This window comes from Pseudorca crassidens, chromosome 19, assembly GCF_039906515.1.
Source record: "Pseudorca crassidens isolate mPseCra1 chromosome 19, mPseCra1.hap1, whole genome shotgun sequence".
NCBI lineage: Eukaryota > Metazoa > Chordata > Mammalia > Artiodactyla > Delphinidae > Pseudorca > Pseudorca crassidens.
In genome coordinates this window covers 41,658,784-42,204,375 of record NC_090314.1, presented here as the reverse complement: position 1 = coordinate 42,204,375, position 545,592 = coordinate 41,658,784, and the positions used below count along the sequence as shown (strand labels likewise).

Here is a 545,592-nt window from a genome sequence, read left to right as displayed (position 1 = left end):
TCATATCCCCTCCTCTCCCCCACACTCTTCAAGCCTCCTGGGAAGCTGGACAAGGTCCAGAGCTGGAGCCAAATGGTTTTCTTTTGTTCATCCTTTATTCACTGAACTAACACTTACTGAGGGTCTACCCAGGGCCAAGCACTACCCTGAGTACCAATTCTATTATAAACCCAAACGTCCCTATAGCATCGCAACCACTCTTGGTCTGAAAGATGAGCCCAGCTGAGGCTAGTGCATTTATGTGTGTGTGTGTGTGTGTGTGTGTGTGTGTGTGTGTGTGTATCTACAGATGTGTGTGTACCCACCATGCCTGTGTGTAACCACCACACCAGTGTGTACCTACCCACCAGTGTGTACCTTTGGGGCTTGAATGTGGGGTGTCTGTCCTCTCTCCTCCATCATAAAGGGTGTTACCCACAGGCCATGCACAGCGGTTTCTCCCTTATGACTTCTGCAGATATGCTCTCATGCATGAACTTCCATGTGGTGAGTGTGTGCCCTGTATGTCTGTTATATTAGCCCATCTTTTTCCTCAGAATGAAGTCCCCAGTCATCTATAACCGGTGAAAGTGGTGAATCACCACTCTACTTCTCCCTCAGATCTCAGCCCAGTCCAGAGACCTCAAGGAACCCTCTTTCGTTCTCCATGCATCCACTATCTCCCTCTTACGTCCCCCTCCCCAGTACAGAGAGAATCAAGCCTTTTAACCCCTTCTCAATGATCCCCACTTTAGAGTGAAGACCTGATCCTCTTGTCCCCTGAACTGGACAGGGAACAGCCCCTCTTACCAGTCCATGGAGCCCAGAGTTGGCAGCGGCCGTGAGGGGCAAGTGGGGGTGATGGAAGAGCCAAGCTTTATAAAGGAGGCAACAGTCAGAGCCAGAGTGGGAGGTGAGAGACTTGGGCAGGGATGCTGCCAAGTCCTCATGGCCTCGGAAGCTTCTAGGATAATCCAGGAAACAGTGGCCCCCGGCTCTCCTGGGGGAGTGGTGGGGCTGAGATCTGAGTCTCTGAGGTCTGCCAGGAAAGGAGGATTTCAGCTGGAAGAGGCAGCTGAGGGTGGGGGTGGGGATCGGGGTGGGGAGGAGCAGGACATCCTTCCCTCCCCAGAGGTTGGCCAGGTGGTGGGAGAGGGACAAAAGTGGTTCTTTCAGGATGGAGGAAATGAGAGCATCGCCAGGGGAGAGAGCTGGGATGGCTGGAACTCTCCAAATTCCAACCCCCTCCTTTTGTTTCCTCCATGGACATGGTGGGAGAGAAAGAAGTACCACTTTTAAGACCTGACACACACACACACACACACACACACACACACACACACACTCTCTCTCTCTCTCTCTCTCTCTCTCTCTCTCTCCCCTTCACATGGTCCCTCCTGCAGAGCTCCCCAGCAGTCTTTCTGGCTACTCTGGCAGCTGAAGCGGGTCTCTCCTCCTCTGCTGGAGCCCTGTCCCTCCTCCCTTTCCTTTGTCTCCTTTTCAGTTACTTCTCAACTTGGAACCACCAGGAGGGTCCAATAGAATTCACATTTTGGATCTGGGATCTCTCATTGTCAAATAGGGAGGGAAGACCCTCTCCCTGGCTTAGGGTAGCATGGGGCACTTGGAATGGACAAGAGTTCACCTAGAACCAGAGGCAGAGCCCAGCCAAGAACTTTCATGGATAATTCAGGAATCCCAGAACTCCAAGAGAGTGAAGAGGCTGGGAACATGGCCTGGAAAGGGAGAAGGGGCCTGGAGGTGAATTTAGGTGGACCCCCATCGTCCCTAACGAGTTACGTGAACTGAATTTTAGGCTAATAGGAGCATGTCCTGGAGCAGAGAGGGACAGAAGACCAGGAAGGGGAAAGCAGATGAAACAGGATAAGACTGGTTTCCCAAAGTACTCTGAAACTAGGAATTGTGACCCACATAGGAGAGTGGCCTGGAGACTTTTCTCGCGACCACATCCCATTCAGTCAGGGCATCTTCGCCCTGAACTCTTGTCCTGCTCCTCCCCCTACACCCCTAGAAATCTCTAGACTGAAGATTCCCAGTCCTCTCTTTAGCTTTGCAGTAATTATCCTGTAAAGTCCCCAACAGGTCCTTCCTCTACCCATTTCAGAGGTGAGAACATTGAGGCCCTTAGGAGCGTGAAAAAGCTCAGCAGAAAGCCACTCATCAGGCAGGAGAGAATAGAGTGGTCGGGGGCTTAGGAGGCAGAGCTGCACCCTTTCCTTTAATCCCAGGGAAAATTAAGAGGACAGGGCGCGAGTACAACTCCCTGGGGGAGCCCAGGCGTCAGGACGGAGGCAGGCTCCAGGGAGGGGCTTCCCTGGCCCTCCCCACCTTCCAGCCCAGAAAATCAGAGTGAGGGGGGAAGCAAGGCGAGGAGACCACACAGGTGGAGTAAATAATGTTAATACGGAACATTATCACTAGGGCATTTCCTCATGGATAAATGTCTCAAATACCAAAGGATGCCTCCAAATTATAGTTAATTACAGAGTTGATTTGCATAAATTATAAGGTGAGCATACAAATTCTTTCAATCGGTTCCATATGCTTAGGTAGCAGGTCCAGTCCAAAATGGGAGAATCTTGTGGGGTGGGGGGTTGGGCAGAGGAAAAGGATGAAGCCCTTGGCCTGGACCTGCTGGCCCACACCCCTCCCCAGCTCTCTGATCAGTAAAGAGTGCGTGGAGACCCTGCCTGGTTGGCGGGGAGGGGCTTTCCCGGATCCTGGTTCACCTGGACCCTGTCTGGCAGGAGACCCCCTTACCTCCTCTCTATTTGCACCTTGGAACAAAGTGCTCTCCCACCACCAGTCATGAGGTAGGCAAGTGGGGGGGGCGGTGCCCAATGGGGCCTCAACCTACGTGTCAGGGGTGGGACTCTGGAGCCCAGGCGTTCAGAGGAAAGAGCCAGCAGGGTTCGGGGTAGATTCAAGCCCCTCTCTTGCTCTCAGCTCCCCCTGCAGCCACTCCCACCCAGCTCCAGCTCACTCCCAGAGCCAACCTTCCAATCCCAAGTTTGATGTTGCCGCTGCCTGCACCTTCCAGGCGGCTCCTCAGAGGCTCAGACGCCCAGACTTTTGTCTCCAGTGCCTGGGCCCATTTCCTCTGCCCTCGCCTCCCAGCCCCACCTCCTCCCTCACCCACCTCTAGCTGCTAAGACTCTACTTCCTTCTCCAGCTCTCTAATTTGTCCCTCCCTCCCTCCTGGCCCCCATTCTCACCCAGAGGCCTGTCTCCCACTCTTCTCTCCACCTCTCTCCTCCTCCCCCATCCTCCCTCCCCCAGAGATCCCAGGTTGCCCCTACACTCAGCTGTCAACTTTGCTTTTTCCCTCCCATCAAGAGCTTTCTGCTGCCCAAGCTGCTTACCCTCCTGCCCTCAGATTTTCCTAACTCGTGCCATCCCCCAAATCCTTACTGTGTGTAGTTCTCTAATTTTTTTCCATATACCCGCTCCAAAGGCAGAAGTTACTGGATTAGCTTGGGGGTGGGGGGAAGGAGGAGGCTGGGCTAAGGCCCCCAGATGTGCGCAGGTGAGAGTTTACCTGAGAGAGAGAGAGAGAGAGAGAAGAAAAGAATGAAGAAATAGCCTAAAATGGTTTTTGGTACTTGGTAAGTGTGGCTTAAATAGTTGTTGAATGAATGAGCAAATGAATGAGTTGGAAATGAGCACTGATCTGTGAAAATTCTAGACAGGTGCCAACTTGGTGACAGGAATTACTTTTTTTTTTTTTTTTCCTGACAGAGCACAGCGAGGATTTATTAAGTGGTAGGTAGTTCGCTCTGAGGGGGACAGCGGGCCCACCTGGGTGAGTAGCTGCCAGGAATTGCTTCTCATTTGGATTATTTTTTAGGTCTCCTATGGGTTTTCTCCCACTTCTCTGCCCACCTACCCAAGGTGTCCCGCAGACCAATACCAGATTAATCATCTTGAAATGTCCCTCCACCTTGGCACACTTCATCTCAAACACGTCCAATTGGGGCTCTTCCCTGGTGGCGCAGTGGTTGAGAGTCCGCCTGCCGATGCAGGGGACACGGGTTCGGGCCCAGGTCCGGGAAGATCCCACATGCCGCGGAGCGGCTGGGCCCGTGAGCCATGGCCGCTGAGCCTGCGCGTCCGGAGCCTGTGCTCCGCAACGGGAGAGGCCACAACAGTGAAAGGCCCGCGTACCGCAAAAAAAAAAACAAAACACGTCCAATGGCTCCCCAGTGCTAGCCATGACATTTAAGACCCTCCTACTGGGCCTCCATCACCTTCCCAGTCTGCACTTGCAATGGTCTTTGTACAGAGCCTCCAGCCCAGCCCACTGGACTTAATCTTCACTAAACATGTCTAGCCTTCCTAGTTTGCTCCAACTATTTCCACCCCTGTCACCCCACCTGCCCTCAAGAAAGCTTCTCATCCTCCAAGCTCCAGCCTCATGCTTTCTCTATGAAGTCTTCTCTCACCAGCACGTCACTGGCTTGCTCCTGTGAACTTCCCTGGCACTGATTGTCACGTGCCCCGTTTCCACAGAGTTGTCTTATCTTCCCTACGGTCGGTAGGCTCCTGAAGGGCAGGAACCATATCCTTTTCATGCCACACAGTCCTTAGCTCAGCACCTTTCTTTGAGAAGGGGCAGATAGGGCACAGATGAGTGAATGGAAAAGTGCTTCCCTGGAATCAAAGCTTCCAGAAGCTCCTTAGTCGGGGAGGGTAATGGTGAAGGCAGAAACCTGGGTAGGGAGGGAAGACACAACAGAAGGCTTGACACCCAAAAATTCATGAAGGAACCGAGCCCAGCTTCCCCACCAGCTGTCCCATCACCTAGCCCCTCCCCCACTTGTGTGATGGAGGTTGAAGGACCTAGCAAGGTGTCTGAGACATGAAGGGTTGGGGTGAGAGCTGGGAGAGAGTGAAGCGCTCTGCCCTGTCAGCCTGCTTGGAACAAAGAGTTGGAGGTTTGGGACAAAAGGAGCAAGGATAATGAGTGGGAGCTGGGAGAAAGGGCTGGCTAGACAGCAGCCATGGAGAAAAGAAGAGGCAGAAAAAGCAGAATCCTCTTTGTCCCTCTGTGGGCAGTTAAAATTCTTCTTACCAGGGTGGCAGGATCCTGATCATGTCATGCCTCAGCTCAAAATCGTTCAATAGCTCCCCATTCCTTGCAAGAGAAAGTCTGTACCATTGGTCCTGGAATTTAAGCCCCATTTCCCCATCTGGTCTCAACCTACCTTTCCAGCCTCAACCCTCTCACTCCCTAGGCTCCAGCCACAGGGGGCTTCTACTCCATCCTATTGTTCATACAGTGTTACACCCTATAGTCTTCTTTGTCTGAAATGTTCTTCCCCATTTCTCTGCCTGTGAACTCCTATTGATCCTTCGAAGCCCAACTTATATGTCCCCCTCATCTATGAAGACTTCCCAGTTCTCCAAGTTACCCTTTTCTGTGTTCCTAGAGTTCTATCATATAGAGGCCTTAACACTGCCTGATGGGTGATACGATTAGTTGTGTGTGTGTGTGTCAGCTCACGAGCCCTTCGAGAGACTGGAGTTTTCTCTATTCATCTTTGTATCCCCCCAGCATCTCGTACAATGACTAGTGCTGAGTGTGCAATAAATATGTGTTGCACTGAATTGAATTGCACCCTTTGCAGAGAATGGGCTGCCAGGCCGGGGGTTGGTGGGTTCTCTATAAATCCTATTGTCGCAGCCATGCAGAGTTTGCCTCATGGGCATCAAGGTGTGGCACCAAAAGCACAAAAGCATGCCTTGACCCTTTGTCTTTCACCCCTCACTGTGCCCAGGGCCCTGTCAGGAATCCAAGATCAGGCTGGTGGACGAGGCTCACTGAGAGGTCCAGCATCCTGTGTCGTGGCCAGCCGGGCACTGCCACCAACCTGCAGCCAGGGTCACCCAGACAACCTCCAGCTGGATCCCACGAGAGGGGAATTAGAGGGGAGGGCTGGGATTCAGGAGCTGGCAGGCGAAATCTGACAGGGAAGGGGGAAGGCAGGCAGTGCCCTGGAAAGGGGGCCAGTCTCATTGTTGTGGTCTGTCTGAGAGATTCCTCCCCTTTTTAATTTGCTTCCTGATTGAGGGGTTGGCTCTGCCTGCCCAGCTCCCCAGTCATTATCTGCTGCCGGTGGCTCAGGTGCTGGCGAGCCTGGCATGGCCCCTAGGTTATTACCTGGAGCTCTGGGGGTGGCAGAGGGCTGCCCCTCTGGCCAGGGTGGGGGCCTGTCTGGAATTTGCCCTGATCCTACCACCCACAGGGCAGCCATCTTGACGCCTATCATAGTGGACATGCTCGCACAGCGGGGGCATGGGCTGCTTTTATGGGAGACAGCTGGTCCCAGGGGGACTTTAAAGTCTAGAATAAGCTTCATCTGTAAAGTCCCTACAATATTGATTCGGGAACCTGAGACACATAAGACGTGGGTGCTAAAGCACCCAAAGTCGGAGTCCTTCCCCAAAGGCTAGTGAAAGGTACTCAAGTTAGACATCAAGAAGAACTTCCCAGCCATGTTGAGAATGAGAAACAGAGGGCAGTGAAGCGTGGTGATTCCCACCCTGAATTCCCCCTGTCTGCAGCATTCAGAAAACCAAGAGTCATAGAGGGGAAGGAATATCATTGATCCGAGAACCTGTGACGACCAGAACCCAGAATCTAGAAACTCTCTATAGTGTGGGCGCAGGGGGCTCAGGCTCCTCACTGAGCACCCTGGAATATGACACCTCTGACCTCTTCCCAGTGTCCCTGAACACAGCCTAGAAACCTACAGGGGAGGGCACCCTGGCCTCTCCCTCTCTCTGAGTTCCCCAAAGCTCTGGCCCTTTGTCCCATCCCTGACTGGGCCTGTGGGCTTCAAGGACAGAAGACAATATCAAGACAAACAGGAAGTGCTGAATTAGAGACATGAAGTTTGTTGTTTTAGAGGGCGCCCAGCGCCAAGCAGCGGTGCCAGGTTGGCAGCCGGGACCCTGGCATCTGCCTGCTCTCCAGGCAGCAGCTGCCCCTTCCCACCCTCGCTCAGGACCTCGGCAGGAGGCCTCCCTGGAGAGGAAGGGAGTGGGGAGATGGGGCATGGCAGGGAAGGGGTTAAACAAGGGATTCTTTTTTCCTTCACGGGCTGACTTTTTGCAGTGTTACCTCTGATTCATATTGGGCATCTAGTCACTCATTCGGCAGATGTTTGTAAGCGCCTGCTTTGTCCTAGGAACGTGCTGAGCACAGCCCCTTCCCCCTGTAGCTAACAGACTCCTTGCTGGAGGCAGGGGGTTTTGTTCATCGCTCCACACTCCCAGTGCCTGGAAAGGTAGGTGCCTGGCACTCTATGAAGGCTTTATGAGTTTGCTGAATGGACTAACGGAAGGATGGATAGGTGGAAGGAAAGAAGGAGGGGGCCCTTAGAATGAGTCTAGGAAGGTCCATGATTTTTCAGTCTACTGGACTTCTTAGTGGAGTCTAGGAGGGTCTTAGAATGAGTCTAGGAGGGTCCATGATTTTTCAGTCTACTGGACTTCTTAGTGGGGGCACCGGTGATCCACAGGTGTTCTCCTCCCCATCCTGGCTGCCCCAAATGAATCTTTTTATTTATTTATTTTTGCTGTACGCGGGCCTCTCACTGTTTTGGCCTCTCCCGTTGCGGAGCACAGGCTCCGGATGCGCAGGCTCAGTGGCCATGGCTTATGGGCCCAGCCGCTCCGCGGCATGTGGGATCTTCCCGGACCGGGGCACGAACCCGTGTCCCCCGCATCGGCAGGCGGACTCTCAACCACTGCGCCACCAGGGAAGCCCCCAAATGAATCTTTGAGTCTTGACGCCAGTAGGTGGCCATTGTCCATTCTCTTGCCCAAATGCCACCTGGGAATTCAACTTCTAGGCTGCAATCAGAGAGGATGAGGAAGGAGGGCTGATCAGGAAACATGGGTGGTCCATGGGGTAAAGCCCACCAGGCCACGACAGTCCCCTCCCTGGGCATCAAGGTACTAGTGGTCTCCCAAGCCCAGAGCTGTTGGCCCTCCAGGGCCCTGGCGAGCCGCCCTCTGCCCCGGCTCCCCTGCTCCCTCCGTGGTGGTACCAGGTAAGGCTTGGGGCATGGCAGAAGCTGAACTGAGAGCCACTCCACCTTGTTCCCGTGGCTACATCCCCCATCCACACCCAAGAGGTGAGATCCTGGGGCAGTTCACATCTGACAGTCTGGCATTGACTCATGCCAACGGCTTGGAAGCTGCAGTAATTAGAAGGGAAGAGGGAGAGAGGGGGAGAGAAGGAGTGCAAAGGCAAGCTCAGGAGAAACCTTCTCTTGCCTGCCGCAGGGCAAACTACTTCAAACGAATTCGTTTCGCTCTTGTGAAACTGAAGACAATTTCCTTTTCTGTCATAAAACAAATTATTGCTCATCAGAAGTGCTGGGCTAGTCTCTCTCCCTCCCGAGGGTTTTCTCCTGCTCCCGTGCAGGGCCCCAGGTGGGCAGGAAGATGGGAGTGTCAGGGGAGGGGGCCCAGGGAACAGGAGGCACCTGAGGAGGGGCAGGGAAGGACGTGTGGAGAGATTAATGTCCCCACCAGGACTGAAACAGCACTCTGTCCTCCTTGTCAAGCTCCTCCGCTGACCAGGGAAAGGCTCTGACCACCGGCATCAAAAGGGACTCTGGGGAGGTCATCTCACACCTCCTCCTGCCTCAGAGCCAGGCAGGAGAAGCTCCACTTCCTCCCTCAGGCACCTGTTCATGGGATGGAGGGGTGGGGACAGGAAAGGGAGGCCCAGAGAAGTTGAGGAACTTGCCAGAGATCACTCAGCAAATTAAATAATGGCAGATCCGGGATTAGAACCCAGTGGGTTCTCTTCCAGGCCAAGATTGGAGGATGCCTGGGGACTTTTGTTAGCACTTTATGACTTGGAATGGCTCCAGTGAGCCCATGGCACCCCAATACTACTGCCAGGCAAGTAGGGCTCAAGAAAGAGAGACCAGTGGAGCAGATTCCCTCCATCTCAACAACTGACCCCCAAAGCTGGCCTCCCCCATGCCTGGGTAGGAAGGAAACCTCACCTCTCTCAGCCTTTGCTTTGAGAAACTCTTCTAGGGAACCTCCTGTCAGACTCACCAGAGAAGCCATCAGGACTTTCTTTCCGCCCCGCCGCTCTCCACTAAACTTTCATAACTCTTCCTTCCTCTTCTCTGCCCTGCTCCCTGGGCCAGAGCTCAGGGACACACCATCCTTATCTATGCTTTAGCTCCTGTCAGTTTTTTCCCATCACCTCCCTGATAATTGCCCTCCCTCACATCTTCCAACCCTGCTCTCATGGACTTTTCTGGGAATTGGGAAAATATCAAGGTTCCTATCTCTGGGGTGTTTCTAATAGGGGTGGGGGGAGATCCAGGCCGCGTCCTTGGGGAACTCCTGGCTTACTTCTGTAAGACCCAACGCACACACCAGAAGAGACGCTGGCAGACTCTGGCTGAAAACACAGGGGACACCAGGACTAGGGAGACAGGGCAAGGCAGAAAGGAGGACGCATGGCCAGGTGAAGACCGACTCCCTGGAGAAGGAGGGGAAGGAATATGTGAGGAGATGTCTGGAGTAGAAAATCCAAGCCACAGAATTCTTGGAGACGAGGAGGAAGATGGGCCCGGGTTGGGGAGGTATCATGATGCCTGGGAAGGGGCTAGGAGGCAGGACATGGGGTCACCGGGCAGCTGGGAGGGTCCAATATTAGCAGCCAGACATCTGTGGGGAACGAAGGGTTGGGGACAGCATTAAGGACAGAAGGGAGACAGGAGAAGTCCCCCTGTCCACTCTCTGCCCAGGCACATGCTCCTGACCGGCACTCCTCTGCTCCCAGGAGAAGTGGGGCCTGCCACCTGCCCAAGTTCCCCACCGGATGATACCCCTAAAAGTTCTTCCTTGTGTCCGACCGCAATTCCCCTGGTGGCCAGTGGGGGCTTGGCAAGGAGAGGGGCGGGAGGGAGACTGCAAGCCACTGCCCCCACCTCACCCCACCCCCTACACTCCCACACCCCAAAAGTGGCTTCCCCGTGGCTGGGAGGGAGACAGGAAGGAGGAGGTGAGCGGAGGCCAGGGCTGGGAAAGGATCGTGTCTGGGCAAAGACTCTGGCTCATCGGACATGCCACGCTGGGGATCTGAGAATCCACGGTGGGAATGGGCCGGGCAGGCAGAACAAAGGATGAAAGGGAGGTTGTGTGGCCGGCTGGGACATACACACCCTCTGCTGACGTACTTCAGCGGCCGGTGACCTCAGCCGGCCGTCAGACCCCGTCTCATCACGTTGTTCCAGTGGGGTCCCCCTGCACCCAGCCCCCAAACAGGCCCTGAGAACATGAAGTCAGTTAGACTCCTGGAAGGACCTGCTATCAGGATGAGCTTGGGGAATTGACTTTCCAGAGATGGGTAGAATCAGAGGAGGGGATGTGGGAAGGTGAAGAGAAATGATGAGGCTTAGAAGGAAAGTGGGGAAACTGTGATATCGGCGCCCTCTGATTGAGGATCCAGCGTACCCACGATCAATGATTCATGTCTAGGTAAGCACTCTGACAAGGACAGGGCAGGGCCCACGTTGGCCTGGGATACAGGAGATTCGGGTTAGACACCAAAAACTTCCTTGCTTTTGGTTAGTAGGACCATTAAGGGTCCGAATGCAGAACCCCACAGCCAATATTGAAAGTGTGGAATCAGGTCTCCTGTGCAAGGGCAGATTGCTGCTTGGCTCCACAGCCAGTCAGGAGGGGACTCTGACCCTCCTGCCCCCAGCTCCTCTGGACCTACCTTAGCTCCCTGGGCCCCCCAAGGAAACCCACCTCTAGCACCTCACCAGTTCCCATAGCCCAGGATGGGAGGACTGTGGTGTTAGGGTAGTGGCAGCCTCCCATTTACCCCACTCTGGGGAAGGAGTGGGCTCTTACCCAGAAGCCCCCCTAGTTGGGGACCTTATCTGCTTCTCTAAAGACCTCCCCACCACTGGAAGCCCTCACAGACTCTCAGGTGCAGCCAGACTTGCACGTGACCCCTGCCATCCCCACGCGCCCAGACATAGATGGATACATCTCCTCCTGCACCCTTTCACATGCAATCACATAGATCCTCTGCCATGACACACATACACACACATGCACACACCCCTTCACTCATCCACCACTGAGAGGCTCATTCAGACTCAAACGCAGAAAGATGCTGTGGAGTCACTCCACTCCCCGTCTGCCCACAGCGACCACTCGTGCACGAGCCCACACACGGACCCCCCTCACTATGTGCCTGTTACCTGCAGCAGTCAGATACGCTCTCTTGCTGACACAGCGACCCTCACTCCAGAGGAGCCCTGCATCATGTACCTCCATCCCACACTGGCAGATCCTATAGTGAGCACCTGCTCTGTTCTGGGCACTGGGCTGGAGGCAGATCCAATATGGCGCCCCGAGGAATTTGTTCACAAGGTGATAGGAGACTCGGACCAATAAACAGATTGTTGCAAAGCAGTGTGTTAAGGGTGGCAGGGGAGTAAGCACCAAGTACTATGGGGACTTTTACCCAGTCTTGGGAGTCCAAAGAGCCTTCCCACATAAAGTGACATCTTTCCCATGCTCAGATGCACCCCTGCTAAAGGCTCAGGGCTTCACAACCATCATGAGGTAGGTATTAATAGCCCCATTTTACAGGAGAGAAAACTGAGGCTCAAATAAGTCAGAGCACAGTCATGCAGCTGGTAAAGTAATGGCACACAGACTCTAACCCGGAGCTGCTTGACTCAGAGCCTAGGTGCTCATGGTCACCATTAAACTGCCCCCATCGGGAACTTGGACTTTCATGCTCTCAGGCCCTCACCTACTCTCTAGAGCCATTCAGCAACCCTCCTAATGCCACCCAGACCCCTCAAGCCCCAGTCTTCGCGTACACACACAGGCCCACCCTCCCAGGAGACAGAGAGCCCGCTGCTCTCACGGGTCTTCCCTCCCAGGAGACAGGGCCACTTGTCACTAGAGGAGCCATAATAGGCAGGTGCTGGAGCTGCTGCTGGAGCTTTAGAGCAGGCAGAAGGGAGGGAGGAGAAGGGTTCCTGAGGCAGGGGGCTTGGGCGCTGGCACGGGGGAGGAGGGAGGGGGCTGGCTCCACTGCCCTCTCCACTCTGCAGGTGTAATTAGCCCTGGCAGATGAAAGGGCGTCTTTGAAAGCGGGCGAGATCCTTGTCTGTCAGCAGGGCGCTCTGGGTGGCATCGGCAGCTTATCCTGAAACCACACACGGCACCAGAGTCGGGCTGTCTGGGCGCTACCCAGGAGGCAGGGAGGCAGACCCCAGGGGCGTGGGCCCTTGACTCCCCACTCCCCAGTCTCTCGGCCCTGGGCTCCCTGCCTCTTTGGGCAGGAGCTTCTCAGAACCAAGAATCCTCCAGAACCTGGCGATGCCAATCCCAATAGGCTGATGCCCCATCCCTGGGGCCTGAGGGGATAGAGTACTTCTTCCCCTGCCCCACCAAGCTGGACAGCAGGCCAAGGACAATGGCTCTAGGCAGTCCTTTCATCCTGAGATCTCAAAGCGCTGTCTAATTAACCCCACCCAGGTCAGGGACTTCTTCTGAGTCCCTTTGGAGGGGTGTGGTGGGGGACCAGCAGTTCCCAGATCCCATCCTGGATAGAAGCCCTGAGAGGACAAGGTCTCCCAGAGTGTTCATCCTGTTTGGGACCTGGAGGTGCTGAAAGGGATCTCAGGGGAGCCTGAGTTTGAGACCTAAAGGGTATAATCTCTGATACATCCCATCCCACCCCTCACAGACAGGTTCACACTCAAGCAAAGGATGAATCTCACAAACATGTGGGGTGAAACAGGCCATATACAAAAGAGTGCACAGTACACAACTGCATTTATATGAAGGTGGAAAATCGGCAGAAAAACAGTATATGCTCTTTGAGGTCAGAACATTCTGTTACTCTTGGGTGGGGTAGTAACTGGAGGGGACACAGCGAGGGCTTTGGGGTGGTGGTCATGTTCTGTTCCTTGAGCTGCGTGCTGGTTACCCAAGTGTGTTCACTTGGTGAACTTTCACTTCATTTTTTAATTTGTGATTTACTTATGTCATATACTTACGGCCCCTTTCTATATGCATCTCATAGTTCAATAAATGTTTACATTAAAATATTTTTACATGTCAAGCCAAAACTTTGCTTTGTGATTCCTTGAAGGAGCTCTCATATCTGTCTCTTTACTCAGCTGGAAGATCACAGGGGTCACTCCAGAATGAAGACCCAGTGGGGCCAGATTCCTGGAGAATTTCTTGACTGTATTTGTGTGTGTGGATAAGAAGGGGGATGGATATGAAGCGCTACAGACTGAGCACGTTGGTGGAGGATCCTGCACCCCTTTCCTGCACCCCTTTCCTGCCACCGCCACCACCAATACTCACACTAACACACTAACCAGTTCTACTTTGCTGAAAGCCAATGGATGCTTTGATGCCCAAGGAACCAATGAGATTGCCGGAATCTCTACTCTCCTCTGCCCCACTCCCTCTATCTGCTCCTGAAATCCATTCCCAGTCAGCTCCCACCTTCTGCCTACCACCCCAAGTCAGCTCTGTCCCTTTGCTCTTCTTCCTCTGCTTCAGGGCCTAAAAGAAGTAGCTGGGGAGAGGTGGAGGGGTGTTTGTGAAGGAGCCTTTGGTCTCTACCTCATCAAATGACATCCCTGCTTCTTTGTCCTTCCTCCCCCTGGAAAAGGGTAGGAGGCATTGCTTTATTCCACTGCCACTGAGGGAGAGGGCTTTGAGTTGGACCTTCCAGAAAACTTCCTGATAACTGAGGTGGTAAGAAGTGCTTGGAGGGACCAGGAGGGAAATGTGTGAACACAGTGACGGTTCTTCCTCCTGATACTGCCTATCTGGTTGGAATAAATGTTTTTGGTTTCTCAGCTGGTACCCCAGAACCCACAGCCATACCAGATAGTGAAACTCTGCCTGCGCTGTGTGACCTCAGGAGGAACCCACTCTTTCCTGCCTCCGAACTCAGTGGGGAGACCTGGTCTACACTGGTTCGATGGTCTCCATAACCTGGAGCCTCAAGCTCACCTTCCCTAGTTTTCTGGCAAATCCCAGCACTCCCTGAACTCATCCTCTCTAAGTAGCTCCCCTAAAACACACTGAGAAGAGGGATTTGTACTTTCTGAACTTCCTTCCAGCAGGCAGAGTCCATGACCTTCTCAAGTCTTCCCAAGGATCTTCACTTTATTCACCAATTGTATCAGAAACACCCAGAACAGTGTCTGGCACATAGTAGGAGCTCTATAAATATTTGTTGGATGACGAGTGGTTCTTATGCTTGGAAAGTCCCTCCTCCAGAAGTGCATCCTACATCCCTATTGCTACCATTTAAATTTTCAGTTGTCTGGGCCTCAGAAGAGAGGGGTCATCTGCCATCAGTTATGATTCATGGCACACCTCCTGTGTGCAAACCTTTGTGATATGCGACTGTCTCTTCATAATTTAAGAGTCTTTGTACAGCATGGGGAAGTATACACATTATTTTCTGGTGACTTTAATTGGAGTATAATCTATAAAAATGTTGAGTTGCTATGTTGTACACCTGAAACTAATATGATGTTGTAAGTCAAAATACTTCAATTAAAAAAAAAAAGAGCCTTGGCCCATCCCAGTGTCTCTCACTACCTCCCTCCATCCTCCACGTCCAGCCTTCATTCAACTTCAATGGTCTATTCTCCAAGAGTTACCCAAGATTTAATAAAATACAACAAGAGAGGGTGGGAGGGAGGGAGGTGCAAGAGGGAAGAGATATGGGAACATATGTATATGTATAACTGATTCACTTTGTTATAAAGCAGAAACTAACCCACCATTGTAAAGCAATTATACTCCAATAAAGATGTTAAAAAAAAATACAACAAGAAACAAGAGGCTTGCCTTTTCTAATTATATTTGTTCTTTCTATTTCTTCTTTTGTCACCATTTAAGTGAAGGCCTCTCCACTTCTCCATCCTTTTGTCTCTGTGTGCCTCTGGCTCTCTGTGTATCCTTCTCTGTGGCCCCTCTGTGTCTCTGTTTCTTTGCTGGAATCTGTTTCTTTCTTTGTCTGTGGGTGTGTCTCAGGCCCTCTCTCCCTCCATCTCTCTCTCTGTTTTCTTCCTTTTCCTTACAGCAAGTAGGTAAACAGGTGGTTGAGAAATGGAAAAAGGGTGGAGTGGGGGAAAGAAGAAGAAGCTAGAGTGGAGTGTTTTCTCCCAGGTATCAGGGTCGCAGGTAGCTCCAACCCTAACTGGGAGCGAGTCTGGACAGGTGCAACTCCTGTCCAGATGTTGCGCAAGGGGAGGCGCGTGCCCAGGGCCCGGGTCTGGGTCAGGTTCCCGGGCAGGGACAGTGGTGGAGGATTTGTTCAGACCAGAAATATCCTTTCAGGTCCCTGTCCTGGAGACAGACCGCGACCGGCCGGGACTTCTCCTCCCCACCCGGCTTGGGGGCGGCGGGGGGTGAGGAAGCAGGGAGGCCGAGAGGTTGTTTGCCGGGAAAGGACAGTTGGGGACCCGGGAGGGGAGTTCCCCGCGTCTGGGCCGCGGGGGGAGCTGCAGGCCAGCGGGGGTGAGTAAGGCCCAGCGGACGCAGGAGGCTCAGTGGCGGCGGCGGCGGCGATGGGGAGGAGGGTAATTACGCCGGGAGGCTCTCGCCACAGCACGTCCCCACAAATGAGAGGCCCCGGGCCCCAGACACCACACAACAAAGCAGGACGCAATTATTTGGCTCCAGTGGGAGGGGACAGCCCTTCGCCGGCCCACTGCTGCTGAGCACCGGGCCTCGCCGAGGGCGTGGAGGCTAAGGGTGCAGACTCTGCTCTCGCCGGCCCCCGCGGGCAGGGGGGCCCCAGGGACTCCCGCTGGGTTACCCTCAGTGGGGGTCCCCGTTCGGAAAGGCAGAGCTGTAGGAGGCCCTCAGCATGATTACAGCCATCGATCAGCCAGCCCAGAGCCTCCCACAAGGCCTCCAGGAGGCCTCCTGGGCACCCAGGGAGCGAGGCAGGAGGGCCGGGGCAGGGCTGGGCCATGGGAGGCTCTTCGTCGGTCCTGAGGAAGCCAGTGGCCACCACCTGAACCCCACCCTCCACCCCTGTTCTGCAGCTGTGGCCACACAACTGGCAACCGGGAGGCTCTCAGGCAGGTGGGGAAAACCACAGAGGAGGGAGCAGGAGCCAGGGAGATTCCAGAGCACGTGGCCAGGCCTGGAATTCACACAATCGATATGCAAATCAAATGCAAATTTGTCTTCTTTTTTTTCCCCTCAAAAATCTTGGATCAGGCCCTTTTGGAAGAAGTGCGGTATGCCTGATCAGCGGGGGTGGGGGTGGGGGTGGGGGGTGAGGGGGTGCCCCGGTGTCTGCTGGCCTCCCTCTCTCTTTCCATCCACCCATGTTAGCTACAGGAAAACTGTTAGAAATCCTGTTACTACCTTGGATTCATTTAGGACCTTCCTGCAAAGGACTTTCCCCTCTCTAGATGAAAGGGCCCAAAGTACAGATGGGGAAAAAGAGGCCTTAAGAGATTCGGGTCCTCTCCCCTGTACTAACAGCCCACCTGGAGGATGGCAGGGCTCCTGGAACCTTCTGACAATAGCCCTAGGTTATCAGCGTGCTTACTGGGGGAGGGGAAAGAGTGCGGACTAGGAGCCCTAAGATCTGGTCTCTGGTCTCAGCTCTGCCCCTAACTGGCTGGGTCATCTTGTTCAAGTCACTTCTCCTCCTTAAGGCTCGGTTCCCCTGAATGTCAAATGACCAGCTCTGGCAAAATGCTCTTCCAGACGTGGAGTCCTCTTCTGGTACCAGGGCCATCCAATGCTGCTGCTCAGGGGCCTTTGAGACCACTGTCCCCCTCTTCATCCCCACCAGCTCTCACCCTTCCCTGCTCCAGGTCAACGGAGAGTGAACCCCTAACCCCTGTCTTCCTCTATCGTCAAAATCTCACTCAAAATCCACTTCAGGGAGCCTGCTGTGATTAACCCTGCTGAGCTGATTGCTCCCTTATGTTGGGGTTCCCACCAACTGTGAAAGGCTCTGCTTGTCCCCTAAGTTTGGCTTTGTTGTTATTGTTGCTGAAAGAACTCTTAGGTAATTTTGAGGATGTGTGTAATATCCCCTTGTGCCTCCACCCTCCACCGCAGGCTGCAGGCAAGGACTGTGTCTCTTCCACTGGACTAGGGCCTTCCCAAGGACCTGGGCTGTGTCCTGGGGACAGAGGCTCCCATCAGGGTGGAACTGTGTCTCTACCATCAGATTAGGACTTTTCCCTGGGGTTGAGGATTCTGCCTCCCCGACTTGCCCCAAGCCTGTTTCAGGAGGAGCCATTCTCAGGGGAGGAGGGACCCAGACAGCCTGCCTCTCCCAGGTCTTCACTGGCTGATTTCTCAACTTCTCCTTCAACCCTCTGCCATGGCCAGGGTGGCTGATTTTGCCAGCTGCCTCTCCTGCCCGGGAGTCATTCTGCCTCTTCCTTCCTCAAGAAACTCTGGCCTGGCACCTGCCTCCTCCCCCTCTTCCAGCCTCCTGTCTCCCTCATCCCTCTCTAGGGCCTCAGGGCAAGTATTTGCCATCTGCCATGTTAGTACATTCCTAGGGCTGGCTCCCAGGCTCTCGGCTGCCCTGGGGGGCCTGAGAACCCTGCTCATCAGAGCTGCCCTCGCCACCCCCAGAATGCTTGGATCCCTTGCTCACTCCCCTCCTAGGTTTCCTGGGGCCTGCAGTGCCAGGGCTCCTAAAGTCCTAGACTGCTCTCTCTACTCCAGAGCTGGAAAGGCTGTCAGAGTAAGCCTGGGGGTGCCACTGGAGCTGCAGGCATCTTCCTGAGCGTCTCTCATCCACATCTTCTCTGTCTTCACCTCAGAGAGACTCCTTACGTTGGAACCCCGCCACTTGATAATAATTTGTGTACTGCATATATTGGTCCAGCCCAATGAAATTAATGCAAACACAATGCAAACAAAATACAAAGAGGCAGCAACACTGGATGGCCAAGGAGAGGACTCCACATCTGAAAGAGCCTCTCCTTTCTTTCCAGAGATGGTAATTTGCAATTCAGAGAAACTGAGCCTTAGAGAGAAGTCACTTGCTCATGTGTTTCTGGCTGGGATATCTGGGCCTTTGGAAAATTCCAGGGGCCACTGACCTGAGTTGTGCAACAGGTGTGCTCTCCTCTTCCTTAGACCTCATCCAGCTGTGGCTCTTCTTTCACACAGTTTCTGTACTTTTCCATCTCTGTGAGTTTCCCCTTCTCTGCCTCCTGCCACTCCTTGCCCTCGGCACAGGAGCCCCAAACCCCACCATCACTCCCTGTCGTTGGGTGACAGAGGTGGTTCCCCATGCAGACTCTGAGGGGTCTCACCTGCCCCAGTGGGTGCTCCCCACCAACCTGCCCATGAGCCTAAAATCCCTGCCATTAGAGTGTTCCTGTGGATGTCAGTGGTGAACGCAGACGTATTCTATTTAAAGACCTGTGACACTGGGGTGGGGTGGGGGCAGGGTCTGGCTGATGTGTTACCACCTCAGCAGAAAGCAGGAACTTGGAACTCCCCCTCCCTGTGGATTTGGGATTGTTGGAGAGGCCAGGGAAGAAAACTGGAGTGAAAGAAAGAGTAGTCACTGTCTAGACATGCATTCACTCAATGGGTGTTTATTGAACACTTACTATGTCCCAGGCACTGAGCTGGGCCCTGAGGGTGTGGTGGACAAGAGAACCTGCCCTCATATAGCACAAGCGGGTGTTCTCAAGCTTGAATTACACCAGCATCACCTGGGATGCTCATTAAAACAAAAGGTCCCACGCCCGTCTGGATTTAGTAAGTCTATGAGGTCCCAGGACTGTGCGTTTAGACAAGCGTCTCTCCCTCCCTTTCCCAGTGATGTTCATGCACGTGGTCTGGGGACTACAATTTTAAAAGCCCTGGTGGTATGTTTTGGATTCTAAGAACAGCCTGAAGTTTCGAGGCCCCAGGGAGGCAGAAAGAGGGGAGGAGGGTGTTGAGAGGAAGAGTCAGCTGGAGCTGGAGGGGAGATGCAGGGTCTTCTCCTCAGGGCCGCTCTCTGCTTGCTGGTCCCCTCCCGGTCCCTCGCCATCCTAAGGAGCAGGCCTGCCTCCCTCTCCTGGGGAGGACCTTGCACATTCATGTCTCTCAGCAGCCTGTTGAGTCTTGCCCTTCACCTCCCTCAGGGCCTCAGGGCACCTTCTCTGGAGTCCATGAAGGGTCAGCGCCAGTGGGGATGGATGGCAGAGCCGTCTGGCAGAGACCCAGCCCATTCTCCCCACCCTACCTGCTCCTTCCCCCTGGTCTCAGTCAGTGACCAGGCTAAAGAGAGAGGGGCTGAGAGGAAGGGACTGAGGAAGCAGAAACAGAGGTAGAGAGCAGAGGCAGGAGGCTGCCCCCCTCCCCTCCACGCCTGGCTTTTGATGCTGGGGGTGCTGAGACATCTCCTGTCCCGGAAACTCCGAGGCCAGACAGATAAACACAGATGGAGGGAGAGACTCAGCTGCTTTATTTATGGGCCCGGTGACAGGCCCTCTCCTGTCTCAGAGTCACTAATCTACCAGGCGGAAGAGACATCCCACCCCCTCGCACCGTCTTCCCTCCCTCCTAAGACTGGGGCTCAGCCAGGCTCCGAGCCTGCCCCCCGCCACTCAGGCGCAGGTCTGTGGTGCTAGCTCCTGTGGGCTGGGGGAGAGGGTCCAGGGGCTCAGGGGATACCCTCTCCCTTCCTTTCCTCCAACGAAGTGGGGAGCACACATCCCACTTCTTGCCCCTCTCCCCCATGTCCCACCCTGTTGTGAGTGGGACATAGAGAGCCTTTGACTCTGCCAAGGAGACCCACTCCTGTGAATGTGCCTGGGGACAGGGGGATGACCCAGGTGCCACCTCAGGGGGTCCTTCCCCCTGAGAGGCCAGACAGTTCAAGTGTCTTGATTAGGAAGTGTCTCAGGAGACCCCCTGGGCTGGCCCTGCTTGGGCCTCCCTAAAGCAGGGGCTGATAAGGGATTCTCTGATGTCCCTAAAGGGTCAGACCCAGAGCCACAGGATCCAGTTCCCTGCAGGGTTTCCTTCTTCTTCTTTTTTTTTTTCTTTTTTTGTGACACACCGCGTGGCTTGCGGGATCTTAGTTTCCCAGCCAGAGATCGAACCCAGGTCCCCTGCAGTAGAAGCGTGGAGTCCTAACCGCCACTGGACCACCAGGGAATTCCCTGCAGTGTTTCCTTCTAATGAACTCCCTCTAATGGCAGTTAGCACCCACATAAAGGGGGTCTGGGGACCCATGTGAATTCTTCCTTCTCTCCCACACAACATATTCCTGCTCTTGGCACCCTCTTACATAGGGTTAAATTCCACTGCGGTACCGGAGTGGGACCCAGCCGTGGCCAGACTGAACAACATGGATTTCTCTGGCACCCCTGCCCTGTGCCCATCTGCACAGCCTCTTCATCCTGCCATTTTTATCCAGGTCTACCCCAAATCTGGGTAGGGGGAGGAGTAACTCAGCCTTCCAGAATGGGTCCCTCAGGCCCATTCTGGAGGTCAGAGTGCAGCAAAAGGGCAGGAAGAGGAGGGGGTCAGGGAGGGGGCAGATCCCTACCTGGTGGTCAGAGCTGGACACAGGGAGCCTTTAAAGCTCCAGAGATTTGGGGATTTGGCTCAGAGGATCAGACGGCCAGCCGGCTGCCTGACTCACCAGACGGGGACCTGTTCAACTTGCCTCTCTTTCTCTCTCTCTCTTTTTTTTTTTTTAATTTATTTATTTTTGGCTATGTTGGGTCTTCGTTGCTGCGCGCGGGCTTTCTCTCTAGTTGCAGCAAGGGGGGGCTACTCTTCATTGCGGTTTGCCGGCTTCTCATTGCGGTGGCGTCTCTTGTTGCAGAGCAGGGGCTCTAGGCGCTCGGGCTTCAGTAGTTGTGGCACACGGGCTCAGTAGTTGTGGCTCGTGGGCTCTAGAGCGCAGGCTCAGTAGTTGTGGCGCATAGGCTCAGTCGCTACACAGCATGTGGGATCTTCTCGGACCAGGGCTTGAACCCATGTCCCCTGCGTTGGCAGGCAGATTCTTAACCACTGTGCCACCAGGGAAGTCACTCTCTTTTTCATTTCAGTGACTTTGGCTCATCCATGGGCCAGGGAGGAAATTCACCAAATGACATGCTCCCCCTCCCGCTCCCTGGGAGTGCCCTGCCGTGCCCCCCTGCCTCTTCCCTTCCTCCACACCTATCTTTGTTCCCTCCCCCTAGCCTGGAAAAAGGGGCGATTTGGAGTCCTAGCCTAGATTTACCATGAAGTCTCAGGCAGTTTCTTCTTCGGATAAATGGGTATAGCTTAAGGTTAAATGGCATTCACTGGCTTCTCCCCCTAAATCTACTTCACTTTCTCTTCCGGGAAGCCCCCTCCCTAGATTTTCTTCCTATTCTTCCAGCACCACCTCAAGAATTCCATTCATTTGCTGTCTGCCCTTGTTTCTGGACTCTGATGATGAATCAGGGATGTGTTCTGTCTTTCCCTTCAGACTGGGAAATCTTTGTAGTCTAGAGCCATGTCTCCCCTGTCTAACCAAGAGCTCCCTGAAACGATCTCCTTCTGGACCTACTCCCAGCACCGAGCACAGAACCCTGCCCACTGGCAGGCGTAGCCAACAGCCCTGGGGAGGGAGGAGGGTGGAGGAAGACAGGCACATTCATTTCTCTACTCCTGTAAACAGATCACCCCAAAGGTAAGCCCAGGGAGCAATGGGAACTTATAAGAAAGGCTTCTTTTCCAGTGGGGGTGACTTTTAATTTGAAACTAAAAAGAAGAAAGAAGAGAGGGCATTTTCCCCCAAGAGCTTCAGAGCACCTCCTCCCACCCTGCCTTCCCCTTCCCACTTGCTTCTTCCTCGGAAGCCCAAGACAGAGGGCAGAGGGTCTGTCCCATCTCTTTTGTAATGTCATGGTGCTCCCTCCTCCTCCCACTAGCCTGTCCTGCCCGCCTGAGGGCCCTGGCTCCAAGCCAAGTGTCAACCCACTCAGGCTCACCCAGCACCCTTATTCAGGGCAGAACCAGCTGCAGAGGCAGTGCCTCCTTTTCCTCCCAACATCTGTCAACGTGAAGGCCCCCTTCCGTGTGATGAGAGGCAGTATCCATGTGTGAAGCAGCTTGTGGACTGCTCTGAACTCAGGGGCATTTCTCTATCCATGACAGAGTAGGTGGATGTGTGTGTGCTCAGCTCGGGTGCATTTCCACCTCCTTCTCTCCCCTCCTCCCTCCTTCAGGTGAGTTTAGAATCCATGGTCTGGGAGAGGTCATTGTGTCCACTCCCCTGCCCACGCCCAACCCTCTACCATGCTGGGTGAGCATCTCTGTTGGGTTTGAGACTACTACCACCCTAGCAAAGAAACCACCATACCCCCGGGAATTCCCCGGCGGTCCAGTGGTTAGGACTTGATGCTTTCACTGCCGTGGCCTGGGTTCAGTCCCTGGTTGGGGAACTCAGATCCTGCAAGCCGTGTGGCTCGGCCAAATAATAATAATAATTTAAAAAGAAAGACATCACCATACCCCTCCCCAGTCTTCTGAAGCAATGAAATGCAGAGACCCACACAGAGCCACTCCCACTTTGAGGGCTACCCCTCTACACCTAGGAGGCTGGGGTCCCACCTGGTTTCTATCTTTTTTTTTTTAACATTTATTTATTTATTTTTGGCTGTGTCAGATCTTAGTTGAGGCACGAGGGATCTTCATTGCAGCGCGTGGGCTTAGTTGCCCTGTGGCACGTGGGATCTTAGTTCCCCGTGTCGAATCCGCATCCCCTGCATTGGAAGGCAGATTCTTAACCACTGGACCACCAAGGAAGTCCCTCCCATCTGGTTTCTGCTGCTGCCCAGGAAGGAGTCTCTTCCCTTTTGCCAGCTGCCCAAAGAGCTCATAAGAGCTTGCATTTACTGAGCCTTTATCGTGGGCCAATCACACAGAGTTTCTTGTTGACTCTTCACAACAACCCCTGAGGTGGGTCTTACTATTACCCCATTTTACAGATGAGGAAGTGAAGGCTCTGACAGGTTGTGGTTGCCCTTCCTAGCCAGCATGCAGCCCCCCCTTTGGGCCAAAGACTGAACCATTGTTTGATGGACAGCAGCGGAGGCCCACTTGAGGGAAGGGGCAGAGAACAAACGAGGCCTGGCCCTCTCTTGGGAAGACACCTTCTTGAGCAGTGTTCAGTCTATTGGAGGGGATGGATGGTCTGAGAGAGGAGTCAGACTGTACTTGAAAAACCAGTGATCTCCTGACCCTTGATGCCAACATCCAAGGTGGCACCAGTCAGAGGCTTCCACTACTGTGTCTGGGTCCCAGGTATGAACCTGGCTCCCTGTCGACCTTGTCCTAGGAATAAACAGACCTGGGATTTCTCTTCCCTGAGGACAAGTGAAAACCCCTTTCTGATGCTGAAGGACTCTTGTGAGACACAAAGACCTTCTGACTTCCATGGGGCAGGCCTCCCCTGAAGGAAGCTTTTCCCACCCGGAAGCAGGGGGATGGTTGGAATGAACTCTGAGGGCATCTTGGACTTCCATCCAATCCCATTTCTGCTTCTTCATCCTGGCCAGACTCTGAGGATTATGACAATCCTCAGTGTGGGCAATAAAAAGTGCCTAATTGGTTGTTGTCCAGACAAGGCTGCTTCCCATTCCCCTCGTGGGGGTAGGAAAGCAGCTGAGTCAGTTTCACTTTTGTGATTACAGCTTTCCCATGGTGGCTGGGCACTCGCGGAAGCAGGGCACCCAGTGGGAGTCAGCAGCTGGTGCCTGATGCTGCTTCTGAGGTGGGCATCCCCTGGGAGGCAGAGGGCCCCCAGAGAGGACCAGAACTTTAGGCCATTCTGTTCCTAATCTGAGGAAAGAGGACACCACCCCTGCTGGCCTCGGTGGGAGTCGGGAGGAAGGCAGGGGATACCCTATGCTTTGGCCTCGGTGATCGCACCCCTTACTTCCGCGGTAGAGAGCAGAGGAGAGCACGGGCTCCGGAGCTGGGCTGCGCCTGACTGTGCCGTTATCCAGCGGGGTGATCCTGGGCGCCCTGGGTGGTTATTTAGCTCACTATGCCTCATCTTTCTCATCTGTAAAGTGGGGCTAAGTGTATGTAAAGTGCTTGGAGCAGTGCCTGGCCTGTAGTAAGTGTTGAATAATTGTAGCCATTAGCACTGTCATAGCTCGACAGTGGGAGTGAGGAGATGGGATGTAAGTCAGGCTGAATTTGGACATGGTGGGATGGGGGAGGGGTGGGTGAGATGCCCTCTGGGGCAGAGAACCTGGGTTTCCCAAGGTCTTCTCTGAGGTTGCCATGCTGAACACAGCTCTCCTTGTTTCCTTCTGGAGATAATGGACTAGACCTGTCTACTTGGGTCTCAGCCAGAGATGGCACAGAGCCACCAGGCCAGCAGTCTTCTTCCCCTCCCATTTTGGGGGCAACCCTTCTAAGCTTGGGCTGCTGGAGAGCCCCGAAAGCCAGGAGGGTGAGTGAGACCCCAGAGTGGGAAATTCTTTGCCCTAGAGGCTGCGTCCGACTCTCCCGGTGCCCTTTCTCCCACCACCCACCTTGCCTCTCCCGACCTCCTGCCTCTGATTCCAGGAAGCCCAGAGCCAAGCACAGGCTCCTTACATTTCTCGCAAACCTGCTCAAGTCCCCCGCCCAGGCTGCATCCTCTCCCCCTGCGAGTCTTCAAACAGGCTGTTTCCTCCACTGGGAAACACCCTGCTCCCTCTGCAGCTCTCACCTTGTCCTTCCTGAGCCCCTCCTGTGCCCATCCCTTCCCTGCCTGCCCCTGCCCTGAGACTCACCCCAAGGCCGGCAACGTGACCCTCCTTCTCTCTGCCTCAGTCCTGGATGAGTGTCCAGCCTCCCCCATCAGACTGGGAAGGTGCAAATTGTGTTTTACTACTGAACCCACTGGACCTCCAGGTCTCATCCACGATTACCCCTTTTCCCATTCTTCAGGCTCCCCCTTTTTTTTTTTAAATAAATTTATTTATTTATTTTTGTCTGCGTTGGGTCTTCGTTGCTGCGCGGGGCTTTCTCTAGTTGCAGCGAGCGGGGGCTACTCATTGCAGTGGTTTCTCTTGTTGCGGAGCACGGGCCCTAGGCGTGCGGGCTTCAGTAGTTGTGGCTCGTGGGCTCTAGAGCACAGGCTCAGTAGTTGCGGTGCACGGGCTTAGTTGCTTCATGGCCTGTGGGATCTTCCCAGACCAGGGCTTGAACCCGTGTCCCCTGCCTTGGCAGGTGGATTCTTAACCACTGCGCCACCAGGGAAGTCCCAGCCTCCTCATTTTTGATCCAGGAGAGTGGCATAGTCACTGGGCTGCCTGCCACCTCTGACTGCCCCTGGGGGCTTGGCAGACAGACAGCCACCTGTCTCAGGAGGTTCAGGTGGATGCTGGCAGGCAGTGGAGGCCAAGGACCTCCCCACCAAGGACCCCCCCAGAAGCCCCTCCAGTGCTGGAAGCTGCCACAAGAGATCATCCAGTGACAGGGTCAGAACCCAGCTAGGCAGCAGCTGATCCCAGAGCAGCAAGGGAGAGGGAGGCCCCAGAAAACCCCCCACCCTTTCCCTGCCACTGCTCCGTGTCTGCTGTCTCTTGGTTGGGGGGATGCTTACGGGTACGGGGTGGAGTGGGAGGAACGCCGCTTGGCCCCTAGGGGGGCAACTGAGATTTATGGGACTGGATTTTTACGGGCTGGGGAGAGGCCCCAGGCGGGAGGAGCGCATGCGTAAAACCTCCCAACATGAAAGTCTCAGCAGCAGGTCCCCCCCCACAGGCCTGTGGGTGGTGAGAGATTTACAGCTCTTGCACAAGGCCTGGAGGGAGCCTGGGGAAGTTGCAAGGACACTTCAGAGCCAGAATAACTCCCCACCAAGGCCTTCACCTTTCTCCTCTAGGAAAAAAATTACTCACCAAGAGAACAGGTTGGAGCTGCCAGAAAGATGGTTAGCACTGCGGGGAACCTGCCCCACCTGAGTCTAGGTGACTCCCAACTTCCTCCCCCACTCTGAACTCTTCTCTGCCCCCAGGTCGGGGGGAGATGCCTGGAGCAATGTGGGGGAGGGCAGGGGGACAATGTCCAGGAGGGCCTCCCTCTGGGGACAGGGGAGCTCGTGCTCCTAGGTCCCTTTTCCCAGACGAGGAAAGGGCAACAGTGGCCTGGAAGTGGGAGCAGGAGGGTGGGTGGATTCTGGCCAGTTCTGGAAGAGTCTCAACATTTAGGGAGTACTTTCAGAGCGTGTATATGGGGTAGGAGTCTTACCTGAAGGGAGACACGGGTGGCCCAATAAGGACACAGAAGCACAGAAAGCCCCTGTGCTCAGGGGCTGCCTCGCATTTCATCCAATGAGCCCAAAGGCTGAGCTGGGACTCAGGAGTGGAAGGTACCTGACCCCAGCCCTACACCCTCAGTTCTTGCCCACCAAACTCAGCTGCCAGTTTTCCCTTGGGCCAGACCTCTGGCTTCTTCCTCACCCGTGGAAGGATTATGTGCATCTAGGCTCTACCTCACTGGGGACAGCTCAGTTGTTTCGAGGGTGCGTTTCTGCCTCTCCCTGACTCTGGACTCTGCACCCCATCACCCTGGTCCCCCACGTCCCCTTCACCTGCACGGAGAAGCCCTAAACCTCAGCTGGGTGGGGGAGGGGTACACCGCTAACCACTTGAAAGGGCCAGGTAGGCATCCCGGGACAGGTGAGGGGCCAGAGCCTTTGAACTGGGAGGGGGCGGGGCTGCTGCCAGAAGATGGAAATCCTGGGCCAGGCTTGCAGCGCCAGAGGGAGAGGGATGGGGAGGAAGCGCCATAAAAGGCCGATCCCACCCTCCATCCAGCCTAGGCTTCCCCTCCCCACCCCGTAGTCCAGCCTCCCAAGACCAGAGCTGGCACCGAGACAGCCTACTGAGTAATGTCTCGGGTGCCCCGCCAGCTGGACAGAGACTCGCCCACTGGCAGGCCCCACCCTGAGTGGTCGGTCAGCACTCCCCAGGCCAGGGGCATGGTGGGGAGGAGACAGAGGCACTGCCCGTCCAAGCAGGGCACTGCTTGAGCCCAACCCGACAGGGAAGATGTTGGGGTGGGGAGCCCCGTACTGGGCAGAAGGTGGGGATGCAGCTGTACTGCCCGCTTGTCCTTTCTGTTGCTGGCTGGCTGCAGGGCAGGGAAGGAAGACTAACTCTGGGTCAGCGCTCCAGCAGGGAGAGGGGGAGTCAAAGAGGAAAGATGGCTCTGCTCCCTTGGCCCCCAACCCCCTTCAGACTGCAGGCTCAAGGAGGAGTGGGGCCGGGCTGGTCAGGACCTGCCTCCAGCCTGCCTTCCTTCCCAGGAGGTCGGCAAAATCACTCTCCTGGTACTGCTCTTTATTTTTTGAAGCCAGATCAAAGGTGGGAGCCAGCTGGGAGCTCTAGTAAAATCTCAGCAATGTGGAGCCTTGGAGTTCAGTCGGGACCAGGAGCTGGGGGGAGGGGCATGGTCCCAGGCCCTGCCTGCGGGCTCAGGGGGGAGACAAGAGTCTGGAGTGGAGCTGGTGGGTGGGGACCAGTCAAGAAGGGTCTGTGACCTGAAGGATCCAGGCCAGGCTGTGGTCACCTTGGTTTCCACTGCTCTTCTTTCCAAGTAGGGACCCACCCACGTATAACTCTTCCAGCGTCCAAGCCAATTGGAACCCCTGTTCACATTGGCCACAGGTCATCCCACTTTGACCTCACTGCCCTCATCCTCGTCACCTGCTCCAGGGCATTACTTTGTAAACCAGGAAGCTCTTAGATTAGATAAACTTACTCCCTCCTGCAAAAACAAAGCACATTCCCCCTTTCCATTCCGAGTTCAGACTAGAAAAAAGCAAAAGCACCTCCTTATTTTTTTATATAGTTTCCTGGTGAAGCTGAGATTCAGTCGCGTGTGCCAGCAGCATCTTTCCCCTCCTCCCCTTGCTCCTGTCCACACTGTCTTCCTGTGTAGGCCAGATAATTGTCACTCTTGTTCGGGAGACCTTCTCCTTCCTCCCTGGGACTACCACATCTCCTCACTGGAATCACATCGCCATCCCTAATATTGTGGCTGGACGGGGTCAATGGGATCCTTCACCCATACTGGTTTTCAGGGTGAACACGTCCCTGGCACTATCAGCGGGGGACATGTTGGGTGGGGCCCCCAGACATCCCACACTTCTTTCCTCATGAGTCCTGAAGTCGGGAGGGGCTTGGTCCTGACTGGCACGTTGCCAGATGCGAGGCTCGTCCAACAGAACAGTGAAAGATTTCCCCAGAGCCCTGGCTGGCCCTGAGAAGCCCTCCTCAGTCATGACTGGGGTGGCACTCCTCGTTGCCCCGGGTCCAGCTTCTCCCAGATGTGGAGGTCCCTGGCAAGGCTGATTGGGATGGACAGTGAGAATGTGCGTGCGTGCGTGCGTGCGTGCGTGCGTGTGTGTGTGGACCTGGGCACGCACACTTAGGTGGGTCTGGATATTAGAGGAAAGGAAAAATAAAGTGCTACTTTACATATTCTGCCACCATGAATGCACTGTGTAACTGGCCAACTCCCTCACCTTTTCAGGGCTTCCGTTTCTCTGGCCATAAAATATGGGGTTAACTGTCCCTCCTAGGGAAGCTAGCAGGATTCACTGGGCAATGGCTCTGAAGTGTCTAGGAGGAGAAGGAGAGCTATAAATATAAGCGATCATTAGAGAGCATTTCACAGCCATTTCCATGGCCCCAACGTTTTATTAATATTATTATTGTTATTGTCACCACTTCCCGAGTCTCTGCTAGCTGGGCTGGAGCTTCCAGGTGAAGGTCATGCTCCTGAGCCCAGCATCCCAGATAATGACCTCACTGAATCCCCACCCTCCACACTCAGGGTGCCTGGGGGACTCTCAGGAAGCCAGTGATGGTGACTGAGATGAGGCCTTGACAGAAGGGGGTCGGGGACCCAGAAGAGAAAGTACCCGCCCAGGGAAACTCACAAGCCCTCTGTGTCCCTAGGGCTGTTTCCAGTCTGCTGTGGGAAGCCTGGGCTCAGAGAAGCAGACAAGGAGCTGCGGTCCCGAGGTCAGGAAGGGTGGAGAGGGGCTGAGTGCAGGGGAGAGGCCAAGGTGGAGAGAGGATGCTGTTACCCAGGCAGTAAGAGGAGCTGGTTGGTAGGAAATGATTCCTTGGAGAGGCAAATGGTTGTTTTCAAGGAGTCTTTGTAGAGGCTAGAACATACTCTGTTTCCAGGTGAATCAGGGCACAAGCCTGGCAGACAGTGGGCACTCAATGAATGCTTGTTAAACTGAATTTCCGTGCTTGCCTTCCTACTCCAGTAAGATTAAAAAACCCGGCATTCGCTTTTGGAAATGCCTTGGACGCCCCCTGGTGGCGACACACAAAGGCTGAGGGGGCGCCAGTGCCTTCCATCCTAACTGGTTCCTGGGGGGGCTGCCCTTTCCTCCTGAGTCTCCACAGACCTCATCCCAAGGGGACTGGGAGCAGGAAGAACCAGGGAAAAAGGAAGAACCCTGTGGGGGAAGGATGAGTGGAACGTCCTTGCTGGAAGATTCCATGGCAGTTGGTAGAGGACAGCCAACCGTCTGGGCAGGGGAACCAGGGTGCAAAGGGAGTTGATGAGTCAGTGTAGGACTGGCATCCCTGAGCAGTGGAGAAGGAGGGGTGGCTGTGTGTGTGCACCTGCGGTGTGGAGTGGGGTAGCTGCCACAGTATAATAGGGAGATACATTTTACAGCCTCTGTTAATTTTTCATGCTCAGAAAAAGACTAAGGAAACCTGGATAATTGAAATCAAAGATGGACCTGGGAGAGAAAAAAAAAAAGGTTCATTTAAACTAGGTGGAAAGAGGAGAAATGAGAATGTAGAAAACCAAAGGAAGAAAAGGGGAGAAGCAGAGGCTACTGGGAAAATTCTTAAGGCAGAACGTGCAGCCTTTAGAAGACTGAGTTGGCTTCTTCAAAAATAACAATAAAGCTTGGGTTGTAGGGGTGAGTGAGGATTAACAGATAGTCAAGGGCTGGGACATTGATATTCTTCTAGTTTCTGGACATCCAACACCAGCTGCACCATGTGGTTCCTTTCATAGGAGGCCCCAGAAGGAATGTGGAGCTTCTTAAGGGCAGACTGTGGTTCTGCAGCCATCCCTCCCTCCTTCTGGTGCCCTAGGCATCCTCAGGGATAGATGCTCACTCTCTGGTACTGATGAATCAGATGGGGGCAGCCACATGCAGAAAAGAAGGACAAGGAAAATGTCAGCAAGCAGGAAAAGCATGGGAAAATGAAGAGAGAAGGGGGTTAAGAGGCAGACAGGGAAGGAGAAGTGAAGTGGAGGTGGAGGAAGCTGGGCTTGGAAGAGAAGGGAATAAGTACAGGAAAAAGGTTAAAAAGATGCAGTCATTCAGTCAGTCAGCAAACATTTACTGTGCACCTACTATATATCAAGCAATGTGCTGGGAGTGGAAGGTGCTATGGTGGACAAGACAAATACGGGGATTTTAGGAGTGGTGAATGGATAGCTTTATAAATTAGAAATGGGGAGAAAGTGACAACTTAGAACAGGAAGAGGCTGAAAGCATTAGAAACAAGGGAAATATCACCGAGGGAGAAACTGTCTCCAGATGCACCCAGGGAAGAGACGTTTCTCCTGGTTGGTGCTGAGACCCACAGCTGGAACCACCTGTTGGCTCTGGGGCCACGGAGGTCGAAGCAGGTAGGATGGGCAGGGGAGAAATTCAGGACGGGGAGGGACAGGAGTGGGTAGAGGTGGAGGGTACAGATGCGAGGCTTCACAGCGGCTTACTTGAGCACCACCGTCGGAAGATAACTTTGGGCTGACGAGTGGTTCTCTAATTTGGCTGCCTGTTGGAATCACCTGAGGAATTTCTTAATACCGTCACCAGGGTTACACTCCCAGAGATTCTGATTTCCTTGGCCTGGGATGGGACCCAGGCTTTAAATTTTATTAAACACTCACAAGTGAGTCTAAAGCGCAGCTAGGACAAAGCAGGGATTAGGGGCCGGCTGCCCAGCCTCCTTCCTCTCTGTAGAGTATGGGGGCATCTGTGGGAAGCAATCTGTGGGAAGCAAAACTGTGTGGTGGTTTTAGGGTGTTGTAACTGAGGCTCAAAGACACCAAAGGTCCTGACAAAAGTATGACGGGGTCCTCTCCTTAGAAGATGCTCCCTTCCTCAGCTGTGCCTCTGGTAAGAACAAGAAAGATGGCAGGGAAGAGCAATTTAAATTACTCAGAACTGCTGGCAAATTCTTCTACGTTTTTGCACCCTGCGTCCCCACCCACACACACGCAAACTTTTTTTTTCCCCCCACTTCTGCTGTCTTCCTGATGGGGCCTCTGGGGTAGGAGAAGCACAGCTGCCCCAGCTTTCATCCCATAAGAGGTTTGGCAGCCGCCCGGCAGGATATTCAACCCCACCTCCCTGGCCCCCAAATCCCTGCACCCTTAAATAGCTGAGTCCCTGAACCCGGGTGTAGTCCTTGGCTTGACAGTGAAGCAATCTTAACTTGAAAAATGGCCTGGGAACAGAATGCACGGTCTATATAAACAAGTCCTGTGTAGATGTAATTGTATGCAAATATTCATTCTTTAACTCGGCATACATTTCCTGTTGGTCCTCTAGTATGGGCCTCTAACCTTCCACTGCAGCTCACAGTCTAGTAGGGAAGTAAGAAGTAAGAATAAAAGTGTGCAATGCAGTGTGAGTGAGTGAAGCCCTTTGCCTGTGCCAAGAGCAGCCCAGAGAAGTAAAAAGCTCTGGCTCAGCAGGAGTTCAGACTTTGAGCAGGTTCGTGAAGGATGCATAGAAGTTTACCAGGAAAAAGGAAGGAAAAAGTAGGAAGGGAAATAGAGAGATGCATAAGTGTTTAGGAACTGTGGAATCTTTTCTTGAGGCAAAAAGGTAGGATTTGTGGAAGGACAATAGGGTGGCAGAGGGAGATAAAGCATGAAAGGTACACAAAGAGTGTGAAGGACATTGTTTGCCTAGAAAGGAGTATGGACTTTTTATCCAGAAGGGTGCAGGGAGCCAATGAAGGATTTAACTAGAGGAGTGATATCTTTTGAAGTCTTGTTCTTTCAAAGGCTAAATCTGAGAGGGGTAGACGGGAAGAGACTAGTAACATTTATTCAACAATTACAATATACTGGGCATTCTGCTCTGTATTTTATCACACCAACCCTTTATGATAGTGTTCTTCAAACTGCCAGTCATGATCAAGAAAAGGAAGTGGTGGGAGGGATAAATTAGGAGGTTGGGATTAACATATACACACTACTATATATAAAATAGATAACCAACAAGGACCTACTGTATAGCAAGGGGAACTATACTCAATATTTTGTAATAACCTATAAGGGAAAAAATCTGAAAAGGAATATCCATCTATCTATCTATCTATCTGGATCACTGTGCTGTACACCTGAAACTAACTCGATATTGTAAATCAGCTAGACTTCAATTGAAAAAAAAAAGAAAGGAAGGAAGGAAAGGAGGAAAGAGGGCGGGAGGGAAGAAAGAATAAGATAGGACAGGATAGAAAACATCAGTCCATCACGCGTAGGAAGGGTAAGTATTGTTTTTGGAAAGTTTTATCATACACTCACAGGAGTATAAGTGTACTGGGTCAGGATGCAAATATATTTCTCACTGTGGGGTTATGATTTTTTTTAAAAAAAGGAAAGCCACTGCTCTAAGACGTAGGTGTGATTAGCCTCATTTTACAGATGAGGACACAAGGCGCACGGAGTTTCGGTACCCTGCCTCTCTGTAAGTAGGCTGTGCGAGTTTCGAGCCCAGGCTGGTCTGAAACCAGAATGGATTCCTTCTTACTAACGCCTTCCAAAGTTACACAGCCATAGGGAAGATAAACCTACCCGGGTAGCGCCTTGGCCAAGTGCTGAACTCACAGCACCTCGTTCAAGGAGGTAAGTGGGACAGAGGCCAATTCTGTCCACCCGAGGCGCTGGTTAGAATGCATATTCCAGGCGTGCCCCACACACGGGAGGCAGCCCCGGGAATCTACTTTTAGAGAGCTTCAGGTGATTTTGGTGCCCACGTTAGCGGGGAGATGCAATAACCAGGTGAGGATTAAGAGGGGTTTGAACTGAGACGGCGAAAATACTCCCCTCTGAGAGGTGTCACTTAGCCCCAACTCCCGCTATTGTGTCTGACTCCAATGCCTCGCTGTACAAAGTCGCCCGGAGGTTCACCTCCCTCTCCAGAAGCGATGAAGGGCGAGAGACTAAATTAAAGACTGGTGGCTTTCCACTCAACAGGCACTGGGCTCAGTGACCGAGGACCGAAAGGCCCCTGCCACACCAGGGCTACACTGGATTGAAGCGCAAAGTAGATGCTATTTATGGGGCATTTTTCGGCCTCACCCTGATGACTTCTGATTGGCTTTAGGGCAGATCTATCACTCATCTTCTGGGTTAGAGGTGGGTGGAAGGTCAACCACGACCAATACAAAACCACTCCTCAGCTAAGCCCCGCCCCATCCAGCTTCCTGTTGCTGTCCATCAACTACCTTGTAGGCGGGACTTTGCCTCCCGCCAGTTGGCTGGCGAACATGTCGTTCACTCTTCAGTAGGCTTCCGGTTGGCGCGCTCTACCGTCCATCAGTGACATTTCACAGTTCTATTGGCCAAACCAACGTCGCTCTAGGTGCCTCTCTTTGATTGGTTGGTGGTGCTGTCGGTCCCCAATGTACCGAACTCTTATTGGTGAACGCTGCCGTCGCTCGGGCGGTGGCGGGCTCCGGGATTGGCGGGTGCTAAGCGGGCGGTGTCAGGCTCTCGGTGGCGGCGGAGGCGGCGGAGGCCAGGGAGGAAGATGTCGTAATGAGCGGTGGGTCCTGGCCGCTGCCGGCGGGGTCTTCCCGGCTCTCAAGAGTCGGGAAGACGGGCAGAAGCCGCAGGGAGGAGGAGCCGGGGCTGGGGGTTCCCCCCTGGGGCCGGGCCTGGCGCCGGGGCCCGGCTCCGGGAGGGGCGGGGAGGGAGGATTCCCGCCCGGAGGAGGAGCGGGGCTGGCCAGCCAGGCGGAGGCACCCGGAAGGGGGCGTTCGACTCCCCGCCCCCTCCGAGCCCGCTGGGCTGGAGGGCGGCGCTTCCGGGGGCTGGCGAGAGGATCGGGCACCCGGGGCGGGCCTGGCACCCCCTCCGCCCGGTGGCCGACACGCGTCAGCGCTACCAGGCCCGGGGACGTTGCCTCGGTCTGCTCTGAGGAGGCGGTCGACGTCCTGTGCGCTTGTTCTGTGTTCGGGGACCCTCTTGCACTCTAACTCTAGGTGCCCATCCGCAATTCAAGGTTCTCCCGTGTGCAGAGAGGGGCGGGGGAATGCTTGAAATTCCGACGGCACCAACCACATGGGCACTGCTGGGTGTGGAGGCCAACCTAGTTAGCGATGTATCCCAGTCGAGAGATGGTGTCAGGACACGAGGGCACTCCCTAGGCAGATGACCTCTCGCCTGAGACTGCGGAGTGGGCAGAAACCTCCTTTTAATATTTTCACTTGCATCCTTGAACCTCCAACTAGATTATCTGCCAGCTCTTTGCAGAATTGTGAAACGTTTAAGAACTTGTTGACAGAGTTCCCAGCCTGTTACCAGACATCCCAGGCGGGGGAGGGAGGGGACTGCTGAATCCCAAAGGCCAGGAGCAAACCTAAGGAATGATAGAAGAAATAAAACAAAATGGATACTTACTTTCTTCCTCCACCCCACCTTCGTCCCCATTACGGTTCTCAGCCTCCTACCCATGCTTCTTGGCTTATGTTCCTGGTGGCTTTCTAATTTTAGATGAAAAGGAACTGCGTCTTCTCCTCTGGGCAATTGAGAAACTCGTCCTCACTTCATTCCTTGGTTTTGATTCCAATATACTGTCATGTCTAATTGTTTCTTAATTAACTTGATCCAGAGGGACTCAGTCCGGCTTTTCTCAGTGCACATTCTCCCGCAGTTTGTTTCTTCTGAGGCTACTTCTTGCTCACTTATTTGTTTTCTTAGAAAAAGGGAGGGAGGGAGTTCTGCTTTAAACAATTGGCCCATGGTCCCCCATGACATGGGTTTCGTTGCAGATAGAAGGGTGATGATTGTTGCAAGGTACACTGGCATGCACTGTCTAAAACTTGCATGCTGTACCAGAGAAGGCACTAAGTATCACAGTGGAGGGCTAAATGTTGAGTTGGTATTTTGGATAAGAGTTTTTGGGCTAGAAAGTTTAGGGTGTTGGCCAGCTCACAGTTAGGCTTTGCAGGGAATGGTGGTGGAGTCCACACCACAGGAGTAATTTTGATTTGATAACACAAACCTGGTGTCTGCAATAATGAATATAACTGCAGTGTCTTGTTTTGTTTTAAATTCTTGTGTGCGATGAAGGGGGCGAATCTGTCAGACAACCTATCAATTGGGCTGATGATGTCATTGTTCCAGTGGCTTCTAACAGGCATTAATACCTGTTGGAAATGGATTCTCATTGGCTGGGGCGATTGGTAAGTTTTCTAATTCTGGTTCTTCCACTTGGTTGTACAGAGGCGTAACCTCTTTGTTTAAAAGCAGCAACAACAGGGCTTCCCTGGTGGCGCAGTGGTTGAGAGTCTGCCTGCCGATGCAGGGGACACGGGTTCGTGCCCCGGTCTGGGAAGATCCCACATACCGCGGAGCGGCTGGGCCTGTGAGCCATGGCTGCTAAGCCTGTGCGTCCGGAGCCTGTGCTCCGCAATGGGAGAGGCCACAACAGTGAGAGGCCTGCGTACTAAAAAAAAAAAAAAAAAAAGCAGCAATGACAACAAAAAAAAAAAAAAGAGAAGAAAAAAAAATAAGCTGGTCTGACATAATTACGAGCCCCCTGAGCTAGGCTGCTAAAGACACAGTCTCTTTGCCAAGGAGACCCAAGTAGAGTTAGTTCATAATTGGAGCGTCACCTGGCTGCTCAGCAGGGAGAACTGACTCCAGGAGGAAGGAGGAAGAGTTTGGCCTCACTGTTGACAGCACATAGACCGGCAGGCTCTTTTCTCTCAGATTCTATTAAGTTTGGGCCTCTGGAGGCTTGTCAGAGGAGAGAAGAAGCTTTAAGAAGATTGTGGCAAATGCCTGGGGGAAGGAACCTCATGGCATAACAGCAGAGAGGACAGTTCATTTTGATATCTTTGGCCTTGAAATTTCTAGTTCTTCTGTTGATGAATAGCAGCCTTTCAGAGAAGTTGCATAGTCTCTTGTACCCTAAACAGTTCTTTGCTATAGGTATGTGATCATTCCCAAGCTTGCTCTACGCAAGTATTGCCCAACCAGGGCCTTTTTGAAAACATTTAAGCTTGTTGCAGCTAACCAGTAGACCCTGGTATTGGCTTGGGTTTAGCAGTCTTCTAGACCTTGCCCACTCCCATCTATATGATGGAAATGTAGCATGTTCTTCTAAGACTTACCTTTACCCCTTCTCTGTAGACACGCAAATTGGAAGCCTTACTTCCAAAGATTGAAAAACTTAGGAATTATTTTGGAGGAGATGGAACAACAGCCACAGAATGAAAGATGCAGAGAAACACTGGGTGTGTAGAGTATCAGAAAATGTAGAGATGTGAACACTTCTGAGTTTAAATGATTACATTGTCCGGTCTGAAACCTCGTGGGCTGCAGACTTAGAGCAAAATCTATTTGGAGAAACTCCAGTATTTTCTTGTGAGTGTATTGGGTGATACATCTGGAGTGTCCCTGTGAGCAGCTTAACTGGGTTTGTGAACGTCTTCCCAGCAAGCTCTAAGCCAGGACACTTGGCTTCATGGTGGGCTGGAAGCCAAGATGGGCTGAGAAGTGGACACCGTTGTGGATACACTTGTTGATGCTTTTGCTTTGCTTTTGTTTGGATCCACGTGCAACTCCTCTTGTGACTTCCTTCTGCTGAAGGAAGGGAAAGAAGCTTTCTCTTTATTTCTTCCTTCATAGCGCCCAGCACTTAGATCTTTATATTTCTGAACATAGTTGAAAGTCTCTTTCTCTCTGAAGAGCTACTTCCTCGGTTATCAGATCTGTTTTTGGCTAGCAGCATTCTCTTAGGAGACCTCAGGGTGGGGAGGTATCACTTTGCTGTCAGTTATCTGTTGGAGCTGGGTGGAAAGATGAATGAAGTGGGTAAAAACGTGGGGCATTCCTAACTCAAGGGCACTGTCCGCTTGAGTAGGAAGGAGGTTAGAGACTGCCCTTGTGGAGATGCTCCCAGGTAGTACTGGTTGATTTGTTCCAGTTGACAGGATTCCAGAATGGAAAACTGATTTTTCTACTGCCTCACTCGAGGCTGAGAAGAGAGCCCAGGAGCAAGCAGAGTCAGCACTGGCAGCCTGAGGGACGCTACCACTTCACTGCACGTCTAGGTCGCGCTCTTTGCCGATGCTCTGAGGCCGCCACTAGCATAGGGGATTGCTTCTCATCAGGATGGGCTTCAAGCTGGCATGCTCTTGGGAGATGAGCTCCACTCAGGAGCAGAGGAGTATAAAGAGCTAAGTGCCCTGTTTTGCTGCTTCTCAGTTTACCCTCTGTGAGCAGCTCCGAGCAGTGTTGAGATGTCAGGGCTGTTTGTGTCACAGGAAGAACGTGCTTGCAGACCCAGCTGTTTGAATCCTTCCTTTGGCCATTTCCCCGAGCTATAGTTTGTTTCAACATCGGAACTGCATGCTGTCCCTAGCCAGAAGCGCCACCACACTGAGAAGTGTTTGTCCCCGTGCCGTGATTTAGGCTGTTAGGTGGTCTCTTTGTCTCAGCCATGCAGTGAAAATGGCGCAGGAACCAGCAGGCACTGGCCTCCACACTCCCAAATGTCGTCTCTCCAGAGCTTCCTCTTTGGGGTGTTTGTTACCTCTCCTAGGGGACTTGGTGGAATCACAAAGCTGCCTTTCAGAGGGTGTAAATAGGCAGTAAGAGACAGCAGGCAGGGCCACGTGATTGGATGTGGAATATTTCTGCCCCTGGCCAGTGTCTAACTGGGAGTCTTCTCAGACTAGCCTCAGAACAGACCAAAACATTTCCCAGCCATCAAAAAAGTAAATGGTGAGCCAGCCCTCTCGTCCCAGGGGAAATGAAGTCACTACTCATTTCAGAACCGATCGTAGCCCCGGGTGAATGTGTGAAGTGACTCACAAATAAAGCAGAGAGCACGTGTTTGTACCTAATGATATTGTTTAGGGGGGAAAAGTATGTCTTGGTTTTTTTTTCTCCTGTTTTCGACAGAGTTCTGAGGCCCAGTATTTTTGTACCATTTCCTGGGACTGCTTCTGTCAGTGATGAGTTCTCACCATCCCCTGCTGGCTGCCCTGTGTCCCCACTCACTTCTCCAGGGTCCCTTCCAGTCTGATAGGATGCAAACTAGCAACGACACGGTCACGTTTTCAGGAGAGAGATTCAGGGTGGAGACACATAAGAGGTATTCAGACAGCAGGTACGCACGTTGTCTTAACTCACTCGGAAAAGAACTTTTTCCCAGTACTTGTTAATTGAAAGAAGCATTGAGATGTGGTGCCCGGTGTGTGGTGATGAGGTATGTGCTTTGAGAGTTCTGTCCAGGAGAAAGACGGGACCGTGCTGGTCCACGCATAGGCTCTTGGCCCCGTGTGAGGTGACTAGCAAGGTTGAGTTCCTTCTGGGACTGGATCGGCAGAGTTGACCTGGTGAGTGGATCCTAGCCTAGTGCCAGGATATGCAAGTCTGCAGGTTTTCTCCTTTGGTTCTTAAATTCTACTCAGGCTCTCCCGCTCTGCAGCCTCCAGGATTCATTCATTTATGCACTCAACAAGCATATATCGGGCACTTGCTGTGTGCCAGGTTGTGGAGTGGGTGGGTGGGGGGTGCATCACTAAGTAAGGCAGAGAGAAGTCCCTGCCTTTAGGAAGCTTACATCTTAGTGGGAGACAGTAAGGCTAACTAGTAGATACTAGACAATGAGAAGTGCTAAGGGGAAAAACCAAATAGAGGACGGGAGAAGTGAGAGGAGCGGTTTACATAGGGTGGTCCGGGAGGGTAGTCTGAGTAAAACCCTGAAGGAAAGGAGGGATTGAGCCAGGCTCAGTCTGGGGAGGGGGTGGTGAGAACTCAAGCAGAGAGAACAGCAAGTACAAAGTCCCTGAAGAGGGGCCATACCTGGCATGTTCAGGAACAGCAGGGAGACCAGCGTGGCTGAAGCGGTGAATGAGGGAGAGTGACGGGGAGAAGTCAGAGAGGTCACATGGGCCCCTTATGTGTCATGGTGTGGACTTTGACTGGGAGACGGAGTGTACTGGGGGCTCTGAGCAGAGGAGTAACATGATTTCATTTAAGTCTGATGGATCTCTGGATGCGTGTTGAGAATAAACCAGCAGGGACAAGGTCAGAAGCCCAGCTAGGAGGCTTTCGCACTTATCCAAGTGAGAGGTGATGGGGACGTGAACCTGGTTGTTAACAAGAAGTGGTTGTGAAAGCAATCAGATTGTGAACATATTTTGAAGGTAGAGCCGAAAGTGTTTACTGACAAGTGTAGAGTGGAAAAAAGAAGGGTCGAGGATGACTCCCAAGGTTTTAGGGCTGAACAGCTGAAAGGATGGAGTTCTATTCACTGCCGTGGGGAGGTCAGAAGAAGGCACAGAATTAGGGAGATAACAGGAGCTCTGTTTCGGGCTAGGTAGATTTGAGTTGCTTATTAATACCTCCAAGTGGAGATGTCAGTAGGCAGTAAGATATACAAGTCTGAAGATATAAGTTTGGGAGTCGTCATTATATAGAACCTGTATATATTATTGGTTTCTAAAGCTCTGAGACTAGATGAAATCCCCCAGCAAACAGGTGTAGACAGAAGAAAAATAGGCCCCAAGACTGAGCCCTGGAGCAGCCCGACCATTTAGAGTTTGAGACAAGGACCCAGCAAAGGAGTCTTAGAAGAAGCAGCTGGAGAGATAGGAGGCCACCCTACAAGCCAAGTGAAGAAAGTGTTTCAAGATAAGAGGGGCCAGCTGTCAGATCAACACCAGCTGAGGTCTAAGAATTAACCATTGGACTTGGCAACGTGGAGGTCACTGGTCGTGGGAGCAGTGTTTGTCGTGTGGATGGGAGGGGGCAAGCTAGCTGGAACAGGTTCAAGAAAGACTAGCAGGAGAGAAATGAGGGACAGCAAGTATGGGTGACCCTTGCAAGGAGTTTTGCTTGAAAAGGAGAGAAATAATGGATCTTGGCTTATAAAGGGAATTTTAACTTCTTGATGAAATTGTGGACTCACATCAGGGCTGAGGCTGGGGGTCAAAGTTGGGAACAGGGAAGACAGGATGGCTCAATAACTGGGTGGAGACAAGATCTCCATTCTTTAGCCTGTGGCATTAGCCACACCCAGAACTGTTCTCATTTCATGAAAAGTCCATGAAATTCCTTTTACTGTTAGGAGCTCTTTATATGGTTAGTATAGTTGTTGGAGATTTGCTTCTCAGAAATGCTTAGAGCAATTTGGAGTCTTTCTTGATCCTTTCTCCAGCTAAGCTGATTCTCTAAGCCCATTTCTCAGCTCCCTTTGAGGTCCAACTTTGTTCTCTAAAACCAGCTGTGGCTTGCTTTTCCCTCACCAGCTCTGAATTCTTCCAGGCTAGACAACTGGAAAAGACTGGGCTTAGGAACGGTTTTGTTGGCTTCAGGCCCAACTGAGCTGACCAAAATAGCCAACAGGAGAACTGTCTACACAGAGTGAAATTCCTCCAGGGGAAATACCATAGCAGACAGCCAAGATGGCCATAGCCAGGGTGGTGGGACCCCACGAGGCAATAAAAACCTAGTACCCCCAGGCCTGGCTGTGGAGTTTGAGCCAAGTTCTTTCCCAGAGCCTGCTGTTGTGGTATTTCTTTGGATCCCTTCTCTCTCAGCCCCTGTCTCAAGAGTAGTATTCTCAAGTGAAAGACCAGTGGAACAGCCCCTAGTCTGATGGCCAGGGCTCCGGGGTCCCACGTGAGGCCTCTTCCTGTTACGTGGTGCTTGCTCCCTGAGTCAGCCTATGGAGAGAGCCCTAGAACAGAGCTGCACTCCCTGCTCCGTCATGGGGGGTGGGGGGAGTTCTGTGAGGGGTGCCGTGGGGCATATACACTGGCACAGAGCAGGGGCACTTGCCCCAGACTTGGGGAGCAGGAGGGAAGATGTCAGGAGAGTTATAAATGAGCTCTGAAGAGGGACCGGAGGTGGCCAGACAAATGGGAGCAAGTGTGCTTAGGCTCCGAGTGAGAGGACACGTTGTAGTTCCAGAAATGGAGAAAACTGAAGTGTTTGTCCGGAGGGTTGGAAGGGCAAGAGATAAAGTGGGAGAGGGGGAGGTGCAGGGAGGGAGGGGGTGGCTTGTTTGGACCTTTATAAGGTTATCTTAAAATCCTTTGGAAGCTATTGAAGGATTTAATCTGGGGAGTAACTGTGTGGGATTTACATTTTAAAAGAGTCTTCAGACCAGTTGGTGGAGGCTGGATTAGAGGTGGCTAGGCCAGAGGCTGGGAGGCCATTTTGAAGACTTTGGGCCGAAGGTGGTTAACGCCAGCATAATGCAGATGGAGAGAGGTTTGTATTTAGGAGGTGGACCCAGGAGGACTTGAAGACTGAACGGTGATGAGGATGGCGTTCAGGTTTCCTTGTGATTGAGAGGCTGGTTTAACCAAAAATATTCATCATTCATTCAGCCTGCAGGCACTGAAGTGTCGCTGTGCTGTGTTAGGTTTGATGTAGCAGTTCAGCGGTGAAGACAGACCTGGGCCACCCTTCCATGAGTGTGGAAGAGAGACATTAAGCCCATGATTATTTAACGGGTGGTGAGTTACCAGAGGAGTTAACCTCATCTCAGGGGTCCTGGAAGGCCTCTCTGAGGAAATGACATACCTGTTACATTACATAGTGGGCTCTTGGGGGGAAAAAAAAACCTGCCTGAGACCTGAAGGGTGAGTAGGTGGGTATTAGCTAGTGAAGAGAGAAGAGAGCTCTAAGCAAGGAAAGGGCAGCGGCAGAGATGGAGGCTCTTCAAGGATCTGGAAGGAGGCCCGTGGTGGCTGGGGGTGAGAAAGCTGGGGAGAGAATGGGCAAAGGTGACAGCTCAGTGTTGGAAGTTCTGTGGCCAGCCCAAGTGGAAGGCCCACAGAGGGCTGGATGTACTGGTCCGCCACTCAGAGGGCAGATGTAGGCAGTTCATAGACCTGGGAGTCATCAGCCTGTGGAAGGTACCTGAATCCATGTGAGTGGGCAGTCACTCATGGAATGGGTGTTGGGTGAGAAAGATGATGTTGAGGAACATCCATATTGCAGGGGTGGCAAAAGGAAGAGGAGCCCACAAAGGGAAGAGTTGGCCGGAGAGGTAGGAGAAAGTCCATGAGGATTTCAAAGAGGAGGGAATCGTCAACGGGTCAGAAACTGCTGAAGGGGGTCAGTTGGATTTAACAATGAGGAGGTCCCTCGTGACCTGGGCAAGTGCAGTGTCAGTAGAGAGCTGGGGTGAAAGTCCAAGTGAGAGAGGAGGGGGTAGCAAAGTGCTGGCAGCTTTTCCACTAAGTTTGGCTGAGAAGGGAGGAAGCTGTAGCTGGAGGGACGGAGGTGGAGATGAACGATCTGTATGTACCTCAAAAGCCGGGACACTCAGGGGATGCTTTTCCCCTGGTTTTGGAATTAAATTGGCTTCCAGCATGGGGAAAAGGAAAGTCAGGTGTGGTCCTGTCAGGCACTGGACACCCCCCAACCCCTGTCTGGAAGCCGTGTTTGATAGCCTTGGAAATTTTCCTTGCAGCCTAAGAGAGCTAACTATTGCTTGTGTAGTAAATCACCGTAAAACTTCACGAGCCAGAGGACTGTTGAGAAGGTTTTAGCCAACCCAAATTAATGAAAGTCTGAATGATAGCACTCTGAAGGAAATGCAGCCTTTTCTTCCAAGAATATGCAATAACCCCACTCACCAACCTTGCTAAATGTAGGTTTCAGTGAGCAGATATAAACTGCTGTTAAAAGCAAATGGTACCATTGAAACAGTGGCAGTGGTATAAAACAGTTCCCTAACTATGCCTTAGAGTCCCTTTGCAGGCTTCATACACTATTTAGCCTCACTTTGAATAGTATGAAGGAAAAGCTAAGCCCAATTTATGTCCAAATTATACATTTTAAATATAAGGCTCCAAATAAACGAGGTTCTAAAGTACCTTTGAATATAGTCCTGCAGTTAGGCATCTATGCTACTTCTTAACCACTGTTCATTTCCAAACACCAATTGGAAATGCTGCTTTTCCCTTTCATGGGTAATCCCAGGATATAATTCTGCAGTGGCAGGGAGATTAGTCGCCCAGGTCCACAGCCCAGGGGCCACAAAACTCTGAGTGACTCTAGGAGAGATACTTAAAACCACTGGTTTGAGATCTGGAGTATTTCAGGGGCCAGCGGGGAAGGCAAATGAAACCAACCAAGATGGTGTGGGTGGAGTGCCCACAGTCTGCAAGGGCGTCAAGACTCTGCTGTAACTTTTTTTTTTTTTACAAAGTTTATTTATTTTTTTAATTTTATTTATTGATTGATTGATTTTTGGCTGCGTTGGGTCTTCATTGCTTTGCATGGGCTTTCTCTAGTTGCGGTGAGTGGGGGCTATTCCTCGTTGCGGTGTGCAGACTTCTCATTGTCGTGGCTTCTCGTTGCGGAGCACGGGCTCTCGGCACGCGGGCTTCAGTAGTTCCAGCACGTGGGCTCAGTAGTTGTGGCTCGCAGGCTCTAGAGCACAGGCTCAGTAGTTGTGGTGCACGGGCTTAGTTGCTCCGAGGCATGTGGGATCTTCCCAGGCCAGGGCTCGAACCCGTGTCCCCTGCATTGGCAGGTGGATTCTTAACCACTGTGCCACCAGGGAAGTCCCTGCTGTAACTTATTAACTGAAGAGCCTCTTAGCCCAGCCCAGTCTCCAGACAGTTTGAGTCCAGGGTGATAATGACTGCAGGGCGAGAGAGGGAGATGGGAAAGGGAGGTGAATAAGCACTGGGCCAGTTTTCATTTTGTTTGTGCTCTGTCCTGTTCTAGTGTCCTTCAGTTTCATAACAGGGGATGTCTGAGGGAGAGTCATTCACCATTTTTAGCTAAGTGAACCTAAGCCCAGGGGAACCTCTTGGGAGAGGCCCTGCCTTCCCTTCCCAGCCCTGCCGGCAGCTAACTCATCTTGTGTTTTTATCGGCAACACGGTTGGAGGATTATAAACAAGTTTAAATTCTCAAACAAGATCATTTAGTCCAAGTTCCCACCCCATCTAGACATCCCATCTCTGACAGAGACACACATCCTGTCTCTGGCTAAATGATTTCAGAGAAGGGAGAACATTACCTCAGGAGGCAACTGATTCCATCTTTTGAAAGTTGTCCCCTCTAATAAACCGAAATTTCCACCCCAAAGTCTACCCATTGAATGTATGTATGGAATAAACACCCTGGTGGGTATCGCTCCTCTGGTGTCCTGGTCACCACCATGGCTGCCCTCCTCTGAACGAGCTCCATTTGAAAATCCCCCTTTCAAAATGTCCCTCAGGACGGAACCTGACACTCCAGATGGGGCCCGAGTGCAGAGCAGATGAGGACTATTATTTTCTTCTATGATTGAACTTTTGGAAATTCAGTCCAAGATTGCAGGAGCTTTTTCGGCCACCACATCTAGATTCTAACTGCTTCCCATTTAACTTTGAGTCAAAACCACTGGGGCTTTTTCTCATGAGAACCGCTATTAAGCTCTATCTTCCTCTCCTATATGCATGATTTTTTTTCTTTTTTTTTGCTTAACCCAAGTGCAGTGTTCACTCAGCTTCAAAGTTTAAACCACCATTTATTGATAACCCCCTGTGTGCTCAGTGTTTTTCATATTACTGACGCCTCCTAGAATCCTGTAAGGGTGACATTACCTCTGTTTTACAGACGGTGCACTGAGGCTGGGAGAGGAATGCCCCAGCGATCCCACAGTCTGCATTCTCATTTCGGTCTGGAGCCTCATGCTGTTAAGCACTGCACATACCAGTTTTTTAAGATCTCTTTGAACCCTAATACAGACACCCATTGTGTTCACAGTCCTCAGTTTTGTGACGTCCATAAAGTTAATTTGCCTTCTAGGTCTTTTGCATGGTTTCCCAAACTTGGGTGGTGGAGAGACTGCTTTGAAGCCGTGTTTTCTAGCCTGTAGGGCGCAAAACCAATTTAGTGAGTCACAACTGGCATTTTAAAAAATGAAATAGAGTAGAAAAATACCAAAGCCCATGACATGTAGCAAGGGCAAATTTTGTTTCAGGAAATTCTTATTACATCAGCACAGGACAGGGACGTGTGTGTGGGGGTGCATATGCGTACACTGGGTCTTGATGTAAATTGTTTTTATGACTGTGGTTCATGGTCTAAATAGTTTGAACACTGCTCTAAAGGGAAAATGTTTTTCAGTCAACTTAGATTGTTTTCATTATAAGGCTGCAGCCTTAATTATGTATGCACATAAATCTGTTTATCAACTCATAGATCTAGTTCCTGTAAAATTTAATTAAATAACTACAGAAAAGCCAATAAAACTCAAATCAACAACATCATTTTGGGAGGAAAACAGTTGACTGAGCCCAAATTGCTGCTGTCAGCGTAAGCGCAGCACAGACTTGACATCCGGGCTCCTTGAGTTCCGCATGCCCACCCTGCAGTGTCTAGTGCCCAGCAGCATGGTCTTTCCAGGCTTCTGAAGAGCTGTCATTCCTCACTTTGCACAGATGTATCATGAATTACATGTGCAGAATTGAGTTGTCTTAATTAGCCCATGTAGTTAGAGTGGTGCCACTTGGTACCAGTACAGTTGTAAACACACACACAGGCCCAGAAATGTGCAAATCTTGGTTAAGCAGCAATCACCCAGCGATCTGTAGTACATGTTCATTTTTAAAAGATGATCATCACGGTGAAAACACAAGAATAAAACATTCTGTTAGAGAAAGCACGAACCTCCGAGGAGAAGCCTGCATATCCTGGTCCTGGCGTGCACCCGTAGTTTGAGACCCTGGTTGACACCATAGCAGCAAACTGCTCAGGATGGCCTGGGTCTCAGCACTTAGGTGGAGGCACGTTCAGCTTAGCCCCCAAACCAGACTATCATCCTGCCTGCAGTTCTTTTCCTTCTCGTTCCTAAGAATACTATGAACATTTCAGTCAGATGCCTTGTTGTTATAAAGTACACAGTGTATACCATTCTCTTGATGTAGCCAACCAAAACCCCCAAAAAAGAAACAGGTTTGTTCAGCATGACTTGTTTTTGGCAACCCCAGCTTATTCTTTGTGATCACTGCTTCCTTACCTCAGTAATTGTAGTTGCTGTTCAGTCATTTGTTCTAGGATTTTGCTAAGGATCAGTGTCTGTAATATTTCAGGATCCACATGTACGATTTTGCCCAGAGCTCTCCTCTGGCTCCTCAAACAGCTTGCAGGTGTGCCTGCAAAGTGTCTCCCTACTCTGGAGTGCAGTTCATGTGGCCTTAGGGCCTGGAAACCATTTAAGGCTTTGATGAGCCTACTGTACTTACCTGTCCTGGGCTGCAGTTCCCGCTTTACCTTTTCTTTACCTTTCCCATTTAAGAGTCACTCCCCCAAAGAGAGAAGCCAGAGGCAGCTGAAACGTGAGTGGTTCCGCCTTCTTCCTGACCTCTGTCTTCTTCCTGCCAGATGCCCAGCAGGGGCTCTATGCCTGAGTCGTTCTGCCTCTTCCAGTCTCTGAGTAATACCCTTCTTGTTTCGGTACCTCCTGAAACCTACTTTCCAAAGGTCTAAGATACAAGTCCGGCTGTCTGCCTGGTGTTCTTTTCCTTAGTGATTTATAAATTATAAGATGGCTTAGATCCTTTCCCCCCAAATTCTCCTGATTTCCATTTTATTTGTATTTCTCTTAGATCAGACTTAAGTTCAGAGTAGAGATTCCTTTCATTACTTCCTCAACGTTCTTTATTTTCCTTTATTTAAAACAAGTATAGTAGAGTGTATTCGTTGTGGGGAAAATGAGAAAATACAGAAAAACAGAGGGAAAAATTCTTTAAGTGAAGAAAAAACCTACCACCAGGAGATAATGGCTTTTAACATTTTAGCCCCTTTTTGTTTTTAGACTTTTTCCTGCTATATTCATATGTAGAAATATATACACATTTAAGGAAAAATAGGATTTATTATATTTTCATTCTCATTATATTCATTTATTAGCTCTCCTAATCTCGGTGATACCTATGGGGCCATGCCTGTTGTCCTATGTAAAACTGTAAATTCATTTAAAGTAATTCCCTGTGTGCTATGTATAATCTATACCTGGGCCATTGTGCTTGTGTGGCGAAAGCTGAGCACAAAGCGGTCAACACTTTTGCATGGAGTGGGTGTGTCCTCCTCGACAGGCATCCTGGCCCGGAGATGCTTCTTTCCCAGGCTGGCTTGGCATCTGGCTACGGGAGGAGTGAGCAGGAAGCCTGGGTCAGAGCCACAGGATTAGCTGGGGGCTTCCCCTGCCCACCGTATAGGGGTTCCAGTCTAGCTGGGGAGAGTCAGCAGTACCCAGCAGAGAGGGCTCCATTAGGTGGCACAGCGTAGTTACTGAAGCCAGTGTTATTATAATCTCGGTATCTTCACGTTATCCTAGACTTTATGATGGTTGGAGGAGACGGTCCGATAGAGGCAGGACCCGCTATCCTCACAGCCTCAGATGGTTGAGTCTGAGAAAGGGAGAAGGTCATCTACTGGAAGAGTTGTAGGGCTGCTAACCTTGAGTGGGGAAGTGTGGGGAAAGGTCATTAACCTCTCATGGGGAGGCAGCCCAAATAGAGGCAAAAAGAAAATCTGAGGCAAGGGGACTTGGGTTCTTTTCGGGCATCACGGGTATTACTCTATCTCTTTTCTTCCAACAGATCCACAGACCAGCATGGCTGCCACTGCCGCTGTCAGTCCCAGTGACTACCTGCAGCCTGCCGCCTCCACCACCCAGGCGAGTGAGCAGTGGGCTCTGAGGGTTGGGGGCTGCATCAGCCTGGAAGGACTCACTGAAGCTGACATGAGACCGCATCTGAGCTCTGCCCTGGCTAACTATAACTCCCCGAGGCAATGAGACCAGAGAGGGTTCAGTTTTCCACTTTTTCTGAACTAAGAAACTAGGGCCACTCATCTAAGGTGCCACAGTTGAGTCAGGGGGAAAAGCAGGATGAAACTCAAGTCCTTTCCTCCAGACCCCACTGGCCATAAAAGGAAAACAGAGACTGTGTCCCCGCACCCTGGAGGCTCTTTCCTTGTAGCTTCAAAAGAACAGCCCTCCTTGATCAAAAAAGTCATGTCCCAAGCACTGGAAAACACTCTTCCAAAGGGTTTATTCCTCCTGTCCCCCTCCCTTTCTTTTTCCCTCCCTCCCTTCCTCAGTCCTTCCTCACTTGATGACTCAGTAAGGTGCGCTAACGGAGCTCCATCTGTAAGCCGAGGGTGATTCCGTGTCCTCATTAGACACTAATAGACCAGTAGGGAGTAAGCGGTCAGCCCATGCTGTTAGTTCACCCTGTCAAGGGGTGCTTCTGGGGAGTTCCTTCCTGAGAAAGACATTTCTCACCCTTTCTCCCTTAATTTCTCAATGGAGAAACCAGTGGGGAAGGGGAGATGGGCCACTGTCCGGAGAGGATGCTGGCTCCCTGCCCGCCGGTGGCCTGCGAAGAGGAGAGGATCTTAAAGGGTGGGGCGGCTGGGCAGCAGGCCTCCTGTCTCACTCCTTTTCTCCACGTGGTGTCTTGCAGGACTCGCAGCCATCTCCCTTAGCCCTGCTTGCTGCAACATGTAGCAAAATTGGCCCTCCAGCTGTTGAAGCTGCAGTGACGCCTCCTGCTCCCCCGCAACCCGCACCTCGGAAACTCGTCCCTATCAAACCTGCCCCTCTCCCTCTCAGTCCCGGCAAGAATAGCTTTGGAATCTTGTCCTCCAAAGGAAACATACTTCAGATTCAGGGGTCACAGCTGAGCGCGTCCTATCCTGGTGGGCAGCTGGTGTTCGCTATCCAGAACCCAACCATGATCAACAAAGGGACCCGATCGAATGCCAGTATCCAGTACCAGACGGTCCCTCAGATTCAGGCAAGCAATTCTCAGACCATCCAGGTACAGCCCAATCTCACCAACCAGATCCAGATCATCCCTGGCACCAACCAAGCCATCATCACCCCCTCACCATCCAGTCACAAGCCTGTCCCCATCAAGCCGGCCCCTGTCCAGAAGTCGAGTACGACCACCACTCCGGTGCAGAGCGCGGCCAATGTGGTGAAGCTGACAGGTGGAGGGGGCAATGTGACACTTACTCTGCCTGTCAACAACCTCGTGAACACCAGCGACACCGGGGCCCCCGCTCAGCTCCTCACGGAGAGCCCCCCAGCCCCGTTGTCTAAGACTAACAAGAAAGCCAGGAAGAAGAGTCTTCCTGCCTCCCAGCCCCCCGTGGCCGTGACCGAACAGGTGGAGACGGTGCTGATTGAGACCACGGCGGACAACATCATCCAGGCAGGAAACAACCTGCTCATCGTTCAGAGCCCTGGTGGGGGCCAGCCCGCTGTGGTCCAGCAGGTCCAGGTGGTGCCCCCCAAGGCCGAGCAGCAGCAGGTAGTGCAGATCCCCCAGCAGGCCCTGCGGGTGGTGCAGGCGGCATCCGCCACACTCCCCACCGTCCCCCAGAAGCCCTCCCAGAACTTTCAGATCCAGGCTGCTGAGCCGTCGCCTACTCAGGTACCACGCACACCCTCTGCACGCGCCTCCCTCTCCTCCTCAGCTCTAAACGGCTGATGCTCCACCCCCATTGGCTTGCTTTCCTAGATGATGCTGATGCATCTCCTGATCTGACCTGAGTGTTGGGAGTCAGTACTGTTTGGGGTGGGTAATAAGTGACCATTTCTGCCAGTTCATAGGGCCACGTACTGCTTATCTTTAGAAATCAGATGCGACATGCCTATGTACCTATATTTTGGAAACTTTCTTTATGAGAGTCTTTTGGCAGGGGGATGAGTAGCAGGCAGATACATACTTTTTAATAATAAAGTTTATTTTTTTATTCTAGAATTACATACTCCGAATGATAGCAAGAATGAAAAAATTCTAGTCAGAACCATAGAATTTGATGTAAAGTAAGAAAACCAATGAGAAAAATGCTGATCATTGTTAATGACAAAAAAAAAAAAAAATTAGGAAGAAGCACCCTAGCTTCATAGCAGGGACATTTAGGATAGATTCTTCTGGGATGCTAACTTGAACAGGAGCTTATTTTTGGCGTTCATTAAGGTGCTGTAATACTAAAATTTATTTGGCTGTGCAGGGCAGGTTTTATGCTTTGTGTAAGCCTAGTAAATGCCAGAGATTAGGCCCATGTTGAAGATGGAGAACCTGGAACTCAGAGAAGTTACCCAGTATCCAGCTCTCATGGAGCCCAAATGACAAAAGAGCCAGGATTCAACTAGATTTCTGACCTACGCTTTTGTCCTTACTCCACCCTGGCCCACCCTGGCTCTTGTGTATGGCAGGGGCTACACTTAAAATTGTACAAGGATTTTTTTAAATATAAAAACCAGCTCCTGCCATGGAGGAATTTACAATCCAGCTGTCTGTAGAGAGAACCGAGGCGTCAGAGTGAGTGACGGAAGTAGGGAGTTGTGTAGTCTCCCAGGTGGAGAAGTGCCCTTAAGTTTGAGCTGCGGACGTAACGGATGCACAGGAAATCTGAGGCCTGCCCTCAAGTGCCTCCTCCTTTCTGGCATATTGCATACTGCCAAGGGGTTTTCTATGAATCGTGTAATTTGTTACAACACGTGTGAGGCTCCCTTATCAGACCTACCTTAAAGGTGAAGAACTGAGGGATACCCGCTAACTCCTCTCTGCAGTGCCTCCCCTCCCTTCCCTGAGGTCCTGTGTCTGGAGACTGATGGAGGCAGGGCTTAAAACTAGGTCTTCCTAAGGAAAAAGGCATACGTATGCAGAAGGATTTAGCTACTGCATTACTTTGTGATGATGACATAGTTTTCTGGTATCTGGAGGTGCTTTCTGTTACCCAACGGTAGATTTAGGCTGTTTCTAATCTTATCGCTAAATAAATTCCTAAAAGTGGGTCAAAGGATATGCACGTTTTAAAAAATGTATTATACCCTGTATCAAAGAAATTGGCAATCCTCAGCCCTGAGGTCAAATCTGGCCCATCTATCTGTTTTTGTAAATAAAGTGTAATTGGAACACAGGCATGCCCATTTGTGCGGCTTTTGCACCACAAAGCAGAGACCTCATGACCTGCATAGCCTAAAATATTTACTCTCTGCCCTTTACAGATAAAGTGTGTTGACCTCTGCTCTACATTGTGGGAAAGAAAATGTTCTAGTAACAGAAACTTCAGATATGCAGAAAATAGCAATGATTTGCAAAAGGGGCACATACCAGAAAATTGAGGATGAGATGTGTATTTATTAAGAGATAGCATGAGGTTTGTTTGTTTGCTTTTAACTGAGAACCACAGTCCTAAATAACCCAAGGATCAAAAATAACCCCAATCAAAATCACAGTAGAATTTTTTTTTAAACAAGTGACTTTTCCCCCTGTATCATTTGAGTGTAACTTGCCACCATGCCTCTGTTACTTCCAAATGTTTTATAGAAAGTGTGTAATTCTTATACGCAAGGAGGACAACAGCACAACCTTCAGACATAGGCAGTTAGCAAGGAAACACACTGACGTCTAATACAGAGACCCCATTCAGGTTGCTCATCACTTGCCGCAATGATTCCTTTGTGGCAAAAGGATCTCATCCAGTATCACACATTCCATTTAATTGTCATGTCGTCTTAGTCTGTTTTGACCTGGAATAGTTCCTCAGTCTTTACTTGATGTTCATGACCATGACACTTTAAAAGGACAGTTACTTTGTAGAGTGTTCCTCAGTTTAGGTTTGTGTGATGTTCCCTCCTGGATAGATGCAAGTTGTACACTTTTTTTTGCAGAAATATCAAAGAAGTGATGCTGTGTTCTCACTGCATCCCAAAAGGAGGTGCATGGTTTCGATCTGTCTCAGTACTGGTGATGATTAAAGTGATATTTAGCGGGTTTCTGAACCTTAAAGTTACTTTTTTTCTCTTTGTAATGGATTAGTATTTTGTAAGGAGATACTTTCTGTGTAAATATCTCATTCCTTATTAGACTTTCGCCTGCTTATTTTAGTAGCTTTCACTGTGTTAGAGATTTTTTTTTTTTTGGCCAGACTGCAAGGCATGTTGGATCTTAGTTCCCCGACCAGGGATCGAACCCCAGCCCCTTGCAGTGGAAGCACAGAGTCTTAACCACTGGACCACCAGGGAATTCCTGTAACTTATTCTAAAATAAAAAGTTAATTTTAAAAAATCTCTTATCATGGGACTTCCCTGGCGGTCCAGTGGTTAAGACGCTGCGCTTCCACCACAGGGGGCCTGGTTTTGATCCCTGGTTAGTGAACTAAGATCCAACATGCCTTGCTGTGCGGCCAAAAAAGTTACATTTACAGAAAGGTTGCAAAGGTAGTACAGAGTGTCTTATACCTCTCACCTGGTCCCCCACCACCACCTTGTTAAACATCTTACATACCAGGGTACACGTGTCAAAACTAAGAAACTGACATTAGCATGTTACTGTTCACTAAACTCCAGACTTGATTGGATGTCACCATCCAATCAGTTAATCAGTTATGTCCTCTTTCTGCTCCAGGATCCCGTCCAAATACCACATTGCACTGTGGGCATGTCTCCCCAGGCCCCTCTGGTTGGATAGCTTCTTAGTCTTTGTTTTCCATGATCTTGACAGACTAGAGGCACATTGGTCAGGTATCCTATAGAATATCCCCCAGGCTGGATTATAGGTTTTTGGAAAGAATACCACGGAGGTGAAACGCCTCTTTTCATCACATTATATGTGGGGTACATGATGTCCATACAACATCTCTGATGATGTAACATCCCTGATGTTAACCATTATCACTTGGTTAAGGTGGTGTCTGCCAGGTTTCTTCATTCATCAAAGCTGCTACTTTTCCCTTTCTCAATTCTTTGGAAGTAAGTTGCTAAGTCTCCCATCGTCAGGGGTGAGAGTGGGGGTGAGAATTAAGCTCTACATCCTGGAAGGGAAGGTATCTATATAATATTATTTGGAATTCTTCTATAAGGAAGATTTGTCTCTTTTCCATTTATTCATTTATTTATATAAATTTATTTATTTATTTATTTTTGGCTGTGTTGGGTCTTCGTTGCTGTGCACAGGCTTTCTCTGGTTGCGGCGAGCAGGGGCTACTCTTCATTGCGGTATGCGGGCTTCTCGTTGCAGAGCACGGGCTCTAGGCATGCGGGCTTTAGTAGTTGCAGCATGTGGGCTCAGTAGTTGTGGCTCGTGGGCTCTAGAGCGCAGGCTCAGGAGTTGTGGCGCACGGGCTTAGTTGCTCCATGGCACGTGGGATCTTCCCAGACCAGGGCTTGAACCCGTGTCCCCTGCCTTGGCAGGCGGATTCTTAACCACTGCGCCACCAGGGAGGTCCCACCATTTATTTTTTTATTCGATCATGTATTTATGTCAGTAGAGACTCATGTATATTTATTTTATACTTTGGAGTACAATCCAATACTGCGTTATTTATTTTGTTGCTCACATTGTTTCAACTCTGGCCATTTGGAGCTCTTTCTAGTTGGCTCTTGCATCTGTGTGACATACTCCCAGTCTTTTTTTTTTTCTTATCAGCTTTTTTTAAAAATAAATTTATTTAAATTTTATTTATTTATTTTTGGCTGCATTGGGTCTTCGTTGCTGCACACGGGCTTTCTCTAGTTGATGAGAGCAGGGGCTACTCTTCGTTGCAGCGCACGTGCTTCTCATTGCGGTGGCTTCTCTTGTTTTGGAGCATGGGCTCTAGGTGTGCGGGCTTCAGTAGTTGTGGCACGCGGGCTCAGTAGTTGTGGCACACAGGTTTAGTTGCTCCACGGTTTGTGGGATCTTCCTGGACCAGGGGTCTAACCCGTGTGCCCTGCCTTGGCAGGCGCATTCTTAACCACTGTGTCACCAGGGAAGTCCCCTTTTCAGCTTTATTGAGGTATTCGCATACTGTGAAATTTACCCTTTTAAAGTGTACAACGCAGTGGGTGGGTTTTAGTATACTCATGGAGTTATGCAGCCATCACCACTATCTAGTTTTAGAATATTTTCATCACCTCAGAAAGACCCCTTTAGTGGTCACTCCTCATTTCCCCCTTGCCCCAAGCCCTGGCAACCACTAATCCATTTTCTTTTCTTTTCTTTTCTTTTTAAAATAAATTTATTTATTTACTTTTATTTTTGGCTGTGTTGGGTCTTCATTGCTGCACGTGGGCTTTCTCTAGTTGCAGCGAGCGGGGGCTACTCTTCATTGCGGTGCGCAGGCTTCTCATTGCGACGGCTTCTCTTGTTGCAGAGCATGGGCTCTAGGCACATGGGCTCCGTAGCTGTGGCGCTCTAAAGCGCAGGCTCAGCAGTGGTGGCACATGGGCTTAGTTGCTCCACGGCATGTGGGATCTTCCTGGACCAGGGCTCGAACCCGTGTCTCCTGCACTAGCAGGCAGATTCTTAACCAGTGCGCCACTAGGGAAGCCCTAATCCATTTTCTATCTCTATAGATTTGCCTATTCTGGACATTTCATGTAAATGGAATCTTACCATAGGTGATCTTTTGCAGCTAGCTTCTTTCACTTAGTACACCGTTTTCTGAGTTCATCCATGCTGTAGCAAGTGTCAGTACTTCATTCCTTGTATTTTCCCAGCCCCAGTCCTGGGATCAACCATTTGTCCTAGGAATCCTAGTTCCTTTTATTGGAGGATGTGATAACAGTTTTTTAAATTCTATCATTTTCTTCTCCATTTGTTTATTTATGTCAGTATGGATTCATAGGTTCCTGTTTTATTCACTGAGTTATAATCCATTAGTATTGTTATTTTGATATTCAAATTATCCTATGTTTAGCCAGTGGGAGCCCCTCCAAGCTGGCTCTTGTGTTCTTTTCACATGTCACCACCATTCTTTGAGCATTTCCTTACTTTCTGGTATAAGAGGTGTTCCAAGGTCTTCTTGTACTTCCGCTGACCAGAGTCCTCGAATCAGCTATTTCTCAAGGAGCCCTGGTTTCTTTTAGTGGAACATGGGATTTAGAAGCTAAGAGATGGGTGCTAGGTGAGCTCATTGGTCCTGGAGTTTTGCTGCTTTCAGCCTTTCTCAGTGGACACAGTTAAGAAGTATATATAAATATACCTATACATATATCTGTAACACCAAGATAGATACAGAAATGCACACACATATATACATACACTTATATTTATATTTTTCTATTTATATTGAAACCTAAGAGTTTCCATCAATACCTCTAATCCCCATCCAGTACCACACGGTTCATTCTCGTTCTCAGGCTCTAATATGCATATTTTTAAAGGCTTTGGACACATATTCCCAGATTTCCCTCCAGCAAGCCTAGACCACTTCACACCCCTTGACGTAAGAACATGTGCCTATTTCCCTACTGTCTCAGCAACAGTGAGCATTATGTTTTATTGTTCCATCTTTGTTAGTATAAATTGGAGAAAGACAGTAGTCTCTCCACTAATTGTGCCTCCTAAAGGCTGTTTTCATTTCTTTGATGAGCATTCACAGCGCATCTTTTGTGGGGTCATCATTTACCTGCCATCTCATTCTTCAATTCGGAGATTTGGCATTATATTTTTCCATGCTAAGTAAATTAAATGTTTTGTTTCAAATCAACAGTCGGCATTTGTCAGCTTAGTACAGGGATGCCATCAGCCCTTTTTGTTGAACATCAACAGTGGGTGAATGTAGGCCTGGGCTAGTTGGAGAAGACTTGGGTGGACAAAAAGGCACCCGCTTCTCCCTTGGGCAGGGAGATGATGCTGCATTGAAAGGGGGCAGGAGGGCTTCCCTGGTGGCGCAGTGGGTGGGAGTCCACCTGCCAATGCAGGGGACACGACAAGAGTGTTATACCAGGGAATGGATGATATAAACATTCTTTAATGCAAAAAAATGGTGGGGGCAGGAGCCAGGGCTCTCAGGGGGCATTGACTTTTTCTCTCTGGCCCCTCCCAGGTCTACATCCGTACACCTTCTGGTGAGGTACAGACGGTCCTTGTCCAGGATGGCCCCCCAGCAACAGCTGCGACCACCTCCACCACCACTTGTAGCAGCCCTCCATCCCGTGCTGCTCATCTGAGCGGGACCAGCAAAAAGCACTCGGCTGCGATTCTCCGGAAAGAGCGTCCCCTGCCAAAGATCGCCCCTGCCGGGAGCATCATCAGCCTGAACGCAGCCCAGCTGGCAGCGGCAGCCCAGGCCATGCAGACCATCAACATCAACGGTGTCCAGGTCCAGGGTGTGCCTGTCACCATCACCAATACTGGCGGTGAGGGAAGGCCCCTGGCCCCAGGCATGGGCAGCCTTGAGTTAAGGTTGGAAGGAAAGGAGGGAGCCTTTGGACTGGCTTGTGCTGCACTTCTCAGTTCAGTGGTAACATTTGGTGATATTTACGGTATGAAAGCAGCCTTGCACATAATCAAAGGAACATTGTAGGTACCTAGCACAAATGGTTCGTTGCATTCTTTAGCTGGGTGAAGGGCAATTTTCAAGGTAGTGGGAGCTCTCTGAATCTCCTCCCTTCCTCCTTGAATGAATTTCCAGCACTTTATGCATTTGGTTTAGTGGCCTGGGAGAAGTTCACCCACAGGCACTCCCCCTGCTTTGATGGCTTTATGCAAGTCCTAGAGGGCTTGACTTGTTCCAAAGCCCGTAGAACGGACTCTCCCTCTGTTAACAAAAATCCCTGGAGACTTCCCTGGGAGCAGAGTTGGTGTCTCACAAGGGCCTAAGGTTGGAGGAGATTCTGGAAAAACACTCCAAGACCCATGTGGGCAACGTCTGGAAGTGAATTTGGCCTATGTAGTATAGTGGTTCTGGGCATTGACTCTGAAGTTGACTGGGTTCCCATCCAGATTCTACAAGTTCTACATGTGTGGTCTTGAGCCTCAGTTTCTTCACCTTTAAAAGGGGGATGATAGCACCTATTTCATGGGGTTATGAAACTTAAGTGTATTAATACATTTAAGATCTCTAAAATGGTATCTGGCACATAGCAGGCTCTCAAAAATACTAGCTGCTATGACTGTCAACCTTACTATGTGCTGGAAGGAAGAAGGGGGTCAGGCTCCCTCTTCTGCCCCTTTGGGCTTCCTCACCCTGAACTCTGCTCCACTCCTCCCCACAGGGCAGCAGCAGCTGACAGTGCAGAATGTTTCTGGGAATAACCTGACCATCAGTGGGCTGAGCCCCACCCAGATCCAGCTGCAGATGGAACAGGCCCTGGCTGGAGAGGCCCAGCCTGGGGAGAAGCGGCGCCGCATGGCCTGCACGTGTCCCAACTGCAAGGATGGGGACAAGAGGTGATTTGAGGAGACGGGCCAGGTGGCCAGCCTGGCGTGTGTCCTGTTCCCCAAGCCCTCCCTGGGACACAGACAGAGAGGGGACCAGGTAGCGGCTCCATGCTCTCCGACCTGACCCCACATCCTCTCTCCATCCTGTCCCGCCCCCATCTCTCTACCTCCCCGCTGTCTCTGCTTCCCATTCCCTCCACCCCACCCTCAACCCAATTCCCAGGTCTGGAGAGCAGGGCAAGAAGAAGCACGTGTGCCACATCCCTGACTGCGGCAAGACTTTCCGTAAGACGTCCCTGCTGCGGGCTCACGTGCGCTTGCACACTGGCGAGCGGCCCTTTGTCTGCAACTGGTTCTTCTGTGGGAAGAGGTTCACACGGAGTGACGAGCTCCAGCGGCACGCCCGCACCCACACAGGTCTGCTCCCTCCCCTGCGGTGCCCTCCAGCCCCCCGCCCCCCCACTCCACACTTCAGCTCCCTGCCTCTCTCCCCACCCCCACTCCATTGTCCTCAGCGACATGGAGACTCCTGGCCTGGCCAAGGAACTGCGGCACTGAGCGAGGGCTACAGACTGTCTCCTCGGGGTGCAGGACTACCCGGAAAGTCTCGCAAGCCATTCCTTTATTGCAGTGTTTCCCAAAGTGAGGCCAGTTGCGTGGCACAGCCTTGATGGCTTCTGCCATAAGCTGCAGATGTGTTTAACGGTCAGTGGCATCTTGTGCAGGCACTGTACTACACATTCTACCCGTTAACTAATGTCATCCTCATAACGACTCCATGGGGACGGCACTTTGATTGTGCCCATTTTACTGAGGCATGGAGCGGGGGCTGGGTCACACAGCCAGTGGCTAGTGGAGCTGGTTCAACCCAGGCCCTCTGGCTCCCAAGTTCACGCTCTTAGTCACTATCCCACATTGCCTTTCCTACTGTTATTTACCAAATGATTTTCCTTAAATCACTTCACTATTTTTACTTACTATTTTTTTCACTATTTTTACTCTTTTATGTCCAGTGCAGTATTATTTTTCACATCACTGGCTTGGGTTGATAGCTAAGTGTTTTAATGTACTGGCAAACAAATACAAAACTATAAAGTAGAAAATCGTTCATGCATCTGCCACCCGAGATTGCCCTGGGTGTCTCCGGTGGTCCACAGCACATGCTTTGAGAACTGCCGCTCCGGCAGATGCCCCCAGTGAGCAGATGCCTGTCCTGGGCCTGGGGACACGAGGCCCAAAGCTCTGGCTCCTGGCCAGCGTGGCGGGGCAGGTCACGCCCACCCTCTGCAGGCTGCAAGAGTAAATAGAACAGCAGCAGAGCCAGCCCGGGTGTGCGGCTCAGTCTGGCAGGTCAGAGGGGAGTGGGGTTTCCCTGTGAGGGGGCGGACTTTGAGCCGGGTTTAGTCAGAGGGACGAAGATCAGAAGAAAGTAGGTGACAGGCTACATGGGAAGCATCCTGGGTGCAGGTGCACAAGTATAGCGTTTGGCACAGCACAAGGAATGGAAACAAAGTAGACTGGAGGGTGATGGCGGGGAGGGGATGAGGACTGACAAAGGTTCCCATCAGTGGATCACGGGGAGCACTGTGTGAGCAGCAGGTAGGCCAGTGACACGGCTTCACAGGTGCCCCTCACACCTCACGTGTGTGCCTCCTTTTCCGGGGCATGGCACTGTGAGTGACGGGCATCTCCTCTTCCCAGGGGACAAACGCTTCGAGTGTGCCCAGTGTCAGAAGCGCTTCATGAGGAGTGACCACCTCACCAAGCATTACAAGACCCACCTGGTCACGAAGAACTTGTAAGGCCAACTGAGGCGGGAGGCCTCGCAGATTGCAGACCCCTGCCTGTGTCCTGCCTGGGCCCCCGGAGGAAAGAAGGCCCACGGCTGCCCTGGGCCCGCCCTCTCCCGTCCCTCCTGTTCTGCGACTGTCCCCACAGGAAGGGACTCTACCGCCCCCATACTCACCTCCTTCTGAAGCCCCTTGGCTCCTCCCTGGCCCTCCCCTCTCACCACAAGCTCCCGGCCTGCCCAGACCGTGGACAGTGGCCGTGCCCAATGAGACGTTCTAAACCAGGACGAGTGGGAACCCTTATTTCCAAAGGAAAAACGTGAATTTCACTCCATCGAGGAGCAAAGTGAGCCCCCCCTCCCCCAAACACTGCCGGAGTCGCATCGTGCCATGCCCCTCCCTCTCCTGCACCTCCCTGGCCCCCTCAGCCACTGCGGGTGCCCTGGGGCCCTGCACGCAGGGCACCACTGGCATCCAGCTCCACCTCCGGAGAGGCTCCAGAGGCCGCCTCCACTCCACATTCCCCTGCCCCACCCCAGCTCTCCTCCAGCACATTCCAACTTTCTATTTAAAAAGTAAAGCTACCCACGGACTCCCTGATTCCCCTCTTTTTCTATGGGGAACGTTGCCTTATACTCTACTTCCGATGATGAACACTGTGTATTGTGTGTGCTTTAAAGAAGTTTTATTTAATTGCTCCCTTCTTCCTGTTCTTGTTACTCACCTCCCCCATGCCTGCTTTTAGTTTAGGGTTTTTGGGGGGCAATGATGAGCATATGAATTTTTTTCTCACTCTAGTAATTCTCTTTTCTAAACGACACAGCATTTCAACTCGAATCTGGATTCAGGTAAAACACCTTCCCATCCTGAACCTCATCCCTCCCCCTCATCTCACCCACCCCAACCAGCCCAAGCCCTACTTGTGTACAGTGTATATTGTATAATAGACAATTGTGTCTACTACATGTTTAAAAACATATTGCTTGTTATTTTTGAGGCTTTTAAATTAAACAAAAATCCAACTTTATTTTTAGTTGTAACTGCTTGAGGTATGTTTTTGAATTAAGTGACAGATTTGTTATCCTTTATTAACAATGTACTTTGTTGGTCAGCGCTGGGCTGACAAAAATTTTTTCTTGCTAATAAATTTAGTTGCCTGAGGCAAAATCTGCAACTTGGCACTGCAGCTTCCTTTGTCCTTCCCCTCGGAGAGCTCCGAGACGGGAATCCTGAGGAGGGAGCCCTGGTCTCTCGGAGCTGTCCGCACTGGGACCAGGGCAGGACCTTGTCCTCCTGACCTTGACAGATCTAGGCCACAGCCCGAAAAGGGCTTCAGCCACAAGGACCTCCTGGCATTGGCACAAGCCCCCAGAGCACCTGGGGGGCTACTCCAGAGGGCAGGGCCTGGTGCAGGCGTTCCTGCTGTGTTCTCCCCTAAGCCAGTTTTGCCCAGATCAAAGCAGGCATACTCTGCCCAGAGACTCAAATGAACAGCAGTGCCTTCCTTACCAGCAAGTGAATTCCTCCACTCAACTCTCCAACCCCTGGAGCAGGGCTTTGGCCTCAGAGCCCGTTAGTAAGAAGCTTAGGAGAGAAATCCAAAGGGACCTTGCCTCAGTCACTTCCAGAAGGCTAAAGAGTCTGGAGAAAACACAGTTCCCCAAGGTCCCTTCCCAGGGTGGAGGGCCAGGCCAGAACCCAGCTCTACCCGAGAGAGAACCCTGGCCCCAGTTTCTGTTCTTCTACTGTCCCTCACCCCAGCACCGCAGGGAAGGCAGCAGGCTGATTTTGGTTTTAGCAAGTGCTGCAGATCTGAAATTTTGGTGGGGATTTTTGGGAGTGGGCAGGGGTGGGACAGGGCTCATTAGGAGATCAGGGGTTGGGATGGTAGGCAGACTGCGATGGGACCCAGCTCAGTACCTGTGTTTACACCTAGCAGGAGCCTGAAGAGCATCTGAGCTGAAGGAAGAGGCAAGTTGTTCTCAAGCATATAGAGAACAGTACGTGCTTTTCTTGTAACAACAATGCCTCTTAATCAGCCTCGAAAGGACACAGCCAGGGTGGCTTTTCTGTGCAAGAGTGGCAAGGCTCGTTTAGAGCTATCAGTCTCCTTAACTGTGTTTCCTTTGTCACCAGCGCCTGCATTTTTGCAAGCAAACAGCTTGTCCTTAGAGCCAGTGCACCCTCACATCAGCTGAAGAAATAAAAAGGAGATGGATCTCAGATCACAGGTCCTCTGCCCCCATCACTTCTTTATTAACAGGCAGGGAGTCCCGTCCCAAGCATACTTAAGCCCTTTGGGTGATACCAGACCAACCACTGTCTCTACCCTGACATGGAAGCCTCCTAACCAGCCCAGCAGCCCCACTTCTCATTGCTGCACTGGCGGGAGGAGGAAGGCATGAGGTATATTTATCTACTCTCACGTGCAGATTGTGTGACTAGAAAACTGCCTTACTGTGTTCTTGATCGGGATCGGTGGGAGAAGGGGAATGTTAACAACTGACCTCTTTCTGCCACATGTTCCCCACCGGCTTTGCTCTCAGGCACAAAGAACTATCCTTTCCTGGGAACTGATTCCAAGTCATGTGCTTTATGCTTCAAGTGTGGAAACTGACCTGACTCCTTGGCATCCTTTGGAAATGAGGTGTCAGCCCTCAGCGGGCAGAACAGTGTGCTGGCACTCGGGATTTCCCTTCTCCAGTGAGACTCACGGGTTCAAAAGTTATGCCTGACCATCTCTGCCTCCCGTGGGATGCCTGAGTTAGAAAGGGAGCAGGAGGGCTTCCCTGGTGGCGCAGCGGTTGATAGTCTGCCTGCCAATGCAGGGGACGGGTTCGAGCCCTGGCCCGGGAAGATCCCACATGCTGTGGAGCAGCTGAGCCTGTGCACCACAACTACTGAGCCTGCGCTCTAGAGCCCGCGAGCCACAGCTACTGAGCCCATGTGCCACAACTGCTGCGGCCTGCGTGCCTAGAGCCCGTGCTCTGCAACAAGAGAAGCCACGACAGTGAAAAGTCTGGGCACCGCAATGAAGAGTAGCCCTCAGCTCACCACAACTGGAGAAAGCCCGCGCACAGCAACGAAGACCCAACACAGCCAAAATAAACAAATAAATTAATTAATTAAAAAAAAAAAAGGGAGCAGGAAAGTGTATTCTGCCTAGCACGGCTGTTGGCCTGGGGAGAGAACGGAGAGACCTGGTGGCAAATTAGCCCTCATCTGCTTTAATCCATCCCTTATTTACTGGAGTTGCAGGGGGTGGGGACTGTTGACACTGATGTGGCCCAAGCTCGCCCCAGGCCAGAGGCCTCCCCAGAACACCTGATTGGCCCTGGTTGAAAATCTGGGGGCAGGCTACTCCCAGCAGCTTGAGAGTGGGGGTCACACAGCCCGAGTTCCCTCCCCAGGGTCCTGTGCACCAAGGCCACCCCTCACCACCCCCTCCTGTCTGCTCAGTGATGGTCAGTGCTGCGGCTCATCCAGATACTAGGATTATGAGCCCGAAATAAAAGGGGGCTGGGGAAGACCCTCCCCTCCTGAAGGCACATCGGGCAAAGTACTTTTTTGTTGTCTAACTAAACCAGCAAATAGATCTCAGGCTTCCTTCAAACTACTCAGTCCATCTTGACAATCACCTTTGAGGCCCCACACTTGAGTTTAATGATGGGAGCTGCCTGCAGCATCTCAGGTCCCTGCACCCATCAGGGGCTCGTGGCTGAGGTCTAGATGGTGGTAGATTCCAGGGAACCTAACTTGGGGGTCAGACACTGCCTTGGGACAGAGACCTCCTGTCACCTGACCAAGGTCTCTGGGGCTGGGATGAAGCCACTAAAGGAACTGCAATAATCTCAGGACAGGTGGCAGTTGGGTTTCCTAGTGAAGAGGTCCTCGGGGAGTAGAAGAGCAGGAAGTGAGCCTGGGAGGATGGAATAAAGAAGAGGGGTGTGGGTGAAAAGAAAGCAAACCATGGAGGGAGAGGCAGAGAATCAGGGCTTGGAGGAGAGCGTCAAATACCTGCTAATCGGGATCGTGGCCAAGAGGAAATTAGAAACGACCACAGGTCAGGCCAAGAGGACTGACCAGGATTTCTTAAATGAAACTAAGGAACCGCCAGGTCATATCCTTTGGGCCTGCTGAGAACTCATCAGGCCTCCTCCCCCTGCCTGTGGCCCACTCTCTGATTAGCCAGTACCTGGGCTAAGAGAGATGACCCAGCCAACTCACCCTGGAAACCTTAACATCCCTCCAGCCAACAAAGACCCTCTTGGTGGCCCTGCTCCTACCAGGTGCCAAAAAACCCCAAGCCCCACTCACCAAGTTCAGAGAAGTTTAAGAAAAGCAGATTATGCATAAACATTACAGATTAGCATTTCCTGGCTGGGATTCTGAGAAGGAGCCAGGGAAATTAAGCAGTCCCTCCCACGAAGGAGCTTCTCAGGGGGAACACATATGAAAACAATGGGACAGATTCAGGGAGCAATCGGTGAGCACATGCAAAGGATTGTGTGAGGGGTTAACTCCATAACTGCAAGCAGGACAGTCGGGAAAGGGTCAGCCTCCCTGCATCCCCCTCTGGGTCACCTGATAACCATACTCAGGGCTCAGGCATCTGCTGGCAGAGCACCAAGTACCCACCTGTCTGTATGTCCTGAGGCTCCACACTGAGTTCACCCAAAGCTAGGCCGGAGAATTCCTGAGTTCTGGGCCCCCAGCACACCCCTTCTGGCCTGCTGTTGGTCCCCTGGAAAGCTGGGTGCTATACTTCAGGAGCATCTTTACCGCTCTCCCAGGCCCCCTTCCCTTCCCAGACACTGTCATCCTCCCCCATGGCTTCAAGTGCCACCTTGGAGTTTCATGACACCTAAACCATCCCGTCAGCCCAGACCTCTCCCCCAGCTCCAGAATTGATTTTCCAACCCAACCGAATGTGGCTGTCCCATAAATCCTCCCACTCAACAGGTCTGATGGCGACTTCATCTCTCCCTTAAGCCTCTCCTCCAACATTCCCCTACTTCAATGAACAGCACCGCCCATGTCGCCTAAAGCCATCCTGCTGAGTCAAATCCCTCCTCTCCACCCCACACCCCCCAAACTCAGGCATCAGGCTCTGACGCTTAGAGAGAACACAGCAGCGTCTTGCCCTCCTTCGCCTATCACCCACTCCGTCACCAGAGCCACATCCCAAAACAAAAATCCAATCACCAGGGGCTTCCCTGATGGTGCAGTGGTTGAGAGTCCGCCTGCCGATGCAGGGGACACAGGTTTGTGCCCCGGTCCAGGAGGATCCCACATGCCGCGGAGCGGCTAGGCCTGTGAGCCATGGCCGCTGAGCCTGCGCGTCCGGAGCCTGTGCTCCGCAACGGGAGAGGCCACAGCAGTGAGAGGCCCACGTACTGCAAAAAAAAAAAAAAAAAAAATCCAATCACCAAGATGTAACTGAAATGTATAATTCAATCAAACAATTAGACTAAAAGGTGACTTAAGAACATAAATGCAAAAGCATCAGAAGAAAACAGGCAAGGCATAGCCCCCAAACTCACAGCCAGCCTTTTGTTGCATATTAAGAAACCGGGGTGCCTCTGTACAATGCAGTATTGCAACATAGCTTCTATTCACTGAAGACTCTCGATAAAAGATTAGTAACTTTACAAAGTTGGGTGTGGGGGCGGGGGGGGTGGGCAAAATGTTTAAGACAAAGCAGTACCAATAAAAAATTCATTTCTCCCAAGCAGACAAACCCCTTGCTGGGGTTGCAGCAGTAGCAACACAGCTAGTGGGCATGTTTCCCCCTCTGGTTTGCACTGTGGGGCTGCTTTGTGATCTAGACACCAAATCCCACTATGCAGAAAAGCACAATACAAGCCTACTTATTATCTTCAAGATGAAGGAGCAAATATAAAAAGGCAACCAGTTGCAAACTTCCTCACCAACAGCCAAGGATGGAAGAGGCTGTCAGAATCTAGAGTTTTTCTCTCTACCTGGCCTTAAAAAACCAGGAATTAGACACCCTGGTTTGACAGCAGCACAGGATAAAAACTTAGAATAGTTGTCTAAAGCCTAGTCCTTGCTACCTACCTGATCTTCAGCAGGCACCGAGCCCCTGACTACTTGCCTGGTCTGTTTTCTCACTACCTAGCTACAGCAGCATCACACTCGAGTTGCTCCCTCTTCCTGGCATGCCTGTTCCATTGTCCATCTGGAGAACCCTTACTCATTAAGACAAATCAAATGTCTGCTCCCTTTATGAAGGCTTTACTGACTGTGTGACTTCTGGAGACCACTTCCTCCTTTTTGCTCCCCCTTACCTTGCAGAAACATCTGTTAAAATTCCTATAACTCCTTAGCTTACAGATCTGCCTCCCACTGTAGACTATAAGCCCCTCGTGGGCAGGAACCATGCATCTTCATCTTCATATTTTCAGACATAGCTCAGTGCCTGGTCCAAAAGAAGTCTTTAACACATGTCTACCCCACTATACCGAGCCCTTGGCTTTTAATTTTTAAGCAAACCATTCAAATGATCCTAGTCTTGGTACCCCAGAATCTTGGGTCCAGGGTAGCATAGCCCAAGCAGGGCTAAGAGTGTAGCTGCATGAACAAAATCATCTGAGCTGAAGGGTACTAATCACTGCTTACCCAGGTTCAAGTGCAGGGCCTTGGGAGGAGGGGAGCAATGTTCATATGTGGAAAGACAACTTCAACAAGAAAGAAAGCCCAGTCAACTCTCTCTCGACTGTGTTGACAGAGAAAAATGATGGCAACACAAAAACTTTGTACCAGCGGAGGATCCATAGATCAACATCGTTAAGCCCTGAGACATGTATTATTTCTTTGCAGCAAATTTGTCTTCCAGATTCTATTTGGCTCAAGCTATGTGCACATAATAAAGGATGATAGGTATCTAATGTTGGGCTTAATGAAGCTTGGCTGTAATGCAGACACCTGGGCAGGGCAGGAAGTTTCCCTTACCTGGCACAGTCCTGGGGTGCCTGCCTAGGTGGCTCCTGCAGCTCCCCTTCCTGATGTTGGTGGAAACCAGGACTACACAAAGGCCTTAACCCAAGGCTGCCCCAGCCCGGTCAAAGCTGGAATGGGCACTGGCAGGTGTCCTATTTCTCAGCCCTGAGTCCACAGCCTGCAAGTGACTTTTGCATAGCCACCTGCTCCCCTGTGCCCTCCTTTATGGCTGGCACTGACCTGGAAGCTACACTCCAGCTACCTAGAAAGGGCAAAATGTGAAAAAGGGGAAACGACAAAGATGGGGGTGGCCCGGGAGAGGTGGGGCAATCTTTCCATCTACCAGAACACTGGCTAGTGTGAACTCCGCTGCAACCACAAAAGGGGAAACCATGAGGAAAGGGAGCAGCATGCTCTGACCCAGGTTATAGCAATGAGGCTGGAGAGAGAGGATTCCGAGTTGGAAGATGGTTCTGGTCTGGGATGGCTTGATCCCAAATTTCCCTCTTCCCCTTTCTCATTCAGCCATCTGCTTTCTTACCATAGTCTTGGTAAGACTGCTCCTCCCCAGACCCCAGAGTACCTCCCCATACTCACACACTATACAGTACCTATCCCGTGAGATCCACAAGTCATTTGCAACCTGTCCCACTCTTGAACGCCAATTTCTCCCTCCCACCAGATCGCCCCTTTCTGTGTCTCCACATCACCTTGCCTCCGAGTCTGGCCCCTAATTCCGTTTTCCATTTGTCCTTTCCTGGCACCAGCCTCCTCCGACGGGTACTTTCTGCACTAAGCTGGCCTTCAGGCACCTGCTAGGGGCCGGCCCCTTGATACTGACTACTCCCCTCAAGCCCCCAGCGGCTCATTCCCCGTCCCCGGCCAGGACCGCTTCATTTCCTATACCTTTAACAAACTCCACGTGCGTGTTAACGGCGGTGACAGCATTTCCTTGTCTCTCTGCTCCCGCCCCCGGAGGCGCCGTCCATTGGCTGCAGGGTTCCTCCGTTCTTGCTCTAATTGGCCTCGCTCTTGGAAAACTCTGACCAATGGCATCTCCGCGCCCGGCTCCCTCCACCAACCCTGGCTTCCTATTGGCTCCCATTGGCTCGGAGGACTTGGGGCCTGTGGGCCTGGCTCGGCAACTGGCAAGTTCTTCCTTGCCGGCGTAGATTCCCGGGCTAAGAAACTGGTTCCGAACCCAACGGAACCCAGCGCGGAGCGACGCCGGGTCACGTGGCCTGCGGCCCCATGACGTTCGGGCTACGGGGCGTCATCGTGACCTTCGGGCGACCCGCCGAGTGGCCCCGCTGCCTCCGCCACCTGTGCAGTCGCGGTGCTGTCATGGACCTGGGACCGATGCGCAAGAGTTACCGCGGGGACCGAGAGGTGCCGCCGCCCCGCAGGGCCTCCGCAGGGGCGGGGGCACAGGGGATCCGAGTCATCTCCGGAGCGGAGGGGAATGGGAGGGATAACCTGGGGTTTCTGGTCCACCCCTTGGGGCTCGGGGTCACCTCCGTGGGAGAAGGGGGTTCAAAGACAATCAAGGGGGAAGGTGTTCCGGGGAAACGAGGATGAAGGTGGACTCCAGAGGCAGCTTGTCTTAGGGGCTCAGGGCGCGCACTCGGGGGTCTGCCTGGATATCCTGCAGGTCGCTCCGCGCACCCCTTGGGCGGTTTACTCACCTCCCTGGGCCTCTGTTTCCTCACCTGTGAAGTGATAGTACTGACCTCACGGGGATATTATGGACTTTGATATTTGAAAAGTGCCTAGAACAGTGATAATTAGCTTATACATGTTTGATAAGTAAGTAACACGTGGGGTAGGAGGGCTGTTTTACGCAGGAGGGGAGGAGAAAGCTCCTGGCTCTTACTGCCTTTTCCCTCCTCAGGAGAGAAACCAAGAGAATTATTTTGGAATTTGGGCCCAGGGCCTGGTTACCAAATCTGATTGCATGTGAGCATTTCCAGAAATGCATGTTAAACATGCAAGTTTTCATTAAACCTCAGACCTACTGAATGAGAATTTACAGGGTGGAGCCCAGGAATCTGTCTTATTTTTTAGGCTCGCCAGGTGATAGGTTTGACACCCATGACATGAAACCCTGATTTGTCCATTAGTAGGTGTGGGACCTATTCACCTTTTCGTGTTTTTTGTTATGAGATAGTTGTTATGAGGACTAAATGAGTTAATATTTGAAAAGTGCCTAAAACAGAGCCACGTACACAGTATGCACTACATGTGTTTGTTAAATGAAATAAAACTCTCCCTTCCCAGGCGTTTGAGGAGACTCAGCTGACCTCCCTGAACCCCATGAAGCAGTTTGCTGCCTGGTTTGAGGAGGCTGTTCAGTGTCCTGACATAGGGGAAGCCAATGCCATGTGTCTTGCTACCTGTACCAGGTAGGCACAGCTGTGGGCCCTTCTGAAGGTGGGTACAGATCAAGTAGGAAACTTAGGAAGCTCTCAATTTGATGGATGACAACTTTATGATTCTAGTTGTGTTATTAACATGCTGTGTGACCTCAGGCAAGTAACTTGTCCTCTCTGGACCTCAGTGTCCTTACCTCTAAACCAAAGATTAGACTTTACTCAATTCCATTTCAATGATAAAATGTAGTGCCTCATTCATCTCTGCCCTCGATGCACCCACCCCCCAATAGACACACCTTTGTCTCCTGCATCTCCCGGTCTCCCCAGTTCCCATCTGCTCTTTGAGAGGCAGATCTCCTGGAACCTCTCCATAAAGCCCTCTTCCTCTCTTGAAATCTAGCGCAGTGCTTGTTTGTGTCATTCATTTGACAATCCATCATAAACCCCTTGAGACATCTCTTATATTAGCCTCTTATTCAACTCTGCTTGTCCCCCACTCACTAAAGCACAAGGCCTTGAAGGCAGGGCTCTTGTACTGTGCCCCCAGATATCCCCCAGAGCTAGTTTGCTTGGGCCACCATAACAAAGTACCACAGACTGGGGGGGCTTAAACAACAGAGATTTATTTTCTCACAGTTCCGGAGGCTAGAAGTCCAAGGTCAAGGTGCTGTCAGAGTTGGTTTCTAGTGAGGCCTCTCTTCCTGGCTTACAGATGGACACCTTTTTTGCTGTGTCCTCACATGGCCTTCCCTTTGTGTGTGCAGGGAGAGAGGGCTCTGGTGTCTCTTCCTCTTCTTATAAGGACACCAGGCCTGCTAGATTAGAGTCCCACTCTTATGACCTCATTTAACCTTAATTATCTCCCTAAAGGCCCTGCCTGCAAATATAGTCACATTGCGGGTTAGGGCTTCAAAACTGAATTTTAGGGGAACCCAGTTCGGTCCATTACAGAGCCCTAGGCAATGGTGTCATACTGCACCTCCAGGACAAATTCCCATGGGCAAGTGGGAATGGGCAGCCTGAGTGCACAGACAGTGCAGAATCAGGGGGTACAGGTGTAGGGGTGCTCAGACATCCTGTGGGGAGCGGCTCTGACCACGGTGCTCTGTTCTTTGCCACAGAGATGGGAAACCGTCCGCCCGCATGGTGCTGCTGAAGGGCTTTGGCAAGGATGGCTTCCGCTTCTTCACTAACTTCGAGAGTCGAAAGGGACAAGAGCTGGTGAGGGTTCACGGTAAATCCTTCCTGGGCCTGCAGGGTCCAGCCCTGGCTCATTGGTCACCTTCTCATGCCATAGCTGCCCCAACCCACTTGCCGGCTGTGCCCAGGCACCATCCCGCCTGCGGGCCTTTGCACTTGCCCTTCTCTCTGCCGTGGATGAGTGCTCTCTGTAGGCACCCCTACCTCCCTATGTTTACCTGAGTAGCTCCTGTTCCTTTGGGTCCAGCCCCCACGTTACCTCCTCAGGAAAGCCTTCTGGACTCCCAGGCTGAGTCGGCCCCTTGCACTGTTTGCAGTCATTATAGCTGGCAACTTTCCTTGCTGCCATTTTTTTAGTTTCTAACCATGCATGTATTTGTGGGATTATGTGATTAATGTTTGTGTCCTCTGGTAAACCGTAAGCTCCTTGGGGTCAGAGGCTGCATCTGTGGTATCTCTGTTATACCCCCAGCACCTGTCCCGGTGTTGAGCACAGAGTTAGCACTTCGTATGCATTCAATTTGTGAATCCAAAATGAGTGCCCTTCCCTGAGTCCAGTGCAGCCAAACATACATTTCTGAGGATTTGCAAATCTATGGGTGAGAGAAATGGCAAGCGTCACTTTGGAGTCCCTCTGGCCCACTTACCGTGTGAACCTGGGCACGTGACTTAACCTCTCTGAGCCTGTCTCCACACCTGTAAAAGTTGGCCTACCTTTGAGGATTTAAAAATGAGACGTTACAGTAAATGCATCAGCAGTGGGCCTGTGCGATGCAGACTCCCTGCCTTCCCCCCATGCTGGAGGCATCCTCACTTCTGTCCTGATGACTGTCTGTGGATTCTATTTCCTTTCCAGGACTCTAATCCCTTTGCTTCCCTTGTCTTCTACTGGGAGCCCCTAAACCGTCAGGTGAGTGTGCATTCCTGGGACAGACTGGGGTGGGCAGGGGTGGGAAGGGCCTGAGTTTATGAATGAACCTGGTGAGGGTGCCCAGGCTGGGCAAACATCCTGCCTTTCAAACGGCTCTCACTTAGCTGGGCTAGCTGGAGTCAGGCGTGACGGGGCAGTGGATAAAGAGAAGAACAGAGAGGACTGGGGCCTCTACTGGTTGGGGGGGCAGGTGGAACGGAATGCCGTCTAACCAGGACCATCCCTGTGCAGGTGCGAGTGGAGGGTCCCGTGAAGAAGCTGCCCGAGGAGGAGGCCGAGTGCTACTTCCACTCCCGCCCCAAGAGCAGCCAGATTGGGGCTGTGGTCAGTCACCAGAGTTCCGTGATCCCTGATCGGGAGGTGAGTGGGGCTTCTCCTTAGTCCTCTGGGTGGTAGTGCTTTGGCTCAGCCCCAGAGGCTGTCCCCAGGGGATGCCAGGGCCCTCTCTCTCCAGCAAAGTGAAATGGATGGTCTCCCTGGGGGACGTGGATTTGGCGAGCAGGGAACAGGCCTCCTGTATCTGTCTGACCCTCCCGTTGGACTGTGCCCCTAGAGGCCAGAGGCCAGCCGGGTTTGCGCACCAGTGTCCCCAGCACCTGGCACAAGAGCACATGCTCAGTAAGTGGTGATTAAGTGAATCACTGACTGGGTCTGGCCCTTCCTCCATCTCCTTCCCCTGGACAGTATCTGAGAAAGAAAAATGAGCAACTGGAGCAACTCTACCAGGAACAAGAGGTGCCGAAGCCAAAATACTGGTGAGTGATACCTGGTGGTCGTCTAGAAAGGGACACTGGGACCCTCGTGCTTACTTAAAGCCACCCTGTCCGTGGAATTACAGATCTCCTCCTTCCTGGCAACCCTTGTTTGATGCACGCCAGCAACTCCCTTCACGGGGCGCTGGGATGGCGCGGAGGGTGGTGGGGTTGCCTGGCTGGACAAACGCGCAGAGCACCGAAGCCTCTGCTTCTCCTTGTAGGGGTGGCTACACCCTGTACCCCCAAGTAATGGAGTTCTGGCAAGGCCAAACCAACCGCCTGCATGACCGGATCGCTTTTCGACGGGGCCTACCGACAGGAGACTCCCCCTTGGGGCCCATGACCCACCGAGGGGAGGAAGACTGGCTCTATGAGAGACTTGCACCCTGACTCCCAATCTGCTGGCGCTGACTGGAGCTGGGATCCGTGTGCTAAGAGAGGGTATGGGATCAGGAGCCAGGCCCTTCTAAACTCAATGCATTTCCCTTCCCACCTCTTATATTCAGGGCCCTTCAGAGAGTTCTCTGTAGTCAGCTGGTCTAGTGGAGTCTAACAGTGGCATGGACGATCACAAATGTAAAATAATCCCATAATTATTCTTGACCTTAACTATGATTTATTGGAATAGCTCCCTCTAGGGGTAGCATCTGGTGTGATTCCCTTTTCTGGTGACAGGGCCTGGGCCCACCGCAGCCTTGTCTGTTATCACGTGACAGTCGTACCGGCCAAAGCCCGTTGGTCCCAGCAGAAGCACCTGAGCCAATCTAGCCAATTGTTTTTTCTCGTCACCAATTTGAAATTTGAAACGGAGGGACTCAGAGCATAGGAGTGTCTGTAGCCAAGTCAATAATGGCCGCCTAGAAGCAACGGCCTCTGGGTGCTGCTCTTGCAACTCCCTCAGCAGTCCCTGGACCCCTCCTTCCTGTGTCTGGGCTGTGCAATTCCTCCTCCTACCTCAGAAAACCCATTATCTCTTTACAAAAAAAAAAAATCTTTTTTTTCTGCTTAAACTGGCCATTATCTATTTGTGTTGCTTGCAATGAAAAGTACCTTAACTATCTCATTTACTAATAGGATATTTTTATACCAGTTAACCCAACTGATAGCTGCCTTCCATTAGCACAGCAATGTGGAAAAGAGACTGAATTTATTCTCTGTAGCTCCAAAGGACCCACAGGTGGAAGCTGCACAGAAGTACATTTCATCTCAATATGGGAAGAGATTTCAAACAATTGGGGCTGCCTAGGAGGGTGTAGGTTAGGTAATGAGGGTTCTGTCACTGTCAGACAGGAGTTTTGTAGAAGGGACTTGTGCTGGTACCTACGTATCAGGAAGCTTTTCATCAAGCTTTACTTTCCATATTTGGTTATAAAAACTATATGTATGTGAAATACATATATACATACATTTATATGTATTTTACTTTCCAGGTATAAAATTAAATAATAGAAATTATACTTTTCTGACACTCACACATCCTTTTACCCCCACCCCCACCCCCAACTGATGATGACTCCTAGATCACTGGTTTTCATCCTCACTGGAATTACCGAGGAGCTTTAAAAACCCTGGTGCCCAGACCCACCCTCAGAGATGATCTGACCAGTGTGAGTGCAGCCCGGACTTGGGGAAGGTTAAAAGGTCCTCGGGGAATTCTGTGCAGCCGAGGTTGAGACCCCCCCAGTAGTAGATGCCTGCTACTTGCAGTGTGGTCCACAGGCCAGCAGCAGCAGCATCACTTGGGAGCCCAGCCCAGACCCACTGAATCTCACTCAGCTTTCAACAAGACCACCCCCGCCCCCAGGTGACCCAATGCACTAGCCTCAACTTCTAAAGCAACCACCTCCCACCCTCACAATTGGATTCTTCAGTCACCCTTGGCCGAGGCCTGTGCTGAGCTGTAGTATTTGCTTTCCTCGAGCCCAAGTCTGGTGACCAGGGACAACCTGGGTGAGTGGCCTACAGGCTTCGGAGAGGAGCCAGGCTGGGCAAATGTTTGCTGTGACTAAGCCGGGATCAGAGAACTGACTATTTGTACACATTGGCCCTGAGCTTGCTACCCTGTAAACTGCTTCATTCCACTGCATGGGCGTGTGCTTCCGTGTCTCTTACTGACTCCGTCCTCCAAGGGCGGCCCTCTGGGTGTTGGCCCCCCTTAAGCCTGGGTGCAGGAAGGCACAACAGTAATCCTGTGGCCACCTGCGGGAGAGGGTGCTGGGGTGCCCTTCCCTACCGTGTCCTGTTTGCATTGTTGGGGGCTGTGTATCCCCCCTGCTTTGGGCCTGGTCTCAGCTGTTCCTCTCCTCTGTCTGACAATCACTGTGCCGAGTCTATAATAAAAGCTCGTCAGCCACGCATGATATTAATGTTCAATCGAGCCCAGTCTCGTCCCCGCCCCCCAGGATAGAGGGGAGTTGGGGAATTAAGCAACTCCTCCCAACTGGCTTCTCCCCTCTGGGAGGTTGGGCGTCCAGCAGGGGGAGCCCGAAGCCCAGGGTTGGCCCCTCCTGGGCAGCGCAGGCCAGTTCTGGTCGGCCCTCCCTGCTCCCCCTTTCCCCCTTGCCACCCCTGGGTCTTGTCCCAGTGAAACTGTGGTCGATAACCCACAGCCTCTCCCGGCTCCCGCACGTATCTGCACCCTCGCTTCCTCCTCCTCCTGCCCCGGCCTCGTGAACACTTGCAGCCGCCTTGGCTCTGACTCCCTGGGCAGCCAGATCTCCCTTTGGCTTTTAGTACCTCCCCCCACCCCCATTCATCCATCCCCCAGCTTAGGGATATATGTGGAGTTTCCCTGGAAGATTCCGCGGACATCACTTTGGGCCGTGGAGTGGGGTGGCAAGCATGGGGCAGGGGGGCCTGCAGACTTTCTCACCTAAGAGGGGTGGTGGTGCATGCGTTGCCAGCATGAGATAGAACCACGGGTCAGTGGCCCAGGGCCCAACCTCACCCCCCCCCCTTGCCTCAGGGAACCTCAGGATGGCTGAAGTGGCAGGTCCCTACCGTCTGGGGTCACAGGGGACACTCACCTTTGAAGCTGGTTGACTTTCCCTCACTGGTTCCAGGGTCTGGGCAGCCCCATCGGATGGTGCTTGCCGTCCAGGATCCCGAGGCCCAGGCATAACCCCACCTCCCCTTCTGCAGAAGGTGACTGTGCTCCTTTCCTTGTTCTGAGCCTCAGTTTCCCTTCCCTAAGCAGATAAAAATCAAGTGTGGAAGGGGCTGTGTGGTGCAGCAGTCATGTGCACAGCTCTGGCCTCTGTCCCAGCTCGGCCACTGCAAGCCCTGACCTAGGGCTAGTGACTTGACCTCTCTAAGCCTCAGCTAATGCACCTGGAAAAGTGGAAAACAGCGATACTGATAGCACCTGTGCTGAGTTAAAGGAGGACCCTTGTGGAGGACTTGTCACAGCGCCTAGCCTGTCAGAAGCCCTCTGTGAGTGTCAGCTGCTAACCCTAGGCAGAGCTGCAGCCCTGGGAAAGTCAGCTCCTCCATGGGAGGCCTTATGGGCTGAGTGATTGATGGGACCCTAGAAAGTTCCATGTGGTGGGGAGGGATACGTGAAGAGGCTTTGGGGAAGGCAGCACCTGAGCCCGCCTTCCCTCCCTCTGGCCCCTGGTCTCCCACACTCATCCTCAGAGTTCCCTGTGGCCTGGGTGAGGCCACCTAACAAAGGCACCCTTGTACAGGTCTGTTTGTTTTGGTAAATTTCCTGAGTACCTCCCTGGGGTGGCCCAGTAGCCTGCGAGGAGCTGACCTGGAAGCCACAGAATCACATTGTTTAGTTGTCACCTTGGTCTCTCTCTGTTCCCACCATGAGCTCCAAAGATTTGGCCAATTTTTTCCAGTTCTCAGCTCCTGGGTCTGGACCTAACAGCATAGGGAGTAAGCTCTCTCCTTGTCCTTAAACGGTAGCTGTGGGCTATAGTGGAGTTCCTTCATAAAGGAAGGGGAAGGAAACCGATATTCACTGGGCACCTACTATAGGACTACTTACGGGCCACTTAATACTGACCACCCCCTGTGAAATAGGTATTATTACAGCCCCTTTTACAGAAGAGGAAACAGGCTCAGAGGAGGTGTTTTTTGTTATTGTTGCTGTTGCTGCTTTTTTTTTCTCTTTAATGTTCCCCCACATCACACAGCTACTAAGGGGGGAACCAGAATTTGCATCTGGATCCCAAACCAAACCACTGAGATTTGGGGATTGGTCACCAAAGGTCTACTCCATTCTCTTGGAGCCCCTGACAGCCTCTCTTGCTGAGGTGTAACTAGCGCCCTCCTTTACTCTCTTCATCTCCAGATGCTAAAGATGGCTTGGTGGTGAAGTTAGTGACCCAGGTGCTACATTTTTACACCTGGGGACCCTTCCTGGTGCTTGAGAGGAATAGTTCGAACACAAAGTAAAAAAGAGTAAAGGCATGAAAAACAGCATCTCAGTAAATGCAAGACAAGAGCATAAACAGGTTCTCTGCTTCTGCAGCATTGTTTATTACACAAAGAGAAACCTACGAGGATTTTTTTAAACAAAATTCAAGGCTGCAGGACTCACCTCTGAGGTTGATCCATCTTAAATACTAGTAGGGGGAGGAAGGCTCCTGTCAGAGCCTCCCACCTCCTTTCTGAGTTTGGACCCGCGGGGCAGTGTAGCTTTCCTTTGAGGGTATGTGCAGAAACCCGTGGGGTCCCTAATCTGGCCTTCTGCAGCACCCCCTAGGGAGTGCCAGGGTTGCCCTCCCCCTGCACCTGGGGGCAGAGTTCCAGGAAGTTTCCCACCTGAGTTAGGAGGTGAGCTCAAGTTCAGCATCTCCGCCTCAGCTCCAGGAAGCCACCCCGCATCACGTGGCTTCTGGAAAATGCACTCTCAGAATCGATCCAGAGAATAATCACAGGTAGAGAAAGTAGAGGGAGCAGCAATTCAAACTCACCCTTGACCCTGTGTCCCAGGAGGGGGTGAGGTCTGTCCAGCTCCCTGTTCCATTCCTTCCTCGCCCACCTCCCTTCTGGTGCTTCCACCTCTTCGAGGAGGGCTGTCCTTCCTGAGTGGGACTTTTCATCCTTGAACTGGAGTGCCTTTGTGTGTGGTGGGGGAGGGCGGGAGGACCTGGGATCTCTCAGGCCTTCCAGAAAGCTGGAGCACATAAATACAAACCTAAAACCAGACGTTTCCTGCCAGCAGGCATCGACTGCCGCCGAGGCTTCAGCTGTGGCCAAAGAGGCCAGCGTGGCGAGCTCCCGTCTCAGATCCGGCTGATGGCAGGGAGTGGGGAGGTGCTAGCGTCCTGCTTGGCCCCCTTCACTGTCCTTTGCCCTCCCTGTCATCAAAGAGGTTGGGGTTCTCTGCCAGCGTGGCTCGGACCTTTTTCTTCTCCTTGAAGCGGCCCGAATTGGAGACTTTGACGTGCTTGCCCTTCGTGTTCTTGTCCACAATCTTCTCCAGGCGGGTGTTAAAGTTGCTGTTGGGGCCCCCGCCGTCAGGCCTTGGGGGCTCTGCGCCGCCCTCAGTTTGGGTGTAGGTGTCAGGGATCTCATACAGCACCTTGGGAGTGGATTTCTTTTTCCGGAGGAAAGTCAGCTTCCACCAACCAACTTCGGTCATGGTGCTCTCACACCCGAGGGTGGGCCTTTCTGCAGGAGCAGGGGATGTAGAGAAAGGGGTCAGTGGGGTGAAGGGGCGGGGGCCCCTTTCTAGTCTCCCAAATGTGGGCTATTTTCATAGCCTGGGCTTGAAAGAATTGAAGCCTGGGGCCAAATGAACCCAGGATTCAGGTAGGTGATGCAATACTTTTGGGGTATATCAGGAGAGAGAGGGGTCTGGGGAAGGGGTGGCCAAGAAGACATCCATGGGGACGCCATCTGAGCCAGGCGGAGGGGACAATGGGACAACCAAACACCACTGCCAGGCAGCTTTGACACTCCAGGCCCCTTGGGGCTGCAGGAAGGGGAAGAGCTCGCCCCGGTCACACAGCAGCCAGGCCCTTGCCACCTTCCCATGCTATTCCCGCTGTACCTCCAGGCCCTGCTGCCGGGAGTGGACAGATGGTCAGCTGGTATCAGACGGACAGAAACACCCTGTTCATTCTACTTGGAATTCATTACAAAATTAAATAGGATTTGTGACGGTCAGAGTAATTTGGACTTCCCAGTGGTCCCCACCACGACTAAATGAGCAGCCGGGGTTTTTCTAAGGGCGAGAAATGTCAGGCTGGGAGCGGGAAGTCCCGAGGACTGTTCCAGCCTCGTGACCTCTGGCAAGTTACTTCTCTGGACCTCGGTGTCCTCACCCATCCCTTTCAGCCCTAACATTTAGCTCTAACGTTAATTCCTGCCCAGGAGGTAGACATGCTTTGCAAAGTATTCAATAACATTTATGCTAATGTGATAATTACTGAGGGGTGGGTCCCCTTCCCCATACGGCTTCCACAAGGACAGGGGTTTGAAGGGGACCTGAACATTTGGAAGGAAGTTTGGTGTGGCCAAGAGGTACATGTGGGATCTGGTTATCACAGGCTGGACCCTCCATAAGGATACCCCACAAGAGGTGGGGCAAGGGGGCTGAAATCCAGGCTTCACCCCTGCGTGACACAGATGTGGCCTAGCCTTTTACTAATTTCCACAAAGTTGCCGCCTGAGCTAGTCGAAGTTCTGGCAGATGAAGTAGCCTGGACACCACAAGAAGAAGAGAGCATAGACTGGAGGAATTAAGATCAATGAAAAAGCACGCAGAGCAATGAGAAATGGAGACATCTCTGGGCCCGGAGGGATTGGTGGTCTGGTTCTCAGGACTCCGTGGCATGGGCTGTGAAAGTCCTGAGGAGGAGGGTGCGATAGCCACAGTACACAGTACAGAAAGCTAGATGGTCAGCCGGCCTAAGCCCAGGCAAACGTGTCACCTCCTTTTAAAAACTGATGGTCTTGGGAATTGCCTGGCGGTCCAGTGGTTAGGACTCCACCGTTTCACTGCTGAGGGCCCGAGGGCCTGGGTTCAGCCCCTGGTGGGGAACTAAGATCCCGCAAGCTGTGCGGCGTGGCCAAAAAACCCAAAAAACAAACAAAAAAACCCTGATGGTCTTAACTACATTTACATTTTCTAAAAAGACCAGAAAGAAATATGACAAATGATTAATATTGGTTTTCTTTATGTAGAAGGAATAGGGGATGTTTTCTCCTCTCCATTTATTTATTTGTTTTTATTTATTTTATTTATTTATTTTTAGCCGTACACGGGCCTCTCACTATTGTGGCCTCTCCTGTTGCAGAGCACAGGCTCCGGATTCGCAGGCTCTGCGGCATGTGGGATCTTCCTGGACTGGGGCACGAACCCGTGTCCCCTGCATCGGCAGGCAGACTCTCAACCACTGCGCCACCAGGGAAGCCCTCCTCTCCATTTTTTGATTCCCAGATTTTCCATAATGAGTCTGGATTTCTTTTAGAGGGGGAGCATATCAAATTCAGAAAAAATGAAAGCGGGATACTGACCTAGGCTTGGAATGAATTGAGTGCCTGCCTCCATGGCCCTCTTGTTGCAGTCATCCCCTGGCCCTCCGTATACCCATCCCCTTGCCCAAAGCAGATACCCAGTGGATTGCTTCCCACCTCTCTGTGCAGGAAGCAGATCCCACTTTGCCAGCTCTGTCCCTCGAGTTGAGCTCAAGTAGCAAGAGAATCCCAGGGAGATCTAGTGCAGCTCCCACTTAGAAAGTGAAGGAGGGGGCTTCCCTGGTGGCGCAGTGGTTGAGAGTCTGCCTGCCGATGCAGGGGACACGGGTTTGTGCCCCGGTCCGGGAAGATCCCACGTGCCGCGGAGCGGCTGGGCCCGTGAGCCATGGCTGCTGAGCCTGGGCATCCGGAGCCTGTGCTCCGCAACGGGACAGGCCACAGCAGTGAGAGGCCCGCGTACCGAAAAAAAAAAAAAAGAGAGAAAGTGAAGGAGGGGTGAGTAGTCAGATAAATACCTTCAGGGCACCCTGGAGAGGTGAGCGCACCAAGGGGATAGCCTGAGAGCTTTGCTTTGGCAGTCTGCCCCACCTGGGCTGAGCACAGCCTTGCACAGAACTTGGTGTGCCAGAATGGGTTTCTGGAAGGAACTGTGGGGAGGGCTGGGAAGGAGGAACAGGGCGCTTGCTTGGCCTGTGGGTGCCCCAGTCACCACCTGGTCCGGGGCAAAGACCACAGCCCCACCACCTCCCACTGCCAAGGAACTTGGGGAGTGGAGGATCCAGCTCCTGAACCGACAGTAACCACCAAACTGTGTCAGAAAACCACAGAGAGAGGTCGGAATAGCCCTCGGACCCTGCGCTGGAGCCTCTACCACGGCACCAAGGCATTGGTGCCCTTGTCTCCTGGCCTTGGAGAACTCTGGTCTCTCCAAGGTGCTTTTCGCCACGCCTTGCTATCCCTCCTGTCCAGGAGGACATGCGCGCATCAGTAAGCAGGTGTTTGGCCCCCTAGGCAAGCCTGACCTATGGAAATCTGAACTTGTGGAACAGATAAATTAGTGGACTATTCTTTGTTTCACAAGATAACCTGGCTATAAGATTCTTTTACATAGTGAGCTACCCCAAAGTAGTGTAAAATCTGATTTGCTTTAGAAAAAAAAAAAGTGACACGATAGCCAAACTTCCCAGGTATCCAAAGTTGCAAAGAGCCAGATGCCTACAGCCACATGTCCATGCCTAGTCACAGGAGGCTAGGGAGGCCTGGGGGAAGGGAAGGTACTTGGGATTTTGAACAGACTCGGTGTTTGGTGACACGTCTGCTTGTGCAGGACCCTGAGCAGGCCGCGCTGAGGGCAGGGCCCTTGCCCCGGGGCCTTGCTGTCCATGGGATGATGGAAATCAGCCCTGAAGATGTAAGCTACACCTCTGCTGTTTGCACAGCTTGGGAACCCACAAAGGGCCTCACGGGACAGCCTGCCCCCCCCCCGCCTATGGTGGTCAGCACCCTGGCATGCACGTAGGCACCCCAGGACAGCCCCCACCATGCCAGCTGGGTTCTGTGAGCTCTCCTAAGGGCCTTGCCCAGACTGGGCTAGGCTCCTTCTGAGCTGGGACAAGTTAACCATTGACAGGGGTGGAGGTGGAAGGGTGGAGGGGGATTGAGGGAGCAAGTCAGCGTCCATGTTGCAAGACAGAACTCAGAACCCCCATCCCCCATCTCTCTGCAGGGCCCCTGTGGTATTTCTTCACTCTGCATGAGACTGGGGTACCCTGGATAGGACAGGGAGATGTTCCTACTGGCCAGCCAGAAACATCCTCCAGGCTGGGGGGTAGGAGGTGGTAGGCTCCAGCTCACAAGAGTTAACAGAGCCCCGCTCTGGAATTAAACTTTCCCAGAAGGAGCTCTGTTGGAGGCCTGGATTTACTCCAAGAAGCCAGTGGGATGAGTGGAGTTCTGCCTGCCCACCTAGTGAGAGATGGAAGACTGCGTGCCTGGTTCCCCCTCCCAGCTGGGCCTGTCAGCTGTGGAGGCAGAACTGGGTCCCCTGACAGAGGTCTGTGCCTTGGTTTCCCCTCCTGCCCACCCTCTGCCTGTACCTGTGATCCCGATCGCTCCGGGCTGAAGGCGAGAGCTTCCCTAGAGAAGGAGCTGAGTGGAGGAGCTGCCCCGAGGGAGGCTGAGGGAGGTAGGGGTGCCTCCGGGGTGCCACGCCAGGCAAGGCTCAGGCCAGGAGAGCTGAGTAGGAGCAGCTGTGCGGCAGGTGAGACAGAAACAGGTGCAGGAGCGGGTACCTGCTCAGCGGCGCTGCAGCTCCAGGAGTCAAGGTGAACCTGAAACCCAGCCCTTCCCGGCTGAGTAAACAGAAGCAGAGGCTGGCTTGCCTGATGAATATTCATCACCCCAGAAATCCAACCCCAGCACCCCCCGCACCCACCCAGAAGCCAGGGTCCTCCAGGGACCGCCCAGCCAGGAGGAGGCAATCCTGAGAGAAGTCTGAGGTGGGGAGAACACGGGAGCCTCTCTCCTCAGTTTCCCCACTCTCAGGTGCCTGGTGGCAACCCCCAACCATAACCAAGGTCACCCCCACCCATTTCATGCCCCAAAGAGACCAGACCCTTCCCCGGAATGAACTGCCGCCTGGACGTTGCCCCGGGCACAGTCGGGGAAGGGTTAAGGGCCGCTGCTCCCATTGGCTGGGAGGGACGGGGTGCACCCAGCTCCTTTGAACTCCGGAGTCGAAACCAGTCCCTGGTTAAACTGGTTGGCAGACCGGTTCCCAGGCTCTCCTCCCAGGCTGTCCGCTCCTACCCCAAGCCTCAGGCGGGTGCTGGGTGGGGGGCTGTGGCTGCCTCCTGACCTGAAGGGCCTTCCTCAAGATCTCCCTGGAGGTGGGGTTGAGCGTCACCAGCCCCTCCTTAGGCCAGGTTCACCACAGCCTCAAGCATCCTCATCCCCTGCTCCCTCGCTTAGAAGTAGGCTTCAAAGACCTTGAAATCCTACCTTCCTCCATGCACCGTGTCCCGTTCCAGGCTCAGAGCGAGGCACTGGGTAGAGAAAAGGCATACGATTCCCCCAATCCCTGGCTCTCCCTCCAAGTTACATTCTAAATTCTAATTAACCAACTCTCAAACCTGCCCTACCATCTCCAACCCTGCATCTACTTGGTTCAGCTTCTCATGGCCTCTTGAGTACGTGTTTGCCTCCATCCTAAATATCCCCTTGTGCCCCTAGGCCTCAGGCGGACAGTCCTTCAAAGGCTCCCCACGGCCCATAGTGGAACAGACTTGGCCTGACCCTCCTAGGAAGGGGCCCCTGCAGCCTCCTCTCCCAACGCTCCCTGAATGTGCACATGAGGTCTTTCTCTGCCTACCTTCCTGGGTGCAGAAGCTGCCTAACAGGATGAGATTAGGAATGGCCTCTCCACACCCTGAGTAAACCAAGACAAACTCCTATTCATCCCTCAAGGCCTAAATTAATTATTATGCCCCCTGCTCCACCAGGAATTTTCTTGTTCCTACAGGGCTTACTCACATGCTTCTATTTAACATGCTATATACCATGATTGATTAAATATGTATACACACACATATATAGTATTATTTTTTAATTTATTTATTCATTTGTTTATTTTGGGCTGCTTTGGGTCTTCGTTGCTGCTTATGGACTTTTACTAGTTAGGGCGAGCTGGGGCTACTCTTCGTTGAGGTGCACGGACCCCTCATTGCGGTGGCTTCTCTTGCTGTGGAGCACAGGCTCTAGGTGCGCAGGCTTCAGTAGTTGCAGCACGCAGGCTCAGTAGTTGTGGTTCACGGGTTCTAGAGTGCAGGCTCAGTAGTTGTGGCACACGGGCTGAGTTGCTCCACGGCACGTGGGATCTTCCCGGACCAGGGCTCAATCCCGTGTCCCCTGCATTGGCAGGTGGATTCTTAACCACTGCACCACCAGGGAAGTCCACATGTATAGTATTGTAATGATCTAGTCATGTATTTGCCTCCCTTATAGAATGTTAGCTCTTGGAGCCCAGAGTTATCTATCACTGATACTGACCTGATATATAGCAGGTACTTAATGCAAACTTTGAAATACAAATAAGAGGGACTTCCCTCGTGGCACAGTGGTTAAGAATCCGCCTGCCAATGCAGGGGACACCGGTTTGATCTCTGGTCTGGGAAGATCCCATATGCTGCAGAGCAAATAAGCCCGTGTGCCACAACTACTGAGCCTGCACGCCACAACTACTGAAGCCTGCGCGCCTAGAGCCCACGTTCCACAAGAGAAGCCACCGCAATGAGAAGCCCGTGGACCGCAACAAAGAGTAGCCCCTTTTGCTGCAACTAGAAAAAGCCCAGCGCGCAGCAATGAAAACCCAATGCAGACAAAAATAAATAAATTAATTACTTAATTAAAAAAAATACAAATGAGATACAGAAGTATTGTCTTTAAGAAATTCTTAATGTAACCACTTGCCTTTGTCCTACTCTCCCTGGGGCAGGTAAATGTGAAAGAAAACACATTTATTTCACTTCTTGTGGTTTCAGCTACACCAGGCTTACTGATACGTTATCAATTCCCCTGGGGTCTATGTGAATTGAGGATGTTACTTTGTAAGGTTCTCCTGCCTCTCATGAGAGGTACACACAGTTGTCCCAAGAAGGTTTCTAGATCTGTCACTTTCTCTGAAAGCCCAGTCTATTTGAGAGTGGATGTCCAGTCCAGAAGACACCAGAAGAGGCTAAAAACTTAACTCAGGTGTTGGGAAGATACTGGAAGGATGATGGGATGACACTATCCTGGAGGACTGTAACCAAGGGCCAGGACAGCATTTCCATCTGTAGGAGGAGGGGCTTGTGCTGGAAGCACTCCCTGCCCCCACTCCAAAATTCAGGGCTTTCTGATGTGTGGGACCCAGGAGGACAGAATTCTGTTCTCTCAGCTCCAGTCTGGAGGATGCGCCCTGGTGGGTGGGATTCAGTGGATACCCACGTAGCCTGCCCTTCAAAGAATGCCAGCAGGACCAGGTGCAGGGGTAGAGGCCTGCCCCAGCTCCCCTTCCTGGGAGGGACCAGCCTGGGAAGTCAGGCCCAACCCCTGACCTTTGGTAGGTTTGTTTCTGGGAGGAGCAGGGTTGGGAGAGGAGTTTGAGATAAAGCTATAAACTATGAATATCCCTTAAACAGATCACCCCCACAAGACTGCTTTATTGCTTTCTAGAATTTTCCACCTTTTAATGCACCTTCCTAAAACTAGGTTCAAGTATGATATTCCAAATACAAACATGCAATGTGCACTTTTTCAGAAATGTGTCCTTGTTGAGTAAAGCAAGTAAAATACACCTAAGGGAGCCTCAAGGACCTTGGTGCCTGTTGGGACATGCAGCCACCAGGCCCCACTGGATTATAGATCTCTAATCTGGCCCAACAGATCATTCTTCTCTTATTGACCTCTGCCCAGGGAGTAGATATAGGCTCCAGGGAGAAGAGAGGGGCTACCATTCTCCTCAGCACTCCCCCTCCTCTGGAAGGCCAGAAGATGGGAGATCCTGGGGGGGCGGGGGTTGGGTAGCTTGGCTGAGGGGATAAGTGGGGCCAGGCCAAAGACTGGCCTCTGGAAGCTACACCAGGCGCAGCTGGGAGGTGGGCAGGGGCAGGTCTGAGGTGGATGTCGATGTTGCCATTGGAGGGGCTGCCGTTGCTCCCCTTCAGGGACACCTCAGTGGGGACTGGGAATACGAACAGCCAGTGTCCCAGGGACTGCCCCAAATGCTCTACATGTGAGAACTCGGGATCCTCACTGCCACCCCAAGGTAGAGCCTCTGAGTGGGTTCACCAACTCGCATACCCACCAGCAATTTTCCCATTACTCTTTGTTGGTTCCCTGCGGCTAATATAACAAATTACCACAAACTTGATGGATTTAAACAACAGAAATGTATTCTCTCACCAGTTCTGGAGGTCAGAATTCCAAAATCAGCTTCACTGGCCAAGACCAAGATGTTCCTCCTCCCGTTTCTGGTGGCGGTAGGCATTCCTTGGCTTGTGGCCGCATCATTCCCGTCGCTTCCTCCATCCTCACATCACCTTCTCCTCTTCCATGTGTCCAATCTCTCTCTGCCTCTCTTTTTTTTTTTTTTTGCGGTACGCGGGCCCCTCACTGCTGTGGCCTCTCCCGCTGCGGAGCACAGGCTCCAGACGTGCAGGCTCAGCGGCCATGGCTCACGGGCCTAACCGCTCTGCAGCATGTGGGATCTTCCCAGACCGGGGCTTGAACCCGTGTCCCCTGCATCGGCAGGCGGACTCTCAACCACTGTGCCACCAGGGAAGCCCTCTCTGCCTCTCTTTTACAAGAACACTTGGGAGAATATTTAGGGTCCACCCAGATAATCCAGGATGATCCTTACTTAATCACATCTGCAAAGAAATAAAGTCTTTTTTTTCCAAATAAAGTCACATTCACAGGTTCCAGGGGTTTGATGTGGGCATCTTGCGGGTCGGTGGGGAGCATTTGTTGGCCTGCCTCACTCTTCATTTTGACCACCTCTGTATTGTCAGACTGTGGTAGACAGTGAATGTGCCAACCAGACTCCCCCCACCCCGTGAGGAAGGACTTGCTGCCTTCCTTGGCGGTTGGCCTCCAGCTGTCAGCTCTTTCAGGGCCTGCTGCAGCTGCAGAGAGCACCTCTCCCAAGAGCCTGCCCTTCTGGGGCAGCCTGCATCTGGGGATATAAGGACCAGCCATTTCAGCCCCATGAAGGGCACTCGGACGGGCAATAGTCACTCCAGAGCTCTCCACCAAATTGACTGAAGCTTTGTCAGGCCAGCATTACAGTTGGATTTCCTCCACTGCTCAATCCTACTTCTGTCTGGTTCCTCTCACAGGGAGTGATCCCTAGTAAGCATCTTGCCCCCCAAACTTCACCTACTTCTGGAGAACACAAACTGGGTCACAGACGTTATAATATTTGCCAGTATGATGGAAGTGAAGTAGCAATTTTTGTGTCTTATATATTTTCATTTCCCTAGTGTACTGGATTGAATAGTGTCCCCCAAACTCATGTCCACCTAGAACCCCAGAGTGTGACCTTATTTGGAAATAGGGTCTTTTGTTTTTTGGGTTTTTTTTTGCGGTACGCGGGCCTCTCACTGCTGTGGCCTCTCCCGTTGCGGAGCACAGGCTCCGGACGCGCAGGCTCAGTGGCCATGGCTCATGGGCCTAGTCGCTCCACGGCATGTGGGATCTTCCCAGACCGGGGCACGAACCCGTGTCCCCTGCATCGGCAGGCGGACTCTCAACCACTGCACCACCAGGGAAGCCCTGGAAATAGGGTCTTTGCAGACGCAATTAGTTAAGCTGAGGACAAACTAGATTAGGGCGGGTCTTAAACCCAAGGACTAGTGTCCTTACAGGAGGAGAGAGACAGAAACACGCAGGGAGAATGCCATGTGACGACAGAAGCAGAGATTGAAGGGATGCAGCTGCAGGTCAAGGAACAGCAAGGGTTGTCTGCAACCACCGGAAGCTGGGTGAGAGGCCAGAACAGACTGTCCCTCAGAGACTTTGGAAGGAATCAACCTTGCTGACACCTTGATAGCAGACTTCCGGCTTCCAGAACTGTGAGAGAATACATTTCTGTTATTTTAAAGCACCTAGGTAGTGGTAATTTGTTACAGCAGCCCTAGCTAACTATACACCTAGTTACTAGTAAGATTGAGCAGCTTTTCAAAAATGTATTGGTCATTTGGGTATCCTGTTCTCTGAAAGCATCCTTTCTCAACATAGAAAAGCTTCTCCACTTCCCCATATGATTGTTGTCCTTCTAGCATGCACTAAAATAATACAACTGCATTTATGGATTCCTGGACTCTTTGCACAATTCTATAGCTTTCCAGGGATCTGCTGCCTATCGGTTGGGAACCCTGATCTACAGGATTAAATTTCAACCCTTTGTCATGGACCTGAGTATTCTTCATGCTCTCACCTTGCCAATCTCTTCAACCTAATTTCTCTCTCCATAAACATCCCATGTTCCCACAATAAAGTTCTGGAAGAGTCATGCTCTCTCTTACCTATGTGCTTTACCCATGTTATTTACTCCTCCTTCCTAGAATGATGCCCATCACTTATACACCTCTCCTCTGTCCTCTCCCTTCTACCACAATTCATTCCCATCCTACCAGACTCAGCGCAAGTGTTACTTCTCCCAGGAGCCTGCTCTGATAGTTTTCCATCCCCATCCCATGCCTTTACCCCCCAATTGAGTTGGATACTCCCCCTTTCTGTTCCCTTAGCACTCTGAGCATTCCTCTTATTTTGTTTGTATGGATTTTTTAAGCTCTTACTATATATGAACACAGGGCTAGGCTCCGGGTGTGCTGTCACAGGATTTAGAATGTGGTGGGCCCCTCACACATCATACCATCACTTTCTTTGAGGGCTGGGACCATGTCTTCCTGTTAAGGTCCCCAGCACCTTGGCAAACAGTGCTTGACAAATAGAGGGTAACTAACACTGAACTGCATGGGAAAGGAGGCTGACAGATGAGTGGTTTGTCAGTGGACTTGGTTTTCCTTCCCTTGGAAGAGCAGATTCCCTCTACCTGCCATGATGGGGATGAGGAAATAATGAAATGCAGTGGCATCCTTAGAAGATGACACCTTGGACCCAATTCATGAAGCCACCTAGTGAGTTGTTTCTCCCCGGACGACTAACAAAGGTGAAGGGATGGGGAGGGCACAGTGGCCAGGGTTTATCGGGCAATTATTGGCCCCGACCCAGCAGACTGGGCCCTCATAGGCCTTCTGGCCTGTGTTAACTCGTGAAGCCAACCAGCCCTGACATCTTCACCTCAAATTCCTCCCTCTAACTCCAAGTGACTCCAAGTCCTGAGCTGTAGGGGGGAAGTGATGAATAGAGCTGGGGAATGCACAGCCCACCCCCCAGGCCAAGTGACCATGGTCCCCACTCATCACTAAAGACCTTCCTGCACCAGCGGCACCTTCTCTCATTCCTTCCTTCACAGGCATCCATCAAGCACCTGACACTCAACATGGGGTGTCATGCCAGGTGCTAGGGTTACAGAGACGAACAGGCCTGTACTCCCTGCCCACACGAGGCTCACTGACTAGTTGCGGAGACAGACTGAAAAAACCAACCCCGAGAGATTACACTGTAAGCAGCAGGAGGCCCAGCTGAGGAGGCTGGGTTTCCAGAGCTTTCAGCCCAGCAGGCAGATACACCACACACACGCTTGCGCACACACACACAGCACAGTCAGTGTGGCTGTGAGCAAACACACATAAGACATGGACCACAAAGTCATAAACCTATGGTAGATAAGTGTCTGAATGTCAAGGGTAAGCCCTCCTTTTATGGATATGACAGGAACATAAGTAATGGGCCTTCTTGCCCGGAATGGGGCGTGGTAAGAAAGAACTCTGGGAAAGTGCAGGGACTGCCAGGGTGAGGGTGCTAAGTGTCTGACACAACAACAGGGGAGAAAGTGGGAATCAGGCCAAAGAAGAGGGAGGAAGAGGCCTGCGCCTGTGGTGGCCGAGCTGTGGTGCTTGAATGGAGCAGGCAGGGCTGCCGGAGAAGCCACATCCCACGGAGAACAAGAATGAGGGCTGGGGAGGCAGACAGGCCTGGGTTTGGATCCCAGCCTCACCAGCTCCAGCTCTATGATCTTGGACAAGTTACTTAATTCCCTAAGCTTTGGCTCCCTTGCCTTTAAAATCTGCCTAATAACAGTACCCACATTATAAGGTTTGTTTGGAAGGATCAAATTAGATAAGGTTTGTAAAACATTTAGATCTACACCGGCACAGGGCACAATGACTATCGCTTAATAAGCAAACAAACAACAACAACAAAGGATGACAAGGCAGTCTGCATACACACCACCCTGGGGCTCTGTGCTTTCCTGTCCAAAGCCGCCACAGGCCTGCTCTAATCCTTCCTCACCTTCCTATGTGCTGCCCCTCCCCCACCTGCTAGATCAGCAGAGAATTGAGAGATTCACAGCCAGAAGCCTTTCACAGCCTCTCCCTGCCACTTTCCAGATGATGGGAGTCCTGAAGACCTCGATGCCCTGGATGCCAGACCACTTGTGTGCTTATCTGCCCATCAGCCCTGAGGTTCTCTATGGCCTCAGAAAAGGACAGACTGTGCAGATACTGTGCAAAATCCACACTCCTACGCTCTCCGGGGCCACCACCCTGAGGCCAGGAGCCAGGCAGAGCTGTTCTCAAACATCCTTCTGCTCCACATGAGCCACCCGGGGTGCTGCGGGGGTGGGGGGAGGTGAAGTGCTGGTGGTCTCTGCCTCCACCAACCCACCAGCGCTGGGCCTTCTAGACTCCTCCTGTCCTGCCCTGCCTGTTGGTTCAAGGAGGAGAGATGCACCTTGAGGGTAGGGCAGGGCCATGCTTCTTGGGATGTCCCAGGGAGCCAGGAACACAGAGTTGGAGCCCAGTAAGTGTTTGTTTAATCATGGAGGAGCCCTGGCAATTCCTATAGCCTGAGTCAGGACTCTAAGATGGGAGCCAAATTCCCACGAGAGAGCCCTGAAGAGGCCCTTAGTTCTGCCCTATGAACCATTTTTACGGAAGTCTTTCAACCCATTCTATAAAAATAATGATTAATGTTTTATACACACATACACCCACACAGTTTGCAAATAATGAGAAAAATCTATGAAAGCATGTTGTAAGCTATAAAGAGTTACGTACATTAGTATGCTTATTTGTTTAGGCTTGTAAATAGAAATACTCTGAGGTGGTCAGGATAGGTGTTATCTCCATGTTGAGGAAACCATGGCTGGCAGAGAGCTTATGGAAATGGTCCAAGATCTCAGTGGGCAGGAATCTAGGCCTTCTCACTGCCCTATCACATCACACAGTTCAATAAAAAATTTACTAAGCCCCAAGTGATGAGACGGGGCAGAGTGGTGGGGGGAGTGGGGGGGTCATTTAGAAAGACCCAGGCAGAGCCCCCTTGAGGAGCTAACAACCTGGAAGGGGAGGGATGCAAAGTGGCACACCCAGCCCTGTGAGATCCCCAGCCCCGCCTCTCTCCTCACGCTCCCCACTTCTTGCCCAATCTCATGCCCTCCCTCAGCTTCAGCCACCACCTGGACCACAGATCAGTCAGCCTACGGCTCTCCAAAGCTGCGTCCCCAGTCCCCTGAACTCCAGAGCTACAGACCCAAGTGCCTCCTGCATACTTGCCACCTGGGGGTCTCCCAGGGCCACCAACCCCACAAATTCAAAGCTGATATGCCCTCCTCCTCAACCCCGGCTCAGCATCCTGCAACCCTGTCTTAGGTGGAGGCACTCGCATCCAACCACCTAGGTGTCATCCTGCTGTCCCCAAACCACACAGCCAATCGATTGCCAAGTCCTGTCCATTTTCCTCCAAAACATCTCGGAAATCCAGTCCTTCTCTTCCTCCTCATGCCTCTGTCCCAGGTCAGGCTCTAACTCCTGCATGATAACCTCCTGACAGTCTTATCTCCCATGAATCCATCTTCTTTGCAGTCAATCTGTACAGGTCCCTCCCTGTCTCAAGGCTCAAACCCTTAAAACCCTCCAATGGTTCCCCTCTCTCTGCAGGCGTGAAGTCCAAGTTCCTTCGTGAGATGATATGATACAATACTACCCTTCCGCCTCTACAGTCTCTTGTGCCTCAAACCTTTCACGGCACAGAGGCTGGCCTGCCTGCAGGCCTGGCTTCATGCGTGTGAGACCTCTGCAGTTCATATTTTTTAACAAGGGCATTTTAATTTTGCACAGGACCCCACCAATTATTTTGCTAGTCCTACCTGCCGGTTTTTCCCTGCACCCCCTTGCGGTTTGTGGCCTGCAAAACTTTGTACAGTCTCCTCCACCCAGAACACCCGTCCCACATCACCTCTTTCTGCCGCCCTTCTTTTAACACTCAGTTTAGGTGTTATCTTTGGGACGCCTCCCTTGACCCTCCTCCCTCCCGATCCCTGCCCTAATCACACAACACATAGCAGGTGTTCAACACTTGCCTATTACATACTGAGAAGGCAATGTGTGACAAGTGCCACAAGAGACCAAACTACGATCGATCGATCGACGGTAAAGCAAGGCAAGGAGAGAGAAGGCATTTCTAACGACCTCTAGGTTCCTCAGGGGGGCGCTAGGACCTTGTCCGCAGACGCGTTAATCCTTGAGCAGAAGGCTCTACTCCTGCCTGGCCGGAAGCGGCCGGGATCGGCTCTTGGGCGGCGCCTGCCTCAATCGCGTCGCCACTGCAGCCCTTTCCGGGAGCCCCCGCCCCTCCGCGGCCGTGAGCCCGCCTCACGCCTCCCATTGGCTGTCTCCTCTTCTCCCGCCCTTCCCGGGCTCAGCCACTCGGAGCCCCGGGGTGGGTGGGGCTTGAAGCCCGGGTGGAGCGCGCGCCCCGATTGGCTCTGAGGAAGGCGGTGACGTGGCCGGAGGAGACCTAAACTGAGGCTCAGCCACACCACCACTGGATTAGTGGTAGGCGGGGCGGGCCCGGGTCGGCGGCCGGAAGCGGAAGTGGTGGAAAGATGCAGGTGGGGGAACAGTAGCTGGGGAGGTGGGGGGCTGGGTTGGGACCCCTGAACTGAGTTCAGCCCGCCCGTCCCTGACCTGCTTCCCGGGCTACCTCCGGGGCGCGGCCCTCCCCGGCCAGTCGTGCTGGCCCCGCAGGGTGGCGGTTGGGTCGGTGAAATGAGCGCGCGAGTGGCTTGTTCGCTCCCAGGACTCACGCCCCCTTCCCCGCCGTGTTTCCCGACAGGACCATCAGCACGTGCCCATCGACATCCAGACCAGCAAACTGCTCGGTAGGAGGGGGCACCCCCGCTCAGCCAGCTGTCAGGGGGAGGCCTGGCCCCTTTGCCCCCTGTCACCAACAGCTGGAGCCCCGACATCCCAAGGCCCCTGTTGAGGCGTTGACCACTCGCCCTGTTCTATGCCCCCATCTGTGGCCGGATTGCCCCGCTAAGAGGAGCGGGAAGGAAACAGACATAGAGTCTGTAATTGACCTGTGTTTTCTACTTTAACATTTATAACATGTGTTGTCAATCATATCTTTCAGGCACAGAGAGGGTGAGGTGAGGTCTTACCTTAAAGATGGTCAGCTACTGAATGGCAGATCTGAAGTTAGAACCTAAGTCTGTCAGGTTCCAGTATCTATGCTTTTTTGTATATGCCGGAAAACCCCCTTTAAAAAAAAAAAAAAAAAAAGGTTCCCTCTCCCCTTGATTTTAGGAGGAAGAGGAACATAGATCCAGTTGGAAAGAAAAACCTTTTAGTGGCCAGGTCATCTCCCTGCCATCTGTATCTGATCTATATACCTCCTCCCCAGTTCAGAGCCAGGGAAGGACCTCTTCATTCTGACCCCTCCAGGGCCACGCACAGCTCCTGGGTTTGTTTTCTTTATATATAAATATATATATATATATATATATGTATTTGTTTATTTTTGGCTGCGTTGGGTCTTCGTTGCTGCGCGTGGGCTTTCTCTAGTTGCGGCCAGTGGGGGCCACTCGTTAATGGTGCACAGGCTTCTCATTGCGGTGGCTTCTCTTGTTGCGGAGCACGGGCTCTAGGCACGCGGGCTTCAGTAGTTATGACTCGCGGGCCCTAGAGTGCAGGCTCAATAGTTGTGGCGCACGGGCTTAGTTGCTCCGCGGCATGTGGGATCTTCCCGGACCAGGGCTTGAACCCGTGTCCCCTGCATTGGCAGGCGGATTCTTAACCACTGCGCCACCAGGGAAGCCCTGGATTAATTGTTTTGATGCTGGTTTGTCATTAAGATGACATCTGTTTGCCTCATCCCTTTGCTTCTACTTCTGTGACATCTACAGACTTTTTCTTTCTGAAGATTTTAGAGGAATACAGTGGAGGGAATATAACTGATAACTAGTGTGGGCCCTCAGTATTTGACCAGCTGGCAGATTTATTAACAAGGGCAAGGTGGCCACTTAGTGGAGCTTCTTTAGTTTTGTTGCAGATTTGTCCCAGCTCTTCAGCACACGTAAACTCTTTTTTTGTTGTTGTTTTTTCGGTACGTGGGCCTCTCACTGTTGTGGCCTCTCCCGTTGCGGAGCACAGGCTCCGGACGCGCAGGCCCAGTGGCCATGGCTCACGGGCCCAGCCACTCCGCGGCATGTGGGATCTTCCCGGACCAGGGCACGAACCCGTGTCCCCTGCATCGGCAGGCGGACTCTCAACCACTGTGCCACCAGGGAAGCCCAGCACACGTACACTCGATGTCATGAAAAGGACCAATAAAACAACAGCCATTTATTGAGGGTTTATTCTATACAAGGTGCTGTTTTATGTGCCTGACATTATGAAAATGAAGATCACTACAATTCATTGAGCCCTTGCCATGTGTCAGACACAGCACTCAGTGTTTTACCTTCATTCCCCCTTGTACTCAGTATCTTTATCATCCCCATTTTACATGTAGGGAAACTGAGGCACAGAGAGTTTGAGAGACTTGCCCAAGAAAGTTAGTAATTAGAAGCCAGGACCATCTGACCACAAAGTCTAGCTCTTAGCTCTCTCCTACTGAGGAAATGTACATGGCTCTTATCCACCTATACCCTCTACTAAAAACACAGATCTGGGCCTAGAATCCAGGAGGTCAGTCACACGGGTATTCATGTGTGCAGGATGGTACTTCACTGGTAAGAAGAGACCAGTGTTATCTAGTCCTTAGGGCGCTGTAGGTAGCAGGGGCTTTGCAGTTATTCATTCATCTGGTATTTGGCATAACCATCTTGTATTTTCCATTGTCATGGTTAATCCCAGCCCTGAGGAAGTGGAAGTTGAATAGCGTCTGCTGTCAGTAAGAAAGATATAGTTATCCGTGGAAGCAAGAATATCATGGAGAATATGGTCCATATTGGCACTTTGATGTCAGGACCAATTTGAAGTTTTACTTTATCCCTGTGTTGAGGCAATTGCTCTATAAAAGTCACACTGCGGATGAAGTCAGGTTGCCAGAGTCTGTTTAGCCCCAAGCATCCCTTCGGGCCTGTCTTCATTCCCATCTTCCCGTGACCCCCACACCTTAACCAATATGAATACAACTTTTAGCCAATGCCTTAGCATATTTCACTTGAATCAGTGATGGAATTTTGGCCATGGGAATGGAAATGCTGTGATTTGGGTGCTTCTCCTGTAGACTGGCTGGTGGACAGAAGGCACTGCAACCTGAAATGGCAGAGTCTGGTGTTGACCATCCGAGAGAAGATCAATGCCGCCATCCAGGACATGCCAGAGAGCCAAGAGATCGCCCAGCTGCTCTCTGGATCCTGTGAGTGCTTTGGGGCTACATTACTGGACCCCACCCCTTTCCTGGGGTGGTACATATCAGCTGAGCTGCTCCCTTTCCTTTAGCCATAGGGCTGACCCCTAAAGAAAGAGAGGTTTTTATTTGGGCTATAGATGCTTGTTTCGTTCAACACAAAATGATGAAGGGGAGAGCTATGCCTGCTAAAGTTACTAGCATATACGTGAGTCAACCATGCGTAGTGGCCACAGTGGGTGGGGAAGACACTGTAATTCTCAAAGTCTTTGTTCTTTCTTGCTTTCCAGACATTCACTACTTCCACTGCCTAAGAATTGTGGAGCTTCTCAAAGGCACTGAAGCCTCCACAAAAAATATTTTTGGCCGGTATTCTTCACAGCGAATGAAGGCAAGTGTGGGCGACGGTGGTAACACGCAGCTGGAGACCTCCAGTCCAGGGGGTCAGAGCCTGTCTGGTCTCGCTGAGGATCCAGTGGAGACGCCTACATAGAATATCTCCTCCACTTTCTCTCCGTCCCCACAGTTTATGCCAAAAGTAGATCCTACCCCTGGCTTTACATTTGCTTTGGGGATCGCTTGTCGGCACCACACTCTTAAAATAAAGTGGGTGGTCCAGCCAGCATTATGGAGGAGGCCGAGGAGATGCAGAGACTGGGAGAGCCTCCCCGGCTGGGGGACTGAGCTGGGATGCACTCAGCGGCTGCTGAGTGCTGTTCAGGCCCACTTCCTGTTTCTTTTCTTAGGATTGGCAGGAGATTGTAGCCCTATATGAGAAGGACAACACCTACCTAGGTAAGGTGGCCCAGCCCAGGAGTCCCAGTGTCCATGGGGAGGCCGACTCCCCAAGTTCTGAGACAGTGGGCTTCTAGGAGGCACAGTTCACGTGGGGGAAGAGGCTGGGGTGTAGATGTTTGTGAGGTGGGAAAATAAATTCCACGAAGCGTGTTGGGAGGAGGACGACCGCCAAGCAGGTGTGTGCAGGTCTTCACCAGTCACCTCCTGGTGACTGACTCGTCCACTGAGCACAAGAGGCACGGGTTGTCCTGGGAGCTGTATCAGGGGCCTGAGGGAGTAACTAAAGGGCTGACTGTAGTTCGGGTTGTGTTTTCTAATAGTATAAATAATTGTAATAGCTAATATTGACGGAACACCTACTAAATGCAAGGGATTGTACTTGTGTTTTATGTGGGTTCTCTCTCTTGATCTTCACGATAACTATTATTGCTCCTGTTTTATAGCTGAGGATTGGATTAGAGAGGTTAAATGACTGTCTTAGGTTCCACAGCCAGGAAGGGGAAGAGCTGGGAGTCCAACCCCGTGCTCTTCGCCACCCAACTGGGGTATGTTTGTGCGTGTCCTTGGGGCATGCCTGCCTTATGGTGTGCAGATCTGGGGTGAACTTCCTGGGCCCTTCTTTCTCAGTGGAACTCTCCAGCCTCCTGGTTCGGAACGTCACCTACGAGATCCCTTCCCTGAAGAAGCAGATCGCCAAGTGCCAGCAGCTGCAGCAAGAATACAGCCGCAAGGAGGAGGAGGGCCAGGCGGGGGCTGCCGAGATGCGGGAGCAGTTCTACCACTCGTGCAAGCAGTATGGCATCACGGTGAGCGGGCATCACGGTGAGCGGCGGGTTCTTGCCGTGGCAGGAGGACGGACACCTGGGGCCTCTGTCTTCCTGGGCCCAACGCCTTTGCTTCTGGGAAGGGCTTCCCTCTCAGCCTGGTTGGGCCCTTCTCAGGCCATTTTCTTGCCTATCTCTAATGTTCAGGCGTATTCTTTAATCTGTTGTACTCTGCTTCCCACCACTTCTGTCTGAGCCCACCTCGTGGATCCTCTCTAGGGGGACAACGTCCAAAGAGAACTGCTGGCCCTGGTGAAGGACCTGCCGAGTCAGTTGGCTGAGATTGGGGCGGCGGCCCAGTCCCTGGGGGAAGCCATCGACCTGTACCAGGCCTATGTGGGGTTTGTGTGTGAAAGGTACTGAGGGCCTGTTTCTCCCCAGCGGGGGGGACAGTTTAGCTACTTCCCCAGCTATGCTCTCTCCACTTGTATTTTCCCCACATGATATTTGAGAGTCGGGGCCCATGCTGGCCACATGAGTGGGCAGCAGGAGGGTCAGCTGCCTGCTCCGTTGCAGCCCCACAGAGCAGGTGCTGCCAATGCTACGGTTTGTGCAGACGCGGGGGAACTCCACCGTGTATGAGTGGAGGACGGGCACGGAGCCCTCGGTGGTGGAGCGGCCGCACCTCGAGGAGCCCCCTGAGCAGGTGGAAGAAGACGCGGTAAGACAGGCCTAGTAAGAGCCGCTTCCTCCCCTCATACGCCATCCACACCCCACTTGAGTTCAGAGTCCAGAGGGAAGAAAGGGGTAATTCCTGTGAGAGAGACTAGGTGGAAGGGCCCGGAAGGGCCTACCCCTTTATTTTTCTGGCTTTCTTGAGGCCAGAGAACAGATGAGCTCGGAAGAGGCCCAGCAAGCTGGTCGACTTTGAACTGGGACCCCTTCCCCTGAGCTCTCTGAAGATGGGCTCTCCTTTGGGAACTTGGAGGCCATTATGCTTAAACAGTGCACTCCCTACTGAAGCAGCTGAGGCCTAGGGGAAGGCAGGCCCCTTTATTCACCCATCTTCTGCGAGCTAACACTTTTTTCCCCCTTCCAGATTGACTGGGGCGACTTTGGGGTGGAAGTGGCGTCTGAAGGAGCTGACTCTGGCATCTCTGCCCAGGCTGCTGGAATTGACTGGGGCATCTCCCTGGAATCGGACTCAAAGGTTAGGATGCCCTCTCGGTCCATCTCTCTGAGGACTTTCTGTGATTGCTGCTTTGGTGATAAGAAAAGTGTTGTCTCTGTCTTTAAAGACATCACATGAAGTTCATAGTTCTTGGACCAGGTGTAGTCCAGTGTGGGGCAGAGTTTCCAAAGTGACATATCAGAGTTTTGACCTCTTTCTTATGGTGTTCGGGGCAGGTGTGGGGATATAGGCAGGTGGTACCTACATGCATGGGCCCATAGTGCCATCTTTGCCACCTCCATCAGGGCTGCAATGTGCTGTCATTGAATTTTTTTTTTTTTAGAGGAATTTTTTTTTTTTAATTTATTTACTTTTGGCTGTGTTGGGTCTTTGTTGCTGCACGTGGGCTTTCTCTAGTTGGTGGTGAGCGGGGGCTACTCTTCGTTGCGATGCGTGGGCTTCTCATTGTGGTGGCTTCTCTTGTTGCAGAGCACGGGCTCTAGGCGTGTGGGCTTCAGTAGTTGTGGCACATGGGCTCAGTAGTTGTGGCGCATGGCCTTAGTTCCTCCGCAACACGTGGGATCTTCCCGGACCAGGGCTCAAACCCGTGTCCCCTGCGTTGGCAGGTGGATTCTTAAACACTGTGCCACCAGGGAAGCCCCATCATTGAACTTTTTTTTTTTTTTTGCGGTACGTGGGCCTCGCACTGTTGTGGCCTCTCCCATTGCGGAGCACAGGCTCCAGACACACAGGCTCAGCGGCCATGGCTCACGGGCCCAGCTGCTCCGCGGCATGTGGGATCTTCCCGGACCGGGGCACGAACCCGCGTCCCCTGCATCGGCAGGTGTACTCCCAACCACTGCGCCACCAGGGAAGCCCCCATCATTAAACTTTTGAGGGCTTTGGTTTATTCCGGCTCCCTCCCTTTGCTGGGGAAAGTTCTCCCAACACTGCTGGGGTTCTTTACTCTCCACCCAGGAAGCTGGGGGTGGTGAGATAGACTGGGGAGACGATGCTGCTGCTCTGCAGATCACCGTGCTGGAAGCCGGAACCCAGGGTGAGTGCACCCCTCCCTGCAGCCCTGGCAGAGCCTGCCCCCGTGTCTCTAGAAGCAAAGAAAAAGTACACTACCATGATTGGGCTTCTCAGACGTTTACCTGTTTTTTCAAAATCATGATGATGTGAGTTCAGGCGGATGGAGAGAAGTTCTTAAAATTAAATCTAGAAACTCTCAACTTTCTGGATACTGAATGTGGGTCAGCTGTTCTCTGGGAAGGTTCCGAGAGGGCTGATAGGCTCTGAGGCCTGACCTGGTCCCCGCTCCCCACAAGCTGAGAGTAGGGATCTGAGCCACTAGAGGGCAGTGCAGGATGAGACTTCATGTCCACTAGAGCGAAGGAACTTTCCATTCTTTGGAACTCAGCTCTGTGGTCCTCCTCACAGACTTGGGTTGGCATTAGTGCCTGATTAGGGCTGAGACAAATGGGAAAGGGTAACCCTTCCCACTTGGGTTGGAACAGGAAGTGGCCTTAGTGCAGTGTCTGTGTCCATATTAACCCACCAGGACTTCTCAAACTGAGAGTCTTCTCCAGTCCTCAGCAACTTTATCACTTCTCTCTTCCTGGCAGCTCCCAAAGGTGTTGCTAGGGGCCCAGATGCTCTGACACTTCTTGAATACCCTGAGACCCGGAATCAGTTCATCGATGAGCTCATGGAGGTACCTTTGTCCTCTGGGTGATGCGGGGGGAGGCCTGGCACCAGCATAGGCGGCATCGCTCCAGATACCTTACCTGACCCTTCCTTTTTGTGTAAGGGTGCTGAGCACTTTCCTTGTTCTGGATCAGGGACTCACGTATTAGGAGGCTCCCCCATTCATTCAGCTGTGTTTATCATGTACTTCCTAAGCCCCTGGCACTGTCTTGAGGAGCTGAGCAGCGAACAAATCAAAGTCTTTGACCTCATGGATCTTATATCCTAGTGGGGAAGGCAGACAAGAAACAAGAAAAACAAGTAAAATATGTAGTATGTCAGGTGTTAACGTAAGTGCCATGGAGAAAGAGAGCTGGGGAGGGAGATGGGGTTACTGGGAAGGCCTGCAGTTTTATGTTGGTGGTCAGAGAAGGCCTTGTTGCCAAGGTGACCAGTAAGTCAAGACCTGCAGTGGGTGCAGAGAGAGCCATGCTGATATCTGGCAGAAGAGCTTTCCAGGCAGGGGGAGCAATGCAGAAGCTTTGAGGTGGGAGGTGTCCTGCACGTGTGATGAACAAGGAGGCCACTTTGGCTGAGCAGGGGAGCTGGGGGAAGTAGAAGAGCCCAGAGAGCTGAAGGGAGTTGGAAATTTGGCTTTTACTCTGAGGGAACTGGGAAGCTGTTGGAGGTTTGGTGCGACATGTTCTCATTTGTGTTTTAGTATCATCACTGTGGCTAAAGTATCCAGCAGCCTAGAGTAAGGAGCCAGTGTTCTTGGCTCTTCTTTCTGGGACTGGGAAGCAGGGGGCTTGTCTTTGTTAATCTCTGGGTCTGTCCACTTCTCGGTGGCCTGCTGGCTGGGGAGGGCCTCATGGAAGGCCTTGTCCTCGCGAGTCTAGTTCAAGTTTCCATGGTCCAATAAAAGTGACAAGATATGCGGCTGGTTCTCAGATTCTTCCTAGCCTTTTCTTAATCCAGGGCTTCTCAAACATGGATTCCTATTCCCTGAATCTCATTCTTCCCATGGAGAGAAAATACCTTCACTGGGCAGAGAGAACCCTTTGAATCTCTGCATCGTAGTTATGTGCCGCATAGCCTGGGAGGAAGGAGAGGGGTCCAGGGCCAGGTAAGGCCTGAGACAGCAATGAGGGACTGAAGGGTGATGGTGGATGCTGCCCCAAACTCCCACGTTATAGTTGGTGAGTTTCTAGCAATAAAAATGTTCAGAGGAAATAACTGCTCCTCAACCAGCATCTAACCCTCACCTTATTCTTCATTTTGACCAGCCTGAGGGCCTAGTTTCTGAGTTCTTTTCTCGGTTTGAACCAAATCCTCTTCTGTCCTCAGCTTGAGATCTTCTTGTCCCAGAGAGCAGTGGAGATGAGTGAGGAGGCAGACATCCTGTCTGTGAGCCAGTTCCAGCTGGCTCCAGCCATCCTGCAGGGCCAGACCAAAGCAAAGATGGTCACCATGGTGTCGGCACTGCAGGATCTGATTGGCCAGCTCACCAGTCTTCGAATGCAGCACCTGTTTATGATCCTGGCCTCACCAAGGTCTGGCTTTCCCCTTGATGTTGGGCTGTTCAGGGCATGCTGCAGGGCCCTGCCATCTCGGGCAGCCCTGACTCCTATTTTTTTTTTTATAAATGTATTTTATTTATTTATTTATTTATTTATGTATTTATGTATTTATCTATTTATGGCTGTGTTGGGTCTTCATTGCTGCGCATGGGCTTTCTCTAGTTGCGGCGAGCGGGGGCTTCTCATTGCAGTAGCTTCTCTTGTTCCAGAGCATGGGCTCTAGGCACGTGGGCTTCAGTAGTTGTGGCTCACGGGCTCTAGAGCGCAGGCTCAGTAGTTGTGGCTCACGGGCTTAGTTGCTCCACGGCATGTGGGATCTTCCCGGACCAGGGCTCGAACCCGTGTCTCCTGCATTGGCAGGCAGATTCTTAACCACTGCGCCACCAGGGAAGCCCCAGCCCTGACTCCTTGTTTCCTCGTCTCCATGACCCCTTAGACCTCATCCCTGCCTCCCATAACTGCACCATCCCAACTAGGGATGGCGGTTCTCTTTGGGGCAAGATGGGGTGGTTTGAGGTATGTAGGCAGAATCTGCTTCCCCTGTAGGATGGGGAAGTGGGAGTGGTATTCCTTGCAAGAAAGGATTGAAGGATGTGGAGGCTGAGAGGTCAATTAGAGACTTGGTTTCCTGAGCCTCAGCAGTTGGATGGGGACACCCAGGTTGCCCAGTGACACCAAACACTTACCTGAGTGCCCGGCCCAGGTATGTGGACCGAGTGACTGAGCTCCTCCAGCAGAAGCTGAAGCAGTCCCAGCTACTGGCTTTGAAGAAAGAGCTGATGCTGCAGAAGCAGCAGGAAGCCCTTCGGGAGCAGGCGGCTCTGGAGCCCAAGCTGGACCTGCTGCTGGAGAAGACCAAGGAGCTGCAGAAGCTGGTGAGACAGGGAAGGCAAGCCTGCCCAGTTGCTGCAGAATGAGGTCCCTTTGTCTCTGCTTCCTGCCCACTCCGTATCACTGTCTTTCAGATTGAAGCTGACATTTCCAAAAGGTACAATGGGCGCCCCGTGAACCTGATGGGAACCTGTCTGTGAGATGCTCCCCGTTCTTCCTGCCTGTCTTCTCAGCCTTCAGGATGGAGGAGGGACAGCCGCGGGCCCTTCCCAGCAAGAGACCAGGCTGACTGGAGGACGGAAAGCCCCAAGATGGAACCATCACCCAGATGGTTACCTTGGCACTCACTGTACTCTCTGCAAGAAGCTGTCTTAATTGGTCCTGTGACCCATCAGCCTCAAACCACAGCTTCTGCTCTTCCTCATTATCTAGTTGGACTTAATAAAAGAGGAAGGGACTCTTGTTTCACTACTGATAGTGCCGTTTTCTGGGCCTGGGGTTGAGGCTGCATGGGGTTCTTGATCCTGTGGAGTGCCAGGTTGGGGACTTTTCCTCTTTGCTTCTGGTGACGGGGGTGAGCCCCGATTAATATCTACAAATGGTTCAGCAAGGGGCTCTGGGGTAGCTGAGTCAGCTGGGCCCCTTTCTCTCCATAGCCAGGCCAGAAGCCCAAGGGGAGCAGTCAAGTGGCAGCCTTGTTGGAGCCAGCAAAGCTGTATTTTCCTTTTAATCACAGCTTACCTCTAGGCAGAGGGAAAATGCGGTTTGCAGAGGAAGGGTCTGATAAACAAGATGGAGACAGGAGTTGTCACCTTCACAACCTGCCTGTCCACTTCCTACCCATAACTGGCTGCTCTGTGATTGGGTAGAGCCCACCCCAGGCTAGCACCCTTCTCCCCGGCCACCTACCCATCCCCATTTCCCAGGAAGGGTAGGGGTTGGGGGTGGCCAGCAATTCGATTTTAATTTCATAGCAGAGCAGTTGATTCATGGCTCTTTGTCGCTGGCGTTGACTCCCGTAATGACTTTCCATCAAAATGAAAAGTGGAGTGACACCACTCATTATTCCTGCTGCTTGTTATCTCAGTTCTGGGGAGGGCCGCCCCCTCCCTGCTGCCTTTCAGCCGTCCTGGACAGTGAGTGATGGCCCCTATTAATCACCGACCCCGCGGACTCCAGCGGACACACGCTATCCAGAGGAGAGAGAGATAAGGCGGCATGAACTGCTCGAAGCCGCTCCTATCAATTAATGTCAGCCCATCACTTCCCCCCAGTCTTCACCTCCCTCCTTTTGGGGGGATTGAAAGTCTAGGAACTGAAGATGGAAAAATATTGATATGGAATGTCGAGGTAAAACTGTCCTTGGAATAGAAGGACATCGAGGGGCCTGAGCGGGCTGCATCCTGCCCTCAGCTGCTGCGAAGGCTCTCGGCGGGGGGCGCTGTCTGCGTCTCTCAGTCCCTTTCTCTCTGAGAGAATGTCCGCTACCTCCTGGCCCACCTGTTTGGCGGCTGGCTCCACCGCCCTTCTGGCCTGCTCCTGGCAGCTGCCACCAGCTCACCGAGGCAAGCTACGCCTGCCCACTCTAATGCCCCTCATCCAATCACCAGCTATTACATGGGCTCTTCGCTCGCTGGCGCCCAGCTTTGGGGAGAAGCCTGTGGTCATGTGACCATGGCAGGCTGGGTTCAGGCCTCCGAAGCTCTTGCTTCTGCCCTCGCAGAGGAGTGCCTTGCTTGCCTTCTCTGCCCTGCCTGGGGCCGACGGGGGACACCGGATGTGCTGAAATCTGGCCATCTTTGCAGGACAGGAAGTGGGTTTAATAGAAGGTTTTCTCAGCAGAGTTTGGCCACCTTAGTAAGCAGTGGGGCTAGGGGACTGTTCTCTCAGAGGAATTGGGCTCATTTCACTGCTTATCTGGTGAAACGAAGGCCCACTCAACCCCTGGGTTCATGTAACTGGTTTCTTAAAAGCCTTTGACTCCATAACATTGGATTTATTCTCCAGAATCTTTAGCCCCATTTGGCTTTGACCCTGTGCTTTGCTTCCTGGGTCCCACATTCCCGACCACCCTATGGCACTGAAGATCCCACCTGGCTGTTTGACCCCTCAGGAGGGCAGCTCTGTGTCTTTCCGATCTGCTCCCAGATTTCCCTGAGCATCACTCTGATTGTATTTAGGTTCCTGCTTGTTCGTCTCAGAGTCGCCTCAGAAGTTGTGAGGATTAAATGAGTTAATGTGCACAGAGGTCTTCGAACAGTGCCTGGCGCAGAGTAAGTGCTCGCTGGAGGAATGTGAGCTCTTACTTTGGGTTTGTGAAACAAAGCTAAGGACTCTTCATTCTGTTTCCTTCTTGGAAGGGGGAGGTGAGAGGTTCCTTGTAGAGCTTGAGGACCAAGTTCTGAGCAGTCAGGTTTCTGGAATTGCCAAAACAAACAATAGGGAATTCCTGGGCGGTCTAGTGGTTAGGACTCCACGCTTCCACTACCAGGGGTCCGGGTTCCATGCCTGGTCGGGGAACTAAGATCCCTCAAGCCACATGGCATGGCCACAAAAATTAATAAATAAAAATTTTAAACCAGGGAGAGAGAAAGAGGAGATGAGCCCAGATTACACCCTTGGAATCCTTAGTTTGATGCGAATTGTATTGTCAAGAACACATTCTACTTTTATGATTACTTCAGTGCCGCCTCTTCCCAGAGATTTAAGGCTCTCACTACTTAAGCTAAGTCCAGTCATTACCTGCTTCAGATAAGGAAAGAGTCACCTTTCCAAAATCCTCTCACCCAGCCAAATCCAGCCAATGCCCAAGCCTACTCACCATCTCTCTGCTCAGATGAAGCCTTTCTTCCTGCATAGACGCTACTGTGTCCTTTCGAAGTCTGGTTCTCAAAGCGTAGGATCCATTTGCACTGCAGCCCACGATGGTTGACCCTGAATGTGGGCTAAGTAGATGCTAATGATTACTCATCTGGGTTCCGGCTGCCCACTGAGGGCTTGCCAGGGAGACGTGGGGTCCTACACATCTAGAACTAGTTTCCCAAAGCCAGTGCGGGGCAGGGGGATTCTCTGCATCATTCAGGCCAAAAATCTCACTCATATGATCTGCTCCAGAGAACTGGCCTGGAGCTGAGGACCAAAAAAACAAAAGCAGATCCCAGGCCTTGGGGAACAGGAGCTAATCCTGCTCTCTCGTGTCTGTCTCCCTCGTTAATTCTACAGGTGTTGCTTACACAGTTTCTCCCCTAGAAACAGATCCTGCGGCTCTTCCTGCCTTTTCATCCACCCGCCTGTCCTGTTACTACAATTCTATTTCATCTTTTTTCTTTTTTTAGCTGCACCATGCAGCTTGCAGGATCTTGGTTCCCCAACCAGGGCCCGGGCCCTCGACAGTGAAAGCGCGGAGTCCTAACCACTGGACCGCCAGGGAATTCCCCTATTTCCTTTTTTTTTTTTAATTAAAATTTTTTTTTGTTTGTGCCATGCAGCTTGTAGGATTCTAGTTCCCTGACCAGGGATTGAAGCCGGACCCTTGGCAGTGAGAGCGCCGAGTTCTAACCACCAGACCACCAGGGGATTCCCATCCCCTATTTCATCTTTTTTTTTTTCCCTATTTCATCTTCTAATTGCCACTTGTTTATTTTCCTCTCCTCCCCATTCCTGCACACACACACACACACACATACACACACACACACACACACACACACACACACACACACACACACAATCTAATAACAGTAACAAGAAGACAGCAGGCAAAGCAACGCGGTAGTGATTAGCATCTTCTCTAGATCTAGACTGCCTGGGTCAAATCCTGGCTCTGCTCTTGCTACCAGTGCGACCTCGGGTGAGTCCCTGGACCTCTCTGCACCTCATTTCCTTCACCAGTGAAATGAGGACAATACTACCAACCTCAGGGTGGGTAGCTGTGGTGAACGTGTGCAGCACCCAGATGGTGCCTGACACGGGAAGACTCACCTGTCAGCTTGTGAGGGGTGGTGGACTGCAAATAGCCTGGACTGAGGTTAGAAACCTGTGTTCGGGTCCTGGTTCCATATGTCCCAGATATCCTAACATGTCCCAAACCAAGCCCATTATCATCCCCGTCCCACCCTGCATCCCTCCCTGATATCTGCTATTTCTATTCTATCAACAGGCTCCCAGTCTCTGCTGGCTCACCTCTAATCCACCTTTTCCATGTGCTTTGTCACCCTAATCATTTCTCTACTTAGAAACTCTGATGCCCCCTCAGCTCCCCAAATTCCTAGTGTAGCAGGCCAGCCCTTGATATTCGAACCTCCCCCTAACTTTCCGGCCTGGGTATCCACCCAAAACAGCAAACCCACGTGTGTCCCCAAACCTCTTCTTGGCCCCACCTAGCCTTTCTGACCCAGCTCAGTTGAGGCCTGAACGCATCTCTGTGGACATTGCCAGTTCCCAGGCAGAATGAGCCCCTCCCTCCTTGGCAGCATCCCTGAAGCTGTGTGTAGATGCCCTTCGGGGAGCACCTATCAACTATATGACAGTGCCTTCGTATGGTGTGCGCCCCAGACTGAACTGCTTAAGAGCAGGGACTGGGTCTTGCTCATTTTTGTGTCCCCTTTGGAATCTCAAACTTAACTTCTCCAAACTTCAGTTGACTTAAGTCAACTGGGCCTCAGCTGACTTTGCCTTCTAAAATGGCTCACAACTAAGCAAAAAAAGAAAAGTCCCATCAAGAAGTTTGGGAAGGAAATTGGGTTTAAGCCGGCTTTTAAAATGAACCAATGGTCAGACTAAAATCCAATCCACAGCTGTCTCGTGAGTATGCCTGACCTGGGAGGATCTCCTGGGCCTGCCTCTCTTCTCTCCCTGTTTGGTTGAGGGCTTTTCTAGAGAGGAGAGCTGCTGTCCCATCCTCTCGCAGATCTCATTGCTTCATAGACCCAGGTCTGCTGCCGAAGCTGGGGTCACCACCCCCACCCACACCGCTTACTGAGTGCTGCCCACATGCTGGGCTCTGAACAAGCTGTTCTGCACCCCGAGTCATCAGGCCCCAGGAGCTGCTCCCAGGCTGCAAGGCAGATCCCAGGGCCCAGGAGGAGGGTGTCAAGCCTGCTCCCGGGCTAAGAAGCCCAGGGTGCCAGCTGACCGCAGATCTCCATGTCCTCCAGATGCCCTTCCTCTCAGGTGGTGGGTACACCAGCCCTGAGTAAACTCTTACCTCTCCTGCCTGCCACCCTCCTCTCATTCCCCAGGCTACAAAGAAAACGAGTTTGAATATTTAAACTTCTCCTGCCTGTCTAAATAAAAAGTTCTGCACTATTTAACGCCCCAGCTATCCATAAGTGTCGGGAGCTGCCCTCTCCCTTCCAGCCTTCCCCTCCCTCCCTCTCGCCCAAACCTCGCGCAGCAAAGCCATTTGTCAAAGCCCTGCCGCAGGCTGCGCTTGGCTGTGTCTGAAAGGACAAGCGCCCCACAGGGGGAGGCGGGGGATGAATGAAGGGGCTATGCAAATTGCTGCTTAATCTGCAGAGAAACACCCAGGCTTTGGGGAGACGCTCATTACTTCTTTTAACTGTGATTAACGGGCAAATTAAACCCAAGCCCTTAACTCTCTCCTGGCAGAGGACTCGAACGCAGAACCCTGGGCCGGTGTGGGTGGAGGGAGGCACTTGTCTGTAGCTGCGGCTCGGGGACCAGGATCGAGGAGCACAAGGGCTGCCCCTTAACCATCGTCATCGTTGTGGGGTAGGAGAGAGGGGAGCCCCGAGTGGCGGGGAGCAGATCCAGCACAACTTCACACGTGGGGAAGGGGGTACTCCGTGCCATCTTTTGGGTTTCTTTCAGCCACTCGAGAAAGAACAAGGTCGTGGCCCTGGATTTGCTGCCCTTCTTTTCCCTGACCAAAAAAAAAAAAAAAGTGAGAGAGCCCCTTAGGCCTCACCTGCCAGGACCTGCTGATGGTGTGACCAATGCGGCTTTAGCCCCAAACCTGGGGCTGGAAACATGTGTCTAGGGGGCCTCCAGAAATTCAACTCCAGAAATGACCTTGGGCCCAGGGAGGAGGGCGGAGGACTGTTTTTATGGGAGTAGAGACCCTGGGAATAGTCTTGCCACAGGTTATACAGGTCATAAGTTTACACGGTCGAACACCCATGTTAGAAGGGATCAAAGGTCCAAGGCATCTCTCTCTGTTTCTTCCTCCATCCATGCGTGTGTGTGTGTGTGTGTGTGTGTGTGTGTGTGTGTGTGTGTGTGTGTTAAAATACCTGACCCAGCTCAGAACATAAAATTGACCACTTTAGCCCTTTGTGCAGGGACTTCCCTGGGAGTCCAGTGGTTAAGACTCTGCGCTTCCACTGCAGGCAGCACGGGTTCAATCCCTGGTCAGGAACTAGGATCCCACATGCCACGTGGAGTGGCCAAAAAAAACCCCCAAAAAACCGCTTTGTGCAGGTACATGGCATTGTGCATTCAGTGGCATTAAGTGCATTCACATCGTTGTGCAACCGTCCCCACCACTCATTCCATCTGATTTTGCAGATTATCTAGCTGTCGCATCAGACCTATAATCACCTCTAACAAAAAGCAACAAGTGAGGCAGAACTCTATAGGTAGAAGAGTTCTGTTTGAAATGGAGAAAATTGGGGAGTGCCAGCTGGAGCACCGGTGGTTGAAAGGGAGGCCTCATGCTCAGGAGGCAGACTGGGTGGAAATCCTGTAGGGACTCCCCGTTAAAGGCAGGTCCCCTAAGCCCGAGTGATTAGGAGGTGAAAGATGACATACAATGGTGACGGACTGTCTGTCAACCTGACGGGGCCGAGGAGAGACATGGCCCCGTATTTATTTTGTCGTCGTCGAGTGGATCAGTAGGTCTGTCATAGAAACCAGGCCTGACAGCTCTCTCAGCAACTCAGCTCTCTTCTCTTAACTCCCGCATCCCGGCTCCACCATCTATTAAAACATCCCGGGCTGTCAGGGATATTAAAAGGCTCTGTCACTCCTTCTTAAAACAGTCATAACTACAATCTGGACACGAGCATTTGGGCAGGAGCCCCAGTGCTGAATGGGAAGAGACAACAGCAGCGACGCCTGCCTTTCTTGACAGCCAAGGCTCAAACGAGGAGCCCTGGACTCCTCTCCTTTTTCTCTCAAATGCAAGAATCAGGGCCGTCTCCAACACCTGCCAAAGCCTGGCATTTTGAAACAACTGTTCTCGAGCATAGGATGTTGCCTTTGTTAGCGTGACCACAAGCCTCATGTTATCTCTGCTGCCCGGCGCACCCAAACTGCACCTGTTCTAAATGTTTGCCTGTGCAGCTGCTTCCTAAGCCTCCCGACGCGGGGCAGTGCAGGGAGGAACCAAAAGGTAACGAGAGAGCCCCAAGTTCTTCTTCTTCCATGATGGGATTTGCCTTCTGTCCCTCTTCTATCCTCCCTGCCCCATGCAGCCTCATGACTGACCAACCTTGGAAGGAGAGCCTTAGGCCAGAGGCTTCCCAGAGTACAGGCTGGAACTTGTAATTTTGCCCAATTGGAGGACCCCAGTCAGCCCTGAATCCTTTTTTTGTGGCGGGGGAGGGCGGCATCTTAGTTCCCCCACCAGGGATCAATCTCAGCAGTGGTTGAGATTGCCAAGTGGTCCTAGCCACTGGACTGCCAGGGAATTCCTTGGCCCAGAAGCCTTGAGTCTCTCCAAACTATGGAATCACAAATCTTTCTGCCTGGAAACTTCTGGCTTTCAAAGAGGACATTCCTTTCCTTTCTACATTTCTGATAAGAACACACAGCCTCTGGCTTCTTGCTAGGAGCTAGCCCCTCTTTTCAAGAACATCCTATCTGCGATGGAGGACATTTCTCCAGGTTGCTGCAGGGATACCAAGGCATAGGGCCAAAGACCAGTCACAATCCCCTGGCAAATTCCGACCCTGGGCTCTATCTGTGTCCGTTGGGCTAGGTATTCACCAAATGCCTAGTTTACAGAAACATACAAAGGCCCTGCGTTGACATCAGGGCAGCACCCAGGACACTGGCATCTTGAAATGTCCTGTCTTCTGCCCACCCAGTGTTGCGTTCGATGGCTGGAATCACTTCCCATCCCAGTACTTCCAGTTAGCTTTGGATATTTTTGTAAACTATGGACTATTATTTTTTTTCCCAACAAATTTACCTTCTCAGCAGCTTTTTCCAAATAGTTCACGTCAAGGAGTGTCAGACTTTTATCCTTTCTTTCTACAAGATGCATTACATGCCTACCTTATTCGGTTGTGCAGCCCCAGAGGGCAGAACTAAGCCTGTGTGTGGACATAAGAGGAAGGCAGGTTTCTACCTAATATAAGGAAGCCTCTTATGGCAACCAAAGGTGCTCCTCAGAGCACACACAGGTGAGACAGTCACCATCACTGAGGACCTGAGGCTGACGCGGGGTCAATACCTGGTGGGGACGCTGCAGAGGATGGGAGATTGGGTAAGATGACTCTGAGAGTCAAGGACTGGGGGCACTTGGTATGGCCAGAAGCTCGACAAGGCCTAGCAGCTGTTCACCAGCTGCCTTCCACGTGGCCACGTTCAAAGGTAATCCCAGATGGTCGGACCCCTCACCCTCAGAGGTCACAGGGCCAGCTGCAGGGTAGTGGGCAAGCCCTGGCAGTGTCTGTGACCCGGTGGGCAGGATGCGGAGAGGCTGCCATGAGAGAGAGCTCCCTCCAGCCACTTGGGTAGAGAAAGCTCAGCGCTCTTCCCTCTGGCCGGCTCCCCTCTTCCTCGTGCTGGCTTCTACTCCCACCTCCTGGCATCTCCTCCCGTTTTCACCTGCCTTGCCTTCTCCCTCCCTTCTTTGCTCGCCTAACCCCCTCCCCTCCCCCCACCGCCTCCCTCATCTCCATGGCGATAAAAGGGGAGGTGGGGCGAGCTGTGCCCTGTATTTTGAGTCGCTCCATAATAGCTCCTTTCTCTGGAGACACAGGGGCTGCCTGTGGAACTAATCTCCCCCTGCCCGTCAGCTCACAAAGGGCCAGGGAAGCCCCTCCCTCAGCCCGGCCGCTCCCAGTGACCCCGAGCTCGTTTCCGGGTGCGCTTCCAGCCCTCCGGGGCCTGCAGCTGGGCCTCTCTCACGGGATCCTGCACACAGGCAGGGTCACCCCAGCTGACCTCCCCCGAGGACAGAGGTCAAGCCCCCTCTGGGGTCTCTAACGTGATTGGAAGGGAGCTGAGGCAGGGGGAGGGGGAGGAGCATGGGGGAGGGAACCTTCTCTTCTAATGTAAAATTAAAAGACTCCCTGTGCCTTCCTGTCTGTGCCTGTCTCTGGCTGGGTCGCCTGGCCTAGGACCCCACCCTTGGGAATCTGGGCATCTTAGACATGAGTTAAACTCCTGACAACGGGGCTTGGTCAAACCTGATCCCGGAGTACCAGAATCATAAAAATCTTGGCATGGGAAGTGGGAGAAGCTGCCTGTATGGGGCAGCTGGGCGTGCAGAGTCAGCCCTGGTTGTGACTGTGGTACTTGCTAGCTACAGTCTGCCTTTAGACCCCTCTGGGCCTTGATATACTTAGTTGCAGAGTGGGAACCACCAACCTCGTGGGTAACATACTCAGTGAGATCATGCACATAACATGTTTCTTAGCTTAGTGCCTGGCTCAGAGGAGGTACTCAGGGTACCAGAGGTGTGACTGTATTAGGCAGGAAGGAGTTCTCCGACTTCAGGAATGATCTACTTAGCTCAGGCCAGGAATTCCCATACCCGGAGAAGAAGAATATTCGAGGCAGTGTAGCTGGTGAAAACACAGACTGGGAAGTCAGAATGGCCGGGACTCAATCCCAGATCCACCACCTACCAGCTTTAAGACCTCACTTTGCTCACTCATAGAATGGGATAATAATAGTACCCACTGCCCAGGGTTATTATGAAAATCAAATAGTTTAACACATGCAAAGTGCCCAGAGGGAAACTAGCTCGTTGTCTATGCTTCATAAATGTTCATTATGAGGGTTATTTATGTTATTATTATTGGATCTCTGTGGACCTGATTTTCCAGAACAACGCTTATTTCAAAGGCTTTGTCCCTAGAAGTCCCCTCTCTTTTCCATGTCACACAGCACATTCTGATTTCTGGCAAGGAATAGACGGTCACTCTCACTTGCTTGGCTGATGAAAAAAAAGGCACATTTTGCTTATACAGACAGCAGCTCTAAACAAGGGACACAGCTAAGCCAGAAGGGAGTCGTTGGCCCCTTATAAAACAAGGCCAAGTAAAAGATAGGAGTTCAGAAAGGTCGAAGGAGGTCTGGTGGGAGCTGTTGACAGCTCTCCTAACCCGCCCAACTTATTACTAGCATCATTTCAAGAGATAATTAAATGTTCTCCCTCGGTGGCCCTGTTTGCTCCTGCAGGGAAAAATAAATAAATAAACAAACCCAGCCATCCTGACCAGCACCTGCTTTAGGAGAACTTCACTTGCTAGTTTTTAATGACACAGTTATTAATATAACTGTCCTGGCACCTCTCCTCTATCTGATCACCGGTGAATTATGGGCCTTGAATTCTGATTGCAGCTCCCATTACTGCAAACAGTTCCACTCTGTCCTGACAGGAAGGAAGAGTCAGCCTTTCACGCACGAGGAGAACTCAGAGGCTGGCGCGGGGCCTGCTGTCCCGGAGTTGGAAGCAGGAGAACTTGGGTGAGGGGTGGGGCAGGAGGGTGAGAAAGAACCAGCCAAGGTGGGGCAGGAAGTCACCTGTCAGGTTTGTTGTGGAGAGAGCACTTGACTGGGAGTCGGGAGACCTCACTTCAGCACCGTCTTTAGTTCTATGATTCAGCCCAATCTCTCACTTTCCGGGGCCTCATTTCTTCACCTATAACATAAGGATTTTTTAAAGTTATTTTTTCCCTTTGCCATTTTTAAGCATTTATAATGTGCCAGGCACTGTGCTAAATGCCTTATGTTAATAGTATTATTATTGTGTTTTTTTCTTTCTTGCCATGCCGCGCAGCTTGTGGGATCTTAATTCCCCGACCAGGAATTGAACCCAGGCCCTCAGCAGTGAGAGCACTGAGGCCTAACCACTGGACCACCAGGGAATTCCCAGTATTATCTTATTTAACAAATTCTCATAACCAATGTGTATGATAATGCTGGTTTAATCCCCATTTAGTAGATAAAGAAACTCAGGCTCCCAGAAATTCAAAAGCTCGCCCGAGGTCACACAGCTGGTAAGCAGGGATGCTGGTGTGCAACCTCGATTTGTCTGACTCCGGGGCCCAAGCCCCTCACTGTTAGGCTCCGCTGCCTTCTGGGGACAGTAACACCTGTCCTTCCACTTGGCAGGGTGGGGAGACTCAGACACGCCCATGGCAGTGGAAGGGTGCTGCTGTCAAGTGCACAGTGGTCACACACACGGTGATATAAAAGGCTTTTCCAACGGAAGGCAAAAGAAGAGGTTGCGGTGGGATGAACTGAGATTAGAGGCATGGACAATCAGAGGAAGCTGGCAACATCCCCAGGGGACTGAATTTAGCAATGAGCAGGCCACACCATAGCAATACTGCCTTTGGAAGAACACGTGATAGTTGATTGAATTTGTCAATGAAAGAGAAACTATTCTCATGTTCTGAGTCTTCCCACCCTTATTCAAGGTGTTTTTGATTCTGGTCTTGTCTGGTCATCCTCAGAGGCTCTGAGCTGAGCAGGGCTCTGGTCCAGTTGAGGGGGCAGATGCTGCTGTTTCCTGCTACCCAGGACTCTGGTACCACAAAGGGCTGACAAGCCTGGAGAAGGTGAGGTCCCCAAGGAGAAGCCCCCCTTAGGCCCTGGGAGTTCAGCTGCAGTGGGGAGTTGGTAGAGCTGGCATGAGGGTACAGAGGTGGCCAGGGGCTGAGGAAGGTGGGGACGGACCCCCCACCCCCCGACTCCATGCCTTTCCTGCCCTGGCCCAGGTTTGCTGGCCACGCGGGGCAGCCTCGAGCTGAGGCTGGCTGCTTGGTATTCTGCTCAGGCGCCTGCGTCCGGCCTCCTGGCTCCCCTGCCGGAGGGCCTCCTCCCCCAGCCCAGCCTGGGCCATGCATTATCCTCGCAAGATTGAGGGCCTAATGGAGGCGATCAGCACCAAGGGAGCCACTCCAGCCAGGCTCGGGAAGGAGGGCAGAGACGTGCTAGTCGGTGCCTCTGCCCACCCTGAGATCCGAGTGCACTGGAGGGGGTCCCTGGGACTGGGGAGGGGATCCTGGCACCTCCTCCGGGAGGACTCTGGACTTCAGTCCAAGAGACGGCACTGCAACAACCCCTCTCCTCCTCTCCCTAGGATACCCTGGCCATCTGGGGCCCCTGTGGGGAGACCCCAGCCACCATCAGCTCTCCTGGAGGACTTTCTGCTGGCTGTGGGGAGGGCATGCCCCCCTCCCCACACACCCCCACACACCCCCACACCCCCACACCCCCCCCTCCCCGCCACACCCGCGCCTGACTGCCAGCTGGCCGGTCTTCCGGAGCCAGCGCTCCTCTGCCCATTGTTTCTCGGCTCTCCTCCCACGGTGGGAGGTGGAGGGCTGAGCCGGACCCCCCCAGGTTGGGAGCACAGGGCAGCCCCTCCCCTCCCTGGGCTTCAAAGGCCCCGAGGGATGACGAACCCTTGCCCCTGTGGGGCCTCTCCTCTGGGAGCTGTGAGGGGGGGCAGCTGCCCCCAAAGCAGCATTCAGCAGCTCCCTGGGTGAGCAGACAGGCGATCCTGGGCATGTAGGAGGTCAAATGAGGGGAGGTCCCGAGGCAGAACGCCTGGGAAAAGCCCAGGGATGGAGGAGAGGCCACAGAGGTGATACCAATACTGTAACAATACTCTTACTACCAAGAGCAGCTAAAACTCATTGAACACTCATGGTGGGCCAGGTGCTGTGTTTTCCATCCATCGTGGCATTTCATCCTCATAGGAGCTGGGTACTATTAGATCTACATCGCATAGAGGGAGAAAATCAGGCTCAGAGAGGTTGTATCCAACCCGGGCTCACACAGGGAGGATGTAAACAAGACTTGGACTCACACTGTTTGACCCTGGAACCCTGCTCCTAACCACAGTGCTGGGCCACTGTAACAGGCAGCTTTGAGGGAAAACAGGACGGGTCATGGGCACGCACTCCAAAACACTCACCTGACTTTGGTCACATCAGCAAGATAGTGTTTCTTGCCAAAGAGCATCCAGGGATCTAAGAAGCAATTTTTTCACCGAGCCCACATAGGCAGGGATTCTCTTCCCTCTCCTTCCAGCCCTTCTCCCCCTTCTAAGCTTCTTATTTCTCCTGCTCTCAGGCTAACAGTCTCTCCTCCCACCATCTGCTCCCAAGATGGCCGACACTGCCCACCTTGCTTCCCCAGGGATGGATGGGTCCAGGACTCATCCCTCCCCCAGGTGCCATAATTTGAGGGGCTGCCCAGCTGGAATGGACCCAGGGCCTCCCCAGGCTGCCCTCTCGCCCCTGTGAGCTAGCTGGCCTCTGCCCTCTGCCCTCTTCTGCCATTAACCCTGTCACCTGCCGGACATCAGCCCCCGGGCCCAGTCTGTCAACCGTGGCCAAAGATGGATGGGGGGCGGCTGGGAAGCATAAGCAGTGACCCCTTAATGAGATCTGGTGGGGGAGGGCTTGGCTCTATCAGGCAGCAGCAGGGCCAGGTTGGCGATAAAGGCCCTTGTTGGGGGTGACCCGTGTTCCTTCTGTGGAGGGAACAGTGGAGTGAGAAGCTGCAGGACAGGCTGGGATTCTGTTGCCACTTCCCCCCACCCTCCCTCCCCTCTACTGGCAACCAGACTGGAGCGGGGAGAGATGGGCAGAGGCTGGGAAAAAAAGATGATTCCCTCACCTCTCATTCCTTCTCCTTGGCACTGTGACCCCAGCACCTCGGGAAGAAACACAGACACAAAGAATCTCTAGGAAACAGGAGGCCAGCTGCCTGGCTGGGGCAGCCCCAAGGCAGTCCCGGGAGACTTCATGTCTCCTATCCATGTACAGAGAGATCGGAGGGAGGGAGCCTCTGTGGGGTATTGTCTGTAGAGTGGGGAGCATCTTCCGAGTTGCAAGGAAAGCGCCCTTTTGAAGCAAGAAAAAGAGTGGGACAACGGGTGGGGGAGGGGAGAAGAGACATTATTGGGTGGCCTCCTACACACTTCCCCTTAGTGACTCATGGAGTTTTAAAAGCAGGAGATCCTGGGAAGCATTAAGTTCTAGCCTTTCATTGTACAGATGGGAAACTGACACCTAGAGAGGGGAAGAGACCCACTCAAATGAGTAGCGGAGCCAGAGTTAAAATCCAGGGTTCTAGAAGCCCAAGCCCCTTTGCCCAGCATCGCACCACACTCCCTCCTTGCTTCTTACCCAGTAAGAACATAAAACAGCTGCTAAAATGATCATTCCTGGACTTGTCTGAAAGGGCTTGTTCTCCCCCCGTTCTTCCCCCGCCCCCCTCAACTCACACAACACGTTGCCCAAGGGTTTCCAGTAGGTTTGGAAGTTAGGCTGACTTGGGGAAAGGGGGTGAGGGTGCTTCCTGTGTCATCCTGCCTGGGAGTGGGGAGTAATTCACTCCCTGAGGACGTGAATGACATTGGTTGAAAATAGGGCTCTTTGAGTTTGAGGGCTTTTGATTTGGGGTTTTTTTCTTCACCCCCATGAAGACTAAGGAGAAGCTTAGTCTTTGCTGGGTACCCAGCAAAGGTTGGCTGCAAGACCCTTTAGCCACTATTTTGACATTGTCCATCCCCAGAGCCGCTGCCTGTGGTTATTCCTGGTTTCCCTCCCCGCTGCCTAGTTCAAGCTGAGCAGATCTGTGGTGCAGCATCAGAGGCTTGGATGCTGGCCCTGGTTAGCTGTACGACCCTCAGCAACGCTTTTTCTGGGCCTCAGTTGCCTCATCTTTAAAAGGTAGTGCTAGACAATGGTCTTCACATTTCTTTTTAAATAGAAGGCCCAGAGCTAGTGCTGTGTAACTTGCTGACTTGCCCTGACTCTCAAGAGCCTGTTATGTGCATTTCCCAACTTTGCCCTGGGTGACTTCCAGTCCATCGCTTGAAATGGGCTTTGGTGGGAGTATTTACACCACAGAAATTGGCAAATGCTACAGATGGGAGCTTCTCCATCACCACCCCAGTGAGAACAAGCTGTTAAGCTTTTATCAGCACACCAGTGACCAGAATGCTAACGTGTTAAGTATTAAAACAGAGAAAAGCAGAATTGCTTTGGTTAAAGCAGAAGTGCCCCCTCCCCACCAAACTTTGCCCCAAGCCAGGACTTGAAAACTGTCATACCAGGAGGCTGAGATTCGTTCCAGCTCTAAATTCTCCAAGTCTAAGTAACAGGCCACAGAGGCGACGCGGGAGGGACAAAGAAGAACGATAAAGAGGTTTGGGGTTACAGCTGGACTTGGCTAATCAAGACTTGGCTGGGTGGGCAAATCGGCTTTGATGAGTCAGGAAGTAACTCCGGTAACTGCTTAACGCTGCAGGTCCCAGGCCTTTGGTGGCCTCTAGAGCAGTCTCGCATCAGGAGGTTTCTCGAAGGGAGGCTGGAGGAGGAGATTGCCTTAGGGGAGGGTGTGTCACCCATCTCCTCTCCCTGCCTCACCTCTCCCTGCCTCACCTCCCCACCCCTGTCCTCCTGACCTCCTGGAGGAAAGGAAGTGATGTCACTTGGGTGCATTCAGGTACACAGAGAGCCGGAGCATCTGGGGGGAACACAATGGCTTCACCGACATGGGGTGGGGACACCACCGAACAGGAGAGGCAGAGACCAGGATTCAAATGCAGGTCTCAACCCTAAGCTCCCGCAGTCCCTGATCTTGACTTTCGCATTTCGGTACCATTTTGTGGAATGGGGCTGCTCAACCAGGGTTGAAACCATATTCATTTCAAATTTAGTCCTTTCAATGGAGAAAGTAGAGAGTGGTCGACAGGGACCAGAACCTCATTCAGCTTGTGGTGAAAGGGCCCACTTGACAAGCGAGCGTCACTTCTGTATTTGCCTAGATTCCCTGAATACAGAAGTCAATATCCCCAAAGCTTGCTTTCTTTCGGGCCTATTAGAATCAGCTGATTCATTCTTGCGGGGGTGGAGAGGCAGGGGCAAGCAAAAGAAAAGAAAAACAAATGTTCCTAGCTGAAAGAAACCTGGTATTTAATCTAGTGGCTTCTAAATCTGCCAATCATCAGAATTACCTGGGAAGATTTTAAAAATACAATTTCTCGGGCTTCCCTGGTGGCGCAGTGGTTGGGAGTCCGCCTGCCCATGCAGGGGACACGGGTTCGTGCCCCGGTCTGGGAAGATCCCACGTGCCGCGGAGCGGCTGGGCCCGTGAGTCATGGCCGCTGAGCCTGCGCGTCCGGAGCCTGTGCTCCGCAACCGGTGAGGCCACAACAGTGAGAGAGGCCCGCGTACCGCAAAAAAAAACAAAACAATTTCTTGCCCCTGCCACTAGACTTACTGATTTAAAAATCTCCAACTGGGGGAGAGGTTCTAGTGTTTGGTCCACTCTCAAGAGGTTTACTCTCTCGGCTGCCCGCAGTGGAGACGGAGGGCTACGATCAGTGCTGACCATCAATTAGACTTTGTCCTCTTTCTATTTCTGAAGGAGATTTCCTCATTCTCCCTTAATAAATAAAGATTTCTTTTAAGTTCTTACCCACAGCTAACCTAAATCTCTGCTGCACTTCTAGCCCCCTCATCTGTATAATAACTTTACTGATGACTTTTGGAGTTTGCCAGCATGTTGAATGTTCTGGGTTTATTTCTTCATTCCACAAAAATTAATTCAGCACCTACTAACTACCAGATTCTACGCTTGGTTCTGGGGAGACAGCGATGAGTGAAATGGACTTGATCCTTGGCCTTTGAGCGTACAGCCTTGTGAGGGAGTCAGAATTAAACTACCAGTGTTGGGGTGTGGCATAGGAGAGACGTTGGGATTGGGGAGAGGGGTGAGGGATAGCGTCCTGAAGAAACAAGAGAGTGGCCACCGCCTTAGATAGTCCCGGAAGAAGGATGCAAGCGTGGGGAGCATAGTTCCTGGCACAGAACAGCATGTGTAGGGCTGAAGGTAGGGCAGCAGAGCGGGCCTCAATGAACCGAGTGAAAGTCCATACAGTTGAAACTTTCTGTCATTTCCTTGGCCCTTCCCAGAAACCCCTCCAAGCTCCTCCGTGACTCTCTGGGCTCCATGGAGTCCAGAGCAAGACAAAGAACTTTTGTCTGATCAGCTGAGCTAAACTGAGAGAATGACCCCCACGTTCTTTATTTAGGCATCCAGCGAGGAGCTTGTCTTCGTAAGAGGCAGCACTGTATTACTGACTCAGTCAGCCATGCATTTTACAATCGTTCCACATTGTCTGCCTTGGATTTTATTTCTGCCTAATTTCCCTTTCAGCTTTCTTTTTAAAAGCCTTGCCTCTTTGCTCCCTTTTTACTTATCTCTTTCTTTGAAGTGGAACACGTGGAGAACATGTGGGTTTCAGGGAAATCTGCCATCCCAAGGGTCCCTCTCCAATGAAATGCAGGTCAGACTGAGATTTGGAGTTGAAAGCTGATTAGTCTAAATGCTCACATCTTAGAAACTCTAACCAATCTACCCATCAAGGCCGCTGATCCCATCCTGTCTTATTTGCTGCTGGGGAGGGGAGGGGGGGAGGCGCGGATGGGAGCAGAGTCAGCGCCAGACACTGATGTGCCAGGCAGAATAGCATCTTTGCACAGTGCCTCCTGGAAGGGAGGGCAGTGGGGAGGGGGCAGATGCTGAGAGGCTCATGGGAGCCGTGCCAACAGATGGGTCCACGTGGGTCCCTGTCTAAACCAACTAACCCTTCCCAAGCCGATCCGCATGCGGGGCCAGAGCCCATTATTCTTCCGTGAGATCCCAAGTGAAGCGATAGGGGCCACGAAGGAATTCATCCGTCAGTGTTAGTTTGGTGGGTGGGAGTGAGGAGGCCAGGAGGGGCGGGCCCGGGGGTGGGTTTGCTGGGATTAGCCCGTGGGAGCTGAGCCAGCCTGGGCGGGCAGGGTTGCTTTGGCATTCTCCTGCAGTTACCAGGCCTCCCTGCCCACCAGGCTGCTGGTGTGCAAAGCTCAGCCCCCTCCCCAAAGAGCCCCTGAGAGGGGCCAGGAGAGGGGGGAAGGCCACCCGTGGCCTGGTGAGGCTGAGGCACAGGCTCCTTCCTCAGCTGCCAGGGAAGAATTTAATTACCAATTAAAGCCCCCTCCATCTGTTTGGGGCCTGCCAGAGAGCTCTCTCTACCCTTTAATTACATCTCTGACAACAATTTAACTCAATTAGCTGGTAAACACAGCAGAATGTAGGCAACCCAGGGCACCCTCTCTTCCCTGCCATCTGTCTGTCCGTCTTATGCTTTCCCCACTCGCTTTCAGTCTGTCTGTCCTGCCCCTGCTCCCCCATCTCATTTCGTTCACCCCCCTCCGTTTTCTCTTTTCCTTCTGTCGCTCTTCTCCAGCACCTCTTGTCTGCCTCACGCCAGCTGGGTTTTTCCCCTGATCTTTGTTATTACATCTTCCTTTCCCATCTGTCTGTCCATCCCTATCTGCTGTCTGTCCATCTCCTTCCCCGCCTCTGTCTTGTTCCGTCCATTCCAACTTTCCTTCCTTCTCTGCCGGCCAGTCTCCAGGGAGCCCTTCTCTTCCTTTCCTTCTCTGGGCTTCTTCCTCCTTCTCTGCCATCCCTCCCACATGTAAGCAAATCCACCCCTTTCAACGTTTCTTCTTTGAGTCTCCTTCCTGGTTTGTTTCCCTAACCATCACCATCCCCTTTTGTTTTGTCCACTTAGCACGGACGCATGTGAGCCAGAGGATTTGGCCAGTCACCGGCTCAGGGCTTTACATATACTATTTGGTTGTGTCTTTGCAAAAATTCTGTGAAGTAGGTATAAGGATTTACAAGTGGAATAACTGATGCTCTGAGAGACTTTACATCTTGCCCAAGGTCACAGAGCTCGCAATGGTTAGAACAAGGATTCAAACCCAGGCCTGTTTACTCCAATGCTGAATAAGAGAGATGGCCCCTGTGAGGGCAGCAGCTTTGTGGATAGCAGAGAAGGCCTGAATATTGGGGAAAAGGCTCTGTGTTGCTCAGATGAAGGGCAAAGCAAGAGGTTCCCAGTTAACATTGGGGGAAAATTAGTGATGATTTCTGAAGAATCTAATCTCACTATTTCTGCTGAAGGGAACCTTCCAGATTCTCATTTGCCACAGTGTTGAAGTTTTTCAGTCCCCTAAGAAAATATTTCTAGGACCCCAAGGAGTAGGAGAGGAGAGAGAGAAACAAGTAGGCTTTAATTATCCTAGCAACCCTCTCCTGGAATGAGGCGGGGAGGAGGTGGGGGGAGGGCGGGAGAAGGGCAGACTGATCCGTCTTGTGGACAGGCAGGGACATGATGGAGACCCCAGGTCAGCCAGGTAGTCACATGGCTGCGGTTCAGGCAGACCCCAGCCAGATAAAACTCATCTGCCTTCTTCCCCCGTCCTTCCTCGGCTGACTAATCATTCTTCCTGTGATTAAAACAGAAAAGAATTGAGGGGAGACTACAGCAGAGAAGGGGAGCCTATTTCTTATCTCTGTTTTCTACCTTCCTTTTGTTTTAAGATTTGCAGTCTGTCCAAAGGGGTTAGATCCACTTCGGGTTCGGAACTCACACACCTCTACCCCGCTTTCTGCCATCTGAAGCAGGAGTGCTGGGATCTCGACTAAACTCCTCAAATGCGGGAACTGTGCTCAGAAAGCAACTGGAAACATGGGTTAGAGTCAGCCTAGGTAGGGGACTGGTACTTCGCCTAAAACCGTCATCGTTACAAATCTCTCAGAGGAGATCCTGTTCTGTAGACAGATATGAAAAGTCTGGGCAGAGGCAGCCAAGGCATAGATGGGGGCTGGAACAGAGGCAGGGACAGAGAAGCAGATCTCAAAACGTGGAGGCTCCTTGTCCAGGCTTCCCAAGCCTCATACAAGCAGAGGGCTCGTGGGCAGTTTCTGTAAACATGGTATAATGAAGACCACAGAGTAATGAGGTTGGTGGGTTGTTTTTTTCTAAACAGACACTTGATCGCCTAGAATTTCAGATGTCAAGGGACTAGAAAGGTCTATCTAACCCAGAGTCCTTCCTGCTGCCTTCCTGCTTATTACAGTAGCCCTGATAATATTTCTTTGAATACTTCCAATGACAGAGAACTCACTACCTCACAAGGTAACCCTTTTCCATTTTCAGACTATTTTAACGTTTAGAAAATCCTTTCTCGTATTAAGTTTCCCTGTACTTCCCATCATTCTGTCCTATTTTTACCTTGTGAAGCAATGGAGAGAGAATGTGTAAACTTTTCCTCCTCAGTTCAACTGCCAATCCAATGGATAGAAGGCAATCAATAGGAACTCTTGAGAATTTATTTATTTATATTTAATTTTGGCTGCTTTGGGTCCTCGTTTCTGTGCGAGGGCTCTCTCCAGCTGCAGAGAGGGGGGGCCACTCCTCATCGTGGTGCGCGGGCCTCTCACTGTCACAGCCTCTCCCTTTGCGGAGCACAGGCTCCAGACGCGCAGGCTCAGCAGCTGTGGCCCACGGGCCCAGTTGCTCCGCAGCATGTGGGATCCTCCCAGACCAGGGCTCGAACCCGCGTTCCCTGCGCTGGCAGGCAGACTCCCAACCACTGTGCCACCAGGGAAGCCTGAAACCGTTGAGAATTTAAACATCCCTAGTTCCTTCAGCTCTTCCTCAACTGCTCTCATTTCAAAATCTCACTGTTCTCTTTCTCTGTGCCGCTTTTCATTAGCAATGTCTTTCTTTATAAACACTGCCACAGGCCTAAACTGAAGCTCTAGATAAAGTCCAATGGGCACAAGACAGAGAAAGACTATTACCTCCCTTGTTCTGGATACTGTATTTTTATTAATGCAGATCAGACTGTAGAATTTTCTATGGCCACTACAGATCATAGTAGCCTCTATATCGTATCAGCATACTGAGGTTGCGGTCACCTAAACTGATTTGTTTTGGTATATGCCACCCTTAGGCCATGTCATCCTCATGTCTATTGAGTTAATACTTTTAGTAATAAATATAAAACTTATAATTTAACCCTTTAAAATTTTACCTCACTTAATTCAATTTAACTAACACTGATAGAGCGTTATTGTGTTTCACTGTGTTCAATTTGGGCCAGCGTTCCCATCCTACTGATGTCTTAGATCCTGAACCCGTCACCCAAAATATTCACCAGCTGTTTCAGCCTCAGATCTGATGAGCTCGTCTTCTGCATCTTCATCCAACCCCCTATAAAGCACTGATGAATACTGTGCCTCCTGAGAGGACTATTTTGAAAGAATCAACGTCTAAATGAGTCTCTCCTTCAAATGGAGGATAGAGCTGGTTTTTTGATAACTGTTAATTTTGATAAAATTCAAGTAGAGATTATCAAAAGTAGTACAATGAACTCCCATTTGCTCTCTACCCAGATTCACCCACTGTTTACATTTACCTCCATTTGTTTTATTCCTCTCTGTTCACATGTTTACATATGCATATTTTTCCTGAGCTTTTGGAGAGTAAGTTGGAGACCTCGTGTCCCTTTTTCTCTAAATACGTGAGTATGTATTTCTTAAGAACAAAGGCATTCTCTTATACAAACAACCTCAGTATAGTTACCAAAATTCGAAATTCAACATTACGCAAGACTATTATGTAATTCACAGTCCACATTCAAATTTCATCAACTTTCTCAGCAATGTCCTTTACAGCTATTTCCATCCCCACCTCCTTTCACCCCCTGTCCAGGAGCCAGTCTGGGATCGTTCAGTAGTCAAGCTCTTTATAGGAGACTGTGGTTTTATTTCAACACTTTGCTAAAAACAGTTTGGAAACTTTTTGGGAAAATGCCAACCTAAGAAAAACAGTCAAAGCATCCCACCTTCCAAGGATGAAAATCTGGTACCCCTGAGGAGAGCAGGACAAATGTGCTACGGACTCTGAAGCTAATTCTCATGAAACCTTCACAAATGTTTCAAGCAATGGAAGCATTTGTAACAAGTGCAGCCACCTGGTGAGATAACTTTGGAGGAAATTTCCTCAAAGAGAGGAATGACTCCTAGAGCATTTGCTTATAAATTTGCCTCATGACTTGACAGTCAAACTGCACACCATCTTATCGTTTCAGCTCCTGGAGAATAGCGCCTATGTTATAGACACATTCTCTGGGGCCCATTTGTTAAAAGTACTGGGCTGCTTGAGCTGAGCCCCAGGTTTTGCTCCCCAAAAGGGCTATTTATACTTGCCACATAGGTTGAACCCTTAACCTCTAAGTTGAGGCATGAAGGAGGTAGGTGGGCAAACGAAGATGTACAGGGTAATCAATTCCCAACAACTCAAAACACGTGTCACACTGATGGAGGATGGATAACATTGACTTCCCACCTACTCAATCCATAATGGACACCCAATAAATATGAATGCACATGAACAAGCCTGTGGCAGCAGGCTGTACAGTGACCTGCTAAACTAAGGCATATGGGGCTCCAACCGGAACTTAAGTTGATGATGACCAAACAATGTTGCTATAGATTTCCTCCCCTGCACCCAGGTTCAAAGCCTTAGGGCTTAGTGCCTAATTGTTCTCCTTCTCCCTGTATGTCTTCCTAACATCTGGTCATCAAACTTTTTCACATTTCTCACATTTACTCTTTCCTCTCCATTCTGGTCCAGGTCCCACTTTACTGGCTCCCTGGTCTCCAGTCTCTCTCCTATTGATATATTCTACGTATTATCACTAATCTTCCCTTTAAAAAAGTGTATATATATATGTACATATATATACATCTCCCCATGTGTCTATGTTTAATACTTTCCTCAAGTTTCCATTTTAGATCCAGCCAAAACAACTCATCCATGAGCAAGCCTTCTTCTTGGCCTTTGCTCTTGCCATTCATTCACCTCTCCATACTACTCCACTCTGTCACTTCCTTAGAGACCTAGGCTCCATGGCTCCATGGGGGGGCCCAAGCTCCACACCCTGCAACCCTTCTCTCAGAGCTGAGTGTTGAAAACATTTGGCATCTATACTACTTTTTTGGCACTTGGCACATGACTCCTTAGATGATTTGTAATTTTAATGTATCTATTCTTTCTCCTAAGAAAGACTGTAAGCCCTTCAAGAGCAGACATCATGTTTAGCTCTCTTCTCATCTTGTATTTGATGTAATGCCATTTATATAATTGGAACACAATGCATGTTCAGGTTAGTGATCATGAAATCTGTTTGAAAAAGGTCTATAACCAAATAATAATATAACAGCCAACATGTATTGAGCACAAAATAACCATCAAACACAGTGCTATACACTTTATGCAGATTATCTAATTTATCCCTTCCACAACCCGGTGATCTATGGACAGTTATAATCCCCATTTTACTGATGAGGAAACTGGGGCTCTGAGAAGCTAAGTAATTTGCCCATGGTCATCCAGATAGTGAGCAGAAAAACCAGGATTCAACACAGATGGTCTAATTCCAGAGCCCTGGCTCTTAACCACCAGGCTATGGCCATGAAAAAGGTAATCCTCCCACCCCAAGGCTTTAGATAATAATAATTGTGACACCGACGATAATAAATAAAAAATTTCCAAGGAAAGTGGGGCTTTGATCTGCTCAAACAGCTTTACAATGTTTAATAACTTCACTCTTGCAAAGCTCTTTGGGTGTATAAATTCAATCCTTTTTTGTAAAACAAGATAAAATGAGTAGCAAAGTCATATTTAAATTTGGCCTGGGCTTTAAAGGTCTACTTTCTTCTTTTTATTTTGTTTTTTGGCAAAGGATAGTAAAGAGGAAGCCTCAAACCTCAGAACGATCTGCATTTACAGACCCGTTCCTGTGTTTCTGACTCCCAGGCCTGGCCAGAAATCTGTAATTTTCAGCTTCCACCCGGCATTCCTAGTGGGCTGGGTGGGGCTGTGGAGGGTTTGGTGGGGAGGATGGAGAAGGAGTAGGGGTGTGTTTTCTCATAATTCAGGTCAAGTTTGGGGTTCCAACGGGGCACTTGGTTCCTTCTCCAGAAAAGAAGACACAAAATAGGATGCATTGTATGTGTTCAGACTGTGTTCACAGAAGACATCTCAGCAAGGCAGACCCTGTCACAGCCAGCTGATGTCACCAAGAGAGGCGGGGAAGATGGAGGAAAGAAACAATAGGGGAAGAGACAAAGAGAAAGGGAGGGAAGATGGAGCAAAAAGGGAAGATGGCAAATATGGCAGAGGAGGTGAGAGCAAAGAGAACAGTGGAGGAGAGAAAGAAGGATGTGGAGCCATATTCCCTTCTCCCAGCCCTAAGCCACGGGTGAAAGCTCCCCTCCCTCCCTGTAATCCAGCGAGGACATATACCCTCCACCCTCCGGTGCTGTCTCGGGGCCCCGAGGTTGCAAACAGGGGAGACTTGTAAACAGTTTGTGACAATTTCCTCCGGTTCCTCCAGGAGTTGCCCGTTTCCTGGGGCCATTCCTTTCCTTGCAGCCCTCCGGGAGTCCCCTCCCCACAGACCCCAGCCAGGCTCCAGCAGCCCCCCCTCCTCCATTCCCCCAGCTCTCCAGAGGGGCTCGCGTCTCCCCGATGCGCTCCGGTCTCTGTCTGAGCCATCCATCAAGGGTGGCAGGCTGAGGGAAACATGAAAAAGAGCCTATTTGGCTATTAACATCCCCTCCCGCTTTGTTGTCTCTCTCCTCCCATTCCCCTTCCAGCCCCCCCACCCCTCCCTTTCCCCTTTTGCGGGAGACAAAACCAGACTGACAAGCTGAAGACTCAAACATTAATCAAACTGCGCTCCGGAACAACCTTTCCCTCGCATTAATAAATACATTTGCGGCCCCTCATTGGACAGTTGGCCTAATTTGTTTCTTTTTTGCGGGGTGGGGGGAGCAGCCGCGCCCGCGCCCCCGGGCTCCCAGCAGCCCAGTGCAAAGCAGATGTTCCGCCGCGGACGCCGAGCAGCGCCGAGCGGCGCGCCCCGGAGGCCGCGGTTGCCATGGCGACGGCCAGGCCGCCTGCTGTCGCCGAGCACGCTGTCTCGCCCGTTCAGTGATTACCTCCATCTCCGCAGAGTTCGCCATACGGCCCGGATTCTAATCAGATCCCCTCCCCCTCCTCCCTGCCTCCTGGCGGAGCCCACCCTCCTCTGCCCAGCCCACTACCCTTCCAACTCCCACATCCTCGAGGCTCATTAAAAACTGCGGGTGCGTCCCTAATAGTGCGGAGGAGAGCGGAGTGGGAGAGAGGCGGTGTGCTCCCGCGTTTAGGAACGACTGGCTGCCCTTGGGAAGAGGTTCTGTGCACCTGAGGCCATCTTTGGTGGCACTGGACTCCCAGGGTCCAGCTCCCAGCAGTATTCCCCAGAGACTCTTCCTCCTCCCCCTCCTTGGTTATGTTGAGGCAGGTCACCGAAGACCCCCGAGAGAGAGGTGAAGCAAGCAACCCTAGGCCCCCTCCACCTGGGCAGGACTCTTCCATTCTGATTCTGCAAGCGCTAGAAATCATTTCTTCTGCACAGACTGGAGGGGAGGAGGGTTTCTGGAGAAATCAGAGCATGTGTCCCTGTGTTACGCCTACTGGTTTCTCAGACTAAGAGGAGGAATGGAGAGGCTGCTACTCAAATGAGACAGGCCTGGCCTGAGTTAGGCCCACGTTCCTTCGATCCCCTCCCCATCACATACACAGTGTGCTCCCCACGCTGCCAGTCCTGGTCTATAGGTGGTCTCAGCTACACTGCCAGCAGGCAGTCTCGCGAGTGGTGCACATGTGCCTTCTCCAGGCTTGGCAGTGAGCGAGGGGTGGTTGTGAGGCCACAGGGCCTTGGGGTACTTCGAGGTCTCTCTGTTGGGGGAGGAGGGTCCCCTCCCTGAGACTTTGAGGCTGCATGACAAGATCCCAAACATGGCCCCCTTCCCAAACATCCCTGGCTTCAGGACAAACAGGGTAATAACAGAGGCCACAGGCAAAAGAGGACACAGGGGCTGGGGGGAGGCCAGCATGGAAGCAGGGCAAAGCATGTGGGACAGGGTGCAGGTTCCACATTTCAGGCTAAATCACAAGCCCGGAAATCCAGGGTGGTTGGCGGAAAGAATAATTTTGCTTTAAGGGAGGGGACCCCTCAGAGTGATAAGAAGTGTTGAAGTCCTCATCCCAGCCAGGGAAAGCTTGCTTAGACACTCCCACAACATCCAAAATGCCAGCCTCCCCCCACTGTGTTTGCTTGTGAAGTCCTGAGCAATATCAGTGAATGAGAAGAAATGCTACTCTGGGCTGTCTCTCCTGAGTCAGCTAGGATCCTCCTGTTAGAGAGAGCTCTAGATCAATCCTTCATTTTACAGATGAGAAAACTGAGACCCAGACAGGGACCATCACTGGCCCAAGATCCCACAGCCAGCAGAGTGGAAGCCGGCTTCGATTTCTGCTAGGAGCCCGCTGGTGCCCCTCCCTTTCTTCTCTCAGAGGCAGTAGGCTGGGAAACTGGTTTCCAAGAGGCACAGGCAGAATCCCAAGAATCTCAGGCCTCTCTAAGCCCGACGTCACCCTGTCTTCTGAAGGCCTGTCACCTGAAGGCGCTCCACTGATGTGACAGTACCCGTTGGCCCGCTAGCCCAGGGCCCCTCTGGGGGGGGGGAGCTTTTGTGGGGCCTCCCTCAGTCGATTGTCTGCAGCTTTGTCATTGTCCGTCTGTCACTCAGAAGTGAACCTCTGGGGGGAGAGGTCAGGCTGGTTGGTGGACAGGGAAAAAGAGGGCTGTCCCTCTCAGAGAGGGGTGGGGAAGATGGGGGACAGGGCAGCTCCTTCAACCTCCTCATCTCCACCCTCTCCAACCCTCAGCTACCCTAGAGAATTCCAGGCTTTGCTCATTTTAGGACCAGGACAGCAACTGCCCACAGAGACCCTTCTCTTTTTGGGCTTTCCTGGTGGCACAGTGTTTAGGAATCCTCCTGCCAATTCAGGGGACACGGGTTCGAGCCCTGGTCCGGGAAGATCCCACATGCCGCGGAACAACTAAGCCGGTGCACCACAACTACTCAGCCTGTGTTCTAGAGCCCAAGAGGCACAACTACTGAAGCCTGCGAGCCATAACTACTGAAGCCCGCGTGCCTAGAGCCCGTGCTCCGCAACAAGAGAAGCCACCGCAGTAAGAAGCCCGCGCACCACAATGAAGAGTAGCCCCCGCTCGCTGCAACTAGAGAAAGCCCGCACGCAGCAACGAAGACCCAATGCAGCCAAATATAAAATAAGTAAAATTAAAAAAAAATTAAAAAGACCCTTCTCTTCTTGCCATGTGAAATCTTGGGTCCCCATTGGAGATCTACTCCCTTATCCTGCCCTGTCTAGAAGAAGGGGCTGCAAAGGAGGCTTAACTCAAACCTACTCGGAAGGGGGTTCCATTGCGCCCGCAATTCCACACAACCACCTTTCTGACCACTCCTGTGTTTGCCTGTGTCCCTGCCCCCATCTGCCTCATCAGATTTCCCAGGCTCCCCCCATCCCCCAACTGTAATCCTGCACAGATCCATCCCCTGAGAGCCCCTGTTTTCAGGCTGCCCTGGCTTCCACTGTACACTGCCCCATCTCCCCAGATTGTGCGGTTTCCAGTCTCCCCTTGCTCCCCCTGCACACGAATCTACCTCCCCAGATTCAACTGTTTTCAGGCTTCTCTCTCTCTGCCCCCCTGTACACGAACTGTCTCCCCAGATCCTGCTGTTTCCAGGTCTCCCCATGTTTCCCAGGGACACAAATTGGCCTCCCTGGGTTTGGCAGTTTCCAGAACCCTCTTGCTCTCTCACTAGGCAGTTCCATTTCCCTAGATTCAACTGTTTTCAGGCTCTCCTCATTTGCCCTGTACACGGATTCCTCTCCCAGGTTCTGCTGTTTCCAGGCTCCCCAATTTCCCTTGTACACGAATCAGTCTCTAGCTTATGTTGATCCCAGCTGCCTAAGGGATTCAGTAGGTTTAAGGAGAGTGGAAGGAAGAAGAGAGTCAGAAAGAGGAGGAGGAGAAAGATTGTCATCAGGGAAGCTCCTTATTTCTCTTGCCACCCAGAGCTCTAAGCAGCTAGAACGCAGCAGACTCTGAGCCTCTGACTCTACAAATAGCTCCCTTGAGTTGATCTGCCCTGGGACACCCCAATTCCCCCCTCCCGGCTGCTGCCCAGGGTCTCAGCTTTAAGTTAAGCATCCTCTGGAGGGCCCCTTCTTGGAGGGGTGCTTGTGCATGCATGCGGCAGGGTAGACAAGAGCCTTCCCAAGCCCTGGGCTCTCTCAGCCCCAGCCTCCTGTCTCTCCCCTGATACTTCCTCCTTGCCTTCCTCGCCCCTCTTTGTCTCTTTCCCAGGAGGTACACCTTAGCTCCTCTCAGTTTATTCAGCTAGAACTTAAAGGAGACTCCAAATGCACCCCCCAGGGTAAAGGGGGTACAAAGCAAGAGACCTACCCTTTTTGTTTCTTTCAGCTTTTCAGGATGGAGTAGGATTAATCTCGGGTCCTAGAAATTCATTCTGTGCCTGGACTAGCATCCTGGCGTGCTTCTGCAGCCTTCATAAACACTTGTTTCATCCTTGTTGCATACAAACAGATGCCCTACATCCTAATCCTCCTTGGGGGGAGGGGCGGGGGTGGCACAGTGTTCTGCAAGGCTTTCCAGGACCTTACCTTCTCTGATTCACTTTGGGGGCAATAGTGCCCCCAAAGCTTCTACTGGAATCTGGGGAAGTGTGTGTGATTCTCCATCTCCTTCCTCAACTCACGCACCCACCCACATACCCATTAGCCCGATCCCAGCCATTTTGTCAGTCATGATGCTCCATCTTGCCGGCTCCAGCAAACATTCTGGGCTGACCCGGGAACAAACAGGAAGGCAGACCTGCTGGGTCCAAGTGCAGTGCTCTAACAGAAGACAGACCTTTCTTCAAAGTGAAGCCTATGGGGTTTCAGACCTCACTGCTTCTGCTCCCAAGACCAGAAAGCAGCTTTAGTTTCCCCACCTGTCAAGTGGGGAGGACACACCTGCTTCCCTCACAGCAGTTGGGAGTGCAAATACAATTACTTATGTGGAGGAAACAGAATTCTTTCACAGAACTTGACAAGTGTGTTATTTACATAAATCCTATTTAAAGAAACCTGTACAAGGAGCTATTCTGCATTTTGTATATAAATTCTCCTTCCTTTGTTCGAAGATAAACGCAGTTGATGACAGTCATTTATTTCATTATTTTAAAAAACACTAGTGGAGGGAACTCCCTGGCGGTCCAGTGGTTAGGACTCAGCGCTCTCACTGCCGAGGGCCCAGGTTCAATCCCTGGTCAGGGAACTAAGATCCCACAAGCTGGGCGGTGTGGCCAAAACAAGCAAACAGAAAACACTATGGAGTTAGAAACTCTACAAACTACCTACAGACAGGTGTCAATACTCACTGACATGTAGACTTAAAATGTGTGAATTTTGGGCTTCCCTGGTGGCGCAGTGGTTGAGAGTCCGCCTGCCGATGCAGGGGACGCGGGTTCGTGCCCCGGTCCGGGAGGATCCCACATGCCGCGGAGAGGCTGGGCCCGTGAGCCATGGCCGCTGGGCCTGCGCGTCCGGAGCCTGTGCTCCACAACGGGAGAGGCCACAGCAGTGAGAGGCCCGCGTACCGCAAAAAAAAAAAAAAAAAAAAAAAAAAAGTGTGAATTTTAGTGTATGTAAATTATACCTCAATAAATCTGAGAACATGCAAAGAACATGTGAATTGGGGTTTTGAATCAAGAGAGCCCAGGGTCACAGAGAGGTAAGCAGGGTTTCAGGAAACCCCCACTGCTGTCCCAGCTCTGTCACTTGTTCGCTGTGTGACATTGGGTAAGTCATCCTTTGAGCTTCACTTTCCTCAGCTGAAGCTCTTTTGCTTGTTCTCCCGGAACCACCCAACTTCCTTTTCCTACCTCAAAGCATAAACTTTCTTCAGTGCTCGAGTCCCTCACCCCCCTTCCCCAACCTCCAAGCTACCTGGGGAACGGGGTCAAATCTGAAGTGTTGGAAGGGAGGTCTGGTTTTCTTGACACTGTATTCAACAGGGGCCCTGTTTTCTCAGCACAACTGCCCCTAGTTCCTAGGGTCTCTCAGCCCCTCTTCCCAGCCAAGGTCCCCCCACCCCACCGGCACGCACCAGGCTCTGCTCTGTGGTCTAGGGTCCAAGGCTCAGCTAAATGTCATTCCTGCGGGCCTTTCCACGGCCACATCCTGATCCCCGCCCCGCCAGAAAGGAAGGAAGTGGGGCTGGTCTTACAGCGCCATCTTCTGGACAGACCTGTGAGAGTCTATTCTACTTGCAGGCTTTCGGAGAACCCTGAGATATTTTTTGGTTTCCAAAGTTTTTAAAAATCTCATCTGCTTCCCCATAACCAAGTTCTGAATTCTGGACTTTCCCAGCCATTTCTTAGGAGAGACTGTTCCTGGAGCCCCCTAACCTTCCGAACACAGGGCTCGACCCTCCAGAGGGGTAGGGATGATCCCTAAACCATCGAGACCCAGAAGCAGGTGAGGCCAGTCTCTTCCAATCATTCCATCAGAGAACCCATGTCTCCACATATGTTCCCATATGTCCCCAACATACCCACCCCATGAATCCCTGTCAATCACTAAGAAGCTGTTGCCTGGAGGAAGGGACATTGCCCCCATGACGTTCAGAGTTTCCTTCTACCCTCAAGTTTTCCTGAATGAGGGCTCATTGCAGCCACGAGAATAAGATACATATTTTTTTAATCTTTTTTTTGGGGGGGGACAGTTCACATACATGTAATAAGTTCACACTTTTTTGGGGCTGCGTTGCGTCTTTGTTGCTGCGCGCGGGCTTTCTCTAGCGGCGAGTGGGGGCTACTCTTTGCAGTGTGCGGGCTCCTCATTGTGGTGGCTTCTCTTGGTGCAGAGCATGGACTCTAGGCACGTGAGCTTCAGTAGTTGTGACTCACGGGCTCTAGAGCGCAGGCTCAGTAGTTGTGGCGCAGGGGCTTAGTTGCTCCGCGGCTCGTGGGATCTTCCAGGACCAGGGACTGAACCCATGTCCCCTGCATTGGCAGGAGGATTCTCAACCACTGCGCCACCAGGGAAGTCCCGATACATGTTTTCAATGCCTTAAAAATCAGGTGTCTCCCTCACGCTGGTCAGAATGGCCATTCCCAAAAAATCTAGAAACAATAAATGCTGGAAACGGTGTGGTGAAAAGGAAACCCTCCTGCACTGTTGGTGGGAATGTAAAGTGATACAACCACTATGGAGAACAGTATGGAGGTTCCTTAAAAAGCTAAAAATAGAACTACCATATGACTCAGCAATCCCACTCCTGGGCATATACCCTGAGAAAACCATAATTCAAAAAGAGACATGTACCACAATGTTCATTGCAGCACTATTTACAATAGCCAGGACATGGAACTAATCTAAATGTCCATCGACAGATGAATGGATAAAGAAGATGTGGCACATATATACAATGGAATATTAGTCAGCCATAAAAAGAAACGAAATTGAGTTATTTGTAGTGAGATGGATGGACCTAGAGTCTGTCGTACAGAGTGGAGTAAGTCAGAAAGAGAAAAATAAATAGTGTATGCTAACACATATATGTGGAATCTAAAAAAAAAAAGTTACTGATGAACCTAGTTGCAGGGCAGGAATAAAGACATAGACATAGAGAATGGACTTGAGGACATGGGGTGGGAGGGGGAAGCTGGGGTGAAGTGAGAGTAGCAACAACATATCTACGCTACCAAGTGTAAAATAGCTAGTGGGAAGCAGCAGCATAGCACAGGGAGATCAGCTCGGTGCTTTGCGATGACCTAGAGGGGTGGGATCGGGAGGATGGGAGGGAGGCTCAAGAGGGAGGGGATATGGGGACATATGTATGCATATGGCTGATTCACTTTGGTGTACAACAGAAACTAACACAGTATTGTGAAGCAATTATACTCCAATAAAGATCTTAAAAAAAATTTTTTTTAAAGGGTAAATTCCACAGTGTGTGAATTATATCTCAACAAAGCTATTATTAAAAAAAAATCAGGTGTCTGGATAAAGACAAACTGTGCATCTGGTCAAAAGGAATCAGATCTCTCTTGCCATTTCTTTTTCTTTCATTTATTTGTGTGTGTGTGTGTGTGTGTGTGTGTGTGTATTTGTAGAGTGGGTGTAGGTGAGGGTGGTAAGAGGGAGCTAAATATATAAGCTATAAAGTGGATTTATTACTTTAAAATTTTTTTATTGAGGTATAGTTGATGTACACTATTATAGAAGTTTCAGGTGTACAACATAGTGATTCACAATTTTTAAAGATTATACTTCATTTACAGTTATTATAAAATATTGGCTATATTCCCTGTGCTACACAGTATACCCTTGTGGCTTATTTATTTTATACATAGTAGTTTGTACCTCTTAATCACCTACTCCTAATTTACCCCTCTCCCTTTCCCTCTCCCTACTAGAAACCACTGGTTTATCACTTTTTAACATACTTTTCAGAACATAAATGTCAAATCATTGTCCCTAACAAAGTGGTCCTTTTGGAAGCCCTGTTGTGGAATGATTCCCTGCAATTATCTGAATTAATTCAAAAGCACTAACTCTTCAAACTCTGAGTAGACTTGATTTTTGCCAGCTGTTTGGTGACAAGATGCACAATCAAGCTGGATGGCACTGTTTAGATAAAGAATGGGAAGTGACTATAATGAAAATGACTGCCTTGGGACTTCCCTGGTGGTCCAGTTGTTAAGACTCCGGGCTTCCAATGCAGGGGGCGCAGGTTCGATCCCGGGTCGGGTCGGGAACTAAGATCCCACATGTGGCACGGCCAATAAAATAAAAATTAAAAAAAGAAAATGACTACCTTCTGTAGGTCTTGCGCTGACCCTAGATTGTTATTTCCCCCTTCAGTAGACATTCCACGTTGCCGGCAGAGTTCCTTGCTGAAAACACAGAGTTGATATCCTTAACTGCTAGAAAATCTTTAATGGCTCCCTATCACCTTCAGAATACAAATCAGGCTCCGTGGCTGGGGCAAAGAGGAGTGGGCACTGGAGTCAGACCAGCCTGGGATTCAATCTCACCTGTGCCCTGAGGCAGATTATTCAAATTCCTCGGCTCTCAGTTGTAAAAATAGGTCTGACAGCATCTACGTGGTTAGGTTGTTTTGAAGACAATAGTATTTCTTTTTTTTTTTTTTGACAATAGTATTTCTAAGGAGCACAGACTAGTCAACTCAGTAAACTGCAGTGATTTGTTACCGTGACATTCAACACTGGCCTTGATCCGGTCACAACCTGTTTAGGGAGAAGCTTCAAGCTTCAGCATACCTGGACCTCCCCACAGAGACACACATCCTCCATTCCAGCTACATGTACCTACCTGCAATTCCTTAGACAGGGATTCTCTGCCTCTTTGCTTTGCTTACACACTTTCTCCCTTTGTGGTGTCTTTCCCCCCAACTTCTTTCTGTTAAATAACTATGTAACACCATCTCCTTTGTCAACATTTTTACTTTCTTTGTTCCCAGTCAAGTTGTGATCTCCTTAGGTCAGGAACCATGTCTTCCAGTTCATCTTAGAAGCTCCCACCAACCCCCATTAAGGTGTCTGGTGGGGGGACTTCCCTGGTGGCGCAGTGGATAAGACTCCACACTCCCAATGCAGGGGGCCCAGGTTCCATCCCTGGTCAGGGAACTAGATGCCACATGCATGCTGCAACTAAGGAGTTCACATGCCACAACTAAGGAGCTCGCATGCCACAACTAAGGAGCCTGCGAGCCGCAACTAAGATCCGGCACAACCAAATTAATGAAGTAATTAATATATTTTTTAAAAGGTCTTTGGCTCAGAACAGCCAGTTAATAAATGTCTATTGAAATTATCTATTCCAAAAGAAACTTAATTTCGCTTCTACTATTGTTACTTTTATCAATACTGCTTTTCTTACCAAAGAGTCTGTTTTGAGGGATGGTACTCGTCTGTATATACAATATAAAGTCCACACGTGCTCACAATCACTCTGATTTCTGTGGATCCTCATCTCAGGTATTTTCCAGTTTTAGTTGATAAGAGATGAAGAAGAGATTAGCAGACAGATGAGGACCACACAAATGCTGACGATAGAGTCAAACCTGGCAGCCATTTGATTAATTTACTTTTTTCGTTAAGAATGACTTACCTACAGGAAAGAACACAGAGCGCAAACTCTGAATTTTTACCACCACTCAGATAAAGGACACGGTTGGATTTTTTTTTTTTGCGGTACGCGGGCCTCTCACTGTTGTGGCCTCTCCCGTTGCGGAGCACAGGCGCCGGACGCGCAGGCTCAGTGGCCATGGCTCACGGGCCCAGCCGCTCCGCGGCACATGGGATCCTCCCCGACCGGGACACGAACCCTCGTCCCCTGCATCGGCAGGCGGACTCCCAACCACTGCGCCACCAGGGAAGCCCCACCATTGGATTTTTAAAGGTATTTCTACCTTGAAATATCTCTCATCCCTTCTCTCCTTTCAACCCTCCACCCCCACCCCACTGCCACCTCTGGGCCCAATCACTTGCTAATCAGTCTCCCTTTCTTTCCCTAGTGCCAGGCTCCTGGCAAACACTCAAATATTTGAGTGAATGAATGAACGAGTGAACGAACAAACGGAATGCACGAATATTGTTAAATGAATGAGACCCAGTTTGGAGGGAAAGGGAGGTCCATAGGGTTGTGTCCAAACTGCTTTGGGTAAATTATTCAATTTTGCCTACATCAGGTTCCGGGGTTAAAGGGTATCTACAGGGAATTAGGGGTAGGATTTTTTTTCTCTGTAGAGTTTAAAGGGAGATTGTGAGCACGGAAAGATTGAGCCTTAGGCCGGTCTCCAGCTCATCCACCTACCCACTCCCCGGGGCTGTTTGGTCCCACCTTAGCCAAACTGAACCGCGAAGCGGACACCGTCTCGGCCGCTGTCCAGTCAGAGCGGAGCCATCCATCACTGTCTGGATGCAGACCAATCCGACCAGCTCTGCCTTCCTGCCAGCCAATGGCCGGAAAGCAGGGGGCGAGAGGAGCCAGAGAAGGGGCCACCGGCTGAGAACGGTATAAAGGGGGTCCGAGGGCCTGGTGGTACTACCTCTGTGTCCCTATCCTGGTCTAGGTGTGTCTATCGTCCCCCCTGCACCCGAGCCCCGGGCCAGTGCTAAAGTGTGCGTGCGCCCTCTGGCTGGGCCCGGACCCCTGAGGTCTCGGTTTCTGACGTGTCCCGGTCCCAATTCGGCAGGAGGAAAGCGGCGCCCTGAAGCCCCTTCCCCACAGATACTCGAGACCCGCCGGGTCGCCCACAAGGGCAGAAAGGCGGGGAGGAGCCCCAGGGTTGAGAGCAGACGGGAAGGCAGGCCCCGGGGCCGCTCCCGCCAGGAACGGCCGACTGCCCTTCCCAAAACCTGGGCCTGGGCAGACGGCGCCCCTGCCCAGCGTGCTGCGCGTCCCAGGGGTTGGGGGCGCCGGGGCCAGCGGGCAGAGCTCGAGACAGACGACCAGACTCGCCGTCCTGGCGGCTCCGCGAGGCTGCAGGCGCCGAGAGGGGGCTGGGGATGCAGCGGGCCCTCCGCCTCAGCCCGGGAGAGCCGGGCCTGCAAATTTGGCGTCGGTAGGAAGAGGCCGCGACCCCACCCTGCCGGCGCTTCCCGGAGACCCGCGCGGTTCCGCGCAGCCCTCTCCCCTACGCGGGCGTGGGTCGGCTGCTTCGCTGCAGCCCCCCTCCCCAGAGTCCTTTGGCCACAAAGAGCGAGGACACCTCTCTGGTGGCCTCCCCGCATTGCCATGGCCCCTCGGCTCATTCTTCCTAACCCCGTACTGTCCCTGTGTGGGCGAGGGGTTCGGACGGCCCTTGGGTAGGGAGCGCGGGAAAGCCACCTCGCTCCAGCAGTGCCCGCTCCTGAGTCCGGCTCTGCGGAAACTGTTGTAAATACTTTAACCTTTCAGAGCCTCGGTGTGCCTCTCGGTAAAATGGGGAAGCACCGCATAGTCCACAGCATTCGGTGAGCCAGTTTGTGTGGCGGCCGGGCCTTCCCATTCCAGTCCCTGCACTACTGGACTTGCAGCACCCGAGAGGGCGCGACCGGGTTGCTAGGAAGCGAATTTGCCCCTCCGGTTCTTGCGGTCGTTAAGAGGCGGTGGATGGAACCGGGCACCGGATAAGGCCGAACATTCGCCAAAGTATTTCTGGAAAATTTCTCATTTCCCGTCGCCACAATGGCCCCCGAACTCGACAGCATTTAATTGCATACTCTTTTTTTCCCTTTCGGAGTTGCATTATTTGGTGGAATGGTTGTGTACAGAGTGTTTATAATCTGTTTACATAACTGTATATTTATCATTTTCTCTAATTGCAAAAGTAGTCATACCCATTATAAATATCCAGTTCTGGAGAATTTTATAATGTAGGACGTGATAACCCGCAGGGACTGTCTCTACTAACACCCAGGTTTCGCCACTTTCTTTCAGCAGCGTCACACTGAAATTCGTGAGCCACAGCTGGAGCAGAGCTCGCAGGGCGTATCCAGCCCGCTGGTTGCTAGAGCAACGCCCTGCCTCCGAGTTTGGAGGCCAGCGATTAACTCGCGGGAGCAGGGTTCGGTCCCCTCCCTGGGGGCGAAGTTAGTAGGGGGAGCGGGACCCGGAGGGAGCGCGTTTCCCACCTATCCCTCCAGGTGGCGCTATAGGATCGTGGATAAGGTCCTGGGAAGGGGCTCCCCGCGGCGGGGGGCGCCGAGGGGCGGAGCCAGGGCGGGGCGTAGACTCGCGTTGCCTTTACCTAGGGATTGGAGGGAAACGAGCTGTCCCAGGCGGAAATGTTAGACACTCTCGGGGACTTCTGTACGTGACGCAGAAAGTGTATATGTCAGAGAAAGAAAGGGAGAAAGGGGCGGTTCTAGAACAGGGGGAGAAAAGGGGAGTCGTGTCCCCCGAAAGTCACTCCATCCTTTCCATTTGCCTATAGAATGCCCCTCCGCCCGTCTCCCCCTTTGGACCTGCAATTCTTCACACCCTCGAGCGCACTGGGTGCTCTGGACACAAATACAAGGCGGGAGCTGGCCGGTGCTTCCTCACCCCTAGTATCTGGGCCTAGCCATGGCAAGCTTGCAGGGCTCTAGTGCCCAGGGTATATGCCAGCAGAGGAATTCCGCGGCAATCTCCCAGGCAAGCCAAGAAAAACAGGCGTGCTGTTCCTCAGTTTGTCCAGAGGAAACCTTACGCCCTTCCCTCCTGGAGGCTGAGAATGGAAAAAGCGAGATGAAGAATCCCAGCGGGGCCACCATGTGTGTACCATCTTTTGCTCTCCTTTCCCCCGCAAATGCACCATTCCTCCCATTATGACTCTTTTACTCTGTCACACAATCATACCCAGCCCTCCACACCACATATAGGGCCCCAGTATCAGTGTCGCACCCCGTCACTGTGTTAAATTGTCTCCTCTCCCTTGACCCACCCCTCTCCCCAGTCACACAACCACAAGGATACAGCCTGGAACTGGGCATCTAGGAGACGAGCCCCCCACAGTGCAGAAGCCCTTATCAGACCCCCCCCCCCCCACACACACACACACACTTCCCAGGTCAAGAGAGAAAGAGACCATTGGCAGGAGACAAAAGCAGGTTTATTTGGGCTCTGGGGCCAGGGATGCCTAAGGTCTGAGTTAAGGCAGCTCAGCTGGTTCTGAAGGCCCAAAGAGCAGGCCAGGACAGTGAGAAGGGGTGACTCTGTTGAAACCAAACCTCTGCATCTCAGAGTCCCTGGCCGGAGACCTCGGGAGTCAGTTCTGGGAAGGCCTGGGGATATAGAGGGGTCTCTGGTGTCCCCTGGGGTCTTTGTGCTTTTGCCAGGGTTGGGGGAATGGTCTGGGGGCAGGGAGCCTTGAATGCACAGCCTTCATTTCAGTAACGACCATTTAATTTGTTCCTTGGCAGACTGAAGAACCTGGGTGGGGTGGGGGTGTGCAAGGTTGAGAGAATTACTGGGGAGGAATGACAAGTACATTAACACTGCAGTGAGACGGGGGAGGGGGCGGTCTATAGCCTCTCTCTACGCGTCCCTATAATCCCCGGTCACTAGGTGGCAGCAGCTCATCTCTGCCTGCCGTAAGTGGGGCCGGGCCGTCAAGATGGGAAGAGCAGCCGTAACTGGCTGCAGCCAACAACCAGCCCAGGCCAGAGCCTGCCCAGCTCTCCGCTCCTGCATCTGCAGCCCTGGGTGTGGCAGCAGCCCTGACTCCCCACACCATGCCATTCAAGCTCCCGCCCACAGTGCCACGTCCAGGCAGAGATGGGCCCAGGCCTGACACTTCCTGTGCCCAGACACCTCAGCAAACCCCTAGCTCTGGCTTTGGCTGGCAGTAGGTCCTCAACACCCCACCCCAACCCGCTGCTGATGTGGCACAGCTGGCAAAGGGCTCCTGGGCAGACTCTGCTGAGGGTCACCTGCACCCAGATGTGTTCACTCTAACATCCTGCTGAGGAAACCGCCTCAGCCCCATGTTCACACAGATCCATACGACTGTGCACACACCATGCCAACGTGGTGGGGACCCCAGGTATGTCCCTCACGTTGTCCCTCCAGCCATCAAGCCTCATTCCCTTTCGAAGAAGGTCAATCCCACACTGTATGTCCCTTCCTCCTGCCCACTCCCCCTCCTTTCTCAGGGACAGCCTGGCCCTGGAGTTCTCCTGCTTCTCTCGGCAAAAATCTTTCTCTTCATTTCATCTCCCATTCACTACCTGCAACTTCCTCAGTTTTTTTACTCAAGAATTCCATTAAAAGTGCTGTGCCTTCATTCTTTCCCCCTTTGGAAAACAGGATCTAGGCCAAGAGCTCTCCATGCATTAGCTCATCTAATTCTCTATGATAACTCTATGAGGAGTGTCCTGTGATTATGTGAGGCCCAGAGAAGTTGAGTAACTTGCCCTAGGCCACCCAGCTTGTAGGTGATAAGGCACAACATACATCCTGGGATGACTCACACCAGCACTTCTGTTCTTATCTGCTCTGCTCCTTAACCTCTTTAGCCCTGAAAATTGCCATGCGGCTGCATTCATCTCAGCAGGGTAGGAGGAGGCATTGGGAACTGGGAAGAGGGAGAGGCAGTGTGAGTACGAAGGGCAGTCACAGGAAAGTGGGCACCACACCTGGGGCCCCACGTGGGATGGTACAGGCCCATCTGAGCTTGGGCCATTACAGCAGGAGGTAGTTAGTGGCAGGGCAGGAAACTCCATAAAAGCAGAATTAGTCCGGGCAGACAGACCTGTGGGCAGACAGAATGGAGGTCGAGCTTGACAAGCAGGAAGTTTGCACAGCTGGGAAACCAGTCAAGCCACAGATCCAGAAACCTCACCCCTGCCCCACATTGCACTTCCAGATAGGACAGGGGTAGACTCTTCCATAGTCAGGTCACTCGGGGACATGGTGGCAAGTGGTGAGAATTAGATCCCATCATGGATTTAAGGGTCCCTTAACAATCTCAGCGTGGACCCTAAACAGCAGGGGTGAGGGTTTGGAGGAAAACTCTATTTGGTATCCTTTCTAGGTTGGGGGAAGCATCAGAGGCCTAAGCCCCCAGATTGCTTTGGGGAACAAGTGACCCAGCCATCTCCAGGGTGGGCAGGTCATCCTGGGTTTTGATCCAACTATACCAAGCCAGGAAGGAGATAAGGTGAACTGCTAGGAAGGTGTCCATCATTTATTAATACCCAGCTCCACGTCACCTAGGGGACCCTGGAAGCCTCCACTGACTGTCTCCAAGAGATGGCCTGACACTGTCATCCCTTCCCTCCTGCACCCCTGACTTCTCAGCCTTGATAGCCCCACTGGGTCCCCCTGGGATGCTCTGCTCTCCTCCCACCAACCCTTTTCTGGCCAAGGCAGATGGAGGGGGCCTACCTGGGCCACACTGTGCTCAGTTAAGCCGCTGTCATCCGCCTGCACGGAAGCAGAGTCAGGGTGGTCAGGCCAGGGCGAGGGTGTTGGGTGAAGAAAGAGAGGCGAGGGAAAGGGGCTTGGGGGTAGTGGCGGCGAACAGATGCAGTGATCAGGGGATCCAGAGCTGCACATGTATACCACTTAGTGGAAGTCCTAGAGCTTCTTGTTTGGCACAAGGTGGGTGAGAGAGTGAGGGGGAATAAAGATGAGAGGAAAGGTTTCATCCAGACATGAGAAGCCAAACTGGGCAGGGAGGTTCTATCTATACACCCCCAAGGCCAACCTCAAGGCCAAGGCAGCCATCAGGTGTCTCTGTGAGGATTTATTTATTTCCCCAGTCTACTTCCCACTAGGGAGGATGGTGAGGTGTTTGTGATTCTGCAGGGGGAGAGGACAGAGATATCTTTTACTAATTGACACTCCTCTAAACTGCTGCTCCCCCAACAAGTGCATCACCCCAGTGGTTGCTTCTGCTAGAGGAGCTTGGGTTTCCACCATCGGGGTTCTGGCAGCCCAGATACAGGGAGGACAGGAGGTGGAGAGGATGGGAAGGGCAGCCTGGAGGAGATGGGAGTGAGGGGGGATGCAGGATGACTCTTACCCTAAAATTCACTTTCTGGATCACTTGCTGGGGGTCACTCTCCAGAATCACACTACAAGATGACAGAAAAACCGAGAAGAAAATCAGCCACATGCTTCCCTCTGCCTCCGCTCCCTGCTAAGCCCTTCCCTTCCCTGCCGTATGCTACATTCCCCCTCCAAGGTACCTTCCTGCTGATACTCAAGCCAGAACTCTCCCTCACCACGGAGCACCCTCAGCTCTGATTCTCCCACACTTCATCATCACTGGGCAAACACTTAGAGATCAGGTGAGGGCAGTCCAGTCTAGAACAATCCGGTTGTCAAGAGCAGGGACTCAAAAACTGAGACCTCTAGAAAGTTCACTTCACCTCTGGGTCTAGGGATGGATTCAGATGCAGGGAAGGAAGAGAGGCCCCCCCGCCCGGGGTCCCTATCTCGTTTCACTATTATTTTATGCCACAGGGTCGTGCCATACACAAAAGAAATGGAACTCCAAAAAATCAGAATCTACAGACCCAGTTATGGAGGCTTTCCTCGGCTAGTTGACGCTCTTTCCTGATGCCCTGGGGGCGTTCTGAAGCCACGTGTGGGTGTGTGCAGGGGTGAGAGCCAGTCACTGTGGGAAGGTTAGGGCCCACGGGGACTGAGTGACTCCTCCTTTTCACCCAGTGAGTCTCCTCCAGGGCAGAAGGAAGTGAAAAAACATTTCTTGAGAGCCTCTCCCAGGCCCATCACAGGGGCACTTGCAGCCCCAGATCTCTCACCAGGGGTCCTTTGGACAGAGCAACCTAGGCCAAGGCTCCAGTTCAGGTGTTGACTCCACTGACACTTCCCTGATTTTCACTGGAGGGAAACTGTGAGCCCCTCAGGGGGCAGAAACTGGGCCTTCTAGGGGCACAGACCGGAAGCTGATAAAGCTTACACCCTCCCTTGTGAAGGTCCTTCCAAGGCCCTGCACCTCATTTTGTATTTGTAATTGTGTGTGTGTGTGTGTGTGTGTGTGTGTGTGTGCGCTTTGCTTTCCTTAAGGACAGTCTACCAAGTTGTATACACAAATTGTATATTCCACAAAACCTGGTTTTATTCCCCTCAGTCTTGGGTCCTAGCAATTAGCACAAGGCCTTGCAGCAGCAGCAGACAGTCAAGAGCTATAGAGGAAAGGAGGGAGGGAGGAAGGAGGGAGGAAGGAGGGAGGAAGCCCACAGTACCCATTCCCAGAGTACCTCCCAGAGCCCCTGTCCCCCAGCAGGGTGGTACAGTGCTGTGGAAAGAGCACAATCTCTGGAAACATGCACATGTTTTAGATCTTGGCCCTGCCCCTCCCTAGCCATGTGATCTTGGGGACTTGAATCTCTGAGCCTCTGTTTCCTCATCTATTAAATGGATGGAATGACAGAGGCCCGTGGATGTCTTTCAGGTGATCTGTTCCCATTACCCTTTGCCCCAGAGCCAGACCTTCTTTTTTTCCCTGAATATTGTGCCACCCCCATGGAAATTCACTAACCAACCCTTCTCCTAAGAGTTCCCACCATCCTAAGACTATAATCTTATGCCAATAGTAGGAAACATTTATTGAAGGAAAACCATGAGCTTCACTTGCGTCACCTTATTTAATCCCACACCCTTTGAGGCAGCTCCCTTACTGTCTCCATTTGAAAGATGGAGAAAGTAAGGAAAGTAAGTAACTGGCCCAGGTCACGCGTCTAGCTGGTGTTGGAATGAACCTCTAAGAGCAGGAGGTGTGGCAGCAGCAGGGCTCCGCCTGAAGGAAGTCTTCCCAGGAAGGGGCAAGTATCTGTGCTGCCTGCTTCTCCTGGGCACTGGAAATCAAACCGTCGCCCCAAACCCTGCCTAGTCAACAGTCAGCCATAGTTGGACACCAGATTACTTTCTTGTGTGCTTCTCTTTGGCTAACATTGAAGTCAACCTCCATCCTCATGAGTGGGGTAGGGGGGATGGGACACTGGGAATATGCTGGGGGAAGGGAGGGAGAAGTTGGCCAGAGAGCCAACAGTGTGCTGGGTGCAACCTAGAGCTGATGACTTTCAAGGGCACCTCCCGCTGTGAGTGTCCCTGACCAGCCCCTCTTCCCTCCCCTCCTCCTCACCCGCCATCCACAATCTCGTCCAGCACCAGAAAGGCTCCGTCCATGTTCTCCAGCAACCAGCGCTTCTCCACGTTCTTCCTGAAGGCAGACACAGCTCTGGAACCTCCCCATGGCCAGGAGAAGCCGGGTCCCTGTCTAGGTGAGGCGGACCCGCTCTCTCCAAAGATTGCCTTATTTCCCACCGCCAATCCCCCGCACAAGCATAGGGAAGGAGAATGTCAAGGGCAGTGAGGGCAGCACCTGGGCAAGGGATCCCTGCCCAGAGCACGGGTCTGCTTCCTTAAGCTCCCCTTGCCCACCGTCCTCACACTTTGAGCAGGGACCCTGTGCCCACCCTTAAGCATTTCACAGCACTTCAGGTGCTATAGCCTTACTGTAGTTAATTGTGTCGACTGTGAACATTTATCTTTGGGTTATCTGCGTTTGGTTTACCCAGGCTGCGTTCACTGGGGTAGATACCAGATCACTGAATGGGGGTGGAGGGAAAATCACCCTGAGCTTCAAGTCAAAAGACCTGAGTTTGAATCTCTGCTCTGATCTAAATAGCTTGTAACCTCAGGCAAATCATTTAGTTTCTCTAGACCTCATTTTCTGGCCATACCATTGCTTGATCAGGTAAAGGGCAGGGTCCTTGCAGAAGGATGCTCTGGCTCCAGCCTTAGTCTTGTGGGGACTTCAGGAGAAAAGAGCAGGGAGGAAGGGTCCCGCCTCTGTGATGTACCAAGGTCTGGGGGATGGGAGCCTTGGAGGATAGAGGGCCTCACTCACCTTAACACATGGTTCAGGGACTCAAACAGGCAGGTAAGAACAGACATGAGCATCAGCTGGGGGTGGGCAGATAATGGGAGGAGAAAAACGAGAGAGCTTGAGGTTAAGAAGGCTAAAAGGAAATCTCAGAGCCTGACTGTGTGGGCAGCTGTCCCTCTTCAGAGAGGACATGGCTGGAGCCTGACTGCAGTTTGACCTGAGAGGGCCCCTCCCCTCCCCATGTTTGGGTTGGAAGCACTGGAGTGCCTGCTGTGGGACACTGAGTACATCCTTCTCCAGTGATGTTTAAGACACAGAGGCCTCTGAGGACTCCATTTCTGGTACCCAAGGAATCTAAGGAACATCACGGATATGCACTGTTCCAGAAAGAACCATTCTGGCTGCTCCCAGTTCCCCAGAGTCTAGAAGGAGGGGTACCAATGGTGAGCCTCCCAGCTTCTACCCCAGAATCCAAGCCTCCTTGTCACTCCAACCTCCTGAATTCACCTCGTTCTCGTAGGATGAGCCCACCACATACAGGAAGAGGTCAATGCTGCTCTTGTAGACGATGGTCATGCCCCCGAAAAATGCAATCTCACCTAGAAGAGCAGGGGGGGGGGTCTCAGTTCTGGTCACCTCTGCCTGGCCCCTCCTCCCCGCCTGCAGCTCTGTGCCTCTTGCCCTATTTCCTTCTTCCCCTTCCAGAGAACCCTTGCAAAGGAAGTTCCCTGGCGGTCCAGTGGTTAGGACCCCGCACTTTCACTGCCAAGGGCCCGGGTTCAATCCCTGGTCAGGGAATTAAGATCCCACAAGCTGAGAGGCCAAACAAACAAAGAACCCTTGCAAAGACTAGCACCCTTGAAAAGACACGCACTAGGGACACTACTATTAGGCTACTCTGTGTCCCTCCCCCCACCCTCTACTCCATTCCCAGCACTTGACTGCCTCATTCTAAGAAGTCAACAAACCTGGGTCAAGGCTGACTTTTGCCCACCATACGCAATGCCTAAGGCTAGTGCCCCAGGCTAGTGCGGGCCCCTTCCACTGAGAGAAGTCCAGGCATGCCGTAGGCAGGAAGAGGGGGGTTGAGAGGGAGGGGAGTGAAGGCTCACAGGAAGAAGAGAGAAGAGAACAGCTGGGAAGGAGAGGAAAAAGCACCTCTGAAGAAAAGGGAATGGCCTGTGGGTGTGTGAGGCCGACGGGGACAGATGTGTCCAGATGAAGATGACGGTGTGCATCTGAAAGTTCTGCACGAGCAAGAGGCGGACACTTACTATCAGTCCGGCTGGTCTTGTTGAAGACGTTTTTCTCGAAGGCCATCTGCTCCTTCATGGAGGGGAATGTGTCGTCGTAATACTAGGTGAAAGGGAAGGAGAAAAGGTGACAGCTGTTCCACAGAGCTTCCTCCCTGGATGGGTGGCAGGGAATGGTGGGTGCTGGCCAAGCGGGACCCTGCTGCCGTGCCCCATCTTCTCTTGACCGCCCTCTAGGCCTGTCTGCTCGCTGTTTCCCCATAAACACAAATTCTGAGCAAATAGAGGAATTTTGAGGCCTTCTCGTGGAGTCCTGTCCTGGTTTCTTGAAGGCCTTTGTACGTTCCGCAGATGTGCAGTGTGCTAAAGACTGCGGTGGTCACTAGGCCACACTGTTTCTACACGAACCTGAGTCTACAGGAAAGAAGGCAGCGCCAGGGACCCTTTACCACAATAATATCACAACAGCTACTTTATTATCCACATTATATGGATGTGGAAACTGAGGCGTGAAGTCAGGTAACTTCCCTGACATCTCACAGTTGTAAGGGACAGAGCTGGGATTGAACACCAACGATGGCCTGACTTCAGACAGGGTTATGGTGAAGATGAAATACCTAAGGGAAAGTTCCTGGCACACACTGCCTAATTAAGTCAATGCTGTTTTGTTTGGGTTTGATGAGACTCTCTCTCTGACTCAGTTCCTGCATCTGAACATGGATGTGATCTGCTGGGAGGAGGCCCTGGAACTTCTGGTTGCCGAGACACCTCTGACCAGCTGCAGCAAGAGGTGTCAGCTCAGCTTTCAATTTTCTGAATGTGGATTTTGCCACTCAGTACCCCATCTGCAGGCAAATTAGCAGTCTCCCTGCTGGCCACTGCTGTGGTGAACAAGCTCATTTCAATGTCATGAAGTCAAAAAGTTTCAACCCATACAAACGAAAAATCTACAATGCATTTTGTAGCTAGTTTAGGTGCCATAGTCCTACTATAGTTAACTGTGTTGATGGGAGACATTTATTTTTGGATTATTCTAGTTTGGTTTATCCTGGCCATGTTCACTAGCACAGATACCAGATAGTTGAATAGTTGGTGCAGTGAAAACCACCCTCCTGAACTTCAGGTCAAAATACCTGAGTTTGGATCTGTGTTCGGATATTACTACCTGTGACCACAGGCAACCCTTTTAGCTTCTCTAGACTGCATTTTCCTCATTTGTGAAATGAAAGAATTGGATTATATAGTCTCTAAAATCTTGTCTGGTTCTAAATCCTTAGTGTTTACCAAGCTGTGGAAGAAAAGTGGAGGTTACTTGTTCAGAATCTGGGGACTAGGACTCCGGGGTCCCAGGCCAGTGGAAAAGATGGTGAGAAGACATTTTAGGGAACATTTTAGAAACAGAGGAGACAGCTCCACCCCCTTTCAGGGGCCAGCAGTCTGACAAGGTAGGAGGATGGACAGAATGGCCTTTGGAGGAGTCTCAGCTGAGGTGCTCTGAGTTGCAGAGCCCACAGTGGGGTCCCTCCTGCCAGGAGAGGCAGCTTGGTGGGGACTTCTGTTCTTGGGCCTGTGGCACAGTGTCTTCAGGGGCCCTCCGGTGAAGGTGGGAGGTTACCTTGGCCAGCAGGCGGTGTCCGTCATTATCTAGGATGAAGACAGCCTTGATGGTGTAGAGGGAAGGTTCCTGCAACTGACACGGGGCGGGGTGGTGGGGGGGAGAGCTCCGTTGGCCCCTAATTCAGGGTAGACCTCCTGTCATTGGCTCTACGGGACCTTCTGGTCCCAAGAGTCAATCCTCAGGCTCCAGCGACCCCAACCCCAAAGGTCCACAGCTGGTTCCGGCCCAACCCTGTGCCACATGGGCCACTCGGGTGCCCGCTCCCCTCCCAGGCAGATGGTCCACTGCAGGCCCCGGGTGGGCGCTGTGCCCACTGGGTGCGGAAGGTCCGTCCGGGCCCAAGTTCTGTCATGCACTGACTGCTCCAGAGCCCGAGTCGGAGTGTATCACAGAACCTGGGCCGGGGGGACAGCGGCGCCGAGCCTCCTCCTCCAGCGGCCAGTGGCCGAGGCTGGACCCGCGCTCTCCGCGCGCCCCCAGCTCCCGGCCCGTCGGACTCCAGAAGCACGCACGTCAGCCCGAGGCCCGGGGCGGCCCCGCGGCTGCCTAACCCTCCGGGAGAATCGCAATCCAGCCCCGCCGAGCCGTGCCCCCGCCCGCGCCGACTGCTCCAGAACTTCGTCCAAGCGGACGCGAGACCGGCCTCCTCCCGAGTCCGCGCGGAGGAACTTTTCTGCCTGCGCGGGCGCCGCTCCTCCCCGGCCGGTCCGGGCGGCACCAAGTTCCCCAGCGCCCAGCGGGCGACTTGTGAGCTGGCGCCGCCCGCTCGGCCCCCGGTGCCGCCCGCTCCGTACCCGCAGCCCCGCGGGCTCCCGGCCTCGGGCGGGCGGCGCCGGGCCCCCGGCCGGGGCGGCCGCGGCCCCCTCCCCCGGGTGCGGACGTGGCCAGGCCTCCGGCCGCTGCATTCCGCTCGCCGCCTCGCGCTGACAGCGCCGCCCCACCCCGCCCCGCGCCCCCCGGGGCCGCCGCCTGCTCCTCCCCGGCAGCCGCCGGTCTCGCGTCCGCCCTCTCTGCCCGTCTGCGCGTGTCCTTCCTTTCCCCGCGGCCCTTCCCTCCTCGTCCTCCCTCGTCTCCTCTCCGTTCCCGCTCTCTCCGCCTTGCGCCCACACCCCAGTGCTCCTTCCCCCACCTCTCCTTCCCCTCGCCCTCCTCGTCTCCTCAAAGCCCACAGCTCCCCGCATCCTCCGTTTGTCCCAGGACCGGCCTCTCTTTCCCCTCCTGCCTTCTCTCTGACTTGTGGGTTTGGTTTGCACCGACGTCCGCAGGCTGTCCTGAGGCCAGCAGAAAACACAGGCAAAGTCCAGTTTGTCTTTTGACTCCTGGTAGGTACCGTTGGGACAAATATATCAGGTCATCCTTTGTGTCTCAGAGACAGGTTCTAGCAGTGGGAGCAGATGAGGGCAGCTCTTAGAGAGACCCCTCTGCATAGAAGAGTTTCTCCCACTCCTCTCACGCGACTTGGGTTAGGGAGCCATGGCGCCCGGACGCCGTGGCAGAAGTCTCCCAAGACACAGACACGACACAATCTGAAACAAGACAGATGCCTAGCAGCACAAAGGCTTCACCAGTGAATGGCATCAGGCTTTGCCGCGCTTTGGTTCCTTTGGCCTAAGTACACCAGAGGACAAGCTTTAGCTTCAGCGTCCTCAAGGCCAGTGGGAAATTCACACTCCAACGGTACAGAGTTTACAGTACTTATCCATTTACCTATCACAATACCAGGCATGCATTTTACACTTAAGACTTTTCACGTACATTATCTGATATAACTTGCACCTGTGAGGTAGGTGTTCTCATCCCCATTTTAAACAAAGGGAGACTCAGAGTTTGTGTGATCTTTCAAGATCCTTCAGCTAATCAATAGTTGAATGGAGGTGGAACCCAGAAATTCAGACTAAGAATTTCTTCTCCATTCTTCTCTTCAGGTCCTTTGATGTTGGGTACCACACTCCCTCATCCCAGGTGACTGGGGAATGGGGGTTTCCTCTGCTGAATGGTTTCAAGCCATCTCATTCTTCATCTCAACTTCAATGTCATCACCAAAAGGCCTTCTCTGACAACCACCGAATCTGACTTGGTAGGTCTCTGCTGTCACATTCTCTGTCTCAGCACCCTACATATTTCTTTTGTTGTATTTAATCTCCAAATACCACTTTTACTAATTTGTTTACCAATGTGTGTGGTCCTTCTCTGCATCAGGCATTGCGTACTACAAAAATAGAGATAATGTGCCTGTGGAATCGCTGGTGCCCCAAAGAGGACACATGACAGGTCCAGTGAAACCATGTTTTATGTGCTATACAAATATTTGAGTGCTTCCTATGTGCCAGTTACTTTTTTAGTCACTGGGATGCAACAATAGCCAAGGTAAACAAAATCTTTGCTCTCGTGGAGCTTATTCAAGTGTTTGTGTGTGTGTGTGTGTGTGTGTGTGTGTGTGCATTTCTGTGCAAGACATAATATGCAGATAAATGAATAAAATAGATATTATTTGAATTGCTGGTAAGCACTATGAAGAAAAATAGATCAGGAATGGGTATCAGGAATGTGAGGGGTTGGGGAGAGGCAGGGAAAAATGCCATTTTCATCAGGGTCATTTGAGAAAGCCTTCAAGAAGGTGACATTTGAACAAAGAGCTGAAGGAAGTGAGGGGGCAAGCCACACGTGTCTGAGGAAACGTCTACTGAACCTCTTTATGATGATTTAGAAGGCACATCTGAATCTTCCCTGCAGGCTACCAGAGTTATAATAATGAACATTAATCAATGCTATTTGGTATAATGGAGGAAAAGACAGTATTTTAATTGCTTGGATTCCAGATGATCAGAAGTTATGTCAATGGTCATGCCAGCTCAATGTTATTAAAAATACTAATTTGGGGCTTCCCTGGTGGCACAGCGGTTAGGAATCTGCCTGCCAAGGCAGAGGACACGGGTTCGAGCCCTGGTCCGGGAAGATTCCATGTGTCGCGGAGCAACTAGGCCCGTGGGCCACAACTACTAAGCCTGTGCTCTACAGCCTGCAAGCCACAGCTACTGAGCCCGTGTGCCACGATTACTGAGGCCCGCGTGCCTGGAGCCGGTGCTCCACAGCAAGGGAGGCCACTGCAGTGAGAAGCCCACGCACCACAGCGAAGAGTGGCTCCCACTCGCTGCAGCTAGAGAAAGCCCACGTGCAGCAAAGACCCAAAGCAGCCAAAAATAAAATAAATTTTAAAAAAGTACTGATTTGATTATTTCGATGCTTTAATATTTCTGTGAGCTCGTCCATTATTAGCTCATATTTACAACACAGCACCGAAAAGCCTCCAGGGGCATTTCCTAGCCTCTGTGTAGTGAATGGTACCCACAGTGGGAGAGGGTCAGCTTGCAGAAGGAGAGGAAGACCTGGGAAGACAGGGGACTTAGAGAGCAGGAGTGGGTCCGGGGAGAGGAGGGGGAGGAATTAGTGACAGCAGAGTGGCTGAGAGGCACTGAGGGGGGCAGAGGGGCTGGGGATGAGAGAGAAGGCCAGGGAAGGAAGCTTAGGAACCGAAAAATCCTCAGCACCACCAACACCACCACCACCACCAGGGTTGCTATCGTTATCATCATCAGGATCGCTTTACAGCTTAAGTGCCGTGGTGAATAAGTAAATCCAGAGCACTCAAGTTGAACTTTTCAAGGAAGAGATTTCCTCCTATCATGGCTCCTTCCCAAACTCCCTCAACAGAGACCCCAGGACTCCTTTCCTTCCTCAGGGTCCCCCAACCTGGGGTGCCCCTTTAGTGGGGATTCTGTATAAACATACAAGTTCAGTGTGCACGGTGTCCGGACAATGTCCCCCACAGAGCACAGCCTTACAGTGTAAGGCTGGCAGCACTTGGGAAGCCTGCAAGTGCAGCAGAAAAGAAGCTGCTGGTGAGCTTCTCAGAATGAGGAAGCCAGAGCTGGGTTCAAAAAGAAAGCCGCTTGCTGTTTCCCTGTTCCCTCCTTCCTTGAGAAGGGGCGGGGTGCCCTGGGAGGAGGTGCTGTGCGCATCTCTAAGCAGCTGGGGTCTGTGGAGAAGCTGGACTCAGAATTGGCCCTAAACACACACACACACACACACACACACACACACACACACACACACACACACACACACACGTCTCTGCCCTTTGGAGTCTCCAGGAGGCTAGTGATTCAAATAGGTTCCCCTCTCTGGGCCTTGATGTATCTTGAAGGTGAGACCATTCCATTTCCTCTGACTCACCCTCCTGCTGCCACATTTCTGTGCTGTCTGTCCTAGGATTTCAGCATCTGTTCTTGTGTGACAAGAAGAAACAGCTCCCTTGGGTAACAGCCTTTCTCTCTCCTTCCTGCTATAATGTCAAGAGGGGGAGGTGTGTGTGCAATGTGAGGTGTGGTTGTGTGTGCTTGTGGCATCCTCCAGAGAGAAAACGAAAGCTTCCATGCTCTGTCTGCAGGATGAGTTTCCAGTTGACCATCCTAAAGACAGCTCTCATTTCTTCAATGTGTTTGGCTTTCTCTGGGATAACAAGGTTGTAGGGTGGGTGGAGAGAGAGCTGGGCAAGAAAGGGACCTCACGCTTAGCTCTACCCATGCATGAATGACTTTATACACAGGATCCGATTTTTAAACTTTGTGAATATGTATATAGTTATCTCCATTTTAGCTCAGGAGGGCCCAACTAGTAAGTTTTGGAACGCAGCTCTGAGTCCAAAACACCCACTTTTCCCGCCTCACAATAGCACCTCACTGACTGTGACATGCCACACTGAGAGCTATACAAAGAAAGTTACCCAACACTGTTTGGGACAACATGGTGAGACATACAGGACCACTGAGTTCAGCTTCATAAAATGTTACACCAAGACATGAATGACCTAAGAAGCGTTTTCATTGGGTAGGTCCAGGAAGAGAACACGTTAGGACTGAGAAAGAGCACGTCGTAAAATCAGGTGGTGATTCTGGTCCGCACTCATGATTACCACCGCTGTGCTTTTTTACTCAACTTGGATTCTTGCCCCCAAGCTACTGATTCTCTACTCTGGCTGCATATAAGAATCACCTAAGGAGCTTTTACAAAATCCTGATGTCCAGGGCTGCTCTGGGAGACTCTGATTTAATTAGTTGGGGGGGTGGGACCTGGGCAAGCCCCCTAGGTGATTCTAATGTGCAGCCAGGGTTGAGAAGCAATCTTCTAAGACAGCCATGGGAGAGGTGCACAGGGAAGAGACTGGCTTGTAGAACCTCTTTTGATGGTTTAATGGTAACAAGCTTGCTAATGATGTTTACCATGTAAGAAAGGGGGTATTGACAGGATGTAATGCTAGAATCTCTCAGAAGGGTGTTAAGGAAATCTCAGGCAGTCATTTTATCCATTCCCCTTGACTAGTTGGAAATTGGAGAGTGAGAAATATTTATATAGGTTAACAACATTTAAAAACATTTTTAAAGAAAGGAAAACTAATGGGTGAGCAGAATGGCAGAAAGATTGGGTTTCCTCTTTGGGGAAAAAGCAATTCCTGCTATTCCAGAAGAACTCTAAACCACAGCCAGTCTGCCTTCCCACATGCCCTTCTCCGAGGGTTTCTGGACAGGAGTCATCATCACAGGATGTTTGGAGGATGGATGTGCCTGCCCGATGGCAGCAACAGCTGTTCCTACAGAGGAAGGTGGGTCAACGTAGATATCACTGGGACGAGTAGGATTTCAGTGTAGTTAGCTGGCTTCCTTTCATGACCCCAAATCCCTGTGCATTAGAACTAACCAACTTCCTGGCTTCCCACTGCCTTCTCTCCTGAGCAGCCTGGAGCCTCCCTGGCAAGACCTGGTTCCACTGTTGGCTCTCAGCCTCTCCCTCAGGGAGCAAGTGCATGCACTCACTTTTTCCAGTGGTCTTCTCAGTCTGATTTAATGGATATACCAGGACGGATGACACATCAGCATGGGATCTTTCTTTCGCTTCTTGGGTAATTGTCCTATTAACAGCTGTTCCCGGGAAAGGAGGGTGTGTGTGTGTGGGGGGGAGGAGGGTGGCTTCCTGGGTGAAGAAGGACACACCCTGGATTTTACAAGGTTAATCAGTGGGTTCTGGGAAGGAGGTTTACACCTGCTCAGACTTGACCTGGAACTCTAGACAGCGTGGAAGACGGTCTTTCGATCTCCACTCCCTACACAGAGTACTATTAAATATCCTGGGTGCCTACACCCTGCCAGGCCTCACTGCCGGCTGCTGAGATTTTCTCTACGTCTCTGCTCTCCTCAGCCCCTGCAATGGGCTAGCAATTGTTTGTCTTTCCCATTTTTCTTCCCACCTTTCTGTAACTGCTAAGCTAACTACCCCTAGTCATTCTTTTTTTTTTCTCCTAGTCATTCTTTAACCCAATAATACAGTTCCTGATCCAGCTCTCTCCCACTTTACACTCAAATAATTATTATACACATTTAAACATAGTACTTGAAGTTGGGAGGCAAAAGAAAGGGAACAGGATAGTGTGGGCAAAAGACCTCTCCACACCTTTCCCACCCCTTCTCTAAGGATTTTTTTTTTTTAACATCTTTATTGGAGTATAATTGCTTTACAATGGTGTGTTAGTTTCTGCTTTATAAGAAAGTGAATCAGCTATACATATACATATATCCCCATATCTCTTCCCTCTTGCGTCTCCCTCCCACCCTCCCTATCCCACCCCTCTAGGTGGTCACAAAGCACCGAGCTGATCTCCCTGTGCTATGCGGCTGCTTCCCACTAGCTATCTGTTTTACATTTGGTAGTGTATATATGTCCATGCCACTCTCTCACTTTGTCCCAGCTTACCCTTCCCCCTCCCCATGTTTCTCTAAGGATTAACATGGAGCCCTTCCTATTCTCAGTGCCTGTAACTCTCTCCACACCCAGGACCCCAGAAAGGAGAGAAAGGAAAAAAGAGGATGGGTAAGAGAGCTATCTTAACAAACTTGTGAGTCATTAAAAAGTGACCAAATGAATTTAGGCTTTCAAAGTGATGTGAGAGTATCACATGGTTATCTCCTCAGTGTGGCTGTCCCACCCACAGTTGCCATTTCAGTGAATGTTTATCTTGATTTCATGTTAGTCTTATATGTACTACATAACTTTATTTCTCATCCCAGGCACCTGGTACCCTGCTATGCAGCTCAAAAGAAACTTGTAAAGTACAAATGGACTGTCCAAAACACTCAGTTTTGTTGGTGCTAAGGTTCCCTGACTCCCCATAGATAAACGATTGCCCAGTTGTTGTTTTTTCAGAACTGTGTCAAGGTTTAAAATTGTTCTCTATTTGCTGTGTCAAACAGATGGCCACTCTTAGTATGCAATTTCTCCTTCTATCTTCTCAAAATAGTCTTGTATTTTAGCCTGGTAACTTTAGTCTAGTCTTGATATCTTTTAGTGCTATGGTTTTAAAATATTTCCTTCTCAACCCCCTTGATATATTTTTAGAGTTACTGATTACACCTTAATTTCTCCTCTTTTCTTATCCAACAGCAGTGTTTACCTTCATGGTCTTATTCAGGGGCTGAAAGGTCATCCATTTTTTTAGATAATATGCCATATCCTTCAAAACCACACCTCCTCCAATTATTGATTTCTGCTTTTAACAGGAACTTTTAATCACAGGCCTGCTTGAGTTCCCCTTCAGTTATTCAGCAAGTACTTTTTATTTATTTATTTTAAAAATGTTTTGTTTTATTTCTTGTATTCTGGCGGCACGTGGGATGGTTCTCCAACCAGGGATTGAACCCTGGCCTCCTCAGTGAAAGCGCGGAATCCTAAGCACTAGCCCACCAGGGAACTTCCATAAAATATTTTACTTATTTGTTCGGTAGTACCAGGTCTTAGTTGTGGCAGGCGGGCTCCTTAGCTGTGGCTCGCCAGCTCCTTAGTTGTGGCATGTGAACTCTTAGCTGCAGCAGGCATGTGGTATCTAGTTCCCTGACCAGGGATTGAACCCAGGCCCCTCGCACGGGAAGTGCAGAGTCTTAACCACTGCGGCACCAGGGAAGTTCCTTATTTATTTTTTAAAGTCGAGATGTTATTTATTTATTTTTGGCCACACTGTGGGCTTGTGGGATCTCAGTTCCCTGACCAGGGATTGAACTCAGGCCATGGCAGTGAAAGTCTGGAATCCTAACCACTAGACCACCAGGGAACTCCCGGCAAGTATTAAGTATCTGCCATTGCAGGCACTGTCCTAGGTTTTGAAGACTCAACAGTTAATGCACAAAATTCTAGTCCTCATGGGGTTTCTATTTTAGCATTTTCTGGGTGACAAATAGTAAAATGAATAAATAAAACATGTGCTCTCTGAACCCATCTTTTTTTTGGTTAATTATTTATTTTTGGCTGCGCAACGGCTCTATTTGTGGGGAACGGGGGCTACTCTTTGTTGCTGTGCACAGGCTTCTCGTTGCAGTGGCTTCTCTTGTTGCGGAGCAAGGGCTCGAGGGGCTCGGGCTTCAGTAGTTGTGGCACTCGGGCTCAGTAGTGGCATGTGGGATCTTCCCCGACCAGGGCTCAAACCTATGTTCCCTGCATTGGCAGGCAGATTCTTAACCACTGCACCACCAGGGAAGTCCCCTTAATCTGTCTTTGAAATGAGTAACTAGTTTTCTGAGGATTCAACGCAGTATACTCCTACATGGTGAAAGTGCATTATAATCTGTGAACCACCCAGAATTAAGCCGCCTAATTCTCCAAACACATGATGGACTAGGTGTTCTCATCAAATAAATTACCAGTTGGCCTTGTCCTTGGTTGTATAAGGACCAATGGCTCGCCCACTAGATTAGCAGGATCTTCCAGGGAGTCAAGAATTTGAGTCAATGCCTCTTTTTGTCCCACAGCTAGGAACAACTTACTGCAAACGCCGCCAACTCAGTGACAGCCTAAAAGTGGTCTTTGCACCAGCTGTATGAAAACTACCCGAGTTGTTTAATAAACGGGCAAGGTTATCAGGCTGCCACCCCAGGGTAAGAATCAGAACCTCTGGTGTGGTGCCTCAAAATGTGCAAGTTCAACAACTTCCCAAGGTGATGCTGGAGGTAAACCAATGTTTGGAAATCACAAAGATGTCGGCTAGAAGAGACTGGAGAACACTAGAAACTGAGGAAAGTTCCTGAAAAGCAAAACTAACCTGCGTGGGAGGCTGGGCAGAGGGGGTGTGTGGGGAGGTTGGTACAGAGGAGAAAGTGTTTGTATTATGACAAAAACAACTAATTATGTCACATTCCTCATAACCCCAACGTCCCACCACCGTCGTGGCAAGCCGTCCGCAGGGTTTGCCTGGGACAGGCGGCGTAAGGATCCCTGACTGGCAAGGGGCCCAACGCGCAGCCCGCACGGAGCGGAAGCTAGGAGAGCGGTTTCCGCTGCCAGCACCCAAAATGGCGGCACGAGCGTCCCCACCATGCGAAACACATGCTCTGTGCCCCACCTCAGCATCTCAGGTCCTACTGGACTTTTGCAAGTCACCGTGGGAACCCTCAAGGGGAGGACCCCGCACTCCGGCGGCGATACCACCTCCCATTCCCAGCCCTAAGCCCTTATACCCTCGCCAAAGAATGCACTGGAAGCGCTCAGCCTATTAACTTCACTCCGTGCCCAGCCTGTAATACCTCCTGCAGCCGGCGAGCGACGGGCGCACGGCTGAGGGGTCCCGAACGCCGGGCGATAGGGCCTTCGCCCCACTTTATTGGTGGGCCCATGCCGTGGGGCGGGCCTACATGCCCATTGGGCCGTGGACCGTGTCAGTCTTGGGAAATCGGTAAAGGGAGAAGGAGGCGCACTCAGCCATTGGGTTCTCTCTGCTGTCAATCAAAGCGACATCCGGCGACGGCCAATGTCTCCGCTCGTTGATTGGAGAAACGTGTCCCGGGGGAGTACGCGGAGGGCGGGCTTCCGTGTGAGGTAGAAGGAGGGGGCGGGGAGGGAAGCGGAGGCTGGGGAGCTCTAGGCCGGCCGGCGGTGGCGGCGGCAAGGCCTGGCCTCGGGCTGAGCGCCTGCTGTGGCGGCAGCGGCGGACGCCGAGATCAGCAGAGGGTATCAAGCACATTTCTTTCCCTAACGGGAGGGGCGCAGCGCCGCGGGGCCGAGGCTTACGGGGTGAAGGGCGGCGGGGTGGAGCTGAGGGGCAGGAGGCGGGAGCGGGCGGCCGAGCGGAGTTCGCGTCGGGGCCGGGCCCTGGGCCTGGCAGGGAGGGGCCGAGAGGCAGTGGAGAAAGCATCTCCGGGGTGGGTTGGACTGGGGAGGGCTGAGGGCCTGAGAAGGCGTGGTGTTAGGCCCGGGCTTGGGAGCGGGGTGGGGCCATAAGGGCGGAGGGCGGGGTGGGGTTTGGCCGTCTGGGTGGGTCAAGGCCAGGAAAGTAGCACTTGTTCGCTGCTGCCCAGAGGCTAGAAGTCGAGGCGCCAGGAGCGGCATGGCGACTTGGTCCCAGCCGGACTCGGGTATCCGGGGCAGGGTGGGACCGGGCTCAGGCCTGGCCTTACTCGATCTTTAAGGGACCTTGTCCGGTTTCTCGAACTTAATTGGCTCTTGGGAGGTTTTTAGTAGTAAATTGCGTGAGAATTGGAGGGAAGTGTAAGCAGGAATTCTGGGTCGCAATTATGTTTACTCCAACCAGATAAGGGCGTGTGTGTGTGTGTGTATGTGTATATATCCCTCTTTCTCTTTAGGATGAAGTTCGTAGATGGGTCACAGCAGTGAACAGGAGAGAGCTATGTCGTGGTTTATGAGGTTAATGGAAGCTCAGAAGTAGAGACTAGAAAGTGAAAGGCAGCTTTACTCCCTCCCCATTTGGCTATCTGGGTTGAAGACTTGGCCATATCCTTCTGCTTTGGATCAGAAGGTCACGTGAATGAAAATAAAACCTGCCTATTCAAATTCTGGACCTAATAATCCTGCCTCAGGGCCCCCCATCTCGTCAGTACCCCCATTTTTTTAAAATGTGAGAGTGATAGGAAAGGGAAATCAGATTTTAAAGTTGGAAAAACAAAAGGCGTTATTCTTTTCTATGATGTGGTGGTTGTCTTCTTGTCCTTTTACTCTCACCCATTAATAATCTCTCCCTCCCTTTTAGAACTTGAAGGCACAAGAATTGTAGGCAGTTTTCTACTGAGAGAGGAGAAACAAACTTTCTTTTAAGATAGGAAATGGACTTCTCACGCTAAAAATAGAAGCTGGGTAGTGTGTATGGGGTGGGGGGAGGGTTGGTAAATCAGACAACGTGTAAAGTATTTTGGATGCCCTGGGCATTATCTGCTTATCCAAAATGAGCCACCTGTTAGGGTGCTGCAGAATTAATATCCAGAAACTGAGATCTCTTGTGAGCAATACCTTCCTCTCATAGTTGTTCTGTCTGTAACAGGTTTTCATGTTTTGTTTTTCTTGGAGTATAATAACTGATTTCTTTTTAAATAAAAAATAAAAGTGGCCTTTTAATGTGTTTCCTACCTCTGCCTTGGTCATGGCATGAAAATTATGGAATCTTATCCTGTTGCTTTTGTGATTCCCATTTCAGGTTTCTTTGGAAACCCCCCTGGTAAGTGTGGAGGAGGCGGGACACTCTGACCCAAGACAAAAGGCCTGTAGCTCCAGCCAAAGGAAATAAACCTTAGGAGAGAGAAGGAAAAAAAATATCCATCAGCTGTTCCCGAGAACAACCTGCAGTGAAATTTACAGAGAGGACAACTAATGTGAGTGAGGAAGTGACTGTATGTGGACTGTGGAGACAGTAAGTCACGTGGGCCCTGAGGGCCTGGACTGGGTTAGGAAACAGTTGTACTTTCAGAGGTGAGGTGTCAAGAAGGGAAAAGTGAATGTGGTCTGGAGTGTGGCCTTGGCTCCAAGGGGTGTGCTTTCCTCTGAGGCTGTCAGGAAGCTCAGCCCCTGTGTTCTGCCAGGGTGGGGTACAGGGTTTGGCACTGAGGAGGGTAACTTGCTGGCTGGAGCAGCAGAGCAGTGGCCTTGATTTGTCTTTTGGAAGATTTAAAAACCAAAAAGCATAAACATTCTGGTCCTTCAGCAATGCTTTCTCTGAAGAAATACTTAACGGAAGGACTCCTCCAGTTCACCATTCTGCTGAGTTTGATCGGGGTGCGGGTGGACGTGGATACTTACCTGACCTCGCAGCTCCCCCCGCTCCGGGAGATCATCCTGGGGCCCAGTTCTGCCTATACTCAGACCCAGTTCCACAACCTGAGGAATACCTTGGATGGCTATGGTATCCACCCCAAGAGCATAGACCTGGACAATTACTTCACTGCCCGGCGGCTCCTCAGTCAGGTGAGGGCCCTGGACAGGTTCCAGGTGCCAACCACTGAGGTTAACGCCTGGCTGGTCCACCGGGATCCGGAGGGGTCTGTCTCTGGCAGCCAGCCCAGCTCGGGCCTCGCCCTCGAGAGTTCCAGTGGTCTCCAAGATGTGACAGGCCCAGACAACGGGGTGCGAGAAAGCGAAACGGAGCAGGGATTCAGTGAAGATTTGGAGGATTTGGGGGCTGTAGCCCCTCCAGTCAGTGGAGACTTAACCAAAGAGGTTAGTGGCGACGTGGAGGGGAGGGTGGGAAGGGTCTGGGGTTGCGGGGGTGGGCTGAAGGGTGGTCCTGAAGGAGTGTAGTAATAGTAGTAAGCCCTGCAAAGAACCAGAGAGGTTCCGGGGGGTCTCAGGCATTGTTCTGGGATAGGAGTGGGCTAGATTGTCTGACTAAGATTGGGGGTTGGGAGCATTTCCTTGTGTTGAACCATTGACCCACCTCTAAATGAACTGTCAGGGCAGTGGGAGGTCCTTAGAACATGCCTGTGTGTTTACTGCTTGGATTTCAACATGACTCCTGGAGGCCTGGGGTGGGGGAGGGAGTCATGTTATGATGGGCTTTGATGCGGTGTATGTTCGTTGCTAAGACACAAATATTTTGTGGACTGTTGCCTTGTACCTCCCCCCACATCAAAACACACCTACGTATTCTGAAGTTCTCCTCCTTTGTGGTCAGGCCTGTTGTGGTGGTAAGGTCCTGATAAGTCTCCTCTCCTGGGTCTGAGCCAAGGGGTAGATTTAGATAGTTATTCTTGGCCAGGAGAGGGCCAAGGCTCCCATTCTTTGCTAAAGGCCCACTGCAGCGAGTAGGGACGGGAGGGATGGATGGGAACTAGAAGAGAAACTGCATTCTGCTGCTGAAGGCAGCTTGCTTTGAGCTGTCAGAGGTCTGAACTGACGAGTGGCTGACACACTGTTGTGGGCAGAAGGTGATGCAGTCGCCTCTAACCATGTTAAATGGTTTCTGCTGCCCCTCCCCCACCAATGTGATAAGACTGCTTTGAGCTCTGCGTTTGGACCTGTCTTGCCACTCAGTCTTACGGAGCTTGGGAAAAGATCCAGTTCAGTCGCTGGCCATTAGGGAAGGAGGAGGCTGGATTGCACTGGGCTGGGTTTTCCAGAGCTGAGTCTTGAGGCGGGGGTGCATGGGGGGAGTGTTTGGGAAGAGGGAGTGTGGAGGTATGTTAAAAGTTTTACAGATGCTGTAGAACTTGGCTCTTTCTGCATACCAGTCAGACCAGGTTTTGCCTACCATCCCGCGTTGAAGCCTGTTCTAAGCTCGGTTCTCTGAATGTTAGTGACTGTCAAATCATGTGGCTTTCTCTGGGCCAGTGGTCCTCAACTGGGGATGATTTTGTCCATCAGGGAACATGTGGCAGTGTCTAGAGACAGCTTTCGTTGTCACAACTGGAGAAGGTGTTATTGGCATCTAGTGGAGAGAGGCATGGGATGCTGCCGAACTTCCTAAAAAGCATAGGACAGCCCCTAAATAACAGGTTGATCTGGCCCCAAATGTCAGTAGTGCCAGGGTTGCTCTGTGCTTAGCTGGCTCACATTGGCTCTAGTTTGAGAGAGACTAGAATTACCTGCGTATGGGAGTCGTGAGCACTCCTTGCCTTGCAGTGCCTCTTTTCTGAGATTCTTACAGCGCCACCTCTCTTCTGCTTCCTCTGTTATTTACCTTCAACTGGACTCCAGTCTTGGCACAGTGGTCTGAAGAAGTATGCCTCCCAGCCTCCTCTTCCATCATCCCACCCACGGTAGCTCCTCAAGGGGTAGATGTAATTGGGCTTGGGAACCCTGCTGCTGGTAACCCAGCAGGCATAGCTTCATTCCTCTTCCTGCAGGGATCTCTCCTGGGATGGGGTGGGATGGGATGTTTTCAATGTAATTGGCTGGGTTGGGGTGGAATGGGATGGGACTTTGACCCTGCTTGCCTCCATTTCTTGATCTTCGTGAAGTTTGTGCTTTCCCTGACCCCAGGCTTTCACTGCTCCCTTTGGAGATTGGGGGTGGGTTAGCGTTAGGGGCCCAGGCTGGGTATGGGGGAAGGGAGGATTTTTGTGTGTCTAGAACATTATTTCCTCAGCAACTCAGGGATAAAAATACCCAGGTCCAGAGCATGTGACAGGCACTGCTGGAGCTGGTATTATCCCTGGGTGGCAGCACTCCCCTGCTGCCAGGCCTGTTCGATGGACAGCTATAGCCCAGGCCCTTGTCAGGGATAGGATTCCCCTCGAGGTTGGCACTCTGCCCAGAGAGGGGGGTGGCCTGTGTACAGCTCTTTGCAGGCGAGGAGGAGCACTCTGCGACCAAGGAGAACATACTGTCCCTGACCTGACCTTAGGCTCAAGGGGAGCAGCAGTGAGGATGGGAGCCAGAATTGTGACCCTGATTCTGTCAGGGGCATTCTTCCTGCTTTAGAGATGTAAGCCGGGGCTCAGGCAGAGATGGCTCTTGAACAAAGCCTGGGGTAAAAAGAAAGTGGGGGGCAGGGGGGACATGTTTGTGTCCAGGACGTTGCGGAGCACCTGTCTCCTTCAGTGCTGGCGTTCAGGCTCCTGTCTCCCTCCTCTTGACTGGGGCTAGGCCTGGCCGGCACTGTGACATCCCTGCATTTGTGCAGATGGATTTCCCCCTTCCTCTTGTCTAGCTTGTTGTAGGGTGACAAAGCCCCTGGTTCCCAGTGGATCTGGGTGCACTGGGTTCCTGCTCAGGCTAGCTTTTTGAGCCTTGGGTTTGAGGACGACTGGCCACAGCTCTCCTGAGGAACGGGAAAACTCCTTACACTTCCAGGGAAGAACTTAGATTCCCGAAGAAGCTGTGGGAGGAGTGTCTGCCCAGTCCTGAGTCCCAGTCCTGAGTGGGCTGGGTAAGCAGGATGCGACAGGAGGTAGAGTGGCACCCCTTCCCCCCAGGGCGCTCTCACTGCGCCACCCCGGCTGGCTGACTGGGCTGGGTGGGGCTGCCCGCCCCTGGGTGCGTCTCCTTGAGGAGACGGAGGCGGCCGGCGATGGGCTGGTTCCTTGCGGCAGCTTCTCCAGCTGCCCTGGTGCAGAGATTGGCTCCCGGCTGCAGCTAGGTAACAGGCGGTGGGAGGGGATTGGCTCCTTCCGCATCTCCAGCGGAGACTTGGGGGAGGAGATTGGCTATCGTCGCAGCCTAGGTAACGACGGTGGGAGGGGATTGGCTCTTTCCGCAGCCCAGCTGCTGACCTGGGGGAGGGGATTGGCTCTCCGCAGCCTCAGCAGTGACCTGCGGGGTGGGAGGGGGAGGGGATTGGCTCCTTGCTGCAGCCTAGGTAACAAGTTTGGGGGGCGTGGGGAGGGGGAGAGAGGGAGGAGCGGGAGGATAGGCCCAGGAGGGAGCTTGCTTTCCTCTGCAGCTTGAGCACGGAGCATGGGGTGGGAGTCCCATCTCACTGCAGCCTCTGCGGTGAGCTCAGGGTGGGGGCTGCCGGGCGCCTGAGTGGAACTGGGGTTGTGAGGTGGGAGGGGGCTGCTCCAGGATGGAGGAAGGGGGCTGGGCTGGGCCGCCCAGGCAGCAGCACGGGCGGGGCACCCTCCTTGGGCCCCTCGGAGCTAGCAAGGGGCCACCCTTCCAGCCTGGTGTGCTCCCTGCGAGCCAAGAGCTCCTTGGAGCCCCCTGTCCGGCTGCCCAGCACCAGCTGCCCTGGGGCTCATCTCGCACACCATGACCCGCCTGGACCGCAGCTCTCACAGTGGTGGGGGCCATGCCAAAGGGAGCCGGCCCCTTAACTCTTTGGTGGCTGGTCACCGGGTGGCCCAGCCCCCCTCTGCTCCTGGGTCCAGGGCTTCTGTTCAGGTTGGTATATGTGGGGAGACTGCAGGGAGAGGTACACCTGGGAGGTCTTAGGATCAGGGAGGCTTACTGTGGGAGAGGGATACCTGGTCAGATCTAGGGAGGTGGGTCTAATCTAAGGATACTGCTTTCTGGAAAGTGTCTGCCTTTTAATCTCTGACTGGAAGGCAACAGTTTAGGGTTTCTTTAACTGCAGGGGGTGGCATGTACAGGAAACCCGAACGCCTCATATTTATTGGGGTTGTACGCTGGTGGCATTGGGGGTAGCAGGTGGAGCCGGAACTAATCAGGAGCTGCCAGCGAAGAGTGAGAGGGAGGCATTTTGGTGCCCGGGGCGGCAGTTGTGGCTGGGCAGTGATGGGGGCTATGTCCTTGAGTGGGTTGCCTGATGGGAGTCAGTGAGTCCTGGGGTGTGGTAAGGGAGTGAGAGCACTGGTTTGTGGGGACACCGTGGGGCTGGCCTTGGCAGGGGTGGGGTGTCCAGTGAGGATCATCTGACTGCCTGAGGCTCTCCGGGGATTGAGGCAGCTTGCTGGGATCAGCTGAGAGTGGGCATTCTGTTCTGGCAGGGATGGATCTTGAGGTGAGCCTGGACTGAGAATTGTGGGTGTTCAGCCTTACTCCTGCCTCATCCAGGGAAGGGGGAACGGCTGTAGGAAGGGCTGGATAGCCTGTCGTTGTCATTGGTTGCATCAGGTGGTTGCAAATGCAGGGATTTTCCTCTCCAGTCCACCCCACCCCTTTATGCAAATGAAATGGCACCACAGGCTGATGCAAGTCTGGCCACTGCGAAGCAATTTTGCTTGACAGTTCACTCTTGCTTGCCATGGCCAGCTTTCTACAAACCAAGTTTTAAGGGATTCCCATTCCCGAAATGGGAAGTGTCTCCTCCTTCCCCCTTTCTTCTTAAGTAGTGGTAAGATGGCCCTGCCTTTTGCCCTGGCTGTGCCTCTGGTCCAGATCCTAAGCCCGCAGACCGGTATGGTGATGGTTGTGCTAGTGGTTTTCGCTAGCTCTTTTTTTTTTTTTTTTTGGAGGCTGGTGTCTGGAAATGGATGAATGAAGCCGTGCTGGTACAGAGGGGACAGGGGGTAGAGTCTGGCAGGTGTAGATTGGGAGGGGCCCCACCCGGGAGTAGTTGGGGTGATGCTAGCAGAAACCTCTGAGGGGCAGGACAGGGAGGGGCCCCTGGACCCCAGAGCTAAAGTCATGATGCTCTGTCTTTCAGGACATAGATCTGATTGACATCCTTTGGCGACAGGATATTGACCTGGGGGCTGGGCGTGAGATTTTTGACTACAGTCATCGCCAGAAGGAGCAGGATGTGGATAAGGAGCTGCAAGATGGAGCAGAGCAGGAGGACACCTGGCCAGGCGAGGGTGCAGAAGCTCTGGCACGAAACTTGCTAGTGGATGGAGAGACTGGGGAGAGCTTCCCTGCACAGGTACTCCTGCCTCTGCCCACTTCTAGAAACTTCTCTTTAGAGAAGGCAGGTTGTGTCTGTGGGATGGGCCTGAATGTATATCTTGGGTTGGGGTCTCTAAGTCACAGTGGTGGCTGAGGAAGCGGGAGTAGAAGAGCAGCAGCAGCGGAGGGGCCGCGCCTTGGTAACGAACAGCACATGGGAGGCAGAGCATCTAGCGGCTTTCTGCTTGCGTCAGAACCCCCCACTCTCTTCTCCCCTGGAGTTTGGGACTCAGGGCCAGCCGACAGCCTGGGAACGGAGGGCGAGTGTAGGCCTGCAACCATGCAGGGCCTCCTTCAAGCTTCCCCTTGGAAAGGCTGGGGAAGGGGCTTCGGCCCACAGGCAGCCAAGGCCCGGGTCAGTCAGACTTAACAGTTGCTGTTGCCACAGGTGCCTGGTGGGGAGGACCAGACAGCCCTGTCCCTGGAAGAGTGCCTTAGGCTGCTGGAGGCCACCTGCCCCTTTGGGGAGAATGCTGAGGTGAGCAGGACTCCAGGGAGAGCCCACTGAGTCAGCAGGGCAGCCTGCACACAGTGTGTCTCTCTGTGGCTGCCTGAGGGGCCGGCTTTTGGTGTTGGCCTTGTCCTGGCTGCTGGGGGTGAATTCAGAGGAAGGAAGAAACAGAACCTCAGGTGGTAGTCTCGGGGAGGAAAGCAGAAGGTGGTCTTTCCTCCTCCCCTGTTAAACCCTCTGTGTTTTGCCCTAGTTTCCAGCAGACATTTCCAGCATAACAGAAGCAGTGCCTAGTGAGAGTGAGCCCCCAGGTCTTCAAAACAATCTTTTGTCTCCTCTCCTGACGGGGACAGAGTCTCCATTTGATTTGGAACAGCAGTGGCAAGATCTCATGTCCATCATGGAAATGCAGGTAGGATTATCAGAACCAGGCACAAACCTCTCGGACTTTGTGTGGGGTGTCTTCATACTCAGTTGCTTTTCCACTTCTGGGAAAAGAGAGAGTAACACCTTTCTGATCCATAGGAAAGTGGGGACACTGAGAGGTAACTGTCCACGTGTCAGTAGGTGGTGGAGTCAGGATTGGGGTTTGGGTTAAAGCCCCGGGGCTGAGGCTTCTAACGCAGGCCTGCCTCCTAGGTGCGCCTCCTTCTTTCCCTTCAGGCAGATAATCACTGGGCTGGGTGTTTCCTAGGTTTAGCATTAATAAAAGCTGACATTATTGTAGTGCTTTACAGCCATTGTATTTCACTTGGCCCTCGGGATCATCTAGTCAGCCCTTTATTATTTTAAACGTGAGGACACTGAATCTCAAAGAGAGACTGAGTGAAATGCTCCTGGTCTTACAGCAAGTGGTGCAGCTAGGCTTTCTTACTCCAAGGCTGGGTGTACTTTTCACTGTGCTGATTCTGCAGTGTTAGGTGCTTTTTTCCTCTCCTCCATGATGGGGGAGTCTGGGCCAAACATGACCTGGAGCTGATCAGTCCTGCCTTGGGGTGGAGTCCACAGGGAGGAACCCGTCTCTGCCAGGCATGATGGATCAAGCGGGGCCAGGAGCTGATGCTGTGGGCTGTGGTTTCCTGTCTCTTGCCTTTACACCCATGCAGCTGTGCCTATGTTGGGTGCCTGCTATCGTGAGCCCCCAGCCACACCTGGGGATGGAGTCTGCGCTAAGTGAACGGTGATGCTCTTCTCCCCTCCCAGGCCATGGAAGTGAACACATCAACAAGTGAAATCCTGTACGATGCCCCTCCAGGAGACCCACTGAGCACCAACTACAGCCTTGCCCCCAACACTCCCATCAATCAGAATGTCAGCCTGCATCAGGCGTCTCTGGGGGGCTGCAGCCAGGACTTCTCACTCTTCAGCCCGGAGGTGGAGAGCCTGCCTGTGGCCGGCAGCTCCACGCTGCTCCCGCTGGTCCCCAGCAATTCCACCAGCCTCAACTCCACCTTTGGTTCCACCAACCTGGCAGGGCTCTTCTTTCCACCCCAGCTGAATGGCACAGCCAATGACACAGCAGGCCCTGAGCTGCCTGACCCACTCGGGGGTCTGTTAGATGAAGCCATGCTAGATGAGATCAGCCTGATGGACCTGGCCATTGAAGAAGGCTTTAACCCCGTGCAGGCCTCCCAGCTCGAAGAGGAATTTGACTCTGACTCAGGCCTCTCCTTGGACTCCAGCCATAGCCCTTCCTCCCTGAGCAGCTCTGAAGGTAGTTCTTCCTCCTCCTCGTCCTCCTCCTCCTCTTCTTCCTCTTCCTCTTCCTCTACTTCTTCCTCAGCCTCTTCCTCCTTTTCTGAGGAAGGTGCAGTTGGCTACAGTTCTGACTCTGAGACCTTGGATCTGGAAGAGGCTGAGGGCGCTGTGGGCTACCAGCCCGAGTATTCCAAGTTCTGCCGCATGAGCTACCAGGACCCAGCTCAGCTCTCCTGCCTGCCCTATTTGGAGCATGTGGGCCACAACCACACATACAACATGGCACCCAGTGCCCTCGACTCTGCTGACCTGCCACCACCCAGCACCCTCAAGAAGGGCAGCAAGGAGAAGCAGACCGACTTCCTGGACAAACAGATGAGCCGGGATGAGCATCGAGCCCGAGCCATGAAGATCCCCTTCACCAACGACAAGATCATCAACCTGCCTGTGGAGGAGTTCAACGAGCTGCTGTCCAAGTACCAGCTGAGTGAAGCCCAGCTGAGCCTCATCCGTGACATCCGGCGCCGTGGCAAGAACAAGATGGCGGCGCAGAACTGCCGCAAGCGCAAGCTGGACACCATCCTGAACCTGGAGCGGGATGTGGAGGACCTGCAGCGCGATAAAGCCCGGCTGCTGCGGGAGAAGGTTGAGTTCCTCCGGTCCCTGCGGCAGATGAAGCAGAAGGTCCAGAGCTTGTACCAGGAAGTGTTTGGGCGGCTGCGGGATGAGAACGGGCGGCCCTACTCGCCCAGTCAGTATGCGCTGCAGTATGCCGGGGATGGCAGCGTCCTCCTCATTCCCCGCACCTTGGCTGACCAGCAGGCCCGGCGGCAGGAGAGGAAGCCGAAGGACCGGAGAAAGTGAGCCTGGGGAGGAAGGGGGTTGACGCTCACCGAGATGGAAACTGGAGAAGGGCTGGGCCTGGACCTGGACCTACAGCGGGGACTTTAATGCCTTCTTATCCAATAGATCTCAGATGGGATGACTGCGGGTCAGTGGACAGGAAGAGGCAGGCGCAGGCGCTGTCTGGCTCAGCTTCCCCCACTGAGGGGGGTGGAAGTGGCCAGACCGTTTGGGTGGACAGGGTCCTCACCCCTACCCTTTTCCTTTGAGGGAAGGGTGGTGCTGGCATTGCTGGAGGCCGAAAAAGGGAAAGTAAGGGACTTGTGAGAGGAGAGGAAAGTAGTAGAAAGTCTCATTCCTGGAAGGAAGGAAGGAAGGAAGGAAGGAAGGAAAACAGAAAACCCAGAAAAATCAAAGCGGGAAGAAAATCAGAGGGCAGGTTAAGTTGGCTCTGGCCAGGATTCCAGGCAGCAGGTTTTAGAGGGGACTAGATTACTGGTGTGAGTAAACCCCACTTCAGCCTAGGGGAGGGGTGGAACACGGAGTCGGTTCTGAGAGGGGCCTGTGAACTCTTCCTGCTCCTGCACTTTGGCATCCCTGACGGGGAGCTCTCGGATAATATCTCCTGTGAGGTTTCCATCAGAGGGGAGCCCCTGGGACCCGACACTGGCTTGGAGGGTTAGGATCAAAGGGTAGAGTCAACAGGCAGGGGTCGTGAGGCCTCATGCTGCAGCAGCCCCAACACCAAGCATGTCACTCACTGCCCTGCCATACATCTTCCTCTGTGCCCAGTCACCCCTGAGCTGAGGCTCCCACGTCTCCATCAGAGCCTGCATGCGAATGCTGTTCTCTTCCCACCCGTGTGCCCCCGCCCCTCACCAGCTGCCTGGAGCTCTTCTGGAGCTGGGGTGCTGGCAGTGCCCACAGGGCTGGGCCTGCAGCCTCCTGGGAGCTGCTCTGAGGCAGGGGGATGATGTGGAGAAGGCAGGCAGTATTCAGCACAACACTGGGGAGTGACCCTTCCCTCAGGCCTCCCCTACCAACAACTGGGCTTTGTCACTGGAAAGACAAAAAACTACAAAACCCAGCAGCAACAACAAAAACTAGTCCTCTTAGAGTTTCTTGCGCTTTGATTTTTTTAGGGCTTGAGCCCTGTTTCACTTATAGGGTCTAGAATGCTTGTGTTGAGTAAAAAGGAGATACCAATATTCAAAGCTGCTAAATGTTCTCTTTGCCATAAAGACTCCGTGTAACCGTGTGAACACTTGGGATTTTTCTCCTCTGTCCCGAGGTCTCTGTCTTTCTTTTTTGGGTTTCTTTCTAGGAGACTGAGAAATGCATGTAACAGGGGCTGAGGGTACCCCTCCCTCAGGCTTTTGGCCACAGGCAGCTTCTCCACACCCCCAGTTTAGCAAGGGCTCCTGGAGGACCGCCTGGGGGAGGCAGAGAGGGGAGCGCCAAGGTGGCCAGGTGGTTCCAGGACCACAGTGTCTCTAACTGTTGCCACTGCTGTCCCCACCTCGGCCTGGGTCTGGAGCATGGTCTGCCCCAGGCTAGCAGGAATGAGTTGAAGGGGGGAAGCACTGATTCTCCTCCCTGCTTAGGTGGGGAGGCATTCTAACTGAGCAGTAGGGATAGAAGGCACGAGCCTGGGAAGTGCTTTTATAAATTATTTTCCTTGTAGATTTTATTTTTAATTTATCTCTGTGACCTGCCAGGGAGAGGAGAGAGAGATGCTGTGAGCACATGACAAAATAAAATAAAATAAAATGGATGATTTATTCTCAAGTGCAATTTTTCCCTATTTTGAGTTTAAATTGAGAGTAAAGGAAACAGGGCCCATGAGGAGAGGACTGGCCATTGTGTGGCTAAGGCAGAGCTCTTAGGGGAAAGTGGGTGGAGAGCAGAGGAGGTTGACAATGAAGAATTTAGAAAGACAAGAGTCTTAAATACTGTATTAAAGCTTCCAGACAGGGGTTATGTACCTTTCTGTAGGGTTTGCCAGCTGAATCCTTTTAGACGAAGGATTCAGAATCCTTTTTGGCCTTTCTCGTAGGGCTAGGCTAGGTGGGTGTTGTCACCTGGCCCAGCTCCTTACCTGTCTTCCTGTGGCAAACTGCATTTTTAATATTGATTGTGCTGTTATTTCTCTGGTGGCCCCACCTACCAAGGGGGTGCAAGAGCTTTGGAGCGTAGTCACAGTGATGACGGTGATGGCAGAAACCCAAGAGATCTACAGGACCAGCACACGCCAAGCACTTCACTATAATAGCAGGGCCACGGAACCAGAGAACAGAAAGCTAGACCCCAGGGTTTAAGGCATTTGAAAGCTCTCCAGCTGAGGTGACCAGAATCTGTTCTCCCTCAAAATAATACAAAAAGCCTGTAAAGAGTTGAATGCTTTAAGGTACTGGATGGTTGCTGGAACAGCCACATGCGCATCTAGGGGTAGGTACTTAACAAATGTCCAAGTAATGAATGCCCACCTGGCAGTCTCTGTGAGATTACCAGATGAAGTTTAGGACTGGAAGCTGTGATCCTCCTCATGAAACCTGTGATCTTGAACTCCCCATGTACCACTGTATGGCCTGGCTTAGCCCAGTCCTTTAATGATGCTACTAGAGTTTATCCTATGGGGTGAATAGAATTCTGGGAATAACACTGAGTTCTTTTTTGTTTCAATTTACAATGTCTTTTGCCCCCCATCTAGTTGGAACGGGTTGGTCCTATCAAACGAGCTCTTTCCTAATTAGTAATTAACTTATGACTGTAAGCCAAATAAAACGAAGATTCTTAAAAAAAAAAAAAAAAGGCTAAAAATTAAGTCAGAAAAACTAATTTATGCTGATAAAAAATACAAGTTATATACAGAAAACTGTGACAAGTAAAATTCAGAGTAATGTTTTTGTATACTTTCTAGAAATGTGTATATTTTTGTTTAGTACACAATTAGGCTATAACTTTTATCTTGTTTTGCAACTTTTCAAACAGATTTTAAAGATTTTAAGAAAAAGTCCTCTCACCTTCCCCTTTGCTAGTGTTGCCTCTGGTCTGAGAAAGTGTGTTTTGGTCACCCCCTTCCCCCATGTCCCCTTATGGAGAAATGTACAGTTGTGTCTGGGAGCTTGCTGATTAGCTGGGGCTTTGGGCCAAGTTGGTCAGCACTGCTGTGGGGCTGACCTCTTTTTGCTGTTGGCAGGTGGAGTGGGTGTTCCAGCTTCAAGGCTTTTTCTGGCAGGAAGAAGATACGAGACCTCAAGTAAGGACTGTGAAGGCTGCTACACCTGAGACAGGAAGTGAGACGAGGTCCTAGATTTCGCAGGGAGATGAGCAGACCTCAGGACCAAACTTCTGGGTGACGTGCTTGGGTAGGGGTCGAAGGCTTGCTTTGTCTTGACTTTAGTCCTAGGCATCATTCAAACTGATTTTCCCACACATTTTAAATCATGTAAGGCGACGGAAATAGATCCATTGTGTTTGGGTTTTTTTTGCGGTACGTGGGCCTCTCACTGTTGCGGCCTCTCCCGTTGCGAAGCACAGGCTCCAGACGTGCAGGCCCAGCGGCCATGGCTCACGGGCCCAGCCGCTTCGCGGCATGTGGGATCTTCCGGACCGTGGGGCACGAACCCACGTCCCGTGCATCAGCAGGCGGACTCCCAAGCACTGCGCCACCAGGGAAGCCCCATTGTGGTTTTTTTTTTTAAGGCTGCACCACATGGCCTGTGGGATCTTAGTTCCCTGACCAGGGATTGAACCCGTGCCCCCTACAGTGGAAGCACAGAGTCCTAACCACTGGACCGCCAAGGAAGTCCCAGATCCACTGTTTCAATCTCTGCCCCACATACCATCTCACCAGTGAAGCCAGGGCTATTTCAGAATCAACAAAAATAGAAAAAATATAGAACTGAGGGAAAGTAGAGATCTAGAGACATGCTCAGTGTCATCAAGACCTGGCCTCCACGGCTGGCTCCTTGCCCTTCCTAGGGAAAGCTGAACAGCAATTAAAAACAGCCAGTGAATGAGGAGGTACTTTCCATGGAGTCCTGCCTTCCTCAGGCTGCCTTCATCCCTGCTTTGACCACCCACAGCTACACCAGACCTTGCTGCTCTTCAGATCTGTTTGGCACATAGCTGGAAAACAAGTGCCTTGCAGAAAAAAAGAACATCCCTACCACCATAGTTCTACCTCATCCAGTAGGGACTGACCTAGGGCAACAGCTTCAGAAACTCAGACTAAATATATAGTTTTAGGGCACTACCAGCAAGAGCCCATTTCCTTGATACTATCCATGTACAAAAATGGGTACCAGGTTGGTGTCTGCCTCTCTGGAAGTCATTTTCCCAACCAAGTGTAGACATTCTCTAGCAAAATCCACGTGTTTGATTATTATGAGTGGTTAAGCCTTGTTTTTCTATGCCTGATCCATCTGGGAAGTGAGAGGGAACCATAGACCTTCAACTGGTCATTTTGTCAGTGCACCAAGAACCTCTTTCACTTTTACTTCTCCCACAGAGGTCAGTCAGCCTCCGTCTAGTTCTGAACTTTATAGAGTAAGAGAGTGAGCATGTGGGGACTCTGGGGATACGTGTGAAACTTAACACGTGATTTGAGTTCTGGTCCTTTTTCTGTCTAGGATTTCTTTGAAAGTTCATGTCTGCCTGAATTAGTTGAGAATCAGAATCTTGTGTACAAGTTGTCTCCAGTGGAGTGAGAATATGGGCCTTTGTGAAGAAGTGTGTTTTCAAAATCAGTTGGATAGAAATCCTTGTCTTCCTTTTTGAGTGTGCAGAAATATCAATAAAAGTCTTAAAGCTGGTTCTTTTCCAGTCTAACTGCAGAATGGAATAGGTTGTACAGTATTTGTTACTTAATTCCAAATGCTGTTTCAACCAAGGAAGCAAAACCTAGTTCACTTGGGGAGAGGTGGAGAAAAGACCAAGAATTGGGGCTCTGCCTTTTGTTTTAAACACAGATTTAATGAGGCTAATTCAGTTGTCTTAATAAGCCTTCCAGTCTTCAGCTAGGGGCTGAAGCAGTAACTGAAACTGTGGGCCCATGTCCCAGAGCCAGGCCCCAAAGTAGCCCAGCCTGACCTGTGACTATGCAAACAGTAAACAGGGCAGGATTGGTCAAAGTCAACTAGGATTTTAAAATCCATGTGGGGTAAACAATGGCTTTGGTACTATCACAAGTAGTACTTTGGTAAATCACATGCAAACCAGTAAGGTCAGAATGCAGACTCAGACCTGCTGGTGAATTAACACAAGCTATTTAGTATCAACAAAAACCAGTCAGCATTATATTGTAAACCTAACGTTTCAGCCTTGCCTCAGAGTTCTGCCACCTAACTGGCCTAAGCAAAAAAAAAGCCTTAGAAACCGACTCCTTACTCTACTTGCCCCATAGAGCAGGGCCAACTATGCTTTTCATCCCAGCAGGATGATTTTATTTCACATTTCATTTGCTTTCAATATTCATCAATTTACTCATCGGGAAGTGCCCAAGGCCAAAGTCATTTAAAAGTCATCCATACGAAAGATAAGCAACCCTGAACACATCGGCTAGGAAAGCAGCAACTTTTGGAGAAAACCTCATTGCTGGACAGTCAAACCAAGGTGATGTGCAGATCAGAGACTGACAGTTGTCTGAGGACCTTAAGCTCCTATATCAAACTTCTTACCACATATCAGAACACCAGGATGTCTCTATCTATTGCTAAAAGGCAAGGTGAAGGAAGCCAAGACTCCTTCCTTTAATAAGCTGAATGCTGGCCTGGTAGTGGTATTTGTATTTCAATCAAATTCTAGCAGAGGGGACTTCCCTGGTGGTGCAGTGGTTAGGAATCCGCCTGCCAATGCAGGGGACATGGTTTCGAGCCCTGGTCCAGGAAGACCCCTCTTGCCACGGAGCAACTAAGCCTGTGCGCCACAACTACTGAACCTGCGTGCCACAACTACTGAGCCTGCACACCTACAGCCTGTGCTCCGCAACAAGAGAATCCACCACAATGAGAAGCCCGCGCACCGCAACTAGAGAAAGCCCACGCGCGGCAATGCAGCCAAAAATTAAAATAAATAAAAATAAAAAAAATAAATTCTAGCAGAGGGAAAACACTGAGCCTGGACTTAGTTCATTCCTATCAGTTCTGAGTTTTAAATGAGAACATCCTCATGATGTTCATGAGAAGGCCCAACTTGCACATCAGATTAGTATGACTTGATCAGATAAATTTGATCTCAAACAGAACTCAGGTCCATACATAGTTCAGGATTTGGAGCCATTGCAGAAATTTGGATTTCAGCGTTTCAATTCCACCAAATTATTTTGGAGTAGCGATTTGTTCTAGCACTCCCCCCCCACCCTTTCTCTATGAGGAAAATAATTACCTTGTAATACAGATTCCCAATGCCACAGGCCATAGACTATAAAGATGTGCTGTGTACACATGGTCAAACACTAAATAGCCAAGGGTTAAAATCAAGTTGAGCTGAGTCTGAATGAGTTCTGGAATGTAAGATTATACCGGAAAATAAGTACTTAAAAATCAATTATTAAACATTATTTAAAATGGGTAGTCAAAACTTTCAAATGCCATTGGAAAGCAGAAACAATTATTCCTGAGCACTGTCAGTTGACAAGAGTGTTTCTGTATTTACTGTATTAACTTAACTTGAAACTCAACTGAAGGCAGTGAAGGAACAAGGTATTTTCTTTGACTGGCTTTGCCAGTGTAGGACAGCTGATAATGATTCTGTCACCAAATTAGTAAGCTCTTGTTCTTTTGTAATGGTAACTAAGGTAACAATCTGTATCTCCTCAACTCCTGGGCTAGAGGTCTAATATGATGCAATTTTGTTGAAGGCATCTGACATGTTTTTGTATTTCCTAAAGAAATGCTCTACGAATACTTTCTGAAAGCAGACTTAAGATTTGTTGTGCCTATGTATATTTTTTCCCCCTGACATTTCTGCATGCATTTGTGGCTTCAGCGATCACTTGAGAAAAATGTATCCTTAACCCTTGAATCTAGAAATGTGTGATAATTGGCTTTTAAAGATAACAAAATTGCATATCTTCACTTCAACGTGCATTATCAATTTCAGTGTCTTCCATGGGGAAGAATGATATGGTTTTAAAAGAGCTCAGGAATGCCAGCAGTGACAGTGAAATAGGTTCCAAAGGTTAAGGCTAAAGCTGAATAGCACCCCATCTTGGACAAGCACCAAGACTGAAGGCTAATTTCAGTGCATCTGATGATGGAGAACAGAACCAGATATATCTGCCCACCCCAACTCTCTTAACTAGCTACAGACTGCTCTGCTGCTGCCAACTACAAGGACACACTCAGACCTCTGCAGAGGAAGACCTCTCCAGCTCCATTTATGTCTCCCTAAACTCCTAGGAGGCTTTCTGAAAAAAGTATACCTACACTCAGTTTATTTGGAACAAATGTTTTGCACTAATGCGTAGAGCTGAACTGAGCTCAGTGGAAATCCTATTTCCCCTTTTATAACTGACAAGAATCTAGTCCCATTTTGGCTCTAGAATTATAGGCAGAAAATGATGTTAAGAAAATGGATGACATTTTAATTCACTGATCAAACACAGGACCAATTCCTGAAAAGTTTGGAGAAGCTGACTTTAGCTGCGGTCACACAAATCTATGAAATACCTGAGCCAGGATCTAAACCTAACCCCAAAACCTGTATTTCCAAACGTATCATATTTTGGAAGTGCTATCAGGTCACAGAGTGCTGAACGAACTTTGAGCAGTATGAAGACAGAATGATGCGACAATCTTTATAATCTCTGTATCAATTATAAATGCTCAGTGTCAAAGAAAGATCCACACCAGACACTAGATTTTCAAGCCTACAGTATTTAAGAAATAAAACCATTCAAGTGTGGAAGTTGTTCCCAAAGAGGCTCAATCTATAAAATAATAATAAGGCAAGGAGTGTTTCTGGCAAGACAAGACAAAAATCAAGGATTATAAATCTATAGTTTTATTAAGACAAAAACTGACAGTGTTGGTATGAAGTTTAACATTTAAAAACAAAAGTTTTCACAGAAACCTAACACATGCCTAAAAAGATTTTACAACGGAGTTCTAGATGCAGGTCTAAATGATGTCAAGAACTGATGGATCTCATGATTCAAGACAGCATTTTGGGTTTTAGTTAATTCTTAGGATTAAAAAAATGTGTTTTGTTTTAAAGTGAACCACTGCCCCAGTATGAAAATTTAATCTCCTGAGACCAGGGCTTCAGAAATCATTCAACTCTTGAAGTGACTCAGTGAACTTGTGCTGTCAGTGACTGAACCCTGCCACCAATGGTTTCAAAGTTCAAAAAACAGAGGCTCCAAGAGTTTTCCACCCTAAGAGCACCGGCCCTTGTCTTTGCCTACTCTCCCATCTCCTATACCACCCTCTGCCCTTCCCCAAATACTTCAGCCAGTGGCTTGGATGGAGAAGCTGATATTTATAACTTCAAAATTGGAAAAGAAAGGGTCTTCTTGTCGATTTCAAGAATTAGCACCTCTAAGACAGAATGATCTGCCTGTGTATACACTCCAATAAGACTTTTCCTCAACCAGTTTCCATCCCCCAAATGGCGGCTTTGGTAACTTCTTAATTGGGAAGGTAAGAAGTTACCAAAGCTTAATGCTTTTTGGGAACAGCATTAAGCTCAGGCAGGCAACACCTTGGCTTCTAAGTTTCAGGCATTCACAGCTTTTAAACAGTCTCTCACAGTCCTCATTTAGGTTGCCAATGACATTTTTTGAAAGGATGAAATATTCTGGACACAGAACCAAATCATCATTAGTTGTTCTTTCCTTTCTTTCACCATTTCCCCCCAACAGGCCCCAAATTTTAACAAAAATGATCCTAACCCATCTCCCTTCTTCCCCACCCCATCCCTCCCACCCCAAATAACACACCAGAAATAGCCAAAAACTACATACATGCTACGCTGTAAAAATGCAGAGTTAACACTATTGGGAAGAAGGCTGTGGGTTGTGGAGATGCTCTTTGAAGATCTGCAGTATCTTTTGCTCTCCCACATCCCATCCTGCAAGTTTTGTCCTTCATAGAAGGCCCTTTGCTTTTGTCAGCAAAGTTCAGAATGGGTTGCCTTGAAACACTGACCCTCCTTCCCCTCCACTGGGATGGGTGTGCAAACTATACAGCATGGAGCGGCTTTAAAGCACTTGGGCTGCTGTAGGGCACAGAAGCTATACTGGCTCTTCAAAGGACATCTTCTCAAGCCCCCTCTATGGTGTCAAGACAAGTAGATCTCCTTCTTTCCCCACCTGAAACCCACAGTCAGATGTGACAGGGGCTGGTACTCAGGAGAGTTAATTCTTGTCATCTTTTTTGTCATCATCCTCCGAGGGGTAGGAATGCCACGTCAGCCTTTCCTCATAGAAGGATATGACAACCTGTGGGCACTTGACATTGGCTTCCTTGGCAGGGACCAGGTCAGCCTCATCAGAGTTTTTCCTGCAGAACAAAGCACAAAGAGACTTTGAGACCAGGTGCTAGTGGTCTCCTAACTTGGATCACCCAAGGGCTTGGGCTTTTAAAATATTAATTCCAGGCTTTCCTGGTGGCGCTGTGGTTAAGAATCTGCCTGCCAATGCAGGGGACGTGGGTTCGAGCCCTGGTCCAGAAGATCCCACATGCTGCAGAGCAACTGAGCCTGTGCACCACAACTACTGAGCCCGTAAGCCACAACTACTGAGCCCGTGTGCCACAAATACCGAAGCCCACGCGCCTAGAGCCTGTGGCTCTGCAACAAGAGAAGCCACCATAATGAGAAGCCCGCACACCGCAACGCAACAAAGAGTAGCCCCTGCTCACCGCAACTAGAGAAAGCCCGCACGCAGCAACAAAGACCCAATGCGGCCAAAAATAAATTTTTTTAAAAATTTATAAAAAATAAATTAATAAAATATTAATTCCAGAAGAGCAGGCCAGGGAAGGATGATAATATGGTGTAAGCATCATTTACTAGCAGCTTTTAGCCAAGTAATATCCTCGGAGATCTTCTCCCATTGAAAATGCCCTCTAGATATCTTTGTCAAAAGCTAACTCTGAACCCCTGGGAAAGGCCGCACACACACATACAAAACCATGACTCTCAGATTCTCTGAGGAAATAAGAGAGGCTACCATACTCTTCCAAAGCCATATCCCAGCTGCTAAAAGCCCATGGAGAGATCTTGGCTTGGTAATAGGATTTAATACCATGTTGGATAGTAAGATTTAATACCAATTTGGCACTGACCAGAGCCAATGCAGGTGGACACTTTCTTGCTTACTCATAATCATACTGTTTAACACTACCAAGTGCCATGCTCACAGACAGGCCACAACTCCCAGGTGCTTTGAAATGGTGCTTCAAAACTGGGAGATAGAAAATAAAGGGACTGTTACATAATTCTCCATATTTTTTCTGAATTTTAAAATGTTCTCAGAAATTGAAAACCACATACATATTACAAGGGACTTAGGGGTAAGCTATCTTCAGGTCATTGGGAACATCCTAGATGGAAGCAATAGCATAGGGCAGGCAGCAGATAGATATATATGATGGGATCTCTGACGAGACACTACCCCAAACTTCCAGAACTCCAGCAACAGGTACACCAAAGCCACACAGCCCCACGGAACCAGGGAAGAGTAAGCCAGTAAGGTATGATTTTGAAAAACAGACAAGAGAATGGGAAGGAAAAGGAGTATAACAGCATGGGAACCTGAAGCAGGCTGCCCCTTGTTGACAATTCAACAACAGCCTTTGAAGTAAGAGTTCAGTCTTTTCACTGCACAGAAAAATAGCTACTTTGGGAAATGAACAAGTATCTCCATTCTCCAGGAAAATCACTTTAAAGTGAACTTGGTTTAATAATCAACATCCAATCTTAACTTGCAGAGTTACATTCAGCTATAATCTTTACACACTAGTGAGTGAACCAAAGGAATGTAGTGTCAAGCAATAAGGAGGTGCTACCATTACTCAGACTGGTCACATGCAGCCAGAGAAAGTGTATTCTAGTTGGACTGAATAAGTTCTGGTATTAATTCCTTTCTCCCATATGCAGCACCTTAAAAATGAACTTTTCTCCTACAGGCTAGCAATAAATAAGCTAAAAGAAGGTCAGAGTCAGTAAACACCTAGGGAGTGCATGGGGAAAAAAAAGAGGTTTAGCCGGTTGTGCCATAGGCTTTCAGTGTTCAAGTTAGGCCTCTCCTGCCACCTTCTAAAGGAGAGGAATTAGTACAAATATGAGTTTCCGAGAAGGTTCTAGACTGACAAAAGGACAAAGCCCCTAGAATGCTGCCTTCTTTGGCACAGGCTTAGGATTATTCACTCCTAATTTATATTTTAAGGACAATGATTGAGCTTCACTTTGGGGGGGAGGAGAACAAGCACTTCCAACAAGCAAGAAAAAGGGAAGAAAGCTTTCCTTTTGGACAGAGAATAGAGAAATTATAGAGAATTTTGGGTTAATTACAGTTCTTAAGATTCTCAAGACAACTGCTTTCATTAAGCTGTTTCATGGAGTACTACCACCACTGGTATTTATACTTACAATGGAAAAAAGCAGGCTTCTCTGTATGCTTAGTATAGTAAAGGGGCCTTGCTGACCCCTGCTGGCAGATACTGCAATTGTAGAATCTGCACAAACTGGAGAGGATCTAACAGTCAAGGACAAAGGAAGAGCTACAGAAATTCTTTCCTAACCCTGAGAAGTTAACAGAATTTCTGATCCTGGGGCCAGCCCGATCTTTATTAAGGAGGTGGTGGAAGGGGAGGGTGGTTCAATCACATTTCTTTTTTCCCCCCTTTATTTACATGAGTGAAATGTGATTCCTCCCCATACCCTCTGTACTCCAGATTGTCTCCCACCTCCTAAAAAAAAATGGGCAAAGATCCAAGAATCCTAAGGGCCCCTACCTGTAACTCACGAGTCCGGGTTGGCAGTCAGGCCGAGGGTCACTATCGAAGGACTATGCCATCTTAAAGATTTCACACCTGGGCGACTGGAATTTTGAAGGTCCAGCTCTTTTCCTCTGGCATGGAACAGATGTGGAGAAGAAAAAAACAACCACACAGAGCCACTGGCAGACTCACCATTTCATCAGGAACATGAGTTCTCCACTGGAGTCTGTAGCTCCAATAATCCGCTCCGGTTCCAAACCCCGGGCAAAGCCTCGTGGCTTTTCTGACTGTAAAAACCACAGAGATGGAACAATTTTAACTATATGGGACTGTTATCCGGACTGGAGCAACTCCTGTTTCTCTGACAATGTTATCAAACCCTTTTGCCAATATTTCACCAAATCTTTGGCTCTAAGTCACAAGCCTTTTAGAATCCTTCTGAGTGATTATTCCGTCGAGTTTTGAAGTGCTTGAGGTTTCCCCATATGTAAAAAGGGACCCACATCTCAAGCAAAATAAATGTTCACAACTGTTCTTCACCCTCGAAAGGTACCTTACTTTACGGTATTAAATAGATTAAAACCTGTAATGATTAAAACATTGACAGCCATCTCCTCACAGGAATGAATTCCCTTGCACTTACTGTTCTTGAACCTCACATAAAATAAGAGTAGATTATGTGGCTTCATGAGATTGAACCCTCAAACATTTTTTTTTTTTTGCGGCACGCGGGCCTCTCACTGTTGTGGCCTCTCCCGTTGCGGAGCACAGGTGCTGGACGCGCAGGCTCAGCGGCCATGGCTCACGGGCCCAGTCGCTCCGCGGCATGTGGGACCTTCCCGGACCGGGGCACGAACCCGTGTCCCCTGCATCGGCAGGCGGACTCCCAACCACTGCGCCACCAGGGAAGCCCCTCTCAAACATTTTTAAAGCATTAGCCTATCTAACATTCCAAAAGGATTGAGAGCCAGCTGCTGAGATCTAAGGAGCAGCAGAACAAAAGTGCTTAAATTATCTTTCAGCTTCTTTGACAGCAGCATGAATTCTAGGCTAGTAAAAATTCTTACTTCGAGCCTTACCTCTTCTTTCTTCTTCTTTGGTTTGCTCTCCTCCCCCTTATCTTCCGAATCAGAATCAGCTTTGCGCTTGCCTCCCTCCGATTTATCTGTCTCGTGTGCTGTTTTCTGTGACTGCAGGAACTCAGCAATGAGGTCGGGGCAATCCAGGTTTTCTTCTGGCTCCCATGTGTTGTCCTCACTGAAACCAGAGGCACACAAGTCACAATTTCCACTCAAAGTTAGCACACTCACACTAAGGAGAAGCACAGGAGGACAAAACCTGGTGTCCTTGGAACAGAGGAGTTAACGATAAAATATAACTGGATTCTGTCCAAGACCAAGAACCTGACAAAGTTGACATTTTTTGGGAGGCAGTAGGGGGCTTTTTAGTACAAATTGAAAGCTTAGAAACTTGCCTCCTTCAAAAGAAAGTTACTCTCTCTTTGCAAACTTGGATCAGTGTAAAGCCACACACAAAACTGCTCATCAGAAATCAGTCTTGCATGATAGCACTTTGTACATGTAGGTCATTTTCCTAATTGAACTATAAGCTGTGAAGGCCAGGCCTGAGTCACAACGTACCCATCAGTGCACCCTGGGTCATGCACATTACCAGTCTCCTGAGAAATAGTTGGTGACCAAATGAATGGATTTTCCTGGGTCAATGAAACTTACTCTGAGAACCCCTTCCACTTTAGGAGGTACTCCACTTTGCCCTTTACCACTCGACGGTCAAGAACTTTTTCCACCACATATTCTTCTTCTTCTTCTTCTAGCACCTCCTCCACTTTCTTCTTGTTTTGTTTTTTCCCCATAGTGCCCGCCAGCTTTCTGGTATAAAGGGTGACGCTGCTAAAATGATAAAGGAAATAAAAAGGACATTAGGGTACACTCTTAGGAGAATATTTGGATAAAACCAGGGACATCATCGATGATTTTAATAGTGCACGCTTGGGACTTCCCTGGTGGTCCAGTGGTAAAGAATCCACCTTCCAATGCAGGGGACATGGGTTCGATCCCTGGTCAGGGGACTAAGATCCCACATGCCATGGGGCCACCAAGCCCATGTGCCACAACTACTGAGCTCGTGCGCCTCAATTAGAGAGCCTGTGTGCCGCAAACTACAGAGCCCACACACCCTGGAGCCTGAGTGCCACAACTAGATACAAAACCCGCACGCCAGAACCAGAGAGAAGCCTGTGTGCTGCAACGAAGAGCCTGCATGCCTCAACGAAGATCCCGCATGCCGCAACTAAGACCCAATGCAGCCAAAAATAATAAAATAAATAAGTAATAAATAAATCTTACAAAAAACAGTGCATTCTGCTTCAATAAATGTTATGCCTATTCATCTTCAATACCCAAGAGTTTTCTATGTTCAGCTAGAAAGTTAGTTTTCTAAAACAGCCCCAACTAATCTCACAGCAAAACTTCTTTATTCTTGCATATCCACTTAAAACTTTTATACCCATTCCTCCTAAGTTAAAAAAGCTCCCAATACCCCTTTACTTATGGTATCTAAAATATTACACTAATTTGAAAAAAAAGCAATTCTCCTAAAAATAAGGTCTATACATCAAACCTATATACATATAATCCTCTGATCCATACTTTCTAATTCTCTGAATGTTTTTCAATTTCATCACAGTATTGGACTTGGATTTTTACTAAGGGAAATGGCTTGTCCTATTTATTAAACATCTAGTTTAATTTTCCCTTCTGTATATGCATATATAATATAAGCAATTCTTCTGCATTGTTAAACACAATCTCTTTTGAGTCCCCTTAAGGTTCTTTATGTAGTCTTTTCTGAATGCCACCATTAATTTATAATTCTCAAGTTTCTTGTGAACTTTTTATTCTACTTTTTATTTCTAAGGCTGAGAAGGATTCATAAAAATGCCAGAATGACCATGGGATTCTCTAAACGAATTTGGAAATAAATGGGGCAAAAAAGGTGGGTATCACAGATAACAGAACCTGAATTTATTCTTTTGTAAAATATATCATCAGGCTGGGTAACCTCTAAGGGTTCTTCCAGTGCTAAAATTCCAGTCCCCTATAAATCTATTTTCTTTAGTCCTTCATACAACTCTTGACTGTTGGTAAGCATAAAGCCTTATGATTACAAATGTGTCAGTAGGTGGCGCCATAAGATACCTATACAACAAAATTGATCTACAAAACTGGCTGCAGTCTACAAATTGATAGATACATTAGCTGCCCAGAAGGAAATACAAACAACCAAGAGTATGGCAGATGATCCAAGACAAGAAAGTAGTTACTACCATGTTTCATGTTTGAATTTAAGGCAATGCTAATTGGGGTTTAAACTGGTTATTCCTAGCATCCTTGGGAAAAGGAGTCAGTGAAAGTAGGCTCTTCTAAATAGTTTTAAATTGGCACGTGTAGACAGAATGTATTTTAGAAAGAGTTCATCTATAGACTATATGAAATATAACAAACCTTTACTAAAAGTCAGGCTCATCAATATGAATCAGTTATAGTATCTACAGATGCTTATTTAGGTTTATACTCTGAGATATTCTCATGTCTGCATATATAAGCAATGCTGACTTACTGAAACAACAAACATTTGGCTACTAGAAAATTCTGCATTGCTGGAGACTGGAGATTCAAGAGAGTAAGTAATGGTCCCTGTCTTCCTGAAACCTAATGTCTGGTAAGAAAAAAATATAGATACCTCTTCCACTAAAGGTATTCTGAACTTTTGCTGAGTGGCACACACACAAAGTTTTCTGAGATGCTTTCAGTGTGGCCTAAGGCCACACCCAATGCCCCTGTCCACACAGTTCAAAACACACATCTGCACTGAGACTGTTCCTCTCCATTTACATACCAAAGATTCTGCTTTCCTTCCCTCCCCAACCCATCTTTTAGTGCCATGAGTTTTCCTTTTATTGTTACTGAACAGACTAATCAGTGTATTGAATGTCACCTTTTGCTAATTATTGGCTAGCTTCATTGTGCCTCTGATTCAGAGCCTGTTGCTTCTTCCTGGAGGGAGATACTTTCAGGTTTTCAGAATCTGATTGCCATGACAAGTGTTATAAGGAAAGGAAAAAAAGTCTAATTTTTCTTTTGGATAAATGCAGTAGTGTTTGCTCCGAAGAACAAGTGCTACTCCTTGCTTGCTTCCTTTCACTGTCAGTTGAAGGGGTGGCAAGATTCATGCATCAGTTAATGTGCAAAGAAAAATAAATTGACAATCACCTTTCAATAACAAAGGGTACCACAACTCCCTACATTAGTTTGGACTCAGAAATTGGAAGCTACTCCCTTTCTCAACAGACAGAAAAACAACGGGTTACAGACAACCCCAAACCAGTAACTGTCCCCTAATAACCCCTCTCCCAAGTAATTAAATTTAAGAAAGTAAAGGAAAGGCAGTCTTATCACTCTGGCTTCAGAATTCAGAGATATTGAAGGCTCTGTTATCTACATTAATAGCTACATTTGTCTTACAAAAAGAAATAACACTGAATCCTGCCCATCTGATCCTGTTACTACAAAACAAAAAGGTAGGGACAGCTTCTATCTCATCTCTAGCTACTGCAGGCCTCCCCTCCCTTTATCGTTAGCATGGCCTCAAGGAGAAAGAGTCATAGCATAAGAATATAATCCTTTAGGTTAGGTAAAGAAAACCCCCAAATAGGGAAATCTAGAGTGAGACCGCTTGATTTTCATCTTTACTCACTTAAATTCATTGTCCTAAGAGCAACTCAAATGAGAAGTGAAGAATGTAGAAAACACACTTCCATTTCTCTCTTTTGAGTTTTCTTAACTGGCTCATCCCAGCATTTACCTCCAGGGATTGGATTCTCTTTATATTGGAGACTCTCAGCCAGGCTTCCCAGTGTGAGTGTTTTCCTTATTTATAGGTACTTCTCTGGGGTCCTGAATAAACCATTTGTCAAAATCAGTAGAGAAGTGGATTAAATACACAACCCACTCTTCCTACAGAATCTATAGATAGCACCTTCAGACAAGCCAAGAGCTCCCTTAAATATTATGACAGGCCAATTATTTGCATATAGTTTCCAAATCGATTATTTCAAGAGAGACCACCTCTCCCTGAATATGGCAATCTCCAAATACCAGCAGTGACATCTGGAAGGAGGGCTTTCAACTGGAATTGCTTGGCAAGGATATTCAAAGTAACTCAGATCAGCGTAGTAGCATAATGGAAAAATGCCTTTATTCAATGCTATTTGCCACTCTCCCTAAATATCCTGGCAACCAAATTATGGCATAAAAAGTGCCATAATCATTGAACAAAGGGTCAAGGTATATACTAGAACATCACACGATGTACACAAGGGCGAACAGTTCTAAATTAACTCAGAAATCTTAGGGACTTCCCTGGTGGTCCAGTGGTTAAGGCTTCGTGCTCCCTATGCAGGGGGCCTGGGTTTGATACCTGTTCGCGGAACTAAGATCCCACATACCGCAATGCATCCCGTGCGCCGCCAACTACTGAGCCCACGCGCCACAACTAGAGAAGCCCTTGCACCGCAACGAAGACCCAGCGCAGCCTAAATAAATAAATAAAAAGATTAGAAAAGAATTCTTGGACAAGTCTTCTTAAGGGGGCTTCCCTGGTGGCGCAGTGGTTAAGAATCTGCCTGCCAATGCAAGGGATATGGGTTCGAGCCCTGGTCCGGGAAGATCACACATGCCACGGAGCAGCTAAGCCTGTGTGCCACAACTACTGAAGCCCGCATGCCTAGAGCCCGTGCTCCGCAACAAGAGAAGCCACCGCAATGAGAAGCCTGCGTACCGCAACAAAGAGTAGCCCCACTCACTGCAGCTAGAGGAAGCCTGCACACAGCAACGAAGACCCAACGTAGCCCAAAAAAAAAAAAAAAAAAAGTCTTCTTAAGGCTCATCACGATGTTTCAGACAAAAAATCCTTAACCTAGTTAAGCTGCTACAATTTTACCTAAATATTTACTGGGTCTGCTACATTTTAAGATGCCTAGAAAAATAATACGTTACATTTGTATTGCACTTTACAGTTTACAAAGTGCTACCATGTTATCTCATTTGATCTTTGAAACAATCCTATAAAATAAGCCATTCAGATGTTATTGACACCTCAGAGATAACACAATAAATTTACATGAAATAAATCTTCTAAGGTCACACAATTAACAAAAAATACATCACTTCAGTGTGGACATCTCCCAGCAGGACTGGGCTAATGGCCCTGCTGCACACACAGAACTAGGAGCTAGCTACACACTTATAGGAGAAATTTCCCTCCAGCCTCTACGAGGACAGGACTGAAAGGTCTGACTTCAGTCCTCTCTACAATTTGTCATCAGTAAATAAGGAAGTGTGGATAATGATTTTCTTTCAAAAAAGACCTTAGAATATGTATAGGTGTTTAAAAACCAATGATTTTTTATTGGTTACTGGAATATGGAAGGTATACATTGTTAATTAAATCAGCAGGCAGTGGCAAAGCTTTGGTTTTTAGGGCCCCAGCAGTCTTCTCAGTCTTTTAAATTGACAAGTGCTAGATGGTGCAGAAGTTTTGAATTTTTGTAGCCTAGCAAGTAGGCTACAGAGAACTACTGAGAAAATGCCAATTTTAAGAACCCCAAATTCTTCTATAGTGTCCCAATAAATCCAGGAATAGTGTAAATCTGAAGCAAGAGTCATGAACTCATAGTTCTTTTAAGAGAAAGAAAAAGCAGTTGCAATTCTCCTGGATACCCCCTCCACTCCTACAGTTAGGAGCTAGAAAATGGAAAGGAGGAACAATGCTACTTGCAGGCAGAGGCAGTGAAGTATCAGACACAAGATTAGGCATTATGGTTTTGAATACAGGCAGACCTCCAGACCCCTGCAATAAAACGAGACTCACAAATTTTCTGGTTTCCCAGTGCATATAAAGTTTACACTATATTGTAGTCTACTAAGCAATAATAGCATTATGTCTAAAAAACCAATATACATACTACCTTAAAGAATACTGCGAAAAATGCTAACCAACATCTGAACTTTCAGCAAGTCAACCTTTTTGCTAATGAAGGAAGGGTCTTGCCCTGATGTTGATGGCTGCAGAATGATTTAGGGTGGTGCATTCTGAAAGATGGGGTGGCTGTGACAGTTTACTAAAATAAGACAACAATGAAGTTCTCCACACTGACTGACTCTTCCTTTCACGAACTGATTTCTCTGTAGCATTCATGCTGTTTGATAACCTTTTACCCACAGAACTACTTTCAAAATTGGAGTCAGTCCTCTCAAACCCTGCTGCTGCTTTATCAAATGAGTTTGTATAATATTCTAAATCCTTTGTTGTCATTTCAACAGCCTTCACAGCATCTCCACCAAGAGTAGATTCTGTCTCAAGAAACCACTTTTTTGGCTCAACCATAAGAAGCAACTCACCTGCTGATGTTTTATTATGACACTGCAGCAATTAAGTCACTCTTCAGACTACACTTCTAATTCTAGTTCTCTTGCTATTTCCACCACATGTCTATTTCTTTCACTTAAGTCTTGAACCCCTCAAAATCATCCATGAGGGCTTGGAATTAACTTCTTTCAAACTCCTGTTAGTGTTGGTATTTTGACCTCTTCCGATGAATCACAAATGTTCTTAATGGCATCTAGAATGGTGAATCCTTTCCAGAAGGTTTTCAATTTACTTTGCCCAGATCCATCAAAGGAATCACTATCTATGGCAGTTACAGCCTTACAAAATGTATTTCTTAAATAATAAGACTTGAAAGTCAAAATGACTCCTTGATCCACGGGCTGCAGAATGATGCTGCGTTTGCAGGCATGAAAACAACATTAACCTTGTACATCTCCATCAGAGCTCTTGGTGACCAAATGTTGTCAATGAGCAGTAATATTTTGAAAGGAATCTTTTTTTCTAAGCAGTAGGTCTCAACAGTGGGCATAAAATAACTTTATTGTGTGCAGCAGCCCTTTTCACACCAAGTATTAGTTTTTTCATGTGAAATAAGATTTAAAATGATAAAGTTATTGTTAAGGAGATGCACTGGGCAATAGAAAAAGCTGAATAGAGTTTTTGTCAGAAACTGGAAAACAGAACAGTCTGGAAAAAAAGGACCACATGTTGCTAAGACCAAAAAAGGAGACTGGAGACCATGCTGTAAACTACGTTGTAAACAGATGTGCTGTCATCCAGGCTTTGTTGTTCCATTTACAGAACACAGTCAGAGTAGATTTAGTAGATTTTAAGGGCCCTAAGATTTCTGGAATGGTAAATGAGTACTGGCTTCAACTTAAAGTCACCAGCTGCATTAGCCCCTAACAAGAGAGTCAGCCTGTCCCTTGAGGCCAGGCATTGACTTCTCCTCTCTAGCTATGACAAAGTCCTAGATGGCATCTTCTTCCAATAGAAAGCTGTTTTGTCTACACTAAAAATCTGTCGTTTACTGTAGCCAACTTCATTAATTATTTTAGCTAGATCTTCTGGATAACTTGCTGTAGCTTCTATGTCAGCACTTGCTGCTTCACTTTGCATTTTTATGTTATGGAGATGGCTTTCCTCCTTAAATCTTATGAACCAACCTCTGCTGGCTTCAACGCTGTGACCGGTTTAATCTTCTATCCAGGCCATTAAAACTTTCTACATATGAGCAAGAAGACTGTTTTGTTTTCTTATCATTTATGTGTTCACCGGAGTAGCACTTTTAATTTCCTTTAAAAACTTTTCCTTTGCATTCATAACTTGGCTAAGCAGCGCCTACCTTTTGGCGCATCTCAGTTTTCAACATGCCTTCCTCATTAAACGTAATCGTTTCTAGATTCTGATTAAAGTGAGAGACACAACTTTTCCTTTCACTTGAACACTTAGAGGCCATTGCAGTGTTATTAAATGGCCTAATTTCAATATTCGTTGTATCTCAAGGAATAGGGAGGCCTGAGGAAAGGGAGAGAAACTGGGGAACAGCTGGCAGATTAAGTTTCGCCATCTTACATGGGCATGGTTTGTGGCACCCCAAAACAATTACAATAGTAATATCAAAGATCACCGATCACAGATCACTATAACAAATATAATAGTAATGAAAAAGTCTGAAATATTGCAAGAATTACCAAAGCGTGACACAGAGACATAAAGTGAGCAGATGTTGTTAGAAAAATGGCACTGATAGACTTACTTGACACAGGGTTGCCACAAACCTTCAATTTGTAAAAAATGCAGTATCTTCAAATAAAGTGAAGTGTAATAAAACAAGGTATGCCTGTAGTTGGTCCTAGTGAAACGATATGAGAAGGATCTGAGAAGACAATGTGAGCATAGCTCCTGCTTGCCATCACAAACATGAATTATAACGGGCTACCCCAGAACTTCCATACGGATTTCTTGCCAGCTTGAAAGGTCAAATTCCAGATGTGAGGACAAGGTAACAGCTACAGCCCTCTGAAACAAACCAGTAGGCCTTTTGAGGTAAACACTAAGGTGAAACATTTAGAATGCTGGTCTGGTGAGATGACCATCTGTACTAAGAAAGAATTCACAGGAAAGCAGACCTTGAGTAGAGAACTTTCACCTACATGAGAATAAGAATCACCTATGGAATTTATAAATACAGATACCCAGATCCAGTGAGTCAGAGTGTAGGGTGTGTGTATGTGCATTATTTAAAAAAATATTTTGTTTTTCTAACTGTAATATAATACATGTATTCACATTCAATTAGGGAATCAAAGTTCCCTGGCTCAAAACCTGTCAAAGCTGTTCTTCTATATGTAAACTGACCCAGATGTACATATGTGAAAGTAGTTATTATAGTTCTATAATTTGCCTTTTAATACAATGTAATGCATCTCTGACATTGTTGCATAAAGGTCTCCACTCTTTTTTTTTCTTTGCGGTACGCAGGCCTCTCACTGCTGTGGCCTCTCCCGTTGTGAAGCACAGGCTCTGGACGCGCAGGCTCAGCGGCCATGGCTCACGGGCCTAGCCGCTCCGCGGCATGTGGGATCTTCCCGGACCGGGGCACGAACCCGTGTCCCCTGCATCGGCAGGCGGACTCTCAACCACTGTGCCACCAGGGAAGCCCAAGGTCTCCATTCTTAAGCTGCATAGTATTCCATCTTGTATGGCCACACCATACTTTAACCATCTACCTAATGATGAAAATTTCGGTTGTTTCCAATTTATTATTATTGCAAACACTGTTGATTTGACCACGGCACCTGCATCTTTAAAAGCTCCTTAGGTGATCTGATGCATTCCTTGGATATAAGCCATTGCTGTAAGAGGACTGGCAGAAACTACATTCCTCAGGTGAAATTATACATTATTGCAGACATAAATCAATTCTCATAGTTAGCTAAAAGGTAGGTGAACGTTTTACTTTCTCCATAAAAATTTAGAATAAGGCTGAACAGTAAGTAATAACTGATGTTCTTGAAAACAAAACCTCTACATCACATTCAACATCATTCACTCTAGACCTTTCTTGTACTAGAAATGAAACTGGAAGAGCACTGCCTGAAGGGTCCTCACAGTTCCTTTCACCAAAAGAAAGCTAGTATGAGCACCAGAAGCATGATATCTTTGCTGTCCTTGACCTCTCAAAACTTTATGCTTATAGGTAGTTATATATATTTACTGCATAACTCAGTTTTCTCATCTGTAAAATTGGTGTAACAACTCTCATGGAATTCCTTTGAGGTGAGCTTTTATGACCTTCTGGCATTCATTATCTATTTACATATTTGCATATATAACCTACTTCATTAGATTATTTACTGCTTTAAGCGTAAGGATAACTCTCTGAAATCCAGTGCATTAGGAACTCTAAGAAAATACCATTTTTGTTCAATGTATATGGCTGAAATTCATGGCTAGGTTTTTCTTTCTTTTTTAAATATATTTTGGCTGTGTTGAGTCTTCATTGCTGCGCACAGACTTTCTCTAGTTGTGGCGAGCGGGGGCTACTCTTCCTTGCGGTGCGTGGGCTTCTCTTGTTGTGGGGCAGGGGCTCTAGGCGCACAGGCTTCAGCAGTTGCAGCACGCAGGCTTAGTAGTTGTGGCATGTGGGCCCTAGAGCGCGCGGGCTCTAGAGCACAGGCTCAGTAGTTGTGGAGCACGGGCTTAGTTGCTCCGTGGCATGTGGGATCTTCCCGGACCAGGGATCGAACCCGTGTCCCCTGCATTGGTAAGCGGATTCTTAACCACTGTGCCACCAGGGAAGTCCCCTGGCTAGGTTTTTCAAAACAGCAGAGCAGCTCCAGAACACACTCAAGAAGGACCCAGGTCTGACTGGTATGAATGACCAATAATTATAAAACAGAAACCAAGATCTCATTTCTGGAAGACTGAGATAGAAGAGCTGCCAGAATCGGAGAAATCACATTTCATATACCTAAAGTGTAGGAATTTCTTATGTTCTTCCTTTTGTCTCACCCAGGCAGCAAAACAAAGTAAGAAAGCCCTTGTAGTAAATGGCAAAAGGAATCTATGTTCCTATGAAGACAGATAAGATAGGTGAGAAAAAGGAAGTAAATTCTGGATACAAACAATGGAAAATTTCAACAGAATTATTTGCAAAAGGAATTTTAAGATATCTGAAGAACTACATAAATACCAAAAGTCAGTTTTAATGATTCATACAGTAAAGTTCTATAACTTCAGAGGTTGTGATTTCAGGCTCTGATTTTACAGATATACTTTTAAAAAAGGCCCATCACCCAATTAAATGAATGGTCTTTCTAAGAATTCATATAGCTTTTACTGAGTTCAAGACAAAATTATGACATTCTTGATTTCTCCCCACTCAAACCCCATATCCAGTCTCTTACTAAATCCTGTTGATTTTATATCTTAAATATCTTTTAATTTATACATTTGTCTAGTCCCACTACTACCATCCTATTCCAAGCAACCACCATCTCTTGCCTGGATAACTCCCAACCCAATTCATTCTCAATACTAGCCACTGATGTAAAAATGCAGACCTCTTCATACCATTATCTGTGGGCATTTGAGCTGAAGACCACTGCACCTAACCCTATCAATCACAATTACCTTGCCCTTTGCTCCATTCTTCACTTGACTAATTCCCTTAGCTAAAAAAATGTCATCATCAGAAGCTTCCCCGAAGCCCCAGACTAAGTTTAGGTTAACTCTTCCTGTGAACATGCTCCTACAGTATTCATTCACTTAACAATTACCTATATTGGGTGCCTATTATGCGTGAGACACTAGACAAATAGGGTGAACAAGACAGACAAAATCCCTGGTCTCTTAGAGTTTATATTCTAATGTGGACAAATGAGTCAGCATGAGTGGGAGTGTATGCATGCATGCATGCGTGTGCAGAGTAGGGCACAGACAAGAAGCAAGAAAACATTAGTGATAAATGCTATAAAGAAAATATCTTCAGATTAAGTAACATTTAAACAGAGACCCAAATGACAAGGAGACAACTCAGCAAAAATCAGAAAAACGTACCAAATTTAAAGAATAGTGGGTTCAAAGTCCTAGGGTGAGAAGAGCTTGCTATATCTGAAGAACAGAAGTGTGGCCAGGTAGAAAGAGCTATATTGCGGGAGCAGCAGACAAGGACCAGATGATAATTACCGTGCATTTCACTCCCCACTTCATTCCTTCATCTAGCTCCTTTTTCCATTCCTTGTTTTCCTTACCCATCTTTTGCCTCTAGCTTAGGTTTAACCTAGTCAGTTAATGGCTATAAAAGTTTATAACTACAGCTCTACTAGCTTTTAATACCATCTATTAAAAAACCAAATCAAATCAATAAGGATTTACTAAGAGCTTGGGTGGAATAAAGGGTGACCAATTCATCCCAGCTAAAGCACTGAAAGCTTCTGAAAGCTCCACATCACAGAATGTGGAATCCCCTCAGACCCAGGCAAATGGAACTGTTTGGCCAGGCTAGCAGCATATGCAGACTCACAGGAAGTAGAGGCTTTTGAAAATCCCATAAGGACTAGTAATAACAAAATAACTTTTATTGAATACTTAACACTTAATGCATAGAAAGGCACTTAATTCAATGCTCACAACATCTCTATTAAGCCCATTTCACAAACGAGGAAACTAAGGCTTACTGAAGCAAAGAAAAATTCCCCAAGTCCCCCGCTCAAGGGTAAGACACAGAGCCAGGACTGTACGATTAAAAACATACCAGAAAGGTACAAATGCAATTGAAGTTCATTTCAATAGAAGAAATGACAGGAGTATGCAGTAATTAGCAAAAGAAATGTAAGCAAGAAGTAGCCGCCATCAAAGCACTACCGGGGCTTGGAAGAATAAATGGCTAGGGTGATTAGAAAGGTTTTGAAAAGCTGGGATTGAGGCAAGGTTCCAATAGCATTTGAAAAACTGGACTGGAGGGAGGCGATTTAGCCCAAGGAACTATTGTTAACAAAAGCAACGGAGGCAGACAGTGTGTAAACCAGTTTAGGTGGGAGTACACTGATTAGGAAAGTGGCAGGTAACTGCTAAAAAATTTTCTACAAAGTCTCCTCCTCCTTTCTTATAAAAAAGGCCAAACTCCACAATGTACATCTAACACCCTTTAGATCCAACCATTCCATACTCCTACTTCACTCACAAACCTATTCTCCTGTCAAAACAGAAAAGTACAACCTGAACACATCCTGCACATTTCCTCCATGCATGGATTTGCTCATTATTAAGAAGTGTGCTCCTGTCCAAGGCTAGTAGTCAAAATCCTACCCCTTCTTCAAGAGCTAGCTCAAATGCTACTTCTTCCATGATGCTTACCCAACTTAGCTAAATATTATTTCTCTTTTTCTTGTGGTTCCCAAAGCATTTTGTTTCTATTTTTACTCAGACACTCAAAGGTAGGTCTGGACCCAGTGTAAGGTGTTGAACCCTATATGGGCAATAAGAATGGATGTCTCAGATTGAGATAACGAGGGAACAGAAGTCCAAAGTTGTCAGCTTTTTAGGGAATGATGAGCAAATAAATCGGATCTGCAAAGAAGTAAGTATCCTTGCTGAGCATTAGCAACTACATACCAGTCATCAAAAGGCAGGTGAAGGCATGTGTAGTATATTCAGTTTGTAGTCCTCCTAACTCATGTTTCTAAACTGCTTTCAGTTTGTTAGCTGTGGCTGTTTGTGAGGCAAATGCTTTCCAGATGGAAAACTTTACTGCGCAGAAAACAAGAACTTGTGCCACATACCGGGTGGGCAGGAGTTTCATTTTTAAAGAAATCCCTGTCCTCGAATTCCAGGATCTAGGACTAGAATACCCGTGTGTGAATAAAATTAGAATTTTATCTGAGACGTGTCCAGAAGCTTGGCTAACTCCTTTTCATGGTGCTGATAGAAATGAAACTATAGATATAGCTTGGGTTTAGAGGCCATAGGGATCTGTAAATATTAGTAGAACACAGTGATACCTGAAGCAAATATTTTAGTTTAAAATGAAATAAAAGTGATTAGAAAGCAAGACCAGAATAAGAGCAGAGACCAAAGGATTCATAGACAACAAAACAAAACCAGAGTAGTGACATTAACTTCTCAAATACCATAGTTCTGTTAGGCCGTCAATGTGTTTGCTATTATTAAAGAAAGGCACAATTTCACAGACAAATTAGGCTGCCCCCTTTTGGTCAGTAAATCATAAAAGCTTAAAAGGCAGGAAAGATTTAACAAGTTATTCAAATACTTACAGGATCAGAATTTTGTCCTCATTCAAACAACTTCTCCAATTAATCGTGGAAAGGCTATTCAATTTTTCAGTAGACATCGCCATTGAGAAATACTTATTAACTCTATACAAAGGACACAAATGATTTTTCAAGATACTTATATAACAGAAAATATTCAAAATACTATATAGCTTGCTGTTGAAACCCAGAACCTGGGTCCTCTCCTAGTACTTGCCTAAGGTATTTAAAACTGCCACTTGCACAATCTGCATACCTTTTCTGTATTTAATACCAGGGTGAGTATATTAAAAACATAGGCTAAGACAAGCATGCCAAGGGCAACAGTTTTACTCTGCCTAACGTCATAGAACAAAAACAGGCAAACTGATTACATAAATGCACATCAGGCCATTCTACTAATACGGGATTCTCAAAAAAGATCTCAAAGCCCTATCCATTCAATTGATTACATAAATGCACATCAGGCCATTCTACTAATATGGGATTCTCAGAAAAGATCTCAAAGCCCTATCCATTCATTCAACAATATGAATGGTCAACAATGTGTCAGACACTTGAATGAACAAGAGGCATGGCCCCATCTTATATAGGCCATAAACTAGTCATTAGCATCTTATTCCAAAAACTCTTCAGCGAAATAACCTATGATGCAAAAAAGCCATCAAATCTAATGCAAAACCTGTTATACCACGAGAAAGAGTATATGAAAAAGGAAGATTTCAATGGATAAACTACTAGAAAATGACAAAAATTCATCAATTCTCTTTAAGTGGTGTGAATTCAAAAAGAAACATTTTCCTAGTCTCTAAAATGGGCACCAGAAGATATAATGGTTGCTTCCTTTCTTTAGATGATTATAAAAATATTAGTATCCTGTAGTCAAAATGCAGAAGGATAGGGTACCCATACTTGGTCTCCTTTAATCAAGAAGCTAGAAACACCAAGCTACACAATATTTACATTTTTAGTGAAAAACAATTTAGGTTATAGCAGCCAATGAAGAAAATGGCACCAGAGGGAAAATTGGAAATGACTGAAGATTCTGAACTGCCTTGAAGCTTTATTAAGGTGTGGCCGATTCCAACGCTGTGCACTTCAGTCATAGCACTTTCCATGTAAATATCTGTAAGCACCTTGGAGCACTGGCACTAATTTCCCAATTGTATTCCTGCATTCATTCCAAAACCCTGGACCTTTTAGAACTATTCCAAAATGGCGACCTGATTCTTAACACATTTGAGGACAGCTTACCCCTGGCCAGAGGTTCTAGCGTAACTGATCTTTTTGTAAATTCCACCTTAATTGAGCTCAACCAATACATGTCTGAATATAGCAACAATCCATGAAAAATCTTCATCTGAAGTTTTGGAAAAGGGGTAAAGTACTGCTCCCTTCGTATTCAAATTTTCCAGCAAGGACAAGCTGCCTAAAAAACTTAAGAGTCCAAGGAAAAAAACCTCACAATCTCACGAACTTTTCCACTTTCTCTCTCAACCTCCCACACCGTCTCATAATCTCTCACTAAGTTAACTTCATTCCTTAAATATGAACTCATCTACACATTTCTACAATTTCACCGCAGTGAAACTGTGACCAGCAACAATCTCAGAAAAAAACGTATGGAACTAATTATGAATCAAAGCAAGAGCTGCACTTGGACTTTTTAACTCCCTAAAGGAATCAAGGAGTGAAGGTAGTAGAAAATCTGGAAAAAGGAAAAAAGTGTGTTCCATCTTTTCTTCACACATTATTCTTACTGCCGATCAACCAGGAAGCAAGGGGTGGCCAGTTTCCCCCTTTTCTTCTTCACACCTCACAGAAAATGCTCTCGGGACCTCCGCCCCACTTGCCCTGACAGCTTCTCCCCGCCTCCCCCCGCCCCCCAACCCGAGCCAAGCCAGGCAAATACTACCCCTCCTTCTAGCCTCTTCCTCGATTTATTCAACAGATCTCTTCCCCCAGTAGCACACTTTGGGCCGCCCGGCCCACCCTTACAATTTCCTCGAAGTTACCGTTCCCCAGCCCTGCAAGAGGAATTCCTCTGGCAGCCCCGGCTGGACCCAATATATTCTCAGGTTACATTTCTAAACCTCGGGTCTCGCAGTCACCAACGCTCCCTACGCTTGTCCAAGCATCCAGGCTGCCCCGTCCGTCCCCTTCCCAATTTACCCAGTGTTTTCTCTCCAGCCCAACCCAAGGAGCATTGTCTTGGTCTACCCAGGCCCGAAGGGCGACCCGCAAGTGCTCGGCCCACCCAGAATCGCTTCAATTTCTGGCTCAGGAGACGCCGCCCCGCCCTCTCCATCCTTCTCGCGCCAGTCGTCCTACTCACTGCGCCCGGCGGAGAGCTCGGCGCGGGAAGGGCGCGGGATTCAGACACGCTCCCCGCTCCCGACCTCCGCCGCGAGCGCGCGGCCCCTCATCCAGGGCTCCCGCCGCCGCCGCCGCCTCCGCGCGCCTCCCCCCCGCTTCCCCGCCTCTAGCGGGCTCTTCACCTCAGAGCAGCGCCCACGAGCCCGCGAGAAATCGGTGCCGCGCTACTAGCGCGTCTTGTCGGGCCGGCCAGGGGAGTGGCGACCAGAAAAGCAACAAACCGGTTGACCGCGGTTGAGCCCCTCACTGAAGCGGCGTACCGCAGGCCCCGGCCAACGGCCCTCCCCTCAGCCGAACAAAAGAGCCTCGCACTCTGCGCTGCCCGCCGCCCGCATCACGCAGGCGCGACGTCCCGCCGCACAGCGCTATGGGACTCGAAGTCCGTCCCAGACTACAAGACCCGAAGTGCTGCGCGCCTTCCACGGCGCCACGCACAGTTTGCTAGGGTTTCGAGTTTTACTTAGTTCTTCGATAGCTAGTGCCGCCGAAGCGACTGCAGTTTAGAAAGCTGCAACCTAGAAAGTTAAAACGTGTGGTTTTACAAGAGAGTCTGATGCTTGGTCTGAAATATCAACCACTTCTGGACAGTAGTTCACATCCTTGAAAATTTTGCATCTTATAACAGGTTTCTCACCAGATCTCTGTAAGGCTCCTACGTCTCGGCGTTGAGATTACAGTACTTCCCTTTCGAGGCCTTCCCTGACCCCTTAGGCTAGGTAGGTCCGCCTGGTAGGTGTCATCATAGTATCTCATTGGCTGCACCAATGGGTGGCTTTAGTGCCAAAACCCCCATTATCCATGAACACCCCTCCCTCACCCAGCCTCCCCAAAGAAACACAGAAATAGGCAAAAAAACATGTTTCTTATTCTTTGGGACAAGTGTTCTAATTCTTCTAATATCAACTAGATTGCCATCCCCAAACCCGCTCACGTGGGAATTCGGTCTCATCGTAATATTCACCCCACTTTATTGTCATGTCTGTCTTCTCTCTTGGACTCAAAACACCACTCCAGTAAGGGCAGAAACCTTGGCCCAGTACAGCCCCTAGCATACAGTAGTCAATCCCTAGCATACAGTAGTCAATCAACATTTGTTGACTAAATGAATTAATATGTTCTTCTCCTACCTGACAGAAAATGTAGGTGATCAAGATTTCCTTCGTCTCTTTTCTTCACATCATATTTGTGGGGTTTTTCGATCTCCCCCCCTTACTCTACTTTTCCTTATCCAATCAGGAACTAAATAGAACTTCTACCACCAAGGTGACGTTTTCCCCCTTACCTGGAATTCAAACATCCTCCTAATCAGAGGGAAAGGAAAAAGGCAACTAGTCTACTGTACTCCACCCCAGAATGCAGGAGTCTGCATTTATATAGCAGTTTTGCTGTGCCAGGTACTGTGCAGGATTCTGGAGAATTGCCATGTAAGAACCCAGCCCAGCAATATCATAAAACAGTTTTGCTAAAAGAGCTGTGAGAGCAGAGAAGAGGGCAGTTCTTCCTGAGACATTTTTGGGTTGGGTGTCCATGAAGAGGCAAAAATTCATCTATTCATTCCCTCCTGAAGTGCCCTATTCTGTTTTTAATAATTTTAATGATGAGAAACTTAGTTGTAACACTATTAGCTACTAGCTAGGAATTTTGTTAAGTCCTTGATTAATGTTATTTAATCCTGACATCAACCCCAGGAGGTGGAATTGCTATTTGCATTTTGCAGAAAAGTCTCAGAGGCTGTGTAATCTGTCCAATGGCATTAAGCAAGAAAGTGTTGGAATCAAGATTTGATGTTATTTCTAACTCCAAAACCATATTTCCGCCTGTATAAAATGCTGTTATCCCCAATTCCTCATACTGAGCTGAATTCTGCTTCCCCATGTAAATGCCGTCTATTTCCTTACTTCTGGCTTCTGTAGCAGCACACAGTTCTCTTCTATTAACCTAATTCCTCTTTCATATTGTATTTCTAGTATTGAAATTCCGCCTTCATGTTCCTTAAGGTCTCTCTTTTCTGAGCTAAATGTCACCATTTTCTTAAACTGTATATCATAGGACAACAGTTTCAGATCTAGCACATCTAGTTTGTTAAATTCTGCCTCTTATAAGCATATTTCAAAGTACAGGGAGCCATCATGGCCCTGGTGCTCTACATCATTCTTGAATGAAGGGAGTCAAAGGTCACCTTCTCTTTTTAGGTAGCAGAGCGCCACCAGGTTTATGCTAATCTGCAATCAGCTAAGAGCTCTCTTGTTAATCATCTGTTCTGGAATTCTGCCAGGGATGGATGTCAAACTCTCAAGCCTCCAAGTTTCTGCATTAACAAAATCTTTTTTGAAAGTCTTTTGGGATTAAGTGGATTTAGTTCTTTTCTCTTCCCATAAGAATGATGACATTTCAAACTATCCAGACCTTCAGGGTTTCTTTTCTTTCTAAGGGTAATGGCACCTCAGTCATAATGATCTTGCTCAAGACAACATTCGAAGTGACATTGCTCGTGCCCAACAGGAAATATGTCTGTCATATGAAGTTTCCAGAATCACAGGAATGAGGGGAAAGGAGGAAGTATGATGTTGCAAAAAAGAACAAGGACTTGGTATCAGGCTGAACTGGATTCAATTCTGTCTCTATTATTTGCCTGCTGTGTAACTTTGGACAAGCCGCTTAACTTCTTGAGCCTCAGCAGCTTCCATGAAAATCTAAAATATCAAAGTATTATTTAAGACCTAACATGCAGCATTTCTGTAGGATTAACAGTAATGTGTAAAGGGAATGGCACATAGCTGGCCCTCAGTACACAGTAGTTGTTTTAAGTACAATAGATAGCTGCTTCTGAAATGTGATTTAAGGAGTGGAGGAAATACAGGACTTTTAAAATATTTTCCTCTGCACTGTCTGAAATTCTTTGTTTAATTTTTTCCACAATTTAAAAAATTATGGTAAAATATATAAAACATAAAAAAGGTAGATACATTCATAATGTTGTGCAACCATTGCCACCATCCATCTCCATAACTTTTTTTATCGTGTAAAACTGAAACTATACCCATTAAACAATAACTTTCCATTCCTCCCTCCAGGCCCTGGCAATCACTATTCTGCTTTCTGTCTCATGATTTTGACTACTCTAAGTACTCATATAAATGGAATCACACAGTATTTGTCTTTTTGTGACTGGCTTATTTCATAAGCATAATGTTCTCAAGATTCATATGGACATATGGTATAGCATACGTCAAAATTTCCTCCTTTTTAAGGCTTAAGAATGTCCCATTAAAAAAAAAATACATTTATTTATTTTATTTTTGGCTGCGTTGGGTCTTCGTTGCGTCTTCGTTGCTGTACATGGGCTTTCTCTAGTGGGGCTATTCTTTGTTGCGGTGCACGGACTTCTCATTGCAGTGCCTTCTCTTGTGGAGCAGGGGTGCGCGGGCTTCAGTAGTTGTGTCTCGTGGGCTCTAGAGCACAGGCTCAGTAGTTGTGGTGCACGGGCTTAGTTGCTCCGCGGCATGTGGGATCTTCCCGGACCAGGGCTTGAACCCGTGTCCCTGCATTGGCAGGCGGACTCTTAACCACGGTGCCACCAGGGAAGCTCCCACCAAGGGAAGCCCCCACCAAGGGAAGCCCCCACCATTTGTATATATCAAATTTTGCTTATCCATTCATCTGTTGTTAGGCACTTGGGTTGCTTCCAGGTTTTAGGTAAACATGGGTATACAAATATCTCTTCCAGCCCCTGCTTTCAATTACTTTGGTTATACACCCAGAAGTGCAATTGCTGGATCATTGGTAATTCTATTTTTAATTCTTTGAGGAAATCCATACTGTTTTCCAGTGGCTGCACCATTTTACATTCCCACCAACTGTGCACAACAGTTCCAATTTCTCCATACCCTCACACGTTTGTTGTCTTGTTTTTTGTTTTGTTTGATAGCAGCCATCCTAATGGGTATGAGATTCTTTGTTTCATTTTGACTACTACTTGAAATTCTATTGTTAAAGAGTTTTATTCATTTGGGGTTAACAAGCATTCTCTTTTAAAAGGCAAATATACTTAAGAGCGATCTGTCTCTCTTACCTCCCCTGGTCGGTCTGATTCTCATGTGACTTCCAGGTAGTAACTGGACTCTAATTACATATACTTCTCAAATCATGCACCCATAGCCCTGACACTGATTGGTTTTTCTCACGTGAAGGGATCACTGCTTGGAGTGCTGTGATTTGCTAGCATTTCAAGTGCAACAAAGATGGGCCCCATTATCAAGTATTAGAAATTAATGTTGAAAAAATGAGCCAGAGATGGGGCACTGCCTATTTGTGAAACCTATATTTCATTAAAGTTATTTAATGAATTTATTTTAAAACACTTATTGAGTCAAGCTCCAGCAGATCAGGGTATTTTCCTATTTGGCTCACTGCTTTACTTTTAATGCCTAAAATAGTGCCTAGACCATAGAAAGGGCTCAATAAATGTTTGTTGAATGAGTGGATACATTCTACAGATATATTCTGTGGTTCTCCAAGTATAATCCACACCCTCTGGGAGTGCCTAAGATGGTTTCAGGGAGTCTGCATGGTCAAAACTATTTTCATAATGATATTAAGACATTATTTGCTCTTTTTCATTGTGTTGGTATTTTCACTGATTGTGGAAAAGTGGATGAAACTGCTGGCATATTAGGATGAATCAAGGCAGTGTGGCACCAACTTGTACTATACTTGTATTCTTTTTTAAATTTATTTTTGGCTGCGTTGGGTCTTCATTGCTGCGCGGGCTTTCTCTAGTTGTGGCGAGCGGGGGCTACTCTTCGTTGCGTTGCGCGGGCTTCTCACTGCAGTGACTTCTCTTGTTGCAGAGCATAGGCTCTAGGCGCGTGGGCTTCAGTAGTTGCAGCACGCAGGCTCAGTAGTTGTGGCTCGCAGGATCTAGAGTGCAGGCTTTTAGTAGTTGTGGTGCACAGGCTTAGTTGCTCTGTAGTATGTGGGATCTTCCGGGACCATGGCTCGAACCTGTGTCCCCTGCGTTAGCAGGCAGATTCTTAACAACTGTGCCACCAGGGAAGTCCCTATACTTGTATTCTTCACTGCCACACCTAGGCAGTAAAAGAATTAAGAAGCCACTTTCACTTAAGACTATCCTTTTTTTAAAAAATTAATTAATTGATTAATTAATTTGGTTGTGCCAGGTTTTAGTTGTGGCAAGCAGGCTCCTTAGTTGCAGCACGTGGGCACCTTAGTTGTGGCAGGCAGTCTCCTTAGTTGTGGCATGTGAACTCTTAGTTGTGTCATACATGTGGGATCTAATTCCCTGACCAGGGATCGAACCCAGGGCCCCTGCATTGGGAGCACGGAGTCTTATCCACTGCACCACCAGGGAAGTCCCACTTAAGACTATCCTTGATGAAGCAGTACAAATGATTAATTTTATGAAATCTCTCTCCTAGAGTATGTGTCTTTTTAATGTTCTATATGATGAAATGTGACATGTACATAAAGCACTTCTGCGAATTACTGAAGTACACAATTGTGCAATTGTCTGAGATGTGTGAATTGAACTAGCTGCTTTTTTTCATAGAATACCATTTTTTGGGAAAGAATGACAAAAACTATGGTTATTCGACTTGGGTATTTGAATGAAATTAAACTACCACTTTAAGGAAAAGAAAGTATTTCTGCCAATGATAAAATTTGAGCTTTCAAGCAAAAATTATAATTTTGGAATATGTGCTGAAGGGGAGGAGAATATGCCACCCCTAAATATGGTACTTTGGCCTGTGGATTATTTCGAGCTGAAGGCAGTAACACCCAGCAGACTTAGGAAAAACTTTTACCTGTCCCTAACTACCTAATAGAATTTAGATACAGGGTATGTATCAGAAAAAGAGCTACGACCAGAGATAACTTTTTTATCTGAAAGACTTACCAGCATGGTTGGGCAAACTTCTAATTACCAAACATCTGTTCTTCTTCTAGTCCTGTGAATTGCCCTCCCCCTTTTGAAGCCTCAGGCCCCTATCCCAGTCTTCAGCTCAGGATGGCATATAAGTCTCAATTGCCTAACTTGCCCTTGGGTCTTATTTTTATGGAGCTCCCCTAAGTACGAAATTGTATTTTCTCCTGTTAATTTATCTTACTTCAGTTTAATTAGCGGACCAGCTAAAGAACCTAGAAAAGAAGGGAAAACGTTTCTGATCCTACAGGAAAATGTGGTATCCACCAGTGACTTTGACGGCTTCACAAGAGGGATGAGATCAGTGATGATTTTAATAAATGTGATTTTTAAAATACTGAATAAGGGGCTTCCCTGGTGGCAGAGTGGTTGAGAATCCGCCTGCTAATGCAAGGGGCACGGGTTCGAGCCCTGGTCCGGGAAGATCCCATATGCCGCGGAGCAACTAAGCCCGTGCACCACAACTACTGAGCCTGCGCGTCTGGAGCCTGTGCTCCGCAACGAGAGGCCACGATAGTGAGAGGCCCGCGCACCGTGATGAAGAGTGGCCCCCGCTCGCCGCAACTGGAGAGAGCCCTCGCACAGAAACGAAGACCCAACACAGCAAAAATAAATATAAAATAAATAAATTAATTAAAAAAAAATAAATAAAATAAAATACTGAATAGGGACTTCCCTGGTGGTCCAGTGGCTAAGACTCCATGCTCTCAATGCAGGGGGCCCGGGCTCGATCCCTGGTCAGGAAAATAGATCCCGCATGCTGCAACTAAAGATCCTCCACGCGGCAACGGAAGATCCCCCATGCCGCAACTAAGACCCGACGCAGCCAAATAAATAAATATTTTTTTTAAAAAAGAATCTACCATTTCTTGAGTTTTGCTAGTATCGAATAAGAGTATCCAGAGGCCCTGCTTGGTCTGGGCTGCTTTAAAGCGGCTCAAGCAGCTCTCGCAGCTCTGGCCATCAAAACGCACTTTTGCCCGGCCATAGCATCTTGCTGTCTCCGCCGATGGTCGAGAATTCAGCGATCCCCCGTGTCACGATGGAAGAAGTGAGGGAGACCGCTGTCCAGATGCAAAGCCCTATCAAGACAGAGTGGAATTCCTGCTGTGTCCTTTTCACCTATTTCCAAGGGGATATTAGCAGCTAGCAGCGTAGTGGATGAACACGTCTCCAGAGCTCTGGGCAATGTCAAGAGCCCACAGGGACTGAGCCCTTCCAGCCAGAGTGGAGATGCGATCCTGAGGAATGTTAAGGAAATCTATTTCCCCCTTGATGGTGGACCTGCCAGTACCAGCCTTGCAGTTGAAAAAAGCCAGCCCCAGAGAGAAGAAAAGATCTGTTTGTTCTTTTACTGAAAACTTCGGTGTGAGGAAGGGAATTCTTTTTTCCAAACCTGCTTATGTTTTTTTTGCGGTACGCGGGCCTCTCACTGTTGTGGCCTCTCCCGCTGCGGAGCACAGGCTCCGGACGCGCAGGCTCAGCGGCCATGGCTCACGGCCCCAGCCGCTCCGCAGCATGTGGGATCTTCCCGGACCGGGGCACGAACCCGTGTCCCCTGCATCGGCAGGCGGACTCTCAACCACTGTGCCACCAGGGAAGCCCCGGGGGCTACTCTTCGTTGCGGTGCGCGGGTTTCTCATTGTGGTGGCTTCTCTTGTTGCGGAGCATGGACTCTAGGCGTGCGGGCTTCAGTAGTTGTGGCACTTGGGCTCTGTAGTTGTGGCTTGCAGGCTCTAGAAAGCAGGCTCAGTAGTTGTGGCGCATGGGCTTAATTGCTCCATGGCATGTGGGATCCTCCCAGGCCAGGGCTCAGACCCATGTCCCCTGCACTGGCAGGCGGATTCTTAACCACTGCGCCACCAGGGAAGTCCCTGTTTTTTCTGTAAACTTGTTAAGTGAATCCTGAGCATATAAGATGGTTAAAAGAGCTGCTCAGGGGTGGGGAGCATAGAGGCTCACACCCCTTGCACCGACTGCCCTCCTACTTAGAAATCAGCCACCATCAACGGGGTCTTCCACATCAAGACTGACCTTGTGGTACCCCATGGGGTTGTCCCACTCTTCCAACTGAAGAGAGATTCCAGGAACAGCCTGATGCTTTCTAGCCCTAAGCAGACTATGGCCAACTTCCCTCTTGCCTCTAACAAAAGCAAAATGGAAATGGGGTGGGCAAGACCCACTGAGAGTGGCTGGACGCTAGACACTCCCTGCATTCTCCAAGTTTGGAAGAATGCTGAAAAGGTCTCTGGCTGGCCCTAATGAATGAGATACTTTGACTCGGAAAATTTGATGCCTCAATTCCAAAAAAGTGATCCAAATGAAATGGCTGAGCAATCTGAGAAGTAACTTCTTGCAAGTTAGTAAACAAACTGCCCCATCCCAAGCGGGGCCTAGAGTAAGTTCTGTATCCAGAACACTTCTTAGATGAGTTCCATGACTTCCTGGCTGCCCTCCCTCTGAGGAGGAGGACGCTGGCACCCCACACCTCACAGGTGCTCATGCTCACCTGATAGCCTTCTGCAGCGGCCCACCTGACTGCCATCACCACGGAACCTTTCCTGTAGTTCTTCCACTGTTAGTAGCATCTGGGAAATCGTAACTTTCTTTTCAGCACAGAACCGTTGGGGCCACCTGTGCGGATACCCACGGCATCTCACACGAATTGGAGGTGAAAGGCATGGCTGGCTCCAAGACTTGGCAGCAGGACACTCCCTCAGATCGTTCCAGATAAAAGGACAAATTTCTCCAAACTCCTTCATCTCTCCAATCTGGTAGACAGCCTGGTGTCCAGTGTGAGCTTGGTATACTTACCCCTGGCAACCCAGAGGCCCCTGCCGTCAATGGCCCCCACACAAACCCCACTTGCTCCCATGTAAGAGCTCAGAGGGTGACTAATAATATGACATTTTTGGATTAAAAAAGAAAAGTATCCACAATTATCAGAGAAGGCTAAAGATACCTCTCCCTTTTCCGGCTATGTATCTGTGTGAGACCAGATTTTCTGCATTTCCTAGTCCAAAACAACAGGATAACAGAGCGAACGGGGAAGCAAATATGAGAATCCAGCTGTCTTCTATTAAGCCAAACATGAGAGATTTGAAAAATTGTAATATAATGCCCCTCTACTCAATTTTTTTGGAAAGTGTAGTTATATTTCATAAAACATATTATGTTCACATGTAATGGTTAATTATTAGTTTTAGGAGAATTAGTAAATGTTTTTTAATTTCTCAATTTAAATTTCTAATCTGGTGAACATCCCACATAAACAAAAGCTCTTTGGGGTCCTTAATCATTTGTAAGAATGTAAAAGGATCCTGAGATCAACACGTTTGAGAAGAGCTGCTTTGTGGTACGTGCACCTTACCTTATGAGCTAGCTCCACCTTACAGAAGAGGAAACTAAGACATAAAGATTTAAGACCAGTTTAAGGCCACATGGTCAGTGTAGTGCCGGGTATTGTACCCCGGTCTTCTAACTCCAGAGCTTGTATTTGTGACTATAACTTTTTCCTTGAAATTACCTCTGCTAAAATTATCTTTAAGCAGATAGTTAAAAGACATTTCAGCAACATTAAAAAAAAGTCTTCATCATAGTCAACGGATATTTCTTTCTTATTAAGTAGCTACACGATCCTTCCTTAGGCTTGTATTGCAAGTGAAACTGGTGATTGCTGGGCCGTCCTCAGTTCGGTTTTTGTTCGGACAATCTGGTTTTCGAATCTGAGTTGGCGTCTCCTTGATAACTCCGCGGGGGAGCTGGAAGCTACGGGTTCCAGTTCCCCGGGGACTCTCTACAGATTTCGCGTGCCTTCCACGCTCAGAACCCTCCCACTCTCAGCACCATCTCTGCCCTCAGACCCACTTTAGGACCTCTAGGGACGCTTCCTGGCCGCTGATTGGCTGGGCCTGACAACAATGGGAGGGACGCGGCTCCGGATTGGACGTCAGAGCCCCTTCTCCTCCCTCGCCCGCGTCCACCGAGCAGCGTCCCAAGTGAGAGCGGGATCCCGACTCCAACCAGGGCCTGGGCGGGGTCGAGCGCTCCGCCCCGGGAGCGGGGCTGCCACTAAGAGCCCTGGCCTGCGGGGGCCGGGCGTCCTGGGCACCCGGGATTGGCGTGCCGGCAACCTTCTCCCGTCGTGCACCGGGGCGCCGGCCGCTCACCCGGAAGAAGAAGCCTAGAGTCTTACTGTATAGTGGGGCACTGGCGGTGTTGCTGTGGGGAGTGGGTTCTGCTCTCAGGTGAGGGGGCGTGGGCGGGGCCGCGGGGAGTGGGTGCTGCTCTCAGGTGAGGGGACGTGGGCGCTACGCTCAGGCTGCGGGCTTGAGCGTCAGCAGTGGCGCTTAGGGTGGCGACCTCGCTGGCCATCCTAGGGAACGAGCGGTTTCACCTACCGGGATGAAGGCGGGTGCTTACTTGGGATCCAAGGAAGGAAACCCGGCTTTTCCATTTATTTTTAAAGTATAAAGCATCTTTCCTTCCCACTCCCCAAGTTTAGTAGGCAAAGGGGAATAAGAACCACATGGCCTTTTTGCTCCTAGTTCGTTAGGAGTACGGTGTGTGTGTGTGTGTGTGTGTGTGGCCGGAGTAAAAGAGTTTGGCTACATTTACCCAAACACTAGGACTAGGAGTAATGGCAGGTATTTTACGGGGACACAGAAGGCTCTTGTGCTAGATTGTGGTTGCCTTGTTACTTAACCTGCAAGTGGAAAGACTGGCAAGTTACACATGAACAAAAGAATGGAGCAAACAATAGCTGAGAATAGGCAGAGCTTGGTCAGACAGGGGAGCTGCTTCTACCACCTGTGGATGTTTCGGAAGGAGAGCTTTTTGAGTTGCCATCTGGCACCAAAGGGCTGAAGAATGAGTAAGAAAGGATGGGAGTCTCGGTGGCTCAATATAAAAGTTATCACCTGATTTTTTTTTTAACATGTCTCTTTAAGTAGTTTAAATGGGAGTGAAAATGGTGGAGCGAAAGCCTTGAACTGCTGCCTTGAATTGTTTAGACATAGGAAAGCTTTACAAGGAATCTACTTTGTAAACAGCAAACAGCTGGATTTTACCCGGAGATACTGGTGCTGGTACAGGTAGAAAGTAAAGGAAACTTCACATGTGATTGAAAGGGCCCAGGAAATGTAGCTAGCGCTGAGTGAGTTGCATTAAGTAGCTGAGAGGATCACTGACTCTATCCTTAGTTGGATGACACATGGATGCATCTCCCAGATCATACTGCTAAAATTAAGAACTTCCTCCTTCCCCTCCAAGGGTAGAAATGAGCTTCATTTCCTCCTGAGGAGTGGCACCTACAGGGAGGGAGCTGGGAGAATAGTAGTTGCTAGAAATTATTACTTGAAGTATAGGTTTTTGTGTTTGTTCCATTGTTTTTAAGGAAAGTTACAATTGAAACATTTTTAGTGCCCTTTAAACTTAGTTTTAAGTATATAGCGTCTTGGGGGGTCCTAGGCTTTTTTTTAAAGCCAGTTTATAGCTATTTGTTTCTAAGTGGTATAAGCCCCAAAGGAGAGGAGCTTGCTCTCGGAGCCTTAGGCAAACTCTTCTTGAGCCTGAGAATGATGACCATTTCGTTACTAAATTATGGTTCTGAATTTGGCAAACCTTTCAAGGCACTGGAGTTGTGTGAGCTGTACTGAGGTGTGGATTTCCTTGTCATCATGTCTCCTATGGTTACTTTTGTGGAAAGACACTTCAGTGTATTTAACTCTGCTCCTGTGCTGGCAAGTTACCGAATGCCTAAAAAGAGAAGAGAAAAACAATTTTTGTTTAAATCTTAGGAGGTTAATTGTTCACAGTGAGTTGGCCTGCTCTTTTTGATCACAGCCATTTGCTTACATCCAGGATGTTATACATCAGTTGTTACGGAATTGGGATTTCTCGCCTTTCAGTTCAGGACCCCTTTGCAGTGGTGACTGCATCAGCTGAAAAATCAGAATGTCAGCAAGAATACTGTTGAAGATGGCATTGCAACCACAGAATTTCCAGTTTACTCGACTGTGTAGCCCAGTTTTGTCATATATCATGCAGCTTCATCTCTGCGTGCAGTGTCTGTGTGTGAAGAGACCTTCTGGTATACTGAAAAAGATTGGAAAAGCTGTGTGCTCTGCTAATTTTATGGTGTAAATGAGTTCCCCTTCTCTTGAAATGTTAGCCGTGTGAGCACAACATAAGGAAATTCATTACACACTCTTCTAACGGTAAGGCAGAACTAATAAGAGAATGTGTTTCAAATTAATTGTGGGACTGTAAAAATGAGTGGGTGTGTAAATGGGCATGGGGAGAGGAGAGGGAGAGCTCAGAGATAGTCTTGTTTTCCCAGGAGCCAGCCTGGATCATTTGTTGGCAGTACATATTGGCTGAAGTCAGTTTTCATTTCAAGGTAAATTGGAAAGGGAAATTAAACCTTATTGTTCCACTCTTAAGAGAGGAGAATGGGGTGGAGGCGGCAGCCAGAGTGGATGCTGTTGGAGTGGTTCTAGGAGTAAAAAGATCAGTGCTGTATTTTAACAGAAGGTGACATCATGGGCCCCTTTGGACTTGAGTAACCCTGTGCTGCAGCCTTCATGGTCCCCTTGCTGGAGTGGGCGATGTTGCTGCACATGTAAACTGCCACACTGGGGGAAATCAGTGGCTTAGGCTTTAATGAATCTTTGCAAAGGAGTGGAAAACATCCTGAGTCGACTTGTGCAGCTGTGGGGTGCTTGGGCAGTGGTATAAACCGCATGTCGAGAGAGGAAATGATCAGAACCATTGGCTTGGGTTCTGGAGATGGGATTAGATAAGGGAAGGTCACAACTGGGCAACCCACTCAGGTGCCCCCGGAACTCTCCAACTCTGAGATCTGTCTCTGGGGCGGTGACTGTGCTTAGCAAGACAAAGAGAGACTTAGGAGCAAAGGCGTTTGTGGGGTTTTGGTTGTCTCTAAACAGCTGGGAGGGGGCAATGTTAGGTTCACTTAGAGAGCTGTGCTGTGTGTGCCCACAGACACTGCTGTGCCTGCAGTTCTCAGGCAGAAAGGTTTTATGACTCAGCCTGCCTTTTCTGGCTGCCTGAGGCTACAGTGTGTAGACCTGAACATGTTTTGGCTAGAGGTGGCCTGGTTCAGGGTCCCCGCCATGGTCTGAGAAGGGAGGCAAATCCTCCAGGGCTTTTAGCTTGGCACCTAGCTCACGTAGGGGACTTTTTTTCCTTCCTCTTAAGTTTTACACAAGAACAAAAAAGTTGCCTGGATTTCCCCAGGGGGGTGTCGATTAAAAATTTTCAGGGTCGGGCTTCCCTGGTGGCGCAGTGGTTGAGAGTCCGCCTGGTGATGCAGGGGACACGGGTTTGTGCCCCGGTCCGGGAAGATCCCACATGCCGCGGAGCGGCTGGGCCCGTGAGCCATGGCCGCTGAGCCTGCGCGTCCGGAGCCTGTTGCTCCACAACGGGAGAGGCCACAACAGTGAGAGGCCCGCGTACCGCAAAAAAAAAAAAAAAAAAAAAATTTTTCAGGGTTTTGCCCTGGCCAAGAGAGAGAAGAGTAGACGCATACTAACAGTGATTGATCCTGTGTCTTCTGTCCCTCATCAGATGTTTTCTTCCAATGGGCTTTTGGTGTAGAATGTTGGAGAACCAAGAGCAGGAGGTAAGCATGTGGTCTCTGGGCAACAGGTGGGTAAATGTTTGAGGGGATTTGGGAGATTCAGATATTGCTTGGTGGTGTCCTTCTGACACTAATACCTTGGTGGTTCTGATGAGCTCAGGGTCAAGCCAGAGGAGGGAAATCAGTAGTAAAGGCATTACTGGGAAATGAGGTTCCATTTTCACTAACTTTTCCATTCATTGGAATGTACTAGAATGTAAGCTTCATAAGGGCAAAGCTTTTTGTCTCTTGTTCTTGTTCTACCCTAGTGCCTTAGCACAGTGCCTGCCACATACAGGGTGGTCAATAAATATTTGCCGAATTGAATGAATAAATGAACAAATGAATGAAAGTTGGTGTTGAGTGGAAAAATCTGGCAGCCTTTGTGTCGAGGCCACCTTACTGTGTGGCTGTGCTGAAGCTGAAGGAGCATTTCTTCCCTCCAGGAGGTGATCACTGTGCGTGTTCAGGACCCCCGCGTGCAGAATGAGGGCTCCTGGAATTCTTACGTGGATTATAAGATATTCCTTCATGTAAGTGCATCCAATTTTGATATTGGGGTCAGCACCCTCCAGGGCTGAGGGCCAGTCTTGAGGCAGAATCTGTTTATGGATGTCTTGACAGAAGTAAAGGAGGGAGGAGAGGAAAGAGAGCCTGGGGTTTGCCTGAGAGTTGTTTTCAGGCTGCCTGGTGGCATCTTGCTCTGCTTGGAGCCCTTGATCAGGACTGTGGCCTGGTGGCTTGGGTCCTTAGTGAGAGTGACGATGGGGAGTTCACGTGAACTTGGGCTTTTTCCACTAAAGCCTTTTCATGTGCTGCCTCCTGTAGACCAACAGCAAGGCTTTTACTGCTAAGACATCCTGTGTGCGTCGCCGCTACCGAGAGTTTGTGTGGCTGAGAAAGCAGCTACAGAGAAACGCTGGTTTAGTGTGAGTTTGCTCTTGTTTTCTTCTTGGGTCTGAGACTGGCTTTTTAGGTGCTTACTTGGCAACTGGAATTTACAATGAAAAAAGCTTGGCAACTTGCCAGGTACTGAGGCCATTGAGAAATGTATTCTTAAATTATGTTTTCAAGTCAGTGAAAAAAGTAAGACAGCGTTCTTATTTCTAATATTTTGACCTAACAAAGCCAAATAAATCTAAAAAATATTTTTCTTTTTTAACATGCATAGGGCTAAATAGTTTAGGGCTAAAGAAAGGTACTGCTGGCTTTTTAAGTGTGCTTCACTGGTTATGAGAAGCTTTTTAGTATCTGGAATAAATTGACAGGTGGTGTTCCCGTCCATTCGATATATAAAAATAGTGATTATTTTTTTCTTTTTTGTGTAGAGACCTCTATCCAGAGTTATAACAGACTGAGAGCCTTAGGAAAAGCAGTAGTGTTCACTCCTCACCTGCATACTTCAAATAAGTCCTAGAACTTGAGACAGTTTAGGACAGTGATTCCACCACAGTGTGGCCACTGAATGCTCTGGTGACCCTGTTGATGACGTAGCCAGTTAGTTAACATGTGGGACTGACGAGGCCATTGTCATGGGTCAGGCCCTAATTAGCCAGTTGGAACTTCCCCTGAACAGACCCTGCATCCTCTAGTCTGGCCTGCCATTTTTTTTTTTTTTTTTTTTTTTTGCGGTACGCGGGCCTCTCACTGTTGTGACCTCTCCCGTTGCGGAGCACAGGCTCCGGAAGTGCAGGCTCAGCGGCCACAGCTCACGGGCCCAGCCGCTCCACGGCATGTGGGATCTTCCCGGACCGGGGCACGAACCTGTGTCCCCTGCATTGGCAGGCGGACTTTCAACCACTGCGCCACCAGGGAAGCCCTGGCCTGCCATTTTTAAAGCATGTGCCATGCTTCACAGGAGAGGCTAGGGAGGCTTGAAGAGTTTGTGGATGATTTGCTGCAACTCGACTACTTTCAGAAAATTCCAAGCATGTGACCTTCCAGGGCTGGAGAAGGTAGTCTTAATTTACACAGAAGGACCCAGCATTCTCCGTGTCTCTGTGTCCAAGTTTCTTCCTTTTTCAGTAATAGTTGATGGTGGGAATGGGTTTTGTAAACAGTGTAATCTAGCAGCATGGAGTTTTTAAGTCATAGACTTGGTTCAAATACCAACTCTGCTGCTTACTTACTAGCTGTGTGACACTGGGAAATTTACTTAACTTCTCTGTTTCTATTTCCTTACCACTAAAATGGGGACACTAATATCTTTCTCATGGGGTTTTGGGGAGTATTAAACGAAGTAAGGTTAAATTAAAACATTTACAGTGCCTGACACACTCATGCAGTCAAGTCAGTGTTAGTCTCCTTCCCCTGCCACCTTATTAAATGCTGTTTGTATTGATTTGCGCCTCTTTTTAGGGGATTTCCTTGATCAGGGACTGGAATGACTGTCTTGGATGTTACTTATCTTGGGCGTGTTACATTATGTGATCCCACAGGCCTGTACCTGAACTTCCTGGGAAGTCAACCTTCTTTGGCAGCTCAGATGAATTCATTGAGAAGCGACGACAAGGTCTGCAGCACTTTCTCGAAAAGTGAGTGGACTTGGCGGGCTAGCACTTGCCTCCTGGGGAGGGGCCGGGGGTTGAGGTGTGTGTGCCGGGCAGAATGGCCCCTGTGAACATACAGGCACATTTGTGTCAGATGCCTTTCTTGCACCCTTGTGCCTTCAGTGCTCACTCAAGCCACAAGGCCTTCAGAGGATGGGGCTGGGGAGAGCCACTGCTCGGGGTGATGCTCTGTGTTGCCCTACCTGTGTTTTCCCCAGGGTCCTGCAGAGTGTGGTCCTCCTGTCAGACAGCCAGTTACACCTCTTCCTGCAAAGCCAGCTCTCGGTGCCTGAGATAGAAGCCTGTGTCCAGGGCCGAAGCCCCATGTCCGTTTCCGATGCCATTCTTCGCTATGCTATGTCAAACTGTGGCTGGGCCCAGGAAGAGAGGCGGGGCTCCACTCACCTGGCTAAAGGAGACCAGCCTAAGAGGTAACTGAAGTGCTCTATTTTGAGACACCAGTGGCTAGGATTATTGTAACCTGGGCCAGTGAGGTGTCCATTGGTAGAGAAAGCAGTAAGGTCACAGCGTCAGTGGCCTTTCAGAAGGGCCTTGGCCTCCTTGTGCATGGTTCTTTCATTCCATGCACAAAGGTCTTGTTTCTTTACTAACTCATCCCTGGGGAGCGTGCTCTCCTATTGGAACCTGAGGAGAAAGAAGAGAAGGCTTTCTTATTTGTTTTGTTCTTTATCCTCTCCCCCAACCCCCGTTTTCTTTTACTTTTTTTTTTTAATAAAGTGCATTGTTATTTTTTTAATTAATTAATTTTTTAAATAGCATTAGAGCTCTCTCTTTTTTTAATTTATTAAATTTATTTATTTTTGGCTGCGTTGGGTCTTCATTGCTGTGCGCGGGCTTTCTCTAGTTGCAGCGAGCGGGGGGCTACTCTTTGTTGGGGTGTGCTGGCTTCTCATTGCGGTGGCTTCTCTTGTTGCAGAGCACGGGCTCTAGGTGCGTGGGCTTCAGTAGTTGTGGCACATGGGCTCAGTAGTTGTGGCTCGCGGGCTCTAGAGCGCAGGCTCAGTAGTTGTGGTGCACGGGCTTAGTTGCTCCATGGCATGTGGGATCTTCCCGGACCAGGGCTCGAACCCATGTCCCCTGCATTGGCAGGCGGATTCTTAACCACTGGACCGGCAGGGAAGTCCCCCCCATTTTCTTTAAATAACAACTTTATTGAGATATATTTACATACATAAAGTTCACCCTTTTAGTGTACAATTCAGTAGTTTTAGTTTATTCATGAAGTTGTTCAGCCGTCTATCACCACAGTCAATTCTAGAATGTTTTCATCACCCCCTTGTGCCCATTAGCTGTGACTCCCCATTTTCCCCAACCCCCAGCCCTTGGCAACCAGTGTCTACTTTACTTGTCTATGGATTTGCATATTCTGGACATTTCACAGAAACGGAGTCAGTCATACGGTACGTGGTCTTTTGTGACTGACGTCTTTCATTTAGTACATTTTCACGGTGTGTCTGTGTTGTAGTGTGTATCAGCACTTAATTCGTTTCTACGGCCGAATAATATTTATTTGTATGGAGAGACCTCCTGCTGTTGTCCATTCATTTTTGTTTACCTGTTCATGCCCTTCGTTTCCCTTTCCCTCTCTTTTCCAGTTGCTGCTTTCTCCCAAGATCGGGCAGGAGGAGCTCTCTCTCACCGCCTCCCGGGGAAGAAAAGGACAGTTTCGAGGTGTGGGCTCCTGCTGTTGACTCTGAGGCTCCTTCCTTGGAGAGCCCCCCTCTCCCACCTCCCTCCTTTCCGTCATGCTGTGGTTTTGTAAGACCTGATGAGGGAATCTCTGCTCCTCAGCCTGTGAGGAGGGCCGTGGGAGGGGACCGTGCAGTGCGTTTGGATCCTGGTCAGTTGGAAACAACAGTTTTGGAAAAGTGAGCTCTGCTTGGAGCTCTGGGTTCTGCTCTGAGGCGGATGAAGGAGATGTGGGCCGGGAGACTTGCTCGGGTGGGGCTGGGCCCAGGCCAGTGGTGGGGAGGCTGGGCTGCTTCGTGTCTTACCGTGGCCTCTGCTCGCGTTGGTTGCGTGGAGGTCGGTGACAACTCGTCAGGCTTCTTCCATAGAAATAGACACTGTGCGGATGTTTATAAGTTAAGCACAAGGCGCAGGGGTTGTTGGTTCTGAACCAAACCCCATATTTACTCTTCTGGGAGCTGAATTTCTTTAGATGTTTGTTAACAGGCCTAGGAGCACTGTCTCAGGTGACTGGTTTTGGGGACCTGTAGGTGGCAGATTTTCAGCTGCTATATTGAATATTGTTCAACAGAAATGCTTGTGTCATTGTATTCCCACGGGCTCTATTTTTGCTGCAGCCCCTGGAGCACTTAGTTTCTGGGAGGCTGGCCTCTTGCCTACCTCCTTGCATGGACAGGGAGGTAAATATTCTCCCACCTCCTTGCTTTTCCTCCACTAATACCACTGAATGGAACGGTGCTGTGACTCCTGTCACTGGGGTTTCCTGCACATCCCAGGACCTCGGCCTGGCTTTATGGGGCCAAGACCCATGAAATAGCTCATGGCCATCCACGAAAGAGAAGGGTTTGGTCACAGCCATAGGAAAGGGACCAGTTCAGGGGCTTTGTTTTGGAAAGGATGCCCTGGGCTGTCACCGTCTCTCTGGTTATAAAGCGGAGACGCGTCTGTGTTCTCTGCAGGGTAAGCATGGGCTCCTTTCTTTTTTGAATCCTTTTATTCTCCCTTAGTAACAGCTCCCTGCCCCCAGGCTTCAGCCACCACGTGTCCCTCCGCTGTGTTGCTGTGTTGCCGTATGTTCAATCCAGTGGGGTGCAGGGGCTTTGTTTCTGCCTGGAGAGAGGGCTCTGGGGATGGAGATGAGGAACAACACGCCTTCCTTCAGACAATGAGTCATTCTGCCCTCCTGCTGCCGTAATTCTCTCCTCTGAGAGCCAGAGCTGGTAGGAGATGAGTGCCGCTGGCATTCTGCCCTGCCCTGCCCTTGGGTTTGTGTGTGTGGTTCTTCCCCTTCTTGCCCGCTTCTCCCTCCTCTGGCCATCGCACCCTGTCTCTGGGCTCTTTTACTACCAGCCTATGCTATGGGACTGTCATGGCATTTAGTTCAGAGTTGAGGGGTTTTGGCTTGAAATAAAATTCAAGTATTTAAGACTGTTGTTGCAGTTGGTGTCTAACAAGCTGTAGCAGTGGAGGAGGGAGTGAGGGCTGGCAGTAGTTACTTTCATAAATCATGAATTTATCAGCGTGGAAATAATGGTTCAGAACCGTGCACGGCAGCTCTCCTGTATTGTGTGTGCAGCTCAAGTTCACCACTGGAGGAAGAATTGCCTTCCAAAGAGTCAGGATCCAGCTCCTCTCACAGTTATGGGCACGAACCTTGTTAGGTATAATTTACCTGATGCTGCTTCCGTCCTCGCAGCCTGTCTGAGGTGCCAGGTGCTGAAAGAGAAATAAAGTTTGTCAACAGGCAGATGCGGAGCCCTCGCTGGGACTCATTTCTCTTTCCTGCCCGCCTCCCCTGGGTCTCTCCTTTATATGATGCAGCAGAGCAAGGCGAGGATAGAAAACCTACAGAGGCAAATCCAAAATGTCAGAAGAAGTTCATTTAAAAGGGGAAAAAACTCCATACACAAACCTCACAAAAACCCGACAGATGCTAAGCTAATGGTATCCGCTCTGCCGATTGGTGGGGATGACTCATGAATATTAATGAGTCCAATGCTCCAAATGGTGCAGCTGTGAACCCAGCTGTGCTTGAAGCTCTCTGATTTCAAAACTTCCAGACAGGAGCCGGAGGTGGTCTGTGTCAATTCCCTACTCAGCCAAAAAACAGCAAGCTGGGTTGGCCTTCTTCTGTTCACTCCTTTTCTTCCTGGAGTTGGTGCTCAGCAGCTAATTCTGCCAGCAGGGTAGGCTGCTGGGACAGCAGGAGCTGCTCAAAGACACAGATGCAATTTTTCTGACTCTTGGCTTTTTTTTTTTTTTTTTTTTGCTGTACGCTGGCCTCTCACTGTTGCGGCCTCTCCCGTTGCGGAGCACAGGCTCTGGATGCGCAGGCTCAGCAGCCATGGCTCACGGGCCCAGCTGCTCCGCCGCATGTGGGATCTTCCCGGACCGGGGCACGAACCCGTGTCCCCTGCATCGGCAGGCGGACTCTCAACTACTGCGCCACCAGGGAAGCCCTCTTGGCTTTTTTAATGATCCATTATCAGCAGTGCATACAACAGCACCTCAGTTAATCTAAGGCCAGGCACCATCCCTGCACTGTCTTGTGCAGAGTTGAGTGTAGACCATGGAAGGAGATGTCCTGAGAGGGGAAGAGTTTTTCTATGGGCCTGGAATTACCAGAAAAACAGCAAAGATGGATTTTCCTCTTCATCTAGGCAGTGCCATCTGCCTGTCTCCCATTTTGCTCTGTCCCTGTGTCTACTAAGGGCTGCCACCGATGACCTCTGTAGGGAAGATAGGAACTACTAGGGGGAGTGGTCTACTGAGTTGTTTTGTAGAATGGAAGTATTTTTGGTTTGAAGTAGGTTCTGTGCCTGACTTATAGTTACCTAATTTTTTTTTTTTTTTTTTTTGGCTGTGCCATGTGTCATGTGGGATCTTAGGTTTCTGACCAGGGATTGAACCTGTGCCCCTTGCAGTGGAAGCACAGAGTCCTAACCACTGGACTGCCAGGGAATTCCCTAGTCACCTCTCTTCCAACAAGTCTAGTCATCTGGTCCAAGTCTAGTCCAAGTGGTCCAAGTCTAGTCATCTGTTACCCAGGATAAGTGATCCCAATCTCATGGGTTTCCTTTTGTTTGGTGGAAGTGTGTGTGTGTGTAGGAGGAGATGGGTTTTCTTGTGTGAACATAATAAGTTTCATATGCATCTTTTTAAAAAAAAATAAATTTATTTATTTATTTATTTTTGGCTGCGTTGGGTCTTCATTGCTGTGTGCAGGCTCCTCATTGTGGTGGTATACTAGCTCTGTGTGTGTCCCTTCCCCTGGTGGCCTTGTTGGTGTGGGAAGCCAGGCCCACCAGCAGCCTGACCCGAAGCCCTGCAGCAGAAGGCCCACGATAGTGAGAACCTGTGTTGGTTTGTTGGAGGCAATTTAACCTGCCTGCTATAAGCTATGAGACTTAGATATATTCTACCAATTAGGGCACATCTGTTAGCAGTGCTGAAAGGCCAGCACTGTCTCTTTAAGAGCCATCCCACTCCTCTCCTTGAGCGATGAGGGCTGGGGGCACAAGGGAGTCAGATGCTGATTAAACAGTCCTACTGCCGAGCTCTGTTAGAAAATTACTGTAATTATGATCTAGTCCCAGCAGAGGGATGAGTTCCAATCCTGCTAATAACCCTTCCAGGTGCCTCAGATTCAGGGCCCATGGGAGGCAGCATGGTTAGGCTCTGGCTGGCAGCAGGGCCAGCAAAGGCCCTCCTGTCTGGCCTCTGCAGGCAAAGACAACAAAGGCGCTGGACCCCTCATCCTCTCTTGGCAGTGGGTTTTGGTTGTCTTTTGTTGTATTTTTTTGATTCTTTTTTTTTTTTTTTTTTTTTGCTGTACGCGGTCCTGTCACTGTTGTGGCCTCTCCGGAGCACAGGCTCCGGACGTGCTCCTATTTTTTTGATTCTTGACAGAGCTCCTGGGAGTCATTTTGTATGAGAGAACTTTCCCCTAAACTAACACGAAGGACCAGGAAAATCACAGCCGCGAGATGACTGTCCTGACTCCCAACTTCTGCCCCGGTCCCGCACAAAGCGCAGGGAGCCAGTGCGGGCCCTTGCACCGCAGCTGCTTCTACACTGTTTCTATGAATCTGGGTTTCTTGCTCCGAAGTAGTACACAGTGTTAAACTCAGTCCTGATCAAGACTTTCAGGGCTCCCCTTTTAGATGTCTGCTACAGAAACAGGAAAAAGGATAGTTACCACAGGGACTCTCTGTGATGCCGCTCTCTAAATCGGCAAGCACTGGTTTATTCATTTGAAAACATCATTCTTGTAGTGCAAATCTGCAGCAATGCAGGCGAGCAAATCTCGGATTCCTGTGGAGCGTGGGGGCTGGCTTCCTGGTTCTTAAACCCTGAGGAATTCATGACATTTATACTCTCTGTCTTCTCAACTTCATAAGCCTCTCTCTGTCACTGTAATCCAGTAGCTAAAGCCCAGACTTCTAGAAGGCAGGGCAGTTTCTCTGTACTTGGCCCTATGCACACCCAAATGCCCTGAGACAATGGTTCTTCACCAGGGGTGGTTTTGTTCCCAGGGCACATTCGACAATATCTAGAGACATTTTGGGTTGTCAGAATGGGTGGGGGGTTGAGGGGAGTAGTACTGGCATCTAGTGGGTAGAGGCCAGATGCTGCTGTACATCCTACAGTGCCCCAAGAACATACAACTACCTGGCCCCAGATGTCAATAGTGCCAGGTTGAGAAGCCCTGTACTAATAAAATGAGGCAATAAGCTCTAAATCCCCCCTCCGCCCCCAAACCTCCAATGCACTGCTTTGGTCGCAGATCTCCAGATGGCAGGTGCTTTCCTGGAGGTGGAATATATTAATGACGGGCTTAGCAGAGTGCCCACCGTGGGAGGCATCCAGTAAATGTAGGTGGTGTGCATGTGCCACCTTGGTGATTCAGGGCAGAGCAATGTCAGTGCCTGACTGTAGTTAAAAGGGAGGTTTTGTATCCTGTTTTCTGTTCCATGATCGCATGTGGGGCATAAAAGGTGCCCAGCTGCTCACCATCAGGCTAAGAGTGTCTACAGTGGACCCAGATGCCTTCTTTGAGGACCAGCAGTAGAAGCCTCTTGGAGCTAACTCCCATGGCAGGAGGCAGGGAAGTGGCATACTCTTGCCCAGTGCCACAGAAACGCTTCCCTCAGTGGCACTCTGCCAGGTGGCGGGTGGTGATGGGCCCCACGAGGGAACTGAACACACACAGCTGCTGATGACCAGCCAGCGCCCGAACAGCTTGATGCCAGAGACACCAGGTCTCTTGGAACAGCCTGGGCATCAGGAAAAGAAAGCCTAGTTGGCAGGGTTTTCCTAGGAGCCAGGCCTGCAGGGGAGAGGACTTCATTAGAAGGGATGTTGCCAAGCATCGGCCAGGAGAACCAGGCTGTCTCTATCTCCTGCCCACGCTCCTGGTGACTAGGCAGCCCATTTTGCCTTATTTTTAGGGTGACCACTCATCCTGGTTTACACCTATGGTCATGGCATCCTTATTAATAATGCCCCCTTTCATTCTCAAAAGTGTCTCCATTTGGAAAATAAACTACATAGTTGCCTATTAATTGTATTTTAGTTTCCTCTAATACTATAGTTTTTTGGGGGGCGGGGGCATCATATTTAGAAAAGATATTGGTGCAAAATAGGCTGCATCTTAAAATATATCATTAATTGAATCTCAAGAGTTGCAAAAGGGTGGTCATCAATTCATACTAACTGAAAAGACAAAGAAAAACAGAAGAAAAACATATTTTCTGAACAGTTTTTGATAGGAAAATAGGGAGAATAATTCAGATCCCTTGAAGAAGAAAAATCTCTTTAGTTTTACGTTTCAGGCTCCCTACCCAATCTGTGTAAATTCTAATGGGAGATGAAATAGCTGGGCAGGAGGGAGGGGGAAGCAAGGGACTGTGGTAATCCACAAACTAGAAAATTAGTTTGAGTCACTGGGCTGTGTAGCAGGGATAATCCTCTATGTAGACAGCTGCTTTTTCTAAAGTCAGCTCCACAGATTTTGCTGGTGCTCTGGGAATTAGCAAATCAGTGCCACTCAAGATTTATCCTTCCAGAGTTGCTTCTGGTGGAGAGACCTGCAGGGAGAGCTTCCTTTTGGCCAAAGGTTAAAGCACCTCTGTCCCTGACATTCAAGAGTTTTGTTCTCAAGATGAGAAGGAACGAAAGAAAAAAAACGAAGAAGGAGGAACATACAAACATACGTTGGATTCTTTTTTTCCTTTCTTCCTTCTCTTTTTTTTTGCGGTACGCGGGCCTCTCACTGTTGTGGCCTCTCCCGTTGCGGAGCGCAGGCTCAGCGGCCATGGCTCAGGGGCCATGGCTCAGGGGCCCAGCCGCTCCGCGGCATGTGGGATCTTCCCGGACCGGGGCACAAACCCGTGTCCCCTGCATCGGCAGGCGGCCTCTCAACCACTGCGCCACCAGGGAATCCCCTCTTGCTTTTCTTCAACTCCCTCTTTCTCAGACTGATTTATAAAGGCAGGACTGCCCCCCCTCCCCAGCCCCCCCCAACACAGACACATGCTTCATGACACCACTGCTTTATTGTGATGTAAGTGATTGGTGTGAAATGTGGATTTTGGAAATGTGTCACTGGAGGTGTCTCACTGCAACAGAACTCAAGTGATTCAATAAGCAGAGCGGCAGCCTGAGATTTTCAAGAGTCCCTCATTTCATTTCCTCTTCAACAGCAGATTTTGTGTGATTTTTGTTCAAGTCACCACCTTTCAGATCCTCAGTTTTGCCACTTGCAAAGACTGATTACAAATAAGGTGGTGCAGCTGAGCAAGCTAAGGTGCTAAAACAGTTAAGGATAACTTGAAATCTAGGCTATTGCTTACATATTATGTTTAGATAAAGTAACAGGAGGGAGGACATTTAGTTGGCCCCTCTTTAAATAGAATCAAAATGTCTGGGTTTAGGGAATGAGACTTAATAGGAATTCTCTTCTCTTTCCCATTTTTATTCACCAGAGGGAAAAGATGTCGTTGGTTTTGAATTAAATACAGATTTCTAAGAGATATAACAGACCATTGTGTGGGAAAACTGAATACTGAGGTAATTGTAAAACAATGTCTATGCTATTTTGCTATATGGATGACAGAGGAAACACACTGGAAAAATGTATTTTTAATGAAATGTAGCTGAAAGATTGCTTTCAGAGCATTTAGTATTCTCAGATTATCAGCTTGGATGAGGCAGGCCAAACTGTACCCACCTCAGGTCAGGTTATCCAGTGGAAGTCAGTAAGTTCTGTGTAAATTACTATATATCTGTGAAGGGCAGATATGCATTTGCTTCTTAAACATAGGATTTTAGCTTTCTTATTTTCTCTCCTTTACATAATATCAAGGGAGGAAAAGGGCCTCCCACCTCTTACCCTCTCCAGTTTCATGTGCTAGAGTAATTAGTGGCTTTTAAGCAGCCATCCTACATATAATGTGGTTAGTTAAGTGGTCTAATGCCCGTTATCCAGTTAGTCACAGGCAGTAAGGTGGGGATTTGGTTAGTGGAGTCAAACAGAGAAGGAGTAATCTGATTAGCCAGTTGCTTTCTGAGGCTGTTGGCTGAGATGGTGGCTGTGGAATTGAGCAGGTCTGCTGGGTGAGGTTTAGCTTCAGGCAGACTGTAGGAATCCACTACTTCCCAGAAGTCTCCTTTAGAACTTTCCCCTAACAGAGAATGCCCTTTGTCTGTAGATAGTCTCGAACTTGCACTATCTTTTCCAGCATGTTATAAGGTCAGAAATAGCCAGATGGCTATGGACCAGATTCCCAATTAGTCCATTTGTTTATATCTTTTAGGGCCAATCTACTTTTTCCTCTAAGTTTTACAGCTAGAACGTGAGTGTGGTGCAGTAGACTGAGGTGCCAAAAGACCTTTGCAGTTTGGCAAGTTGCTGGTTTCCTCAGGTCTGGAGGTATAGAAAGGACTATTGCACTAAGGGGGTTTTGTTTTAAATACCGGAAGCCAATGGCCATGCCACTGAGAGAGTGTTGAACTGTGCAGAGTGGAGAAAGTACCTGACCTTGCTCCTTTTTCATTCCCCTTCTGACCCGGCCCCAGATACCCCCTCTTCCTCCTCTGGTTTCCCCTTTTCTGGTGTCTTAGTCGTGGAGCGGTGGCACAGTGGTATTCTCTCCTGTTAGCCACCCAGCCTTCCAGAGTTGGGTCCCTGAGGGTTCTCTAGGGAGGGGGCAGTTGGGCACAGAGGGGTTTCTGTTTGCTCCTTCCATTAACCACTTTAACAATGCCCATTGTCTTTACCTGTAGGCTGGGATTGGTGCAAAGGTTCCTAAAGCGGAAGGCAATTGGTTCCCTTTGGTTCATCTGCTCATCTGCTGCCACCTAGTGGTTGCTTCTCCTTTGGCACCCTGTGTAAAGTGGAGGGGACGTTATGGACAGTTCTGTAGTGCCTTTTATCTCTTTTTTTCCCCTTCCAGACTTAAATTGTCCCCCTTTTGTTACTTCTTTATCCATCACATATAACAAAGCTTTCTTTTGTTTTACTCCTGGGTCAGAAAAATCTGGAAATGAATAGCTGGCGTAGGATCTTTGGAGAAACTTGGAATCCACTGACAACATCCCTGTTTGCTCCCAGTTTCTCTCTTTGGTGACATGAAATGGTGTCTTACTGCAGGGCTGTGATATTGTTGTTAAGAGGTGAGGAAGGCTACTGCCAAGCTAGAACAGCTCTGAATAGAATAGGCAGCTTCGAAGATAAAATTTCTATGGCTGCTCAGTTGCCCATCTCTCAAAATTTCTTGTGTAGAAAGTCAGGCAATAATATAACTAAACCTTACTGAGCAGTAACTTACTACGTGCCAGGTGGTGTTCCAGGTACCTTACACGTTAACTCCTTTAATCTCCTAATGACCTGGTGAGATGGAGTATACCCCTTCTAAGGTGAGGAAATTGTGGCGTAAAAGGTCAAGTAACTTGCTCTTAGAGAACATATGTAGTATACAGGGAACCGGGACTTATTTCCAGGTTGTCTGGTCCTAAAGTTTATGTTTTTTTTTTCTGGGCTGCGCCTCGCAGCTTGGGGAACCTTAGTTCCGGTGACCAGGGATTAAACCCGCGCCAGCAGTGAAAGCCTGAGTCTTAACCACTGGACCACCAGCGAATTCTCTCAAAGTTTATGTTCTTTTTTTCTTTTTTAAAGATTTTTTTTTTTGGTGGACCATTTTCAAAGTCTGTATTGACTTTGTTACAATATTGCTTCTGTTTTATGTTCTTTGGTTTTTTGGCTGCAAGGCATGTGGGATCTCAGCTCCTTGACCAGGGATGGAACCCACACTCTCTGCATTGGAAGGCGAAGTCTCAACCACTGGACCACCGCCAGGGAAGTCCCAAAGTTTATGTTCTTAACCATTATGTTTTGCTGCCTCTTGAAGGCACAGATAACCCGAGTGCTAGGCACAGGCAACAGGAAAAGGAAACAGGGTCGTATAGACACAAGCCCTCCCCACAGCACTCCCTCAGCCTGCAGGACACAGTGGGGTTGTTAACTGAGGCCCAAAAGGGAACTCTCCCATGTGCTGACTCCAAAGACTCGCTTCTAGCCCTGTCTCATTTCAGACAGAGTGAACACAAAAGAAAAAAATAACAAGTAGGCAGTGAAAGGAAGTCTGAGAAGCCGACCAGAAACCGGGCAAGCCTGGGTTCCAGAAATGGTCCTGCCCTGAAAGACAATTGCAAGCCCTCTTCTGTGTTTGGGCTTTTGTTTTCTTTCAGGCTCTCCCTTCCCACTTGGTGGTTTTTGTTTGTTTGTTTGTTTTTGTTTGCTTTTGGCTGCGAGGCATGTGGGATCTTAGTTTCCTGACCAAGGGATTGAACCCACGTCCCTTGCATTGGGAGCGTGGAGTCTTAACCGATGGACCGCCAGGGAAATCCTCCCTTCCCACTTTGTTTGGAGGCGATAAGAATGCCCAGAGCCAGCATTTTGATACCAGTACAAAAAGAAACACAACACCATCACGCAGGGCAAGGAACCAAATCTGAGGTTTATTCGTGCTTTTCAAACCAGCCAAAGCAACCAGCAACTTCTTCCTCCAAAGGTTTCTCTCTCTCTCACCTTCTCTGTGACAAGCCTGTGGAAAAGGCAGAAGTGGGTATGTGGAGATGTTTAGAGATGGGCTCAGCTATGACGAGGCAGGTTTAGTAACAGGTCTGCTGAAGATGCCTCTTCTCACTTGTCTCATTGGTGGTTTACAGTTACTACACGGTGGGTGTCAGAGACCTGGGTCTCTTCTGTACAGGGAAGAGCCCATGATGTTGTTGGGCTGGATGGTACAGGGAGTGGGAGCGCTTGATCATCAGTTTCTTCATGAAGGTGGGGTAGAGAGAAGGGTATGTGTCCTAAAGGAGGAAAACTACACAAATTTGCTTTTATGATTCAAAATATAGAAGATATAAAAGGGCATAGAGTAAAAAGTGTCTCCCTCCTACCCTGTGTCACAGTCACGCAATTTCTCTGTCATTGGAGGCAACCAGTGTTATCCTCTTCTTTCTCCTTCCAGCGGTAACTCATACATATATAAGCAATTGGAGACTCCCTCTTTACACAAATGGAGCAAATTAGACCTACCCTTCACTGCTTTTTTTTTTTAAATTATTATTTTTATTTTGCGGTATGCGGACCTCTCACTGTTGTGGCTTCTCCCGTTTCGGAGCACAGGCTCCAGACGCGCAGGCTCAGTGGCCATGGCTCACGGGCCTAGCCGCTCTGCCGCATGTGGGATCTTCCCGGACCGGGGCACGAACCCGTGTCCCCTGCATCGGCAGGCGGACTCTCAACCACTGCGCCACCAGATATCTCCTAATGTGGCATAGTATTCAATTCCCTGAATTACTACAGTTACTTGGCGAGGTCTCTATTGAACATTTAGGTCATTTCCAATAGTTTGCTATTGCAAACAACCTTGTGTGTATATCATTTTGCACGTGTGCAAGTGTAGCTGTAGGATAAACTCCTAGATGTGGAATTGTTGGGTCAAAGAGAATGAGGAGATAAACAAGTTTGTCATGAAATAAATGACAGAGTGAAGTAGGGTGAATTTATTTAGATTTGACAAAAAAATTCCAAGCCTTCTGCATTCATGGCCTGGAAATGGAGTCCTCATTCAGAAAATCATAAAGTCAAACCTTGAGCGAGAGGCCCGAGCTGGTGCTTCATGATTGTACAGGGGCATCAGAGAGTAAGATCTCTCCTTATGTATTTTCCTAAATGAACCACTCAACTGCTGCTGCACACTAGAGTGGGCCCTGGTCTGAAAGATTCCAAGGCCAGTTTGTATCACTGTCACACATAACATCCTTCACCCCATCAATAAAGGCTGCTTCCATTTCAGGCCAGAAGATGGAGCTAGTGATATCATGCGAGCCTTGGTGTCCTCCATCACCATCCTAATTCTAATCCTATTGTTACCCCACCCAAAGCACTCACTCTACTGTTTTAAAGTATGATGTGGTTCTTGCTGATAAAATGCAATCCATATTCTTTGTTACCTAAAAGTTAATTTGATTATGTTCCATAGGAATCCTCGTACTGGATTCCTAATCTTTGCCAATCATATTGCAGTACACGGGCATTTGGGGGAAATGGTCCTCTGGATTTGAGAGCTGTGCGTAAAGACACAGATCCATCCTTGTGGCACAAATTCCTAATTCTCCAATATTCATTCTCCCTTTTAAATTTATTAGTTCCACCACCGCCCGCCCGCCCCCGTCCCGGCCCGACCCTGCCCCACTCCACTTTTAAGCTGGACACAGATTCTACCTAGAAGAAAGCTTTCTTTGCAGCTTGCTGTCTCTGTATGTCCAAGTTCTGGCCAATGGGATGTAAGCAGAAGTGGTGTGTGCAACATCTGTGAAATGTCCTTAAAAGGAGAGGGTGTGCCCTTATCCTGTCATTTTCTCTTTCCTGCTGGGTAGGATACAGACATGATAGCTTGAACTGGAGCATCCATCTTGGGCCATGAGGTAACCTGGGGAATGTTGACCACACACAGTGGGGCAAAAAGAGAAGGTACCTGGGACCTAGATACCTTGGATTACTTACCTCCAGATTTTTACAGAAGAGAAAAATAAATTTCTGTGTTAATTAATAACAATTAATCACTGTTATTTTGAGTTTTCTGTCACATGTAGTTGAACCTAATCCTGACTGACACAGTCGCCCGATTTAGGAAAAACAACTACAGCCTTATCTTCTTTCAATGGTGAATTACCAGCATCACTTTTGGAAATGAAGAAAAGCTACTTCGCTGGCAACTCTCATCCTTCACAAAGAAACAAAGGCATGGCCAACAAATTCATTGTCAATAGTTCTGATACCTGGGCTTCATCTTTCTTCCACTTCAAAGGCGGTGGTGAGATACTCCTTTGGAACAATCCCAATGAGGCTGTTCAGTTCTCCAACCCACCAGCCATACATGTTATATTCCTGAAAAATGACAAGAGGATGGTTTCCGTTGGAATTTAGTCATGCTTCTGTTAATCTTTGTTAATCTGTTAAATGATCACATGGGAGATTCTGTTGGGTGGTTTCTTTGTAGACACTGTCAGTACAACTCATTAACACCCCTGATGGGATTACTAAATTTAAAAGTTATCTAGAAGGAAGAAAAACTGCTTTTCTTTTGCCATCTTTCTGTCTACATTGTAAATTTAGCATATTTGGTGCCACTGCTGAACCTAAAGAGCATGTCTTTTACCAAGCAGAGTGGAACGGCTCCTTTGGGGAAAGTTGGGCACACCCTAAAATGCCAGAGCACTGAAGTATTCAGGGAGTCAGGTCATAGTGCAAATCAATAATATTTACCAAGCACCTTCTATGTGCAAAGTGTTGTTTGAGTTCCCATGAGATGGATGATGAATCAGAACACTGCTTGCTCCCTGGGAGTTTACAGCATAGAGTAATGGGCTTCGGAGTCAGACAGACTGGGATCTTGTCCCCACTTGGTCATTTAGTAACCATGTGACCGGACGGTCTCCTGGCTTTAACTTCCTCTTCTGTAAGAGTAGGCATAATATCACCCCTCTGTTGTGGGGAATATAAGTGACGCCGCAGACATGAAAACAATTCAAAGTGCCTGATACATAGTAGGTACTCTAAACATTAGATTCCTCCCCTGGAAGAGGTCAGAGGTTGACAGGTCCATCAATAATGACAGGCAGGACATAAGAGCCACAGGGAGGGGCAAACAAGAAAGGGAATGAGAGGGTTTAAAAGAAGGGTTTGAGAGTGGAGCTCACAGGGTTGAGAACGGAGCTCCTTGAGTACAGAAGAGCTTCTCAAAAGCACAGCAGATGTTGAACATTATAGGACTATTCCTGAAAGCACTAGAACATGTTTTCCTTCTTTTGAAGGAAGTGAAATTTAGGAATATGTGGAAAATATACGTATTCCAGTTCAACTGGATTCGGGTACCATGGAGCCAACTGTCTGCCTTTTGCCCACCTGGCTGCTGAGTTCTAGGAAAAAAAGAAAACCAGGTTGCTGACACACTAAAATTCTGGGTCAACTGGTTATCTTTTTGTTAGTGTACCTCCCCTCCTCTAACTCTGCCTCTCCCCTTCCTCTCAGCAGCTGACCTCTTTTCCACCTTCAAAGAGAAAAGCGAAGCCATCAGATCTGTCAACCTTCAGCCACCCAAACAGGAACTTACCTAGTGTGCACTTGTAACCCTTCTGCTTTTGTTCTTAGAGACCAGGTTCTGAGAAGTCTGACCTCTGCCTCTAATGTAAATGGCTCCTTATGTCAGCACTGAAGTGTGTTCAAGTTTCTTTCGTCTTTGAAAATAATTATTTAGTCCCTAATGCATGTCTGCTTCCCATTTCGACTAGTCTACACTGCCAATTCACAAATTTATTGAAAGAATTTATTTCACTTACTGCCCCAACTTCTTGCTTTCTATCCACTCTTCGAGCCACTCTAAGCAGGCTTCAACCTCCGTCATTCCACTTACGCTTCCTATAACCTCCTTATTGCTCAAATTCTATGAGCACTTTTCAATCCTTAATTTACTTGATCTCTCAGTATTGCTGGCACTATGGACCTTTCTTGAGGCATTTTCTTCTCTTAATTTCTATAATTATACTCTCCTGGTTTCCATCCTACCTCCCTCTCTGGTTGCTTCTTTTCTTTCTCCTCATCTTCCTCTATCCCTCCTTTTAATGTGGTGTTCCAGGGTTTCTATCCTGGCCTTCTTCTGACTTGATGCACTTTTCTTGAGCAATCTTATACACCTCTGTGGTTTAGCCACCATGCCTCTATAAATGACTCACAACCATAGCTCCAGCCCAGATCTCTAAGGGTTGGATCCCAATACCGAAGTGCAAGTCCATCAAGCTTCTCAAACTCACTGTGTCCTAAATTTAACCATCATCTTGCCTCTGTATCCATTCCCATTCACAGAGTATCTTGACGACCTGTGTTCTGTGTCTCAGTGAGTGATACCGCTATGCACTCAGTTACTCAAGCCAGAAACCCAAGAGTCATTCCCAATTTCACCCTCCTCTTCCAATCAGTCCTTGAGTTCTGTCAATTCTCTATCCAAAATGTTACTGGAATCCATCCAGTTCTCTCCATTCCCGTTGGCAATAGCCTAGAGTCATGTCACTGTCACCTCTCCTGAGGACTACAGAAACAACCTCCAAATTGGTTTCTGTGTCTCCATTCTTGTTCTCCTCCAATCTGCTTTTCATTGTGCAGCCAGAATCTTTCTAAAAGGCACATTGATAATATCACGGCTCTGCTTGAAACCTTAGTGAGTTCCTACTGCCTACTGTGAACTTCTTAAAAAGGTGGACAAAGCCCTGCATGATCTAGTTCCATTCACTGCCCAGCATTGTCATTTATTCCCTAAATCTAGTCGACCCTTAGTAAAACAGAACTTGTCTTTGCTACTCCCATGGGCCTCAGGGTCTCTCACCATGGAGCCTTTCCTCTGCCTGTTTAGCCTCTACTTCCCTCCTCCCTTCCATAGGGCTGACTCCTAAGCAGCCTTCAGATTTCAATTCCTGAGTCTCTGTGGCCTCTCCAGAAGCCTCTCCTCGCCACTCTCTAAGTGAGGGCCCCAGCTCTGTGGTCCACAGCGCCTGTGCCCTGTGCCTCCCTGGAAATGAATCATCACGCTGCCTTGTATCTGACGGCCTTTGTCTTACTGCCAGTCACTGGGTGGAAAGTTCTGTGGGAGCTGGGACCTTGTTGGTTTTGTTTGCTCTTGTATTCCCAGCAGTCAGCATGGTGCTTGGCACAGAATGGGGCCCCAAAAAACTTTGTTAAATGAGGTTACGAAGAAATGAAGGGAACAGTGGGGATTTATACTCTCAGTTGAGCAGATTAGTTACAACAAACTCCAAGATATTTCCTGGTGATTGAAATGGTTGTGGCAGGAAGAGAGCAATTGCCTTTGGAGACAGTTTCTCCAAATGGCTCCCTAAATACCATGAAGAGCATCTCAGATGCCATAAGAAGTGAGACTACTGAGCTTATCCTAAAAGGAACAGGGAATTACCTTTTAAAAATCTGTCATAAATAAATGAATGTGTCCACTCCCCTCCCCCTACAGCACCTTCTCATTCCCACAGCACCTTCTCATTGCCCCCCTCCCCCAGGAGGGAGGCCAGCTTCCCCCTACAGTCTGCACTGCTGTATGGGAGATTACCCAGAATTCCTCAGCCTATGCCTGTCAGGACATTTTATTTTATTGTTTTATTATTATTATTTTTTGGCCGTGCCACAAGGCTTGCAGGATCTTAGTTCCCTGACCTGGGATAGAACCCAGGGCTGGCAGTGGAAGTGCCAAGTCCTAACCACTGGACCGCTAGGGAATTCCCACGGCAGGACATTTTAAAGCTCCTCTCGGTACGAGTTATGTTACTGTCCATTTCCCAACACCGAAGTTAGGGCAGTTTCTGCCTTAAGTTTTCTTGTAGGGCTGCCTTGCATTAGTACGTCGCTGCAGTGGCCATGTCGACAGGGCCTTGCTGTGTGGGGGAAACGCATACTCTATCTTAAAAACTCTAGCTTCAGCTCTTCTGCTATCTCACTGGCAGAGGGTGGGCACCATGTTGTCTGACAGTCTTTTGATAAAAGTCAGCTTGCTTACACATGTGTGAGGTGTGGTCTTCTACTGCCACATGCTGTCATCTTCGTCACCTGAGGGGCTCAGCTACGGCATTCTCTCCCTAGGGACCGTTCAAGACTTCTGACTCTGACGCCCACTTGGCAGCATCCCCCTTCAGCCGTAAGGCCAGGAGTAGGAACAGAGCCTTGGGAAGGTGCTCTCTGCCAACTTGAAGAGGGTGCAAACGGGAAGCAGATGAGGCACAGCAGGACACCTGCAAAGGCCGGCTCCCAGTCAGTGCGCTCTTGCTCGAGGGGAGCACTGACCCTGCCGACCGCAGATGTGGCATTCTCACCACAGAGGTGGGAACTGGGGTGTGTGCAATCAACTCTGCCCTTCAAAACAAAAGAGCAAGCAGAAGTGTAAGGAGGATGGCACAGTCTCAGAGACCATATGCATCCTGCTGTGGTAGCCTAGGAGCTTAATCAAAGCACCTACAGGTCTTGGGATCTCACTGGGGATTTCATCCCTTGGCTGGATACCCGAAAAAGGCTACAGGGCTGAGATGTTTAAAGCGTGAATGGAATATTTCTAGCCTTTTCTTCTCCTATCACCACCCCACCATGCATTGCTCCAGCCCAGTCTGAACACCACGAGGTATGTTAAAATAATTTCTACTTTGATGAATTGCTGGGGAGTCCACAACTGCTCATAATCAAAGGGAGAAAAATGCAAATGAGATCCGGCGGAGAACTATCACCACCAAACGTTTATTTCACTGCGCAGCGCCAAAAAGAATTAAAACAACATTAAACTCACAGCAATCATGCTTAAGCTCTCGTTTCCAAGTGCCAAATTGCACCACTCTGGATCATACAGATGTTCGTTAATTATGCTAATTTTTATTAAACTATTAAAATGGAGAGAGTACTGGCTCAGCCAGGCAGACCCCAGCTCTGAATGAACTCTGCTCTTGTCTAGAGGTGCTAATTTACTGCATTTTTATTAAGTTGCTGATTCTTGGATTTTAGTTTTGGGATGGCAGAGAGAACTGAATTCCTGGTATCAACATTTTCAATAAAGTTTGACTTCTTTTTGCCCAGATGTTTGGAAGGACTGACTGGAAAAATGCCTGAGACAGTCCCAGGAGACCTGAAATCCTCAATGCGGAAGTGTTTCTACCTTCAAGGTGGGGATGCACACCTACAAGTGACAATGTTAGGGTCTCAGAATTATACAGGCTCCCCACTCCGTAACTCTCTATTCTATAGACTGTGTGTGGTAGAGCTAAGATGTTGATTATACAAACTGGTTAAGTGAAGATGATTTGGATAAGAATATAAAAAGCTATTTAAAAAAAACCCAAACCCTTTACATCAGTGCTTGCTTCTTGCCACAAAATCTTTTAAGAAGACTTACACTCAAAAATAGTATAATGTGTGGCTTGTTCTCGTCATAAATATTTCTAGGCTTGATCAAACATCTGTCTTCCTCAACATCAACCCTGCCCCACCTCCTTGAACCCCTCAGATGAAGGAGTCTTAAAAACGAAGGTTGGCTGTTTGGACTCCATTATCTGGTTGGAGAAGCTGTTGGCCTGGATGAGCAGAGTATTGAGGGAATCTGAAATAGGCACAGCACTCACCATCAGCAACAATCAAAAGTGTTTATGGGGGCTTGCACACTGCCCTAAAAGGATTTGTGCTGCTAATCTCCATCAACAAGGAAAAGAAACCCCTACCAAACCTGCCATAAAAAGAACAGCAAATTCTATAAACAAAAGGCAGTATGGCCACCAACCACGGGCTCGCCACACAGCTTGACTCTGCCTCCAGTGGTTTCCTATTGCTGTTTATGGCTTCAAGACTATCATGGCCCTTCTCAGTGCTCCTCCTGTCACAGGGCCCTGAGTCCCTGTGTGGCTGCAAATACCCTGTCAGTAGGTGTCAGGGGATATCAGGGGGAAAACCAGCAGGCGCCTATCATAAGCCTTAAAAGAGATTAAATACCCTTACTCCATGATTGCTACATATTAATTTCTCTCCTCCCTGCTGGTTCCTATTTGTTTAAGCTCTTCCATGGCTCCCCTGGAGTAGCACAGACATGACCTGGAATGACCATCCAGTCTTGGGCTGAGAATTCAATTTCTAGGCTCAGTGAATCCTAGGCTTTTCCAACAAAAGGAAATCACCATCCTCTAGGGCACAGATTCTTAAACTGGAGTCTCTGACCCATGGCCTCTCTGTGGATGCATGTGAAGGGATCTTTGAACTCCTTAAAACTGGTGTAAAATTTGTGTGCATGTGTACATGCGTTTTATCCCTGGGGTGAGGCCCAGACCTCTCATCAGATTCTCAAAGGGTTTATGAACCCTCTACAGTTGACCAACCAGCACTTTAGGGGGAAAGTACAATGATCTTTATGGCCTGTATCTGCTCTTTGGCCCAGTGTGGCCATCTCACCCCTACCCCCACTTTTATAAAACAGTGGAAGGAAATCAAGAATCCTGCCATTCTGGGTTTCCAAGGCTTCAGCCTTCCAGCTGCCAAGTCTATTCCTTCTTCAAAGGCTGACCAAGCTTGCTTATCCCTTCTAAGGCCATCTCTTTTTTTTTTTTTTTTTTTTTTTGTGGTACGTGGGCCTCTCACTATAGTGGCCTCTCCCGTGGTGGAGCACAGGCTCCGGACACGCAGGCTCAGCAGCCATGGCTCACGGGCCCAGCCGCTCCGCGGCATGTGGGATCTTCCCGGACCAGGGCACGAACCTGTGTCCCCTGCATCGGCAGGCGGACTCTCAACCACTGCACCACCAGGGAAGCCCTAAGGCCATCTCTTTAACTGTGACTTAAAAGTTGTGGTGTCTTCTTATAGCTTCCATTCAAATCCACATGATGGCTTTTGGAGCAAACTGCTTGACACTGCTGGTTCCCCTGAGAATGTTCCTAATGGAAATGTTCTCTTTTCACATTGAATTGGGCTTCGATAAGCCTCTGTGGAACAAGATTCACAGAAAATGTCTCATACTTTTATTCTTTTAACCATCAAAGTTCACTATTTCAGTGCTTGTAAACAAGAGACTACCTCTTCAAGGGAACAATCAATCAGCCCCTAACATGAAAGATCAATAAATGCTTCACATATGTATGGGAAAGGCCAATCAATCACAGAATTATTGGTTTATGATTGCTTATTTCTCTTATTAGTGCCTGTGCATCATACATTATCATTAGTAAAGATGGGAAATTTGAATTCCTAAGCAGAGTAGATTGTAATATTCCAAGCTGAGCCAAAAACATCATATTTTTACTCTGGGTTGGCCTACAATTTCTCTACTGAAATCCAGCTTTGGAAATTTAATGCTTTCTGAGGCTATCGAAAGTGATTAAATAAATTGAGGGCTCTAACTCAGCACCCTTCCAATTGCTGAGAAAAACAATTGTTCACCACAGACAAACAGGTGCCCATTTTTCAGGACAAATGGTTTTAGGAAGAGATTTTACCAAAGGAGAAAGCAAGTGGTCAGTTGGGTCGACAGTGGATTAGTTCTGTTGGAACCTGTGAAAGGATCAGAGCCCAATGCTTGGCTGAAACCTTGGGTAGCTTGGCGGCCTCTCCAGGCTGTTTCACACCGTGTTTTAGGTTCTTGGCAATCGTTTTCTCTTTTTTCCATTATTCAGAGTTTTGGTCTATAAATCATAATAAAGATGTATCACTAAATTTGCCTCAATTGAACTAGTTTTATTTATTGCCATGTTTCAGGGAACCTGCTAACCTAGACATTGGTGAGACTGGAGCCGGGGCCAGGGATGGGGGGCTTTGAGTCTAAGAAAGGGGACATTGAAAGGCTGGTGGCCAGCGACAGCAGCTGGGGTGGGGGGAACATGGCAACAACTCCACAAAGCTCACCCCCGGCAAAGAGCTGAGTGTTCTGAGAAGAGGAATGTGTCAGCTAGATGGAGGGTCTGAGAGCCCTGAGTGCAAGGGACTATTCAGCCTCAAGTCTGAACTGATGTCCTGAACTGGGTGTGAGTGGATAATGACCAAGTCAAGGCTAGGGAGGGGTGCAGGACCCGCGCACACACTGGACATTGTTGGTGATGGAAGTGTGGGCAAAATACATAGTGTGCATGACAGAAAAATCATAAGCTGTAAAGGTAAGAGGGAAGGCGGAACAGGGCTGTATGGAAAAGAGAAATGAGAAACACACAACTTGAACTTTGACTAAAAAGGAGAGGAAGGATAAAGGGAAGGTAAACACTTTGCAGACAGGAGAAAGCAAGGTGCTAAGTGCAGAATTCAGGAACAATAGAGACAGCACCATTTCGGAGCTGATAGAATGGTGATACCATGTGAGACTGGCGTATTAATATGTATTCCATAAACTGTGCAGCTCGCAGCTCTGCACCACTCTATTTTGCTCTGACCGCAGTACCAGCCTCAGGCACCACAACACAATTTGGAAACAATGTGACGGAAATGTTTAATCTGCTCGGCCCATCTGTGCTGCGTATTTCTCCAGATCTCCCTGAGAGAGGCGCCTTGAATCTCCACATTGCCTTTAATATTCTCCTAAATCACCTCCCCACTGCACTTCAAGGGCCATTGCTACAATATCACAGGTTCATCTAAAGTGCAGTGGGGGTGGGGGGGGGGAGGCGCAGGCCAGGATATTTTTTATTTTAAAATAATTTCCAGGGATCGTCTTTTTTGCTTCCTTTAAAAAAAGAAGAAAAGTTATTCTACTGTTGCTGTAAGGTTATTGAGGTTGTTCATTGCAAAACAGGGTAGGATAGAGTGGAATCATTCTCCAAAGAATTATTTTTATTAATCTCGATTCCCTCAATTGGACATGGGAGGGGGTAAGCAGATGCTCCTTTTCTCTTATCCCTGCACCTTGCTATGGTGATGTGTTCATTTGGGGCTGGTGCCTGTCTGCTTTACACTCTCTGCATCAGGTATCACTTTGACCCTGTCCTGCTCCAAACAAAGCCATCTTGTTCAGGACAGGTAAACATTGAGTCCCTGGTCACCATGCCCTCATCAGAAAGGAACACTGTCTATATTATTAATTTTTAGCTTAAAATCTTATATTTTCTCTCTATAAGTACAGATGTTAGCATCAGATTTCCACTGCCTTTCCTCCACTTGATTTTGTCAGATTCAGTGATTTGGGGCTAGAATGTAGGAAGCTGGGGTAGGTTTCAGAGAAAGAGGGGATGACAGACCTTAGACAAATGGAAGAGAGTTGCACATAACCAAGAAAATTAGGATTCCTTTTGCTATGTGAATTAAAGAAATGAATAATTTAATCCGTGAGATTGTTCCGGCGAGGGAAAGGCAACGTCCCAGTTGCGAAGCCTACAGCCTGTCGGTGTGTTACATCATCTGCACACATAGGCGTTTCCATGACAACCGCTTATAGCTTCATTTCCTGGATCCCTCTAGGGGGTGTCACAGCCAGATCCACCTGCTTTTCACCCTACCCTCGGTGGGGTCATGGTAAGGTCGCCAGAATAAATGAACGCGGGTACTAATGATCTGTTTACTGCTGTTTATGCTCTGTGTGTGTCAGGGGCACCGCACGTTTAGAGAGCTCATTATGGCTGCAATTAGAATGCACCATCGCTAGATATTTAACTCCTTTTTCTTTTAAATTAGCATTTTAATAACATGCTTTGAGCAGAGAAACAAAATGACCATTTTTCACGGCCAAACTTCTAGCTGTAGGTGCAACTTTAATGGCAAAGTTGTGAAGGGAAAAAAAGAGAAAAAAAGGCCATTTTTACTACTTTCACCCTCCTTCTTACCAAAAGGATATTTTTATTTGCTTTCTAACACACTCGATTTCCTAAATTTGTTTTGAATCCAATTATATTGGGTGGTTTAAAGTACCGTGCTCTTGTTGGATGGAAATTAGCAGCTACTGAAATTAACTTTCTATGTGACCTGTGAAAGGGGCGAAAATAATTACAAGTGTGTGTAAGAGACCCTTCTCCAAAAGACCCTTGCTGTAGGATCAGACTGTGATCTGATCCTACCATTATCAAATATCTTTATATAGTAATTGCAAGGGCTATTTTCTTCAAAAAGGTGGTTGCAATTACTGTTTTTGTTTTGTAATTCTTAGGATTATCTTATAGAGGATAAATGATGACAAAACTTGTCATTATAAACAGGATAAATAAGAAGCAGAAATAATGAAAATAATAACACAGCATCATTTGTCGTTTAAAAAGGTGAGATCTTGGGGCATCAAAAAGTAAGAACAGGGAAAATACAAGGTAGAGACCTACTGGGTCAGAATGTTCCAATAGGCACTAATTGCTTTCTAGGAATCAGCGAACACCTTTGCTAGGTGTTTATAGATCCTCTGTTTGTAGAAAGTACAGTGAAAAATAACAATTTGAATGTTTCGATTATCTTTCCCAGTCTGTTCCATTTTCATTATTTATTTCCTATAAATCGGGACCTTGCTGAACATAATTCTGCAGACAAGGAGGTTGATGGGACAGCCAGTGTGAACGAGGAGATAGATGGTGGGTGCGTATAAGATAGATGCTATGTGTTTATGAAAAGGAGCAGTGTGTCTGCACGTGAACATCCACAAAGTAGAGCAAGCAAGCGTGTAAACTATAACGGGTATTTATAGGTGGAAAAAAAAAGGTGCAAGGAAGATTGTATGGGAACAAGCACACTGAGCCTGAAAAGGGTTTGCTTTTTTCCTACCCTCCACGTCCAAGTTCCGCTAAGATGTCCCCTGCTTGCTGTGGCTCCTGTGAAACAAGCCTTTCCATGACAACAGATGGGGGATTTCACAGCCAGAAGACACAGGAGGTCAACAGTTGAAAAGCAAGAGTTAGAAAGAGAGATCTTTATCGACATCAAAACAATCCCCTGAAAGATAGAAGGAGGAAAAATTTAAAGACGTAGCAGGAAAGAAAAAGAGCCTTTATAAAAATGCAGGTTAAAATGTTCAGGCTTTTGTATCAGCCTAGTTGCACCTTAGACTCTGCCATTTCATAAATAAAATACGGATAGCATAGACTATAATCTGGTGATAGCTACCCCAGGACATATCTAGATACACTTCTGTTATTTTAATTAAATACTGCATTATGGTTTGTGACAACTACATAGCTACGGCGTAAATGAATTTGGAATTAAAGTGTTACTTAGGCATCCAGTCATTTTTGTTTCATTCCTCAGTTTTACAAAGCAAATAGCTATAAAATCAAGATGTTTGTTCATTTACAGATGGAGCAGGATTGTTGTCACTGTTCTTTTTCTCCTTAATCCTCCTGCACAAAACGAAGACAGAGCTCAGAGTCTGGCTCCCAACACTCTTAGCTTATGAGACACATCACAAAGAAAAACACATCCTCTTGACTATAATGTGAAACGCTGAATATTAATTGCTGGTATTTCGCTTATCTTTCTAGCTGAGTTCTGTCTTTTAACAATTATTCTGATGGGCTGCAGTCTTGCACTGCCAGGAAATTTTTCTCCTTTGCTTAATATTTAGAAACGCATTTTATTTTATTAAAAAAAAATCTTAAAGTTCATAATCCTCCTTGGAAGTTTTTAGTATCTGGAACTCTTGGCAAATACAGAATATTAGTGGGAATAGGGAAACCGCCAAAGCTCTTTGCTGAAAAGATGATGCACTTTCTGAATCTAAAAGGAAAAATATTTTTCATTCTAGGAATATTAATATTTCCTTAATGAAACTTGAGAGGGTATTACAGTTTGATATAATCAGTTGGTCAGTTTAAATGTCACTTCACTAGCAAATTATGAGAAAGAATATTCTCGTCTTACAGGCACAGACTTTCACTCAAAATTTATATGTTAAAGTAAAAGGATTTTTGTTCAGATCTGAGGATTTAATTGTATCTTGAATGTGTCATATATCAAGATGAAAGTTTTTAAATAGTAAGTTTTCTGAAATCATTGTCTATTATTTCTAGTGCGAGAATCAATATTCTTTTTATTAGTCTTAAATACCACAAGTCTGGCAATGTCTGCTAATTCCAGCTTTTCTGTGTTCTAACCAATTATCCCAAGCCCCCTGTAACTAATCCTATAAGCATAGAAGTTACTGCTCTGTATATCTGCAATGAGGTTATAATTTGCTTCAGTATTTTGCTAGTTTGGTTGGAGAGCTGGATCCATACACTACCAAGAAACACCAGCAGACAGGTTTGGGGAGGCTGAGTTCCTTCTGAGAAAATAATTACACAGAAACAAAGCTTTTGTGACCCCTTTTAAATAGAGCATCTCACCGAAATGTCATCCAGCCTCTCTGGCAGATTAGTGAGTTTATTACTAAATCTCTGTCTAATAAACGTGCAGTTGACTCTGGAGGAGCTGCTTGTTATAATACTGGCAGTGGGAGATGGAGGGAATGTCACAGTTAAAGACACAAATTTTCCCCATAATATATTCGAATGGAAACATCTGAATCCAATACTACATGGGCATATCTAATAAATTTACAATATTTCAGTCTCAACAGCCTTCACTGGTTAGTTTTAAAGATTTATGTGGTAAAAAATTACTCAGTGATGAATATGGTTTATTCTGTGCAGTACTGGAGGTATAAGGAATTAAACTACCGTCTTTAACAGTGAATTTATTATTACCTCTGTCAAAAGACGAAGACTTTAACAGCATTTGTTATAAATTCACCGCAAAATAAATGGCTGGAATTTTTTTACACTGGAGTTTGTAAAGCATTGGGTGATCGTGAGCATTAACCTAACCCTGCCATGGCTTATATGGTTCTAGGTAAACATTTCTGTCTGGGTCTCACAGCTAATTATCTGATCTGGGACTTTCCACCTGACTGAAAGGTGTGTGTGTGTGTGTGTGTGTGTGTGTGTGTGTGTGTGTGTGTGTACAAAGTGAAGGGTCTTGTCCAGGACAACAGTTCAGGACTGAGGAGATTAAAGTGCAAAATGCCAATTTTACTTTTTTTTTTAAATGGGTTTTATAATAAATGGCCAGGGTTTAGAGAATAAGGTTGATATGTAGCCAGGTCTCTTGTTTGCAGGTTTATACACACGCATATGCACACACACATACACGCATAAGCACGCATACACACACGCACACTCACAAACACCCTCTCCCTTTTGTCCTCTCTTGGAATGGATGTCCCCTCATTTATAAAAATTACCTGGAAGGAATGAGGCTGCCAGGGTTTGTTCTAGATGATTGGTTCCTGTCTGGGGGAAAGGAATGGCCTCTACTGAATTTGACCGGTGTGTGACCGTTGCCTTCCAGCTGACCCCAAATCCCATTCCCATTCTCCTAACTCTATAGCCTCCCATAGGGGTTACTAATGAGAGAAAACACCATCATCATCATCATCTTCGTCATCACAGCACAGTGTTGACCTGCTTGTTCACATGAAATGGGGTTATGGGGACAGCTTCTGCTTCTCTTTTCGTATCATCGTAAATAAGAAAAGATATTTTCTGATGGTACCCTCCCTCACCGTCCCCTTTGGTTAGGTCAGAGGTGAATGATAGCTCTTTGGCAGGCATTGATCAGTTTCATCACTCTGTTTGTGCAGTCTGTGCCCCAGGCCTGTATTCTCCCCACTTCCTACCCCCGAATTACCTCCCAAATTACCCTGCCCATCCCCCAGTCAGCCAAACAGAGGGTAATGGTGCCTGAGGAAGTCCTAAATGGACACTAGATGTCACCAAACACCTCCTTTCCCTCAGAGCCCTGAAATTTAAAAAAAAAAAAACAACTTCATTTAAAGCAATTGAAGGAATTAACTTATCTGTTTTTATGAGGTGTTGTCAAATTCAACTAAGCACACTTAAAAGAGGAAGTACTGCTGCATTCAGATAATTTTTACAACATACAAATCTCTTCTGGAGGGGTTGGGGTCAAGGGAGGGGAAAGGTCTACATTCTTTAAGTAGTCCTTTGAGGGAGTAGGTGAAGAACACTGGGCTTTAAAAGTCCTACTGTAACAGATGTGGTGTTATGTTAACATAGTCCAGGTGTGCCAGGGACAGGCCTGCTGCATTCGGATAACTAGGAGCTGGGTTTGGAGCCAGGACCCGGCCTGAATTTAAGTAGCTCCAATCCAGTGCTGGAAGCTAACTGTCACCCAGGATGATGGAATCGGTCCATCCTCATCCACACAAGACCCATGGCCATCTGACAGCATCATGTGTTCAATGTTAAACTTGACCTTGCCTTTAAGGATCCCTGTTTCCATACCAACTGTACCAGAAGACAACCAAAGCATGGTGTGTTTGGGAGGTGAGAATATCTCCCCACCCTGGCTAAGCCACCATGTAAATATAACCCTTCTGTGGTGCCCAGCTTGTTGCTCCAAGGCTGCCTTCCATGGAAATAAGTAGCTGGAAAAACCCTGGAGGAGCCCAGGGCCAACTCATGAGTCACACAACATAAGCTCAAGAGATGTAGCCTATCAACTCTGTTTACCTTAAATGGTAAACAGGGACCATTTAAGGGTCATTCAGGGACCTCTTCTTCTTTCTAGACAATTGAGAAAGAGTTTCTTTCTCTCTCTCTTTAATTTGCCCTTATCTGCTGGACAGCTCATGTTACCACTGTAAATTACTTCTGGAAGAGGAGGCCTAATTTTTAAATGGGCGTTTATTTAGGTTATCTGGAAGAGTAGAACAAGTACCTTTATTATTTAGAAAAAGGTTCCCCAGTGAGAGGCCTTTAAGCCAGGAAGACAGAGTCACTTCTCTGAAACATAGAAACTGTGGCTCGTCTTATCCAAATAGAGACTTCTCACCTTTCTCCTACTTACAATAAATGCTCATGGCAGTGCTGGTCCACAGAGGGGCTGTATGCCAGGGCGCAGCCAGGGCGCAGTGTTACTGCACCGAGGGTGATTCAGGACCTACCCTGTCATGCCTGGTGCCCAGGCTGAATGGATTTTTGGAGTACACCTGTTGTTGAACCCCTGCCAAGTACTGATGGCCACTAACCCCCAAATCACTTTTCCCCTCTGTTGATGTTTGGAATGTCAGACAGGACTGAGCAGCAGCCGGCGTGTATTTCAAACACAGCAGATGGATTTTTGTATTAGCTCCTATTTCATGTTCAGGCAGAGCGACCGCCACACTAAAACCGCAGCCTCTGTGCTGCCGAGTTTGCTTCTGCGAGATTAATTTTGTGAAATTAATTGGGACAAGATTGAAAAGGAAATTAAAATGTAGCTGAGTGAATAGGCCTTTCAAACACCTTTTTCCTGCTCTATTCAAACTTGAATTCTGCGGTGGTCTCAGGCATGGTGGGAAGTAATTTACGGGAGCCATCGGTTACGTATGAGGAGACCTGCACAAGCACCACAATCTGGAGCCACTGAAGAGCGTTAAACACCCCGCTGTGGCCTGAGCTGCGTCCCTGCACCAGGTGGAAGCGAAGTTCAGTCCCTGCACCAAAAATGCTGTTCAGAAATATCTGGGCCCAGAAGGCACGTGGGAACGTCCACTGGATGCACAGATCTGCTCCATTTTTAAAATCTCCTTTTAATATATTTGCGGCCCAAATTGGAACTCAGTGCATTAAGTGGGCGTGCAACTTCGTGGGGCTTAGTAACGGATAGATGTGTTGGGGAGGTGGGCGGGGTCCTGCAGACTGTGCCATTGCTTACTGTTTCAGAGCTGCGATACATGGCTCTGGCCTCTCCTCAAAGAAGTTTGAACAGGGGCTTCCCTGGTGGCGCTAGTGGTTGGGAGTCCGCCTGCAGGTGCAGGGGACGCGGGTTCGTGCCCCGGTCCGAGAAGATCCCACATGCCGCGGAGCGGCTGGGCCCGTGAGCCACGGCCGTTGGGCCTGCGCGTCTGGAGCCTGTGTTCCGCAGCGGGAGAGGCCGCAACAGTAAGAGGCCCGTGTAAAGAAGTTTGAACAATTGATCAATTTTGCCACTGACAAAGTCTCTCAGACCAGGAAAGGCACAGTGTATTTCCACGTAAGGCCTCTTCACTGGATGGCCTTCTATTTCCAAGAGAGGACCTGTTGAGCTTTCGAATATCTCTGTGAAGAGTTCTTGGCAGGACAGGCTACCTTTCTTTTTTCTCTCAATTCAGTAATAATTTATTGAACTCCTGGTGTGTACCCAATATTGACCCCAAAAGTTTATTGTTAGTGGAAAAGAGGGGAATATCATAATAATTATCATCCTAGATGCCAGGCGCTTCCTTACACAAATTCTCTAATGAAAGTATCACAACACCCTATAAACAGAAATTATCCCATTTCTACAGATGAGGAAATTATCCCATTTCTACAGATAAGGATTAGCAAGATTAAGTGACTTTGTTCAGGGTCACATAAGTAACCCACCTGTTGACAATTTGCTTCCCTAAGAATAGGACAGGTGATGGGCATTTGGTTATCTATGGGGTGCAGCTTTCTTACCCAGCCAATCATCTTCTCTGGAAAAAAATTTTTTAAAGGGTAAATAGCTCTCTTTCTGGGATCATTCTTGTCCAAAGGCCCTAGACCCTAACAGACTCTCTTGGCCCTAGGATTCTAGGATTGAGGGTTGGGTCATACTTGGGCAACTATTAAGAAACAGTAGGTGTGGTGTGTGTGTTTATGTATGTGTGTGTGTGTATATATATATATATGTGTGTGTGTGTGTGTATATATATATAAAATGAATATTATTAATCTATAAAAAAGAATGAAATAATGCCATTTGCAGCAACATGGATGGACCTAGAGATTATCATACTAAGTGTAGTAAGTCAGAGAAAGACAAATATCATATGATATCACTTATATGTGGAATCTGAAAAAAATGATACAAATGAACTTACTATTTATAAAATAGAAATAGACTCATAGACACAGAAAACAATCTTATGGTTACCAAAAGGGAAAGGGGGAGGGAAGGATAAATTAGGAGTTTGGGATTAGCAGATATATACTACTCTATATAAAATAGATAAACAACAAAGTCCCACTGTATAGCACAAGGAACTAAATTCAATACCTTGTAATAAACTATAATGGAAAAGAATCTGAAAAAGAATATATATATATACATATACATATATATGTAAAACTGAATCACTTTGCTATACACCAGAAACTAACACAACATTGTAAATCAACTATACTTCAATTTAAAAAAAAAAACAAATAAATACCAAAAAAAAAAGAGAGAGAAAGAAACAGCAGGGAACAGCAGGAACCCAAGAATAAAGTTATTACCCCCCAATTCCCACCCCACTCCCCCATCCAGGGGCCACTTCTGTTCTCTACCTGCCACCCCCTGCCCCTCAGAATATTTCTCTTACCATACAAAGAGAGAGGGAAAAGCCAAATGTATTTATGAGGCCCCAAAACAAAAGAACTTAGAATTTTTTTGCTTGTTTAATCTGAATAAATAATTAAAGCTAAGACACATTTTTGTGTGGAATTTCTTTAGCAGATTTGCAAAGTCGGCCTCACCATGTTAATTTAGGCCGGGACTGTTTGAGGTGGAGGGAACCTTAGAGATCTAACACAACTCCCTCATTTTACAGGTAAGGAAACTGCTCCAGGTAAGCTGAACTGCACTCAGTTGCATCTTGTCTTGTGTTTCTCAGGGAAATAGACTTCTCTAGGTTCCTAAGAAGTGGGCTTTTCTTGCCTGACAAAAGTTCTACTGGCCAGAGAGAAAAATAAAATGGAGATTTCTAGATACCATTTTTCTGGACTAACCTCAACTTGGGTCAGTTCTGTCCCTGCAGGTGTGAGAGGCAGGCTGCAGAGTGTAACTGACTCCAATAAAGGAAGCCAGCTGGGGCTAAATATGGAATAATATGGAATAAATTTAGGATCCATATGAGAGAAAATTCCTGAGATTAGGAGTTACTGAACATCTGAATAGACATACAGCTGATAATGGCAGTGGAATCTCCTTTTCTATCTGTCTGAATTGGTTCATTTGTGCTTTTTAGAGGCAAGGGAATGGATCAGGTGGCCTTTTAAGGTTCCTTCCTGTCCAAGGACTCTTATTGAGTTAAGTAATATAACAAAGGTAAATCCAATCTGAAATGCTCCCCAAGCCAACGTTAACTGGAATGAAGTTTTATGAGGGAAACTTCAGTTAAGCTTCTAGCTTCTCATTTCTTCCCTTGCCATGCAGAGATGAGCAATGTGGAGAAGGGTGGCAACTGGTGTAGCTTTTGGGGTAAGAAATGTGCTACTACCAAGGTAAGGGATGACTACGAACTCAGGACCTTCCAGGAGATGGAGAAAGATGCCCAATAGAACCAAGGCAGCAAACTATTCCCTGTGAATTAAACTCTGATATATTGGCTTTTAGTAATGGAGGAGGGGAAGGGGGGTTGGTTAAAAAAACCCAAAACAAGTTGGGGAAGGTCCCCATGTTCTTTGTAATCTCAATATTACAATAGCCCTGGTAACCGCAGACAGCTCTATACTGCAAGGGCAAGTCACCGCACAGCCCCTTCTAAATGGAGGAAATGGACCCCCAGTGAGAAGTCATTAACAAAGGCAAAAGACATGCAAAACAAACAAAATAATCATGACCGAGAGAGAAGGCCAGCAGACAGTCTGACTCTGTTCTCCCCTCCTCCTGCTGCAGGCACCTCAGACAATGTAAACAGTTAATTTGTTCACCTGCAGGCTCTGGGCAAACAGAGGCCTGGTCACACCTGAGTGGATAACTCGATTACCCCAGCGTGGTAATGTACACAAATTCTATTACTCGGCAAGTCTTGCTTTCGGGCATTTGAAATACCAATCAGGCCAATGTCCACTCCCTTCTTTGCTTCCAATTTATTCTTGGTGTATTGGAGCTGCACCGGAATGGCACTAGGGTGGTGCTGAATTAGGAGTCTGGAAGAAATCACTAGAAGATTCTGATCTCACCCAGCAGGGATTGCGGGCCTCCTGCTCTCTGGAAAAATGTTGGGTCTGAATTTGGTCGTAGTTCAAAGGGGACTCATTGGAACTGCTGAAAGCTACCTTCTGTCAGCCCTGGTCTGTTTCTTAAGGAGCTTGTGGTATATTTCAAACTGAGACAAACACCTGGCCAAGGTAATGACATTTACAGAACAAAGATAAATTGCAAAGGATGGGTTAATAACACAATGGGTTTTCAATTTTCCTTTATGGAGTTCACATACTAATCAATTAAAGAGCAAATTGTGCCTCTTACAAAAATGTTTGTTGATATTGATTGCCTCTAGAGGGAGAACTTTTTAACAAGTTTTTTAGGGACAGAGTGGATTTCCTCAGCCCACCTATACAGAATATGTGCAGTCTTTCTTTACAAGGATGGTGTTACTGATCCCTCAAACAGTAGCCCATGAGTTTTGAAGCTTCTTCACATTGGTGATGGATCTGCAATAATATATCCTTATTTTTGCCCATTTTTTTGTATCCAGCAATACCCTTTGGGAGATGGTTAGCTGTGGCTAGGGGCTACCTCTGTGACTGAGGAAGAGAATGAAGTTAGCTGGCCCTTGTGAGTTGGATTCACTATCTTGGCCTTGTCAGCACTTGCTCAAACCAACTGAGCTAACTAGCTCTGACTCCTCCCCCCATATATAACTATGTTACAGTGTTGTTTATCTATAGATGAAACAAGAAGGTGGCTGACCCAGCTAGAATATTTTCAAGAGTATTTTACGGTAATAAATTATGTACGTGGTGATGACCTTTTTAAAGCACCACAAGACCCTTCAAAAAGATCAAATTTTGATTGGCATAGTTTTAGTATTATGTCTACTTTATTCTATTTTTAAATTTGAAAATTGGTTCCTGAATCTGAATTTTCAATTAAAATTTTCCCTGACAATTATAAAACGATGGAAGTTTACGTGTGAGGGAACCATGTAATACACACAAGAGAAGACTATGACATGGGATAATTCTGGTTATGGTGACTACATCATCAAGAGTGAGAAAATCGACTTTTGATCCAGGCCCCACACTCTAATCCTTACCTTGCCCAGAATGCGGATGAGGTCACCTCGTTGGAAGGACAGTTCGTCTGGCTGGTCACCATGGCAATCCCATAGGCCCTGATAATAATTGGCATAGTCCACTGATCAAAGAGAGGAGAAATCAAAGTTAAAAGGACCCTGTCTTTTTCTATGGAGCCCACATTTTTGCTGCAAATGGAAACCAAGGTTCTGATATTACCCCTAGGAAACCTAAGATTCAGGGGGTTTGGGATGAGATACAGCCAGACACTCAGCATGAGCAAAGGACTGTGGGAGAAGGAGATCATTAACTAACATAAAATATTTACAGTTCACCCTTAGTCAGATGCTATTCAGTAATATGATAAATATATTTGTTTATTAATAAAAGAAAATCAGGCAGGTAATTTTTCACTTGGTTTATAAGTAAGCAGCACAAAGAAATTTTCTGCCAGACTTTCTTCATCCAGGGCATCTAAACTATCCAGTGCTTCTTTTTATTATGCATTGAAAGAATGAGATAAGTCTCCTACTTCTGCTTGTTTATGAGAGAGGCTGAGTCAGCCAGCACAGATCTGCATTGCAGTCTCACAGGTTGGCCTCCTCTGTTACACAGGAACTTCATCCTGGGCACTTCCCAGCCAGGTACTTACTATATGAGGTAATTACCAATAAATGTGGAAACGAATAGCCCAGTCTTTAAGTGGAACCAAGGGGGTGTCTCATCCATTACAACTAAATTCTGGGTGGGCTGGCCCTTTTCCAGCATCTCATTTGTAGACGCTGAACATGTCTGCCAAGATTTATCTGCAAGCCCCCAGGGGAACAGAAACCAAAGTGATCTGCATTAAAAATGAAAGCAACCGAAGACGACAAACCAAGCTTTAGAAGCAGTTGAAGAGATTTACTGGGCTTCTCAGCAAGACTAGATGGCAGTGATGCCACAGGACAGTCATCGATTCTTAACAATGAAGAATTCGTATTGATCTTCTTCTACCCGGAAAGGTTAAACACTAGAGTACAAAGTGGGAGAGGATCTGGGGATTTGAATGGCAGGAGAGCTAATGCCCACTGGACCAGGGATAATGTGGCAGTGCTCCCCGTTCCTTAGGACACTATGTATGAGAGTGATATGCAAAGCACCTACAAAAGATGACATTCCTACTGATGGGAGTTAGGAGTCTTGGGTTCTAATTAAAATTCAAATGATCTGGGGGGACCGTATTCTACAGTTTCCACCTTTCCCTTCATTTGTCTTGACCCTTCCAGAGGAGTGATGGTGCTAGTTGCTGAGGATGGGAATAGATAGAGGGCAAGTGGGCAGTGGGGGGACAGAGGCCCTGGCTATATTTGCTTTTTTTCTCCTTGTTCCTAACTTACGAGCAATTCAAAGAATAAAGGCACAGAGGAACAAAATCCCTATATGTCTCTGGAAAAGAATTTTAGTAGGAATCTTAAAGTGCACAAAAACAGAGGGGGACAGAGCTGTTTAGTTAAGATTCAGATATTGCAAACAAAAGTAAAAATGTTAACCATATAGAAACTCAAGCATGTTTTCTTTACACAGAAAATGTTTGTATATGCAGTAGACAACAGAGGGTAGCAAACAAGACAACTACACTGGAAACATTCTGGCACAGAGTTAAGAATATGTTTGGAAAAAAAAATTCATTAGGAAAAAATGCTAACTATTGAAAAGACAAGGCATGTTTTTTTGGGGGCGGATATCAGTGCATGAAATAATAGAGAAATATCAGTTCCTGAAAAATGAAGTAGTTTTCCCAGAGGATATAATGCTTTTTCAGTTGTAATGGAGTTGATTATTTACCCCAAGATTTTGCCTAAGTTTAGGAATGAAAAGTATATTGACTTTTCATATCATAGTCAATTCAATTCAATTCAATTCAATTCAAGTATATCAATATTCTTCATGGATTTTTATGTGATAAAGAAAATAATTTTATAAAAATAGATTTTTTAAAAACATAACTTGATGTTTCCAAGTTGTAAGACTGACAAAGTTCTCTTGGCTTTTTCTGGCCTAGCAGATGGTCACTGTGGTGTACTGCTCCCCACGTGCCTGGGTGTGGGACAGCTCCTGAGATTATGAGTACCTTTTGGGTATATATGTAAAAAGTGATTTGATATTGGGTATCTAAGACACCTGGGGAGAACACCTGGAAAAAAACCTATTCTAAAAGCACAACAGATCATAGGGAATGCAAGAAGCTAGCAGAAAAACAAAAGCCTTCCAAGAAAAACTAAAGATAGAAGATGCCTTCAATTTTTCATAAGCTAAAGGCCTAAAGAAGATAGAGCTCAGGAATCCAGGAGATAGTTTAGCCTAGCCCAAGAACTGGAATCGTCAGAAGCATAACAAGGCTGCTTTGGAAAATAAGCAGAATGAAGGGCTAAAAATGGGGAAGAGGTTGGACTTGCTATCTAAACAGAGGTATTCTGGTATTAAAGAGACCAGGGAGAGGAACGTCTCAAGTGAACAAGATTGGATTCTGTATTGCAGACTCCCAGTTTAACACATGTGATTGGCTTTAGGTATATGTGTGCACACAACTTCACTACATTCATTCTTTATCCTTCAACAGACATGTACACAGAACCTACTGTGCCATGGCCTATGCTAGATGCTGGGAATTCTGCATCAGCCACGCACACGGTCCCTGCCCTTAGGGCTGCCATCCAGCAGTGGAGGCACCATGAAACAGTCACACAACTATTTATTTATTTATGATTGCGATATGTCTGCAAAGGAGAAGTTGAGGGTCTTGCGTATAATAGGGAATCTAACCTAGTCTGAGGGGTCAGAGAAGGTTTCCCTGAAGCTTTAGTTGTAAAACAAAAGCCTGATCAAACCTTGAAGAGGTGAAGAGGTAAGGCCAAGGAGGGCTTTATCCCTGAAGCTTGGCCCCAGGAAGAGCTTGAAGGCTGGGAGGTCTGCTGGGCCAGTCCAGCTTCTCCCTAAACTTGCCCAGCATGTCCTATGAACAGAGGAAGCATGAGGAGACTTTGATGTCTTTAGATCAGTAAGGAATTGGAAGCCTGAGAGGAAGGATTGCCTCTATGGGCTGGATTGAGGTTCCTTTAGGTTTACACTCCTCTGGCAGCAGTCTGAGATCAGAAATAGTGCAGCATTCTGACCATTTAATTAATTCAAAACATCCTCATTCTCATTTTGAGGACATTATTCCATCTAATTACTTTTTTCCAGTCTGTCCATTTGGAATGAAAAACAAAAGAATAAAGCTTAATGCCAGCATTTCTCAACGTCTCTCCAAAAAACGTAACTCTGCCCTAAATAAAGACTGGTAATTCAAAAGAAAAGCACTAATATATTCAGCATAAAACAGACAGAGGACCTAGAGCAATAATGACACCACTAATAACTAAAACAGTTATAACAATTAACAACAATTACAATGATAGAGAAGCTAATGGGTATGGTCACAGCATTTAAGTTGCCAGCAGAGCTGAGGAGGACTCTTTCCAGAGAAAGAAAAAGGGGGGAAGCGTCTTATTTTCTTTATCCCATGTAAGAGAAGCTATGCTCCCAGCAGGTAAAATGTCATAGGAAGACTAGTAGCAGACCAAGTTAAAAAATATATTGTTTTTCTCTCTTTTCTAGGTATTTATTGCAAAGCATCTGTCATTCCACACCAAGTCTTTATAACCAGTGACAGTCATTTCTCCTGTAACTGAGGCCAAGTTGGTGCTACTATTGACAGAGTCAATATCTGAAAATGAGTCTCCATGACGGGAAGAGTTCTAAGGTGAAAGGAGCAGACACCATTCTGCCTTTCCCCCTCCTTAGGGACAACAGAGCCTGACTACGTTCTTTCCAGAGTTCATATGTCACCTTGGGCTTCTGTTTGGGGGATATTGGGTAGCTCCAGAATTCAAGCTGTGACCAAGGAAAAGAGGCAAAAGGCAAGTAAAAAAAAAAAAAAAAAAAAAAAAGGCAAGTCAGCATGTTGTTTACATTTTCTTGATAAGCAAAAGGACTGTGCCAATGTGGCCCTGGGTATAACTACTTAACAGATTAAAGAAAAGAGAGACAAAAGGAGAAGACAGATAAAGCCAGTTCTTGCTAGAGCATGAGAAATGGACAAAGAAGGCCAAGGCAATGGCCCATTGGAAGGGACTTGAAATGTTCTCTAGGCCAGGCCAGAAAGGCCACCATGTTCAGTCCATTAAAGCAGACTCAGCCTGATACCTTATTAACCATTTCAGAAAGAAAGGCATAAAACATTTTGCCAAGCTCCACTGACTTTGACGCCAGAACAGGAAGAGCAACTGAATAATACTATTTGCTTGTTTTCATAGCCCTTTAGTCTTTGAGTTTTGAAATTACTATGGTCCTTAATGTTATAAGTATGATCTTGAAGTGGGGAACACTCACAGATCCTAATTTTCATCTCCTGTGTTCCTTTTATTGGGCCAAAGTTATAGCTGGGTGACGATCCACTCACATGTGTCTTGGGAAATGGGTTTCAAAAAGTAAGAGCTGCAAATACCTCTGTGGCTTCCCTCTGTTTCTTTTGTGTAATAGTTCACTCCATTGGCTGCCACTAAAGTGGAAAAAATGCCTCAGAAATGGAACACTCATCAGCAACCATTTTTCTGCCCTGCAGAAATGAGTGAACATGGGCTGCCCCCTTGGCTGAGCTTGCCTACAACTTCAGAGCAAAAGCAACCTGTTTCAAGATCCTTCTTGCTCAGAGGTTTGACGTATCTAAGGATGATTTGTGCCTCCAGCTCTGCTTTTTATTTTTCATGGCATACCCAAGCAAACGGCCAGTCGTTTTCATACAGACAGCACAGAATGAGTTTTAGTTTTGGTTACCTGGACATGCCTTTTCGTGATAGGGAAGGGAGATAAGCTGTCATCACCAAAGACACTTAGTGTTAGACTGTTAGGCTGATGGGTTGGAATTTAGCGAAAATCTGAGGTGTTGAATAGTCACTCATTAGAATAACCCTGTTACTAACAGTCAAGCTGTAAACCGAGCTCTTTATAGATTGAATAATCAATACTACAAGGCCGTGATAGATTTTCTAGGTAACAGAACAAAATAAAAGAAATTACATCTTACAGGGTCATTAACACCCAATCAGGATAAACTGAATTCCTTTTTCCCCTCTTCCGATAAGCTCTTAGCTGGCCTTTAAAAATGTACGCAGTTCCATCAGGGAAAAGCACAGCATTCCAGGAAAAGGATCCCTGGAATAGTGAAGAAAAGTATGTGGATTTTAAAGGTGACCCTGCTAGCCATGGTACCTTTTAGGAGAAAATATTTTTCCCTCTCAAAGGGCATGTGACACCTGACTTGCCCAAGTGAACCAAACCTGTGTAGCTTGCCTATTACAGAAGAATTCACGTTGTCCTGGAGCTCCCTGCCTTTTATAGGCCTACCCATCCCTTGAACCTCTGTATTTTATCGTTTTAAAGCTAAGGGATGACATTTGGATGTTACATATTTGTTGCAGTTTCTATAGCTCCTTTGTAGAAAAGGCACCATGTAAATTCAATAAATAAATAAGTAAACACAGATAATATAAATTCCTGCCTTAGATTCTGCAGCGAGAGGGAAAAGTCCTCCTCTGTTTTTTTAATCACGAAGTCACCAATCATTATAACTGGTGGGAGGTATAAACCATAGAAACATACTTAGAGCTCACGACACTTTAACAACACCGATTTTGGAGGCAAGAAGCATGAGGAACAAAGGGTTTTTTTTTTTTTTTAAGTGTACTTGAATTATAGCTGCTGGAACAGTTAAGAAATAAATCTCTCCTCACTCTTCAGATTGAACCTTAGAAAGAGGGGTGGAAGGAAGAAAAGAGATGAGGGAGACGTCTGAAACTGAATTTTAGGCTTTTGCCAGAAGACTGCTGCTTCCCAAAGGAGTTTAAAGTTGGCCATAGGAAGCTTCTAGTTACTCCACCCAAGCTGTCCACATGAAGTGCTTCTTTCCTGCACTAGCAAGGGAAGTTGCTTGAGAAGAGACATATGTGGGACATGGCTCGGTCAGGAAACAGATTTTTTTGTTGGAATTCTGTACGGCAAGTAGAACGGTAAAAACTGAGATTCAGAATGGACTTAATCATATGTGTTAACTGTCACGAGGGCCTTACTTGAAACTACACTAACATTCCTGTCATACTTGCCTCAGTTCTCTCTCTGGCTTTGGCACATGAATTCTGATGCTGCCTCTTTGCTGTCTTTTCTCTCCTCACGAGAAGCTGGGTGTTTATGAAGTTGGGTCCTTCACTAAACCTGTTACACATTCTCTTCCCATGGAGAATGAACCAAGGAAAGGGGCTTTGCTGAATGGATTAGGAAGAGAAGAAAAGGCACGAGGAAAGGAAGAGAGAGGAGAATGGGAAAAGGGGAGGTTGGAGAAACAGAAGGGGAGCAGGACAGGAAGAGGGAAAGAACCCCTAGACTTAAAACTTCCATAGAATTTCTAAGAAAAAGTCAGCCAGTATCTAAATCAGGCACTTTCAGGCTCTGCTGATGGAATGAATGTCCTTGAGGTGGCCTTTGCAACACATATTCCTTTACAGACAATGACAGACTAGGTCCTTGGTCCATTTAAGGAGGCTTTAGAGGGGCATCTGACCTTAGAAAGGATGGGCTCACTAACAGACTGAAACATGGTTAACAGTCTGGGATGAATAAGAAATAATTTTGTATTCAACAAAGCTGTTACATATTCATTTCCAAATGTGCCTGGAATCAAACCAGGCCATCAGAAGTCAACATAACCAAGCAATTCTATCCTTCACCCCATGTTCACTTTTCAGATCTGACACATTTCCATTCCCCTCTGAACTTGCAATCTCCGGGCCTCTCAGATAGGGACTTTTCTATTCTTTCCATTCTCAATCCTCTGATCTCTTAGAGATGAGACAATTCTATTTTCACTGTACTGATTTAAGAAATACTGATAGGAAAAAAATAAATATCTGGTTTGGCTTCCTACCTCTCTAGGATAAATCTTAGCAGTTCTGGGAACATTAATTAAAGTGAATGGGTAGCTGCTTTTAAAGTTAAGGTATTTCCTTGTCCAGTCATCTTATTCAGGACTGTTGAGGTCGACACACCAGTTACCCTCTTAATTAGCGAGTCTGGTAATGTTTGTAGTCAGAGAAAGGTGCTTTCTCCAGTGGGAAGCCCGAATGTCCTATCCAGCACCTGTACATTTTTGAAGGTCTCATACCTCCTTTTTGTTGAGTACCACTCTCATCCTCTTCTAGATCATGCTCTTCATCTGCGGGGATAAACACGATCAGCATTAGCAATTAGCGGTCAGTAGTCTGTTATTTGTACTGACAGATTTTCTTTCTCTGAGCTCATCACACTCTCTTCTTTAAGGCAATAATTACCATTTTTAAAAAAATCATCTCTTACCTTCAACTGGCCTTCTCTTATTTCCATCTCTGTTCATTCATTCACAAACATTTTTAAGTGCTTACTGTACGCAAGACACTGCACTAGGAACTGGAGATGCAGTGATGGACAAGACTGGCCGGGTCCCCGCCCTATGGAGCTTCCGATCCACTGGATTATTTAGGTGCCTATTACTAGGATCCTAATCCTTTTTCCTCAAACCCTATTTCTCCTCCCATTCTAGCATTCTCTTCAAAATGTATTATCTCCACGTAAGCATCCAGAACTTGTGTGTGAAGCTAAGCACGTGTTTAAACCCTCTGTGATTAATTAGTCCTTAATGTACCAAGCTTTGTTCAGCTGTCACAGAAGCTGGTCATGTCCACAATTTTATGTTCTTAGTACTTGGGGCTTGTAGTTATCTTTTCACTCTTGTTTGTTATTCAGCCTGCTTCATTCATGAGAGTGGAAGCTCCTGAGGGCAGTTGGAATGAACGGCAGGTACACAATGAATCCTAAGTCAATGCTATTTTCTAACTCCATCCAAGTGTTTATATGGTCAAAGTCACAACATGATTGGCCTAAGTTTCTTACCCTCATTAAGCTGTTTCATCCCAGACTTCGTACTATCTGATAACATGGGAATTGGGTCCTTATCAAGAAAGCATGAGTACCAGAATCATATTAAGCTATTTTATATGTGGGGTAAAATGCACAGAAATATACTTGCTGTTCTCCTTTTCATCATTACACCCTCCACACACACATACACACACACACACACACACACACACACGGAATGAATGGGGCATAAAAAGGAACATGTTGAGGGCTGAATACTCAGTTTCTTCCAGCCACATGTACTTTCCTTTCTCTCTGTGGATCTTAGGGCACTTACCTGTCTTGCTTGCCCATAGTTATGCCATTAAATGGAACTTTTGAGGCGATGGAATGGGGCAGCCCCCCTCCCCCCTTAAATATAAGGTTTATAGGACAACATGAGTTCTGGTATGTCAGACTAGGGGAAGTAAACTCTAAGCTCATAACTAAGAAGAAACGGCATAAAAATATATGAAAACACTACAGAGCATTAAAGAATTGAAATTGATTTCACATACAAAATGATATAGCTCCCCTGAAAAAATTAAAATTAATATTGTTGTTGGGATTGATACTTTGGGAAATAAGTCATATTACCAAGATTTAAAAATATGTGGGACTTCCCTAGTGGCACAGTGGTTAAGAATCCACCTGCCAATGCAGGGGACATGGGTTCAAACCCTGGTTTGGGAAGATCCCACATGCCGCTGGAGCAACTAAGCCCGTGCACCACAACTACTGAGCCTGCGCTCTAGAGCCCATGAGCCACAACTACTGAGCCTTCGTGCCCTAGAGACCGTGCTCCACAACAAAGAGAACCCACTGCAATGAGAAGCCTGCGCACCGCAAGGAAGAGTAGCCCCCACTCGCTGCAACTAGAGAAAGGCCACGCGCAACAACAAAGACCCAACGCAGCCAAAAAAAAAAAAAAAAAAGTGATATGTGATATCTATCTCTCTATATATATAGATATAGGTAAATATATATCTGCCCTATAAGATTCTGTGGGAAAAGGACTCAACTCTACTTATCTCCACGTATGACCTTGCAGCAGACAATTTCCTACTTACCACCTGTAGTGCTCCTAATGGAGGAGTGAAATCAAATATGGGAAATAGATCACGCTGAAATAAATCATGTTAAACATCATTCTTTGCACATTGTCTTATTACTTGCCCACTTCCTTCCTTCCTCTGCTATGATGCTTTTCCTTTTTGACGTGGGACCAATTTCACAGGATTGAAAACATTCAAAGAAGAGCTGGTACGTCCTCAGTTTTAGAGATACCCAATAATTTGGACAGAGAACAGCTCTTTTGCTGATATCAAACATCTTAATCACAAAGACCAGTAATCTGCTGTGCTTAGGCACTTTTGCAGAGAGGGTTTATTCTGCCTTTGCTGTCTCTGCGCAGATGTCTCTTCCTCCCAATTCTAATCAATGTAAATTGGGTCAGATCTCCGCTGTGAATTACAAATTGGATCCGAAGTTGGAGGGTCACCGTGCCTGCTACTCCACCTCCTTCCCACCACTATTAGATGGGAAGCTACACCAAAGATCTTTTCTAAATAAATCAGACTTTATTGTAAAACTCGGCCACTGACGAGACATAACCTCATTAGCATTGATTTTAAAATAAATTATTGAAAGTGGCTTGCCTGCTTTTGCATTTGTAAAATAGGAGAATGTAAATGTATTTGCAATGATAAAAATGAAAACTAAAACTTGATTCCTTTATCCTTTCAGGCAACAGCACTTAATCCAGTCATGATACAAAAGTGGAAAAAATAAAACTCTGCTTTATTTATGCAGTTCAATTCCAGAACAGATACTCTGATTTCCGTTGCGCCTGTGGAGTCACCTAGAAAGAAAGCAGACTGTTGGCCGTAGATCTTATATATTGTTTGCCACCATTACTAAGTGCTATGGTGATGGATGTGAACCAGGAAGCTCCAGTCCCTACATCTGTTCTATCTAACGTTGTCCTTCCCGGGTGGCTGAAAGTGGGCTCCAGTCAAGAAGCCTAGCTGCTGAAGTGAGAGGCTGGGTGCTGTGCCTCTGCAGCCTTTGAAAGAGCGAGTATGGGGGCCATCATCTGGTGAGGAGAGTGCCCTCTACAACTGCATGTGAAAGGCACACCTCTCAGTACCCTCCCAGCTTCAGAGGGCCCCATACACACAGAGGCATACAATTTACCTTGGATCCTTCAGTGAAATCAAACTGGTATTTTTCAAACTCCAAAGTCAAGAAAACTGATTATATGGCAACAGAAAAAAAGGCTCTTTGCTCACAAAAGGGGGTTAAACAGCCAAATTTCTCTCTCTTTTTTTCATCTGTAAGGTGAGCCTTTATTTTTTTTTAATTAATGAATTAACTAATTATTTTTTTATTTATTTTTGGCTGTGTTGGATCTTCATTGCTGCACGTGGGCTTTCTCTAGTTGCAGCGAGTGGGGGCTACTCTTCATTGTGGTGCACGGGCTTCTCATTGCGGTGGCTTCTCATTGCGGAGCATGGGATCTAGGTGCGCGGGCTTCCGTAGTTGTGGCATGCAGGCTCAGTAGTTGTGGCTCGCGGGCTCTAGAGCGCAGTCTCAGTAGTTGTGGCGCACGGGCTTAGTGGCTCCGTGGCATGTGGGATCTTCCCAGACCAGGGCTTGAACCCGTGTCCCCTGCATTGGCAGGTGGATTCTTTTATTTATTTATGGCTGTGTTGGGTCTTCGTTACTGTGCACGGGCTTTCTCTAGTTGCAGCGAGTGGCTGCATTGGCGGGAGGATTCTCAACCACTGCGCCACCAGGGAAGCCCCTGGCAGGTGGATTCTTAATCACTGTGCCACCAGGGAAGTCCTGAGGCTTTAATTTTAAAAAGATTATTTTGAAAAAAAAATGTTTTATAGGCTAAAGAGCTTGCTGAACTTCTCTATAAGAATATTATTAGGCATTTTAGCGTGACATCTGCTAAAATACATCTTCATTTAAGAAGGAAGTAAAATTTATGTGCTAGCTCAACTTTACACAGTAATAGATTATAATGGTCCTTGCTCCTAACAGGGCATATGAGACCCCAACCTTACATAGGCTTTAAACAAATTAACCTCTAAAGATTACTGACCACTTATTACATAAAATGCTCTACTTGATTCCCAAATATCTCATCTCAATTGGGAAAACAGTTGAGGAAGATTCTGTTAACTGTGTGAACATGTAAGAGAACCATGGGGTATCACAAATTAGCATCACCATCCAGAGAGTTGATTTCAATCAACACTCTTGGCACAATGTCAGGGACATTAATGAGAGGCTGAGAGGAATAGGACACTGACTCCACCTCGGGGGCCCAGAGAGGAGCCAGCTTCCCATGACACCTGGCTCCTTTCTGAAGTGCTGCTCTTACATCAGCTGAACCGGGAATAAAATTCAAAAAATGACTAGATAAGAAAGAGGGAAGTCACTTCTCCCAAATAAAGCAAAGTGACAGAAGCTTAAAAAATGCCAAATGTATCAGTGTGCAACCAGATGTCAAGGTGCTCTGGTGACAGATGCAGCAGAAATACATGTGCAAAGGGAACATGCGAAAAAATGGAAATAGAAACCACTCCACGGCACACGTAGATATAAATCCATGGATGCTACAGCACCTCTTCAGACGACATGGCAAATACGAGCACGATGCTAATAACCCATTTAATTCTCTGTTGCATAGTTGGGAATCTCAACTGTTACCTCAAAATATTTGCATCCTATCTCCATGGTATGGTCTTGATATACTAGATATTAAACTCAATTTGTGGTAACTGCAACACTTGCAATGTACTGAATTTAATTTCACAAATAATAATTGAGCACCTACTAATTGGAGGAGAAAGACCTGAATACAAATCCCTGTGGTAAAGGCTGAAACAGAGCTCAATTCCAGCTGAGTCTCCGGGAGGCTGTCACTGAGGAGACACAGTGGAGCAGAATGTGTTGGGTTTCATAGACTGAGGGTGCGGATTCTAGGTAGAAGAAAATACACGATTCCAGTTTTGGTGCTGACCAAAAGCACGGTGTGCCTAGGGCCTAGGGTGCATGGGAGTGAGAGGAAGAAAAGGCCAAGAAGCTCAGAAGGGGCCTGATGATGGCGTTGACTCTTCTTTGATGTTCCCCTCATGGAGTGTTGCTTTCCTATGAAGTTGGAAATTGTTTTTTCATAAACTTTGTATTTTTGGTGTCTGTTTTCTTTCTTTCCTTAGACCTCTTACTGTCACCATTCCCCCTTCCTGTGGGTCTGGACAGCTGTATGGGGGGAAAAATAATTCCAAAGAATGCTTGTTTCCAACAGACTCAAATTATAAAAAAACCCAGTTATATGCTTTATTATAAAGCAATCTGGTCTCTGGGTCTATACTAACCCTCCAGGGCAGTGCGGGCAGCATCAGAATGTGCATAGAAATACCCAGGGAGGACTCTTTGTCTCTCTTTCTGTTTCCTCTCCTGAAATCTCTCTAGAGAACACAGCCAGATTCTGCTGCCACCGCAGCTGCTGCGAGGCCCCAGTTACAGATCTTCAGTGGTCTCAGGTGCCTTGCTGGATTCCAGGCTTGAGGCCCCAGACAAAGAGAAACCTGATAAAAAGCTGTACTTTTATGGAATTCTGAATCATGAAACTGGGCCTATGCTAGGCTGTAAAATGATTTTGGGGAGGGGTGAGAGAGGGTTCAGAAAAGCCTCCCATTTTCCACATATTCCTTTAGTATTTCTTTGTTGGTAGTTCCCTACAGTTGAATCCACTGCAAAAGAGATCTTAAACATCAAGGGTCCCCGTATTCTCAATGTGGATGTTCAGAAATCCCAGCAGATACCAACCCTGAAACCATATCATCTGGGACTAACACTGTGGTCTTGGCTGAAAACCTCCAGTGCTCTGGTTTTCCCTCACGGGAAAGAGCGTGCTAGCCACGTAGCAAATGCAAATTTCCCATGATTAATGTGATGTTGTACATTTAATTTGATGACCCATACATTATTTTGATTAGGAAAAAACATTTTTGTATTGACTTGGTATGTGTTACAGGCATTTTTCTTTCAGCTAGGAAGCCCATTGAAATTATATTCTGGAAGGGAGGAGATCTCACACCGCCTTCCACATAGAGACAATGAGGCTTGTATAGGCCCCATGCCAAAGAGGAAGGAGAAGCAAAATCATTTACAAAGCACATTTACCTGTTATCATGAGACACATGTGAGAGGCTCAAGTCATTTGACTATTGATGGGTATGCAATGTTAGCACAATCCAACCTTACTGTCGACTGTTCCTCCACCCAGCACCTGTCCTTGCAGTAAAAATGGGGCCTGAGCAGAAGGCGTGATCCACTTTCCATCTGTTCAGGATTTTCAGTTTCACCTGCTTCACACATATTGCTGAGAATGTCCAACCAGACCGTCTCAGGTCTCGTTGGTGAAGGTGGGGAATGAGCCGATTCCCAGTTCTTCAAGGAGGTAACACTTCCTATTTAAATACCACCAAATGGAGAAGAGCCAGCATGTATTGAATGCTCCCTGTAAGCCCGGGCTCTAAGTGCTTTACGTACATCAGTTCCAGGCTTCTCAGGCATCCCTTTATGATAGCTACTACTGTTATCCCCATTTTACAGGTGGGAAAATCACACCTGAGAGAGGGGGCAGATAACTTGCTCGAGGTCTCACAGCTAGCAGGTGGCAGAGCAGGTCCATCCTGACCTAGAGCCAGCACTTTTACCTGCAACACCATGCTGTGTCTCACAGGCCACTGCTCGGTGGGTGGTCTTGTGAGATGGTGGCAGAGGGGAGACAGTGTCAGGCTCCCTCACGTTCCCTCTCAATTCCTCCAGGATGGGTAGTGTGGCACATGCAAAACGAACAGCAATGTCAGAAGCAACAAGCTGAGTGGCATGGACAGGAAGCTAGCTGATGGAGACTTGTGTCTGAAATATTCATATTATAATTAAATGCCAATTTATCCCAACTTCAATGCTGTCTCTAAAAACTGTGATGGATGAAAGATTTTGGGAAAGAACCTGTTGGCTGGGTACAGCCTTGTCCATTGGAATCTTAATAAGCAAGTTGGCTGCCGTTGCCCAAACCTGCGGAAAGAGACCCTGGTTTTCCTATGATGTGGCCTTCCTCACCTCTGAGGGACAGTTGTTGTGAGCAGAGGGTAAGTGGCTTTCCTAGAGAAAGCCGAGCAGTCTCCATGCCCTTGGAGACCACTCCAGTATCCAGACTGGTGTGAACTTTGGCACCGTGGGCAGTGCTGCAATGGTCAAGGGTAGGATTTTACGAGGTGCGGGAAGGATGGTTGTTAAGAAGCCAATCATACGTTCATTGACCCCCCCTGGGGTAAGGTGATGGTCTCAATCCCATCATATTTTCTGAGGCCTCTTTCCCTTTACTCTCCTTCGCTCTGTGTGTCTGAGCATCAGCTCCCTCTTGCCTGCTCCTTTGAGGAGTAAACATGGTGCATGAAACAGCCCTTATTTGCTCCCCAGAGGTCTGGGTGGTTCTGTAAGGTTTTCCCAGAGCACTCTTCCACAGCTGTGACCCCAAGTGGAGTGTCACCTGGATATCTCCCCCAGCCTGGGACAGTAGTGAGTGGAATGTGAGCTCACCAGGAATCTCTGGCCGAGTTGGGGAGTACATCTCCTTTTAGAGAGTGTTGTGAATTAGATCCATTTCTGCACCCTGCTGTTGCAATGGAGCAGACTGTGAAAGGGAAGATTCTCAGAGGAGCTGTGTTTTAATGTAGCAATTTGATTCAATTTTCCAGTCTATAAAATTACCCATCACTGCTCGTTGCTTTCTAACAGACACCTTCACTCTTAATTTAACAATCCTATCGAATTCTGCCAGGGAAATTGGAAAAATTTATCACCTGTGAAATTTTATTTTCCTTTGGTTGTATCTGTTTTTGTAAAACTTCATTAATGACGATGACTTGCTGAGGAAATTATCATTTTTTTTTTTAACTTCAGACACAAGAAATGGCTCGACCTCAACCAAGATATCATTTGCATAATAAAACACAACAGAAAGGCTGGGGAAGTTGGGACTAGCAGAGGCTGGAAGTGCTGGGAGAAGAAGCAGGCTCTCCTTGTCGGCTGGCTGGGTGGGTGAAGTCCCAGGAAGCAATGACATGGCTTCTCCCCAAGGGAGAGATGAATGTGGCGTTGACAGGGTTGGACCCTCTTCTTAGGAAGCCTTGAAATGCCAGTTGCTTACTGACAACGCTTTTTAGCAAACAGTCCTGTCTTCAGGGGCCTGAATGTTCTGTTCACCTTAGCTCCTACGTTCATCTGGGACTGAGGTTTAAATTGCTATAAATTTAGGCTTAACTTGAATTTCTCAGCAGAGCACTGAACTCCTGGCAAATTTCCACAGGAGCGATCTTCTGAATGGTCTTGAAGATTCAGCGTTCCCATGGTCTAACTAGCTCACAGTTAAAAGGCTCAGGCTTCGTTTTTTTGCACAGTCTGACCCCCACTGTGCTCTGCACTGTTCAACAGCTGCTGTTACCCACACAGGAAGTGGCTGTGCGGGCGCAGTGATGACTACACAGTTTTTGAGATGCCGGTTATCACGCCTTTGTGAAAAAAGAAATACGTACAGTAGACCTGCTGTAATGGTGGGCAGAGGACACACGTTAGTCTTATTAGCAAGAGATGCAATTTGATTCGTGGTATATCTGAACTAGGCAGCGGTGAGCTGTGCTCTATCAGGGCTTTACTGTGTTACTGAAAAGACTTGTCAGCGTTTATCTATATTTCTTCAGTCTATATCCTTCATCATTTGAGGTGACTTTCCATTATCCTCACAATTACACAGAAAATAAGTTCAAACTAGAGAATTCTGATGAAACGCGCAGTAAACCAATGAAAACCAACATGAGTATTCTTGACTCTTTAACCTGTTGACATTTGTAATAAATTACTTCACATGCAGAGATGAAAGACACTCCCTGATCAATCCATCTTGCCCCCAGAGCAGGGGAGAGCTTCTGTGCTGGGAATCACAGAAGCTCCACGGAAGCTTCCCTACCGTGTCTCCTTCAGAGGTTTGGCTTCCTCTGGAGTTGTCAAAGTTATATTCTTCAACCAGGTCAAGAGTGTCTAAACTAGAGGAAGATAATTAGAAGATGAAATTTCTCACCTGGTAAGATTTCATAAATATCTTCTTCTTTCTCCTCCATGGGCTCTTTGAGCCCCACACTCCCATGCAAGATCATGGGTCTGCTTTGGGAACCAGAATTTGGGGAGTCAAAACCATCGATATCATCATATGTCTCTTCCTCTTTCTCCCCTTCTTCCTCCTCCTCTTCACATGGAATGGTTAAGGAGCTCAGGTCTGCTGGGGCAGAGATGAGAGTGAATCAAGATAGGGAGAAAAAGAAAAGAATAAGGCAGGGAAGGAAAGAGGGAGAAGGAGGAGGAGGGATGAGAATAAAACATGTCAAAAGAAAATGAAACACTAGGTTAAGTGCTGTTATTTCTAGTGCGGGCCTTGGTGTCAGGAAATCTACAGAAAAGGCCAGACTAGCACTGCGTCAGGTTTAAACCATCAACATAAATCCTTCCTTGCGATAAAACTTGATCAGGATGAAGCACCCCTGAAAAGTATGGGTGTGTGAATGAGCACACGAGGTGAAGGGAAGAAAATAGGCCAGAAGAGGAAACGCCAGCGTGCCTCGCGCTGCTTGTCAAGTGGAAAACTGGAAGGATGAGGGATGCCCTGGGTTCTCCGGATGCACACAGAGCCTGGGAACTACGGTGGCTGCTGTAGGATACCTGAGCTATCACACGCTCATCTCCCCCATGATCTCACTGCAGAACTTCAGAGACGTCTGCTTGTAAAGAGAAGAGTGGGCAAAAGTGGAAGAGGAAGAGAAAGTGGGATGTGGGAAAATATAACAGTAATACAACACCAAATGGAACGGCTGAGCGATGTGGTTGCCATGCCCTTTTGCAACTGTACAGTCTGGCTGACCTTAAAGTGGGTCACCGCATAGAGGATGTTGAGCCATTACAGCACTGGGGGGCACAGGGCGGGAGACGGAGATTGGTTTTTTATTTTAATGGGGGACTGGGAAGGTTCATTCTCTGACGTGTAGTACAGAGTGCTCTCTGAAACCCTGCTGAGGGACCTCTGCAGGATGGGCGAGAGCCGGCAGGGTGCTCTGGGGAAGGAAAGGATGGAGAGACATCCGATGTTCATTTCAAAACATAATAAAACCGTTCGGCTTGATTAGGCTTTTAATAAAGATTTTGCAACTATTTTCATCTGAATTCTGGTGCCACCTCATAGGAGGAAGGGATCAGAGACACATTTGTGGCTTAAACCATATGTTATTATTTTGTTTTAAAATAAAATGGAATGAATAATTTCTTCAATGTGGGATTCTGAAACTACCATAGGGTACAGCTCAATAAAGCTGCTTGGAGTTTTATTGAAGTTTACACACTTAGGGGTATATTACACGCATAAATCCAATGCACCTAGATGAGAGTGTACCCTGTGGTCTCGCCATCAATGTTCATGTTTGCCTAGTTCTAGTCTATTATACGTGATGCTCTTGGTAGATGCAATAGTTTGTTCTTGTGATAGCAAAGGCATAAACTGAGTAAAACAGGCAATCATAATTAAAGCTCCGGTGCTTCCCTCTTTTTATCCACAATAAAATCTTATAGCAGAATAAAAAACGGAGATGAAAAGGCTTGGTGTTTTTAGGTTGATGTACTTCTCCCTAGGTCTTGGGGCCATTTACAAAGTTGGTGTTTCTGCCTTTCTGCAGAGGCAGGGTCCTGCCATGATGTATGTATACCATCATGAGGGTTATCTGATGCCAGGTGACAGGCTCAAGGTTGGCTACTTCCACCTGTCAGGCCACTCCCAGACAAGGCTTCCTGGGCCACTATCACTGCTGTGCCTACAGGCTGGCCAGCAGAGGGTACTCTAAGAGCAGTCACTTAACATCTTCAGGCAGGACTTTTCCCATCCAAAGTAAGGACCATTTGACTGTGGCTTGGGAAACAGCAATTTGTTTTTAATGTCCAATGTCATTGAAGGCCACCTAGATGAGTATGGATTTCTACCTGACTAAAACTAGAAGATTTTGGACCCTAAACCACATCTAGATGACTTTGGTATCATGAATTTCCTTTCCAGAATGTAAGGGGTTAGGAGACACTGAATTGAGCTGAGCTGATTTTCAGCATCTCTTTTCTGGTGGTTACAAATATTACAGATTTGCCTGTAGTTAGGTGGATGAGCTAGAATGATATCAGAGGTCCTTTCCAGGTTGATGGTTTCTTTTCCTTCTGATTCACCCATGTCACTATTTGTTGTTACCATATGAGGGATACGATAGGGAGAATGGGCAGATAAAAATATATTGAAGCCTGTGGATTATATTTATGCAATAGAATGTCAACTGAAAATGCACTCAAGTGCTACTTCTGTAATAATAATACTTACCCTTTAACAAGAAACTTATTTGATCCACCCAGTCTCTGGCCTCAGCTGGATTAGAAGCTGTAAACTATAGAAAAATTAGTGAATTAATTTATCACTTTCACTAAAATTTCCGTGAATCCTTTAGGGAGGTTCAAGGGGAGGAACCTTGTGAGCGGACTTGCAGAGTCAAGTTGAAAGCTCAGGATTCTCTGCCTGCTTAATATTTAGCAAAAAGATCAAAACCCACTCAAAGTGATTTTTTTCCTTCAGCCATTTTGCATACCCAACGTTGACAGCTGGATTTGAATCCAGATTCATGTTCATGTGCATTCATTCATTTGATTGCCCATTCATTCATCAGGCATTTATTGAGAACAGTTTACAGGAAAAAAAAGGCAAACCCAAATTCCTGACTTCAGATCAATGCATCAGTTTTGGAGACAGCATACACCCTTGACATGGGAACACGACAAAGTAAGTGAATTTGATAACAGCTGGATGTTGAGAGAAGACACGGAGCACTTATCGTTGCCTATGGTAAGCCAGGGAGGCGTGCTGAAGGAATACTGTTTTGGTTGGATTTTTAAAAAGAGTTGGTGGAAACTGGTGGAGGGAACTGGACGTTTCAGGTAGGGAGAACCAGCTGCCAAAGATTAGAAACGAGACCATGATGTATAGGGAAGGTAGGCAGATCAGCTTGACTGGAGAACAGTAACAGATGAAGCTGGAGGATCAGAGAAGAGTTGATGAAAGGGCTCTGAGTATTAGGAATTCAGACTTAACATGTAGGCAATAGGGAGCCACTGTAAATTCTCGCAAAAGGAGTGGGAGATTCTTTCAATAGTTGTGAGTAGGAGAGACTGAAATAGGGAGAAATTAGAGACAGAAGAACAACTAGAAGGCTACTTAACTAGTCCTCTGCGTGAAGTGATAGGAACTTAACTATTGTGATGGCTGTAGGAGTAAATAAGAGGGGACAGATCCAAAGGATATTATAGAGGAAGAATGCACAGACCATGGTAATGACTTGGAATCAATGGGCCAAAGAAAAGAAGAAGTAAACAAACTCTACATCCTGATTCACAAAACAGGCCAGTCAAGCATCAAGCTTTAGTAATTTTTCATTTTGAATGAATCAACTTGAAATGCCTGTTCCTGAAAAACATGTTTATTATCTGGCCATTAGGGTAAGATAAACACATGTACTATATAAGAAACCTAGTTTCCTTGTAAACTGATATAGCCACTGTGAAGAACAATATGGAGATTCCTTAAAAAACTAAAACTAGAACTACCATGTGACCCAGCAATCCCACTACTGGGCATATACCCTGAGAAAACCATAATTCAAAAAGAGACATGTACCACGATGTTCACAGCAGCACTATTTACAATAGCCAGGACATGGAAGCAACCTAAGCGTCCATCGACAGATGAATGGATAAAGAAGATGTGGCACATATATACAATGGAATATTACTCAGCCATGAAAAGAAACGAAATTGAGTTATTTGTAGTGAGGTGGATGGACCTAGAGTCTGTCATACAGAGTGAAGTAAGTCAGAAAAAGAAAAACAAATACCATATGCTAACACATATATATGGAATCTAAAAAAAAAAAAAAGGTTCTGAAGAACCTAGGGGCAGGAGAGGAATAAAGACGCAGACATAGAGAATGGACTTGAGGACACGGGGAGGGGGAAGGGTGAGCTGGGACGAAGTGAGAGAGTGGCATGGACATATATACACTACCAAATGTAAAATAGATAGCTAGTGGGAAGAAGCTACATAGCGCAGGGAGAGCAGCTCAGTGCTTTGTGACCACCTAGAGGGAGGGTGGGAGGGAGACGCAAGAGGGAAGGGATATGGGGATATATGTATACATATAGCTGATTCACTTTGTTATACAGCAGAAACTAACATAACATTGTAAAGCAATTATACTCCAATAAAGAGGTTAAAAAAAAAAGAAACCTAGATTCCTGTTTAAAACTTATTAATATATATTGTCATTCTTGATTTCTTAAGAACACATTTCTATAAAAAAAGCCTAGGGAAACTGCTTTAGACCTATCGTATAAATTTTTATCTGGATCTGGGTGAATCAAATAAGAACTTAATACTAAAAAATAACTTAGATACATCTACAAAAGACTCTATAGAAAAGTTTAGTTTAACTTAAAAATTTTTTTGAAATTACATAATTAAGACCTAGGTCATCTTATCAAAATAAGGGTTATGATACTGTAGAAACATAAAAGAATGAGTGCTGAGAAAAACTTGAAGAGTCAAAGCGTTACTCAATATTAACCTTAGCATGGCTTTTCTCTTTTTCTTGAGTTAGCTAAAGTTTTTCTAAATTGTTTTAGTAAAACTGTGATAAAAATAACCAACAAGGAGGAAACAATATGTGTATCTATATACACACATGTAAAAGTATATTTTTGGTGAAAATCACTATAGTCCCATAGTCAGACATTTTTTGTTGCCTTAATTTTATAGTGCATTACCTATTATATTCCCTTTTATATTATATCAAAAGATATAAAAATGAACACCGTGATGAATGTCTTTCTCACCCCCACTCAGGTCCTCCTAGTTCCTCAGTTGTCACTATTACTACTCAGTAATCATTGCTACCAGTATCCGAGAAATCCTTCCAGAGATATGCGACGCATCTACACACAGGAAGATTATATTGGATAGCAAGATGAATATGGGAAAATGAATTATTTTTCACTCTATAGCCAGATTTCTCTTTTTCTGGATTTCAAGGAAGGAAGTGAAGATAAGCAGTTGAAAAATAGAGTGGGAATTAAAGCCATGAAATTAGAGACTCTGAATAAAGAATTAGATTGTGTGCTGCAATAGCCAAGATTCTCACCTACAGAGTGAGATGAGAAGGGGAGGGATGAAGAGACGGAAGCCAAGCAAAGGCAGTATCTAGGATAAAAGTGGCAACATAGCAAAGGTGAGGACATGTCAAGAGAGAAGGTCTTGGTAAGAAACGAGAGGTAACAAAGAAAAGATGGCGCCCAGCACAGCAACCACCACTCACATGCAATATGGAACGAAACTGCAACACCAATGAGGATCTCCATCGCCTCGGCTCATCCTACCTCATAGCTGCGCCTATCCTGGGAGGTCAGCTCAAAGCAGGATTCTTTCTTGGCATCTTTTCGCAGGTAGGGGGCCATCCGTACACTGTAGCCCTTAATGAGAAAGGTCCCTTTGGGCTGCTTGCCTGCAAGACAGGAAAGCTCCCTGTATCTCCAGAGAGATGCAACTGCCAAGGGAGGGCATCTTCTCTGGATGTAAAATAAAAGCACAGAAACAGCTGTTACATCCCTGAGGAACCACAACAGTCAAGGAGAGGTTATTACTGAAGCTTAAGAAGAGGCTACCGCGACAGCAAGGCAGATATCACTGCCAAGCTAGGGCAGTGCAACGTGAAAGGTTACTTAGCCAAAAGAGTACAACAGAGACAGAGAATTTATTAGAATGTTAAGAGATCTATAATAACAGAAAGAAGGAATTATTACAGCAGGGAGAGTGTGGCCGAAAACGTGAGGCTCTTGAAGGCTATTACAGAACTGAAACGTTATTATCAGGGCCAGCAGAGCACATTTGAGGGGAGGGACAGCAGCGCAAGGGGGCATTATAAGTTCCCAGGCTCTCCTCCTATGCCCTATGTAGCATTTGGGCTACAGTGCTCCCCCCCTCCTGCTGGTCAGGTGAGAATTTATGCTAGAGGGAGAATAATTAAAACTCAGTATTTTATCCCTCTCGCAAGAGGCCAAATTGGGAAGTAGCAGAGTACTGCTGAGTATCATTAGATGATGAGGAAGGAGATAAAAGGAAAAGGACCCTAAGTGAGTGAAAGGAGAGACTACTCTGCCTGTCATTCTCTTTTTTAAAAAAATAAAATATTAGAAACAGAAAAAGAGGGGTTGGTTCCCAAAGATTCTGTGTCCTCATGGTGTGGTCAGGCAGAACATGTAGAAGAATGGAACCCCCGTGCCTGGGTGATGCTTTCTGTCCTGTGTCATGTGGAATGAGTTGCTTTTTGATGATGATGATAAGAGGGATGGCAGTGGGAAGAAAATATTAAAAGAAAAGAAAAAGAATCTGTCCTCACCTGGTTGAGCTAAAAGAAATACACAAACACTCTATACTTACTAAGAAAATGTCTTGGGCACAATAAGAAGTAACTGGCGAGAAGGGAGCCATGCAACAGTGCTTTTTGACACCAGAATCTTTTTTGTTAAAGTATCTCTCCTTGTTCTAACTGGCCACTAAAATGTTTTGTTGTTTCTTTGGTCACCAGCTTTTATTTCACTCTGACGGCAAAATGGTCAATAAAAGTCTCCAAGCCTCTCGCTCTTGCTCTCCTTCCTCACCTTGAGTAGGAAGGATTCTGAACGAATGAACGTGATACCTAGTTGTATATCCAGAGATGCCAACCAAGTATTTAAATGCAAGGGAAATGATGAACATTTTTACAAGGACATATATGTTATATTAGTTTGAAGGTTTAAAATAAGAAAATAAAACCTGGTTGGCTTGTATGCCTAGAATTCAGGGGAGAAATTATAGTTGCTGGATTTGAGAGTGGGCTGGGGGTTGGAAGGATACAGGGGGCTTGTTACTCAGGTTTTGAGCTATGTTGCTATCATTTCCAAGTAGGGCTTCACACTTTACCCCTGTATAGGAAAGTTTCTGATGAATTGTGATGGTGAACTCAAGATGAAGGTCAGTGATACCTGTTGCAGGCAGAGAGGCAGAATGAGGTAACTGCCTTGAAGTCCAAGAGCAAATCTTAAGGATTCCATGTCACTTAGCAAAGCTATTCTTTCTGCTACCTTAGTCCCCAAAGTGCAGGAAGTCCAAAGGCAAATGTGTAGGTATCTGATTATTCCCTTGACTGGATACCCAGGCTTTGGGAGAGGAATAAGTCCGGGAAAGAAGGAAGAGAGGAGAAACAGAAAATGATCGGAAGGACAATAAAGGATTTACTTTGGATCATGCCTCAGTAAGAAGGTGGTAGAGCACAAAGAAAGCCCCCACACGAATTGCTACTTCACTTTGTCTCCCTCTTGTTTTGTAGAATTGCTCCTGGGGCAGTCTAACCCTGCAGGAGGGGATCCGCTATTTGAAAGTTTGCATTCACCTACGGTAACAACTTTTAGCTTGTGGTTATTTGCTGCTGCCTCCACTTTGTGCTTATATCCTCTGTTCCTTCTCACGAACTAAGCAACTGTGTTAAGCATGGATGGGGGGTCTTTTAGGGATGGCTCATGAGTGCTGTGCTTGACTGAGTCAGTGGTGGCTCATTAAGAAGCTGCCTCTGGCTTGAGTCAACACTTCGCAGCTGCTGCCATCTGGCTGAAGGGTGTCTCTAGGGGACAGCAACCATTTGGGTCTCAGCACTCCATGGCTCTAGGCATGTCCACTGGATTACGTCCCAGAACCCAGTAAGATAAAGTTTGGAGCCTGCTCTTAGAGAGTTTGGACTCAGAGGTTCTATTTCTGGGCCATTGGTAAGCTGCTAAAATCCTTCTCAGAATTAATTTTTTTCAATATTTTAACTATATTATTAATGCCTATAAAGTGTTTGAGGTTCTTTTTTTAAAAATTTACTTATATTTTATTTTTGGCTGCACTGGGTCTTCGCTGCTGCGTGCGGGCTTTCTCTAGTTGCAGCGAGCGGGGGATACTCTTCGTGGCGGTGCGCAGGCTTCTCATTGTGGTGGCTTCTCTTGTTGCGGAGCACGGACTCTAGGCAAACGGGCTTCAGTAGCTGTGGCGCATGGGCTCTGTTGCTCCACGGCATGTGGGATCCTCCCAGACCAGGGCTCAAACCCGTGTCCCCTGCATTGGCAGGTGGATTCTTAACCACTGCGCCACCAGGGAAGTCCCAGAGGTTCTGTTTTTTAAATGCCAAAGTATTCAACCTTGATAATGCGTTATTAGTCATAATAAAAGGTAACCTTTTTATATGCTGGCCACATATCCTAGTGTTTAAAGGGGCTATAATTTCTAAATTGGCATCTGAGTTTTTGGTGATGAGTAAGGTATTATTTACCCAGGCTTATTTCTTTCCCAAGCATATCCCTTTATGGGTGTTAGTTAAGGACTGCTAAGTTGAGATCTAAGTGCTTGAGAATTTACGAAGTGCTTGCATCCAGGAGTGAGATGCTGCTGTGCAAATGAAGAACACTTACTTTTCTCATTAGCATAGTAGTAGAAGAGGCCTCTGCTGACAACACACCATCGCTTCTGCCACTCTGATCCAAAGAAACTATGATCTAAACAGAACAGCAGTAAGGGACATAAATTCAGGTAACTACAATCACTGAAGAGTCCGTAAAATCCAACAACACCCAGTCCAGTGTGTTATTGTTTTATTTCCGAGGTTAATGGACTGTAAAACCCTCCCTTTCACTCCCACAGGTTATCCCGTGTTGACACAGAGTGCAGAGGACTCATTCAGTTAAAGGTCCAAGTTCTAAACAGGTTTTGCCTGCTCTGATCCCAGCTGTTTCTCTACTTTTCCTTTATATCTTTCAGGTTCTAATCTCATCCTGCAGTTATAAAATTCTCCATGAGATCTCTATGTGTTGCCTTTCAGCAAACCGAAATGACACTCCAGGCCATGGGCATGAGCAAGGCTTTCTTTGTGCTAAGCCAATTTGCCTGAGTGTTAAACCTGGTATTCCAATCCTACTAGAACCTATTTTAATTAAAGAGTGAAAGCTGAAGACTGGGGCTTGTCTAAAACTTGAGAGTGGGCTGCTTCACATATGATATAAAAATGGCACTCATAGCAACACAGTTTCACTCTTTGTGGGAGCACACTGAGAGATGAGAACAAAAATATAGTCATTCATTTATTCATTCGACAAGTATTTATTAAGCACCTGTTGTGTACCAGGTGAGCAAGGCAGAACCAATCCCTATCCTGATGAAGTGAAGATCTGGGGCCATCTCTCTTCAGCCTACACACAAACACCAGACTTCTTTTCTTTTCGTCCCTTCCTTTTGCCTTACCCCTGCCTAGTATAGTACTGGGCATAGAGCAGGTACCCCTTATGCTAGCCCTCTTTTTCCTCATTTCCCTTCCCTTCCTGGAATGTTCTGAGATCGGAGGGTCTAATCAGTACCTTTGCTTTTCTTCTCTAAGTATCCTTGCTTGATGATATTATCAAGCTCTTGAGCTCCTCTTGTGATGTCTTCCATTCCTAAAAGAAACAAGAGCAAAATATTTTGTTGAAATCAGACAGAATTTTCATTTATTTGGGCTGCTTGAGATAATCTACATTAATGAAGGGGTGCAGAGGGGCTATTGCTTATATATGGCACAAAATAAAACAATTTCTAGATGACTGGGGGGGGAAGTAAATTTTCTTTTTCTTCCTAATTATATCTAATGCTAAAATTGCTTAAAATTATCTAAACATAACATTAGTTTGTGCAAGGGGAGGTAGCCTAAGCATGTACTGATTGGCAAGAAAAGGATTCCAGAAAATTAAGAATTTGCTTAACTAAACACACACCTTTTTCTAACAAACAGAAAGCCACCTTAGTGAACATAATTTTTATTAAGTCCACACAAAGAAAGGCTCTGCATAGCTGAACTTGGCAATAGCTGCTAAATTCTGGTTTTGTCAAAGTCATGGTAAGAGTCTAGGGATGGTAGAAGCCTTTACACAGAGAAGACCTGGATCTGACATCAGTCTTTAATTGTATGCTGCTAACATTCTCGGCTTTCAATTAGCCTTGTTAGGTACAAATTTATTGAGCAGTCAAGATCCTAATCTATCTTCCACCACTGGGGTTTATACTTATCTTACAGAAGGGAGGGGCAAAGGACAGAGACAATGAGGCAGGAATTTACTCCTCAAAAAAATAAAATGAAACAGGAACAACAACAAAAACAATTAAAACATATAACTCTTTATTTCTTAATTAGGAGAAATGAAGGGAGTGGGTTAGCATAATCCTAATTTTATTCTTTTTGGTCCCCAAACCCAAATCTCTTTTGGTTTGCCTTAAAAAATTTAGAAAGCAAACAAAATATAAACCAAATTAAGGCACAATGCATATGAATCAACTGGGTTACCTATACAATATCTTGAGACTCTTGGGTGGAATCATTTTTTTCAATCACACAATTGTTTTCTTAACATCGACAATAACTAACATTCAGTGGTAGCTGTGCGTTGGCACTTTGTTCAATGCTTTGAATACTTTTTGTTTAAAAATAACATTTTAAGGTGATTTAAAATGCAACTAAAAGTACTTTTTGCTTCTGTTTCAAGCTTAGTTTTAAAAATATAGATCAGAAGAGTTTCTTTTTTTAGGTGTTTAAGTGCCTGATTCTATATCCTATTTGTCCGTATTGTCAACTTCCTTGTTCATAGACTGTTTTCATTTGTGTGTTTTACAGTTAGCAAACTCTGTGGCTGCTATAAATCCTCCCAGATGGGTCTCAGGGTGCACGCATGAGATGAAGAGCAGCAAAGGAAAGTTCATTTGTCTAGGATTCTTTCATTTCTCCCACCCCTCTGAAAATTCTAATATCTCTTTGAAAATGCTCTCCAAGAAAACAGAGAAGCAGACTGTACTGAGGGCGAGGACCCAGTATGGCTGAGAAGGCCCTTTGAAGGAGAGCCCATCCTCTCTGCAGCGCTGTCAAAAAATTGCTCCTAGAGGCCTAAAAATTAAATGAAAGACACAGGGGATAAGAAAAACAGGATCCCCTAAGCCTGGAGTTTCCATCTTTTCTTCCCACCATTTTTTCCCTTTTTTAAAAAGGTCTTGTTAAACTTAGAGACACAGCTTCTTGTTAAAGATGCCGAGAGTCTGAATCTTAAAAGACATGTTAAACGTTCTATTAGAATTCAAACCTCCTTTTTTAATGCAAATCTAAACGCCATTTTATGGAACATCTATAATTATGAAAATGGGAAGACATTGCCTCGTGTGCGGGGAGAGTCTGTGAGTATGAATATTACATTAATGTGCCCACACCAGCTCACTGATCCTGCTGGCAGGAGCATAAAAAATGCTCGAGTGAAACTTTTATTTAGATGTTAAGACTCCAGGCCCCAGCGGGGTGACAGAGACAGTCCCTGTGAGTTGCCATCAGAGAGAGAGCTTGAACTGAATTACCCAGGGGGGAAGCAAGTAGTGGGGAGCACTGCTTCGCTTATTTAATTTCATTTACTTTCCGTACATTTTCAGCATGAGGCTTTTCTCTCCCCACCAACTGAAACCCAAGAATGCCACCACCAAGCAAACAAAGACATAATGCAGCAGAAATGTTTGAATTCCAAGTCACTAATTTTAGGAGACTAGGGACAGCACCATCACCACCTTCTCACCCCAAAAGTCACACTTGGTTTGCTAAAACTGAGCACTGAATGAGTTACTGAATTTCCTCTCTTGGTCATTCACCAACAAGATTCTGAAGAGTAAGAGAGCTGGAAATACAGTATTTTATATGCTGTGTTTTTGTAAGGTGTGTTATGTTGCTTTTTTATCAGAGGGAATCTGTATTGATGAACTCTCTTGCCTGGATTCCCTTATGGGCAGTGGAAAAAATGGGATTATGGGTGAAGTTTGGAATGGCTATGGAAAAAAGATTAGATCAAATCAATTTTTATTCTGTTGACTGTCTTCTATGTCTAAGGCACTCTGTGGTGAGTACAATAACAGAACTGTTCTCAATGTAAAGTTGACTCTGAGTGCAATCTCATTACCTCCATGATCTATCAGATAAACCCAGATGGGATCCAGATCCATCCCAGTCCAAGATGGGAAGCCACTGTGGCAATCAAGCTCTCTCCTCTTTCAGTGTCAGCTTAGGGTCCCACTGATCAAGAACTGGTGGTCCTGAGGATACACACGTAAGCCACAGTCCTGTGTGATGACGCAGGAGGAGTCTTGTATGCCCGAATTTACACCTACTGGCAAGTGAACCGATCTGCAGAGCTACTTGACATGTAATAGAAGGTATGTAAATGTTTTGCAGGATGATAATAAAAATAGGAAGAAGCTACAAACAATTCCATGAGTAGCTATTTTAAGGCAAAAACATTTATATTTAAGTATACAATTTTTTTTTAAATCGAGGCTTTCTGTCCATTACCTGAAAAAGGATATCACCACCTTAATGAAAAAAATATATAAATGATTTATTGGGAATAAATGGCCCTTTGGATAAACCTAAGGGTGTATCACATTATATCAGCACAAAACAGAATTACATTAGTGTCATAATCTCTCTCTACCACTGCACTTAACTAAATCTCTCAGAATAGCCCATATAAAGGAAAGATTCACTTAGCTGAAGGATGTAGGGTCATAAACATAAGAGCGAGAAGAGTGTTAGACACAAGTGATGGCCACCCAACTTTCACAGCAGATAAAGATAAAAGAAATTCTGAGACATCTTTTTCTCCTCATCCAGATTCCTTTAAACCCTGTATCCCACCCATACCAGCTCTGCAGTAAAAAACAACAGAGTAGGGGTCGATCTCTCAGCACTAAACATGACTCCTCAGTCAGCCACCCACAGCAACAACAATGGGGACCCTTTGGAGTGTGATCCATTTCCATAAAGCAGTCAATAAAAAAGACATGGGAGCTTATGTGAGTCACGGCCTATTTAATCAGCTGCATTCTGGCCCACTGAGAAAAGAGAATTGGAGAAGTCAGTCGGCAACGCCACAGCACAACGCTAATAGCATAAGAGGCCACACAATGTCTACTGCAAAAAGATTGCAGCTCCTGCAGAAAAAAACAGTGCCCACAAACTTTCATTCTAGGTAGCTGGTTTGGTCTCTTGCTCAATCAACCTGAAATGAAAATCCATGATTAAAAAAACCCATCTTTTGTTCAACGCTTTCCCCTCCCTAAATTGTGGACTTCTCCTATCCTCCCCTTTCCTTCTAATTCAAGTTCTTTTCAATTGTTTGAAAAAGGAGACCAAACCAACTCCAGCCCAGAGGCTGATCGTTACCAGGGGTGAATTTCAGGCAGGGTTAAGCTTACCAGTTTCTTTCACTAAACCACCTGTGATATAGGACCTGGGGTGTTGGGTGGATGAGGCTGGAGAAAATCTAATATTTGAAGGCTGGGAATGGTCAAGTTGCATTTGTGATTTCAGTTCACTCACAGATCACTGGTGTGTGTGTGCATTTACACAATGACAAACATACGCATCACAATGCCTCAAACGGACAAAATGAAAGGGGGTATTGCAGGTAGGGTGGGTGGTGTAGTATTCTCCTGTCCAGTGGTTGCTGATCCCCCATCAGTTTGTTAAATCCTCTCCTTTGTATTTGGTTTCTGTGTCCTTCTTTAATAAGTTCGTTACTGTTTTTCCTCAGCTTCCTTTTTTCTCAATTTTTAGGAACCAGTCAATAAATGACTGAGGTGTCTGGCAAGAAGTGTTCATCTTCTACACATGATGATAACAGGGAAAATGGTTTCAATGACTCTTCCTTCATTAGTCCCTTGGGACAGGCTTACATAAGTCTTAAACTGCTGTGGTTCCATTCAATATCTACTTGAGTTTACACTTATTCCTCACAGTTTTCTGTCTTTGTGCTTCACTTATTAAGGAATGTAGAGCAGCACATATAAGGTGAAAAATTCTAAGCCATTAATAATAATAGACTTAGGATCTAAAAGTTCCAAAACACAGAAGCCACTCAAACAAACAGCTTTAATTTCATGGAGAAATAAACTGGATAGCAGATGAAAGGAAGGGATTGAACACAAAGTACCTAACCAGGTTCTTCAACGAGCTGTGACATAAGAAGCTAAGAAACAAAACAAGTGCAGTTGGAGATAGGCAGAAGGACGTCAGAAAATGGTAGAAATCACACGTTTGTGGTTAGCAAACCAGTGCAGGAGACAATATTCAGGAGATCTTCATGGACTCTTGTTTCCCCTCCAATTTTTTAAGGTTTTTAAAAAAATCTGTTAATCCAGGTAACAGACCAAACTGTATAAAAATCTGTGGAAGAAACTTGTTATACTGAGGATATAGAAAATTCATGAGAGATTCTAGGGCAGAAGTACTAAGAAAAAAAGCAGATAACTGATGTACAAAATGATTAAAACTAATATGTTTTAATACAAAATGGTTTAAAAAACCTAACAAGTTTTAATCTGCATTTTATCAAGCATTTTCACATCTCATTTGAGCTCCACAGCATGCCTGTGAGGTATGTATTAATATCATCTCCACTTTACAGACTAGAAAAAAGGCTTACTGAAATTATGGGAGTTGCTGAAGGTTGCTCAGCTGGAAAAGCCCATGCACTTTCCACCACCCTGAGCTTCAGCTGAGGAGACACACTCAGATGTACCTGAGGAAAGATACAGTCTTCCCACCTCACTCGCCCATGAGAGACTCCATTTAAATATGGAAGAAGAAACAGACATGATATGTGATTATTCTGATACTTGATGTCAAAAAATTATTTTAGGATCCTGTATTTCTTGTTTACTTTGTAAGGTACTGGCTGACTAACCTATGGAATTGCTTTCTAGGGCAGGTCTCTGTGAAATTCAAGAGATCAACAGATACGCGGAACAAAAATGAAAGAAAGGGCTTCCCTGGTGGCGCAGTGGTTGAGAATCTGCCTGCCAATGCTGGGGACACAGGTTCGAGCCCTGGTCTGGGAAGATGCCACATGCCGCAGAGCAACTAGGTCCGTGAGCCACAACTATTGAGCCTGCGCGTCTGGAGCTTGTGCTCCACAACAAGAGAGGCCGCGACAGTGAGAGGCCCGTGCACCGTGATGAAGAGTGGCCCCCGCTCGCCGCAACTAGAGAAAGCCCACGCACAGAAATGAAGACCCAACACAGGCAAAAATACATAAGTAAACTTTTTTAAAAAAAGAAAGTAAGAGAATGTAATAAAAGGATACACAAGGTAAAGAATATACAAGAGGAAGAAACCTGGAGCTCTCAAAAAATGCTGCTGGATCACCAAGGTTTGTAAGGCCTCTTCACAAGAGTGATATCTAGAAAATGGAAGCCTGTTTTAGGGTAGGGCTCATGCAGGAATCTCGGACATGATTCATTTACTCTCTAAGGAAGAGGCCTTGGTTTAAAAAGAAAGAAGATTTTTAAGTCAAATATCCAAACTGGTTTCTAGAAACCATCGATATTCATGGCATATGAAGAACCTTCTTGTTTCCACAAAGAGGCGCCACACTAATTGCCACAGAGGACTGTGGTCTTCCGGGAGGCTCCTCTTCCATGTCTCTGTTTTTAGTAAGATTTTACTTATAAGAAGTGAAAGTTTTAGAAAAAAGCACTTCCAACTCTACGTATGAAAACTGCAACACACTAATTCTAGCATCTAAATAAATGGGAATAAACAACAGCGTCTGGTAGGTAAATAGTTCATCTTAAAGAAAGACTAATTCAATATAATAATTTACTGATCCTCAATCCTGGTATCGGGATACCAGGGCGTCTTTTGATCAGTTGAAGGTGTTGATAGAAATGGCAGAGATTTTGAATAATTCACTTTAAGAATAAGAATGGATTCAAAGTTTTTCTATAATAACACCACCCATTTGCATTCAATATGCTTTCTTAAGGGGAAAAGTCAATTAAAAATAACTTATAGCGTATCTTATTTAGGCCACAGTCTACGGTGATTAAACACATCTGATGTAGTATTATAATCATGGCAATCAAGAATTCCTACAGAGCTTTATTTCCTTGAAAAAAATTGTTTCTTCAAAATTGTGGGTGTTCCACGGAAGTGGGTTGGGCATATAAATGTTGGTGGTCATGCGTTATGGTGGGAAAAAGGTTGAGAATTCATGTAATCTGCACAAAAACAGTTTAAACCCAGGAAGCCTCTTGTGTCTTCTGATTTTATTAATGACACATATATATAACTTAGCACCTTCAGCTTTATTTTTATCCTAAGAATCCATCCTTAATACAGAACTACAAAGATCCAAACGACCTGAAGTCTTTTTTAGCAGCCAAACCACAGTAAGTGGCAGCAGGACAAAGTGAGAATCATGACACAAATCCAGACCGTGGTGCTTCAAAGAGCTTTGAGATTCTAAAAAGGAGGAGGAGAGGATTTCAAACACCAAACTTGTCTTTTTTACAAACCTTGAAGGATCACTGTATTTTCCTCTCATCCTGAGACAGGTCACTTTTATACATGTGTCACTTGAGAGCATATCTTTAAAAATGAATGACAAAATATCATTTTCAAATCTATTTATTTACTACTCTACTGGATTGTGATAAGAATATGAAGAAAAGGAAAGAAAAAAGCCCCACCTGGGTTTGGAGTCACTTTTTAACTGGTTTAACTTCTACCTGTCCACCATACTATGGCCAGAAATCATCTTTCTGAAACGTATATCTGGCCATGTCACATTCCTGCTACAGCCTTTAATGGTTCTCCCTAACCTATAGGATGAAACTCAAGCTCTCCATCACACAAAAACTTTAAAACTTGGTCTCACCCTACCTTCCAGTTTCATTTTCTCCCAACCCCTTATACTTCCCAATACTCCAGCAATAATAGGTAACAGACTTTGCCTTCTGGAATATGCCGTGTACTTTACACTGCCAGGCCTTTGCTCATGCTGTTTTTCCTGGTTGGAAATTCTAATCTGTATCCCCATTTTCTGAGGTGGGAGTGCTCCTTTAAGACTGAATTCAAATTCACAAACCTTCTGAATCTTTGTCTGTTTCCCCACATAGAATTATATCCTCTCTCTTCTGTGCTCTAATACCATTTTCTGTAGGGTACAGTCTTGGCTCCCAGGGACCCTAAACCTTTCCCCCAATACTCCTCTCCATTCTTGCCTCTTTGCTTTGGTTTACATAAGACCTTCATTTCTATGTAAAGCTGCTAGAAGCCTTGAATGAGGAAGTAGAAAAGGTACTATTCCCAGGAAAAGGAATGTAGCTGTGGATCTGGGTAGAAGGCAAGAGGGAGGAGGACGGCCTAGCAAGGGAAGGAGGGTTAGAATAGATCTCACATTCATAGGAAGAGAGAGAGAACACCATGAAAAAAATGAAATGAACAAAACATCATAGTGCCTGGATTGAAACAGGGGAACAAAGAAGAATCCAATAGAGCTGTGCATCCAAGGAGATGGGCCAGTATTTGCACCCCGACTGTCTAGGTAAGGAGAGTAAGAATTAGACTGAGGCAGAGCTGGAACAGCTGAAACCCATCACAAGGCAGGGCTGTACTTTAATTGTTGAACTGATGTGGGATTAAGAAGGATCCTTCCCTAAAATACACTCAGTAAACTCCAAGGAGTTTGGTGCTAATTATTTAACTTCTTGAAGCCTAAAGAAAACCTGCCAGTGGGAAATCTAGTCCCTTTCACAGAGGGCAGTTCAATTCATTAGTTATATACCTGTTACTCTCTGTATCCCCAGGGGCCTCGTACACACAGTAGGTGCCTGATAAATGTTTGTTAAACTGAACTGAAACCACTTCCAGCCTTATGGGACTTGGGGTCTAAGAAGGCAATATGGGAGTGAATATTTGTTAGATAAATCATTTTCACCAAAGCCAAAACCAGTCATTTTTGTTCTGCTGTATACTCACTATTTTAAACTTAGAGTTGGTACTGTGAAATAAGAAAGTAAAAAAGGGAAAGAAAGGAAGTAGCCAAGAAAGCCAGGAGGAAGTAGTGGGTGCAGAAGTCGGGAGGAATCACAGTGCTGAGAATGACAGGAGGACGGACAAATGGGATTTTGGGAAAAAAAATAATAAGTTGGGAAAAAATGCCATGAACCTCACCTGGAGAGAACTATATCTCCCAGCCAATTTCACAGCCTCGTTGAGATACCGGTTCTCTTCACCCCAGAACTTATCTATCTTCAGGAAAGCATCAAAGGATGGGGTCCAGAGGAAACCATAAATGGACAAAGACCGAGCCAAACTTAACAAATGGATAACTGAGTATACTTCAGAAAAAGGCTGTTGATTGCAATTTCTGAGCTACACAGGCCTTGAGTGGCTGAGAACTTGGCCCCTTGTCTTGTTCTTGTATTTCCCTGAAAAACGGTATTTTTCTCTTTGACCGTCGTAGGTACATTTGTTTGCATCCTGTACGCAAACATCCTATGTGTGTCTGAGCACTTAATAATGTTGATGGTGAAAGCTGCATGAGGATTAGGGTACCAGAATCCCGGAGTCTTTATTTTAGTTACTCTCTAAACCAAAAGATTTCAGGGAGGAATCAAATGATGATAATCTTGCCTTCTCCATGTCTCTCTAGTGAAAAACATTCAGATATCATCAGAGCACTGCATCGAGAAAACCTTTAAAGCAAACAAAGCAGAAAATAAAAAAGAAGACTTAGAAACTAATTATCGTGAATCTCTGGGGGTATTTCAGGGTGGATGATCTAATGAGAACTCTCACACCCCATTGGGAAGAACTTGATGGGAATGCAGTGACCTCAGCAATGTGGCTTTGACCTGGTATGTATCATCTGCTGGACAAAGGGCCACTCTCAAGCTGGGCCTTGCTCTCAGCCAGCTCCCTGGGTGTCTCTGCAGCAGAATGGGATCAGAGACAGAAAAATGATGGCTACGAGAAGGAACCTTTAGGGCAAAAATCACCTCCTTTTCTTTTAAGTTACACGTTTGAGATTTAAAATCTCTTGGTTCTTCTGTTTCATCTGACAAAACTCAAGCAAGTTTGAAGTCAAATTTTGCAAGGAAAAAATTAGGGAGGGGAAAATGAGGGTGATGTTTCCCGACCCAAAAGTTTCTAACCAAATCATCAAGTCTGTAATTGCAAAATAAAAACACTAAATCTCAATATCTATTTGCACAGCTCATTAACTAAGGGCTCACACTCAGCAAACGGAAAAAAAAAAATAAAGGAAAAAACCTTCAGCACCAAATACATTTGGAAAGTTACTATGGAGACCTGTCTTTCCCTAGGATCTAAACTAGGCTGTTGTCAGATGCGTCTGTCTGTCTGTCTTTATTGCTTATTTGGGAAGCAGCAAGTTGGGATGAGGCAAAGCATCTTTTGTCAGACTGTGCTGGAGAGAAAAAGAGAACATTCCTTTCCCCACTGAGTATTATGAACATGATGGCAGGCACTCGACCTGCTCTGCTACTGGGACAACATGATTTACAGTGTGAAAAGGGAAAACCTAAATCACTAAGTAATGAAAACATTAAAGTTAATGCATCACAAGTGAGGAATTTATTACCATTAACTCCAATAAACAGTTATAAAACACTCGTCCTTTCCTGTCCATGTGCAGGGACACAGACACTGTACTTCATTAAGCTCAACTTTCTTTTCTTCTCCACTAGACCAGTCATGTGTGTTTGAACCAACCACCATTTATTGTTAAGTGGACTGGTTCATTTTCCAGGACTGAGAAAGCTGAAGGCACATCCATTTTGCTTCATGGTGTTTGGTGCAGACGGATGAAATAGCAAAGTTTAGAAGACATGCAGCTCGGTATTGCTATATAAGTTTATTTAAAAGTCCCTAAAATGTATGTCTGATAAAAGCAGAGTAACTCTTCTGAGCAGCCTTTCTCAGAGGCAGGTATATAAGTAATAATGCCTGGTGAGGAAGGTGGCATATTGGATGCCAATGAACGTCAGGTGCGTTTAGCTGAATAATTTTTCCCTTGTTATTGTTTGGTATAGCACCTAAGAAACCTGAGATGGAAACCCATTTCCTTCCAACATCTTTCTCTGTCACAGGGGCATACCAGTTTATTACCTTCAGGTTTTTCATGAACAAAAGAGGCTGCACATATTGGATGGCTAAGGTAGACTGGTTCTGGAATCATTTGTTTTAGAGGAAAAAAAAGGGAACTAACGTGTCTTTTTGGAAAGCCAACTCTAATCATGGAATCACCTGGGTGTTACAAAGCAGACAGGAGAGGCAGCCTGAAATTCAGGCTACCCTGAGCAAACATTCACAATAGTGACAATGCTAATAGTAATACTTTACATTTGAATAGCACTTTAGTGTTTGTAAACTGTTTTCCTTTATGACCTCTTTGATCCTGATACAAACAGAAAGGCCTCAATAGTCTAGACTTCAGGAGCTGAAATTGAGGCTCAGAGAGGATAAAAGACTTACTCACATAGCTGGAAGGAAGAATAAGGACAAAAACTCAGTTTTTTTTAAAAGCTCCAAATCCAGTACTTTTTTTTTTTTTTTTTTTTTTTTTGCAGTACGCGGGCCTCTCCCTGTTGTGGCCTCTCCCGCTGCGGACGGGCAGGCTCAGTGGCCATGGCTCACGGGCCCAGCCGCTCCGCGGCATGTGGGATCTTCCCAGACTGGGGCACGAACCTGTGTCCCCTGCATCGGCAGGTGGACCCTCAACCACTGCGCCACCAGGGAAGCCCAAATCCAGTACATTTTTGGCTACACCGTGCTATGACAAACATGTTACATAATGAATAATGTTATAGTCATAATTATAACATAAAGTCAAGGTAAACGGTGTTTTAATTCTAGATTTCTCAGCCCAAATGGTTTTTAGGAACCCTCTCTGCTAAGCATGGCTACAGTACCAGTACTGCTGGATGGCGCCTGGGAATTGTCCAGGTTGTTCAGCTCTGAAATGGGATCTGATTTTTGGCATTACCAGAGAAGAGGCAGGTACCTGGGTGATCCTCCTGTTTGAGGTTCATAGGGATGTTTAGCCCCACCCACTGAGTGGAATTGCTGGGCCTCTCATGGGCCAAATTGTGTAGAACATATGAAAGAAAGGGCTAGAGAGGCTCTGACGCAGTCTGAGCTGCGTAGCCTGCATTACCAAAGCTAAGATTTCCACAAGTAAGACCAACTGCTAAAAAGTAGCATAGTTTAAGGAGGTAGTAATATTTGTCAAAGGAATTTTTCTAAATATTATTTCACCACCATCTTAGCATTTCCATAAGGTACCCTAATGAAGAACTCTTAGATGAAGAAGTTACAGGTCTCTCCGGAGGTGACAGAGCAAATGACTCTGCCACTCATTTTACACACAGGGAAATTAAATCCCAGCCAGCTATGATGCCATTATGTGACTCATTCAATGATACCATTATGTGACATCACCCAAGGTAACGTGACTAATTTGTCGCAGAGTTGAGAAGAGAAATAGAGTTTTCTGACTCCAATTCAACATCATATCACTCTTTTAGTCAGGAAATAATCCTTCTCTAACTCTGGGGGTAGTCAGGAAATAATCCTTCTCTAACTCTGGGGGTTTAATTTCTATGGGGAAACTAAACAAGACAGGTCCCAAATTTTGGGACACACAGTTCAGTCGAGAGTGGGAAGCTATCCTGAAAGCAGGTGAATTAAGTAATAGTCTATGTCCTGAACACTGAGGCCCCTAGCCTCCTTTTACTGCTCAGTTCCAAAAACCCTGGTAGTCATGTATAATGGTACCACCAGCAGATACATGGATCCTTCTCTGGAAAAAAATGAATGGCCTCAGAGAAAAGACCTGCAGATACTGACATTTGGGAGACGCCAAGCAAAATGTTTAGGTCTTCCCATCACTCTCAAGTTTAGGCTTTCTAAAGTGAAGCCCATCAGGGGATATGCTCCGCCTTGGCACACAGAAGTTTCAATCTGCATGTTAGTGCCTCACTTTTAAATAGAAGCAAAGTCTAAAGATCACCAGACATTTGCAGAAAAGCTTCCAACATGGAAGATAAAGACTAAAACATACAACAGATAAAAAGGAACTCAGAGAAAACAATTTAGGGAGCAGAAAAGAAAATGAAAAACCAAACCAAACAAACAAGGGATCATTAATATTCCCAGAGGGATGAGAAGACACTGAATTCATGAAATAGGCTGCTTAAAAAGAAACAATCAGGGAACAAGAAAGGAGAGTAAGAAATTAAACATAAGGTAGCCAAAATTAAAAACAAAATCAATAGATGGGTTGGAAGATATAATTGAGGATATCTTAAAGAAATAGGGCAAAAAGGTCAAGAAAACAGAAAACAGAAGAGATAAAAATATTAGAACACAGAAAATAAAGGGAAGGAAATGATCAAAGAAACAATAAAAATTCTCACAATGAGGGATATAAATCTTCTGATTGAAAGGGACCTCCATACATCCAGCACATGAAGGAAAAGAGGTCCACACCCTGGTAATCACTGTGAACTTTCAGAACACAATGGACAATGAGAAGCTCATAAAAGCTTCTGAGTTGGGGGAAAAATTGGCCATACACAAAGAATCAAGAATCAGACTGGCATTGAACTTCTCCACTGCAACACTAGAAGCTAAAACGAAGCAAACTTTTCCAAATTCTAAGGCAGATAATTTCCATTAGCGTTTCTACACCCAAATTATCAATCAAGTGTAAAGGTAGAATAAAGAGGTTTTCAGACATGCACATTCTCAAGAAATATACTTCCTGGCCAGCCTTTCTCAGGATGCCACCAGAGGATGTGCTCCAGCAAAGTGAGGGAGTCCACCAAGAAAGAAGGTGATGCTGGATCCGGGTGCAGCTCTGATAAAGGAAAGAGACAAAGGGAAGTCCCAAGGGCAGCCAGCCCAAAGTGGGGAGGAGGACAGAGGTGTCCAGGAGAGCAGCTCCAAGAACAAAATGGACCTGATGGATCATCTGATGTGTGTGACCACTTGGAAAATAGGAATATTACAGTTCTGCTACAGAGTTTGGGAAGAATTAGGGATGGTGACTTAGAAAACTAATAAAATGAAAAAAGCCTAGGCATTTTCCCACTCTGGAAAAAATAAGAAATAAAACTTAATTATAGAAGTTTATAAGGGTTGGCAGTAAATAAAATTTACATAGTTAAAATCACGTAAACCCTAAAACTAAACTAACTAAAAATTATGATATAATCATGTCGGGAAGATGAAGGGAGGAGAAATGAGGATTAGGATGAGATAAGAGTGTTAAATCCTCCTATGCCATAATATGAAATCAATAGTTAATAGCTGAAATTGAAAAGTCCTGAAAATAGCTGTATAATGTTATTATTTAGAAATGTGGACGTACACAGCAGAATTTATGAAAGAATTGAAGGGGGTGGCCTCTGGAGAGCAGTACTCAGGGACTGGGAAGGGATAACTGTGTGTAGCACTATTTGATTTTAAAAAACTATATGTCTACATTATTTTGATGAAAATAATTAGAAAATGGGAAAAATAGTTTTACAACTATTTTACACAAAGCCACACATCTCCATATTTACATCATGATGTCCATTCTGAGTGGCTAAATATACAAAACTCCTAAGCTTGGTATGAAGCGTTTATGGCAAAGGAATCCAGAAAAGAAAGAAGAAATTGGTGTAGAAAAAAGAGAAACAATTTTGTTAAAAAACACTTACACAAAGCCACATTTGAATTAGGTACCATTTTAAGAATATTTTAATAATCTGTAGTCTTTGTGCAATTTGCAATTCTAATATTGTACTTTGTACCATAGGTTTAATTCTGCTTAAGCTCCTCCTACATTGCAAGGGTACCCACAAAAACAGGAGGCCTTTTTCCATTGGAGATCTGTTTTATTTCACACGTAACAAAGGGTACGCAATCCCATTATGACATCTGGGGGTCAGAAGCCCAGAGTATAAACTTGGGCTGCAATTTACAGAATAGTTTTGTATTACTAGGCATGACCAGAATTGGATAAAGTACCTACAGATAAAATCAAATCAGGAAAAATTTATTTGGAACCTACTGTGTGGTAGATGTTGTGCCAGAGAGCATACAATTCGTAGAAAGACAACTTCAGATCAGTGCAAAGGCACAGAGAGCACAGACATGATTTTAATTTATAGGATTGGAAAAGTACAAGGCCATAAAGCAAGACACCTGTTGTCCTGCATTTATGTTAAAGGTTTTGCCTTTTTAAAAAATAATCAGAAACACATAATCATTATTCTTGACATAAATTACATATTAGATTGAGAGTGGAAATCATGTTTTAAGAATAGGAAGGGAAGGAAAAGTAAAACCAACTGCATGTAATTTTTCAAGTGGAAACAACGGCAATATGAAGATATATGGGTGTCAGACCCACTGGTAGAGGAAGGAGGCTGTGCTCCCTTACCTCTTGTGGTGTCACTCCTGTGACCTCTACCATTTGAAATGCTTTGATTCCACCTTGCCCAAGGGGCCTGTGAGCAACGGGAAAAGGGATGAAGGATGCCTATGCCTGACCTCACCTTTACATTGTCTAATGACTGAAGGTATAAATCAGCTTTCCCCTTGAAGATCCGAGTGTCAGAAGCTCATGTGAAATGCTGGAAATATTAAATGATGTCCCTGAGGGTTTTATTGTTACTCAGTTTTCTCCTGTAACTGGGAGAGCTGTTCACATGAAGGATACTCTCCCTCAGGACCTCAATTTGTATACAAAATGAAGTATGAAACTCCAACAACTTCTTGCCACTTTGGAAAGAAAATAAACAATTAGTGGAGGTTGCCCTTAGCCTACTGGTCCTGCGTATATTTCAAAGATACCTCTATTCCCAGAGAGCAATTCACACTAATGAAGGTATGATACCCTCATTACAAATCCTTATTTCCAGGGTAATAAATCTGTGATGGTTAAAAAAATCTCCATAGACAATGCAATGTGTCTTTTAATGGGGAAAAACAAAAACTCTTCACTTTATCCTAGTTAGCAGAGGAAGTGTACTAAGAATAGAGGATCAACTGCCCCAATGCCGAGGTTCCATTGCTAGCTCATCACTGTGATCTTGGGCTGTATCTGAAGCTCCATTCCAAGATTCTTTGTGCAGAATTTTTTAAATCTATGGACTCTTAAACCTCCTAATACACTTTGATTCATTAATCCTCACCACTACCTCTGTAATAGGCATAATTATCTGTAATAAGAACAATGATAATTTTTCTCTTGATGGAGAAATTAAAGTGACTTGTTCAAGTCTCTCAGTTAGTAAGTGGACAAAGCCGGAACAGAAATAAGGAATCCTCATGACAATCCTTAGCATTAATCTCTTGGCATCTCTTTTTTCCATCACAGATTTGAAGTACTGGCACACAAAGAATATATTCCCTATTATAAAAATATCACTATATATTTGCATAGAGCTTTAAAAATTTTAGAGCATGTTCAAACCTCTTATTTAGTTCAATTTTTATAATAGCCCTATGAGGTAGGTATTTATAGACTCTGTAATGAAGGACTAAAAGTAAAAAGAAACAGCATAAACAGCTGAGAAGAAAAGCCAGTGAAATATTAAGGATTACCTAAGACATTATAGAATCTTAATTACACCAGGTTTGTAAGAGACAGCCAGATGTATGAACATATTGATTAGCCTGCCCTGTTTCTGTGCGATAATAGAGGACTGATCTCTAAAAGAGCCTCTGCTCTGTGTTCTAAGATCATATTCCAGTCACGAAAGGATATTCAGAATGGTGTAATGTGCTCTTTTAACGCGAGCTCTCTTGCCATCGAACTATGGCTGAATTAGGGATGAATGACACTGCTTCTCTAGGGGGCAAGAGAAAGTGTGAGGGATGAGAGGGATTCCAAACAGCAAAGAAGGAAAAATGAAGAAATAAGGCTCTTTTTTCCCCAAAAGCCTAATCTTCTGAAGCAGGCCCAGCGATTAAAAAAAAACTTTAAAAAAGTAGCACCAAATAGAATTGGTGCTGCTTAACTAGTGTGTGTTTAAGGGAACTGGAAAACGGTCCCTCTTCCAAATACCTTCCCAACTGACTTCCTTAATTCCTGAAATTCCACCATTAGAAGTCCATTCCCGTAGATGAAAGCATTATTCCCTACTGAAATCCAAATGCCTCTGGGAGAGGCAGTATCCTAAGTGAGGCATTCTCATCCACAGTATGATAACAAATTGGGAGAAGGAGACCCAGAGTGCCAGCTCTCCCAGGGACAAAGCACAGCCACTTGCAACCATGCGGCAGGCCATCGAGCAGAGATGACTGATAGAAGTATGTCGAGCACTGACTCTTATCCAGGTGTGTGTGGTTGACGATACTGCACTGAGCCATTATCAGTCATTAGCACCCGAGAGCAGTGGTTTTTAACTGCAGCTGCTCATCACCATCACCTGTCAACCTTTCAAAAAATGTATACACCTGGACTGTACCCTACATTTGCTGAATCAGGATCATGTGGGAGTAGGGTTGAGGCATGTTTATTTTTTCAAAGCTCTGTGGATGTTCTGATGCTCTGCCAGGGCTGAAAACCACAACCTCAGAGTGAAATGTGTCAACCCGATTGATGGCTTGCTGGTGGGCCTTGGTGAGGTGGGGCCCCAGGTCGGGGGCCTGGACGCTGAATACCAGAACAGGTGATGAGAGGCAAGAGAGGTTCCATAACAACAAAGTAACAGAAGAGGACATGGAAAAGAATCAAGACAACTTGTCTATATCACAATTTTGACAAACTACCTGGGAGTGTTATTACCAAGATTTGAAGAAACACTAATCTATGAAAGTTAGGACTTCTGCATAACACCATTTAATAAATACCAGGGGAATGAGTATGTATGCTCATGTAACTCAGGTTTATTTCATCCTTTCAAAAGGCTGAAGAAGCCTCTTGTAGTCCTTTCGTTACTGTAGTATCTCTTCCCATCCCATTCGTTATAGCCATTTCCTTAAGTCTTGCCCTATTCGTCTTGTCCTTGGTTAGCCTCCAAAGAGAGTCCTTACCAGGTTAATCTGTTAGGATTAGTTTGGTCAACGTGACAGAAAACCCCAAATAACAGAGGCCTAATAAGACAGAAGATAATCTCTCACGTATAAATAAGGCTGGAGGGAGGTAGCCAGGCAATGGGAGGGCACGTCATGTGCTCATCTCCTCTATCTTGTCTCCACCACCTTTAGCATGTGATTTCTTCCATGCAGTCCAAACTGGCTCCAGCTCCAGCCAGCAAGAAGGGGGAAAGGGGTAAGGAAAAGAGCATCACCCTCCCCCAACCTGCTAAGGACACTATATGTGTCCCTAGAAGTTAACCCATCCCTTTCACATTCCACTGGCCAGAACTTAAGTCACATGGTTGAAGCTAGCTGTTAGGGAGTTAAGGAGGCAGGGAGCTGTTCAGGGCAGCCGTGAGTCCATTTAGAAAGGCAGAAGAAGGGGAGAATGGACACTGGGGCTAGTGAGCAGTCTCAGCCACACCGGGAACTGTGCATGCAGCTGAACAAGTACAGGCAGTCACCTTACGAACCTAGAATATCCCGCTGGAAAGAAAGCAAATGAGTGTGGTAAGAGAAGACTGCTTAATGCCAGGTGTTGGGTAATGCATGGTGATTAGAGGAAAGTGTTTTCCACTAATGAAGAGTGATAATTTGTTGAAAGTGGTTATCTGTGGCCCAGGAGTCATAACAGAGGCCTCAAATAAATGAAGTGTTTGGTTTGTCTTTTCGCGGGCCTCTCGCTGCTGTGGCCTCTCCCGTTGCAGAGCACAGGCTCCGGACGCGCAGGCTCAGCGGCCACGGCTCACGGGCCCAGCCGCTCCGTGGCACGTGGGATCCTCCTGGACCGGGGCACGAACCCGTGCCCCCTGAATCGGCAGGCGGACTCCCAACCACTGCGCCACCAGGGAAGCCCTTGGTTTGTCTTTTGAAAGCTTACTCCTCTTGGAATTATGTGATTCAAAAGTCCACCCCTTGCCTAACGGAGGACTGGAATTTGGTCCTTCTTTCCGAGTGCCTGGAGTCAACTTCTGTAATCTGTCAGGAGCAGAACAGGATACCTGACCATGGATTTCCACACTAGCAGCTGGGACTCACAATGCTAACTAGGAGAAATACTAATACTTATTTCACACACAAATTCTGCTTAGATGTGCTTTAGAAAGATTCCAATCAATAAAAAGGTGTGGGCTTCCCTGGTGGCGCAGTGGTTGAGAGTCTGCCTGCCGATGCAGGGGACACGGGTTCGTGCCCTGGTCCGGGAGGATCCCACATGCTGCGGAGCGGCTGGGCCCGTGAGCCATGGCCGCTGAGCCTGCGCGTCCGGAGCCTGTGCTCTGCAATGGGAGAGGCCACAGCAGTGAGAGGCCCGCGTACCGCAAAATAAATAAATAAAAAATAAAAAGGTGTAGTTTCCCCTGACTCTAGGGTTCCAGATACGTCAGTACCTCCCAGTGAGTACTTCCCCAAAACTTCCTTTTTTAAATTGCTCTCAGGTCTGACAGTACAACCAGAACTATGCTGGTCTAGAAGCATGTGGTCTAAAACACAAGAAATCTGTTTAACTCTATGGCTGTGTTTGGACTGCTTCATTGTCTAGGATGGTTTAAAAGTAAAGCACTGCTTTGTTTCCCATCAGATCTCCCTAAATCATCTAATAGGCTTGTTTCCTTTCTCTGTGTTTCTCATTTGTATGGCTGATTGAATTGTATAGCCAGTTAGCTCAGTTAGATAGGGCATGGTGATAATAAGACTAAGGTCACAGGTTTTATCCTTAGATAAAACCTGTGTTTTAGAGAGGGTGTGCTGTCTCGGGACGGGTGTGCAGAGTAAAATTCTGTTCCACGTCTAGTTGATTGCTTCTCTCCCCCTGGCTAGCTCTTCGGAAAGGATGAGCGGCTTCTCAAAAGGGGGACTGAGTAAGAAAGAGGGGTGTCTTAGCAGAATTAAGCTATACTGTTGGAAAAACCCTGCAAAAGCCTGGACCAAAAGTATCTCTATACCAAGAGGAACACAAAGTAGTTTGGTTTATGAAATGGTCCTTCCAACAATACGCCATCCTACTTCCAGGAGACTACGACCCAGAAGCATGGAGTTTGAACTGCGACATTGGGGAGGGAAAAAGAAAGCTAGAGTGGCAAGAACACTGCCATATTCCTAGGCTAGGGTCCAGAGTTCTTGTTTCCTGCTTCCTGCTTGAGCCAGGACCTTCAGACCACATTCGGTCTCCTATTTCCAACCTACCTCAGTGCTCCCCAGCCAGTGGTGAATTGTCATAATGTCCTGGAGGAAAATCATGTCCAACACAGGAATAAAATTTGCCACCTCTTTTACTTGCTCTAGATAGAAATGTCATTTCTCACCACAGGAAGACTTTCCCCCGCTCTTATCAAAAATCTTTCAGTGTGTCCACACAACCGGGAGAACAAATGTGTTTTTGATCCCTTTGTGAACAAATGAGACTCAGCACCTGCCCAGTGCTCGAGGGTGGCCAGCCTCATCCTTGCTCTGAGCCGGCTGCTGCTCTTGGGGGAGAGAAAGTAAAAATGATTGATTCAACATCTTAATTAATATAAACAAACAAAGAGGAACATCAAATAATGGGCCTGACAGTTTGAAGCAAACTGAAAGCACAGCTTAGTATTTCATAGAAGAAAAGGCGTTTGATGTGAGGATGGCAGTTTAATAAGTTGTAAATATCACCGGCTTGGTATTATAGCTAATCCAAATATTTTCATTTCTCATCATAAGTTACCCTCTGCTGATGGCTTGTCCTCTTCAACTTACAGCTTTCACCCTGAAGCCTTCGAGGGGGGTGGAGAGGAGAGGAAGAGAAAGGGTCACAGGTTCTCTGTGGAATGTGAATTACATCATCAACTTCCTTTCTACTTTCTGATTCAGATATTCCCTGGAAAACATCACCAACCAGCCCCAAGGTTTTATTGCCTTTGTCTTCACCTCCCCTAAAAACGTATCAAAATTTAATCATTACAGCTTTCCATTAGCTTCTGACTGTTTTACTAATTAAGAAGTCTGAGCTTTTCCCCATTCCTAATATGTAAAGAAATGGGGAAATGAAACCACCACACTAACTATAGTGTCCATACAATACTGTTTTTATACCGTAATGAAGTAGTTAGCTATATACTGAAAAGGTGTTTTATTGCCCTAATGCCTTACAAAGAAGGGTAGCTGGGGTAAGAGTGTCCTTGTTCATGCCTGTGTCTCCCACCAAAATACCTTTGGGTGGGTGCTGAGGATAGGCAAGAAGTCGTGATGGCAATCATAAAAAGATGAATGTGGGAACCTCTATGTTGGTCAGAGCATTGTGACTTAATGCTCGTGAAAAAAATTCAGAGAAAGAGTAGGCAATTTAACCAACTTATTTGGACCATCCAAGGCTGCAAGTCAGACACAGGTCTGTGAGAGCAGAGCCGAAGGAATACCATTGGGCAGACAGAGGCTTTGGGCTTTTAAGGTACGTAAAAGGGTAAGGGTGGGGTTGCAGGCCCATCAGGTCAGCCTGCACTCAGATATACCTCTGGGTTCAGGACACGACTGGTCTCTCGTGCTTTTCCATCTTTTTGCAAAGGTTCTTAACAGCAGCATCCCCCCCCTTTTTTTAATATATAAATTTTTTAAAATTAATTAATTACTTTATTTTTGGCTGTGTTGGGTCTTCGTTTCTGTGCGAGGGCTTTCTCTAGTTGCGGCGAGCGGGGACCACTCTTTTTTTTTTTTAACATCTTTATTGGGGTATAATTGCTTTACAATGGTGTGTTAGTTTCTGCCTTATAACAAAGTGAATCAGTTATACATATACATATGTTCCCATATCTCCTCCCTCTTGCGTCTCCCTCCCTCCCACCCTCCCTATCCCACCCCTCTAGGTGGTCACAAACCACCGAGCTGATCTCCCTGTGGATGCGGCTACTTCCCGCTAGCTATCTATTTTACGTCTGGTAGTGTATATATGTCCATACCACTCTCTCACTTTGTCACAGCTTACACTTCCCCCTCCCCATATCCTCAAGTCCATGTTCTAGTAGGTCTGGGGCCACTCTTCATTGCGGTGTGCGGGCCTCTCACTATCGTGGCCTCTCTTGTTGCAGAGCACAGGCTCCAGACACGAAGGCTCAGTAGATGTGGCTCACGGGCCTAGTTGCTCCGTGGCATGTGGGATCTCCCAGACCAGGGCTCGAACCCGCGTCCCCCGCACTGGCAGGCAGACTCTCAACCACTGTGCCACCAGGGAAGCGCCCCCCCCCCCTTTTTTTTATTGCTCTCAGATGATACCAAGCCCAGGCGGAGACCACACTGGGTGGGTGTGACAGGCATGGTCCTGCAGAGGGGAGCTGCAGTTCTGAGAATTCTCCACAGGGAAGCAGTATGAGATCAGGGTTTGGATTAGGTGGCCCCAGCCCCACCAGCTTTCCCTGATTCTGACTGAGACTGTCCTTTCCTTCCACTGTGTGCGAGATGACCAACAGGGCAAGCTCACGTTTCAAGAGAGCCCATAGCTTTACTACATGCTCCACATAGCCCTCCACTTCCAGGTCTGTTTCTCTGCACTTGAATAATCAGCTCCCAGAATACTGCTTTGTCCATTCCATCTCTGGCCTATGCATTATCTGAGGGATGCCATAAGGGCTCAGGATGCCCTCCTTGCTGAAATGGCCTTATTTTAGCTGCTGGGTTCACTTCACTTCCACAGAGAGGAAACCTGCAGAGGCGACCTTAGCAACATGTCAGGCACATGTTTTCCTGGGCAGTATGAATTCTGGCAACCTCTGAATGGTTGGATAACTCAACATTTCTCAAAAAAGGAATTGGTTCCCGTCGATGGTGCTCTGAAGAAAATGGGGCCAGCAACAACTTGATTTTGTTTGAGTTATAGAGAGTAATACACCATTATGGTCAAAATTACTAAATAGAGAGTTTATAACTTAGGTTCCATCTTGACAATGTCCCACTGATATATTGTGTGATAACAACAAAGCCACTACTTATCTTCCTTGTTTATAAAATAGAAATGACACCTGACATTTCTGGTAAGCCACAAGAACTATGTACTCTATGTGGACTTTACACAAAGTACCCAATACTGAGAATATTCTTTTTTTTTAATTAATTAATTAATCAATTTTGGCTGTGTTGGGTCTTCATTGCTGCACAGGCTTTCTCTAGTTGTGGTGAGTGGGGGCTACTCTTCATTGCGGTGTGCAGGCTTCTCACTGCGGTGGCTTCTCTTGTTGCAGAGCACAGGCTCTAGGCGTGTGGGCTTCAGTGGTTGTGCCATGCAGGCTCAGTAGTTGTGGCTCGCGGGCTCTAGAGTACAGGCTCAGTAGTTGTGGCACACGGGGCTTAGATGCTCTGGGGCATGTGGGATCTTCCCGGACCAGGGCTCGAACCCGTGTCCCCTGCATTGGCAGGTGGATTCTTAACCACTGTACCACCAGGGAAGCCCTAAATATTCTTTTTTTTTTTAACATCTTTATTGGAGTATAATTGCTTTACAATGGTGTGTTAGTTTCTGCTTTATAACAAAGTGAATCAGCTATACATATACATATATCCCCATATCTCCTCCCTCTTGCGTCTGCCTCCCACCCTCCCTATACCACCCCTCTAGGCGGTCTCAAAGCACCAAGCTTCTCTCTCTGTGCTATGCAAGATAGAAAATTTTGAACTTTCTTTTGACAGACATTCTCTAAAATACATTTACTTTAGTTGACAAGTTGTCAAATATTACATGTGTAAGATTTAAAACTTTCTAAGAATTTAAAATCTTGAAAGTTCTTCTAAAACAGTGAGCAGAAACCCCATTTTCATGTGATGAGAGTAGAAAGGAAGGAGTAAGAAAGAACTGAGGTCTAGGTTTCCTAAAATATATGTCAGGTAACCTATCTCTTATCACATATTTTATTTCTTTACCTGAACTTCAGAACTTAAATGTTTCTGTCAAGTTTGAGAAAGGTGTGTGGTACTGACTTCACACTGATCTCTTTTTTTTCTTTATAGTCTATCCAAACCATTTTCAGACCCACCCCCTAAATCGGTTACCTTCTTTTCTAGGGACAATTAATAGAAAGCAGGCAGGAAGCTTGGAAAGGAGAGTGAGACCTGCCTTATCAGTGGTCTTTCAAGTGACTTTGCCTCCCAGACAGGTTGAGGCAAAGACAAGCAAAAGAGGAGTTTCTGGACAGATCTCTAGTAGAACCGCTCTCAAGAAGGGATCAGCTGCAATAGTGCTAGATAAAAAAGTGCAATTGGGGGCTTCCCTGGTGGCGCAGTGGTTGAGAGTCCGCCTGCCGATGCAGGGGACGCGGGTTCGTGCCCCGGTCCGGGAGAATCCCACATGCCGCGGAGCGGCTGGGCCCGTGAGCCATGGCCGCTGAGCCTGCGCATCCGGAGCCTGTGCTCCACAACGGGAGAGGCCACAACAGTGAGAGGCCCGCATACCGCAAAAAAAAAAAAAAATGCAATTGGCCAGCTTCATCTCTCTGGGGCATAAATTGGCCAGAGAGTAGAGACTGAGACACATATAAACAAAATGGAGAACACAAATAAAATATTGATTTTTTCCCCCCTGTATTCCATCTTCAAAAGATAAGTAAAGCAACTCACAGTGGGAAGAATGCTATCCTCATAATACCAGCCATTTAAATTTTTCATAAAGTGCAATAGCATGCAGTTATTAGTATAGAGTTCATGCTGTCTCTTCTGACCTAGTACGACTAGTAATTTTTACAAGTTTTAGGTGATGTTATGTCCAAATGAGTTTTAATGCCAAGGTTAGATGATACTGTTAGGGTCTGTGTCACCCATGATTTTGTGTCTGTCTAGAAAAGGTTAGGCAAAGGTAAGAGAGATATGAAGCCCACTGAAACATCTCTTATCAAAGGAAAACTTGTTAAAGAAAGATTTTAACAGCTCAAACTACCTTGGAGGCCAATAAAAGCACCAAACCTGATTATTAGACCATGATCTGAGGTTAGAAAAAGGACTCCGGCGCTGACTGATTGGAAAGCTATTGGAAATAAATAAAAAGGCTACATTATATGAAACGGAGGGTCATAGCATGGGAGCATCTTGAGAAGCCATAGGTACACTGATCACATTTATCATGACATTTAGTGACTGCTTTGTGTATGGCTTGTTTTTTGCAGGTCTTTTGTATGAGATATTTTTAGATAAACTGATTTCACAGAAGAGGAGGAAGGTAATAAGTGTCACCTTGTATTAATACACAAGCTCTCCACCTTTGGGATCAAATTTGGTGCAGGGCACAAGTGAAATGAGTTTGGTGGCCTCGAGCGAGGCCACCATTGATAGTTATCCTTAAACAAAATCACAAATCATTTGCTGGCAGCAGAGATCAGAGACCTGGAGCTGAGACAGCAAGTGTCACAGGTCAGGAGGAAGACTTGGGCAGAGAATCAGCCGTTACCTCTGGGTCTCCAGCCTGGCTTCAGTTCATGCCACCAACCAATGCTTCTCATCCATAAACACTAATATTCACACTGATTTTATGACCTCTCTTTGCCTGCCAAACCCAACATCAATATTCCCAACAACATTTCATGAAATCTCCTGTTATCTACGTTCTCATCACTCAGTCAGTTCTAATAATAGCAATTTCATAGTCACTATGAAAAGGAGGCCTATTTTTAGAATGCTACTTGCCTTTAGCAAAATAAGGAGCTTGTTTGTTCCAGTGAATTCTGAGTCTGAACATTGCTGGCTTTCTTTCTACTTAGTGAAGGGCTTCTGTGCTACTCTGATGAAAACACAGAGAATTAGAAAACAATGACTGTGTGAATGACATTTACAGAGATCTCATACTGGAAAGGGCACATTTTATTGTGACTCTGTGTCAAAAGTGTAGTTTCATCAGAGGACAGGAGGCAAAAGAAACAGGCAATCAATACTTGGGCCTCTGATATCTGAACTGAGAAAGAAAATCATTATCCTGTTATTTTTATTGTGGCATGATGCTTGAAATACTGCACTTTGTTTCCATAATAATCCAATATTTTGGGGGTTGCAGATAAAAAAAACCCTCACAGGGGTAGTCAGGTGAAATCAGAACATAAAGCATAAAAGAATATACACACATACATTTCATGGTCAGAGTTTGGAGAAAGGCAGATTGAGAAAGAGAAAAGTTAACCTTCTGAAAAAGATGTAATAATCCAATTTCATGAATCTATGTATCTAACAGCTATGTTTAGTCTCTGAGTTTCCAGAATCATCAGTAAAGGTTTCCTTGTTTCCAATTTTTGGGCAAAACACACAGACTTCCAGTAGATAAGAGTCCCCTCAATACTAACAAGGTTACTTGGACAGCATTTGCACTTCTGTATTTATTGAAAATTTTGGTCCATTGTTAAGAAACTAAACAAATCCAAGGTAGAAAGTATGTGGAGTTTGACATTTGATTTTAAAGCTAGATACTATTCACTTCTCACTGGCAAAACACTGGTCACCGAACTTGAATTTTTGCTGACAAAAGGAGAGGAATTATCATTCACAAACCTTTCTGAAATGCCTAAGTGTCCAGCCTTAAGTACTGCACCAGTTCTGCCTAACTGCTTCTAATATGACTGTTTATTGGTTGTTATTTTCAAAACACTTCAAGATATTTAACCTTTCCTTCTCTAGATTTCAGCAGCCAGTTTTTGTTTTTTAATAGATCTTTATTGGAGTATAATTGCTTCAGAATACTGTGCTAGTTTCTGTTGTACAACAGAGCGAATCAGCCATATGCATACACATGTCCCCATATCCCCTCCCTCTTAGCCTCCCTCCCACCCTCCCTATCCCACCCCTCTAGGTCATCACAAAGCACCGAGCCGATCTCCCTGTGCTGTGCTGCTGCTTCCCCACCAGCCAACTATTTTACATTCGGTAGTGTGTATATGTTGATGCTACTCTCACTTCACCCCAGCTTCGCCCTCCCACCCCATGTTCTCAAGTCCATTTTCTATGTCTACCTCTTTATTCCTGCCCTGCAACTAGGTTCATCAGCAATGATAACCTTTTCTGTTGCAGCAGTTGTGGGGCTGCAACAGATTTCTGAATATATATTATGGAGAGTGGGATCATGCCGGTCATATGTACACTGCAAAAATAAGTACAGCTGTCCTCAACCTAACTTTCATACTTTTGTGGGTTAGTCATTTAAATTTTGTTTTTTTCTTTTTGAATTATTATTGATGAGATTAGCATTATATAGTTGTGAAGTCATGACCTGCTTTTCCAGGCTGTCTGTTGCAGCCCCACAGAGAGCTAAGTGGGTCCTTAATGAACAAGAAAGGTTATCATGGCCATGGCCGCACGTGGTGTCTCCCAGTCTGCTCTGGCTAGAATCTCCAGCAGCCACAGATAACGGTTCAAAGTCATGCAAATGAGGGCTACTGGCTACCACTTTGTTCCTGTGATCCTTTGGCAAATGCACAGCAGCAGTAGGAAAAAAGGATGTTCTCAGAGACCTAATCCATCTGGGCAGCTCGTTTATTTCAAGTGAACAAACTACTACAAGCTACCCACAAGAATTGCTAAAATTGAGAAAAAATGACAATACCAAGTGCCAATGAGGTTGGGAGCAAACGGCATTTTCACACACTGTTGGTGGGAGTGTAAGTTGGTACAAACCCTTTGAAAAACTGTTTGGCAGAATCGACCAAAGCTGAACCTCCCGTAGGTATAGACCCAGCAGAAATGCCAGCATAGTGTGCACCAAAAGATAGTTTAAGAATGTTTACAGCAGCTAAAACCAAGATAACCGTATGCAACAAGAATTAACTTCTGTATTATGTATAAGAAAATTATGTGTAATCCCACCATTTTGACAGAAATTACTATTTTGGAGCAATTCACATTGTGTAGAGAGTTTGTAACTTGCTTTTTAAAATGTAACACTGTATCATGAATATTTTCTTATGCAATTAATTTTTAAGAATATTTAGATTTAAAAGAGAAAAGGTACATAAAAATAAAATTAACAACCAAAACAAAAACACCAAAAATGAATATTCACAGCAGAATTATTCATAATATCTCCAAAGTAGAAACAACTCAAATGTCTACCTACAATAGAATGAAATAAAATGAATAAATGAAATACTTTACAGCAACAAGAACAAACGACCACTGCTGCATGCAAAAACAGTGCTGAAAAAAAGGCTATACACTCAAGAGTGTACTGTATGACTGTTCATATGAAGTTCAAATAAGGCAAAATTAGTCTGGTGATAGAAGTCAGAGTAGCAGTTATGTTGGGGGAGATATATTAGGAAGGGGCACAGAGAGAAGCCTCTGGGGTGCTGATTATGTTCTAAAACTTGATTTGGGTGGGGATTACATGAACGTGTTCACTTTCTTTTAAAAAAATCATTGAGCTCTATGCTTATGACTGGGCATTTTTCTGTTTACATGACATACAATAAAAAAGTTAACCAGGGCTTCCCTGGTGGCGCAGTGGTTGAGAGTCCGCCTGCCGATGCAGGGGACGCGGGTTCGTGCCCCGGTCCGGGAGAATACCACATGCCGCGGAGCGGCTGGGCCCGTGAGCCATGGCTGCTGAGCCTGTGCTCCGCAACGGGAGAGGCCACAGCAGTGAGAGGCCTGCGTACCGCAAAAAAAAAAAAAAAAGTTAACCAAAAAACTATCAGTGTAGTTTGTTATTAATTTAATGCCTTTGTCAGCTTCTGAAATATTGATACTAGGAAACAAGAGAAGAATGACTAAGGCAGTTTTCTCCTTGAGTGAAATTTGCCGTAGAATTAAAAAAAAAAAAAGCTCCAGAGAAAATACATGTTACATGGTTAAAAATTTTGTATTTCTTAGCCTGGAACTCATAAGGCTAAGTGGTGATTTGGTTTATACCTATACAGTACTTGAGTACTATACAGTGCATTATATCAGAGGTTTTATAAGGAGGGTGCTAATCAGCTATTCTATTTGTGCAGCCATTTAAAATGGCTTAAATTAAAACAGGAAAAATTTCAATTGAACATTAGGAGGAATTTCTGAGCCAGGAAGTTGAATGATTATGGAATCAGAAAGTTGAATGATTATGGAATCAGAAGTGCTGGACATCTTTAAGAAAAGAAAAACATCTGGCAGGTGGACTGATCACAAGAGCCCTTGAGATGTCTTTTAGCAACATCCTTCAGTTCAACAGTGGAATGGTGGAATAGTTTAAAAATCTATTCTTCACAGAACTTAGTATAATGCCTGGTGAGAGTAAGTGTTCAAAAATATCAGCTCCACTGTATCATGGTTAATAATACTTACAGAGCACTGCAAGTTTTAGGTAGGGCTCTAGCCCTAAATTTACTCAATGACAATGAAACATCCCCAAATCAGTTTCTCTCTCTGTAAATCTCTGTCGCCTGCTCCTCCTGATGATAAAGGAGGGAGAAAGCCCAACGGGTTAACATCTCTAAATTGTAGTGATTCTGTGATGAAATATGGTATGTAAATATAAAGAATTATAACAAACCTGGCCAGCTGCAACATTGATAGTGCTAGAAATGTCGATTTAAATGGTACCTTGGAACTCTTAACACTGGCTCAGGATTTAAGTAGCTACAGATACCCACGGGCTTTGAGAACCAGAGGGAGTCACCAGCAGGCTCTGAGGAAGCCAAGCTGGGGTAAAAGGACATGGGTCTAGAGGAAACTCCTTAGCAAATGTGATAAAATGGGTTTCTCAAGCAAATGCGAATCAATAATAGTTTAGCTGTCATCTAGAGTTTTCTAGAAGTTTTCTTCCCATTCATTACCTTCCTCTATACTCCTGCACTCTTTCTGCTGCTAAGAAAAATCATATTTCACAGATGTAATTGAACTGCCTTTTTTTGGTAGCTGAAAAATATACTTAGCTAAAATGAAGATGCATATATAACAATTTTTTTTTTTTTTTTTGCGGTACGCGGGCCTCTCACTGTTGTGGCCTCTCCCGTTGCAGAGCACAGGCTCCGGACGCGCAGGCTCAGCGGCCATGGCTCACGGGCCCAGCCGCTCCGCGGCATGTGGGATGTTCCCGGACCGGGGCACGAACCCGTGTCCCCTGCATCGGCAGGCGGACTCTCAACCACTGCGCCACCAGGGAAGCCCAACAATTTTTTTTTTAATTGCAGTATGGCTGATTTACAATATTGTGTTAGTTTCAGGTGTACAGCCAAGTGATTCAGTTATTTTTTTCAGATTATATTCCATTATGGTTTATTACAAGATATTGAATATTATTCCCTGTGCTATACAGTAAATCCTTTTGCTTATCTATTTTACATATAGTAATTTGTATCTGTTAATCCCATACTCCTAGTTTGTCTCTCCCTTCTTCCCTCCTTCCCTTAGGTAACCATAAGTTTGTTTTCTACGTCTGTGAGTTTGTTTCTGTTTTGTATGTAGATTAATTTGTAGTATTTTTAGATTCCACATAAAAGCGATATCATATAGTATTTATCTTTCTCTGTCTGACTTGCTTCACTAAGTATAAAATTCTCTAGGTCCATCCATGTTGCTCAAATGGCATTATTTAATTTTTTTATGGCTGAGTAATACTCCATTGTATATACATACATACCACATTAGAAGAATAGTTTTAATGCTTTCTAAAATGTCCTCTTGAAAGGTATATGATTTGAAATCAAGCCCTTCAGTGTTAAAGTGCTGCCATGTAGTTTTGGAGATAGTGGCATTCTAAAACCTGCTGGGGTTCTTGCTCGGTAAATGGAAACTGAGTTACAGCAACTAAGGTCTGAAGAGTCAGAAGTAGACTTTTGCTTCATAAAGACCTATGTAAGAGAAATAATTATATGGAAATTTAAGGCCCTTCCAGTTTCAGGTTTCTAACTTCCTAGAGTGGCTTTCTGGTACAAACAAGGCACTGGTGCTCAATTATAAGCAACACCGCAGTTCTCTGAATTACATGACCAATTATATGACCTTATCTTCTGGACACTTTCCTAGTTACTACTAAATTTCCACATTATATATGCTGCAATTACATACTGCACAGTATACTGTCCTTTTGGCATGTATCTATGAGCTTCTGAAAACTGAAGTGTGGGACCAGTGTCCTGTGTGAGACTGTATCTATTTAAGCCAGGACACAGAACCACGAAGTCAGTCCAAGAACAGACACTTCTGCAAATTTCACAAATCAAGTCTAGAAGAACTATCACATACATTTGAAAACAATCAGTTAATTAAAAATAAGCCAATTTAACCATTTTTATGAGCTCATAGTGACCCATGGTTGACGGTTTGCTTTGAGTTATTCTCACTCACTTGAAACTTCATTGGCATGTTCTATGAGTACAAGTACTGTGCTAGGGACAGATGGAAGGGCAGATGGCCTCTGGGAGCTGGCCACAGTGTGCTAAGCTGACTGTCTGAAATTGTAACAACACAAGAAAATACACGGGTAGGCGTCAAAATAAACATTTGAAGTTCAGAGACGGAGGTGCTCACACACTGTGGAGGAGGCTACCTGCCACTGTACTCTGAGAGATTTTGCTGTGTGTGTGTGTGTGTGTGTGTGTGTGTGTGTGTGTTCTAGGAAATAAGCTTGGCATTTAATCTATAAGCTTTCACAAACTATGAAAGACTTCAAAGGTCAAGCTAAAAAGTTCCAATAATCTAGTTTTCCTTTCAGTTATGCAGAGTCATTGAAAGTTTTTGGTCAGGAAATAATATCTCAAACCAGTGTTTTTCTAGCAGTGGAGATGATTTCAATGCACTTGTTCTACAACTATTGACTGAGCTATTTCATTTTTCAAACAGAATAATAATTCTTAATAGATAAATTAGTTCTTGCCTTAGATTTTTTCTGGAACAATGTGGCATATCTAAACCTAGCAATAGTTACTGGATAAGAAATATTATCAAATGAAAAATTTCTCCCATAATTTTCTCTTAAATCTTGGGTTATTTTACCACTTTTCTACAGGTAGCCAAAAAAGAACTAGTAAACAAATATACAATGGGGAGTTTTCGGAGACAACACTGATCATGCTTAGCTCAGTGGTCTTTATGGGAGGAGAGGGGAGATGGGTATACTACTGGTTGAGAGTTTATATTGCATACATATAGTATGGTGTTATTTTATGTTAGTAGAATTGTTTTTATAAGGGAACCAAAACATATTTAATGAAGCTTTGCCAACTGTACTAGAACACATTTGAAAACCACTACTTTTATATAGCCATATTTGAATCTATTCACTTTCAACAGATTTGGAAAGAACTATAGGGAACATTGTCTTTACCACACAGGAATTTATAATTTAATAGAGAAGGGCAGACTATGGCTTCTGGCTGATTCATGGTAAAGTGGAATAGTAGTTGCATCTCTAATACATGCATGTAAATTCTCTAAAGTAAACTAGTGTACTTTCATATGCTTCTCCCTTACTAACATTGACTTACAATTAAGTGGGATTGAATGAGTTAATGGCTGCCCCACAGAAGCTCTCTGTATTCTCAGCTCTTGACACACACAGTAGGTGCTTCATAAACATTTTATATATCAATGAGTTAAATGTCTTAATATAGCAGGGAGTCAGAGATTTTAGGTCCTGTTATTGATTTTGTCATACATTTATTTATCAAATAGATTTGGGAATATATATCTGTGCTCGTATTTTCCCCTCTGTGAAATCAAGATGATAAAACTTCTTTTATAGAAATATGGTGATGCTTGAGACACTGTGTGCAAAATGGTTTGTACTCCTTGGAAGAGAGGTTTCTTATAAATAGAAGGTATTGTTCAGGTTACCCACAGCATTCAAATTTAATTTGTACCACGTGGAATATGTGGAAGGTCCATGACCTCAGTAATGAAAGTTGCTGAGCCCTTGATGCCCATGGAAAAAAGCTTTTTCTCCGTGTTTTTCTGCCTGCAAGAGAGTGGCTGCTGTTTCCCCAGCCTGCCTGGTCTAACTACGATGCACTTATTTTCTTCAACCTCATCCAAATTTCTCATTATGAATACTGAAATGAGCAGATCCTATAAATTGGTGAGGGTAGAAGGTGCATAATCTGAAAGAGCCATAATAAGGGCCCTCAACTTAAGAATGAAGAGTTGAGAGAGATGGGTAAAGAACACTGACTAGGACGTGCGAGAAAAGACAGATCAATCCCAACGATTCATCATGCCAGGAGCTGTCCAAATAATCAAAGGTATCAGCCAGGGTGATGTATAGCTGATGTCACTGGTGAGACCCTTAACAAGGCAGCTAGTACAACAGCTGCTGCTGGTCAGTGAGTATCACAGCACATGCCAGGCCAGGGCAGGGGAACACAGACCATCCATCACTGACCCAACTTAATGGCTAGGCTTATTAGTAAACATTCTCTGTGGCTGACAGCCTGTAATGGTACAGGATGTTCCCCTACTGTCCCCCAAATAAACTGACGCACCTGACAGACGTGTGAAGTCTGTGGTCCCTCTTCGGAATAAGTATAATTTACTCTATTTTATCGACAGAAGCAATAGTGGATCTTTAGGAAAAATAAGAGAAGCTCCCATTTAGCAAATGCATTTGTAATCAATTCTTCTCCCAAGATAGTTTTTCTCTTCTTAACGGTAAAGTGACAGTGCACGTTGACATGCATGCATTATTTCATAGGCACTACCGTAGGTGAATTTCATCTATATCTCTCCCTACTATGGATCAGAAATTCCCAAAGTGGAAATAAAATCCACTCTCTGTACTAAAGATATCTAAGTCTACTTTAACTACATTATGTTCTTGGAGGGGATATCTTAATGGACTAAGTATGAGGTTTGAAATACCTAGACTTCCTGGAACCACAGGTTCAATTCCCAGCTGAATTGGCTCAGTCCTCCAGTCTTCACTGGTAGATAAATTAAGATACTGAGAAGCTTACTATGCACAGATCTCTTAGACGAGCTGTACTAACCCATAATCTCATCTATTTTTTAAGTGCACATTAAACTTGGTTCTGGTGTTTCTGACCTTGTTGAAAAATTCTGTATGATATGCATGGTCAGTCTAATGCTTGTCATTCAATAGGGATGTACCATTTAGGGGAGAATGCATCCTCCCTCAAATTTAGAACTTCTTACGCATCTGGGCTTTAAAAACGGCCAGGTTATTACAGTTTCAATTACTCCTTCCTAACTAACTCTTCGCCTTTTGTTTGCCTGGACTTGAGCTGTCTTGCCTCACCTTTCAATGCATCTTCCTCTTGGCCTGACCTTGGCTTGTCTCTCTAGTTTTCGCTATTGACCTTGCTTTTAATTCTGGCACAGGCTAATTCTTCAAGTCCTACTTGACCACTTGGATTCTGGATTTTCTCCTATTCTGACTTCCAAGATTGGAGGGACCCTCCAAGTCTTACTTCAGTTTCTGTAGATGGAAAAGGAACATGGTATAATGGAAAGATCCTTGGCTTTTGAGAAATTAAGACAGTTTCCAGCAAGACTGTTTCCTCAACTGCCCCTATTCATTCTTGTCCTGTGCTCTAGTACCAGCTCTGCTACTAAGTGGTTCTGTAATTACTTGATCTATCTGCATTAAAAAACTTTTTTTATTGAGCAAATAAAAGCAATTCACTTGCTTTATAAAGCAATTCACTTGCTTTACTTGCATAATTCAATGATTTTTGGTATATTTACAGAGTTATGTAACTATCACCACAGGCATAGAATTTTTTTTTTTTGCCGTGCGGCATGTGGGCTCTTAGTTCCCCAGATCGAACTCGCGTCCTCCGCATTGGAAGCGCGGAGTCTTAACCACTGGACCGCCAGGTGAGTCCTGATCTATCTGCATTTTGATCTGTAGAATCCATGGGCTGGGTCTCATTAGCACATGGCTCCTTCCCAGGTCTAAGATTCTTGGATCCTCCTTTGAGAACCCTGTCACCCAGCTCAACAGAGAAAAGGACTGGAAAACGTTTTAAAACTTAAATTTTATGTATCATCAACATCAGTAATAAATGCTGTTCGAGCATTAACACTGTTAAGAATTTTAGAATTTTATAGAATGCAGAGAGTATTGGCATTTTGGAAATTTATATCAAGAGAAAGGAGGCTCTATAATGTAGCCTCAGAAAATTTTATTTTTATTTTTTTATTGTGAGGAATGGAAGAAGTGAAGTTTACTAGTCAGTAAAGAGTGGTGGTGAAGAGCATGGACTCTGGAGCCAAATGGCCTGCTTTGAATCCAGGTTCTGCTACTTACTGGCTGTAAGACTTGAGCAAGTTGCTCTCTATGCCTCAGTTTTCTCATCTGCAAGACGGGGGTAATGATAATATCTACCTTATATGGTTGTTATGAGGATAAAATGAGTTACTATTTGCAAGGTGCTTTTACCTGTGTCTGACACACAAGTACTATATAAATGTTGGTTAAATAAAGACAAATACTGAACCTATAAATTCCGTCAGGCACTTCAAAGTATGTTCCTATGTGTATCCAGAGCATTAATGAGTAGCAGAGATATTAGGACCCATATTTAATATCTAGAATTAAGCTGTAGGCTTACGCATACAGAAACATTGATGTGATTCAATATCATTAAGATTGCTGGAATCACCATCATGTAAGTAGAGTGTGTGTGTGTGTGTGTGTGTGTGTGTGGGAGAGAGAGAGACAGAGAGAGAGAGAGAGAGAGAGGAGAGATCTTTCTAATCCACCAAGGAAAAGTCTGTCTGTCTCTAAAATACTTTTAATTTTTTCCCTAGTGTATTGTGTCTAGCTCAAGGACAGGATATAGAACATTTGTGTTGTTAATAAACCTCCCATAGAGAGCACTGACACTTGAATAGCCCTAAATGTTTCCTCACATCTGGCCAAAGCTGGTAACAGATGCTTCTATAGGTTGTTTTCTGCTTTTGGAGCATCATTCAGATATTGCTGCAGGACTGTGTTGGATTCCCAAATTGTACCCAACATGTAGGTAAAGGTAGGCATAATTTAAGCCTTGAACTAGATACTTTGCTAGAACTGGGGAAATAGTCTGGCTAACATTTATTAGATTCCACTTCTGTGCGAGCTGTTATTTTAAGTGCTTTACATGTATCAACTCATTCAGTTTTTATAACAACCATATGAAGTAGGAACTCTCCCATTTTATAGATGAAGAAACTGAGGTACAGAAAGATTAAGTAATTTGTCTAGGTTATACAGCTAGGGAGTACCCAGAGCTCATTGTCATGCCTTTTAGCTTACTGGCTGGGGTTTAAGGCCAGATTTCAGGCTTCTTGGGAAACCAGATTAAGAACTAGGCACCACATATCTGAGCTGAAGGAGAGGCTGTTGTGGTGTTGTTTTTTTTTTTTTTTTTTTTTTTTTTTTTGCAGTACGCGGGCCTCTCACTGCTGTGCCCTCTCCCGTTGCGGAGCACAGGCTCCGGACACGCAGGCTCAGCGGCCATGGCTCATGGGCCCAGCTGCTCTGCGGCACGTGGGATCTTCCTGGACCGGGGCACGAACCCGCGTCCCCTGCATCGGCAGGCGGACTCTCAACCACTGCACCACCTAATAGACCCTTTTGGTTCCTGGCTGAGGGCCTCCTACTCACAGGGAGGGTAAGGAAAGGGTAGGAAAGGAAAGGGAAGGGAGGACACCACGGTTTAACATCTGATGCTCAGCTCAAAGAGGAGGACTGGTACGCTTCTCAGCACTGCCTTCACGCTGGTGACCCATCAGAGCTGTGTTCTTGTCCATGCATCCCCAAGGGCAAGGGCTGAATCTTATGCTCTTTATCCTCAACCTAGCACAGTGCCTGGTATGCTGTAGGCACCCAATAAGCATGTGGGAAGTTTGAATACTCTTTCCAGCTTAGGGAGTTCTGAAATATTAAGATGAAAATTTTATTTTAGTTTTAATATTTATTGCATAAACTTGGAAGTGAAGCAAGAGAATAATGAGCTTAAGTTGTCTGGAAGGATCAATTAGGTTGGCAAAAATAAACCTTTTTTTGTTGTCATAAAACATTTCCAGTTTTTCACTCACAGGTTCAATTCGTCGCCACAACTTTTTTTTGCCTTCATCTTGAGTATGTGTTTTGCCTGATGCTGAACACCAGTGTTATGCTCCCCAATTAAAACACCAGGAAGACATTTTAACCTAAACAGTATTCTTCAGATTAATGAAATCCAATAGCAACTCCTTCACCTCTGGGCTATTCCAAACCAAGCGCTAATGACCACAGACCATTCCTCATCCTGTGCTTGGATAGGGAGCTCTGAGAAATGAGTCTTGGGCTCTGTCCATTTTTTCTTGGAGAGTACACACATCACAAAACTTCATTTTAAAATTCACCTCCTTGCTGACAGTCTCTGTTGGAAGGTCAGAACATCCAGGCTCAGACTTTGAACTGAAAAATCCTTCTCACTTTTCAACAATGCCCCTGTGGGATGGAATGCAGGTCTAGCCATGGCCACTCCTGGGCTGTCTGCTCTAGGGCTAAAAAAAGATGCTGATTTCCTGGAATATCTGCCCTGCAATTTTTACAGGAACAAGATTCATTAAATTAAAAATAATAAACCAAGGAATTTTCTTATCGAAACCTATTTCTTAGAACTTGCTGTCTGCATGGGAGCCTTCCAGGATGTATCCTCAGGTCCATGCCAGGTTAGGGCCTCAACAAAGCTTTGTTTTGTGCTAAACTTGAAGGTCTTTTTCTGTCGATTCTTCCAGAACTGCTGGGTTGGGACAGGGAAGATCTTGCCCAGCAAAAGAATAATTTGTTGATTGACAACTCGAGACAAATAAACACATTTACACAAATAAAATAATCGTTTCTTTTGTTCTCTGAATGAATAAGCAGGTGTGATTCCAAGACCCTAAACTTTTATTAGACAAAAATATATCGAAATGGAATAGAATAGAGGCGTAAAGAATATTCACTTGACTGAAACTTGTATAAAAATACACTTGCATAAAAAAGACATATTGTAGTCCTTTATGATAATTATTGTCTCACCTATTATCTCATGTAATCCTGATGATGGAGGGGGTAGATGTGATGTAGATGATGAGGAAAGAAGGCTCTGGCATTTAAGTTGCTTGCACAAGTCTCATGCCAGTCAGGGGACAGATGCAGGCAGGGCTTAGGTGTCTCTGTCCCAGATTCTTTAAACCATTTAGTGCTCTTGAGTTAGTGTGCACAGTGGTTTTCAGCTACACAAGCTACACGTGCATCACCTGGCACCTTAAAGATACACTTCCAGAGCCTCACTCCTATTCTACTGGATCTCAGGATGAATTTCTGGTTGAGGTCAATGGACATTTACATTTTTAAAACAACCTCCTCTAAATGATTCTATCATGCAACCACGTTTGAGAGGCACCTTACACACTAGTTCTTTCAGACCAATATTTATACCTTTACTTCAGAAACAATTAAATACAGTGGGCTTACTGCAGTAGCTGTTGTGAAAGCATGCACTGCAAAAAGACATGCTGAAGAATGAGGGTTGAGTGAAAAACATGAAAACTCAGGTGCGGAAAGTAAAAGCAAATTAACTTAACAACTGATGCAATCTGAGGAAGGGTACCACACAAATACTTTACATAGGTGAGAGGATTTCAGAAAATGAGTTAACCAATGAATAGTTTAAGAAGGCAAGGAATTTTAGCCTGAGACCTGATAACTGTCTCCAAATATTTGAAGGGCTGTCCCATAGAAATAGGGAGTATCAGGAGAACTAGGGTCTGTGAGCTGAAGCTAATGAAAGGACGATGAGGCTCAGCATTAGAAAGCTCCTTCAGACTCTGGAGAGCTGCCCAATCCCCAGCCCTGGGGAGCAATGATGGCCCTGAGGTAGGGAAGACCACCTTACTGTAGCAGAAACTGTGTGACTTCCTGTTAATAGACTCCTATGCTAACTGGCGTGTTGGTTTTTTTCTCTGTAATTCCTTATGCTCTCCATAGTCCTTATTCATTCTTCTCAAAATATCCATGTAGAATAAATAAAGATCTACATTACTGATATGGATTTTACAGCCAGAGAAATTGAATCAAGAAGCTAAGCTGCTAAAAGTGATGTGTTTGCTAGCAAAGCTGAGGACAAGTCTGTCCTTCCTGGGGCCTTCTTCCCTCTTGTCCCTCCTGCCCTACCCTATAAACCACTTAGGTGCCCCTTAGGAAGCCCTAAAGCACCTTGGAATATAGCCTGAAAACTGACATTTTAGTGGCGGTTGAAACTTAAAATGCAGATTCCAGAGCCTCACCTCAGATTAGCTGAATCACAATCTGTGGGAATGGGACCCAGGAATCTGTGTGCACAGCTAGGTTGGGGCACCACCATTTTAGACTTTCTTCTCTCTGAAATAGAGGACAGGAAATCTGATAACCTTGTGTTGTACATTCTATCCTTTGTAACTGCTGATAGCCTTCTGTAACTCCAAAACCATCACCAGGTGAGCACCTTTCCATATAAATGTCTCATTGTCCTTGCTTTATATCTACATAGGCACAAATATTTATATAACAATCATAAGTTTATGTATTTACAGAAGTAGCAGATGGCTGCAAAGGTGATATGAATGTATTTGAGTCATCGGTAAGGGTTCCCTGTGTATTTACAGGCCTGGGTAAATATCAACCTTTACCTAAATTAAAGCAGCATAGACTGTATGGATATGGGAATAGTGCAGAGTCAGAAAAAAATTCCCTGCCCTGCCCATAAGCTCTGAGTAAGTATCCCATTGGATTAACTGGAGTCCACTTGATTGCTACAGTTTCAATAGCTTGTTCAGACATCGATCGCTGTCATGTCACTAGGAGAAAAGGATTAATAATAGGGTGCTCAGGTTGGCTCAATACTGCGGACAGTGCCTGACAAAAGACCGTTAGTAGGACTCCCATGGGGACACTGCCTGCGTAGGAAAGCTGCAAGCAACATCATTCAGGATTCTGCAGAATAATGATTAACTCTAGAACTTCAGCTTACAAAACCCAACCAACAGTTTCTATTATTCGCTCCCTGACCTTTCTTTTCTTAGGTTCACAGATGATCCGGAGCCATATTTCATAGTGGATACCTACACCTGTGATTGTATCCTTGTATAAGTCATTGTGCTTTGATTATTTCCAAGAAATGCATTTTTGCATCCCGATCTTGGGAAACAGTAAGAAACTAGAGAAACTTGGTTTGGTGAGTACTTCCTTGGTAAATTTTACAGAAGAAACGCTCCACTTCCACTGGGAACTCTGTAGCAATTGTGGCCAGTAGGTATCAAAATCTGGGGAGGCCATCAGTTCTGGGCAGCTCATTTAAAAGAAACCCTATTTCAGCTACAGAAAATTAAATGGGGCTACTTTGCAATGGGGTTCAATGTTCAACTGGAATTAAGATGAAGGAGGATATTAAGAGGAAACAGGTATGACTCTTCACATCAAAAAAAGTGAGGGCTTCCCTGGTGGTGCAGTGGTTGGGAGTCCGCCTGCCGATGCAGGGGACACGGGTTCGTGCCCCGGTCCGGGAAGATCCCACATGCCACAGAGCGGCTGGGCCCGTGAGCCATGGCCGCTGAGCCTGCGCGTCCGGAGCCTGTGCTCCGCAACGGGAGAGGCCACAACAGTGAGAGGCCCGCGTACCGCAAAAAAAAAAAAAAAAAAAAAAGTGAAAGAACTACAATGCTAGAATGTGTGGTTTTGCTGGGCTGTGTCTTCCCTATTTCGCCAAGGTTTAGAGAAAGGGACTAGAAAGAAGGGGGAAATTCTGAATTGTAGTAAAAATAAGGACAGTTTGTAATTTAAACAGATTAAATATAATACTATAAAATTTAAGTGCAACAACTTTTCTCTCTGGCTCCCCCACCCTTATAGGACAAAATTTCCAAGCTGTTTGGTTATTTGTTTTTAGTACTGAAAGGTGTTAAGGGCATTTGTCTCCACAGCTAGCAGTGTAATCATTACATGGCTTCTTATTCAAGTGCATTTAGATAATTTTCTAAGTTTTCATAACAGTTTTATTTATATTTTAATGCCTTTCCTCTTAAGAGCTCTAGATGCTGGTTATTTAACATTATACATCCAGATATGAGGATTAAAAAGGCATTGGGGGGCTTCCCCGGTGGCGCAGTGGTTGAGAGTCCGCCTGCCGATGCAGGGGACACGGGTTCGTGCCCCAGTCCGGGAAGATCCCACATGCCGCGGAGCGGCTGGGCCCGTGAGCCATGGCCACTGAGCCTGTGCGTCTGGAGCCTGTGCTCCGCAGCGGGAGAGGCCACAACAGTGAGAGGCCCGAGTACCGCAAAAAAAAAAAAGGCATTGGGTGCCATACTGCTGCCTCCAATGATAGCTCCACTAAAAATAACACAATTAACTTGATGTCAGCACTCAGCTTGTTCTTATATATAGGTTTCTTAAAAATATCCAGACTACTTTAATTAGAGCAACAGACTATTTTAATTATTCCTAAAAGACTAAGTATATTCCACTGACTACAGTAAATATATGAGATAGAAGACAGTTCTCCAGGAACTTACATATGCTAATGACTATGTTCTTCAGTCACTTTCCTGGGAAGACGAGCAATTGTTCAGGATGAAGTTGGCACATACATGTGGCTATACATGGACAGCTGAGAAGGCAACTGAGGCTCTACATGTCACCTGGCATGAGGGAAATGGCATCCAGAGCCCAAAACATCATCAGAAATGCAAAATTCTGAGATTCAAGGACAATGAGCTGTTCAGTTCAACTCCATTGTAATGAGACCTTTATTCAGCATCTGTTAGGTGCTAGGTAATGTCCGGAGAGCCCTAGGGGTACCAAGATAAATAAAAAATAAATTTAACTTTCAAGGAGTTATTTTTCTGGTAGAAGAGACAGTCAAATGAATAACACAATAGATATAATGAATAAAAAGCAAAATTATAGACATATGCATTAATACACAACAGATAAAAAAGATGCGTAGTGGTATGATAATGGTAGAACATGTATCAGTTTTGAAATCATGTGGACCTTGGCTTAAATCCTAGATCTGTCCATTGTTTGCCATAAAGCTTGGGAAAATATTTTAACTATTTTTAGCCTGGTTTTATGTTTTTTGAGAATGGAGATAACATCTACTTTGAAATGCCTTGTGAGGTTTAAGCAAGGTAAGATTTACAAAAGCATCAAATATAGTACTTGGTATGAGTTTCCTAGCAGGAGCTCAAGAAATGTTAGTTTTTTCTGTGTGTGTGTGTGTGTGTGTGTGTGTGTGTAATTCACAGAGTAGACAAAGACTGAACTGGGTTTAGAACGATGAATAGGATTTCTCTAAGAATAAAGGAACAATCTACGGAAAAAAAAAAAAGTAAAAAGTGGGGAATATCTGGTATTGTTGATATTTAAAAGGGGGAACGAGCAGCAAAGGGAGATGAAGCTAGGGAGGTGGCGTAGATTTACAAAGGAACTGAGAAATGAGCAAAGCAAAAATGTATATACTCAGGAAGTATCACAGAATGTGTGACCAAGGAGCATCAAGCATCATGACAGCTGAAGGTCTAAAAGTAGTGGACTGTCCTAACTTGCCACAAAACTATGAAGTTTGAACAGTCTCAAAAGTTAGCTTTCAGTCTTCTAGTGAGTTCATCAATGTCACTAATAGACTTCATTTAGTAGCAAACTGCAGAACAAGATCAACTAAACAAAATTCTGGAATGCAGAATGCAGTCATTTTACCCTGTGCCGAGGTAACAACAGCAGAATACCCAAGATGCTACTGTGCAATGTGTTAAATTGGGATCAAAGAGATGTTAAATTGCCCATGAGGCACAGCATTTAGTAGTGAAGCAAAACTAAAGATGGCTGGGAATGTTGGTGTTCACCTCCCAGATCCAACTCATAGCACTGAGAGCACATTCTTTGCAAGTGTAAAATGATATTCCATTCCCAAAATAACATCACCCAGAGGCAAGTCTCACGTGTACTTGGACCAGAAGTAAAACACACTAGAACATACTAGAAGATCTGTCTTTCTTACAACAGTCTGGTATATAGCTCAAGGGACCACACTTCCTTCCTCTTTTTTTTGAGAAATAGCTTAGGATGATCCACTGATTTAAGAGGGAACCACCCCAGGCTTTTGGATGGAGCTGCAGACACAGTTTGAAGGATAAAATTCATGTGGGCCCACCAGAAAAGATGTTCAACCTTTTTTTTTTTTTTCAGTACGTGGGCCTCTCACTGTTGTGGCCTCTCCCGTTGCAGAGCACAGGCTCCGGACGCGCAGGCCCAGCAGCCATGGCTCACGGGCCCAGCCGCTCTGTGGCATGTGGGATCTTCCCGGACCGGGGCACGAACCCGTGTCCCCTGCATCGGCAGGCGGACTCTCAACCACTGCGCCACCAGGGAAGCCCTTCAGCCTTTTTTTAATAGTTACATTGGCATAGGATGATGGTGTCCTTTCAAAGTCAGGGACAATACAATTGACCACAGAGTTAACAAGTTGAGAATGCTTCCTGACAGTCCTTCATGTATTCAATAAATATACCCTGAGCACCTTCAAAGTTTTAGGTACTGGAAAGCAAAAATAAGTAAGATAACTGCCCTCAAGGAACTCCGTCTAGAGAGGAAGGGGACAGAATGTAAACAGATAGTTATAATACAAATTATCACTTGTATTAATTATCATTTGTACCAGAATCCATGGAATCACAGATGAGAGTAACTAAGTCTTCCCAAATCTGGAACGTTGCATTATTGTTATTGGAATACACCCTGTGCAGAGGTTTATGCATCATAGCAGGTTCTCAATAAATATTCATTGAAGTAATGAATAAAAAGTGATAAAACCTCAAGTATAAATTTATCTGTAGTATTAAGTATTTAATCACTAACTGAGATTAAATAAAGAAATTTAATTAGCACTTGGCGTCAGCTTAGCAATCTGTAAAATGCTATGGGACCACGGAAGACAGTTTGTCAATGGAGGAGGAGGGACAAATAGGGATGCTAACTGATACTGTGAAGTTTGAGTTGAATCTTGAAGAAGAGTAGGAATTCACCAGATATACAAGTGGAAGGAGCAGGATTCTAGGCAAGGAGGAAAGCACATGCCAAGCTATGCAGGTATGTTTTGGTCCAGGGGACCACTTGGGTACATTTTAGTGTACCTGGAGGCATAGGGTGCTTATAGGGGAGTGAGAGGAGATGAGGCCAGGAGGTCGTCATAGTAATACCTCATACTGTCAAAGTACTTACTATGTGCCAGACACTGGGCCAAGCACTTTATATGTATCTTATCATGTAGTCTTCAAAACAACACTAAGAGGTTGTTAGTACTATAAGAGGTACTATTATTATCCCTATTTTACAGATAAAGGAAATTGAATTCAGTGAGGGTAAGCAACTCGCCCATGATCACACAACTATGAAGTTGTGATGCTGGGCCTCAAATTCAGCTCTGACTCCAGAGACCATCTACTTAACCAGTAACAGTTCTACCTTATACATTAAAAAGACGTTTGCTATGACTCAACAACTCCAGTTTCCCAAATACAATAAGAGGACATCATAAAGTTTTCAGGACTACAGTAAAATGAGAAAAAGAAGAACTATAAAATGATTTTTTTCCCATAAAGTTAGAAAACTATTCAATTATTTTGAATTTGTGTTCATCCTATTTTCTGACTTCAAGATATTTCTTTTGTGAAATTATGTTGATAGAAGTTGACAGTTTTTAAAAAAATATTCCTTTCAGAGTTAAAAACTGGCAATCCCATGACACTTCTCCAAATCTAGGAAATCACTGCTCTAAGCTATGAAGCTATGCTGCCTTACGAAAGGTTGTGTAGGTCATGCTACAAGATTTAAATCTGTCCTGTAAGCAATGGGTATTTAAGTATTTTTAGCAAAAAATTATATAAAATGTGCATTTAGAGGGATTACTCTTTTATTAGCATTCTTTTTTTTTTTTTTTTTTTTTTTTGCGGTACACAGGTCTCTCACAGCTGTGGCCTCTCCCGTTGCGGAGCACAGGCTCCGGACGCGCAGGCTCAGCGGCCATGGCTCACGGGCCCAGCCGCTCCGCGGCATGTGGGATCCTCCCGGACCGGGACACGAACCCGTGCCCCCTGCATCGGCAGGCGGACTCTCAACCACTGCGCCACCAGGGAAGCCCCTATTAGCATTCTTTTATTAGCATGAGGATAGACTGGAGGGGGAATGATGAGAGAGAAGACAGGGAGATTAGCTGGAAGGTGATCCTAACAGTCCAAGAAAGAGATGATGAGAAACTTGAAGGAAGACTAAGGCAAGAGAATGAAGAGAAGGGGATGGTTTCAAGAGACATCGAAGAGGTAGACTCAGTGGGCCTTGGTAACCAATGAGATATTGGGTGTGCAGGAGAGGGAGAATCTAGGATGAGTCCCAAGTTTCCAACCTACAACCCTTTGAAGGATGGACCCTCCTGCTTAAGATTTTTTATACAAAAAGAAGAGCAGGTTGGTGAGAGGAGACACAGTAAGTTCAGTTCAGACATGTTTTGATTTCAAGGACAATCAGGTGAGCATGATTTTAAAATATTGATTCTATCTTACCAAGCTTCTGAAAAAGAAAATAAAAGATTATCTAATATAGTCATGAAATTTGACAGAGGTTTAAATACTCAAGGCCAAAAAAATTTTGCTACATGAAGTAAAAATTTTAGTAAATGTACAAAATTAATCCCAGGCATGGGTGTGGAGCTGTGTCACATGACTACTCTTATATTGTGAGCGCCGTCATACTTCATTGTTAAGATGAGTCAGAGAAACATTAGTAAATTGTAAATTGTTTGGAAGGTTTTTTGGGACCTATTAGAAAGACTAAAATAATGATCACAAAGTGCTTTGAGATCCTCAAATGAAAGATGCTCAGACAAAGACATTATTAATGTTGTCTATAAAGATGTAGAAAGAGGTATCTTTAGTTACCCAGAAAAGCCTGTAGATAAAAGACAATGCTCAGTGACTCGGAAGCAGAAATACCTGATATTACTTCTGAATTCCTATGAGAGTAAATAGTAACAAATCAAGTGCACCCTTTAAAGATATGAACACTTGTGACAACAGCTTCCTAAGGATGGATATTCCTTAACACGATATCCATCTGTGGACAATGAAACTCACATTCTCTCCTCACGCCACCACAATTAAAGGGAAAGAATCTCGACCTGACAATCTGCACTTCAGTATCTCAGACCTGGGCTGAGGGCAGATCTAGTGACCTCCTCCTGAATAAAAAGGGGAAGGGGATTGGGCAGTAAATTCTGTCCTGGCGAACATCAGCTCAGTAGTAAATCGGAATCCTCTCCGTGCCCTCTTTATTATCACATTCACAGCATGAAGTTATGAGCTTCCTCACAGCTCCCGCTATAAAAATGTGATGGATGGTAGGGAAACCTCAGGGAGTTAATCTATTCTTCCATTAAATTTTACTTTAATTGGTCTGTGAGTCAATCAGAAACTCACTAGACAGTGAGTGAATTAAGAAAGAAAAGAATGAAACAGAAATAGAGCTTTCTTTTGCAGTTACTATATTATAATGCAGGATTATTCTTCCATTTAAAGAAAAGGGAGACCATTGGTCCATACAAATAATTTCTGGCGCTGTAAAGACAATGAGAGAAAAACAGGCAACCATGAATCCTACTCACTGGTGACATTAATGCATATGACATTTACACACACTCACACATACCCCACCAAGAAAAAGCAGGCTTCTCAGACCCCCTCCACCACCATCACCAGTAATTAGAATGAGAGAGAGAGAGAGAAAGAGAGAGAGCGAATAAACCTGAATTGCTGCCTCTAGGAAAATTAATACAAAGAAAAATAAGCTGTTAAGAATCTCTATCATCAGAAACATAACTGTAGGTACAAAAGAAGGTAGATGCTAAAGACCAAGGATGGATCAGCTGAAGTTTTCATGGGTTCAGTTAGTAAAATGTTTGTGCAGTATTTAAGGCCATAATGGGCTCTGATAAAGATTCTCAGAATCTAATAATGGCCTCTCTGGACTTCTTGTCTAATTAGTGGAATAAGAAGCGAGCCAGCTTGAAACTGAGCATTGCTTGGGATGAGGAAGAGGGAAGAAAAGGCAAAGCTGAAAGAAAAATAAACCAGAGGGAAGGAGAAGAAAAACAAGAGCAGCCAGCGCTTTAAAAACTGCTCCTGAGCTGACAACTGAAGTTTATGCCCTGAAATATATGATAATAAGGTTTTATGGGAGCGAGCCCCAGGGACCCAAATGTCTCTCTGTAAACAACAGACTTCAGGGAAAAGCCAAGGTTTGAGTAATGTACTCAGTCTCTACTCATGATAAAAAAAAATGGCAAAAAGTAGTGAAGACAGGAAATAACTCCCTTTATTCTAACTGTAGAACCCTGAGTTGCAGCAAATGCCCTCTGAGGGCAAAGACGATTGACAACCAGTGTAGAAATACAGTTGTCCCATGTTAAGACAAGGAATTTAAGCTTCAGCTGCCTCAAAAACCTGAGGTTGTAGGAGAAGAATCTAGTAAAGTGCTGCCTGTCCACCCCTAACACGTGGGTAATATATATGTCCAGAGATATATATATGTCCAGAGACCGAATGGTTTACTGTGCAGTGTAGTTCCAGTGGAATTACTGGAGGGACATTAGCATGACCGAATCCTTGGAGTACATACTCTTTTATCTCCAGTGCTGCAAAGGGTTAAGCCTTAACGTGCTGCCTGTTCCCACTGGTCCACATTTCGGGCCAGGTCACCTAGAGGGATATTACCAGCTGAACTCCATACGCAGGATGATGATTTCCTTTGGAAACTAGGGTCAGGTAAAGCTCAAAGGTAGTCTTTTTTTTTTTTTTTGCAGTACGCGGGCCTCTCATTGTTGTGGCCTCTCCCGCTGCGGAGCACAGGCTCCGGACGCGCAGGCTCAGCGGCCATGGCTCACGGGCTTAGCCGCTCCGCGGCATGTGGGATCTTCCCGGACTGGGGCACGAACCCGTGTCCCCTGCATAGGCAGGACTCTCAACCACTGCGCCACCAGGGAAGCCCTCAAAGGTAGTCTTAAGCAACAGCTAAATGATCAAAGTCCCTGGTGTACTCTGAGACTACATCAGGTTGCCTTTAAAATTCTTCATCCTCAAAGACAACAGCTCTCTCCTCTTCATATAAATGTAAGGCCAAGAGACAGTGAAGTGCTATTTCTATAGGCGTTAATTCCACCTTACATATTAAAAAGGTATTTGTTGTGCCCTAATCACTCAGGTCCAGAATCATAAGGGACCTTGTTTCTTGGTGGGAGGCTGTAGTGTGAAAGGTTACTTAGTCATCACTAGCCTCTAGCGATGCTGGAACACTACACATGGGGCTCCTCAAACAAGAAGTCAAAGCCAGGCCTGACCCCTGGATGAACTCAGTGCATTTTCAGGCAAGAGGCCTGATGAATGTCCAGGGACAGTACTGCTCTGTGCCTCTGTGTCCGTATGTATGTGTTTACTCCTCCGTGTGCATGTGTGGAGGTGGGTGGTACTGAAGGGAAGGAGGGTGTGAAGGTTCTGGATAATTATGAAAATTAGATCTTTTACAGCAGGCTTCAAGCTCAATTTGGGCTGACAGCTCATGAACAGATTATCTGAAGTCTTAATAGGCCAATGCTGGTTCAATAGCTGTATGGTTAAATCATGCACATTTGTGCCACAGCTGACACAGAAAGCAGACCCACATGCCTCAGAGGGATCATGTAGATGAGTCTATATTTAACATTCTTTCTCTCTGGGGAAGGCCAAACAAAGCGAAACAAAACACATCTAACATCATGCCTACGATTTTTGCCAGCCAAGGAAATATTTTAATATTCTTTTTGCTGCAAAACATCTAGTAGTAGAAATGATACCTGATTAATAAAGCCATTCTAACTATGTTTAATATTGATGTCTTTCCAAAGCATTTCTGAATCCAGCAGTAAGAGATATTATGTTCTAAACTGCTTATATTCAAAACCAGCTGGCTGGGTCAGGGTGGGCAATTTTTTTCTACTTTCTAGTTACCTGTCCCCAAAGCACAGACCCTCCTGCTTCCCGTACTCTGGTGGTAGCTTTGTAAAATGATGTCAAGATATCCAGTCCCCTGACACATCCTGAATTCTCCAAGAATGTGTTTCCTGAACATTCCTGATAATGGGCTTAGTACTAAAGGCGTTAATGAGGTTGGGTACAGCAGCATTTCCTGCTTAGAGGAGGAAAGAGTTCAACATTAAAAGCATTTTCTTCTTATTTTTCTCTGTGTTTGCAGTAACAGCACCTCACAGCTTCGCGTGGGGGAAGGGGTAGAGCTAACCTGCTTGGCATCTGGCTTCCAGCAGGGACAGAGGCTCATCCACCTCACCCCTCAGGCTTCTTTAACTGAATTAGCCGTATTAAGTGCCTTGGTAGCCCAGGGAATGAACGTCGTCGATCAGTGCCTGGGAAGGCATGTTTGGAGGGTATAATTCTGCCGGAGGAGAATGGACTCCCCAGCACATGGGCCTAAACTGCAGAGTAACAGAGCCCTAAATCTCCAGTTGCAGATTTACAGCCTCCATTCTCCTTCTTTACTGCAAATACAATCCGGCAGTAATGGTCTAACACAGAAACACCATCACCAACTGGCTGATGGCGCGCATAAAAGCAATGTCAACCAAAAACTATGAGTTTATAAAAGGGAACAAACCCTCAACAGTGACAAGAACATGAAACCCATTAACAATTTAAACACTCTCCATTTTTTATTTCCTACCTTGGAGCTATTATTGCTGATAGAAAGCTTCTCAGTGGAGTTAACCACTGCAAGGGAAGGTTAGAAGCTAGCTTAACTCCTAAGACAAGAGGTTATGTGGTTTGAACCATTTGATGGTGTGGTTTGAACCTTTGCTAATAAGAATGCCACCTGGTAACTTGTAGCGCAAAAGAAGGTCTCAGAAAATGGCAGGTGTGATAGGATCTCCCCTAGTAGGCCTATCAAATTATTCTCAGGGATCACACAGAATAAATATGGTTGGGACTTGCTGGTCTACTGAACATGCTAAGATCTGGGCCTGTACTGTAGAAGGAATGATAGAATGTTTTGTGGAGGAACTTCTGTAAAAACCAAGGATCAGATCTTGGCTTTATGATATTCGGTGTTTATATGAGGTTTAATTTCAGTGATAGCTCTAATCCCTTGAAGGGACATTGCCACCAGAATATTTCTACTTTGTGAATTGACTATACCTGGGCTATGATGTAAAATATAACTTGTCACACACTATTACCTTCCGTCTTTAGGTAATCAGGTACAAAGATTATAACTAATTTGCCCAACTTAACTACAGGACTCTCACATTAAGAAAATATTACTATGGAATTCTCTGAGGAAAAATGCTTGAGCAAGCCATCTTCTCCCCCACTCCTCCCAACCAGTGAAAATGAAGATAGGACCTTAAGGAGATACATAAACTCATCATACATAAGCTCATCATTGGGTGATTCACCCCAAAACAAAGATTCTTCCTTCTGTTCTTTAAATGACAAACCCAGTGGCAATAACAAAGTCATTCCTTTTGTAATTTTGAGCTTTGTGTGTGTGTAATTTGGTAAACAATTCATCTTTTAGAAACAGGATTGTAGCATTAAAAAGGAAAGAAACCAGGGTTTCCCTGGTGGCGCGGTGGTTGAGAGTCCGCCTGCCGGTGCAGGGGACACGGGTTCGTGCCCCGGTCCGGGAAGATCCCACATGCCACAGAGCGGCTGGGCCCGTGAGCCATGGCTGCTGGGCCTGCGCGTCCGGAGCCTGTGCTCTGCAACGGGAGAGGCCACAACAGTGAGAGGCCTGCGTACCGCAAAAAAAAAAAAGGAAAAAACCTTGTTTTTCCAAAGAAAAAAAAAGACTATGTTGAATATGTCTACATATATTCACACAAATAGTGCCAATCTTTATTTACATATATTGTGCTGATTATTTGAGTAATTTAACATAAAATTTAATCTGTACTAATGGGCCTGGGGGAAGTACGAATAAAACTGAGGAATAAATAATTATTTTGCAGTAAAATGAATACCATCAATATATATCAAAACACCAGTTTCAGTGATGCACAAGTATTATATTGTAAGAATTTTCCCATATTTTTGGCACTTTAGAAATGCATTCCCTCACAAAGGAATATCAACCTACTGCAGGCTCTCTTAACCTGGGCTAGTTTTAAGAAAGGGATCATTTCATACTGCTTTGATACACGTACATAGATATTGAACCGAGCAGACATTGCGCCTGTTGGTCTTAAGTGTCTCCTCCTCCGAGGAAAAGACATTGAGGAGAAGGAAAATAAGAGAAGTTAAATAAAAGACAAGAAACAAGGAACTAACAAAATAAAAGTTATTTTTCCTCCCAGTGGGCAAGAAAATCAAGCTACATTAATTTTCATTATAACAGTGTTAGAAAATGCTTAGCCTTAATGCCTGGTAATGACCAGAGCTAATACGGTTCTGCTTTCAGTTTGGGTAATGCTTAGGAAGTAGCAGGCTGCATGGCAGCTTTCTGGACCTATACAATCAACCCCAATGAAGCCTTTTCTCTAGCTTGAGTCATAACCATAAATACCACCCCATCCCCACATTCCAGTAACAAAGTCCTTCCTTCCTCCCATGCCCCTAAACAAAGGGGACAACAGTGTGTTTGGTGGGAACATCTTGAAATAAGATATCACTCCCCAAATGGAAGGAAGTCACAGGGGAGATTGACGCCATAAAGGCAGTTCCATCCTATTGAAACGCCAGCAGATGGGGTCATAAACATTTCCTTCTCCCCTTGCTAACAGCCACCAAGTCAGCTTCATCTTTATCTTTATCTTTATCTTCCTGTCAGGTCATAAATACCTCTCACTCAAGCCTCACACACAGCTGGGCCATGCCAGGCAAGTTTACTTCCTGTTAAGGGTTCATTTCAGCAAACATTTAGAAGTAGGTGGGGGGAAGAAAACTGAAAACTCTGCTGATGATACAGTGCAGTATTATAGTGCAGTAAAGGAACTTGGGAACCTCAAAGAAGGGCTTGGTCAGACTAAGAAACGACCAAACTGCTTAGCAAAAAGCATGAAGATCCACTTAGAAGAAGATACTTTCATAGGGAAAATGGCTCAAGTAATTAGCTAAAAATTATACTTGTTACAAACAAACAGAAGAGCTGAATAGTGTCAGTGGCTTCTGCTCTTTGTTCTAGAACCTCTAAAATGCTGCATGGGTTCTTTCCATTTGTTCATGGGTCTGGAACCTGGACCATAATCACACACGATGGGAACAGGAGATTTCCAGGAGTAGTAACTCAATACAAGTCCTTGCTTAGTCAGAGGTTGGAGAAAGAATGTACCCCTTTTACTTACAGAAGTTGGGTACCTGGGGAAGGACTGACCTTCTGACTTTCCTTCATTCCTGGGGAGCAGTCCCTCAGAGGGACTGCCTGAGGGACTCTTAGCAGCTTCAAAATTGTGGAATCTAAAATGGTAGAAGCCTGGAAGATAGCGGGTATCTTCCTCCTCAACTTGACTGGAGCAATTGCCCCTCCTGAATTTCTGGGGTATCTGTGCTCTTCAAAAGTGACTGTCATCTTTATAAAACACAACCAGCAATCTGATTTTGAAAAAGCAGCATTTTAATGAACATTTTCTGATGAAACAGTAAAGTCTTCTTAAATAAGAATGATGTTTCTTGCTCAGATTGGAGTTGGGTAAAAGTGCCTTCATTATGCTTTGAGAATGGCTGCTCTGTGTAACTTAGATACTGTGTAACTTAAAGAGAGAAAAATGAAGCTAGCACTAATAAGTTTTCTACAAGAGTTATAGCAAATGGGTTTGACTCCCAGCCCTGACACTTCACTAGCTGTGTAACCTTGGGAAAGTTACTTAATCTCTGTGCCTCAGTCCTCTCATCTACAAAATGGGTACAATAACAGCCCCCCTCCGTCTTTTAAATTGTTGCTTTATTTTCACTGAAATCTATTTTAAAATAATATTTTAAGTTCATCTCATAAACTTCTTTCTTATACACTGAATTTCATAGCTTTCCTATTTTATTCCATTTCAGCATCTTTTCTTTCATTGTATCTACATTATTTTCCTTCATATTCCCTTTCTCATTGGTTTTTTTTTTTTTTTTTTTTTTTTTTGCAGTACGCGGGCCTCTCACCACTGTGGCCCCTCCCGTTGCGGAGGACAGGCTCCGGACGCGCAGGCTCAGCGGCCATGGCTCACGGGCCCAGCCGCTCCGCGGCATGTGGGATCCTCCCGGACCAGGGCACGAACCCGTGTCTCCTGCATCGGCAGGCGGACTCTCAACCACTGCGCCACCAGGGAAGCCCTCTCATTGGGTTTTACAAAGATAAACTAAATTAACCTATGTAAATTACTTGGAACAGAACATGGCACATTGTAGGAGCTACTGTAAGTGTTAACTTGAATATGAAATGGAAGGCCTATGTAATTTAGTCATCTGGATGGCATCTAAAGCAAAGGATATTGGTCACATTCTTAAAAAGCTTCAATTAGGCTGAATATTAGGCCTCAGACTGGCATTCAAGGTTTTCCATAAACGTGGCTGATTTGCTTTACAGTTCTCTCTCTTCATCTTCCTACAAGTAAGGAACCCCTGACAGACTGGACTACTTGGTGTTTCCTGAGCACATCCTGCATTTTCCCACCCCTACACCTTTGTACATGTAGCCGCTTCACTCTGAAGTTCGCCACTCCCACTTTTATCCTCCCCCATCTCGACCTACTGAAATCACAGAACCGCAGAGTTTCTCTCATTCAAACGATTACTTTTCTATTTTTCTATCCATCCAAGACCTGACTCAAATGCAGCTACTTCCTGAATTATGGAGTTTTAGAGCTGGAAGAGCTTAGAGACCAAATGGTCTAATTTCTTTTATTAGGGCTGGAAGAGGTTAAATGATTTGCCTAAAGACACCAAATTACAGCTCAGACTACAACTGGGGACTCCTAACTGTGCAGAGATCTCTGAGAGCAAATCACGGAGCCTCTTGTTCCTCCTCATCTCTCTGATCTTTTTTTTTTTTTTTTTTTTGGCGGTACTATGCAGCATGTGGGATCTTAGTCCCCCAACCAGGGATCAAACCTGCACCCACTGCAGCAGAAGCACAGATTCTTAACTACTGCACCACCAGGAAAGTCCCCTCATCACTCTGATCTTAACCTGCCTGGTCTTCTTGTAGTTGTTACAGCACCCAAGCCTTATCACATAATCTCTTGAATTGCAGTTATTTGGGTACATGTCTTATCTCCCACCATGTCTCATGTACCTTTGACACCTCCATTTCTATCCCCAGAGGGCTTAGAACAGAGCCTATAACTAGGAGGTACTTAGTATTTGAATTAATGTATGAATGAATGCTCAAAAGGAAGGAGCTGAACAGCCTTTTCATCGCACTGACTCATCTCTCATAGTCTCAAAGTTCTTGCTACTCCAGCTATCTGAACAGAACTATCAATTCCAGGGCACAGTAAATAAATACTTCTCTATCTGTAGAAAAGTTAGTGTAAATTGTGTCATTATATCTTATACATATGCACTAATTCACTTGCCTGACAAAAGTTTCTGAGCATTCATGTGCATTTCACTATGAGGTATGCACAGGAGATCTTGGGCTGATAATTTACCAAAGAAGTAGGAGACCAAACCCTGCCTTCCGATTGGTTGCAATCCATTGGGAAGAACTATATATGACACAACTAGAGATCTATTAACTGAGCACCTTGAAAGCACATATGTGAAAATTAAGGCAATGGCACGACAAAGAGGTACAGAAAGGCTAGGGAGTAGTAGTTATCAGAGGAAGCTGCTGATATCATGTAGCATGTCTTATGCTGTCTTTTTTATGGGCCTCCAATTTGCAAACTAAGCCCAACACTTCTGATTTGTTTCTCTTTGTCACTCATTTTCTTTACTCAAAGATTTAAGAGTAACCTTCCTTTCCTTCCCTATAAAAGTTTTGGTTGCTGACCAAGGTTTGACTAAATACCATTACATGTGTACTTTTCCAGCTGGGAACAGTAATAGTAACAATGTGTGAACCATTAAAAAAATTTCAAAGTGCTTTTATATGTCTCTTTCCATCCTTTTTTTTTTTTTTTCAACAAACTCAGGACGGAAGTGTCAAGTGCAAACTATATGCCATAGATGTATATGTGATGTATAGCAGCTATACATCTATTTTGCAACTTTATTCTACTTTATTTCTGGAATTTCTCTTCATGAATTTTCCCAAAGGAAGAAAGGCATATCTCTACTACAATACCCTGCTTATTTTCTTAATCACACTAATCACAATCTAATTATTTTATTTAGTGGTTTACTTCCTTATTACTAGTCTCCCCAATAGAAAGTAAAACCCCACGAGGACAGGAATCTCATCTATCTTGTTCTTTCATTGTAGGCACTGGACAAGAAATCGCTGAATAAACAAACAAATGAATGATCAACAATACTATTTCTGTTAAGGCAAATAGGTCATAATGATGAAAGAGGCCAATGAACAGACCTCTTAGTGTAGGACTGATTAGCTCTAGTTTACCCATTTGTCTTCCAGGAAGGATGATGGGCTACAGAAAAACAAGTAGTTCTCTTAGTTTTTAGTTTTGCCAATCATCCACCAAATAATTATTGAATGTTTTCTCTGCATAGGGTACTGCATTAAGAACTGTAGGCAATAAGAAGTTTAAGATATAATCCTTGTCCCCAAGTATCCCATGTGATTACAGCAATACAATAGTAATATAAGACAGCAAAGACAAATTTGGAATAAGTGATGCAGACAACATTTGTTCTCAGTCAGAGAAGGAGAAAGTGCCTTAGATTGGTGTGGTCGGGAAGGGCTGCCTGGGTGGGGGCGGATTTTGAGTTGAAGATAAATTGAGTTTCCATCAATGCAAAGGGTTCACTAGAAGGCCTTTAAAATAAAATCCTGTAACTTCAATATGCCTCAACATATCCCACAGTTAGGTATGTTTAATTAAATAATGGAAATACTTTGAGGTCCTCCAACAGACAGTAGCTTGTCAATGCAAAACAGCACTATTAGACTGTTGGGCTGGCCCCCATAGCAGGTTTTTAATGGCTTTATGTATGTTTAATCACACTTCTTTGGTTTGTCCTCTCAGCTTCAGTCCCATTAGAATTTAAAAGGTCAAGTTTCAAAAGCCTAAAAAAGTGATTTAGAATAGAAATGTCAACTTAACCTTAACCACAGCTAAACTAATGCTATAAAAGTATTGAAAATTGTACCTCGTATAAAATACATGAGTGAAAGAAGAATATTAAAACTTTTTCATTCTTTTCTGAGGTTATATTTTAAAAACAGAATTTCAGTAAAACTAAAAAAAAACACAATTTGAATTTTACTAAAAATTATGGCTCACCGATAACTGTTGACACATATTGCTTATCTGGGAGAGCACAGAGGCCCCATAAGCGAGTGAGAAAGGAGACTAGGTAGACCTAATAGCATGGAAAGGGAGCAATCTTTTGAAAATGACATAGATTTGTTATAGCTCTGAAGGGTAAGACAGGGCCTGAGGAGCACTTTCTGCAGCTTGCTGGTTGGAGCTGTTGCTTTTTACCTGAAGCATCCTATCCAGAGCCTCTCACCTTCATTCACACTTCCATTTAAATATCTCTTGCCTTTTCTCACAAACGCATTCCTTGATTACAATTTTATGTTTTATATTAAAACAACTCCAAATTGTTACAATCTATTATGGTTTATAATATAAACCATATTCTTTTTCCTGCCCTGGAAAGAGATGATTTTTTAAACTGACCCCTTTCGCTAACAGAAAAGTCAGAAATTAGCCAAAATAAGTGATTCTCTCCTTAAAAAAAAATGGTTTTGTGGTATTATTATTTAAAATCACAATTGTGTATTTTTATAATCATCTCTGTTATATAACTCCATCTATCAGGAATTATAGTTCCATTTCTGATATTTCCACACCTGCAGATATATAGGAGATTAAAAAGTGGATTAAGGGGCTTCCCTGGTGGCGCAGTGGTTGAGAGTCCGCCTGCCGATGCAGGGGACACGGGTTCGTGCCCCGCTCCGGGAAGATCCCACATGCCGCGGAGTGGCTGGGTCCGAGAGCCATGGCCGCTGAGCCTGCGCGTCCGGAGCCTGTGCTCCACAGCGGGAGAGGCCACAACAGTGAGAGGCCCGCGTACCGCAAAAAAAAAAAAAAAAAAAAGTGGATTAAGAAATGTCACCATAAAGCAAGCAAAGTCCTGAGGGAGACGGCCTGGGTGACAAGTGACTTAGTATAAACGGAAGGTGCCAAATAGTAATAAAACCAAAATGGGGAATCATGAAAATAAAATAACTGTGTATTAAAAATATATTTGGACCAGTTCCTCTGTGCTGGCGTTTTGTAATGTTAACTGTTTAAACCTGCTTAAAATGAGAGCTTTGAGTTCTCAGAATCCTTTAATTTGGTTAAACATCCGCTCCACTGAAAGGGCTCCACAGAATCCCATAAAACATTATTTATCTGTGTGCATTAACTGCACGATACTGTAATTTCCAGAATAAATGCTGGGTGTAAATTGTTGTTTATGTTGGATCCTGACTGTCTTTACGAGAAACAAAGTGAAAACGGAATTGTCATAGCTTTATTTCTTCCGTTAAAGTCTATCCTGCAGCAGGAAACATGCCTAGTGCAGTTTCTTAATGAACACTTATAAAGCCTGTTGGTTAAAACCAAGTATATAGAATCACCTCCAAGTGTATACCCTCTTTTATTCCACATTCTTTTCACTTAAATCAAGTTAAATTAAAGTGAAAGTAGCACCATTCACATTATTATAGTTAAGGGTCGTCATCATTTTTATGCAAAGCCTGTTGTCAGAAGTTTATAACTTGGAAGGGACAAGGAGAAAATTTTTAAAAACCCAAAACTTTAATACAAAGGAGCTTGGCCTGGAAATGAATTTTTATTTATCTTTAATGACTTTTAGAAGTCCATCTTGGCCAAAAGATATAGACATCCTAGTAATTTAAGACATCTGGTTGGTATTTTCTTGGTTTTTTTTTTTAAAAAAAAGAGCTTTCAAAGGCATTCCAGCTACAAAATTGATTAAAACATGAAATTGTCTATGTGCTTGAATTTTCTAAAGAATATTAAATATTAGAAATCCCACCGTATCACCTTCCCACTTCCTGCCACACACACAAAGCACAAATAGTGTCCCCCTACCCAGTTTTTTTTTGCAAACTCAAGCAAGGGGAAGTTAGGAGGATTTCAAAGTCAAATGGGGTAGGACTATGTAAAAATTTCAAAATTCTCTTTTTGACTCTTTCCCTGAATACTTGGTAATTTTTTCCTTCCAAAACACTGTTGCTAAATTCTAAACAAGAGCACACAGTCTTTCACTGCATTCATAAAGCATTCATTTACCATTTCTTCTGGAAAAAAATAACTGCACAGATTTTAAGCCCAAGAATTTACTGCGCCTGTGCAGCAGCTGCTCTTACCTGATAAAACTGTGATGATTCTTTCTAAGCGATTATGACTTATCAGGTCAGTGACCAACAAACTATAAAATAGATTCTAACAGCCCCCAAAGGGTTGGCACAGACTCTTGAGTAAATAATATATATATAAGAGAGAATGGAAGAGAGAGAAAAAGAAACAGAAAGAGAGAGAGAGAAGAACGCACTTATGAGTGACCTAGTTGGTTTGTGTAGTTGATATAGGACAGGAAGACAGGACCCTTGATTTTAATCCTGGTTTTCTCACTCAGCAACGCTTCTTAAGACCAAGAGTCAGATAAGGAGGTGGCACTGTTTTCAGCAAGGGCAGAGGCCCCATTGCAACTCTATAGGTATATGCCGTCTTGCCCTGGGTTTGATATAAGCCACAAACTAGTTGTTACTTTTCCTGTATTTTTACATGTAGCTGAAAAGACAGCCACTGACTCATGGGAAAATCTACCAATCCTTATAATAAGCTCTTAAAGAAGGAATATGAGAACGAGCATTATCATTTTTGTGTCTTGTTCTACTTAAGGCCTTAATGAATAGAAGAACTGCTATTCAAATAAGTTAACATTGGATTTAAAGGAAGTCAAGGAAACTTTAACAAAGAAATTAGGATATCATGATAAAATGACCAAAGCTCTAAGACAGTACGTGTGTGCAAGGGTACACATCTGTGTGTGTAAAGGTCCAGTCACTTACAACCACAGCCAATATGAGGGAGGAACTTTGATTTATATACTGTACTTAAGTCAAGTTTTCCTAATTGTATCAGCTTCCCTGGGGGTCTCTGCTGCTTTCTTGCTGGAGTAGATGCTATAGAACTTCTCTGTGGTTTAACGGCATGGTAAGAGTTGTATTTGCCTTTCAGATCTTGAAAACTGGGTACAAATTGTTGCTTAGGTTTTAAGACCACAAATTGAGTGGCATCATTCTGGTCCCCAGTAGGGACATATCACTCTGGTCACTCCTCACTTAAAGAAATGCAACTTGCTGCACACCCTAACAAAGAGTAGTCCCCGCTTGCCGCAACTAGAGAAAGCCCGCACACAGCAACGAAGACCCAATGAAGCCAAAAATAAATTAAAAAAAAAAAAAAAAAGAAATGCAACTTGAAGTAAGCATGATAAGTTTCAGGTTCTGAGGTGTCCTATCACTAAAGGGAAGGCTCTGAATCTTTACCTCTCTGGAGATTTACAAGGTCAGAGAAGAAAAGAGAGGCTTGAGGCTGAAGCACGGACGATATGGTTCCTGCAAGTCCAATGGGACTCTTATGAGTCTAAGTCTAAAAACTTTAAGGACTGTACTATTTTTTCTGGGACAGAACTTGGGTCTTCAAGCTGGCAAGGCCAAGAATGAAAGAGTGTGGGGAGGGAGAGGGAGGAAGGAAAGATAAATGTAAGAACTAAGATGGTTTTCCAGAGATGAGTGTGGGATGTTTGCCAAACAACCAACACTGCTCTTGACTCAAGACGGTGCTAGCAGTTTTATGAGCAATGGCTTCATTTCCCTCTAAAATTACACAAGTGGCATTTCTTGGTGTGATCTTATAGAGATCATATTATGGTGGTTGTTTTCTCTAAGGGGACCCAAATTAGGGATGGGTTAGGATGGCTTCAGGAGACTTCTCTTAGGCGTAGGTGCTGGACTCATCTCTCCGCACCTAACCGGGACCCCGCTGTGTTCTGTAACGAGTCCTCTTCTTCTAAATGACTGTGGAAGGGACCAGGGCCAATGCTGCCTCACACCTTCCCTATCTCCCCGTGAGAGACCAAGAGATATGTTGGCTGCCACCAAAGGGAGGCAAAGGAGCCAAGTTCAGATAAACTTCTGATAAAGTGCCATAGCAAACCCCCTATCAGAAGGTAGGAAAGGTCACACAGTAAAAAAAAATAATAAGAAAATATAACTGCTTTCTTATGAGGAAAATATTATGAGTTCTTCCCCTTTTCAGCTTTTATGGAAGGAGATTCTGCCAGTTCCTTCAGAAAAAAATAAGAAAAAGTAGTTTTAAAATGAGATTATGCACCTTCAGGGTGCCATTAGGAAGTTTTACTGTACTGAGATGACATGAAAGCTCTGGAATTAATATCCCAGAGATGCTTCAAACCTGCAATAGCAATTATTGTACTACGTGTCCCTGGATAAATAATAGGGCCATTCAACTAATTAGCTTCAATGATTTCAGCTCCCTGTAAATTCTCTCTCACTCAGCTATAAAAATAATACTAGAAAAACTTTTGGTAAGAGAAACTTCTTTCAGGAAATGTTTTCTTTTCTTTTTTTCCCCCTTCAGTTTATGACGCACATTGTGTAAAGTAATTTTCATTCCTAATCACAAAGCTAGAAGGGTATATACAAAATTTGCACATTATTAATTGCTATTTGCTGCTACTGAACATACCGATTTAACTGTCTAATTCATGTGTCCCATGTAAGATACAAACACTTTGAGAAATTTCGTTTCTTGATACACAGTATAAGCAATCGGGTGTGCACGGACAGTTTGAACCCTAAGTGCACATTACATATTTGTATGATTAAAGATAAAAGCAAGAATTACTTATATCCACATTTCATTATATTATCACTGTTATTTCAGACAATCTTGACAACATGCTAGCCTTCTGATGGTGCTCATGGAACATTAATTCATTTTTTCATATTTACTGAGTGCCTATATGTAAGACATAAAGTTCCTTCTGCACTTTTTCTTGGAAGAAAAGTAGATTTAAACTTGGTATCATACATCCTTAAAGTGACAAGAGTTCCCCTATTCTTCTGTCCACAAGAAATACCAGTAAATTCCATAAATTCAAAACAATAAGAATGTGAACTTCAATAATGCAAGCAACTAATTCTAACATCATCAGCAATTGTCTGAAAAATCTATGATACGACCTCAAGAGACCTAAATTTTCTTAAAGCTTCAGGTTATGTTTCATTTTGCTTGTTCCTTTGGGTAAGCAGTTGAGATTTCTTCTTTCCCTTTCATGGAAATTTCTATACACATTGAAATGAACCAGAAGCTCCTCCCGGGATGGTCTGGTACTCCCCCTTCAAGTGCTGAAAGTCATCATAGCAGAGGGACCTAGTGAGAGTCAGATGGTGATAAGCTTCGTCCTTGGTGAAGAAATGAAGAGGAAAAGAGTCTGAAACTTCTTCTTGGGCTTATCTTGTCTTTAATTAACAGAATATAATTAAAATTAAAGCCAGACAAAATGACTGGATCTTAAATCAGAATTATGTCTAACAGTAGAGACTGCAGTCATCTGTTTGTACTCATTAGAGGTGACCTACACTACTTTGTGGGTCTCCCATTTTGCTCCACTACTTATAGGCAAGTTCTTTTTAATTTCTTAGCTACATAAGAAAGGTTTTTCTTCTTTCCGTACCAATACTTACTAAATATATATATAAAGACAGATGTACTGAACATTAGGATGAAGAATACAGTAATAGATGAAAAAAATCATGACCATCCTCTGAAGCATTATGTAATTATTAAATTCAAAACAATTCCCCTAAAATTGATAATTATGTAATCTGGCAGAGACCAAACTTCCAGTCAAAAAGTTGAATATTAAAAATGTCCCTAGCTTAACCAAAATGTGGCCAGAGATTAAACTTTTTATTATACAACTATCCCATGTTATTCATACATTCTAGTCCCCCCCTTCTCAAAGTCTACACCCTAAGAGCTACCTGGAGGTTCGTGATATCAACCCCCATAATTTTTCCTTTGAAGAGATCTGCAGCCTCAGCTTATGAGAAATGCAGTCGGTTCACCCTAGGAGAATATCAGTCATAATGTTTGTTTTGGAAATCTATTTTACCCAATATTTCTCAATGAAATAAATTGTATAAATGAAATAAAACTGACACCGCAATATTTACTAAATCTCTACCATCTGCTCTCTGTTTAACACTCTTGACTACCACTGGTTTCCCCTTGTTCAGTTTAGCAGGCAAAAGAGCAAAGGAAAAAGGCTTCTGCAAAGAATGCATTTTAAAATCAATAAAAATAAGATTATAAAATAGTCAGGTTTAGCATGGTTTCCTCCTTACTTATTACTCCTATGCATTTGTCACTTCCTTCATACCCGTGTATATTCTTCAGTTTACCAAAATGTGTGTGTGTGTGTGTGTGTGTGTGTGTGTGTGTGTGTGTGTGTTAGGAGTTCATACATGAAACTAGGTCAAGAAAGTCCAGAGAGTAGAGGAAGAGAGAAAAATTCAACTAAATCAATCTCATATAAACAATGGTCTGATATTACATGATGAAAATGAAAATAAAAACTGTGAAAATAATTAACGTTCACAGTTGAAAATGACTATCAATGAGAACTGAATATTTAAAGATGAAGACACTTAGCAAAAAGAATAAAATTTTCAATATCAATTGTACACATAAAAGGAAATAAAAATATTTCAAAGTCCCATAACAGTGTATTTTTCTTTCAGTCTGTGGCATTATACAGTCATACATTTTTTGCATTGACAATGAAGGCAACTAGACCTCCACCAGCATCCCAGGGCTCCTACTTTTCAGGACAGCTGTAAGGCAGTGTTCTCAAAGCCTCATGAAGAGAAACTCCCCTGTACTCTTTGGAGACGCTTTGATTCATGGAAGAGCAGGACTGATCTGAGCAGTTCTCGGTGCTCAGAACGTCTTCTAAAGGACAATGCCTCTGATACAAGGGAAGGAGGGTAAAAATGGGACAGGAGGCTCTGAGGTCTCCTCTGGCAATTGAAGATGGGGAAGGAAGGAGCCAAGCTATAAATAAAAAACATTTCTAGAAATGGTATGTGGTTGATGCATTATTAATGATTGTGAAATATATCTCAATACAGAAAGGAGAGTGGCCACATCTCAAGATGGAATAGAGCCAGTATCACAAGACACTTGGTCCAAACACTGCTGGTACTCTTATGATTTAAGAAGGATTCAAAATACTCCCTAAAGTCAAAGAGAGTTTTAGTAAGTGTTCATAAGTCTACTTGATTAAGCACAGGGATGATAGTAAAGAACTGATATGCAATAAAGGGATGAAAAAACACTGAATGCTATTTTGATAATCTCAATTTTTTAAAGCTACCAACAACTGTATGAAAACCTAGCATATTGCAGTTTAAAAAATATTTTATTGTTTTTAAAAATCTCTATCTTAAAACATTTTAAAACAAGTCTCATTGCCTACTGAATTTGGAAAGTATCGTAGCTTGTTGCAGGTCATAGAACTCAAGGATTCCTGACTTAACATTCCCTGTTTTAACCACTAGCTGTACTTTCTGTTAACACATTCTGGGGCTCAAAACTGTTTGCCTTTTCGTATTTACTTGCACTTGCAAATATGTATCCAAACAGTAGCTAGACATTTTTGTACAAACAAAAATCTTATATGTAGAGTTATATAAGAAGTTACCATAATTAGAGCAGTAATGCAGATATGGGTAAAGATGATGAAAACAGATCACAGATGGTCACAAACTTAAGATTTATAACTTCAAAATGTAGTTTCATTTAGATGGACATATTTGTGGTACATCCATGAACATTCATAACATTTGTTGGGAAGTCATGAGGGAGGGAGAGGAGTAGTAGGTTAATATACTCTTTTTCTTTTCTTTTCTTTTTTTTTTTTTTTTGCTATCTAGATGGGAGATTTAGTCCTGCTGCCTGAATTTGAGGGTCTCTACACTGCTCATCTGAACAATCAATTTTTACTGCTGTAGAAGATAATAATGGTAATAACACTACAGAAGAAAACTACCATGACCCATAACTGTAACTTATTACAGTCTTTTTTAAAATAACTGTAGTGCATGAAGCTTCTTCATTTCTTGAAGCAGAAAAGGAGCTGACAGTTGGAGCCTCTGAGGCTGTCTATATATCCTGAATGTGTGCAAGAGGCTGATGTGCTCACAAAGGAAGGGCTGCTTTGGGTGTGGGCTCCGTGGATGAGAAAAGTGACCCAACACCAGAAATTTGCTGACGATAGTCACCTTCTGGTCTGCCTATCTTCTTACACCAAGTGCCAGCAAAAAGCTCTGTCAGAGTGACATGCTAGTGCTTTATCATCCTACACCAAGAAAGCCAGGATTCTTGGCCAGTTAGAGTGATGCTCTAATGCAGTAACTCATCGGTATTCCCACCAGGACTGTCTTCTATGGTGCTTTTGATACTGAAATTTCAAAGATCTCTGTTCCCCCGAGTAAAAACCATAAACAAAATCTCCTATAAAGCCCAATATCTTCTTCTATTGCATTTATCAGAAAGGATGCAAAATATAAAGCTTTATTTCATCCTAGTGCGCTGATTTCCGCATGCTTAACAAGAACTCACCTGGTTTCTATATTAGGTGAAAGAATTGCCCTTGTAAGACAAATTATATTCCAGACACTTTCAAACGAAGTGGATTCACCAAGCACACCGTTTATCTTCAGGTCTGGAAGCCTTCCTTAAAGCATGACTTTGCAACAAAGGAGTTTTAATGCCACTCCACTCTGTAATGCACTGCATACTAACAAGATTTATACACATTACTGGTGCCGTTAAGGAACCTTGAATGACTTGCAGTTTCTCTAGATGAGATTAAAAAAAAGTCTTAAAAAGGGTGCGCAGCATACAAATGAAATCAGATTACATTAGAAGTTGTTTAAAAGTACAAGCATAATACGGCTTGTGTACCAGCCAGGGAACACACAGCAAAGATTTGTTTTACTTCTCTTAGACAGCCATTCTACAGTCACTGAACATAAATAACCATAAAGTTACAGCTGCTTTTAAAATGTCACTTAGGGACAAACTGTATAGATGGGAAATTAGATAGTATGGAATGGTTTCAGAAAAGGACTAGCCCTATCCTCAATAGCCAGCTCTGCATTCATGAGAAATCATAAAATATTCCTCATCACTAACCCATATGCTTTCACATGTAGATACATACATCTACAATGTGATCCAAATGATTTCTCAGAGTAAGAGTGATTAACTAACACTTTCCAAAATATTCGTAAAATTGAGTCTAGTTACGTAGTATGAAAATTGAGAAAAATGAGGTAGGTGAAGTTTGGGAGATAATTAAAAATTTAGGCTAAAATGGGAGATTCTACAGAGCATGCTGCAGAAATGACTCAAGCTAGGGTTTCCAGTTAAATACACTAAGGACAAGGCAATATACTTTTAGTAGGCTGAATAAAATGCAGAATAACCTGCATTAAAAGAGCACATAACAGTGTCAAACCTTTAAGCTTCCATCCAGAGGATTTGCAATAAAATGAAATCATTAGGCAAAGAGTGGTCACTGCTATGATGAGAAGAAAAAATAACTCAAAATTCTCATATCTGTTATTATATTAGAAGAGTCCACTTTCTTCTCTACATAATAACATTGGGCATTAAAGAGCCATTATGCATACCTTATTATTATTTACGAAATTACAAGTACACATTGTGTCTGATAACTCATCTCTCTGTATTAAATAGGAACATACATTTTTTAAAATGTCTGTCTTTTACAATGTGCTAGGTAACAGCTTTCCATAGCATAATCATGAAGGCATTATATAATGTGCTTTATAAGAAGTTATTAAAGCTTATGACTACAGCAACATAAACCTAATATAAATATGAATAAAGCATTTAGGAATGGTATTTTCACTCAGACTGCTACCTATATAATTTGTAGCGATACAATTATCATAGAAGACATACCACATTTACAGAAAAAGCCGTTTCCATGAACATTAGTAAAAATCTTATAACGTAGCTATTTTTTTTTTTAGCAATTTCACAAAACCCATGCCTTTAAAAACATGAGAAGAATCCACAATGCCACCTACAGCATTCTTGACGGTAATCTTGTCTTGCAGGAAAAAATCAGCCTTATTTGAAAAGCCAGGTGCATGTAAATTTCCAAACTGCAAGTAGGTGGCAGTGGAGATATTTCTGGATGATTTTTCTCAGTTGGAAATGTAAAAGGAGGAAAAAAACCTCTTTAAAAACAAGTTACAAGCATACTAAAATAAATAATGTCCTGAAATGTAACCTTCCATAGCAGATCACTGTTAAGAGCTAATAAAATATTTGTCTTTAGGGACCCAAATCTTACCAATCTATTAATGAAGACATTTGTAGCATGGAGAGTGAGCAGCACGGATGACGAAATTAGGAAAAAATGGAAAGAGAGAAGGGGTGGACAACTGTCTTCCACAAATCTCTGAGTAAGAATTAGGAATTTAATGTGTACAAAAGACTCCAAGGTTTGCAGCATGAAATATATAAATTTAAAACTAGTAAGTTAGCAACTTAAGCCATTAAGAAATCTCCCGTTTGAATGTAAATTCAAGAGGAAGGCTAATGAGTTCATTAGGCTCTGGTCTTTAATGAAGAATATCAATTGAGTCCATCAAAAAACTGTTTACGACAAGAGGCTATTAAACAATGTAGACATATTTAAAGTGTGCTGAACTCTAAACAAACACCAGAAACATTAGAATAAAACCACCTGAATTGTCTTTCAAGGTTAATGAGTAGGCACTTAGATTCATTCTGTTCTCAGGTTTACCTGCAAAGACAAGCAGGGTCATTAAGTTGTATTACCAATTCAATCTAATTGCTTTGACTTGTGGAGATCATATTAGAAAGTGGAAAGTGCCCAAGAATAAACTCTGGAGATGTGCGTGTGTGTGTGTGTGTGTGTGTGTGTGCGTGTGCACGTGTGTATGTGTGTGTGTGAATATCGATGGACAGAAACAGGTAAATGGATTGTTAAAGGAAAAAAGAAACTTAATGATGTTATTTATATCAGAATCACAATGTGAAAAGAAAGGAAAGTAATCTTCCAGATCAAAGCTTTTTCACACCATGGTTATCTCAAATCAGCTTTTCTCCTTGCCTTAATTGGTTAACCACGCAGTTAACAAAGGCAACCAAGAAGTCAAGGGATGCAAGAAACCTGGTGAAAACAAATGTCACATTCTCAATACTACTGTTGCCCCTGCCTGGAACATTCTTCTATTCATCTTTTAGGATTCAATTCAAAATCCACCTACTCCAAAGTGCCTTTCAGAATCCCCCATGTGGAATTAATCTCTCTGACGCCTACAGTATGTCTTTTTAAACTTCTATTATAGCAATGATCTCATTCCAGTATTAGAATTATTACATTTGTGTTTGGGTCTGGATGACCCCCAAGTTTGCAAGTCTCAGGAGGGCAGGGGTCATTCCTTGAAAATTTTTGGAAAATTTTTGGTGCCATGCTCTCCAAGGAGAGAATGCTTCACGTGTGTTTATCTGAACTAATGGAAAGGATTACTTAAAACCATCTCTTAAAATATGACCTGTTTCAAAGCTGCGGATAGTGAGAATTCTGTGTTCTTCTGACCAAGAGAAGGGTGGCTTGCTCTGAATAGATCCTTATAAAGCTGAAGAAGAAATGCGGCACCAAGCTGTACCCTCTTCTTATATACAAAGGAGTTCTAGGCAGTGCAGGCGTGAGAATCATTGATGCCCTGGCCTCATAGGAACTGTAGGGGGTGCTTTACAGCTCAGGATCCTGGTGGAGGATGTGCTCAGACTGTGTGATGGGAGGAGCCTACAGAAAACCTAGTCATTCTTTTGGTAACCTTTTCAATGTAAGCAGCAGGGGGTGTAAGTCAGGTCTTGCAGCAGTGATCAGAGGCCTGGAGTTGAGGGTAGGGTGGGTGGGTGGGGGGATATGAAAACTCTAAATTCAAAGGACGGTCTGAACCCAGACTTCTCAGATTAAGGGAGAAAGTTCTGAATTAATAGGGTGTGTTACTTAGATTTGCATCGTCAAAAGAGGTTTGGGGGGCTTCCCTGGTGGCGCAGTGCTTGGGGGTCCGCCTGCCGATGCAGGGTACACGGGTTCGTTCCCCGGTCCGGGAGGATCCCGCATGCCGCGGAGTGGCTGGGCCCATGAGCCACGGCCGCTGAGCCTGCGCGTCCGGAGCCTGTGCTCCGCAGCGGGAGAGGCCACAACAGTGAGAGGCCCACGTACCGCAAAAAAAAAAAAAAAAAAAAAAAAAAAAAAGAGGTTTGGTGTGGTCCTTCTCTACCCTCTTCTGTTCCTCCCTCCCTTCTGACATTAGAGGTTGCTACTGTTTTATGGGGTGTGGGGGGGACCTCACACACAATGAAAGAATGTTGAAAAAGTTCTGTAAAAGCTCCCCTGAGAGAACAAAATCTCTGGAAGTCATTCTTCCCCTCAATACGGTGTTGGATCAATTTCATTCTTCTCCAGATAGTGTATAAAACTCAGTGCCAGGCTATGTACGTACAACCAAGTTTCAGTACGGCTTTATTTCTTTCTGCCAAAGACCTGCAACTTGAATTGCCTGAAATACTGAACACATTGAGACATTAATGTTGCAAACAACCAGAAATATTAGGAGTGCCTGCATATGCAGAAGGCAGAGGGCTTAGCTGAGGTGCCAGAGCCTCTCACACTGGAAGGTCAAGGAGAACCATTCACCTGCAGGACAGCCCTCAATCAGTAGGTTAGAAAATCATATTTAAAAAGAAGGAATCATTGCCTGAGCTTGGCTCCAAATCAATACGTTTCAAGTAGTCTTACTAGATACAAAGAGATAACAAAGTGACCCTTCTAAAGGCATATATTATAATTGGACCGGGATGCCGTTTTAAGAATGATAGAGGGCTTCCCTGGTGGCGCAGTGGTTGAGAGTCCACCTGCCGATGCAGGGGACACGGGTTCGTGCCCCGGTCCGGGAAGATCCCACATGCCGCGGAGCGGCTGGGCCCGTGAGCCATGGCCGCTGAGCCTGCGCGTCCGGAGCCTGTGCTCCGCAACGGGAGAGGCCACAACAGTGAGAGGTCCACATACAGGAAAAAAAAAAAAAAAAAAAAAAGAATGATAGAAAACTCTAGGAACACAGCTTCAGAATAAAAACTGCACACATTTTTTGGCTGGAAAACTGCAGTTTTGGATTACCTCAATCCATAAAATTTTGTCATGCACTGAATTGGGCAATAGTGACATTGGATTTTAGTTTATTTTATTATAAAGTATTATAGTATATTTCTGTTTGATGAGTAAAGATTTGAACAATTAAAAGAAACAAGTATATTGTAATATAATTGCATGAAGATTTCATTTTCCTATTCTATTGTACACTTAAAATTTCTTACCCTGTTTTTTTTTGTTTGTTTGTTTTTTTGTTTGTTTTTGCGGTACGCGGGCCTCTCACTGTTGTGGCCTCTCCCGTTGCGCAGCACAGGCTCCGGATGCCCAGGCTCAGCGGTCATGGCTCACGGGCCCAGCCGCTTCGCGGCATGTGGGATCTTCCCGGACCGGGGCACGAACCCGTATCCCCTGCATCGGCAGGCGGACTCTCAACCACTGCGCCACCAGGGAAGCCCTCTTACCCTGTTTTAAGAAAAGCCCATAAAACAGTTTTTGTGAACATATGTTTTATGGGTCAATGCCAAAATAAGAGTGGTAAATCCCTCAATCACAGACATAATCTTTAAAAGATGACAATTATGCAGCCTGTGGATTTTCAATATTTAGATATTTCATTGCCCACAAACACTTCTTTTAGAAAATGGGCAGATAAAAGAAGAAGAAGAAATGAAACTCAAACTTGATGATTTGGATACTTCTAAGATCACTTGAAATGTGCGGGCAAGGAAAAATGTTAAAGTGAAAAGATAATCAAGAATTGGTATTAAGGGGACTTCCCTGGTGGTGCAGTGGTTAAGAATCCACCTGCCAATGCAGGGGACATGGGTTCGATCCCTGGTCTGGGAAAATCCCACATGCCGTGGAGCAACTAAGCCCGTGTGCCACAACTACTGAGGCTGTGAGCCACAACTACTGAAGCCTGTGCGTCTAGAGCCCATGCTCCGCAACAAGAGAAGCCACCGCAATGAGAAGCCTGCGCACCACAACGAAGAGTAGCCCCCGCTCTCCGCAACTAGAGAAAGCCCGTGCACAGCAACGAAGACCCAACACAGCCAAAAATAAATAAATAAAAATAAATAAATTTTAAAAAGAATTGGTATTAAGTAAAATTAACTAAAGAAAAGCTTTCATTTTAAAACAATATTCCATGTTCAATTTTTTCTAATTCCTTTAAAAAAGTTTTGGTAAATGAATTGTGGCCAGGATGTTTCAAACTAATGCAGTAAATAGATTTTCATTTCCAAAACTTACCTACTTAAAAGCATTTAAATTTTATTTAATATTGACTTTTAGATTGATTCTTCAGGAAAGTAAGATCTTGTCATTAACTACCAGCAGGTGGTGGTATTCACAAATAGGGTATAAGAAATACTGGACGGGCTATGAATATAACCAATATGTGGTTCAGATTTATGGATTATGGATTTTAAAACATTTTTAATGGAGTTGTCAGCACTCGGAAACCACTTCCATTCCCATCTGTTCAATATGAATGTGGAAACTTGGAAGTTACCTTAAAATATGTGCCCGTAGAAGGTTTCACATTAAGAACAACAGATTTCTTCATAAAAGAGAAAGTATTTTCTGTTTTTAAATATTTAAAATTTCTACACAACAATGCACTTCAAACAAACACAAATATTCAGACTCTTCCAATATTTTGGGAATGTCCAGGTTTAGAATCTGGTCTATTGTCTGTTCAGGGCAGACGTGTATCAAGAAGGACCACTAACTGTATACTTCAGCCAAACTAACCTGAGCCAATGCTGAATGGCAGGCACTGTGTATACACAGTTGCTAGGGAGAAAATATGTACGTTCTTGTCTCCAAAAATAGAACTCCCAGGTTTCAGAGGATACAGAAGCAACAAGAGGCGGTGAACTGCAGTCGAGTCAACAGCTTCAGGGGCTTTAGGAACAGGCTGAAATTATTTGGTTTTGACCGCCAGATGACCTCCATTGCTGCCCAGTCTGATGGACAGTCGGACCATTAGTTCTTTTAACACACATTCTTTTCCTGAAACACAGACACCACTCTGCATTCGCACAGAGTAAGAGAGGAGAGCAAACGAGAGCATCTGAAAGGGAAAGACAGAGATGTACATCCACAGAGAACCTTCTAAACCAGCCATGACCCTTTCACTGGCCTAAGCCTGGGGCTAGAGGAATTCATTCCGAGCAAAGAGACATCAGATCATTTTCCAGAAAAACACAACTTAAAAATCGGACTCTAGACTACAATTAGGCAAGATTACATCTAATATGTGTCTAAAACAAAGACATGGGAATGCTTAAAATTGACTTTTTGGTATTTTCTAAAGCAATTTCATTTCTACCTTGAAAATCCACACTACTACTTTTTTAATATACAGATCAGACATGAAAGTCTTACTATGTCCCCCCTAATGTTAGTTCAGGCTTAATGCAATATCATTTTCCACTATATGCTACCTAGTTCTTTGTAATCCATTTAATGAGTATAATTCCCAGGCCACATCACTGTGGTGTATGAGATTCAAAATACATTTTATTTGCTTTTTTGGGGGGTATGCATGTGTTTTGATGTGTGCGAATAAGAAATAACTTTTGATCTTATTATTCTTGCAGAACAAATCAGGAGCTAAGCTTTGCTCTCAAACAACCTATTAATCCAAAGCAAAACTGCAAAGCACAAAGATTGTATTCCAAAGAGACCCATCAAAGATACTGAACTTTGCCAGGAAGTGGGGGGAGAGAAAAGAGTTTAAAAAAAAGGAAATTTAGGTGGAGGGCAAAATTCTTTATAGATGAATCTTTTTATCTTTAAATAAAGCAAAGTTTAACCTCACATTTAATCAGATTTAGGAAACACACACACACACACACACACACACACACACGCGCACACACAAATAAGTCCTCTATCTCCATTTTCTTGTGGCTTGGCTGACAGAATGGCGCTTGTCCCCAGCCTCTTCTGATTTTCCTTTTGGGATAAGTGATGAGCTATGCTGCAGTAAACGAGGAAACATCTGTTTGACTTTCTGAAGCTGGCATGGGGAGCTGAAGTCTGAATCACAAATGCCACTTTCACAAACAGGTCTCCCACAGGAACCCTAATAAAAACATGACTCTACTGGGGTGAACCATGGCTCCGGTGAGTGATGGGGAAAGCTGCTCTCCTCTCCAGCTATTTGAAACATACATGCTCTTTATAGGATTTGTCTGTGGTGGGATTTAATGGATCCCAATCTGTTAAAGGGAAAAAGGACCTGGATCCAGTATCCAGTTTTAATTTGGAAAGTTAGTTCACATTGAAGCCCCAAAGACTCTAAAATGAAGTTTGCTTCTAACAAAGTGGGAGTTTTTTCTTAGCAAGAAACCTATGAAACTGTGGAGTGTGGTTACTGTTTATTCAGAAAAGGCACACAAAACCTCACGTTATTTTTTAAGCATATTGACATGGTAGTTAAAAAAAACTCAGCACACTTTTCCCATTTTATTTAATTCTAGTGTTGTTGCCGTTAGCAGTGTGAATTACTTAGGAGCAGCAGCACTCTGGCTACAGGTGTGTCTAGCTCACTTGGACTATAACCTTTTCACTTTTTTTTCTCAAGCTAGGGAGTTGCATCTGCCCACAGGCAAACTCCTGTGGCAGGCGGGACATGCTGCTGGCCATACTCCCAAATGCCTCTTCCGTTCGAATCTTACCATCTGCACATATTTTTAGATTGTCCAAGTTTCCAGTTAAACTTATTTTTTTAAAAACCTCTTTTCTTTAGTTTAGTGATTTTCCTCTTTATGAAAAATGACTGCTTGCTGTTCGATTCCTCTCTTGGGATATTTACTTATCTCTCTGTTGAACAGGGCTCCCATTTCCTTGTTAGCACTTGATTTGGCTGACATCATAGTGGGATTATTAACCTGTGAGTGAGCTGGAAATATTTTAGGGACAATCTTAAAACAGCAAAACCAAAGACAAAACCAACCTGGTCTAGTCAACCGAAGTATTTATCAAAAATAATAGATTTTGTAAGATATAATCGGATAGGTCTTAATGTAAATGTTAGACTGATGCAAACATCATGCTGCAGGCATATTTCTATTTAGCTTTCAAAGGCAGAGAGCATTTGCGTCAGAAAGGAGTTTCTTTATTATTTAAAGGTAGGTTCCACATCAGAACAGTGGGTGGTTGTTGCTTATGCATGTACATCAATAAATATAGTATTTAAACTGTTAGTGCAAGAAATCAGGTCTGTAACTGGAAATCAACTAAACTTTTAAAATTCTGGTTTCTTTTTTTTCTTTCTCTTTTTAAATTCAAGAATAATATTTCTACCTTATAATTACTAGAGAGAATTCTTAAGTGGGTGAAGTGGAAATGTTCAAATACACATGAAATTGTCTTTCTTCTGTGAATATGACTAACACTAAACATATAATGCTTTCCCTGCTTTGCTCTAAGGAAAGAACATAGCAGATGACAGAATTAGCACCTTGAATATTATTTTACCATGAAAAAAATGTAATGAAGAGCAATCAAATAATTATTTTTCTCAAATTTGTTTTCTACCTCTCTCCCCATACTCAGGGCCCTGAATGTGCCTATAACATCTAGGATCTTCTTTAGTTAAAATTTCAACTTTAAAAATTTGAACACTAATAAGAATTCCCTAGGATGAAATGAAATTAAGACATAAAGTAGATATATAAGATATTAGGTCTTAGAAAAAACAAAATTAGATACTTCTCAACATATGCAATTTAACCTAAACAATACCTCAATTTTACTTAGTTTTTACAATCAGAAAATAACTTGAGCATAAGAAACAGTAGTTGGAGAATTCTTCCAAAATCAATTTTAATTAAACACACACACACTTTGATGTTGAACATGCTCATTTAATCAACGATTTTGACTCTAAGTTGACATGGTCAGCATTTACACTTAGAATTACCACTTGGTACTAATAGGCATTCTGTATATGAGTCCTTAAGGTTGACACTCAAATTATTACTCTATATTAATCATTAATAACTTAGAAGATGATAATTTTCTAAACTTTGCTTATTTTTCTAAAGGATGGGTATAAACACTGGCTTAGCTTCATTTGCTATTATTAAAATGATTTGTAATTAATTTAATATCAATTAATTTAATACTAGACTGCTTACAAAATTATTTGCTCTATTTCTATCCTTTTCCCATTTGGTCTTAAGTACCAAACCATGGGAGACATTTAGGAACTCCCTTAGGGAGGGTAATAATGGAAACAAGGGCAGGGAGGACTGACAAAATAGATATTGACAGATTAAACGGAGGGAAGGGAGAGGTGGAAAGGCACACCATTTCCTGAGTAATCACACAAAGACCCTTTATATGTATACTTACATTAATACCTCAGGTATGTATTATTATGCCCATTGTATAGATGAGAAAGCTTAAGATCAGAGAATTTAAATGACTTCCCTGAGATCATACAGGTAGTTAAAGTAATAATCATTCCAGGATTTGGAATGCTTTACAAAATGAATCTCTAAAATCCTCGAAAGACAGACATTACTCTCTAGTGTTTCAAAAAAGAAAACTTGAAGAGATCTACTATAATAAGCCAATTATAAAAATGGGAAGAGAATGAAAAGTATTTCAGTCCTGGATAGACTTTAGCTATTAACCTAATGATTAGTAGCTAAAGCTCATAACGACAGATTGAAATAATAAGATGACAAAGGACTACTTCAAAAAACCAACAAAACCTATATTACAAAGGTGCTTAATAGTAGAAGGCTCTAAGTGTCACAGTTTTCTAATATATGCACTTTACATGAAAATATACAATCCCTGCCTTACAAACCCCTGAAACTACATAAAATGTATATCCATTGCCACCACTGCGACAGGGAGCCTCTGTGGAAAATACTTAGGAGACTGAAAATAATTTGTTGATACAAAGGGGAGAGATTCAAGTCAAATTTTAAGTTTAATGCTATACGGGCTAAAACCAGAATAAGATTTTTAAGGCACTTGATAAAAATAATTCTAAAATTTACAGGAAAAATAAAAAAGGGGAAATAGCATTTTGAAATTTTGAAAAAGGAAAGCAATGACTGACACGAATAATTATTACAACATTACAGAGCTCCAGTAAGTCCTATGACTGGTGCAAAAATACTCAGAACAATACAACAGAATAAAGATCTTTTAGATATAATAAATTAATATATGATAAGGCACACAAGTAAAAGAAGGTGATTCAATAAATGATTTTGAGAAAGTAGCAATTTAGAATGAAACGAATTTAGATTCTTATCTTACACTAGATATCAAAATAAGTTCCACCTGAATGAAATATAAATATATAGAAGTCAAATTATAGAAAACTAAAAGAGAACAGAAGGTTTAACAAATCTCTGGAGAAAAAGCATATATCCTAAGTTAGAAGTGACAAAATAAGTAAATAAATATTACCAGGTTAAAAAACAAAACAAAAAATAACTTCTGTGTGTAACAACTCTCAATCTATAACAGGACTAGAGAATGTTGCATAAATGGGAAGAGCTTCAGGAAGATGACCCTGAGGGATATACATGCCCAGGCAGGGTTAATCTGCTATGGGGTCATATTCTTGTCCAAAATTACCTTAACCCACACTGTCCAAATTATTGTGCTTCATTGTTCGTCTGCCTTGAATATCATTTTGAGATTCATTTATATTTTGAGAAAATAAATATGTTTTGAAGGATAATGGAGATACTAATCCCTCACAAATTAATTTAATCAGCTCAGCTCCTACCTCTAGGAGATAAACCACACTAAGATAAAGTTTTGAGGGGTAGGGAGGGAAGGTAAGTGATTTGGGAGTTACTAATGCTTTGTATTACTAAAAAAAATGTTACTGTATTTTCTGAGCCCTAAAATAATAGAAACATACAGTAAATATTTAAACCATATACAAAATATAAATAAATAAAAATCACCATTTGTGACTTTTCTTTCAGATATCTCCTTTGCATATATGCATGTGCTCACACATATACATGAAATCTTAGCAAAATCAAATTGTTCTTTACATGATGTTTTATAACATGCTTTTTCACCTTCTCAAACGTCATGACTATTTTTCCAAAACAAGTAGACTGTTATCATTGTGTTTAATGATCACATTCTATCCATAATTTGGATACATCATAACTTATTTAACAAATTCCCACTGATGGACACTTAGGTTGTTTCCAATTTTTCACTATACTGTAATGATCGAGGCAGCGAGGATAAAGTATAGCAGGTTTGTTCAATTTTGATTGTTACCTACTATTTAAGAGTAGCTCAGAATTCTGTGGTACCAACTGCACTCCCTCAAGCCAGCCAACCTACTCGGAATAGAGCTTCTGTTTGTTTCTACCTCACTTTAGAACCATTTCACTTTCTTGCCTATTCAGTCAGGACCCCAGGGTCAACCACCTTAATCCTTTGTCTCCTTGAGATCTATCACACTTACTGTGCCATTCCCAGCCTCTTGCAACAATCTGAACATTTGCTTTTCTACTCCTCTTGGGCCACAAAAGCACGTCAGAAAGAAACAGAATAATTTAGGTGACTGACATCTTTAAATTTGTTTATGATTTCAACCTCAGTTAGGTTCTTAGTGTTGTTCTTCAGGAATCCTTTAATTCATTTAAAAAAAAATATATTTACTGGAGTATAATTGCTTTACAATGGTGTGTTAGTTTCTGCTTTACATTTTTATTAGGTTCTATTTCTTGTTTCCCACAGGAGCTGTGCCAAACTTTTTTTTTTTTTTTTGCGGTACGCGGGCCTCTCGCTGTTGTGGCCTCTCCCGTTGCGGAGCACAGGCTCTGGACGCGCAGGCTGAGCAGCCATGGCTCATGGGCCCAGCCACTCCGCGGCATGAGGGATCTTCCTGGACCGGGGCACGAACCCGTGTCCCCTGCATCGGCAGGCGGACTCTCAACCACTGCGCCACCAGGGAAGCCCCTGTGCCAAACTTTTAACACTCTTTAGCTCCAACTTCATCTCCAATTCTGTATTAGCTCTATTACTGATTCTTAAATTTTAGTATACAAAACTTTCACCTGTGGCTTGTTAATAATGCACTTTCAGGGGCCCTGCCCTCTGATATTCTGATTCACTAAGTGTAGTGTAGGCCTGAGGAATCTCCATGTTCAATACAAACTCCGATGATTTTAATCTTCATCTTACCTCTTGCAGTCTTGTCTTCAAAGAAGAGGTTCAACCTCCTTCCAATGCTACCTGTTCCACCTTGCTACAATTTCTATCACCTCCCGTCTTCGCCAAGATAATACTCCATCATTTATTCCTCTACTATCTAACATTTTCAACCTCTCCTCCTCCACTAGTTCTTCTGCTTGCAAAGGCTGTTTTTCTCTAGAGAAAAAGCCTTCTTTTAACCATAAATCCCTTGCTGCTGCTTTATCCCTTATCATATCACTAAACTTTCAGTTTAAACAGTCTATATGCTTCCACTTGTCATCTCCCATTATTTCCTTAACCATAGGATTTTGGCTCCTACTGAAAAGCTACTCTAAATCTCTTCTTTCAAAGTACCCAATGACCCACCAATTGCCCATCTCAATGACTTCTTCTCAGTACATATTCTGTCTAATCTTTATGTAATTTGAGATATTTCTGACCCCCTCCTTGAAATTATTTCCTCTAAGGGTTCTCCTAACTCTCTGATATCTTTTTAGGGCATCCTTGCTATCACCTCTGTCTGCTTCTTCATGTATTGGCATCTCCCAGAGTATTATCTCTGGTCCTCTTGTCTTTTCCTCTGTAGTTTCTCCCAGGGTGATCTACCTCTTGGGCTTTAACTTTTAGCTTTAATACAAGAGAAATACAGGTTTTAATAAAACTTGTCTCCATCTCTGAAAAGTCTTTCATTTAAAGTTCTGAACCTATAGTTTGAATTTCCCAGTTGCATAACTCCTGGAACTTGAATGATGAGTTTGCTTTTGGACATTGTTTGGTCATGGCTATTAGCTGCAAGGCAGAAGGTGACTCAAGCTTGGAATCAGGGGAGCACCCAAGGGCCAGGGGACAGAAACCACAACCCACAATGCACCAATTATAGTTGCTGCTGCTGCTGCTGCTGCTGCTTTGAATATGACCGCCAGATGTCCTCACATCTTCGTATCTCTTGATCAAGATTCAAAGTCTTCAAATAGGAGTGTTCATTTGGTCAAACCCAAATGAGGCGATTGAACCCTGACAACACCAGATTTTGTTGAAGAAAAATTTGGAAGTGTAAGAGGATCACTCTTACTAATGCCACACATAATAGGTGGTAACACAAAAAGGGATGAGTGTTCATAGGAAAGGTGAAGAGTTGATTGCAGATGGCCAAACAATGAAACATGCCCACAACAAAATACTAAGGTTGACTGGTTCCCCAATGTCTTACAAAATAAAGTCTAAACTATTAACAGGAGGTGATGGGAGTGGATTAAGAGAAGAGGAATATTCATATTTTTCACAACTAACCCTAATCTACCTCCCCAGCCATTCTCCCTATATATTCTCCAACATGCCAAGTATTTTCATACAACTTGCCTTTGTTTCCTCATATTTTTTCATTCCAAGGTATCCCTACTTTCCTTCTTTATTTGGTTAAACCTTAATCATCCTTCAAGATTCAGCTAAATGTCACCTCCTCTGTGAAGTCTTCCCTGATTCCCTTGAGCAGAATTTATTTATTTTGTTCTCCCTCCACTTAGCACCTTGCTGAAAACACGAATATATCTCAGTGATTAGGGTTAGCTGTACACATCTGTTTTCCACTGGATTATTAGTTCCTTGAAGGCAGGGACTGGGTCTTATTCATCTTTATATCTTCAGAGTCTACGTCAGTAAGCACATTTTAAGGAAGAATTAGGAAGCAGAAGAGGGGATGTTGCTATAATGATGAGGTCTTCTAACTTATGGTTTACATTTTTCAGCTTAATATCTTTTGTTCCATACACTGTACTTTCCTAATAATTTCAAATGTAAGAGTCTATAGAGTTCTAGGTCAACTTTACCCTGGGTCACGTAACTTTTCTTATTTCTTATTCTTTAACCAAAGGAAGCAGAGAATAATGTTCCCATTGCTCTTCACAACTGAGGTGTCATCAGTACTTTCAGAGGTCTTACAAGCAATTCAATTTTGCTTAATTGACAAATGTTTCTTTCAGAAGCACAGATTCAGTTAGTTGCATGCATTTCTCTGTATCTTAGATACTGAGCTTAAAACTAAGAACATTAAAATATCTTATGCAATAAGTGCATTGAGATCTTTTTATTTTACTTTATTTTATTTTAATTAATTAATTAATTAATTTTACAACTTTATTGGAGTATAATTGCTTTACAATGGTGTGTTAGTTTCTGCTTTATAACAAAATGAATCAGTTATATATATACATATGTTCCCATGTCTCTTTCCTCTTGTGTCTCCCTCCCTCCCACCCTCCCTATCCTACCCCTCTAGGTGGTCACAAAGCACCGAGCTGATCTCCCTGTGCTATGCGGCTGCTTCCCACTAGCTATCTATTTTACGTTTGGTAGTGTATGTATGTCCATGCCACTCTCGCGCTTTGTCACAGCTTACCCTTCCCCCTCGCCATATCCTCAAGTCCATTCTCTAGTAGGTCTGTGTCTTTATTCCTGTCTTACCCCTAGGTTCTTCATGACATTTTTTTCCCTTAAATTCCATATATATGTGTTAGCATACGGTATTTGTCTTTCTCTTTCTGACTTACTTCAACTCTGTATGACAGACTCTAGGTCCATCCACCGTGCATTGAGATCTTTATGTGAGAGACTTTAGACATGATATTATCTCTAGCAAATAGTGTCTGTGGTTATGAATCAGCTTCCTTACAGTAAAAATGCTTCTATGAAATGTCTGTAAAATAATATGGTCAATAAGCATCATAGGCATAAAAGGAAATTTGTTTCTTTTTAAAGAATATCTCTTTCACATTACAGAAATTATCTCAGTTGCATAATATATTTTTCAAAAATTAATTAAGAGAATGCTTTTGGTTACCCAAAAGTTTAGAAAATAAAATATAATCAGAAACCAAATTTTAAAGGAAACTCTTATTTAAATTTATCAAATGGACATTCAGTAGCAGTTGAGTATTAAAGTTGTACTCCTAGAAAACTAGATATTTCACGGCTAACCTGTGCTTTAGGCAGACCCCAAAACCTTAAAGTGACAGACCTTCTGTCATTTGTGGGTAGTCCAATTCCTCTGTACTGAAATTAAATATTAAAGAAGGTCTGATTTATATAAGTATATGGTGCATTCCTTGAAGAAGACAGTTAACAAGACTCAAAATCTGAAGATGTTGAGTTGATTTCCTTTTAGGTTGATTCTGACCGTATTCTACAACCAACAGCTTTTTTGATTTTCCAGTTCCTGGGATATATTTCAAGAAGATGAAAATTTGAGGATTTGGACTGACCACTCAAAACAAGTGGAAAGGTTTTAACAAAGATGATAGAAAAGTACTCTTCATGAACAAAAGGAAATGCTTCATCAGCTTTATTTGTTCTGAGAGAAATTATCAATAGCTAGTGCTGGTTATATTACCTCAATGATGTGGGAAACTATTAAGCACCCTCTACAACATCTAAAGGACAATTATTCTTTGGGTTTGTATTATATTCCTGAAATACTTTCTAGCACAAAGAATCTAACTTAAAATTACACACACACACACACACACACACACACACTCCTATTTATCCTCCCAGACATAATATAGTCACTCTCATTACACAGCTTTCTCTGATGTGCCAAACACAACGCTAATCACTCTCTCTGCTCTATTACATTTTACCATTTTAAATCATTTTATTGTATCTCTATCCCACATTAGGCATTGAGCCCATCCTAGGCTGGGACCCTTTTCCTTTTGTATTCTCAGCACCTGCACTATGCCTGACACACTAGATGCTCAATAAATGTTAGCTGAATGAATAAATGAAAATGTAAATTGCATGAATAAATCCTAGTATAACAGGAGTGACATGAGGGTGGAAAAAAGGATGAAATCACACAAAGTCTTTCTGGATGTGTTAATGATGTTGAATCCAATTCTAAGGATAACAGAAATCTTTGAATAATGGCAGCATGGTGACCTTATTAAAAGAAGCTAAGAGTGAATTTGGGGAGACCAGTTGGATGATTACTAGACGATTCCAGATGAGAAATGGTAATGGCTTGGGTTGGGCAGAGATGGTGGGGATGGAGAGTAATGGATGTATTGAAGAAACATTTAAGAGGCAGGTTGTAGGAGTTGGTGAATGCTGGATGTTGGGGTTGGATAAGCGAGAGCAATGGTCAAGGAAGACTGCACCATTTTCCAAGAGAAAGTAGAGGAGATACAGGTGTGTGGGGGGGAACAAAGTGTCAGGCATGTTGAATATGAGGTGCTGTTGAGACAGCCACGTGTTTACTGTGAGGGAGGAACTATTCCTATCCTCCCCCCTTACACACAAGACAACTGAGGCTGAGAGAGTTTATTTAACTTGCCAGCCGGTAGAGCCTGGAGTCAGCCCCAGCTCTGTCTCCAGAGTGAATGCTGTTAACTCCCGTGCCATATAGCATTATGGTCCTTTGTTTAAAGAAAGCACCAACACACAGCAAGCAGAGTTGCACTGTTGACTTTCTTCCTCCTGAGCCCAAAGTGTGTCTCAATGGAGGCAACCATGCCAGAGCGAGAAGCCACTTAACAGCCTCAAAGCAAGGCGGTGATATTCTTAAAGCCCACCTTTCCACACATGTCTCTGCCTAAACAGATGGCAGAGAAGCCATAGGGCACTAGAGAAAGACATGGAGCAGAGAAAAAATGGAGGATCCTCAGGGCACTGGCAGCAGTGCAAAGGTCTTATTCAGGTGAAAGGAAATGTGTAATAAAATTCACTGGTTCAGCTGAACAGGCAATTACAGAGTTAATAAAACAAGAATTCCTGACACAATAGATTCTATACTGCTGTGAGTGTCATAGTCACTAAGTGACTTTTCAGTTTGCTGATCATTGATCCACTAGACACTAACAGCTCCAATCAGATCAATGCAGGATAACATATGAGGAGGACTTTTGCATGTTAAAAATCTACTGGAAATTTTACATGAAAGAGTTCATTATCTGGGTAATGTGACCTGTGTCCAAATGATACATGTGGACCATCTGTCAGGTTTTTTAATGGCAAAAAGTGAATTTTTTTCTAAAACCTTAATTATGTGAGAAATTCCACTGCCGAGAAATTGAAGCCACTTGGGTATCATGAATTTGTAAACATGTTAATTTGAGCTGCGATACCTAAAGAGGTACTTTTCAACTCACTCTCTCAGCTTCTCTTTCCTCAACACCTCACCCCCTCCTCCTTTCCTAGGGCCAGCCAACACTCTGTTCTTGGGTCTTCCTCTCTCTGTAGACTGGGTCAGCTTCATTTTCCCTGAATCCCTCTCTCCTGTGCTTACAGTTCCTTCTAGGACCTTGTCTTCTAACACCAATATTTAACCCAGTGTCCCTCTTGCTATCTTTGTCCCCCTGGGGCTCTGTTGTTATACAGTTTTACCAGAAGAGGGTAGATAGATAATATGCATATAGCAAAGAATTCATATATCCCTTGGTTTTAGAATAAGTAGGAAGACATAACCTACAGTAATAACAATAGGCTTTTTTTACAGAAGCCAGACAAATTAAAAAGGTTCTGGAAAATGTATTTTATATATTTGATTTTGAATATTTTATTGAGATATAATTTACACAAAATAGAATTCTTTCAAAATGTACGATGTGATGAATTTTGAAAAAATATATTATAGGGACTTCTCTGGTGACGCAGTGGTTAAGAATCCGCCTGCCAATGCAGGGGACACGGGTTTGATCCCTGGTCCAGGAAGATCCCGCATGCTGCAGAGCAACTAAGCCCGTGAGCCACAACTACTGAACCTACACTGTAGAGCCTGCGAGCCACAACTACTGAGCCCACGCGCCACAACTATTGAAGTCCGTGAGCCTAGAGCCCGTGCTCCACAACAAGAGAAGCCACCACAATGAGAAACCCGTGCACCGCAACAAAGCGCAGCCCCCGCTTGCTGCAACTAGGGAAAGCCCACGCACAGCAACAAAGACCCAATGCAACCAAAAAAAAAAAGAAAAAATATAATATATAATATCTATATTATATACATAATCATTACCAAATCAAGATACAGAATATTTCTATCACTCCAAAAAGTTTCCTTGTGCCCATTTGCAGTAATATACTCCCTCTATCCCTGGCCCTGGCAACAATTGATCTTTTTTTTCTATCTATAGTTTTGACTTTTTAACAATGTTCTATAGACGAAATTGTATGGTATCTAATCTTTTATGTCTGGCTTCCTTCAATTAGCATAAAACCTTTGAGATCCATCATGTTGTTATATGTATCAGTAGCTTATCACTTTTTGTTGCCAAATAGTATTCCATTATATGGATATACCAAAGTTTGTTTATTCACCAGTTGATGGATACTTGAGTTGTTTTCAGTTTGGGGATATTATGAATAAAGCTGCTATAGATACTCAAGACAGAATCTGTGTTCAGGCCAGTCATTCTAGATTCACAGCCCGAGTTTTTAAGCACCACTCCCCCGGTGCCCAATGAGGAACCATGAAGCTCTTTGCCAGCATCACGGTACCCCTTTCTCACGTTCCTGACTGCTCCCGGTTCCTGTGATGCTCACCAAGTAGAGGCTGCCTGCCCATATCATTTAGGCTGGTGGGCAGAAGAAGTATGACTTCAAATTGTGCTTTAAAGAAAGCCCTTTGTAATTCCAAACTAATTAAGGAATTTAGTTGTAAGGAAATTCTCTAATTCAGATATCTTGAAAGGGAAGATTTAGAAAATAAGAAAATAACACTGTGGCCACCATCTAGTGGTCCACGGCTTAAATTCTAACATGGCACTTAAAACCTCTCTTACTCATAAGTATTGACCTGGTTATTTACTATCTTTGTAATAGCATACATTTACTATAAAAACAATGCAAAAATATCTGCCAGGGGCTTCCCTGGTGGCGCAGTGGTTGAGAGTCCGCCTGCCGATGCAGGGAGCACAGGTTCATGCCCCGGTCCGGGAAGATCCCACATGCCGCGGAGCGGCTAGGCCCGTGAGCCATGGCTGCTGAGCCTGCGCGTCCGGAGCCTGTGCTCCGCAACGGGAGAGGCCACAACAGTGAGAGGCCCACGTACCGAAAAAAAAAAAAAATCTGCCAGTGGTGTGACTTTTTTAATTTAGAAAAACAAAAACCAAAAACAGACTTATAAAATGAATATTACTATCCACTAGTCTATGGACAGGTAAGAGAACTTTTAAAAATTTCTAGTTCATCTTAGCTATATATTTTTAGCATTGTAGTAATAAAGAAAACCTGAATAATAGTAGCTAAATATAACTAAGAATCTATATTCTAGAATTTTAAAAATTACATTAGCATATACTTGATTCTTTGTGCACCAAACTATAAGAATGGCAAAAAATCCCTGGTATCCAATGATAATACGAGTTTGTCTCAGCTAACAAAATCATTTAGAAAATTCTTATGTTTGCCCAAAGTCAAACTGTGCATAAGTTTTCTTTTTATGTCTTTCATTAGATTAAAAAAGTATTATAAAAAATTTCAAAAATGTACAAATGTAGAGAAAAATGGTATAATAAACCTCTTGCACCTATTACCAATTATTGTAGCTTCAACAATTATCAACTCATGGCCAATCCTATTTCCTCTATTCCCCATTCACCCCTCACTTCCACCCAAATTAATGGCTTTCTTTTTTTAAAACTTTAATATAATTTTAGATTTTCAGAAAAGTGGCTAATATGGTAGAGTTCCTATATATCCTTCACCAGCTCCCCACAATGCAAACACACTACAAAACAAGTGTCACTGTCTACACCAAGAAACTGCTTTTATTTTTCTATAAGAAAGACTGCATAATTTTTGTGCTCCTCTGCTGTGTGCAAATCCACCCATTTGAGGGACAATAACTATAAAACACCATCCACCCTTAGCGTTTTGTAATTCCTTGTAATTATTTTCTTAATTTGGCTAAAAAAGAGCAAGTACTTTAAGATCCCTGAAATAGCCATAAAAGAATGAAATTTTTAGTTAATTTTTAGTTTGGGAGAGTCAAGTTCCTATTTGGGCCAGAATATGATCTAATAATTATCTAAATACAGAAATACCAGTAAAGCTTTGGCTCAGACACATTGGCTATTACTAAAATGTACATAATTACAATGTCAAGAGACTCCTGCTCTGAGTCTCCTGTGGGATGTTCAAGAGCAAATGAGTTTCCCCCTGCCACACCAAACTCCCTTGTTAATCATGAAATATAAGTTATCCAAGCCATCAAATATTTGGGACCCTCGGTCTGAGGGCCTTGCAGGGTAAGTCTTCCTTGGCAAGGTGACTAAACCGGAACTTAAGAGCTGGTGGGTTGACATGCTGCCCAGTTTGTAGCTCCCGTAAATAAGAGGACTATGGCAAGAAACACAGCTGAGGCCATTTTGGAGCTCACAGTTTTGTCAGGGTCATCAAAACAATCACATGTCTTAAACAACTTGAGAAGAGCTCTGAGGCAGCATTAACAACAGTGGAAAATAAAGAGCTTAGAGTCTTTAGAGAAAATACGTAACTGATGAGAGAATACAGAGAAAAGTGATTGGCGTGGACTAAGAGAACTGGAGAAAGTTTCCTACGGGAAGATCTGTTTAAAATTGTATCTAAAATTTAAGTGCATGTGATTAAGACCTCATAACATAGTGGTTAAAGTCAGATTAGCTCTGGAGTCAGACTTCTTGGGTTGAAATCTCAGCTCGACTCCCTCAGTCTGTGACCTGGGTAAGTTTTTAACCCTTTCAAACTCAGCTTGACTCCAGTTGCTTATAATAACCCCTGTCATCTACAGATGCAGCAGGCTTGCACCAAAAAGACCCACACAGAGGAGATCAAATGTTTGTTGACTTGGCTGACTGGTGATTACTGAAATCTGGGGTCAGGCAAGGGCGGGGTCTCACTGGTACCTGAGCACTCATCCACAGTTACAAGTGAGGGCTGGCTACCAGCTGCTGCTCCCTTCCATTTCCCTGGGGTGGGGAAGTAACTCAGGTGTCAGGACAATGTGCTCTCAGGCTGCCTAACTGACCCTCTGTCTGGGCTTCTTGTACCTAGTTAGTTCCCCCAGGGCTGAAGGGGGACTCCAGCTAGCCTCCTTCTCTGAGACTAGACTCCACTTCCTCCCTGTCCCACATGGAACTCCCTGATGAATGCCCCAGACTCTCATCATCATCCTTTGAACACCATTATTCAGTCTGTTTTTATGCTATTCCTTGCCTAGTCTTTTTATGCTGAATATATAATATAACTTTGGATATAACTTTGAAATTGTTTTCCCAGCTTAAACTCATTTCACAGGAAAACCAGCTGCTCCCTCCCTTTTACATCCCTGTACGTTCCTATTACTCCTTCCCTGCTCCCTGCTTCTCCCTAACTAAATCCAACATGGTCCCTTCTCCTAGCGGGAGCTACCAACCTGTTAACTGGCCAATCCAACATCATTTATGGCAAACATTTGTAGTTGTTCTGATTTTAATTAGGAGATTCTTCATAATAATTTTTTAAAAGTAGGTCATGAATAGAACTGCTAATAAAGATAAGGAATAATTTGTGGAGGTCAGTTTCTTTCAAGACATTCTACGTCAAAGAGAAATTTTATGGTGAGTTTGAAACACTGAAGCAGATCACTGATGGGTAGTTGTCAGAACATGCAGGTAAAATTGTTTGCCACCTTAGCATAGGTTATTTATGAAACGGCATTCCTTTCAGTGTACTCAGAGGCACAGGGGCCCACGGTGAGCTCTGCCAATTCCGGGGGTGGTGATCTGTGAAGCAGGCTTGGATGTGAATACACAGGTGACTTCTATGTTCAGATGTATTCTATCACCATGTTCAGAAATAATTTCTGAAAAGCACAACTGGCACATTGTGGGAAAAAATACACTTATATTAGATAGGTCCCTTTTCTATGAGTAACTCAAGGATTCAGATAATCTGTGACGATTTCACTCTCCTCTTACACTAGAGGACATGATATCTATGCCAACCTGTATATATTTTAGCAGTCCTGGAAGCTTGGAAATCTTAAGGAAAACTGGACTTTAGCCAAATCTGGGAGGACCTGGCTGTCATGGACTGCCAAAGGATTTGGCACAGACATACATGATAAGACTGAAGAGCATTTGGGTTTTGTTCACAAAATTCAACAAAAATCTCCCACCGTAGTCATTAAACTCTGATCAAGTTACCAGATTAGTAGTTTTCAGCATCAGATGCCAGGCAGTGCACACTGAAATTCTTAGTTGCCTGAGATTTATGGAAGTCATATTGAAAGACATGGAGGTGTGGATTAGCCTACAAAGCAATGAAATGGAGAGTTCTCTCATAGTAAGTCTGAGGCCTCTTAGGACTCAGAGAGAAGGCCATTTTTTTTAATGCTTTTGGTATACTCTCACTCTCTAAGCTCTCCAAACCTTCACAGCCATCTCTAAATATTCTTTTGGAGTATTTGCTCAATCTCAAAATGTTATTAGGGATGGGAAAAGAAGCATTTAGCAAAATATTCAAGCCATTTCTGAGTGAGCAGTGAATAAGATGGGAGAGGTGATTCTAGGAGAGGAACATAAAGCTTATGTCCACCTACCGTCCTTTTTTTCCCTTCCAGATTTATTGAGAAATAATTGACATGTAACACTGTGTAAGCTTAAGGTATACAATATGTAGATTTCACACACTTATATATTGCAAAATGATTACCACTATAGATAACTTTTGCTAACATCTCCATCGCATCACATAATTACCATGTCCTTTTTTGTTGTAAGAACACTTAAAATCTACTCTTAGCAACTTTCAAGTATATAATACAGTATCATTAATTATAATCACAATGCTGTGCATTAGATGCTCAGAACTTACTCATCTTCTAACTGGGATTTTGTATCCTTTGACCAACATTGCTCCATTCCACCCCACCCACCAGCCCCTATTTCTATGAATCCAACATCTTCAGATTCCACATGTTATTATATACTTATATATAATAAGTCTTCCTCTGTCTGACCTATTTCATTTAGCATAATGCCCTCATTTCATATACCTATATCTATATCTATCTCACATCTTTTATCCATTTATCCACTGACAGACACTTAGGTTATTTCCATATCTTGGCTATTGTGGATAATGATGCAATAAACATGAGAGTACAGACACCTCTTCGTGATACTTTTTTCATTTCTTTTGAATATATACCCAGAAGTGGGATTGCTGGATCACATGGTAGATCTATTTTTAATTTTTTGAAAAACCTCTACTGTTTTCCATAGTGTCTGTACTAACTTACATTCCTACCAACAGTGCACCAGGGTTCCCCTTTCTCCACATCCTTGCCAACACTTGTTATTTGTTGTCTTTTTTAACAATAGCCATTCTAATAGGTGTGAGGTAATATCTCACTGTGGTTTTGATTTGTATTTCCCTGATGATCAGTGATGTTGAGCATCTTTTCATGCACTTGTTGGTCATTTGTATGTCTGTTTTGGAAAAATGTCTGTTCAGTTCCTCTGCTCATTTTTAAATTGAATTGGTTTTTGTTGTTGTTATTGAGTTGTATGAATTCTTCATATATTTTGGATGTTAACACCTTATCAGATGTATAACTGATTAACTCTAAATAAATTAAAGATAAAACATACGGAATAGGGCTTCCCTGGTGGCACAGTGGTTGAGAATCTGCCTGCCAATGCAGGGGACATGGGTTCGAGCCCTGGTCTGGGAAGATCCCACATGCCGCGGAGCAACTAGGGCCGTGAGCCACAACTACTGAGCCTGCGCGTCTGGAGCCTGTGCTCTGCAACAAGAGAGGCCGCGACAGTGAGAGCCCCGTGCACCGCGATGAAGAGTGGCCCCCGCTCTCTGCAACTAGAGAAAGCCCTCGCACAGAAACGAAGCCCCAAGACAGCCAAAAATAAATAAATAAAGGAATTCTTTAAAAAAAAAAAACCATAGGGAATAAAACATAGGCAAAAGGCTCCTTGACATTGGGCTTGGCAATAATTTTTTTTGGATATGACACCAAAAGCACAAGCAACAGAAGCAAAAATCAGTAAGTGGGACTACATTAAAGACCTATTCTCCTTTATACAATGCCAACTCCTTTTGCTAGTCATGCTGGGTCTAGAGAGAAAAAGGGAGCCCATATGTCAGTATTTCCCATGAGCCCTTTTGATCCTTTGGACCTAAACAAATGCTGTGTTTTTATCGTTCATCTTTTTCTCCATCAGAAATGATAAAAGCAAAAAGAGTCATGTACCACAATGTTCATTGCAGCTCTATTTACAATAGCCAGGACATGGAAGCAACCTAAGTGTCCATCAACAGATGAATGGATAAAGAAGATGTGGCACATATATATACAATGGAATATTACTCACCCATAAAAAGAAACGAAACTGAGTTATTTGTAGTGAGGTGGATGGACCTAGAGTCTGTCATACAGAGTGAAGTAAGTCAGAAAGAGAAAAACAAATACCATATGCTAACACATATATATGCAATCTAAAAAAAAGGTCATGAAGAACCTAGGGGCAGGATGGGAATAAAGACTCAGACCTACTAGAGAATGGACTTGAGGACACAGGGAGGGGGAAGGGTAAGCGGGGACAAAGTGAGAGAGTGACATGTACATATACACTACCAAATGTAAAATAGATAGCTAGTGGGAAGCAGCTGCATAGCACAGGGAGATCAGCTCGGTGCTTTGTGACCGACCACCTAGAGGGGTGGGATAGGGAGGGTGGGAGGGAGGGAGATGCAAGAGGGAAGAGATATGGGGATATATGTACATGTATATCTGATTCACTTTGTTGTAAAGCAGAAACTAACACACCATTGTAAAGCAATTATACTCCAATAAAGATGTTTAAAAAGAAATGATAAAGGCCATTAAGAGCAAATTTATAGTGAGAATAGGAGACAGAAATTCTGAATGTTGTTCCTTACTCTGTCCATTTTCTCAGACATCTACTTTGGGAGTCAAATATAAATTAATATTCTTGCTTTGCCACAGCTGAGTAATATGGTCTTGGGAAAATTACTTAACCTTTCTGAGTCTTAGTTTCCTCATCTGTAAAATAGGGTTGGTAATACCTAGTTTACAGAATTACTGTAAGAGTTAAAATGAGATATTATATGGAAATCAGCCAGTATAATGCCTAGCATGTACAGGGCTCTCAACAAATGCTTGCAATTTTAATTTTTGGTAATTAGTAGTTACTTAGCTTGGGTAAAAGTCTTCGAAAAGGTTGGGAAGGCTACCTCAAATGCTTGGTGGAAGGAGACAATATATAATTGAGGAATTAATCAAGAAAAAGACAAAAGAGACATCACTCACATTACCTTATAGAGAGGATTGGCTGCATGATGCTAAATTTTAGGTATTTTTGAGTCGGGGACTATTGTTAGACCATAGTAGGGAAGTTGTTTCAATTATATAGGGAGGCATATAAGAAATGTGAAGCCTGGAGTACATAACAAGACTTATTTTCATAACCTTCAATGAAAGGTATTATGCAAGTATAAATTAAACTGCTTCACTTTTATAATTATACCTAAACCACATATTCCCAGAAGATGTCATTATGTAATTCTTCAGACTTAACTTCGTTTCTTTTATAAAGCAATGTGCCATATAAAGCCCTCTGTAAAAGAAATCATTACTAATCACGTATTTACTACATAAAGAAAAAATGCTCCTCTAAACATTCATATTTATATTGCCACATTAGCTACTCTGAAATTGTTATTGGACAAAGCTAATCATCTATTCAAGGCAGGTAAAATATTTATAAATATGATTCAAATTTCCTACATTCAGAGACTTCATAAAATCTTTATCCAATAAACTTTCTTCTAAAACTCCAGAAACATATTAATAGCCATTAAATTGCTGTGCACATTGTAGGTCACTTGCCTCCAATTCTGGCTCAAAATGGAGATTATGCAAACTAGTTTTATGCCCAAATTCTCTCCATGTCCTGCTAAATTTTTATAAGAAAGTTCTCTGCAATATTGCCATTGCAATGGCATTAATATGACTTTTCAAATGGCACATGTAGGATCTCTAAATATCTGAAGTAGAAAAGCAAAGATAAAGCCTATGAATTTGGCCCAGAGGCAAACAGCTAACTAGGAATCACCAAGTGGACCAAAGCTACATAAGCATTTAATAGGCACACAGTATTTGCAACCAACATCTACAATATCCCCATAACAAACACGTACACTTGACATCTTCCTCAAGAGCAAGGATTCTTTTTGGCTTGAAATCACCTTAATAATTCCCCCTCCCCTTATAATTCCTCTTCATATAGCTCCTTTTAACTAGCTAGATAATTTTAATTACTTCATGAAAGTCACTTGGTAAATTGTACCAGTGCCACAACTAGAACAGTCTCTTACCACCTGGTTCCACATTTCCATTACCTGTAGTCAGCAACATCCCCCAAACCTACAAATTTCACAATAACAGAAAATGAAAAATATATCCAATAAGCAACTTAGAGTTTAAGAGAATGGCAGGGTAGTTACATTTATTGAGAAGAAACAAAAGTAAGACTATTATATAATATTTCGTTCCAAGATCCTAACTAAAAGAGTGTACACAAGATATTAAACTTGAAGGTGTGAAGGGAAGTGATACATGATTGCTAGTAACATGGGATAATGGTATAATTCAAAGCACCGACACAGTTCCTACTAGCCACAGAAAGTTTTGGTAAGAGAAGAAAAAAGGGAGCAGTTTCTGAAAAACAAAAATACCAATATATAGCACACTTTTATAGAAACTCCTCGGTACTCATTTTATATATTTTTAAACTATGAATTACTAAAGCATGTTTAAATTGATTAGTCTATTTGTTATCAGTTAGTTAAATGCTCCTCAGATTATAGGGATCATTAACCTATCAATCAAATAACAGCCAGCTGCACATAAGGTCTCAGGCAAGAGACCAGCTTGCTTATCAACATATATACACAGACTCAAGTAGAAAAGAAAGTTTATTTTAAAATGCATATTCTGAATTGTCCACAATAAATATTTGACACAGCTAACCAAAATGTTTTAGCACACTCTTACACCTTAAATAGCAGCATGATAAAAACAGGTAAGAGAACAATTCAAATTAGACAAAACTCAAAGCTATGCTGTAAATCTATATTAAAAAAAGTAAAAACATAGACTTATGCAAGAGGAACTGGTATATCTTTAATTTAATTACTATGTATGTAATTACTGTGCATTTAGTAACAGTGGTATTTAATTTGACAAATACTCAATTCTCTTACAGATTATTTGCAAGTCTGTCTGATTCCTATGAATTCCTGGGAGAGTTTAAGCCCGGTGGTAACATTTAATGGAGAAATGTTCTGATTAATTATCTCTGAGTGATCTGTCCAACATAGGGTGAGTTATGAAAGTCATCAATGATTTCCCCTTATTTTTATTTTTATTATTATTTTTTTTGCGGTACGCGGGCCTTTCACTGTTGTGGCCTCTCCCGTTGCGGAGCACAGGCTCCGGACGCGCAGGCTCAGCGGCCATGGCTCACGGGCCCAGCCGCTCCGCGGCATGTGGGATCTTCCCGGACCGGGGCACGAACCCGTGTCCCCTGCATCGGCAGGCGGACTCCCAACCACTGCGCCACCAAGGAAGCCCTCCCCTTATTTTAAAATACTCTATGTAAAAAGTTATATTTTATAGATTTATCAAGCTATATAGATCTCTTATCAAAAACAATGAAGCGGGCTTCCCTGGTGGCGCAGTGGTTGGGAGTCCGCCTGCCGATGCAGGGGACACGGGTTCGTGCCCCGGTCCGGGAAGATCCCACATGCCGCGGAGCGGCTGGGCCCGTGAGCCATGGCCGCTGAGCCTGCGCGTCCGGAGCCTGTGCTCCGCAACGGGAGAGGCCACAACAGTGAAAGGCCCGCGTACCGCAAAAAAAAACCCCAAAAAAACCCAATGAAGCACTCGCTAAGATTGTATCAAAATTGTGGCTGACTTCCAGATTGAAAATAAATTTAAACATGTTAGTACTTGAGGGAGATTGCTAAGGTGTCTTAGCCAACTTGTTATCATAACTGTGTCTACCTAAAGGCAAGGAACAGGAATGCTGGGAAATAGCACAAAACAGTGATTTTAAGAAAATACAAAAATGATATATACATATAAAATAAAAGTATATAAACTTGTGCAGTGTATAGTGATATAGCTACTTGTAATATAACGTGAATAGTGTGGCTTCAGGCAATTGAATAGAGAACTGAAGCTGAACGCCGCTATACAAACCAAATGGCAAATGTGACACCTGATAATGTAAAACAGAGGCATCCCCAGGGCGCCATGTAAAATTATTATAAAGTGGTGAAATAACAGTATAAAGTTAATTTTATTAAAATTAACAATACTTTCCATCAGCATGAAACAATCTGTATTCAAAATTAAAACAGTAGGAATGTTTATCCATTTAAGCATTCTGATAGGCTAAATATTGTTGACTGTTAAAAGAAATGAAGTTTCCAAGCCTCTTTATTTTTATTATACATTTATAAATACTCATCCTTATGAGCAGCACCACATTCAAAGGGCTGAAATTAAAAACATGTTTCCTGATGAAATTTGGTATATCTGGCATGTTGCTATAGAAATGTCCCAGCCTACTGTTTTTTTAAAAAAGAAGTTTGATGTCTTAGAAATTTTAAAAAAAGGATAAATTGGTCAAATTTTGCATGGCACTTTTCAAGCAGTACAATGAAATAGAAATCGGTAAAATTAGTAATTTCATGGTATTATCTAAATCTTGATGCTTGCTGATTCTTACTACTTTCTATTATTTGCAGAACTGATCAGCATACACTTACCAGCTATGAGGTTTTGTGTTAAGTAAATATATCAGTTTTTAGGCTCCGTTAGCTTTCAAAAAAATGAGTTTTTTCTTGCTTAGAAAAGGAATACAAGGTCACTGTAGAAAAAAAATTAAATATAGAAACGTGCAAATAAAAGAGTAAATATTACCCCTAATGTTATATTGTAAACTGTAGCCATTATTAATACTTGAAACACATCCTTTCAGTATTTTTTTCTATGCAGTGATAAGCACATGTACTTTTGTTTTAACTTTTATTTTTAGCACATGTGCTTTTTGATTTTTAGTATTTAACCAAAAAAAAAACCTGAATGAAGACTATACCTTATTACAAAGTGAATTTTACCTTTTCTCCTAAACTAAAGGAATATTTCACAGCATATACTGTTTCATCTAAAGAGTAGCTGCAGTTATATGATAAACTACTTCTGGTGAAGAACTGAACATTAGTTTTAAATCTAGGAATTAATTAGTCAATAGCACCATGGAGTGGGGTGGGGGATATAGTCTATGGATTAAGATGAGTTTTGTCACTAGGGAACAGAAGGGTTAATTTATGAGATTCTGAAATTTCAAGGAACATCCTATGTTTTAGACACTTGGAAAATCCGTTTTATATATTTGGAAATCTAAATCCACTATGATAACGATCCCTATATGAAGCTAGGGATCGTTATCATATCTTTTTATGTCCTTTATATTTAGAAACCAGAAAACCTGGATTATATAAAGTAAAGCAAGGGAGAAATTTAGGAATTATTTATAATTAAAGATGATATGCTTTTTAATGCTGCTATCAAAGGAAAGCCAAACCATAAAAATTTATGTATTTATAACATTATTAAATTAAATTTAAGCCAAAAACTCTAAGCTGACCCTGAATTCATTCCAACTATTTAACTCTGGCCACTGAGCTGAGGCTATAACAGCAGGTATGCTATCAGACAAGCCACTAGAAATTTCATAAGATCGATGAAATTAGAAGATAAACAAGAATTTTTCCAGCCTCTTTTATTATTATTAGATGGTCTCTTTTATGTTTTTAAAGGGAAGAAGGAAAATCTTACACTCTTATACTCTCTGAGCACAGTCTCCCTTCCCTATTTCATTTCTCTCATATCTTATATCATATCACACCATTTATTGCTCCCCTCCCCCTGGAGGAATGTAAACTCTGTGAGAGTGTGGTTTTTACACTGATGAATCCCTAACACCTAGAACAGTACTAGCACATAGTAAGTGCCCAATTAGTATCTGTTGAAAAAATTAATGAGTTTTCTCCAATTGGATACTTAGAATTAGCAGAAGTCAATTTAAATCTTCAAAACAAAGACCTTTTTTTTTTTTTTAAACAAGAAATTAAAGATACTTCTTCTCTGAACTTGGATTTCTCTTACTTTGGAAACACATTTTAATAACTTTTGGCCTCCTTCATAGGGTTATTTTGATACCAGCAATTACTAGAGCCTACTTCACAAAAAAATGGATTTGTGAATTCATTTTAAAATATTTCTGAAAATACCATTTATTTTGCCACTGTTGCTGGGGAAAAAAAATGACTCCCTCTGTCCTCTTTCTTTTAAAAAATGTAGTACTAACTGCACAAATCCAGGTAGCTGCCTTAGCTATTCTGCCTCTTCTATTCTGCTAAGGAAATTCTATATCCTATATTCCTACTGAACAAGAGGACCACTCTGAAAAATTTGTATACTGGCAATCAAGCCATTTTGCAAACAGCAACGCAGATTCCAATGATAAGATGAGTGAGCAGGATGCAGGCTCACCTTAAAGATCACCTGCCACACTTGTGTTTGAGGTGCTCAATGGCTGTTTACACCAAGTGCCATCTGGCTCTATAGATATAATAACAATTATTCCATCGAGGTGTGTAGCTCCCTAAATCATATTAATACACAATGATTCCACTAGTCTTATAGGAGTTGATGTCTTTGTGTGCTCCCATTTAACCTGGGTAATGTGCTAAAACAAGTCTGCCTCATCATTAAGAATTGATTTTTTATTTATGGGAATGTCACTGGAAATCCCATGATATCCCTTTGTAATTCAGTTGAACAGGACTGCATACTAGTGTTAATCTATTTTTATGGCATATCTTTAAAAATTTGCAACATCTTGCTACATTTGGATATTTATATAGAGATTTGTGCTCCCTCAGAAAGCTGTTGTTAGCTTTTGAGATCCATTTCACACGGCAATAGGGCAAGTATTTAATATACATCATTAGCTATCTTATATCAGATAAGGGTTTATTTCCTTAAATTCTTTAACCTTGGTAGAACCTACTAAAATCACATAAATTACAAATACACTAATGAAAATCATTAGCTGGACTATTCAAAAACAAAACCAACAGGAATAAAATTAAAACATTCTAAAATCAGCCCCTTGGTGCATTTACCATGATCACCCATTTCTTAATGTTGTTATTGGTCACTTATTTAGACACTGACATCAATAACTTCTCTGATGTGCTAATATTTGTAAAAAATGTCACTTTGTTTTTTCTGGCTAATTCAAAATCTGATTTTAAAAGTCATAGTTATAATTATTTATAAATGTGCCTTAATGACTTCTGCTAATTAAAAAATATTAAAATAAAAACAATAAGCAGTAATAAAGAAAAGATAAATATTTTTTAAATACTTGGAAAAAACACTGCAAAAATTACACTTTAAATCTAGTTTTCCCGAGAGTACTTACAGGATCATTAAATAATTACTTCATGGGGAATTTCTGTCAGAACACCTTTCATATTTAGGTGCGTATTACAGACTTAGAATCTGTTTAGAAAGCAACAGTGAGCTTCTTTTAAAAATCACAGAATTTGGGGTGTGGGGAGATTATGGTATGTTATACATGAGGTTCTTGCCCATTTTATACTGTTGTTTTAAAAGCAGAATTGCTTTTATGCCACTGAGAGTTTATCATATACAATTAGTGATACAACAACTCATTAGGAAGGTGAACAAGTTTCAAAACATTCAAGAAATGAGGCAATACTTCTTCAAATCTAAAGGACTTTGCAGAAGGGTGTCACTGAAAGCTATAAACTATTTTAAGATTCTTGGCCTAGAAAAGTCTCTTGTACATTTCATGGATTATCTAGACAGTTAAAAAAAAAAGAACACTGAGGTAAAATTCATTATTGTAGCTTGAAAAGATATGTCCTAAAACTTAATTAAGGGCTCAAACTTAAGAAAGACATTCATAAAAATCTACGTTTGAGTTAGAACTGTGAAATCAATATGGCTTCCAATGAAATCCACTAATACCTGTAGTCCTTAAACTGCAGTTTTTACAGATATGTTTCCTGAGATCTGTGCAAATTATCTTTATATATTGTACATGTCATAAATGACAAAGAAGCTACTATGTGCTTTTGTATTCAATACATAAATACATTTAATGCTCAGATATTTTCACTAAATAGAGGTCCACAAAGAAGCTGGGGACATTTTTCTGTGCTTTTTAGAACTAAGTGTGGTGAGCAATTATCAGGAATAATATACATGTCAGTTTTTGAGTACAGTATTGCTTCTAAACATTATTAAAAAACCACTTCACAAAGATGATAAAAGGTGGATTCATCACCTAAATGCCTATAAATTGAGATGTAAGGTCAGAGATATCCCCTTCACTCACCCTGTTGTCTCACACGGGGCTGGGTGGTCACAATTCATATCCTGGCGTGCACAAGGCCTACACTGTGGTTCAGAGTTAATACTGGGGACTTGGTTCACAGGGCTCACAAGTTGCTTTTAAAACATAATAATGGTGGTGTCTATGATACTATTCCAATGCTTTATTTTTGTTAAAATAATTCTTTATTTTAGGAATGAGCCAAGCAAAGAGGGAACATGGAGTCAGTTTGAAATCTACTTCAGAGCTCACCTCCATCAGTGAACGGTGAACGCTCTGACAATGACATTCACAGTAGCATCACTGCTGGGTATTGCTATAATTTGCTCTCTATGATCGTCCCTTTAAACAAAAAGCTCTGCACTCAGCATGCAAAGAAGTTAAAAGTGGGGAAAGGAGGGGGAGCCACACATAGAAAGAGGAGAGAGAGGAAAAAACTGCAGATCAATCATTTATAATTAACAAAAATCCTATTGGTGCTTTAAATAGAGATCAATGCGTTCCAGGCTGCCTGGATTGTGGGGATGTATTCACCTTCTCGTAACTCTCCAAGCAAGCTGTCACACCTACAGAATCACCATTTGTTTTCTTAACAAAGCTTCAGGGGGCGCCAGGCTCTCATTGAAATTTCATTAATCTAATGGAGTAAAGTCCTATAGAAAAAAATCAAATTCTCGTTGGACGAGATGCTACCTGGGAAAGATAACCTCTGTTTGAACTCTCAGACTCCAATCGCTCTGCTATTAGTCTGAGGAAACAGACAGCAACAACGTTGATTACAGCCACTGGCCTCAACAATTTTTTTTTCTAACTAGCAATTTCGAGTGCAATGCCACAGTGTCAGCTAAAGAAACACAACTGCGGGTTTTCTGCAGAGCGAAATGGTTCTGAAATGTCACTGAATAGCTCACAAAGGACGCCAATCTACGACAACAGAGACATAAGCATATAGGAGAAAGGGCCCACATATCCTCCTTTCAAAGGTATGTTGTTTACATGCATGTAAGTTGTGAAACCCACAGCTATTCAGTTCAGGGATTTCACAGAAGTCTAAACTAAAATCTGTTTGGAAAGCAGTAGCGAGATTCTTCTAAGAGTCACAGAAGGTTGGGTGTTGGGAGATTATGATATGGTATATACATAAATAGATACACACACAGCGGATGAGAGTCTTCAAGTTTCCAAGACATCAATTATAATTGTTGGTGATCATATTTCAGCAACACCTCCAAGTAATTTGATTTACAAGTGTGCAGATGTGGCCCAAATGTGCATGTGTAACAACATTTGAGAGGAGAATATGGAATGTTGATTCCTCAAAATTCCTTCCAGGAATGTCCCCATGGCTCATCTGACACTCACATGGTAAGAGTATAGGATGGTAGTCATGTACGTGGTAAAAGCGCTAATATGACTAAAGCTGCATGTATCCCAAACTAAAATAGTACTTCATGCTGCTTATTTTTTCCCTACTTAAAGTCTATTTTTAAAAAGTTAAAATGACTAATAGACCAGCGGCTTTAGGTACCCTGTAGAGAGTCCAAAGAGAAAATGAAACAACCTGTAGAAAGCCCTCCACTAGGCTCCTATGCAAACACTATGCTTTTAAAGAAGCAACTGGGCAAAAGGAAGTAGACTTCAGTCAGGCAAGATCACAGTCAAGTTCAGCACTGCTTTCTGATTCCATCAACTCCTAAATATGGAAGTGACTGTGCAAACCTTACTTGTGTTAAAGGAGAAAACTAATCTTACTTTAAAGTAAAAAAAGAAATGAATAATATGTATGAAAACTACAACTTATATTTACTTTAAAAAAAAAACAAGGATCTAAAAATTGTAGAATGTAATAAAGAGAAAAAAGCAATACTTTGAAAAAACAGATGACATCCTAGGTAAGTGACTGAGATAACTGAAAAAATTCTGAGTCCATCTTTAAGATAACATTCTTATTTTACAAAAAATTTATTGTTTTTCACCTAGGTCACATAAAGCTTACTGCAGGTCAGGAAATATCTTGTTTCTAAAGTATCTCACAGGAGTGAATCACTACCTATTACGTATTTTTTCCATTTCTCTGTTTATAGGTAAATATTTTTCTACCTGGGATAGATTTAATATTTTTTCTTCTGGTTTAAATTTATTCATAAAGACTTAGTTTGTGTTCATACATAACTCCTTTAATTTCCTGTGTGAGATCCACCTGTAGAATTATACTTCCTGCTCTCTATCTATATCCTGTTTAAAGATGCCACTGAAAGTATATCAATTTTTTAATGCTATGCAATAGAACAACGGGTAAATAACACATTGATGTATCTATGTGTGTGTACTGTTTAGGTAAGCATATACAATACATGCAAATCTATGCACACAAAAAGTTAGCTTACCTAAGTTAAGATTATTCACATTCGTCATGGGAACAAAATAATACACCTTTTCTAGGCATTCATCCCTACTATAGAGACGGAGAAAGAAAGATTGTGGGAGGGAGACACACACATTCAGATGAGCCTTCAGGGAATTGTATGAACTTTTGAACCAGAGGCGGAGAGCCAGAGCCCAGGCTGTTCCCACTTTAATAAACATTTTTTTTCTTCAATTAATTAAGGTTTGGAAAGAAAAAAACCACAGAAGAGAAGTAATTTAGCATGCAGCGCATACTTTACAGATGGATCCTACCTTCGGATGCTTATTAAATCTATGCATGATTGCGCTAGAGAAAATTAATTGCATTGTTTCTCACTATTCAAAAGGGGGCTGCAAACAGCTGAAAAATAAAAAGGAAAATGAAGCAAGGTTGTTGTTGTTGTTGTTTAAAAAAAAAAAAGCAGCAACAGTATAAAAGGAATACTTTCAAAGTCCTAAAACAAGTAATACCTGCAATTGACCTAAAAACAAAAAAATTCCTTTAAATTTTTTTGCTGTTTCAAAATACTGTGTATGTTGCCAGAATACATATATCTAGTTTAAGTTTACAAATATACTGGTCTCACTAAAATTTCCTACTCAGTGGCGTTTGAACTGTTCAATTAAGTGGTGAGTTTTTGTTCAAATCCTGCTGTGAAGAAAGATTTACATGAGCAGCTGGGAGTACACACTAGAACACATTCACTGTATCTTGCTTAGTGGGTATTTTCTCCATTCCAGTCTTTGGAAAAAATGATAAATTCCTAATTTAGGGGGTGGGGAGAAAAATATAAAATATTATTATAAAATATTAAGAATATAGGTAATCATTTACAATTTTATTCAACTTTAATTTAAAAAAAACCCATGAGCTTCAGAAACTCAAGTCATTTTTGCCTTTCTGAAGTACCGCTAGTGGAAGTTGAACTATAACCTCTCTCTTAGACTGTCCTGAAAATGACCTTCATCAAACTTGAAAGGACTACTCTCTGTCTAAGGAGTTAGAAGAGCCATTAATTTTCCTAACTCATTCATTTCCAGATTAAAAAAAATTCCTGTGTTACTTCATTGCAGATGCTCCTTTTGATGTGACCCACTTTGTTGTTGACTTGACTAAAAACATTTCACTTAGAACTTCTAAACTTATTTGATTGCATGACCCAAATAGATGGTAGTTTTATTTTATTCTTCCCACTCCAAGTCTATAAATCAGTCTCTCTAATCCCTGGTTAATGTGTATAATTATTTTAAAGTATTTATCATGACACAAATTTGGCTATGAGTAACAAACTAAGGATGTATCATAAATAAATGAATCTGTCCTATGTATAACAGAGTTTGTAAGATATGGGAAAAACACAGATATATTAACGTTGGGATTAGTCTATACAGTGCCCTTCACCAGAAGATCTAAAACAGCAATACAAATGACCTCATAAATAATTATAGCTTTTAAATTCCTAGTTAGGAATGGGACAAAACAAGATCACATGGTGAGACAGGTAGAGCAAAACTTCTAAGACAAGTATTCAGTTTTTGTTCCCTTACTTTACTTCTTAAAATCAGATACCCTGTTAGATCATCAACCAATTAAAAGTAGGGTCTCATCAACGTTCAAAAACATCTGGTTCAGTCCAGGTACTACTCAAAAAAGGAAAACCTATGCTGCTGTGAGAAACTCCAGTCAAAACCGAGCCAATGCCTTGTGTTGCTAGAATTTTTCTTGATGTGACATAACAATGTGTAGTACCTATTTTTTTGATTATTAAAGAGAACAAACAGGAATATATCGGCTTGCACCTATAGAACTTTACCATTACAAGAGACAGTTTAACTAATGTATTGAAACAGGGCCAGATTCAGAAATTTTGTCAGTCTTACTTAAGCTAAACCACACTGATGGATATGAAATGCCTGAATACTACAGGTGGGAAAAAGCCCAAGAAGGGAGATTTCTTAGTTCAAGGCCACTGAAAGATCTCTTCTGTTTGCTGTATTCCAACCTTAAGCAGCAGCCCCACAGGCTGACTGCAGCCTACACCTGCACATTTGACCTGTCTCTTTATTCCAGATTCTCTCAACTGCTTCAACATTTACCTTTTAAATTTCCCCTGGAATTGACACAGTCCTTTCCACCACAAATATGGAGATTGCAAATGAAAGTACTGTATGTCATCCTTAGCTATTGGTCATCTACAGTTCTGGGACTTCCTCTATTAAAGACCCCATCACATCAGGGTACTTTATCATCTTTCTGCAAAAATTCCAGAATGAACACCAAGAAGCAACTAGTCAGCAGCTGCTGGCAGAGCAGTTTTGGTAGCACTAGTGACTCAGGGTCTCCTTGGACCAGTTCTCACTGAGTATGTGGAAGAGTTTATCAAAATCAAGATACCAAAAGCACAAAATAATTCTGGGAAAGTAGATGATTAAACTCACTTTCAAGAATCCAAGAGTTTTGAATATGTTTCAGATTTTGAGATACCCACTGTAAAAAATAAGAATAGTTAAAAGAAAAATTTTAAACACCTAATTGACTTAGTCTTTATTTTATATTTCTTAAAGACCTTACAGTGAATACACTATTCTCTTGGAGCAAACAGCTCACCAATGACTGGGGAATTAGATTCAGGACATTATACTTCGATTTAGCAAATCTCTGTATTCATTTATTATATGGGATCCTGTTTTCCCGAAAGATAAACTCCCTCTATAAGGTAAAGAGCTTAATCATTCTGGGATGAGATATTTTTTTCTATTTTCCAGTGCAATTACTCTTTGTCTTAAATCTAATTGAATTCACTTTCCATGTTACTGGGGGAAGGGAGGTAGGTAGGAGAGATGCTGCATATATTAGAAGACAAATAGTGTAACTTGTAGACTTTTTGATATAAAGGATTTTTCAAAGACAAAATATTGTGATCTGATAAAAATGTTTTAATATTCAGTGTTGTTGGGACAGGGGGAGATTTGGCCCATTAGGAACTGGATTTCGTATATGGAGAACAGTAGGGACATTGCACAAGGAGCATTCATATTTATAATTTATAAAGTACCTTGGGATTCTCTGTATGGAAAGCACCATATAAATATGAGCATTTTCATTTCATGTGGGCTATCACAGATTGTTGACTTCTCAGCATAAACATATTTCAGTAGTCAACAGGATATACACTCTTATGTGGATATGGTTTTTCTGCCATTTTCTCTTCCCTGAGCTGTAACATACGTAGTGGAACCTGTCCTCGTTGGCTGCCTCTTTTCCCTTTTCTAAAGTTCCTGACTCTCATTTGTCTTGGTCGTGTCAGTATATAGCATTTGCCCTTGTACTCATAAGCTATACTACTGAAGGAAGTGAACATTTATCTTGGATCTATCTGGGATACTGTTTTCCACCTTCAGTATTTCTGGTGTCTAAGGGAGGAAAACCTCCAGATATTGTGGAAGGGGGGAGAGAGAAGGAGGCAGTCACTCTGTGGCACATGAAGAAACACTGAGAACAAGAGACTGCTATTATCTCAAGGTTCTTTAGGATATGACAAATACGTATATGTATGATCACATTTCTTAGGGTTTAATATGACAAACTCTTATTGAATGTCTACCACATGCTGAAGCCTGTGAGAGATACAGAAATAATGAAGGCACCACTCCTGCCCTGTGGGAGCTTACAACCTGTTGGAGAAGCCAGCACACGTTAAGTAATATAATGCAAGGCAAATGGTGGTAACAGCTATGATAAAGGTACTGATCAAGTAAAACATAAGACAAGGAGAGGATGAGGCTAACTTGGAGCAATTAGGAAGCCATGTAGAGAAGACGAGCAGAGCCTTGTTGGATCGGTGGACTGTAGGTGGCTGGAGAGGATGCGAAAGGCATTCTAGGTGGAAGGCACAGGGCTGGGTTTGGGGACACGGGTTCAAGCCCTGGTCCAGGAAGATCCCACATGCTGCAGAGCAACTAAGCCCGTGCACCACAACTACTGAGCCTGCATGCCACAACTACTGAAGCCCGTGTGCCTAGAGCCCGTGCTCTGCAACAAGAGAAGCCACTGCAATGAGAAGCCCGCACACCACAACGAAGAGTAGCCCCTCCTCGCCACAACTAGAGAAAGCCTGCAAAGACCCAACGCAGCCAAAAAAAAAAAAAAAAAAAAAAAAAAGACTCAATGACTTGCCAAAATTATCAAGTGGCTTCCTGTTTGATCCAAATATAAACCACATTGTAAGATCTTGCATTATGCAATATGGTATATTTCTCGAGAATTTTCCCAGAAAGCTCTACAAGTGGCTGAGACACAATATATACGAAAATATAATCAGAAATTGAGCCAGTCACTGTTAATATATTGATATGATATCTTCAATAAATAGACTTCTTTTCTGCAGAGGGTACAAAAACAAATATTCGAATCCAAACGTGTAAGGATTATCAGTGGGAATATACTTCTATATTTTCCTTGGGTGTCTTACATGGAATTTCACTAACAGCAAGTTCTGCCGTCTCTCACAAACTCCTCCATTTCACTGAAAACCTTAAGGGATAGTGAGAAACAGCTCAAGTGTCACACAACTTCTTTGACACATGTATATACTGAGGTTACTGGCCACTCCTCTGTCCTACATTGCTGTCCAGCTAATTATAAGCAACATGAAATGCCTAAGAAAGCCAGCAAAATTGGCTTGTTACAGTTGTTTACTTGAAGCATTCCTTTTGAATGGGCCTACCCACCAAAAATGTAAAGAATCCATGGGTTCTGCACAACATTTTAATGCTTCAGTCAAAATCCATTCTCTTTGTCACTGTTTGGTTCAACAGTTCAGGTCAACAAACACTCTGGGAGCACTTACCCTGAGACAGGCATTGTGCTAGTCCTTCAAGGAGCCAGAGTCCAGTGCAGGATAGAGATTTGTAAATGCAGAATTCCAGTACAATGATGGCTGTGATTTGAACAAGTCAAATCACAGGGATTTTTTGTTTGTTCTGGGCAATTCTGTATTTTAAGATAAAATCCAAAGTTTATCTTAAAATATAGATTTGCCCAAATTTAAAACCTAAAATTTAAGTTTTTAAGGACCATTTAGATGTTAATAAAATAAATGAGAGCAAACTAAAAGAAAAAAGAAAAACACTGACTAGCCTACTCACTGAACAGATTCTTCTCAAAATAAAGTTCCTTAATGGCAGTAAACATTTTTACACAACAGTAGTAGGGGCAAGGAAACATGAAAGACTCACTTCAACTAGCAACTGTAAATTTGTCTTTCAGTTATGCTAAGACGTTACCAGGTGGGGGGCCATCCAGTACCACTGTCCTGTGACACTGTTTGTAGGGAAGGGGATCTCCTTGTTACAATACTGTTTTCTCTTTTTAAGGCGCTCTTTCCCTAGATATTTTCCTAGATAACGTCAAATTTTATCTCAACCCCTTCAAATAACCTGTAAATAAATAGTCTTTACATTAATGCCTATGCAATCTGTCAAATAATACTCTGGAGTCTTAGAAATATAAATAGATGAGAATTTTACTCTCAAAGAGCACTTTATTCATCTAGTCTCACTAGAGCTCTATGACCGAAGCTGTTGAGTGAGTACTCCAAGACCATACTGAACACCCATATAAGTGAGGCAGACTTTTAGGACAGACTACTTTCCTTCATGTACCTCCAATTTTGTGGCTATAGAACCACCTTATTTAGAAAAGCTCTAAATGTGCTCAAAGTTTTGTGACAAAATGTCTGTAAAAGACAGAAGCTTGGCAGCTCATGCAGCTCAATATCAAAAAAACAAACAACCCAATCCAAAAATGGGCAGACGACCTAAATAGACATTTCTCCAAAGAAGATACACAGATTGCCAACAAACACATGAAAGGATGCTCAACATCACTAATCATTAGAGAAATGCAAATCAAAACTACAATGAGGTATCACCTCATACCAGTCAGAATGGCCATCATCAAAAGATCTACAAACAATAAGTGCTGGAGAGGGTGTGGAGAAAAGGGAACCCACTTGCACTGTTGGTGGGAATGTAAACTGATACAGTCACTATGGAGAACAGTATGGAGGTTCCTCAAAAAACTAAAAATAGAACTACCATACGACCCAGCAATCCCACTACTGGGCATATACCCTGAGAAAACCATAATTCAAAAAGAGTCATGCACCACAATGTTCATTGCAGCTCTATTTACAATAGCCAGGACATGGAAGCAACCTAAGTGTCCATCGACAGACGAATGGATAAAGAAGATGTGGCACATATATACAATGGAATATTACTCAGCCATGAAAAGAAACGAAATTGAGTTATTTGTAGCGAGGTGGATGGACCTAGAGTCTGTCATACAGAGTGAAGTAAGTCAGAAAGAGAAAAATACCGTATGCTAACACATATATATAGGCCCTAAAAAAAAAAAGGTTCTGACAAACCTAGGCGCAGGACAGGAATAAAGACACAGACATAGAGAATGGACTTGAGGACATGGGGAGGGGGAAGGGTAATCTGGGACGAAGTGAGAGTGGCATGGACATATATACACTACCAAACGTAAAATAGATAGCTAGTGGGAAGCAGCCACATGGCACAGGGAGATCAGCTTGGTGCTCTGTGTCCACCTAGAGGGGTGGGATAGGGAGGGTGGGAGGGAGACGCAAGAGGGAGGAGATGTGGGGATATATGTATATGTATAGCTGATTCACTTTGTTATAGAGCAGAAACTAACACACCATTGTAAAACAATTACACTCCAATAAAGATGTTAAAAAAAAAGAAATGTTAGAAGACAAACATGAAAGAAATCTGCTATAAAATAGAACAATGAGAGGATTAAAAAAAAAAAAAAGACACAAGCTTGGGAAAAACCTTGGAAAATTTGACTCCAATGACCATTTCTAAGAATGAAGTACAATTATCTGAATTTATCATACCTAGGACATGTACAGGGTTATTGGATAATATGGTGATATTTTCTTGCTACCCATGAAATAAATTGTCAATGTTTGGGAAGCCGTATGGCATATAGCTCCATAGACTACTCAGGAGTTTGAATGCTAAAGTTGTAACTGAGGATGTAGAAACATCATTATATACGAGATTTTAAATTTTGTTTTTATCACGCTACTTCAACAAACACTAAGGAAACAGAAGTAAACTCTAGAATGGCTATGAGTTTTAAAGTTAAAAGAAAAAATTAAAGCTTTTTAAATTCACAGTCAGGTTCATTATTTGATTTTAAAGGAAGAGATGATTTGCTACATCTATCATAATACCAAAGTATCATACAACTAAATAAGTTATGAGTTAAGCATATGGATCCCTACAAAGTACTCATTTTAGGTAATAATGACATTTATAAATATTTTGATATATGCATCTTTTGGAAAATCAAACTCTTAAATATGGATAAGGAAAAGAGGTCCCTACCCTGTCCAGTTCCTGGTTCTATCTATCAAATAGAGAGAGAAAGATATTTTGGAAAGGATTCCTTTGAACACTACAATAATAGCTAGGAGAATAAAAAACAATCCACATGAGTAAAGAAAAAATGCCTGGGAAAAGGATGGGAGGTTCTTACCTTCAGCTGCAGAAAGTGATGCAGAAGTTATAGGAGGTAGTGTGGAATTGTGTAGAAGACAGAGACAAGTTCATTGTTATTTCTAAAAAGTAGAGCAAGTGGGCTTCCACTACATCATAAGGGACTCAGGCTAGATACTAGGACTACAGTCCTGATAGGAACAGCAATGAATGTAAAATGGCTTGGTAAAGGAGATAATGAAATCTGTTTCTCAAAATATCAATTAAACAAAGATAATTCTTCATCCTTCTGAGATAGTTTAGATACAGTCTTTTCCAAAGAAAAGGGATAGGTAGGCTTGTTTTCCAAGGCAGCTTTCAATTCTTTAATTACATAGTATTGAATCCAAAATGGTCACCCTACTTTTGGAGTTAGAAAGTGTTTTGAACAGTCATAATTTTAGAGATCATCTAGCTCAACTCTTTATTCTATACATTGAGAGGCAGCGTAGTGCAGTGTAGAGGTTGGCAACGTATGATCCAGGGGCCAAATCCCACCAAGCCTGTTTTTGTAGGGCCTGCTAGCTTAGAAATGTTTAAAGCATTTCTAAATGACTGGGGGGAAATCAAAATAATAATATTTCATGACATATGAAAGTTATATGGAATTCAAGTTTCAGTAACTATAGAAAAAGTTTTAGTGGAATATAGCCACACTCGTTTATTTGTGTGTTATTATAGGTGCTTTTGTACTACACCTGCACAGTTGTCACTCTAGAGACTGTATGGTCTGAAAATCCTAAGATACTTACTAACTGGCCCTTTACAGAAAAAGTTTTCAGACTCCTGGTGCAGTGGATGAAGCACGTAAGGTCTAAAGCTAGACTACTTGCGTGTGATCCTGGAAAAGACAGTGTGCCTCAGTTTCCTGATCTGTAAACTGGGGACAATAATGGTAGTTACCGGGGGCTTCCCTGGTGGCGGAGTGGTTGAGAATCTGCCTGCCAATGCAGGGGACACGGGTTCGAGCCCTGGTCTGGGAAGATCCCACATGCCACGGAGCAACTGGGCCCGTGAGCCACAACTACTGAGCCTGCGCATCTGGAGCCTGTGCTCCGCAACAAGAGAGGCCGCGATAGTGAGAGGCCCGCGCACCGTGATGAAGAGTGGCCCCCGCTTGCCCCAACTAGAGAAAGCCCTCGCACAAAAACAAAGACCCAACACAGCCAAAGATAAATAAATTAATTAATTAAAAAAAGAGAATGCAACACAATTCTTTAAAAAAAAAAATAATGATAATAATAATGGTAGTTACCTGATAGAGTCGTGAGAATGAAGTGAAAGTGCTTAGACATTAGTTCCTGTTATAAAGTAAGAATTCAGTAAATATTAGATATGTTTATTATTACATACAAAGAAACTCTGGCCCACAGAGATAAAGTGACTTCACAAGTTCACAGAATTTGCTAGAGGCAGACTGGAAGTATTTTCTGATTCTCCTTGCCTACACTATGTTGTCTTTTTTAATTTTCTATATTGCCGGACCAAGAAAAACATTTTTGTGATTTTTTTTTTTAAAACTACCTCAAAGCCACTCTAAATGAGAACAACTTCGGTTTCATCAGAGTGATGTCGTATCAATCCAGTTACCTAAAGTGACCCAAAGGCAACTTGTGGAACTTTTGATTTTCAGTTTTCTCCCTCAAACATCTAGAAATAAAGATTTTTCTTTATGCTTTCTAAAAAAGGACAATAGAAGTCCCTTACAATTTAAAATTAACAAGTCTGTTGCTGTGAAAACTTCAGAAACACATAACCGAGGCATCCATAGGGACCCCAGGATTTGAAGGACAGCATATTAGTCCATGAGCGTTCAAGGATATTTGTTATTTCTGGTATAACGTAGCCCCTTTTCTCTTGTCACTTTTCTTCCTTATCAACAGTTGTACATAACCAACACCATTCCAGGTTTTCTTTATTCTGTGAAATCTCTGAAACCTAGTAGAATGTTTGTTTACTAGCCCTGGACAACCACCTTTTTGGGGGCTTTGTTCATAAGAGGCCTTTCTTCATTAAATCCACTCCCAAATGGTCACTCCATTATGCCATGCTTCCTTGTCAGTTGGTATACAATTCTAAACAATTATACATTTGTCACTGCTGTCTAACTGTTCTCCAGTTTTTCTCTTTCTAAGTAGTACATCCTATCTTGCAACAAAACTGGAATTCTTTAAGACCAGGCCACATTTTTTTTCATATGCTCCCACAGTACTTAGTTGAAGTTAATTTACATAGTAGGCATTTAACAAATGCTTCTTGCAATAATAAATGAATAGCCATAAATACATCCTATGAACAGAATTTTAGCTTAATGATGAATAAATAACACCTTTAAACTACCACTAAGATTGTGAAAATGATAATTTGTTAGCACATGGATTTAAAGATAAATCATCAAAATTAAAACAAATCAGAAGTATAAAAGTACCTTAATTAAAGTGGACACTACAACCCGCAATAGAGAAATTAACTCTAGATCCTTAATGTTTACTCCTTTCAGATACATTAGCTCCATGACACTGGAAAATGTTATATCTGATGTGGATACTGTGGGCATTGGTAAAACTTAACATAAGTATTTTTTTTTAATCCTGAGATCCTACACAACAATAATTTTCATCTGCATGTATAACATACCTATAGCAACATTACTTAATATATGAGTATGTGAAGTATATTTTATTATAATAGTAGACAAGCAAACTGAATGTGTCCCAGGAAGGGGTCTTTTCCATTAACTTTTATAAAGGCTTTCATTTCAAACTTTCATTAACATCTGACAAGCAAGCTGAAAAAGCTTTGCTTAGAGCTTGGGTTAGGGGCAAAATGCATTTTGGCAAAACTATTCCAAGATTACACTGACTGACTGTGCGAGAATATACTAATTTGTTTTGTTTTGTTTTGTTTGGAGTGTGGAGAAAAGAGAGAGAAAGGGAGAGAAGAGTCATGGACCCTACTTTATGGTTGCCATGGAGGCAAGGTCAGCCTTCCACACTTGGATCTACCAGCAGAGTTCAGACAGGTCAACGTGTGACCGGCTCAGGCCCTGGGGTTAAAAGTTCAAGCAGCGATGGAAAAACCAATATGTCCACGCAGAGTATGCTGTACAATTTATTTCAATTTACATCAAGCCATGCATATAAAATTTAGATAAATTCCATTCAAATCTGATGTTGCCTGACACACAATGTATGCAAACAGATGTCTGTGGGGCTTTTTCTGTGCTTTAGAAAACAACATTAAATTTAAAAATATGTCTCTGGGATTTCTTTATTGAATTACAAAATGAACATAATTTTAACTTAAATGTTTTCATTCTTTCTTCCAAGTTTTTTGGTGGGAGTCTTAATAATTTCTCAGTTCTCAATCTACTCGATGTCATATTAAAGAGGATAATGTATATTTACAACTACTGCTTCAGTATTATTGTAGTTATAGATTCTATTTATATCCCTTACCACTTTCCACAAATATTTAGTGATTGATATTCCTGATTTATCTCTGGCTTCTACCCTCATCTCCTTTCCTTTCTACTCAGAACAGAGCAAGGGTCCTGGAGGCTGCTGGGTTGTCTTCCAGCCACAAGGTGGCTCCCCCCTCCCCTTCTCACAAGCCAACAGGGTGTACATCTTTGCTGAGTGCTGCAGGCCAACTAGGATTCAGAGGCTAATTATGACCTATAAATACATTATTTTAATTGTGAATTGAATGGATCACAACACAGACCCTGGTACAAGATGATACAATGAAAAATTGGTCTTTAGAAAGAGGAGAAAGAAAAGACTTTCGTGTCCTGCCTAATTCCTCTTCCCCCCTCCTTTCAAGGGTACAGCTGACTAACCTTACGGCAAAATAAGGAAAATAATAAAAGACTGTAGAGGAACCTAATTTTGTTGCCAAAGAACAGACTCACAGATTAGACAGGGCCAATTTTTAAGGATACTATATAACTTATTCTCACTCAAACTGGAACCTGCATTTGGAGTAGGAAAGGGGTTTAGATTTTCTGGTCTGATAACTTCTCCACAAGGAAGTTTTCATGAGGACTTTGAAGCACTTTCTTAGATGTCCTGTACCATGTCATAGATGAAGAACAGTGATCTCTAATACTGCAGAGCTTTAAAAGTTGTAGAAATAGTACATATTTACTTCTTGCTGCTTAGGAAACAAGGTCCATATTTCATAAATGTGATTTTTACAGAATACATCATAATTTTCTACAGATGAAATAGGCATAGAGAGACAAATCATTTGTCCTATTACATGGAAGATCTTTCCAAAAGTCTGAGTCCTAATTTCTCACATTTTCCATTTTCTGTTCTGCTATTTGAGCAAGTTTCATTTTCCTCATCTGTAAAATGGAGATAAAAATAGGGCCTATTCCTCATGGAATTTTGTCAGGATTAAATGAGTTAATATACGTAAAGCACTTACAAGAGTCTTTGGTACATACGAGTCATATAAATGTTTGCTATTATTATTTATCTGAGCTCAGTTCCTCCTTGTTTGCAAGTATTTTGTGACACAAACATTTGAGAAAAATGAACTTTCATGGATTTTGTAAAGACACAAAGAGTATAATTTTCTAGATACTTGAATGCTCTGATCAGGCATAACTTACGATGTCTGAGCTTTTTCCTCCTCAAGAACCTAAAAAAAATAAGCATTTCTTTCCATTTCATGATATTGCTTTCGGTATGACATTAAAAAAATAATGATTTTAATACTGATTTCCAACTCTCAAGCCTGTTTTAGATAATACTTTAGAAATTGCACCATTTTACTAATGCAAACAACCATAAGTGGTGGTTCTAATAACTTGGCTACAATATTCATATTGTACGAGTTTTAATTTTCTTTTTTCCCTATATCAAAAAAAAATCTTCAGTATCTTACTCACGCCAGAATATAACTTTGTTAACCCTCTTGTTAAACTTAGAACATATGAGTTCCCTGCTTCTTAGGTAAATAAACATTTTGAATTCCCTTGTAAGCACTGCCTTGACAACTCTCAAACAGATTTTCTAAGGGTACAAATGATATCCTTAACTTAAGGTGACCCACAATAATTCAACCATGAGCAAAAGTTTATGTGGACATAAAATCCTGCATTCACATAAATCCTTGTTTGTATAGGAAGGATCTGTACACATAGATGTAAATATATATGTATGTGTCGGTATGTATATATACATACAGGTCCACATGTATGCCATCCACATATATTCCAAATAGATGGAAATACATATTTAGAGACCAAGCGAGATAAGCAAATCAATTTTCAGTAGCCAAGGGAAGGAGTATGACATTTTTTAATACCTGCTATACTGTCATGAAACCCTTTATTCTTTATTATCTCTGTCAGCTACTACTGGGTGCCTAGTAGACAAATGCTAGTCCTAGTCCTGGTCATTTATTTCTATTTGGAATTATTTCAAGCCTAACTCTTTAGAACTGCTTGAAAATGCTGTCCTGATATGTTGGCCTTGCACCCTTGAGTGAGGGCTGGAATAGGGCGGTGGAGAGAAATCCTTTTGCAGAGACAATTTGGCACCGTTTTTGAGGGAAGACTGCCTTGGTTTTGCCCACATTTGCACAAATATAACTTTAAAAGACCCCTTTTCCATTCAGAGCAATACGCATGTGCTACCATAAGCGGTGTCTTTTGTTGCCAGAAGCAGTTTTTGCTGCATGCATCAACTTTCACTATATTCTTAGCAACACTTTCTTCCAGTTTCAGACATCAGTTCACAGAATCCCTTAAAGAACAGATGTACTGAAGAAATGCATCAATTCGTTATTTGTTACAGTTTGGGGGTGTCTGTCCTGTGGGTTTTCTAGCCAAGGGCTTGTATGTTTCCCAAGAGAAATTTACTTTCATGAGAGAAGAAAATTGAGGCAAATCACTGCTGTTAGACCCTGAAGTCAGAGACACTGGTTTGTTGTCCTTCTGTACATGTGAAGAAAAAGCCCACAGTTACAGAAACAGTCATGTTTCAATCCATCCCTCATTTTTTCCCAGTGTGAAAAATTACAATTGAAACCAAATTTTTCTCTGTCAGTAGAATGTGTATGATTACAGCTGTTCATATTTTCTTTCTAATGAAGGGCTGCACATTTAATTGTAAGATTTATTAGGTACTGTACATTGCTGTGTATATGCAAAACAGTTAATCGACATCTAAAATGCTGGTTGTTTATTCTGACATTAATGATCATATTTCTTAATTTGAAATAAAAAGCATTTGGGGAAAATCTATTTTTTTCCCTCCAAATAAGGAATTAATAAATTCAATGTAAGAAATAAAAAGAGCTGAAGAAAAAAAATACTGATTTATGTATGTGAGGCTAGAGAAAAAAATAAAGATGCTTTAAAAAAAAAGTCCATAATCCCCCATTCTGCTGGAAACAAGAGAGTTGATTGCCAGCTTTGTTTGATTTCACAGAGATCTCATACGAGGCTGGGTTCATAAACAGGTGAAATGATGGAGTTTATTGCAACGCACATCAACACTGAAACTAAATAACTGTGTTGCCATCTCAGTCCCGCTGAAAGACGGATGGTAAACTTGACCTGCCGCTGGTACTATCCGATTGCCATTTTTTATTCCCCCTTCGTCGCCCCCCCAGGCTGAGCCATGTTGAGTAAATGCATGTGCACGGTCAGGTCAGGCCCCCGGATCGGGTGAAACTCGGTTCACATTTGCATACAGGCGGAGCCTCACAATGAAAGCCCATCTGTTCCCGTCTAGGAGTACAAATCGAATGTCACCCAACTCACTGCAAACGACAGCAGCATGGCCATTAGATGGAGGAACACTCAGCTCAGGTTACGGATATGGAACTGCTGATTTGGGTTTAAATACCTGATAACTGAAGACTTTTCATTATATGCGAACAAAGAATGAACTTTGAACTGCTCAGGAGATACCCTCTCCCTACTTTGGGCACCCCTCCCTAGTTCTATCCATTATTACTAATACTTAACTGCTATATTTTATACTCTCTCTATTTTTGTATAAAAATTAGCCAGGCTGAATGTCACAATGTCCTAAATAATTGCTTTTTTTTTTTTTTTTCTTTTTGGAAGGGGGAAAGGTAAGAGGTGGAGCAGCAAAGGATGTTGTAAACAGAAAATGAACTCTGAACTCTGTATGCCCTCAAAGGTCATTAGTACCATGGCAATGTTGTTCCTTGAACTTCTAAATTTTACCAGGGTGGAAATTTTAGTTGCTAGAGTTTAACCAACCTGTGAACTGCCCCAGCCCTTTATCCCTCCCTCCCAAACCCATTCAGTCAAATTAGGCACCTATCTCCTAGAATGTTGTCCACTCACGGGCCTGTTTATTCCAAAACAGTTTATCCCCAAATAGTTTATCAATCACGATCTGTCAGAGATTATTTTTCTGTTAAAACTTGGCGAGTATCTTAAAATTTACAGACTGAAATCACATACATTAAAACACAAAAAAGATAGAGTTGTTCAAGAAGACACCCCAGGATAATAAGCCCATCCAAGCATGGAACATGATAAACACAAGGAAATTCATTAGCAAGTATATAGGTAAGCTTTCATCAAACACCTTCTTGTCCTGTTTTACGGCAAGAGTCTACTTCCATGAAAATCTAAGGAGGATACAAGCATCTGGGGTTTGGTGACTTGTGTTTATATTTGAAATATTTCTGTATTCTGTTACATGAATCACATTTAACATTTTAGTCATTAGCCCAGTTTGTTGGAGCCCTGGTGCATGTGCTGTTGACACAGCGCCACTGTAGAAGAGAGAAAACAGATTGCCTAGTTTTTCTTTTACCAGTTATGCTTCTTAGTTTCCAGTCAGTAATAGTGTCACTTTATGAACTTCAAATGTAATACCTAATTGGACGGAAAAAATATTTTAAAAATATCTGCAAGAACTTTATTTGCTTTAACCAATTATATATTTTTTTCTTGCATATATTTCTCTTTATTAAAACAGTCTTAAAGAATTTAATGTATTGAGGTTATACATGGAATCCAAAATGTTTAAAGGCCACTGGATCTTAAAGGCTGTCTCTCTTCAGCTGGGGTTTCTTTACCACTATGTGAAACTATGTTCTTATTGTTTGTCCTTTAAAAATAATACCAGGGTAAAGAAAAGATTTGAGAGCTTTTTCCTTTTTCATCCCATGCAAGAGCTTACGGTCAACCTTAATGGAAGTTCTACATGCATTAAAAGGGAGAATAGACCCTTTGTTTCAGAAGAATAACCAAGACAAGGGTGAATTTTGGTTCCACTTTGTCAAGTTTAAGGGGAAACTGAATCCAGGAAGAGAGAGAAGGAGTCAGAGAGAGAGAAGGGGGGCCCCAAACAACTTTCTTAGCTGTTTCCTCATTGCCTCCAATTTTAAACTTAAAATATTTTATTGTTATCTTGTAAACAAGTCAGGAATTTGCATTAGGGGACACGTGGCCATATGATCTCTTGGAGGGGGGCTGTTGCATTCCATGCCGCTGGATGCCTTGTGTATGATCAGCAACAAAGCAGAAGAGACCAACAAGCAAGAAATATAATACTAGAGGTATTCTTTCTGTCCACGTCAGGAGAAAATGCACTATTAAGGAGGTGTAACGGCTTTAATTCTATATCCCTGAAGGGATATGAATGAGAATGATTCTGCTTATTTCAAAATGATAAAATAACTTGTTTAGAGAAATATTGGTTGTTTGGTTTCTTGTTATGCACTATTGGTAGGGATGTGTGAACAGGAACCGAACCTTGAACTTAATTTCCCCTTTGAACTCATGACCTTTGAGAAGATTCCCCATGCCTTCCCCTTCAGACAAATTTCATCACAATTACAGTCCCTTCCACTTGAGTTAAAGATATACAATCATTGATTTGACCTAATTACCTGATACATCCCTTTCTTTGCAAGGCGAAAGCTCAATGTGTGAACAGAAGCTGACCCGTGAAGTTCTGATAACCAATTTTTATTCTAATTATCATAAAACACTTTCAGTCTTACTCTATTTTTCTCAAGTTTTCTTTTGGCCCCTTCCCTGAACCCACTATTCCTTCAAATTCAACAATGCCCCATAGGTTTCAAGCTGCTTGGCAACAGACCTTCAAATGCATTATGCACTACATGTTCAAAGTGACATTTTTAAACAAAAAACTAAAGACTAACTCTGCACTAGAAAGTAGTCACTAATCCCTGTCTTTCATGAAAAAGTCTTCTAAGGAGATAAAAGAATGGAAACTAGAAAGTTCCCACAAGATTCTGAAATTATCTGACTCGTATCAATCTATTATGATTCTCACTTTCTCCTAATAATTTACAAACTTCAGGTTATAAAGCAGATGCAGGCAATATCAGTAGAGTTGGTATAATCAATTTAAACTATGGGGGATTATCTTCTTTTAAAGGAAATGTGTATATGTATGTGGGGGGAGGTGTCCACTTAGTTTAGTACAATAAATTCTACACAGAGACTTTAATAAGAAAGCTTAAATCATGGAACACACTAAAAAAATTAAATATGTGATTTAAAAGCAAAACTACAGTTAATAGAAACTGTATAAATTGACTCTAAAAAATGAATCTGTGAGTATTTCTCTCTACCTCAACTTATATTTTTAAAAGGAATAAACTGAAATCACAGAGTTTTCATTATCGTCTTAGACAATTGAAAAATAAAGATGAATTGCAAAAAATTAAACAGCAAAGAATAAACAAAGGAGACTGTTTGCACTTCTTCATGCCACAGTTTATATTCAGGGGCATCATGTTTTCTCAGAATGAAATGACAGACAATTTTCCTTTATGTCATGTTTGCATCATATCACTCCAAATATTCATTAACAGGCATTACAGATGGAAGTGGACAAAAGGTCTGGAAAAAATACACCTATGACGTTGAATCACCTGTTCTTTTTGCTGGAGCTACTTGTGTCCTCTCTTACAAAAATTAAACAACACTAAAAGAAGAAGTAATCCTTCATCTGATCACCATGGTGGACCAGCATCTGAGTTTTAGTCTCAGCAATTAGTTTTGTTTTTTTTTTAAACATCTTTATTGGCGTATAATTGCTTTACAATGGTGTGTTAGTTTCTGCTGTATAACAAAGTGAATCAGCTATACAAATACATAAAACTCCATATCTCCTCCCTCTTGCGTCTCCCTCCCACCCTACTTATCCCACCCCTCTAGGTGGACACAAAGCACCGAGCTGATCTCCCTGTGCTATGCGGCTGCTTCCCACTAGCTAGCTATTTTACATTTGGTAGTGTATATTTGTCCATGCCACTCTCACTCCGTCCCAGCTTATCCTTCCCCTTCCCTGTGTCCTCAAGTCCATTCTCTACATCTGTGTCTTTATTCCTGTCCTGCCCCTAGGTTCTTCAGAACCTTTTTTTTTTTTTTTTTAGATTCCATATATATGTGTTAGCATATGGTATTTGTTTTTCTCTTTCTGATTTACTTCACTCTGTATGACAGATTCTAGGTCCATCCACCTCACTACAAATAACTCAATTTCGTTTCTCTTTATGGTTGAGTAATATTCCATTGTATATATGGGCCACATCTTCTTTATCCATTCGTCTGTCGATGGACACTAAGGTTGCTTCCATGTCCTGGCTATTGTAAATAGAGCTGCAATGAACATTGTGGTGCATGACTCTTTTTGAATTATGGTTTTCTCAGGGTATATGCCCAGTAGTGGGATTGCTGGGTCGTATGGTAGTTCTATTTTTAGTTTTTTAAGGAACCTCCATACTGTTCTCCATAGTGGCTGTATCAGTTTACATTCCCACCAACAGTGCAAGAGGGTTCCCTTTTCTCCACATCCTCTCTAGCATTTATTGCTTGTAGATTTTTTGATGGTGGCCATTCTGACTGGTGTGAGGTGATACCTCATTGTAGTTTTGATTTGCATTTCTCTAATGATTAGTGATGTTGAGCATCTTTTCATGTGTTTGTTGGCAATCTGTATATCTTCTTTGGAGAAATGTCTATTTAGGTTTTCTGCCCATTTTTGGATTGGGTTGTTTGTTTTTTTGGTATTGAGCTGCATGAGCTGCTTGTATATTTTGGAGATTAATCCTCTGTCAGTTGCTTTGTTTGCAAATATTTTCTACCATTCTGAGGGCTATCTTTTCATCTTGTTTATGGTTTCCTTTGCTGTGCAAAAGCTTTGAAGTTTCATTAGGTCCTCTTTGTTTATTTTTGTTTTTATTTCCATTTCTCTAGGAGGTGGGTCAAAAAGGATCTTGCTGTGATTTATGTCATAGAGTGTTCTGCCTATGTTTTCCTCTAAGAGTTTGATAGTGTCTGGCCTTACATTTAGGTCTTTAGACCATTTTGAGTTTATTTTTGTGTATGGTGTTAGGGAGTGTTCTAATTTCATTCTTTTACATTTAGCTGTCCAGTTTTCCCAGCACCACTTATTGAAGAGGCTGTCTTTTCTCCATTGTATATTCTTGCCTCTTTTATCAAAGATAAAGTGACCATATGTACGTGGGTTTATCTCTGGGCTTTCTATCCTGTTCCATTGATCTATATTTCTGTTTTTGTGCCAGTATCATACTGTCTTGATTACTGTAGCTTTGTAGTATAGTCTGAAGTCAGGGAGACTGATTCCTCCAGCTCCGTTTTTCTTTCTCAAGATTTCAGCAATTAATTTTAATTATACTTTGAAACCAAAGGCCTAAGCAAACAGGAAAAGAAAAAAAGTATGTGGGCAGACTTTCTAAGTACAAAGTTATCATGGTGTCCACTGAGGCAAATCTTTAAAAGATTAACTTTTTACGATGTCAAGTGTAACTAGAATTGGACAGACATTACAAAATAGGCTGTAAGTTTCCCACAATTCTGGGCCATTAAGTAGCGTTTCTAAAGGGAACAGCTCAAATCTGCTTAAGAGTACAAATATTATAAAGAACTTGAGGAATACTTGAAAAATGCCTGATTTCTACATCCACTTCTGCCCAATGGCTTGAGGTATAACCAAAGAAGTACAGAAGAGTGCCACAGAACTTCCTTGATAAAAGCTATATATAGCCAGATGGCTGGGATCCATGTAAAAGTCACATCATTTATTTGTAAAAGCATTGCTTCTAATTTTTGTTTGGATATCACAAAGACCTTTATCAATATATGCTAATATTGGCATATTAGGAGCACTTCAGGAGACAGAGAAATAGGGTACCCATGCTGTGGCAGAAATAATGGATTTGGCATTATTCTGAACCTCCAGATAGATAGTTCATTGTCAAAATGGATGGATAGCAAAATATAACAAAAAGAAACTGTGCTCACTTGCAGGTCAGAATTCTAGACTTTAAGGGGCTTCCGTGGTGGTCTAGTGGTTAAGAATCTGCCTTCCAATGCAGGGGACATGGGTTTATCTCTGGTCGGGGAACTAAGAACTCACATGCCGTGGGGCAACTAAGCCCCTGCACCACAACTAGAGAGCCCGTGTACTGCAACTACAGAGCCCACACGCTCTGGAGCCCGCTGGACACAACTGGAGAGAAGCCCATGCAATGCAATGAAGAGCCCGCGTGCCGCAACTAAGACCTGAGGCAGCCAAAAAAAAAAAAAAAGAATTCTAGACTTTGAGGAGTAAATGTAAAAATTGCACATATATTAATTTTAGAAACGACACAAACAGGGATATAAAAGGATAGAAATGCTGGAGTAGAATATTCAGAAAAAAGTACAAATGTTATATCCCTGGGGTGGTGGGGTGCTGTGAAATGATCCTCTACAGTCGAGATTCTTAATGTGGTATCTGTGAATATTCTGAAATTATATGCAAATATGCATGTGTGCTTGCCTGTGCCTGCTCATTTTTATGGCAAGAAGAACCACTGCTACACAGTGATAAGAAAAGGAATAAAAGCACACAAAAAATGATTATTACATTTCCGAGAAAAAGATGTTGGAAGCCAAAAACAGCCACCATCATCTCTCACTTAAAACAGTGGTTCTTATACTTTTTGAAATTGGTTGCCCCAGTTTAAATTTTTTATTAGACACCAAAATATATTTATATTAATTTACAAATTATATACATATACTACCACTAATCTGTTAGTATTAGAAAACCTTAGTTTCACACACACACACACACACACACACGCACATGCACTCCCAGCCACACATACACACCCACACACATATTCTAATATTTTTTTCCCATCTTCTGTGGATCATCTAGTACACCTCACTCTGGTCTCTCCCTTCTTCCACTCCTATGCCCCTTATAATCAATTCTACAAAGAGTAATTAGAGAAATCTTTTAGAACTATAAATTATATCATGCCAATCTCTAGTTGGAACTCACTACTTGCTTCCCATGATATGCAAAATAAAATCCAAATACCTTACTATGGCTTAAAAGGCCCTCCAGAATTTAGTTCTTTCTGCCTCTTCAACCTCACTTCCCCATTGTCTCACTCATTTAGCTCTAGCCATACAGGTTTCTTAATTATTCCTTGAACTCTCCAAATGGTTTCTGTCTCAAAGGCTTTGCACCTGCTGCTCCTTCTGCCTGGAATGCTCCTCCTTCAGATCCCTGCCCTGTCTAATATCACTTCATTCAGGTCTCTGCTCAGTGACCGCCTCTTAGCATTGTCTCAAAGAGTTCCACTGCCACCCTTTTCTGGTCACTTTCTATCTCTGTGCCCTCTGGTCTTTTTTGGCTTTGTCTGGTTTCAGAGCATTCACCACAGCCTGACATTATACTATATATCTCCCCTGGTAAGCTCCATGTTGTGAAGGATTTGGGCAGTTTCATCTCTGTGTGCCCAATAACCTGGTCTAAGGTCTAGCACAAAACAGGTCCTCAACGATAAATGAAGAACAGTCAAAGCAAGTGACAAGACATCCCACCTGCTGTTCATTTGAAAATGAACCTCAAAAGAATGTTCATGTGACAGAGGCCACCACACTAAGATGAACTATCAACTAAAAATCAGCTCTCTCTTTTCTCAATTTTCCCAACACCAGAACCACAACTTCCTTATGGTGCCTATTACTGTTTCTTTTGTACCATGTTTATTTGCATACAGATCCTATCTCCATTAGTAGCTTTGGTGGGAAAAATCCCAATCTGACCCTTATTATCCTCCTTACCACATCCAACATGTAGCAGGTGCCCAGGTCCTGAACTATGGGTGGGCCTGACAGTCATATCTAGCCATGAGAAATTGAGGTTCAGCTGCTCATGCAGGAATGAGAGATGCCAGCCCCTTGTAGCCACCTTGAAAGATGATCCTTGACTCTACACTCAGATGGATGTTCCTGGGCATTCATCTGTTGACAAGGCTGAATGATGAAGAAAAGACTCATACTGGAAATGAATCTATGAAAAATCACCAATTCTTTGTATGATAATGGAGGAAAAAACTATTTCAATGTTGATAAAAGAATGATGAACACAAGTGGAGACTAAACTTATCAGATAACCTTCATCTTTTTTTTAGAGGTCAATTCCCAAACAGAATAGAAATATCACAAACGTGGCATTTAAATAATAATGCTTAATACAAACAATGTATTGAATAAACTTAAGAAATCAAGTTACGTAATAGGAACAATTTTAAGGATGATGAAAGTGATCAAAGTTTCAGACTAAGCAAAGTATACTTCTATACTTAGACTAGTATGCTGGTCATATAAAATGCCCATAAAAATCTCCTTTCGAAAGCAACTCAAATATACTTGGACATGAATAATTTTCATGTACGAAAAATTAGATCAAACTTGAAAACAAATGATAGTAAGCAAGTCACTTAACATTTCTGCATCTTAGTATCATTATCTGTAAACTAAAGGGACTAAAATAAATAACTTCTTCAGGTCTCTTCTTATTTGAATTATAACAATTCAAGTAAGAATCCAGTTGAGTTTTTCAGGGTGCTTATGTTAAACTCTCATGAGACATTAACTTAGAAGTTATCAGAGAAGTCCGCAAAAACACAGAGGCAATCAAACGGGGTGTAGAGTAGAGGTAGAAACTGAAGTACTTCAAGAATAAAGTAAAGTGGCATTCAATCAAGAAAAAATGGCAATCAACAGGTCTGGGAGAAAAATAATCCAAAATGCCAGTATCCATAAAAAGGAAAGGTTTAGAAAACACAATACCGTTAAAGATCTCATGGCAACAGAGAAGGGCAAGTGAGCTTATATGACACAGTAGCAAAAACAATGATTTTTAGATTTCATATACAGCATCATAATTCATAATGGCCTAGGAAGGCGTTCATGTTTCTACATTCTTATGTAGGAATTGCCATATTGAAACAGACCAGTGGTCCATCCCTTTTGCCATGCTGCTCTGACAGTGAACAGATGTTTCAGAGGAAAGCTCTACTCTCACCAACCCAAATCCAATAATACACCTAATGATGCAATTCTATATCAAGAATATCATTTCTTTTTGACCTCAGATGGCAATTATCTTCTACCCAAAGCAGGAGGCTGGCTCACTTTGATTTCATGCTGGGTGGCCCACTTAAGAGGTCTCACTTAAAATTACATCAAAGCTGCTATCTTCGTTCACTTGGCTTTTCTGACACACTAAACTACTTCCACAATTTGCTGTCTCCACTATCACTACTAGGCTCTCAGGGGTATGGAATCACGTAGGTATAATAGAAATTGTTGTGTTTGTACTAGCAACTGATGATTTAAAAATCTTTGCTTTCTTAAAAATTAAGGTTTTCTATTATTAGCTTCAATGTTTTAAAAAACTTGAGTATCCTCAATTTAATATAAATGACCAACTTGAGGTGGAGACAAAAAGGTAACACAAAACTTTAACATTTGAAGGAAAACATAAATACACAGAGTGGTAACAATAACCTTTTGATAGAAATTCTCTAGAACAAATGAGGCGCTGGGCTTTGTTTTGATGACTCTCTGACAAAGTGAAAAAAAGATAAGTATACTGGAATGGCAAAAGGCAGGCAGGCAGGAGGCAGTCAGGAGTATGAAACTACAGCTGTGTCTCCCTAGTTTCCAGTCTTCTGCAGGTTCAAATGTCCATTGCAGAATCACTTCGGTCATAAATCCCAAAGGTCCTCTCAGCTCCAGAGAATCTCCTTTGGGAAAGATATTCACCTGCCTTTCTATAGTCCTGGAGCAGACAATTTAAGAATTAGAGCTAGAATGATATTTAAGCTAATATGAAAGAATAGGTGCAGGTTTTTCCCAACTGGGAGAATAATGACAAACTTGGAGAAGCCAATCATTTTCTCTATCAGGGTATTCGGGACATAAGAAACCACAGCAGATTATCATGCTCTACAACTTGATCAGAACAGTTATATTAACATTCCGAATATTGCTTTTGAGATGGCTCTTCTCCTTTAATAAAAATTTGAAGTTTTGATAAGAAAGTTTGTGACCAAGTGTCTAAAATATTCCTTATATGAAAACCATCTAACAAACGGACAAACAACCCAAGGTCTTCTAGTAATCAACAAGTGAAAAAACTAAGAAGCATAATTATCAGAATATTTCATAAGATAAGAGATCCAAAGGTATATAAGATAACCCAGGAACAAAAATCAAGCCAAAAGGAAAGAAGGATGAGTTTCCTATCCCCTGGAGTTCTTTTTTTTTTAAGCCACGCCCAGCTTGTGGGATCTTACTTCCCTGACCAGAGATTGAACCTGGGCCCCCTGCACGGAGTCCTAACCACTGGACCACCAGGGAATTCCCATGAGTTTCCTATCAATGATGTCCATTATGCCAGGAAATAGTCTGTCATGAACCACAAATAACCAAGTAATAATTCAAGAACGTATCATCAGGAAAAACTTGGCCTAAGTATGAATTAAATGAGATCTTTGTATACCTTAAAAACTTCTCAATCAATTCTGGGAGCTAAATAAATCAATAATATTACCTTAAAATTAAATTGATTTCTAGACAAGGATGTCTTTCAAAAGCAAAATTTTCCTTTACTATCCCAGAAATAAGGTTGCTATTAAAACCCGTAACAGGGACTTCCCTGGTGGTGCAGTGGTTAAGACTCCACCTGCCAATGCAGGGGACAGGGGTTTGAGCTCTGGTCTTGGAAGATCCCACATACAGTGGAGCAAATAAGCCTGTGCGCCACAACTACTGAGCCTGCGCTCTAGAGCCCGCGAGCCACAACTACTGAGCTCACGTGTCACAACTACTGAAGCCTGCATGCCTAGAGCCCGTGCTCCACAACAAGAGAAGCCACCGCAATGAGAAGCCCACATATCGCAGAGAAGAGTAGCCCCTGCTCGCCGCAACTAGAGAAAGCCTGCACACAGCAAGACCCAACACAGCCAAAACTAAATAAATAAAATAAATAAATTTTTAAAACCCATAACATGGTAGACACTCTTAGTGCCCAGCAAACTTATAAATGTTAAATAAAAATAAATTATTGGGGATGAACTTTGTAACTTGTAAAAATAGTAATAGTTACTGTAGTATAGAAAAGAAAGGAAACACAGAAAGGAAAAATAATGCAAACTTTCTTAGCAAACAAGCATTTCTTCTTATCAGCAATAATAGTAGTTAAAAGAGCAATAATAAAATGTGGTATTGCATACTTGAAAGTTGCTGAGAATTGCTCTTAGGCATTCTCACAATAACAAAAAAAGAAAAAAAGAAAAAAAAAGAGAAAGACTGAGATTTAAGTGTGTGAGGTGATGGATGTGTTAATTACCTTGATCTTGGTTATCATTCCACAATGCATATGTATAGGAAATCATCATGTTGTACACTTTAAATATATACAATTATGTTTGTCAATTATTCCCCAATAAAGTTGGGGGGGAGAGCAATAATAAATGAAATTCACAGATATTTAAAAACTTATTCAACTGTTATCATGATGGCCAGGGAGGAGTAGAAAACAGTGATTATTGAACTCATTACACATCTAATGTTTTCTATTTCTAGTGGAAATCTGTGTATTCAGGCTTAGGCCACCCAAACCAATGGCAGGCATCGAGATAATGAGAACCTTGGCGTGTGAGATCTCAGAATTTCTCCAGTTTGTTCGTTTGCTTTTGTTTCTTTTGAGGTTGTGATAATAATCAGTAATATAGTTAGCAGTCTACAACAGGATGGAGAGAAAAAAGCAAGGGACTTAGATAATCAATAATCCAACCAGATTGTAGAAGGAGCTACACACTTGTGCATGTTTTCCATTTACCCAAAAGCAGGAAATGGTTCCTCAAGAAATCATTAGGGCCAATTCCTTATCTTCCTAGGTATAAATCTGTAACTCATTCAACATAGATGGTTAGTCAGCCACCCTGTTTTAAAAGATATCCAGGGAACAATATTCAACAATGATTTGGGGGGTCTAGCTCATCCCCCTCTTTCAGCGTTTGCAGAGGTAAAATGCCCTCTCCAATCCCTCCCTCTCCTTTCCCCCACGCCAGTGACATGGAGACGTCCCCACCACTGTTCACCAACACCATGGCAAGAGCTTCTTAACCTTGTCTCTAATGTTCCCTTCCTCCCAGAACATAGATCTGACCATGTAAACTCATAATTAAAATTTTTTTCATAGCCGCCTACCACCTGCAAAATGACGCTTAAACATGGTCTTCACAATCCACACCTAAATTATTTTTACAGCCTTGTCTCCTCTTGCTTCTATCTGTGCAGCACATGCTCCAGCCCAGCCACTCCACGCTACCCAAGAAAGTCTCCTTTCATATCTTTTCTCATGTATCCTCATTTACCTAGAGTTACATTTCCTTCATTTTTAACTGCTGACTGTACTTCAAGGCTCCTTGAAGTTTCTGCAGAATCTCCCACTTAAGGTGACTCTTACACTCCTTTGTTCTCTTCCCGCATTACAGAATTACCACAGACTACCTTCAGTACATTTTCATATGGAACTATTTGTAAGCTGCTTGAGGGCAGGGATAGTCTTGTTCTCTCCCCTTTATTTCTTGGCACAGAGTTTGCACAGGAAGGCACTGAAATGTTTGCTGAATTATGCATATTTGTGTATGCATATGTATTTAGACCCCTTTCATTTTAAATGCAGTTCATTTGGGGGTAGGGGGTGGGGAAATTAGCACAAAATCTATAATAAAGGGAAGTTCACTAATAATTACACTCAAGGTATAATAGAAAGAGTGGCCTAGACATTTATGTTCTTCTAGTCTTGCTACTTACTGGCTGTGGCCAGGGCAAGTCACAACATCCCTGTACAAATGGTTGCTACACTTCTAGGCAACAAGTCTGTATTCCAGGCAGGAAGAAGGTAAAGGGACAAAAGCAAAGGCGAAGACAAGAGGGGCAAAGGGCTTCCTCCGCTTTTTTTTTTTTTTGAAGAAACACTTCCTCTAGTGACTTCACCCTACACCCTCACGGCCAGAACTCTGTCTCCTGGCCACCTAACTGCAGGTCTATCAAGGCAAGTGTTTTCAGCTGGGTACATGGCCACTGTGGACAAAATCAGGGTTCTGCAAGTAAGAAATAAAGTGAAATGGATGCTGATACACAATAAGTAGAGCCTGTCACAACTTAGAAGAAGGAAGATAGTGAAATTGCTACATTTTCAGGCAACAGTAAAACAAAGCTAGAGAAAAAGAAATCAGGTTCATGTGGCCTGACAGCAGAAAAATCTCACAAGACTGCATCAATCACTGGGCAGAAAAGCGGCAGATGAGATCCAGTGGAGCTAAGTGTTAGCTAATTTTTTTTAGTACTGAGAAAAAAAACCAAGAAATTTTACTCACAGAATCCAAATTACACTTAGTGGACTGTGGATATTCAACAATTAAAACCAAAGAAAAGTTTCTCACTTAGATCATTAGAAAGTGATCCTTAAAGACATTAGTCTAATGGACTGCTCTGGGCACAAAATTGGAAACGTTATGATAGAAAGCATTGTGACCTTTATTTTTTAATTAATTTATTTTAAAATTTGTTTAACAAGCATTTATTGAGCATTCCTATGTGAAAAGTACCATGCCAGATGCTGGAGTCTAGAGGAAGAACACAAAGTTGGATTAGGCATTATCACTACCTATATATATATATATGAAGGCCTGGACCAAAAAGAGGGATGAGAAGGATGATGCTGAGCGAAGGCAGGTTCCAAATAGGACCATGGGTGTTGGGCATCTACTGCTCTAACACTGCCCCAGGGACAGGAGGAATAGTCTTCCCAGGTCTGGTTGGCATATTTTATAGGACATCTAGCCCTTTACAAACACATGCTGTGCCTGATGTTTGCTCCTTATATGTACTCAAGTCCCTGTGAACTCTTGTGTGTCCTCAGCTGTTAGTCGACGCTTGTTTAATGTCACAAATAATAGTGCACTCATTATAAAAAAAACAAATCAGTGGGCTTCCCTGGTGGTGCGGTGGTTGGGAGTCCGCCTGCCGATGCAGGGGACACGGGTTCGTGCCCCGGTCCGGGAGGATCCCACATGCCGCAGAGCTGCTGGGCCCGTGAGCTGTGGCAGCTGAGCCTGCGCGTCCCGAGCCTGTGCTCCGCAGCGGGAAAGGCCACGGCAGTCAGAGGCCCGCGTACCGCAAAAAAAAAAAACAAAAAACAGTGACCTTTAATTTTAAAAAGTAACATGCTCAAGCCAGCAAACTTAAGAAACAGGGAAACGTACAAAGGAGAAAACACCCATAATATCATAACCCAGAGAAAGCCACTATTAACATTTTGGTATGTGCCCTTTCCATACTGTTTTGTATCCTGCTTTTCCCCTTTCATACATCATGAATATTTTCCTATGACAACAATGACTCCTCTACTGACAACATGATTTTTAATGGTTGTACTGCAGTCCATCATGTGGACTTTTTTCCCTTTCATTCATCATGAATATTTTCCTATGACAACAATGACTCCTCTACTGACAACATGATATTTAATGGTTGTACTGCAGTCCATCATACGGTGTACCGCACTTTATTAAACTAATCCCATGTAATTAGACATTTAGGTTGTTTCCAATTACTTGATGTTCTAGGAGCTATATTGGTTTATTTCCTTAGAATAAACTCCTAGAAACGAAACTTCTGGGCCTAGAGCTCTGCACATTTTCAAGATTTTTGAAAAATAACTTTCATTGTTTATTTTTAATTCTAAAAATAATACATGTTCACTACATAAAATTTAGAAATAAAAGCATGTCAAAAATACTTTGATGAAGAACAGTACAGCCTTTTTTCTATGCACATATGGCATACATATATTTCAAAAAGTAGGAGTTTATGGTATGTGCTGTCTTATAACCTTATATTTTCACTTAAAGTATAAACTCCTTTTGATAGTCACTAAATATTCTTCTATAAACATTACTTTTAATGGTTGTATATACTCCACTGTATGGGAGTAGCTTAGATGCTCAACCTGTTTTCAATTTTGTGCTTTTATAAACAAGTCTGCAATGAACATCCTTAAACATCTTTATGTACATTTATTTTCTTAAAGTACATTTAAAATTGAATCGCTAAGTCAAAGGCATTTGCAGTTATGGTTTTTGTTACATTTTCTCCCAATTTACCTCTGGAAAGATTGTACTAAGCAATTGACCCACTTGCAGTGTGTGGCTACTTCCTACACTTTTGCCCAATACTGAGTATTTTCATTTATTGCTGCACAACCTTTGTCAGCCTGATAAATTCCTATTGATCTTTTAAAACACAATTCAGGGACTTCCCTGGTGGTCCAGTGATTAAGACTCCGTGCTCCCAGTGCAGGGGGCACAGGCTCGATCCCTGGTGGGGGAAGATCCCATATGCTGCGTGTCGTGGCCAAAAAAATAAATAAATTAAATTTAAAAAAAGACATAATTCAAATATCCTTGAGAGACCTTCCCTGAGCTCCAGTTTCCTTTCCAGGTGTAGTTGCTGCTCCCCCCACTGTGCTCTCATAACACCATTTATGTTCCTCATAAAATATATATATATATATATATATATATATATATATATATATATATATATATATATAACGTGCTTACTACTAAGCAGTCAAATTACTCATTCAAATATTGTCTTTCCAAATAGACCGTGTGCTTCTTGGAGGGAAGGGTCATGTCTTATTCACTGCCATAGTCCCAGTGCCCGGCTGTGTATGACACACACAAGGCACCAACAAACATTTGCTGGATGAATGCCAGAACTACCCATGTTTTCCTACAGAAAATGCTGCAAGCTTGTTTTCAGATTTCAATTCTTGATAAAATGTGCTGTACAAGAATCCACAGGTGTTACAAAAATGGGAAGTGTCCAGGATTTTTAAAGTATAATTTAGTGGGAAGTGTTCATTAGTAAACTTTTTTTTAAATGGGGTATGGCTGTTTTACAATGTTGTGTTAGTTTCTACTGTACAGTGGAGTTCCCTGTGCTATACAACAGGTTCTCATTAATTATCTATTTTATACATATTAGTGTATATATGTCAATCCCAATCTCCCAGTTCATCCCCCACCCCCCTTTCCCCCCTTGGTGCCTATACATTTGTGCCCTACATCTGTGTCTCAATTTCTGCCTTGCAAACAGGTTCATCTGTACCATTTTTTCTAGATTCCACATATATGCGTTAATATACAATATTTGTTTTTCTCTTTCTGACTTACTTCACTCTGTATGACAGTCTCTAGGTCCATCCACGTCTCTACAAATGAGTAATCTTTATGGAAGGAAAAACAAGTAGAATATGGGGAAATTTAAATACATTATGTTATACTAATGTTATAACACTTTGCAATCCTTTCAAGACGGTAAAGCATCAATAATTCCACCTTTATTATAAACAACACAAAATATGAACATGTTTGTATGTACATCTTGCTCTTTCTAAAACTGTCCCAATAATGGAGGGAAATGCATTTGTTTATATTAGTATGGGTCAGACTAATTAGGATGTCTGTCAAAATCTTCCTGTCCCATATTATTCTTGAAACCTTGATAAGTGCATTTGTTTCAAAGCCAGGGCAACAAGAGAAGATAAAAACAAAAGAAGATAAAAGCAGGAACTATCATAGCTTGTGGGAAACTTTACAGGTCAAATGATTCAAGCTCTTCAATCTTCTAGAACTTTAGAATTTATTGGAAATAGAGTCTGTAAGGTTGTCTCTCACTGGAATTTTAAAAAAATTTTATTTATTTATGGCTGCATTGGGTCTTCGTTGCTGTGTGCAGGCTTTCTCTAGTTGCGGCGAGCAGTGGCTACTCTTCATCGTGGTGCACAGGTTTCTCATTGAGGTGGCTTCCCTTGTTGCAGAGCACGGATTCTAGGCGCGTGGGCTTCAGTAGTTGTGGCTCATGAGCTCTAGAGCGCAGGCTCAGTAGTTGTGGTGCACGGGCTTAGTTGCTCCACAGCATGTGGGATCTTCCTAGACCACAGATCAAACCCGTGTCCCCTGCATTGGCAGGCAGATTCTTAACCACTGCGCCACCAGGGAAGTCCCATGGAAAATTTTATTTCCTGCAAACTCAGCAGGAGTTTGAGTGAAGAACTCAAAACTGTGAGTGAAGAACTAATTTTGTTTTAAATGGTTTATCTAGACCAAATTTAAATACTTGGACATTATAGCTCACAGTATAAGTGCATTCCTTTTATGTTTGAAATCATTTTTTTAATCTTTGTTTTCATTCTTATACTGATTGTAGATTAGAATGCAGAGCAGGAAATTAATATGTCCAATAGTTTCTCCTCACTGTTTTTCTAGATTTTTCCTTGTTCTGATGACCATAAGCTTGAGCATTATCAGGATTTACAGAATACTAGGAACTTATTATAAAGCTCTTCAATCCAAAATGCTTTCTTTCCAAAGAACCATTTTAAGTGATGAACACAAGGTGTGTGATAAGAAAACTGAATGGGCAAAGGGTTTATAGTCACTCAGAATGAACCATTAGGGTCAATACACAAAAGAGCAACTACTGCTTATTTCTTCTTCTTTTTAAAAATAAATTTAACTATGTATTTTCCAAAGTGATCGCTAAATATTAAACTAATGGAACACTCTTTCAGTATAAGTACAGAAAAGCATAAAGTTCAAGAGACTAAGTGATAGACCAGAAAATAAATCATGGTTTTCAGATTAGGGTTCGACTGCATCTGCACCTTAATTTTTTCAAAAATCCTGCCCACGTAAAAAATTTTCTTGTAAATCTCTTTTAATCTACATGTTGTCCTTCATCCGTTACTTTTCCTTATAATTTAATCCGTTGAAAAATCTAGGATATTTGTTAGAATTTCCTACTGTCAGCACTTTGCTAATTGTGTACTTGCGGGACAGTTCAACATGTTCTTTTGTCCTTTTCCCCTGCAAATCGGCATTTGGACCCAAAGGCTTGATGACTCATGTTTGACTTTTTTTGTGCCTCAGTTTCTTAATTTGAAAAATGGAAACCCATACATGAAAGTATCACAGCTCACAGGGATGTCTGTATTTATCACTGCAGAAGGAGTGAAGGCTATGAACAACCATGGAGAGAGTGGGGTCGGAGAACTCAGACCCTGCAGTTGCCCAGCTTCCCGTCTGGGCTCCAGCTCTGCTACATGTGAGATGCATGATTCCAGACAAACTTTAAGCTCAAGTTTCCTCACTTATCAGACAAAGATACCACTCACCTCATGAGATTGCTGTGAGGGTTAAATGGAGCAACACATTCAAACAAGATTTTTAAACTGTAAAGTGCCATAAAAGTAAACAAATTAGTGTCCGCATTACTCATTACCAGGGGCTTAAATACTTTTATAATAAAAAGTTTTAAATGTCTTGGAGAATTAATTTCTTAAGAAAGGTTAGCTATGGCATTGACACAAAACAAGAAGATTTATTGACTTAATGAATACTTGTGAAGGAATAAATGACAGCCTCCCAGCCTTGCCCGGAAACTTATATTATAGCCCTATGACTCAGGAGCTCTGAGTTCTGCAGGATGAGAGCTTGTAAGCATCTAGCATACACAAACATCACAGTACCATTTAAACGACTCACTCCAAAGCCACTTATCAAAATGTTGAGTAATGATTTACATCGGGTGAATACTGAAAAAAAATGCTGATTTTTATTTACCTTTCAACCTGTGCAAATCCATTAATGGATTCTAATGCTCTTCTTCAAAGCACTTTGCCAGGTCACTTCCCTTCTTTCACTCCACATCCTGTTTTCTCTGGGCTTCTCACATAAATTTACTTGAGGGTCCTTCTGCCTATTCACCTACCTCACATCTCTGACCTTCTCCTCAACCACAGCCAATGCCTGAGCCTTCCTTTCTTCCTTCCCTTGCCCACCCAACTTATATCCAATCCATCTTTCAAGAAGTTTCTGAAATACTATTTTCAGGTTGTCTTGACTATCTGGTTAAGAAGTAGCCATTATTCTAGAGCTTCATCCTCCAATATGGTATCCACTAGCTACACGAAGCCATTTATTTATTTATTTAAAAAATTTTAAAATTAAAAAAAAATTTTATTGGAGTATAGTTGCTTTACAATGTTGTGTTCGTTTCTGCTGTACAGTAAAGTGAATCAGTTATACATATATCCACTCTTTTTTAGATTTCCTTCCCATTTAGGTCACCACAGATCATTGAGGAGAGTTCCCGGTGCTAAACAGTAGGTTTTCATTAGTTATCTGTTTTATACAGAGGGGTATACATATGTCAATCCCAACCTCCCAATCGTCCCAACCCCCCTACATGAAGCCATTTAGATTAACTAAAAATATATATATATTTTTGGCCGCACCACGTGGTTTATGGGATCTTAGATTCCCCACCAGACACTGAACCCGCGCCCTCGGCGGTGAAAGTGCGGAGTCCTAACCACTGGACAACCAGGGAACTCCCTTAGTCTCAGCCCCCCTAGCCACATTTTCAAGTACTCAGTAGTTACAAATGGTAGTGGCTATTCTAAATACACAGTGCAAATATTACAGAACATGTCCATCACTGCAGAGAGTTTATTGGACAGCATTGTGCTACAGCCCCTTCCCTCTCCCTCTTCTACACAATCTTGGAAGACAATGTGGAAGAAATATGAGCTTTGAAATTAGACACCCTTTAGCCTTTGAATATTGGAATTAAAAGGTGACTGTATGAAACTGTGTAAGTGCCTAGCACAATGCCTGCCAGAGGGTAGGTGCTCAAATAATGGTAGCCATTAATACACTACTGCTTTCCCAAGTAATTCCAGAATCTCCAAGTTTTCCTTTTAGCAGTGTATACAAGTATCTGGAGAAGTAACTGCAAAGGTTACTTCCTTTTCTGTGAGGCTGTGTGGCATATTGGAAAGATTATGGGCTTTGGATGTATAGAGACTTATTCAAACCCTCCTCTGCCATTTTATTATCTTAGGACCTTGAGCAAATTAATCTCTCTGATGCTCAGTTTCTTCATCTGTAATATGGGAACAATAATACCTACACTGCACAGTAGTAATGATGATTAGAGATAATGTATGTCAAATACTATGTCTGGCATACGGTACGCATTCAATAAATGTATTATAGAAAGCAGGTACTATTAATTCACCTTATAGAATGCCATGTATTCAGCATAGTTGCGTACTAAGTGATTGTTGCTATTGGTGATGAAGGTCTGGCTAGTAAATCTTTTGAGGGATGATGTTATGCATTGTTTAAACACTTTTCCCTAAATAGGGCTTTCTCTGCTATTCGTACAATGCAGCTAAACTAAAGTTTTTCTCTATGGTATTATCAATTCCACTCACAACAGTTCTCTTAAATTTATACGATATGGGGGAAAAAGAGAGTATTCACAATCATCAGACAGTCTTTAATTTACCATTACTCAGTAGTTTTTACTACTACAAAGGCATTTATGGAGTGGCATGCTGGATTGGAACTGCAGAGATTGGCGTAAAGAACTGTCACCATCACTGTCACCAACAAAGGCTGCAGCTTAAAATTTTGCCCAGACAGCAAGTCTGAAATTTCTAACTCCATAGAAAAACTTAAAAAATCACATCTTTTTAAAAAACAGAGATTAAATGCATGCATGAAAAATTGGAGGGCTGGGGGAAGGAGAAGGGAAGCATTGTGTATCCTTAGATCCTCTTACAAATTCATGCTGCCAGGAGAAGGTCAAACAAGAACTGAGTCTCTCCTGTTTCTAGTAGTTAGTACTCCCCAAGTGAGAGCACATTTCAAGGAGTTGTTCCATTTGCTTGCTATGTCGTGTTCCTTCATCTGCTAGAATGCTTGTGGGTCTTTCTAAAATATCCTTGGAGGAGCTGGTGGAGAGCGGTGAATCACCAGTTTAGTATCTAGTCATTCCCCGGGTTGGTGGGGGTGGTGGAGAGTGACCAAGTAACCAAATAGAGCTAGGAGTTCAATAACAAGGATTATTCCAGGGCAAGGATTCTGTTATCATTGAGCACAATTCCTTTATCTCTCAGAGACAATCAACCTTCAGCCAAGGGAGTGTAAACTTAAAATGTCATAATTCCACTTAACATAGTGTTAAAGTTTGGGGGGATATTTGTCAGTGTTGGGGCTGATATAATCAGTCTGAGGGACCCTAGAACAAAGAGTGGTGGGTGAAGAGTATGCCACCTCCGTGCACATTTGTTTCCTTGATGAACAAGGAACTATTAGCTGCAGAGAAAGCATTATCTAGGTGAAGAATGATGCTGATTGTTTTAGTTGCCTCTTCCTGAAATTGTGGGGTAGAACAGAGGATTTCGGTGAGTTAAAGAGCAGGTTTTGTTACTGTGGTGCTGAGGATTTTTTTAAAAATTAAGTTTAATTTGGGAGGGTATGTAGACACATAACTCTTCTTCAACAGCAACCAGAAATCAATTTGAGACATAGATCTCTCTTTTTTTTAACATCTTTATTGGAGTATAAGTGCTTTACAATGGTGTGTTAGTTGTTGCTGTATAACAAAGTGAATCAGCTATACATATACATATATCCCCATATCTCATCCCTCTTGCGTCTCCCTCCCACCCTCCCTATCCCACCCCTCCGGGTGGACACAAAGCACTGAGCTGATGGCCCTGTGCTATGTGGCTGCTTCCCACGAGCTATTTTACACTTGGTAGCGTATATATATCCATGCCACTCTCACTTCATCCCAGCTTACTCTTCCCCCTCCACGTGTCCTCAGGTCCATCCTCTACATCTATGTGGTACATGACTTTTTTTAAACATGAATTATGGTTTTCTCAGGGTACATGCCCAGTAGTGGGACTGCTGGGTCACATGGTAGTTCCATTTTTAGTTTTTTAAGGAACCTCCATACTGTTCTCCATAGTGGCTGTATCAGTTTACATTCCCACCAACAGTGCAAGAGGGTTCCCTTTTCTCCACACCCTCTCCAGCATCTATTGTTTGTAGATTTTTTTTTTTTTTTTTTTGCGGTACGCAGGCCTCTCACTGTTGTGGCCTCTCCCATTGCGGAGCACAGGCTCCGGACGCGCAGGCTCAGCGGCCATGGCTCACGGGCCCAGCCGCTCCGCAGCATGTGGGATCTTCCCGGACCGGGGCACGAACCCGTGTCCCCTTCATCGGCAGGCGGACTCCCAACCACTGCGCCACCAAGGAAGCCCTGTAGATTTTTTGATTATGGCCATTCTGACCGGTGTGAGGTAATACCTCATTGTAGTTTTGATTTGCATTTCTCTAATGATTAGTGACGTTGAGCGTCTTTTCATGTGTTTGTTGGCAATCTGTATATCTTCTTTGGAGAAATGTCTATTTAGGTCTTCTGTTCATTTTTGGATTGGGATGTTTGTTTTTTTGATATTGAGCTGCATGAGCTGCTTGTATATTTTGGAGATTAATCTTTTGTCAGTTGCTTCATTTGCAAATATTTTCTCCCATTCTGAGGGCTGTCTTTTCATCTTGTTTATGGTTTCCTTTGCTGTGCAAAAGCTTTTAAGTTTCATTAGGTCCCATTTGTTTATTTTTGTTTTTATTTCCATTTCTCTAGGAGGTGGGTCAAAAAGGATCTTGCTGTGATTTATGTCATAGAGTGTTCTGCTTATGTTTTCCTCTAAGAGTTTTATTGTGTCTGGCCTTACAATTAGGTCTTTAATCCATTTTGAGTTTATTTTTGTAAACACTAGCTTTTATGTAAAATTCAAGAACTTGTTAATGAAACATCTGAGGAGGGAGATAATATATTCATTGAGCATGTGGCTTTTCGAGGGAGCAGGCACCATCCTCAAAATTTAATTCTCAATAAATTATAAACTTTAATTGTGAACTTCTATATAAAATATTATTTCTAAATTTATCTTCCCAAAAAAATTGTTTATCACTTAACAGAGTCTCGTCACATTATGTTTTAAATTAATTATTGCTCTCATTGACTCTAAGCAGAAATGTAACCTGTAATGCACTAAAAGAACTACCTCATAATTTTAGTTTGCTCTTAGAAACTACAAATATTTTAAATTACATTTGTTATTTTAAATATTTTTCTTTAATTTCACCATTAAGCAGAGTTCAGAATATTATTACATCTCTAAGTCACCGATAACATTTATAAAAGAATAACAATATTAACTCTTGTCTGAATGCAGGTTTTCTAGCTTTAGATGTAAAATTTTATTTTTATTTTTGCTAAATAAGCTTATTTTTATCATTTCTTTTTACATGTTATCTGGATATGCTGGACTATGGACTGATAATTTAAGTTAGCATCTTAGAAATCCAGGAACTTTCATACAACAAACTCATTAAAATATATTTCAGAATCTGACTCAGACAACAACATAAAATATCTGCTCTTATCACTTAAAAAATGACCAGCATATTTCATTTTAAAAGGATAGTAAAATTTTCTTAATCAAAAACTTCTCAGGGGTTTTTTACCACATGGATTTACTGCTAACCTGCTGTATCTGCCAGGCCAGTAAACCTGCCAGCCCCCTCAGTCAATATCTCACACTGAGATGCCACATTTTAAAAATCTTCCTGATCGGGTAAATATTATAGAATATATTCTTTTCTAACCCTGCGGATATAGCTTTCATGGGGACATTTATGAGAGCTGAAAGGATTGAGGGAAAAATAAAACCCATACCGCTTTTTAGAGTTTAAAAAAAGTCTTTATTGGAAGTTCAATAATTCATTTAGCAGAGTGTGCAAAAAATTTTATGGAAACTTCTTTTTAATTTTATACCTTTGCCATATATTGAAAATCACACTCAATATGGTCTTATATCATTTGGACTGAAAAACGGAATATGTTAGAATTGTTGTCAGTGATAACTTGGGTAAGAGTTTAAAGAACATTATAACTAAATCAGAACTCAGTTTTTGCCTATTCCACATAGGAAAAGTAAACTTAAAGTTGTGAAAGTTTTTACCTAGGTCTGGCCTCTGTAGCGCTTAGACCAGGATCCCTGCAACACTCTGCACAGTGATTCATACTGTACCTGTTAAAACAGCAACACTAGTAACAATCATAAGGAACTGTAAAATGCGCTGTAATTACTAACTCAACTGTTAGAATTTACTTCTGCAATTCCAGCAATTTTTCCTTAACTAACTTCTTAAAACAAACAAAAAGAGTATAAGAAACAACAAAAATGCTGAAGGAAGGCCACCATCAGATATAAAATGTAAACATCCTAAGTTTATAAATTTATGTACCTTTGCAAGTTAGTCTGCATTTAGTTTTACTATGTATATTTAGTGGAGTAACCTAGCCTTCCTAACTAAACTGGAATTAATATCAACCTTTCCAAAATTTGTTCTAAGTTTCTTTGCACCCGATATGCAAAGTCATTATTCATGCATGTACCTTTCTCTCTCATTTAGATAAAGCTGGGACTTCTTATATAGCTGTAAAATGTTTTTCCACTGGTAAGACAAGCCATATATATTGTCTCGTAAAACTAAACGAAACATACCTTTTAAAAAGTTAATATATATTTAGAGTTAAATTATAATTTGATAATCTATCCATGGAAAAAATATAAAAGCAGTGAGAAGTTGGTTTTTTGAAAAGCAGGATTTGAACAAGTGAAAAAGACAGTAAGAAGTTTCTTTGGCTCCTTTTTATGTCTCATCCTAAATCAAAAGGGAATTTTAAAGAATTCCAAATTAAGGGAGAAACGCTTAAAAACAACACTACCAAATTTAAATAAATTTGTTATTCTTGAAGAAACAAACGTGCAAAGGATTTCACATGACGAGCTCCTTGAGTTGCCCTAGTGTTCCTTAGGAAATTTTTCTTTGCAGCTGAAGGCACTTGCACATACAGAGTGAAAAAGCAAGGAAGAAATATGTAATCTGTCTTACTTTCAGCTTTAATGATATGATAAGGAAAATAATAATTATTTATAGTAAGACACTTAACAAGAACTTTGTTAAGTTCCTAGAAAGTTTGGCTTTCTAGGAAAATCTCTTCTATCCTACACTTTGACAATGACCATGACACTCCAGCAAACCCTCTGACACCTCCCTATAGCTACAAAGTCAAATATTTGCAAACAGTTTCTATATTATAATGTTATTAACTGTAACTATCCAAGAAATTGGTCATTTTAATCTCCCTAATTTTAATGCTAAAAGAAAGAATAAAAATCTTTAACTGATTAATAAATCTGAGTTCATAAACAATTTTTCTAAAATGAATCTTTTTCCAATAGCCAAGTAAAGACTTACCTCAAAGTAAGAAAGGTACACTTGAGCTCTGTGAAAGTATATATGCTTAATTTTAAATCAATAGTCAAAGAATGTGTATCCAAGATCAGTCGCAATTTTTTGATGACCAAATCAACTGAAATACACACGTATAACTAAGGGCCATTTTCCGCATCTCTACTCACATAAGAATGTTCCAAAGTTTTTAAGAAAGTCCACAATTTAGTCTATCTCGTGAAAAGTACAGCCTTAACATGAAAAAAAAATCAGATCCAGCAGTTGCCTGAGAAACCTGATACAGATCAGGCAATAGGGGTGTATAAGATCACCTAAGCTGATTACAGATAAATCTCAAAAATTTTATGTCAAATTACTGTTTTGTAAAAAGTGGAAAAGATAGACTCTTCCTATGAAGATCCATAAATGCTTTGTTATTAAGGGATTTCATCTTTAGGTTTGTTAAATTTTGTCTTCAGGTGTTCAGAGGAGTACCAATACTAAAAATTAATAAATAGCTGAGAATAAAATTTTATTCATATGTCTTAAGGGAGAAGCACATAAAGTGAACTAATTTCCCTATTTGAAAAAAAATAACCAATATCATCTCTTCAAGTGGGGGAGAAAAAAGATAATCAGTCAAAACTACCAGTTTCCTATTTAATATTTAAATCATTATGCTATTCTCACTTATTTCACCTGTGACCAACCCTTTTTCATTTTGTCCTGCTATGTCTATGGCATTCTTCTCTTGTACTTCCTCAATTAGCATAATATTAAATATTTTCTTCTAAAAAATTTAATATTAACAAAGCATGGTCTCAAATTTATTTCTAAGTTCTCAGAACTGCTAAATAGGACCCCATGTTTTTCATTAGACTGTGGCTTGAGCATAAAGGCAGCCTACCTTAACCATTACTCAAGTTTTTCGAGTAGCTTTAAAAAAAAACTACTGAGGGGCAGTGTCTAATTTTAATCTTTTCACCTCCTGGATTGCCATGTAAGGTATATTAATAGCAACTCTTCACTGGTTCTTGTCTGTAGACCAACTATTCCAAGGCAGAACAGAAGTGTTACTTTTAGTGGCCTCCTAGAAAAACAAACATAATTTTGTGCTACATGTAGAAATTTTTTCCATAGGCAATACGCATGAACTCATTTGCATACCAGTTCAGTCTTCCCTTCATCTGTTTGCTATTTACTAGACATTTATATATATCTGAAATTCATAGAAGGCATGTTACAATAATAAATTACAAAGCTGGTAAAATTAATTTGTTATAGGAGATATAGGATATCTGTTAGAAATGCTAACAATATCCATTTTTAATGGCAAAGAAAAAAATACCTGTAAATTTGGTTTAAAATTCATATTCAAGCCTCCCTCATTTACCTATTTAGGAATATAAACCCCTCAAGATTATGGTTTTATTTGTCCTCCTCCTGACTTGTGTAATAAGAATATACTGAAATGATAGTTGTAAGAAAGTAATATCTTTTAGGTTTTAGGGCCTTAATAAAAGAACAGTATCTTCTCAGATCTGAGTGTGAGTATGTTCTTGGATATATATATATATGTATGTATATAATTTTTATATGTAATAGTATATAATTTTTAAATTCTTGGATTCATTCCATATGCTCCCATGTTGAGAACTTATGTATCTCAGCCTTGGAAGTCAACTACAACAAAACAATCCAGAAAAGCTCAAAAGTTGTATTTTCTTTTACCACAAGAGGGGGCTAGAGAATTCTAATCTCTTCTAAGGTCTATAAAACCCTTTTAACTGCTACTTTATAGACATTCAATTACAACAGGCCATAATACATTAAGGCATTAAAATACACATATATCCCAACATATGCCAAAGCAAGCACTACACTGGCATGCCCACCAGATGATCACCAACACCAACATCAAATAAACACTTAGGCATCTTCCAAGTGGTTTATATGAGATTTTACACTTTAGTGGTTCCCTCCCCAAAAGGCAGCTTTCTTGGTTAGGTGATGCCCTGGGAATGGAAAATATCAAGGAATGTGATAAAATGCCCCAAAATTGGAGAGTATTACAGGGGCAAAGTGAAGTAAGGATTAAGGGAACTGAAATTTATGTAGTTTGGAAAAGTGAAGACTCTGGGGATGAATGTTCACAGTCTTTAAGTATCTTCTAAAGGTAACAATATAAATGAATTAGGGGAATTATTCAGTCTCGGAAGATGGTACAGAAAAGAGCAACGGCCTGAAACTAAGGAAGGAAAAGTTTAGGTTAGACATGAAGAATAAATTAGTAATAATAGTTGGGTGGGAAATATGTCCTGCAAAGGAAGAATATAGAGCATAATGGCTATATTTGATAATTAATTAAATGAGATATTAGTAAGAATGATGTGACTTCATCAGAAGGGCTAGATTAGATAACTCAAGTGATTTTTTTCCCTAAACTGTGACAATCTCTAGGCCCAACTATGTTCTTGGGCGTTCATAAATGTCTTACAATGATGATAATGGTCATTTGTAGAAAGGAGCACTCATGATCCCAGTTAACCCTATGCTTTTTTTTTTTTTTTTTGCGGTACGCGGGCCTCTCACTGTTGTGGCCTCTCCCATTGCGGAGCACAGGCTCCGGACGCGCAGGCTCAGTGGCCATGGCTCACGGGTCCAGCCGCTCTGCGGCACGTGGGATCCTCCCGGACTGGGGCACGAACCCGTGTCCCCTGCATTGGCAGGCGGACTCTCAATCACCGCGCCACCAGGGAAGCCCCAACGCTATGCTTTTTTGATTAAAACAAAATCTGGAGTATTATTATGAAATAACGTAATTGCGAAATTAACTATGACAATGATGTTTATTTCTTAGAGCATTCCATTAAAATATACCATACCATATAAGCTATATCCTAACAGCTCATAGAAATGGGTCTGCAAATAATTGGCTAAAGGCTTCTGTAAGTGAAAACTTTCCATGAAGGAACAACTCCCCTATAAATCCCAATTTTACAAGTCAGAGAAACCACTTTGTATAATCTTTCTTTCCCACTAGGCTAATGTATCTGGGTTAAAGCTACTTAGGACCTAACATAAAAAAGACTGTCACTCAAAGTCAGAAAGTCAGTGTAGACCATAAGTGTAATTATAGCTTGTGAATTCAACAATCTTCCCCTAGTAGACAATAATATTCTAGATTAACAGGTTTCAGCATTGTTTTAAACAGCATTACTAACATTTAGTTTTCACTTGAAAAGTCAGAGTTCTATGATAAAGCAAAAGAATTTATGGCTAGTAGAAAAACAAAGATCACCAAAGCATGAAGAAATGGCTAAAAATATATATATATATATATAAAGCATAATATATATTAAGTATAAATTTATACTTATATAAATTAAGTATATGTATCTATATACTTGGCCTGAAAGTTTTATGCTTAAACAAAATTCCTTCACATTTAAGTGAATATTAAACTTTGAGATAAAAATGGTCAGTGGCTTTGGGGCTTGAAGAAGGATGATCTGCCTCTGACTCATTTATATATCAATCAGATAAATATACTACATTAGCAACCAAACCACTGTATATCATTTTACCACCACTGTAATGACCACACTAACAACTTCAGTAATCATATTCTAGGGCTTTCATATTACCATTACACTCACTGACTAGTTTAGAATTTGGAGAGAAACAAAGAATACTTGAGGCAATATGAAAAAGCTTAATCTCATCAGCCAAATCACTCACTTAAAAATCAACTATTTGCATTTAAAGATGGCCACCGTTACTTCACTACTAATTATAGTGGAAGCTCAAAAACTGTTTGACCTTTCAAAGAATGGACTTTTGCTCATATTCCCAGTCTGGAAAAGATTTCTAAAAACACTTTGGCTACAGCACAGGCCAAATCTTATCTTGACTTTCTTCCAAACCACTGCAAGTCCAACCAGTTGTTTTTTTTTCTGAAAACTCTGTCCCTGAAAATCAGCCCTTGTGATTATGTACCATATATTTTATAGTGGGGGTGTCTAGTCTTCTCTCTTCAGCTAGATTATTTGCTCACTAAGGAAAGGAATCACATCTTATTTCTTTTTGTATCCTCCGCACAGCCTCTAAACTCATGATTGAATAAAGGTATTCAATAACTAACTCTTTATTGGCAGTATATTAAAATCTATAACATGGACAAAAAGGCCAAAAAAGATAATGAATTAGTTCTGTGTCAATTCAATAACTAATTGTATGCTGTTCACAGTTATAATTGTTAGCTTTATGGAGCCCTTTGAAATTCTTTATAAAATATAGTGCTTCCAAATCATCCTGGGAAGAAGAAAAGAACATACATAGGCCAGAGAGACACACATGTCTGAAGGACTTAACTGAAACTTGTGAGAAATAGCTTAAGGCCCACAGTCAGGCAAAGCTATTTGGGTCTGCACTGAAAAGCATGCTGAGATCATGCAGGGGAGGGGAGGTACATAGTATGGGTCAGGGGAGGCCACAGCCAGGTCCTGGTTTCTGTACTGGTTCTGTCTTGCTGACCATAAGACCAGGCACTCAGCCTTTTTAAAAATGTAGTTTCCTCTTTGGTAAAACAGAGATTAGATCAGGTGATTACCAAGTCTCTTCCATCTCTAAAATGCCATGGTTTTAATGTTAAAGCATGGGTTAAATTTGCAAGGAGTTTTTCCTAGTGAAAGAAGCATTATGTAAGATATCCAACCATCAACACACGTGAAAGTGCTTTACTGAGCACTGGACAGAACATTAGAGTTTAAACACGCACCAACAGCCCAACATGCTGGGCTGAAGAATGAAAAATGGGTAGTTCATAGACAGATAATTGTTATTGTTTTCTTATTCTTCACAAAACATGTATAATCCTTGGTAATCATTTGTTTAAGTTATATAAATTACTGTCAACTTTGATACCTAGTTTGTCATCTTCATCTGTGATTTATACCAGACTATATAAACGACATGATGTCTTAGATCTAATAAGACATTTATCTTCATGAAGGAGGCCACTGCAATCCTGAGTGACAGCTTACTTACCCTTATCACAGTTAACTCACCATTGAGTCCTTAATTTCTCCCAATGATCTGAAATCTGATGGACTCACCTGGAGCCAACAGAAACTTGTTCAGAAATCTACCATGCTCATGAAAGTATGTGTTTTACAGTAGGAATTTGTTCTTTGGCCCTCAAAACACAGACATGGAAATCAGTTTTGTGTTCCACAGTGTGTACTCTAAACACATGGATATAACTTCTGTTAGGGGTGACAGGAGTCATGTGCCTTTATTAAAGAAAAATATACCTGCATGCAACGAAGATGAAAGCAAGTGTCTGAAGAATAAAAAGAAAATGAGATAAATGCTTGTTTGAATGTATGTATGTTTATTTACATAATCATATATGGAGAGGGACTATCTGAGTCACTTTCGTTATCTCCATATAATAGAATAAAAAGGAATTAACAACTCTAAATATGTTCATATAGTTTGTGTAATTTAAGAAAAATACACACGAAGAAAGTAATGGGCTTGACCCTGTCAGTGAGAAGGAAGCAAATGGTTTGCTGTTTTTAAGCCATTAACTCTTTCAACCTACCAGGGTACCAATGACTGAGCCTGCAATAGGTTTTTAACATTCCAAGTAAAGCAGCCATAAAACACACGCATTTTCCTCCAAAGCTGTCAGCAGCATTCAGCCTATGGTTTACCTGATCAGAGAGGTCACTTACTACTAATCACTGCACCATTAATTCACATACCTCTGTAAACACTGTAAGAAGTACAGTTTATTTATTCTGTGAAACAATATAATTTATACAGTAAAATCAGGCCTTATACACAACTCATAGCAATGGGGTCTCAAACTGGCTTGTGAACAAACATTTTTTATCCTCATTGAATACAAACTCTATCAGGGGTGCTATGAGTAGACTTAGATGGCAAAACTAGCTTAATTAGCAGAAGTTCTAGCGATAGGATTTCAGCTCAATAAGAGGAAACCTTTTAAAATAATTAGACCTCTTTATAAGTATCTAAAACATGACCTTGAGAATGTAAAACAAAACAGGGAAAAAATGGATAAATCTACAACTATAATTGGAAATTTTAACACAAGCTTTCCAGCAGATAAAAGGAAAGCTAGGATACAAAAGATCTGAAGAACATTATTTACAAGTATAGAAATAGTTAAGAGTGTATTCAATGAATGCTTCAGAATGCACATAGCCCATAAGCACAAACTATTACTAGGCGACAAAAGAAGTCTCAATAAAGTCTAAAGAATATAAATAGCATATATTATGTTTTTAGGCTCTTACATAATAAAATTAGAAAAATAAAAATAAATAAAGCAGATTTAGAAACTAAAACAAAACAAATCAAAACAAAAACCAGGAAGAAACACACAAAAACGCTTCTAAATAACACATAGGTTAAAAAGGGTATCAAAAGAAATTACAAAATACTTAGAATGGAATTATGAATTATAATGAAATTAGTACATATCAAATTTTGCACGATGCAGTTAAAGCAGTTTTTAGAGGATAATTACCTTTGAACACATTTATTTTTAAATAAACATTATATTCGGTGAAATAAAAGCAATAAGAGAATGATACATAAAGCCCATAAGAGTGGGTGTTTCAGAAGTCAAACAACCAGCTAATCAGAGGTCTTCAAAAAGCAGCAGCTTTGGAATCTACTGGAATCCTACCCCCACCCACTACCTCCCATAGATTAGGCATGTCATCCTTGCCAATTCATTTAATTTCTTTATCTGTAAAATGGGGATAACAGTTCCTTCCTCTCTGAGCTGGTTTGAGAATTAAATGAGATAATCCACGAAAAGCACTTAGTACAGCATAGTAAGTGCTCAATAAATTGCTCCTGTTACTAGATGACCATCATCTTTTCCAGCTCTCAGACTCTAAGATTCTAATTTTGGTACAAAGAAACTTAAGACAAGCATGAATTCCAGCCACAAAAATCTAATCAATAAATTAAACTTTCATTTTAATTTCAGAATAATAAAAGTTTTGTTTAAAATATATTCTTCTTTCCCTCAGAGAAGATATTAAAATAATTTCTTATTCCTGTTTTTATTATTATAGAAATAAAACACACAACGATCAACAAAAGCTAGTCTGTTATTCATAATATTAAATTCAAAACTGACTTCTATTTCAGAACCAAGTTGAAAGCAGAGAAATGTTTTTAAAAAGTGCTAAAAATAAAGCCATAAAAAACTGATTCTCTTTATTTTCAAAATATTCTGTTTTTTAATGTATCTTTCAGAAAAGGCATGGAGTTGTAAATGGCCACTACTGGTACATTAACAGGTCTAAAATTTCTTTTAAATCAAGTAGCATTTAATAAGTTGGTCAATAAAGGCTCTTCATTTATCACAGGTCTTTACTTTTCCAATTCTATTTTTTATTTTGCTGGAGAATAAGAACGTTTTCTAACCTTTAAACATCCCGATGTAAAAATAAATTATAAAAACATTCTTTCTCACTTCTTCCCAGACATATCTGCCCAATACCATTCATTACCTTTTCTTTAATTAGAATGTAATAATACATGATACATAATACAATATTATAGATTTTAGGTTTCTTCCCTTATAAAATAATTTTATTTTTTCCTTTTCTTCGAGAAGGAGTTACTATACCCTTTTATAGAACAATCATTTTCCCTAACCCATCTTTAAAAAATGTATGTACATGGGGGTTCTTCATAATACTAATGAAATAAATTTATAGACACATTAAAATATATTGTACATTTTGGATGATGAAAGCAATCAGATCTTGAGCTTCAGAGTTGGCTGGCTTTTGTATAGTTATTGTACTGAATGTTTCATACTAAATTTTTTTCCTTCAATATGGTAGAAACAATGCCTTCCTAAGTCTATAAATCTAAATATTATTACTTGTTAGCAAGTTTTCACTCCTAATGATGGGGTTATGCTCTTATTTGTAGGTGTCTCTCCATAGGCTATAGCCTGACATTCTGAGACTGACAGCACTTACTAAGGAAGCAGAGAAGGAATTGTGATTAGGTAGCAACATGCTCTCATTTTTATGCATGGTTTAGCTTGTAACCTTGGTTTTTATTTTATGCAGTGCACCTGGCCAGGTTTCTATATTCTTCTAGAGCTCTTTGTAGTTTTCACAAAAGCGTGACCCAAACACGACATGTACCATGGTTACTGCTTCTCATCACTGGAGTTATGGGCAAATGGGTCAGACTGTGTGTCCTTGCATTGCTGTTCGTTTAGGACACTGCTCTGGCTAGAGGTGGAAAGCAACAAAGCTGAAATATTTTAACAGTGGCCTTTCATTTTTATAATAAAAATAAAAATTCCAAAAGTCTAAAATAATGTCACCACAAAGAAAATTTTAGAAAAATCTTTTCTTCCTAAAGGATCACCCTAGCTGTCTCATCAGCAAGTGAAGACACTGACTTTATATTTGTCCATTTGTCAACTTGTTAATAGTGTGTTTTCCCAATGAGACGGACAGCTCCATGAGGGCAGGGACTGTGTTTGACTTTTTACTGCCTATTTCACTAACAGCTTAGCACAGTGCCTTGCTATTACCTTATAATCTCTAAATAAGTTTTTGTTAAAATAATGAATAAATAGCATATCAAGTATTACTGTTCTCCATAATGGTGCAAACTAGTTAAATAGGATATAAAGTTTACTTAAAATTTTAACATCTTTATAAGCTTCTCTTTAATTTCACAGGAAATGTACATATCTTTATTTTTCAGGGAAAGGAAACAAACATTTATTGTGCCTATTATGCATCAGGCACTCAGGCACTGTGCTAGATTCAATGCTTTGCAGCAACTCATATTTAAACATTATCTCATCATCCTACAGTCAAATTTTTAACACAAACAAGTCTATTCCTACCTCTACCATTGACAGTGTCACTTTGGGAATTCTGTTAACTTGTACGCACAGAACTGAAAATAAAAATCTATTAAGTAAAAATACTATTGGGGAACTATTATGGAACAAAGTTTCCACTATGGAATTTTCCAGGTAATAGGTTTACCTCTTTCAACACTAATTACTTTCTTTAATTTCAACTATTTTTAATGAAAATATTTTAAACATACTATGTGTATCTATACAGTCTTAACCAAAATATCTGGAATATGAATACATCTTTTTTTCTTTTCGGTACGCGGGCCTCTCCCATTGCGGAGCACAGGCTCTGGACGCGCAGGCTCAGCGGCCATGGCTCACGGGCCCAGCTGCTACATGGCCTGTGGGATCTTCCGGGACCGGGGCACGAACCCATGTCCCCTGCATCGGCAGGTGGACTCTCAACCACTGCGCCACCAGGGAAGCCCTCATCTTTTTTGATAACTTAGATAAGGATAGTGGTAAGGATAGCAGAGTGGTTATGAGCAGAGGTTCTAGAACAAGACTGTGTAGACATAAATCCTGGTAACACTACTTACTAGCTATTCGATCTTAGATAAGTTAACTTCCCTAGGTCTCAGTTTGTAAGTTAACTTCCCTAGGTCTCAGTTTCCTTATCTGTAAATTGAGGATAATTCTAATACCTACTTCTTAGGGCTGTTCTGAGGATTAAATGATGATAAGTGCAAAGTACTTAGAACACAAATGCAACGTATATAGTAAGTGCTCAATAAAGGCTAGCTAAAAGTTTTACCTTATTAAGGTACTGAGCTCTTAGGGGAGAGTTTGGGTCATTTCTCTCTCCAGTACAATATGGCCCCAGGCTACTATGTTATTTTAGCTCTTATATAAATTTTGTGGGAATCCCCTGGTGGTCCAGTGGTTGGAACTCCACACTTTCACTGTTGAGGGCACAGGTTCGATCCCTGGTGGGGGAACTAAGATCTCACAAGCCATGTGGTACAGCCAAAAAAAAAAAAAAAAGTTTTATTTATAGATTTTGTTTTCTATAACAAATTTTAATTGTTTTCGTGTTTCTTTCCTCAATGTTATTTGTTAATTGATGCCTTTACAGTACTTTTTCTTCTAATTGGATGCTTCACTCTACTGTGTGGTCTGAGAAATCAAAACACTGTAATGGTTAGACATTTGTAAGAAGAGGAATCCCCAGTGAGGGCCTCAGAGGCTTTTCCAGGAGTAAGGTACATAAATGTTAACCTGGGACTCAGGAACATCTATTTTCACTTAGAGGTCTTTCTGGCTTACTTATTGTGTTCTCAGCTGTGTTTGGGAAAGTTGGAAATACCAAATAAGTGACCTATGCATTAATGAGGTACTATTGTTCTAATTCTGTCAAGCATTAGATTGATCAAAAACAAATGAAAGGTTGATTTTTTTTAAATGTTTTGCACTGTTAATTTTCTATAATTATTAATCAGCTACCAATGTAATTATTAAGCTTTCAATCCAAACAATGTTTTTACCTGAACCAATATACAGATCTCACATTAAGGCCCAATTTCTAAAACTTGGGTATTACTAATTGTGCTAGTACACAAAGCTCAAGCAAAATACACTGTTTCTGTGTGACTGAATCCATAGTTCTCATTTGGTGGTTATCAATTCAATGAAAGGGAGAAAATATGAATCACTGAAAGGGCCAAATGAAATAAGAATTAGTGATAAATTAGAAAGAGAAGGGAAGGTAGGGATTACGAACACTTGGAAAATGCCAAAGTTGGAGGGAAATTTGGAAGAAAAATAAATAGAAAGATCACAGACTAATAAAGAAAAATAAGGAATAATTTACCAACTTTACTCCCAATCCCTAAGTGAATAATAAGCTTTCAATTTAATATTCAGTTTAGTAGCATTTCTACCTCCCCCCCCCCCACACTGCAAAGGCACAAGAGAGACTTTGATAAGATAAGTGTGTATCAGTGATGATCAAACCTTCTGGTCAAGCGGCCAAATGCCAGAAGAGGCACTGTGAACCTCCCACCCCTGGAATAGCTGAGCCTGAGCCAGAAACTGGCAGCCACCACGCCAAAACTTTTATATTCATGTATCTTAAAAATTCATATATATTTTCATTCCACTCTGTTACATAGCAATGTGTTTCTAATATAATGTTTATAAGGGTTGAATTATTTAACTCTTCCCATTCCCAAATCTTCAAATAAAATTGATGCTCCAGGAAGATTTGCATTATGGTTCTTGTGGCTTTCCCTTCCCCTTGAGCAACACCAATATGGTCAGACGTATGTGAAAGCATGGGTAAAAATGATATCTTATTATAATATGATAAGCTCAAGGGTCTCAAATAATCCACAATAAATCAATAAACTAATAATCATTAAATGAAAGCTCTAATTCTCATGAAACTCAGTGAAGCTAAAAAATCTGAAAGAATGGTAAGATGGGCTCTGCAATCTTAAAATGCCCTCTTAGCTTTTCAGCTACCGTTCTTATAGAAAGATCAATAATGATGTCTTCCCGCTCCAATATGGAATTAGTGTTTCCCTAAGTACATTAACTTCAGAACTATTGAATTACTAGGAGGATCAGCACTATAATGAAACAAATAATTGTTCTTTGCGAACTAGTGTTTACCAACACAGAGAACCTTCTGAAGGCTGCTGGATTGAAAATGACCAAAGGCAAAGACCCCAGGACAAAAAGCATAAAAGTATGGTTATCCTAAAGCCAGAAAGATGACACTCACCCTCATCCTGATAATCTGACAAAAACGGTGCATCTGATGTGAGAGAAGGGCCATGAGTTCCACTGTGATTATCATCAGAGCTGTCCTGTCCAAGGTAATTTTCAGCTTGGTCTCCCCCTGAGGGACAAAAAAAGAAAAAAGGTCGTACTTTTGACATCTTTATAAAAGTCTTTGTAGATTCCTTCTGGTATTCACCAAAAAATATGTATATTTTACTTGATGGACGTGGCCACTATCCATTAACACAGGAGAAACATAAATAAATTCAAGAACCAACCTACCTGGATGGGAAATTTTCCATTCGGCTAACTAACTAGAACTTAGAAACTGTTAGCTTAAAATGAGGAGAACTGTTGCCACAGAAAGAAACTTCTCCATCACACTTAAAATGAAAACATAGCTATATAAATATCCCATTAATTACAACCTTTACCCTGAATGCCTCTATTTCCAAATGAAATAGAATAAATTACATAAAGGGTTAAACTTCTATACATAATATAATGTAGCAAGGTCAATATTCTTTCCTTTTTTGAAAAATAAGAGAAGTAAAATTAGAAGCTGCACTATTCCAATTTCAATCGCTACTTGTTTTGCAATCTTAAGGAAGTTCTCTTTACAATTCTCGTTTACAGCCTATGCAGCCAAGCTCTTAGGAATTCCAAAAGCCCTATGAAGGTAATATTTGTTCTGTAAAATGGCTTCGATGAAAGGCAATATATATACAATACCGAGTTATGCAATTAAAACAATGCTAATCTCTTTTGGGTGTTTTCAACATACACTGGATTATATTTTGTAGAAGTGGCCCATGCTATTGTGATACTTTAAAAGGTTTAAAGGAAGATGTTAGCTCATTCAGAAACCAGAAGATAAGGCTATGCACTGCAAATGGCTTTCCTTAAAATTCCCCAAACAGAGGTACAGTCTGCTGATAAAAGGACACCAACAGCTGCTCAGTTCATTTCACAAACTTGAAAAGAGGATTTTCAACTGAATTTAATATTATCTCAGATACTAATTTCCAAAGGAAATCGGCAGTGCTAATCTCAGTAAACACTGTAGAGTTTTGGCCCTGGATTTCAACTAGGGAGCAGTGAAACCAAACAACAACCTACATAGAATCTGAATTGCCTCACTTTAAAGGTTTATTTCCTACAATTAAACTAGAAGGATAGGGAGTATATAAAATGATTAAAAGCGAATCACGGTAGCCTTCTCGTTCCATAAATTAGATGATCATATCTAGACTCTTCTACATACGCTCAATGGTAGGTAGATGTCCATAACTGAGTTGAACACCTGCAGATAGAGGACTTTAAAAATAAACCATGGAGTTTATTGTGGAGAATAAAAGTAAAATTAAAAAAACAAACAACCTCACACAACAGTCACTGGTTGGAATCAAAAGAAATGCTCTCTACTTTACTAGGTTACTTGATCAAGACACAAAGCTTATAGTTCTGCTGAAGTACCACTGTGAAATTTCTATTATAAGCAGAAAAATTCTCAAATACTGAACGGAGGGTTAACATACTCAAATTTCTTTTTAAAACATCTTTATTGGAGTATAATTGCTTCACAATGGTGTGTTAGTTTCTGCTGTATAACGAAGTGAATCAGCTATACGTATACATATATCCCCATATCCCCTCCCTCTTGCGTCTCCCTCCCACCCTCCCTATCCCACTTAACACCACTGCAAATCTACTGAAATTATTTTATCAAGACAATCTAAATGGACTGCCTGGCAGGTAACCCAAAAGTGAGCTGTGAGGTTAAAGGAATTTAAAATTTCTGAGCCAAACCAAAATCCATTAAAAAAAAGTAGTAGTTTGGGTTGCCAAGCAAAATTAAACACTTGTAGGATATACTGAGTATTATTTATCAGCTATCACTTTAGACTCAAAGTTTTCTGCATGCTTCAAAAATTTGACAAATTTACTCTTAGATATTTTAGCAGTCCAGGCTTTTTTTTTTTTTTTAAGCAAATAAGGAGGGGCTTTGTTTTATTTCGTGATTTTTTTTTTTTTTTTTTTGCGGTACACGGGCCTCTCACTGTTGTGGCCTCTCCCGTTGTGGAGCACAGGCTCCGGACGCGCAGGCTCAGCGGCCATGGCTCACGGGCCCAGCCGCTCCGCAGCATGTGGGATCTTCCCGGACCGGGGCACGAACCCGTGTCCCCTGCACCGGCAGGCGGACTCTCAACCACTGCGCCACCAGGGAAGCCCTGTTGTTGTTTTTAATGAACTTTTAAATTTTCAAATAGTTTTAGATTTATTATAAGTATTGCAAAGACAGTACAAAGAGATCCTATATACTGTTCAACCAGTTTTCCCAATGTTAGCTTCTTACATAACTAGTGTATACTTGTCAAAACCAAGAAATTAGCATTGGTACATTGCTATTAACTAAACTACAGACTTTACTTGGATTTCACCAGTTTTTCTACTAATTTCCTTTTTCTGTCCCAGGATCCAATCCAGTTACGTTTAGGGCTTCCATTTTTAAAGTCTTATCCAAAATACCTGCCATCTGATTTACTAACATCAGATGGAAAAGTCACTTCCATGTGATTCCTATGGTATCTAAATATAGTTACCCAAGGTGGGCTTTTAACAGCTACCTCTGTGCTAAATGCAAGACCATGACTCCATAAAGCATACGACAAAGGTATCCAACTCAATGCAGCATAAACAGAGCCTAGGTCAGTACTAAAAATGGTTGCAAAGGGGGAAACATTTAAAAATATGTTTTACATCCAAGTGTAATTAGTTCCCGGTGATGGAAATGTTGCTATAAGTGTTTTCAGTGTCTTATCAAGTGGCCCAACTCCCTTGGGCACACACAGAAAAAAAGCCTGTGACACTGTATAAATAGACACTCCCGTGTAATTAAAATGATTACAGCTACTCAAGATGCATGGGTGAAAAATTTTATGGAAGAACCAGCAATTACTGTGGTCATTTTGGATTTGTTGAAGTTTAGAACATCATTTTTCCTTAAAACATAATCTCAAGTGATCTCTGGTTTCATCTATGGATCTTATAATCGCAGTTCCAAGTGGCCACAACCATAGTCCAGTGGGATCAGACATAAATGATCACAAAATATAGTGACAGACATTTCCACTCAGCAGCTCTACAATTAGGGCTTAGAATTCCATCTGCTCTGAGTGGCTTTCTCACAAGCAAGACCCCTTGCCACTAGAGACACACTTTCCCATTGCAACTTGCTCAGAATCAATATATTTCTATCCAGATATATATACTAACACACAATATCGCCATTAATCACATCCACTACCTCCAGTCCCTTCCTTTTGTATTTCTAAACAAGATCTGGGGGAACTATATCAAGGGTTCACCTGCTATTAGCTGGTCGTTTGCTCCTCTATCCTAAGTGTCATAAGAATTGGGTACTAGATACACCCCTTAGTATATTCAGTGGCAGATTCTCCATTGAATATCATGCTGAGGGGCCTACAAGGAGGATGATTTCTCTATTGTTCTTTCCTTAGAGTCAAACTCAATTTCATTCATGCTCCATAGAGTGATAAGTTGGGAATTTCTGAGGGTTGGAGCAGAAAGATAAAGCAGCTTTGTGTCAGGTGTAAGGTAATTATTTGCTAGGGTTTCTGTGCTATTTGTTTTTTTCTGTGTTTTCATTAACAGCTAATGAGTTTTCTCCCTTAATTCTGAAACAATAGCTTAGCCACTAGAAGTTGGCTTTTTCTGTCATGGATTCAACCAGCTGTTGCTGCTTCATAAACTTTATGGAGAAGTGAATTAAACTGCTAAAAACTTTCATTTCCTAATTCAATTCCGAACAAAACAGGGGGGAAAATGAACCATGATGATGTTCCCCTTGTAACTATTTTGACTCAGAGCAAACCCATCTGATTCTGAACTTGCAGGTACTTTTTAGGGACAAAAACAGGCCATAATGATGATTTTACTTAGAAATGAGAAAAAAATGAAAAAAAGACAGAAAGCAGTTTAAGCATACAAAATAAGAATAACAAATAGATAAAACATATAAATATATGTTTGCTTATTCAATTTGTAAAGGATCAATGTGGTTTTTTGTTAGTATGAAGTCATCAACACTTTTCTTCTAATTAATTATAAGCTATATTGTAAACACTTTATTCACATCTGCAACCAACTGTTTACATGGCATGGCTGAAAATTTTCTAGGGTTTGCTATTACTTCACCAAGTTATCTTTGGATAATATAAGGAAATTTAAATTAATGTAAAATTGTCTGCTTTTTCTTTGTTTTTGTTTTTATTGCTGCCATTAGAAGGGAACACATGACTTCTGACTCTATTTAATATTTAAGAACCCATGAGACACAAAGCTCCTTCTTTAAACTAATAAATCCTAAATAAAATGCTATAAATAAAGGTCCCTGATCCAAATCCAGGTAGTTTTCATGCTTGATAGCATGAATATTGCCAGATTTTCATGGACCAATTTCCTAGTAGTGCAGTTTCCAAAGCTGAACTAAGGTAAGATTAGTAAAACTGCAGCTTATTATTCCTTATTATAACCATTCATCTAAGTTATTGAATATAACACCAATCTAAGAAATATACTGAGTACATATGTGAAATGTTATTCACATGTAAACACAGTATGGAGCACATTTGTAACACCAAAGCTAAAGTTCTGTCAACACTTCCTTTATAAATTAGATAACCATTTTGCACATACTCATGCATTAGAAAATGTATGGCGTTTCCCACAGAACATGTTAGAGGCTTCACCGATTTCTAAATATCCATTTGGATTTGCGTGGTTAGTTCTTGTGATTAATCCATGTATAGTGAAGGTCTCAAATTCTTCTCTGTTCTAGAGAGTCTGACTTCTTGCCCATCTTTTTTTTTTGTCTCCTACACCTAGCCATAACTCAATGTATAAATATTCTTTTTTTTCCCAAGGCCCTGGCAGTGAGTATAATAGTACTGAATGTCATTAAGTCTACAGAACAAATGATGGGCCAGGCAAAGAAAGTTTCCACTTATCATTCTTCTGAAAATTTGCTCTAACTAGATCTTGAATGTACAAGAAATAAGTTGAGCTTATGACTCAGTTTTTAGCTTAGGATACTGTTTACTAATTGTATAATCACGCAAAGAGTAACAGACTTCTTAAGAACCTTTAGGGATCTCATTTGCAGAGACAGCACAGTCTAAATGATAAGAAATGAAATCAAATTGATTGGATGCTTAGAGCACAATCACTACAACACCTGTGAATTCAACAACAAAAAGGGCAGCATAGTTTAATAATATTTCCAAAATGAATTACATCTTTCAGTGGTGAGCTGGACAGGAAAATGCCCAGGGGAGCCAATGGAAAAGTTCATTTTTTCTCCCTCCTTTAAAAAAAAAAAAAAAAGATCATTTATGATGCAGTTTTTCATTTTGACCAGTAGGGTGGGCTGCAGTGTGTAGCATCACCCTAGTTCCTCAAAAAAGGAAAAAAAAAGGTAGCCACTGTGTGAATCCCCCTGCTCCTTCCCCTCCCCTCCGCAGGAAAATGCTGAGATTTTTAACCCTTCTTAAGTTTCACATAAAGGCATAACTTCTGGACATTAACAAACTGGAGGGCTGACAGCAACAAATATAAGCCAGATAATTGTATATGTGACAACGCACACTTCATAAAGCAAATTACAGCCTGTCAGCCATCATTCCGGCTTTACAGTAACACATTCCATTTACCACTGTTATTGTTCAACTGCTACTAAAATGGAACCTGCTGAGTTAGAATATTTCCAATAGTAGTATGATTTTGACAGAATTCAAAACATGTAAACCTAGGTATTTGGTAGTATGTAGATAAATACACTGTAAAATGAATGCATTTATTATATGGCAACCAGGCAATCTTAACCTGGAATTATTAGTTCATCATTCTGTTTTCCACTGTATTCTCAGTGTTTAAGTCTTACTATGAAGCTATTCAACTGAATTTTCAACATGTTTTGACTTACAGGAGAAAGCAGCTATAGTAATAATAAAAATACAATAGCTTACTAAGCTCTTACCGGTTATAGGCTTTAGGTCAAGACTCTTTATGTCCTATCTCATTTAATCCTCAAAATAATCCTGTGATATATTATTAATTATATATTATTAACCCAAAGTTTCAGATAAAGAAATTGAGACACAGAGATTAAACAACTTGCCCAAAGTCATACAAGTGACTCATAAGTGGCAGTGCCAGGATTTGACACCACCTTGTCTGATTGCTAAGCTCTTGTTCTAATCCACTGAGCTGTACAGTCTCCAAATCTGCATGCTTTATAAATGACAATCATTACTCAAAGGCAAAGCATACTGAATGGCAGCCAGTGACTTGAATTTATGGCATGTGCTATTAATTAGTATTTTTTCATTTCAGTAAGGTAATGAACTATAATCAAAAGTATAAATTATTATAAGCAGTAGGAATACTGTAGTCACATTAGGCATGGAACTAATAGAGAAAGTCAAATGTGGTCAATGATTTGGTCAAGAAGGAGCTGGTCCAATTCATAGGTTCAAATGTACTATACTAGCATTGTTGCAGTGATTTTTTAAAAATACCACTTTTTAGCATGAAACTCATGCTAACAAAATTTAACACAACACTTTGGGTTTAGTCAGATCAATATGTTGAATTTTTTTCCAGCACATTCTGTGTGATTTTATTGGCTCCTGGGTATTTTGATGCTGCTTCATAGAAAGTGAGCCAACATGTTCTGCACCCAAATATAGCTTTGACCTGGCCTAGTTGTAGAATGCATTTCCTTTCTGGCACCATCATGCTTAAGTCTCACAGTAGGAAAATGCTTCAAAAATATGTAATTAGCCAGGAATGCAGCAATTTTATTACTATTGGTTTATCTTTCTCTTCCACTCTTTTTCTTTCTCCCAAACAACAAATTGTAGTAGGCCTTAGCACCCACTTCCTGTCCTGATGCATACTAGGATCTATCATATCCCAATCAGTTTACATTACTTCTTCTTGAGAGAAACTATAAGGCCAGTTGGATTCCAATATCTTCTGCTAAAGAAGAATGGGACGACATGATCTACAGGCTACAGGTAGATATAAGAAAAGTTTTTACAAAAGATCAAGAAGTAAAAGTAAAACGACATATAATAAAGAGTGGATTATGGGTAAGATAAGCAGGCCTGAAAATGTGAAACAGCTTTTAACATACTGAAGAAAAAGTGGGTTTTCTTTGTGAGTAATATAGACCTCCAATACCACTAAAGCTGGAATGGCAAAGGGTGACAAGATTTGGCCTCCCCGTGCCCCACGCATAGGAACTCCTGTTCACGTATGAAAACAACACGTGTGTTAACGACAACATCAACAACCAAAACCTCTCACCATCAACAGTTCTGTTCAATGTTGGTCCCTTTTGGAACAGAAGTTTCACATGGAAAAGTATCTCCTTATATTTAAAATTTATTTTTCCTTCTTTATTGGGGTACCACTAACAAGGAAACTGCACTAATCTTAAGGAAAGTAAGTGGTATCACTTTGTACGTTTAGGAAAATACCTTTTAGAGATGAACTATGATCAAGAACTTTCTAAGCTGGCAAGTGTGTGTTAAGATTGGTTCTTCCACTCTTTGCCTCACAAGAGTTAGCAGTGATTGGAATCTTTATTATCTTTATTTTACACATCATATAAATCCCCTTGTACATAACTTAACAGTTCCTTTACTGTTTTAGTAGGACAGAGCCCAGTAAACAATAACTATTAAATGAGTTTCCAAGAGAAGTATGTGCTGATGGGAAGCACAGTGAAATGCTTTGTAACAGAATTGGGCTTAACCATCACCTTTTTTAGTCTCCAAATATCAAACAAATTCACTGGGTTTCAAGTCTAAGGGCTTATTCACAAAGAGTTTTAAGCAGAAACACCCAAAATTTTGTATTCAAATTAACCAGACATTTCTCTCAATACTTTGTGTCCAACACATGAAAATTCATTAGAGGCACAATTCTTGAGGTAAATTAATTCTTATGCCAAGATTCTATGTTCAGGAACTGTACTCTTTACCTGATTTTTTGTATTGGTCCAGGAATAATTCTATCTAAAAGAAACAGTTTATAAGTTTTTTTCCTCAACAAAAGTTTCCAGCCTAATCGAATAAACTTAAAGCAGTAATTAATTTATCAATTACTTTATTTTCTTTGCCATCTACATAATGACAAGGGTCAGAAGTTCTATGAACTTTTAATTAGCACATATGGAAAAAAGAAAGACTAAGATAGGGCAAAAAAGGTATTCTTTATCATTACCATGGGTATTATATGATGCTGTTTTATTATTTATTTTAAAATTCACTTATAAGTGCTAAGTTAACTCAACACACCTACTGGTTCCCAAACACAAAACAACAGAGAATGCTGCTATTTTATATCATCATCAGGATCTTGCCTATAAATTCATATATAAAAATAAATAAGAAGGAAAAAGAATGAATGGGTATAAACTACCAAATTATGAATATACTGAAAAAAAGCTACCGTGTTAAATCAAGTTTTTTTGGTACGCTTCTTTTTCGTCCCGGTTTTATTGATATGTAATTAACATATTTTATTAGTTTTAGATGTACAGCATAGTGATTTAATACACGTATATATTGAGAAGAATTTTTTGGATTTTCCATATCCTTTAATGAATTGAAAATATATTAACAGAAAAGACTCCCCCCTCCAAGACTGTAAGTTTAGTCAACATCCATCACCTCACATAGCTACAATTTTTTTCTTATGATGAGAACTTTTAAGATCTACTCTCTTAGCAACTTTCAAATACACAATACAATACTGTTAACTACAGTAAGCTTTATTAAATAAAAAAGTTAAGTGTGCCCAGAGCAAAAATTTCAAACATTGTAAGAAGGCATGTAATAATGAAAGCTCATCTTCCCTCCCTTCTCTTGGTTCTTCTCTCCAGGAGCAACCATTGTTATGTTTCTTGGGTATTCCATGAATTTTCTATCTAAATGTAAGAAGTGTCTGTGAGGGCAGTATGTCTTTTTTTAAAACAAATGGTAGCATCTGTCCTGTTCTGTATCCTGCTTTTCCTCCTAATTATTTATCTTGGAGGTTGCTTCATATCAGCACAAATAGATTCATCTCGCTTTTATTTTAACTAACTTTTAGTCAAAAAAAAATAATTCATGCAAATGGTGGAAATTCAAATAGTACCAAAAGATATAAATAATGAAGATTCTCTCTGTACTCACACTGATACCCCCCTCAACAGGACTACCACTGTTAGATTCATGTATATTCTTCCAAAAATAGCCTACACACACACAAAAAGCAAGCACACGTACACGCATGTGTGTACACTGTACACAGTACACTGTCCAAATTGCCCTCTTCATTTAACAATATGCCTTGGAGACAGCTCCATGATACACATATATATTCCTTTAATCTCTATGCAGCACTCCATTAAATGCATGTAACATAATTTTTTTAACTAGTCCCCTATTGCTGAACATTTAGGCTGTTTGGAGTCTTTGCTATTCCAAACAATGCTACAAATGAACATCCTTGTGTATAATATATTGTGTAGGGAATACAGAAGGCAGCAGCGTCTGATTCAAATGATTTCTTCTTTTGCCTGCATGAAAGTCAGTTCTTTTTCTTATGTCTCAAGATCTTATATCCTAGGATAGGACATTTACAAAGGACATAAAAATCTTAGAAAATTTTAATGTTAAAAAGAAAAAAAGTTAGTTCTTTTATTTTTTAAAAAAAACTCTCTTTGACAGTAGTTGCCAAACAGTGCATTAATTTTAAAATGCATCATTGCATTATTCCACTCTTTAAAAAACCCAACCAGTAGATGTATAGGAAGTAAAATATTTGAAAAGGTATCAAAGTCAGTAATTAATTTCAAAAACAGTGTGTGTGTATATGTCTACCTTCTACAGATTAATTTGTATAAAATGTAGCAAATAAATAAAGGGGGAAAAGGTCCAAAGGAAGTCAAGTCACAAAAGCAGCTGTCAAGATTGTTGATGCTAAAAGTTTGGGCTAAAGCCAAAGGCAGGAGCATTCGTCCTGTGTACATTTCCCCCTATTAAATCCCCAAAAGACATGGAAAACATTCTGGAAGATTTCTTTTTAAAAAGTAGTATAGGTTAGGATATTCTAGGTTCATAACCAACACTTGTGTTTATAAAATATTAGCATTCCAGGAATAGTGATAGAAAGATACTTAACAGTAAATTACAAATATTGTAAATTCAGACTTTTTCTTACATTTGCAAACACGTCATAAATTTTGGCTGTGTTTCTTTGTGTAAATCCTACTTATGACTGCGCTAAAACCTTTTGGCATGAAGGCAAAGAGTATTTTCATAAATAAAACAGTAAAATCACTGTACACTCCATTAATTCAAAAACACTTCTCTTCAACTTCAAAGGGAAACCTTTCTATCCTTTTTTTAGTGCTAAGATGGTGTTTCTTTGCTGCTTTAATGGCTTGCTTCTTGTAGTTGTCATAACTACATGCTCCAAGTATGTGATAGTAAGAGACGAGAAGGTGACATCTATGCTTCGATTCAACATGCCTCAGACGTTACAGAGCAATAGGCTCATAAATCTAACCTCCAAAGTGCCTACTAATAAAAAGTCTGCACACATCCTTTAAATGCAAAATCTCACAAATATACACATGGTGAGTTAAATGGCCCTACACCAGGATTAAGCTGGAATGGATGAATTTTATGGAAAGATATGTGAAATATATATTACCCAAGTTCCACACATGGATTTACTTGCAGAATCCTACTTTGAAACATAAACATAATACTTGCTACCACTTCAGGAAGTGCCTACCAAGTGGCAAGCACTCCTCATGAGTTCATCATCTCATTAAAATTCATTACAACTCACAATAAGTGCAAAGTAGATATTATTAGCAAGATTTTGTAGATGAGGAGGTTATGTAACTTGTCATAGCTCACAAAGCTTGTTAGTAGAAGAGCTGGGATTCGAATTCAGGTCTGATTTCAAAGCTCATGCTCTTTCCTTCACAAAACACTAAACTTGAAAAAAACCTTTTTTTTTTTTAAAATTGGGATATAGTTGCTTTACAATGTTGTGTTAGTTTCTGTTGTCCAGCGAAGTGAATCAGCTATATGTATACATATATCCCCTCATTTTCGGATTTCCTTCCCATTTAGGTCACCACAGAGAAGGTAAAACTAATATTGTTGTTTAGAAATTCGACTAATATCGTGTTTTGAATATCTGATTGCCGAAATGGTAAAAGTTCCATGGCAAAGATTCCAATGAATTTTCTTTGTAACTTTAAGTGAATTTAAGTAGAGAAAAAGTTCTCAAAGTAAGCAGGACTTGAATTATCAAAGGAATCTCAATCTTATTAAAAAATAAAAAGCCTTTCCCATGTTTTACAATTGTACTTGAGCCCATTAAAAGAACCCTTTCATTTACGTTCTTTCTACATTAAAGTAATAAATTATTTGGATTATATATATATTTTTTCCTGTTTCATTATTTTTAAATGAACTTCACTCAGGAAGTTGACAGTAGACCAATAAGACAATTTAGGTGAAAATATGAGGGAAAGAATTACCAACAACACAACCATAAACAGAAACTACACCATGTCCAGGTACCGTGCTAGGGCTTAAACATATTACTACCAGTCCTCATGACAACCCTGCAATGAGACAGTAAAATACAGCAACGAAGATATTGGGCTCTGGAACTATTAATGAGCATGTCGTTTCTTATTGGGGTGATGAAAACGTTCTGAAATTAGATAATGGTTATGGTTGCACAACTCGGTGATCAGACTAAAAACCACTGATGGGCACTTATAAAGGGTGAATTTTTTGGCATGTGAATTATATCTCAATAAAGCTGCTATTTTTTCTAAAAAGAGTATATACTATGAAGTCAGACTGACCAAGTTAGAATCCTTGAGGGGAATGGTCTTGAGCAATTCTCTTAACTACTCTATGCCTCAGTACCCACATCTATCAAATGGGTATATTAACAGTACCTATTTCATAGGGCTGTTCTAAGGGTTAAATAAGATAATGCATGTAAAGTACTTAGCACAATGTCTGGCACATCCTCATTTTATAGATAAGGAAGCCAGGGTTCATAGAAATGAAGCAACTTACTAAGTTCACATAACCTTTAGCTAAATGGTACAGGTGAGATTTGAGCTCAGGTCTGTCAGCCCTCAATGTCCATGTTCTTTCTACCATGCCATGTTTCTTCTCCAGAACAGGGACAAAACTCTCCCTAATACTATTCAATGATCACTCCTCCATCACATTAAACCTGGGATTGAATGGAATGATGGATAAGAAACATTTTGCTGGAAATCCTTCTCTAGGTCTAGGCAGTCCCCTCTCCCAAGCATCTTTCTTTAAAGGTTACCTTTGCCGCACATTATGACAACTCATCACTTATATAAGCAGATGTTTAAATGTGTGCTAATAAAGAGATTAATAAATAAGAGATCTTTTATAATTAAGGACTATTTTCCTTCTGGGCACCAGGCTCTGGTCCAAATATCCTGAAGAACACAAATGTGTATTTAGGCAAATGAACAGAGTTAATCAAATTCATCCCATCATCTTCCTGCACAAGGATCCTGCCATAGATAAAAATGCTAGGAAAGTATGGGGCCACCATTTCTGTCCTTTCTCACTTTCTTCCCAATACTACCTAGTCTTCCAGGGCTCTTAAAATCCTCCTGCCATCTCTTCTCCTTCTTACATATTCCTATTCTTTTCATAATTCTAAATTGTCCTGTAGTACCTTATATAGACCTGCTACTGCTCTCACCCACCCTACATTTCAAAAGCAAACAATCTGCTAAGATCTGCTCAGAAGGGCCAGGTAAAAGATACTCCTTCCTCTTCTATCCCCAGAAAATGTCTTAGGGGGAGGAGCAAAGCTGGGGGCAAGACACATAAATATGGGTTTTACTATTTGATCTTTCCTTACATTTACTTCCAAATGAGCGAAGAATTTGCTACAGATATCCAATCATTGTCAAGAAGTAAATTTAGTTTTCTGCTCTAAATAAACTCTTTTCAATTGTCCCCTTGGCTGCTCTACCTCTGCTCTCTTTCTAAGAGAGATAGACTGTGTAGAAGTTGCCCTATGATGGAAGATGACTACAGTACCACTATTAGAAGAATTTGGTAAGATGTGTCCTTTGTCTTTTTAGCGCCACACAGTCCCTTGTGTTAAGCTCCAAAATTATTTTCTCTTCTCAACACATTACTATACCACATCTCTGACACTAATTCTTCATTTCTCCTTTAGGTAAGAAATTCTACCTTCACAGTTCCATTCATTTCTGCCAGTTCACATTCATGTTCTGCCCCCTGTGGATTTTGGTTAACATCTGTTAAACACTGAACTATAGGGCCATTCCTTGAATAACATATTTCACATTTTGCAAAGCAAACTGCCACATTATTACATAAAATTCTCCATTCTCAATCTATGTTTTCAGCCATAAATGCTTCAGGACAGTGAGATATATAGTAACACTATATCACATTATTTAAAATATTATAAATGCTATGACTTTAATTTACAAGAGTTTAAAAGCTTTAAAAGTTTTTTTATTCCTTAAAATTTGCTTTTTTTTAAATTTTTTTTTTCGGTACGTGGGCCTCTCATTGTTGTGGCCTCTCCCATTGCGGAGCACAGGCTCCGGACATGCAGCCTCAGCGGCCATGGCTCATGGGCTCATGGGCTCAGCCGCTCCGTGGCATGTGGGATGTGGGATGTGGGATCTTCCCGGACCGGGGCACGAACCAGTGTCCCCCGCATCGGCAGGCGGACTCTCAACCACTGCGCCACCAGGGAAGCCCTAAAACTTGCTTTTAAAGAAAACCTTATATAGACTTGAAAGAATGAGCTAGGAAAATTTAAACTTTAATAAAATTCGTATCATTACTCACAGTTTGAATTTTTTAAGGTATTACTGCTCACTGAGACTGGATACACTGACAATGTTGAGAATAAAAAATGTTGGAAAAGTTTGCAATTGGTTAAAAAATGTTATAGAGCAAAATAGTTCATAAAGCTATTTTAGATTTTCAAGTTTAATCTAAAACTCTCTGTGATTTTCTGAGAAGATAAAAAACTCCCATTTATAACAAGTTGAGATAATTAATATTCCGAATGATGTTTCTGACATTCTCAACCAGTGTACTAAAAATAAAGAATGCATATACTTTAAAGACAACCCCTCAAACTGAATTCAGAAAAAAATTTCAATTTTGAACCTTTTAAAAATGTGCTCTATTCCTTTTTTTTTTTTCAATTTTGCACACAGCTGTCTGTTGTACTTTTTAGAATCATGCCAGATGCTGGGTTTATCCAGCAAAAGCAGGAAAACAATGGTTTGAAAGCAATTAGAGGCACTGAGGCTGCAGTGAGGCTCATATTAAAATGTGATAACACTGTTCTAGTGGGAATTTCAACGCTACTCCATTTCTGACATTTTCCTGTTGCCAGACAGGCGGCCTGTGTAGAAGAGCACTATGATCGAGGAGGTAACACACTGGAATTTATTTCTGGAGCAAACGAAGGATTAGCTGAGTTGGGGCCCTCCCAAGGCTTTTATTATGGACTCGGCCACCATTTTATTTGAATGCCAGTGGATCCTGTTGGCATCTAACTAAGGTCAAGGAATAAAAGCATATTAAAGCTTTGGTCCTATAAAATAATCTAGCACTAACCCATTCAGAAGGCAGAAGTATCAGGGCCCCTTGTTGCTAAAAAGCAGGGCAGGGGGGCCCAGCAGTGTGAAGGTTAATTAAACACTCCACTAACTTTCCTCAGAAATGGCTGATGCCACTCTATGGAGAAGCTTATTTAGAAGATGCAGAAGTAAACAATACCATCTACACATTTTTAGTATAAAACCATAAACGGTCAGAGAGGACTCACCTTGGGGTTGAAAATTCCAAAAGTACCTGAAATAAAAGGAAAAAGAATGGAGATGAGCCAAACTTGTATTTCTCAATCTTGGTTGGCATATGGTAGCTATAGCACCCAGTCCAAAAAGCTTCCTAAATAGTCAGTAACTAGCCAAAGGCACTACCTACTCTACGAAAAACCAAAGGGCTGTCCCTGAGATTCGAAAGATACTTAAAGGCTTGAAAGGGACATTTAACTCGTTATACTACCTTATGTAAGCTTGACTTGAGAGCTGGAAAGGTCCTAAAATGTTACCTAACCATGGTCCAGGGTTTCTCATAAGGAGCTCTGCAGGCTTTGAGCAAGAAAACGCCTTGTTGTGACAACCTGTCCTGTGTATTACAAGACAATCAGCATCACTGGTCCTGGGCACCAAAAACCAGTGGCACCCCCAGTTGTTATGACAACTAAAACACCCCCCCAACACACCCCCAAATACCTTCTAGCCTAAATTCTTAATTTTACAGGTGAAGTGTGACAACTGATTCAAGGTTACTTAATGTTTTAGTGTCTGAGCCAAGACTGGGGCTCTTGCAGTCCACTCTGTCATTCTATCTCTCTTTTATTTTGAGAAATGATCGGCAAAACCGACAACCCTTGAAGTCTTAAACCAAATGAAATGGCAGTAGCAGCAAGGATCGTCTGTAAGTCACTTATTTGAAATCTAAATTGCTTTCCCCCGACAGAAGCGATGCTGTATACAGTGGCTACCCACAGAAGCCTATCTCACTTTGGATTCCATTTCCTCCCGCCTTCACAGGGACCTTACATGATTCTATATCGATTTTCTCTTGTATAAATTCAACCTCTTCCTCTCAGTGTGGCCCTATCCATAAGCATTTATGATCATAGAAAAATAAAGCAAACCTTCCCTCACCCCCTTCATATCCCTCCATCTGCTGTCCTTTTCCCTTCACATCACAGTGAAATTTTCAAAAGTGTTGTCATAGTTTCTCCTTATTTCCTCACCTCCCACTCACTCCTCATCAGACTCCAATCTTGCTTACAGTCACCACACATGAATTCTTGCTATGAACATAGTGACCTCTATGTCTCTAAATAGAAAGAAAATTTTTCTATCCTCATCTTGACTTCCCAGGAGTGTACATGTGTAAAAAAGCATTTTTCCCTAAGGAGAGAGTCCACAGCTTTTATCAAATTCTTAAAAAGATTCATAATCCAAAAAAAGATTAGGAAAACGGTAATACATTGGTGATAATGGTGTGTCTTCCAGTACATACATGACTGAAATAAGGTGTGGCTACTTTAGGGAGGAACACCAGCCCAGTGAGCACCTAGGTTATTTCTTTATAAGATAAAAATTCAGAAAATGGAGAGGAAGGAGATATGCGGGGAGTGTGTTGCCATAATCTAGAGGTGAATTTGTGGGAAATAAGCAGAGTTGAGGAAGAGAAGGTGAAGAAACCTTGCGATTGACTTTTCTTGTTCCTGTTCTTTCTCAGAACAGTTCTGGGCTAGCAATCAGGTAAAGGAATGTAAGATGCTTGGGTTAGAGGGCAGGGAAAGTTCAGAACAGCTTTGACATCTTCAGTGGAAAAGGGGAGAGGGGATAAGAAAAAGATGGGTGGGAAATGTAAAGGTGCAACGTCTGGGGGAAAGGGCATCCATGTTGAGTTAAGGGCATATGTAAGTTGAAACTGTCTGTAACTTAAATAATTTGTTTATATTAGTATGATGGGTTAATCTCCACCTAGCAGACAGTGCAGCTTCCCACTGAACCTGGCCACTGTGAAAAGTTTTCCATAAAACTCTTGTCTGTAAAACACAGCTAATCAAGCAAATTATCAAAGGTGACCAATTTTCCATCTTCTGTTCCTATTTTTCCATCTTCTTTCAAGGCATTGCCTTGGCCCCCGATTCCAATCATTACCCAAACTCTTATTCAATATAAATAGAAATTAGGGTGTTAGCGTGTGCAAATTGTACGTGTGCACTCCTCTTTCCAAAATGTTAATAATGGCAACAGAAAGAACTTTGCTAACAAATGTTGTTTTCATTTATTGACCCAGAAAAAAACTTAGCCATGCCCTGGCAGTTAAAGGGCCAACTCATGGCAAATTGTTAAATAGATAAAATGTTACTAATGATCTCCGTCTCTTCTTTTATCTGCTCCCCCCATAATCCCCACTCCAACTCTCACACATATTTTCAGTTCCCTTCTCTACCTACTGTAAAGTGTCCTGGTTTCCTGGTTTGTCTTGTTAGTTAAGAAGATGTTATATGTTCACACATACTAAGTATTGCTTCTCCCAATAGTAGTTACATCTTAAGAAGGCTGATTATGGAGAAAGAATTAAATTTAACAGATAAATTAAATTTAATCCAGTGAAGTGCCAGGTCTATCTAGCTGACGTTAAATAGCAGAATCTGCTTTATTCTTGATGATACTGTAATTAAATATTTCTGTCTATAAAAATCATATGTAGAACTTGATGTGGAATGACATAAAGTGGAATGTTAGTTCCCTTCTTTCTCAAGAGGTATAAAACTATCCTGATAACCTACCTCTTTTCCCTCTCTTCTTATTTTAACTATTAATTATGTAACAACCCTAAAGAAAGTCTGTGCACGCGCGCGCACACACACACACACACACACACACACACACACACACATACACACCCCTATCCCACAGCTCACAGAGGATACTTCTAAAAAGCAAGGCCAAAAGGTGAGCAATCTCATCCCTCACTGGAGAGTGCCATGTATTATTCTCTGCTGGACACATTTGCGGTCTTGATCTTGTCTTGTTAAATATATCCTATGGATGGCCTTCATCACATTCTCTGGAAAGATGATTCCACACTAGAGAATTCTACACTCTTTAGGAGGCATTAGTCAAATCCTGCCAACATCTTCTAATTCTCATCCTTCACTCTGAAAACAATTATGCCTTAACCAGAGACTCCAACAAGTCTGAAAGTAGAAATTTTAAACCAAAATACAAAGACCACAATAGAAGTATATAGAAGAAAAAGCATGCAAACACACACAGAGTTGTGTTTATCCTAAAAGCCTCTAAGAATTTCCTATCAGGGCTGAGCAGATAGATGAACAAACACTTCTTTAATCTTCTCTTTGAAGCTTCAGCTTCAATATGAAAGGGAAGCTATCGCTCCTCTGCAATATCCATACTCAGCGTCACCAGGTCCATGCAAATGATATTTGGAACTTGAAAAAGATGAGTACAGAATGAGCAGAGAGAAAATGCTGCAACCATATTGATGACGATGATCTTCACATTCAGTCACAATAAATCCATCTTAACTTGTGCCTCCAAAAATGAAAATGGAAGAACAAGATTTCACAGCGTTTAGTCTACGGCACAGAATAAAGTCTTGAAAATTTAGGGTTACATTACATGCAAAACAAAATCTGCTATTTGTGGTTTTTTTAATTAAAGAGGTTTTAATTGAACTTTAGTTTAAGGAAAAGTGCAGTAAATATAAAATGAACTCACAATATTGAGGAGGTCTTGATGAACAGCTGCAGCTGTAGCAGCAGTAGTAATAGTATGATAATAATAATGCTAAGATTTTTTAAACATATTGTTGGGCACTGTTTTAAGCACTTCTCTTATATTAACTCACTTCCTCCACACTCTAACCCTGTTATTATGACCATTTTATAAATGAGGAAACCAAGGCCTCAAGAGGTGAGATAACTTGCCCATGGTTTCAAAGCTAGTAATCAAGGCAGACGAGTTTCGAATCCTAGCGACTAGTTGCAGAACAGGAACTGTAACAAGAAATTAAGTTTTGGGACTTCCCTGGCGGTCCAGTGGTTAAGACTCCGCGCTTCCACTGCAGGGGGGTGCGGGTTCATCCCTGGTCAGGGAACTAAGATCCCACGTGCCATGCAGCACAGCCAAAAGAATTAAAAAAATTTTTTAAAAAGAGGAAAGTTTTGAAAATACAATCTAACTTAAAAACACTCAGCAAAATGAATTCTTTCTCTAAAGACATTTTATTATGGTAACAGAATTCAGTCACTCAGTCAACAAATATTTATTTTATGTCTTCTATATGCTTTGCTCTGGTGCCACGGATGAAATGGTGACTGAAATAGATATGGTCCATCTAAGATTATACTTCAGTATCTTTCAAATTGCAATCATACTGTTCTAGTTTGCCACTCAAGATTCACAGAATATTAGATTTCTCCTAAAAATGAGGCTATTGACATTTTTTTTTTTTTTTTTTTTTGCGGTACGTGGGCCTCTCCCATTGCGGAGCAAGAGGCTCCGGACATGCAGGCTCAGCGGCCATGGCTCACGGGCCCAGCCGCTCCGCGGCATGTGGGATCCTCCCGGACCGGGGCACGAACCCACGTCCCCTGCATCGGCAGGCAGACTCTCAACCACTGCGCCACCAGGGAAGCCGAGGCTATTGACTTTTAATCATTAGTTTGGGGTTTCAGGGTGGGTGTCAAATCCTTGACCATGGAGCTAACCAATAAACATGGTTATTGAGATTAAAATACTCAGAGCTTTGCCCACTCAGCTAGCTAATTAGATAAATCCTGGTGAAGTAGGTAAGACAACTGTAACTATCCTCATGTTACTGGAAATATCTAAGAAGGAAAAATAATTCCATTTCCGAATTATAGTAAAACAACTTATTCAGCAAGTAAGATACGCTAGGTATTTGCTAAGTATACATTTTACATGTATTATTTTATTGAATCTTCATCATAATGCTATGAGGTCAGTACTATTATTATCCCCATTTTACAGATGAGGAAACTAAGACTCAGGAATGTCAAACAAATCGACCAGGATCATGTAGCTATTAAGTGGCAGAACCAAGATCTGTATCCAGGACTGCTTGGTTCCAGAGCCCAAGCTCTTAAATTTCATATGAACTGCATTTCTGTTGGCTGTAATATAGAAAACAAATCTAGTATTAAGAGAAGGTATAATTGTTATGTCAGACAGCCTAGTATCAGGGAGTAATCAGCTCAGAGGTCTTTAATTTGGAGTCAACTATGGACTCAACTATTTGAGCTTGAGGAGATTCATGAACTCCTTAAAATTATGGGTGAAAAGTAATATGTGTTTTCTTTTCTCTTGAAAAAGAGTCCATAAACTTCATCAGATTTCCAAAAATGTGACTAACTCTCTGCCTCCAAAATGATAAGACCCCCTGGGTTAGATGCATAGGATTACAATGGCATTATAAACCTAGCTATGCAGAAAGGCCAACATCTGTAATGTTATAAATCTAGAACATCTAGATGAAAATTTTTTGCAACTAAAGCATTAAAAGTGTTATTTTACCTGTGACTTACAGAAATTTAAAACCTATCATACATTCTCTGTCTTGGTAAACCACCTGTTAAAAAAAATCAAATCTTTTCTTGATGACTTACAGATATCCACATTTGAACTTCAGTTTTTTGCACAAAAACAGTGGTGTCTTCTAAATGGATAGGCTATCTGCAATACTCAGTGTCCAGAGACCTCTATTTCCCTCTTGACCATCTCTGTTCTCTGGTAATGGCTGTCTCCAAACAGACTGCAAAGACTAAAACTGAAGTGCTATCCTGGCATTAGAAATGGAATTTTAGAATTCAAATGGACACCTGGGCTTTAACGGCAAGTTAATAAGGCTAGGACAACCCTTGTAATTGACCTTGAGCAGTGAGCCACATGGTAAAGACTGATTTACGCCCAAGGAAATGACTTTTCTGAACAACACTAATAGTCTGTGCACTGGATATTTCCTATAACCTCTTCTCTCACTTGGGAAGATTCACTTGATTTCTAATTCTCTTTCTCCTACTAGTGTTCCATCTCCTACCTTGCAGAAGGAATGGGCAAGGGGCAAAGGGTAATAGGGCATGACACCCAAGAACAGAAATGGGAAAAGAGCACCATCTGGTGGAAGTCTCTGGTGGAGGCATCAGAGGACTGGGACCCAGGGGTGGGATACCAGCCTTAGAAACAGTTGGGCAAGAATGGGAAGGTCTCTGGGAGTGGTGCCGCCTGTAGTCCCTGTTCCTTCAATTCATCAGAAGTCCAAAACCTAGTGTCTGCCTACAGGAAGCTTACAATCTAGTCCAAAATATGAGATACTTACAACTTACATATGAAGAGATGTCAGTCTAAGACAGGAAATAAATACTATGGTAACAGACAATAAGCACATAACTCAAGTAATAGAAGGACCTGTCATAAGAAAGTCCTGGGTCCTTTGCGGGGAGCTAATATTTCTGTGATCTTGAGTCTATATCCACAAATTTTAGAAACCCCAGAAGACAGCACCACAAAGTTCTCTTACAAGACACAATGGTCTCAATTAAACTTTTATTTAAAAATAAACAAGTAGTCATGTACCAAAATGTTCATTGCAGCTCTATTTACAATAGCCCAGAGAAGGAAACAACCTAAGTGTCCACCATCGGATGAATGGATAAAGAAGATGTGGCACATATATACAATGGAATATTACTCAGCCATAAAAAGAAATGAAATTGAGCTATTTGTAATGAGGTGGATGGACCTAGAGTCTGTCATACAGAGTGAAGTAAGTCAGAAAGAGAAAGACAAATACCATATGCTAACACATATATATGGAATTTAAGAAAAAAAATGTCATGAAGAACCTAGGGGTAAGACAGGAATAAAGACACAGACCTACTAGAGAATGGACTTGAGGATATGGCGAGGGGGAAGGGTAAGCTGTGACAAAGCGAGAGAGTGGCATGGACATACATACACTACCAAACGTAAGGCAGACAGCTAGTGGGAAGCAGCCGCATAGCACAGGGAGATCAGCTCGGTGCTTTGTGACCACCTAGAGGGGTGGGATAGGGAGGGTGGGAGGGAGAGAGATGCAAGAGGGAAGAGATATGGGAACTTCGTTATAAAGCAGAAACTAACACACCATTGTAAAGCAATTATACTCCAATAAAGATGTAAAAAAAAAAAGTAATCCCCATTTTCTAGTATATAGAGAAAATAAAGTAATTTAATAAACATTGGCATTGTATGGTGAATAAAAAAACAAGCAACATTATCTGATTTGACAGTATTACCCATGACTAAAACAAATTTTTTTAGAAGTCCATTCCCAGACAATAAAAAATAAATAATATAAAGTAAATTAATTCAATAAAACCCTATTCAGCACTAGAGTCTTCTATAACACTATCACTACATGAAATCCCTGCTATGTCAATCCAGCATCCACTCTGGATATTAAAAGTAAGAAATCCAGGAGCTAAATGATTATGCCCTTTCACTGAAACACTGAAACCTACATTCTAATATTTCTTCCCCTGTGTGCTAGCATTAACATTGCAAATTGTGGTTGTTATGACCATGCTATCCCCATACACCCTACATGTACTAGACAACCAAGTATAACTTAATGAACTATTAAAGAAAAATGCTAGCCAGCTATGTTGTGGCAAAATAAAAGACCCTAAATGTCAGGTCAGAGTTGACGTTTCTTTCTCTTTGTGCAAATAAAAGGGAGCAACTGAGGGGCGAGTTGGTTTGCTTGTTTTTAGGGTATAATGTCCACGGTGATCAGATCCAGCAGAAGTGTGCAGCCTGGATGGGAGAGAGCAAAGGAGGGAAGCAGTTTAGGAATCTGCTGGAGAGCAAAAGAAGGGACAAGAGATTTGATAACAGATGTGGAGGCAGGTTGGGAATGGAGAGTCAGGAGGAAAGTCAGAGATGTCTTTTGGTTCCAAACGTGTGTATTGAGAGAGAACAAGGTAGAACTCACATACAAAGAAATCTAGCTGATTATCATATTTTAATCTGGACTATCTTTAGCTCTTGCCCTGCCATTTTTGTCACGGTTGATACTTAGAACTAATTTGTTTTTTCGTTTGTTCGTTTTATTAATTTTTATTGGAGTATAGTTGCTTTACAATGTCGTGTTAGCCTCCACTGCACAACAAAATGAATCAGCCACACACACACAGATATCCCGTCCCTTTTGGACTTCCCTCCCATGTAGGTTACAACAGTGCATTAGGTAGAGTTCCCTGTGCTATACAGTATGTACCCATCAGTTGTCTATTTTATACATAGTATCAATAATGTATAGGTGTCAATCCCAGTCTCCGGATTCCTCCCACTCCACCCCTTTCCCCCTTGGTATCCATACATTTGTTCTCTATGTCTGTGTCTCTATTTCTGCTTTGCAAATAAGATCACCTCTACCATTTTTCTAGATTCCACATATATGCGTTATTATATGATATTTACTTTTTCTTTCTGACTTACTTCACTCTGTATGACACTCTCTAGGTCCATCCACGTCTCTACAAATGACCCAACTTCATTCCAGAACCTAACTTGTTTTATTTTTTGCTTGCTTCAGGTTAATAGCTACCCTTAGACCACTGAGACTCTTAGTTATCTGATTGATGAATAACTGATAACTGTATGACTCTGTGACTGAGGACCATATACTCATTGAATTTTACAGCCGGAAGGACATTGAAGGTCATTTAACCCGGCCCCTCACTTTACAGATGAGAAAAACGAAGCACGGAGAGGTTATCTGATTGCACCATGAGAGTTTAAACATCCACATTGTGGAGCTATCACAGTTTATCTTGTGCAGAATCAGGAACAGGTTCAAAAACATGATATTTATTTGAAAATTCCTTTGATATTTTTCTTGTTATGAACATGGTCACTTTATTCACCTGAGAGCAAATGTTGCACAAACTTTTTAAGCTGGACTAGTTCCTAGGGCTCCTCCAGGCAGTGTGGATTTGTGAACATTAACATGTCAACATACCCTTTACATCTCAAGTTATGAATACTCTCAAACAGTAATAAATCTCCACTATTTGCCAGACACTCTGTGAGGAACTGAGAGGAGAGAAAGCCTGAACTGTGGGCCAGTTGGCTGGAATTATGCAAAACTGTGCAAAAGTGGTGTGACTGACCCAAAACACACACAAGGTAAAAATTGGGGCCAGAAGAACCCAGGTCTGGGTAATTCCAGAACCCATCTTACTGCCTAGAGATGAAAGATGCTGGGGGTGGACCTGGGATTGGATATTGGAAGATGGCTGGCGGGGGGCGGGGGGGAGCGGGGTGAGAAGGGTCACCGAGAGGCCAGGCCCAGGATGCAGAGGGAGGCCAGGCAGGGGGGCCAGGCCCATCAGAGCAGGTGGCAGAGGCCCAAAGCAGACATGTTTGAGGAGGGGGCAGGTCAGGATTCTGAGTGGGTTCCAACCTGAAAGTTTTTGTTTTATCTTGTGAAACAGGCTATGATGTCAAGCAAGAGTGAGAGGGGATATGATAAGGTAAAGACTGCTGAAGATTTGAGGGGGAAGAATACTGAGGAAAATTGGAAAGGTTGCTGCCATGGGGCATGTGAAATAACTGTCAGGCATCATTAAGGGGTGAGCTGAGGGTGGAGACTAAGATTTACTGTGGCGGCAGCCCAACTGTGTAATTTTTCTCCAGCACTGATTACCTGCCCAGGTATAAGATCAGGAAAAGTGGACAGGTGAATTGATCCAAGGTTAGAATTTTTCTAGGCTTGTAGGATGAAAGGACAAGAGAGTAAGAGAAGACTGGAGGGGCACGCAATGGAGCTCGGGCTGGCCAGGGAAGAAACCAAAGGCCAAAGACTTGACTATAACGTCTGTACACATTAAATACTTTTAACAATCAATTAAAATATTCAAAAACAGGAGATATCATTATTCTACTCTTCTTCTCAGGACTGTTCTTTATCCCAAAAGTCCCAAACCTCTCCTATCTCATGTTCCCTGTTTCAATGGCTGACAACTCCATCTATCCAACTGAAACTTAGGAATCATCCTTTACCTCTTTCTCTATTTTATGTACATCCCGTCATTCACAAAGACCCGGAGCCTCTACTCCCTTCATATATTTTTAATCTATCTCCTCTCCCTCTCTATGGGCATTGAATTCACTCAAGTCCTCAATATGCCTCACCCAGATCAATACAACCATGTCCCAAGTGGTCTACCTGCCACCTTGCTCCTCTCTGACCCATTCCCCCCAGTGCTGATGGAGAAAGAAGAGCAGTGACCGTGAAGAGCAAAGGCTCTGCAGACACGTCTGGGTTGGAGTCCCAGCATCTTCATCTTCTAGCTGTGAGACTGTATCTACAGCCTCAGTTTCCTCATCTTTAAAATATAAATAGTAACCATACCTGTCTCGTATGGTTCTTGGGAGGATTAACTGAGATGATACACACAAAGAACTGAGCATTAGGCCTGGCACCTGGCAGCCTTCAATAAATCTCAACTGTTATGTCATTAGCACCATCATTATTCTAACAACCTAACAACATGCAAGCCAAGTCTCAACATTCCCCTGCTTGAAATCCTTCAGTGGCTTACCCACCCTGGTCCTCCCCTGCTCTGCTCACGCTTCTGCTCTTACATGTCGCAGCTCTCTCTGCCGGCACACTTTCCCCTTCAGGCCCCTTCCTCTCCTAGTGAACCCTTGATGGTCCTTCAAGGCTCAGCTCAGTCTCCTGTGTTAGGTGCTCCCCCCAGCACATATGTGCACTCCCCTCAGCAGCATCTGTGTACTGCACCACAAGCTTCTTGTCTCTCTATGTTACTGAGCCCTCAAGGGGCAGTAGCACAGAGCTTGCTAAATAAGTGAACAAAGGTGAGAAGCAGAAGGGCTGTCTGAGTTCAGCATGAGTAGAGCACAGAGTACATTTCAGGGAGGGGTGGAGATAAGGTTGGAGAGGCAGGCAGAAGGCAAGGCTCTCTAAGCAATGCTATGGAGTGTGGATTTTATCCCAAATAAGATAGGGAGAGGTACCCTCCTTTTCCTCTAAATTATTCACACAAAGGTAAGAGGGGGAAAAAAGAAATCAAAGGAAGGGAAGAAAAGGAAGAAGAGAAAGATAAAAATAAGTAAACTTCGTTAAACTAAAACCTTCATCCAAATGAAGAATTTTTTTCCCCAAAGCCTGGCTTCAAAGGCTAACTACAAAATGACCGGCAAAAGTATACTTCGAAAGATACAACCGAACACACATCACAGTGGCAAGAATCCAATATATAAATACTATCAATTTGTTTCCTCATTAAAAGCTTTCATGAAGAAAATGATTTAATACAAATGCTAAAGCTACTGACACAGATTAATTGAAAAATACCAACAGAATTCTAATTAAAGACATAATATTATTTCACTCATTCACACTGCACCAAAATTTGAATAAGTATATAAAAACAGAATTTAGAAAGCAGGCTTCTACTGGTAACCACTCTAAGACCTACAATGCATTACTGAAATTAAAAGAAAAAAACCTCCTATCCTTAAGTGTACACTTCCTTCCAGTTAAGAACTGAGATGTACACAAAAATTCAGAAATCATTTTAAAATTTTGCCCTCAACTTGACTTTTTTTTCTAATTGTACAAGATTCTATACTAAAATATCATTCTTTCCCATTTATTTCTTTGTACAGTACTTACAGCAGTCATAGTTAAACCCTTACATAAGGTATCCAATTTTCCAAATCACAAAGTAGGGAAGTGATTTAGATCCAAAGGCTAATGACTATGTGACCAGTTCTACTGCTGTATCAATACAGGTCAGGGGTCACCAGCAGTTCAACCACAACAATTAGTCAATCCCAGGACAGTGGTTCTGTCCCACTTCAAGGGATTCTCCAGCATCAGAAATGTCTCCAGATGTTGCCAGGCCACAGGGAAGCACTTAAGACAGTGGGCAAACATCAGGACAAGGAAAGGACCAAGACTATTTGTTCTGACCATATCTCCATCCCTCATCCTAGAAGCTAATTAGGTTGAAATGTTGTCAGCTACTGGCTGGCCCTAAACCCTGCTGATAAGATTTTCCTGTCAGTCATCCCCAGTCATATTGGGGGACCCTCCTTACCACTCAAACCAACCGCCTACTCACACTTCCAGTCAAATCCTTCTTCCTTCATTCCCCTGTTAAAATACAGTTTAAAACCAAAGTAGCTACTTACCAAACAAAAGTAGTGTCCTCTAATAAAGATTTTTACACATACTTGTCTGATTTTAAGAATCTTCTGGAACCCTAATTGAAACATGAATTCCCCAGTGTTCACACCAGACCTGCTAAATTAGCATGTCCATGGTAGTGACCTAGAAGTCTGTATTTTTAACAAGATCCCCAGGTAATTCACATGATGGGGCAAGTCTGTAGAACACTATAAAGGATATGGGTATTTTATAAATGGTTTCCTGTTACGGGAATTATAGACAGGTAGCCCTCAGTTCAAGTATAGAGTGTATTCCAAAATTCATTTCCAGTTGTTTGGACCTTGAAATGCATTTTCGTAAAGAAACAAAGTAAAAGATAATGTTAAGTTTTCTGGATATGCTTTAAAAAAAACGATTAAATCTTGTTAATAAATCTGAGATATAGTAAATACAATCTTTAATTTACAAACCAGTCACATTTCAAAAGTTGAAGCATAAAGTCAGTCATTTAGAATGTATTTTCCCATTGACATAAATTTCTGAAAAGTGGTTAGATTATCTGGTTATCCATAAAAGTTCATAATAAACCAAAGGCAGCTATGGAACGAAGGATATAAATATGAGCTCAAAGCAAGAGATACTGGGAAGAAAGAAAGATCTGTCTTCCTTTGCTGGGCATAGAGAATAAACATAGGCAACCTATGACATTCTTATCCTCTCTCCCTTTGCAACCATCTCCTGTCTCCCAGTGGCCTCAGCCCAGGTACCAAGGACCCGCATGATTATCTAAAATTCCCTATTAAAGAATCAGCTTACCCATGCCTGTCCCATGATTTACTCTCCTCAGTTATGTACCTCTTCTCCCCAAATCCAGTCAAAACTCCCATTTCCATGATTTGGTTCCATCCTATCTCTCATTACTCCCTTATACCTAACAAACAGAATTACCCTTTGGTTCCCAAGCATGGCTAAACTTTTATCTCCTCAGTTTCTTTGCACATGCTATTTTTGTGTGCAATATATCTGACCAAAAATCCATCCCTTTCAAACCCAAAGCCAAGACATGATGCCATCTCATTCATGAAGGTTTCTCATAGCCCACCAACCAGAAGTAATTTCTTTTCCTGGGATCTCACAGTACAATCTGTGGGCACCTCTTCTAAAGTGTTAGCCACAATATACCTTGAACTGTAGTTATTTCTGCGTACTTTTATATCTTTCCCATTGGGTTGTAAATTTCTTGGGAATATTTTTTGGGTAGCTACAATGTAACATGCCTTGTATTAGGCACTTTTTTATGCATAGCAACAATCCTACAAGGTGGGTGTATTGTATAATTACTCAGTTTATCCTGCTCAAAAATAATTTCCAGGAGGACTGGAAACTGTCATATTCACCACAAAAATGCTTTGCACACAGTGGATGCTGAATAAACATTTTTTGAATGAATGAAGTAGCATTATTCACTTGTTATGAAGAAATCGAGCCTCGGTAAGAGGGCTGGCCAAACAATCATACTGCCTGGGCTCAAATCCCAATTCCAAAACCTAACAGCTGTATAACCTTGAGCAAGTCGATTACCTCTCTGAACCTCAGTTTTCTTATCTGCTAAAATGGGGATTATTATAGTATTCACCTCTCACCTGTTGTGAGGATTAAATGAGATAATGTGTGTAAAGCCCTTTGACACTGGGCCTGGCACAGGATAATTGTGTCATGAATGTTAGCTGTGACTGTTATTCTTCAGTTGCAGAGGCAAGAGCCTCTAAAGCCCTCATTCTTTCTGAGGAAAAGGATCCTCTGTTAACTTTATAACACTCAGTGTACCTAGCGCTGTGAATTGCCCATAACAGAGGTTCAACAGACTTAATTTCCTCAGCACAATCATCTAAGCCAAAAGTTAGACGGAAATCATTAAATAGGGCTAGTGCACCTGAATGTACAATCAAAACCCCCTTAACCCTCCAGGTGAATTTATATTTTAAAAGAGGACTATGAGCCCAAATGAATCTCTAAATGGTGAAACTCCAGGTATGTAACAAATTGAAACCAAACATTTCAGACTGTCTAGAGAAGACACCCGTGGGCAGTGGGCTCCGTGCTGGCTCTGTTCATGAGTCTGGCCACTCACTGGTCCAAGAACTTCTTGAAAAACAGGGATATATCTTCCGTGACACTGTCTTGATCACCTGGCATTATGCCCAGCAAAGATTAAACAAATACCCAATACATATTTGTTAAGTAAATTAACTGCTTCCGGCTTGTAATCCTCACCCTACTCTTAGTTAATTCTATTTCTCTTCACGACCAACATGAAAATCCATCATGGTGACTGATGTTTTGAGAAGGAGGAAGTGAATGGTTTACTCAAGCACCATCACTTTGGAAAGCTAGTCCCACAAATACAAATGTTACTAAATAGTCAGAGTGTAGATAATCCTGTGTCAGTTCAGTGCAGCTCAGAAAGATAATATTTAAGAAATGGAAGTTGTTCCTAGTCAGTGATACCTCATCTAATGAAGACCTTGAGAATGACCTTCCTTTATTTAAAAAAAACATATTCTAGAAAAATCATCATAAATTACTCAAAGGACTGCTGTATTTCATATCGCTCAAAAATAATTTTACTTTCGTGTGTGTGTGCGCGCGCGCGCGCGCGCACTTAGGCACAGAGTAAAAACACTCCAAATACAGCTGTTTATTTGCATAGAAGTGACCCAAGGCTACAATTAAAGCTTAATTTCCTCCTTCCACATCTCTTTTCCCCCCAATGCTAACTCCTTTCCCACCTGGAAACAAATACTCTTTGGCTCTTAAATCCCTGCCTCTTTTTAAAAAAGGAAAGGCTCTGATATCAGTGACTTAGGATTAAATACACATTCACTGTGGAGAGTTGAAAAATACAAGTAAATAAAAAGGAGAAATTAAAAATCACTCAAACTCTACTTTCCAGAAATTACTATCATTAACATTTTGGAGTAATTTTTCAGGCATTTTTTTGAAAAAAAAAATATACACAACCAATTTTTTCACTTACAGTATATCTTATCATTCTACATCAATACATCTTCTATAGCATAAATGATTAAATTATCTTCTTTTTTTATGTTTGCCCTTTCAATAGAATGGAGGAGCAGAATAAACTAGAACAGAAACTTGAAGCAGAGAACCAGAAAAGAGAATTTTGCAGAGCTCTGAGTAAGACTTTATGAGGGCTAAAGTTTAGCCAGTGACAAAGGGAACAGAAAGGAGAAGACAGATTTAGGATGAAGAATCGATAGACTTGTTGATGGTTTGGGGAGTGAAGAGAGAGGAGGCAGGAATGACTTCCAGGATTCTGCCTTGGGGGCCAGGACCTAGTGAAAGCAGGAATAGACTTTAGGGGTGAGAAGAATATAAAATAATGAGTTCAGTTCTGGACACTCCAGCAGTTAGGATTCTTCTGGCTACAATTAACAGAAAACTTCACTGGCAGAGGCTTAAATAAGTAGTTCATTTTTCCTTCAAAACAAAAAGTCTGGAGACAAATGATTCCACGGTTGATGCAGGGGCCCAACAATGGCATGAAGGACCTAGGCCCTTCCCTTATTTCTGCTCTAACACCTTAGAGCACAGTAATGTCTTAAGGTGGATACTGCATTTCAGTGTTTTTTTTTTTTTTTTTGGTCTCCCAAGCATAAGACTGTCCTGTGAGAGGCTATCAGAAGTTTTCTCCCTATATTTCTTTGGCCAAAACTATATCTTATGTAAACCCTAGACCAACCACTGGCAAAGCAGAATGGCTTTCAGATCATGAGTCATCCCTGGGTTGGTGGGGTTCTGTTGTCCAGGAAGAATGGAGGGTGGCTGCTGGGTAAGCATCCAGCAGGGTCTGCCCCAGCTTTGTGAAGTTTAGGATATCAATAAGACACCCAAAAGGAGCTGTCCAATATGCTGTATGGTGCCTTGGAGAGAGAAGTGCAGTTGAGCTGTAGAATTAGGAGTCATCCACGTACAGGGGAAGTTGTAGAGTTACGGTCATGCATGCAACTGCCTACAATGAATGTGGTGAGAAAAGAGGGAAGCCTGAGGGACAGCAGTGAAGAGGGCAGCATAGAAAAACAAGCTCAAGCCAGAGCCTAAAATCAGAGTATAAATGCAAGGAAGAAGGAAAACCAAGAGAGACTATTATCATGGGGACAAATGGAGGGAGAGATATTTTGTTTGTTTTTGTTGTTTTTATTTGCTTGTTTGTTTTTACTTTTTGAGGAAAAGGAAGCTATCAATAGTGTCACATGCTGCAGAGAGACCAAATAAGACGAAGATTGAACAGCGTCACCTGGATGTAGCAATTAGCAAGTTACTGGTACTTTGTCAAGAATAACATGATAGGAGCAGAGACTAGATTATAGGGGACTGAAGAGTGGCCAGAGAAGAAGAAACCAGAAATGGCTTGTCTAGGCTTCCATTTCAAGAAGTGTGTCTGTAAAAAAAGAGATACAGGACAGTAGCTAGAGAGGGAATCACTGTGTGGGATGTAATGGTTTTTCTTAATATTAGGAGAGATTTGAGCATATTTATATGATGAATGGAGAGATGTAATCAGGAGACCAAAGCTAAATTTGAGAAAGAGAAGGTCTCTGGGGGGCCAGTGGTAATAGTGGAGTGAAGATGACAACTGTGAGTCATAGCCTCAGTCCTCAAACAGTGTGAGGGAAGACTCTGAACTCAAAAGATGACAGAGAGTTGTAAAGCCATGTAGACAAATCTCAAAAGGGAAGAGGTGTGGGATAAGATTGTACAGTAAAAGTCTAGAAGTGACAGCAAGGAGCTTGAAGGGTGCCAACAGCACTTCTGGAAAATGAGCAAGTTCTATTTAAAATGACTGCAAGCAAAACAGTGTCCTGAAGAAGAACCATGTTTTACTTGGGCAGGGATGGAGAAAAGAGGTTGAGGATATCATGGAATTTGATTATAGTAGAACATGGATTCTGGGAAACACAGGGGAAAGGATTAGAAGAGAAGTCCTCAGGAAAGATGAGATGGTGGAGACAAGGAAGTGCAAAGCTTTATAGGAAGGATGATGACCAAAGGCAGAGGACTTTCGATGGATCATGGCTGGAATGACTGGCACCCAGGCTCCAACAGAACTCCAGTACATGATCAGCAGCCTTGTAACCTTATACCACAGACTGTTAGAGAAATGTTATCACATGAGACGTCTGAAGAGATGGACACCGTCTTTACAAATGGCTCTGTATCCCCTAATGCTCAATAAAAAGAAAGCATCCTATTTCTGGAAAAGAATATGTGGGGTTAGCTACTGAACGGCAACTTTCATAATACAGAGGGTCTCGTGTTCTAGTGTTTAGCCTAGGACTGGAGAACATATTTATAACAGTTTTCCCCCATTCGTTCAACTCATGTTATTGAGCTCATATCATATACCAGTACCATTACAGACTTTTTTTTTTAAATGAACATCCATGCCTTTAAGGAGTTATAATCTCCAGAAATATGTATTCTGAATTTTAAGAAATTGAATTTAAAATGAACTTAAAAGTGGTAAGTGGTAGAGCAGTGCTTCTCAAATGTTTATGTACATACAAATGATCTTGGGATCTTAGTAAAATGCAGATTCTGATCCAGTGGGTCTGATTCAGTGGAGCCTGAGATTCTACATTTCTAACAGCTTGCCAGGTGATGTTGATGTTGCTGGTCCACGGGCCACTGCTGGAGTATCAAGAAGCTAAGACTCTAGCCAAAAAGATTTCTTGCTTTACCTTTTCCATGTACACTGACCTATAAAGTCCTAAGAATTTTTCCTCTTTTTTTTTCCTTGCTAACTCTCTTATCCATCCTTTTTTTTTTTTTTCCTAATAAAAAAGGGGGTTAGGGTAGAAAACCTTACAAAAAGCTTTTTCTTCTCAGCAACTATTAGCTACACACACCGTTTTCATGAACGTGCCAAACATCTATCTCCCGATCAAATACTTTTGCGGAACCTCTACTATTTCAAACAGGGCACCTAGATAGTCAGTAAAAGAATAAAGAGACTGGGAGCGGCAATTAATTCTAGTTATGCCATATGGCAGTATAGAACACTGGCTGGAACCTGAAAACTCAATTTCACAAGTCTTACTTATTCTGAATTTTAATCATTATAGGATCAGCAAACATATGCCTACCAAGCTGCTCCCTTTACACAAAATTTTAAAGAATAATCATGTTGCACACTCGAAAATGATTGGTTTTTCCCAAATGGACTTAAAATTTCTCTCCTACCAGATTCTCAAAATAAAGTAGCTGCTGACAGCTCCAGTTTAATCTGCCTGTTAAATAAAATCTTCAAACAGTACTTTTAACAAATAGCATTGCTTGCTTTCTTACCATTTTCATCGTCAGCTCACAATTTTGCACAAGTATAATTTTCTCCGGTTCCAGATTCCTCAGCCCTGGGGCTGGTTCAGGTGGTGGCCCTCCTGTCCCTGTGAACTCCCTCCATCGTGTCTGTCACTGCTGAGACACCCATCCCCACCACATTCTCTCCATTTCACCTCTCTCCAGAATGGAGACATTATCATTTTCAACACATACTCCATCCCCCGTCGTCTTAGAGCTAAGATACCTTCATCTCTTGTACATCTAATAATTTCAAGATAAGGACAGAAAAAGCAGTTCTTGTTCTGTGAACTTTTGTCTCTGGTGCTTGAGAGACTGTCCTAATATCCCCTGAACATGTTTTAGTGATAACATTTACTGCACCAGGGCCAAAATGATTTTCTGCCACTTTCAATTCTAGTTCAATAAAAGAATAAGAGCTTTGTTTCTAACCTCTGTCATTTTTAATACCATAAAATGATTTTAAAAATGTAAAATTGAGTTCCATTTCCTACTGGACTACCAATCTCATATTAGCTTTCCTTTTATCAAATTTATGAGAAAAGTCAGAAATTGCCTTTCCTTAAAAAAGATCAAAATTTCAGGATCTCCTGGGCAGAATGTTTGAATTGAATTTCAGCTCTCAATAATTGCTGGCCTGGAAGTTTTAAAGAAGTATAAAAGTTAGATACTTAAAGTTAGTAATGTCAGAAATAACAAACTGGAGGATTATCCCTTAGTCTACTATCATCCAGAAATAATAAAGTTATTCTCAGAAAATTATCATCCTAAAAAATCACAAACATGTTTATTACATTTCCAAATTGAGGAAGTCTATGGTTTTCTGAAACAATGGTGAATGAAGTCCATGGTTTCTGAACTGCAAAGTGAAACAAATAATGTTTTTTGAAACATCATATTATAAAATGTTTCAAATATGCATAAAAGGTGAAAGAACACCCATATATGTGTATATCCACAACCTAGACTCTATGATTCATATTTTGTTATATTTGTTTTGTCACTTATCCATCCGTCCATCTTTTTTGTTGTTGTTTATATCTATATCTATATTTATATTTTTAAACATCTTTATTGGAGTATAATTGCTTTACATTGTTGTGTTAGTTGTTGCTGCATAACAAAGTGAATCAACTATACATATACATATATCCCCATATCCCCTCCCTCTTGCGTCTCCCTCCCACCCTCCCTATCCCACCCCTCTAGGTGGTCACAAAGCACTGGGCTGATCTCCCTGTGCTATGCAGCTGCTTCCCACTAGCTACCTATTTTACATTTGGTAATGTATATATGTCAATGCCACTCTCTCACTTCGTCCCAGCTTACCCTTCCCCCTCCCCGTGTCCTCAAGTCCATTCTCTACATCTGTGTCTTTATTCCTGTCCTGCCTCTAGGTTCTTCAGAACCTTTTTTTTTTTTTTTTTAGATTCCATATATATGTGATAGCATACAGTATTTGTTTTTTCCTTTCTGACTTACTTCACTCTGTATGACAGACTCTAGGTCCATCCACCTCACTACAAATAACTCAATTTCGTTTCTTTTTATGGCTGAGTAATATTCCACTGTATGTAAGTGCCACATCTTCTTTATCCATTCATCTATCGCCATCCATCTTGTTTTTGATGCATTCCAAAATAAACTGCAGACATTGCTACACTCTAGAATGTGTATATAATTAACTAAATTTCAATATTTATTTACAGTTCCTTTAAACCAATAAGCTTTTGAAAGATGCCAATTCCTTTTTTTTTTTTTTTTGGAATGGCTTGGCTAAGTAAACTATGCAACCAATTAGAAATTCTACATTCTAAATCCCAATCTTTTATTAATTCTCCTACTTTGAGTAATTTCTCGTATCTCAGTTCTCTCATCAACAAAAGAACAAAGGCACTTGGTCGACATGGTATAAAATCTTGATTACCAAATTGTAAAATGGACGTTGTGGTTATGGCAGAATTCACAAATGAGAGACACTAACTAATATAACTTAGAGAAATAGCTTATTGGAGATTATCCAATTTTATGTGGGCATAAAGTTTTCTGTAAATTATAATGAGAACTCAACAAGGCTCACAAACTCAGGAGAGATCTTGAGTTTGAGCATTTAATGATAATGCATCTTATATAAGCCACACTGTATCCATGATAAAACCATTTGAGGCTGGATTATTGAAGACTGAGTCACTCCAAGAGCGAATTTCATAACAAAACACTAGCATCAAATTGGAATTTTCTTGGCTTTGCAAAGCCGTAGTATTACTGGCTTGTAAACTCCCTATTAATTAACTACAGTAAGAGCTGCCACAGGGATAGCTGCCCCTTCCTTTATGAGCTGCTTATCCCCCTACACTGATTTTTTTTCTTTTGGAAGATTGGCCCTGGAAGGGGCATCCTTTGAAGCCTGAAGAATCAAAGCTGCTGCAAAGCACTGCTGAGAGTTTCGAAAGAAATATGAAGAAACTACATTGGACCTGGGGTGACAGGCTGAGATCTTCCCAAACAGGTCAGCAGTTGGTCTGTAAAATATTCCCATTGCCAAGGAGGCAGTGACATCTTGTGTAAATCAAAAATGAAAACCCTAAGATATCTCATTTCCATTTTAAATGCATGGGGGTTGAATATGGATATCTAGCACTCAAGAAGTTCCTGTGGGATTGATTTTTTTCCCATCTTCTCTGAGCCCTTTGCTGAGCGTAATAAGAAGGACCGCATTTCATTATCAACCCTGCTAGCGCTGCACTTCAGGGAGACTAGATGAGGCTACACAGTGGGAGAGAAGATCTGGCTTCCAGAGAAGAAATGATTCACATGGTGTGGTTATAAAAACCCACTTTAGGCCCAACTCATTTGCAACAGAATCATGAAATAAAATTAAATCCCAAGGAAATGAAATTTCCTGCATCATTTTGCAAATTTAAAAAAAAAAAGAAAAATCATAGTGATACCATAAAAGAATCAAATAGAGGTTTCAAGGTTTGGTTGGTAATGTTTGCATTTTTGTAAAATTTGGAAAAAAAATAATTCCAAACAATATTTTGGGGGAGGCAACTTGAAAAGAAAACACAAGATCATGGTTAGGAGAATCTTCAATTGAATCATCAATGTTATAGAAAAAACAGAACAAAGAGTTTGGCTCCTGACAGCTGACCCAGTGCTCTTGCATTTCTCTTCCCTTTGCTCCAGTTTCAGTGTAACACAGGAAGTGGATACAGAGTGGATCTATAACAGCAATAAGAGAAAACGAGCAAATAAGAGAAAACCACAACCAGGAAGGCCTCACGCCACAAGTTTCTGGAGATCCACAAATAAGATGAATACAGAGAGGCATTGTTTTCCAGTGGCTTTCTATAAGCAGAGAAAATAATACAGCACTGGGACAAAAGACTAGCTCCAGATCGAATGAGACTTAAAATCAAGGCCAAAGTAAACAATGGTAAAATGAAGACAATAATTTCATATAAATGATCTTTTCACACAATGTATGAATTAAGAGCCCCCATTTACAGACAGAAAATCTTCTAGTATTAAAAAATTGACACGGAGGATTTTCTGAGACCTTCCAAGACAAATCCATTTTGAGTAGATAATAGGAATGTGCCCAAGTGTTGATGATGGCTATAATTCTATCAGGAGTAAAGCAAATTTCAGCAACCTAACTATATGGCTAAAGAGTGGTGCTCAGCTTATTATTCTAATGGGTCAGTCCAACCTGAAGGGCATAAGCTCAGTTATCTGCCTGCCTCCCAGGTCTCATTTCAAAATTCGTTTCACTCTAGATAGAACATTTTATTCTGTTTAATAAGTACAGTACTGGGATTTTTTTTTTTTTTTTTTTTTTTTTGCGGTACGCGGGCCTCTCACTGCCGTGGCCTCTCCCGCTGCAGAGCACAGGCTCCGGACGCGCAGGCTCAGCGGCCATGGCTCACGGGCCCAGCCGCTCCGCGGCACGTGGGATCTTCCCAGACAGGGGCACGAACCCGCGTCCCCTGCATCAGCAGGCGGACTCTCAACCACTGCGCCACCAGGGAAGCCCAGTACTGGGAATTTTTAATAAAAAGGTTTGAAAGAAACAAGCTTTTTTTTAAAAAAAAAAAAGAAACCCACTTACTAAAAAATTATATATCACAGTTACTTATATATAAAATATTTATTTTATGGGATGACCAAAGGGAGAGGCTTCTGCCCACTAACACCACCATAATAGCCCAGTGTAGAAGAAAACAAAAATGGATCGATTTAATCTTAAAGCTGGTACCAAATCCAAGATACCTGCATAAGTGAAAGAATAAACAAAATAATCATCATCATAAAATTAAAAGGAGAGTTACACATTTCCAGGATGCTTTGAAAGTACAGGAGACTTGCTATGAAACAACATATAATACAATGATCTTCCTTTCCAGGCTAAGCCAAGGGACCAACAGCAGGTATTATTATATCAGTCTCTCCTGTAGAGCATTTCAGACTAAAAGAGCAACAAATATAATCCCTCACTACCCCCAGTAAGTATGTCTCCAAAAATCTTTAACACGATTGTGAAATCTCAACATGCACTCACTAATTAACAGAAAACGAGTACAGGAATTTGGCATATAATTGATCAGTTTAAAGCCCTGACGTTATTTCGGGTTTTTGTTTTTCTTTCTTGGTTAAGGATGAGAGGCAGAGATAGGACTGAAAAAGGAAGAAATGAATTTTTAACTTTCAAGATGTGGTCAAATTATTGCTATGACTTCTGAGCCTTTTCAAAGCTCTTTAAACTCAGATGGATTGCACAAGTACCTACTTCTCTTTTTTGTGTGTGTGTTGGCACTGAAACTCCAGTGTAGCAAAATGAACAACAGAAAGAGATGTTATAAGCAAATATTTAAACTTGTAACACAGATGTACCAACAACACATTCCACATTTCTTCTCTTGATAAGCACACTTCATCTGACTGTTTTTGTTTGGGGCTTTTTAGCTCAGTAACGAGCACTTGGGAAAAGTAACACTCTCTGTGTAATTAATGGTAATGATATTTAGTCTACCCCTTCGAAAATCTTGCTCCCAAGAGTTATATTGGACTAACTCCTTGTCTTTCTTCCTACAATACAAAGACACAAGAACAATATATTCTTAAACTAAATCCTGTTTTAAAGCTAAATCCATGTTAAGCTGACAAGAAAAACTTGAAATTCCCAAAGAGAACTGGAATTATTTTTATGATATTTTTACCAATGTATCATGTTTCATGCAGAGCTATATGCTAACCACCCACAATGAGACATGTTCGAGATATTCTTTCAGTCTGTACTTTAAAAGTCCTGGTTTTGTGGGTTTTGTGCTCTAATCCTGTTACATAGTTATTTCTTTATTTCTTTCCATTTCAATATGCTACTAATCTACCTGTCTCTTTTGGGAACTCCTTTAAATTTCACAAAAGGAAATAATACTCCCAGTTTGTTTCCACTGGCTCTGGCTTTCACTTCCAACAGCGAGCACAAATGACTAGCTGTTCCAAAACGAGCCATCAAGAGAGAATTTATTCCTACCTCTGTAATAAAAATATTCTATTTTCTTCATCCCTCCCCTGACTCTCAATGTATTCTTGCTGTCAGGTGGCCTCCCCTGAATCAAACTTAAGAAATGCTCAACTGTTTCTGCAAATGCATAAGAATGCCATCAAACGTCTGAGTGTAGATCAAGTCTGCTTCATTCCAGGTGTCTCACAGCTGGTGCTGGTACTGCAGTGACCACCATAATAAAACAGCAGGAGCCTCTGCCTGGCTTTCATCCTAATCATTCTCTAAAGAGCTCAGTGAAAACTTGGACTCAGAAAGTGAAAGCCGTTAGTTTTAGGGAGAAGGTTTAAATGAGGAGGCAGTGTGAAGAAGAGCAATGAACATCGCAGCTCAGGACATCAAATACCACAACAGGACTTCATTTCCTTGGACTTACAGAAATCGTTATCCTTTTTTTATTTTGTCTTACATGAAAAACATTATCCTTCATTGGTAACACTTTTAAGCCCCCCCCCCAAAAAAAAACCTATAACGATAGAACTACAGATATGATTTTAAGTCTGGGAGGACAGAGAATAGTGAAGCTACCTGTACTGAAAAACAGATGAGCACTTGGACATCCATGACTCGACACAACTGTCATTTCCTGGGGTCGGTCACTCTAGGCAACAGAAGGGTGGCAAATGGCACATGACAACTGTGATGGAGTCAGATGCTTTGATTTACAGTGAGTCCACAGCCATGCAAACAGCACTGAATTCTGAGCCACCATAAAAATTAGGGCCAAGCCCCTAGAATTAACCAAAAATCAGAGCCAGTGCTATTTCCACTTCTCTCAACCCTTTTCATTCTCAAGCAGCACAGTATTGAGGAAAGAATTAAAGGAATTAAAGCGAGGACACAACAAAGATAGAGTGGAAAGCTGGGGGAGGAATATATGTATGTATGGTATTTACATTTATCTAGTGTCTTTCCGAGATTATCCTGCTAGATTTCTTACCCACCTTCCAAATAAGCCGTAATGTGCCAAATCAATAGTTTTATACAGGTTCCTACCCTCCCCCACAAATTTACCAAACCCCTAAAATTTTATTGCTTTAATATGACTAAAGACAAAACTTTTTAAGTGACTTTAATTCTTTTGATGTTACTTGGCAACTTGCCATATACATTTAACTCTCAAGTTTGATGACTTCCAAATTTCTTTTCACACCCAGCCTCTGGGAGAGATACAACTTCCACACAAAAAAGTAAATGTGGCTGGCATTGTACCAGCTTTCAGTGCTTTCAAACCAGCTGGTTTCAATACAGGCATAACATCAACCAGCCATACATGGGGCTATAGATGCAACGTGGCTGAAAAAGAGGATTCAGTAAGACAAGGGTTACATTAACGGGATGATGATTGAACGGGCAAATGTAAGACAATTTCAAACAGCTTGCCAAAGGAAAGTCTCATTTTTCCATTTTCTTGTACAGTATCTAATTTCTGGCTCCTCATTTCCTCCTGATCTGATAATTATGAAATTCTAAATAAAGTGTCATCTTTCTTGCAACAAATCAATGAACAGAAAGCTCCCATCAACAATGCAGATGTTTCCTAAAACTCCTGCTGATTATTTCCTGAATGTCTATCCCACAAACCACACAGCAAGTCCTCTGAGAACAAGGAACCCTCTCTACCTCATAACAAATACAGCTTCTATGTGTGCGAGCATGGGTATGTGTGTATGAGTGTGTGTATGCACTTAAAAAGAGGACTAAGAAGTAATATGTAAGGGATAACAGTGTCACCACAAAATCACCTTTTATTATCAATTTCAGATTGAAATTTAGTCCCTTCCAAGTTCTGTGGTACAAATATGGGAAAGGAGAATTCCTACTCATTGTATATTTGTCTCTACAGATGCAGTAAAATTGTTTTTACATTCCTTATCACAGATTTATACCATTAACACCGTTAAAAGGTATCACCATTTATACCATTAATACAACATACACAATTATATTATGGCCAACCCTCTCCCTATAATACAGTTTAAAATAATTCTACCTTTGTTCTTTGTGCCATCCTTATAATAATCCTAAAATACAAAGGTCAACTTTGTATTAAAAAAATAAAAAATTCTATAAGTTACTAACTGAGCCTTCAGGTACACAACTAAGCCTAAACTCATCTACTAATAAAGTAACATTATGGGGAAGTTTGTTTTAAACACTCTTCCAGCCTACCATAAATTATAGATATTCTCATTTTGCAAAAAGCTCCCATCTTTTGCATTCTGTTTGTTTCAATTATTCAGGGCAACCCAGGCTCATAATTACACAGTCCCCAGTTGCTGAGTAAAAGTGACGTTTAATTAGCCAGCAGGAAAGATCGATTAAGATCCAGCAGGGCATCTTGTGAGGTTCTCGCACATTCCTGGAAGGAATATATTCTGGCTGTGCCCTTTGAAAGGATAAAACTCCTTGCTTGCTTCTAAGGAGTTTCAATGAGGCTTCTAAAGTAGATGCTAAGATTGGTCAGCCACACATTAAATTCCAGGTATAAGGACTTTCCTGGTGGTCCAGTGGTTAAGAGCTCCTGGGCTTCCCTGGTGGCGCAGGGGATAAAGAATCTGCCTGCCCATGCAGGGGACACAGGTTCGATCCCTGGTCTGGGAAGATCCCACATGCCGTGGAGCAACTAAGCCTGTGTGCCACAACTACTGAGCCTGCACTCTAGAGCCCGCGAGCCACAACTACTGAAGCCCACGTGCCACAACTACTGAAGCCCATGTGCCTGGAGCCCCTGCTCCACAACAGGAGAGGCCACCTCAATGGGAAGCCCGCGCACCACAACGAACAGTAGCCACTGCTCGCTGCAGCTAGAGAAAGCCCGTGTACGGCAACTAAGACCCAACACAGTCAAAACAACAACAACAACAACAAAAAAAACAAACTCCGTGCTCCCAACGTGGGGAACTAAAATCCCACACGGTGCAACCAAAAAAACAAACAAAAAAACAAATCCCAGGCATATCCCTGCAGTTGCTCTCCCTTTACTAAAAGTACTCAGTTCAAACATTCTGAATCACATTGCCTCCAAGTTGGAAAACACGTAAAGTAACACTCTCTTATCCCCAACTCTCGTTCAGTTACCACATTTCAAGCAAGAGGTGGTCGGGAAATATATTGTAAAGGAAAATTTTTATTTCTTCCACCATCAAGCAAGTGTATGCATCTGTCAGGTGCTCACATTCTAAAAGGTACAAATTAGGTCAGGGCTTTTAATTTAAAAAAACCAAAAACTTAATGAGCATGATATTCCAATCAGTCTGAGACTAAGACATTCTTCTATGCTCAGAGAATCAACTGGATAAGTCCAGTTTAAGTTTTCTATTAGGAAAGGACATGTGGATATAAAATCAAGACCAAAAATCCTAACGAAAATTACCTCATACTGCTTAACATCTTCCCTTTCAGTAATTTGGACAAGCATAAATATTTAGCTTTTCACACATTTTGCAAAAGTGTTCAATAAAGACTAACATAACAATCCAAAGCAGAAAGCAGAATAATTTTTTTAACATACATAATTATCAAAATATTTCCATTTTGGTAAACTACCCTAAATATGCCTGCCTACCTCCAGTGCAATTCAGTATACATTTATTAAGCCTCTACCAAGTATAAAGAACTATGATAGGTGTGTCTTACTTTGCTAATTTATATACAATTAAAGTAGATTTTACTGATTATAAATTGTTTTAAAGCTTATGAAGAAGAATAATGGAACCGGTTTATACAAACCTAGCTTTGATTTGCTGCAAGCCCCGTAGAATATGGTCTCTGTTGTCCCTTGCACCAGCACTAAGGTTCTCATTCCGCAAAACTTCTCCCAGGAACTCCTCAGTATCTAAAAGAAAAGGAAAGTTGATCAATGGAAAAGAAAAAGTACTAAGGGAGAAGGAGGAAAATCTGAAGGACTAAGAAACAGGTATTATTTTCTCTTTAAAAACTTTGAAGTTGTAGAACGAGGGGAATGTAATTAATGCCACAGAACTGTACACTTAATAGTGGTTAAAATGGTAAATTTTATGCTACATATATTTCACCAGAATAAAAACTAAATAAAACTTTATATATGCCTGTAAATGACATTTTCTGATAATCCAAGACCTTGCTATGAATTTAGAAAGCTAATGCATATATTAACCATAAGAAATAACTATTTTCTAAACCATCTTAAAGAAACATTCAAATATTAATTATCACCGATGGCAGAGGGTGGACTGTCAGTTTCATAAACATGTAAACATTACAAACAAGTCACAAGCCAATAGAAGCTAGAGAGAAATACCAGTAAATAGAACTGAAATTTAAAATAGAGCTGAACTGCAAAATCAAGAACAAAAAGGGCAGGCATTCAAAGAAGAAAAATTAATTAGCAGATGCATCATTAATGAAAACGACAATGCAACCAATTGAAGGAACCCACATGGAAAAGAAAAAATGTGTCCAAGAGAAGGAAACTGCAATTATGTGAGCATAATTATATATTATTTCTATACATGATAGAAATATATAATATGGAACAAATGATGTTATGTTAAAAGAAATTGGGGGGGGCATTTACAAATTTTCAAAGACAAAATAAACTGATAATGATTATAATTGCCAGAAATGCTAGCTATACACTTTATTATGCATAAAATAATTATAATCCCTAAAAAGCATATAAATAACATGGTTAAAAATTTCCACTTCCAAAAATATGAAACTGTATTATATATACTATCAAGATAATGTTATGAATTTATACAGTTGGGTTACATAAGCATACTTAAAATTTTGTTTTACATTCACACCACTCAACAACACCAAACAAAAAAATCCTAGATAGCCATTACCAGAACTTCTGATGGGGTATAAGATGTACTTTTGATGAAGTTCTGGAAGTAAAAATTTCACTGAGGACCACCATCAACTTCCAAGACCTGCATCACATTTATTGCATATGTCATTTAATAGGTTCCTCCAAGTTCCTCTAAAGGCTAAAGAATGAAAAAATGAGTTTAATTAAAAGGTAAAAAATAAATGCTATCAATTAATGTAATATACCATGTTAATAGGATAAAGGACAAAGACCATGTGATCATCTCAATAGATGCAGAAAAAGCATTCGACAAAATTCAACAGCACTTCATGATAAAAAAGCACTCAACAAACTAGGAATAGAAGGAAATTTCCTCAGTCTCATAAAGACCATCTACAAAAAACCCACTAACATCACAATGGTGTGTAAAAATTAATAAATAGAACCCTCATTTTAAGTAAGTCAGGATACCAGAAGAGGGAGCGCTCACGCCCTACCCATAGATGTCAATTGCAGACCCAATAGGAAGAGATGTACCTTTGTAACTCCAACAGGAAGAATGTTGATACTTTACTACCCAGAAGGAGGAAGGAAAAATTTCTCCTTGCCCTGCAGGAGCCCAGCCAATGAAAGACTGTTACACAACTCAGCCAATGAAAAGCCATTACACTTTGAACTCCCAGTTTTCTCCAATGGATTCTTGGTTTATAATAGCCCCTCCCAACTCCTTCTTCTCCTCTATAAAAGAAAGTTCCTCTCTTCTGTTCTCTGGATTTGCCTGTGGATCACCATAGATTGCACGTCCTGAATTGCAAGTCTTTGCTGTTCCCAAATAAACCCATTTTGCTGGTAAAATAACTGGTTGTTTGATTGTTTTAGGTCAACAAGTGAAAGACTGAATGCTTCCTCCCTGCTTCTAAGATCAGCAGCAAGACAAGCTGCCTCCTCTCACCACTTATACTTAACATTGTACTGGTGCTGGCCAGGGCAATTATGCAAGAAATGAACTTAAAAGAGTCTAAATTAGAAAGGAAGAGGTAAAACTATCTCTACTTGCATATGACATAATCTTGTATAAAGAAAACCCTAAGGAATCCATTGAAAAACTATTAGGTCTAATAAATGAGTTCAGTAAGTTTGCAGGATACAAGATTAATACACAAAAATCAGTTGTAATGGGACTTCCCTGGTGGTCCAGTGGTTAAGAATCCACCTTCCAATGCAGGGGATGCGGGTTCGATCCCTAGTTGGGGAACTAAGATCCACATGCCACAGGGCAACTAAGCCTGCGAGCCACACCTAGAGAGGCTGCGCACTCTGGAGCCCGCACGCCACAACTAGAGAAGCCCACGTGCTGCAATGAAGACCCAGTGCAGCCAATAAATAAATATTTTTAAAAATCAGTTGTATTTCTATATAGTAGCAATGAAAAAATGAAAATTAAATTAGGAAACTTCCATTTAAGATAATGTAAAACAGAATTAAATACTTAGCAATAAATTTAGCAAGAGAAGTATAAAACTTAAACTCTGAAAACTATAAAATATTATTGAAAGAAATTAAAGGCCTAAATAAATGGGAAGAATCTCATGTTCATATATGAGACTTACTGCTATTAATATGGGAATATTTCCATATTAATCTGAAGATTCAATGCAATCTCTATAAAAATCTCAGCTGGCTTTTTTTCAGAAATTGACAAGCTAATCCTATGATTCATTTAGAAATCCAAGAGACCCAGAATATCCAAAACAATTTTGAAAAAGAAGAACAAATTTGGAGGATTCACATTTTCTGATTGCAAAACTTACTACAAAGCAACAGTAATCAAGACAATACAATACTGGCATAAAAACAAACACAGGTCAAAGGAAAAGAACTGGGAATTTAGAAGTAACCTCTCACATTTATAGTCAATAAATTTTTGATAAGGATGCGAAGACAATTCAATGGAAAAGAATAGTTTTTCAACAAATGGTGCTGGAACAACTGAATATCCACATGCAAAAAAATGAAGTTGGACACCTACCTCACAAAATATACAAAAATTAACTCAAAATGCATCACATTTTGAGTTAATAAAAAGTAAAAGCTAAAACTATTAGAAGAAAATAGGCATAAATCCTTGTGACCTTGGATTAGATAATAGTTTCTTAGATATGATGCCAAAAGAACAAGCAACAAAAGAAAAAATTGGACATCAAAAATGAAAAACTATTGGGGACTTCTCTGGTGGTCCTGTGGTTAAGACTTCACCTTCCAATGCAGGTGGTACAGATTCGATCCCTACTCGGGGAGCTAAAATCCCATATGCCTCACAGCCAAAACACCAAAACATAAAACAGAAGCATTATTGTAACAAATTCAATAAAGACTTTAAAAAAATGAAAAACTATTGTAGTTCAAAGGGTGCCATCAAGAAAGTGAGAAAAATTTTGCAAATCATATATCTGATAGGAGACATATGCAGAAGTATAAAAAGCTCTTACAACTCAATAATAAAAAGACAAATAACCCAATCTTAAAACAAGCAGAGGATCTAAATAGACATTTATCCAAAGAAGATATACAAATGACCAATAAACAAATGAAAAGATGCTCAACATCAGTTGATACCAGGAAAATGAACCACAATGAGGTACCACTTTACATCCACTAGGATGGCTACAGTTAAGAAGATGGACAATAACAAGGGCTGTCGAAGATGGAGAGAAATTACGACCCTCATACATTGCCAGTGGGAATATAAAATGGTGCCGCCATTTTGTAAATGTCTGGCAGTTCCTCAAAAGGCTGAACAGAGAGTTACCATATGACCCAGCAATTCCACTACTAGATATTACCCAAGAGAAATGAAAACAGGTGTTCAAACAAAAACTTGTACACAAATGTTCATAGCAGCATTATTTTTTTAAACATCTTTATTGGAGTATAATTGCTTTACAATGTTGTGCTAGTTTCTGATGTATAACGAAGTGAATCAGCTATTTGTATACATATATCCCCATATCCCCTCCCTCTTGCGTCTCCCTCCCACCCTCCCTATCCCACCCCTCTAGGTGGTCACAAAGCACCGAGCTGATCTCCCTGTGCCATGCAGCTGCTTCCCACTAGCTATCTATTTTACACTTGGTAGTGTATATATGTCCATGCCACTCTCTCACTTCGTCCCAGCTTACCCTTCCCCCTCCCCATGTCCTCAAGTCCATTCTCTACATCGACGTCTTTATTCCTGTCCTGCCCCTAGGTTCATCAGAACCTTTTTTTTTTTTTTAGATTCCATATATATGTGTTAACATACGGTATTTGTTTTTCTCTTTCTGACTTACTTCACTCTGTATGACAGATTCTAGGTCCATCCACCTCACTACAAATAACTCAATTTTGTTTCATTTTATGGCTGAGTAATATTCCATTGTATATATGTGCCACATCTTCTTTATCCATTCATCTGTTGATGGACACTTAGGTTGCTTTCATGTCCTGGCTATTGTAAATAGTACTGCGAAGAACACTGTGGTACATGTCTCTTTTTGAATTATGGTTTTCTCAGGGTATATGCCCAGGAGTGGGACTGCTGGGTCATACGGTAGTTCTATTTTTAGTTTTTTAAGAAACCTCCATAGTGTTCTCCATAGTGGCTGTATAAATTTCCATTCACACCAACAGTGCAAGAGGGTTTCCTTTTCTCCACACCCTCTCCAGCATTTCTTGTTTGTAGATTTTTTGATGACGGCCATTCTGACTGGCGTGAGGTGATACCTCATTGTAGTTTTGATTTGCATTTCTCTAATGATTAGTGATGTTGAGCATCCTTTCATGTGTTTGTTGGCAATCTGTATATCTTCTTTGGAGAAATGTCTATTTAGGTCTTCTGAGCAGCATTATTCTTAATAGCCAATATGTGGACAAAACCCAAATGTCCATCGACTGATGAATAGATAAATAAAATGTGGCATATCTATACAATGGAATATTATTCAGCAATAAAAAATGAAATGCTACAATACAAATAAATCTCTGAAATCATTATTTCACCAAACAAAAGAAACCAGTCATAAGGGCTACATATTGTATAATTCCATTTACATGAAATATACAAGATAGGCAAAAATCTACAGAAACAGAAAGTAGGTTAGCGGATGCCTAGGGCTGTGGGAGAGATGGAGGCAGATTAGGGAATGAAAGCTAAGGGGGTTCAGGTTTTCTTTGGGGATGACGAAAATGTTCTAAAATTTATCTTGGTGATGATTGCACAACTCTGTGAATACTATACTAAAAGCCATTGGATTGTACACTTTAAATAGGATGGGTAGGGTGTATGGCATAAGAACTATATCTCAGTGAAGCTGTTAAAAAATATAAATGGGGCTTCCCTGGTGGCGCAGTGGTTGAGAGTCCGCCTGCCGATGCAGGGGACGCGGGTTCGTGCCCCAGTCCGGGAAGATCCCACATGCCGCGGAGCAGCTGGGCCCGTGAGCCACGGCCGCTGAGCCTGCGCGTCCGGAGCCTGTGCTCCGCAACGGCAGAGGCCACAACAGTGAGAGGCCCGCATACCACACACACACACACAAAAAATGAATGCATAAATGAACAAATTACAATATCTACACATATCCTTCTGAAATTTCAAGACTGAAGGAAAATGAAAACATTCCTCAAGCACCGACATGGAAAAAAATAAGTAGTCTACAAAGTAAGAGTCAAAATGGCCTCTCCACGAAATAAGCACTAGAAGATGAAAGTTTTACAGTGTTTTAAAGGAAAAATACTGTGCTCAAGAATTCTAAGCATAGTCAAGATGTTGGTTATATAAAATGAAGGAGACCAACAAAACATTTTCAAACAGTTGTGGCTCTGAATTTCTACCACCTACATTCTTTCCTGAAGAAAATCTTTTCAAGGACACACTGATCAACAGAAAGAGGTGGTGATGAAATTCAAAACGGCCAAATAAGTTAAATCTAGATACTTGTGGTTAAGTATAGTTTAAAACTTATTTTAAAAAGTAATTCTTAATTAAGACGTTTGTAAAAAAAATGTAATAAGCATCTGAATGCATTTAGAAAAGGAATAGAGAAGAAGAAAAACGTGCTAAATTACTTATTTACATAGGGCTAATGGGTACTATTCCATCCTGGACAATGATAATTAAAGCAAATGGGTGCAACTATGATTTTTCAAACACTAATGTAATAAAAGTAGAACAAAAGATTTTAAAAATATTCAGTATAATAAAATATAGAAAAAAGAGAAAAATGTAGCAAAACAGATAAAACTCATAAGATTATATATCACTGATGACAATAATTGTGAAATTATAATTACCATGTACTGAGAAAACAATCTGTGTAAAATATTATAAAATGTGACCAGCATTGTACAGAGTGACAGATTTACAGACTTCAATATTTCCAATATTAAATAAAAAAGAATGAAAAGAAATACAATAAGCACCAAATTCAAAAAAATCAGAAAAGAGCAATAAACCAGCCTATGGAAAGGAGGAGAAAAGAAACAATGAAGATAAAAGCAGAATTAATAAGTCAGAACAGTGGTTGTCTAATAGTGCTCTCTGGAGTCATAAGCATCTGATAAGAAAGAGAAGTTGGGGTTGGGGTGGGGTCAAGTGAGTGAAACTCTGGGAAACTCCCTTCCTTCCACTCACGATCCCCTTTGCTTTAATCACAAGTCCTTGGCTTTTATCTATTTATACACTGGGATTTCACATAAGATTTCAATTTTGAAAAGGTTCCATTGCACAACTTAGTGGTTACAAAACCACTGAACTTAAAAATAGTGAGAAAAATATGTATACAAATGCTAAATAAGTATAAGAGCTGGGACTTTTCAGAAGTGAGGGGAAATCCAATAAATTGATATATCATCAGCAAATGTAATCAAGGAAAAGGGAGAGAACGCACAAATACACAGAAATGAGGCAGAATAAAAAGAGGCAATAACAAACACAAAAATTTTTTAAAGATAATGAAATATTTGATAAAGTTGGTGAGATTTCAAGTTATTTTAATTTTATTTTTTGTGCTTTTATGCATATTTAAATTTTATGATAGTGGGCATCATTTTTATCCCTTTAAAAGATTATTTCAAAAACAAAGTGCTACGTAAACAAAATAAAGTTCCATGCAAATAAATACGAAAATCTCCGTGAAAGTTTCTGAGAAAAATGTAAATTTCTAAAACTGAATTGAGAAATGGAAAACCTGAATCCTGAACAGGCTAATAACCAGGGGAAAAGAAGAAAAGGTTGCTAAATGTTTTTTTGAGTTCATATTAATATAGTTTTTTAGATGTTTTTCCAACCTTTAAGTAATGAATAATTCTTGTTCTATATAAATTATTCCAGAGCATAATTCTCAAATTATGAGAAACTTCTCAAATCATTTCGTATAACCTAGCATAACCACAGTTCTAAAAGAGCACAAAAAGGAATCAGTTTAAAGTTAATATAGAGGAAAGGGTGGGGGGCGGGGATAGTTAGGGAGTTTGGGATTGGCATGTACATACTGCTGTTTAAAATGGATGGCCAACGGGGGACCTACTGTGTAGCACAGGGAACTCTGCTTGGTATTATGAGATGACCTAGATGGGAAGAGAATTTGAAGGGGAATGGATGCATGTGTGTGTATGGCTGAGTCACTTTGCTGTGTGCCTGAAACTAACACAGCACTGGGGTGGTTTTTTTTGTTTTTTTTTTAACATCTTTATTGGAGTATAGTTGCTGTACAATGTTGTGTTAGTTGTTGCTGTATAACAAAGTGAATCAGCTTTATGTATACATATATCCCCATATCCCCCTCCCTCTTGCGTCTCCCTCCCACCCTCCCTATCCCACCCCTCTAGGTGGTCACAAAGCACCAAGCTGATCTCCCTGTGCTATGCAGGACAGGAATAACACAGCACTGTTAATCAGCTATACTCCAATATAAAATAAAAAGTTTTTTAAAATTTTAAAAATAAAATTAAAAATAAAGTTAATATAGATACAAAAATCCTAAATAAAATACTAGTAGATCACACCTAGCAGTATATTAAAAGAATAATATAGTTTATCCTGGGAATATAAAGATGTTTCAATATTATTGATGTATTAGATATTTATTTAATAGGTTAAAAGAGAAGTCTATACAAACCTCTTGGCAAATGACAAAACCACCTCTGATGATATTTATTATCTATTTGTGACAAAACTATATTAAATAGAAGTAAAAGAATACCTTCTTAACCTAAGGAATATATATGTCGCAAACTAGCATCATATTTATGGCTGAAACACTAAAGTCATTATTATTTTATTTATTTATTTATTTTTGCGGTACGTGGGCCTCTCACTGCTGTGGCCTCTCCCCTCGCAGAGCACAGGCTCCGGACGTGCAGGCCCAGCGGCCATGGCTCACAGGCCCAGCCGCTCCGCGGCATGTGGGATCTTCCCAGACCGGGGCACAAACCCGTGTACCCTGCGTCAGCAGGCGGACTGTCAACCACTGTGCCACCAGGGAAGCCCTAAAGTCAATATTATTAAAGATTGTTTTTCCAGCTACTCCCACTGTCAAATAACATTGTTCTGGAGGTTCTAGACAAAAAGAAGTATTAGAAGGAAAGAAAACATCATTATGCACAGATATTATAACCAAAGACATATAAGCTTAAAACTATGAAGTTGGAAAACTTTTAGAAATTGTAAGAATTCACTAGGGTAGCCAGAAAATAAATTCTTTAAAAATCGGTAGCTTTCTGGGTAATAGTAGAATAGCTTATGTTGGAATGACTTTCCCATAGATAAGAATTATCAACACTAGACAAAAAGTTCAAAAGCAACTATTTTAGGGCACCAAACGGTAGCCAAAAGCAGGCAGAAATTGGTGGGGATTTGATCCTTGAAAGAAAGGAACTGCAGGGTGAGACTTGTGTTTATATAGCTTTTCACCTAAAGGTACTCCCAGTCCATGTGGGGTGGAGTGGCTAGGGAGCACCCTTAGGGAAAGAGCTTAGTGGGCTGTGGGAAAACACCAAATGCCACAACTTACATATACTTGGAATCTCAGAAGAAGGTTAAAACCAGAATAGGACAGAAAATGTACCAGAAGAAATAATCGTCAAAAATTTCCCAAATTTGATGAAAAATATTAATTTACAGATTCAAGAAGCTCAGCGGACCTCAAGTAGGATAAACATAAAGAAAACTAAACACTGGCAAATTATAGTCAAACTGCTGAAAATCTAAGATAAAGAGAAGAATTTCAAAGAAGCTAGAGAAAATGACCCATTACCCATAAGAAAATAATGATAGGAATGAGAGTTAACTTTTCCTCAAAAATAATGGAGGCCAGAAGACACCAGAATGACACATTTAAAGTGCTGAAAAGAAAAACGGAAAAAAACCTGTCAACCCAGAATTCTATATCCAATGACAATAGCTGTCGAAATGTACAGGCAAAATAAAGACGTTTTTCAAATAAACAAAAACTGAGAAAACTTTTTGCTAACAAACCTGCTCTAAAAAAAAAAATCTAAATGAAATTCATCAAGCTGAAGGGAACTGACACCAAAGGGAAATTCAGATCTACAGGGGTACCAAAATGCTAAATATGTGGGTAAATATAAAATATTATCACTTTTTTCCTCTTTCTCTTCATTTCTTCAAAATATAACTGGCGAGCTAAAGCACAGATTATAACACTGCATTGCACAGCTTATAACATATGTACATGCAAAATATGTGACAGCAATAAAACAGAGGATGGGGGAAGGGGAGAAAATGAACCCCCTTTAGTGGCATAAAATTAACTCTGAGTAGCCTGTGATAAGTTAAGGAACATATTGTAATCACTGGAACAACCCTAACAAACAAAATAAGGAGGAACAATTTTCTAAATAGAGAAATTAAAATGGAATACTAAAAGCATTTGATTAATTTTTTTAAAAGCAAGTGTAATAAAAAAATGTGACAATTGCAAAACAGATAGTTAAATGGTAGACCCTAGATCCATCCATAACAATAGTTATATTAGATGTAAATGAATTAAACACTTCAATTAAAAAGCAGAGATTTTCCTAACTGAGTAAAAATGCGAGACCCAATTATATGCTGTCTACAGGAGACACTTTTTTCCTTCCAGTTTTATTGAGATATAATTGACATACAGCACTATGTAAGTTTAAGATGTATAGCATAATGATTTGACTTACATATGCCATGAATTGATTACCACAGTAAGATTAGTGAATACCTATCATCTCATATAGACACAAAATTAAATTAAAAATGTTTTCCTTGTGATAAGACCTCTAAGGATTTACTCTCTTAACAACTTTCATATAAACTGTACAGCAGTGTTAATTATATTTATCACGTTTTACATTACATCCTTAGTATTTATTTATCTTATGACTGGAGATGTGTATCTTTTTTTTTTTTTTTTTTTGGCAGTACACAGGCCTCTCACTGTTGTGGCCTCTCCCATTGTGGAGCACAGGCCCCAGACACGCAGGCTCAGCGGCCATGGCTCACAGGCCTAGCTGCTCCGTGGCATGTGGGATCTTCCCGGACCAGGGCACGAACCTGTGTCCCGTGCATCAGCAGGCGGACTCTCAACCACTGCGCCACCAGGGAAGCCCTGGAGATCTGTATCTTTTGACTGCCTTCATCCAGTTCCGCCTCCCTCCACCCTCCACCTTTGGCAATTGCAAATCTGATCTCTTTTTCTATGAGTTTATTTATTTGTTTTTGAAGTATAATTGACTTATAACACTATGTAAGTTCCTGGCACACAACATAATGATTCAAAATTGCTATACATCTCAAAATGATCACCATGATAAGTCTAGTTATCTGTCAGCATACAAAGATATTACATATTTATTGGCTATGTTCTCCAAACTGTACATTTCATACCTGTGACTCATTTATTTTGTAACTGGAAGTTTGTACCTCTTAATCTCCCTCACCTATTTCTCTCCTCCCACCTCCCCACTACCCTCCCCTCTGGCTACCACCTGTTTGTTCTCTGTATCTATGACTCTGTTTCCATTTAGTTATATTTGTTCATATTTGTTTTGTTTTTAAGATTCCACATATAAGTGAAATCATACAGTATTTGTCTTTCTCTGTCTGACTTACTTCACTTAGCATAATACCCTCAAGGGCATACTTACCTTGTTCCTGACCTTACAGGAAATACTTTCAGCTTTTCGTCATTCAGTATGATGTTAGCTGTGGGCTTGTCACACATGGCCTTTATTATGTTGAGGTATATTCCCTCTATACCCATTTTACTGAGAGTTTTTATAATAAATGGATGTTGAATTTTGTCAAAATCTTTCTCTGCAACACATGATGATCATATGATTTTTATTCTTCAATTTGTTAATGTAGTGTATCACAGTGATTGATTTGTGGATATTGAACCATCCTTGCATCCCTGGGATTAATCCCACTTGATCATGGTGTATGATCCTTTTAATGTACTGTTGATTTGGTTTGCTAATATTTTGTTGAGGATTTTTGCATCTATGTTCATCAGTGATATTGGCCTGTAATTTTCTTTTCTTGTTATATCTTTGTCTGGTTTTGGTATCAGGGTGATGCTGGTTTCACAGAATGTGTTCAGAAGCATTCCTTCCTCTGCAATTTTTTTGGAATAGTTGGGAAGGATAGGTGTTAACCCTTCTCTAAATGTTTGGCAGAATTCACCTGTAAAGCCATCTAGTCCTGGAATTTTGTTTCTTGGGAGTTTTTAAAATACTGATTCAATTCATGTTTTGTATTTCTTCCTGATTCAGTCTTGAGAGATTGTACATTACTAGGAATTTGTCCATTTCTTCTAGGTTGTCCATTTTATTGGCATATAATTGTTCAAAGTAATCTATAAGAGACACACTTTAAATATAAAGACACAGATAGGCTGAAAAAAAAGAATGGAAATTATACAGTATGCAAAGAGTAAACATAAGGAAGATGGAAAGAGTACACTAATGTAAGGCAAAGTAGACTTCAGTACATGGACTATTACAAGAGATAAAGAGGGATATTTCATAATGATAAAAGGGCCAAGTCATCAGGAAGATAGAACAATTATAAAGTGTATGCACATAATAAAATAGCTGCAAAATACCTGAAGCAAATTCCAATGCAACTAAAGTAAGAAAAAGACATATCTACAATCATAGTTGGGGATTTTACTACCCTGTTTCAGAAACTAATAGAACAACTAGACAAATAATCAGCAAAGAGATAGAGGACCTGAACAACACTATCAACAACTTTGATCTAATCGACATTCATAGAATGCTACATCTAACAACTGCAGAATACACTTTTTTTAAAGTGCATATGAAATGTTCACCAAGATATACCTTATTCTAGTCCATAAAATAAGTCTTATAAACACCAAAAGTCGGGCTTCCCTGGTGGCGCAGTGGTTGAGAGTCCACCTGTCAATGCAGGGGACACGGGTTCATGCCCCGGTCCGGGAGGATCCCACATGCCGTGGAGCGGCTGGGCCCGTGAGCCATGGCCGCTGAGCCTGCGCGTCCGGAGCCTGTGCTCCACAACAGGAGAGGCCACAACAGTGAGAGGCCCACGTACCGCAAAAAAACAAACAAACAAAAAAAAACACACCAAAAGTCTAAAATCTTAGAGTATGTTCTCTGACCATAAAATAAGTTAGAAATCAATAACAATGAGATATCTAAAAAGCCTCAATTCGAAGTAACGTAAATCAAAGAGGAAATACTCTTCTTTGAATAAACTGAATGATTATAAAATACAACACATCCAAATTTGTAGGACGCAGTTAAATCCACACTTAAGGGAAACATACAGCTTTAAATGCTTATGGTAGAAAAGAAGAAAGGATTAAAATCAATAATCTAAGTTTTCATCTTAAGAAACTAGACAAAGAAGAACAAACTAAACTCCAAGCAGGAAAAAGAAATTAATAAAGATAAGAATGGAAATCAATTAAATAGAGAGCCGAAAAAACATTGGTTTGTTCTTTTAAAAGACCAATAAATTTGATAAGTCCCTAAAGGTTTTATCAAGATTCATAAAAGGAAAAAAGAGAAAACCCAAATTACCAATATCAGATTGAGAGGGGAAAAGGAAGAAAAGATATTTCTCACACTTTAGAAAACAAACACAAACATATTTACCTTTCCCTCTAACAAAAAAGGCATTGTTACTCACCGTAGAAACATCGGAAAATAAAGAAATTGATATAAGCAACAAAATTTGCAATCCCATCCTCTTTCAGGTTTTTGTTTTTTGTTTTTTTGGCCACGCCGGGCAGCATGCGGGATCTTAATTCCCTGACCAGGGATTGCACCCATGCCCCCTGCAGTGGAAGCACGGAGTCCTAATCACGGGACCACCAGGGAACTCCTAACTCTTTCAGTTTTTATTCTGTGCTAACAAAACCTTTTTATTTTCATTTACAAAAATGAGATATCAAATGATCTGAATTTTTTCCACTAAACCCTGGTTATTGGTTATATCATAGATCATATAATGAAATATTATATAACCAATTAAAAATAATCATGAAGAAAATTTAAGGAATTCAAAAATTCTCACAGCATATTATTAACACAATACTGAACGAAAAGGAGAAGGAGAAGAGGAAGAAGAAGAAGAAAAGGAAGAGGAAGGGGCGAGGAGGAGGAGGAAGAGTAGAGGGAGGATGACAGGAGGAGAAAGAAGGAGGAATGCTGAAGGACTGACATTACTCAACTTAAAGACTTACTACTATGCTACAGTGATCAAGATAGAGTAGTACTGTTGGAAGAACAGACACAGATCAATGGAACAGAACAGAAAACACAGAAATAGCCTCACACAAACACAGTCAACTGATCTTTGACAAAGATGTAAAGGCAATTCAGTGGAGAGAGGATAGTCTTTTTAACAAATTGTTCTGTGACAACTAAACATCCAAATGAAAAAAAAAAAGGCACAGCTCTAACTTTTCACAAAAATTAACTCAGAGTGGATCATAGACCTAAATGTAAAATGCAAAACTATAAAATCTTAGAAGATAACACAGGAGAAAATGTAGGTGACCTTGGGTTTGGCAATGAGTTTTTAGTTACAAGACCGAAAGCATGATGAATGAAAGAAATAATTTAGGCTTCATTAAAATGGAAAACTTCTGTTCCACAAAAGACAGTGTTAAGACAATGAAAAGACAAGCCACAGACTGGTAGAAAATCTTTACAAAACACATATCTAATAAAGGACTTATATCCAAAATATTCAAAGAACTCTTAAAACTCAACAATAAGAAAACAAACAACCCAATTTTAAAATGGATATAAGATGCGCATTTGTCATCTGTGTACCTTCTCACCAAAGAAGATACACAGATGACAAATAAGCATATGAAAAGACACTCAGCATCATATGTCATTAGGGAATGGTAAATTAAAACAACAATGCGATATCACTATGTAACTATTAGAATGGATAAATTTTTTAAAATTGACAATACCGATAGCTGGCAAGGATGTAGAGCAACCAGAACTCTCATTAATTGCTGGTGGGAATGTAAAATGATATAGCCACTTTGGAAGATGGTCTGGTTTCTTCCAAAGCTAAACATAGTCTTATCAAAAGATCCAGCAATCACACTCCTGAGTATTCACCCAATTGAGTTGAAAACTTATGTCCACACAAAAATCTGCACATAAATGTTTATAGCAGCTTTATTTATACTTGCTAAAATTTTGGAAGCAACCGAAGTGTCCTTCAGTAGGTGAGTGTATAAATAAATTGTCGTACATACAAACAGTGGAATACTAGTCAGTGCTAACAAGAAATGAGCTCTCAAGCCATGAAAAAACATGGGGGAAGTTTAAATGCATATCACTATGTGAAAGAAGCCAATCTGAAGAGGCTACATACTGTATGATTCCAACTACATAGCATTCTGGAAAAGGCAACACTATAAAAAGATCAGGGGTTCAAGAGGAGTCAGGGAGGGATGAATAGGTAAAGCACAGGAGGCTTTTAGGGCAGTGAAACTATACTGTATGATACTTTAATAATGGTTGACACATGGCTTTATGTAATTATCCAAACCTATAGGACTTTACAACACAAAGAATGAGCCTTAATGTCTGCAAATTTCAAAAACTCATTTAGCAGGTTGGGGAATCTCAGGAAAAAATGCAGACTGTAACAACATAATCTAACTGATTACAAATATATGAATTAAACTCACTGAAGAAATGGGGGAAAGGTACTGACCTAAGCAACACTGGAAATGGGTAGTCTATAAGACCAAAGGCAAAAGGAACTGCACGTGAATACTGGACCCTGGTCAATAAAGTTGTTTCCAATGGGTGTAGGGGTTATCAATTCTTATACTGCTATACATGTATACTCTAATCAAACAATAAATGGATGATGAATGGTGGGAGCCAAGTTTCTTAGTGTTGGAGTGGAAAAGATAGGAGCAAGCAGCAAGAATATTAAGGAGAAGAGCTGAATAGACATTTTTCCAAAGAAGACATACAGATGGCCAACGGACACAAGAAAAGATGTTCAACATTATTATTAGGGAAATGCAAATCAATACCACAATGAGATATCACCTCACACCCCTTAGAATAACTATTATCAAAAAGGTAAGAAGTAATAAGTGCTGGAGGAGATGTGGAGGAAAAGGAACCCTCATGCACTGTTGGTAGGAGTGTAAATTGGTGCAGCCACTATGGAAAACAGTATGGAGATTCCTCAAAAAATTACAAATTAAACTAATATATGATCCAGCTGTTCCGCTTCTGGGTATTTATCCAAAGAATACAAACACACTAATTCAAAAAGATATATGTACCTCTATATTCAGCACAGCATTTTTTACAATAGCTAAGATATGGAAACAGCCATCAGTACATGAATGGATAAGGAAGATGTGGTATATATAAATACAATATATTACCATTCAGCTATAAAATGATGAAATCTTGCCATTTGTGACAACATGGATGGACCTTGAGGGTATTATGCTAAGCAAAATAAGTCAGAGGGAGAAACAAATACTGTATGATTTCACTCATATGTGAAATATAAAAAACAAACAAATAAAATAAATGAACAAAACAGACCAAAAAGAACAAACACGTAGATACAGAGAACAGAGTATTGGTTATCGGAGGGGGGTGGGCGGTGAAATGGGTAAAAGGGGGTCAACTGTACATGACAGATAGAAACTAAATTTTTGGTGGTGAGCACACTGTAATGTATACAGAAGTAGAAATATAATGTTGTACAAATGAAACTTATATAATGTTATAAAACAATGTGAGCTCAATTTAAAAAAAAGAATAGTAAGGAGTCTAAAATGAATTAAGAATTGAAGACATCAATAAGAACTCATGTTTAACTTTGTATAGATACAGATGGTTATGTATAGAAATTGCTTATAGATATATTTATATGTGGGGTTACCTTGCACACATATATTTCTTTGCTTTGTCAGCTGAGAAGGCCTAAAAGAAACAACATTCCAGTGACAATGAGCACACCTACTACCCAGATACTAATTTCTAATACCAATCTTCAGTAAAAGGAACCAACGCTTTTTTGAGAGATGGCTGATTTTAGGACTGGGGCAGGACACATATAAGATGACCCCGGAGCATCTTGTAGTGCCAGAAAGTAAGGAAGTGCCCAAAACACACACACACACACACACACACACACACACACAAAATTCATGGGGCATGTCAAAAGGAGCCCAGGAGCCAAGTAAAAGAGTGCCCAATGGCCAAAGCTAGAACAATTTGAGCAACAAAGTTAGGTAACATTGGATTATAACTCAAAGTATAAGTATTCATGAGTCCACAATGATATAAATAAGTAACTTAATACATGGGAGGAGAACACACAAATCTCCAGTGCAGAAGAATTCCAAATAAGTTATATAGATACTCCACCTTAAAGAAGAAGGAGCATAACTCCCAACACTTAAGTGTAGATTGCACATGGAGACTTCCTTCCGAAGAGTACAGTATTGAAAGGGGAAATAAAGAGTAACTTGACAGTGGAGAAACCTGACAATAACTATATCAGCCGGGTGATCAAAGTCAACATCAACAGTCATAAATCACGTTGATAGTATGTACCCTCGACATTTGATGAGAATGGCTCTTTACTTCTGTGATCTCCTTTCCAAAAACCTGTAGCCCTAGTCTAATCACGAGAAAAACATCAGACAAATTCTGATATAGGGCGTTCTACAGTATACTTGACCAGTACTCCTCAAAACTCTCAAGGTCATCAAAAACAAGGAAAGTTTGAGAAACAGCTGCAGAGAAGAGGAGTCTAAAGAAATAAATTAAATGAGGTATCCTGGATAGGATCCTGGAAAACAGAAAGGACGTTAGGTAAAATCTAAGGAAAATGGAATAAACTACAGACTTAGTCAATAACATATCAATATTGGTTCATTAATTGTAATAAATGTATCATAGTAATGTGAAATGTTAATAATGGAGGAAACTGGGGGTAAGGGGAATAGGAGAACTCTGTACTACCTGCTCAACTTTTCTGTAAATCTAAAGCTATTCTAAAAACTAGTCTATTAATTTTTTAAAGTGGTATATGATATAATCTTCACATTTTACCAGAAGAACAGGGGAGGGACTGGGTTAAATTCATTCATTAACCCAATCTTTATTGAGTCCCTCCTATAGGTCAGTCAGGCACTGTGATAAACACCAAAATATTAACAATGGTCATCTCTAGGTAGTGGAATTACAAGCCATTTTTATCATCTTCTTCATACTTTTCTATATTTTCTAAATGTTCTAAAATATGTGTTTTAGAATATGAAAAAATAAGTAAAATTAAAATCACTATGCAAGCATAATGTAATACTACTCTTAGCTTGGATAGACAGATTTTAATTTTTCTCCCTCCTCTTCATTTCACTCAGTGGTAGTGGGCTGTGCTGGTTCATAGCTGGGAATAGAAAAGGAGGCCACCCAAGCAGAGAGAAAGTGGGGAATAGAGATCCTGTGAGAGATGGATGGTTAAAATGAATACTTCATGCCTATAGATGATAAATGTAGATACATATATATATATTATTTTGAACTTCTACTCTCCTTACTAAATGCTTATAAGTAAAATATCCCATGTAATTATATTTGTATACACTAAAACTGCTAAAACGGAATCAACAGGATATAATTATCCCCCAACTCATTGGGGGGATATTTGATATTTTATTATGACTTCACTTTTTAAGTTTCACTTTAAATTACTTTTTTGAAGGCTTCATTTCAAAACACTTTAGAGGGCCACTTGTTAATTTAAGTACTTGTTCCTTCACCTGCAAGTGTCATCTACTCAGGGGAATAAAATGACACGAAGACAATCTCTTCCATCTGTCTCATCATTTTTTCGAAAAAGCTGATCTAAAAATACTCCCACAACTCACTAGATGAACAAATTTATAATCATGAAAACATAAATAAGTCAAAAGCAAGAGCTATAGGAGGGATTATACATCTAGTATTTTATACACTTCCCAACTCATTTTATGAAGCCAGCATAACCCTGATATCAAAACTTGATACAGATATTAAGGAAATTACAGACCAACATATAATACAGTTGCCTTTCAATTTGCAAGATGATGCTACTTATAGTGATTATGACCTCAAGGTGCCTGAGCAACCCTGCTCAGAAACACATTACTCACCTCTGAACAAGGAAGAGATTTTCACCTCCTGTATTTAACCAAGTTTACCACTCTCTCTGGGTGGGTTTTCCATTAAGCAATCAGCCTTGTACAAACAAGGACTCCTTTAATATAAACATCATGTCCTATCACATCAGGATGCCTTAGGCTCCTGCAACTGCAAAATCCAGAGTGAAAAACACCACTAACTGAGTAAGAACACTCCTGAGGTGCCTCTGACATCACAGCACTCACTACACATAACACTTGATGTTACAGGGTCTACACCTAGTTACCTTTGACTGGTGAGTGAGCAATACCACACTGGTGTAAATGTCCTCACACCAAAGAGAAAAGACAAAATCAGAAACATACCATAAACAATGCCACATTTTTTCTGAATGCCTTTATTCTTTAACAAATATTTACTGAGCACTTATTACATGCTAAATACTGAAAAAGTGAACAAGATAGATCTAAACTAAAAGTTTACAGTCTACCAAAGAATAAAGACTTAAATAGACAATCAGAATAAATTGTGATATGAGTTATAATAAGAAAAGTGAGGGGGGCACAGGCCTAGAGTGGATGCGACTAGTCTAGAGGGAAGTAAGTCAGGGGAGATCTCTCAGAGACCTGACCTTTCATCTGAAGCCCACAGATTAGCAGGTCAAGTATGTCTGCTGGGGATGGGGAGGAGGTGGTAGAATGAGGAAAAGAATGGCATAAGCGTGGGAACATTATGTGCAAAGGTCCTGAGGTGATAGATGTTAGTTCAGTTGGAGAGACTGAAAGAATTCTTACTTGGAGGGCAGAACATAAAGGTTAGGGGTGAGAGGACAGTGATGAAAGATTATTCTGGAAGGCAAGCTTGTAGCAACATACAGTATTTTGTACTAAAAGTAATATACAATGATTTTAAGTCTCATGTTTAAACGGTAAACAGCTCTGGCAAAGATGCATCTTCCTATTATAATTCACAGCTTCCCTAAAACATAGATTCCCTCAGCTTCCAGGCAACTTATGGATATCTATTCCAGCAAACCAGAGTAGGAAAAGAAGATAGAAAAAGAAAACAAAGAAGGACAAGGGGACAGAGGGTATGTGGAACTCTGTAGACATGATATAATCATCACATCCCTGGGAGAAATCACTGCACGGCCTAAGGCCAGATGAAAAGATTCTGACTTGACAGGATGCACCCAAGATCTCTAGGTTCTGTAGACTGGTCAAAGTCTCTTACATTCTCCCAAACCTCTGACCTTGTCCATTTAAGAGGCTACTCTTCTATTTGGAGAAGAATGACATCCTATGTGTCACATTTTTCAAACTAGTGAAAAATAAAGGTTGCCTCCATCTGTTTTCTAAGTAATGCTCCTAATACACAGAAAGAACAAAATATTTAAGTTGGTGTTCTTTAACAGTTACAAATTTTTTTTGTTGATATATTGTTTCTAAAACTCAAAAGTTTGCTTCAATCAATCTTCTATTTGAAGGCAGGATGAATGGCCAAATGCTGCTGAAAACAATTCCACCAACCAAAAACCAATCAAAGTGTTCCTAGAGGGGATATTTTGCAAAAGTATTTGAACTACTAAAGCAGAACTCACATTTCTGAAAAGAAGGGTGCCATGAATTTCTGCCCATATTGGCATTATACCCAAGAAAATATTTGAGATTTTTGTCTACATGCAAAAAGTGTTGGCATAGGCTAAAATGACTCACCAAATTAATTCTGTTAAGTTTAAGGCTGGGCAGTATTTCAGACCCTCTATTTAGATTTTTTTAAAAAGTCCCCAAGTACTTGCAAATACTTGTTAAATGTGAATGGTTGTCCTGGCTGAGCACAATCACAGAAATATCCATTCTCTCACTGCTGCTGCTTTGATAGTCATTATACTTCAACAACCTTCTGCTGACTTCCATCATCACTCCTCACCCCATCTCATAGCCCCCTCCTCTTATCATAGCACGTCCAAGCCTGTTGGCAGCCACACTCTCAATGGGAGATGGGGTCGGAAGTAAGGAGACAGGAGAGGAAGAGAGGGAGATGAGAGGAAATTCTGTTCTCCTTTTGCTCTGGGTCCCTGCACTGGCTCTCACCTCCCCGCTAGGTGAGGCCCATTCCTGCTCTCATTCTGGCTCATTAAATAAGTCTCCTCCCTAATCCTGGGAACCCCAACCTAGCTCCCACCCAGCTCCTCATACCTTTCCCAGTCCTGCCCATTGGAGTCACTCTCCAGTCAGAACACCAACATCAGAGCTTGGAGTTAGGGAACAGGGGATAAAGGGAGTGTTCCCACTGACAAAGAGGGATACAAAATAGTTTTTAAAAATGGGCTGGCCTGGAAATCAACCTAAGGAACATGGTTCTTTTTCCCATTAAAAAAAAGGGGTCTAAAAGAAAATACCTAAGTAAACATTAGAAAACAATCTATTCACTGTTTTAAAAAAAATTGTAGGAGCAGGATACTACTTCAGCCTCATCTCTTAAATTTTCAGTGATACCTAGTGTTTTTTTCTAATCAAAATGTTTAATTTATCTTATAGATGCTTCACTCTGAACACTTTGAAGGAGTTAAAGCCTTAAAGATGAGACATCACCCCTCTAGGATGGAGATGGGAGCCTGTATGGAGAAAGGAGGGGTGTAGAAAATGTTTGTTGGGATTGTGGAGAAGAGAAGGGGATATCAAAGGGAGGAGGGACTCCTCTCAGGGACCCATCCCAGGAGTCCTTTGCTTGGATTGCTGCGGTAGGCAGGGAGTAAAGATCTGCATCATCCTCGGGACTTCCTTGAGTGAGCCGCCAACAGTAAGATGTCATTTCCAGTCACAGACTATGTCCACCCACTTTGCCATGCCTAGCAAATCATGCCCGCCAAACTAAAACAATCTCTACCTTGGAAGTAACATAAGGCCACATTTCATTCTAGATACCTGAGTATTCTATTTGTCTGGGTGTTTAATTAAATGTCACACCTATCCCTTTATGTAACATATTGCTATTTTACAGAAAAAAATGGCCTGGTTGCTGATCCAACTTCTACAAAGTCTCATTGACAGCTTCTGGTAGAAACAAACAAAAAGTAATAATTTCTGATTCCTTGTTACAAATATGCTGAAGGTATCCGACCATTAGTATTTCTGCAGTGACTTAAATATCTCCCTAAAATCAAACCTCTGAAACTTTAGTGTTCATTTTTCTATTCTAACGATGGAAGACTTCATAGAAACCTTGTCTTGCCCATTTTCACACAAATTAAATAAAAGTATCATAGTGGGGGAAAATGACTTTGTTTGCTTAGAACTTGTTTTAAACCTTGCATTAAATTTTCGATCTGGCAGTCAGTTTTAATCCTTAAGGCATATATTTCTTGCTTTTTGTTAAGGGGTAAAACTTGTTGGCAAGGTTAAAATCATACCCACCAGCTTTGTTTTGGCTTGCAGGAAGTTGTCAGCATACAATAGAGAAACTGTCAGCATGTTCTGGCTGTGGTTTGCTTCAACCTGCTGATTGTTTCTGCCCCATGACCCAAGAAATGTGTGTTTATATTTTTCATTCTCTTACCTCCTGAAGGGGAAAAAAATGACAATACCTATATACTCACAGCACAGAGAAAACAAAACCAGGAACGAAAACACAGATAGTACTTAGGATTAAGTTTTAACTACTGGCCAGTCTACAAATCTAGGATTAACACTTCTGCAATCTTCCATTTGAGAGTCTAAGAATCTATCCTACAGAAATATTTGCATATGTACACAAAGATGCAGATATGTTCTCTACAGCACTGTGGAAATACAGAAAAATCTGGAAACGATCTAAACATCCTTCAATAGGTGAATACTTAAAAAATTCTGAAATACTGTGCAACAGTTTAAAAATGAATATATATATATGAATATATACATAGATTCATATGGAAAGGTATCCAATGGTGCTATGATAAAAAACCAAGTAGTCTATATACTTATTTTATTTTTCATTGAACTTTAGTTGATTTACAATATTGTGTTAGCTTCAGGTATACAGCAAAGTGATTCAGATATATATATATATATATATATATATATATATATATACACTCTTTTCAGATTCTTTTCCATTATAGGTTATTACAAGATATTGAATATAGCTCCCTGTGCTATAGAGTAAATCCTTGTTTATCTATTTTATATATAGTGGTGCATCTCTTTTAACACCATACTCCTAATTTACACCACCCCACCTTCTCCTTTGGTAACCATAAGTTTGTTTCCTATGTCTGTGAGTCTGTTTCTGTTTTGTAAATAAGTCCATTTGTATTATTTTTTTTAGATTCCACATATAAGTGATATATAATATTTGTCTTTCTCTGACTTACTTCACTTAGTACAATAATCTCTAGGCCCATCCATATTGCTGCAAATTGCAACATTTCATTCCTTTTATGGATAGTATTCCATTGTGTGTGTGTGTGTGTGTGTGTGTGTGTGTATCACATCTTCTTTATCCATTCATCTGTTGATGGACACTTAGGTTGCTTCCATCTCTTGGCTATTGTAAATAGTGTTGCTATCAACACTGGGGTGCATATATCTTTTCAAATTAGAGTTTTCGTCTTTTCCAGATATATGCCCAAGAGTGCGATTGCTGGATCATATGGTAGTTCTATTTTTAGTTTTTTAAGGAACCTCCATATTGTTTTCCATAGTGGCTGCACCAATTTACATTCCCACCAACAGTGTACGAGGATTCCCTTTTCTCCACACCCTCTCCAGTGTTTATTATTTGTAGACTTTTTGATGATGGCCATTCTGACTGGTGTGAGGTGATACCTCGTTGTAGTTTTGATTTGCATTTCTCTAATAATTAGCGATGTTGAGTATCTTTTCATGTGCCTGTTGCCCATCTGGTTGCCTTCTTTGTAGAAATGTCTATTTAGTTCTGCCCATTTTTCGATTGTTTTTTTCATATTGAGTTGTATAAGCTGTTTGTATATTTTGGACATTAAGCTCTTGTTGGTCCCACAGTTTGCAAATATTTTTTCCCATTCTGTTAGGCTTTTTGTTTTGTTTTGTTTAGGGTTTCCTTTGCTGTGCAAACGCTTATAAGTTTGATTAGGACCCATTTGTTTACTTTTGCTTTTATTTCTATTGCCTTGGGAGACTGATCTAAGAAAAGACTGCTACGATTTATGTCAGAGAATGTTTTGCCTGTATTCTCTTCTAGGCGTCCTATGATGTCATGTCTTATATTTAAGTCTTTGAGCCATTTTGAGTTTATTTTTGTGTATGATGTGAGGGAGTGTTCTAATGTACGTTACTGATTTACATGAGGCTGTCCAGCTCTCCCAACACCACTTGCTGAAGAGGCTGTCTTTTTCTCCATTGTACATGCTTGCTTCCTTTGTCAAAGATTAATTGACCTGAAGTATGTATTTATTTCTCGGCTCTCTATTCTGTTCCATTGATCTATATGTCTGTTTTTGTGCCAATACCATGCTGGGGTTTTTTAAAATAAATTTATTGATTTTATTTATTTATTTTTGGCTGTGTTGGGTCTTTGCTGCTGCGCGCAGGCTTTCTCTAGGTGAGGTGAGCAGGGGCTACTCTTTGTTGTGGTGCATGGGCTTCTCATTGCAGTGGCTTCTCTTATCGCAGAGCACAGGCTCTAGATGCACAGGCTTCAGTAGTTGTGGCACGCAGGCTGAGTAGTTGTGGTTCATGGGCTCTAGAGCGCAGGCTCAGTAGTTGTGGCACACAGGCTTAGTTGCTCCACAGCATGTGGGATCTTCCGGGACCAGGGCTTGAACCCGTGTCCCCTGCATTGGCAGGTAGGTTCTTTTTTTTTTTTTCTGAGGCAAAATAAAACCCCGAGTTAGCATTCCTTCCAAACAACAAGAAACCTCTGACGTGTTCTGGTACTTATCAGTTAGAAATTATTCCGTAACAAAACTGTTCGGTTTGTGTTTCTTTTGACGCGAGCTCCGTGTTCCAATTACACCGGACTCTAGCATTTTATTCTGGCTCTTCCGGGCATGTGTGGCATCTCTCACTTACTGGTTGCTGATGCCTCTACCCTGTTTAAGCGTCGCCAGTCAGCAGGTACAGAAAGGAAAGTGTCCAACCCCACCCGACCTGTGCTGTCAGCTCCACGAATGGGCCCCACAGGACAGCAGTCTCCCTGGGGAGGGATGCGTGCTCGTTCATGTACCCTCCGGTAATGCCAGGCACTTTACAGCAAAAGCCCCTGGAGTAAGGCCGAGGGAAGGCAGGCAGATTCTTAACCACTGCGCCACCAGGGAAGCCCTACCATGCTGTTTTGATTACTGTATCTTTGAATTGCCTGAAGCCTGGGAGGGTTATGCCTCCAGCTTTGTTCCTTTTCCTCAGGATTGCTTTGGAAATTCTGGGTCTTTTGTGGTTCCATAAAAAATTTAAGATTATTTGTTCTAGTTGTGTGAAAAATGTCATGGGTAGTTTGACAGGGATCACATTAAATCTGTATGCTGCTTTGGGTAGTATGGCCATTTTAACAATATTAATTCTTCCAATCAAAGAGCATGGACTATCTTTCCATTTCTTTGAATCATTTTCAATTTCTTTTAACATTGTTTTATAGTTCTCTGCATATAGGTCTTTCACCTCCTTGGTTAGGTTTATTCCTAGGTATTTTTTTGACACAATTTTAAATGGGATTGTTTTTTCCCTTTCTCTTTCTTATATTTCATTGTTAGTGTAAAAAAAATTCAACAGATTTCTGTATATTAATCTTGTAACCTGCTACCTTGCTGAATTCATTTATTAGTTCTAATAGTTTTTGTGTGGAGTCTTTAGGGTCTTCTCTATAGAGTATCATGTCATCTGCATATAATGACAATTTTACCTCTTCCCTTCCAACTTGGATACCTTTTATTTCTTTTTCTTGTCTGATTTCTGTGACTAGGTCAAGTAGTCTATATACTTGTATGTTGTGCAAATATTCTACAATAAAAATGTATCCATAAGTTATTTTTGTAATTAAAAAAATACATGGACCATAACATCTACCAGAATATCTAAAAATAAAAAGACCACAACATCAAGTGTTGGCGAGGAAATGGAGCACTTGGAATTCTCATACACTGTTGGTGGGATTGTAAAATAGGTACAATCACTTTGGGAAACTGGAGTTTCCAATAAAATTAAATGTATTCATACCCTACGACCAAGAAATTCCACTCCTAGATATTTACCCAGGAGAAATGAGTGTTTATGTTACAAAACAAGTTATACAAGAATGCTCATAGCAGCTATATTCATAATAACTCAAAACTGAATAACTCAATGTTCATCAGAAGAAGAATGGATAAACAAACTGTGGAAATATTCACACAATGGAATACTACTTAGCAAAAGGATAAGATAAATCTGATATACAGAACAACATGGATAACTCTCAAAAACATTATGCTGAGGACAGACACAAAAGAGATCATACTGATCTATGAAGTTCCAGAACTGGAAAGGAAACTTTCTAGGGAGATGGAAATGTTTATGTCCTGATGTGGGTTGTAGTCACACAGTCACACAGTCATATATACATGAAAGTCATCCAGTTGTAACACTTAACATTAGTGCATTTTATGTACGTAAATCATACTTTAATAAAGTACTGGGAAGGAAGGAAGAAAGAAAGAGAGGGAGGAATCGATGGATGAAGAGGCTCACACAAAGAGTTATCAAAAAGGAAAATTTACTTTAAAGAGAGAGTGATTTTAAGGACGTTTATTACAATGCAGTTAAGAGAGATTTTCTGTAGCTTTCTAAGTATCCAGGATACTTCTCATACTTGATTTATAATATACAGTACCTTAATTAATTCCAACTCAACTACTATATTGGCTTAAGTATGTATAAATATGTGCCACTGGATACATTTTAGTAAAGCTCCTATTATGTGAATAAAAATTTTATTTCCCTATAACATACTAATATTAGAATATCAACAATGTTAGGAGGAGACCCTAGATGAGAATTTAAGTAATTCATAAGTGATTTTATCAAAGCCATAAGCCTTCAGGAAAGCTTGCTCTCTGGATGCTAAGACCACTCTGTTTCTAAGCCCACATCTGTCCTATGTTCCGTGTAAGAGCTGGATAGTAAAATTAAACAGTGGAACTCAAAGACTCCAAACCTGAAAAGCCATCTGTTATAATCGCCTAACCTATAACGCAGCACTGACAAACTGGAAAAGCAAGCAATGAACCTGGAAACACAGGGGAAATAAATATGAATAAACGTAGCAGAAATTGTAGGATTTCTGTACAGTGTAATGGTTTATAACATGAAAAAATTAGATCTATGATAGTTATGTCAATATGTTAAGGTTCTCAGATGATGGTAAAACTTGAAACATCTTACTTTTCCTGTATTTAAAATGATTAAAAATTGTTTAAGTATTACACTTATATAATGAGGTAAAAATGTTATTATCTTAATAGCTGGCACTAGAATTCCTCTTAGGAAGAGAATCGCCATGGTTTGGCAAAGTAATTTGTTTCTCCATGTGTGGGTGTTGGTGGGAACCTAAACCACTAAACAGATAGCTAAATTGCCTTTCCATGCAGCAAGGGAAAAAACAATTTTTTTTTTGTTTTGTTCCAGATAGGATAAAGGGAGAAGGTGCCAGTGAGAAAGCATAAGGCTGAGAACTACATCAGGTGAAAGGCCAGAGGGCACTGTCTGATGACTGGAGTGGGAAAAGGGGGTTTAGGAATAGGAATGCCTAATATTCAATTTAAAATCGTTTGCATTACTGCAGTGGAAACCCTTCCTCCCTCTCCCTGCACCCTCTGACTCTCCAGTGATGTCTTCTACACTCACAGGGACTCCATGTGGGTAGGTCATTGTGGAAACTGAAGGCAAGGATATATGCCAAGGCCATGGTTTCTCAACCTTGGCACTAATGACATTTGGGGCTGGATACTTCTTTGTTGTGGAGGCTATCCTATGCATTGTAGGAAGCTGAGCAGCATCCCTGGCCTCTACCCATTAGGTGCCAATAGCACCCTCCCCAGCTGTGACCAAAAAAAATGTCTCCAAGTGTCGCCAAATGCCCCCATGGGACGAAATCACCCCATTTGGGAACCGTTAGTTTAGGCCTACAGAAAGCACACATGGAAGGAGGGGACCCTGGAAGCAAAAGTAACCTTGAGAATGCATGCCCCCTGAGAATTACCCAGATTTTGAGGAGATGTTTGGGCTTCCACAATAGGAAGTAGGTCTTGCCTAGAGTTCAAAAGGCCTGGGCAGCCCAGTTAACATCTAGGCTATACCCACAATGAAACTAAAATATTTCTACCAATTAAAAAAATAGTTCTGTTTATAAAAACAGAAAGGGAGAAGGGGAAGATTAAACCTTTCATTTTTTTTCGACTGACAAGTAGTACAAAAATACTATTTTTACACAAACGCACACACATACAAAGCATTCTATAACAAGGTAAGGAACACATGTCTTTCTTAAATTAGCAGGGAAGCTAATTTCCTCTCTCCTTTCTCCAAAAAGTTTCTCATAGAAATAATCACTGGACTCTGATCTAAGGAAGGAAGGAAATGAAGAAGATCCTGAAAGAACCCCTACAAACCTCCCCTAATTTGGAGTAGCAAGGATGAACCACCAACCCAAGCAAAAGGCCATGCCTAGGGACTTCCCCGGTGGTGCAGTGGTTAAGAATCCGCCTGCCAATACAGGGGACATGGGTTCGATCCCTGGTCCAGGAAGATCCCACATGCCGTGGAGCAACTAAGCCCGTGCACCACAACTATTGAAGCCTGCAGTCTAGAGCCCAACTACTGAGCCCAAGTACAGCCAAAAATAAATATATAAAATAAATAAATTTATAAAGAAAAAAAAAAAGGCCATGCCTAGGAGTTTTCCTGTGGAGAGGCAACTGCAAGAAGAGAGATCAATAGGACTTCCTCAAAGAAAAATAAATTTTTAATTTTATTTACCAAACAAATGGTGTGTAATGCATTCTAGATATTATTCTAAGTTCTTTTCAAATATTTAGTCCTTTATTCCTCATATAAATTCTATGAGATAGGTACTATTATTATCCCCATTTTATAGCTAAGACCCAAAGTTAAATACTAGTAAGAAAGTGGCAGTCAGGATTTGAACCTAGGCAAACTTATCACAAAAAAAATATACAGGACCTATGAGAAAACAAAGTTCAAAAAGAAAACTATATCTTGAAGAACTAGAGAAAATGTCTCCCTCTGAAGTAGATTTATTATTAAAGAACAGAAATGTTTAGAAAATTTCTAATCATATTTTCAACATTCAAAAAGTCATTATGCCTATAAGCCAGATTTACAGATGTAATGAAAATGAAACAATGAGTGATGAGGAAAGAACACATGGAAAAATTTTTTAAATAAATAAATGCTGAATTTAAAACTGTAATGAAGTCACTGACGGATGAGACAATAAAAGAGATGAAACACAGAGACTAGATCAGGGCCCTAATATATTTATAATATAAATCCTAGTATGACAGAATAAAAGAGATGGAGTAGAAGCAATGACAATAGAAAAAACTTTCTCAAGTTAAAGACTGAGTCTTTAGATCAAAAGGGTTCACTACATACCAGGCAAAATTATTAAAAAGTCCAAAACCTTGAAATTACCTAGTGACATTTTTGAGAGCAAAGAAAAATATCCTATAAACATCCAGGCAGGCGGTGGGAGGAATGGGTTATAAAATAAATATATCAGGCTGGCATCAGACTTCTTCTCCACAAAACTGAAGACCAGAAGATAAGGGTAAAACTTTGAGAGGTTAAGTTGAGAGAAAGGGGAAGAAAGGGAAAGAGTGTGACCCTAGAACCTCATGCCCACAGCTAAGTTTATATGAAACTAGATAGACATATACTCAAACTTGGAGGGGCTCAGTAGGGGGACTATCAAAGTACCCTTCCTGAGAAATTCACTAAGCATTATATTTTCAATTGTCATCTAGTAGGGTTTTATGCACTGTCCAATACAGCAGGCACTGTGGCTACTGAGCAGCTGAAGTGTAGCTAGTGCAATTGCATAACTGATTTTTTTGGTCTTATTTAATTTTAGTTAATTTAAATTTAAATAGCCACATGCGGCCAGTGGCTACCGTTCTAGCAAAGTCTAAATACCTAAGAGATAAAGAGTTCAAGAATGAAAAAGCCATGATACAAAAAGTAAGCAATGAACAAGTTAAACAGGAAGAAAAAATATTATTATAGCTATGGTTTTAAATATTATGCAAATGTCAAAAAATAATTATTGTAATCTAATATACACAATAAAACATTAATAATTCTCTGAGTCTAAAATCCAAGATTATATCAGCAATTTCACATTTCATACAGGAGGAAAGAGCTAGAAGATATTGTTTCATTCCTAATGCTGCTAATCAGAGGGAAATGTTTGTTTGTTTGTTTTCCCATAAAGGTAAAAAACTATCAGTGGGATAAAACCAGGATGTATAACTTCAAAATCACTCAAAAGAAAAAAAGAACTTAGTGATCTAAGAAAATGCTCAGGAGACCATAGCAAATGAAAAACTATAAGTGGAAAAATCAGTATACAAAACTATACACACAATATGTCACAACTTTTAAAGTATGTACAAATAATAATAACTGAAAGAAATAAATGGAAATTTAACAATCGTTGACTATGGGTGGCTGTATATCCTTGTGTTTTCTAAATTTTCTACAATGAGCATTATTGCTCTTATAACCAAGAAATTTAACAAAAAGAAATAGAAGTATGGTCATATACCTTTCAGAATTCAACCGAACAGTAACATCACCTATCTAGAAGACAACCCAGTATCAAAAATTAAGTAAAAATGACTCTTAGCAGCCACAGTACATGTTACAAAGTGCAGGCCTAACGGGTTGGGTACTGTGTTCATCAAGAGAGCCCTTCATACTTTCTTTCACACACATCTTAATTCCAATGAACTTAATTATCTGATGTTCCAATAGCATTGGGGATACAGATACACTGAGAGCAGTGCAAAGTGATAGGCCTGGTCTAACAGTAGGAAAAAAAAATGACAAAAATTAAAACGTAAAACAGACATAGATATTCACAAAGCACTCCAGGGGCAATTATGGCAGAAAAATCCCTAAACAACTCAATATTCCCATAAAGTATGATAAATGATATTCGCTATAACAACTCTGAGTTATAGTGTTCAGAGGAGGTGCCTTTGAACACAGACTGGTTGATTGAGGAAGTGTGAAAAGTTCCTACTGCATCTGAGAAAAAAATTGATCACAAATGTTTATACTAAAAAGTCAGAGTTGGAAAAAAAAAAAAAAAAGTCAGAGTTGGAGTTTTACTATGTTGAAAAGGATTTTATGGTTGGCTACATCGACCAATACAAATCTGGAGAACAATCTGGAAGGAAATGATTAATGACTTCTTCTTTCCAAGGAAGTTTAAAAATAAGTAACCATAGGCGTATTGGAATCAGCGTTAACGCAGCAATTGCTACTAAATGCAGCGGAGTTGTGGACATTATTTTGTCTCTAATCCATATTTGAGCAGGATTTAGGTACCTTGTAGATAGTTGCGACCTATTAGCGATTAAAGTCAGTAAGCCCCATTCCATCACACAAGACAAACTGTGAACTAAAGAAATATTTATTCTCCTTCCTTCATACTTGCCTCTTGTGCTTCTGACTGCTAAAGTGGGGCTAGAAAGACAAGGAAGAAACTGATTGTTTGTATCTGTGAAACAAAGATTATGCAAACTGCCAGCACTCCATTGTTTTTGTTTTCGGGCGTGGTTATCACCAAACAAAAACGAAAAGATAACTTCTACATGTGAAGCCTGATTATTTGAAAACAGACATGAATATTTCCTCCTCTTTCAATAAGGCAGTAAATGCCCTTCACTTTACTTATCTATAAGGTACTCATTTGCTGATATGGACTAGTTACTATTTCTATATGAGAGCTTGACAGAGTCTATCTGAGGAAGATGTTTCCTGAGTTACCCTAGAAACCTCTCACTGCTTTAATATTTGCCCAAAATCCAAGACAGCATTAAAAAAAAAAAAAAATCCCCACCTTCCACACACCCTTAGAGCTACCAAGAGAAAAGCATAATCACAACCCTGGTTAATGGCCCTTTCGAACCCTGACCTCTCTAAGCTTCTTTTCGTTTTTTGTTCCTTTTCCTTTTAAATAACCTTCCTGGTTGTTTCTTCCTATTACAAAAGCAATACATGGTCATTGTCATGGTTCAAACAACATGAAGATGTATGAAATAAAATTAATAATCTCTCCCCCACTCTCTCACTCCCCTCCCTAGAAAACCAATGTTAGGAACTTGGTGTATATTCTTTCTTACTCCCTCCTAGGCTTACACAACATACATAATATATGGGGTTTTGTTGGTGTTTTCAAACATAAATGGTATATTATATATACTACGGTGTACCTTGCTTTTTAGTCTTAAAAATATGTTATGGACACTTTCCAAGCCAATATATACAGATCCACCACAACATTTTTAATGGCTGCAAAATATTCCATAAAATGAATAATCATTCATACCATCACCTGACCTTTCCTAACTCATGCACATTTACTATGGATCCTGGTACACATACTTCATGTCCTTTAATTTCAGTAACACAGATTCCTAGAAGTGGAGCTGGTCAAATGAAACATTTTCAAATGTTTAAAATTTAACAAAATTAATTTTAGACCTTCAGAATTTCTGTTCCCTTCTTCATTATGCAAAATTTGGCATAAACCTTTCACAATGCTTTGCATATTTTATTTTTCAAAGCACACACCTTATGTCAAAAAATGCCCCTGTCATTTACGTTCATGTAGTTATAAATAAATAAATGCTTAAGTTAGGGCTGTGATGGCCAGTGTTAAATCACTGTGTAAATGCTTATGCCTTGGTTTATGAAAGTAGTAATTCATTGTAGAAACTCCACCCGCTCGGCCTGTGGCAGCACTAAAGTGGCAGCACTCTCACCCTGTGAATCCCTCCACTGAGTGACGACATAGAGATCAGGACCTACATATTTTCTGTCAACAGTTAACCTTAAAAAGTGTGTGTGGGGGGGTGGGGAGACAAACAGCAACAGACGATAAATGGATAGCCATTATGGGTTTATAATATCTACAAATTATTTGTAGTACAATGAATAATTCTGCTGGTCTACACCAGAGAGTGTGTTCCATAAAAAACAAAACCTACAACCAATATGTTGCTATGATTACATGAACCTTTCAAAAGCATATTCTTCAAACACTTTTCAATAGAATTATTGGTTGAATCCCACTTTCACATTTTTCTCTCTGCTTCAGATTCAGACTCTAATTGCAAACTTAAAAAAAAAAAAAAAAGCCTTAAAGAAATATATTAACCAACAAAGCTCCTTAAAATTTAATCTCAGACTCCTCCGTATATTCTAAAGACCCAAGCACCAACAGAGATTGTTAAGACACAGCAAGTTTGATACAGAAGTATGTGACATGCAATTAATCTCCATTCATACCCTGCTCTACTTGTCAGCAAACAAAGGTTCTGCTTTAGGAGGAGATCTGAAGACTTCAATTAAAAACAGTCAGCTAACAAGAAAATAATCTAAGCTAAAGAAAGGTGGCAGGTGCAGAAATGAGCTGTTTACCAAAGTGTCAGTTTTGAACAATAAAGAACTGCACATCAAAAATGTTGAGGGAGTGGATGTCATTGCAAGCTTCTGAAAATTAAAAGGAATCTTCTACCAAGGCTGCACACAAAATGGAAGTCTAGTTTACCTAGGTTGTAAAATAGGTTCCCTCTCAACAAATGACAGATACCAATAAAAAGAATCAGATTATACCTTTAACTGCAAGGGCAGAATGAAACTTTTTGCCACAGTTCCTTCCCTCCTGGAACCCAGACACGTAGAGCCTCTCTTTACACTTGGAATTATTGAACCAACAGTAGCGGGAAAGGCCGGGTTGCTTCTTCTTAGACACCCAGATGATGCTTTTACCCTGCAAATACTTTTCTATTCTGAAAATTTAGATTCACTCGGGTCACAAGTAAACTAAATTTGGAAACTTCACCTCAGAAGAAATACCTAGTTGACAGCTTTTACAGAGAAGCAGCCCAGAATGGAAACCGTGCCACAAACAGACCGAAAAGACTTGCCAAATATTTAATTAGGAGGCATTTATACCAAGATAACAAGATAATGGAGATATAAAACCAATTAAATTGAGAGAAACTGAAAAAAAAAAAAAAAAACTGCTTGCCAAAAGTATGACCTGCCCAAAGCAGGTCATTTGTCACATAGATGCCAAAAGGCTTAATTCGGGAAGAGTTTTCCTCCTGGGACCCTTATGCAAGCACAGATTCCAGGTCCCCGTCCTTCCAGGAAGGTCAGTTACGGGAACAGCAAGTTACTTTCACCAGAAAAAGTGTGAGGCAAGCAGATGATCTTGTAACTCTGGAGTGTTACAGCGGGATGTGTTGAGGGTTAGTGACTGAACACACCGCAATGGGGCACTTCTAGAAAGGGAAGAGATGTAATACCAGGATCCGCCTGCCCCAGGTGCATGAGGGACCCCCAGAGCTGCAGGCAGGTGAAGGGGACCGAGGGTCTGGGTGCCCAGGCCTTGGCTGACAGGAGCCCGGGAGCCCTCACAGCCCCTTGGGAGCCTGGGGCGCTCTAAGCTGGAAGGTCAAGGTACCGTGTGAGCGGGGCAGACGGAGTCAGGGCGGGAGAGGGACGAGAGCGAAACCTATAGACGCAGGGCGTCCCGAGAAGAAAGGGACAGCTTGAAGGCCAGCACGGCGGCCCGGGGACCATGAACGCGGCCTGAACTTGCTCAGAAGCCTGGAGGCTAAGTGGGAGGTGGAGACGCCTTGAGGGAAAAGAAAATGTGTTACTGAGGCGAGTGAAAGGGACCCTGAGCGGGGAATGAACAGCTGGCTCTGCAGAGTCAGGACTCCGGCAGCCTCGAGGTTCAAGAAGGCGGTGGGTGAGGGAGCTGACGGGGAAGGCCGGCCTTGGGAGCCGCTGTCGTCTCGGCTGCTGCCGGGCTCGGCACGTGAGACTCCCGGCGGGGCGTTACCTTCCAGGAGCCAAAGGATCTCCTCCGGGAGGGCGGCGGCGGCCTGCATGTGGCGGGTGGCGGGTGGCGGGCGGCGGGACAGGGCCGGGCGGGCGGACGGGCAGCAGCGGCACCTGGCCCTCTGTCGCCGGCGCCGCGGGGCTGAGCCGCAGGGCGGGGCGCGTTCAGGAAGCGGCGCGCCGCGGGCGGGACGCCGGGGCGGCGGCGACACCTGTGCGCCGGGCCCGCGGCCCTCACGGCGGTGCACGAGGGAGGAGGCGGCCGCCCGCGCACCCCCCCAGCCCCCGGTTAAAACAAAGACGCGACGCCACCCCCAGGCACCCCGTCCCCGGGAGGCTCCCCATCCTAAGTCCCGGACAGCGGGCCTCGGGGGCAGGTTGAAAAGCCATCGTGGCGCCGAAATGAGGCTCGAGGAGGCAGAATCCGAGGACGGGGTCAGTCCCCGCCAAGTCGGATCACAGTCCTTTCCAACCCAGTTAGCTCGTCCACGCTCAGAAAACCAGGGCAGAACCTCTTGTCAGGCAACCCAGGACGTTTCAAGGGAATGACCGTAAGTCCCGATAAATAATCTCAAGCCACCAACTTTGGGGAGAATCAGAGCAGTCCGGCTGCAATGGACACAGGGAGCCAAAGTGTCCCTTCCTCCCTAAGTCTGAAAGGATGCAAGGAAAAGAAGGGGTAACCCAGGGAGAAAGCTGAGGGAGAGGGGGACCCAGCCCTTTCCCTCTAAGAGCTGACAAAGGGAGGAAAGTGAAGGACAAGATCACAGAAGTGTGCTTCCCTCTCATTCAAAGTAGTAGGTGTTGGGTGTCAATGTCCTGGCTGTGATACGGTCCTGTGATATTGCACGATGTTACCTGGGTAAAGAGGATAGCTCTGTATTATTTATCATAACTTCCGTGAATCTACAATTATCTTAAAGAGTGTTTTTTATTAAGTACAATAGGCCAAGTACCATGAAAAAAGTATAAAGTGCCGCTAAAAGGAGGGAGATGGTTATAAGAAAAGGAGGGAAGTGCCAGTGTATGTGTGTTTAGTGGTGTGTGTGGCATTTGCGACGACTCTGAACACATCAGACTCTGAAGGGGCAGGAGGGCTTTCCAGGTGGAAGGACCAGAGTAAACAAAGATGGAAAAGCCTTCTCCTGCTTGAGGAAGAGCTAATGACCCTCTTTTACTGGATGGTGTAGGGAAATTATAGTTGTCTAGAAAAATTGAGGTTCTATCGTAAAGGGACTTGAAAGTCAGAGTGAGGATTCTGAACTCAATTGAGTAGACATTGGGGAGGCGTCGACAAATTTTGAGCTGAGGAGTGAGCTAACCTGAGCCCCTGAATAGTATGTGATCTTATACATATCTCACTTCACCTCTACCAATTTCCTCTTTGTGAAAAATGGAGTTTCTCTTCTCAGATTCTACCTACAGAATATGTGGGAAGCATTGGGAGTGGTAAGAGAAAGAAAATGGAGAAGACGGGTCAAGTGGTTTTTACAGCAGCAACAGGGGAAATAATGACAGAACCGTGGATATGGGGATGGGAGCAGCAAGGAGAAACTCTCCAGAAGGGCTCCTGGTAGCAGTGCCTGACTCCTGGCATAGTTTCCCTCCAGAGATACGTTTCAGGGTTGGGGGCTTGATCCTTTAAGTGGTCCAGCGACTTTGAGCCATTTATACATCTGAGTCCTGCCGTCTGAAGAGGAATGGTGCCTTGGTTTCAGGGTTACATGATGCAACCACAAGTTGCAGTAGATTGAGGTAGAAATGTGGGGGACAGGGGCTGGCAAGAATCTCAGGGAATCTGGCTCCTGTTGCAAGGGCTTCTTGCCCTGGGAAAGTTAACAGTGGGCAGGCTGCCTCTTCTAGGCTCCAGAGCAATACCAGTTCCCTGCTGGGGCATTTTTATTTTTACCACACTCAGTGCTCCTTCTACAAAATTGTAGCTGCTCTGGAATCATTTTTGAGTACTTTTGACATGTGTTAAAAGGCAAGGGAGACTATATGGGAACTCTCTGTACTACCGTTGCAATTTTTCTTAAATCTAAAACCGTTCTAAAAAACAACGAGGGAAACACGGTCCCTCCTATACGTAACCCCAGCACTTTGCCTTGCTTTCCTCTCAGCAGTGGAAGGAAATTTGACAACCTCCCCCTCTTCTTTAAGGATATTTGTCAAAGGCTGATCTAGGCTACAAGTTAAAGGGTTGTTTGATAAAAAGCAATAAACCCTGGTAATTGCATGTCCTATCAGGCCTCACTGCCTGTCATAGCTTACTTATACCAAGGGAAGCAGCAGAAACTCAAGGCAAAGCTATTCTACATCCACTGTGGATTTTAGAGGGATAGGGTGGAGGGAGGTGCAGAGCTGGGTAGAGTGCAGTGACTGGCAGATTCCAATATGCCATTGTCATGTTGCATCAAGTTTCCTCTTGCAGACAGAAACCTGCCTCCACACATGAGCGCAGCCCCTCCTTAATCATCTAAGGACCCTGGTTCAGCAGTCAGCCTTACTCCTAATGACATTCTGTTAAATGGACAAATTCCTCTGAAGCCTTGTCCTTCTTTGAAATCCAATTTTGCAGGAAGCCAAATCTGATTGGGGGTAGCCATGGAAACCACACTGAGGAGTCTTGGAGGAGGTAGAGAGAGGCAAGGCAAAACATGATAGTCAAGAGTCTTTTACTGCTCTGTCAGAAATATCAAAGGGATCTGGAGAGGTTGGCAGCAGACGAGTCCCTGCCCGGGTCCTGTTCTGTGTGGCTGGGTACCATGTGGCTGTCATGGGAGTAAGCAGCCAGCTGTCTCCACACGCAGGCAGGGGGATGGAGCAGAATACACAAGTCCCAGGTCGGTCTGCCTCCCTCTTTTTCCCCTCCCCCCAGCCCCAATTCCAGCAAGATCCTAGCATCCCCTGCTTAGCTGTCTCCCCTTTAAAGGCAAACAACAAAAGAATGACAAGGTTAAAATACAAGGTCCTCACAGATAAGAGGTCCTTTGGAGCAGAGGCCGTGAAATTAATCTGAAATTCCTTGTAATTAGATAAGATAAAGGTATCTAAAGAGATGCAGAGCAGCCAGGAATGGAGTCCACAGCACGATATGCAGAGAGGATACCGCCTGGTCCACAGGGGCCCCTCACACACTGTCAGGAGACAGAAGACAGAGAAAACAGGGCCCATGCCAGCCTCTGGGCTGCTTGGAGATGCCGTCTACATGTTCTCATGCCAGGTGGGCGCTCACTGAATATGCATCCATGGGGTGTCCAGAGGGCTCAAAAGCATCTGGCACCCAGAATGGCATGGGTAGGAAGAACTGCAAGCAAAGCAGGAGCTAGCTGGCACTGCTCCGCCCTAGGTGAAATGGGCCTGGAGAGGAGACTGCAGAGGGCAGCTCTTGGGCTTTATTCTGAGCTGGTTATTGATCCCTGGATGCTGGGTCACGACACACAGTGGAGCTGACGTCTGCCCTGTGGATGTGCGGCCGCTGCATCTCAGCCCCTGGGTCCCAACCCCATCAACTGGGCTTATTGACTCTTTTATTGACGATGCTGGGGCCTAATGGGGACAAGAGCTGCACACTTCATTAAGGACTGTGGAAGGAGAGATGACGCATCCAGCCTGTGCCAAGAACCAGGCTCGCTGCATGCTTGGTCAGACCCCGGAAACCAAGCCTTATTGCACCCTTGAGGCAGAGGAGCTGGACACAAGATGCTCGCTTGGGCACATCGCTCAGCGGCCTTAAGATGCAGGGTTTCCACAGCTTGCCAGAAGCCTTGCTTTTACTAATTAGCGAATCTTTCCATTTAGGTGGGTCTTATTATACACACACTCACACAAATGCACTTCGATGGCCTCCCCTTCCAGCTCACACTTCCAGGTTCTCGTATCATATCAGGGAACATTCCCAAAGCAGGTTCTCAGTGAGGCACAGACTCAGAATAGAATGAGGGACTATTAAAACTCAAGAGTCTTCAAGGTGATTCAAATTTAAGATAAGGAACTGACCTAGTGCTCTGCACAGGGCCACCCACCTCAGCAGGGGCTGTGCTGGCATTAGAATCCTGGTTCTCTAGTGCTGGTCCAAAGCTCTTATAGAACTGAACATCTGAGATGGATAATTACAGCCCAGGGATCGCTAAGCAGCTCTGTGAAACAATCAGAGTTGGTCTCCCTCCATCTAAATAGTAACATTTCTTTCTTTGTTCTTTATCTCATATTTCTATCACTCCCCTTATTATTTTTCCCTAATATTTCCCACTTATTTTTTTGTATCTTCTTTGCCTATCCCTTAGACCGCATTAGACATCCCCCAGGGGCACTGCTGAGTCGAACAGAGGCCCTAAAGACCAACGAGGTTGATGACTCTGACATTCTCTGTCTTTGATTGGTTCTCTTGGGAGTCTGAAGTGTGTGTGGGGGGGTGGTGGTGCGGGGCATGCGGAAAGTGTCAGCTGCAGCCAGATGAGGCTGTGCACTCTCTGAGTGAGACATGCAGGCAGTCTGTGGGGTTAATCTGCATGAGAGGCAGGTGGGGTCAAGGCTAATTTTATAGGCTAGGTATTTGCAGACATGATAAATTTGGAAAACTATGGAAGGAGTAACCCTTTCTTTTAGGGGTGATTAGGGAGATTAAAAGTAAATAATAGAAGGGAAGCAACCTTACAAAGGCAGAACTGGCTTTCTTTGATTTCCTTTCATTTATTATTTCAAAAGGCAAAAGTTTAAGCTCGTAAGCCCCTTCCTTTATTTCTTCCCTTTCTTCTCCCTCACTTTACTACAGGTGTTAGAATTCAGGGTTGGGGCAGGGGGATTCAAGGTGAGAGAAGAGGCAATTATTTAGAATCTGATAGAAAGCTCTGGTCTGCACCGCACAGGTGCACACATGCTTGGAGGAATATGCACACTAAGAGGAACTGATGTAATCTGGCCAGACTCACCAATATTTACAAATACCAACAGAAACACTGCCTGGAGTCAGAAAAAACACCAGCAATGGCTGATTATTTCAATGCAAGAAAGTGGGTGAAAATACCCTTCCCCTAGTGGACATCCTGTGTGTAATTACCTTTAGGTCCCCGAAATACATTCTTTCCTTTCCTGCAGAATTGTGTCAGTGTCCATTTTGATTTTTCCCTTTCTAGATGTCTAATCCTAAACATCCTTGTCCTAAATGTCCTAAACATCCTTGGACTTCCTCTCTAGCAGCATTTTCTACCAATGTAAACCATGCTCTTTCATATACAAGACAGCACTCTCGGTCCTTGTTGCACTGATTTTTAGACTTTACTTTGAATTGAAAAGTAATTCAATTCAGTGAATTGTCCCTCCTCCTATCTTTTCACAGAATTCATGATCCACCCCCCCCATCTCCTACCACCTTTTAGATCTTCAATCTCACTGTCTTTTTCATCTTCAGTCTTCCCCTCTGTCTGCTAACATCCTTGGTCTCCTCTATCCTAAAAACAAAACAAAACAAACAAAAACATTCCTTCAACCCCGCTACCTTCTCCAATCTCATCCTTTCTTCTCCTTCCTTTCCCCCATCAGATCTCATGTCCTTTGCCTGTCTTTGCACCGTGAAGTGGCTCTCCTGAGGGCATCGATGCCCTCCTTCCTTCTCACCTCTGCTTAGTCTTTACCAACCTCTCTCTGCAGCACTGGGTGGCATCGGCCACTTGCTCTTGCTTTGGGCACCCAGCTTCCTTGGCACTGCCCTATCCGGTCCTCTTCCTATCTTTCCTATTATTTCTCTGCTTCCTTCTTTGGCTCTCTTCATTTCACCTTCTAGTCACAGGTAATCACCAGAGTTTCACACTTGCCTTTCTCCTCTTCCTCTCCTTTCTCTCTTTGTTCTCTGAGTCCCCAGTGGTTTCGTTCTCCCACCACCACAAATTTCCCCTTCATGCAGATGACTCTTCTAATTTATACCTTTGTTGTGCATTTCCACCCGGATATCTGAACAGTTCCACCAATTTATTATTTCCTCTCCCCTTAATCCTTGTAATGGCAACAAAGTTCAGTGAAAGTGGCATGAGCTTATGAGTCTAAAAGATGTGAGTCCCAATGCTGGCTCAACCACCTGGCAGCTCTAAGCCTCTGGAAAGAGCTCTACTAGCCTCAGTTTCCTCATCTGTAAATTGGATATCATAATTCCTACCTTACAGGGTAATTATGAAGCTTAAGTAAGATGGCATTTGTAAGCATATATGGTATAGGCTCAACAAATTGTAACTGTTATAAAGAAATTGCTCTTGTCCAGTAATCCAAACTCAAAATGTAGGACTCATCTTGGACCCTTCCTCATTCCCATTCCAAATATCCACCAACCCTGCCAATCTTACCTCTCCACAATGTCCTTTGAATCCCTCCTTTGTTTTTTGTTTGTTTGTTTGTTTGTTACGGTACGTGGGCCTCTCACTGCTGTGGCCTCTCCCGTTGCGGAGCACGGACGGGACGCGCAGGCTCAGCGGCCATGGCTCACGGGCCTAGCCGCTCCGCGGCATGTGGGATCTTCTCAGACCGGGGCACGAACCCGTGTCCCCTGCATCGGCAGGCGGACTCTCAACCACTGCGCCACCAGGGAAGCCCTGAATCCCTCCTTTGAATCCTGAGTGTCACCACTCTGGGTTGGGTTCTTATTATCTTTATTGAGATGCGATACTGAAATGGCTTTTAATCCAACCCTCAGCATCCAATCTCCCCATTATCACAGGCCACTCTTCATCCATATTCAGAATACACATCCCAAAGCACAATCCTGACCCCACCAAAGAGGTGAGAGAGTATAGTGGCCCTGAAGTCAGGCAGTTCTCTGCTCAAATCTGCCACTTGCCTACTATGACCTTGGTCAAGCTACTTATCCTCTCCATACCTCAATTTCCCTATCTGTAAAATGGCAACACTATTAATACTTTCAAGGTGGTTGTGAGGATTCAAAGAGCTAATCTATATTGTGTTTATAACTGCCTGCAAATGGTAGATGAGTCACCTATGTTAGCAATTATTATGATCTCTGCATTCATTCCCCACAACAGCCAGCCCTGGGAGGTGCTTAATGCCTATATAGATACTGAATCATCCATAATCTCTCATTTGAACCTCCTTGCTCACTAAAGATATATTTGAGGAGTGACTGGCTGAGATATGTGTGTCATTGGTCTCCAAGGATGAGAGCTTTTCCTCTTTATGAAGCAAACTTGCCTTTAAAAAGATGGAAAGAGTGGCCTTGGCTTCCTTAGCACCGGGCTGTAATGAATTGGGATAATCAGCCTGCAGATTCTCCCTGCCTACCTCCACAGGTTTCCTCCCTGCGCTATCTATTCTAGAAAACTTGCAGTGCTTCTGAATCGCATGGGGAAAACCTTCGTCTGGAAGGCATGAGATATTAACACCTCTTTTCACTCACTGTGGCAGAAACCAAGTTTCCACTATAAATACAGACCCCAGAAAGAACCAATCAGAAGGCAGATTATATCCCAGGAGTCGGTAGCCTCTTTAGTCTGTAGGGCTGCCAGCAGGGCTGAGCTCTACAGAAAGCAGTGTAGCGGGGGAGGGTAGGAGGGGGTGTTTGACAGGGAGGGGTGATGGACTAGGGATAAAACAAGCAAGCAAGAAAAATGGAAACGAAGAAAGTGAATGAGAAACTGGATGAAAAAGTAAAGAAATTGAGAAATAGAAAGAAAATGTAAGAGAAAATAAAGAGGAAATTAAATCAAATAGATTCACTCCATTTCCCTAGTTGTAATTTCAGGATATACCATGTTCCACCCACAAGGACATTGAGAAGCTGCAGGGAGTGGCTGTAAATTCCTAAAGAAAACTACCTTGTGGAGACTCAAGCTGTTATTATCCACTGCTGTACTTTTTAGCATATGCACTATCAATACAATGACATGTCTTACTGAGTAATATGTGATATTCCACATCGTGAGACTATTGATGCAGAATTTCCTTTCTCAGAGCTCAATATTCCAATCAAAGCCTGTTGCATCACATCACTGAGGCCATCCACTTAATGACAAGTTGTAAGATGCATATTGCAGAATATTCATGTTCATTTTATGCTCACGGTGCTTAAAATCTCCTCTAAACAGCCTCTGCTCCCAGCCTATTAAGGTGCTGGTGTTATCTACACTCCATTCAATGGTGTGGAAATAATTGTCTTGAGACTAAAGAAAAAATTGATGGTCACAAGCCGAGTCAGCACTTGTGTTCTTTTCTTACTCTGTTGAATCAGGTGTTATTTACCTCTTCCAACACCTGGGACTCCTGATAAGTCACTCCCCTGGTAGCTTTTTCCAGGACAGTGCTGTGGGGTCTTTGGAAGAAGCAGGGATCCTTCATAAATGGTATTGTTATCAGCACAATTCACACAGCTACCAGATGTGCAAAATCGAAACCACCAAGGGTACTCAGGCAGAGGGGCCTTCCCCAGCTCCATCTGGCTGCTCTGAAATGTGCTCACGACTTGGAAGTTATTAGAGAAAGAAGGGCTCTGCTTAACAGTGGGCTCATGTGCCTGTGAGAAGATGCTTGTATTCTGACAAAGTCGGGATGCTTTCTGGTTCCCCCACAACTGCTATACCAGCAGCGCCATCCCAGAGCCCCCTCCCTGCAAACCTGGCTCTACTGGAGGCCTGCCTGTTGGAGACAGGTGGGCCCTTTTCCCCATCTCTTCCTCTTATCTCTTGGATGAAGCACCAGGACTCAGGCTGGTGAAGGAGAGCGATTGCCCCTGGCATCTGATAGCTGGGCAATGGGGCCGGTGACTTTGCCTTTAAATATCAACCACACACAGAGACAACACTGGCAGCATGAGAGGTTTCCATGGTGACAGAATGCAGGCCATGACCTCTGTAAATGTAATCAGAGCACTGGGATTGGTATGTGAGACAGGTTTAATTTCTCCTCCGATGGAAGCTCTGTGGTCTGGGCCATACACAGGCTTTGTACATGACAGACAACCTGTTATCTTCACCGGGGCAGCTCTGCATATGGCAACCCCCACTGCTCCAGAGCTGCTTCCTCCACAGTCTGAGCAGGCTTCAGGATGTAAAAGGTCACTGGGGACTGGAACGGCAGTCACATCAATACCTGGCATCCCTGCCCAGTGTCCTCAGGAGGTGCGACTGTCCCTTTTACAAGGAGCAGGTGTGGCATGGTCCCATAAGAGCCAGAATAAGGAACTGGAAGATCGGCTGAGGTTTTCATCTCTGCTCTGCCACCAACAGTGTGATTTTGGGCAAGTCATTTAACCTCCAACTTTCAACATCTTACCCCCGGGAGAAAATGCCTGAGGAAGAGAAGGCTGAGGGCTTCCAGAGTCCCCAGGAGAAGATGGTACCCAATTATGCTTAATAGGGTAGGCTTAATAGTTCTCACTCTACAATCCCCAGTGGAACCCTGCCCCAGGAAGTGAGTTTTCCATCTCACCAGTGCTAGTTACTAGGGCTTCTAACCCTAATTCTATGGTTAAAAACAGAGAGTGTGATGATCACCATTGGAGAGCCTCAACAGGACGTCCTCACCTCTATACTGATTTGGAAACAAAACCAGGATACAATTCCTTCCAAGCTGGCCCAGAGTAGGAGACCAGTTCATGCTAAACTGATGGAAAACAGAGGCTTGGAGAGGAATGTAGCAGTATCAAAGGAGGAGCCCACAGCCTCTTCCCTTGACCACCACTCAGCCTTGGCAAAGAGCTGCTCTGACCACTTTGACGCTGGCATCCTCTGAGTCCATTTACCAAATCATATGAGACACTGGCAGACACTGCCAGTCTTCCTGCTTTTCTGGTTTCTTTCACGGTTTCAGGATAGTGCTCTGAAACAAAACAAGCTTTGGGCTAATAAGAGATTCATAGGGCTGTATGACACATTTTTCTTTCCAAAAGGAGCTGGTTCATAAAATTCTCCTTTCAGAACCTCATCAAAGAATCTTAGATTTCAGAGCTAGAAGGGACTTGAGAAACCCTGTAGCTTATAGTGAAAAACTGAGGTCCAGACTGGAGAACGGATGTACCTGAGTTACAGCAAATTAACGAACAGCTGAACCACAAGGGTGTCAGGGCCCCATTCTGCTCAGCTGAGTACTAATTTGCTTCCTGGAGGCTTTTGAACCTCAAACTGAAGCAGAGAGGAAGTGAGGGGAGGATTCAAAAGTGGTTGTTGAACATTGGAATCAGGAAATGGTGATTTGGCTGAATCTACAGATAATAGCATTACCACTTCCTGTGTTAGCTGATGCCAAACGAGGGAAGATTCTAGATAAGAAAATAGTTAAGTGACAGGACCATGGGCTTCCAAACAATTATCCCCACCCAATCCACACTGTTTCTCTCAGGCCACTGAGAGGAGCATGAGTCTGATTGTTCAGAGAGTTTATAGGTTAGTGTCCAAAACAGAATCATGAAGCCAAAGAATAATGGAGTTTATAGGAACTCCAAGAGAATATCTGGTTTGACATCATGTCTTCTGGTAACTAAATCATCTAGGACAGGTAATTTGATTATCTTTTCTTTTTATTAAAGGACCCACTTCCTCAACGGTACATGAGGAAATAAGGTTCCTTTCAGCTCTAACATCCAGAATTCCATGATTTCTTTTTCAGACTCTTTTCCCTTATAGGTTATTAACAGTACTTGAAATTCTTACCATGAGGGAGAGCCTTAACTTTGAGTAAGAGATTGCCTCCAGAAAAGAAGCATACTCCATCTCTTTCATTTAAGCAGACATGAACTGAATACCTGGTGTGTTCCAGGAACAGTGTCAGGTAGTAAGAATTCGTAAAAAATAAGATATGAATTACCTGGCAGGGCTAATATGCTGCTCCATTCTCACTCCTTATCCCATTAGAACACATCAGTTGATCAGATTAGCAGCTGTCTTCAGGGGCTGATATAGGATACAGGCAGGTAAATTTTGACAGGACATGAAAGCAAGAAATATCTGGGACGCTCAGCATTACCCAAGAGAAGAGAATTCAGGCCTGGGTGAATATTAAAAATTAAGTATTAATATTAAAATCAACTTGAGGGATTGGGTACCAAGGAAGGATGGAGAACGAAAGGGATCTGAAGGCAAGCAATGCTTATCTCAGAATTTTTTTCCCTAGGAGCTTTGATCATTGACCTCTGGAATCTTCCATCTTTGGTCAACTTTACTAAACTCCTGGCTCAGATCTGGTCTTCCTCAGTGGCTGCTCTTTGTACTAATAAGTTTTAGTGTGGGTTCCCAGGTACTACCAGGTGAGATCACTTTAACAATTTGTCCCTAAGACCACTGGATCATAGCCCCCATCTCTCAGATGTGATGATCTCAGTCTGTCTTCCTCCTTTCTTGTGTCTTTTTTTTTTTTTTTTTTTTTTTTGCGGTACGCGGGCCTCTCACTGTTGTGGCCCCTTCCGTTGTGGAGCACAGGCTCCGGACGCGCAGGCTCAGCGGCCATGGCTCACGGGCCCAGCCGCTCCACGGCATGTGGGATCTTCCCGGACTGGGGCACGAACCCGTGTCCCCTGCATCGGCAGGCGGACTCTCAACCACTGCACCACCAGGGAAGCCCTCTTGTGTCTTTTTGATATTTCCAGGGTTATTTCACAGATTTGCACCACTTCTGCCTCTGTCAGCCCACTGGTTCTTATTTGTCCCTTGGCTTTTATTGAAAAGTGCCTACTTTTGCTGTGCTGCCCATAAGGTGTGGCCTTGCTTACCCTTCACCTGACAGAGACTTCAGTACCTGCCAGGGCTGGGTCAGGAGGGCTTAAGAATAACCATATGCTGCCTTCCACTCAAAGTTTTTCACTGAGTGTGGCCCATCTGCCGACTCCATCCTTACTTTTGTGATTTTCTTCCTCTCAGCAGTCTCCTTTTCTTTCCAACAACCTTCTTTTAAGAGTCTCATGGATGATTGATTGGATGAGACAGAAACCCAAATCAAACAGCCTTAGGCAAAAAAAAAAAAAAAAGAAATTAATTGTCACCAAGATTCCAAGGAAGCCTTGAATAACTGAACATGGAAGTCAGGCCTTAAATGCAGCTTGTCTTTGGGCCCCTAGATTCCATTGTTTCTTAGGCCATAGAACGGCTCTCATTGGCCCAACCCAGGTCAGTTGTGGTCATGGGGGAAGTGTTATGTAAGAACATAGCACTTCCTACAGAAACCACATGAGTGGAAATGAGGGAGAAGAAATTCCTAGACAACACAGATCGCTGTTTCTAAAGGTGGGTAGAGTTGTTGAACAGGTAAAGCAATCTATCCGTCACAGCTCCCTACAGAGCTGCCTGAATATGACTAAATCACGATAGAAAATGTTCAAATTCTCTCTTATAGGACTTCTGGACCCTTGAAAATCAGGGGTGTGGTCAGACAGGGGTTTAGATCCTTACTCTGTTCACTCACTGGAGCCTTAGTTCCAGCCTGTCTGGGACTCTGCTTTACTAGGTGTTATATTTTTTGGTTGTGATATGTTCAGGGTGGACCCAGATTTCACAAAGATAACCACTGGCCCCTTCTTAGCCAACTCTCCCTCACCTCCCATCTTCCCCAGGTCAGTAAATGGTACTGTGGATAATCCAATTGCCCAATCTAGAAACCTGGGGGTCATTCATTCCTCTTTCTCCCTCTGCCAATTCCACCTGCTAAATATCTTTCAAACTCTCCACTTCTCTCCAGCCCTGCTGCCTTCTCTCCTCTTCCAAGCCACCATCACCTCTCATCTTGCAGCCCCTTAGTCTTATACCCTGTCAACCTATTTTCCACATTATAGCCAGTGATCTCTTCTTTAAAAAATCTGCTTATGTCCCTCACTAATTAAAACTTTAGTAGCTTCCCAATATTATGCTTCCAAACCCCTCAATATGGCTAGTATGTCCCCATCCCCCCGACCATGCTTGACCTCTTGCTTATCTCCTCTGCCAAATGGTCCTCTTACTCTCTGTCATCTTCAGTAGCAGACTTCTTGCAGTTTCTCACTGAGACACACCCACTCTCACTTTCATTTTTCCACATGTGCTGTTCTCTCCCTCTGCAACACTCTTCCCCCCTACCCTTCATTCAGCTGACCCTTACTCATGCTTCAAGTCTCAACTTAAACATCATTTCCTCTGGTAACCATCCTTGGCTCTCCAGGCTGGCTTGTTTCCTTCTCATACGTTCCTGTAGCACTAAGACCTACCATTCAAAACTCAAGTCCCATCTGTAACTACCTGTCTACCACCTGTCTTCCCTCCCAACCCTCCCTGAGGGTCCAGACCTTTCCTATCATGTTCACCACTGTATCCTCAGCACTTACTGTGCCTGGTGCATCATCGTAGGTTCTAAACAAACGCTTATTGAGGAAGTGCTGAAGGTAAGTCTCTTGGGTTTTTTTTTTAATACTTTTTATTTTGAATTAATTTCGAACTTACAGAAAAGTTTAGGTACCCCAGTACTAGAATTCTTGTATACCATTTACCTCGATTCATCAATTGTTAGCTTTTGTCACGTTTGCTTTATTGTTTTCCATTTATGTAAATTTACATATTTTTTCCAAACCATCTGAGAGTAAATTTCAGATATCATGTTCCTTTTCCCGTGAATACTTCAGTAGTATTTCCTAAGAATGAGGATATTTCCTTAGATGACACCAGTTATCAAAATGAGGAAAGTTAACAAAGATACATGAGCTCTAATTCTTTTTTTTTTTTAAGGGAAGTAGAAAGTACTGGGGAAGGAGGGCAGTCCAGGGTTAAATGCATGCATCACAGGGTCACCTCCCTTTCTCCTTCCTCTCTCTCTCTGCCCTTGTTCAAGAGTTTCCTCAAAAGCCGAGGCCCTGGTGGGGAAGGCAGTGTCCTGCTGAGTGTATCTGTTTTCCCTCCATGCCCCCACTGGCAGCAGCAGCTTCTCCACACCCATGTCCATACCTCACCTTGCCCTTAGTCCTCTGTCAGGAAGCTGGAAGCCCTCTGAACAGGATGGCTTTGTTCTACAATACAAGGTCCCGAAGGGAGGAGGAAACCCAGTCCGCCGGAAGTGGAAGTTGGAAGGAAAGCTGAGGCCTAGGAAGTGGGAAATGGCTCCTGGGACCCGCAATCATGTATCGGCATCTCGTGCATGCATGAAGAGGGGAAGAAGACAAGCTGCGGGGCTAGAGTAAGATTTGCACACCTTGGGTCCTGGGACCGTCCTGCTCAGCTGAGTGGAATACCAAACGAGGGTGTCTTGGAGCTGCACTTCACTTCAGCCAGGCAGTCGACAGGAGAAGCAGCGAGCGAGACCGACAGACTGTCACTGGCAAAATGAACTGTCACCTCCCATTTTTCAGAGGCACGGGGGATGAATTGCAGCCTTGAACCGTGCGGCCCGCTGCTGATTGAGTTCCGCTGTCTTAGAACCCCTTCGAACAAGGCGAGTTCATTTCAGACTGACGTCCCACCGCTCATCAATTTAAGAGCCAGTAAAATTAACCACTTCGGAGCTGACTTGCTCCCTCCCCCTGCTTGGATTCTGCATCCTGAAAGGTCACCAAATAAATCTCTCTGGGTCCTACTATGCAGCTTGGAGACAGGGTCTCAGAAGAGGAGACCGAGCCAGAGATAGCCCAGGCCTGAAAGGTTGCCGAGGCCCCCTCACAGCCGCCGGTCCATGGCGGTGGTGTGACAAGACAGGCCTTTGCTAGCTCTGCTCCCACCCAATCAGCTTCTGCTCCCAAGAGATCTAGGGTTGGGTAGAGTTGGGTGGCTGAGAATGGAGGTGCTACAGAAGACCCCCTAGTCTTGTGGCAGAGACCTCTGTGCACTGCTAGTCTCCCATCTGCTGTGGACTGAATGTTTGTGCCCCACACCCATTCATATGTTGGAACCCTAATCCCCAATATAATGGTATTCGGAAGTGGACATTTGGGAGGTAATCAGGGTTAAGTTAGGTCATGGGGGTGGGGGCCCCAATGTTGGGATATAATGCCTTTATAAAATGGAAGAGAAGCTGAAACCTTTTTTCTTGGCCATGTGAGGAGGATATAGCAAGGAGACAGCAGCCATCTGTAAACCAGGAAGAGGACTCACCAGGAACGTCACTATGCTGGCACTCTGATCTTGGACTTCCAGTCTCCAGAACCGTAAGAAACAAATGTCTATTGTTTATGCTGCCTAGTTTATGGTATTATGTTAAAGCAGCCCAAACTAACTCAACATCCTCAGGGCCTTACACATGGTAGGTGCCCGTCAAATGTCTATTAAACCAAATAAGACTTAATTGCTTTAGCATCAATCAGTAGTTTGCATGGACAGGAAAAAGGGATGTTTGCACAAGGACAACTTTACTGTCAGAGCTATTTATTGGGCCCCAGCCCATGCTAGAAACCCACTAGCAAGTTGAAATGCAGCAGAGCAGAGTCCTCTGCCTCCAGAAGAAAAAGTGCCTTATGCTGCCTCCCCGCCACACACACTTACCCCTCTTCTCTCACAAAGGCCTGTCCAGTGAGTCTAGTTAGCAAATCTTAGGGCTTCTCCTCTCCTCTATATCTAGGGCACAAATGGTTTCATCAATACTCCTTTTTTGTTGTTGTTAACATTTATGTATTTATTTGGGCTGAGCCAGGTCTTAGCTGCTGCACTCGGGATCTTTAGTTGCGGCATCCGGGATCTTTTAGTTGCAGTATGCAGACTTCTTAGTTGTGACACACGGATTCTTAGTTGCAGCATGCATGCGGAATCTAGTTCCCTGACCAGGGATCGAACCCGGGCCCCCTGCATGGGGAACGCGGAGTCTTACCCACTGGACCACCAGGGAAGTCCCTCATCAATACGCTTTTGAACCTCTTCTCACCACAGGAGACTGTGGCAGTGGTTGTTTCTGGGGATACAACTGAATCGCTCTCAGGATGATTTTAAGGTATTAAGGTGATTTTAAGGTGAAGGCCAGATGATGTCTATGCCCCAGTTTATATCCACCAATAGGCCAGATTAGTGGTCTCTGCTGCCCGAAGAGAACATGTTCACATTCCTGTTCTTATCCTAATGCTTTATTTCTGTATTTTCATTGGGGACTTTCGGCCCTACACCTGGAGTGAGAAGACCTAGTTTTCAAATCTGGCTCTACCTTCCCTAACTGAATGACTTGAGCAAATTACTTAACTTATCTAAACCTCATATTCCTCATCTGTAAACCCACATGAGTTGTTAAAAAGTTCAAGTAACATCATGTTTGTGAAAGCCCTGGTAAACTACAAAGTTATGTATGGACGCCGGGGTTTATTCATTTTAGTCTCAGCAGCAAAAGAAAAACCTGAGAATAGATACCATACAGTATGTCAAAATTTGATCCAGCAATTCCACTTCTAGGAATTTGTCCCACAAAAATGCTGTGTTCTGCAAAAGGATGTTTGTGTGAGGAATTTCACTGCAGCTTGTTGAAAAGTTGGAGATAACCTAAATGTCGTCAATAGAGGATTGGGTAAATAAATTATGATGCATATATACCATGCAACACTGTGCAATAGTAAATGTAATAAGATAAAGTAAATAAAAACCTCTTACAGTTGTTAGAGTCATGCACCAGTGTCAACTTATATAAATTAACAGGTGTGGTTGTCACATCATTAGATACTTGAATGTTCATTAGATACTTGAGTCATGTGTGATAGAAAAATACGTTCAGCTACCTTAGAGAAATAACCTAAGCTTTAAACAAAATGGGATCATCCCACATATAATACTTGCATTTCCATTTGCTATATCCTGGACATCTCCTTATGTCAGTCCATTTTTACTTTTATAATTTTTAAAAATTTACGTAATAAAACATAGGCCTTTGATTATTAAGATAGTTCTCTGGATTAACTGTTGAGAAAAGAAAGGGATCTGTAGGTAGCTTACGTGTGTTTTCAGGAATACAAATCTATAAGATTCTACTAGTGTAAGAGCAGCCTCTTGTTAGAAGTTGCAACGGTCTTAATCCAAGAATCAGGTGTCTAGCACTCTTGTCCCAGCTCTGCTATTAACTTACAGCATGACATCAACCGAATCACTTCTCTGGGCCCCAGTTTCCACATCCAGAAAATGAGAAAGTACACATTCTCCAAGGTTCCTTCAAGCTGAAAATTCAGTGGTTCTATGAAATCACTTTTCAAAGATTTAATAAAGGGTGTTTATATATAATAATGGTTTCTGTTCATTTCTGCCACTAACAGGAAGACTTTAACAAGACCTTAAATACTCCATTTACATGCAGAGCAATACACGAAGAATTTTTTTTTTAATTTAAACAAAAAGGTTCTTGCCCTCAAGGAACCTATAATTTAAAAAAGAAAATAAGACAGTTGAATTAACAGAAATATCAAGTTTTACGAAAGGAATGTACAGAGTAAGATGGCCGTGGTAGATCAGTGGAACTCAAATTTATGTTCCTAGAAGCCCTAGAGTTCCTTGGAGGGATTCCGAAGCTGCTTCTGGGATAGAGCAAGAGGCTAAGGGAGTGAGCGCTGCTTCTTCCCCATCCCTGGTTTAACCGAGTTAATTCTGCCTTCCTCTGCATCATGCAGCTAGGAAATCTAAGACAGACTTCTAAAGGAACAGCGCCGCTAATGGTTGTGAAGAAACTAGGGGCAGGACAGGAATAAAGACGCAGATGTAGAGAATGAACTTGAGGACACGGGAAGGGGGAAGGGTAAACTGGGACTAAGTGAGAGAGCAGCATGGACATATATACACTACCAAATGTAAAACAGATAGCTAGTGGGAAGCAGCCGCATAGCACAGGGGGATCAGCTCGGTGCTTTGTGACCACCTAGAGGGGTGGGATAGGGAGGGTGGGAGGGAGACGCAAGAGGGAGGGGATATGGGGATATAAGTATGCATATAGCTGATTCACTTTGTTATACAGCAGAAACTAACACACCTTTGTAAAGCAGTTATATTCCAATAAAGATGTTTAAAAAAATAAAGAAAGAAATAGGGCTGCTACAATAAAATTATGAAAACCGCTGGCCTAGATAGTTTCAAAGGTCAGTTCTATCTAAGGTTTCACAATTTTATGATGCTAAGCTGTGTGTAAAGTTTTTATATTCTGCATTCAGTTTTGCATGTACACAGGAAATTAACTTTGTAAAGGTTAATTCTCTTGTAAAACAAATAATTATTTTGTAATATGAATAATGAACCCTAGGTGTATCTGTTAAACATACTCAGATTTTCCTGTCCTGAATTTTCTGAACATGAGGCATGGTTATAATTACAAAAGAATTGGATGGGAAAAGAATTGGATGAGGCAGGCAAAAGGGTTATAAAAAAAGATTCACAAGATCCCTGGGACACCATGGGGAAACCGTTGCTTTCATCAGTGAGACCAAAGATTCTGAACTGGAGCTAGAATTCCTGGGTTCTGCCATTGAATCAGGTCATTTCTGTTTCATAGAACACATCTCAGAAACTACCTGGTAATTGACACAATTGCTGAGTGCTTTCTATGCATATTTCATTTAATCCTCCCAACTCCATGAGATGGGTATGATTTTTCTCCCCATTTTACAAACAAGAAAACTGGAACCAGGGGTGGTAAGTCCTTCGTTCAAGGTCACAGAGCCAGGGTTCAAACCGAGGGTGTGACAGCCAAGCCCACACTCTCAGCCACCACAAACTCTACTCCATGTTGCTGTTGGTGACCCACAGGCACTGGGCAAGCAGCTTGCCTTCCAGCTGCCGAAGGAATCAAATGGGACGCTGCCTCCAATACCTCTATAAATTTATTTTGCCTCATTATCCAATCACAAGGAAAGTCTTTCATTTCCTTTATCAAGGCTGGCCCTAGTTAAGAAGTTTCGAGGTAGCTGCAGTTTGTTTCCCCTCCCTCCTCCTCTAGTGGCTCCTTCTTCACACCAGGAAGGAAAGCAATCCTAACTCCATGAAATTTGTTCTGGAGATGAAGGCGCAGATGCGTGGTCTGCCTTGTTTAAGAGTATGATAAAGGTCTAAACGCTGTGAAGTCAGTTGGCAAGATGGGGTGGAGGAATCAGATCCCAGATGACAGGAGTCTGCTGTTCAGGAAGACATTTATAGTCACATCACAAGTTAACAAAACACATCTAAATGACCTTGATCTTCTTTTATACTTCCTGCCTAGGTAGGAGGATGTGGCCTCAGGAGCTAGCACTGCAGATATGAATAAAAGGCTTTAGCTGCTTAAGGAAGTAATATATAAAGTAGCAGCTGCATTTAGGTCCCTAGCTGTTATTATAGATATTTAATTATGTCTTATGTGTTACCAAATATATTTACTGCAATTAGGCAGATTCTCTAAATAGCTTACCCAATACTCACCCTTCTTTATTTCTAGCAGAGCTGCCTCTCATGATAAAGGCTGAAAGTACCAGACTCTTGCTTTCCCAGGTTCACTTGAAGCTAAAGACAGCCACATGAGCCAGTTCTGGCCAATGAGAAGTAAGAGGAAGACCGTACTGGGAGATGTCTGGGGACATTTTTCTTCTAGTTAAAAGGATGAGCATGCATGAGGCCCCTGCGCTTTTTTCCTTCATGGCTGTGAACACAGTTGTATGAAAACATGATTCTTCAACTATGGCAACCATGCAACAGCAAGTCTAAAGACCAAGAGCCAATGCTGAGAGTAAAGAAATAAAAGGATGAAAGAAGTCTGCTCAGTTGTAGTATTTTTCAGCTGATGAACCAAAGTAGGACCTCTAGACTTCTTTTGTGAGACAGTGAAAACTGCTCTTGAGGCTTTTTGTTAAATATTCTTGTTACCTGCCTCTGAAAGCATTTTGATACATTGAAAATGCAGAATGATACAGAAACTGGAATTGTAAGTATATAAAATATGTTAGTATCGGGATAAGGACCAGATGGTATAATGACTGATACCAGGATATTCTATAGAGAGGTGGGAAAAGGAGGCCCAGGGCTCAGACTTGGACATTCTGATTTAATTGGCCTGGGTAGGACCCAAACATTGGTATTTTTTTTTAAAAATGTCTTCCAGGTGATTCTAGTATGTACAGGTTTGAGAACCTGTGACCTAGTCCAGCTCTTTATTTTACCTTTGGGGAAACCGAGAATCAGGTAATATGACTGGTAGAAACCATACTACGCAAAGGTAAGCCAAGAGAGGATTGTGCAAAAGTCTTCAGGGTCACTTCTTCCTCTTACCTCGGGCCCACTGGATATGCAGTGTCTCCTAAGTCCTGTCTACACTGAGCCCTGAAATATTGCACCCTGCAGGGCAAGGCCCTGTGTCCTTTCCTAGGCCCCTATCCCGGTCAAAACTCTCATTCCCTTAGGGATCTGCTGGGCAACTAGCAAACTAATCTTAAATGAATTCTAGCCAAGTTGTTAATGACAGATAATGGCTTAATGCATTACTCCTCCCAGATAACATTTCCATTTTAATAAAAGCCTTTAATGCCTAACCCAAAGGAAACAGTGCAGAGACTGAAAAGTGCAGAGACTGCAGGTACCTGAAACCTCTGCCCCCTCTCTGTCCCTAGAAGACATCTCCAAACTGTAACCGAGGCTTTCTGAGAAGTCCACAGGGCTCTGGACAGCCCCTACCAACCAGTGATGGGAGTTACCTCGTAAGATGAAATCTATGTGCCAACCCTATTGTCAAACAAATATTTGTCTGGGAGTAAGGAGAATTGAATCCTACTTTGAGGCTTTGACATTACCTGGATATATGGCCTTAAACAAACTATTAAACATTTCCGGGTCTCAGTTTCCTTATCCACAAAATGGCATTAGGATTGGTCTTCTCCAATGAGTAATTCATGATCTGCCAGAGACTCTCAAGCCTGAACTGATGGGTCTCCAAGCTGGTTGCTGCTACCAAGTACCTCTTCCCTTTACTCCGCACCAGGGAAGGAAATTCACCCGAAACAGGGACATCAACTTTCTAGCTCTGTTTGGGGACTTTCCTGTCCCTAAAAGGCCCTGGAGGAAATAACGTAAACCGGCATTTGGGGCGACTGCTAAGAGGCTAAATCTTGTGACACTGGGAGCCCAATGGCGTGGTTCAAGGAGCCCAAGAGTGGCCCAGTGGAGAGTGTTCTATCAGCCAGAGGGGCAGAGCCTCTGTGCGAGGTGTGTCAGGAATGGGTGTGACCGCACCAGAAGACACATCAAGTGGGGAAAATCAGGTGTGCAGATAACATTTTGTAAATGCCTTTCTAATTCTCAGTGCTCCACGAAGGAATCTCAGAGATTAAATTAAGCTGTTAACCCTCTAGGCACTCCTGTCGTTTATTGTTAAGGAATTAATAGGAATGTGGGAATGCAGATGGCCTGGCTGTCAGCTCGGCGAGGCGATTTTTCTGATCTCCACGGACGTTTCCAGCATCTTTCATTAAGCGCTCATGTACCAATTTGTCATTTTAACCGAGCAGGAAAGAAACTCACTGAACTCCCTGGCTCAGGTGCTGGGAGTTAAATCCTCCCACGACAAGGCCTACAGGGTTGCATCCGCAGGGGAAGCTCCGGCTCCCGGCGATGGTGAGTGGCCTCGGAGGTGGGGTGGTGTGAAACCATTTCAGGAAGGAAGTCGGGATCCCCAGACCTGGCTGTCCTGAGCACAGGTTTCAGAGGATTGCAGGAGAGTCCTTTCTAGAAATACTAAACAGAGCAGAGATGTAAAGAAACTTCAACTTCCTCCTCAAACGCTCCAGGACGCTAGTAGCCTGCTCAACGAGGGGAGGCGCCACCTACAGGAGACAGGAAGACCTGCAACCTGGTCTGGAGACTTCAACAGTTCGATGGCAGGGATTAACCCGGCCCCACCCTTCCTTCTCCTCGTTGCAGCCCCTAACGTTTATCGAATGCTTTTCTCGTGCCAGACATTGTCCTAAGCGCTTGACGTGTATTAACTCTTTTAAACTTGACGATAACCCTATGAGGTAGGTGTTATTGTCGTCCCTGTTCTATAGACTAGAAAGCTACAGCTCCGAGAGAGTAACTTGCCCAAAGTCACGCCGTTAAGCGGGAGGCAGGGATCCCCACCCTGAGAGTCTAGCTCAGAGCCTGGATGCTCAACAAGCATTACCTTAAGGGGCGTGTGGTGGAATAGAGTCGGTCCTAACTCTCCCCATGATTCACAGTGTAACTCAGGGCCAAGGATTTAACTCAGTGGGCCTTCAGTTCTGCACTTAGCCGTTCCCATATTTTTGAGACACCCTTACGCGTCTGGAGAGAAAATTGTTGCTAAGGTAATCGTAATCTTGCGTAATAAAACAAGTGGGGGGGGGGGGCTTCCCTGGTGGCGCTGTGGTTGAGAGTCCGCCTGCCGGTGCAGGGGACACAGGTTCGTGCCCCGGTTCGGGAAGGTCCCACATGGCGTGGAGCGGCTGGGCCTGTGAGCCATGGCCGCTGAGCCTGCGCGTCCGGAGCCTGTGCTCCGCAACGGGAGAGGCCGCAGCAGTGAGAGGCCCGCGTACCGCAAAAAAAAAAGTGTAGGGGGGAGAGTAAGGGTGGTAGAGATTGTGTAGCTCTCATCTTCTTCAGTTTATAGATGAGAATTAGAGAGATAAGGACCCAACCATGATTCCATTCTCAGTGACAGGGCAAGAACTAGAATCCAGGTCTTCTGCTTCCAGGCCTGTGCTTTCCCCCCATACAACACTCCCTCTTTAATCATTCATAGCCAGGATGGGATCTAGATACGGAAGAAAGCTAATCCCACACATTGTGGCTTCCCAGGCTCCAAGTCCACCCTCTGACCAGAATATGCTTTTTGGTTTTTTAGCCTGGTGGCTCTTATCTGAAATCCCACCATTAGTGACTCATGTCTTTCACGAAGACTTTGATCCTATACTCTCAGGACCAGTAAGGCTTTTACTGTTGGCTGTCATTTCACGTGTACGTGATTGACTTCTAAAGCAGTGCCCCTGGAAGTGTGGTCCACAGATGGCAGCATCCACGTCATCTGCGTATTGTTAGAACCGCAAGTTATGGGTTCCACCCTAGACCTACTGAGTCAGACCTACCTTGATTCTCAAACTTCAGTGAATGTGCTTAAGTTGTCACCTGAAAAGCTTATTAAAACAGAATTTCATGGGACAACCCCTCCCCACCCCATCCCCAAAGATTCTGATTCAGCAAGCCTGGGGGAGGGGCTCAATAATTTGCATTTCTAACAAGTTCTCAGATGATGCCTCTGCTGATGGTCTGGAGACTATACCTTGAGTAGCACTGAAAAAGTTCCTGATAGCAGATATTGAGAGGGGAGAAGAGGGAGAATAAGCACCCTGGGGTAAAAAGAGAGATAAAGGTTATTGTCAAGGGTGAAAAGGGTACAGAATATGGAAACTTGAAGTGAAAAACTGCTGAGGGTATGGGTTCACAACTGTTCCTCTGTATTTCCATTTGAGTATGTTCAAATATGAAAACATTAAGTGATTTAATACAATGTATAAATGTGGGTAAACTGAATGTGTCTAGCCATGGTAAAGTCTATTCTTGCCTCGCCTTTTGCTGAGCCCTGCCTCTCTCAGTTACAAATAGAAATCTTCCCAGTCTCCTCTGACCATCAGTTAGCTCTCCAATTTCATTCCAGGGTTAACTGCACTGCAGCGGCAGACAAAGCTGGCCTGATGGCAGGAATACTGTTCCCCGATGGTATCAGAACCTCTTCTGTATTTCTGTTTGCTGTGCGACTGTCACTTGTATACAGTCACTTAGAGGCTCTGATATTAAGACTTGGGCTGCAAATCACCCCCATGGCACAGCTCCGGTGGAAAAGGAAAAGGGGCTTCAGTGGCAACCAGATATCAAACACGAATTACATTGCCCCCGTACCAAAATAGGCATCTTTAAGAAATCATGTCTTCTGGTCCTCCTCTGCTATACTTCAGGTAATATGGTACCCAGAGGAACCCAGATAGATAACAATCTCTTCTATTTGTAAAGACCACTTGTGAAGGAAACTCCATAACCTCCTGGCGGTGGAGTGTATTATTGTTCAGCAAATAGTCACTCTCCTCTATACCCTTCCATGGGGGGAGAAAACTTCCCCACTCCACGGATGATGGATTTAGCCACGTGACTTGCTTTGGCCAATGAAGTGTAAGCAGAGATTTTAACTCTACTGGCTTGGCTTGGCTTTTCCATTTCTATCCTTGGCCATGAGAAGAGCAGGCCCCTGTCACTTTGGCCTGGGTCCCAGAATGAGAAGGTACACGGACCTGAACAAGATCCACAAGATGGAACAGAGGCACTGCAGACAATCTGCAAACCCGTAAGCAAGAAATAAGTTTTGTAACCTCTGAGATTTTAGGTTATTTGTTATACAGCACTATTTAGTAAAGTCGACTGATACACTCCCTCAGGCACCTTTTTCCACTGAAGTTTTGCCAGCAAGTTTTTCACCATGTCTAACCTGAGTCCCTCATACATTAAGGTAAAGATCCATTCCATTTGCAGTCCAAACAAGGAGTCGCTAGATTACATTCTTGATTCTAAATGTCCAAGAAATGTAGCTTGATTTATTTCCTATCTATTTGGGCTACAAAAATAGAGATGCCCTTGGGGAATTATTTGTTTTACAAATAGTACTTATGCTTGTCCTTATTGGAGCTATTGAAGGTGGGTTCCCAGGAAGTGATCATATCCTTCAGGAACCAGAGAGGTAGTGATGGCAGAGGTGAGAGTTTAGCAACCTGATTAAAATATTGTAGCACTCCCTTATTCTCTCCCAGCTGTTTCTTAGCACTTATCACAGTTTGCAATTATTTTATCTATTTGCCTGTTTTCTCTCTTTATTTATTTGTCTCCCCCACTAGAAAGTGTTTCCATATGGCCAGGGACAGTGTTTATCACGCTTACCACTTTATCATCTAGTTCTCAGCAGACTCTGGCATGTAGCGGTAGCTCCAGAAATATTTGTTGAATAAATACATGAATTCTAATTAGGCATGTCACTAGACCAGGTAAGGGGGAAACAATTTTAAAAAGCATGGGCTCTATAGTCTAAAAATCTGGCTCCAACATTATGTAATCTTAGGCGGTTCAACGGGCACCTAATTATGAAAAAGTTTGAATGACGATAATAATGATGTCAGTGGGGAGCCACAGAAGAATTCTGAGCTGGGGAAGGACATGATCAAGACAGCATCTTGGGATAATGTATCTAACTGCTGTGTTCAGGGGTGGCTTTGCAGAGAGACCAGGTAGGAGGAAATTTCAGAGTAAGGTGATGAGGGCCTGGAGTACGGGCTGGCAGTGGAAGTTAAAAGGAGTGAGACTGGGATGGAAAATTCAATGACCCTCTCGCCAGATGGGAAAAGGAGGCAGCAGACAGAGAGTGTCTATACAGCTGAAAGAGCAGAAGCACACTTAACAGAGATACGGAAATTTGGAGAAGAGGCCAGCTGTGTTTGGATGAGATGATAGGTTCATTTAGACACACAGAATTTTAGGCAGTGGCTGGTTCTCAAGTGAAAACACCCAGCCTCTGGTTAGAAATTCAGGACCGCATCTGGAGAGAGAGGTCAGAGCTGGAAAACCGCACACGGACATTAGACGCATGGAGGTGACCGAGTAGGAAGAGAAAAGCCAGAGACTGAAGCCAGCCTTGAAGGTCGACTAGTTACAAGGAGTGGGAAGGTGAGGAGGGGCTGGTGAAAGGGCCAGAGCCAGCAGGATCAGCAAAGGGTCTCAGAAACCAAAGAAAGGGGGTAGACAGTATTTTGATGTCCAGCCCTCTCTCTTGAGGGACGGCATTGGCTGTCAGACTTTGCGAGGCCTCTTTTAGGAGCAGAGGGAAACATCCTTCAACTTGACTCCCTTGCCTCTAACCACCTGGGTGGCTGGGGGCCCCAAGGCTCTGTGAGCCTTTGAAGAAAAATCCAGGGAAAGGAAAATGGAGAAATATGATCAATAACAACAAGCCTTGTTTTTTTCCACTTCATATGCAGGAAGCGATCGAGGGCTGTAGCTGGTGCTATGATGGGTGTATTCTGCATGTTCAAAAGGTCATCTGGCATGGAGACAGGCTAAATTATGGCTGGAGTGTATGAATCTGAGGACGTTTTCCATTAACATTTATTAGGAATTGTCATCGCTTCAACCCGCATGGGCCCCAGATGTGGAAACCCCAGCTGCCCCGGACTTCTCTTCCGGGCTGCAATCTCTCCTCTGATTTATTGTTATTAAATATGACCAGATTTTGTAGAGGGGAAAATTGAAGAAAGCAACACACACATGGGGAACTGTTGGGTGGAGGCTGCCAAGAGAAACAAACCATTTTATCCTATCTGGTGACAGTGGGAACACATGGAGACACAAACCGCTGTGCCTCTTTCCTAAATCAGAAACATGCAGGCCTGAGCCTCTGGGCATCTGTTCACAGGCCAAATGTCTTCACCCTGAGGGTGAGCGAGGGGCAGTTGAAGGTAATGAGAAATGCTAAGAATAGAATTCTAGAAACCACGGCAGGGACCCTCTTCCTCAAAATATATTACCTTCCAGGGCAGATGACTTCCTGGGAGTCAGTCACACCCTCTGGATATCATTTTTCATATCAGTAACATTTACTCTTCCACTGTGTAGTGATTGTGAGGGATCCCAAGAAGTCAAAGTTAGAGCCCCACCTTCTGGCCGCTTATAATTTATTTTGTTTATTCACTCATTCAGCATAATTTTATTAAGCACATACTATGTAGCGGGCATTATCATAGGTTTTGAGGAAATATTAGTAAAGCAGAGAGAGCAGGGCACCTACATATGTATGAGGGAACAATATCAGAAAATACCAAAACAATAGCTAATAGACAAAGAAGTGTGTGAGAAGGAAGGCAGCATAAAGAAAGCATACTGCATTAGGAGTCAGGAAAACTGAATTCCCATCCTGGCTCTACTACCTAAGAGTCTTGTGCCCTTAGGTAAGTTATTTAACTTCTTGGAACCTCAGCTTCTTGTTCATAAAATGGCGATAAACCTACCTCACCTCACCTCACTGGTTTCTTGTAAAATATAAATGAGGTAATGTATTTGAAGGGTTCCTTGTAAACAGCAAATTGCACTATGGTGTCAGGGGTTTTTATGATCAGTGCCAAATAAATGATACGGTGAGTGTATGGGACAGTACGTTCTGGAGCCAGAAATCTGGGGACCCATCCTCTTCCGCTTTGTCTTGGGAAAAGGAGCAAGCAGGATTATCCCCAGGCGCTGGACATGTGTCCCTTGGGGATTCTTTTACTCATGGAGTCTGGATATCTTGCTGATCTTACTAACAGACCAAACCTGGGAAATCCTCACTTCACTATGCCTTTTCCTAGACCTGTGCGTGGAAATTATCCTATGCAGGAGTTGTGGCGGGTGAACATAGGTAATGAGGAAAGTCTCAAAGGCGCTAGGTCCAATTACCTTTGTTTTTGCATTGTTCCTCCTTAAGATTATCTAGGTTCCAAGGAGAAGGAATGATGTTAATCCATTCCCTTGACCCATCTTTCAACTTTACATCCCTTGGCCACCGCAATGCACTTATAGCATATGTATAAGCTGGCACACACACCTGCATCATACCTGGAATTAGTGGGGATATCCCTAGGGCCAGACTTTCTTCTACCAGGGACTAAAGCCCCAGCTGCTTCCTCCTAACATGCAGCTAACCATGGGGTATCCTTCCTAAGCCTCACAAGCCCATGCATCCTTGACCTATAAAAAAAGAAGGCCTTTGTGGCGCAGTGTTTAAGAATCTGCCTTCCAATGCAGGGGATACGGGTTTGATCCCTGGTCCAGGAAGATTCCACATGCCACGGAGCAACTAAGCCCATGCGCCACAACTACTGAGCCCACGTGCCACAACTACTGAAGCCCGCACACCTACAGCCTGTGCTCCGCAACAAGAGAAGCCACCGCAATTAGAAGCTCATGCACCGCAACGAAGAGAAGCCCCTGCTCGCTGCAACTAGAGAAAGCCCGCGTGCAGCAACGCAGCCAAAAATAAATAAATTTATTTAAAAAAAAAAAAGAAAGAAAGAAAGCAGGCTTAAGCTGCTACCTAGCACTCATCACTAGTTGAGTGAGGGTTCCCATTAATCCAAAAATGGGAGCATCTCTGGCTTATACATGTCCAGGAATGGGAGTACCACCCAAGATTTTTCTCCTGGTGGCCATCCTTCCCACACACAAACACAAGCACATTTGTTTATTCAATATTTAGAGTCTATGAACAGTTTCCAGAGCTGTGACTTCAAAAGGGCTTGCCTTAGGTGCCAGGGATGGAGCAGGGGCCTGAATTATAGCCAGGGGCCATCAGTAATGACACCCCGGCAGCACCAAAAGTGCACTGGCCATTGGGTCGTTATTCTACCCAGGGGAAAATTCTAGTGGGGAGTGAGAGCATTTTCCCCCTGTCCCATCCCAGGGCTTGGCTGAAACTTTTTTCCTTTTGGGAGGTCACTGGCTTTCTCAAGCAGCTTTGACTGTAGGGGTAAGGACAAGAAGAGGAAAGAAGCAGACAGAGGAGGTTGTGGGGAATTGTGAATATTCCCTAAGGGTTTCCTTCAGTGGAGAGGGCTGCCTTCAGCTGGGGGTCTGCAAACCCACCTCTTTGTAGCTTGACATTGGGAGAGGGGGGTGACAGAGAACAGAATCTGGGGTTGTTGCTAGATAACTGAGTTACAACAGAGAGTATCTGGAGAGAAGGAAAGGAAGGGGAGGTAAGAAGTGAGAAGGGAATGACTAAGGGGGTTTTAACAGCTCTGGTTTTCCTTAGGTAGACAGACCCTGTGGCTTAGGGGTTGGGATGGGTATGGCTTAAGACCCTGTTACCCCAAGGGTGGTTCACAGGCCTCAACATCAGCCTCAACTGGGATCTTAGGCCACAACCAAAACCTACTGAGTCAGAAATTGCCTTGTAATCCCTAAATGGTTAGTATGTCCATTGAAGTTTCAGAAGCATTAGCCTAGAATGCTAGGATGGGAATGACTTCCTGCAGTGAGCCACCAAGGACCTGTGCTGGATGTTCTCTCTGCCTTTCCAAATCTCCTCTCCACCTTTTTACCTCCCCTGCTCTTGGTGCTGGTGCTGGAAGGTGACCTTTATGAATTGCTTCAACAGGCTCACTTGTCCTCTGACTTCCGGTTGGGTTCAGCCAATGGTCAATGCTCAAGAAACAGTGCCTCTACCTGAAGTTTTTAAAGAGGAAGGAGGACACGTTTATATCATGCAGCAAGTCACTGGAGAAGACTGAAGGTAGGGGGAGTGGGAGATGGGGGTCCTTATTCCACCATGTCCCTGCCAGCTGGGCCTCAGGTTGGCCGTGGCTGTGTTCCTCAACTGAAGGCCACAGCTCCTGTGGGGCACTCTCTCCTACAGCTCTTTCCAGATTCTGGGGAACGTTCCTTCCCTAACCCTTCAGGCCTAGAGTGCCAATGGTTCCCCACTCTGGCTAACTTCACCACCCTGTGCATTTCTCTCAACCCTGCCCGTATGTTTATACATATGCCTTTATTAAACTCTTCTCACACAAACCCTGCTGGAGCATGCCATACCTTTCCCAACAGGATCCCGATCAATACAGGACCCTGGAGAATGGACTCAGGAGTTCTTGCTCGTGGTTAGGGAAGGGGACTAGATGAGCACCTCCAATTTAAGAGTCTTTGAGACTGAAGGAGCCATTTTCAACCCAGCATACTATTTGTTGTGCGATTCTTGTTTCTGGAATAGAAAAATATATCACAGGAGCACTTGGCACTTTCTCCGACACGCCTTGGCTTCTGTGCTACAGTCTGTTTTCATGCGCACGTGCGAGGCACACAGAGGTAGACTGGATCTGCTTTGCGAGCACTGATTTTTAACTTTTCTAGGATTTTGCAAAACAGTTGTTTTAAAAAACTAAAATTAAATAAAGTTACAATTAAATAAGTTATATTTTTAAACAAAAATAATAAATACGACAAACTCATCCCTTAATTATTTTGCTAAATTTTACTGTAACTTAACCTTTTGGGGTTATTTATGTCTGTTGTAGCTATATGGTAGAACTACTATATACTGGTGTGCTATTACACATCTCTTCCCAATTCTGCCCTCAATGATGTCATAATGACAGCTCGAAATTAGACATGGTGGGAGTATTTACACCAAGGAAATTGGCAAAGGCTACAGATCAGGACAAGACTTTTTTTTCTGGAAAGCTGTTTGTTAAACATTTTCTAGCACATCACGGGGGTTAGTTAGTCCCTATCTTTGGAGGGGGCTGGAGAGATGAATGGGAGGAAGGGAATGCTTGAGATGGTCATGGTGTTTGGACTTGGGCATTTTTAGGAGAGATCCATATGCTCAGTTTCTGTGGAGAGAGAAAGAAGTGGAACAGACTTGGCACTTGACAGGAAAGGATAAACAGAGGGGGGAAATGTCCTCTTCAGCTCCACAGGGTAGGGTGGATTAAGCAGGCCTTTTAGTATGTGAGATGTGGTATTAATAATGGCTTACTTTCACAATGGGGTTGTTTGTTTAAAAGCTCTCAAAGTACTTTACATCTATTACCTCTTTCATCTATCAAGTATTTGAGTGAGCAAGGGAGAAGCAATAGAGACATTTCTTCTTAAAGATAGAACAACTGGGGCTCAGGGCAGTTAAGTGACCTTTCTAACCTCAGAAAACTGGGGCCCAGGGGGCAACAGGGTCCAATACCCAGAGCTGGACACGGATCAAAATCCCTCCCCTACCAGCTGCCACTCGTGTGACCTTGAGCGAGTTGTCCAAGTTTTCTGACCCTCAGTTTCTTTATCTGTGACAAGTTACTGGAGAATAAATGAAAGAATGTGTATTAATCACCAGATGTATGTGGTCGGTGCTCCAAAAATGGTGAGTTTAATAGATGTACACCCAATGACTTTGTAGGGGCGCAAGAGGAAGAGCGTAGAGTACACAGCACAAACAGCTTAGATGGCAGAATGGGCATCAGTGTTCTTAAAACACGCACAGGTCATTCCAACCAGTATGGAATTTCACTCACCTCTTCACCACACCCGGTCTCTCTCTATCCTGTTGGAGCCTCACTCCCCTTCCTCTCTTTTCTCCTTCTTCCTCTCTCTCATCAGAGCAATCCTCTCTCTTCTCTAAAGTTGTGGTAACATTTGCCATGTGACAAGCACATATAAAGGTATTTTCTAAGCAGAGTTTCTTTCCTAAGAGAAATTCTGTCAATGAAATGATTTACAGTGTGATTATGTATTCCATATACATTTTATTCCATTATACATATAGAATTCTTTGCAGAGGGTTTTCCCACCCACTTTTTCTTTGAACCTCAGAACCACCCTGTGGCAAGAATTACAATTATAACCACTTTACATTGGGGGAAACTGAGGCCTGGGGAATTGCCCAGGGTCTTGACTTGTAAGTGGCTGAGTCAGGACTTGAACCTGGCATTGTACACTGCACAACAACCATGCTGGGTATGAGTCTTATTTCCTCAGCGCGGGCATGCTCTAGTCTGCCTCCTACAGGAAACTTCTAATTCTGCTCTCTCTGCCATTCAGTGAAGCCATCTACTGAGAGCCTGTAGGGGGTAGATTCCTGAGCTAGATGCCAGGTCTTGGATGAGAAGTTAGGAGACCCAGGTTGGAGCTCTGATTCCTTTCCTAACTTGCTATACGGCCTTGCACAAGAAGCAGAGTTGAGAGGCAGGAAGGTACCATGTTGTAACCGATGCTACTACACTCAGGCAACGTTACATCGTTTCTTCATGTAGTCTTCACTACCGCTCTGTGAGACAGTATCACTATTTTAGTTTTCAAGATGGGGAAGCTGAGCCTCAAAGAGCTTGAGAAACTTGTTCATGGTCATCTAGGTGGTAAGTAATAGAGATGGGGTTTGAACCTGTGTCTCTCTGACTCTAAATTCCACCTTCACTTCCCATACCACCCTCTAGGTCCCTGTTTTCTGAGGCAAATCCAGGCCCCTAACCTCTATGGGTCACAGCTCATACTTCCCTCAGCTGCTGGATTACGTTCCTAATCTGGCAGGGGGCGCAGGGCTGGGAAACTTTCATGCCATCATCAATCTTCTCCCCAGTTCAGAGGTTAGGGGTTCTGATTACCCCAGCCCCCCTCCTCCACTTCTGAGATGATGCCGCATTTCACTTGGGGTCAGCAGACACACCTCTCTACTTCTACAGCATTCTTCAGGGTGTGGGTTCCTCACCCACAGCTCATACCTACCCTGGGGCAGACTGATCATTAAGGGGCAGGCAGGGCGGAGGCTAACCAAGATAGAACAGAGATCCATCATGGTGCCGAGCTGACAGGTGCATGCACTTGCTTCCAGCCAGAGGAGAACCTGACTCATAGGAGAGGACTTTGGAAAGGGAAGGGAGGATGAAAAAAAGAGAGAGAGAGAGGGAGGGAGAGAGAGATCAGATCACTCTAATTATACGGCTCTAAATCACCGGGAACCTTGGCTCAAACATCCAAGTGATGGAGGATAGATTTTTCATCTTGACTCCTGCTAATTTTCATTGATTTATGTGGCTTGAAAGCCTTTATTTTCTACTTAGAGGCAGCCTGCTCCTGCTAAGGAGGTGCGGGACTCCCCTAAATGCTCTCACCATGGAGAGGCAGGAGGCAGGGGTGGCCTTCGGGGCAAGGGCTGAGTTTCCTGCTTGGTTTCAGTTGCCGCCTGAGAGCCACAGTGCTGGATGGGAGCCGCTGGCCTGCCATAGCCGCCTCCCGACTCCCATCCCCAGAGCCCGCCTGCTTCTGGTCACAGCTCCTTGAGTTTAACACTCCTGGCAGCTTAGTACTCTGGCTTTTATGTGCTAGGCCATAATATTTGGTGAGCTGTGAGATGAGGTGGGAACATTTGCAACTAGCACTTCCCTTCCGGCCCTGCCCTGCGATTCGGGCCAGTGGTGTGACAAAGTGAGGCCAGCCCTCCTCCCCACTCTGGCTCCCACCTGTGGCTATTTGGCGCCATGTCCTTCCTTCGTTTTTCTCCTCTCGCCCATGATCCCATGTCGGCTAGACTCCCATAGCTCTTGGCTTTCGAAAGAGGGTATTCAATCCGCACATTCTAAATCATGAGCTCAGTTAAACATTTTAAAGAGCAATTCTTAGTCTGCCCAGGAGCACATTCCAAAAGGGGAGGGGTGTGTGTCAGGAGGAAGGCTTTCTAAATGTCATAGGCTATGTAAAAACCTTGACTGATGATGACAAACCAAAGAGGAAGCCAGTGAGTCAGCCAGCGACGGTCAAGTTTTCTTGGGGATTAGAACCATAAGAGAGCAGTGTGCAGACTTTGAGAATTCCTCTTCCTCTATCAGAGGCCCAGGGGGAGTCATTTGGGCACCTCTGGTCCATTTCTCCCAGTCTGTGGTCCTTGAGCTCTCCCTGCCCCTTCACCTGGCCCAGGTGAACCCACAGTTCAGATTCCTGTGGGTCCCTCTAGGCATCCTCCATCTACAGTTGTCTTATTTTCTGCTTCATCTTCCCCCTACCTTGGCCTTCCACTTGCAGCTACTTTCCAGGAATAGAGTAAGTTTTGTTATGGCAGCATGGTACAAGGAAATGGAGATGATTGTTTCTTAAGGGGTGTTGGTTTTGAGTATATATGGGTCAAAAGTTCTTTAATAAAGTTATTACCAGAAGATGACTCTGATCTAGATGCAGAGCCAGCCTTCAGATACAACAGGAACAGTGGACTCTTCTAATGTGTCTTACACATTTGATGCTGTGGCCTAGACATAGTGGGATGAATAAGGAAATTTCTGGATTCCTGGGGAAGAAGCAAATAATCAGGATGAAAGATTAAACTCTTATAATAAAGATGTCCTGGGCTTCCCTGGTGGCACAGTGGTTAAGAATCTGCCTGCCAATGCAGGGGACACGGGTTCAAGCCCTGGTCTGGGAAGATCCCACATGCCGCAGAGCAACTAAGCTTGTGCGCCACAACTACTGAGCCTGTGCTCTAGAGCCTGCGAACCACAACTACTGAGCCCGGGTGCCACAACTACTGAAGCCCGCACGCCTAGAGCCCATGCTCTGCAACAAGAGAAGCCACCACAGTGAGAAGCCCGCTCACCACAACGGAGAGTAGCCCCCGCTCGCCGCAACCAGAGAAAGCCCACGCTCAGCAACAAAGACCCAACACCGCCAAAAATAAATAAATAAATAAAATAAATTTATTAAAAAAAAATAAAGATGACCCAAAATACAATGACTCAACAAGAGAGAAGTTTATTTTTCTCTCTCAGAACAGTCTGAGTTCCAGGTTGGCAGGAAGCTCTCCTCCATGCTGTCATTCAAGGACCCAGGTTCCTTCATTCTTGCTTTTCCACCATGCCCTAGGGTGGTCTTTGTCTGGTTTGAGGGTACACACAAGTTCTGGGTCCCAGGAAGAAGTGAAAAGTGTACAAGAGGCATACCTATTTGTTAAGGTCCCAGCCCATAAGTGGTCCACATCACTTTGCTTCTATTCTTCTACCAAGAACTTAGTCACATGGCCATCCTAACTGCCAAGAAGACTGGAAAATATACACACAGACACACACACACCCATATGCCCAACAGTTCAATTATTTTAGAAAAAAGGAAAGAATGGATTTTTTTATAGTGTCACTACATCAACTATATGTGACCCAAACACCACCAAATAGAGAATCTTCATTTATTATAAGCAATTAGGTCAGAGTTTTTGTTAAAGCAGGAAACCAAAAAAGTGCAATTCATAGAAAACATAAAGACACAGGGTCCCTCTGAGCAATGAAGCAGGTCCCAGCGACTTGAAAAGACTCTATTTGATTTGCTTTTCCAGATACGAGACTTGGGGGCAGTCAGCAGCAAGCAAGGGTGACTGATATCCAAAACATTGCTTATAAAATGCTTTATATTTGAATAATGATTTCCATCTTATGAGGATCATTTATACACATTATCTAATTGGATGTGAAAATATTCCTGATTCAGGAAAGCAAGGTTCAGAAAGGTGAAGACTCTTGCATGAAGTCACTCAACTCACAAGTTGCAAAGGTGGGATCAGAACCCAAATCCTCCAAGTTCAAGTCCGGTGCCTTTCGCACAACAAAATGTTGCCTATTCATATTACATCCCATGAGGGTGACTAGTTGGACATCTTGTGGGGAATCAGGGCTATACTTTTTTACTGGACTTTACTTTTTCAGTCTCCATGTGATTTAGGTGCCATTATTAAGATATCAAGAGTCATCTGAATAATAATAGTACTGGCTCTTACTTGTCAACCATAAATCTTATCTACTCCTCATGATGGCCCAGGAAGGGAGACATTATTATCTCTATCTTACACAGGAGGAAACTGAAGCGGTTAGGTAACTTTTCCCAACACACGGCTAATAAGTGGTTGAGCCAGGGCGTAAGCACAAATTGATCTATGTCTTTTCTCTCTGTTCTGGGTTGAAAGATGAAAGGCATTTGCTGCTTAGGCCTCAGGAAAGGACACACCAGCAAAGCTTGGTAATTGCAAGCCTGAGTTAGACCAAATTATTTGGTTTTTTTTTTTAAAAAAGAAGAAAAGATTTTATTTATATTCACCACACACTGCCTTATATGACTTAATAACAATATTTGTAGTTTTTGTTAATGTCATAGAATTTTTCATCATTTTAAGGCAGTTGCACATATTCTTAATCTTTTCAAAAATTAATTTTCCTTACATTTAAATGTTTATATTTAAATTCAGTAGAAGTTCTTTTTCGAGAATATAATTACACCTCCAACATGTAGCTGAACTATGTAGCTGACTTGTTCATTCCGTTTTAAAAAAAAAACAAATTTAGACCAAATTATTTAAGCTTATCCCAAACTCCTGACCTCCCATTGAGTATCTTAGAAATTGAAACTGTAGTCGGGTCTTCGCTGGCCAAGACCTCCAGATGCCATTGTCCACGGGGCTCATAGACGTTTATGGTGTCAGAACTGGAAAGAAACAAAGTTCCTCTAATCCAGCATGTCCTTTTTACAGATGGTGAAACAGACCCAGAAGGAGAAACATAACTTGCCAGTGGTGTCAGGGCTAATTCCTAGCAAAACCAGCACGTTCATTTGATTTTTTAGGCTCCAGGCCCATGATGACTCCTGGACTAAGCACTGGCCTTGCCTACCACCTGTCAGAGCTTTCCTCAAGCGAGTAAACAGAGAGGCAGAACTCACTGGGCTCCGCGCAGCAGCGTCTAGAGCTGCCCCTTCTCCCTACTCCATCCCCACCCAGCTGGGCGAGCTTGCCGTTTTTTCCAAGGCAGGGCCAGCCTGTCCCGAGCTGCAAGATGTATTAATCAATTTGATGAGGATGTTAAAGCTTTCTCTTTGCAACTAATTATGGCCTGATTTATAGGCCTGGCCTTGGTTTGATAGAGCTCTCTTCCTGACAGGGATAAATGCGATACTGGCATGGACCCCTTCATCTCTTCCATTTCTCTCTCTTCCTCCCTCCTCCCTCCCTCCCACGTCTCCTGCCTCCTGACTCTGCTCTTGGTTCCCACAGGAACACCCTAATGACATGTTGACAAGCTGGTGAAGCACAGCTCCCTCTCTGTTGCATCTGCCTCTGGCACCACCATTCCTAGTGTATTCTCGACATGGGCAGATGGAGGCCCTGGCAGGCTCCAGCCACCACTCAGGTGCTGAGCTAGAAGAAACTCTGTACACCCCTTCCTTCTGGAAACAGAATAATAAAACTATTTTGGGTTGACACAGCATCTTCCTTCCCAAACACTTCAAGAGCTTGTTGAAATGAACTTCATCCCCAATTGAACTGGGTTGAATGGAGGGTTTCAGATAAGTTTTACTCTGGTTATTTTACAGATGGGAAAACTAAGGCAGGGAGATGAACTTCCCTGTGAGTCCACACACAGTAGGACAGTAGAGGTGAGAATGGATTGCTGTCCTGACTTCTAGCTCCAAGATCTTTCCACTGCGGGGGTCTTTGAGTCACCTGGCTGTACTGTTCCTAGGAACCCCTGCCTCCAGGTTGGCTTCGTGGTACCCACAACAATTTGACAGAAGGGGAGCCCTCGCGTATACGTTGGTTTCCCAACCTTAGGCATGAGGGGTTTTGTGACTGTGGTATGCAAATAGCATATGAAATAAGATGTAAATCAGCACTTGGCACAGCTTACATACACTCATACACACGTACACACACCCGTACACACACCCAAACACACGTACCTACACCCGTACACACGTACATACACCCATACACACGTACACATGGGCCAGTTTCCAGCAATCTTTATGTCACACAGAGAAATAAGGCACAACCCCAAATAATCCCCTGCCTCAGACTTGAAGGCCACAGATTCAGCAGGGCTCTGTGGGAAGCTCTCCAGTGTGGGGTAGTTCCTTGTATTCTGTCCCCTGAGGGCTAAGACCGCTTCTCAAAAGTGCCAATGGAGAGACACAAATTGCACTGTATAATATTTCTACAAAACATTGGTCTCTGCAAAGTGCTCACCTGAATATAACCAAAGTAAAATTTCAAACCTAACCTGAACCTGAGCCTTAACCTTACCCCTAACCCTAAATCTAAATAACTTCCCAACCTTCACGCTAAACTAACCCTCATCTAAACTCAAACCCAACGCAAGATCTAAACATAACCTGATCCCAGACCACAATCCTAACTCTAAAGTCATCCTAACATTAACCACAATCCTTATCGTAACTCAGTGGTTCTCAACCCGAGGTGATTTTATCCCCTCCCTCAAAGAACATTTGACAAGGTCCGGAGATATTTTCCGTTCGTACCCTGGGGGCGGGAGCAGGTACCACTGGAATCGGGTGGGTAGAGGCCAGGGTTGCTGTTAAACGTCCTTACAAGCACAGGGCAGCCGCCACAACAGAATTCCCCAGCCTCAAATGTCAGTAGTGCCATGACTGAGAAACCCTGCCCTCACCTTAACCTAACCATAATTCTAAATTAAACTAATACTAACCCTAAACTTAAACCTAATTTCCCAACCCTAAATTCACTCTAACCTAAACTTGAATCCGAACTCAAAATCTGAACTTCACTGAAACCGCAACCCATAATCCTAACCTAGATTCTAGCTATGAATCAAGCCCAATCCGAACGCTAACCCTAATGGCACCCAGATGGGTGCTAGGATGAGAAGCGCGAACCTAGAGCCTGTCCTGCCGCTATTTCCCTTATTTTTCTTCACATTCCATGAGTGATTGTTCAGACCGTTCTGGATTGTTTAGGTTCTCTGTTTCTCCTGAGCTCCATTATGTCTCCTGACCTGCGTTATGGCACTGCTCATCAGCTCTCTCTCCCCGGAAGAGAAGATATTAAAGGAGATGAAATTCACACTTGGTTGAGCAGTTAGCTGTCTCAGAGGACACTGGCAAAGGAGGGTCATTTTAAAATATATGTCTTACATAATACGATTTGGGGGGAAATCCTAATAGTGATGCTGTTTAGTGGCAATATTCTTTTTTTAAATATTCTTTTAAATTAAGAAAAGTTTATTTATTTATTTATTTATGGCCATGCCGCACAGCTTGCGGGATCTCCGTTCCCTGACCAGACACTGAACCTGGGCCACAGCTATGAAAGCCCAGAATCCTAACCACTAGGCCACCAGGGAATTCCCAAGGAAAGTTTAAAACTGCTCTCCCACTTGATCTTTAAATTACCTTAAAGGTTGATGAGTCAGGCTGTATTATCCTCACCTGATAAATAAGACACTAAAGTACAGAGGTGTTAAAGGCTTTGCCCAAGACTGCACAGCAAGATAGCAGGAGAGCTTAGCCAGATGGCTTGATTCATCATCTAGTTTCTACTTTTTTACCCTGCCTGTGACCTCAACTACTATTATCTCCCATTTCCTTACATTTAGTGCAGATATCCAAGAATCCTAAACGTTTTTTTTAGAATTTGGCATAACATCAGGAGTGTGTTCAGGGTTTGAGAAGGGGAAGCAGAGCCAGTAATGAGTGTGGAATGAAGAGTATTAATCCAAATGACCAAGTGTTCAATGACAAACACTTTTAAAAGCTCCAGCTTGAATTGGGGGAGGGGTTATGTGGAGAGACGGTAACCAGGAAGGCAGGAACAGGTGAAAGCCCTGGAGGATGGGACTTGGTGTCAGGTTGAAGAGCTGACGGTATACAATGAGAGGAACCTGTTCAGAACCTCAGGGAGAACTAAGGACAGCCCTGATTTCCCTACATTTTTCCTTCTAGAAGGTCAATGCTACCTTTTGGGGCAAAAACTTTCCCAGGACTCTCCTTCACGTGGAACCTGGAGCCTTACATCCACAACTGCATGAGCATTACAGAGGCTTGTGACAGAGCAGAGTTTGCTCAGATGGACATTAAAAAAGAAAGCAGTGAACAGCGAGGGGTGAGGGGAAACCAGGCCAAAAAGGATGTGACTGACGAGCTAGTTGGGAGAAGCAAAGTTGGCGAGTCCTGGTGAGTCGTGCTGAGTCATGCAGTCCTAGAATGTAGGGCAAACCGGGCATCTAGAGATTAAATGTAGAGGAAAGGGCCCTGGGCTCAGGCCAGGAGACCTATATTTGAATCTCATCTCTGAGGGTGCAGACCTTAGACAAGCCACTTCTCACAATTTCTCCATTTGGAAAATAAGAGGGTTGGACTAGAACTTAAAGTCCTTTTTAACTTTGACATTCTAGAATTCCTGACTTCCAAATCAAAACCACACTGTGACATGGAAACAACCTAAATGTCCATCGACAGATGAATGGATACAGAAGATGTGGTACATACAAGCAGTGGAATACTATTCAGCCATGAAAAAAATGAAACTGCCATTTGCAGCAACATGGATGGACCTAGAGATTAGGATACTAAGTGAAGTAAGTCAGAAAGAGAAAGACAAATACCATATGATATCACTTATACGTGGAATCTAAAATATGACACAAATGAACTTATCTGTGAAACAGACACACAGACAGAGAACAGACTTGTGGTTGTCAGGGGGAAAGTGGGTGGGGGAGGGATGGCTTGGGAGTTTGGGATTAGCAGATGCGAACTATTATATATAAAATAGATAAACAACAAGGTCCTACTGTATAGCACAGGGAACTCTATTCTCAATATCCTGTGATGAACCATAATGGAAAAGAATATAAAAAGTAATATATATAAAAAAATATTTTAAAAAAAGTAATATATATACATATATGTATAAAACTGAATCACTTTGCTGTACAGCAGAAATTAACACAACGTTGTAAATCAACTATTCTTCAATAAAAACAAACAAACAAAAAACCAGCCTGTGCACATCTTTTTCTAATTCTGTCTTCCCTCTGCACTCCCCACTGGACACTTATTGGATTTGTTTTCTGGTGGGTAGAAGTCCCTGGTTTCTCCCATTAGACACAAGCCTCTGAAAGACGAGGACCATCTGGAACTCCTAGCCCTTGGAGCCTCCAGGATAGTGCTTTGCTGGCAAAAGAGGCTCCATGAGGTCCACAGGCACAGATGCCTGACTTGTCACGTGGCCTCCCCTGTGTTCCCGAAGTTACCGTGCCCTGGCCCCAGGCCTCAGGGCTGCCTGGCCAGGAGTAGAGGATGCCAGGAGACCTCCACAACTGTCCATTAATCCTCCTGGAGTTGGAGGCCCCTCCACCCTGAGGAGCTGATGTTTCTTGATGAGGAGCCTGGCTGCCCTGAGTAGATGAAAAGCCACCTTCACAGTGAAGTGAATTCCCTCAGACCCAAAGCAACTGTTCCTCAATGTCTCCCAAAACAAAATCCTCATGAATAAATAATAGGGGAGAAATGAGTTTTCCCAAGAACAAAAGCAGAGTTGAAGAAGTTATCAAAAGAAGTTGGGATCTTTCATCTCATGAAACACATCGCTTATGTGTCGCCCCAGACTCCCCTCGCCAACCCCCCTCCCATTCCACTGATCCGGAGCCACATCCTGCTTCTCCCTCACATGGAAACAGGCAGCACCTAGGAGATCATCTGCTCAGACTTTCCTTCAGAGGAAAAGAAAAACCACAAACAGCTGCCCTACAAGCCCTCCTGCCAAATTCCAGCTTAGACTGGGGATCTTGGTGACCTCATTTGTATCTGAGCTGGAACTCACTTCTCCAGAGACAGAGGGGCTGCCAGCATTGCTACAGAGTCCCTGGAAAAAGCAGAGGATACATGGTGGGTTTGTACCTGGGCCACCCGTGGAGAGGTGTGCCAAGAGCTGCACCCAAGGGCTGAGCCCTGGACCAGGCCCTGCCTTGCCAGTTGGGAGGTGGAGTGAGTCCCTTCCCCTGGCTCCACCCTACGCCTTCAAAAGCTCTTTCCTTCTGCAATCAAAAGAAATCCAAGTTAGGGCCTCATTCCCTCTCATCTGGATCCCAGTGGAAATGCAAATACCCTTGGGAGAAAATGTACCTCTGTGTGAATGAACACATCAGAACCTGTCCAGAGTAGTTTTGTTTTGTTTTGTTTTGTTTGCAGTACGTGGGCCTCTCACTGTTGTGGCCTCTCCCACTGCGGAGCACAGGCTCCGGATGCGCAGGCTCAGCGGCCATGGCTCACGGGCCCAGCCACTCCGCGACATGTGGGATCTTCCCGGACCGGGGCACGAACCCGTGTCCCCTGCATCGGCAGGCGGACTCTCAACCACTGCGCCACCAGGGAAGCTCCAGAGTAGTTTTGCCGAAAGAGAAGGTATGACAGAGCAGGAGGACCCTGGTGAGGCAGCAGAGTGAAGGCGTCAGGGGTACAAAGTTCCTACAGGGTCAACACTGCAGGAGGCACCTCAGGCACCATGTAAAACAAACCCCTCGTGTGGCAGGTGAGGAAACCAAGGCCCAGAGAAGAAGACTGTCTCTCCAGTGTCACACAGCAAGTTAGTAGCAGGAGCTACAAATCAAGTCTCCTGACTCTTAGCCCTGTGCCAGCCGCAGAAAAGGAAAGCCCAAGGCCTGAAAGATAAATTTTGCCTGCTTCACAGGTTTGCCAGGGGCTACCGTTTCCACACCTCCACCTTAGTAAAACTTGGTTCCACTAGGAGTGACCTCTATTCTTGGCTGGGGGCAGTTGCAAAGCAGCATGCGTGGTTAGAAAGGGTGGATGAGACTGGGGAAAGGGGCTGAAGATCTTCCTGAACAAAGGTTTTGAGAGAAGTCTGAATCTTCAACTGCATCAGACTCTGTAAACGACGTTAAACCCTGACTTGGAGTGGGGCTACTGGCTAGCACTCCTTTCTGGCCCCAACTGCCCAAAGAAAAATAATAATGCCATCATCTTTGGGAGCAAAGGATGACACACTAGTAAATTATTCCTTGTGTGGATTCCTCTAAGGACACATTCCTTTCCTCCTTATCTTATAGTTGTTTCTATAATGGAAGAAAAATAGAACCTTAGAATCAGACCTGGATATGTGGCTTAAACTTTTTTTTTTAATGTTTTAGTGTGGGAAATATACATAACATAAAATCTACCATCTTTAAAAAAGATTTTTATTGAAGTATAGTTGATTTACCATATTGTGTTAGTTTCAGGTGTACAGTAAAGTGATTCGGTTACACATATATATGTATATATCTACATTCTTTTTTTATATTCTTTTCCATTATAATTTATTACAAGCTATTGAGTATAGTTCCCTGTGCTACACAGTAAATCTTTGTTGTTAAAATTTACCATCTTAGGGAGTTCCCTGGTGGTCCAGCGGTTAGGACTTGGTGCTCTCACTGCTGTGGCCCCAGGTTCAGTCCCTCATCTGGGAACTAAGATCCTGCAAGCCGCATGGCACGGCCAAAACCAAAAAACACATTTACCATCTTAATCATTTTTTAAGAGTATAGTTCACTAGTGTTAAGTACACCTACATTGGTGTACAACCAATCTTCAGATCTGCTTTCATCTTGAAAACCTGAAACTCTGTACCCATTAAACAACCACCCCCATGCCCCCCTTCCCTCGGTCCCTGGCAACCACCATTCCATTGTCTGTCTCTATGAATTTGACTACTCTGGGTACCTCATATAAGAGGAATCATACAGTATTTGTCTTTTTGTGACTGGCTTGTTTCATTTAGCATAATGTCCCTAAGGTTCATCCATGTTGTAGCATAGGAAACGCAGAATTTCCTTCCTCTTTAGGGCTGAATAATATTCCATTGTATGTGTATACCACATTTTCTTTATTCATTCATCTGTCGGTAGACCCTTGAGTTGCCTCTGCCTTTTAGCAATTGTGAATAGTGCTGCTATGAACATGGGTGGATGCATATCTCTTTGAGACCCTGCATTTTTATACCCAGAAGTGGAATTGCTGGATCATATGGTCATCCTATTTTTCATTTTTGAGGAAATTCCATACAATCGGCTTAAACTTTGGAGGCCTTTGGTTTTCTTCATCTATAAGATAGGCTCAAGGTTGTTATGAGTATTGTAAAAATAATGTACATAAAGCTCTTGGTTTGAGGCTTGGTACGTGGTAGGAATTTAAGAGATGGTTGTTCTGCATGGACTCTTGAGGGGCTGTGTTTTTTTCCGTATCCCAAGTATTTAGCACCGTGCCAGACACATAGCAGGTGTTTGATGCATGACTGTTAGTGAATGAATAAATAATCAATAAACACATCCTTGTAACTCCTGGAGTACTTAGAATAATTCTGTACATTGTAAGTGCTCAATAAATGTTAGTTGAATGAATGCATGTAGTATTTCTTATAGACGCCTATTTTTCCCGTATCCCACATGAGAAAAGGAATTTGCTCACGTCTAAAGTTCCTGGCAGGACAGGGACTTCCCTGGTGGTCCAGTGGTAAAGAATCCGCCTTCCAATGCAGGGAATACAGGTTCATCCCTGGTGAGGAAACCAAGGTTCCATATGCCACGGGGCAACTAAGTCCACGCACCACAACTACTGAGCCTGTGCACACCGCAAAGAGGGAGAAGCTCACGTGCTGCAAACTACAGAGCCTACGCACACTGGAGCCCGTGAGCCACAATGAAAGATCCCGCATGCCTCAACGAAGATCCTGTGTGCTGCAACTAAGACCTGATGCAGCCTAAAAAACTAAATAAATAAATATTTTTTAAAAAGATAGATAGTTTAAAAAATAGTATAAAATAAAGTTCCTGGCAGGAAAATTCAGAATCAAGAATTTGGCCTACTGCCACTTATGCCAATGCTGACAAGAACTCCCACTTTCCAAGGTCCCTCCCTTCCCTTTACCCACAGCAAGTGAATTCCATTGCACGAGGAGGGTAAAGGAGGAAGATCTCCACCTGAAAGTAACCAGAGCACTTCCAGGCTGCACTGGGCTTGCTAGGGTTTCTCTCTTCCTATCATGTTCATAGAACACTTACCATGGGCTCCAAGGCATATTGCAAAGCCTTGTCCGTGTTGAATATGTTAGTCTATGCAACTCAGAGAATTTCAGTCACCAGGCCCAAGTCCAACAGCAATGACCAGGTCTCACCTCACAGCAGCATCTCTGTTCTGTGGCCGCCTGCTTGACCCAGGGGCTTACCTGCTTCTTACAATGGAAACCGAATCTTTTTTTTCCCCACAAGTTTGGCTTCTACTTTTCTAAGCACTGCCCACAATACATCCAACATTGTAACTACTCAGCTCCCTAGACCTCTGTATACTGCCTTCTCTTTTTCTGAAATGTCCTTCCC

At 44.1% G+C, this 545,592-nt stretch overlaps 9 protein-coding genes, 2 long non-coding RNA genes and 1 other non-coding gene across 47 annotated transcripts; 6 read left to right on the top strand and 6 right to left on the bottom strand.

Moving 5' to 3' along the window:
- Positions 1 to 33,750: 33,750 nt before the first annotated feature.
- On the top strand, positions 33,751 to 60,424 carry SP2 (Sp2 transcription factor). 3 transcript variants are annotated; one of them, XM_067715928.1, is made up of 8 exons: positions 33,778 to 33,859; positions 35,389 to 35,501; positions 47,894 to 47,970; positions 48,761 to 49,735; positions 56,124 to 56,436; positions 57,295 to 57,469; positions 57,684 to 57,877; positions 59,162 to 60,424. In XM_067715928.1, the coding sequence occupies exons 3-8, from the start codon at positions 47,908 to 47,910 to the stop codon at positions 59,260 to 59,262; spliced, it is 1,821 nt and encodes a 606-aa protein (XP_067572029.1). In that variant the 5' UTR covers positions 33,778 to 33,859; positions 35,389 to 35,501; positions 47,894 to 47,907; the 3' UTR covers positions 59,263 to 60,424. The 3 variants fall into 3 exon arrangements, with proteins under 3 accessions (XP_067572030.1, XP_067572028.1, XP_067572029.1); XM_067715929.1 differs by lacking the exon at positions 35,389 to 35,501 and having other exon boundaries at positions 33,751 to 33,859; positions 48,761 to 49,612; XM_067715927.1 differs by lacking the exon at positions 35,389 to 35,501 and having other exon boundaries at positions 33,751 to 33,859.
- Positions 43,533 to 47,010, bottom strand: LOC137212485 (uncharacterized). The gene is made up of 3 exons (XR_010937524.1): positions 46,535 to 47,010; positions 44,891 to 45,159; positions 43,533 to 43,939 (listed from the first exon to the last, which is right to left on the bottom strand). It is a non-coding gene; the product is annotated as an uncharacterized lncRNA (long non-coding RNA).
- A 6,886-nt stretch (positions 60,425 to 67,310) lies between the features above and the next one.
- On the top strand, positions 67,311 to 73,825 carry PNPO (pyridoxamine 5'-phosphate oxidase). Its single transcript, XM_067715930.1, has 7 exons — positions 67,311 to 67,599; positions 68,488 to 68,612; positions 69,704 to 69,803; positions 70,639 to 70,692; positions 70,945 to 71,073; positions 71,398 to 71,468; positions 71,690 to 73,825. The coding sequence occupies exons 1-7, from the start codon at positions 67,462 to 67,464 to the stop codon at positions 71,856 to 71,858; spliced, it is 786 nt and encodes a 261-aa protein (XP_067572031.1). The 5' UTR covers positions 67,311 to 67,461; the 3' UTR covers positions 71,859 to 73,825.
- Positions 73,826 to 75,940: 2,115 nt separating this feature from the next.
- Positions 75,941 to 85,969, bottom strand: PRR15L (proline rich 15 like). Of its 2 annotated transcripts, none has more exons than XM_067715931.1 (2): positions 84,846 to 85,969; positions 75,941 to 77,093 (listed from the first exon to the last, which is right to left on the bottom strand). In XM_067715931.1, the coding sequence occupies exons 1-2, from the start codon at positions 84,928 to 84,930 to the stop codon at positions 76,762 to 76,764; spliced, it is 417 nt and encodes a 138-aa protein (XP_067572032.1). In that variant the 5' UTR covers positions 84,931 to 85,969; the 3' UTR covers positions 75,941 to 76,761. The 2 variants fall into 2 exon arrangements, with proteins under 2 accessions (XP_067572032.1, XP_067572033.1); XM_067715932.1 differs by lacking the exon at positions 84,846 to 85,969 and adding an exon at positions 81,002 to 81,276.
- A 5,381-nt stretch (positions 85,970 to 91,350) lies between these two features.
- Positions 91,351 to 101,515, top strand: CDK5RAP3 (CDK5 regulatory subunit associated protein 3). 5 transcript variants are annotated; one of them, XM_067717638.1, is made up of 15 exons: positions 91,400 to 91,464; positions 91,689 to 91,734; positions 92,259 to 92,318; positions 94,089 to 94,220; positions 94,502 to 94,602; positions 94,958 to 95,006; positions 95,637 to 95,815; positions 96,053 to 96,189; positions 96,350 to 96,494; positions 96,873 to 96,983; positions 97,923 to 98,001; positions 98,573 to 98,661; positions 99,981 to 100,186; positions 100,917 to 101,088; positions 101,179 to 101,515. In XM_067717638.1, exons 4-15 carry the CDS (start codon positions 94,178 to 94,180, stop codon positions 101,242 to 101,244), a joined length of 1,377 nt encoding a protein of 458 aa, XP_067573739.1. In that variant the 5' UTR covers positions 91,400 to 91,464; positions 91,689 to 91,734; positions 92,259 to 92,318; positions 94,089 to 94,177; the 3' UTR covers positions 101,245 to 101,515. The 5 variants fall into 5 exon arrangements, with proteins under 5 accessions (XP_067573738.1, XP_067573741.1, XP_067573739.1 ...); XM_067717639.1 differs by having other exon boundaries at positions 91,401 to 91,464; positions 92,162 to 92,318; XM_067717637.1 differs by lacking the exon at positions 92,259 to 92,318 and having other exon boundaries at positions 91,351 to 91,464.
- Positions 101,516 to 138,692: 37,177 nt separating this feature from the next.
- COPZ2 (COPI coat complex subunit zeta 2) lies at positions 138,693 to 148,517 on the bottom strand. 9 transcript variants are annotated; one of them, XR_010937708.1, is made up of 10 exons: positions 148,131 to 148,287; positions 147,334 to 147,408; positions 145,740 to 145,821; positions 144,973 to 145,064; positions 144,487 to 144,542; positions 143,719 to 143,853; positions 141,631 to 141,682; positions 140,991 to 141,029; positions 140,240 to 140,355; positions 138,693 to 139,034 (listed from the first exon to the last, which is right to left on the bottom strand). XR_010937708.1 is itself a non-coding variant. In XM_067717116.1 (9 exons), the coding sequence occupies exons 1-9, from the start codon at positions 148,515 to 148,517 to the stop codon at positions 138,987 to 138,989; spliced, it is 594 nt and encodes a 197-aa protein (XP_067573217.1). In that variant the 3' UTR covers positions 138,693 to 138,986. The 9 variants fall into 9 exon arrangements, 6 of the variants coding, with proteins under 6 accessions (XP_067573217.1, XP_067573211.1, XP_067573213.1 ...); XR_010937710.1 differs by having other exon boundaries at positions 143,719 to 143,796; positions 148,131 to 148,285; XR_010937709.1 differs by having other exon boundaries at positions 147,334 to 147,402; positions 148,131 to 148,256.
- Positions 148,518 to 148,519: 2 nt separating this feature from the next.
- On the top strand, positions 148,520 to 169,713 carry NFE2L1 (NFE2 like bZIP transcription factor 1). 15 transcript variants are annotated; one of them, XM_067717096.1, is made up of 7 exons: positions 148,520 to 148,658; positions 149,262 to 149,413; positions 158,858 to 159,873; positions 164,702 to 164,917; positions 165,329 to 165,418; positions 165,645 to 165,803; positions 166,595 to 169,713. In XM_067717096.1, the coding sequence occupies exons 3-7, from the start codon at positions 159,364 to 159,366 to the stop codon at positions 167,951 to 167,953; spliced, it is 2,334 nt and encodes a 777-aa protein (XP_067573197.1). In that variant the 5' UTR covers positions 148,520 to 148,658; positions 149,262 to 149,413; positions 158,858 to 159,363; the 3' UTR covers positions 167,954 to 169,713. The 15 variants fall into 15 exon arrangements, with proteins under 15 accessions (XP_067573197.1, XP_067573196.1, XP_067573198.1 ...); XM_067717095.1 differs by lacking the exons at positions 148,520 to 148,658; positions 149,262 to 149,413 and adding an exon at positions 157,230 to 157,380; XM_067717097.1 differs by lacking the exons at positions 148,520 to 148,658; positions 149,262 to 149,413 and adding an exon at positions 157,639 to 157,784 and having other exon boundaries at positions 164,735 to 164,917.
- A 6,205-nt stretch (positions 169,714 to 175,918) lies between these two features.
- CBX1 (chromobox 1) lies at positions 175,919 to 197,343 on the bottom strand. Of its 4 annotated transcripts, none has more exons than XM_067717117.1 (6): positions 197,126 to 197,343; positions 194,631 to 194,732; positions 181,614 to 181,790; positions 180,960 to 181,137; positions 180,073 to 180,167; positions 175,919 to 177,438 (listed from the first exon to the last, which is right to left on the bottom strand). In XM_067717117.1, exons 2-6 carry the CDS (start codon positions 194,711 to 194,713, stop codon positions 177,294 to 177,296), a joined length of 678 nt encoding a protein of 225 aa, XP_067573218.1. In that variant the 5' UTR covers positions 194,714 to 194,732; positions 197,126 to 197,343; the 3' UTR covers positions 175,919 to 177,293. The 4 variants fall into 4 exon arrangements, with proteins under 4 accessions (XP_067573218.1, XP_067573220.1, XP_067573219.1 ...); XM_067717119.1 differs by lacking the exon at positions 197,126 to 197,343 and adding an exon at positions 185,408 to 185,494; XM_067717118.1 differs by lacking the exon at positions 194,631 to 194,732 and having other exon boundaries at positions 197,126 to 197,342.
- A 9,639-nt stretch (positions 197,344 to 206,982) lies between these two features.
- On the top strand, positions 206,983 to 216,274 carry SNX11 (sorting nexin 11). 4 transcript variants are annotated; one of them, XM_067714025.1, is made up of 9 exons: positions 207,097 to 207,194; positions 208,857 to 209,165; positions 209,288 to 209,347; positions 210,538 to 210,592; positions 211,036 to 211,122; positions 211,418 to 211,518; positions 213,028 to 213,123; positions 213,357 to 213,569; positions 214,755 to 216,274. In XM_067714025.1, the coding sequence occupies exons 4-9, from the start codon at positions 210,551 to 210,553 to the stop codon at positions 215,029 to 215,031; spliced, it is 816 nt and encodes a 271-aa protein (XP_067570126.1). In that variant the 5' UTR covers positions 207,097 to 207,194; positions 208,857 to 209,165; positions 209,288 to 209,347; positions 210,538 to 210,550; the 3' UTR covers positions 215,032 to 216,274. The 4 variants fall into 4 exon arrangements, with proteins under 4 accessions (XP_067570127.1, XP_067570124.1, XP_067570126.1 ...); XM_067714024.1 differs by having other exon boundaries at positions 207,106 to 207,194; positions 208,810 to 209,165; XM_067714026.1 differs by lacking the exon at positions 208,857 to 209,165 and having other exon boundaries at positions 206,983 to 207,194.
- Positions 216,275 to 224,851: 8,577 nt separating this feature from the next.
- On the bottom strand, positions 224,852 to 501,131 carry SKAP1 (src kinase associated phosphoprotein 1). Its single transcript, XM_067717226.1, has 13 exons — positions 501,022 to 501,131; positions 466,140 to 466,245; positions 438,462 to 438,487; positions 423,472 to 423,588; positions 272,521 to 272,598; positions 271,582 to 271,665; positions 268,477 to 268,601; positions 265,379 to 265,442; positions 263,057 to 263,251; positions 254,123 to 254,173; positions 246,906 to 247,006; positions 227,200 to 227,308; positions 224,852 to 224,954 (listed from the first exon to the last, which is right to left on the bottom strand). The coding sequence occupies exons 1-12, from the start codon at positions 501,068 to 501,070 to the stop codon at positions 227,207 to 227,209; spliced, it is 1,098 nt and encodes a 365-aa protein (XP_067573327.1). The 5' UTR covers positions 501,071 to 501,131; the 3' UTR covers positions 224,852 to 224,954; positions 227,200 to 227,206.
- On the top strand, positions 231,456 to 232,303 carry LOC137211906 (uncharacterized). Its single transcript, XR_010937275.1, has 2 exons — positions 231,456 to 231,593; positions 232,040 to 232,303. It is a non-coding gene; the product is annotated as an uncharacterized lncRNA (long non-coding RNA).
- Positions 491,038 to 491,165, bottom strand: LOC137213747 (small nucleolar RNA SNORA49). The gene has a single exon (XR_010938368.1). It is a non-coding gene; the product is annotated as a small nucleolar RNA SNORA49 (small nucleolar RNA).
- Positions 501,132 to 545,592: the final 44,461 nt, after the last annotated feature.

Excerpts from the sequence above, each read along its gene's own strand:
- CDK5RAP3 (XM_067717637.1), top strand. Across the intron at positions 94,603-94,957 it reads ATTCTTCACAGCGAATGAAG|GATTGGCAGGAGATTGTAGC; the intron begins GCAAGTGTGGGC and ends TTCTTTTCTTAG. Across the intron at positions 95,007-95,636 it reads GAAGGACAACACCTACCTAG|TGGAACTCTCCAGCCTCCTG; the intron begins GTAAGGTGGCCC and ends CTTCTTTCTCAG.
- NFE2L1 (XM_067717096.1), top strand. The coding sequence starts at position 159,364 with ATGCTTTCTCTGAAGAAATACTTAACGGAAGGACTCCTCCAGTTCACC. Across the intron at positions 164,918-165,328 it reads GGGAGAGCTTCCCTGCACAG|GTGCCTGGTGGGGAGGACCA; the intron begins GTACTCCTGCCT and ends CTGTTGCCACAG. Across the intron at positions 165,804-166,594 it reads TGTCCATCATGGAAATGCAG|GCCATGGAAGTGAACACATC; the intron begins GTAGGATTATCA and ends CTCCCCTCCCAG.
- SP2 (XM_067715927.1), top strand. Across the intron at positions 47,971-48,760 it reads CTGCCGCCTCCACCACCCAG|GACTCGCAGCCATCTCCCTT; the intron begins GCGAGTGAGCAG and ends GGTGTCTTGCAG. Across the intron at positions 57,878-59,161 it reads GCACGCCCGCACCCACACAG|GGGACAAACGCTTCGAGTGT; the intron begins GTCTGCTCCCTC and ends TCCTCTTCCCAG.
- COPZ2 (XM_067717110.1), bottom strand. The coding sequence starts at position 148,241 with ATGCAGCGGCCGGAGGCCTGGCCACGTCCGCACCCGGGGGAGGGGGCC. Across the intron at positions 147,409-148,130 it reads GGGAGCCCGCGGGGCTGCGG|TTGCAGGAACCTTCCCTCTA; the intron begins GTACGGAGCGGG and ends GCCCCGTGTCAG. Across the intron at positions 141,030-141,630 it reads TCCAGAAAGTGAATTTTAGG|GCGGATGACAGCGGCTTAAC; the intron begins GTAAGAGTCATC and ends GCTTCCGTGCAG.
- SKAP1 (XM_067717226.1), bottom strand. The coding sequence starts at position 501,070 with ATGCAGGCCGCCGCCGCCCTCCCGGAGGAGATCCTTTGGCTCCTGGAA. Across the intron at positions 438,488-466,139 it reads TTGCAGCAAATCAAAGCTAG|GTACTTTTGGAATTTTCAAC; the intron begins GTTTGTATAAAC and ends CTTTTATTTCAG. Across the intron at positions 263,252-265,378 it reads AATAAGTTTCTTGTTAAAGG|ACCTGAGCTCCTTAACCATT; the intron begins GTAAGTATTATT and ends CTGCCCCAGCAG.
- SNX11 (XM_067714026.1), top strand. The coding sequence starts at position 210,551 with ATGGGCTTTTGGTGTAGAATGTTGGAGAACCAAGAGCAGGAG. Across the intron at positions 211,519-213,027 it reads CAGAGAAACGCTGGTTTAGT|GCCTGTACCTGAACTTCCTG; the intron begins GTGAGTTTGCTC and ends GTGATCCCACAG. Across the intron at positions 213,570-214,754 it reads AAAGGAGACCAGCCTAAGAG|TTGCTGCTTTCTCCCAAGAT; the intron begins GTAACTGAAGTG and ends TCTCTTTTCCAG.
- CBX1 (XM_067717117.1), bottom strand. The coding sequence starts at position 194,713 with ATGGCGATGTCTACTGAAAAATTGAATAGCCTTTCCACGATTAATTGG. Across the intron at positions 181,791-194,630 it reads GAGGACAAAATTCTGATCCT|CAGCGTCACCCTTTATACCA; the intron begins GTAAGTATTTGA and ends TTATCATTTTAG. Across the intron at positions 177,439-180,072 it reads CTCATGTTCCTGATGAAATG|GAAAAACTCTGATGAGGCTG; the intron begins GTGAGTCTGCCA and ends TTTGTTCTGCAG.
- PNPO (XM_067715930.1), top strand. The coding sequence starts at position 67,462 with ATGACGTTCGGGCTACGGGGCGTCATCGTGACCTTCGGGCGACCCGCC. Across the intron at positions 67,600-68,487 it reads GTTACCGCGGGGACCGAGAG|GCGTTTGAGGAGACTCAGCT; the intron begins GTGCCGCCGCCC and ends CTCCCTTCCCAG. Across the intron at positions 71,469-71,689 it reads GTGCCGAAGCCAAAATACTG|GGGTGGCTACACCCTGTACC; the intron begins GTGAGTGATACC and ends TTCTCCTTGTAG.
- PRR15L (XM_067715931.1), bottom strand. The coding sequence starts at position 84,930 with ATGCCTACCGCCACCAGAAACGGGAGGAGGAACATCTTGGTCTTGGCC. Across the intron at positions 77,094-84,845 it reads AATTCTGACCTCCAGAACTG|AAAGGCCCACCCTCGGGTGT; the intron begins GTGAGAGAATAC and ends CTGCTCCTGCAG.